Source organism: Bos taurus, chromosome 8 (assembly GCF_002263795.3).
Source record: "Bos taurus isolate L1 Dominette 01449 registration number 42190680 breed Hereford chromosome 8, ARS-UCD2.0, whole genome shotgun sequence".
Classification (NCBI taxonomy): domain Eukaryota; kingdom Metazoa; phylum Chordata; class Mammalia; order Artiodactyla; family Bovidae; genus Bos; species Bos taurus.
Window position 1 is genome coordinate 72,262,090 of NC_037335.1, and position 466,319 is coordinate 72,728,408.

The 466,319-nt window shown below is 41.8% G+C and overlaps 2 protein-coding genes, 1 long non-coding RNA gene and 2 other non-coding genes across 9 annotated transcripts; 3 read left to right on the forward strand and 2 right to left on the reverse strand.

The window, feature by feature from the left end:
* The first annotated feature begins 138,694 nt into the window (after positions 1-138,694).
* LOC112447960 (U6 spliceosomal RNA) lies at positions 138,695-138,798 on the forward strand. Its single transcript, XR_003036213.1, has one exon. It is a non-coding gene; the product is annotated as a U6 spliceosomal RNA (small nuclear RNA).
* Positions 138,799-180,246: 41,448 nt separating this feature from the next.
* Positions 180,247-183,044, reverse strand: LOC100335268 (uncharacterized). 2 transcript variants are annotated; one of them, XM_003586416.4, is made up of 3 exons: positions 181,301-183,044; positions 180,876-180,978; positions 180,247-180,586 (listed from the first exon to the last, which is right to left on the reverse strand). In XM_003586416.4, exons 1-2 carry the CDS (start codon positions 181,957-181,959, stop codon positions 180,927-180,929), a joined length of 711 nt encoding a protein of 236 aa, XP_003586464.4. In that variant the 5' UTR covers positions 181,960-183,044; the 3' UTR covers positions 180,247-180,586; positions 180,876-180,926. The 2 variants fall into 2 exon arrangements, with proteins under 2 accessions (XP_003586464.4, XP_024852026.2); XM_024996258.2 differs by lacking the exon at positions 180,876-180,978 and having other exon boundaries at positions 181,301-182,931.
* DOCK5 (dedicator of cytokinesis 5) lies at positions 181,499-462,147 on the forward strand. Of its 4 annotated transcripts, XM_005210292.5 has the most exons (52): positions 181,499-181,739; positions 261,841-261,924; positions 289,423-289,463; positions 296,344-296,399; positions 299,649-299,745; positions 322,253-322,401; positions 325,773-325,908; positions 327,143-327,300; positions 329,163-329,244; positions 332,611-332,740; positions 337,703-337,775; positions 341,285-341,427; positions 343,941-344,066; positions 351,723-351,847; positions 354,434-354,532; positions 359,650-359,722; positions 363,117-363,220; positions 364,311-364,494; positions 372,113-372,210; positions 372,427-372,516; positions 373,842-373,942; positions 377,192-377,326; positions 383,919-384,030; positions 386,008-386,078; positions 386,880-386,986; positions 389,602-389,738; positions 392,273-392,368; positions 395,556-395,654; positions 400,250-400,344; positions 402,234-402,312; positions 403,218-403,318; positions 405,736-405,794; positions 406,109-406,263; positions 407,924-408,009; positions 410,391-410,550; positions 412,161-412,201; positions 413,085-413,175; positions 417,983-418,102; positions 421,386-421,475; positions 423,160-423,264; positions 432,386-432,527; positions 436,176-436,257; positions 437,599-437,683; positions 438,437-438,523; positions 441,144-441,320; positions 447,890-447,973; positions 448,801-448,938; positions 451,542-451,708; positions 457,096-457,264; positions 457,921-458,059; positions 460,079-460,182; positions 461,119-462,147. In XM_005210292.5, exons 1-52 carry the CDS (start codon positions 181,697-181,699, stop codon positions 461,221-461,223), a joined length of 5,610 nt encoding a protein of 1,869 aa, XP_005210349.1. In that variant the 5' UTR covers positions 181,499-181,696; the 3' UTR covers positions 461,224-462,147. The 4 variants fall into 4 exon arrangements, with proteins under 4 accessions (XP_005210349.1, XP_010806369.1, XP_059745476.1 ...); XM_010808067.4 differs by lacking the exon at positions 392,273-392,368 and having other exon boundaries at positions 181,531-181,739; XM_059889492.1 differs by lacking the exons at positions 181,499-181,739; positions 261,841-261,924; positions 289,423-289,463; positions 299,649-299,745 and having other exon boundaries at positions 296,381-296,399.
* Positions 382,095-382,155, forward strand: MIR2285AE (microRNA mir-2285ae). The gene has a single exon (NR_107853.1). It is a non-coding gene; the product is annotated as a microRNA mir-2285ae (primary transcript).
* On the reverse strand, positions 418,894-457,092 carry LOC112447820 (uncharacterized). Its single transcript, XR_003036080.2, has 3 exons — positions 456,634-457,092; positions 421,282-421,516; positions 418,894-419,093 (listed from the first exon to the last, which is right to left on the reverse strand). It is a non-coding gene; the product is annotated as an uncharacterized lncRNA (long non-coding RNA).
* Positions 462,148-466,319: the final 4,172 nt, after the last annotated feature.

Consider the following 466,319-nt stretch of genomic DNA (forward strand, 5'->3'; position numbering starts at 1 on the left):
CAATGGACTTAACATGCCTGCCTGTAAACCAGGCGCCTGGGCTCTCTTGAACTGTATACATTCTGATGGGTCAAATTTGCAACTTGACTGGCACTGTTCACAAATGGCACATCTTTTGATCAGTCTCTCAGCAGGAGAAAGCACAAACCAGTGTGTTTCAGAGTTGTGCCAAGAAGAGTCCACAAAGGGATCTGAGGTTGGTCCAGCCATTAACAGGTTACAGCCCAAGTTCATCCTTTCCACCAGAGACATTATCTCATTGGCAGGTCTCGCCAGAGGCTCAAGTTATGTCTCATTAAGATTCTCCCAAGCACTGAGAATCTGCTTTGTCACAGACACTCATTTAGTTTATAGTTCTGCTATGTCATTAGGCAACCTTTCTGTAGGGACACAGCAAAAAAGAGGCTTCAATTAACCCATTCAAGGTAGAAAGGAATGAAAACAATCACAGAAGCACAGAATACCCAAGATAGCGACAAAAAAATTCAAATTTCTACGTTAAGGAGAGACTTGAGGGCATGGATTGCAAAGAGAATGCCCAAAGCATGTAAAAATGAGTGAATGAATCACCCTTTCTCTGCTAGGCATAGGGTAAAGGAAGTAGTATGAAGCACTAGAAAACAGCTTGGATGAGTGGGGGGAATTATAAGGCCAGAGACCCCACCCAAAGAGAAACTGAAAACAAGTCAGAGGAACTGGGGAGGACAGACACACATGGATCTGGATAGGAAAGGAATTAATAGACTTTTTCTAAAGATTATTGGCTGCACCAAGAATCTGGGATAAATATTTAAATAGGTTGGGCTAGAAAGTGAAATAAAATAGAAGGAAAGAGGTGGCCTTTACTTACATATAATATTTTCTATTAACTGGGCTACTTAAATTTTCAGCCTGTCAACCAATGAGAATCAAAAAGAGAAACTTGACTGTTTTGAGTGCCTTTCTTTTTTAAATTAATTTTATTGTTGTATGAAAGTGAAAGTCTCTCAGTACTGTCCCACTCTTTGTGACCCCATGGACTATATAGTCCAAGGAATTCTCCAAGCCAGAATACCCGAGAGGTTAGCCTTTCCCTTCTCCAGGGGATCTTCCCAACCTAGGGATTGAACCCAGGTGTATAGTTGCTTTATAATGTTGTGTTACTGTACAGAAAAGTGAATCAGCTATACATACACACCCTCTTTTTCGGGTTTCCTTCCCACTTAGCTCACCACCTCCCTGGACTTCCCTGGTGGCTCAGACGGTAAAGCCTCTGCCTACAATATGGGTTCAATCCCTGGGTCGGGAAGATCTCCTGGAGAAGGAAATGGCAACCCTACTCCAGTATTCTTGCCTGGAAAATCCCGTGGATGGAGGAGCCTGGTAGGCTACAGTCCATGGGGCCGCAGAGTCGGACATGACTGAGCGACTTCCCTTTAGCTCACCACTCTTTCTTTTGGAAATGCTTTCCGGGTTTCCTCTTCCCTGAACCATGCAGTTGTGCCCAGAACGCTCTGTGCCATGCCAGCCTCCCCATTTCTTTGGAAAAACTCTCCACCGCAATCGGGGCTGCCCACTCCTTGGAACAGCGCTTTGCCTGCTGCGACAGCGCCCCTCCTGGTGAGATTCAGAAGGGCGCCGAAGTGGGGACAGCAAGTGCCCAGGACGCAGACCCGGCTCCTAAGGCGTCGCCTTCAGTTTCTGCAGAGAATTGGGTTCCCTATCAATGCGCTGTTTGGTGCAAAACATGCGTGGGAAATCTTTGTTTCACACTGGCTTCCTCCTCCGTCCCAGAGTGGGACGCCTGCGCGGGTACCCAAGCCTCTCCCTTGCCTCGGCTCCCCGCAAGCTGCCGTTGCAGCATCCTTTAGGGTCCAAGTTCAATACTGCTGCAACTTTTCTGGGAAATTAAAAAAAAAAAAAAAAAAGAGCTGAGAGCAGGAGGGTGCGAGGGAGAGCGAGCCAAAGGGCGCTGCAGAGGGGTGAAGGGCAGTCCCACGAGAAAGAGGGGCAGCTGTGCTGTACTTTCTCACTCCCGTGAGAGCTACCAGAGGGCGGCCAGCCAGCCTGCATGGGGCCAGCCAGCCTTGTATGGACCCAGGGTCGCGGAGTGGGTCACCCGGGAGGCTGCATTCGGAGTCCGCGGGCCCCGGGGCCAGAGAGAGAAGGGCGGTTCCTCGGTCAAAAGAGACATCCAGGTTGCTGGCAGCCCACAACGCCAAGCGCGGGGGAGCTCGGGCTCTGGGCGGTGCCTGTCCTCTCCCGCGCGCGGCGGAGGATGCTGAGTCACCCCTTCTCTGCAGCGCGGGCGCGCCCCCTCTTCTTCCCACTCGCAGAGGGAAGGCGTCCTAGCTGTGGCCCAGGACCCCGCCCCTGTAGTGTAGACCAGCTAGGGGGCTGTACAGGAACCACCTAAGAATGCGCCCCATCTGATGTGTGTTTGTGCACTGGCGCGTTTCTGGGGAGAAAGAATAAATCGAGCTTTCATTTTCATTGCCTTATAAAGGCGTTCCTGACTCCGAAAAGACCTTGGATCTGGCTGCTCGGAGCACGGCCATTGTTTCACAAACGACTTTCCCAAGCCTCCGGTCTCCGGTGCGTGCCCCTTTACGCTAAAGTTACTGCTCTAGCTTTTACATTTTGACAGCTAGAGACTCCCTGGGCTCTGTCCTTTTCCCCATCTAATTACTCCCCTCCGTGGTTGGCCAGAAGCATCTTCTCTGTCCATTTTTAGTTATTTCTGCGGTTTCCCCACAGAGAATTCCTCTGCCCATCCCCAGATCTTCTGTTTTCTCTTCAGAGGGCTCCACCCATCACCACGGTTTTGGCCCTGGGTTACTGCTGCAGGCACCAGAAAAAACCCTGGAAAAGGTGTGCTGTGCTGTGCTTAGTCGCTCAGTTGTATCTGGCTCTTTGTGAGCCCATGGACTGTAGCCCACCAGGCTCCTCTGTCCATGGGGTTCTACAGGCAAGAATACAGGAGTGGGTTTCCATGCCTTCCTCCAGGGGATCTTCCCAACCCAGGAATTGAAACCAGGTTTCCCACATGGTGGGCAGATTCTTGACCGTCTGAGCCACCAGGGAAGCCCAAGAATACTGGAATGGGTAGCCTATCCCTTCTCCAGGGGAACTTAGCCACCCAACAATCAAACCAGAGTCTACTGCATTGCAGTCTGATTCTTGACCAGCTGAGCCACCCAGCAAGCCTGGAAAATGTGTGCTGGTCTGTGTAAAATGCTGCAGTAACCAGTCCAGGCACACCACACACACACACACATACACAAACACACCTCCTTCTGGAACCTGTTAGTGGTTTGACTTTTAAGGAACTTTGTGGAGTTTTCTTTTTTTCAATTTAATTTTTTTAATCTTTAATTTTATAGTGGAGTATTGTTGATTCACCGTGTTGTCTTAGTTTCAGGTGTACAGCAAAGTGATTCAGTTATACATATACATGTATCTATTCTTTTTCAGATTCTCCTCCTACATAGTATTGAGCAGAGTTTCCCTGTGCTATACAGTCAGTCCTTGTTTCTGCTCTTCTTGATGGCAGCTTCCCAGGGTGGAATAAGGAGGTGGTGACTGTGGGTGGGAGGAAAAAGCCAATCCTAAAAGATCTTGTATTGCATATATTGGGGTTCCCAGGTGGTAAAGAATCTGCCTGCAATACAAGTGGCACAGGAGACTTGGGTTCAATCACTGGGTCGGGAAGATCCTCCCGAGGAGGGCATGGCAACCCACTCTAGTATTCTTGCCTGGAGAATCCCATGGTCAGAGGAGCCTGGCGGGCTACAGTCCATGGGGTTGCAAAGAGTCAGGCATGACTGAGCGACTGAGCAGACGTTGCATATAATACAGCCCCTTGCTAATGTGCCAAGCATCAGGCCACAGAACCAGGGTGACCCTACCCTTTCTGAGCATGGTATACATAAAGACTCTCTCCTAGGGTATCCATGGGCGATGTGTACAGTCCTCATTGTATCCTAAACTGTCCAGCCCTTCCACATTAGTCTGATCTTTTTAAACCAAGGAGAGTGCCCAGAGTAGAGGGCTTAAGCTGCTGGAGCAGAGGTGGGCACTAGGGGGCAGGGGTGTGGAGCATACAGCCTCCCCCACCCCCGCCGCATTTCCAGTCTCCTGATCCCATTTCTCTACTATTTCATTTCTATTGAGTTGGTCTGGTCTTCCAGGATCTCAAGCTTTCACTCCAGTTTTTGCTAGTCGACTGAACATGGCTCCATATTAATCACTCATCCTTGAAACTGTTTGAAATAAGATCCATATTCTAGTGGTTTAAAGCTCTTCTCTCTGTTCCAGGAATCAGTTTATTTTTCTGCCTTTCTTATCAGACTTACAAACTAACTTTAGATTTCTCCCATGGGTTTTTGGCATAGCCCCCAAGCAGACTGTATTATTTACTTTGTCATTGTAGAGGGCAGGGCTACTCTTTCGCTGTGTGTCTTTGACCGCCCTATCTTTGTTCTTGAGTAAGCAGCTGTATTCCATAATACATGAAGGTTTTATATGAGAGCAGCATCACTCACCCACATCAGCCAGGGGTAGATAAAATTAACCAGAAGGTCATAGTTGTATCTTCTGGGCACTTGATTATTGCTGTAATCATACAGGTAGTGAGCATTTGACCATCTTCTCTGTGCTCACACATTTTTAACCCTCACAACCCTGGCAAAAGAGGAATGATTTTTCTGTGTTTTTTCGTCTTCTTTTTTTGGGGGGGGTCATTATTGTTTTCTGTTTTGTTGTTGTGTGTGTGGTTTGGTTTTGTTTTTGGCTGCAACTCAGCTTGCAGGATAGTTCCCTGAGCCAGGACCCCTGCCGTGGAAGTGCAGAGCCCTAATCACTGGACCCCCATGGAATTCCTGATTTTCTTCAATTTTGTAGAGGGTTTCAAGATCTGGATTTGAACCCAAACCTATTTCAAAGCCTTTTCCATTGGCTAGGAAGAGATTTGGGGACATGAAGGCTAAGAGGTCAAGAATATTGGGAATTACTTCGAATTCCAGGATTATGGAATCAATATTTTTTTTTTTTTTAGGACAGAGGCAATTGGTAAAGAGTACAGCATAGGGATTGGAAGTACAGGATGAAGTCTCAGGGCCTGCATTAGACTCTATGCTGATTACCAGCTAGTGGAGGTGATGGAATTCCAGTTGAGCTATTTCAAATCCTGAAAGATGATGCTGTGAAAGTGCTACACTCAATATGCCAGCAAATTTGGAAAACTCAGCAGTGGCCACAGCACTGGAAAAGGTCAGTTTTCATTCCAATCCCAAAGAAAGGCAATGCCAAAGAATACTCAAACTACTGCACAATTGCACTCATCTCACATGCTAGTAAAGTAATGCTCAAAATTCTCCAAGCCAGGCTTCAGCAATACGTGAACCGTGAACTTCCTGATGTTCAAACTGGTTTTAGAAAAGGCAGAAGAACCAGAGATCAAATTGCCAACATCCTCTGGATCATGGAAAAAGCAAGAGAATTCCAGAAAGACATCTATTTCTGCTTTATTGACTATGCCAAAGCCTTTGACTGTGTGGATCACAATAAACTGTGGAAAATTCTGAAAGAGATGGGCATACCAGACCACTTGATCTGCCTCTAGAGAAATCTGTATGCAGGTCAGGAAGCAACAGTTAGAACTGGACATGGAACAACAGACTGGTTCCAAATAGGAAAAGGAGTATGTCAAGGCTGTATATTGTCACCCTGCTTATTTAACTTCTATGCAGAGTACATCATGAGAAATGCTGGACTGGAGGAAGCACAAGCTGGAATCAAGATTGCCAGGAGAAATATCAATAACCTCAGATATGTGGATGACACCACCCTTATGGCAGAAAGTGAAGAGGAACTCAAAAGCCTCTTGATGAAAGTGAAAGAGGAGAGTGAAAAAGTTGGCTTAAAGCTCAACATTCAGAAAATGAAGATCATGGCATCCGGTCCCATCACTTCATGGGAAATAGATGGGGAAACAGTGGAAACAGTGTCAGACTTTATTTTTCTGGGCTCCAAAATCACTGCAGATGGTGAATGCAGCCATGAAATTTAAAGACGCTTACTCCTTGGAAGGAAAGTTATGACCAACCTAGATAACATATTCAAAAGCAGAGACATTACTTTGCCAACAAAGTTCGTCTAGTCAAGGCTATGGTTTTTCCAGTGGTCATGTATGGATGTGAGAGTTGGACTGTGAAGAAGGCTGAGTGCTGAAGAATTGATGCTTTTGAACTGTGGTGTTGGAGAAGACTCTTGAGAGTCCCTTGGACTGCAAGGAGATCCAACCAGTCCATTCTGAAGGAGATCAGCCCTGGGATTTCTTTGGAAGGAATGATGCTAAAGCTGAAACTCCAGTACTTTGGCCACCTCATGGGAAGAGTTGACTCATTGGAAAAGACTCTGATGCTGGGAGAGATTGGGGGCAGGAGGAGAAGGGGACGACAGAGGATGAGATGGCTGGATGGCATCACTGACTTGATGGGCATGAGACTGAGTGAACTCTGGGAGTTGGTGATGGACAGGGAGGCCTGGCGTGCTGCGATTCATGGGGTCGCAAAGAGTCAGACATGACTGAGCGACTGAACTGAACTGAGAAACTACTTATCTCCCCAAACATTATTATTGTAATCTGAAGATAAGGCAAAATAATAATACACACCTCACAGGTTCACTGAGAAAAGTAGGTATGTTTGCAACAGTTAGGTCAGGGGCAAACAGAAGGTGCTTAATTGATGTTAGTGCTTATAAATATTAAGATAAAAGAAAGGTGAGTGAAAAATTGGCTTCCTAAACTAACACTTCGATATTGCCTTTCTTAGCTTGTCCTCTTAGATGTAGATAGGCTGATTTCAGCCTTGGCAAAATTATACCATTTCCTATCTATTTCTGCTTCCTCAATATTTGTATGCGAGTAAAATCAGTTTAAACCAAAGAGTAAGCCACAAACAGATAGCCCTGTGAGTCATGCACCTGTAGGAAGGCAGGAGCCAGGACTTCCCTGTCGGTCCACTGGCTAACATTCCGAGCTCCCAGTGGAGGGGGCCTCATGTTCAATCCCTGGTCAAAAACTAGACCAGGAGCTGCAACCACTGAAGCCCATACACCTTGTGGCCCCACAACAGGAGAAACCACCTTGATGAGAAGCCCACACACTGCAACTAGAGAGTAGCCCCCACTCTCTGCAACTGGAGAAAAGTCCACACAGGAATGAAGACCCAGTACAGTCATAAATAAATAAATTATTTTTTTAAGTGAAAAAAGCTTTCTCATAAAACAAAAAAAAATCAGCTTCCACCTGTTGAGGGTCCCCCAGCACACTTCAGCTCCCCTTGGCTTGGAAGTCTCTGTCCAAAGTAGGGGATAACATACGTCAGTGGCTGTTTTCTAATGTTAAGGGAAAATGTTGAGTCTCTCAGAAACTGATCATAATGGGGGAAATTGTGTGTTAGGTAAGAGGCATAATAGGTTCCCTCTTTCCTACTCAGTGCTCTGGAGATTCAAAATTGAAGAAGATAGCCTACTTGCTTTCAAAGAACAAATGGTTCTTCAGAACAAGACACTTCTGAATGAAAAGAAAATGCACCTTCTAAGAAAGCACAAAAGAGCAGCACAGATGGTAAGCAGTAGAGGTGTGTAGATGGGGCAAACCATGAAGACTTCTTGGAGGAGGTGAGATGGAGCATGGTTAGAGAATGAGTGCAGGGAAGGAAATTCAAAGCTAAGAAACTGAGAGGTGGGTAGACTTCACAGGTAGACTTGGAGAGATTTGTGAACTTACCTACAAATTTCCCTACATCTGTGCATTTTTCTGGAGAGAGGAACCATATATAGCATAAGATTTTCAGAGGAGACTTTATCAACCTCAAAGGTCAGAACAAGTACTGCAGGGGCTAGAGAATTATGAGCAGCTTATCATTGGTCTCACAGTGAGACACCAGCTGCCTTGATGTCTTTTTTTTTTAAATTCAGTTCAGTTCAGTTCAGTCGCTCAGTCATGTCTGACTCTTTGCGACCCCATGAATTGCAGCACATCAGGCATCCCTGTCCATCACCAACTCCCAGAGTTCACTCAGACTCACGTCCATCGAGTCAGTGATGCCATCCAGCCATCTCATCCTCTGTCGTCCTCTTCTCCTCCTGCCCCCAATCTCTCCCAGCATCAGAGTCTTTTCCAATGAGTCAACTCTTCCCATGAGGTGGCCAAAGTACTGGAGTTTCAGCTTTAGCATCATTCCTTCCAAAGAAATCCCAGGGCTGATCTCCTTCAGAACGGACTGGTTGGATCTCCTTGCAGTCCAAGGGACTCTCAACAGTCTTCTCCAACACCACAGTTCAAAAGCATCAATTCTTCAGCACTCAGCCCTCTTCACAGTCCAACTCTCACATCCATACATGACCACAGGAAAAACCATAGCCTTGACTAGACAAACTTTGTTGGCAAAGTGATGTCTCTGCTTTTGAATATGTTATCTAGGTTGGTCATAACTTTCCTTCCAAGGAGTAAGCGTCTTTAAATTTCATGGCTGCATTCACCATCTGCAGTGATTTTGGAGCCCAGAAAAATAAAGTCTGACACTGTTTCCACTGTTTCCCCATCTATTTCCCATGAAGTGATGGGACCGGATGCCATGATCTTCATTTTCTGAATGTTGAGCTTTAAGCCAACTTTTTCACTCTCCTCTTTCACTTTCATCAAGAGGCTTTTGAGTTCCTCTTCACTTTCTGCCATAAGGGTGGTGTCATCCACATATCTGAGGTTATTGATATTTCTCCTGGCAATCTTGATTCCAGCTTGTGCTTCCTCCAGTCCAGCATTTCTTATGATGTACTCTGCATAGAAGTTAAATAAGCAGGGTGACAATATACAGCCTTGACATACTCCTTTTCCTATTTGGAACCAGTCTGTTGTTCCATGTCCAGTTCTAACTGTTGCTTCCTGACCTGCATACAGATTTCTCAAGAGGCAGATCAGGTGGTCTGGTATGCCCATCTCTTTCAGAATTTTCCACAGTTTATTGTGATCCAACAGTCAAAGGCTTTGGCATAGTCAATAAAGCAGAAATAGATGTTTTTCTGGAACTCCCTTGCTTTTTCCATGATCCAGCAGATGTTGGCAATTTGATCTCTGGTTCCTCTGCCTTTTCTAAAACCAGCTTGAACATCAGGAAGTTCACAGTTCATGTATTGCTGAAGCCTGGCTTGGAGAATTTTGAGCATTACTTTACTAGCATGTGAGATGAGTGCAATTGTGCGGTAGTTTGAGCATTCTTTGGCATTGCCTTTAATTACCTATAACTAATTCAGATCTAGATCATTTCAGAACTATAGGGAGGGTGCCAAGGCCAGCAGTGGGGGAGACACTGAGGACAGAAAGTTCTTTGGGCACTTCTACCACATGGGTTAGGAGAAGACAATGGCAACCCACTCCAGTACTCTTGCTTGGAAAATCCCATGGACGGAGGAGCCTGGTGGTCTGCAGTCCATGGGGTCACTAAGAGTCAGACATGACTGAGCAACTTCACTTTCACTTTTCACTTTCATACATTGAAGAAGGAAATGGCAACCCACTCTAGTGTTCTTGCCTAGAGAATCTCAGGGACGGGGGAGCCTGTGGGCTGCCATGTATGGGGTCACACAGAGTCAGACACGACTGAAGTGACTTAGCAGTAGCAGCACACAGGTTATTGAAGTGGCTGCCTCTTTGAGAACCAGCTGTGCTCATTAATTCTGGAATCAGAACACCTGGGATCTCCAACAGGAAACCATGTATCTTGATTTGGAAAATGTCAGCTATGGTAATTTTCTGGTGTGTTTACATGAATAATAGTTGACCTACATGTGGAAATGTGAAGATTTTCATCTTTCTTTCTCCTCAGGGCAACTCCTAGAGGACTGCAGTGGTCAGTAGCCCCTAGACCTTTGAAGAAGTTTAATATTCTTGTCTTCCCTTCCCTTGCCCACAGCAACCCCATCTTCCACTCCAATTCCAAATTTCTCCTATTTCTAGATGTATTTGGGGATGCTGCACCTCCTTGCCTGCTTTCAAGAATATTATCCTCTAAAACCTGAAAGCTTTTTTTTTCCTTTAAATTTAGATCAAAGCAGAGAGGAGAACAAAGATATTTTGCAAATATCTTTACTAGATAGTTTAGTCACTTTAAGCTGTGAGTTGATTAATTAGAATTGATTTTTGTCAGGAAAATGAGGCTGGAGGATTTTCTGGTGTTATACTCAGGCATGAGTCGTGACGCCCATACTACAATGACTCATCACTTCAGAGAGAGTCATTTTGATGCTACGAGGGTTTCGCTCCACTAGGAGTTTCATAGGAAAGTTCTTTTCGTTCTCACTCAGACACCAACAACAGGCAACCTGGGCTTTGTGCAGATACCACGTTTTCTTAAATAAAATCTGTTTTCACTTTCAGGGTAGGATTTTTTTTTTCCCTCTCTCCTTTGCCTCTTTTTGAGAGAAAGAATCTTTAGACAGGAAAGAGCTCTGAGCTACTAAAAAAAATTCTCCCTAACTTGTAGAAACGTATTTCACTCTGAAACAGTATAGAGAAGCATAAGAGCCTCTTGGTTGAGGAGCAAAGCAGAGAGATGGTGAATGGTGTAGGAGTTTAATCTTCCACCCTGATACCATCTCAAGAATATTGCACTCCTGGGGTTTCTTTATTGCCATCTATTGCTTAATGCCAGGACAAAAGGAATAATTTGATGACAAGCAAGGACAGCACAGTCTGTTCCTCCTGCTTTTGAGTTTCTTTCAGTTTTTCTGTCATTTTTTAAATTATTTTTTAAAATGGCACTCAAAATGTATCAGGTGCAACATGGAAGCTATTTCCTACCTCGGGCTGTATCTCGGGCTGTATTGCAGACCCTACGATAATTTAAGGCAATGGATGAAAGGAGCTCTCTGCTTCTTGGGTAGTTAACAAAATGATAAAAGGATCCTGCATGGGATATTTGATTCATTCTCCCTCGGGAAAGGAATATATGTTACTCTTAATTGCTGAGTTATGGATCTGTTATAATTAGTTAGTTACTAGGAAATAAATGGGCTTCTCTGGTGGCTCAGATGGTAAAGAATCTGCCTGCAATGCAGGAGACCTGGATTCCATCCCTGAGTCAGGAAGTCTGCTGGAGGAGGGCATGGAAACCCACTCAAGTATTCTTGCCTGGAGAATTCCATGGACAGAGAAGCCTGGGGGTCTAAATCCACAGGGTCGCAAAGAGTCAGACATGACTGAAGCAACTTAGCATGCACGTTCAGTATACCAGACACTCTCTATTGGATTGGAAAGGGGGCCAGAAAGAGTAAGGTAGTAATCATGAAAGGCAAGTGGTGCTCAGCAGGCACCCATACAGGAAAAGGACAGAAATGATAGTAGAAGTCATTTCCCTCCAGTGGAGTTCAAGATTAGGACACACCAGATGCTGAATCTCAAACATGGGAGATGCTTAAACAGCCTGTATTTTAAGGTTAGGTTCAAACTTGTTCCAGAAACTGAGGGTGGGGGAAAAATCGTAAGTGATGAGCAGGTAGGGAGAGAGAAGGCGTTCAAAGTCCCTGCAAAAGGCAGGTACAGAATTCAGGAAGTCACATCCCCCTTTGCATTTCACTTGGTTGTGGCCAAGAACAAAGAGAGAGAAGACTGTCTTGTTCCTATGCCCCACAAGACAAGCCACGCCCCTTCCTTCCTACCCTCTCTGTCCACACCCCATTCCAGAAGAGACTGAGTCATTATGAACAGAAGAAACAAGTCACAAAGGGGTGAGTGCTGGCAGATGGATGCTATGCTCACTTCCTTTATCTGAGATGGAGGAGGTACCACAGCAGACCGTTCCTGTGTATGTGTGTCTTCCGTGTGTTTCAGCTGCAGCAGTTAGGTCCTAGGTTGTTCCTCTCCATGTTCTTTCAGAGTCCATTTCCAGCTACTGAAACAGTAACCAAGATATGAACACTAAAACAATAACCCAGGGTGTGTTAAACCCCAGGAACAACAATGGAGATGGTACCAGCAAGAACTTGATCAGAAAGGAATGCTGGACACCAGATGGAAACCAAGGTCACTAGATCGGAGGCTGACTTTACTATTCTCACACCCAGGACCACGAACTGGAGATGTGATGGGGAAGATTGGATAAATACTTCTTCAGTAAGAAAAAGAGTCAACTTCTTGGTTCTCTTTCAAGCTGTTATGGAAGATCTTTTCTTCACGGGCAATATGAAAATGAAAAGATATGTCATGCTGCGGATGTAAGGACACTAATTACCTGATAACCCATGACTGTTTCTTGTAGTTAATTTCCATTTAATATTCCTCATAAGCTAGTGTGCAACAGAGGGGTTCCCTGCTGGCTCAGTGGTAAAGAAGCCACCTGCCAATGCAGGAGACCAGGGTTTGATACCTGGGTTGGGAAGATCCCCTGGAGAAGGAAATGGCAACTCACTGCAGTATTCTTGCCTAGAGAATCCCTTGGACAGATTTTTCCTTTGGGCAATGACTGTGCATTTACTTCAATTCTGTATGATGGGAACAAGTGTCCTTGAATCATGCCTGATCTCTCGTTGAAAGAATCTTAAAAGCGAATATGTATTTACCAGAATTGGGGTGAAAATTTCAGACAAAGAGCTTAATCTCATTTCTGAGGAGAGCAGAATTCTGCCTTAATAATCAGCCCATACTCAGAGACAGCTGCTGCTGCTGCTAAGTCGCTTCAGTCATGTCCAACTCTGTGCGACCCCATACACAGCAGCCCACCAGGCTCCCCCGCCCCTGGGATTCTCCAGGCAAGAACACTGGAGTGGGTTGCCATTTTCTTCTCCAATGCACAAAAGTGAAAAGTGAAAGTGAAGTCACTCAGTTGTGTCTGACTCTTAGTGACCCCATGGACTACAGCCTACCAGGCTCCTCCGTCCATGGGATTTTCCAGGCAAGAGTACTGGAGTGGGGTGCCATTGCCTTCTCCGACTTGGAGACAGCAATTACAGGTTAAAGGCACACCTTCTTGATACAACTAATAAACAGTCCCTTGTTTCTAAACGAGGGAGGGATGTAATAGTGCTTAGGACTGAAAAATGCCTAAGAGTTCTGTCATCCTCTTTGGTTCGCAAATTGATTGAAAGAGAATTTAGAGAAGAGGTCAAAGACTTTTCTTGTTTCTTGGGCTCTACAGGAACTACAGTGTGGCTATTCATGTTCTATTTCTCTTTTCATTGATCATAAAGGTTCAATATCGCTTCACAGAGAACTCTTAAAACTTTAGTTTCTAACAACAACAACAACAAAATTGTCTCCAAAGTCTTGGTTATCATCTTTTTCTTTTCCCACTCCTACCCTCTCATTACAAGTTACTTTTCTTTAGTGGTTGAGGGGGTGGGTGGCAGGGATGGGTTACACTGGGGACTGGGTAAAGCATAGCCAGTTAGTAAATGTTGTATACTAGTGTTTTGCAAAAAAGACATCAGCCTGGCTTCTAGACTAGTCTACAGGACTTTGTACTCCCTCAGCCTTCCCATCTTTATGTGGAGGAGTTAATAGAAAATCACTTTCAATCTAAAATCCTGTGATTCCATAAGTGTTGAAGTTTCTCATGTAGGCTGCTAGTTTGGGTATTTTTTCCCCTGCACACACACACACATACACACACACACACACACACACACACACACCCTGCTCCCTGACTTTCTATGAATAGGAGAAACAGGATCTGGTTTATTTTGAGATCAGAACCACAGGAGGAGTTGGCGTCTCTGTGCTGTCAGAGTCTGGAGGTTGTTTTGTCCTCTCTGAGCTTCTGATGCCTGAGCCCTGACAAGTATGACTCAGGCGTTTCTGTGTCCACCGTTCTCACTGCAGCATTTCTGCAGCAGTCAGTCCTGGAAGCAATCAACTCCGGGCTTATAGCTGGGTCATCAAGCAAGGTACTTGGACCATCAAGCAAACCGTTAGCTCCACAAGAGGCGGCCACCTCCTTGATAATCTAAACGGCCTCATTGTTAAAGTAATTTACTCTCCTAGGAACTGCCACAAACCTGGTGTTTTCTAATCGCTGAGTGTTAGAAGGGGTGGAAATCTTGGAGACCAAACCATTGACACCTTTTGCTGTTGAGAAAACAGAGACCTAGAGAGAGGGTGTGGCTTATTCACCCACATCCTACTCCTGGCTAGAAGCAGAGCCTGGGCAGGTGTCAAGCTACTAACTTGGACCTCCCTAATTGCACCTTCTTTTATATTGGGATGCCTGAACAATGAAAGCAGATGACGGCCAGAGCCCAGAAGGAAAGAAGGATGCAAGAGGAGGAAACTGAAGAAACCGTGACAAACGGTCTACACCGTGGTGTGTCTTTTCAGGGCATTTTTGTCAGAATGCAGTAGATACCAGCCCTGTGCAAGGTGACTTTCATCTAAGTTCTGCCTTATACCTGCTTTGTCACTTTGACCAATTTCTTCTGTGAGTCTCCATTTCCACACTCTTAGAATTTCTTCAGGTTTCCTAGGTGGCTCAGTGGCAAAGAATTCGCCTGCCAATGTAGGAGCCACAGGAGACTCAGGTTCCATCCCTGGGTCAGGACGATTCCCTGGAGGAAGAAATGGAAACCTACTCCATTATTCTTGCCTGGAGAATCCCATGGATAGAGGAGCCTGGTGGGTTACAGTCCTTGGGGTCACAAAGAGTTGTACACAACTGAGCAACTGAGCAATTTCCTCACAACACAGGATTAGTGAAATGATTAAAATAACTTGTGTCAGTAATATCTGACACATAGATAATCAATAACTGGTTATCTTCCTCCTTTCATTGTGCTTTCCTTTTCTCTATTCCCCCTCTGTTTTGAAAGGAAAGGGTTAGGGTTATGTGTTTTTTCTGAAGCAACTTAGCATGCACATGTTTTTATCTACTGTGGAAAAGTACAAAAACATGTGCTTTATCTGATTTTGCGCTCTCCCAAACCCATCCTAGCATTCATAATAGACTTTCTATGTGAAAATATAGCACTACTCTCTATTAGATTAATAGGATGCTTGTCTGAAAATGATCGCTTACCATTATCATGAAGTATTTATTGAGACCTCCTATATAGTACTGTGTGATGTCTCTTACATGCAATTACCACCAACATTTTTCAACACAGTTATTGTAAGAAGATATAAACAGAAAACCACACATAGAGATTAGACACTTTTGCCCCAAATATTGCAAACGATTATGGCCCCTGGCCTCTGTGAGCTCTTCATGTTGTTACTGAGAAATACAGCATAGGGCTTAAGAACATTTTCAGGGCATTTCCATAATGTAGAGATCAGGCGTTTTTAAGAGCACGGTATGAATATCAATGTCCTTCCCGTTACTGCTATTTCATTGACTGGAACTGTCATGACACCTGTGATATAATGACACACCTACATTTTTTTTTTTCTGTAAAATAAAATGGTTCATTAGCGAAAAAGAAGGATGCTCAGTACTCATTGATGTTCAGGGCCTTGTTAGGTGAAAGTGAATGAGTGTGTTTTATTAAGACAATCAAGCATTAAGTATGGAGGAGGCAGCCAGACCTGCCTGCACTATTCTCAATGCGGTGAGGAATACAGGACATATAGGAAATGATTCTACTCAGCCTTGAAGAGTCTGGTGAATTTCTGTTATGCATAAGTAACAGCTCCTCTTTAAAAATGCCTCTGAAAGCTTCCGGCAGAGGACTTGGTAAAATATTTTGTTTCACTTATGGCTTTCCTTTGTGTTCCATGACTCTCTGAATAAAGCTCTATCATGAACATGATTGTATTGTATTATTGTAATTTATTTGTTGTCTTCCTCATTAGAGGGATCAGGAGCATATGCAACTTCTGACTCATTCTTATTTCCACTGGACCAGGCATCCAACCCCCAGGATGGAAATACCCTCATCTCTCTACCCACTGATGAGGGAGTGAGTTTTCTCTGCACAACCATTCATCAAGGCTTCCTTGCATTCCCTGTTCTTCACTAGTTCCATAGAAAAATATGATCCTTACCACTGCCTGATCTTTTCCCCTTCCTTTCTTGTAGTTAACCCCAGAGTGAAAGTCTTTCACATCTTTTATAGCCTAACTGGAAGCCAACTTCCCTTTGATCAGGGATCAGGTAAAATTATACTTGCATGTCATGTAAGAAACTGGAGACACTTCCCATTTATCAGAATGAGACTTTCAGCAGATATGAAATGTCTTTCTCCCTCATACCACTAGCCCACAGTGGTATGCATCTCTTCCTGTTTTATAATCTATATTCGGAATATAATCTGTATTCCATTACATGAATGCAATTGTAGCTGAAATGCATAAGCAAAGCAAAAAGTCTGTGTGCTGTGTGCAGGAGCAGGGTCTGAGAAACTGCAGGCTGAAAGAGTGACGTCTGAACAGAGGAACATAGGAAATGGATTTAAACCAGGTCCAGAAGATATATTACCTAACTATGCTTTAGAAAATGCTCTCCTTCTGAATATGGGAGGACTGATAAGGAATGACAGAATCAGACTGCAACTGAACATATATATTTTTAGTAATTTCCTTTGAGTCTCTACATGTACATTGACTAGATCTTTGATATTTCATTCTATATTGTAGGTTATCTTTCTGGTCTATATAGTATTCATTTAAAAAACTATATTATTTTTTTAAGAAAGACACCAGAGCAGATCAGGTTGACACAGACAACACTGTGGTTATTATCCTGACACCAGATTGAAGTCAGTAGTTCTAAATACGAATTATTCTCAGTTGGTGCAGATAACAATAGCTACAGTATATTTAGCCCTTTAACCACATGCCAGGTACTGTATTAATTGCTTTAATATACTGTGTTGAATATTCATATAATGTGGCCAGATTGGTAGGTTTTATCATCATGTTACATTTGAGGAAACTGGCGCAGAGAGGTTAAATAATTTATACATTTGATAAATATTTATAGAACATTCACTGTTTGCAGGAACGGGGCTGAGTGCTAGGGTTACACTGGATGAAGAAGACAAGCTTATAACCTAATGGTGTTTTTCACTTCTTTTTTCTTCTCCTTGTGAGTTTGGTACTTTATGAGAAATTAAATACAGCACTGAAGAAACAAAAATCAAAATATGAGCAATATTATTGATAAATCCTATTGTACCTTCTGCCCCATAGTCACTGGCCCTGTAGGACAAGTAGAGACCCACTTTCTTTCAAGGATATGCCTCTTACCCAGGATGACATTTCTGCCAGCAAACAAGCAGTAGAAAAATTCACAAAGGACTAGGTCACATCCACCCAGTTCTTCTACTCATCTCTCGAAACGAGAATGGAAAGAGAAAGAGGCACCAGGATTACTTCATAGAAGTACCTCCAGGTAAAAACAAGCCAGAGGGAAGAGTGTTGCCCCCTTCCCAGCAAAATCTAGTGTGGAAGACAAACATTAAACCAAAAAATTAAATTTTCACTTAATTTTTGGCTCTGTGGTGTAGAATCCGCCTGCCAATGCAGGAGACACAGGTTCAATCCCTGGGTTGGGAAGATCCCCTGGAGGAGGGAATGGCAACCCACTCCAGTATTCTTGCTTGGGAAATCTCATGGAGAGAGGAGCCTAGCTGGCTACAGTTCATGGGTTTGGAAAAGGGTCAGACAGGACTTAGCAACTAAACAACAAGCAATGAATCAGAAGCAGAGGATGCTACAAGAGTATATAACAGGAAAATTTCCCAAGACTTCCAAAGGAAGTAATATGAATGAATAGGAAGTGTCTAGGCCAAAAGGGAGCATATGCTCCAGGGAGAAAGTCTCTGTACATGCTAAGGCCCTGAGGCAGGAAGGGATGTGTAGTGTCTGGGGAAGCAAAAAACCAGTAGGCTCTCCTACAGTTCAGTTCAGTCACTCAGTCGTGTCCAATTCTTTGAGACCCCATGGAATGCAGCACACCAGGCCTTCCTGTCCATCACCAACTCCCAAAGTTGACTCAAACTCATGTCTGTTGAGTCAGTGATGCCATCCAACCATCTCATCCTCTCTTCTCCTCCCACCTTCAATCTTTGCCAGCATCAGGGTCTTTTCAAATGTGTCAGTTCTTCACATCAGGAGACCAAAGTATTGGAGTTTCAGCTTCAGCATCAGTCCTTCCAATGAATATTTGGGACTGATTTCCTTTAGGATGGACTGGTTGGATGTCCTTGTGGTCCAAGGGACTCTCAAGAGTCTTCTCCAACACTACAGTTCAAAAGTACCAATTCTTTGGTGCTCAGCTCTTTTTATATCCCAACTCTCACATCCATACATGACTACTGGAAAAACCATAGCTTTGACTAGATGGACCTTTGTTGGCAGAGTAACATCTCTGCTTTTTAATATGCTGTCTAGATTGGTTGTAACTTTTCTTCCAAGGAGCAAGCGTCTTTTAATTTCATGGCTGCAGTCACCATCTGCAGTGACTTCAGAACCCAAAAAAGTAAAGTTTCTCACTGTTTCCATTGTTTCCCCATCTATTTGCCATGAAGTGATGGGACCAGATACTATGAACTTAGCCTTCCCTGTAGGGCTGTCCTACAGGGAAAGAGGAAAATTGTTAGAAGAGCTTGGTGTGGTCTGAATTGTTCATGTCCTTCCCAAATTCACATATGAAATCCTAGCCCCTGAATTTGATGGTAGTAATAGATGGGGATTTTGTGAGCTGTTTAGATCATGAAGGTGGAGCTCTTATGAGTGGAATTTGTGCTCTTGTGAAAGTTACTCCCCAAGTCCCTTCCATCATGTGAAGACACAGCAAGAAGGTACCAGCTTGAGGCAGGAAGAAGGCCCTCATCTCATTATACTCACACCTGATCTTGGACTTCCTGACTTCCAGAACTGTAAAAATCACATTTCTATTGTTTATAAGCCTCCAAGTGTGTGGTATTTTATTATAGCACCTACGACAAGGCTGCAGAGATGGACAGAAGTTCTTCCACCATGCACGCCTTTGTGGAGGGCAAAGGATTTAGAACTTTAGATTAAAAACCATGTATGTGTGCTAAGTCGCTTCAGTTGGGTCCAACTCTTTGAGACCCTATGGACTGTAGCCTGCCAGACTCCCCTCTCCATGGGATTCTCCAGGCAAAAATACTGAAGTGGGTTGCCGTGCCCTATTCCAGAGGATCTTCCCGACCCAGGGATCAAATTCACATCTCATGTCTCCTGCATTGGCAGATGTGTTCTTTACCACTAGTGCCACCTGGGAAGCCCATGAGAGGGCAGGAAGTCACTAAAATGACAAGTCGTTAAAATGTACTAAGCAGGGAGTTGAGGTCAACAGAATTGTCCAAGATGACCTTGCTTCCATAGTAATAATCAGCAATTGTTGTTCAGTCAATAAGTCATGTCCAACTCTTTGCAACCTCATGGACCACAGCACACCAGCCTTCCCTGTCACTATTTCCTGAATCAATTATTAGCAGGTTAGAATTTTCAAAGAGCTTCCGCTTTTCTTTGCCACCAGGTACTAATTCTCTCCTCTGGTACTGTCTCATGTATTCTCAGCAATCTTACAAGTATGCTGAGAGCTCTGAGGTTATTTTTAGTTTCATGATGAAGTGGTATCCAAAGGGGCTTCTAGTGTGTTCTGGAGCTTTCAATAGATTCATTTTCACTTAATAGGCTGGTCTTCAACCAATGGTTTCATTTATTCATGTCTTCCTTTTTAAATTTTAATTTAGCAAAGCTTAGATGTCAAAGCTTATTACTTCTTGGTGTGTGATTTAGCTAGTCTGCCTTTGCTGATAACATGTTCCAATCCATCAATATCACTGTACATCTAAGATCTCTGGGTCTGACATGGTCGCTGCTGTTGCTCCCTGACTTTCAGGTGAAAACATTTTCTTCCAGGAAATGTGCTCTGCTTTAGCGAACTGCTTTTGTGCATATTTGATGCCTCTTTTTTCAAAATGTTATATAGTTGACTCAACCAACACAGATTTGAATGGCATGGGTCCACTGCAGATTTTTTTCAGCAGAAGATACCACAGTTTTACACGATCCACAGTTCATTGAATCTGTGGATGAGCAACCAGGATACAGAGGGCTGACATTTTTTTTCCTTAAAAAGTATTCTTTCTTTTAAAAAAAAAAGTAATTTTATTATTTATTTTTGACTCTGTTGGGTTTTAGCTGCTTTATGGGCTTTTCTCTAGATGCAGCAAGCGGGGCTCTCTCTTCATTACAGTTTGTGGGCTTCTCACTTCGGTTGCTTCTCTTGTTGTGGAGCACAGGCTCTAGCTGCTTGGGCTTCAGTAATTGCGGTGCATGGGCTCAGTAGTTGCGGCTCCGGGACTTTAGAGCACAGGCTCAATGGTTGTGGCACACAGGCTTAATTGATCCGCTGCCTGTGGGATCTTCCCAGACCAGGGATCGAACTTGTGTCTCCTGCACTGGCAGGTGGATTCTTCACCACTGAGCCATGCCACCAAGGAAGCCCAAGAAGGCTGACTTATACTTGAATTTTCTACCCTGCAGAGGGTCAGTGACCTTAACCTCCACACTGAAGAATCAACTGTAATTCCAAAATGTGGATACTATCTGAGGAATTCTTCCTTACCTGGATGAACCATCTAGTATTTGTTGAACATCTGTTGGAAACAACAAATCTAAGTGCTGTGGGAAATTTGAAGGAAAGGTATACATAGGTTATCTACAAAAACCTATATATTGTAGGTTTTGCCTTAATTCTGCTTAAATTCTAGCTGCGAGGGAAAACATACACACATTAAAGAATAACTGCTCACGCAAGGCAGTAGATGATACTTGCCTTATATTATTTAATTAATATCATTTAATAAATGACATTAAACCCAATACTGCAGGAGTACAGGGAAGAGAGAAACCCTAGTAAAGGAAATGGATTGACTAAATGGATCTAGGGGCATGGCTGGAGTTCAATGGGCAGAGAAGGTGGCTAGAGCTTTATAGATGGAAACAAATTCCCAATGAGGGGAAATGGTATATGAGGAACAGTCAGAGAAGCTGGGGTTTGAGTGGTTATTTGAGGAACAAGCAAGACTTAAATGGTAAATGGTCATAGGATCAGATTATAAAGGATCTTCCATGTAGTAATATTATTAGATTAATTAGTAAAGAAGGCACTGGCACCCCACTCCAGTACTCTCGCCTGAAAAATCCCATGGACAGAGGAGCCTGGTGGGCTGCCGTCCATGGGGTCGCTAGGAGTCGTACACGACTGAGCGACTTCACTTTCACTTTTCACTTTCATGCACTGGAGAAGGAAATGGCAACCCACTCCAGTGTTCTTGCCCGGAGAATCCCAGGGACGGGGGAGCCTGGTGGGCTGCCGTCTCTGGGGTCGCACAGAGTCGGACACGACTGAAGCGACTTAGCAGCAGCAGCTTTAACTACAATGTTTTTTGAAATGGAAGCTGCTGCTGCTGCTGCTGCTGCTAAGTCACTTCAGTCGTGTCCGACTCTGTGCAACCCGAGACGGCAGCCCACCAGGCTCCCCCGTCCCTGGGATTCTCCAGGCAAGAACACTGGAGTGGGCTGCCATTTCCTTCTCCAATGCATGAAAATGAAAAGTGAAAGTGAAGTCGCTCAGTCGTGTCCGACTCCTAGAGACCCCATGGACTGCAGCCTACGAGGCTCCTCCGTTCACGGGATTTTCCAGGCAAGAGAAGTAGCCGGAAGGCAGGGGCGGGGCCACATTTTCAACGTCTTTCTCCACACACAGGCCCCGCCCCCTCAGGCTCCAGAGAGCTGAGAGTCGCCCACTGGCTCAAGGGCTTCCGCCTCAGGAGACTCCAGGGCAGCCTCCAGCAGGTTTCTCAGCACGGAGGCGGGACTGAAACCACGGCCCACTCCTAGGGTCCATGTCAGCTTAGGGCTGACATCTCTCCCATGGTCTTCAGGAGCCCCGGGTTTATACCTCTGCTGTGGGCTTTGTAACTACAGAGTCTGAGGGCCTTTCTAAGGGTCCGATAGCGGGTGCGCCTGTGATGGACAGGTCTGGCCTTACAGCTGTGGGCATCATGGGCCTGGGCTGGGTCAGAGCTAGAGTGGCCTCCGTATCTACCACAGTGGGTCCCCATGCCCAACGACTGAGGTCCTGGGACCTGACTTCAGTAGCCTGGTGAAAAAACAACGACTAAGGGACACCAGGGACGATGGTCGGCATTCCCAAGGTTGAGGCGGAGTGGAGGGTGGCGCCAACAACAGTGTACTGTGTGAGCCCGCCCACAGGTGACAGACGACACCGCAGAGAACACGCCCCGATGGACAGCACCTCTGCCAGGGAGCGCTCCCATCCCAGCTACCTAATCCCACAGCTCAGAAACGGGTCCGGAAGCTTCTATTCCAAGTTCGAGAGGGCAAGCCCAGCCCCTGACAGGGCAGTTACAACCATAGGGCAAAGAGGAGGCCCCAGCTCAACATCCAGTGCAGGCTCTCAGCACCGCCAACACCCGTCACACTTCCTAGCAAGGGGCTATTGGCTAGCATATGCTGAGGAAAGAGGTGGCAGTCATCCACTCTAAAAACAGCCTTCACACCAAAAATATGAAACCCAAGCAGGCTACACAGGGATGCTCCCACTTAAAAAATAGCCCTCCAAGACCACAGTAGATAATTATTTGTCCTAAACTCACAGAGCAAAAGAAATATAAGTAAAATGAAGAAGCAGGAGAATCACCCCCAATGAAAAAGATCAAGAGAATTGCCCTGAAGGAACAAACAATGAAATAGACCTCTTCAGTGTAATAGACACAGAGTTCAAAAAGGAGATAATGAAAATACTGAAGGGACTCAGAAGGACTACTGATAGAAATGCAGGTTACTGTAAAAAGGGAGCTAGAGACTATAAAGAGGAAGCAATAAAAATTAGAGAATTTATTTGCCTAGACAAAAGCTGAGCTAAATGCAATGAACAACAGAATGAATAAGGCAGAGAATAAATAAGTGATTTGAAAGATAGAATAATGGAAATCACACAATCATACCAGCAGATAGAAAGCCAAATGAAGAAAAAAAAAATGGAAGCAATATAAGAGACCTATGGGATACTATATATCATGACAATTTATGCATAATAGGGATCCAGGAGAAGAAAGAGAAAAGGAGATTGAAAATGTATTTGAAGAAATTATGACTAAACACTTCCCAAACCTAAGGAAGGAAACAGATATCCAGGCACAGGAAGCACACAGGGTCCCAAACAGACTACACCAAGACATAATTAAAATGGCAACAATGCATTCCCAGATATTAGGGGAGTTTTTTGATACTATTGTAAATGGCATTATTCTTTTTCATTTTTCAATTTTTCCTTGCTCATAAATAGAAGTAGCAGTAGATTTTTGGATATTGATGTGTATTCCCCAGCCTTGGTAAAAGTGTTAGTCCATCATTCATGTTCAACTCTTTGCAATCCCATGGACTGTAGCCCGCCATACTTCTCTGTGGGATTTTCCAGTCAAGAATACTGGAATAGGTAGCCATGCCCTGCTCCAGGGGATCTTCTTGATCCAGGGATCAAACCCAGGTCTCCTGCATTGCAGGCAGACTCTTTGCCATCTGAGCCACCAGATCAGATTAGATCAGATCAGTCGCTTAGTCGTGTCCGACTCTTTGCGACCCCATGAATCGAAGCACACCAGGCCTCCCTGTCCATCACCAACTCCTGGAGTTCACTCAGACTCATGTCCATCGAGTCAGTGATGCCATCCAGCCATCTCATCCTCTGTCGTCCCCTTCTCCTCCTGCACCCAATCTCTCCCAGCATCAGAGTCTTTTCCAATGAGTCAACTCTTTGCAAGAGGTGGCCAAAGTACTGGAGTTTCAGCTTTAGCATCATTCCCTCCAAAAAAATCCCAGGGCTGATCTCCTTCAGAATGGACTGGTTGGATCTCCTTGCAGTCCAAGGGACTCTCAAGAGTCTTCTCCAACACCACAGTTCAAAAGCATCAATTCTTCGGCACTCAGCCTTCTTCACAGTCCAACTCTCACATTCATACATGACCACAGGAAAAACCATAGCCTTGACTAGACAAACCTTTGTTGGCAAAGTAATGTCTCTGCTTTTGAATATGCTATCTAGGTTGGTCATAACTTTCCTTCCAAGGAGTAAGCGTCTTTGAATTTCATGGCTGCAGTCACCATCTGTAGTGATTTTGGAGCACAAAAAAATAAAGTCTGACACTGTTTCCACTGTTTCCCCATCTATTTCCCATGAAGTGATGGGACCGGATGCCATGATCTTCGTTTTCTGAATGTTGAGCTTTAAGCCAACTTTTTCACTCTCCACTTTCACTTTCATCAAGAGGCTTTTGAGTTCCTCTTCACTTTCTGCCATAAGGGTGGTGTCATCTGCATATCTGAGGTTATTGATATTTCTCCCGGCAATCTTGATTCCAGTTTGTGTTTCGTCCAGTCCAGCGTTTCTCATGATGTACTCTGCATATAAGCTAAATAAACAGGGTGACAATATACAGCCTTGACGTACTCCTTTTCCTATTTGGAACCAGTCTGTTGTTTTATGTCCAGTTCTAAGTGTTGCTTCCTGACCTGCATACACATTTCTCAAGAGGCAGATCAGGTGGTCTGGTATGCCCATCTCTTTCAGAATTTTCCACAGTTTATTGTGATCCACACAGTCAAAGGCTTTGGCATAGTCAATAAAGCAGAAATAGATGTCTTTCTGGAATTCTCTTGCTTTTTCCATGATCCAGCGGATGTTGGCAATTTGATCTCTGGTTCCTCTGCCTTTTCTAAAACCAGCTTGAACATCAGGAATTTCACGGTTCACGTATTGCTGAAGCCTGGCTTGGAGAATTTTGAGCATTACTTTACTAGCATGTGAGATGAGTGCAACTGTGCGGTAGTTTGAGCATTCATTAGCATTGCCTTTCTTTGGGATTGGAATGAAAACTGACCTTTTCCAGTCCTGTGGCCACTGCTGAGTTTTCCAAATTTGCTGGCATATTGAGTGTAGCACTTTCACAGCATCATCTTTCAGGATTTGAAATAGCTCAACTGGAATTCCATCACTTCCACTAGCTTTGTTCGTAGTGATGCTTTCTAAGGCCCACTTGACTTCACATGGAAGCCCCTAAAGTTACTTAATAGTTCAAATTGTTTATAGATTCTTTGAGATTTCCTAACATACAGTTATGTCAGCTTTGAATTGAGATACTTTTCCTTTTTCCTTTTTAAGCATTGGTCCTTTCATTTCTTTGGGGAACTTTCCACTGGCTAAGTCTTCTAGTACAACATTGAATTAGAAGTAGTGACAGTAAACATCCTTTCTCCTTTCCAGATCTTAGAGGGAAAGCATTGAGTGTTTCACCATTTATATATTAACTATAGCTTTTTTACAGACATACTTTACAGTATACAGTTTGAGAAATTTTCCTTCTTTTCTCTGGTAAAAATTTTAACCATAGACAGCTGTCAAATTTTATCAACATTCTCTACACATATTAAGATGACTATGTGTTTTCTCCTTTATTCTAGTAGTGTACCTAATTATATTGATTGCTTTACAAATATTAAACCAATTTATATTCCTGAGATGAATTTCATCTGACCATTATATACTACCTTTTTTCATATTTTTGAATTGCTAATAATGGTTGATAACTTTTTATCTGTATCTACAAATGATATTCATCTATATCTTTCTTATAATGTCTTTGTCAAGTTTTGATACCAGGATTGTGCTGGCCACATTGAATGCATTGAGAAATAGTACCTCTTCCTCTATCCTCTGAAATGATTTAAGATTGGTAGTATTTCATCACTAATTTTTTTTTTTTTACAATTTATCAGTAAAGACATTGACTATAAAGACAGTACAGGCAGTATGTTTAAATTTACAATAAGAGCAGTAAAGTTTAGAGTTTTTCTGTGAAGTTTTTAATTACATTATTTTCTTTTTTAGTTTTTAAATTAATTAATTTTTTATGGCTGCACTGGGTCTTCATCACTCCCAGGAGATTTCTCTAGTTGCAGAGAGCGGGGGCTACTCTCTAGTTGTGGTGTGCAGACTTCTCAATTGCAGCATGTGGGATCTTCCCTGACCAGGAATCAAACCCATGTCCCCTGCATTGGCGGGCGGATTCTTATCCACTGGACCATCAGGAAGTCCTACCTTATTTTCTTGAATAGATATAGAACTCTTTGGATTTTCTACTTCTTCTTGAGATTCAATTAAAGTTTGCATTAAAAGCAAGGGAAGTTAAAACTTAATTCTGTGTTTTACAACTTTCAAAAACATGATCTGGTTGATTCTTACTTCACAGCATCTTCCTTCCAAAGGACCAGCTTCCTACCGTGGAGACCTATGGAGCTCCTGGAATAGCCGCCAAGTCCTTCAACATCCCCCTGGAAGCACTGGAAGTAAATTAAGTAAGTTGCATTACTCTCAGTCCTCAGTGATGTGTTTTAGCCCATGAAATGGCATCTGTACATCTGTACTCGTGATCAGTGTAGATCTAATCACACTTTAGATACTCTCACTTTCTAAGCCATTCTCCCAGGACTTTTTCTTGTATTTTCGGTGAGATTATTGAGAACTGGGCATATTTGTCTTTGCAAGTTACAGAGCCTTGGAGCCACTGTTCCAACTTGCATTAGTGAAGTGTTATCTCACATACCCCACATGGGACTGCTGATTGTATCCCAGTCATGGGCACTTCCTAGAACTGTAGACCCCAGAGCCATTATCTTACATCATTGACTCAGATGCTATCTATATGAAATACATTATTTATTATTATCTCCATCACTAGATTTTAATATTTAGAAAGCAATTAGCATGCTTGCAATATAGCCTAAACAAATAAAAGTATGTCTCATAGCTACTAATCCTGAGCTGGGTCGGCTACAAAGAATGTTTGTTTTCATTTATTTGGTTTGCAGAGTTCTGCTTTCTTTAGGAGGTAACCTTGAAATTTCTTTTTCTGTTGGGAATCGTTTACTGAAGAGGACATTGGAAGGGGAAGTGATGAGTACATTCATAAAGGTTTTTACAATGCAATTTTGAAGGAAAAAAAGAAAGAAAACAAAAGAGGCCAGGAAGAACCCTGGAACAATATTCCAATGTGTGGAGAATTAAAATAGCTCTGACACATGTACAAAAGGGGATGATGTGATCAGGGAAGAACATTTTGGTACGTTTAGGTATGTTATAATGAAATGTTCTCATGAGCAGACCTAAGGCCACAAACCCAGTGTATCAGGGTTTGAGAGCTGCTTATCTGTGTGCAAGCAGGGAGGATCTCCTCTTAGAAGATACCAGGGGAGAAAGGAAGATGATGCTCTCTATTGCATCCTGAGACCAAGTTTCTCTGCACTTGGGGGCTAGAGTAGAGGTGACGCAAGAACTAAGAATCCTCACCTCAGTAAAGCAGCAGTCAGCTATGGACCATGAGACTGGCTGTCATGGGCTTGCTCTTCTGGGGAAGCCAATAATGAGCCCACTTATTTTGGCTCTGTTTGCTCTTTGGATTCTTGGCATTGGATTGAACTTTAACAAAAGGTCTTGACTGCATCTCAGAACCTATTTTCTATTTTATGCTCTTTTCAGTTAAGCTCTTTTTGGAGTCTCTCAGTTTCTCTCCAAATCTTTTACCGACTCCCATGTTAGCTTGCATTTTTCTACCTGTTGGCTTCAGCCTCCTGTTGCTCTCTCACCCCAAAAAGCAGCATTTTTTTAATATACCACTTCACCTTGAATCAGCATCAATAGAAGTATCCATGGGTGTCTGAGCGTTGGTCCAGCTCCAAAAAGAATCACTTAGAGTCATAAGAAGTCCCCATTCTGAGTCGGGGAGTGGAAATGGAAAGTCTATAGACTGAGAAAGTAGTCAGAAAAGCCAGAGAACATAGTCAAGAGCTGGGCAGATACCTTAAGATTTACATTTCCACCAACAGCATAAGAGGATTCTTTTTCTCCACACCTATTCCAGTGTTTGTTATTTATAGACTTTTTAATGATGGCCATTCTGACCAGTGTGAAGTAATATCTTATTGTAATTTCAATTTGCACTCTCTAATTAGCAATGCTAAGCATCTTTTCCGGAGAAGGCAATGGCAAGCCACTCCAGTACTCTTGCCTAGAAAATCCTATGGATGGAGGAGCCTGGTGGGCTGCATTCCATGGGGTTGCTATCGGTCTCGACTGAGCGACTTCACTTTCACTTTTCACTTTCACGCAGTGCAGAAGGAAATGGCAACCCACTCCAGTGTTCTTGCCTGGAGAATCCCAGGGACGGCAGAGCCTGGTGGGCTGCTGTCTGTGGGGTCGCACAGAGTCGGACACAACTGAAGCGACTTAGCAGCAGCAGCAAGCATCTTTTCATGTGTCTATTGGCCAATTTATATGTCTTCTTTGGAGAAATAAGTTGTATGAGCTGTTTATATATTTTTGAAAGCAGCCCCTTGTCAGTTGCAACTTTTGCAAATATTTTCTCCCAGTTCAAAGGTTTTCTTTTCAATTTGTTTATGGTTTCCTTTGCTGTGCAAAATCTTATAAGTTTGAATAGGTCCCATTGTTTACTTTTGCTTTTATTTCTATAGCCTTGGGAGACTAACCTAAGAACACATTGCTACAATTTATGTCAGAGAATGTTTTGCCTATGTTCTTTTCTAAGAGATTTATAGTGTCCTGTCTTATATTTGAGTCTTTAAGCCATTTTGAATTTATTTTTTGTTGCATGTGAGGGAGTATTTTGACTTTACATTTATATGGCTATCCAACTTTCCCAACACTGCTTGCTGAAGAGACTGGCTTTTCTTCATGTATTTTCTTGCCTCCCTTATTGAAGATTAACTGTAAGTGTGTGAGTTTATTTCCGGGCTCTCTATTCTGTTCCATTGAGTCATATGTTTTGTGTGCCAATACCATGTTATTCTGTTTACTGTAGCTTTGTAGTGTTGTCTGAGGCAGAGCTGGCCCTTCTGAATTCAGTTCTCTGACTTCCTAGACTTATAGTGCTATCATCTAAGTTTTCATTAGCTTTGGGGGCTTGGGTCCTTAAATTGGGCTTGCAAACTTAGATTTTAGTTCCTGAGGTGGCCTAGACCAGGACCTAGACTTTTCTAACAGTCTGAATCCACCAGCCTGAGGGTGGTGTCCATTTTGCTTTGGTGGGTTTACACACCCTCCTAGGTGTAACTTCATTCTCAACCTCACTACTGTTTGGTCCACTTTTACCTGGGTTTTGAGCTTTACATAGTCTCCAATTTCTCAGTTACACTGGAAGTTTGTAGCTGTGAAGTCAGGATTGTCTGAAGTCCTCATCAGTCACAGAAGGTTGGATTTATCACTCTCTATGCTAGTCACTAACTCAAGTCTTGGCATGAAGAGATTAATCTCTTAAACCCATTCAGTGGGAATAGAGGTGGGGTTGGAAATGATTTATTTTATGTAACATTTCTTTTTCTTTGAGTGGTGCAAACCTCTTAACACTTCAGTCTGTTGTCTGGGAATTTTGCAATGTGATAGGTTTGATTGGCCCATCTGGGAATATAGAGTGATGGAAACATATCTTCAGGAAATGGAAAACTTTCATAATGGCCAATACAAAGTGCTTTCATTGAGATAGTCTTTGTTTTACTCATCTTCGTACCTACCAGTGTCCAGAAGAGCACTGAGTCCCAGTAGATATTCAGACAATATATATTCCAAAAAGGAGCATTCTAGTGAGCCAAACAAGCTACAAATTCATTTCCATGACATTGTGTAAAATAACTTATTACCAATATTCTATGAAGCACTACAAATCTGAGTGAAATTTGAGCCCTGCTTTCAAAAAATTCACAGTGTGGTAGGGAGACATAGATGTGCTTGTATTAGTTTGCTTGGGCCACCATAACAAATACCACACACAGTGGGGCTTGCACAACAAAAATTTATCATCTCACAGTTCTGGAGGTTAGAAGTCCAAGACCAAGGTCCTGACAGATTTGGTTTCCAAGGAAACCTCCACCTCCTTGGCCTGTTGCTGTCTTTACATGGCTGTCCCTCTGTATATATGTGCCCCTATTGTCTGAAATTTCCTCTCCTTATAAAAGACACAAGTCAAATTGGATTAGAAGCCATCCTACCAACTCATTTTAACTCCATAACCACTTTCAAGGCCATATCTTCAAATTCTGAGGTACTAGGAGTTGGGGCTTCAACATATGAATTTTAGGGGGACTCAATTCAACCTATGACAATGCTTGTATTATAATATGACTGGGTTATAAGGTGAGATGTTTTAGCAAAGAATAGATTTTACTAAATGAAGGACAATGAGTTTTAGAAAATAACAGCCTTGCTAGTGCTAAAGCTCTTCAAGGAAGAGTAAGAAAAATTATGTTACTACTTTCTCAGTTAATCCCTAAAAATCACTTTGAACTAAGTAGAACCCAGATTGGAGGTGCCATTTGTTCTTGTTTCTAAAATATTATTTTCCTCTTAATTTAAAGATTAAAATGTATTAAATAAAATAAAAATATTATTTTTCTCTTAATTTAAAGTGGCACATGTTTAATGTGTCACTTCTAGGAAGAGAATCAGAGTTTAATTTACCTTTTCATGGAGATTTATATTGTTTCTTTAATGGGTCAATGTAAAAATCATTTGGCAGGGGTTTACTCTATCATTAAAATTCAGATACTAAAGTTCTGTTTAACATAGTTTCACCCAAAAGTGATTGAAGGTGTGTTTTGATCCCAATAGTTTATTTATGGGAGTCTATTCCAGGAATTGTCTGGAGGTGGAAGGAAATAAAATATTAGGTGTCCCTCACCACTCAAATTGAAGTGCAGAGAACTGAGCACAGTATGAAACTGAATCAATAGACAAAATCAATCCATCAATCAATGTTTGATTTATTTGTCCAACAATTTACTTAGACAAGTGTTTGTTTAATGAAGGAATAGTAAATCAATGAGATATTTATTGAACACCCCCTATTTGTCAAGATTATGCTGCGCTCCCAGGAGAGCACAAAAGCTATTTAATAGATGAAATAAGAAATTTATAATTACAGTGAGAGATAAAACTACCAAACATAACATAGAGGACAATTAAATGATTAATCATGTGGCAGTGATGATAAATTAGGAGTGAAAAATTAGTAAAGATTTTATAGAAGAGACTACAAAAACAGAATCTTAGATGATGCCTATAATTTGATTCAAGGGTCAATAGGACATGCTAGGTGAAGAAATAATATTACACAATGTGGAAACAACGCCAAGCGTGGAAAGTTGGTGGGGCACCCAGACAGCTTGACTAAGGTGATATGGGTTGAGGAAGAGTGGGAGATAACATTGGAAATGTTGGCAGATGGCCTTAAACATCAGACTGAGAAGCTTCGACATGAAACAATGATATACAGTAAGTCTCCTACATACAAATGTGTTCTGTGCTGAGAGCATATTTATAAGTCCAGTTTGTTCACAAGTCCAACAAAGTTAGCCTAGGTACCCACCTAACACAATTGTCTATATAGTACTATGCTGTCATAGGTTTATAATACTTTTCACACAAATAGTACATAAGAAAAAAAAAAAACACAGAAAATAAAGAAAACATTTTTGATCTTAAAGCTTAGTACCTTGAAAAGTACAGTTGTACAGTACAATTGGCATACAGGGGCTTGCACTGAGTGAACAGGCAAGAAGAGTTACTGACTGGAGGAAGGAGAGGAGGTGGGAGATTGTAGAGCTGAAGGATCATCAGCAATAGGAGATGGAGGGCAAGCTGCAATTTCACTCACACCTGATGTTGGTGAAATGCACATTTGCATCATTGAAAGCTCACAGCTTGAAGGTTCATAGGTAAAGGATGACTGTATACAGATCTCTTGAATCTGCCTTTCCAGAGAAATGACAGGATAAAATGTGCTCAGGTAGGATAAGAGAAAAAGAGTGAGAATTTGACTGGGCAGCACAAGGAAGTTCCAGCAATCTGGGCAAGTAGTAAGGCAACCTGAGAAGTAGGGTGGAAATGGAAGCAAATGATATGAGATATGGTGAAGAAAAAAATGCAACTATGTCACAGGAAGTTTTAGATGTGTTAAGTCTGAGTAACTTGCAAAATATCTGTACTGACAGAGTGCAGATAAAGAGATTGGATTTGTTTGGCAGAAGTAGTCAGTGATTATATTTGATGAGCTTGGGGTACAAGTGAATAATTCAAGTGGAATAACCCATAGGCTCTTGGAGATAAAGAACTGGGGTTTGGGTAAGAAAATTGACTCGGAAATACAAGCATTTCACATAAAAATTTCTGCAGTTAGGTGTTCTGTATGTTATCTTTCGATGGAGTAGAATGTAGATATAACTTTGAAGGGCTTGCCTGTTGGCTCAGATGGTAAAGAATCCATCTACAATGCAGGAGATCCTGGTTCAGTCCCTGGGTCAGGAAGACTCCCTGGAGAAGGGACTGACAACCCTCTCCAGTATTCTTGCCTGGAGAATCCCATGGACAGAGGAGCCTGGCAGGCTATAGCCCATGAGGTCACAGAGTCAGACAAGACTGAGTGACTAAACACACACACATGCATAGCTTTGAAACACAATTTATGTGTTTAGTATCAACGGAGTAACAATGTCAACACAAGTTAGGAGCATGAATGTACTTCCTTAGCCAAAGAGAGTTGAGCAAAGAATCAGTTCAGGAGACTGAGGGAAACTCAGAAGAATAATAGGAAAATCAAAAGAATGAAATGTAATGAGAACCGAAGGAGGATAAAATTTCATAGAGACAGAAAGCAGCCAGAAGTGGGGGCAGTGATGTGGGGAAGGAGAACCAACAATACTGTCAAGTTCAGCAGAGAGTACAGGATAGTGAAGAGCTAAGAATAGACCACCTGATTTATAAAGCACCACCTCCAAAAGAGAGTTGCTTTGATAGAATAACAGAAACGAAACCTGGGGACCAAGAATTAAAGGTTAAGAATGAGACAGGGAGAAAGAAATGCATGTCCTATCACAGATACTTGACAATCAAGTAGGTTGAGAATGGGAGCTTAGAAGCTCACATTATTGGGAACTTCCTTGATGGTCCAGTGGTTAAGAATCCACCTTGCAATGCAGGGGACATGGGTTCAATGCCGGTCAAGAAAATAAGATCCCACCTACTACGGAGCATGCTCTGGAGCCCTTGTGTCACACCTAGAAAGCCCGAATGATGTCATGAAGATCCCACATGCTGCAACTAAGACCAGACATAGCCAGAAAAATAAAAAATAAATATTTCTTTAAAAAAGAAGCCTGCATTATTTAGAGCTTTATGGGAAGTGGAACACACCCAGCTATCACCCCAGTAAGAAAACGTTTCCTTCTGGGACTGGCAGATGTTTAATAGTCTAAGTTGGTTGAACCAAGAGCATGAGGGCTTCCCTGGTGTCTCAAATGGTAAAGAATCTGGCTGCAATGTGAGACACCCAGGTTCAATCCCTGGGCTAGGTAGATCCCCTGGAGAAGGGAATGGCAACCCACTCCAGTATTCTTGCCTGGAGAATCCCATGGACAGAGGAGCCTGGCAAGCTACAGTCCATGGGGTTGCAAAGAGTCCGACACAACTGAGCGACTAACACTTTCACTTCACTTAACCAAGAACATGAACCGGCAGGATTCCATCCCTAGAGGACAGCAAGTGAAGACAATAACCCAAACTATGAAAACTGAATGACTACTGCTTAGCTATTTACAAAGCAATTTGAGGACTCCGAGAAATAAGTATCTTTGCGTCTGTGAAACAAGCTCAGTAGAAGGACAAGCAGCCGGGACAGTTAGCAGACCGCAATGTGAGTCCAGGCTTATCCAGTGCAATCGATTGTTTGTGTTCTGTGCTGCTGCCCTCTTGATTAAAACACCTACTGACGCCCCTGAGTGGTTCCAAAGCTGACACTTGAAATCAACCCGTGCAGTTTCACAGAAATTACTAAATTACGGTTAACAAATTGGCTTCATCTCGTGTGACAACTCTGATAAGCTGGTTGTGGCTGTTACGTGTACAGTGTTAAGAAAGAATCTGAAGTTTCTCTGGAAAGGGTATACTTTGATTGCAACTTTTAACCTGGGCCTTCCTATAGGAGGAAATGGCAAGCCACTCCAGTATTCTTCCCTGGAGAATCCCATGGACAGGGGAGCCTGGTAGGCTACGGTCCATGGGGTTGCACAGACTCAGACACGACTTAGCAACTACACACACCTGGGCCTTATAGGGGGATGTTGTAGCATTGATGTTTCCCATCTTCGGCCTTCCTATGAAATGACTCTCTTACAATGCAAGATACGTGAAACCTGTGACTTGATAAAATTTGCTCTTTATCCTTTCTACATATTAAGTTTAGTTGAGGCAAAATCTGTGTTACAAATGCAAAACAGACTCATGATAGAAAACAGAGTATGAATAAAAAAAGAATCTAGAAGTGAAAAGCAAAGCATAGTGATTAACAATGAGGGTGGGGTAGAGAGAGATACAGGAGAAAGAAAGGGGGATGAACTGATAAAGGAAAGGGGCAGAAATGAAATAGGTCTTTGTCCTCGTCACACTTTTTTCTTCCTCAAGTCCTCTCTTATTTGCTGCTTTCCTATTTTCAATCTGAATTTGGCAGCCTGGGGTCCACAAAGCATGTTCCAGACCATCTTGCTGCAATCTGGTAGAAACCCCCAAATCTCAGAAGACATCAAAATCACATGACAACTGCATTAAAAAGGATTCTTCCAGTCAGCAACTAAAACCTGCTTGAATCTTTTTTTTTAAGATTTTTTTTGATGTGGATCAGTGTTAAAGTCTTTATTGAATTTGCTACAATATTACTTCTGTTGTTTATGTTCTGGTTTTGGGGCTGTGAGGATTGTGGGATTTTAGCTCCTATACCAGAGATTGAACTCACACACCCTATACTGCAAGGTCAAGTCTTAACCACTGAACTGCCAGAGAAGTCCCAGATCTTAAATGTCTAAAACCTGTACCTTTTACACATAACAGATAAGCCAGCAATTTAACCATACATGTGGTCCCTTTTACTGACCTGGGTTTTTTTTTTTTAAAAAAAAAAAAAGGTCCAGAATCTCCATTTAAATTCCAGTCTTGGTCCCTGAAAATGTTCTGTGCTTACACATCCAACTAGAAGCACTATGAAATATTTATTTAACCTTCAAGACTAGGATTTTGCAGCAAATGGACTTGTTTTGACCATACTAAAAGCTTACTGCAGTCATTAGTGGCCTTCTGAGTTTAATTCAAGTGTCACAAAAACAATTCAGACCAGGAATGGAAAAAAAAATTCAAAACCACTTCTTGTCTTAGTATCTGAATGTAAATTATTTATACTGTCTCATCCTGGAGACAGTGAGAGGAACAGAATGACTCAGCAATTTTCTTTGTGAAGCTGTGGGGGAGAATATAAAGCATCAGCATGGATGATATGAGACAGAAAGGTATACATTCTTTACCGTAATGCTTAGCTTAAAACCACAAATTGGCCTACCGTTTTGGTATTTCCTTTTAAAGTGACCAGACCACAGTCCAGAAATAGGCTTCCCAACTAGCTGGTAGCTTAACTCACCTTGTTGCCTCACAACAAGGTGTTTCCTATGTATGCTGCTGCTGCTAAATCGCTTCAGTCGTGTCCGACTCTGTGAGACCCCATAGACGGCAGCCCACCAGGCTCCGCCGTCCCTGGGATTCTCCAGGCAAGAACACTGGAGTGGGTTGCCATTCCCTTCTCCAGGGGATCTTGCCAACCCAGGGATCAAACCCATGTCTCTTGCATCTCCTGCATCAGCAGGTGGATTCTTTACCACAAGTGCCACTTGGGAAGCCTCATCCCAAAGAACATCCCCAACGAAAGGCAAGATACGACAAAGTGTCCACCTCAGGCTTATCGGAGCCCAGGGGCATGCATCCCTTTGAGAAATAAGGAAACAAATGATACTAGTTTCCAGAGAGAGGTTCTTCTCATGCTATTTAGAGCTTCCTTTGGGAATGCTGATCTTTACCCCCTATGGTGAAATTATGAGCGCAAAGCCTCGCTCTGGCTGGAGTAGGAACTCTGATAATGAAGGGAAGAGCCTTGAGGGCAGCAGTGAACTTGGCAAGTGAGGACATTCCTTCTTCTGTCTGATGTCATTTACTCATGAGTTCTTTCACTGACTAATTCAACAAACCTCCTTCACAGTCAAACTCTAATACATAAGAGGATGTAAAGAATGGAGACACAGCCTCTGAGGGCTTCCGGCCCAATGAGAAAGACACTTAGAGAGGGGATTCTTCGAATGAGTCTTGATTTTAATGTGATTTATTGTTTTCTTTCGAGTTCTCACAATACCTTCATTAACAAAAACTTGGATACAGAATAGCACAATACAAGGTTCAAAGTCACTAAACAAAGTACCTAAACAAGGTTAAAAATGAGACAGTACCTCACTGGGTGCAAAACTCCTTTATTCCTATGTGTGTCTCACATACTACCTGCTGGCTTAAGCTTTTCTTTTAAATTGAAGTATAGTTGATTTGCAATGTTGTGTTAATTTCTGCTGTACAACAAAGTGATATATATATATATATAATCACACACACACATATATATATATATACTTATATATATACATATTCTTTTTCATATTCTTTTCCATTATGGTTTATCACAGGATATTGAATATAGTTCCCTGGTGCTATACAGTAGGACCTTGTTGTTTATTAATCTTATATATAATACTTTGCATCTGCTAATCCCAAACTCCCAATCCATCCCTCCCCCACTCCCTCTCCCCCTTGGCAACCACAGGTTTGTTCTCTATGTCTGGGGGTCTGTTTTTGTTTCATAGATAAGTTCATTTGTGTTGTATTTTAGATTCCACCTGTAAGTGCTGTTATATGATTTTTGCCTTTCTTTGCCTGGCTTACTTCACTTAGTATGATCATCCATGGATCCATCCATTTTTAAACCTTAAAGGTAGAGACTAGGTGATGCCTACTTTCATTCCAGGTGATCTTGGGGATAATCTGCTGTGTAACTGTCAGTCAGTCACTTAACCAGTCTGTCCTCAATTCCCACTTCTCTACAGTTCAAGTGGGTGGACTTTCTGAGGTTCCTGCCAGGTTTAGATCCCTAGGTTCAAGACTGGTCTGTTTAAATGTCACATTGTCCAGGTGAAATGGGAGTTGTAATTCAATATCCAAGCATGACATACTTAAAACACGTAGGCATTGGGTATAAAAAAGATAACTGGGACTTGGCTTTTATTTAAATGTCTCTTAGATGCAAGAATCCTCCGTAAATAGCATCCTGGGGAAAGTGCCACTTAATACAGAGATGAACTCCTTTTATGTACAGAAGAGTTAACCTCTAAGGCAAGGCTCCTCTGAATTGTGTTCTGAACAAAAGCTGCTACTGGGAACAGTCGCTCCCTGACAACCTCCGCCCTGCGGCAGTGTTTTGCTGCATGCATTAGCGTTCAGCAGCAGATCTCCTGCAGTCTGGGCCTCACATGCTGCAGAGGCCACGCTGAAATTTCAATTTGTTAAGAGGAATTGACTTGGCTTGAAGAAGGTGATGGATCACAGGAGCTATTAGCTAATAGCCTGTATCACCCAAAGTCTTGTTCTTGGCAGATAATAAGCAGCGAAAACAAGGGTGAATGTTCACAGTCACATATCTGTTTGCCTTTTCCTTCAAACCTTGTGGATGTGAGGGTGGATAAAAGGATTCAAGTTCATGAGACCTGGGAGCGTCGTCTGAGCCTCCATCTGGCCTTTTGCTTTGGGTCCCTCCCAGCTTAAGCCTGATGATCAATAAACTCCTTTCTATTTTTCAGTACCTAGCAGAGCTGATTTTTAAAAAGCCTTTGATGTTAATAATTCTGGGTCTAAACAGCATGAAGTCAAGCGAATCTAGGTAATTTGATTAGTATCAATGAATCATCCTCAAAAATGCAGTACACAGTCTCCTGAATTCTTAGGAAACTGAAGTTCAGAATGGCTGCCTCTAAGGGTTCTTTTTCTGCTGCAGTGATGCTGCAGAAAAGCGCTTTAAAACATTCCCTGCTTACAAATGCACTCAGTTGAATCTGGAAATCCCAACAAGGGACTCTAATCTCCAGCAAATATTCTATTCTTGACAACTAATTCCACCGAAGAATTTTTTTTCTTAGATCTAATGGGATTTAACATCTTTTGTGATACAAACGGGCTTCCCACATGGAACTAGCTGTAAAGAACCCGCCTGCCAATGCAGGAGACAAGAGATGTGGATTTGATCCCTGAGTCAGGAAGGTCCCCTGGAGAAGGGAATGGCTACCCACTCTAGTTTTCTGGCCTGGAAAATCCCATGAACAAAGGAACCTGGTGACCTGCAGTCCATAGGGCTGCAAAGAGTCAACATGATTGAAGCGACTTAGTATGCATGCATAATACAAACTTCATTTTTAAGGAGGATGGCCATCTTTTAAAATAAGCAGCTGTAGGTCTAACTTATTATGCTGGTATTGATTTGATCATCTCACTAACAAGTTTTAAAAAGATACTCAGATGCTTCTTAGAGCCTTTTGAATAGATATGGTTTAAAGACGAATTATGTTCATCTAAGCCAACTGGTCACCTCCCGCATTTGATTAACCATTCTATGGACCTAACAGGAGATTAGTTATTAGATTATTTCTTAATAAAAAAGAAAGGGAAAGAGACAGACCCTGATGGATTTGTAGATCTCTCTAGAGAAGACACCCTGTGGCCTGAAAGCATTTAGAGGCCATGAAAATAGGGAGCCTTCTGGAAACATCCATCAAGCCTTTCTGTACTGATTATGGTAAATTGCAGTCCCTACGGGGATGAACCAATGCCTGTCTTGCTCTTACCCACTAAATTTTAAACACAAGTCACCACTATCTGTGTCCAAAGGCCTCTGATTTAGAGGAGTTTCTTTTCTGTGGGGCTAGTATTTTTCTTTCATATTTCTGACCATCTCAAGTGAAGGTAATTAAACATATGAAGTGATAGGGTGCCCTCCACAGACCACAGTATCTCCAGGCAGAATTAGGCTAATGGCCTTGAACAAAGCAATTAGCACCATCATTCTGTAGTATATAGCATCCTGCAGCTTACTTAGAGTTCTCCTCCTGGAAACTTTGTAAACAGAATTGCATACCCTCCAAGTTGTGTCACTTGGCTTCATCAATAGCCCTGAGGGCATTCAGTGAGGAAGACAGCCAGGGACTCCATGACTTACAGTAGTGAACTGACAACCATCTTGCTGCTTGTGGCTAGTACCTTGAATGCCTGCTTCTAGATGACAGATGAAAGCTAGCTGAAAACTCAAACCTGTGAAAAGTGTGCTCATGATAGAATATGCACAGGAAGCAGTGGCAGAAGTCTCTAGCAGTTTTCAGATAATGATGTAAGTCTGCATTCCTAGAAGCCTTGAGTACAGGCTTCCCTGGTGGCTCAGATGGTAAAACTCTGCAGTTCAGAAGGCAGATTCTTGAATTCAGAGTTCGATCCCAGGGTTGAGAAGATTCCCTGGAGAAGGTAATACCCACTCCAGTATTCCTGCCTGGAGAATTCCACCGGTAGAGGAACCTGGTGAGCTACAGTCCATGGGGCTGTAAAGAGTCAAACATGACTGAGCAACTAAAACTAATAACCCACTATGGGGTTAGGTGGAATGTCCTAGCAAAGCAGTCCTTCATTGGAGTAAGGAATCTTTTTAAAAAATATTTATTTATTTGTAAATATAATTTATTCATTTTTGGGTTCTTCATCATTGTGCATGGGCTTTCTCTAGTTGCAGAAAGTGAAATCTACTCTCTAGTCGCAGTACGAGGGCTTCTTATTGCAGTGACTTGTTTTACTTAGTTATATACATTAATTTTTCTCCATATCCTTTCATAACTCAATAGCTCATTGCTTTTAGCACTGAATACTATTCTTTTTTCTGGACGTACACATTTCTTAATTTGTTCACCTACTAAGGCTATCTTGGTTGCTTCCAAGTTTTGGCAATCATGAATAAAGCTGCTATAAACCTTCATGAGCAGGTTTTGGTGTAAAGATAGGTCTTCAACTCTTGTGAGAATTCACATTTTTTTTTTACTCCCAATGGAGTTCTTTTTTTATAATGCCTTGGACTTATTTCCTCTTTTATCACTTCCCTATGGAATCCTGGAACCTAAAATTTCTCTCCCTGCTGGGTCTATTACATCCTTGAATCAATAGATGTCAAGGGTTAAAAGAAAACTTTTGATCCTCACTCTAGCTCCTTTATTTTATAGAAATGAAAACCAGCCCAGAGAGATTTAGTCGTTTGTCCCAGGGAACATCCCAGAAGGTGGCCTCTGACTCTAGGACCCATGCTGTTCCCCCATACAATGCTGCCCCCACCCTTCATGAAAGGGCTTGCAGATCCTTCTTTCGTAGGTTGTTTTTGTTCTGGCTGAACTGGGTCTTCCTTGCTGCACACGGGCTTTTCTCTTGTTGTGGTGAGTGGGAGCTACTCTCCCGTTGCAGTGTTCAGGCTTCTCATTGCAGTGGCTTCTCTTGTGGAGCACAGGCTCTAGGACACTTGAGCTTCAGTAGTTGCGGTGCATGGGCGTAGTTGCTCCACAACTAAGTATGTGGGATCTTCCTGGACCAGGGGTTGAACCCATGTTCCCTGCTTTGGCAGGTGGATTCTTGACCACTGGACCACAGGGAAGCCCCAGGGTTTGTTTTAATTGACTAAAGTTATCTATTTGATATGATGCAAATGTGATCTTGTACAAAGCTAAGGGGAAAGACCAAGTCTAGAAGATCTCGCCTGCTACAGGTAATTTTGTTGTTACCTTTTCCTTGACTGCTATCATAGTGTCTCCGTTTATCCTCTGGGAAGTAGAACAAAGATTTTGATCTGATTTTATAAATGAGAAAGTGACACGGCAGGTCCAGGGCCAGAATATTCTGCATCCTGGTGTAATGAACGGGGCAACACTTGTTCCTTTCTAAAGGGTATAACAGGGGCTTCCCTGGTGGCTCAGCGGTAAAGAAGCCACCTGCCAATGCTCAGTCACCAGGTTGGGAAGATCCCCTGGAGGAGGAAATGAGAACTCACTCCCATATTCTTGCCTAGGAAATCCCATGGGCAGAGGATCCTGGCAGGCTACAGTTCATGGGGTCACAAAGGGTCAGACATGACTTAGCAACTAAACAACAACAAAGGCTGGAAGAGAGAACTCTGATGCCTGTGCACATATAAGGTGAGGTGTGATCTCTGCATTTGCTGGAAGGGAAGAGTTTCCATGGAGGAATAACAGCTCTGAAAATCTCCTACCTTGCCCACTATGCTGGCTAACTGGATAAACATGTTGAGCATCAGATCAGATCAGATCAGTCGTGTCCGACGCTTTGCGACCCCATGAATCGAAGCACACCAGGCCTCCCTGTCCATCACCAACTCCCGGAGTTCACTGAGACTCATGTCCATCAAGTCAGTGATGCCATGCAGCCATCTCATCCTCTGTCGTCCCCTTCTCCTCCTGCCCCCAATACCTCCCAGCATCACAGTCTTTTCCAATGAGTCAACTCTTCACGTGAGGTGGCCAAAGTACTGGAGTTTCAGCTTTAGCATCATTCCTTCCAAAGAAATCCCAGGGCTAATCTCCTTCAGAATGGACTGGTTGGATCTCCTTGCAGTCCAAGGGACTCTCAAGAGTCTTCTCCAACACCACAGTTCAAAAGCATCAATTCTTCGGCGCTCAGCCTTCTTCACAGTCCAACTCTCACATCCATACATGACCACAGGAAAAATCATAGCCTTGACTAGACAAACCTTTGTTGGCAAAGTAATGTCTCTGCTTTTGAATACGCTATCTAGGTTGGTCATAACTTTCCTTCCAAGGAGTAAGCATCTTTTAATTTCATGGCTGCAGTCACCATCTGTAGTGATTTTGGAGCCCAGAAAAATAAAGTCTGACACTGTTTCCACTGTTTCCACTGTTTCCCCATCTATTTCCCATAAAGTGGTGGGACCGGATGCCATGATCTTCGTTTTCTGAATGTTGAGCTTTAAGCCAACTTTTTCACTCTCCACTTTCACTTTTATCAAGAGGCTTTTGAGTTCCTCTTCACTTTCTGCCATAAGGGTGGTGTCATCTGCATATCTGAGGTTATTGATATTTCTCCCGGCAATCTTGATTCCAGTTTGTGTTTCTTTCAGTCCAGCATTTCTCATGATGTACTCTGCATATAAGCTAAATAAACAGGGTGACAATATACAGCCTTGACGTACTCCTTTTCCTATTTGGAACCAGTCTGTTGTTCCATGTCCAGTTCTAACTGTTGCTTCCTGACCTGCATACAAATTTCTCAAGAGGCAGATCAGGTGGTCTGGTATGCCCATCTCTTTCAGAATTTTCCACAGTTTATTGTGATCCACACAGTCAAAGGCTTTGGCATAGTCAATAAAGCAGAAATAGATGTTTTTCTGGAACTCTTTTGCTTTTTCTATGATCCAGCGGATGTTGGCAATTTGATCTCTGGTTCCTCTGCCTTTTCATGTTGAGCATGGTGGTATCCAAAAACCTAACTCATGATATTGAAATTATTTATTTATAAGTCTTCTCTTAATCAGACTACAAGGTCGTTAAGGACATGGCCAAAAAATAGCCCATCAGTAGCTGTATGCTGAATAGCATTTGCGTATAATCTAGAAACTACTTTCTTTGAAGAGTGGTGACAGCTAAAGAATTGGAATAAAAATGTGATTCTTTTATAATTTTACATCCGCATTACTGGCTGTTTAGCATGTGTTATTACAACTATCTCATCTGGAATGTCTAATCTATTTTAATAAATGGTTTGACTGTACTTTGTCCTCAGGCTTTTCATCACGGGAAGCAGTTTTATAGATCAGATGATAAACAAGGGAAAGTCACTTTTAAAAGCACTAGCCATTTCCCTGAAGAAAAGATTTATGTGGATACTTAGGAAAAAGAATATTGCTATACTGAGTGTCTCAGCTGTCAGGTTGTGGAAAGAAAAAAGTATTGGAGATGGTGGTGTTAGTGAAATGTTACTTGTCAATATCTCCAACAATAGCATTTTAATCAAGGTGAATGCGAAATGATAGAAGTGGAGAGAGTACCATGTTAAGAGAGTAATATAGCAAGATAACTGATAACAGAGAAAGAATGAGAAAAGATGATAGAATTAGAATGATTTCTTGAATGAGTCAGCTGTTTGCTTGAACATTTTCACTGATGCTGCTGCAAGATAATCCTGCACCTCCAATATCCTTGATCTTCAATACAGCTGAACTTGGGGTACATGCACTGGTAGGCAGCTTGTGTGTCTGTGTGTGTGTGTGTGTGTGTATACACATGTTCGGAGGTATCAGGAGAATCATAAAAGCAAATCAATGAGCTTTACATCTTAAAAGTTCAATCCTCAGAAGTGACTCATTTCTTCCAAAAGAAGCTTCCCTTCATGATGGATAGGTAGTCAATTCCTGTCAGCTAATGCCTACATCTCCCCACAGTCTGGGAGCTTAAAGCTGTTCTCTCAGAGGAAGGACATAACAATAGCTCTTTTATGATGATATGCAAAGAGAACACAGAAATAGGATTTCAGCTTTTTGAAAGATGGTGAAGGGAAAACACAATCTACAAAGCACTGAACTGTTGGAAGGCTCTGTTAGCCTGCACTCTGCTGTTGGCTGCCTATGTGACCTTGGACTCTATAGGATCTTTAACATCCTTCCTTAGATACTGCAGTTTAGAGCTACATTGCAGTTCCTCACACACTTTTCAATCTGCAATTCTCTAACAGAATTTCTTCCGTATAGTCAGCGACACCATTCCTTCATCATGTGTTATTTGATCCAACTAATGCTATCCAACACTATGGTATGCTGAACATCATATTGTAACCTCCCTAAAGGCAGTTTCATTTTCATATTCTCTACTGTCTAATCCACTGTTACCGAAGGCCCAGTAATTATTTGTTGGATTGAGTTGAATGGTGTCTTTTGGTCAAAGACTAGGCATGCTGGGTTTTTTTGTTTTTGTTTTTTTTTTAAAAAAAACTTTATTTTATATTGGAGAATAGCTGATTAACAATGTGATAGTTTCAGGTGGACAGCAAAGGGACTCAGCCATACATATACATGTATCCTTTCTCCCCCAAACCCTTCTCCAGACTGCTATATAACACTTAACAGAGTTCCATGTGCTACACAGTAGGACCTTGTTGGTTATCCGTTTTAAATATAGCAATGTATACATGTCCATCTGAAACTCCCTATCACTTCCCCTCATCCTTCTCCCCTGCAACCATAAGTTCATTCTCTAAGTCTGTAAGCCTGTTTCTGTTTTGTAAATAAGTTTATTTGTATCATTTATTTTTAGATTCCACATATAAGCAATGTCATATGATATTTCTCTTTCTCTGTCTGATTTACTTCAGTTAGTATGACAGTCTCTAGGTCTATCTATGTTGTTGAAAATGGCATTGCTGCTAAGTCACTTCAGTCGTGTCCGACTCTCTGTGACCCCATAGACGTCAGCCCACCAGGCTCCCCCGCCCCTGGGATTCTTCAGGCAAGAACACTGGAGTGGGTTGCTATTTCCTTCTCCAATGCAGGAAAGTGAAAAGTGAAAGTGAAGTCGCTCAGTCGTGTCTCTTAGCGACCCCATGGACTGCAGCCCACCAGGCTCCTCCATCCATGGGACTCTCCGGCAAGAGTACTGGAGTGGGATGCCATTGCCTTCTCCCGAAAATGGCATTATTTCATTCTTTTTAACGTCTGAGTAATATTCTGTTGTATATATGTATGACATCTTCTTTATCCTTTCCTCTGTCAATGGACATTTAGTTTGCTTCCTTGTCTTGGCCATTGTAAACCAAGCTTCCATGAACACTGGGGTGCATGTATCCTTTCAGACCATGTTCTTCTCCAGATATATACCCAAGAGTGGGATTGCTGGATTATATGGTAACTCTATTTTTTAGTTTTTTAAGGAACCTCTAATCCATTCTTCATAGTGACTGTATCAATTTACATTCCCACCAACAGTATAGGAGGATTCCCTTCTCTAGACATGCTACCCTAGTGCTATAATACTTCATTGCATTAGAAATAGCAGAAGTCTTGAAGTCAAAGAGACCAGAGTTCAAATCCCAACTCAGCCACTGTTTGGAAACCTTGGGTAAGTTACTTAACTTCAAAGTGCCTCAGTTTTTTCCACTGGAAAATGGGAATGTTAATTCCTGTCTCAGAGGATAGCTATCAAGGTTAAATATGAATAACCAGGTAAAAGAGTCCTCAAATATTTCATCTAAGTTTCTGGGGCTCTACTTTTTAATTCCTTCATTTACCTTGCAATTTTCCTCAGAACTAATGCTGTTCTGGTGCTCTGAGGGGTTAACCCAGTTCTTAGAAGCTCATTTAATGGGAGCATATACCTCAGAAGTTTCATCATATGATAATATGAAAATGCGTCATGGCACAACGGAAACAGACTAGCCTGGATCAGATAGTCTCTTCAATTTCAAGTTATTCAAGTTATCTCATCATTCATATGATAGGGAAATTCCATGCAAATCCAGGAAAGCCATATAGTTTAGTTAAGTAAGGTCAGGAAATGCAGCTGACCCGGGCTGGAGGAGAAACAGGAGCTGCAGAGTTGGGCCTTTGAATCTTCCCTCCCTGCTGGACCGGCTAACCTAGTGCCTGTCAGGCAGAGAGGAGCCTGGGGACCAGACACTGCACCTGAGGAGTCCAGACATGATGGGACCCTAGAACAGCAAGCTGTTTTGGTGGGGGAATGGAGGTTGAGTCCAGTGTTGGGTACTGAGTTGATTTTTTAAAGTATTATAATTCTATTAGCTGCTCGTATTAAGTGATATGTGTAGATATTCTTGGTAATTTCCAACTTCCTTAATGAAAATCAAATCTCAGTCCTCCAATATTGCAACTGCAGAAGAGCTCTACGTGGAGTACAGGTGGGACCCAGACCTCAGAGTCTTCATGCCTGTTATCTGAGATTTACTTGCCCACTGGGGCTTTCTAGCTAGTTATCAGTCTTGGAAAATTGGTTTCAACCTCATGCATTTCATATAAACCTAACATATGAGAGACTCAATAAGTATTGGGTTGGCCAAAAAGTTCCCAGTATTTATCTGTTCAATCAATTAAATGTGGGGTATAAAACAGAGGACGTGAGTCCAAAAACCTCTGGTAATTCTGGTTTTTAGTGACTTAAGGGAACACTGTAAATTAGTACCTCAGCTTTCAGATTCAACTGACCATATCCATCATCTTCATTTGACACAAAATCCTTTATCTCTGAAGGGATGGGCCAACATTTCAGTTGCCCTGCCAGCATCAATCTTTCTATTTGGAGGGCTTTGAGCCTGAAATAAGAATTAGTTGGAGCACATTTAAATTCAGAAGAAATAGGACTTAAAGTTTATGCATATTTTGTATCATAGAAGTAACTTCAAACCCATAGATCCACAATTTGAGGCTTTATGTAGTAAATAAGTATTTATATTAATTTTTTTCTGAGAAAAATAACTAGCCTATATACAATTTTCTTCATCATTGCTTCTTATAACATCTCATTTTCACCCATGAAATCTTTTTATTAGGAACATTTTCCTAGAGTGCACTCTAAATGTCTTAAAAATTTTAAACCTCCATTTTTATGATACTGTTATTCAAACATTAGATTTATTTCTTATTTGCCTTTTTTCTTTGGACATCCAATTCCAATGGGTTACCCCCAAAGAGTCTAGATCTTTCTCAAATGCTTATCTTCAGGTCACCTTTTCATGGGGGCTCCACAGTCTTCTTCACATGCAGCTTCCAAGTCTCTTTATATTAAGAATAGCTTTTTTTAAGCCTACTTTCTTCACTAGTTTCTACAGTGGAAATGCTTGCCTCTCCTAGATAAGTACGGGTATTGAGTTCCTGATAACCTCTTCTGATCCTGAGTCCCTCCCTCACCTGCAACAGAACTTCTAATACAAAAGTCAACTCTTAAATAACATGGAAAATACTGGGTCAGAAACTAGAAGATTCAATATCCAGTCTCCTGATTGCTATTTGTAAACTGTAAGAACTTTCACAAGTTACATAAGCTCTTAGAGCCTGAATTTCTTCATCTATAGAAGACAGATAAGGTCTCATCCTGACCTATTGTTAAATTTTAAAAGATCACTCTGTAAATGCACCTAATGTTGTTCTACGGACATATTAGGTGGTCAGAAAGTAGACTGACATTGAATATACCATATTTTAGGACTCAAGTATCTCCTGCCTAGACTTGCTACAGTAATTTCTTAGTTTATTGGGGTTTTTTTTTTTTTTCCTTTTACATCCATCCTGCATTCTAGTGCCAGATTAATCGTCTAAAAGCATCACTTTTATTATGTCACCCTCTTGGCTTAAGGACATAGATCAGAAAAGAATAAAAATCCTCATTTTGACATTCAGAGTCCTCTGTGACCTGTGACAACATGACAACACAGAATCTCGCCTCCAACTCAGCCGGTCTTTTCAATATCCCTGCCTCTCCCTACCCTCCTCGGCCTTTACCCTCATCTGTGGTTTCCAATCCCTTCCTCTCTGAGGTTTCCTCACTGCTTCATCTTGTTCTTAAGCCTCTGCAACTAGTTCTGTCCAAATTTTAATCTCTTATCCTCCAAGGGTCCCTACATACATGACATGCACATATTTTCTGTAGTATAATTTTTGCAAAAAAAGTGTTAGTTGCTCAGTATGTCCAACTCTGCTTTTTTTGAGATGTCTTTCTCGAGTAGATGTCATGCTTCCATCATCAGCTTCTCCTCCAGGTTGAGCAGGGGAGTTTCCTTATCCCTAAATGGTCAAGCTAGGTCCACAAAGTATTGTTTTTTATGTGTGCAGAGAACATATCCTAGGGGTCATTAACTTACTGAGCTCACTGGGCAGGATGTGGGTCTCATGCCACCATTGTTTTACTGTTTGGGGGCAAGTTTCATACTTCTGTTGCATGGTTTTGTTGCTAAGCAGGCCTCCTTGGCTTTGTGGTTAAGCAAGCCTACTTTCTTGAGTAACCATTAACTTACAGGGGTCTCTCATATTTTTCTCTACTTACAATCCCTTAGTGGGATGAACTATTTCGTCACCTACTTTGTCCCTTTACTCTGTCCCTATGAACATCATGGGCCTGGGACCTCCCCTCCAGACCCAATCACAGGCCAGGCTTCTGCCCTCTGCTGATGCTCCCCACAACAGAACCTGCAGTGACAAAGTGCTTTTCTGGGTTCCCATGGCTCCTTCTTCCCTCCGTGAAACCATTCTCCCTGCATAGAGAGTATTAGAAACTTGCCCACCCTGCACATCCCAAGACTGGGTCTGCACTGGGAACTTTCCAGGGCAGCTGCAGTAACCCTCCCCATTCCTGGAAAGAAGATTCCCAGTGACTGAAGCCAGTGACTGCTTCCAGCTTCCTTAGGTCCCTGCTCTGGGGTCAAGAAGGAAGAGGAATAGGGTGCAGTGAATTCTTTTGAGAATGCCTGACCTACTGCTAGAACCTCTAAGACATGTTGCTTCATTTAACCCTTACAGTAATTCTGCGAGGGGAGTATTATCACTCCTTGTTCTGTATGAAAGGGAACGGGGATCCAGAGAAACTAGACATCTGGCTAAAACCTCGATGTTGGGCAGGAATTCAGAAGCCCTGAGCACCCGCCTCATCTCAGAGCTTCTCTGTAGTGGAGCACACAGGGGGTTTTATGTGGAGCCTGAGGGGCTTCCTTGGTGGCTCAGATGGTAAAGAATCTGCCTGCAATGCAGGAGACCCAGGTTTGGTTCCTAGGTCGGGAAGATCCCCTGGAGTAGGAAATGGCAACCCACTCCAGTATTCTTGCCTGGAGAATCCCATGGACAGAGGAGCCCGGCAGGCTACAGTCCATGGGATCACAAAGAGTTGGACATGACTGAGCAACTAAGAATTTTTTCATTTTCAAGCCCCCAACAAGTGAAGAAAAAAGTTGAACTCAGCATCCTTCATTTCTTCCTTTAGTAACCCCTTGCTCTTGCCTATCTTCTATCAGATCACACATACTTAGGACCCATCAGATGCCAAGCTCTAGACAAAGCACTTCACAAATATTACCTCATTTAGCTCTCCGAATAGTTCAATGGGCATTCACATTGTTACTAACCCCACTTTACTGATGAGGCAGCTGAGGCTTGTGAGGGCTTGGTTGCTGTTGTTTAGTAGATCAGTCATGTCTGATTCTTTGAGACTCCATGGACTGTAGCCCACCAGGCTTCTCTATCCCTGGGATTTTCCAGGCACTTGGTGCTTGCCAGTGAATAAAGACAGAATCAGACTCTCATTCCAGACAACTGCATTTAAAAAACAGAATCAAGGACTTCTGGTGGTCCAGTGGTTAAGAATCCGCCTGCCAATGCAGGGAACACAGTTAGATCCCTGGTCTGGGAAGATCCCACATGCCATGGAGCAGCTAAGCCTGTGCCTCAACTACTAAGCCTGTGCTCTAGAGCCCACATGCCACAATTACTGAAGCCTGTGCACCTCAGAGCATGTGCTCCCCAACAAGAGAAGCCACCACAATGACAAGCCCGCGCACCACAGCTAGAGAGTAGCCCATGGTCACTGCAACTAGAAAAAGCCCACACATAGCAACAAAGACCCAGCATAGCCGAATAAAGATAAATAAATACATAATTTTTCAATAAATAATTTTTTAAAGCAGCATTCCTCTCCTGGTGAGGGTCCTCTGAGGGGATCTGACCTGGTCTTCCCGCCTCTTGACACCTCAGGGAATTAATTCACCCAAACCAGGGATGATTTGGGGTCTTCCTTTTTTTTCTCCTAAATTCAACTTTTTTCTGTTCTCTTTTCTACACTGAAGTCCTCCTTACTAAGTCGGAAAGGTAAGAAGTAAGATTAATGCTCGTCACGTTGGAAGGGAGCATTTAAATATTTATCTTTGTTTATAGAGGAAAATGAAAGTAAAAGTTATGCTTGCACTGTGAATGTCCAGTCCAGCAGAATACTTGGCGTGTAGTAAGCACTCAAAAATGTTGCATGCTTGAATGAATACAGTGAATGAACACAGGAGCAAATGAATGAGATAAAATTGGAATAGAAAAAAATCGATAATCTCCTAGCAAACAAGATTTGAATGGTGACATCTGAAAATAACATTGAGAATAGTTTGCATATATTATTTTTCTCTGTCTGGAATATTCCCCCTCCAACCTGCCCAGAGAAGGACCTGTCCTTCAGGGACCACTTCAAATACTAAGGATTTTCTTTTATTTATTTATTTATTTATTTATTTTAATTGGAAGCTAATTACTTTACAATATTGTAGTGGTTTTTGCCATACACTGACATGATTCAGCCATGGGTGTACATGTGTTCCCCATCCTGAACTCTCCTCCCATCTCCCTCCCTATTCTATCCCTCAGGGTCATCCCAGTGCGCCGGCCCTGAGCACCCTGTCTCATGCATTGAACCTGGACCAGCAATCTATTTCACATATGATAATATACAAGTTTCAATGCTATTCTCTCAAATCATCCCACCCTCGCCTTCTCCCACAGAGTCCAAAAGTCTGTTCTTTACATTTGTGTCTCTTTTGCTGTCTCGCATGTAGGGTCATTGTTACCATCTTTCTAAATTCCATATATATGTGATAATGTACTGTAATGGTAAAATACTAAGGATTTTCTTTTTCCTCTCTTTCCATTAGATATAATTTCTACCCTGCCTTGACATCTCATGGCATTTTACTCTTTCCTGGCATGACTCTCCTTCACCTCAAGTCTAGTTATTTGTGTGGAAAAAGAATTGCGTAGAAGCTAAGCAGCCTGACTGGTCTGATGCCAGGCTACCTGAGTTTTAATCACAGTTTGGCACTCATTGATTGTGTGACCTTTAGCAAGTTACTTAACCTCTCTGTTTCATTTCTCTCATCTGCAAAATAGGAACAATATTAGTACCTATGTTTTGAGGTTATGGTGAGGATTTAATGAGCTAAATATATAATGAATTAATACTATATCATCCTTAAGTCAGGTTAGCACTACATGTTAGCTATTATCGTGTCCCCGTGGGCTGGGAAGGCCGGAGCAGCATCTTCCTTGGTTTAGTGTCTCATTCCGTTCTGATCACAGGGCTATGGACAGAGGTTAAGTTTACAAAAATTCCTTGACCACCTTCACTGTATTGAGGCATTCAGCAAACACATGGCCTTGTCAGAGGCCTGGAACCTGAGTCATTTTAGTCGATGACCTCCTAGCCCCTCTTCCAAAAGGTGAGCTCACCTTCTCTCAAGGGAAGCAGCAGACAGCTCCTCACCAGCCAAGATCTCACCCTGGGGCAGATATGCTCCCACCCTCTTCCTGTGCACCCCAGCAATGACCCCCACACTCACCCCACTCAACTGTCCGCACCCTCACCTCCTCCTGCACCAAATGCTCTCCTGTTCCCCAGTGTGCCAGAAGTTTCTTTTCACCCTGAATACACCCTTCCCTCTGCCTCTATCCTCCTTTCCTACCCATTGGGTGCTTGTGAAAGCAGAGGTTCTTATGAAACAGTATTGACAACACAACCTGCAGTGCTGATTCACCTTTAGCTTCTGTTTCCAGGTTGATGTATCTTGTGGTTTAGTCACTCAGTCACGTCTGACTCTTAGCAACCCTATGGACCCGGCTCCTCTGTCCATGGGCTTCTCCAGGCAAGAATAATGGAGTTTCCTTCTCCAAGAAGAAAGGCTTCCCTGACTGGGAATCAAACCCAGGCCACGGCAGTTCTCCAACCCAAGAGCACTGAATCCTACCCACTAGACCACCAGGGAGAATCGATGTATTTTATAGGTGATTCCATATTAGTAAAGGTAGCACTGCTTTGTTCTTTTCAGTGGTCACATAGCACTCTGTTGTATAAATACATCAGTATTTATTTAATTAATCCCCTATTGGGGGATGGAGAATAGTTTCCAGCCATTTTTTCTTTTAAAATAGAAAGACCTTTGCACAAATAGCACCTAAAGGCCTGGCACTTCGCTGTGACCAGGTTTATCAGGTGTTTTTAAGGCAGCAGGTACACCATGAGCAGGTGCCCAGATGGTAAGAGTCCTGGGTGGATGGGGTGTACCATCCAGGCCTCTCCTTCCTCGGGAGACCCGATGTCAAAGAAGGAGGAGGTCATTTTATCCTCAGTGGAGATGACTTTACTGGGACCTGGTGGTCACTAGAACTGGACATCCAGGCCAAAGCTCCTGGAAAGGTTGAAATGAGCTTGAAATACAGAGGGGGAAATATGGAAAGCATTTCCTCTTGCAAGTGAAACTGGGCTTTTATTAGAGCAATCAGGTTGGATCTGAGGACTCTAAGAAGAAATCTAACCTAACCATGACCTTTCTGCCCTATACAGACTGTGGCCCTGGAGGCTGAGCCCTTCCTGGAGACCCTGTCTGATGGTGCTGGATTCTTCCTGATGCAGCCAACAATAGAGCCTGGCTGGAGGAAATTATTCTGGGCTGTGCCTTTAACAAGGCTGTACCTTTAACTGCAGCCCTTGTGCTGCAGTCTCCACTGCAGGGAGCTCTGGGTGCAGGGCGGGGGGGTGGGGGGGTGGATGTTGGGCCGATGCTGTCCCAGTGCAGAGGCTGAGCCCCAGCCCAGAGGTGACACCCCTTACAGCCAGCAACACCAGGCCCACCCATGAGCTGCTCAGCCTTGGCTATGCCCTGAGCTCCTACTGTCTACAAATTAAGATGTGGGTGAGGCATGGCACAAATTCTGCTTTCCTTAAACAGGACTCCAGACTTAAAACAATTCATTATGGGTGAAGTTTTAATGTGAAACAAGTAATTTCTAAAGTTTAGATCAGAGCCGTTTTCAGATATACACAGCATTGTGCTTTGACAGAATTTTCAGGCTTAAAACCTGAATGTAAATGGGTTGCCTTATTGATTTTTTTCACACTTTGGAAAGATTTTCTTCTCCACCATTGCTATTCTCTGAGGGTTTGTTTAACCTTTTTTATAGCAAAAACTTTGCTTATTTAAAGAATGTGAAGATTATATCAAGACTATAAGAACAACAAGTATTTACTGTATAGCACAGGGAACTATATGCATTATCTTGTAATAAACTATAATGGGATAAAATAAAAAAGAATACAGAGAGATACATATATACATATAACCAAATCACTTTTCTGTACATCTGAAAGTAACACTACAGTATAATACTTCAATCATATGTCAATTAAAAGGAAGAACTTGATGTAAAAAGATTTTTTAAAAAGACTGTAAAATGCACAAACCTCCTGAAAACAGGTTTTTTTCATAGCATCACTGCCACGTTAGCCATAGTTCTAGTACAATTTGTGAGCATTTAGAGGACTGGCCTGGATCTTCACTTCGATCAGTCTTCCTAGGTTGCTTATGTAAGATTCCCCCCCTTTCAAGAGCCTGCTGTTACATAAGATTTATAGAACAACAACAAAAAATAAAGATATATAGAACACAAAAAAATGAAGATATATAGAGCATGGCACCAACTAAGTGCCTTTTCTCCCCTCTTTAAACTTCCCATACCTCCTAGCTGTAACAAAGATGATGAGCCCAATTAAGCAATTTAAAATAGAACATCTCAATGATAGTTCCATGTAGGCTGCTATATATGACTTTACTGCATATTACATGCTGAGAGATACACTCAGAAAAGGAAACAAAGATATTAATATGTTTCTGTTCCAGCTGGCTCCTAAGTTAGCCTATGGAGCAGCCATCACAGAAGAGCTGAATGTTCCAGCCCATTTCAGGAGGCTCTCACATACATTCCCCTTCCAGTTACTCCTTTATGATGGAAGCAAAACCTCGGGGGAAAGGGAAAAGATGAGAGTCTCACAAACGTTTACTTTTTAAAGTTTATTTATTTTTTATTGAAGGATAATTGCTTTACAAAATTTTACTGTTTTCTGTCAAACCCTAACATGAATCAGCCATAGGTATACATATATCCCCTCCTTTTTGAAACTCCCTCCCATCTCCCTTCCAATCCCATCCCTCTAGGTTGATACAGAGCCCCTGTTTGAGTTTCCTGAGACATACAGCAAATTCCCGTTGGCGATCTCTTTTACACATGGTAATGTAAGTTTCCATGTTACTCTTTCCATACATCTCACCCTCTCCTCCCCTCTCCCCATGTCCATAAGTCTATTCTCTATGTCTGTTTCTCCATTGTTGCCTTGTAAATAAATTCTTCAGTACCATTTTTCTAGATTCCGTATATATATATTAGAATACGCTATTTATCTTTCTCTTTCTGACTCACTTCACTCTCTATAATAGATTCTAGGTTCATCCACCTCATTAGAACTGACTCAAATGCATTGCTTTTTATGGCTGAGTAATGTTCCATTGTGTATATGTACCACAACTTCTTTATCCATTCATTTGTCGATGGACATCTAGGTTGCTTCCATGTTCTAGCTATTGTAAATAGTGTTGCAGTGAATAATGGGATGCATGTGTCTCTTTCAATTTTGGTTTCCTCGGAGTATATGCCTAGGAGTGGGATTGCTGGGTCATAAGGTGGTTTTATTCATTGTTTTTTAAGGAATCTCCATACTTCCACAATCTTCCATAGTGGCTTTATCAATTTACATTCCCACCAACAGTGCAAGAGTGTTCCCTTTTCTCCACACCCTCTACAACATTTATTGTTTGTAGACTTTTTGATAATGGCCATTCTGACCATTGTGAGGTGATATCTCATTGTAGTTTTGATTTGCATTTCTCTAATAATGAGCGATGTTGAGTATCTTTTCATGTGTTTGTTAGCCATTTGCATGTCTTCTTTGGAGAAATGTCTGTTTAGGTCTTTTTCCCACTCTTTGATTGGGTTGTTTGTTTTTCTGGTATTGAGTTGTATGAGCTACTTGTATATTTTGAAAATTAATCCTTTGTCAGATGTTTCATTTGCTATTATTTTCTCCCATTCTGAGGGTTGTCTTTTCACCTTGCTTATAGCTTCCTTTTCTGTGCAAAAGCTTTTAAGTTTAATCAGGTTCCACTTGTTTACTTTTGTTTTTATTTTTGTTACTCTAGGAGGTGGGTCATAGAGGATCTTGCTTTGATTTATGTCATCGAGTGTTCTGCCTATATTTTCCTCTAAGAGTTTTATAGTTTCTGGTCTTACCTTTAGGTCTTTAATCCATTTTGAGTTTATCTTTATGTATGGTGTTAGGAGGTATTCTAATTTCATTCTTTTACATGTAGCTGTCCAGTTTTCCCAGCACCATTTATTAAAGAGGCTGTCTTTGCCCCATTGTATATTCTTGCCTTTGTCAAAAATAAGGTATGCATAGGTGCATAAGGTTATTTCTGGGTGTTCTATCTTGTTCCATTGATCTATATTTCTGTTTTTGTGCCAGTACCATACTGTCTTTATGACTGTAGCTTTGTAGTATAATCTGAAGTCAGGAAGGTTGATTCCTCCAGCACCATTCTCCTTTCTCAAGACTGCTTTGGCTATTCGGGGTCTTTTGTGTTTCCATATGAATTGTGAAATTTTTTGTTCTAGTTCTGTGAAAATGCCGTGGGTAATTTGATAGGGATCACTTTAAATCTGTAGATTGGGTTTGGTAGTATAGTCATTTTCACAATATTGATTCTTCCTAGCCAGGAACATGGAATATCTCTCCATCTGTTTATGTCATCTTTGATTTCTTCCATTTAGTGTCTTATAATTTTCTGTGTACAGTTATTGTCTCCTTAGATAAGTTTATTCCTAGATATTTAATTCTTTTTTTTTTTTTTTTTGCAATGGTGAATGGGATGGGTTCCTTAATTTCTCTTTCTGATTTTTCATTGTTAGTATATGGAAATGTAAGTGATTTCTGTGTATTGATTTTGTATCCTGCAGCTTTGGTAAATCTACTGTTTAGCTATAGCAATTTTCTGATACTATCTTTAGGGTTTTCTATGTACAGTATCATATCATCTGCAAACAGTGAGAGCTTTACTTCTTCTTTTCCAATCTGGATTCCTTTTATTTCTTTTTCTTCTCTGATTGCTATAGCTAGGACTTTCAAAACTGTGTTGAATAATAGTGGTGAAAGTGGACACCCTTGTCTTGTTCCTGATCTTAGGTGGAATGCTTTCAGTTTTTCACCATTGAGAATAATGTTTGCTATAGGCTTATCATATATGACCTTTACTATGTTGAGGTAGGTTCCTTCTGTGCCCATTTTTTGAAGTGTTTTAATCATAAATGGGTGCTGAATTCTGTCAAAGGCTTTTTTCTGCATCTATTGAGATTATCATATGGTTTTTAATCTTTCAATATGTTAATATGGTGTATCATATTGATTTATTTCTATATATTAAAGAATCCTTACATCCCTGGAATAAACCCAACTTGATCATGGTGTATGAGCTTTTTGATGTGTTGCTGAATTGTTTGCTAAAATTTTGTTGAGGATTTTTGCATCTATGTCCATCAGTGATATTGGCCTGTGGTTTTCTTTTTTTGTGTTGTCTTTGTCTGGTTTTGGTATCAGGGTGATGGTGGCCTCATAGAATGAATTTGGAACTGTTCCTTCCTCTGCAGTTTTTTGAAAGAGTTTTAGAAGGATAGGCATTAGCTCAGGAGAAGGCAATGGCACCCCACTCCAGTACTCTTGCCTGGAAAATCCCATGGACAGAGGAGCCTGGTAGGCTGCAGTCCATGGGGTCGCTAGGAGTCAGACACGACTGAGCAACTTCACTTTCACTTTTCACTTTCATGCATTGGAGAAGGAAATGGCAACCCACTCCAGTGTTCTTGCCAGGAGAATCCCAGGGACGGGGAAGCCTGGTGGGCTGCCATCTATGGGGTCACACAGAGTCGGACGCGACTGAAGCGACTTAGCAGCAGCAGTAGCAGGCATTAGCTCTTTTCTAAATGTTTGACAGAATTCTCCTGTGAAGTCATCTGGTCCTGGGCTTTTGTTTTTTTGAGAGACTTTTTATCACAGCTTCAATTTCAGTGCTTATAATTGGGTTGTTCATAATTTCTATTTCTTCCTGGTTCAGTCTTGGAAGATTGAACTTTTCTAAGAATTTGTCCATTTCTTCTAGGTTATCTATTTTATTGCCATATAGTTGTTCATAATAGTCTCTTACAACCCTTTGTATTTCTACATTGTCTGTTGTAACCTCTCCTTTTTCATTTCTAATTTTGTTGATTTGATTCTTCTCTCTTTTTTTCTTGATGAGTCTGGCTAAAGGATTGTCAATTTTATTTATCTTCTCAAAGAACTAGCTTTTAGTTTTATTAATCTTTACTATTGTTTCTTTCATTTCTTTTTCAATTATTTCTGCTCACATCTTTATGATTTCTTTCCTCCTAGTAATTTTGGGGTTTTTTTGTTCTTCTTTTTCCAGTTGTTTTAGGTATAAAGTTAGGTTGTCTATTCAATGTTTTTCTTGTTTCCTCAGGTAGGATTGTATTGCTATAAACTTTCCTCTTAGAACTGCTTTTGCTGCATCCCATAGGTTTGAGTTGTCGTGTTTTCATTGTCATTTGTTTCTAGAAATTTTATTTTCCTTTTGATTTTTTCAGTAACCTGTTGTTTATTTAGAAATGTGTTGTTTCATCTCCATGTGTTTGTATTTCTTACACTTTTTTTCTTGTAACTGGTATTTAGTTTCACAGCGTTGTGGTCAGAGAAGATGCTTGATACAATTTCAATTTTCTTAAATTTACTGAGGTTTGATTTGTGACCCAAGACATGGTCTATCCTGGAGAATGTTCCATGTGTACTTGAGAAGAAGGTGTATTCTTCTGCATTTGGATGAAATGTCCTGAAGATATCAATGAGATTCATCTCATTGATCATTTAAGATTTGTGTTTCCTTATTAATTTTCTGTTTGATGATCTGTCCATTGGTGTGAGTGGGTGTTAAAGTCTCCTACTATTATTATGCTACTGTCAATTTCTCCTTTTACGTCTGTTAGTGTTTGTCTTATGTATTGAGGTGCTCCTATGTAGGGTGCATAGATATTTACAGTTGTTATATCTTCCTCTTGGATTGGTCCCTTGATCATTATGTAATGTCCTTCCTTATCTCTTGTTAATCTTCTTTATTTTAAGGTATATTTTGTCTGATATGAGGATTGCTACTCCAGCTTTCTTTTGCTTCCCATTTGCATGGAATATATTTTTCCATCATCTCACTTTCAGTCTATATGTGTCTGGAGGTCTGAAGTGGGTTTCTTGTAGACAGCATATATATATGGGTCTTGTTTTTGTATCCATTCAGCCAGTCTGTTTCTTTTGGTTGGAGTATTTAATCCATTTACATTTAAAGTAATTATTGATATACATGTTCCTGTTGCCATTTTCTTAATTGATTGGGGTTGATTTTGTAGACCTTTTTTCTTCTCTTGTATTTCTTGACTATATGAGTCCCTTTAACATTTGTTGTGAAGCTGGTTTGGTGGTACTGAATTCTCCTAACTTTTGCTTGTCTGAAAGTTTTGTATTTCCCCATCAGTTTTGATTGAGATCCTTGCTGGCTACAGTAACCTTGGTTGTAGATTTTTCCCTTTCAGTACTTTAAATATATCCTGCCATTCCCTTCTGGCCTGCAGAGTCTCTGCTGAAGATCAGCAGTGAAACATAAGGGGTTTCCCTTGTATGTTACTTGTTGCTTTTCCCTTGCTGCTTTTCATATTCTTTCTTTGTGTTTAGTCTTTGTTACTTTGATTAGTATGAGTCTTGGTGTGTTTCTCCTTGGGTTTATCCTGTATGGGACTCTTTGTGCCTCTTGGACTTGATTGACTATTTCCTTTTCCATGTTGGGGAAATTTTCAACCATAATCTCTTCAAAAATTTTCTCATACCCTTTCTTTTTCTGTTCTTCTTCTGGGACCCCTATAATTTGAATGTTGGTACATTTGATATTGTCCCAGAGGTCTCTGAGACTATCCTCAGCTCTTTTCATCCTTTTTACTTTATTCTGCTCTTCGGAAGTTATTTCCACCATTTTATCTTCCAGCTCACTGATTTGTTCTTCTGTTTCAGATATTCTGCTAATGATTCTTTTGGATGCTGGGAGGGATTGGGGGCAGGAGGAGAAGGGGAAAACAGAGGATGAGATGGCTGGATGGCATCACCAACTTGATGCACATGAGTCTGGGTGAACTCTGGGAGTTGGTGATGGATGGGGAGGCCTGGCGTGCTGCAATTCATGGGGTCACAAAGAGTCAGACATGACTGAGTGACTGAACTGAACTGAACTGAAAGTATTTTTAATTTCAGTAATTGTGTTGTTTGTCTCTCTATGTTTATTCTTTAATACTTCTAGGTCTTTGTTAATTGAGTCTTGCATTTTCTCCATTTTGTTTTCAAGGTTTTTGATCATCTTTACTGTCATTATTCTGATTCTTTTTCAGGTAGTTTGCCTATTTCCTCTTCATTTATTTGAACTTCTGTGTTTCTAGATTTTTCCTTCATCTGTACAATATCTCTCTGCCTTTCATTATTTTTTTTTTAACTTATTGTGTTTGAGGTCTCTTTTTCCCAGGCTTCAAGGAAAATTGAATTCTTTCCTTCAAGAAGTTTGAATTCTTTCTTCCTTTTGGTTTCTGCCCTCCTAAGGCTGGTCCAGTGGTTTGTGTGAGCTTTGTATAGGGTGAGGTTTGTGCTGAGTTTTTGTTTGTTTGCTTGTTTGTTTTTCCTCTGATGGGCAAGGCTGAGTGATGTGGTGATCCTGTCTGCTGATGATTGGGTTTGTATTTTTGTTTTGTTTGTTGTTTAGATGAGGCATCCTACACAGGGTGCTACTGGTGGTTGGGTGATGCCAGGTTTTGTACTGAAGTGGTTTCCTTTGTGTGAGTTCCACTATTTGATCCTCCCTAGGGTGAACTCTTTAGTTGTCTAGGGTCTTGGAATCAGTGTTCCCACTCCAAAGGCTCAGGGCTTGATCTCTGGTCAGGAACAGATTCCACAAGTGGATTGTTATGGCATTAAATGAGATTAAAACAAATATCCAAAAATGAGAAACCAAAGATGAACCTCAGACAAATGCCAATTACAAAATTAGGCAAATAATAATTTAAAAAATGGAATATACACATATACATATATACCCATGAGAAAAGTGAAAACAAACCAAGAAAAATAAAGTACATTAGATTGACTCTGAACAAAGGAGATCAAATATTATATTTACCAGTGAAGAACAAAGCTAACTTAAGCACAAACTGGAAAACAAAATTAAAGCAAGGTGGCAAGGGGGAATAAACCAATGAAAACAAAACTAACAAATATGTTGTGAGGAAAGGAAAGAATGAAAAGAAAGAAAGAATAGATGTGCAAAGTTAAATAGTGGTAGATGAAGATTTATATACATTTAAGATTAACTGCAAGGGGAAAAGAACAGTAGGAAAGGCAAACAAAGGAATAAATGTAGAAAAATATAATAGGTTTAAAAAATTAAAATTATAAAAAAGAGAAAAGAAATGGAAGAAGAAAGAAAAAAGGGGAAAAAAAGAAAACTCCACAGAACTGCAAAAGCCCAACATAGAGGTAGAGGTTTATAACAACAATATAAAATGTGACTAAATATATACATATATGTATATATATGGGGTATATACACCCATAAGCAAAATCAAAACAGTTCAACAAAAATAAAGTACAATAGATTGACCTGGCAAACCAAGGAAACCAAAAATTATATCTACCAGGACAAAACTAAATAAAGCACAAAATGGAAAACAAAACTAAGGCAAGGTGCCAATTGGGGAATAAAGCAATGAAAATAAAACTAACAAATATGTTGAGAGGAAAGGAGAGAAAAGAAAGAAAGAATAGATGTGCAAAGTTAAATAGAGGTAGATAAAGAAGATTTATATACATTAAAGATTAACTGCAAGGGGAAAAGAACAGTAGGAAAAGCAAACAAAGGAATAAATGTAGAAAAACTAATAATAGGTTTAAAAAATTAAAATTAAAAAAAGGAAAAGGAAAAAAGAAAACTCCATAGAACTGCAAAAGCCCAACATAGAGGCAGAGGTTTATAACAACAATATAAAACGTGACTGAGAAAAAAAAAAAAGTCAAAAGCTTAATTGGATTTCTTAGTACCAATAAAATCAACAACTACAACAGAGGAGGGAAAAAAAGGAAAAAGAAAAACAAATCCAAAAGAATCTACAGAACAAGTTAAAAAATAATAATAATAAATGTTTTTCCTGAGTCACTGCTGTCAGTGTCCTTTCCCTCGCTGGGAGTCACAGTCTACCTTAACTCCCTTGGATGCCCTCCAACACTGTGCTGATCTCTGAACCTGCTGTGGGGGCAGCTCAGATTCTAATCTGGTCCTACTCCTGTGTGTTCTTCCCTCCAATGTCCACAGCTATCAGAGCTAGTGCATTTTCTTTTGTGGGAGCTCTCAATGACCTTTTATATATTCCATAGACACAGAGTCTGCTTAGTTGATCATGTGGATTTAATCTGCAGCTTGTACAGCAGGTGGGAAGGTTTTGGGTCTTCTTCCTTAGTCACACTGGCCCTGGTTTTCAATTGTGGTTTTATTTCCACCTCTGCATGTGGGTTGCCCACTGGGGTTTATTCCTGAGGCTGCCCTAGAGGACTTAGGTTTGCCCCTGTGAGGGCCAGGTGTGGAGGTGGTGCAGCTGCTGGGTCACAGGAGTTCTGGCAGTACCAGGTACTCAGGGGAGTTGGCGACTAGGGCAGCAGGAAATACAGTGCTCTAGAAGGATATGGCAACCAATATTGGCCAATACGCTCCAGTATTCTTGCCTGGAGAACCCACCTCTCTGACAGAGAAGCTTGGCAGGCCACAGTCTACTGGGTTGCAAAGAGTCAAACATGACTGAAGTGACCCTATGCACATAGTCGCAAGACTGTTTTTTGCCTGTGGCAGTGATGGCACCCCACTCCAGTACTCTTGCCTGGAAAATCCCATGGATGGAGGAGCCCATAGGCTACAGTCCATGGGGTCACGAAGAGTCGGACACAACTGAGCAACTTCACTTTCACTTTTCACTTTCATGCATTGGAGAAGGAAATGGCAACCCACTCCAGTGTTCTTGCCTGGAGAATCCCAGGGACAGGGGAGCCTGGTGGGCTGCCGTCTATGGGATCGCAGAGTCAGACACAACTGAAGCGACTTAGCAGCAGCAGCAGCAGTTCTGCCCTAGTGAGAGTTGAGCGTGAAGGTGGCACAACTGCTTGGCTTGTGGGGACGCTGGCGGTGCCAAGTGTGCAGGGACATGGACTGCCTCCACCACAGGAGTTATGGCCCTATCAGAGTCTTTTTTCAAGCCTCTTGTAGCTGGCGATCAGAAGGCCTCTTTGGCCTTCTCCATAGTTCTGCCCATTCAGGCACTTAGAGGCTCCCTTGCCTGGGATCCTTCTCTGTTGTTCTGTGTGTCAGGCACACAGAGGAGCCCCTCCCTGGCTGGGGTCCTACTCTGTAGATCAGCACAGTCAGGCTCTTAACGGGGCACCCTGGGTGGGGTCCTACTCTGTAGTTCAGTGGGTCAGGCGTTTGATGGGCCAGCCTCTCTATTGTTCAGCTGCTGATGCTGGCCCAGTTCTGCATGGTTCTATATATTCTTTTCCACTGGTCAGGTACTGCTATCTGCTCTCAGCTGGTGTTGTGCATGCACTTCTGTGTCTGAAGGTGTATTTCTGATGTATCCGTGGAGAGAGATGTACTCCACATCTACCTACTCCTCCACCATCTTGTTCTCTCCCACAAACTTTTACTTTACTGGAGCATATTTCTTTGGAGGATTTGGTCTACAAGTAGAATAAGAGGCAAAAGAGTGAATGAGCTTAGTATGTTTGCACATGTGTATAATACTTATGGGGCTTCCGAGGTGGTTCAAGGTTAAAGAATCTGCCTGCCAATGCAGAAGACTTAGGAGATGTGAGTTCAATCCTTGGGTTGGGAAGATCACCTGGAGGAGAAAATGGCACCCCACTCAAGTATTCCTGCCAGGGAAATCCCATGGCTAGAGGAATCTAAGGAGCCACAGTCCATGTGGTTGCAACGAGTCAAACACATCTAAGCGTCTGAGCACATGATATTCATACAAATGCTATCAATGCCTCATTTTTCAACCTAGATTTACTGTGAAGGATCCTGCCCTCTTATGGTAAAATCACACCACAGCAAAGCCCAAATCAGGGGTCTTGCTACTGTCATGTAACCTGACGGACTTCTCTCTTGGATCAAAACTATTCAAAGAATATTGATGTCCTCCTGAGATCACATACAGAGGTGGTATAAGAATACAGTATGTTTCAGCATGTTTTTCCAAGTCTCTGGAGGAAAGAGGATTGATTCCTATGTAATTTGTAATAAAAAAGAATAGAGTGTTTGGCTCACAGGAAAAACTAGATTTGGGTTTTGTCTGTTAACCAGATGTTGAGAAGTTTAGTCACTCTCAGTTTATAAACTTAATGGACAAATTGAACAAATCAGGACAATGTCTGTTCTTCATAATTGGGTTGAATGGAAAATATAGGTGGATTCATGTTGACTGCTGTATATTCAGTTCAGTTCAGTTCAGTTCAGTCGCTCAGTCGTGTCCCAACTCTTTGCAACCCCATAAATCGCAGCACGCCAGGCCTCCCTGTCCATCACCAACTCCTGGAGTTCACTCAGACTCATGTCCATCGAGTCGGTGATGCCATCCAGCCATCTCATCCTCTATAGTCCCCTCCTCCTCCTGCCCCCAATCCCTCCCAGCATCACAGTCTTTTCCAATGAGTCAGTTCTTCACATGAGGTGGCCAAAGTACTGGAGTTTCAGCTTTAGCATCAGTCCTTCCAATGAACACCCAGGACCAATCTCCTTTAGGATGGACAGGTTGGATCTCCTTGCAGTCCAAGGGACTCTCAAGAGTCTTCTCCAACACTACAATTCAAAAGCATCAATTCTTCGGCGCTCAGCTTTCTTCACAGTCCAACTCTCACATCCATACATGACCACTGGAAAAACCATAGCCTTGACTAGACAGACCCTTGTTGGCAAAGTAATGTCTCTGCTTTTGAATATGCTGTATATTGGTTACTACCAATTACATCTTGAGAGGAGGCAAAGATACTGAGATATGGGTGGATACAATGTTAAATAGACACACAAGTTGAACAGCTTACCAAAGGCCTGGTTTATTTTAACTTGGAGATAGTTTAGATCACTATACATGTGATTATCTACAACTTCACAGGATCAAATAATTATTATAATATATAAAACTATATTCATACTAAATATAATTAAATCGTAACAGTAAAAGCAACAGATACCAAAAATCAAAATTCTCGAACTTATTGTCTATTGGCTTTGGAGCTAAGATTTTTTGTTTTATAGCATCTCCTGAATCCAGAATATGATCTGTTGCATTAATTTTCTTTTCCATCTCTCCCAAATTATCATGGATTTATGATGACTTTAGACTGGTAGGTAGGAAAGGAACTAACATCTGAGCACTTTCTAGATACTGGACATTGGTGGTGTTTTCAGGTACATCTTTTCTTTTTGCATATAAAACCCTGATAAGAGAGGGACTGCTGTCCTTGTTTTTACAGAGAGGAAATGGAGACTCGGCAGTTCAGTGATTTAACCAGTTAACCAGCTAATGATTGAAGGAGCTGGGATCTGAGCTAAAGACTAGGAGGATGGGTAAAAGTGTAATCCTGGGAATTTTAGCTGTTGTACAACGTTGACTCAACATGCAGTACTCATTCAATAAGAAAAGTTTCAAAGCAACTGGCACATTAAAGCTCAAAAAATGCAACTCACCTCTCCCAGGTACATATATGTGAATAAGAATTCCCCCAGCTGACCAGAGGTACTTAAACTAGGAGAAGGAAGTGGTTACCACAGTGTTCTCTCTCTGAATGTGGCCAGAGTTGATTCCCAGCTCTGACTTTGGGATGCTGAACTCTTTAGATGTGAGTTAGAAAGGGGCTTGGACTTCACTAGCCATGAAGACACGGTGAAACCCAGGACTGTCACAGCAGGTGGGGACACTGAATATTGTGAGACATCTCAGGGGTTAAGTGTGCTCATGGTCAGCAGCCCATGTTCCATCTCTCTCCCCAGCCCTCTCTCCCAAACACCTCTTAGTATCCTGGTCAAAACAGACACCTCTTCCCACAGCAAGGAATACAACACAGAGCTAAAGATGCAAAATGACCTGGGAAAGGAGACATAAAGGCGGTGCCCCCAGCATTCACCACAGCTGCTCTCTGGGAAGATCAGCGGGGTTTCTGGCTATAGTCTCTTGAATTTCACTTTAAAATGCAGCTCAGATTAATGACAATTGGTACCTTTTTGTCACTGGACAAGATGACACTGTTGCAGGGCATGAACCGGGTTATCTGATGGTTGTGATGGAAAAGGAAATGTGTTCTCCTGCTGACAGGAGGAAGGCTGCTACCAGTTCTGCAGTGATTAGAGACAGCTACAGCTTTCTTTTTCCCACCTGAGCATGGAGGAGGAGATGCGGGCAGGAAGTGATAGGCCAGCCTTCAAATTTAGGAATTCTTGGCCCTTGCCAGAGTCATTTTGCCATTCTTTCCTTTCCTGTTTCCTCCCTGTGGAGGGGAGAGAGTGGTCCCCCATCTCAGCTGATACCTCTGAGCAACTATTCCATCTCACTGAGCCAAGGAGGAAGCACAGCTCAAGCTTCAGCTGCAGTCGAAGTGCATCCTTCACAGCAGCTTTGCACCCAGAGCTGAAAGGGACCAAGACTGGATCAGCTGCATTCAGGATCAGGAGGAGGAAGAGGGGGTCAGTGTTCCCCCTTAAATATTGCTGTTTCTGGAAGGAAGCTCTGCTGTGTTTAGCTTTCAACCTAGTAAACCCAGGAAAACTGACTTCAGCACCCTTAGGTTCTAGGTTAAAAAAGAGGGGAGGTTGAGACAGGAAGGCGTTCCTCCAAAAGACCAGCCGTTTTGAACCTATCCTAGAATGGATGCTTTTTTAAAATATTTATTTGGCTGCATCAGGTTCCAGCTGCAGCACACGGGCTCTCTAGTGTGTGGGCTCAGTCATTCCATGGAATGAGGGATCCCAGTTCCCCAACCAGGGATTAAATCTGAGTCCCCTGCATTGCAAGCCGTACTCCCAACCACTGAACCCACCAGGGAAGTCCCAAGAATGGATGCTTAAGTCATGACCCAATTCAAACATTTCTTTTTCTCTCTTTTGTGAGGGGCATAGATGGGAGCAGTCTAGAGGCAGTCTGATGAAGCCTATGAACCCCATCTCATAATAATGCTCTCAATTCCATAAAAATAATAGGAGATCAATTATATTGAGAGTCAGTTCTAAGATTCTCTGGTTTAGAATACAGTTGTGTTCTAACTGGTTCAGAAATAAATTCTGTCTCTCTGGTAAGATTTTAAGTCATTTTAGGTCAACACCTACCCTTTTTATTTTTCTAAAACTCCCCTTTCTGAGTCCCTCCACAAGTCTCCCGAAGTGTGTAGTATAACACTTGGCACAGTTTGGGAGTTTGTTTATTTAATGTAAATAAGTTTGTTTAATTTGTTACTTTTCCCATATAACTTTTTTTAAGTTGATATGTTGTGTTTTCATTTTTCATCAGTTCAAGAAATTATTATTATTTTTTTTTTTTTGGCCTCATGGCATATGAGATCTTAATTGCCTGACCAGGGATGAAACCCATGCCCCCTGCAGTGGAAACAGAGTCTCTATCACTGAAGGGAAGTCCCCTGGGGTTTGTTAAAGGTATGCTTCTCTTTCATGGATTATAAACTCATAGATAAAAAATGTAGCTTAAAATATATATATATTTTTTATTACTCACAACTCATCCTCTGCAGATGGGGAAAATAAGATTCCACCCCCTTAATTACATCACCAAATATGAATACATACATGAACATGCTTTTATCATTGAGAAATCTACACTAAGGAATGAGGTTACTCCTGGTTACCTGTTAAGATTTTCATCGCATCCTTTCTGAGCTCATTGTATTTGTCCTGAGCTCCTGTGTTGAATGATCTGAGGTTACGCGGTGCTCAAACTCGAAAGAGGTCACACACTGAAACGGTGGGAGGCTCATTGGTGGCTTCACTGATTACCACTCACCCTGGCAGATGTCACAGTAAAGGGTTCATTGACAAGCTCATAGATACTAATTGATCTTTTGTTTTTTGTTTGTTTATCCCATATTAAGTTTTTTAATTGAGGTGAAATTCACATAACAAAACAAAATTCATCATTTTAAAGTCTGTAATTCAGGGGACTTCCCTGGTGCTCCAGTAAGACCTTGCCTTCTAATGCAGGAAGTGCAGGTTCAATCCCTAGTTGAGGAACTAAGGTCCCACATGCCTCCTGGCCAAAAAATTAAAACCTAAAACGGAAGCAATATTGTAACTAATTCAATAAAGACATCAAAAAAAATAGTCCACATCCAAAAAAAAAATCTTTAAAAAAACAAAGTCCACAATTCAGTAACATTTAATACTTTCACAAAGCAATCACCACCTCTTGCTAGGTAAAAACATTTTTACCACCCCAGAAAAAAACTTTAATTAAACAATCACTCCAAATTCTCTCCTTTACTCAGCCCCTGTGGCAACCACCAATCTGCTTCCTGTCTGTATGGATTTGCCCATTCTGGATATTTCATATAAAAGGAATATAAGTCGTTTGTGTCTGACTTCTTTTACTTAGCATAAAGCTTTCCCAGTTCATTTAGGCTATAGAATGTATCAGTACTTCATTCCTTTTTATGGCTGAATAATATTCCATCGTGTCATTGTTGGTTTTAGTCACTCAGATCAGATCAGGTCAGTTGATCAGTCGTGTCCAACTCTTTGCAACCCCGTGAATCACAGCACGCCAGGCCTCCCTGTCCATCGCCAACTCCCGGAGTTCACTCAGACTCATGTCCATCAAGTCAGTGATGCCATCCAGCCATCTCATCCTCTGTCATCCCCTTCTCCTCCTGCCCCCAATCTCTCCCAGCATCAGAGTCTTTTTCAATGAGTCAACTCTTCCCATGAGGTGGCCAAAGTACTGGAGTTTCAGCTTTAGCATCATTGCTTCCAAAGAAATCCCAGGGCTGATCTCCTTCAGAATGGACTGGTTGGATCTCCTTGCAGTCCAAGGGACTCTCAAGAGTCTTCTCCAACACCACAGTTCAAAAGCATCAATTCTTCGGCGCTCAGCCTTCTTCACAGTCCAACTCTCACATCCTTACATGACCACAGGAAAAACCATAGCCTTGACTAGACGAACCTTTGTTGGCAAAATAATGTCTCTGCTTTTGAATATGCTACCTAGGTTGGTCATAACTTTCCTTCCAAGGAGTAAGTGTCTTTTAATTTCATGGCTGCAGTCACCATCTGCAGTGATTTTGGAGCCCAGAAAAATAAGGTCTGACACTGTTTCCACTGTTTCCCCATCTATTTCCTATGAAGTGATGGCACCGGATGCCATGATCTTCATTTTCTGAATGTTGAGCTTTAAGCCAACTTTTTCACTCTCCACTTTCACCTTCATCAAGATGCTTTTGAGTTCCTCTTCACTTTCTGCCATAAGGGTGGTGTCATCTGCATATTTGAGGTTATTGATATTTCTGCCAGCAATCTTGATTCCAGCTTGTGTTTCTTCCAGTCCAGCGTTTCTCATGATGTACTCTGCATATAAGTTAAATAAACAGGGTGACAATATACAGCCTTGACGTACTCCTTTTCCTATTTGGAACCAGTCTTTTGTTCCATATTCAGTTCTAACTGTTGCTTCCTGACCTGCATACAAATTTCTCAAGAGGCAGAATCACTAAGTCCTGTCAAACTCTTGGCAACCCTATGGACTACAGCTCGCCACACTCCTCTGTCCATAGGATTTCCAGTCAAGAATACTAGAGTGGGTAGCCATTCCTTTCTCCAGGGGATCTTTCTGACCCAGGGATTGAATCTGCATCTGCTGCATTCCAGGCAGATTCTTTATTGCTGAACACCAGGACAGCATTTTGTGGACACAAAGTATTTGTTTTATCCATTCACCCACTGATGACATTTGTGTTATTTCCACCTACTGGTTATTGTGCATAGTGCTGCTATGAACCTTAGTGTCTATGGAGGGACTAGCCAGCCCTCACAGTTTCTGCTTAACTAACATATACTAATTGATCTTCTGAAGGCATTCAGCAACTTTCTGACTTGGGAAGGCCAGTTGTGAGAGAAGTATCTTCTGCTGAGGGATTCACCTGGTGAAAAACTGCAGCAATTATTTGTTAGATAAGAAGGCATTCAAATTAAATATATAGCTTGGAAAAAGCAAGGGCTTGTAGAGTAGTTCCTGGGTACCAAGATTTCTTCTAGGTACTTTGTGTTGTCCTATGTAATCTTCATCTCAAGCCTGAGAATACAGGAAGTCCCCTACACATGAATGAGTTCTGTTCTGAAAGTGAGTTTGTTAAGTCCAATTTGTTCATAAGTCCAACTAAGTTTAGCTTAGGTACCCAACTAACACAATTGGCTATATATTACTGTAATAGGTTTGCACTACTTTTCACACAAATAATACATAAAAAACAAACACACACACAAAAATGTTTAATCTTATAGTACAGCACCTTGAAAAGTACAGTAGTACAGTACAACAGCTGGCATTCAGGGGCTGGCATCACATGAACAGGCAAGAAGAATTACAACTGGAGGAGGGAGAGGAGGTGGGAGATGGTAGAGCTGAAAGATCATCAGCAATAGGAGATGGAAGGCAAGCTGCAGTCTCACTCACACCTTATGTAATTGGACACACAAATGCACAGTCACAACTTGAGGGTTCATAGGTAGAAGACTTACTGTAGTAACTAGTACCTCCATTTTCCAGGAGAAAAAGTGATACTCAAAGATCAGATTGGTGTTTCTATAGGGGAGAACAAAATCATTGTCTCTCTACTCTTCTGAGTTTCTTGGCTGCTGCAGCTGCTGCTAAGTCGCTTCAGTCGTGTCCGACTCTGTGCGACCTCATAGACGGCAGCCCACCAGGCTCCCCCGTCCCTGGGATTCTCCAGGCAAGAACACTGGAGTGGGTTGCCATTTCTTTCTCCAATGCATGAAAGTGAAAAGTGAAAGTGAAGTCGCTCAGTCATGTCCGACTCCTAGCGACCCCATGGACTGCAGCCTACCAGGCTCCTCCATCCATGGGATTTTCCAGACAAGAGTACTGGAGTGGGGTGCCATTGCCTTGACTGAGACCTCTATAAAAAAGAGGTAGCTTTGAGTAACTCATTAAATACCATCTTCAACTAAAGACAAAAGTAAAAAAGTGTGTGGGTGTGTGTGGGGGGAGGGGTGTGTGTGTGTTGGAGGGCAGAGGGGGTAGTTATGGGAGCTTAGCAGAAAACAATGGTAAATAAGGGTAAGATTTGTTATGCTGATTTAAGTCTGCCCTCTCCTTTGTAAGATCCTCTTGTGATCTAGCCACCCTTCTCTTCCTTTACAGAGAGAGCAATCCCTTTACAAGGAGAGAGTCCCTTTATAAATCTCCCTTACAAAAGACTAACTTTTATTTTCAGAGTTTCTCCTATGCCTGCTGTTTCCCAGAATAATCAGCTCAAAATAATCTTTATGCCAAAAATGCATATTTGGGGGTGTCATATTCTGTTACCCTTCATTCTAAACCCAAGTCTGCCTAAATCCATGGCCCACACGGTTCCCTCATGTCCTGCAGACAACAAGGAGACAGATGCATCAGACCAAGGGTAGGAGGCTTACTTGAGAGAGCTGCTGATGGGCTGTAGCCAGTACAGAGCTCCCTTGTACTTAATGAGCGCTCAATTAATGTGTCAATTAATTTGGTCTGATTTATTTTACTTCTATATTAAGGGTATGAAACTGAAAGGAGCCCCACTGACAGAATTGAGAAAGGCTTTTAGAATGTCCAACTGAGCCTCAGGTTTTAGCCTGAATTTTAATAAGAAACCATTACCAGTGTTAAAAAAGAGACAACAGACGAAATGAAGTCACTTAACTAAGACCACATCACCAAACCGAAGCTTAATCCCTAACCCAGTTGCAGTTTCCGTCTCCCTCAGGAATGCAGATTTTTTTTTTTAATTAATTAATTATTTATTTTTGGCTGCACTAGATCTTTGTTGCAGCATGCAGGCTTTCTCTAGTTACGGCGCACAGGCTTCTCACTGCAGCGTCTTCTCCTGGTGAATACAAGGGCGCAGGTGCTTGGGTTTCCATAGTTGCAGCATGCAGGCTCGGTAGTTGTGACACACAGACTTAGTTGCCCCATGACATGTGGAGCCTTCCCGGACCGGGGATCAAACCCATGTCCCCTGCATTGGCAGGCAGAGTCTCAACACCACTGGACCGCCAAGAAGGTCCAGAAATGCAGTCTTAACCAGTAAGTTTGGAATTTTCTGGTCAGCACCAAGGAAGTCATCTGTCACATCCCCCAAAGGAAGGGGAGGTGATCCACTCTCTGCCTATTAAAACCTTCCATCTTTATAGCTCCTGGGAGCTCCTCTCCACTTGCTAGGCAGGATGCTGCACAACTCATAAATCATTTAATAAAGCCAACTGTATCTTTAAAATGTACTCGATTGAATTTTTGTCATTTAACATCAATCATTTATAGGGAGTGACATTATTTAAAGGTTAATGTGGGAGCTGCCTGACTGGAATGAGAAGGATGATATTAGACACAGATGCAACAGTTAGAATAATAATTTGGCTTCCAGAAATTCTGTGAAAAAAGAAGTTTGTGTATATATGCAAAATTACATTTTTCTGGAGGAAAAAAGATTCATAAATTCCAGTGAAACCTCAGAGGAGTATACACAGTAGAGTAGTGTGTGTGTGTGTGTGTGTGTGAGTATTTTTATTGAGACAGGACAGGGCAGTTTGGGGGGCTTAGCAGAGATGGTAAGGGACTTCCCTGGTTGTCCAGTGGTTAGGACTCCACTATTCTACTGCAGGGGGCTCATGTTTGATCCCTGGTCAGGGAACTAAGATCCCGCATGCTACACAACACAGCCAAAAAAGAAAATATGGCAAACAAAAACCATAAAAGTTGAGATTGGGTGGGCAGTAGCAGAAATATAAAAAAGCAATATAAAGAACCAATGCAAATGTTTTCCCCAAATTCACTAAATTAACAAGATTTAGTGAATGTTTATAAACAATAAAAGAAAGGAATGAGTCAAAGACAATAAAAAGATTTCAAATGGTGATGGTCATGTAGTTTATTATCAGAGCTGGGGAAGACGGGAACCCATTGAATTTGTGATGACAAAGAAATATTCACAAGGAAACGTCTTGTTGTGGGAGAAAGTAGAGACAAATCTTGCTGAAAGTATAATTTTATAGTCATCTGTTCAGAGATGTTTCTGAGGAGTCTTGAAAACAAGATGCCTTCTAGGTAGGAAGAATCCAAGAGCGTGGGGGATCCAAAGAGACAAGAGAAATTAGGATGAAAGAAGTGATCAATAAGCAGATGCACTTGAGAGATCATGGGCATTGCACACCACCAAAATACTCTATTAGTGACTCAAAGCCGAGTTCGTTTGTGAGCGGGAACTCTACTTAATTTCAGAGGGGTGGGGCCACGTTAGAATCTGTATGAGATTCAGGGTTTGGTTTAAGGTGGGTCTTTTCATGCTGTGTCTTGTTAGGACTAGGTAGGAATCATGATACCATAGTTTAGGACTGGTGGACACTGAAAAGTGAGGATTTTGAAGAGACTTGCAGAATTAATGCTATCAGCTATCTATTGACAAATGCAACAGTTCATTTAAATGGGTTTTCCCACAAAATTCCTACAATGATAATGAAAGTTTTTGCAACTTTCTTCTTTGGCAAGAGTTTCCACAATAGTAAACACATTAATGAAGACAAGTAAGGTTATGTTAGTGGGGACAGATGAATAGTAGTCACGGTCATGTATGCAAACTGAGTGGTTTAGACAGTTTCAAGTCTCAGCATAAGACTTTCCAGCAAATGTAGCTAGTAGAAAGTTGTTAATGAGCTTCCAAGTTGCAGGGATTTGAATTGCTCCAGAATTCACTCAAATTCCTTGTCTTCCATCACAGCTCCCCATTCCCTTAGGTCCAACCCAGTGTAGTCCGGTCCGGTCCTGTAGCCACTAAAAGTGCTCTATACTCTTAAGATAAAACCCGGGCAGAATGCTGCTACCAGACTGTTTTCAACTATTCGATCCTTGAGGTCCTAATTTGCATACTGTTTTGAACACATTTGCAGTGCTAACTGCAAAACACCCCATTTGTGAATCAAGAACAGAATTTTTTTGCAGTCTGCTGCAATTCTTCTCAAACCAAACATTCAGCAGCATACACACAAAAAAAGTAGTACAGAGAATTTTAAAGCATCACAGGGAATAGGAAAAAGGCACCACTGGCTTGCTATATTGAGAATACTTACATGTCTAGAGTACAGAGGGAGGAAGGAAGCTGACCCTTTGTCTTCTACCCTTGGCTTTTCATGCTTTCTCATCTCTCTGCTTTTGGCTACTATGGCAAGCAGCAGCCTTCACCCAGGTAATTGCCTGAAGATAGAATCAGGGGGCAGAGAACTCAATCCCTGAAACCACGAATCTCAGGAATCTTCATTCACCTCCATCATTATCCTGTATCTGTATTTCCCCTAGGATAAAGCATAGAATGTACCTACCATGAAGTTAAGTGAATATATCCTGTGATATATTTGCTGTGATAATTATGGCATTGTTATTTTTTCCTCAGAGGAATTTTTTTCTTAGAGAATTTCTGTCTGCAGGACAAAAGCCCTGCCCTGTTAAAGCTTGTTGAGTTCATAAAGCCCTGAATGCTTTGTGTTCTGCAAACCTTCCCTGGTAGGGGGTCAGGGCCATACAGAGCTCATATCTCCATGACAACGCCCAACTTTCTAACCTTAATCTTAGGGGTGTCTCAAATGGCTGTGTTAATGATATTGTTCTCTGCATCAGTTCCTGCCTCAGATAGCTGTGATTGAAAGAGAACTGCACCATGAGTCAGCTGAAAGGAATGCGCTGAAGCCACTGCCTCTGCAGTCGGTTTGAATGCCTCTAACACACGCTCTTAGAGTGACATCTAGAGTTGACAAGGTAGAGATCAGTTGTTCCCTGAAGATGGCACCGACACTGCGTTCATACTCCTGATGACTGCAGTTGGGTCACTTTACACATGTGATACATGAATTGGAATCTACATCAGTGTGCAATAAATGTCACCTTTCCCCTCCTCAATCCAAAATAATCCGATGTGATCCACCATCCCATGAAGTTGTCAGAAACATTCTATTTCAGTTTGCTTTTGAACTATGATGCTGGAAAAGACTCTGGAGAGTCCCTTGGACAGCAGGGACATCAAACTGGTCAATCTTAAAGGAAATAAATCCTGTATATTGATTGGAAAGACTGATGCTGAAACTGAAGCTCCAATACTTTGGCCATCTGATGTGAAGAGACAACTCACTGGAAAAGACCCTGATGCTGAGAAAGATTGAAGGCAAAAGGAGAAAGGGGAGGCAGAGGATGAGATGCTTAGATAGCATCACCAACTCAATTGACATGAATCTGACAAACTGCAGGAGATAGTGAAGGACAGAGGAGCCTGGCAAGCTACAATCCGTGGGGTCACAAAGAGTCAGACATGACTTAGCAAATGAACAACAACAACAAAATGAGTTTCCTCTCAACCTATTATTTGAGAATGCCTTATGAGATCTTAAATAATACAGGACATTTAGGAAAGTGCCCCCACACTTTTCAGCCCAAACAAGTCACCTCTGCTTTGCTCATTGTCCAGGATATAGATAGACAAGTGTTTGAATCCCACCTTGGTCAACTCTGAAAGTTAATTAATCTCCCTAAATCTCAATTTTGTTTTCCATTGTGGAAGGAAACTCAAAATAGAATCAGTATTGCTAAGAGAACTTTCTAAAATGCAGCCAAGGGGCCATTTGGGATGGTGACTTCTGCACTATTCAGCCTTGCTGGAATCTGATTTGGGGACTGTTTATTGTTCTAATGAGAGCATCCAGGACATCTCCCAGAAACTCAAACCTTCACCCTAAAATAACTCGTGACAGCCTGTCTACTTTTTGGACCCGTACCCTAAAACAACTCGTGAGTTCTTAAGGACAGATATTTTCTCACTCATCTCAGAGTCAACCACAATTCTTCGGGGCAATGTTTAACAGCCTCATGGCTTTTTGTCTTTATAAGCCCCTGTCTCTTTCTCTTCCCTGAAACACTCTTTCCTTGCCTCCAGAATTACAATTCACTCTTCTTCCCTTAATTTGTATTTATTTTTGGCCTCCTGGGTCTTTGTTGCTTCGCATGGGCTTTCTCTCTAGTTGCGGTGAGTGGGGGTTACTCTCTAGTTGTGATGTGCTGGCTTCTCATTGCAGGGACTTCTTTTGTTTTGGAGCAGGGGTTCTAGAGCTCAGGCTCAGTAGTTGTGGTGCATGGGTTTAGTTGCTTCGTGGCATGTGGAATCCTCCTGGACCAAGGATCAAACCCATGTCCCCTGCATTATTAGACCACCAGGGAAGTGGAGAATTGCAATTCTTAAGACCACAAATAAGCTCTTGTCACTTTCTGCATCATTCTTTGGTTGACAACATAAAATCACTCCATCTACTTCTTGTTGAGGTGGAGGGAAGGGAGGTCCATGTCTGACATAGAGTAGATGTTCAAAGTCCTTTTATTTTCACATTTTCTTTAATAAAACCTCTGCCTCCAATCATGCTTGCCCTAATTTGTTCTTACTTGGTTCCCAGCATTCTACTGGGGGTTTGACAAACACTCTCTGCTTCGTCAAACTCCAGACAGGCCCCATCACTGAGTATATCATCAGAAGCCCAGTTTTCACAAGAATCTTGCCAACTTTACTCAGCCACAGTCCCTTGCCCTTGGCTCTCTAATCCCCCCTCAACATCTGATCAGTTTCCTCAGCCTCCACCATCTCCCTGGTGATATCTGACAACCCTGGCCTGCCTTCAGTAAGAATCCTATTAGATCAGCTCACCAAAGAATTACTCTACTCTCTTAGGAATTTTCCATCCACAGACCCCTCCCCTTACCCCCTCATAGTTTTATAAATCCCCACTTTTTCTTGTTATATTCAAATTTGAGCCCAGTCTCTCTCCCCCATTGCAAAACCCCATTGTGGTAATCTCTACACCACAATGACGACAATCCTAAATAAAGCCTGCCTTCCTGTTTTCAGTTCAGTTCAGTCACTCAGTCATGTCTGACTCTTTGTGACCCCATGGACTGCAGCATGCCAGGCTTCCCTGTACATCACCAACTCCCAGAGCTTACTCAAACTCATGTCCATCGAATTGGTGATGCCATCCAGACATCTCATCCTCTGTTGTCCCCTTCTCCTGCCACCTTCAATCTTTCCCAGCATCAGGGTCTTTTCCAGTGAGTCAGCTCTTCAAATCAGGTGGCCAAAGTATTAGAGTTTCAACTTCAGCATCAGGCCTTCCAGTGAATACTCAGGACTGATTTCCTTTAGGATTGACTGGTTGGATCTCCTTGCAGTCCAAGGGACTCTCAAGAGTATTCTCCAACACCACAGTTCAAAAGCATCAATTCTTCAGCACTCAGCTTTCTTTATAGTCCAACTCTCACATCCATACATGACTACTGGAAAAACCATAGCTTTAACTAGACGGACCTTTGTTGGCAAAGTAATGTCTCTGCTTTTTAATATGCTATCTAGGTTGGTCATAGCTTTTCTTCCAAGGAGCAAGCTTCTTTTAATTTCATGGCTGCAGTCACCATCTGCAGTGATTTTGGAGCCCCAAAAAATAAAGTCTGACACTGTTTCCCCATCTATTTGCCATGAAGTGATGGGACCGGATGCCATGATCTTCGTTTTCTGAATGTTGAGCTTTAAGCCAACTTTTTCACTCTCCTTCACTTTCATCAAGAGGCTTTTTAGTTCCTCTTCACTTTCTGCCATAAGGGTGGTGCCATCTGCATATCTGAGTTTATTGATATTTCTCCCGGCAATCTTGATTCCAGCTTATGCTTCATCCAGCCTGGCATTTCTCATGATGTACTCTGCATATAAGTTAAATAAGCAGGGTGACAATATACACCCTTGACATACTCCTTTTCTAATTTGGAACAAGTCTGTTGTTCCATGTCTGGTTCTAACTGTTGCTTTTTGACCTGCATACAGATTTCTCAGGAGTCAGGTCAGATGGTCTAGTATTCCCATCTCTTTAAGAATTTTCCATAGTTTGTGTGATCCACACAGTCAAAGGCTTTGGTGTAGGCAATAAAGCAGAAGTAGGTATTTTTCTGGAAACTCTCTTGCTTTTTCAATGATCCAACGGATGTTGGCAATTTGATCTCTGGTTCCTCTGCTTTTTCTAAATCCAACTTGAACATCTGGGAGTTCACAATTCATGTATTATTGAAGCCTGGCTTGGAGGATTTTGAGCATTACTTTGCTAGTGTGTGAGATGAGTGCAATTGTGCGGTAGTCTGAACATTCATTGGCATTGCCTTTCTTTGGGATTGGAATGAAAACTGACATTTTCCAGTCCTTACTGTTTTAACAAGGGTCAAAATAATTTTTAACAGCAACCAGGGAGAAAAGTCACAGTGCATATTCCTAACACACAAAGACTTTAGCCTCAAAATATTCTCAACTTTATATCTAAAAGTCTGCTGCATCATTTCTTTCCGGGAATCCTGAAACTTCACACATCTCTAGCAGTCCTCATAAAAATGAGAATCCAAGAAAAACTGCCTTAAATCTGTGGGATGCTTGGTGACTAGAGATGTCCTGGAGATAAAAATGACTCTGAAGCAAGAATCAATCTGTGACTATTTCTGCCTCCAGGTGATGCGGTCAATATCAAAATGAAGCTTCCCTCATATAGAAAATGTGCCCTGGGACAGACATTTCAATAAATCACAAAGCCACCACCAGCAGGCACAAAGCAAATTGTTTAGAAAAAGGGCTTATTTATCTCCATCAAAGCTGGTTGCCTTCTTTCCTTTTCTGACCATCCAGACAAGTTCTCAGATATCACTGTCATTTTGCAAATGTGAGAAACAATGAAAATGGCAGATGGGTTGTATCAGAAAGGGAGCAATGTTGGATAAAGAATATGGAAAACTATTTCCACCTCATGTCACAATCTTCTCTCACATTTGACTCTTCCTGACTCTTTGCTCTGTAAAGAAATTAATTCTTGGACAGAGAACTACAGAGATTTGGCCAGGGGATTAGTAGAAACCTGTCATACATTGACCACTGACCACCTGGATGCCCACATTCATCAAATCAGTACCAGTAAATTTTTAACTGTGTTGTCTTGTTTGCTAATTGTTACATGGGATGTTTCATTAATCTTAAAGAATCTGTTTGCTGAATCTCATAGCATCCATCATACCTATAGAAACATTAGAGACACAATAGGTGTTTGGTACTCGTATTTTTGTTTTTTGTTGTTTTGATTTTTAAATTTTTATTGGAGTATAGTTGCTTTTCAATATTGTATTAGTTTCTACTGTACAGCAAAGTGAATCAGCTCTATGTACACATATGTCTCCCCTTTTTTGGGGTTTCCTCCCATTCAGGTCACCACAGAGCGCTGAGTAGGTTCTCATTAGTTGTCTGTTCTATACGTAGTATCAGTATACATGTCAATCCCACCCTCTCGATTCATCCTAGTTCCTCATCCCCCCTTGGCGTCCACACATTTGTTCTCTTTGTCTGTGTCTCTGTCTCTGCTTTGCAAATGGGTTCATCTGTACATTTTTCTAGATTCCACATATACGTGTTAATACATGATATTTGTTTTTCTCTTTCTGGCTTATATTACTCAGTATGACAGTCTCTAGGTCCATGATTGATTAAGTCTCATGTTGGAGACATTATACACTGAAAGAGGAGCCATATACAACACATCTGTGTTTGGGGGAAAAAAAAAAGCCCTAGGAAGGCAGGGCAGGAACACCAGTTTCTAGTTTGACTGTGGGGCCTTTCTGTTCCACAGATTTCAGCATAAAGCTGGGTATATAATAGCTTTTCAATAGATTCTCAGTTCATTGAACTTCTACCACAGGTAATATGAAAATGGGAATGACAATTCAGGATTGACACAGTTCTGAAGTGTTCCATATTCTGAAAATTGGTCTGAGGAAAGAATTCAATTGCTGCAAAAAAATAAAAATAAAAGAGAGAGAATGATATCTTCCTCCCTCCCCCCCACAAAAAAATATACAGTATGTCAAATTTTCCACCAAGAACTCTGAAGAAAAGAACTGATAAAAAAAAAATGATGTAAGTGAATTCTTTCAATAAACTTAACAGCCCCAGGAGAAAAACAAGTCACAGCTAATAGGTATATGTTTACAGGGAAGTTATGGCAATAAGACAGCAGCATAATCAGAAAAGAAAAGCATCCCATTCAGCTCCTTAGTTAGCAACCTAAAACTGTTTCAAGTATGTTGAGGACCCAGGATTGTCACACTCTCTGCATGTTTCTTATTCCTCCTGATCCATTTACTCACTGGTTAGTATGATATAAATTTAGTTGCCATAGCAAAGACTTCACAATTTTAAAAAATGGCTTGAGCAAAATTAAAGCTTCTCTTTTATGTAAAACACTAGGTGGGTGCTCCAAGGCAGATCCAGTGTCTCCACCCCAGGCAATTTCTATCATTTTCCTTTTGTCCTCAACCTAGGCTTTTATTTCCTATCCCAATATGGCTGTTCTGATTCCTGCTACCACAACTCCTGCTGGCCATCCCAACCAATGGAAACAGGGGAGGAGGAAGTTGAAAATATGCCCCTCTCATCTGAGGGCATGACACAGAGATTTCTCACATCAGTTCCTCCAAAATGCAGTCCGCATTCTCACCTAATACAAAGAGAGCTTGAAAGGCGGACTATGTTTTGGCCAGCTCTGTTCACACTTTAAAATTACAAGTTTTATTGTCAAAAGGGAGAAGGTGAGAATGGATCTTGGGGAACAGCCAGAAGTCTCTGCCGTATTACGTCAATTGTTTGGTAATCTCTTAACTTTTTCTCGGTGACACAGAACAGTGATTTTCAAACTTGCATAAGGAGGTAAAACACCTGAAAAATCATCACCCAAACATGCACATGAGATGTCCCATTATCAATGTTTCAAAACTGTCTCCGTGGGACATTACTCCCCCAGGATAGACTGGAAAAACGATCTGGTGTGGGGGTCAAATAATTTTGAGAAATGCTGTGACTTCATTCTTTCCTGGAGATATGTGGACACAGTCTCAATTTATAGATTCTGAGAAAACAGCTTAATTTGTTTAATCCAGGATTCCCCTGACAATGAGCCAAAAATCCCATGGAATTAGTGTACTACAAAGTATATACTGGAGGAACGGTTTACTTTCATTCTTCAAACTGGGAACAACTTTAGTAGCAGGAAACATGACTGTTAATTATAATAATTAAAAATCACAACCATATGCTCTTAACAGGCCTTCAGACAAGGAATAATTAGGTGTTACTCGGTCTCTTGCTTTGTGTGTGTTACTTTTTCAGTCGTTTTATCCCATAAGGTAGCAGGTACAAAAGATTTTAATGAAAGAGAAAAGCTTGCAAAAACTCTGTTGATTGGTTAAATTCTTCCAGGAATTGGGAAATTTCCCCAGCAAGATGTGAATGAAACGCCCAAATTCATGTCACAAAATGGTCTATAGGAAAACAGCTTGAAAATCCATAGGCTTTTAAGATACAATTTTTTTTTCAAACATATGTAACCTATTTGGGAGCAATGACTTACCCACAAAATACAGCAGGTTTGAAGATGTTTTCCTCTATGTGCCGGTACTTCACATTTGTACCTATTTCCAATTGGCTCTTGCTTCTCAAAAAAACTTTAAATGATAACAGCCCACTTTGCTAAGTCATTGTAGAAGTGTGAAATGCTCAGTCGTGTCCAGCTCTTTGCAATCCCATGTTCTGTAGCCCCTCAGGCTCCTTTGTGTATGGAATTTTCCAGGCAAGAGTACTGGAGCAGGTTTAAGTCAGTCACATGCTCCCCACTAAGAACTCCAAAGAGGCTCCATGGTTCATGCACTATGACTTGGTCTTTCTTTTTTACCCTGTAACAGGCTGTAAGTAGCAATATTTTTAAAAGGCAGATCACATGGGCCCTGGCATTTCTCGTTTTGAAGTTCTGTTGGTAACTGTTTCCATTAAACGGCTCTGTCACTATAAAATGATTAATTTGAGTGAATATCTTCCATTTGTATAAAATAATTTGGAAGGTAACCTAGGTGGAGCGGATGACTCAAGTTCCAACCCCATTTTACCTTTTTTTTTTTTGGCCATGACCCACAGCATGTAGGATCTTAGTTCTCCAACCAGGCATCAAACCTGCACCCGCTGCATTGAAAGTGTAGAGTCTTAACCACTGAACCACCAGGGAAGTCTCTTACCTTTCTTTCTGAGTGATCCCATCCACGCTTATGGCTTCAACATTTGTCTACGCTAATCATGTTAAGTCTGTATCTCTAGCCCAAATCTCCCCCTGAGCACCAAATTTTGTTCAGTTCAGATAACAAACAAGAAGAGTACATATCAATTCTATGTGAAATCTAAAAGAAAACACAATCTCCTTGATACAGAGATCAGTTTGGTGGTTGCCAGAGGTGGGGCATGGTGGTTGGGTAAAACAGATGAAGGGGATCAAGAGATAAAAATTTCCAGTCTTAAGATAAATAAGTCCTAGGGATGTACTGCAAGCATGCTGACCATAGTTAGCAATACTGTACTGCATTTTTGAAAGATGCTAAAAGTGTAGATCTTAAGTGTTCATCATGAGAAAAAAGATGTGTAACTATTGTGGTGATATATGTTAACTAAATTTATTGTGGTGATCATTTTGCAATATATAGATAGAGCGAATCATCATGTTGTACACCTAAAACTAATTATGATTTTATATGTCAATTATACCTCAGTTTTTAAAAATAAAGCCAAACATTTAATTAAATATCCCAGGAAAGTTATCTCTATGTAAAATCTTGCTTCCATAAGTAACATGAGTGAATGCATCTCTTGATACTTTTATTTTAAAAAAAGAATGGTACTATGATCCACCCCATTCCCCTGGCAATAAAATTGAATGTCACCCAAGACCCTCTCCTGTCCGTTAATAAGCACTGTTGATTCTTCCTACTAAACCTCTCAAATACACTCCTTATCCTGAAACTCTGCTTGGCACTGCCCAAATTCAAGTACTCATTATCTCTTGCTTGAACTGTTACAATAGCTTCCCTTTTAATCTTTCTATAATCTTCAGTTTGTCTGATGTATCCTCTAACCCAGTTTACCCTATCTGACACCTAAATTCCTTCTCTACTTTTTAATAGCCTCTATCACCTATAAGCAGTGATTCTCAAATTTTGAAAGGATCTATCTTCTCATAAGTTAAAAAAAATTCCATGTATTAATTTCCTACTGCTGCCTATTTACAATAAACCAGGACATGGAAACAACCTAAATGTCCACTAGCAGATGAATGGATAAAGAAGATGTGGTCCATATATACAATGGACTATTACTCACCCATAAGAAGGGATGAAATTGGGTCATCTGTGGTGATGTGGATGGGTCTAGAGTCTGTCATAAAGAGTAAAGTAAGTCAGAAAGAGAAAAACAAATATCACATATTAATATATATATATATATATTGGAGAAGGGGATGGCAACCCACTCCACTATTCTCACCTGGAGAATTCCATGTACAGAGGAGCCTGGCAGGCTACAGTCCATGGGGTCACAAAGGGTCTGAAACAATTGAGCGACTATCACTCACTCACTCACAACACATATATATGGAATCTAGAAAAATGGTACAGATGAACCTATTTACAGGACAAGAATAGAGACATAGAGGTAGAGAATGGATATGTGGACACAGCGGGTGGAAGGGAAGGGTGGGATGAATTGGGAGAGTAGTGTTGACATATACACACTGCAGCCTCTCAGTCACTCAGCTGTGTCCGACTCTCGGCAGCCCTTTGGACTCTAGCCTGCTTCTCTGTCCGTGGGATTTCCCCAAGCAAGAATACTGGAGTGGGTTGCCATGTCCTTTTCCAGAGGATTTTCCCCGCCCAGAGATCAAACTCACATCTCCTGCATTGCAGGCAGATTCTTTACCACTGAGTCACCAGAGAAGCCCTATATATATATATATATATATATATATATATATATATATATACACTATTGTGTGTAAAATAGATAGCTAGTGGGAAGCTGCTATACATCATAAGGAGCTCAGTTCTGTGCTCTGTGATGACCTAGAGGAGTGGGATGTGGGGAGGGTGATTCAAGGAGGGGATTTATGTATACATGTAGCTGACTCACTCATTTGTACAGCAGAAACTGACACAACATTCCAAAGCAATTATACTCCAATAATAATTTTAAAAATTCTTATTGCTACAAATGACTGCAATTATAATTACAAACTACTGCAAACTTGAGACTTAAGACAACACTAATGAAAAAAAAAAAAAAAAAAGACAACACTAATGTATTGTCCTAAGTCTGGAGGCCCGAGTCTGAAATTGGGTTTCTCTGGGCTAAACTCAAGGTATCAACAGGACTCCCTTCTGGAGAGTCTGGGGAGAATCCATTTCCTTGCCTTTTCCAGCTTCCAGAACAGCCACATTTCTTGGCTTTTGGTCCCTTCTGTTTTCAAAGCCAGCAACAGCCAAATTGCTTGTGCTGCCTCACTCTGGCTCCGCTGCTGTCATCACATTTCCTTCTCTGAGCCTCTTGCTTGTCTCTTTCACTTGTAAGCATCTTGTGCTTACACTAGACCCACCAAATAATCCAGAATAGCCTCCCCATCTCAAGATCTTTAATGTCATCATGTCTGCAAAGTTCCTTTCGTCACATGTATTCATTTGCCAGGGCTGCAGCAACAATATCACAGACTGGATGGCTTATACCACACCACCTCAAGTGTTTGCTTATTTTAAAGACTAAACAAGATAACTCATGATTTAGCAAGTGCCAAACTCAGGGTTCACTCAGATTAAAATATTTAAATGAAAATATAAAACTAGAGTAATCTGCTCTGACTCCCTACTTTCTCTGTGGTTTAAGCTGTTCTTTGGGAGTGTTTTCCTAAGCATTAATATAAGCATGGGGTTGGCACAGAAGAGAAAGAGGAGAAATCTGAATCTTTAAAAAAAAAAAAAAAAACTGAAAGAGAAAGTGTAGATTTTCTTTAATCAGTTTTGATCTAAGAAAGTGAAATGCAACATAAAGAATATGAAAAAATAAGCATGACTTTTGGGATGATGAAACTGTTCTGTATCTTGATTGTGGTGGTGCTTCCTTGGGATGCAATATCTATCAAAATTCATCAGGTTTGGACTTCCCTGGTGGTCCAATGGATAAGAATCCACCCCCAATTCTGGCCAGCCCATGCAAACTTTACTTTGGACAATGATCATTTCAGAGTCATTTTATTTGTCGTTGTTGTTGTTGTTCAGTTGTTCAGTCGTGTCCAACTCTTTGTGATTCCATGGACTGCAGCATGCCAGGCCTCCCTGTCTCTCACTATCTCCCAGAGTTTTCTCAAATTCATTTCTGTTGAGTCGGTAAGGCTACATAATCATCTCATTCTCTGCTGCTCTCCTCCTCTTTTGCCTTCAATTTTTCCCAGCATCAGGATCTTTTCCAATGAGTTATTTATTTATTTATTTGTGTGAGCTGGGTCTTAGTTGCAGCATGAGTACTCTTAGTTGAGACATGTGGGATCTAGTTCCCTGCCCAGGAATCGAACCTGGGCTTCCTGCATTGGGAACCTGGAGTCTTAGCCACTGTGCCACCAGGAAGTCCCCCAGTGAGTCATTTTAAACCCCCCCCCCACCCCAAATAAAGGGTGATGCCTGGAACACTCAGGAGATTTTAGTAAAGGGAAGGTCCCAGAGCATGTACTTTTCTGAGGCTGAACAGAACTAGCTAGAGATTTCTACCCCATCATCCTTACACAGATCTACACAGATCCCATTAGAGGGATGCACCACTGGCCCAGGAACTACTGCAGTATTCTCATTAACTTGGGACAGGCCTTCTGCCCCACCAACACTTTCCCCAGAGCAGCGAGCATGTCCTCCAAGTGCAGGGACCAAGGATGGAGAATCTCCAGTACAGATAAGAGTCTGGTGACGGAATGAAGCAAATGGCTACATTAGCAGGAATGTGAGTTTAAGTGGCCAAAGCCAGAGTGGTCCACGATAGCCTCTAACATTTTGTTCCTATACTTCAGCTTTTCCCAGAACAGGGAACGTATTTTTTCCCTCTCAAGTTCATAGACACTGCCCAGAAACTCTTGACCTTCCCCAAATCTTTGGTCAACAGTTGCAATCCGTGCACAGTAATTGCAAACCACAAATAAGATGCAGCCCAATAGTTGGGCAACAAGGTCAGAAAGGGTCATTTTAGAGGAATAATAGGAATTCATACAAAGTATTTGTGTAAAGATTTCCATTGTGTCAGCCCCATTAAATGATATTTTGCAGATGTGACTAGAGAAAATAGCATATCTCCCACAGATCTTCAGAATATCAGGAATGCCTGCCCCAAGTCTGGTCAAGAAGAGACAGATAAGATGCATTATGGGTAGGGACTCCCCTAGTGGTCCAGAGGTTAGGACTCCCAATGCAGGGGATTGGGGTTCGATCCCTGATTAAGGACCGAGATCCCCCATGCCACAGCTAAAGATCTCACATGTGCAACTAAGACCCAGAGCAGCCAAATAAATATTATAAATAGAAATAAATTAAAAAAAAAATACATGGTGAGTAATGACTGGGAGAAGGCACAAGGGCAACTTATGGGGTGCTGGTAACATTCTGCTTTTTGGTCTGGGTGTTAGTCATCAGATGTGTTCTATTTGTGAAAAGTCACTAAGCAATGCGTTATGATTGTGTCCTTTTTGGTATCTCAAAATAAATTTTAGAAAGAACTAGGGAGAGATGCCCTTATAAATTTAGCTACCATCCAATGTCTAAATACTTTGAAGCAGTCCTTCAAAGGTAGAATGGCTAAGACGGTAAAGAATCTGCCTACAGTGCAGGAGACCCAGGTTTGATCCTTGAGTTGGGAAGATCCCCTGGGGAAGGGAATGGCTACCCATTCCAGTATTCTTGTCTGGAGAAGTCCATGGTCAGAGGAGCCTGGCAGGCTACAGTCCATGGAGTTGCAAAGAGTTGGACACAACTGAACAACTAACACTTCAAAGGCAGAAATCCTTGGTCATTGGTAGGGAATACAGACATATAATAATTTGGTAGTAGGCAAGTTTTAAGGTTTATTCAGATCTTTGTAGGAGAAAAACAGACTGACAAATGGAGTAGTCTGGTTAGAGTGGTGTCTGCTCCTATAAGCAAGGATGATTCTCTTGGATTCCTCACAAGCTAGGTGCTCATCTGCTTTGTCTGGTAAGGTATGCTGTGCGCCCCCTGCTGGCCTTGAGCAGGGTCTGTTTTTCAGGCAATCTGACAGCGCTGAGAGGTTGTCCAAGGGTTAGATACAAGACTTCTATGCCCTGGCAGCACAAAGCCACGGTTGTTTACCCAAAACCCTCTGGGCCAGATATGCTTTGGAACACAGATATTTTCAAATTTTAGAAAGGAAACAGAGCAAATACTCTACATTCAGTCTATGAACACCTCTTCCAGCAAAGCCTGGGACAACACCGTGCAGCTAAATAATTCCCCCCAAATTATTATTATTGTTCGTATAACACAATATTTTAACAGTATATGCTATATAAATGCAATTATTAATAAATCATTATTATTATCATTTGCACACATTCTGCAGTGCAGATCAAGAATATTCACAGGAAGGATGATTCAAGGAGACTTTAAATAACCTCACATCAGTTCATGGAAGTTTTATTCCGAAGCAAGTACAAAAACTGGTTTTGAAAGATTTGGGACAATAGGTTACAGATGAAGTAGACTGAAACCATTTATATTCACCATTTTTAATCAGTAAGTTAATATTTTGGGTTTATAAATTTCTTATCATTGTTTTTACCATGAATACATTTCTTAGAGTGAAATACTCTTTCATATCCAACTGTAGGTAAATTGATAAAAATGCAATAGCTAGAACCAGCAAACCCAAGAAAAATGCTGGATGGGGGGGGCCTCTCTAGTGAGTGTCCACCCTGGAAGGAGTAGATGACAATGGCCTGCCAGAACTTTCTCTGCAGCCTACTGCAAGGCAACATTCATTTTTGGATAACATGCCATGATCTAAGACTTTTCCTTTTACCTCTTTCTGAAAAATCACCCAAGAGACTTCAATGGTCAAGTAAATATTTGTCAACAGGAAAAGTCATTCAACTCAATAAATTTAACATGTATGGATATTAGGACTGTATTATTTTAACATACACAATTTTGATGCTCAAGATATGATCAGGTACCTTAACAAGGAGTCAATCTCAATTTTCCTGAAACCTGCAAATCTAAAACTGGGAGAATTGTCTGCCCTTTTGTTCGGGGAGGATTTGGTAATTCAGTTTCGAGGAATTTTGGTTAAGAAGTAAAGTCCATTTCCTGCTCAGGAATGGAGAGTTTGGCAAACATGGAACCCTATTGCCCTACTTTTACGTGTACAGAATTGCATTTCTGCAGATTTTCATCAGGCTGGATGGAAGAAGGCCCTGAAATACAAAGAAGTTGTTTCCTTCTCTTTAGGCCATAGAGAAAAAACAACCCTAAAGATGTGGGCACGGCCAAAGCAACTCCACTGGGGAGGGTAGGCTCATCACAGCACCAGGCCAAGGGCTAAAGAAAAAAGAGAAAAAAAGGGAAAGCACCTAAGGAGAGGCATGGCCAGAGAACTCTGTCATCAGTGATCTCCATTTAAGGTTGTTTTTTTATTTTCATTTTGTTTTTAATTTGGCTTTGATCTTTTCAGCTCAGAACTTTCCTTTAACTTCCTTTTTATTTTGCAAAGTATGGTTAAACATTTTGGAGGAGAGCACTGAATCTGCAAAATGAATAAATACAACCAAACAAGAAAGTGCTAAAAGAATCTTAAAAAGAACTGTGTCCAGCTCTTTGCAATTCCATGGACTGTGGCCTGCCAGGGTCCTCTGTCCATGGGATTGTCCAGGCAAAAATACTAGAGTGGATTGCTGTTGCCTACTCCAGGGGATCTTCCTGACCCAGGGATCAAACTTGTATCTCTTACATCCCCTGCACTGGCAAGCAAGCACACCTGGGAAGCCTAAAAAGAGTAAATATATGTGTAAAATTGATTCACTTCACTGTATACCTGAAACTAACACAACATTGTAAATCAACTAGACTCTAATACAAATTTAAAAAGAAAGTACTGAGGTTGAGGTGAGAGAGGGTCAGATCACTTCAGTACAGTCCATCCTATTTATTGACTAGAGCAGGCAGCTGACAGTTTTCAGGGATACTAAAGAGAAGGATAGAATTCTATTTAAAAAATAATCAATGGATATGACTTGGCACTTACAACAATGTAGGCAACAGCATTTTAACTGAAAGAATCCTGAGCATCACAGAATGAGAGGTTTAACTTCTGCCTGCCAACAGAAGACCAGGCAACGTGACTCTCACAGGGAGGATCAAACTGCATGACCCCAACACTGATGTTAAATCTTGCCTTCATCACCTAGTGGGTCTGTAATTTACAAGAGTCCTTGAAAACTCTCTGAGCCTGTTTCTCTATCTAATATATGTGCGTGTGTGTACTCACTCCTATCTCTTTTGTGACCCCATAAACTGTAACCTACCAGGTTGCTCTGTCCATGGGATTTTCTAGGCAAGAATAGTGGAGTGGATTGCCATTCCCTTCTCCAGGGGATCTTCCAAACCCCAGGATCAACCTACATCTCCTGCACTGGCAGGCAGATTTTTTACCACCTGGGAAGGCCTTATCTAATATATAAATTTACTTATTCCTGCCTCCTGGGGTTCCTACAGAGACTAAATAATATTGCTTATGTAATTTTTATGCAATTCCCAATAAATTATTATTATTGTAAGTATAACACAATATATTAATAGTATCTGTTGTTATTCTTTAGTCGCTAAGTCGTTTCCAATGTTTTGAAACCCCATGGACTGTAGCCCGCCAGGCTTGTCTGTCCATGGGATTTCCCAGGCAAGAATACTGGAGTGAGTTGCCATTTCCTTCTCCGGGGGATCTTCTCGACCCAGGATGGAAACCATGTCTCCTGCATTACAGGTGGACACTTTATCACTGAGCCACTAAGGAAGTCCCAACTTACTAATAAATCATTATTATTATCATTTACACACTCATTAAGGTTTATGAGCTTTTCCTTAGTAAGAGAAGATTTTGAATTGGTATATTCTTTAGAGTCTATTACATATAAACCCATTCGTGAGTGATATCATTGCATACAATGATGGAGTAAGTATTTTAAAATAATCCTGGGACTTCCTTCTTGGTGAATCAATGGTTAAGACTTCGAGTTCCAATGCAAGGGGTGTTCAATTCCTGATTGGGGAGCTAAGATCCCACACACCTGGCAGCCAAAAAACCAAAACATAAAACAGAAACAATATTGTAACAAATTCAATAATGACTTTAATAATGATCCACATCAAAAAAAATCTTAAATAAAATAATTTTATTGTCCTCACAAAGCCTCAGGAAAAAGAACATTTCAAAAACCCATCAGAGTAACAAAAACATTCAAATCTGAAGCGTTGGTGGCTGTGGGCTTTTGTGGAGAATCCCTAATACTGGCTTTGACAGTGAAATGAGGAACATCACATTGGAAAGCTATTCAGCAGCATGACCCAGCCTTTCCACCATAATGAAGGCTGAGTGCCAAAGAATTGATGCTTTTGAACTGTGGTGCTGGAGAAGACTCTTGAGAGTCCCTTGGACAGCAAAGAAATCAAACCAGTCAGTCCTAAAGGAAATCAACCCTGAATATTCATTGCAAGGACAGAGGAGCCTAGTGTGCTACGGTTATGGGGTCGCAAAGAGTTAGACACGACTTAGTGACTGAATAACAACGACATAATGCATGGGTCTGGGTTAAACATGTAGGGCCGTGCAAAGGAAACAGTTGGCAAATTCATTCAAATTCACTCCTGCCTAGCCTTCCCTCTTTATCCTAAAACAGTAACATTTCTCTTCAGGAATCAGAATTCTCCCAGTCACACTGAGTTTCCATAGCTAAAGAGCCATGTTGAAGGGACCAGGTGAGCCAATCACACTGGAAGAACCCCTGACCTCGCTTTACTGTTGTGTGACACTGCTCAGAGGGTACAGACCAGGGTCCTCGGTGCAAAATCACTTTCATTGTGCTTGATACAGCAGGCATTTCTCTTAAGATGTCAGTGTGAATGACATTCCTTGAATTGTGCAGACACAGCCCTAATTGGGACAAGTCTGTATTAGCAAAAACACATCCCATCCCCTTGAAGAACTAGAAATAGCATATGCTTCACTAGAGAATTTACTTTCAGAATGAGAGGTACCATTCTGACTTCTGTTCATCCTGTTCAGTCCTAGAAATCAACCCCCAAATTCAGGTCTCCTATCAATTCAGTTCAGTTCAGTTGCTCAGTCATGTCGGACTCTTTGTGACCCCATGAACCGCAGCACGCCAGGCCTCCCTGTCCATCACCAACTCTCGGAGTTCTCACCCAAACCCATGTCCATCGAGTCGGTGATGCCATCCTACCATCTCATCCTCTGTCGTCCCTTTCTCCTCCTGCCCTCAATCTTTCCCAGCATCAGAGGCTTTTCAAATGAGTCAGCTCTTCGCATCAGGTGGCCAAAGTATTGGAGTTTCAGCTTCAACATCAGTCCCTCCAATAAACACCCAGGACTGATCTCCTTTAGGATGGACTGGTTGGATCCCCTTGCAGTCCAAGGGAATCCCAAGAGTCTTCTCCAACACCACAGTTCAAAAGAATCCATTCTTCGGCGCTCAGCCTTCTTTATAGTCCAACTTTCACATCCATACATGACCACTGGAAAAACCATAGCCTTGACTAGATGGACCTTTGTTGGCAAAGTAATGTCTCTGCTTTTTAATATGCTGTCTAGGTTGGTCATAACTTTCGTTCCAAGGAGCAAGTGTCTTTTAATTTCATGGATAGAAAACCCTTATTCTTTTATTTTTGGCTGTTCTGGGTCTTCCCTGCTGTTCGAGCAGGCTTTCCCTAGTTGCAGAGATCAGGAGCTACTCTTTGTTGTGGTGCACAGGCTTCTCCTTATGGTGGCTTCTCCTGTTGCACAGCACAGGCTCTAGGAGCACAGGCTCAGTAGTTGTGACCCACAGGCTTAGTTGTTCTGAGGCTTGTGGGATCTTCTCCGATCGGGGATGAAACCCCTGTCCTCTGCATTGGCAGGTGGATTCTTATCCACTGTACAGCCAGGGAAATCCAGAAAATCTTTATTTTTATGAGATATTTATTTTAAAAAAATTTTAAGTGGCATAGAAAAGATCACACTTTCCCTAATTTAGCCATTTCTGCCTCTGTGCTTAGAAGGATGATATTTTTGCATTCACTAAAGTGTCATTTAATGAGAATATCAAGATGGGTTCCAGAAAATAAATTATTAATGAGAACTTTTTCTTCTAGAAGGAAATTAAATGAATAGCAAGTAGTTCTGTTATTAGATTTTAAATGACTTTAATTTCTTAACACCAACTAGAAAGGAAATAACCAGTATTTATAAAGTATAGTTTCTGATAATAATAATAAATATTTTATTTGCAATCTTATCATTCAGTGGGAAGCTTACTGAGCAATTTACCAGAGTGTGGGCTGAGGATTGTAAAACTCCCATTTGCGTGCAAATGATCCAGTGCTTTGTCATGGTGAGGGACTGGTCAAGACAGGATAACATTTGAAATTTAATGAAGTGATGATTACCTGATATAAGAAAGCGACTTTGTTCTCATTGTCCTTGAACTTGCTGGGGGGAAAAATGCAAAAAAATATTTAAAACTAAAAATTCTAAAGCCCTTGCTCCTCAAATTTGGCTGCATGTTGATATCATTTGGAAAACTGTAAAATACACGGAAAGTCAAGTCCCATCCCCGAAGATTCTGATTTAGTGGGTGTAAGGAGCAGGCTGGAACTGGGATTCTTAAAGTTCTCCAGGCGATTTCTAACATGCAGCAAAGTTGGAGAAACATTCTAGATGGTGTTATAGCCTTCCATCCAGATAGCAGAGTAAAAGTGAAGCTTACTTTTCACATATTGTATTCAACATTAATGAGGGCTTTGTTTTAGGGGCAGTTATATTGGTGTGTCTAAAGGCAAGTGAAGGGACTTTTCTGATGGTCCAGTGGTTAAAATTTTGCCTTCCAATACAGGAAATGTGGGTTTGATCCCTGGTTGGAAAGCTAAGATCCTACATGCCTCTCAGCCAAAAAACTAAAACATAAAATGGAAACAATATTGTAATAAATTCAATAAAGACTTTAAAAATTGTCCACATCAAAAAAAAAAACTTTAAAAATAAAGACAAATGAAGAAATAAAAACATGGAAATAGAATAGAAATAAAACATTTAATAGAATAATAGATTATATAAGATTATAACCATAGTATTAGATTATATTTTATATATCTATTATATACTAATATGATAAGAGAAATATAGAAAGATGTATAATTCCAGAGTATAAAAAGATTTCCATTAAAATGAACTGAATCTGAGCTTTACTTGTCTACAATGAAAAATAAATTTTGTTTCCAGAGAATGTCCAATACTTTCACATTTTGAAGAAAACCATCTGTCTTCACCTGTAAAAGTAGGCTGGACAGATGACATAGGTGGTCTTGATATCGGGGGCGGGGGGCAACTGATTTGGTTTCCATTGGAGTCTGAATTATTTAGCTTCATTGCATTTCATGGAGCCAAACTATGATATACAGATTAGCATAAGATCACATAAATACACAGATTTGATCACAAAGGATATCAAATTTAAATCAACTATCATCAGTAGGGAAAACAATTCACTGGTGTCAGAATTCATATATTCACACATAGGGCATCTCTTGAACACCTACTGTTTGCAAAGCAATGAGCTTGGTGAAAATGGAGGAGTGAGAACTTTGTAAAGTTTTATTACTTAAAAAGGATTTGAGGCTAATACAGGTTAAATTACAACATCTGTTCAGTATGGCTAGTGACTACATATCCTGCCCATCTAGATCATTACAGAGCACAGAGCTGAGCTGCCTGTGCTATACAGCAGATTTCCACTAGCTAGCTATCTTACCAATCATAGTGTATATGCTTGCATGCGTGCAAAGTTGCTTCAGTTCTGTCCAGCTCTTTGCGACCCTATGAACTATAGCCTGGATGTTCCTCTGTCCACGGGATTCTCCAGGCAAGAATACTGGAGTAGGTTGTCATGCCCTTCTCCAGGGGATCTTCCCAACCCAGGGACTGAACCCTCATCTCTTACATCTCCTACATTGGCAGGCCAGTTCTTTATCACTAGTGCCACCTGGGAAGCCTAGTGTATATATATATATTGATATAGTAGTATAGTATATGTTGATACAGTAGTATAGTATATGTTGATATAGAAGTATAGTATATGTTGTTATAGTAGTATAGTATATGTTGATATAGTAGTATATATATGTTGATATAGTAGTATAGTATATGTTGATATAGTAGTATATATATGTTGATATAGTAGTATATATATGTTGATATAGTAGTATAGTATATGTTGATATAGAAGTATAGTATATGTTGATATAGTAGTATAGTATATGTTGATATAGTAGTATATATATGTTGATATAGTAGTATATATATGTTGATATAGTAGTATAGTATATGTTGATATAGTAGTATAGTATATGTTGATATAGTAGTATAGTATATGTTGATATAGTAGTATAGTATATGTTGATATAGTAGTATAGTATATGTTGATATAGTAGTATATATATGTTGATATAGTAGTATATATATGTTGATATAGTAGTATAGTATATGTTGATATAGTAGTATATATATGTTGATATAGTAGTATATATATGTTGATATAGTAGTATAGTATATGTTGATATAGTAGTATAGTATATGTTGATATAGTAGTATAGTATATGTTGATATAGTAGTATATATATGTTGATATAGTAGTATAGTATATGTTGATATAGAAGTATAGTATATGTTGATATAGTAGTATAGTATATGTTGATATAGTAGTATATATATGTTGATATAGTAGTATATATATGTTGATATAGTAGTATAGTATATGTTGATATAGTAGTATAGTATATGTTGATAGAGTAGTATATATATGTTGATATAGTAGTATAGTATATGTTGATATAGTAGTATATATATGTTGATATAGTAGTATAGTATATGTTGATATAGAAGTATAGTATATGTTGATATAGTAGTATATATATGTTGATATAGTAGTATAGTATATGTTGATATAGTAGTATATATATGTTGATATATAGTATATATGTTATAGTAGTATATATGTTGATATAGTAAGTATAGTATATGTTGATATAGTAGTATATATATGTTGATATAGTAGTATAGTATATGTTGATATAGTAGTATATATATGTTGATATAGTAGTATATATATGTTGATATAGTAGTATAGTATATGTTGATATAGAAGTATAGTATATGTTGATATAGTAGTATATATATGTTGATATAGTAGTATAGTATATGTTGATATAGTAGTATATGTTGATATAGTATATATATGTTGATATAGTAGTATATATATGTTGATATAGTAATTATATATGTTGATATAGTAGTATATATATGTTGATATAGTAGTATAGTATATGTTGATATAGTAGTATATATATGTTGATATAGTAGTATATATATGTTGATATAGTAGTATAGTATATGTTGATATAGTAGTATAGTATATGTTTATATAGTAGTATATTATATGTTGATATAGTAGTATAATATATGTTGATATAGTATATAATAATGTTGATATAGTAGTATATATATGTTGATATAGTAGTATAGTATATGTTGATATAGTAGTATAGTATATGTTGATATAGTAGTATATATAATGTTGATATAGTAGTATAATATATGTTGATATAGTAGTATATATATGTTGATACAGTAGTATAGTATATGTTGATATAGAAGTATAGTATATGTTGATATAGTAGTATAATATATGTTGATATAGTAGTATATATATGTTGATATAGTAGTATACTATATGTTGATATAGTAGTATAGTATATGTTGATATAGTAGTATAGTATATGTTGATATAGTAGTATAGTATATGTTGATATAGTAGTATAATATATGTTGATATAGTAGTATATATATGTTGATATAGTAGTATATATATGTTGATATAGTAGTATATATATGTTGATATAGTAGTATAGTATATGTTGATATAGTAGTATAGTATATGTTGATATAGTAGTATATATATGTGTAGTATATATATGTTGACTATAGTAGTATATATATGTTGATATAGTAGTATAGTATATGTTGATATAGAAGTATAGTATATGTTGATATAGTAGTATATATATGTTGATATAGTAGTATATATTGTTGATATGTTATATATTTGATATAGTATATATTGTTGATATAGTAGTATAGTATATGTTGATATAGTAAGTATAGTATATGTTGATATAGTAGTATATATATGTTGATATAGTAGTATAGTATATGTTGATATAGAAGTATAGTATATGTTATATAGTTGATATATATGTTATATAGTATATGTATATGTTGATAGTAGTATAGTATATGTTGATATAGTAGTATATATATGTTGATATAGTAGTATATATATGTTGATATAGTAGTATAGTATATGTTGATATAGTAGTATATATATGTTGATATAGTAGTATAGTATATGTTGATATAGTAGTATAGTATATGATATGTTGATATAGAAGTATAGTATATGTTGATATAGTAGTATAGTATATGTTGATATAGTAGTATATATATGTTGATATAGTAGTATATATATGTTGATATAGTAGTATATATATGTTGATATAGTAGTATATATATGTTGATATAGTAGTATATATATGTTGATATAGTAGTATATATATGTTGATATAGTAGTATATATATGTTGATATAGTAGTATAGTATATGTTGATATAGAAGTATAGTATATGTTGATATAGTAGTATAGTATATGTTGATATAGTAGTATATATATGTTGATATAGTAGTATATATATGTTGATATAGTAGTATAGTATATGTTGATATAGAAGTATAGTATATGTTGATATAGTAGTATAGTATATGTTGATATAGTAGTATAGTATATGTTGATATAGTAGTATAGTATATGTTGATACAGTAGTATAGTATATGTTGATATAGTAGTATATATATGTTGATACAGTAGTATAGTATATGTTGATATAGTAGTATATATATGTTGATATAGTAGTATAATATATGTTGATATAGTAGTATATATATGTTGATATCGTAGTATAGTATATGTTGATACAGTAGTATATATATGTTGATATCGTAGTATAGTATATGTTGATACAGTAGTATAGTATATGTTGATACAGTAGTATAGTATATGTTGATATAGTAGTATATATATGTTGATATAGTAGTATAGTATATGTTGATCCTAACCTTCCAATTTGTCCCACCCTCCCCTTCCTGCACTGTGTCCACAAGTCTGTTCTCTCCATCTGCACCTCTATCCTGCCCTGAAAATAGGTTCATCGGTACCATTTTTCTAGATTCCACATATTTGTATTAATATACAATATTTGTTTTTATCTTTCTGACTTACTTCACTCTATATGACAGACTCTACAAACAAATGCTGGAGAGGGTGTGGAGAAAAGGGAAACCTCTTGCACTGTTGGTGGGAATGTAAACTGATACAGCCGCTATGGAAAACATGACCCAGCAATCCCACTACTGGGCATATACCCTAAGAAAACCATAACTCAAAGGACACATGTATGCCAATGTTCATAAAAGCACTATTGACAATAGCCAGGACATGGAAGCAACCTAAGTGTCCACTGACACATGAATGAATAAAGAAGATATGGTACATATATACAGTGGAATATTTCTCAGGAATATTTCTCTTGTATATGTAAGCAATACACTACCATGCATAAGATAGATCACTAGTGGGAACCTGCTGTATAGCACAGGGAGCTCAGCTCTGTGTACTGTGATGACCTAGATGGGTGGGATAGATACATGTATTCACTAGCCATTCAGGAACAAACTTGCGTCATTTGTAGATAGACACTGCTTTTTGCCAAAGGGATTAGGAAAAATGTGATGGGGAAGGTAACATTTGAAGTTGCACTTGAAAAACTTTGGTATTTTGAAATACAGAGAAATTGTATTTGAGGAGTGGTGGGGGTAAAAACTATGTGCAAAGGCAAGAAAATAGAGACTATGCTCCATGAAAGGAACAGAGAACAAAAAGGGGAGCCAGAGATTGGATAAGCTGGGCTGATATTCAGCTGAAAGGGTGTGCAAATTGCTAAAGCAATTGAAAGGTGGTTGTTAAGCCATGAAAGATGCTGAGATTCTTGGCCTCCGGAGGAGAGGAATTCAGTCCAGGGCCAGTGACAAGGCTTGATTGCTCAGAGCTTTTGTGTAATAAAGCTTTATTAAAGTATAAAAGACATAGAGAAAACTTCTGACATAGACATCAGAAGGGGACAGAAAGAGTGCCCCCCTGCTAGTCTTTAGCCGGATGTTTTATGTCTGTTACAAAGCTATTAATCAGATAAAAGAGATACCACAAGGCTGACGGAGTTTCATCAGGCCCCTCTCCCACAATATCCATTTTTGAGATAGGATGGCATGAGGTGTGTCATCCCCCAGCCATAAAACAATTGATATGAATACTGGTTTGTTGAGCTATTATCAGCTCAAGGTTTGAGAAAAGAAAAAAAGTTAGTCTTAGGTGGAACCATTTTGAAGAAAGGCAAATTCCTAAGCAAATATATAGTTTCATTAACATAGCTTAAGAAAAACATTTCCTTAAGAAAAACACATTGGTTAGCTCAAGGTTTGAGAAAAGTTAAGTTCAAATGGAACCAAGTGTCGTCGTGGCAATACAGAATTTTAAGAGCAAAAATCTGAAAGTTGCAGCCTACTTCCTCCGTTTGGAGACCCCTGACCTTCCTGCCTGTTACCCCCTCACAATGAAATTGTTGTTTTTCAGTCTCTAAGTCATGCCCAACTCTTTGCAACCCCATGGACTGTAGCATGCCAGGCTCCTCTGTCCTCCACTATCTTGCAGACTTTGCTTAAATTCATGTCCATTGCATCAGTGATACTATAATGTCTAACCATCTCATCCTCTGCTTCCCCCTTTGCCTTTTGTCTTCAGTCTTTCACTGCATCAGGGGCTTTTCCAATGAGTCGGCTCTTCACATCAGGTGGCCACAGTATTGGAGCTTCAGCTTCAGCATCAGTCCTTCCAATGAATATTCAGGGTTGATTTCCTTCAGGATTGACTGGTTTGATTTCCTAGCAGTCTAAGGGACTCTCAAGAGTCTTCTCCGGTGCCACAGTTCAAAAGCATCAATTCTTCAGCACTCAGCTTTCTTTATGGTCCAACTCTCACATCCATACATGATTACTGTAAAAAACATAGCTTTGACTATCCAGACTTTTGTTGGCAAAATGATGTCTCTGCTTTTTAATACACTGTCTAGTTTTGTCATAGCTTTTTTTCCAAGGAGCAAATACCTCTTAATTTCATGGAAATACTTCCAAACTAGTTGTAAAGGTCCACCAGTCCCAGCTCCTGAATGTCCACACTGCCTTCCCAGTTGCTGCCTGGGCTCCCTAGATCACCCCACCCACCAATGACCAGAGCTGCCCCTAACACAGACCCTGCTACAGTGCTGAGGTCCTACGAGTTTTGGCTGATGAGCACCCGGATTCTACTGATCATTACTTCATATTGAATGCCATCTCAGAGCATAGGATTATGAGAGTGAGTCACAGCAGATTCGGAAAGGTGGGCTGGAAACCTCGAATGCCACTGAATTTTATTCATTAAGAGGGAGGAAAGTGTTCATCACAGATTGTCTTGAGTAGGCAAGTAATATGATCAGAGCTCTGTTTAGAAAGATGAGTCTGACAGCAGCTAATTTAGAATGATATGAAGGAGAGAAACTAGAAGCAGGGATTAAGTGATCTTTGTAAGGAATGACACCATTTTGTTAAAACAGCAGGGACACCTCATCTAATTAGTTACTAAAGTTAAGGTAAGAGAAATATTGCCAACAAACTAGATCAGACTTGACCTTATTACTTTGTTCTATTTATCAATGTTTATAACTGTGTCACAACTGCTTTTGTTTCTGCATGAGTGGCACTGTTATTCTGCTGTATATCCGAGGGCTCCAATGCCAAGATTTAAGAGTATCATTGGATAACTATCTTCCATCCACTGTGTCCATCACCTGTGTGAGGGCAAGAACCTGCTCTGTTCTGTTATTTGAGGAACATACCTGTAATTTCCCCATCCTGAAATTTTCCCACGTGGCCACACCCTCACACATACACACCTGAGGAAGTATGTACATGTAAGCACACACACACAAGGACACTAGCATCTAAAAGGGAACCCTATACCTGCTCTCTGGTGTTAACTCAATGCTACTTTTCCCCATCTTTGCGAGCCCTGTGTCCCAGAGAGTGGACATGATTTCCACTCTTCCTTTTCTAGCTTTCAGACTGCTCGCCCATGACTCAAGAATTAGAGCCAGATCATTCTAACTGTGTAAGAATCATTCTTACTGAGGCTGAGGGCCATTCTGATTACTTAGACTAGGTCCTTCCCCTCCACTCAGGCTCTGGAAATGAACCCTGGTTTCCATGCCCTGGTTTCCTGGGTTTCATCTCAAAGGGTTGGCCCATCTTGGGGACTGTCTATTTGCCCCCAAGTCCCTGCTCATCTCTTCTTAATGTCCCCTGCCCAAGACTGGAACTGACCCTTCACTCCCGGCATACCTCTGTGACCCACGCCAAATAGTGGAGGTCTGGTTTGTTTTGTCTCCTTTTCATCTGAAGCTGATGGAAATCAGTAGTGAATGGCAACTTCCAGAATGCCTTTCTCAGTGCTCAGCACCTGCAGTCTCACTAAAAGCTCTGTTTGGTTGGGAGAGAATGGTGCCTGGGAAGAACATTGAACTAAAAACACAGACTGTAATCCTGGCCCTGCTGTCTTTACTCCACATCCCTAATTCTTTGGCCTCCGTTTCCTTCTCTGTCAGTCAGTGTTTCCTCAAACTCCATCATGTGGAACATGGTTCTGAAACATGAGGGAAGGGGGCAGGGCACAACCTTTAAAAGAATGACATGGCTTAAGGACATGACACAGTCTGATTAGAACCAAATAGATCCAAAATGGTAGATGAGTTGACTTCCACTAGACCTTGAGCCTTGGGCTTCCCTGGTGGCTCAGACAGTAAAGAATCTGCCTGCAGTGCGGGATATTTTGATATCCCTGAGTTTGATCCCTGGGTTGGGAAGATCCCCTGGAGGAGGGCATGGCAACCCCCTCTAGTATTCTTGCCTGGGAAATCCCATGGACAGAGGAGCCTGGCGGGCTACAGTCCATAGGATCACAAAGAGTCGGATACCACTGAGTGACTAAGCATGCCACACAGACCATGAGCCTCAGTATACACTCATTGTAACACATCACCATGATAAGTGACAAAGTGACACATGTCATGATATGTGACACCACGGTGCCCACCAGCACCATGAAGACTGAAAAGTGGGCGGTAGCCCAATTCCTAGAAATCTCCACCCCTTTCCCCAAATAGTTGAAATAATCCTTCCACTCATTAGCGTGTGAAATTACCCAGCCCATAAAAACTAACCATGCCATATTTTAAGGTCTCTTGCCTTCCAAAATGGCCCTCACTCTGTGAGGTGTGTTTCTCTCTAAATAAATCCACTTCTTATCTATTGCTTTGTCTCTCACTGAATTCTTTCCATGCTAAGACACAAGGAACCTAAGTCCAGACACCAAGTAAGTGATTCTAATGAAAAGATCATGGGTTTGAGTCCCAAACTGGGTTTTGGCCAGGTTTGAGTCCTGGCCACAGGGATCAAGTTTCAGTCTGAGACACACAGTTTCAGTTCTTCAGGGAAATAATAGGCTGAGGGCAGGGAGGCAAAATGTGTTGGGAGTATGGGGTTGTTTTTGTAAATATATAGACTGAGAAAACAAGTTAAACAAAAACAGGTTTCTTTACTAAGGGAATGCTCAGGACCTGTAATATTTGAAGAAATCTTATAATAATCTTAAGAAAGTTATGATACATAGCATTAATTTGTCTTAGAGCATTTTGACAGAGTAACAGTCCAAAGAACCCAGACTTTGCTTAAAGTAACCTCAGGGCCCCCTGCATTCTTCAAGAGCCTCCTCAGATGACCCCGAAGGAGCCTGACTCTTGCTCTTTCTGTCTGAATATCATGTTACCTCTAGTGTTCCAGGACACTTCCGGGCCTCCATCTTGAACTTGTCTTTGCACCTGAATCTTTGGTTTAAGTATAATTCCTTGTAAGGGAGCACAGTTCTGAAGTGTCTGTGTTCAGTTCAGTTCAGTTCAGTTGCTCAGTCGTGTCCGACTCTTTGTGACCCCATGAATCACAGCACACCAGGCCTCCCTGTCCATCACCAACTCCTGGAGTTTACTCAAACTCATGTCCATAGAGTCAGTGATGCCATCCAGCCATCTCATCCTCTGTCGTCCCCTTCTCCTCCTGTCCCCAATCCCTCCCAGCATCAGAGTCTTTTCCAATGAGTCAACTCTTCCCATGAGGGAGCCAAAGTATTGGAGTTTCAGCTTTAGCATCATTCCTTCCAAAGAAATCCCAGGGCTGATCTCCTTCACAATGGACTGGTTGGATCTCCTTGCAGTCCAAGGGACTCTCAGGAGTCTTCTCCAACACCACAGTTCAAAAGCATCAATTCTTCGGCGCTCAGCCTTCTTCACAGTCCAACTCTCAAATCCATACATGACCACTGGAAAAACCATAGCCTTGACTAGATGGACCTTTGTTGGCAAAGTAATATCTTTGCTTTGAATATGCTATCTAGGTTGGTCATAACTTTCCTTCCAAGGAGTAAGCGTCTTTTAATTTCATGGCTGCAATCATCATCTGCAGTGATTTTGGAGTTCAAAAAAATAAAGCCTGACATTGTTTCCACTGTTTCCCCATCTATTTCCCATTAAGTGATGGGACCAGATGCCATGATTTTTGTTTTCTGAATGTTGAGCTTTAAGCCAACTTTTTCACTCTCCTCTTTCACTTTCATCAGGAGGCTTTTTAGTTCCTCTTCACTTTCTGCCATAAGGGTGGTGTCATCTGCATATCTGAGGTTATTGATATTTCTCCTGGCAATCTTGATTCCAGCTTGTGCTTCTTCCAGCCCAGTGTTTCTCACGATGTACTCTGCATATAAGTTAAATAAGCAGGGTGGCAATATACAGCCTTGACGTACTCCTTTTCCTATCTGGAACCAGTCTGTTGTTCCATGTCCAGTTCTAACTGTGGCTTCCTGACCTGCATACAGGTTTCTCAAGAGGCAGGTCAGGTGGTCCCAACTCTTTCAGAATTTTCCACAGTTTATTGTGATCCACACAGTCAAAGGCTTTGGCATAGTCGATAAAGCAGAAGTAGATGTTTTCTGGAATTCTCTTGGTTTTTCGATGATCCAGCGGATGTTGGCAATTTGATCTCTGGTTCCTCTGCCTTTTCTAAAACCAGCTTGAACATCAGGAAGTTCATACTTCACGTATTGCTGAAGACTGGCTTGGAGAATTTTGAGCATTACTTTACTAGCGTGTGAGATGAGTGCAATTGTGTGGTAGTTTGAACATTCTTTGGCATTGCCTTTCTTTGGGATTGGAATGAAAACTTACCTTTTCCAGTCCTGTAGCCACTGCTGAGTTTTCCAAATTTGCTGGCATATTGAGTGCCAGCACTTTCACAGCATCATCTTCCAGGATTTGAAATAGCTCAACTGCAATTCCATCACCTCCACTAGTTTTGTTCGTAGTGATGCTTTCTAAGGCCCACTTGACTTCACATTCCAGGATGTCTGGTTCCAAAGACTAGCAAGGAGAGATAAGAAAGCCTTTCTCAGCGATCAATGCAAAGAAATAGAGGAAAACAACAGAATGGGAAAGACCAGAGATCTCTTCATGAAAATTAGAGATACCAAGGGAACATTTCATGCAAAGATGGGCTTGATAAAGGACAGAAATGGTATGGACCTAATAGAAGCAGAAGATATTAAGAAGAGGTGGCAAGAATACATAGAAAAACTGTACAAAAAAGATCTTCATGACCAAGATAATCACAATGGTGTGATCACTCACCTAGAGCCAGACATACCCGGTGCTTTATGCAGAGTCTGCTGCAAAGCTCCATCATCCATCTTAGGCCCCAGCATTTGGCTCTCTGGCTCCTCCCTCTTTGTTGCCATCTGTCCCTGCCACTGCTTTCATCAGTGACCCCCCACTCTGAAATGTCCCTTTGCCTGAAATGCCTCCTCTGCTTCTCTCCTGAATGGATCTACCTGTTCATCCTTTCATTCAGGACATGTTTTCCTGCTCCTCTTCCAAGAAACCTCCTCTGTAACTCTCTTCAATCCAGTGTGGGCTGTTCCATAGCACTCCATACATTGTTGTATTATCGCTTTATATTTCAGTAATTTGTTTACATGTCTGTCTCCCCTCTTAGGCTATGAGCTCTGTGGCTCTGACTATGATCACATCCAAAGTACTAGTACAGTGACTGGCACACAGGAAACTTTTTAAAAAGCTTGTTGAATGAACTCATGAATGATCATTTTCACTCTAATCAAAAGAAACAGTGGCTGATGGAGTCTAACCTCTACTTGACTTCTTGTTTCCTGTGTAATAATCTTAACTCTCTTTTCAGTCTTATCTGCTTATCCTGGATCAGCTCTAATCGCTCTGCCCTCTTGGATGCTCCTCTAACACTCTGACCTTGCCCCACACCAGGACTTTAGCATGTCCTACCTGGAATGCTCTTTCCCCAGGTCTCTGATCAAAGTCGCTGAGCAGACATTGTAGCAATTTGTTTATTATTTGTTTATTATTATCTACCTGTTATCTCCTTCCCACCTCCACCATTAGAATATAAGCCACTGGTAATTCCCTGGAGGTCCAGTGGTTAGGACTCCATATTTGTACTGCTGAGGGAGCAGTTTCAATCCCTCATCAAGGAACTAGAATCTCATAAACCACAGGGCACAGTGAAAAAAAAATTTTTAATTAAGTTTAAAAAAAAGAATGTAAGCCATTGAGAGCAGAGATTTGGGTTGATTCACTGTAGTAGCTCAGCACCTAGAAAGGTATACTTGTTTCAGTTGCCCAGTCGTGTCTGACTCTTTGCAACCACATGGACTACAGCACGCCAGGCCTCCCTGTTCCTCACCATTTCCCGAACTTTGCCCAAGTTCATGGCCATTGCATCAGTGATGCCATCCAGCCATCTCATCCTCTGATGTCCTCTTCTCATTCTGCCCTCAGACTTTGCCAGCATCAGGGACTTTTCCAAAGAGTCAGCTGTTCACATCAGATGACCAAAATACTGGATCTTCCCTGGTGGCTCTGAAAGGTGTCTAGCACTTGACAGATGCTTGTTGCATAAAAATATTTCCACGGTCTGTCGCAGCCTGCTCACTGTCCCCCTATAACTCTTTCTGTTACTCATCTACTTAAAGAATCCCAGGTTTTTAGCCAAATAGAAGTGACTACCTGGATTGACAACTACATAGCGCTTCCCTTGCAGGTAAGTATTACTACTTGGCTAAATTCTGGCATAGGAGATGTAACCGGAGGTGATGTGTCCAGGTTCTAGAATGTGTCCTGAAAGGGAGCTGCCATGATCCTTCTTTTTCTTTTAATATTTACTTATTTATTTGACTGCACCAGGCCTTAGTTGTGGCATAAGAGATTTTTAGTTGTGGCATGTAGAATCTAGTTCCCTGACCAGGAATCAAACCATGGCTGCCCCCTGCATTGGGAATGCAAAGTCTTAGCCACTGGATCACCAGCGAAGTCCTACCATGATTCTTTTCCCCTCCTTTCTCCAGCTTACTACTTGGAACGTAGACATGATGAATGGGTCTCATCTTCAATATTGAGCACACGAGGTTCTCAGAAGACCTGTAAACATATGAAGTGATGTTTATACCACTGTAATAGTCTTGATTGACCACTGAAACCAGTGGCCTGTGAAATTTGGTGGATTCATTTGAATAAGGTTCTAAGATTATTTTCAAATCTACGCTGCCAGTAGGGCCAGAGTGTTCTCAGTTCAGTTCAGTTCAGTCGCTTAGTCGTGTCCGACTCTTTGTGACCCCATGAATCGTAGCACGCCAGGCCTCCCTGTCCATCACCAACTCCTGGAGTTCACTCAAACTCACATCCATCAAGTCGGTGATGCCATCCAGCCATCTCACCCTCTGTCATCCCCTTCTCCTCCTGCCCCCAAATCCCTCCCAGCATCAGAGTCTTTTCCAATGAGTCAACTCTTCCCATGAGGGGGCCAAAGTATTGGAGTTTCAGCTTTAGCATCATTCCTTCCAAAGAAATCCCAGGGCTGATCTCCTTCACAATGGACTGGTTGGATCTCCTTGCAGTCCAAGGGACTCTCAGGAGTCTTCTCCAACACCACAGTTCAAAAGCGTCAATTCTTCGGCGCTCAGCCTTCTTCACAGTCCAACTCTCAAATCCATACATGACCACTGGAAAAACCATAGCCTTGACTAGACAGACCTTTGTTGGCAAAGTACTGTCTCTGCTTTTGAATATGCTATCTAGGTTGGTCATAACTTTCCTTCCAAGGAGTAAGCGTCTTTTAATTTCATGGCTGCAATCACCATCTGCCATTATTTTGGAGCCCAGAAAAATAAAGTCTGACACTGTTTCCATTGTTTCCCCATCTATTTCCTGTGAAGTGATGGGACCAAATGCCATGATCTTCGTTTTCTGAATGTTGAGCTTTAAGCCAACTTTTTCACTCTCCTCTTTCACTTTCATCAGGAGGCTTTTTAGTTCCTCTTCACTTTCTGCCATAAGGGTGGTGTCATCTGCATATCTGAGGTTATTGATATTTCTCCCAGCAATCTTGATTCCAGCTTGTGCTTCTTCCAGCCCAGCGTTTCTCATGATGTACTCTGCATATAAGTTAAATAAGCAGGGTGACAATATACAGCCTTGACGTACTCCTTTTCCTATTTGGAATCAGTCCGTTGTTCCATGTCCAGTTCTAACTGTGGCTTCCTGACCTGCATACAGGTTTCTCAAGAGGCAGGTCAGGTGGTCTGGTATTCCCATCTCTTTCAGAATTTTCCACAGTTTATTGTGATCCACATAGTCAAAGGCTTTGGCATAGTCAATAAAGCAGAAGTAGATGTTTTTCTGGAACTCTCTTGCTTTTTCGATGATCCAGCGGATGTTGGCAATTTGATCTCTGGTTCCTCTGCCTTTTCTAAAACCAGCTTGAACATCTGGAAGTTCACGGTTCACATATTGCTGAAGCCTGGCTTGGAGAATTTTGAGCATTACTTTACTAGCGTGTGAGATGAGTGTAATTGTGTGGTAGTTTGAGCATTTTTTGGCATTGCCTTTCTTTGGGATTGGAATGAAAACTGACCTTTTCCAGTCCTTGTTCTAGAAGCCTAATTTCCAGGTACCAGTAGAAACTCTGTGTACTTTGCTATACTAATCACTTATTCTCCTAACAGTGATTAGTGCAGGAAAATTCTCTCTCCTTTATTGTTTATAAATAGATATCAAAGCCATAACTATGCTAACTTTAAGAGAACCTATGCTTGGATAGGGCTTTCCAGGTGGCACTAGTGGTAAAGAAAAAAAACCCACCTGCCAATGCAGGAGACATAAGAGATACAGGTTTGATCCCTGGGTTGGGAACATCCCCTAGAGAAGGAAAAGCCAACCTATTCAAGTATTCTTGCCTGAGAAATCCCATGGACAGATGAGCTTCCAGGAGGTCTCAAAGTGGGTCAAGAAGATCCCCTGGAGAAAGAAATGGCAATGCATTCCAGTATCCTTGTCTAGGAAATCTCTTAGACAGAGGACCCTGGCAGGCTGCAGAACTTGGTGTCACAAAAGTGTCAGATATGACTTAGTGACTAAACAAAATATTATAAAATATGCAAAGAGAAGAACTCCAAAGGAAAATGTCCAATCACATTGTAATATGTACAATTAGGTCTCCCAGGCTTAGGTTTTAGTTTTAGTATTAAGATTTTTTTTTTAGCCTTAAGTGAAAGTTGATTTATATATAAATCTATTAATATATTTGAGCTCACATTTTCATATGCCTTTATTAGTGATGATAATGTAAAATTATCTCAGGCTATGAAACCATAAATATGCCATTTTGGCAACACTGAATATATTCAGGGAAAATATGTCATTTCTGCTACTGTATTAAAATATCAGACATAGAGCTATTTCTGGTCCATCCCTTTGTTTTATAAATGTGTGAACCTTTTTATAAAAATCCTTTGTTTCATGGACCATTCTGATGCAAAGATCTCAAGCATCTTAAAATCCATGATAAATCCACAGTGATTCTTTAAAAAGAACTCATTTCTGTGACTGAAAAATGGAAAAAAATGAGCCTGAGTCCAAGAGCCCCAAGTCTAGTTCCTTTTGCATTTATTCACCAAAGGGTGCCTCTCAAAACTATTCTTATTTTAATGCTTCAATGCCTTGGAAAGAAAGTGAATTCACCCTTAAAATTTCAGATCTTATGTCTCCAGGATTCTTTGAATCTGATGAGAAATGAGATGTCTCTGAGCCTGGATCCAACCAGCTCCTCTTCGGACTTCAGTTTTACAGCAGTGTAATGTGTCTAAACACATTAGTTCAAAGATTTACAGTTGGTTCCTAGTCAGTAGGAAGTCAGGGTATAGAGAAAAGTTCATAAATTTTGCTCAGCATAAAAACCTTATATAAATCATGACATCTTTTTTTGGAAACCAGTATTAACAGCTATCCTGACAGGTATACATTTTAAAAGGCTTTTTGACTGCTGTTACTAACTCAGGGAAATAAGTATATAAAAGGAAGTAAACCCAAAATAGTTGGAGACAGCTTAGAAAGAGTGACAGTAAAATGACAAGGCAAATGCATGTTGTCCTTCAAAATAGTCACCGTGGAGTAGAATACACGTATCCTAGTGATACCACCATTTGCAAGCGTTTGGGGGACCATTCTGAATCTTTTTTGAGCCACTTTAAGAGACTCCCTAAAAAAATCAGTTTAATAGGCAGTATGCTCTTTGACATACTTAGCAATATTTTATGGGATATGTCTTCTCAGACAAAAGAAACAAAAGCAAAAATAAACAAACGAGACTGCATCAAACTAAAAAGCTTCTACCCATCAAAGGAAACTATCAACAAAAAGAAAGGACTTCCCTAGTGGTCCGGTGACTAAGACTCTGAACTCCCAACACAGGGGGCATGAGTTCAGTCCCTGGACAGGGGACTAGATCCCGTATGCTGCAATCAGAAATTCCACATACAACAATGAAGATCGAATATCCCATGTGCCTCAGCTAAGACCCGATGCAGCCAAATAAATAATTTTTTTTTTAAAAAAGAGATGATTAAAAAAAAAGAAAGAAAAGAAAAAAAACTTACTGAATGGGAGAAGATATTTCCAAATCATGTATCCAAGAAAGGGTTGATATACAAAATATATAAAGAGTTCATACAACTCAACAACAAACCCAATTTAAAAATGGGCAGAGGATCTGAATAGACATTTTTCTGAAGAAGACATACAGATCGTCAACAGACATGTGCAAAGATGTTCAACATCACTATTAGGAAAATGCAAATCAAAACCACAATGAGATATCACCTCACATCTGTTAGAATGGTCATCAAAAAGACAAAAAATAACAAGTGTTGAAGCAGATGAGGAAAGGAAACCCTCATACAATGTTGATGGGAATGTAAATTGGTGCAACCTCTATGGAAAACAGCAGGGAGATTCACAAAAAGATATGTATAAAACAAGCATATGACCCAGCTACTCTACTTCTGGGTATTTATCTGAAGAAAACTAAAACAGTGATTTTAAAAGATATATGTAGCTCTACGTTCATCATCATTTCCTAAAGGAAATCAGTCTGAATAGTCATTGGAACGACTGATGCTGAGGCCAAAGCTCCAATACTTTGGCCACTGGATTCAAAGAGCTGACTAACTGGAAAAGACCCTAATGCTGGGAATGACTGAAGACAAAAGGAGAAGGGAGTGGCAGAGGATGAGATGGTTAGATGAAATTGTTGACTCAATGGACATGAGTTTGAGCAAACTCTGGGAGATAGTGGAGGACAGAGGAGCCTGACATGCTATATACAGTCCATGAAACTGCAGAGTCAGACATGACTTAGCGACTGAACAACAACAACAAAATATTCATCACAGCATTATTTACAATAGCCAGTTATGGAAACAACCTAAGTGCACACAGATGGCTCCTGAATGGATAAAGAAAAGATGACATAGATATTTATATTACTCACCCATTCAAAAAGAATGAAATCTTACCAGTTGCAACAATATGGATAGTATTATGCTAAATTAAATAAATTGAGGGTATTATGCTAAATTAAATAAATCAGGTGGAGAAAGACAAATACCATATGTGCAATTTTATTTCACTCATATGAAGAATATAAGAAATAAAACAGAGTAGTGGTAACCAAAAGGGGAGGGGGCAGGAGAAGGGTGAGATGGTTGAAAAGTGACAGATGAAAAGTGAAGCTTTGGTGGTGTATGAAAGTGAAAAGTGGAAGTGTTCATCACTTGGTCGTGTTTGACTCTTTGTGATCCCGTGGACTGTAGCCACCAGGCTCCTCTGCCCATGGAATTCTCCAGGCAAGAATACTGGAGGGGTAGCCATTCCTTTCTCCTGGGGATCTTCCCAACCCAGGGATCGAACCCAGGTCTTCCACATTGAAGGCAGATTCTTTACAGTCTAATCATCTGAGCCACCATGGTGGTGTATACAAAAGTCAAAAGATAATGTTGTACACATGATACTTAAACCATGTTATAAATCAATTTAAACAATCAATTATCTCAATTTAAACAATCAGCTTAGTCACTTTCTTCTCAATCCTGATGTTTGTGACTGAGGAGAATTTTCATAGCTCAGTGTGTTACTGGATTTGGTTCCAAGTGAGTTTTGGATGTTTCCCATTAACAGCTATCTTAAAAGTCAAACATTATGTATCTGTTGAGAATGCTCTGAAAAATGGAATTCTTTACTAAAACAACTCCAAAACAGAAATTCTAAGGTGTTTTGCATCTTGGGTATAACTCAAGTGTTAACTCTCCATTTTCCTATCCTGATAGAAAAAAAAAGTCACTGGAATGTTCAGATTCTGGTATTTTGTTAGTGAACTGGTCACAACATTTTACAGACCATGTGCTTTAGTTGTACCTTTTATTTTATTTTATTTTATTTATTTTTTTTTTTAATTTAATAATTTTAAAACGTGTGTTCCCCATCCTGAACCCTCCTCCCTCCTCCCTCCCCATACCATCCCTCTGGGTCATCCCAGTGCACCAGCCCCAAGCATCCAGCATTGTGCATTGAACCTGGACTGGCATCTCGTTTCATACATGACATTTCACGTGTTTCAATGCCATTCTCCCAAATCTTCCCACCCTCTCCCTCTCCCACAGAGTCCATAAGCCTGTTCTATACATCAGTGTCTCTTTTGCTGTCTCGTATACAGGGTTATCGTTACCATCTTTCTAAATTCCATATATATGCGTTAGTATACTGTATTGGTGTTTTTCCTTCTGGCTTACTTCACTCTGTATAATAGGCTCCAGTTTCATCCACCTCATTAGAACTGATTCAAATGTATTCTTTTTAATGGCTGAGTAATACTCCATTGTGTATATGTACCACAGCTTTCTTAGCCATTCATCTGCTGATGGACATCTAGGTTGCTTCCATGTCCTGGCTATTATAAACAGTGCTGCGATGAACATTGGGGTACACGTGTCTCTTTCCCTTCTGGTTTCCTCAGTGTGTATGCCCAGCAGTGGGATTGCTGGATCATAAAAGGAATCCAAATTGGAAAAGAAGAAGTAAAACTCTCACTATTTGCAGATGACATGATCCTCTACATAGAAAACCCTAAAGATTCCACCAGAAAATTACTAGAACTAATCAATGATTATAGTAAAGTTGCAGGATATAAAATCAACACACAGAAATCCCTTGCATTCCTATACACTAATAATGAGAAAACAGAAAGAGAAATTAAGGAAACAATTCCATTCACCATTGCAACGGAAAGAATAAAATACTTAGGAATATATCTACCTAAAGAAACTAAAGACCTATGTATAGAAAACTATAAAACACTGGTGAAAGAAATCAAAGAGGACACTAATAGATGGAGAAATATACCATGTTCATGGATTGGAAGAATCAATATAGTGAAAATGAGTATACTACCCAAAGCAATTTATAGATTCAATGCAATCCCTATCAAGCTACCAACAGTATTCTTCACAGAGCTAGAACAAATAATTTCACAATGTGTATGGAAATACAAAAAACCTCGAATAGCCAAAGCGATCTTGAGAAAGAAAAATGGAACTGGAGGAATCAACCTACCTGACTTCAGGCTCTACTACAAAGCCACAGTTATCAAGACAGTATGGTACTGGCACAAAGACAGAAATATAGATCAATGGAACAAAATAGAAAGCCCAGAGATAAATCCACGCACATATGGACACCTTATCTTTGACAAAGGAGGCAAGAATATACAATGGATTAAAGACAATCTCTTTAACAAGTGGTGCTGGGAAATCTGGTCAACCACTTGTAAAAGAATGAAACTAGAACACTTTCTAACACCATATACAAAAATAAACTCAAAATGGATTAAAGATCTCAACGTAAGGCCAGAAACTATAAAACTCCTAGAGGAGAACATAGGCAAAACACTCTCTGACATACATCACAGCAGGATCCTCTATGACCCACCTCCCAGAATATTGGAAATAAAAGCAAAAATAAACAAATGGGACCTAATTAAACTTAAAAGCTTCTGCACATCAAAGGAAACTATTAGCAAAGTGAAAAGACAGCCTTCAGAATAGGAGATAATAATAGCAAATGAAGCAACCGACAAACAACTAATCTCAAAAATATACAAGCAACTCCTTCAGCTCAACTCCAGAAAAATAAATGACCCAATCAAAAAATGGGCCAAAGATCTAAATAGACATTTCTCCAAAGAAGACATACAGATGGCTAACAAACACATGAAAAGATGCTCAACATCACTCATTATCAGAGAAATGCAAATCAAAACCATTATGAGATATCATTTCACACCAGTCAGAATGGCTGCGACCCAAAAGTCTACAAATAATAAATGCTGGAGAGGGTGTGGAGAAAAGGGAACCCTCTTACACTGTTGGTGGGAATGCAAACTAGTACAGCCACTATGGAGAACAGTGTGGAGATTCCTTAAAAAACTGGAAATAGAACTGCCTTATGATCCAGCAATCCCACTGCTGGGCATACACACTAGTTGTACCTTTTAAAAACTAATTTTGTTAATTTCATTATTTATTTGGCTGTGTCAGCACACGGGATGTTCACTGCATCATGTGGGATCTTTTGTTGTGGTACACAGACTCTACCTGTGGTGCGTGGGCTCAGTAATTGTGGCACACAAGCTTAGTTGTCCTGAGTCATGTGGGATCTTAGTTTCCAGATCAGGGATCGAACCTGCATCCCCTGTATTGCAAGGCAGATTCTTCCCTGGACAACCAAGGAAGTATACTGTGCCTCTAAGGATGGAAAAACCTCAACAATCTTCCCCAGCATTTTGCTTTCCTTACTTAATTACAATCTTCATTTAAATGAGACACTTTTCCAGGATGCATTTCCCAATGAGTGTCACATTCAGTTACCTTCCAGAACAGTCATAATGAATAAAGGCTCACAAACAAAGAAAGACTTTTGTTATCATGACATGAATACTGGAATGTATTCAAAAAGTGCAGCAGAAAAATTTCTCAACAGCTCGAGTGACCACAATGAAACCAACAGGCCAGCAAAGGGAAACCACTTCCTGAAAGTAAATATTGGTTGTTGATGGTAAATGTTCTGTCCCTTTGAATTCGTCTGCTTAGGCTGTCATAACAAAATACAATTGACCATGTGGCTTAAACAGCAGAAATTCACTTTCTCACAGTTCTGGAGACCAGAAAGCCCAAGATTAAGGTTTCTGGTGAGAACCCCCTTCCTGGCTTGCAGAGGACCACTTTGTCTTCACATGGACTTTCCTCTGAAGAGGGTGCCCCAGTGTCTCTTCCTCTTCTTATTAGGGCACCCCTATCAGTTTAGGGCCTCACCCCATTACCTCCTTTGACCCTTATCAGCTCGTCACAGGCCACATCTCCAAATATAGTCACGTCACAGGTTAAGGTTTCAACATATGAATCTGGGGGCAGGGAGCAGGGAAACACAGACCATTAGTCTGTAACACCCTTTCTTCTGAATACTGAAGTCATTTCCACTGGGTTTAAGACAGATTAAAATAGAGAATAATGAAGCTATACTGTCAAGCTAATGGATTTACTAAAAGTGATATCGAAGTTAGCAGATGAAGGTCAGAACAAAAATTCAGAATCTGAGAAAGAATCAGAAGACACACACAGGTGTTGAACAGGAAAAAAAAGATGGAACAACTAACTTTGAGCTCATTACTTATTGGGAGAAAAATAAAATGAAAGAAACAATATCTACCAGAAGTGAGAGAGTGAGGCTTAAATATCTACAAGCACCGTGTCCTTTCTGTGAGCTCTCTGATGTCTTCTCAATAAATTCTGTTTCTGTTGAAACTAGACAGAGGTGATCTCTTTTTGCAACTAAGAAGCCTGTCTAACGTACCACTTCTGGTCCCAATAGATGGAATGGAAGTGGAATTCTAAGCCAGAAAAATTATCAGAAATTGAGCATAGGGACTTCCCTGGTGGTCCAGTAGCTAAGACTCCCTGCCCCCAACACAGGGGGCATGGGTTTGATCCCTGGTTAGGGAACTAGATTCCACATGCGGCAACTAAGAGTCCACAAGCCACAACTAGAGAGCTCATGAGTCACAACTAAGATCTGGTGCAGTCTAACAGCAAGCGTCGATTATGTAAACTGGACATGAACTTGATGTGGAACCAATTAAAATAGAAAAGAAAAAATCCCCAAACAGTTTTTTTCCTATTGTCCCTGAGGCTTTGTAAAGGTCATGCAGACTTTTCAACAGTTCTTTTGACAGCAGGCAAAACTCTCCTGAATCTGAAACTCCTCAGTTGGGATAGACATACTTTTTTGATTTGCTTGGCTAGTTCTCGAAGTCTCTCTGCAGTGTCTCATAAAGCCCAAGCAACTTTAAAATGATAACAGATTCCTTTTTGAGTGCAAAACTTGGCCAAGTTTTGAGAAGTAATTTATTCACAACCTGATGTGTTCCATCAAGCAGAAGCCCAGGGGTCTCTTTCTTATCTAGCATGTCAGGAACAAATGGGCTTTGGTGGATTGCAGAAAACAAAGACATTTGGGGAACAATTTGGGGAAAACATTCAGAACTTTCTATCACCACAGGGCCTAGTTTGCTCCTATATTGAATTTCATAGATCCTAATTTTGGAGTTTTACAACACCTGCTGGTAAAGCCATCCAACTTTCTCTAACTGAATTGATAAGTAGGTAAGAGATAATGTTGTTTTGAGAGTTGGGTAATCAGGAAACAGGGAGAAAATAAAAAGATGCATTGCTATTTCTCTCAGAGAAGAGCCCACCCAGCACAGCATGAAAAGTCTATATTTTCACACCAACTAATTAAACCTACTTGAGCCTTATTTCATTAGATGGATTTCATCTAAGCTAAACATATGCAGAGACTCCTACAGTCAACTCAATTAAAAAAATACAGGATATGAGACTTGTGAGGTTGCCAATTTAGTAGACAGACCTCTCTTTATCCAGCAAAGATGTGTGTTTCCTATCCAATTTGACCTCTGGTTAGATTAAAGGCTTAGCTGCAAGGGTAAATGTAAAAATAATTGCACTGCAGGCAGTGGGTTGAACTGAGTGGATAATTTGAGGATGAACTCTTTGATAATGAGCTTCCCAGGTGGCTCACTGGTAAAGAATCCACCTGCAATGCAGGAGACTCAGGTTCAATCCCTGGCTTGGGAAGATCCCCTGGAGAAGGAAATGGCAACCCACTCCAGTATTCTTGCCTGAAAAATCCCATGGACAGAGGAGCCTATAGGGCTACAATTAATGTGGTCACAGAGAGTCAGACATAATTTAGAAATAAACAATAACAAGTAAGAGCTATTGTTATATACTAGCATTCCTGGTACTGGGTTTTTGGATTTCTTTGTATTTTGTCTATTTACTGTCTAGAATATAGCTATTCATTAGGTAGAATTTTTGGTAGCAAGTAAAAGAAATCACCTCTGGCTGAAATAGGTAGAAAGAATAATTTATGAAAAGGATATTAAGAAGCTCATGGAGGACTTCCCTGGAGGTCCAGTGATAAAGAATCCACCTTCCATTGCAGGGGCCGTGGATTCAATCCCTGGCCAGATACCACATGCCGAGGGGCAGCTAAGCCTACACGCCACAACTGGAGAAGCCTGGGCACTGCAATGAAGACCCAGTGTAAACAAATTTTTTTTTTTAATTTTAATTTTAAAAATTTAAAAAGGAGCTCATGGGATCACTAAGAGACATGAAGAGCCAGGCCAGGAATCCTGCAGTCCCACAGCAGAGCTGTTTCCCAGCTCCAAGTTGGCAGCTCCCCCCAAGCCGTGGGTACTACAGATGGTACTGCCACTGCTGCTGCCACAGAATTTTTTTCTTTTACTTTTTATTTTGTATTGGAGTGTAGCTGATTAACAATGTTGTGATAGTTTCAGGTGAACATCAAAGGGACTCAGCCATGCATATACATGTATCAATTCTTTCTCCCTGCAAATTCCTCTCCCATCCAGGCTGCCACCTAACACTGAGCAGAATTCCATATGCTGTACAGTAGGACCTTGATGTTTATCCACTTTAAATACAGCAATGTGTGCATGCCCATCCTAAACTCCCTAACTATCTCTTTTCCCCAGGGCAACCGTAAGTTCGTTCTCTAAATGAATCTGTGAGTCTGTTTCTGTTCATAAGTAAATTTGTTTGTATCACTTCTTTTTGGATTCCATGTATAAGGGATGTCATATGATATTTCTCCTCTGTCTGCCTTCCTTCACTCAGGATGACACTCTCTAGGTCCATTTATGTTGCTGCAAATGACATTATTTCATTCTTTTTAATGATGGAGTAATATTCCATTGTATATATTAGCCACATCTTCTTTATCCATTCCTCTGTTGATGGACATTTAGGTTGCCTCCATGGTGTGGCTATTGTAAACAGTGCTGCAATGAACACTGGGGTGCATGTATCTTTTCAGACCATGTTTTTCTCCAGATATATGGCCAGGAGTCATATGGTAGCTCTGTTTGTAATTTTTTAAGGAACCTCTGTACTGTTCTCCATAGCACTATGAATCTTAATCTTTCTGGATCCAGCACTGCAGGCACCCCTAAGCTAGGAAAACGATCACGCTACAGCTGCCTTCAGCACCAATTCTCTACAGTCCCTGCTTCTGGGTGTCCACAGCTCCTGGCTCAAACCCAAGGGCGGCATTTAAGGTTGGCAAAGCCTAGGTCATATGATCACAGCCTCACTACAAGGGTGACTGTGAACACAAGTACCTGGCAATGTTAGTTCCCATAATGGCAGGTGGGCTCTGACTACCATGAAGATTCATACAGCAGAGAACTCATCACACTGCAGGCATCAGCATGGAACTCGAATGATGAGCAACCAAAAAGAATGGCAGACACGGATTACAGACATCCAATAAAGCTATACATCCAATATAGCTATAAAGCTATATTATAGCTTATAATATATAAGCTATATTATAAATCTATAATAGAGGGTTATGGACTGAATGTTTGTGTCCCTCCAAATTCATAATTGAAGCCCAACCCCAGTGTGATGGTATTTGGAGGTAGGGCCTCTGAGAAATGATTAGGTCCTGAGGGTGGAACCATTTTGGTATAATTAGTGTCCTTGTAAACGGAGACACAAGATCTTTCTTTCTCTTTCTGTCATTTGGGAACATAGCAAGAAGGCAGTTGTCTATAAACCAGGAAGAGAGTCCTCAACAGATACCAAATCTGCTGACACCTTGATCCTGGGCTTCTCAGCCTCTAGAATGGTGAGAAGTAAATGTCTGGCATTTTAAGCCACCCAGTCTATATCGTTTCATTAGAGAAACCAGAGCAGACTAACACAAGTTGGGATGGAGGTAGACCCCACTGGGGCTTCCTGAGTGGCTCAGTGGTAAAAAATCTGCCTGCATTGCAGGAGATACAGGAGAGAGGGGTTCCATCCCAGGGTAGGAAAGAACCCCTGGAGGAGGAAATGGCAACCCACTACAGTATTCTTGCCGGGAAAATCCCATGGACAAAGGAGTCTGGTAGGCTACAGTCCATAGGGTGGCAAAGAGTTGGATACAACTGAGCACACACACACACACACAAAACAGACCCCAGTGCGCCATGACAATGCTGACCTTTCCCTCTGACTCGCTTTGCCTCACTCCCCTGGTTTCATGGCTATCCCTCTGCCCGACTGACTACTGGGGCTTCTCAATATCCATGTCTTCTGTTCTCATTTGCCCCCTCCCTAGTTCCTGACCTACTGCTCCCCTCTGACTTCTGGAATCTGGCTTTGACTTGCTTTCCTATTTGCTCAGGGCTTTTTTCATTCTCACATTCTGGCCTCTCATGCTGTCTGATGGTATTGCCATTGCAAATGATTCTGACACCACTTCTGAATCATGACTGGGCAGTCCTTTGTGATAAAGTATTCTGCTATATCTTAAGATCATAGCTCTGTAAAGTCACATTATAATAAAGCTCTATAGGTAATTGAATCCCCATGAAGGAGGCTGTAATATATATAATTCATGCCAAACCCTGTGTCTTCATGGATCATGTTAAGCTAGCTGTACTGTATCCTTTACAAGATATTTTTGCTGACTTGCTATAATAGGCTCCCCAACCAGTCATCCCCCTGGAGCTTCTCTGAATTTTCAATAACTAAGTTAAAATATTACTTTAAAATACTTCTCTCTCGAGTGCTCTTTTATAATAATTGTCATAAATCTGACAGGAAGTTTAGGGGAAGAGAAAGTGGCCACATCAGCAGTTTTGCAATAAAGCCCTGGTCTCCGTCTTGTGGCTCCTTATTTGCAAGGTCTGTAGGCACAGCCTCAGCTGCCCTGTGGCTAAATTTTTCAACTCTGAGGTCCTCAAAGAATCCCAGGGACACACCTCAGAATGCTGCTGAAAGAAATCACTCAAGAATATTTGAAAATGGGTTTCACTGGTGGCTCAGTGGTAAAGAACCTGCCTGAAAATTCAGGAGACACAGGTTCAACCCCTGGTCTGGGAAGATCTCACTTGCCACAGAACAGCTAAGCCCATGTGCCACAACTATTGAGTCTGTGCTCTAGAGCCAGGCAGCTGCAGTTATTGGGCTCTCGTGCTGCAACTACTGAAGCCCTTGCGCCCTAGAACCCATTCTCCATAAGAGAAGCCTGAGTGTTGCAGCTAGAGAAAAGCCCAAGCAGCAACAGACCCAGCAAACCAAAAATAAATAAATATATAAAAATTTTCTAAAGATTGTTTTAAAAGCATTTTTGCAAAATAAGATGCTAGAAGTAATCTGGAAAGCATGATATCATTCAGAAGGCAAAGAGACAAAGGAGCAACAATCATACCTGGACAAGTCATCTTCTCCTTTCCATCAAGGATTAAATATGGTATCTGATATACAATACAGTAGCGTTCCATTCCAAAGAGTCCCAGAGTTAAGCAAAGAATTGTGTTTTTTTTTTATGGTTTCTTTTTTAATTTAATTTTTAAAAAGTTTTGAAGAGTTTTTTTTTAGTTTTTTGGCTGCATCGGGTCTTAGTTGCAGCATGTGAGCTTCTATCTTCATTGCAGATTGTAGGATCTTTAGTTGCAGTGTGCAAACTCTTAGTTGTGGCATGTGGGATCTAGTTTCCTGACCAGGGATTGAACCTGGGTCCCCTGCATTGAGAGTGTAGAATCTTAGCCACTGGACCACCAGAGAAATCCCTGAGCAAGGAGTTAGATTCCTAGGAAGGAAAAACATGGAATGAGCCCAACAGAGAGATGACATTAAGCCTCCAGTTTCAAAGTAGTTGATAAACCATCTCTAGGGTAATTTCATGTGGTTTTCTTCACCCTCTGGCACAAAACTGTTCACTGTGAACTTGGATTTGTGAGCCTGTCAATTCATGTATCAAGCTTTGTATGTTTCTCTCTGATGCTCTTGGTATGGGTCTCTGCTTTCACAAGTGCTTTGAAGTCTGCAAAACACTCTCACATCCATTTCTTCCTCTGAACCTCAGGGCAGTTCAGCAGATAAGCCAAAGAGATAAAATCACAGAGCCTCCAAGCACAGGCACAGAGTCCCCCACTTTCCCTGATTGTCTCAGGGAGTCAGGAATGGTGGATCCGGGTCCCCGAATTCCCACTCCATTGCTGTTTCTCCCATGCCAGTGTCATTTCACATTAAGCATGTTCTCTCTTCCAAGACATCCAAAACAGACTTTCTTCCCTTACTTTTCAGGGAGACATGGGCTGTTTTTACCCACTCAACAGCTCTTCTTTTCTCTGGGGACCCTACCTCTTCTCTGTTTTTGCTGGTACTGATGTCACTGTCATCGAGAGATGGGCTCTGAGTCTCCCAACCTGGGCCAGAACCTCTCTTGCCACACAGCATATCTTGATTTGGTGACATACATATGGAAACTAAGAGATTACAGGTTTTCCTCTATTCACTCAAAAGGGAGAGTTGACTTGTTTCTGCTCTTGACATCTGCAAACATCTGGTGCTGTCCTTCTTAAGGCCAAGAACTCATATTTTTCTTAAGCCCATATTTTGCTGGACTACACTGAACTAACCAATTCACTTCTATGAACACCCTTAGTCAGCTTCCCCAGGGGAGGAAAAAGTCTGATTTTAAGTCCTAGAGAAGCAAACAAATTTTAGCTTTTGGGAAACATGTCAAAAGTCATTTTTCTTGCAGGCAGGAAGATAGCTTTTTAAGATTTGTCTACATATGCAAACTTGGCCTGGCCTCAACAACCAAGTTTATATAGGTCCTACAGGATCAGCACAGAAGGCCTCACAAATCTTTCAGGGAATGGTAACACCTTTCAGACAGTCACTCATGGAGGAGCAGATAATCATTAACCATCTTTATCATCTTGACCAGACAGATCTAAACAGGCTCTTGAGCCTAGATTGACTAGCATCCCAGGAGATCTTTAATAAACATCTGCTGAACATTTTCAAAAATACATCATGCTCTCCGAATTGCATTTGGCCCAGTGAATTGGCATAGAGCCAGTTTCTCTTCCTTTGCTCTTGGAAATCTTTCCCCTTCTTCCCAGTGCTGCTGCTGCTGCTGTTAAGTCGCTTCAGTCGTGTCCGACTCTGTGCGACCCCATAGACGGTAGCCCATGAGGCTGTCCTGTCCCTGGGATTCTCCAGGCAACAACACTGGAGTGGGTTGCCATTTCCTTCTCCAATACGTGAAAGTGAAGTCACTCAGTCGTGTCCGACTCTTCGCAACCCCATGGACTGCAGCCCACCAGGCTCCTCCATCCATGGGACTTTCCAGGCAGGAGTACTGGAGTGGGGTGCCATTGCCTTCTCCTAGTCTGATGCAAAAATGAGAACCCAGTTGGGTCATTTGTAGAGACGTAGGTGGACCCAGAGTCTGTCATACTGAGTAAAGTAAGTCAGAAAGAAAAAAATATCATATAAAATTGCTTATATGTGGAATCTAGAGAAATGGTACGAATGAACCTATGTGCAGGGCAAGAATAGAGACACAGATGTAGAGATGGGCATGTGGATACAGGGGTGGGTGGAAGAGGTGGGTAGGACAAACTTGAAGATTAATATTGAAATATACACACTGCGCTATGTGCTGGCTTAGTCACTCAGTCGTGTCTGACTTTGCAACCCCGTGGACTATAGCCTGCCAGGTTCCTCTGTCCATGGGGATTCTCCAGGAAAGAATACTAGAGTGGGTTGCCATGCCCTCCTCCAGGGGATCTTCCCAACTCAGGGATCGAACCCAGGACTCCTGCATTGCAGGCAGATTCTTTACAGTCTGAGCCACCAGGGAAACCCAAGAATACTGGAGTGAGTAGCCTATCCCTTCCCCAGGGTATCTTTGTGACCCAGGAGTCAAACAGGGGTCTCCTGCATTGCAGACTGATTCTTTACCAGCTGAGCTACCAGGGAAGCCCATATATACACACTACCATGGGCACAATAGATAGCCAGTGGGAAGCTGCAGTATAATACAGGGAGCTCGCTCAGTGATCTGTGTTGACCTAGAGGAGTGGGATGAAGAGGGAGAGATGCTTAAAAGGGAAGGGATGTATGTATACATATAGCTGAAGCACTTTGTTGTACAGCAGAAACACAGCATTGTAAAGCAACTATACTCCAGTAAAGAAAATTAGAACCGAAGAACACATACGTTGGCTTTCCTTCAAACTCAGCCCTTCACTGGGGCCATTACCTCTTCCTGGCCCTCCCTTACATCGCAGTTTACTTCTAGCAAAGAAAACAATACTCATTATTTATTCTGCTGCACATATTTATATTAAAGCTCCTTATCCTAGGACATTAGCAGGCTCCCTTTCAACTCTGAGTCAGCAGATGAAGGAAACATCCTGAGGGATAAACAGTCCATACTCCCTTTTCGTTTCTTCCACCAGTACCCATGACCATGGCCATGTCCCTTATCTTCTCTGGACTTTAGCTGTGTACTTGAAGTTGAAGAGATTGGAGGGGATGAAAGCTAGGATCCCTTCAACCACTAACATTCTGCACTGCATGTCTACGTTCTCCAGAGAGCTGCCATTCTCCTCTGTGATGGTCAGGCCTAGCTAGTCTGTGGAAATGGAAATCAGGTAAAACAAAGCCAACAAGAGACTTCCCCGGTGGTACAATGGTTAAGACTCTGTGCCTCCAACACAGGGGTGTGGGTTTGATCCCTGGTCAAGGAACTATGATCCCATATGCCACATAGTGCAGTCAAAAAACAAAAAAAGCAAACAGAACATCCCTAGCTTAAACTGTAAATTATATGCATTTATTTTGCACAACAGCAAAGAAACTATTTTTTTTTACATGAATGGTGCTGAGAAGTATTGACATGTGTCCACTGAAAAACAATGCACAACCTAAAAGTTGAGAATGTTGCTTTATTCAGCAGACTGGCTAAGGACTTTTCCCTGAAAACAGCCTTTTAGCTCTGAGGGTCTGTTCTGAAGATAAGGGAGGAGCCAGGATATATAGGAGTTATTGCAACAAAAACCAAGTAGTTGGAATTCAAAAGATTACTGTTAATTAAAGAAAAAAGATATCTTATGTCAATGAATTTAACACTTTTCTTTGTACAGGAAGATGCAAGAGTCTGGACTTATTGAAATCATTCCTTGGATGTGCGCCGTGACTATGTAGGGCCAGTATCCTGCTTTTCTCCCCCTGAATTCCCTCCTGGTGCACAGTGGAGGAGTGTGGGAAGAGGGGGCCGCTGCAGTGGCTGATGGTTTGATGGACATAACAGTCTTTGTTTACTGATATGGCAAGTGACACTTTCATCCATACATGATTTGTGTATCTCTGGTAATTTTATTCATTAGGACAAGGACAAATATTAAAGATAGTATTCCATTGCCATAAGCGGAAATTGGGAGGGGACAGGAGCAGCATGTGGAGGGGCAGGGTAGAATAGGAACTACCTGCATCTCAGCAAATTATCTCTAAATATGTAGATAAGTGATCTGAAGAGAACAGGTAACTTTGATACTTTCATCCTTAATTTGAAATGTTAAAAAATTAATTATTTTGATACACAGTAACTCCAACTAGTCTATGTCAGGTAGCATAGTGGGATGCATAATGACCCTCAAACAGATATGTCCAGGGACTTCTCCAGTAGTCCAGTGGCTAAGGCTCTGTGCTCCCAAGGTACCTGGGTTTGATCCCTGATCAGGGAAACAGGCCCCACAAGTCCCAACTAAGAGTTCACATACCACAACAAAGACTGAAGATCTTGAGTGTGGTGACTAAGACTCAGCACAGATAAATAAATAAATATTTATTTTTTCAAAAAGAGAGATGTTCACATCCCAGTCCTTCAGTTCAGTTCAGTCACTCAGTCGTGTCTGACTCTTTGCGACCCCATGGACTGCAGCATGCCAGGCTTCCCTGTCCATCACCAACTCCTGGAGTTTACCCAAACTCATGTTCATTGAGTCGGTGATGCCATCCAACCATCTCATCCTCTGTCATTCCCTTCTCCTCCTGCCTTCAATCTTTCCCAACATCAGTGTCTTTTCAAATGAGTCAGCTCTTCGCATCAGGTGGCCAAAGTATTGGAGTTTTAGCTTCAGCATCAGTCCTTCCAACGAACACTCAGGACTGACCTCCTTTAAGATGGACTGGTTGGATCTCCTTGCAGTCTAAGGGACTCTCAAAAGTCTCTCCATCACCACAGTTCAAAAGTATCAATTCTTTGGTGCTCAGCTTTCTTTATAGTCCAACTCTCACACCCATACATGACTACTGGGAAAACCATAGCCTTGACTAGACAGACCTTTGTTGGCAAAGTAATGTCTCTGCTTTTGAATATGCTGTCTAGGTTGGTCATAAGTTTCCTTCCAAGGAGTAAGCATCTTTTAATTTCATGGCTGCAGTCACCATCTGCAGTGATTTTGGAGCCCAAAAAAATAGTTTCCCACTGTTTTCACTGTTTCCCCATCTATTTGCTATGAAGCGATGGGACCAGATGCCATGATCTTAGTTTTCTGAATGTTGAGCTTTAAGCCAAGTTTTTCACTCTCCTCTTTCATTTTAATCAAGAGACTCTTTAGCTCTTCTTCGCTTTCTGTCAAAGGGTGGTGTCATCTGCATATCTGAGGTTATTGATATTTCTCCCAGCAATCTTGATTCCAGCTTGTGCTTCATCCAGCCTGGCATTTCTCATGATGTACTCTGCATATAAGTTAAATAAGCAGGGTGACAATATACAGCCTTGACGTACTCCTTTTTCTATTTGGAACCAGTCTGTTGTTCCATGTCCAGTTCTAACTGTTGTTTCCTGACCTGCATACAGATTTCTCAAGAGGTAGGTCAGGTGGTCTGGTATTCCCATCTCTTACAGAATTTTCCACAGTTTGTTTTGATTAGAGCCTGTGAATGTTACCTTATATGGCAAAAGAGTGAAAGTTACTTTATATGGCAAATGATATGATTAAGAATACTGAAAATGAAAAATAAAAGGATATTGAAAAGGGTAAGTATACATCCTAAGGCAGTAGAAGGAAAATAATAAAGATAAGACAAGAAAATAATTAAAGAAGCAAAAAGAGTATAAGAAAAGCTGGTTCTTTGAAAAGATGAAATAGAAAAAATTATAAGACTGACAGGAAAAAACAGAGACTATAAAGTAAGCAACCAGAAATGAAAGAGTGGAAGTCTAGGTAGAATAGAGATCTTTCTACAGTATGAAACAATAATAATATGAAATGTTATGCCAGTAAATTTGAACTCAGAAAAGATTTATAATTTCTTTGAAATTTTTATAAAATCCATAGAAAAAAGTATATGTAGATAGATCATTCAGTATGAAAAAGAATTTTATAATTAGATACTACAAATTTATAATGAAAATATTAATTAAGTGGAAAAATAGAAAACAAAAACTTACCCTGTAAGTTAAAAAATTACTCAAAAATGTTTTTAAAAACTAGAAAATATTTTAAGCAAATATGACAGTCAAATGTTAATATAGTAAATGTTCAAAAAATACTAACACATACAGAGGTAAACATCCAAGTGGAAAATAGAAAAGACACAGGTATGCATAATTTACAGAAGCAGAAATCAAATGGCCTTTGAATTTTTTTTAAATCCACCCTTTGTTCAACAAATAAATCAAACCAAATCAAAAAATCTGAGAAAAGTTTTGGTCTCAGTCTAACTATAAACTGACAGATAATTTAAGAAATGTATGAACATTGGCATAAAGGTGCACTCCGGTATAATAATGGAGAAGGAAATGGCAACCCACTCCAGTATTCTTGGCTAGAGAATCCCAGGGATGGAGGAGCCTGGTGGGCTGCCGCCTATGGGGTCGCATAGAGTCGGACACTACTGAAGCGACTTAGCAGCAGCAGCAGCAGCAGCAGCTGGTGTAATACTGGTCATAGCTTAACTTGACATATTGCTGGATAGCACTTTTAAAATGGATAGAAAACACTTAAAAAATATGTACATTCCTTAGATTCAACAATTCTAGTTCTGTAATTTACTCTAGGAAAAATTCATGGATTTGCAGAAAACTTACTTCTAGGGACATTCATGTTTTTACCAAAGAAAGTTTGGTAACAAACTAAATATCTAGAAATGGGAAAAACAAAATTTTGTGACTTTTAAAGGCAGTTCTGTAATGGTACAAAGGTAGACCAGTAGACCAACAGAACAGAAACTAGAGTCCAGAAACAGATTTGCACAGATGCAACCAACAGAGGCCTTGGTAAAATTCATGGGGGAAAAATGATCTTGTCAATGAATGGTGTTAGAACAATTGAAGATTTGTAAACTTCAAACTCTAGCTCACATCATAGACAAAATTAGTTTCTGGGGATCATAGCTCTAAAGGTCCAGGTAAAATTACCAAGCTCCCAGAAGACATAAACAAATAGCCTTTTGAGTTTATGGTAGGTAAAACTTCCTTAAGTAGGATACCAAAAGCTTTAACCACAAAAGAAAAAGAAGTGATAAATTGGACTTTATTGTAGTTAAAATCTTCATCAAAAGACATCACTTTGTGAAATTAGCACTTCATAAAAGAGTCTGTCCAACAGCTGGTAAGCATAATGAAAGATGCTTAACATCATTACTCATCAGGTATATACATTTAAACCACGGTTATATCAGCATATATCCACCAAAATGGTTAAAAAGATCGAGAATGCCCATTGTTAGTGAAAGAAATTGACTCTCATACACCCCTGGTGGGAGTATCAATTGCTTCAACCTTGGCTAATAAACCTAAACATACATTTATCCCATGATTCATGCCTCAGTACCCAAGAGACATGAAAACATATTGGCACAAAGAGACTTATACAAGAATGTTCACGGCCGCCTTAATTATAATAGCTACCCAACGGAAATAACCCAAGGGTCTGTCAACAGAAGAATGGATAAATTATGGTGTTTTTATATAGCAAAATACTATGTGGCAACAACAAAAAAAAGAATGAACCATTGATAAGTGGATGAATCTTTTAATAAAATTATGTTGAATGAAATGCAGATCCAAAAGAGTACATTTTTGGCCACACTGCAAGGCATGTGGGATCTTAATTTCTCAACCAGGGATCGAACCCATGGCCCCTTCAGTGGAAGCACAGAGTCTTAACCACTAGACCACCAGGGAAGTCCCCAAAAGAGTACTTTTTCAAAAATTATTCCACTTATGCAAAGTTCAAGAAAAGGCTGAAATAATCTATAGTGCTGAAAGTCAGAATAGAAGTACCTGAAGGGAAATATTGAAAAGGAAGGGATCTAAGGAAACCTCTATGCTGATGGAACATTCTGAATACTGATTGTTATTGTTGTTGTTGTTCAGTCACCCAATTGTGTCCCACTCTTTGTGACCCCATGGACTGCAGCACGTCAGGCCTCCCTGTCCTTCACTATCTCCCAAAGTTTGCCCAAAATCATGTCCATCCAGCAATCTCATCCTCTGATGCCCTCTTCTCCTTCTGCCCTCAGTCTCTCCCAGCATCAGGGACTTGCCCAATGCAATGAGTCAGCGGTTCGCATCCGATGACCACAATACTGGAGCTTCAGCATCAGTCCTTCCAATGAGTATTCAGGGTTGATTTCCCTTCAGACTGACGAGTTTGATCTCCTTGCTGTCCAAGGGACCCTTAGGAGTCTTCTCCACCACCACAGTTCAAAGGCATCAATTCTTTTTTGTTCTGACTTCTTTATGGTCCAGTTCTCACAACCATACATGACCACTGGGAAGGCCACAGCCTTGACTATATGGACCTTTGTCAGCAAAGTGATGTCTCTGCTTTTCGACACACTGTCTAGGTTTGTCACAGCTTTCCTGCCGAGAGGCAATCGTCTTCTGATTTCATGGCTGCAGTCACCATCCACAGTGATTTTAGAGCCCAAGAAGAGGAAATCTGTCACTACTTCTACCTTTTCCCCTTCTATTTGCCATGCAGTAATGGGACCAGATGCCACGATCTTAGTTTTTTTAATATTTAGTTTTAAGCTCGCTCTTTCAATCTCCTCCTTCACCCTCATCAAGAGGCTCTTTGGTTCCTCTTGGCTTTCTGCCATTAGAGTGATATCATCTGCATATCTGAGGTTGTTGATGTTTCTCCGGCCTATCTTGATTCCAACTTGTAACTCATCCAGACTGGCGTTTCTCATGATGTGTCCAGTGTATAGGTTAAACAAACAGGGTGACAGCAGACAGCCCTGTCGTGCTCCTTTCTCAATCTTGAACCAATCAGTTGTTCCATACAGGGTTCCAACTGTTGCTTCTTGACCCACATACAGGTTTCTCAGGAGACAGGTAAGCTGGTCTGGTATTCCCATCTCTTTAAGAGTTTTCCATAGTCTGTTATGATCCACACGGTCAAAGGCTTTAGCATAGTTGATGAAACAGAGGTAGATGTTTTTCCGGAATTCCCTTGCTTTCTCTATGATCCAGCGAATGTTGGCAATTTGATCTCCTGTTCCTCTTCTTTTTCTAAACCCAGCTTGGACATCTGTAAGTTCTTGATTTGCATAATGCTGAAGCCTAGCATGCAAGATTTTAAGGACAACCTTACTAGCATTGGAGATGAGTGCAATTGTCCAATGGTTAGCACATTCTTTAGTACTACCCTTCTTAGGAATTGGGATGGGGATTGATCTATTCCAGTCCTGTGGCCACTGTGGAGTCTTCCAGATTTGCTGACATATTGAATGCAACACCTTGATGGCATCATCTTTTAGGGTTTTGAATACTTTTACTGGAATTCCATCATATCCACTGGCTTTATTAACAGCAGTGCTTCCTAAGGTCCACTTGACTTCACACTCCAGAATGTCTGCTCTGGATGACTAACCACACCATCATAGTTATCAGGTTCAGTAAGATCTTTTTTGCACAATTCTTCTATGTATTCTTTCCACCTCTTCTTGATCTCTTCAGTGTCTATTAGGTCTCTACCATTTCTGTCTTTTTTTGTGCCCATCTTTGGGGAAAATGTTCCCTTGATATTTCCAATTTTCATGAAGAGATCTCTAGTCTTTACCCTTCTGTTGTTTTCTTTTGGTCTTATGCACTGTTCATTGTGGAAGGCCTTCTTGTCTGTCCATGCTATTCTTTGGAACTCTGCATTTAGTTGGAGGTACCTTTCCCTTTCTCCCTTGCCTTTCACTTCTCTTCTTTCAGCATACAGATTAGGCTGGGGCTAATAGATGACACCTCATGCGAAGAGTTGACTCATTGGAAAAGACTCTGTTGCTGGGAGGGATTTCGGGCAGGAGGAGAAGGGGACGACAGAGGATGAGATGGCTGGATGGCATCGCTGACTTGATGGACATGAGTTTGGGTGAACTCCGGGAGTTGGTGATGGACAGGGAGGCCTGGCGTGCTGTGATTCATGGGGTCTCGAAGAGTCGGACACGACTGAGCGACTGAACTGAACTGAACTGAACTGATACTAAAAATACAGACAGTTTTTGGTATGTAACTTGTACCATTAAAACTTTTAACTACAGTCCATGGGGTCGCAAAGAGTCAGACACAACTGAGCTTTTGAAAAGGCTTTTTAAAGTTTTAAAAACTTTTAAAGAGATGTTGTAATAAAATCATGAATAATTTGGGGAAAGGTCAACTTTATATTAAGTAAAAACAACTTTTATTCATTGATTTATCCACTCAACAATCACTTATTGGGCATATATTAAATGCTAATCATTGACAGAGGACGCAGAATAATAGTGAATAAAATAGAAAATGTCTCTGTATCAGGCAGCTTACAATCTAGTGAAAAGTTTGGTTAGAAACAACTATATGTAAGATCGCACTTAAATGTGGAATTTTTAAAAAAAGATTGAATTTATATATATGGGAAACAGACTGGTGGTTGCCAGAGACAGGGGGAAAATGGAGGAGGGGAGGCAAAATAAGAGAAGGTGGCCAAAAGGTACAAATTGTCAGTTATACAGTAAGTAAGTCCTGAGGATTATAATATACAGCATGGTGATTATAGTTAATGATACTGTATTGTATATTTGAAAGATGCTATGAGAGTAGATCTATTTTCTTAAGTAGAACCTAGTTGCTTTACAATTTTGTGTTAGTTTCTGCTGTGCAACAAAGTGACTCAGCTATATGTGTATACATATCCCCTCCCTCCCACACCCCGCCATCCTACCCATCTAAGTCATCACAGGGCACCAAGCTGAGCTCCTTGTGTATGCAGCAGGTTCCCACTAGCAATCTGTTTTACATATGGTAGTGTACATACGTCAGTCCTAATCTCCCAATTCACCCCACTCTACCCTTACCTCCACTAAATTCTCACTACACACACACAAAAATGTAACCGCGTATGAATGTGGATGTTAACTAAATAGTAACATTTAGCAGTGTATACATGTAACCAAATCTCTATGCTGTACACCCAAAACTAATACAATGTTATAGGTCAATTATATCTCAATTTTACAAAATGAAAGTTTGTGTAATAAAAAATACATTGAGTTAAAATGTGTTGTTGTTATTATAGTGTTAGTCACTCAGTCCTGACCAACTCTTTGTGACCCAATGGACTGTAGCCCCCAGGCTTCTCTGTCCATGGAATTCTCCAGGCAAGAATACTGGAGTGGGTAGCCATTCCCTTCTCTAGGGGATCTTGCCAAGCCAGGGATTGAACCCAGGCCTCCTGCATTGCAGGCAGATTCTTTACTATCTGAGCCACCAGGGAAGCTCTAAAATATATTACGTATCAATAAAAATAGAAAAGAAAGCTCTTTAGCACTGAGTGTTAGGGTAGTCACTAGATTGTTGAAGAAAATTCCACTCTGTTCCCTTCTCACGTTGTCTTGCACACACCTCATGTGCAGTAAACATTTTTTGAATGAGTGAGTGAAGGCATGATTGTCACCGTATAAAATCTGTACTTTTTCAGATAATAAAAATAAATCTGTTTTCTGTCAAAATCCCAAAGTTATAAAATATATTGTCTACATTGCAAAGATAATTACAAAGAAATGTTTACAAATTTGTTGGTAAGTTATTATAATTATTGAATTATCTGAAATGCTCTTTGCATATCTATTTAAATCTATTTTTAAACATGAATTATTCCACAGCAAAAACGAGTACATAGAGAACAGTGCATTACTGTAGTGTGTGTGCACATGTGTGCATACACCCATTTTGCCAATATATGTTTAAAATAAGCATAGAATAAATGACTGGAAAATTTTAACAGTGGTATCTGTTTGGAGGATTACAAGTAATTTTTTATTATCTTTGCTTTTATCGTTTTCTACAATGATGAACATTGCTTTCAAAATAGGAAAAAAATGTTACTGACATTACACGGAATATAGGCATCTTGGTTCTAGCTGTTTCTCAGCAGAGGACAAGCCACAGTATGCTTCCTAAGAACTTATAGCTTCTAAGTTTTGACAGCTGTGTAACACCTGGAGCAGCTATATATAACCTGAATGAACCTCTTTAAAGAAATTGGTGTGGAAGTTGTTATTAATATAAGAAAGAGAACAAAAAGGCAGCCAGGAAAAACTTAATTGGCATCATGAAATGGTTTCTGCAGAGTTATTTGCTAAGCCAGGATCTTTCGTTGAACATGAGGTCAAAGTCATTAAATCAAAACCAGGAAAGAATATGGACTGCAGTGGAGTATTTGTCTAACTGCTAAATCATATCCTTGCTTCTATTATTAACTTGTAGAATAGCCTTCGGAAAATTTATACAACTTGATTTCTCATTTATGAAATAGAGAGAATAATCTCTAATTAGAGTTCTGCTGCAGTTTCCCATGTGGCCGTCACAAAACTAAACTGTATTTCTACCTCAAAAGATCCACAGTGGGGCACACACCCAGGTCCACATAAATTGACCACTGTTTATTTCTTCCTTAAACCCTTTCATGAGCCATATCATAGATCACAAAACTCTACACTAAAGAAAAAGTTATTGCATGCAAATAAGTTAGAAAGGGAATTTAGATTATTTAGAAGTCTACAATCTGTGATTAATCTGATCATTTGATACAGAACAGTTAGGCAAAAAGTTAACTCTGGAGGTTAACTCTTGCTGTATGTACATCCTCATTTCTCTAAGTTAATAAAGTCATTCAGCTATATGAATCCACTTCACTTTGCAAGCCCTTTCTTTCAGAGAAAGTCATGTGTTCTAGAAAAATATTCTAGATAATACGTTAATTGTAATCAATGTATAGACATGCACATATGCACATATATGGTGATGGTTAATTTTTTTTAAGAAGGATCTTTTTCTTGGCTGCATCAGGTCTTAGTTACAGCATGCAGGATCTTAGTTGCAGCATATGCGCTCTAGTTCCCTGACCAAACTTTGAACCTAGGCCCCCTGCATTGGGAATCTTAGCCACTGGACCACCAAGAAGTCCTTTGTGATGGTTCTCTTTATGTGTCAACTTGAGTAGGTCACAAGAGGCCCAGATATTTGGTCAAACATGATTCTGAGTGTGTATATGGTAGTGTTTCTGGGTGAGATTAACATTTGAATCAGTAGACTTAGTAAAGCATTTTCCCTTCCTTAATGTGGGTGGAACTCATCCAATCAGTTGAAGGCCTGAATAGAACAAAAAAGCCTACTAACCCGCAAGCAAGAAAGAATTCTTCCTGCTTCTTTCAAACTGAGACATTAACTTTTTTCCCTTCCTCCAAACTTGAACTGAAACATCTGCTATTCCTGAGTCTAAGGCTTACAACTTTTGGACTGGACTAAAGGTCCATCTAGTCAAGGCTATGGTTTTTCCAGTGGATGTGAGAGTTGGACTGTGAAGAAAGCTGAGCGCCAAAGAATTGATGCTTTTGAACTGTGGTGTTGGAGAAGACTCTTGAGAGTCCCTTGGACTGCAAGGAGATCCAACCAGTCCATTCTAAAGGAGATCAGTCCTGGGTGTTCTTTGGAAGGACTAATGCTAAAGCTGAAACTCCAGTACTTTGGCCACCTGATGCAAAGAGTTGACTCACTGGAAAAGACTCTGATGCTGGGAGGGATTGGGGGCAGGAGGAGAAGGGGACAACAGAGGATGAGATGGCTGGATGGCATCACCAACTCTATGGACATGAGTTTGAGTGAACTCCGGGAGATGGTGATGGACAGGGAGGCCTGGCGTGCTGCCCCTGTCATGGGGTTGCAAAGAGTTGGACACAACTGAGCGACTGAACTGAATGAACTGAACAGAAGCCATCTTCAGTACTGGTTCTTAGACTTTGGGATTTAAGTGAAAACTAAGCCACTGGCTCTCCTGAGTCTCTAGCTTTCTAACTCACTCTGCAGACCTTAGGACTTGCCAGCCTCCATCATTGTTTGAGCCAATTTCTGTGTGTGTTTTTCTATCTATTGATATAGATCTCTCCATACATGGGTGGGGGGGGTAGAATACTGAATAATACAGTGTGAAAGATTTGTGTACAGAAACTATAAAAGGCTGCTGAAAAAAATTAATGAGGCACCAGTCAGTGCAAAGACCTCTTATGTTCATGGATTGGAAGACACTATTGTCCATACTATCTAAGGTGATCTACACATTTAATGTGAGCCCTATCAAAATCTCAATGATGTTTTTGCAGAAGTAGAAAAATCCATCCTAAAATTCATATGGAATTTTAACTGGCTCTGAATAACCAAAACAAGTTTGAAAAAGAAAAATAAAGTTGGAGATCTTACATTTCCTGATTTCAAAATTTATTACAGGGATACAGTAGTCAGAACAGTATGGTTCTATCATAAAAACAGACTCATAAACCAAAGGAATAGAAAACAGTCCAGAAACAAATTGCCATATATGAAATCAAATAATTTTTGATAAGAATGTCAAGATTATTCAATGGGGGAAAGGACAGGATTTTTAACAAAGGGTTTTGGGAAAATGGGATATACATATGCCAGAAAAATAGTTGAACTTTTACCTTACACCATATACAAAAAATAACTCAGAATGAGTTAAAGATCTAAATGTAAAACCTAAAACTATACAACTCTTAGAAGAAAATATGAAAGGAAAGATTCATGACATTGACTTTGGCAATGGTTTCATGAATATGACACCAAAAGCATAAACTAGGAAAAAATTAATGAATTTGACTTCATCAAAATAAAAACCTTTTGTACATCAAAAGACACTGTCAATAGAATGAAACAAAAACCAGTCCATGGAGAGGGAGAAGATATTGGCAAATCATTTATCTGGTAAGGGATTGATACCCACAATATGTAAAAAACTCCTACAATTCAACAATAGCAACAACAACAAAGCCCTATTGAAAAATAGGCAAAAGATCTGAATAAGCATTTCTCCAAAGAAAATATACAGATTGCCAATAAGCTTCTGAAAAGATTCTCGGTATCTCTAACCATAGGGGAATAGAAATCTAAATCACAGTGAGATATTAATTTGCACCCATCAAGATAACTATTGCTTCCTAATGAGTCAGTGGGTAAAGAATCTGCCTGCAATTTAGGAGATGCAGGAGATGTGGGTTCAGTCTCTGGGTTGGGAAGATCCCCTGGAGGAGGAAATGGCAACCCACTCCAGTATTCTTGCCAGGATAATTCCATGGACAGAGGAGTCTGGCAGGCTATAGTTCAAAGGGTCACAAAGAGTTGGACACAACTGAGCAACTGAGCACAAGATAACTATTATCAAAAAAAAAAAAAAACAGAAAATAACAGGTGTTGATGAGGATGTCACAAAATTGGAATACTTATTGCTACTGCTGAAAGTGTAAAACAATACAATCCTTATGGAAAATAGTTTGGTTGTTACTCAAAATATAAAAATAGATTTACCATGTTATCCAGCAATTCCATTTCCAGGTATATACTCAGAAGAATTCAAAGCGGGGACTTGAACAGACATTTACATAAACAGATTGTACATTTATACTTACAGAAGCATTTTTCACAATAGCCAAAAGGTGGAAGAAACCCAAGTATCCATCAGTGGGTTAATGGGTAAACAAACATGGTGTTCATACACAATAGAATATGACTCAACCCTTAGAAAATAATGAAATGTTTACACATGCTACAACATGGATGAACCATGAAAGCATTATGTTAAGTGAAATAAGCCACTTACAAAAACACAAGTACTTTATAATTACTCTTATGTGAGATACCTAGAGTTGTCAAATCTGAAGAAATAGAAAGTAGAATGGTGATTACCAGTGCCCAGGGGCAGTAGGGGCTTCCCTGGTGGCTCAGATGGTAAAGCTTCTGCCTGCAATGCGGGAGACCTGGGTTTGATCCCTGGGTTGGGAAGATCCCCTGGAAAAGGAAATGGCAACCTATTCCAGTATTCTTGCCTGGAAAATTCCATGGACAGAGGAGCCTTGTAGGCTCAGTCCATGGGGTCACAAAGAGTCGGACACGAGTGAGTGACTTCACTTCACTTCTTCAGGGGGAGTAGAGAATAGGACATTATTTATCTATCCTATTCATGTGCTCAGTCATGTCTGACTCTTTGCACAACTTGATGGCACTGAACTGAATACTTTAAAATGTCTAAAATGTTAAATTTTGTGATTTGTATATTAGTCCACAATAAAAAATAATCTTGAGAAAAGTGCAAAAGTTTTATTGGGGGAAATATTTGTGAGAGAAAGGAAGGGGACTAGAGAGATCTGAGAGACCCATCAGACCAGGAAGCAATTACTTCTCTAAGGAAGGAATGGAGAAATGGAAGGAAGACATAGCAGAAGCACCCTAGACTTCAATTCAGTTTAAAGAAATTTTGACAAGTTCATTGGCCAGTGTCCATCATCACAAGTCCTCGTTTTCTCCAAGAAATGGACATAGGGGTTATTGGCCATCTAAGGAAGCAGCCCTAGGAAACGTCAGTGGATTTGAGCACACAGCCACGGGAGCCTTTGACCAATGACACTCTGTAGTGAGAAATCAGCAAAAAACATACTCTCATGACCACCCAAAGGCTTTGCAAGGTCTGCTCACATCATCACTCTTGACCCCTCTGCCTGCTTCCCCTTACGTCTTGTGTTCCAGCCACACTGGTCTTGCCAGTCCTTGGTGACACTGAGCGTGTTCCTACTGTAGAACCTCTGTGCATGTTACTGTGGCTGAACGTTCTCCTGGGTTTCGATGTGGTTTGCCTCCTCACTTCCTTCACGTTTTTACCCAAATACCGTTTTCCCAATTAAGCCTGCTCTGGCCACACTATCTAAAATTTTAATACTCCTTCACTGACTCTCATACACATACTTTCTATCTCTCTTATCTGCTATTTTTTTCTTACCATTTGTCAGTTTAAGACATAATATACTCATTTATTTATATTATTAGTTTCCTATCTCTCTTATTAGAGTGCAAATTTCACATCAACGGGAGGTCTGACTTGATTGGTTATTGTTGTTTATTCAGCAAGTAGAATAGTACAGAGAATATATTAAGCATTCAATAAATATCTACTGAATAAAACATTGAACACACAGAAGAAAAAAAGATTGAAAATACTAATACTTCTATTGCTGATGTGCAGATGAGTCACTACAAGAAATCCAGAGGGACATCTTCTTGGCAACATTTTGTTCACAGTTAGTCCAAATTCCCATGCGTACCTGGAAGGAAGAGACTTCATGAAAAATCTATAATTCAAACTTTTCTCAAGTTCAGAAAGATTTTTCATGACAAAAACCAAAAGCTTTTAAAGATGAAACTACGACAAAAGGGTCATCATCAAAGGGCACCCAAACCAACATGAAGTGACTCCTTTTGATTAAGAATGGGATAATTTGTGCATCTAAAAATTTACTGAAAGCAATTGATTTAAACACATTGAATTTTTTTAAAACTCATAGTTCTTAATGATATAAAGAAAGAAAAGGAAAATTAAAACAACATCAAAAACAAAAACCTGACCCTTGAGGCACAAGTAGGAAAGTTAAGGCATGGACTTCTTAACCCAAACACTGGCAAATAAAATACACGGATTCAACATTTATCCTAATTTCAGGATAACCAAATTGCTTTAGTTGATAAGGAAACATCCTTCTCTTCAAAAAATATCAAGTCAATGAATGAGGAAATATAATAATTTTTAAATCATCATTTTGCAACCCCTCATGAAATGTTTGATTCAGCCGAACATCATCATGGGAGTGATTAGAGGAGAACTTGATGGGGAACTTACAAATAAGATATCAAGTTATCACCCATTGAAATAAGTAATCAATCTTAGCATCAGTAAAAGTTGAACAAGCAGACCTGCTGTGATGTAATACAAAACACACAGCATCGCCTATGAAGTATTCTGGCCTAGAAGGCAAAAGCTGAACCTAATCCAGCTCTAGAACTAACGTCCATTTACAGGAATCATGAGAGACAGAGGATACATGACAGGGCACCGCTAGGAAAAGCAGACAAACCCAGAGGGGACATCCTACACGACAACTGACCCAACCTTTGAAACAAGTAAATATCATGGGGGAAAGTGGTGGGAGATTGTTCCGGATATTTTTTAAACACTGAACAACTAAATCTCTGCTGACTTCTTTTTTGAGTCCTCATTTGGATGAGTCAAATGTAAAAATATTTTTGAGACAATTGAAGACATCTGATGATGGTTTGGGTATCAGAAGGCACTGAATAATTATTTATTATGCTATATATGAATAATGTCATTGTAGTTATGTAAAAAAAAAAATCTGTATTTGTAGGTTCATTGAACTATGGAAGAAAGAATGACCATTATACATATTTAAGTACATTTAGAACACTTTAGGAGAAGAGGAAAGTAGATTAAGCCAATGGGGCAAAAACACAATAATTATTTAAAATACATAATGGATATAATGTATGTGGCTTATCATCCTCTCCATTTTGCATGTTTGAAAATTTTCATAAAATAATTAAAGACAATGGTTTACTCTAATTCTCAGGAATCAGAGTTTACCATAAGTTACAGTTAAATCTTCCACTTAACCAACTTATGCTACAACATCCCACAATATTTTTTTTATTTTTATTTTTATTCTTATTATTTTTTTCCTTTCACCACACCCCAAGGCATGTGGAATCTTAGTTCCCCAACCAGGGAAAGCACAGACTCTTAACCAGTGGAATGCCTGAGAAGTCCAACATCCCATAATATTAATTCATTTAAGAAAAAATATAGCTTTACAATATTTAACCTTGAAACAAGTATTTGGGAGGTATGATAACCACTGAAGCCAAAAGAGAAGGGACAACAGAGGATGAGATGGTTCAATAGCGTCAACTACTCAGTGGACGTGAATTTTAGCAAACTCTGGGAGATAGTGAAGGACAGAGGAGCCTGGCGTGGTGCAGTCCATGGGGTCACAAAAAGTCGGATACAACTGAGTTACTAAACAACAACAACAACATGATATCCATTAATTCAACCTAAATTTTACTTAAACCATATTATGAATCAACCATAGTTCTTGATGCTGGGAATATAACAATGAACAAGTCCCTTTTCTCTTGGAACTTACATACTAGTAAGAGTGAGAGAGACAAATAAATAAAAATACTAACCACATAGTAATAAGTATGTTCCTTAAAGAAGATAAAGTAAAGGAAGAAGAGAGAGAAACAGGACAGCAGAAGTGGAGGATACTTGAGATAAGGTGAACAGGAAAAAAATTTCTAAAGGGGCAATATGAGTGCATGCTCAGTCATGTCCAACTCTTTGCAATCCCATGGGCTACTGTAGCCTGTCAGGTTCCTCTGTCCATGGAATTCTCCAGGCAAGAATACTGGAGTGAGTAGCCATTCCCTTCTCCAGGGGATCTTTCTGACCCAGGTATTGAACCAGGTCTACAGCATTGCGGGCAGACTCTTTGCTATCTGAGCCACCAGGGAAGCCCAGAGAGGTGACACTTGAACTTAAATCAAAATGGTGTTAAGAGTGCTCGCTTTGGCAGCACGTATACTAAAATTGGAAAGATACAGAGATTAGCAGGGCCCCTGCACCAGGATAACACACAAAGTCATGAAGCGTTTCATATGTTTTTATACAGAGTGAAGTGAGTGAGAAAGAGAAAGAGAAATAGCGTATTCTAACACATATATACGGAATCTAGAAAAATGGTACTGAGGAATTTATTTACAGGCAGCAATGGAGAAACAGACATAGAGAATAGAATTATGGACATGGGGAGAGGGGTGGAGAGGGTGAGATGTATGGAAAGAGTAACATGGAAACTTACATTACCATGTGTAAAAGAGATCGCCAACGGGAATTTGCTGTATGGCTCAGGAAACTCAAACAGGGGCTCTGCATCAATCTTAGAGGGAGGGAAGTTCAGAAGGGAGGGGATATATGCACACCTATGGCTGATTCATATTGAGGTTTGACAGGAAACAACAAAATTCTGTAAAGCAATTATCCTTCAATAAAAAATAAAAAGAAATGTGTTAGGAGCATAGCATATGAAGATCTAGGCAATGAAGCTGGCTGGGGTGGGGGAAGAGTTAAGTGTAAAATCTTTGAATTGTAAAAGAACTAGATGTATAAGAAGGACACTATAATTAAAAAGGAGGAAGTATGGGCAAGAGGATTAGGGAACAAATCTTGTAAGCCATGGTAAGGAATTTAGATTTTATTCTAAATATGGTGACAAACCATTGAACAATATGAAGCAGAAAAATGACATAATTAGATCTCATATTTTAAAATAGATAACCTTGATAGATTTTTAATTTGTGCATCTGAGTTAATAGCAAGATTGGTCTAAAACTTTCTTTTCTCATTTTATCCTTGAATGGTTTTGGTGTCAAAGCTATATTAGTATAATAAAATAAAGTAGAGAACATTCCTTCATGTTTATTCTCTAGAACATTTTATAGAAGACTAGAATTATCTGCTCTTTAAATAATTTATAAATATTGCCTATAAAACTATCTGATCCAGATATTACTTTATGCACAGATTTGTGTTCAACTTATTTAGTATCTAAATATCTCTTTATGTTTCCCAGTTGCTTAGTTGAATTTGGTAAGTTCTACTCTTCTAAGAGGAGAAGGGAAATGGCAACCCACTCCAGTATTCTTGCCTGGGAAATCCCATGGACGGAGGAGCCTGGCAGGCTATAGTCCATGGGGTCACAAAGAGTCAGAAATGACTGAGTGAGCGATAGCATAGCATTCTTCTAAGAACATACATTTTTTCCATTTTAAAATATATTTATGTAGCCTTACATTTCTAAAATGGAGTAAAAGGGACTAGATTTACCTCCCAACTGAAATAACTGTTAATTGTTGGAAAAAAAGATAAAACAAAATTTTGAGTACATCTAGACATCAGGCAACAAAGAAGAGTGAGCCCTGAGAGATGAAAAGACGAATAAGATGAACACTGTAACTGACTAGTTTATGCCCTGAAAACACTTCCAGGCTGCAGCATCAGGTGGGGGACCCCAAATAGACCATGGAAGACTCCCAGAAATTAGAAGGCAGAGAATAGGGTCCAAGGTGGCTAGAATTCACAGGCAGAGTACCAGAAAGGAGGAGCAGTCACAGAGGAACCCAACAGAATAAAAATCAGCATAAACCTGTGAGACAGTTACTCCAGGCTGAGAACAGGAGTTGGACTAAAGGAAGAGCACACTGAGCAGACTTGAGGCTCAAAATAGTGCTTGTTCCTAAGAGCCAGTCAGGAAAATCTCATAATTCATTGCACTTTAAGTACAGCACTCAGAAGAATCTTGCTTCCATGGTGGAAAATAACTAGCTCCAGATTAAACACCATGCTGGTCCTACCTAATAAATCTTAACAAGAACCAAAGAATCAAACTGTGTCTGTGTAACTTGACTGTATACCAAAATAAAGCCCAAGAATTTTTATAGGAATACAAATCTATCCAGCATGAAATGAAGTAAAATTCATGACGTTAAGTTTCCTGTTAAAATTTCTTAAGGAGGCAAAGAAACAGGAAGGAAAATATATCAACTAAACCAACACAGAATTGATACAGATGTTAGAATTAGTAGACAAGGACTGAACAGTTATATAATAATTTTTCATATGTTCAAAAAATTAGAAGAAAAAATATATACACTAAGTAGAGATGCAACTGAAAGTGAAAATTGCTCAGTCGTGTCCAACTCTTTGCAATCCCATGGACTATACAGTGTGCATGGAATTCTCCAGGCCAGAATACTGGGGTGGGTAGCCTTTCCCTTCTCCAGGGGATCTTCCCAACCCAGGGATCAAACCCAGGTCTCCGACATTGCAGGCAGATTCTTTACCAGCTAAGACACAAGAGAAGCCCAAGAATACTGGAGTGGGTAGCCTATCCCTTCTCCAGTGGATCTTCCCAACCCAGGAATAGAAACCAGGGTCTCCTGCATTGCAGGAGGATTCTTCACCAACTGAGCTATGAGAGAAGCAAGTAGAGATGCAGAAGACCAAAAACAAACAAACAAAAAAAACAATGATCTAAATCAATGGAGCCATAAACTGGTATTTAGCAAAGATCAATAAAACTGATAAACTTCAAATCCAGTGATTTTAATCTGTGGGTATTTTGCTCTCTGAGGGAAACTTGGCAATGTCTGGAGATACTACACAAAAAAAGCTCTGGGAAACCAGTGTCTGAATTAGAAATATTAAGATTCTGATGGTGTGGACTTCCCTGGTAGTCCAGTGGCTAAATCTCCATTCTTCCAGTGCAGGAGTCCAGGTTCAATCCTTGGTCAGGGAACTAGATCTCACATGCTGCTACTGAAGATCCTGTATGCCACAACTAAGACCCAGTGCAACCAAACATATTTAAAAAAAAATTTTTTTTTCAAGATTCTGATGGAGGGTGATAGCAGGTTCTCAGGAGAAATAGGGTGGAGGATTGAAGTTTTGAGCCCTATCCCCAAACACACTATATGGGCAAGTGGTCTTCAGACATTTTGGAATGGACTCTGTGAAAGAATTTTTAAAAGCTACATATCCCCTTGTTCATTTCTAAGTTTATATCTAAATTTAAATACTTGCAAAAGATATAATTTCTGGCTTACTGTAAATTTTGATATTTTAAACCATTACATCATTCTTAAACATATCTGGTGGACTCCAAATACCCTAAATATTTGATGCCCGGAACTGTGATGTTGGAGAAGACTCTTGAGAGTCCCTTGGACTGCAAGGAGATCCAACCAGTCCACTGTGAAGGAGATCAGCCCTGGGATTTCTTTGGAAGGAATGATGCTGAAGCTCAAACTCCAGTACTTTGGCCACCTCATGCGAAGAGTTGACTCATTGGAAAAGACTCTGATGCTTGGAGGGATTGGGGGCAGGAGGAGAAAGGGATGACAGAGGATGAGATGGCTGGATGGCATCACCGACTCGATGGATGTGAGTCTGAGTGAACTCCGGGAGTTGGTGATGGACAGGGAGGCCTGGCGTGCTGCAATTCATGGGGTCGCAAAGAGTCAGACACAGCTGAGCAACAGAACTGAACTGAACATCCATTTAAAAATATATGAACAAGTTCTTTTTTTAGCAGAAAGAAAAAAAAAAAAAGAAGAAGGGGTAATAAAACTATTTGAGACTTCCCAGGTGGCACAGTGATAAAGAATCCGCCTGCCAATGCAGGAGACATAAGAGACCTGGGTTGGGAAGATCCCCTGGAGAAGGAAATGGCAATCCACTCCAGTATTCTTGCCTGGGAAATCTCAGGGACAGAGGAGCCTGGTGGGCTACAGTCCATGGGATTGCAAAGGGTTGGACACAACTGAGTGACTGAACACTGCACAGAACAATGTTGTCCTACCTCATGGGTTTTTTTAACTACAAATCTGTTCTCTTATGTCTGTGAGTCTGTTTCTGTTTCATAGATAAACTCATTTGTATCATATTTTAGATTCCATATATAAGTAATACCATGGTATTTGTCTTTCTCTGTCTAACTTACTTCACTTTGTATGATAATCTCTAGATCCATCCATGTTGCCACAAATGGCATTATTTCATTCTTTTTATGCTGAGAAGTATTCCATTGTGGATGTGTGTGTGTATATATATATATATATATGTTTATAAATAAAAAATAAATTAAATTTTATATTTAAATTATAAATCTATATATATATATTAAAATTATATTTGTATACCACATCTGCTTTATCTATTCATCTGTCAGTGGACATTTAGGTTGTTTCCATGTCTTGGCTATATAATTGTGTTCTAAATAGGAGGAAAACAGAGAGAACGGATGCACAAAATAATTTTAATCACATTGGTACTGGTAGTATTGCTGTTCTAACCTGGGACTATTATGTAGTTAGATGGGATAAAGTAAGTACTCATGTGATAGTCTAATTCTGGCATCTTCAATATCCTTGAAAATTATTCCTAGTATGGAAGAAAAGATTTCAGATTTAAGACAGAAAAGGTTAAGGAAATACTTTGTAGAACTGAATTTGAATTGAAAGTATTAATTTGACCTCGTGAGGATTTTTTTAATGAGCTTCCTAGGTGGCTCAGTGGTAAAGAATCTGCCTGCGATGCAGGAGACACAGGAGATATGAGTTTGACACCTGGTTGAGAAGGTCCGCTGGAGGAAGAAATGGCAACTGACTCCGGTATTCTTGCCTGGAAAACCCCATGGACAGAAGAGCCTGGCAGGCTACCATCCGTGGGGTCGAAAAGAGTCAGACACGACTGAGTGCACACACGTGAGAGTTTTTTCATGTATGTTAATGTCTGTCTGTCCACTTGAAAATGCGTAGTAACAGTGACCTACCCCCGGATATGATTGTGAAATATCACTTTCAACTTTAAAGAAATCAAAGCTTCTTAAAGAAATAGCTAATTCTAGACTTGGGCAAGAAATATATAAAACAAGCCTAGTGCATCTCATCATGGCAGGTAAAATACCAAAGACCACAAGAATATTACCAAAAGGACACAGGAGTAGCGTGAAGATGGACAAGATGATAAAAAGACTAAAATATTACCAATGACCCATAAATAAGAAAGTTTATCTCTCTGAAAAAAAAAATACACTAGTTTAGGAAAGACTTTGAAAACCAATTTATATATTCTTCAATGTGCCAGCCTGTTTTCTAGAATTCTAAGGTAATTATTTTCACCCTAATGTGCAGTTTAAATACATGGGTTCATAACGATTCTTTAGGCATTTGGCTATCTTTGAAGGACAGTAGAGAGTCAATTCCTTATTTTTAATACTGGTTTTTCCAAAAGAAAAAAATTAGGCATTTCTCATCACTTGTTTATAGAAGCTGTACTGGATATTAGTCTTGAGTGCATCTCCATGAGTATTTTAATAAATCCCTCTGTCCTTTGCATTTCATATAATTTCTTAATATTTGTTTATTTGACTGCACTGAGTCTTAAGTTGCCACATGTGGGATCTATAGTTGTGGCATATGAACTCTTAGTTGCAGCATGTGGGATCTAGTTCCCCAACCAGGGATGGAACCCAGGCCCCTTGCATTGAGAGCTCAGAGTCTTAGCCACTAGATCACCAGTGAAGTCCCTGCATTTCCTATAAATAGGCGCTGGGAACTACAGACTTGATCATATTCAGGCTTGAAATCGTGAGTCAGATTACTTCATAATAGGAAACTCTATGTAGACAAAGATCCAGTTTCTTCAACAGATACAATGCACAAGTAATTATGATGACAGAGGGGCAATCTTTCCATTAAAAGAGGCTTAAGTGACTTTTTTTTAGAAAACAGACAAAAATAAGCTTTGTTGTTGTGTATATAGTGTATATATAGTTGTGTATATAGTGTATATATTTATATATATAGTGTGTATATATATATATATATATGTATGTGTATATACATACGGTGGTGGTAGTTTAGTCACTCAGTCGTGTCTGACTCTTGCGACCCCATGGAATGTAGCCTGTCAGGTTCCTCTGTGCATGGGATTCTCCAGGCAAGAACACTGGAGTGAGTTGCCATTTCCTTCTCCAATGTATATATATAAATCACTGCTGCTGCTGCTGCTAAGTCGCGTCAGTCGTGTCCAACTCTGTGCGACCCCATAGACGGCAGCCCACCAGCCTCCCCCGTCCCTGGGATTCTCCAGGCAAGAACACTGGAGTGGGTTGCCATTTCCTTCTCCAATGCATGAAAGTGAAAAGTGAAAGTGAAGTCCCTCAGTCGTGTCTGACTCTTCTCGACCCCATGGACTGCAGCCCACCAGGCTCCTCCATCCATGGGACTTTCCAGGCAAGAGTACTGGAGTGGGGTGCCATCGCCTTCTCCAATATAAATCACTATAAAACTATAAATCAAAGCAAGGAAATGATTGTTATATTACCTGTTTACAGGTAAGCCTCTGTCTTCCCTCTAGAAAAATGGGGCATGTGGTGGGTTCTGGGTGGTTCGTCAAGTTTTATCCCTTGATATGGGTGGTAGTTGCAAGTGTTCACTTTATAATAACTCTGTATTTTACATAATTGTTTGATATTATATGTGTATCTGTGCCATATATTTTTATGTAGACCATTTTAAAAGTCTTTACTGAATTTTTGCAATATTGCTTCTGTTTCATTTTTTGTTTTTTTTTTGTCAGTGAGGCATGTGGTATCTTAGCTCCCCTGACCAGAGATTGAACCCACACCCCCTGCATTGGAAGGGAAAGTCTCAACCACTGGACCACCAGGGAAATCCCTATGCTATATTTTAAAATTAGAAAAATTTTTAAAAGAAGTCAAGATAGTGATTAATTTTGGAGAGGAGGATTTAAAGAGCATGAAGGTTTTGAGGACATAGTGGCATTCTTGTTTTGGGTCTAAGTGGTGGTTATTTGGGTTTGCATAAAAATGTGTCAAAATAAACATCCATGATTTCTTCACTCTTCCGTATATATATTTTACTTAACTAGATATTTTTTAAAGATGTTTTTAAAAATAAAAGGAAAAAAGCACAAGAGAGACTCTCTTAGCCACCGCTTAATTTACTCTTCATTTTTTATGTTAGGAAATGTTGCCTTTTGGTCTAATCTGTGTCATGGGAGAAATACATAATTTCATACTCGATTTAGAAGGAGTCCAGATGCTGTTACATTATTTAGTTGGCGCTGTGTGGAAGTGTGGCTTAAAGAGAGACTTTTAGTGCCAGAAATTTCTTTGCAATATATCATATTAAACACTGATGATTTGTGTTTTAAATTTTGGCTAATGCTTTTTGTAACATTTGAATTCTTCTTGTAAACTGTGAGAGTTATCTGCAGGGAATCTAGCCTTTCCTGTCTCTCATTTCCTTCACTTGGATAGATAACATCACATATATAGAGAGAGGACCCTGTTATTTCCAAATCCATAGATTCATCGGGGCTGGGAAATGTCAAATCAGCACCTGAATAAATAAAACACGAGCCCATTAGTGCAAGCTTATGTGACCTGTCAGCATCATTAGGCTTTGCTGAGCACAAGCAGCCAGCTGGTAGAAGGCCTTCAATAATGATGGCATCTCTCGAGAGAGCCCAGCAAATCCAGGCTTTGCTTTTTGAATAAGCATTCTCATGTTTGCTTTCCAGGCAAGGGCCTCGCTTCACTTTCAGGTTGCTGTAATTCAAGCCCTGCCTTCCTCAGAGTCTTTCCACCCTGCTGTGAATGGATGCACCCAGCTAGATTCCACAGTGGAACTCAAATCCACAGACCTAACACACATAATGACCCCACAGTCTCAGAAGCTTCACCAGGTCTTATCCCTAGTATTAGTATTCTCAAAGATAATCTCTGCCAGGACCCCTTTGTTTGAGAAGATCAGCTCATCAACTTGACCGTACAAGTTCAGGTTGTGAATATTAATGTTCAAGAATGTAAAATTCAAAAACAAACAAAAATTTAAGAAAAAATAGGTAAAAAAATGCAAAGTTTACAAGCATAGACTTAGACCCAGGCTGTCCAGATTCAAATCCCAGCCTTACCTCTTACTAGCTATGTAACTCAGAACAAGTTACTAAACTATTCTGGGCCTCAGTTTATTCATCTGTGAATGGGGACCATGTCACCATCTATCACACAGATGAGACCTAAATGGTATTATTACATATAAAGCACTCAGAACTATGTTTAGAGCAAGCACCCTGTTATTATTATTATCATCAGCTGTGTGAGCTTTGCACAAGTACCTTAACCTCTCTGTGCTTTAGGATCCTTATCTATAAAACAGAAATAATAAAAAATAATATGTATCATATAGGGTTATTACAAGTGTTGAATCAGTTAATTCATGTACAGTATGTAGTAAATTGCTTAGAGCATAGCAAATACTCAATGAATAATAACTATAATTACTTGATCTTTGCTATTTTGGTATGTATACAAATGCAGATAGGAAGCTGGACTGGTATACTTTATGAAACATGCTCACCAATCTCAAGAAAAGAATTATTGATTAGTTAATTTATCTTTTATATTCCTCAGATTATGAATAAAACATATTTCTATAATAATACAATTGTAAAATAAATAAAATTTTCATACTCTAACCATTCAATAATAGGCATTTTATATAGTATAGTCCCTTTCTATTCCTTTTCTTTTTTTTTCTTCTGTGCAATATATTAAACAAACACTGAGGAGAATGAAAGAAACTCTTAATAGCCTTTGAATTCATTTTTTCAGTTGTCATGTTTTTATTTTTATTTTTTTCTTCCAGTTTTATTGCAATATAATTAAATTTTATAATAATTAAAGAACAAGAAGTTCTACTATTATGTTTTTAATTTTGTTGCTTAAATGTCACCCATGTTTCTGAAGCAACTAGTCTGTGACCACCAACAAAAGCTTTGTGGAAGCGTGCCTGCATTTGTGTGTGTGTGTTAGCCACAGGAACGTGCTGAGTTCTGTGTGGTGTAGGAGAGAGGTTTCATGTGTGAGCGTGGCTGAGACTGACAAGCATCCCTCGTCTATGTCTTTCCAAACAGGCCTCCTGAGTTCTAGCTGAAGACATAGCTACCCAGACGACGTCTCCATTTCCTGGTCTCTTGCAGCCAGGCATGTCTGTCCACATGGAAAGTTCTAACAGATGAAACTGGAGAAAGATGGTAAGTGCTATCTCCTAGCACAGATGGTTAAGCCTCCAGCACACTCTGGAAAAGACTGCATCGGCCAGAGGTCCTGGGTTTTGACGTTGATGCAATGGCCTGTAGACTTCCATCTGTCTCGCTCAAAAGGGGCCAACTGTACCCTGCACCAGCAGGAAGCAAATTCTAAAGGTGACACAGACTTGAAGTGCCAGACTCTCTAGTGTCAAATTCATTACAAAACTAGGGGTCAGAGGGAACAATGGACAGGAGAGTTCTCAGAGAGTAGAACCAGAGTTTGGCCTAAAAGTCACTCCTTCACCAGGGCAAGTAGACTTCACACCTGGCCTTGCAGGAATTGATCAATACTATAGACCATTAGCTGCTGTGTTTCCAATTGAAAAAAAAATTTTTTTTAATTTTATTCATAGGGCTTCAGTGGTTGTGGCTCTCAGGCTCTAGAGCACAGGCTTAATAGTTGTGGCTCACAGGCTTAGTTGTTCCGTGGAACGTGGGTTTCTCCCAGACCAAGGATTGAACCCGTGTCTCCTGCACTGGCAGGTGGATTCTTTACCACTGAACCACCAGGAAACCCCTTCCAATTTTTTTTCTTTTCCAAATAGGAATTTTTTATTGCCATTGTCCTTATCCTGGGCTTCCCAGGTGCCGCTAGTGGTAAAGAGCCCACCTGCCAGTGCAGGGGACATAAGAAAGGCAGGTTCAATCCCTGAGTTGGGAAGATCCCCTGGAGGAGGGCATGGCCACCCACTCCAGTATTCTTGCCTGGAGAATCCCATGGACAGAGGAGCCAAAGGGGCTACAGTCCCTGGGGTCACAAAAAGTCGGACACGACTGAAGTGGCGTAGCACACGTGCACATCCTCATCCTAGCCTAGCATCTCATGCTGCATCTCTAAGAGGCAACACAGACAATGTGGGTTTTGTTTTGTAGGTGTTGGGAAAGGCTGTCTCACACATGCAGTTTTGGGGCCCCCGCTCTGCTGCCTCAGAATGGGCCTGGGGCCTGAAACACTTCCTACCGAGAGATAAAGAGCCCACACAACCTGTGCCAAGCTCTGTGTGGGAATATCTTTCCTTGTTTCTGGCTCAATGAGTCCTTTTGTCTCTGCTTAAAGCATGTGTGTCAGATGGCAGCTGCCCAATCCCATTACTATATATGTCCTCTGCAGGAAAGAGACAAGGTTCCTTCAACTGGGGTACCAGAAGGGTGAGCATAGGTCAATTGCCCTGTGTCACTCCCCAGAGCAAGCCACTGGCCAGGGGTATGAGGCACACAATTAAAGGTAATCTTAGACTTCCCTGGTGGCTCAGACAGTAAAGCGTCTGCCTACAATGCGGGAGACCCGGGTTCAATCCCTGGGTTGGGAAGATCTCCTGGAGAATGAAATGGCAACCCACTCCAGTATTCTTGCCTGGAAAATCCCATGGATGGTGGAACCTGGTAGGCTACAGCCCATGGGGTCACAAAGAGTCGGACATGACTGAGCGACTTCACTTTCACTTTCACTTTAGACTTCCCTGGTAGTCCAGTGACTAAGACTCTGAGCTCCACTGCAGGAGGCGAGTGTTTGATCCCTGGCCCAAGAACTAAGGTTCCACATTCCTTGTGACATAACCCCCCCAAAAAACTAATCTAACTCTACCTCATCTCTATGTAATTAAAGCTTTGTTTCATCCAGTGCTATCTTCCTTGGCCACTCTGATACAAGATGCAACGGGAAGAATTTTGGACTTCTGAATAGTTGCATAGTGCTAATCTTTGCTGTGGTCCATGTAGGTGGAGTCCTCCCCTGGGGTTGACAACTAGTACAAGCTGCAGAATGGGAGAAAATATTTACAATACACAGCTAACAAAGGAATTGTATCAGAATATATAAAGAATTTACAACTCAATCATAAAAAGACAAACAACCCCATTTAAAAAAAGACTTTAACAGACACTTCATAAAAGTAGATATTCAAATGACTGATCAACACATGAAAATATGCTCAACATCATCAGTCATCAGAGAAAAGCGAACTAAAACCGCAGGGAGGGACTTCCTTGGCAGTCCAGTGGTCAGGATTCTGTGCTTCCAATGCAGGAGGCACACACAGGGTTTGATCTCTGGTCAGGTAACTAAGATCCCACATGTGGCACAGCCAAAAAATTTTTAAATAAAACCACAATGAAATAGACCCATATACACATTATCATGTCTAAAAATTTAAAAGATTAACCATACCAAGTGTCAGCGATAATACATAGCAACTAGAACTCTAGCATTCTAGGTGAGAATGTAAAATGGTACAACAACTTTGGAAATATTTTTGGCAGTTTCTTAAAAAGTAAATATGACTCAGCTTCAGGAGTATGAAATTAACTATAGACAATATGCATGCTTCATTTACAAAAAGAGCGGGTTGGCCAGATTTGGCCAATGGGCCATTGTTTGCTGCTATAATCTAGAACATCACTTTGTGCCAAGGAGAAAGGAAATGCCCAAAGAATGAGGGAAACTTATCTCATTGACCCAGTTTGGGACAATCTGAACATTAAAATTAAAAGGGATTAAGGGATTGGTGGCTCAGACGGTAAAGTGTCTGCCTACAATTCGGGAGACCTGGGTTCAATCCCTGGGTCAGGAAGATCTCCTGGAGAAGGAATTGGCAACCCACTCCAGTATTCTTGCCTGGAAAATCCCATGGACGGAGGAACCTGGTTAGGCTACAGTCCATGGGGTCGCAAAGAGTCGGACACGACTGAGCAACTTCATTCACTCACTCAAGAGATTATAATACATGAATTAAATAGAAATCATGAGACATACATACATAAGAAAGACATGTACATATATATGTACATGCACAGAGGAGCCTTGTGGGCTGCAGTCCACGGGGTCACAAAGAATCAGACATGACTGAGCAACTGAGTAATATAATGCATTAAGAAGAACACAGAATCACTTTTGTGATGTCCCTGGAAATATTATATAATCTGAATGTGCTGTGTGCTGTGCTTGGTCACTCAGTTGTGTCCAGCTCTTTGAGACTGCATGGACTGTAGCCTACCAGGCTCCTCTGTCCATGGGGATTCTCCAGGCAAGAATACTGGAGTGGGTAACCATGCTCTCCTCAATCTGAATGTAATCATAAGCAAACAGTAGACAAACCAAAACCAAAGGACGTCTACAAAGTAAGTTGTCTATACTTTTCAAAATTGTCAAGGCCAGAAAAGCCAACGGAAGACTGAAGAATGGTTCCAGATGAAAGAGACTAAAACAACCAAAAGCAACATGATTTTTGGACTAGATCCTGAACCTCTACGGACATCATGGGACAATCAGTGTGATCTGAATGAGATCTGTGAATGTTAATTTCCTGATTGATGGTTGCCCTGTGGTTATACAGGAGTCCGTCTTTGTTTTTAGGAAACAGTAAGAGGTAAAGGGCATCGTGTCTGTAATTTATTCTCTAATGACGTAGAAAAAAAGATTATTACTGTTCTGTTTATTACGCTGAGTAGCTAATTACCCCTAAATTTAGTGGCAGAGAACAACCAGATACTACATTCATGAATTCTATGGGTCAGGAATTCAGTACATACCATGGGAGGCTTGTCTCTGCCCTGTGATATCTGGGATCCTTGGATGGAAGATGTGAAGCCTAAGGGCTCAGCCATCACTCTCTTGTCTGGTGGTTGACGCTGGTTTTACTAACAGATACCAAAACTACATTGTGTGCATCCTCAGTCACATCTGACTCTTTTCGATCCTATGGACTATAGCCCTCCAGGCTCCTCTGTCCATGGGATTCTCCAGGCAAAAATACTGGAGTGGGTTGCCATGCCCTCCTCCAGGGGATCTTCCCCACCCAGGGATTGAACCCATGTCTCTTATGTCTCCTTCATTGACAAGCATGTTCTTTACCACCTGGGAAGCCCTATAAGGGAGCTTCATTTCTTATTTAATTAACATTATTTTTGGATATTTGAGAAGGTGCTAACAAATACTGAAAAAATCACTTCAGATGATGACTGTAGCCATGAAATTAAAAGACGCTTGCTCCTTGGAAGAAAAGCTATGACAGACCTCAACAGCATATTAAAAAACAGACATTACTTTGCCACCAAAGGCCTGTATAGTCAAAGCTATGGTTTTTCCAGTCCAATACTTTGGCCACCTGATGTGAAGAACTGACTCATTAGTAAAGACCCTGATGCTGGGTAAGATTGAAGGCAGAAGGAGAAAGGGATGACAGAGGATGAAATGGTTGGATGGCATCACTGATTCAATGGACATGAGTTTGAGCAAGCTCAGGGAGGTGGTGAAGGACAAGGAAGCCTGGCATACTGCAGTCCAAGGGGTTGCAACTGAGTGACTCAACAAAAACAAATACTGAAAGTATAAATGAATATGTCATCAAGGTTCTGCTCAAGCCTGAACTGTGACAGATGTAGAATTCAGACTGGAGGATTCAGGGTCTCTGGCAGAAGTGGGTCATGTCAGAGTCTAAGGAGTCTCTTAGGATACTCTTACCCTAGGGAAAAAAGAGAGGTGTGTTAGAGTTTGGGTCTCTGATACCTCTATCATCATATGGAAGGAATGCCTTAAAGTATCTGAGTCCTAAAATAGTGAATGTAGTGGGCAAAGATGGAAACATCTGTTTGTTTATTAAATAAACAGAAGCAGATTCTCAAGTGTATATATGTTAAATAAGAAAAAGAGAGTCGTGAATTCCCTTCTGGTCCAGTGGTTAAGACTCCACGCTTTCACTGCTGAGGGCACAGGTTCAGGGAACTAAGATCCCACATTCTGTAAGCTGTGTGGCATGGCCAAAAAAAATAAAATAAAGCAAGAGCAGGACATTTTTGAAATTAAAAAGAACATTGAATTGCATTACTAAATTTACAACATATTATTGAAATAACAGAAATTAAGATATTTTTGTGTTGAGACATAAATAAATAAATAGAACAGAATAGAAAGTCCAGACACTAACCAAAATATATGTGGGAATTTAGTATATGATAAAGGTAAATCTCATATCAACACATGGTATTCAGACAACTGAGGAGAGATTTTGGAAAGAGGAAAGTTGTACAAAAAGCTCACACTTAAAAAGAAAACTAAATCAATATAAGGAATAAAGTGTGAAAAATTAAAAAGAAGAAAAGCTCCCACTATATACCAGGTTAAATTTCAAGTGGATCAAAATTTACATGTAAAAAAATATCAAATCATTAAAAGAAAATATGGGTGAATTCTTTTATAGTTGTAAATATAGTTTACAACTATAAATGTATTCACCCTTTGCCTCAGCACTTCCACTTGTAGAAATTTATCCTACAGATATAGCTACACTCTTTTAAGGGGCCTCGCCACATGGCTCGTAGGATCTTATTTCCCTGATAAGATTGAATCTGGGCCCCAGCAGTGAAAGCGCCAAGTACCATTCACTAGACTGCCCTGGAATTCCCTACACTCTTATGAAATGACATATGTACCGGATTATTCTTTGCCAGATTGTTTTATTTTTTACAACGACAGTAGTATTTCATTCTTTTTTACAATTTTATTATTTTATTTATTTATTTTTGGCTGTGCTGGGTCTTTGTTGCTGTGCAGGCTTTTTCTCTAGTTGCAGCGAATGGTGCGAAGCTACTCTCTAACTGTGGTGCATGGGCTTCTCATTGTGAGGGCTTCTCATTTTGATGGCTTCTCTTGCTGTGGAGCCAGAGAAGGTAATGGCAACCTACTCCAGTACTCTTGCCTGGAAAATCCCATGGCCGAAGGAGCCTGGTAGGCTGCAGTCCATGGAGTCGCTGAGTCAGACACGACTGAGAGACTTCACTTTCACTTTTCACTTTCACGCATTGGAGAAGGAAATGGCAACCCACTCTCGTGTTCTTGCCTGGAGAATCCCAGGGACGGGGGGAGCCTGGTGGGCTGCCATCTATGGAGTCGCACAGAGTCGGACACAACTGAAGCGACTTAGCAGCAGCAGCAGCTTTCTGTGCAGCACAGGCTCTAGGATGAGAAGCCTTTGTTAGTTGTGGTAAGTGGGCTTAGTTCCCTGTGTCATATGGGATCTTAGTTCTTGGACCAGGGATCAAACCCATGTCTCCTGCATTGCAAGGTGGATTCTTAACCACTGACTCATCGGGGAAGTCCCTGTACACTTATTCTTAACACGTGGAACATATAGTATAAAGATTTCATACTGAATAGATCACATTCATTAAGCCAAAAAGGGAAAAAAGAGGCACTTACATAAAATTTTAGCTACATTGTTTGAAATGAAAATATGCAGATTTTAAAACTGAAAAAAAGATCTCAATTGTGTTTCTTCATCAGGAGCTTTAATTGAACCTAGAACTTTTTCACACCTTAATTAGAAAGAAAAGAAAAGAAAAACCCAGAAAAAAATAGCCTTGATTGGCTGCTGAGACAGCAAGAACTTTTTACAGAGACCTGTACAGTATTGCACTAAGATGGACGATGTCTGGCAAGAGATAAAATAGCTGTGCCTTGCTTTGTGCAGGTCAGCAACTTGTTAACTCATCATACTATAATGGGGTAGCTGAGAAGAAGACCAAACTGGGGATCCAAGGGCATGCGCAATATACATCATATGTATATACACTTGGCAGCACAGCCACTGCAGCTAAAGGCTAAAAACCAGTTCTAAGGAGTTCCCTGGTGGTCAATGGTTAAGAATCCACCTGCCAATGCAAGGGACATGGGTTTGATCCCTGGTCCAGGAAGATTTCACATGCCGCGGGTCAACTAAGCCCCTGTCCCACAACTACTGAGCCTGTGCCCTAGAAGCCATGCTCCACAACAAGAGAAGCTGCCACAATGAGAAGCTCAAACGCCACAACTAGAGAGTAGCCCCCACTTGCCTCCACGAAGACCCAGCACAGCCAAAAATTAACTTATTGTTTTTAAGTGGCTAAGATAAATTAGGGCTTCCCAGGTGATGCTAGTGGTAAAGAAGCCACCTGCCAATGCAGGAGACATAAGACACATGGGTTCGATCCCTGGGTTGAGAAGATCCCCTCGAGGAGGACATGGCAACCCACTCCAGTATTCTTGCTTGGAGAGTCCCATGGACAGGGGAGCTTGGCGGACTACAGTCCATGAGGTCGCAAAGAGCTGGACATGACTGAAGCGACTTAAGCACTCATGGAAGATAAATTAAAAAGGCAACCAGTCCTAAGAGGTGATCTCAGGGTTATTCATAAAACCAAGGAGGAGAGAAAGGACCTTGTCTTAACTTAATTTTGTCTCAAACACCCTGCATCCAAATAAGGTCCCGTTTGTAGGTACTTGAGGTGAGGGCCTCAACATACCTTTTTCGGGAACACAAGCCACCCTGTAATAGTGCAGAATAGAGTAAGAATAGTGTATAGTATGCTGCCTTTTGTGTAAGGAAAGGAGATAACTATACATCATTAATATTCCCAGAGAAACTCTAGAAGAATACCTAAGAAAATAATATGAATTTTTATCCTGGGAGGGGAATAGGATAGATGTAGGCAAGAATGGGAAGCAAATTAACTTGTGGACCAATTTTGAGTATTTGATGGAGGAAAAAAAGATTCCCTTAACTTTGATGCTTAGAATCTTTTCCTCAAGAGGTATAGGTTCAGGGAAGTGTGACTGAATTTCCTTTACTTTTTCTTATTTCTTTTTATTTATTTGGCTGTGCTGGGTCTTAGTTGAAGCAGGCAGGATATTTAGTTGCAGCATGAGAACTCTTAGTTCATGCCATGTGGGATCTAGTTCCCTGACCAGGGATTGAATCTGGGCCCCCTGCATTGGGAGTGAGGAGTCTTAGCCACTGGGTCACCAGGGAAGTCCCTTTTCTATAGGCCCAATTACCCTATTTCATTCTTCAATGACCAATACCTTCATACCCATTATATTGGAATTGCTATTGATGGCCAATGTTAGAATTAATCTATAGTCAAAGCATGGGCTTCCGTAGTGGCTCAGACAGTACAGAATCCACCTGCAATGCAAGAAACCTGGTTTGATCCCTGAGTTGGGAGGATCCCCTGGAGGAGGAAATATCAACCCACTCCAGTATTCTTGCCTGGAGAATCCCCATGGACAGAGAAACCTGGCGGGCTACAGTCCATGGGGTTGCAAAGAGTCAGACACAACTAAGTGACTAAGCACAGCACAGCATATAGTCAAAGAATATAGAAGAGTTAATTCAAATTTCAGAAAAATAATCCTTGACAATGGAAAACTAGTTATATCACTGACAAGCCCAGCATACAGGAGTAGGAGAGGAAATGAAGGAAGACATAGGTATAATAACTGTTGCATCTTATATTAGGGCAATCAGTAAACAGTGTCAAAATTCAAAGTTAGTTAATATATAAAGTTAGCAGGTGAGAGAGTGTTGAGGGGCAAGAGAAGAAAGGTGAGTGTGTTAAATTCAGGGAGTCAATAGACATTTTTAAAGTTAATAAATCAAAAATAGAAATATATAACCATATTATTTAGAGTTTAGTAGCAAACAAGCAGATGAAGTAATAATAGGAACTGTTAAAATTTTCTGGAGGTTTTTTACTTTTTATGACTTTTTGACTTTTTTTTTTTTACCCTGTGTCATAGGCAGAACTAAAATGTTCATTTCCTAATGCTTGGAGCCTAGAATGGTTACCTTACAAGGCAAAAGGGACTTTGCAGAACTGGAAGATAGCAAAGATGCATTATCTTAAGCCACGAATATTTGTGGTAATTTGTTACAGCACCAACAGGACATGAATACCCAATGCAAGTGTTACTTCTACTATGTTTTTTTAAATATTTATTTATTTATTTGGCTGTGCCATGTTTTAGCCTTGGCATGTGGGATCTAGTTTCCCAGCCAGGGATCAAACCCATGCCCCTGCATTGGAAGCGTGGAGTCTTAGCCACCAGGGAAGTCCCTACTTGTACAATTTTTAAAGATTAAAAGAAATGGAAAAAATGACATGTAAGCCTGTCGGTGGAGGAAATGTGAGAAATGGTATCAAAAGCCATCCTCTTCCCTTGTTGAAGGTAGAGAAGGCCATATTTTCATTTTGTATGTGTTACTTTAAGAAGACTCAGCTCAGCCAGCAAACTGTGGAATATCCATTTTCATAGAAGCCCCAATACTAGATTACCAGACACAGTTGTGCTCAATACCCAACCTGAAAGAAATTTTCTGCCATCCTACCCCTTGCAGCTGACTCAGGGGGACCAGCACAGAGAATAAGCCTATGGCCATGCAGAAGAATAAAGCCAGGCCCTGTTAGAGGGTGATGGAGGGAAGTCCCCACCTGCCCCGGTCATGGCCATTTGGTTAGAAGTCAGCATGACCACCAGTCAGAAAGTTTGGTAAGAGATCACAGGACAGTGCCTTGGAGAGATGGGACATAGGACTGTGTCAGCCAGGCAGGTCCTACGAGGGCTCCACTCCACTCAGCCTTCTCCCATCAGGGTCCTGCTCCATTCTACCATTCATGTGTCTGTGTGTTGTCATCCCAAGCAGTGTTGTGAAGGAGCTAGAAGCCCTGTCCCGCATCTGGCCGGGTGGACTTGGAGATGAAAACTCAAGCACACACAGATCGTGGGTGCAGCCTTTTGCCAAGGCTGGGGGAAACGTGAAGGCAGAACACGTTTTAGGGCTGAGTTACTCACTGACCAAGTTGGAAGCTCGATGCTTTCTCACTCGATCCGGCTTTTGTAATTATTTATTGTTATGGCTAGTTTTATGAGCTGTCAGAGGGTTAATGTTTTTCGAGGGGTCTTCCTCACATCCCAAGTTGCCAAGACTCTACACTTAAGAAGAAGTGGCTGACAGGATGAGTTCTAAGCATACCACTACCTTACATCAATGTGGTGATTCGGAAAGCACCACAGGTCTTTATCTTACTGGTCCTCATTTAAAATGGTACTCTTCAGGATTTCCCTGGTAGTCCAGTGTTAAGACTCCAACGCACGGGACATGGGTTCAATCCCCGGTCATGGAACTAAGATTCCACATTCTGTGTGGCACAGCCAAAAAAAACAAAACTCGTCACTTCCAACCTCCACTGTTATCACAATGGCATGTAAGGTTTAAAGCTACCAGAGATGGCCTTGGTTGTCCTAGTTCAGAAAGTCCGGTTGGCATAACTCAAGTGAAATACGATCTTCTTCACACTGAAGAACAGGAAAAGAAGGTGGTGACAGCAGCTGACAAGCCCAACTGGCAACTTTGAAATATAGCTGGAGTGGGGGGTAGAGACTTTAAAAGTGCATTACAGCTGCATTTTGAAAATTTCTCCATCAAAACAGTTAACACCACTTGAAAGGATCTGCGTTCTTCCAAGGTCCTTAAGTGATGATGGTTTTTCTGCACGTGCTAAGTCACTCCTGAAACCAACACTCCTCTTTCCAGCTAGTGTAATTGTTTTAGTAAAAACTGGAATGAGTAGACTTTGCACAGCTTTGGTTCATGGAGGAAATATTCATTCTTAGGAGGGAAATAAAAAGCCCAGTTTGTAGATAAATACCAGGACAAAAATAATGATTAGTCAAAGGGACATGTACAAGAAAGAAAAGTACTCGATCTAGGGACAAGAAGTTTTCCTTTAAGGAACTGGGTTTTTGTTGTTGTTACAGATTGTTTTTATTCATCTGACAATATCTTGGAAATTACCCTTTATTAGGATATAGAGGATGGATGATGTACTATAATACAAGGGATCAACCCACATTGGAATGAACACTCATATTCAGTAATGTTTTGATATTAAAAATAATGCTGCAATGCATAAACTTGGCCTGTATTGTTCCATTGCTAGCAAATGTCACTGAGTGCTTAGTCACTCAGTCATGTCTGACTCTTTGCAACCTTTTGAACTATAGCCTACAGTCTCCTCCGTCCATGGAATATTTCAGGCAAGAATACTGGAGTGGGTTGCCATCTTCCTCCTCCAGGGCATCTTCCCCACCCTGGGTTCAATCTGCATCTCCTGTGTCTTTTGCATTGCAGGCAGATTCTTTACCCACTGAGCCATCAGGAAAGCCCAGCAAATGAATAGTATACATATTTAATGAATTCATAACCTGGAAGATTTTTAACTGAGAAATTATTAATGATGGTTGATCCAGGGTATATTAAGGCAGGATGAAAAGATGCTGAGAGATCATTATAACCCATGATTGAGACCTTTCATCCAGTGAAGAAGTTGACATCAAGTAAAGCCCAGTCGTCATTTAGGTGGCTAAGGGGTAAAGAATCTGCCTGCCAACACAGGAGGTGCAAGAGACACGGGTTCGATCCCTGGGTGGGGAAGATCCTCTGGAGAAGGAAACGGCGATCTGCTCCAGTATTCTTACTTAGAAAATCCCATGGACATAGGAGGTTGATGGGCTAAAGTCCCATCAAGGTTGCAAAAGAGCTGGACATGACTGAGTGACTGAGCACACACAAAGCCCAGTGACTGGTCCGAGGCCTAGAACTGAAGCAGATGTCCTAATTCCAAGCCCAATGCTTCCTCTTTTACCAAGCTGCCTACTTGTTAGAAAGCCCTTGAGGGACTTGCCTGGTGGTCCAGTGGTCAAGAATCTGCCTGCCAGTGCAAGACATGGGTTCTATCCCTGGTCAGGGAAGATCCCACATGCCCCACAGTGGCTAAGCCTGTGCAACATAACTATTGAACCTGTGCTCTAGAGCCTGATCTCCACAATAAGAGAAGCCACAGCAAGGAGAAGCCTGTGCACCGCAACTAGAGAGAAGTCCCTGCTCACCACAACTAGAAAAAGCCCACATGCAGCAACAAAGACCCAGCACAGCCAAAAATAAATGTATACACACACACAAAAAGAAAGGCTTTGTGCACACACGTTGTCTTCCTTGTGTACCAGATGACTCACCTTAGAAGTAGTATGTGTCACTTCTGCTCACGTTTATCAGCCAAAGCAAGCCATGTGTCAACGAGGCGGGATGGATGTATGATCCTCTTCTGGGGAGAACAGTGAATAAAAATGGAAACAATAACACAGTCTGTACCATCGCCTCCTTCTGTCCTTTCAGCCCAGCAGTGGTAGCAGCTGTTGATAATCTCTAGGTTAGCTCACTGTCCTCTGTTTGACTCTTCTATTCACTAAGTAGCCAGTACCCTCAAGTGGCATCTATTTCTCTTTAAAATGTTCAAGCAAATTCTGCTTCTTAGTAAGACCAGCAGTGTTTACCACATCAACATATGAACACCTTCTGTGTGTTAGGATGTGCTAGGCACAGATCACCATGTGTGGTATGGATTTTTTTAAAGTAAGACTATGAGTAAAAATATAAGCAGGGTGTAAGACTATGAGTAAAAATATAAGCAGGGTGACAATACACAGCCTTGACGTACTCCTTTTCCTATTTGGAATCAGTTTGTTGTTCCATGTCCAGTTCTAACTGTTGCTTCCTGACCTGCATATAGGTTTCTTAAGAGGCAGGTCAGGTGGTCTGGTATTCACATCTCTTTCAGGATTTTCCACAGTTTATTGTGATCCACATAGTCAAAGGCTTTGGCATAGTCAATAAAGCAGAAATAGATGTTTTTCTGGAACTCTCTTGCTTTTTTCATGATTCAGCAGATGTTGGCAATTTGATCTCTGGTTCCTCTGCCTTTTCTAAAACCAGCTTGAACATCAGGAAGTTCACGGTTCATGTATTGCTGAAGCCTGGCTTGGAGAATTTTGAGCATTACTTTACTAGCATGTGAGATGAGTGCAATTGTGTGGTAGTTTGAGCATTCTTTGGCATTGCCTTTCTTTGGGATTGGAATGAAAACTGACCTTTTCCAGTCCTGTGGCCACTGCTGAGTTTTCCAAATTTGCTGACATATTGAGTGCAGCACTTGCACAGGATCATCTTTTAGGATATGAAATAGCTCAACTGGAAGAAGCACAAGCTGGAATCAAGATTGCCAGGAGAAATATCAATAACCTCAGATATGCAGGTGAATCCACCCTTATGGCAGAAAGTGAAGAGAAACTAAAAAGTCTCTTGATGAAAGTGAAAGAGGAGAGGGGAAAAGGTGGCTTAAAGCTCAACATTCAGAAAACAAAGATCATGGCATCCAGTCCCATCGCTTCATGGCAAATAGATGGGGAAACAGTGGAAACAGTGGTTGACTATATTTTGGGGGGCTCCAAAGTCACTGCAGATGGTGACTGCAGCCATGAAATTAAAAGACGCTTACTCCCTGGAAGGAAAGTTATGACTAACCTAGACAGCATATTAAAAAGCAGAGACATTACTTTGCCAACAAAGGTCCGTCTAGTCAAGGCTATGGTTTTTCCAGTAGTCATGTATGGAGTGAGAGTTGGACTATAAAGAAAGCTGAGTGCTGAAGAATTGATGCTTTTGAACTGTGGTGTTGGAGATCTGCAAGGAGATCCAACCAGTCTACCCTAAAGGAGATCAGTCCTGGGTGTTCATTGGAAGGACTGATGTTGAAGCTGAAACTCCAATACTTTGGCCACCTGATGCGAAGAGCTGACTCATTTGAAAAGACCTTGATGCTGGGAAAGATTGAGGGCAGGAGGAGAAGGGGACGACCGAGGATGAGATGGTTGGATGGCATCACCGACTCAATGGACATGAGTTTGGGTAAACTCTGGGAGTTGGTGATGGATAGGGAGGCCTAGTGCTGTGGTTCATGGGGTCGTAATGAGTTGGACATGACTGAGTGACTGAACTGAACTGATGAGTAAAGCTGATAATACTTATGATCACAATCAACCTGAATCAGATGTGAGCTGTTTCCATTCTGAGTGACAGAAAACCGAAAGCAATAGTGACAGAAACAGGAAAGAACTTTATTTCCCTTGTCCATAACCATGCCTCAGAAAAGCAACCCGGGACTTCCCTGGCAGAGCAGTGGTTATGACTCTGAGCTTCCACTGCAAGAGGCACAGGTTCCACCCTTAGTGGGGGAACTAAGATCTCGAATGCTTCCTGGTGCCACCAAAAAGTTAAATAAAAAAAGAGGGGAGCAACCCACGGGTCCGATTTGATAACTCCATAATCATCAGGTGCCCAGGATCATCACTTGACTTCTCCTTCATGCTACAAGATGTATTGAAGCAATGATCAAGTGTTTTGAAACTCAGTAGTTCAAATGGCAGCCTCCTGCAATCCCCTTCTCCAATTACTTTGAAACAGGTGAATTGCCTGTATTAACTTTTTTGCTTGCAAAAAAAATGTAGATTGGTATAATGTTAATTGACCATAACTCAGCCCCTTACCAGAGCCAGACACAATAGTCTTGGGCAGCTATGTGTCCACCTAAAAACTGGAAGTTCTGTGTGTGTGTGGTTTTTTTTTTAACATGGAAGATAAATTTATTACATAATGCCTTTTTAAAAATTTCATTTATTCATCTTTGGCTGTGTTGGTTCTTTGTTGCTTTGCATGGGCTTTCTCTAGTTGCAGTGAGTGGGAGCTACTCTTTGTTGTGGTGCTCAGGCTTCTCATTGTGGTGGCTTCTCTTGTTGCTGAGCACAGGCTCTAGGCAAGCGGGCTTCAGGAGTTGTGGTGCATAGGCTTAGCTGCTGAGGCATGTGGAATCTTCCTGGACCAGGGATTAAACCTGTGTCCCCTGCATTGGCAGGCAAATTCTTATCTACTGTGCCACCAGGGAAGTCCACGCCTTGTTGTTAAAAATGTTCATTTTTTTTTTTAATTCACAATGCTTGTGTCGTTTATGTAAAATAGTTTGATACAGTACGCTGTACGTTACAGGCTTTCTTTCTCTCAAATATTCTAAGGCTCTCCTACTCCTTCTCTTTTGCTAAAGTAAAGGCACTCAAAACAACATGTGAACAAGTTTTCAAAAAGAAAATGGGGGCTTTCGTGGAGGTCTAGTGGTTAAGAATCTATCTTCCAATGTAGGGGACTCAGGTTGGATCCCTGGTTGGGGAACTAAGATCCCACATGCCACCAGGCCAAAAGAGGAACACACAACTACAGACGCCTGTGGAACCTAGAGAGAGCCTGTGCTCCGCAACTTGAGAAAGCCTATGAGACGCAGTGAAGACCTGCTGCTGCTGCGTCGCTTCAGTCGTGTCCAACTCTGTGCGACCCCATAGACGGCAGCCCACCAGGCTCCCCCATCCCTGGGATTCTCCAGGCAAGAACACTGGAGTGGGTTGCCATTTCCTTCTCCAATGCATGAAAGTGAAAAGTGAAAGTGAAGTCGCTCAGACGTGTCCGACTCTTCGTGACCCCATGGACTGTAGCCTACCAGGCTCCTCCGTCTATGGGATTTTCCAGGCAAGAGTACTGGAGAATGAAGACCTAGCACAGACTAAAAATAAATTAAAAAGACAAGAAAAGAAAATGAATTGAACAAAATTTTAGTAGCACTACACCAACCAGCTTTAAAATCAGGACAAAATATCTGAATTGGATGCCACACCCTTTTAAGGAAGTTATTATTCATGCTTTTTTCATCTTAAAGCATGCTCACAAATCAGCAACACCAACAGGAAAAATAAAACAATCTACAACAATCAATTCTATTTGTTTGCTGAACCTAACAGGTTTATATCAATGCAAAGAAGGAGTGTGAAGAATGCATATCCAGGGAAAAGTAGCAATCTCTGACCAGCCACATACATTCTCCCTAGTTGATAAATCTCAAATAACTTATCTGTATTCAAAGTAACTATAAACCCCATGAAGGCTGCAGGCAGTTTTTTCTTTACAGAAAGGAGAGAACTTACTTTTCAGAACCCTGAAGGAGATCTGATAAAGAAACTTGCTCCCATTAGAGTTATAAAGAGGAAATAAGCAGCTAAAAGACAAGTTCAGAAATTTGCTAGAAATGCTATTATACTGATACTAAAACGAATTAATGTATTCAATGTTTCTTGGCTTCTCAGGTGGCTCGGTGGTAAAGAATCCGCCTGCCAATGTAGGAGATGCAGGAAATTCTATCCCTGGGTTGGGAAGATCCCCTGAAGAAGGAAATGGCAACCCACTCCAGTATTCTTGCCTGGGAAATCCCATGGACAGAGGAGGCTGGCAGGCTACAGTCCACGGAGTCACAAAGAATCAGGTATGACTGAGAGACTGAACACACGCAGTCAATGTTTCTATAACACTTTTAAAAATTGTTACAATTACTCTTTAAATCCTCACCCAAAAAGTGTGGTTTGTATGATCATCCTCATTTAACAAAAGAGAAAGCTGAAATTCAAAGAACATAAATGATTTACCCAAGTTTTAAAGCAATAGACTAAAATTAGTGTTCTTAAGAATCTATGTTCTTTCTTCCCTTCCAGTATACCTCCTTCTGTGGAATTTGATGAAGCACACGTGTCTCCATTTTGGGAGTAGATGGTGATGACTCCCAAAATCTCTGGGTAATGTATTAATACAAGGTGACCTGAGATCTGAGCTGCAAGACATAGTCAGATCATTGAAGAAAAGACCTAGCCCTTTGTTATAAGATTGTCTTTCTATAAACCAGAGGACTTGCTGAAAGCTACATTCTTTATTTCTAAGTGAGATGTACTGGCATGGAAGCCTAGACTTCTCCCATGTGTGCTGTTTCTTGAGACATTGAGTTTCTGACCCTTTTTCTGCCTCAGTTTCCATCACCACTGCCTATACTGCTAGGATGAAGAAACACTGTGTGATTCCATTCTTAGGATGTATCTGAAGCAGTCAAAGTCATAGAAACAGAAAGTAGAAATGTGGTTACCAGGGGCTGGGGGCAGAGGAAGGAGGAATTCATCTGAATGAGTACAGAGTTTCAGTTTTTCAAGATGAGAAAGTTCAAGAGATCTGTTATAACACATAAATAGACTTCATGCTCCTGGACTGGACTTTTTAAAATTATTAAGATGGTAAATTTTATGTGTTTTTTAATTGAGATACAGTTGATATACAATATTGTATTAGATTCAGGTGTACAACATAGGGATTCAAAATTTTTATAGATTATACTCCACTTAAAGATGTTATAAAATATTGGCTATATTATCTGTGCTGCAAAATACATCCTTGTAGCTTACTTATTTTATGCAGCCTAGTTTGTAACTCTTACTCCACTACCCCTATCTTGTCCTCTCCCTGCTTTTCTCTTCTCCCTGGTAACCTCTACACACAGACACACACACACACACAGGTAAGGAGCAGAATTCTACAGGTGAAAAGTAGGATGCTGGCCCAGGAATTAGTTACACAGCTTTGAGATGCCAATCTAAATTGTCACTAGGTAACTAAGCCATGGACAGAGGAGCCTGGTAGGCTATGGTCCACAGGGTCACAAAGAGTCGGACACAACTGAAGTGACTTAGCACACGCACACACACACAACTAAGCCATGGCTTTTGAGTACACCATGCGTGATCAGATTGGAACTGAACTACTGAGGTTTTTCTACTCTTTACAAGTTGGGTTGAATTAAGTGCTGCCAATGCCAAATCTACTAAGGAGAGGAGATGAATTGGGGCAGATTGTTGGTTACTGTGTTAGTGCACGGCTAGTTCAGTCCTTCTCACACCAATGACAGTGGACAAATCTTAATTATTGGAATTGATTGAACCCTAATAGTATCTGGTGTTGACTCTCCTGATTTCAGGGCTGTTCTCCTAAGAAACGATACATACTGTCGTGGAAACCCCAGCCATGTGCCTCTAATCAGCCTGGTCTCTGCATCACTCTGGGCTTCCCAGTGGTTCCGTGGTAAAAAACCCATCTGCCAATGCAGGAGATGCAGGTTCAATCCCTAGGTCAGAAAGATCCCCTGGAGGAGGAAATGGCAAACCACCCACTTCAGTATTCTTGCCTGAAAAATCCCATGGACAGAGGAGCCTGGCGGACTACAGTCCATGGGGTCACAAAAAGTCAGACACAACGCAGTGACTAAACAACAGCAACAATTGCATCACTCCAGCTGTTGGTGCTACTTATAGGTATGTGCTGGGACTGGATCTCCAATTTCCATTTTTCCAGGAACCTGCTCCTGTGTACATTCTTCTTATTTTCCTTTTTTCCTCTTACTGGGTTTGTTACCCTACCTGTATCTCCCTCCAGTTTTCCCTTCTGCCCTACTAGACTCCATCCATTACCATACTTTTCCATTTGCTTCATCCCTTCTCTATTTTATGTTTTTAAACATTGAACACAAAATACATTATATTTAACAACAAACTCTGGGATTCACTGGACTTCCCCAGTGATTCAGTGGTAAAGAATCATCGTATAATGAAGGAGAGCAGGTTTCAATCCCTGAGTCAAGAAGATCCCAGCGAGGAGGAAATGGCAACCCACTCCAGTATTCTTGCCTGGAACATCCCGTGGTCAGAGAAGCCTGGTGGGCTCCAGTCCATGGGGTCACAAAGAGTTGGACTGATTGAGCACCCAAGCACTGGGATTCGTTAGAATAGAGTGCTAAAATTTCTTAGCATCTGCATACAATAATCAAAGAAGGTTTGATAACAATAGGCTTAGATATAAAATAAGGACCAATAGGCCATTCTTGTCCTCCTGATGGAAATACAGTGGTTGTGGAATTCTCAAAGGGCTCCTTTCAGGAAAAATCTGACCCATCTTCCTATAGCTAACTTGTGGTACTCTGAAAATATTCACGTACAAGTTATTAGTGTCAGACATGCAGATTTGCACAAAGGCATATAAAGGTCTGAAACTTGATAAACATTTTTTATTAAAATGGAAAAGACCTTCTTCTTTGCTCTAATCATATTTTATAATAATTCATTTCTTTGTATGAACCCTTTTGGAGATGGTAAACCAAGGCCGAAGTGATGGAAAGATATATTCTGGAAGATCTCCCAAAAGGGAGTTCCCAATACGAAGCAACACAGGATGAAAAGGCAGAATAACCACCCTAAGGTTGATTCTGACCAGAGAATCCAAGCTCTATCTCTGACTCTGCCTCTCACTGTGTACCTGACCTTGGGTAAGTTACTTAGTGACTCTCAAGCTCTACTCTGTTCACCTATTTTATTGGGATAAAGATACTACCCACCTGATAGAGTTAATAAGGAAATGAGAGGGTCTATGTAAATGTCTTATCACAGTTACTCTCAAGGCATAGTAAGATTTGGGCAACTGGTAATACTGAAAGCAACATAAAACCCCTGTTCCTGACATAAGAGAGTAGGTTTTGGGTTTTTTTTCATAGTCTCAAATTGACTATTTTTTTCCCCAAGCTCTAAATGTTTTGTTTTGTACTGGGGTATAACCAATTAACAATGTTGTGGTAGTTTCGGGTGAACAGCGAAGGGACTCAGCCATACATACACATATACATGTATCCATTCTCCCCCAAACTCCCCTCCCATCCAGGCTGGCACATAACATTGAGTAGAGTTCCATGGGCTATTCAGTAGATCCTTGTTGGTTACCCATTTTAAATATAGCAGTGTGTAAATGGCCTTCCCGAAGTCCCTAACTATCCCTGCCGCCTGGCAACCATAAGTTAGTTTTCTAAATCTGTGAGTGAGAGATCAGGTATTAAAAGAATTCTGAACACTCAGAAAAAGTGAAAGTGAAATTCGTTCAGTCGTGTCCAGCTCTTTGCGAACCCATGGACTGTATAGTCCATGGAATTCTCCAGGCCAAAATACTGGAGTGGATAGCCTTTCCCTTCTCCAGGGGATCTTCCCAATGCAGCGATTGAACCCAGAGCTCCCTAATTGCAGGCAGATTCTTTACCAGCTGAACCACAGGGAAGCCCAAGGATACTGGAGCGGGTAGCCTATCCCTTCTCCAGCGGATCTTCCCGAGCCAGGAATCGAATCAGGGTCTCCTGTATTGCAGGCGGATTCTTTACCAACTGAGCTAAATACTCAAAACTCATCAGCTATTGGGTAGCTGTAATTCACATTTATAACAGCAGGTGGCACTAATATCATATTTATCTGATACTACATGGCCCCTGAATTTTTTTCTTTTTTCTTTTTTTTTAAGCATTCCCTTTTGGTTTTCTTTTCCAGAAACAGCATTTCCTCCTTGATCTTTTCAATTTTTGTTATCCTTCTATGATTTAGTAGGCTATTTTCAGTAGCATAGCCTAGTAAATAGTTTCTATTTTTAATATTTTTAATGTAGACACAAATTTCCATGGGCTGATTACATGAAATTTTTAAAATTTATTTTGAAGTTTTGCCTTCTTTCTAATTCATTCTCTAAATTTGACCATATTGTTTCCCTATGGGCACTGAAACAAGAGTATTTTACATCTGTGTTCGCCTTTCATCCTAAGAAAAGTTCAAGCCCCCTTTTCCAGAATACCACAAGATAACAACAAATACATTTATTAGAAGGAATGTTTGAAGAAAAGACTTTGAGCTTGGCAAAAGGAAAACTATGAATGCTTCTGAAATCATTTTTAAATTGCATGATGGATCTGCTCATGGTTAATTCAGCAGCAATGATCATGACATTTTTCCAGTTCAGTTTGCACTGCTCTCACAACATATCAGTGTATGTAATATCCTTTGCTGCTGCCATTGCAGCTAATGGCAGGTCATTCTCTAACCCAGGCTGGAAGCTGCAGGTTTGACTTTATGTGGTTGCATCAAGCTTGAACTGTGACACGGGCCTGGGTTCCCTTTTGTCACTGAGTTTAGAGGTCTTCTAAGAGTTAACCCAGTTCCTCACAGTAAGATGCTTGCTCAGAGCTAACTGAAGGCAAAAACACAGGCTCTTGCAAAGTGTATTTGTGCAACCACATCCCAGAGTCTCGGTTGCAACCTAATTCTGTGGTCAGAGCACACACACACACAGTGGTGTTAAGAAAGATTGACCACAAGAGCAGGGCTGTCAGCTCACACAGGGACAGGAGGCGAACTCTGAGGGTCCTGTAATGCCTTTTAGGGGGCAGTGGCACCAGCTTTGAGGGAGGAATTTACAATGACATCCTGCAACCCACTGAAAGGCCCATTCCCTCCAAAAGCACATGCTAGTGAAAAAATAACAGCAATCAGGTTGACTTCTTTAAATTTCTCTGTAACAAGTAAAATCATTTTGAACCTAAATTCTCTTCCGTGTTCAAGGATGGATAAGTTTTCAGTGGGGGTGGGGGTAGGGGGTAGGACAAAACTTTGCAGAAGCTGAAATATCACATGTGTACAATTGAGTAGTAAATTTCATGAAATAGCCCTATTTTTATTTTTTGGCTAATGAGGTCCCCTCACATGGACATCAAAAGAAGAGACAAGAGTCATGATAAAATTCCGAGTTAGTGGAAAATATTCATTGTTGATTCCGTTAGCCAGTAATTTTCCTAGCAAATAATGACAACTGGGGCTTCCCAGGTGGTACTAGTGGTAAAGAATCTGCTTGCTAATGCAGGAGATGTAAAAGATGTGAGTTCAATCCCTGGGTTGGAAGATCCTCTGGAGAAGGAAATGGCAACCCACTCCAGTATTCTTGCCTAGAGAATCCCATAGACAGAGGAACTTGGCAGGCTATAGTCCATAGGATCAAAAAGAGTTGGACACGACTGAAGCAACTGAGCACACACACAATGACAATTAGATCTCCTGTAATTCCTGTTTCACATTTCCTTGTATTGGATAAAGCAGTCCTGGATACTGGTCTAAAGATTGTATTAGAGCAGGGGTCCCCAGCTTCTGGGATCTAATGCCGGATGATCTGAGGTGGAGCTGATGTAGTAATAATAGAAATAAAGTGCATAATAAATGTAATGCTCTTAAATCATCCCCAAACCATCCCATACCCCAGGTCCATGGAATAACTGTCTTCCATAAAACCAGTCCCAGGTGACAAAAAAAGTTGGGGACCCCTGTATTAGAGGACTTACTTTCTTATTTCTTATTTCCAGTGAACGGGACAATTTGCACTTCAGTGTGATGCAAGCTGCTTGTTTCTAACATAGACTCTTCCTCAAATTAAGGATGTATATCCTGTTCTCAGGGCTTCCCAGGTGGTGCTAGTGGTGAAGAACCCGCCTGCCAAAGCAAGAGACGTAGAAGATGAGGGTTTGATCCCTGGGTTGGGAAGATTCCCTGGAGGAGGGCATGGAAACCCACTCCAGTGTTCTTGCTTGGAGAATCCCATGGACAGAGGAGCCTGGCGGGTGACTGGGACACAGTATATCCAATTCTTAGTTGATTAAGAGTTTGGATCAAGAGTGAATGTTAGTTTTATCAAACATCTTTGCATATCTACCCAGATGATCATTTGGTTTTTCTCTGAGACCTTTTCATGAGATAAATTCTGTTGATAAATTTCCTACAACCGTACCACCCTTCTACTTTTAGAATAAAACTGAAGTCCACTCTGCATTGTTCTTTGCACAGAGATGAGATTCACTAATATTTTATCATCTCTGTAGCTATATTTGTACAAATATAAATTTTCGTTTATATTTTTCTTCTACACTGTAATGAGTTTTTCTGCCAGGGTGATGTTGTTTCATAAAATAACTTAGGAAGCATTCCATCGTTTTCTATGGAAGTTAATACTACACTCAACTGATCTATCCTTCGAATATACAGAAGTATATGCCTTTATATTTACAGCTGGCATTTTTTCTTTTGGATGTAATATCTGGGCCATATTTTCCATACCTTCTCTGCTGTTTACACACAGTCAAATGTGTGTGGCTCAGCTGGCAAAGAATCTGCCTGCAATGCAGGAGACCTGGGTTCGATCCGGGGTGGGGAAGATCCCCTGGAGAAAGGAAAGGCTACCTACTCCAGTATTCTGGCCTGAAGAATTCCATGGACTGTGTAGTTGATGGGGTTGCAAAGATTTGGACACGACTGAGTGACTTTCACTATGCTGTTTGGTCAGCTCAAATTTTCTATTTCTTGGCTCAGTTTTATCCATCTACACTTTCCTAGAGACTTCTGTCTTTCCTTGTGGTTTTTACAATTTATTAATTAAGAACTATGCAGCACCGTCTTTTGTAAATTTGATTCTCTACACCTATGCTCTTATATCCTTTCTTCTTCCTTTGTGTACAGTATCTGTAGTTTCTCTTAACTAGCTTCACTCCAAGTCTATTCGACTGATCAGAATGCTCGTATTCCTTTGTGTACAGTGTCTATAGTTTTCTTTTTGCTTGACTAGATTCACTCCAGGTCTATTCATTTAATCAGAATGTTTCTACTTAAAACGGCTTGCTGCTGCTGCTGCTGCTGCTAAGTCGCTTTAGTCGTGTCCGACTCTTAGCGACCCCATGGACTGCAGCTCACCAGGCTCCTCCATCCATGGGATTTTCCAGGCAAGAGTGCTGGAGTGGGGTGCTATTGCCTTCTCCGATAAAACGGCTTACAGAACATCAATTAAAATATATGGCCAGTGGAATTTTCCTGTTGTTCATATTCTAAGTAAACAAGAGTTTCCTATCTTCTAATAATATACCATTGAGAAGAATTCTAACATGTGTACCCAGACCATGAGTTACAACAACAATTTTTAAAATAGGAAGACTCTGACCTCCCTGGTGACGCAGTGACTAAGACTCTGTGCTCCCAATGCAGAAGGCTCAGGTCGATCCCTGTTCAGGGGAGTAGATCCCACGTGGCTCAACTAAAGTGTTCACATGCTGCAACAACAACAAAAAGATCATGCTGCAGCCAAGACTGAAGATCCTACATACCGCAGCTAGGATCTTGTGCAGCCAAATAAGTAAAATCAATCTTAAAAAATAAGAGGACTAAAGTCAAGCAAGGCCTTTTTGGCAAATTACAGGAGAAACCAAAACACAATTCCCAGGGCCAGACTCTCTCTTGGCACTTGAAGTGTGAGCCAAGCCCAAAGTTAACAAGGGCAGACTTTAACAGTCAGATGGTTTCTAAATAGAATTTGCTCCAGAAAGAACATCAGTGAGATTATTTCTCCTCCTAAGAGACTTTTTGCATATGTTCTATGAGTCGTTTTTGAGAAACAAACCCTGAGGCATCATTTTATGGAGGGAAGGGCTTGTTTAAATAAGAACATTATGCCACAGTAACATAACTAAGAAACCCTGTATGAAAGGAACCCCTGAGCCAGCTGGGCCAGGTGATTGCTCCAAGTTACTTAGAGAAACTTGTTATTGTGAAAGAAGTGAGTTCAGGAATATTGCCTAAAGATGACGCAAAACAATCCTGAGATGAAGCCATACCTTGAGATGGAAGACTGTACAAGAAAGACTGCATCCATTACGTTGCATACAAGTTAACATTAAAGGTTTGTTGCCAAGCTATCATTCACGGGCTTTGCAAACCAGTATTTGCTTGGTTCAAAGAATAACTTTCAAAATATCTTTAACTTAGGGGCTTCCATGATGGTTCAATGGCTAAGACTCTGCACTCCCAATTCAGGGGCCCCAGATTCGATCCCTGGTCAGGGAACTAGATCCCAATGCTACAACTCAGAGTTTGCGTGCCACAACTAAAGATCCTTCAAGCCACAATGAAGATGGAAGATCCTGCATACCACAACCAAGACCTGGCACAGCCAAATAATTTAATACACAAATTTTAAAAATTAATTGAAATTACTAATGCAAAAAAATCTAAATTTAAAATCTTATCATCCAAATGAACAATCCCTAAAAACTTGGTTGTCTTTTATCGTGATAATAACAACTCTGTGTTAAATGTAGGTTCTCTCAAGAGGATAAAAAGAGTTGACATTCAAAAACATGAATTCTGAGGCCAAGGACCAGTTGAAGACAGCAAATAATTGTCCAAATCCCATTGAACTCATGAAGAGAAAAGCAGTTAAGAATATCACCCATGTGTTTATCTGAAGGAAATGAAAACAGGATATCTAAAGATCTATGAGCCCCTGTGTTGACTGCAGCATTATACTCCATAGCCAAGGTGTGGAAATGACCGAAGTTTCCATTAAGAGATGACAAGATAAAGAACATGTGGTATATATTGACAATAGAATATTACTCAACCATGAGAAAGAAGGAAATCCTGCCATTTCTAGCTACAAAGATGGACCTTGAGGGCATTATGCTAAGTATTATGCTCAGTAAACTATGTCAGACAGAGAAGGACGAGCAGTATATGATCTCACTCATATGTGGAACGTGAAGAAAAGAACGCATAGAAACAGAGTAGAATGGTGGTTGCCAGGAGCTGGGGGATGTGGGAGATGAGATGTTGGTCAAAGGGTTCAAACTTCCAGCTGTAAGATGAGTAAGTTTTGGGACTTCCCAGGTAGTCCAGTGGTTTAGACTCCATGCTTCCACTGCATGGGACACATTCCATCTCTGGTCAGGGAACTAAGATCCTGCCTACTGCATGCTAGGCTATATGGCCAAAATTTTTTTAAATAAATAAATATTTCAGAGAATTCTTGAGGGCCAGAAAACTAAAAAGAAAAAGGATAAATAAGTGTAGGGGATCTAATATACAGTATAGTGACTACAATACTGTATTATATACTTGAAAATTGCTGAGAGTAAATCTTCAATGTTTTTACCACATATACATACACACACACACACACACACACACACACACACACATTAATCACATGACGTGATGGAGCTGCTACCTAATCCTATTGTGGTCACAATAATATGTACATCGTATCATCACCTTGTAACCTTATATATACAACTGTATGTCAATTATATCTCAATAAGGCTGAAAAAAAAAGACTGTCTATCTGGATCTGGTTCTATAGTTTCAACACTCTCAGTTCCTTGACAAGTTTCCTTTCAAATATTTCTGGAATAGTCCTCAGAATAATCTGACCATTTTCTTTTATTTCTTACTCTGATCTTTGCTGGGTGGTATCACAAGTGTCTACAAGGCCTTGCAAACCTTTCCATGGATGTTTTCATATCTCCTTCTAGCACCATGATTTCTGCCAGGCACTCTGTCTTTTCCATTAGGACATACAAGAAAACAATGTCTCTCCCTCCACTTTATTTCCCCCCCAGGTTAACTGAGATATAATTAATATAATACTGGCTAGGTTTAAGCTATATAACATGTTGATACTTACATATTACTATGTAATATATACTATGTTTAAGCTATGTAACATGTTGATACTTACATATTACAAAATGATTACCACCACAGCTGTAGCTAACACCTTCATAGCATCACATAATTAATTACTATATGCTTTTCTACATAGTCTAGGTGAAAACATTTAAGATATACTTTCTCAGCAACTTTCTAGTATATAATACAGTATTGTTAACTACAGTATAGTTGTCATGCGGTACATTAGATCCTCAGAACTTAGATCCTCATTAGATCCGCAACTAGAACTTCTAGTTCCAAGTTTGTAACCTTTGACCAACATCTCCTCAGTCTTGCCTTCCCCCAGCTCCTAGCCACCATCAGCCTATTCTGTTTGTATGAGTTCATAGATCAAGTATTTAGCTTTCTATTTGACTTATTTTACTTAGCATAATGCCCCCAAGGTCCTCAATGATATTGCAAATGTCAGGATTTCTTTCTTTCTCAGGGATGAATAGTATTCCATTGTATGTATATACCACATCTTCTTCATCCATTTATCCTTGCATTCACATTTAGGTCCTTCCCACATCTTGGCTATTGTGACTAATGCCACAATGAACATACCTCCCTCACCTCTTTAAAAGTCCACTTGTTCAGTGGGTACCAAAGCAGTTACTTGTGTGCCATTGTCTTATAGAGATTTAGTTATGTTTTTTATTCTTACTTTCCATCATTCAGAATAGAGGGGCTAGGCCAGTAGACTATTCCCCAGAACAGATACTCACTGTTGTCAGTGTCCTGTCCTCTGATTTCTAAGACAACCTTCACTACTTGGAGTTCTCCTCTCCTAATGACTTTTCTTCTAGAAGCTTCTCCCAAATCCTTATGCGACAGATTTCTGGTGGGTAAGTGCCACATTGGTGCCTCCCTTGTTCCCTGCCTCTTCTCCTGGAGGCCCTTCCTTTTCTCCCCTCCTCCACAGATTTCAAAGGGTAGCAGTCACAGTACAGAGCCGGGGTTGGCGAATTATGACCCTCAAACTAAATCCAGCCCACTGCCTGCACAAACGGTTTTTAACATTTTAAAAATAATGGGGAAAAAATCGAGAGGAATATTTCATGACATAAGAAAATTACATGAAATTCAAATGCCATGTCTACAAATAAAGTTTTATTGGCACACAGCCACACTCATTTGTTGCATATTGTCTATGGCTGTTTTTCTGCTAAAACTGCAGAGTGGAGTGGTTGCAACAGAGACCATGTGGCCTGCAAAGTCTGAAATACATACATGGGCCTTTTACAATAAAAGTTCACTGATTCTTGGTTTTGACCATGGACCCTGGCACTAGTCTGCCTGGGTTTTGAATTTAGTTCTGCCACTACCTATGTGGGCAATACTATAACCAGGCCTGAGTTGCAAGTTGCACATTTGTAACAAGGAGATGACAGCAGTTCTATTTACCTCCTTAGAATGTGTGGGGATTGAAGAAATTGAATTAGAATAGTACCAGACACAAGCCATACATGTTAATTACCATTGTTACATTATAGCTGGTGACCATGGAAAACCTGTCTGGTATTAAATAAAAATTCTGGACCAAACGTTTGTTTCTTAACTGACCTCAAAGTAATAGAAAAATTTGCTGAATATGACAGTTACCTAAATAGTATAAGAATAGTGTCCTTGTTACAAAGGGGCTGCAGAATGACACTTCACTCCTGTCCTGAATAAAGGTCAAATCTAGGCATTTAACATCCTGCTTTTCTACATTATCCAGGGAATCTCAGCAACCAAGTAGTTTTTCTTTTGCTTATTTTGTTTTGAAGAAGGTTGAATAAATTTTTTTTTTCATTTTCCTCTACATTTTCCATGAAAATGAATAATTTTATGTAGTTACAATCATAATATAGCATATATAGTTGAATTATTTTTACTTACGCTTAGAGCTTAACTTTTCCATTTTGCTTCTTAGTTTTCATCACCTTTTGTTTTAGACAGAGTTTTATGGAGATAATTTTTCAATATATATATATCTCTTTTCAAGGTACATTTAAATAGGACTTCCGTGGAGGTCCAGGGATTGGGAATCAGCCTGCCAATGCAGGGAATACGAATGTGTGCTGCCTAATGAGAGAACTTAGAGAACGGTGAGAACCTGAGCACTACAACAGAGTAGCCCCTGCTCTCCACAACTAGAGAAAGCCCGCATGCAGCAATGAAGACCTAGCACAATCAAAAACAGGCAAATAAATTTAAAAAACAAAAAGACCCCACTTAAAAAGATATATATATATAAATACAGTCTTTAAAAAAGTCAAGTAGTTTTCATTCCTTCTTCCCTATCAAACAACCCAGTTTTCATTAAATTAGCGACTTCAATGGCTCAGATGGTAAAGAATCCTCCTGCAGTGCTGGAGACCTGGGTTTGATCCCTGGGATGGGAAGATCCCCTGGAGGAGGGCACAGTGACCCACTCCAGTATTCGTGCCTGGGAAATTCCATGGACAGAGTAGCCTGGCAGGCTACAGTCCATGGGGTCACAAAGAGCTGGACACAACTGAGCGACTAAGCACAATGATTTCAACCATCTCATCCTCTGCTGCCTCCTTCCCCTTTTGCCTTCAATCTTTCCCAGCATCGGGGCCTTTTCCAATAAGTCAACTGTTCCCAGAGGATAAGATAAGATGGTTGGATAGCATCACTGACTCAATGGACATGAAATTGGGCAAACTCCAGGAGATAGTGAGGGATGGGGAGACCTGGTGTGCTGGAGTCCATGGGGTCACAAAGAGTCGGACACGACTGAACAACAAGTGACTTCAAATTGCTCACATCATCAACTTCTCCTAAAGGATATGTGCAGCATAGAGTATTCTAGAAACAAAGCTAAAAGCTTGTTGTTATGAAAGTGTTCACCAAGCATCAATCTCACAGTGATGGGGCTGAAGATACAAACAGCTTTAGAGCCCTGACCATCATCTCCCCATTCATCAGAGAAACTGGACCTCCAAAGTCACAGAGCAGAGCCAAAGACAGACCCAGAGATGCTCACCAGCCAGGATATTTGAGGACAGAGTGTAGATAGTGATGGGAATCTTCAGGTCATATGAAAAAGGTGTTTCTAGGGCTGTAGATATCCATTCCTTTGTCCAGTTTAGCTCATGGGTCTCAAATTACAATGTGTCACCCTGGCCCTGACATACACAGAACCACCCTGTCCTGAAGCATTTGCCCTAAGAAGACTGCAAAGTGGTGTTTAGAGTCAAATATATCCCTCCTCCCCTTTTTTGTAGTTCTAGTAACTCCACTCTGGCTTCCTAGGTGACTCAGTAGTAAAGAATACGCCTGCCAATGCAGGAGACGTGGGTTCAATCCATGGGTCAGGAAGATCCCCTGCAGAAGGAAATGGCAACCCACTCTAGTATTCTTGCCTGGGAAATCCCATGGACAGAGAAGCCTTGCCGGCTATAGTTCATGAGCTTTCAAGAGTAGGACATGACTTAGTGACTAAACAACAAGTAACTCCACTCATATTTAGGATCAAAGAATGAGCTTCCTCTACCTAGAAAAGAATTTTCTTTAACAGAATCCATAGCTTCTTTGAGGGACTCAATTAAGTCAGCCAAATTTGGGAAAATAAACCTGGTAATCAGTGGAGGAAGTAAAGCTCTTGCCAGTCGTCCTCACATCTCTCTATTCTCATCGGCATCGTTAACTAGCCTCCAAATTCATTTATCCTCATTTCTTTCTCCAAGGCACCTTCCAACAGAGCAAGCTAGTGTTTGTGAGTGCTTACTTGTGTTTGTATATGTGTGGGTTTTGGAGTCCGAATATCCCTGGTTGTGGAATATGCTTAATGTTTCCTCTGAAAAGATATCAGAGGAAAAAGAAAAGGTATTTCTGGGAATCCTGCTGTTATTCCACTTACCCATCTAGTTGACTCTCTAATTTTCAGCCACATTTTAATAAAAGACTTTGAATAGCTCTGCTTTTATGATTTAAATGGACTTTCACATCTGATATAAAGAAGTGGGTGGACTTCAGTCTTCAGAGGAAAAAGAATAAACATCCTGAAAACTGTAATTAAAATCTTCCATTTTCCTCCAACCCTCTTATTGCAATTATTGTCACACTTGAAATATCCAGTGTCCAAATTCAAACCTCAAGTTTTGCAAAAAGCCTTCAATTCAAGGTGGTGGGGTAGGGGTGGAGGCAGGGTGGAGGGGGTGTGTGTGGGGGGGGCGGGGGGGGGGCTGAGGCAGCTGAAGTCATTTTGGTAGAAATCCAGTTATGTTGAATGAAGATCAACACTCTGATGTGTATTAAATTTAAAATAAACCTGTGGTTAGAGAATGTCACTCATCCAATTTTCTCAAACACAGGTGACTGAAATAACTTTGTGCAAAATACTTAGGCTCCTAACGGTCCATGTGGAGAATTGCTGAGGAAGGTATGAAGTCAGACCTGAGGAAATATCAAAGGAAACTTCAATCCAGAGCAACTGGGATATAAAAGGTGAAGATAGGTAGATATCACAGATGACTAAGAAAATGGCAACTCTATGTAGTAACTGTGTAATTGGCCTTCCCATTACAGACCCCTCCCCCAGGCTCACTGCTTTTGTTCTTCTCAGAGGTATCCAGATAATAGTGTCCAGTGCAGGTTTCCTGACTTGTTTTACAGATGCTAAAACCCCCACCAAGTGGAAGAAATCAACGACTTGATGACCATGAGCACATAGCCCCCCAGACCTACTGGAGCCTAAGGATCTATATTGCTAACCCCTGTGACAGGATCCTGTTACCTCACTATCAACCAATCAGAGAATTATGCACCAGCTGATCACACAGTCTGGGATGCTCCTCCCTCACCTGGCTTTTAAAAATGCTTAGCTGAAACCAATGGGGAGTTTGAATATTTTTGGACTCCTGAAGTTCTTCCTTGGCTCCCTGCAATAAATACTGCACTTTTTCACCACGACCGAGTGTTAGTAGATTGGCTTCACTGCATGTGGGCAAGCCAACCAGTATTACCCATATCCTTTCTCCTTAGGGTTATGCTTGACTCATGTTGTGTTTCACACTAGGGGTCAAGATTCAGAGTTTCTAAGGCCTGAAGCCTATATAGTGAAGCTGTTTATATATATTATATATATATATATATATATATATATATATATATATATATATATATATAAAACATAGATTTATCCATTCACCAAACTTTCCAAAAGGGCTTCACAGTTGGCTCAGTGGGTAAAGAATTGACCTGCAATGCAGGAGATAAAGGACACTAGGGTTCACATCCCTGGGTCGGGAAGATCCCCTGGAGGAGGAAATGGCAACCCACTCCAGTATTCTTGCCTGGGGGATCCCATGGACAGAGGAGCCTGGTAGGCTCCAGTCCAGGGAGTCACAAAAGAGTTGGACACCACTGAGCTACTAAGCACACAAACTTTCCAAAAACATATGGTAGTAAAAGTACACTGAGGAGTCCAGAAGCCTCAGTAAATTTCCTTGTGTCCATACTGCCCTTCAGTTGTTTCTACCTTCAGTCTATGTCAAGAACCTTTTTTCTATCTCAACCCCTACCATCCTGGACCCAACTGCCTTCATTTCTTGCCTGAACTACTGAAATAGTCTTCTGACCATCTGATCTTTCTTCATCTTCCTTGTGTCTTTACAGTCTATTCAACCCACAGCAGTCATGTTAGATCATGTCCTTGGTTGGTTCAAAATCCTCCAAACTTTCTTCACAGCCAATATATGAAGTTCTCACCATACCTTTTGTGGTCCTGCTTTACTGGCTCACACTGTGTCTCTCACAAATTTTCTCCCATAATCTGCCCCTTACTAACATCTCTTGCTACCCAGTAATACTTGCTGTTCCTCCGTGGTTTCAGAACCAGCCAAACATACCTCTGGCTTTTACTTTTGCTGTTGTTGATTTCTGAACGCTTTTCTCTGAAATCCTCACTTCCTGCAGATCTATAGTTCAATGTCACTTTATCAGAGATGCCTTAGCAGACCACTGGATATAGAACTGCAGCATCCCTACCTCCCTCATCCTGTCCTCCTTACTCTGGAGTTTTCTATACAGGTTTAGCCTCATTTGGCTTAAATTTGCCTTACCCACCTCTGTTAGACACTAAGCTCTATGAGGGTAGGGATTTTATTTTATTCACTGCTGTGCTCCAATTCTTTGAACAGTGCTTGACACCTACTAGGCAACCAATAAATATTTGTGAAAAGAAAAAAAATTACCTAACCTGGGAAGTTAGGTTAATCATGATGTCATTAGCAGAGGAAAAGAAATATGGGGGACAGATGATGGAATCCCTTCTGGATGTTAAGTCTAAAGTGACTAGATTTCTTAGATTATTATTACACTTGATGAATAAATATGTAGAGTTACCCACCATTAACAAGACCTTTAAAAAAAAAAATTCAGATCTGACTTTGTAAAAAGTTACCAAAGTTAAAATGCACCGTTTTCAGTGAAGTTTTGCTTTTATTACGTGTTTATTTCATTTTCCTTTCACGTTCGAAATCGGCAAGAAAATCTTCATAGGCTGCGAGAACAAAGCAATTTCAAGAGGTTTTTTCTCAGATGGTGAACCCGAATCAGCTGGTCATTTACTCTGAGATTTTACTTCTATGGGTGAGGTAGCAAGGAGCCCCACACCCAGCTGGGACTCGGATCCAATCTTCATTCTTGAGGTCTCTCCAGATGGAAGTGAGTTCCAGGAGGAGAGTTTCAGAGGACGCCAACAGCTCAGGGTTGTTCAACTGTGCAGTCCCTGCGTTTGACTCTTTGTCTGAACAACGCACCTAGTGAACAAGAAAGATTCGGATGTGCCTCGTCCCCTTCCCCGCAGGAACGCTTTTTGGGCTGCTGAAAAAGGGAGGTCTTTGGGGCGGGCTTTCCCATGGACCATGAAGGTCTGAATTTCTACAGCTGGGTCTGAGTCTCTTCAGCTGGGGAGGAGCCCAGGTGTTTCTCGGGGACATAAGATTTCCAAGTCAGAACTCGCTACATAATTCTCGCTAAGAGGCTCCCCTAAGAAACTACTTGATACTTCTGAGGAGCCCGGCTCCTTCGCATTAGTTCTCTATTTACCAGAAGACAAATGTTCCTGCTTTGAAGGCTATGAACCGTGGCCAAAGGAGATCACATTTGCCTCGGAGTTCGGCTTCCGGCTCTCGTGGTGTCAGCGAAAGCTCTAGGGGGTGAACGCGGTAGTCAACTGCTCATTCATTCCACAAATATTTATCGAGCGCCGGTTGAGTGCCTGGCACTGCGAGAGCCCGGACGGCTACAAACAACTTATCTTAGATACTATGCACTCATCCTAGTTCCCCCAGATGCTCCGCAGCGCGCGGTGAGAAAGGACTCCGCATCCACTCCCGCTTGCTCCGCCTGCGGGTGCCCGACCCCTCCAGCGCAGCCCTCTCGACACCCCGCCGCCGGGGATCCAGGCGGTTGGGGACGGCGAGGGGAAAAAGCCGAACAGTAAAAGGATTAAAAAAAAAAAAAAGCCGTACCCAAGTCTGTGCTGGGAAACTGCTCCCGGGAAGTGTGCAAGGCGGAGCCGGCCTGGGCCCGGGAGAGCGCGGAGACCTTGGCTGGCCGGCGCCCGTGGATTGTGGCGCGGAGGCGGCCTTGGCGGGCGGAGGGCGCGGCCAGCGGGAGGGGCCGAGGCGGCGCCGGGAGGGGCGCGCACGGCGGCGTGGCCGCCGGGCGCAGCAGGTGACCGCGGCTCGCGGTGGGAGCCGGAGTGTATAGCTGGCGGCGCGGCGGGGAGACGGTGCGCGGGGCCGAGCGAAGTTTCCCGGAACATGGCGGAAGGGCCCGGGGCGCGCCGGTGCGCGGCGCGTTGGCGGTCGGAGCCCTGGGAGCTGTAGCCGCCGCAGCCGCCGCCGCGGGGCGAGGTCGCCGCCATGGCCCGCTGGATCCCGACCAAGAGGCAGAAGTATGGGGTTGGTGAGTACTCGCCCCACCCCGTCCCCGCCGCCGCCGCCAAGTTCGGGGGAGCGGCCCTGCCGGGTGCAGAGTTGGGCGGCGGACACACGGTCACTCGGTGCGCGCCTGCCCGGGACCGGGCTCCGGCTCCCGCTACCCGCCGGGGCGCCGCCAAGGCTCGGCTCGGGCCCCATTCTTTCTTGGAAGCGGTGCGAGCTGGAGCCGGCTCCGGGAGCCTCATGGGGGGAAGTCATTCTGAGTTTGGGGAGTCCGAGTGGCTAAAAGTGCAGTTGGTTTCCGGACTGGCCATCCCGCCCCCCGACTCCCAAGTCTGCAGCGCTTTGCAGCGTAGAAACATGCAAAGCGACGGAGCTCGCTCTGCTTCATTTGGGGCGCCCTGCCGCGGTGCTCACGCCCACTATCCCCCCATCCACCGGCCCGCTCGTGCCCGTGTAGCTTCATTCAATACTTTGTAACCGGCCGAGGCCCATGGAACGCGAAGTCGGCGGGCTGCCCCAGTGCTTCCTGCCTTTGCTCTTAGGTTCTCCCTGAAGCTCCAAGTGAAGAGTTTGTGTGGGGTTGTTGGGACGGGGGGCTAGGGAGCCATCCTCTCCCAACTCCTCCCAGGCACTGGGATCCCCGTAGCAGTTGTGAACTGGTCAGGAGACTCAAGCTGTGGTGTGGAGGTGATGGAAGCGGCAGGAAGTGTGTGGTATGGGAGCGGGGGTGGCTGGCCCCCGGGGCTGCTGGTGCAAACTGTGGTCCTCTACCCGAGCGTGAGTGGAGAGGGTCTCCGACTGCCTTCTGAATCCCCATTCCGCCGTGGGATAAAACAAGGACATTTTACTAGGAACAGAGTGACAGGTCCTGTGCTGGGCACTTGGGCGTTCCGAACAGCGGTGTTGGAAGGGCCCGCAGGATGTGCAGGAGGTTGCTTTCGTGTTTTCGATCCGAAACGGTGGTTGAGCGGGGCTTTAACACAGGTGAAAACTCTTGGTCTTTCCACTTTTTTATCGAGGAGTCAAGTTGCTTAGGTCTTGTGGAAAGACTTCTGCCGTTAGTGGGGCGATTAAAGTGGCTTTAGGCTTGGGTGCGATTCCCTAGTATAAACACAGTTGAGAATTTTATCACTTCCTTTCAGGGTCGTTCATTGGGCATATTTGTAAGTCTTCGGCTTCACCACCATCTCGCCCTCATTTTTTTTACCCCCTCACTTTAGTGGTTACTAGGTCTCTGAACCCTGGAGAAGGAAATGGCAACCCACTCCAGTGTTCTTGCCTGGAGAATCCCAGGGATGGGGGAGCCTGGTGGGCTGCCGTTTATGGGGTCGCACAGAGTCGGACACGACTTAAGTGACTTAGCAGCAGCAGCAGCAGGTCTCTGAACCTATTCTGTGTTTTATGACGGCTTTGTCAGTTTCAGAGAGAGATCTCTAAGGGACTTTTCAACTTGGAAGACTTGAGTCAGTTACAAGAAACAAACCAACTCTTTGATATTTATTACTTTGAGATGGTGATCCTGGTGTATATATTTATATGTGTGTGTAGACAATAATATGCACAAGAATCCTTGTTTTCCCTCTGCAAAAACTTTTTCCTTTAAATTTCTTTTAGAATCCTTGCACTCTTCTGTGACTGTAGTTCAGAAATAGGTAGCTATTGTTTCTTCTGCTTTATAATTTGGTCATGAGCTTTCAGGTGCCAGTTAGTAAGTAGCCAATAATTCTGGAAGTCAGATGGAGCTAATTTCTTTGTGTTAATTGGGTACTAACTCCTAGATGAAAGTATATTTAGCAATGCCTAGTCAATACTTCTGGAGAAGGCAATGGCACCCCACGCCAGTACTCTTGCCTGGAAAATCCCATGGACGGAGGAGCCTGGTAGGCTGCAGTCGATGGGGTCGCTAGAGTCGGATTCGACTGAGCGACTTCACTTTCACTTTTCACTTTCATGCACTGGAGGAGGAAATGGCAACCCACTCCAGTATTCTTGCTTGGAGAATCCCAGGGACGGGGGAGCCTGGTGGGCTGCCGTCTATGGGGTCGCACAGAGTCGGACACGACTGAATCGACTTAGCAGCAGCAGCAATCAATACTTCTCACGAAAATATTATCAGTTCTAATTTTAATAGGAGAAACTCTCTCCAAAAGTATTCTGACTTCGGCATAGTTAAGGCAAACATAGCCTAAAAACATGGGTTTTATTTCCATAGTTATAGTAATAAGAGTGGTATTTTCTCTTTTTAATTTTTATCATCAGTCAAGAAAATTGAATTGCATTTCAAAGGTATAGGGAGCAGCGAAATTGCCCCAGAGTATCATTTAGAAAATTTATTTCACTAGACACAATGGATACTTTAAAAAACACACACACACAAAACTTTTTGTATTGGAGTATAGGTGGTTAACAGTGTTTGTGATAGTTTTCAGGTGGACAGCAAAGGGACTCAACCATGTACGTACATGTATCCATTCTGCCCCAAACTCCCCTCCCATCCAGGCTGCCACATAACATTGACCAGAGTTCCCAACACAGTAGATTGTGGTGAATCTGGGTTTGACAAAAGGGCCCACTGTTAGGACAGATGAGCTTATGGGATCAGTGTCCATTGTTTATTCCCAAGACACATGGTGATCATCCTAGTTCCTTGCTGGGAAGCCTTCCTTGGCCAGCCGGGTAAGGTCTAAACTGAGCCCAGTTTTCAAGGTTCTAAGATCCAGCTCAGTATGTTTTCATAAAGCACATCTCTCATCGCTTCTCTCATCAACCCTCTAACGCAGACGCTGCCCTTCCCTCTTGTGCCTTACACGGAGAGTCCCTCCTCTGGGACTTTGCGATCCTCTGTGTGTCCCCTGTTCCGAGTCCCCTTCCACCTCTGGATCCCATAATCTGGCCTTTCACCCAGGGTACGCTGCTTCCTCAACATTCCTACATTTTATTACTTAACCTTTGGTTCAGTGAATCAGAAGGTTATGGTATTGCATCCTTGGGACTAGAGGTATACGGGTAGAGAGCATGCATTCAGTAACTGCTTGTCCTTGGCGTTGGTGCGACATTCTAAGGCACCAACCTGATTTCTATAATTTAGTGCAGTTTTTTTTCCCCTATTAGGTTTTAACATCTCATTCACTCTAGTATGACTTTTACCTTGTTCTGTTAGATGAAGTGAGACCCTTAAGTTTGTCTTTATCTTTGCAAGTAAAAAAAATGAGATATGCTGCTGAGAAAGCAGGCATGGAATAGATGGACTTGCTTAAATGTGATTGGGAAAAATTGGCTGGTTAGATTAATGGCTGCCCCACAGCTATGGAAAATGCTTTTCTTTCTCCCTTTTTCTTGTTTTCTTTTTCTTCCTTTTTCTTTCATTTTTTTCTGTTTTAGGACATGAGGGTCAAACACTTTGACTTTGATGTTAAGCAAACCTTAGTGATACATGTCCAGGTTAGTCTTCTGATCATCGAAACATTGCTTCAGTCTGTTCAACGATAGACCCAAATTATGTTGATGACAGAGTCTTTGCAAAATCGTTCATTATTGTTAGAATTTGTCCTATATGTTTTTATAATGTGATAAAAGGTGCTTTGGGGGAATATTTGCTTCACGGTTAACTTTGCAACAATTTTGTTGTGCTAGGCCTAGTTAGTCTAAAAGCATTTAACTTTGTAGATTCTGAAATGTTAGTGTAAAAACAAACTGGATTCTTGTAGTGGTTTGTTAATGCACTTAGGTGTGCTGTGGGTCTTCAGTTCATCCTCACCGTGGGCATCGTGTTCCGTAGACTCTAGCTGGAGTGATGGAACTTGGTCTCAAAGAGTAATTAGTGAACTGCTTAAAATAGATAGTTCCCACCTGTTTGCTTGCATGAACACCTTTGGCCCCTTTCTTGGAACAAGGTTTTTAATTGCATACAGTCAAGTATAAAAGATTGAAAACAAGCCACTTGTATTGAATACAGCTGTCAAGATAGTTTTCAAAATTTGTTATTGTAATATATGTGCTTTTTAAAAAAATTGAAAGTTTTTATTGTGTATTTTACAATATTGCTTCTGTTTTATGCTTTATTTTTTTGGTGGTGAGACATGTGGGATCTTAGTTCCCTAGCCAGGGATCCATCCTGCACCCCTCTGCATTAGATGATGAAGTGCTGACCACTGGACCACTTGGGAAGTCACCTGTGCTGCTTTATTAACACATAATAACTACTTTATTTTGAAATAGTGATTGAGTATATACAATTTTTCAAGATATCTGTAGTAACCATAATATGCTATTTAATCACCTGTGGTTTCTTTTATTGAATTTGTTTTTGAAGTATAGCTGATTTGCAGTATTGTGTTAGTTTCAGGTGTACAGCAAAGTGATTGTTATATGTGTATATAAATCTGTTCTTTTTCAGATTCTTTTCCATTATAAGGTATTACAAGATATTGAATGTATTTCCCTGTGCTGTATGTTAGGCTCTTGCTGGTTGTCTGTTTTGTATGTAAAACACCTGTGATTTCAGTTGATGCCAGCATCTCTGGTACACTTGGTGGGTTATTGCCTCTGGTCATCAATGCAGTGAACACTGAGTGTCAGAGAACAGATGTGTAATTTTTTTTACCCTTTTCAAGCCCATGGATCCTTGAATTTGAACACAGGTTGAGTCCTTGGCTATGAAGATCACACAGCTAGTTAATTACAGAGCCTGTTAGTTACATGACCAAGCTAGATATTATACAGTTGTAGTGAACTGAAGAAGGCCTCACTCTAATGCATTCATGTTCTAACAACATTGAGGCTGAGAATAAAAGGAATAGGGAATTAATGTTTATTATGGATTTACCTCTGTGACAGGCATTGTTCTAAACCCTTTGTTTCAGTGTGCCCCAGGTACCTATGGAGGTCTTGGAGACACTTTCAGATGGCCCATGAGATTAAAACTTCCTGGTAATAATAGTAAGATGTTATTGGCCTGTCTTCACTCTGTTCTGTCGTGAGTACACAGTATAGTTTCCCAGAGGCTATGTCGAATGTGATACTGCATCAGATTGAATGCAGAGGCAGAGAGTCTAAAGGCCTTTTGTGAAGCCAGATATTAAAGAGATTTACAAATATGCAAAACAGTGCCACTCTTCTAAGTGTTTTTGTTTGGAAAAGTGTGTGTGTTAGTCACTCAGTCATGTCCAACTCTTTGCAACCCCATGGACTGTAGCCCTCCAAGCTCCTCTGTCCATGGAATTCTCCAGACAAGAAGACTGGAGTGGGTTGCCATTTCCTCCTCTAGGGGATCTTCCCGACCCAGAAATCAAACCCGGTCTCCTGCATTGCGGGCAGATTCTCTACCGTCTGAGCCATGTTTGATCTAAAAAATACTTCGCTAGCTAGTTGGGTTTATTGTGACTTCTTGGTGGCTCAGTGGTAAAGAATTTGCCTGCCAATGTAGGAGACCCAGGTTTGAACCCTGTGTTGGGAAGATCCTCTGGAGAATGAAATGGCAACCCACTCCAGTGTTCTTGCCTGGAAAATCCCATGGACAGAGGAGCCTGGTAGGCTACAGTCCATGGGGTCGCAAAGAGTCGGACACGACTGAGTGACTTCACGTTCATGTTCTTCACGTTAGTTAATGAATAAGGGTTTTTTAAAATGTCTCAACTTGAATTTCTAATATACTGAATCGTGATAGATGTAACCCACATAAGCAAAAGCCCTTTCGAATTCTCAGCAACTTTTTCTTAAAAGATATTTTCTTTTTCCTTCTTTATTACTTTTGGCCCTGCAGTGTGGCATGCAGGATCTTAGTTCCCTGACGAGGGATCAAATCCATGGCCCCTGTGGTGGAAGCGTGGAGTCCTAACTACTGGATTGCCAGGGAAATCCCCTCTCAATAACTTGTAAGAGCATTATAGGGATTCTAAGACTAAAAACTTTGAACACTGCTGCTTTACACATTATTTCATTAAATCATTGAGATGATGCTGTCATTCTCATACTGTCTCCTTTTCCAGGTAAGAAAACTGAGGTTTATACAGGATAAATTATTTATCCATGTCCACATAATTTCACTCCTAGGCCAAAACTCTACTCCATGTGCATTTCCCAACAGTTGTTCATCCATCACCTTGATCTCTGCTGTGTCCTGTGTTGACCTGAAACAAATAGACTGTCGGTTAGTTTTCCAGCAAAAAAATAGATTTATTCAGAATCAGCAATCCTTAGGGGATGTGGGTTGGGATGGGGGGCAGGTCTGCAACCACATGCAGATCGCTGCAACCAGGAGAGAGCCCTTTTATAGAAAAGGAAGTTGGCAGGGCTGTAATAAACAGAGTCCATCAGAGGAATGAAGAGTTTGAAGTATATTGGCTTTTCATTGACTGAGCTCTTGCCAGGTGAGGAGAGGAAGTCTGTCTTCCCATTGGGCTCTGCTCTCTTGTAAGGGGTGAAGGCTCCCACTTCTGGCCTCATGACTGTTTTAATTGAGGTTTCTCTGTATGTATTCATTTTTACACCAGGTACCCTTGAGTACCTCATGCCTCTGCTTTACCCATTTACTGTCTCTGTTTTTGTTGTTGTTGTTGTTCATGAATATTAGAGCTTAATTTCTTTATTTTTTTTAAAGATTAAAAATACAAATAAAAGTTCTGATACTTTATTCTTGAGTCCCAAAGGACTGTCTTGTACTCACTTTTGCAGACTATTACTTTTGAATGAACCATCTCTTTCTTCCCCATTGAATTTTTTTTTAATTTAATTTTTATCTTATATTGGAGTACAGTTGATTTCCAATATTGTGTTAGTTTCAGGTATACAAGCAAGGTGATTTAGTCATACATAAATCCATTCTTTTTCAGATTGTTTTCCCATATAGGTTTTTACAGAATATTGAGTAGAATCCCTGTGCTATACAGTAGGTCTTTGTTGATCATCTATTTTATTAATATATATTTGTTTGATCGCTAAGTTGCATCTGACTTTTTTGTGATTCCATGGACTGTAGCCAGGCTCCTCTGTCCATGGGATTCTCCAGGCAAGAATACTGGAGTGTGTTGCCATTTCCTTCTCCAGGGGATATTCCTGATCTAGGGATCAAACCCTTGTCTCCTACGGCTCCTGGCATTTCAGGACCATTGCAGGCTTATTCTTTACTGCTGAGCCACCAGGGAAGCCCATTTTGTATATAGTAGTGTGTATATGTTAATCCCAAACTCCTAATTTGTCCCTTCCCCCTAATTTTCCTCTTTGATAATCATGAGTTTGTTTTCTGTCAGTCTGTTTTGAAAATAATTTCATTTCTATCATTTTTTCAGATTCCACTGTAAGTTATTTCTTAATCTTTTCTTCATGTTGCCTACTTTTTTGGTTTTTACTTAAAACAGTGACTGAAAAAGCCATACATGCCTACCATTAAATGAGAACCAGCATCACTTGCTTTAGAAAGAGGCAACCTTAAAATTAAAGGCAACGACGATAAAACAGCAGCGTACTGGATTCTGGCTCCATGCTGTTGCCTGTCAGACCATTTTCTCTATTAAAGAGGAAGGAGGCTGGTGGCCCACTGAAGCTTTCTCTGCCATCATCCATCTACTGTGAATTCTCATTATTTGCGGTAGTTAGTGTGATGATAAGTCACTGAAAACACGGACTTAGTGCATATTGAGCCATTGTTCCTAGGGGAAATACCAGGTTAGGTTCCTGTGAGCCTCTGGTCACATGTTTATCAACTGAGCTGATCCCCATCCTTATGCATGTATGTTTCTGTTTAAGGCTTAAAGACCTTATTTAGTGTACATCACTGATGTACTAACATTGAACTCATGGCCATAACACCTTATATAAACTCAAGCCTGAAGGAAGTGTATCTAACACAGGCATAATGTTTTTCTCCAGAAGGCAAGTCGCAGCCTTTTTTGGACTTGGGAACACGAAACAGCACTTCAGCAGTATGCTTGGGGACCATTTAAATAGCAAAATCATTAACAAAACGCAGAAAATAAGAAAGACACAGCACTGAAGTTAAGACTGTAAGAAGGACTCTGGTTTACAGTATGAGAACTGAAACAAAAAAGCGGAGTGTCACCTTGCCTGACCTTAAATGGGAACTTGTGTGTCATACTTTGTTTCTCTGCATAAGACTGAGAATGACCTCAAAAGCACTAGGAACGTTGATTTTGGTGGTTACGAGTGAATTTTAGTGGGAGAATTCACAAATACCATAGAATCTGTGAATAGTGAGGATCAATTGTAGTTAGTTGGATAAAGGAGACTTAAAAATGGAATCATGGCTTGGAAGCGCACACTCTCAACCCCAGAGTTGCAAAGGAGCCAGTGGTGGAGCCAGTGGCAGAGGCAGGCCCAGCCAGGCGCCACCTCTTCTAGACAGAAAAGTGAGAAAGCTGGTGAGGGTGGGACTCCCTGTCATTTGAGCAGTTGAGACTTGGCAGTTCCAGTGCAGGTTATGCAGGTTTGAGCCCTGGTCTGGGAACTAAGATCCCACATGCAGTTTGGCCAAAATATTGTTTTAAAAATGGAATCACATTCCTGTATTGTTTGTCTGTTAGAATAATCCTTCCTTTGAGTTTTCTGCGAACCCTAGCTAAGGCACCGCTGGCTTTGCCCACCTTGCTCGCTGTCCCTCTCGGTGGCTCTCCTTTTCCCTAACTGTCCTATTTGTGTTTACTGTCTTGTCTCCCATACTGGAATGTAGAGTCACAAGAACAAGAACTTTTATCTTTTTCATCAAGTGTTCCCCTACCCCTCTGTGGCTCCTGGCGTGTGACCAGCACTCAGTAAATAAATGAGGAAGGAGTAAATGAAGGCCCTTATCTACCTAAATTTGTCTCCTGTGCTGGAGAGGGAATTTCCCCCCACATAATGAAATATTTTGCCCTTCGTGCACTTCCCGTGAGATAAACAGTCAAAAGCAGTAAGAAAGGGAACATTTAAAGAAGAGATGAATAGGATTAATAACTGTTTTAGCAAAGGGTCTTGTGAACATCGTGGGATTGGAAAGGAATTGAAATCCTCAATGATGTAGTCTTGGGAAGGGAACCGTGGAAATTTGCTGCTACCGCCTTTTTTTTCCCCCTGCATTATTTGTGGAGGCTTCCTGGAGGAAGATACGTTGTAGGATTGGTTTAATGGAAAGAAAAGGCTTGATCACAGTGGTGAAGAGCATTTAGGAGATTCTGACTCAGTGGGTGCATGCCGTGTCGAGCACGAGTTAGAGAGGAGCGAAGGTGCAGTCTAATGGAAGGAACAAGGCATTCAGATTCCTCCGTTACTTCCCATTACCCTGAAGGATAAAGCACATCTACATTATACGCAGGGTAATTAAACAAGATGTGATCACAAGTAACGTGGATCAGAAAAGTAATTTAGAGTACTGGTAAGGGGCTTTGAAGCAAAGGTGGTAGTTACTCAAAATTCTGTTTGTCCAAATTTACAGAAGGCTTTTTGTAGCAGTCCATTTCTGCCGTCATCTTTGCTGAAACCTAATCTGTGCTTGCTTCTCATCTCAATTTTCTGAGACAAACCAGTGGGGTTTGAGAATTAGTCATATCTCACCGCGATGATTTTTTTCCTTCAGTTCAATTGCTTAGTAGTGCCTGACTCTTTGAGACCCTGTGGACGGCGGCATGCCAGGCTTCCCTGTCCTTTACCAACTCCTGGACCTTGCACAAACTCATGTCCATCCAGTCAGTGATGCCATCCAACTATCTCATTCTCTGTCATCCCCTTCTCCTCCTGCCTTCAACCTTTCCAGCATCAGGGTCTTTTCCAAGGAGTCAATTCTTCGCATTAGGTGGCCAGAGGATTGGAATTTCAGCATCAGCCCTTCCGATGAATATTCAGGACTGATATCCTTTAGGATGGACTGGTTGGATCTTCTTGTAATCCAAGGGACTCTCAAGAGTTTTCTCCAACAACACAGTTCAAAAGCATCAGTTCTTCAGTGCTCAGCTTTCTTTATGGTCTTGCTCTCACATCCATACATGACTACTGGAAAAACCATAGCTTTGACTAGATGGACCTTTGTTGGGAAAGTAATGTATATCTCTGCTTTTTAATATGCTGTCTAGGTTGGTCATAGCTTTTCTTCCAAGGAGCAAACATCTTTTAATTTCATGGGTGCAGTCACCATCTGCAGTGATTTTGGAGCCCAAAAAAATACAGTTTGTCACTGTTTCCATTGTTTCCCCATCTATTGGCCATGAAATGATAGGACTGGATGCCATGATCTTGGTTTTCTGAATGTAGAGTTTTAAGCCACCTTTTTTCACTCTCCTCTTTCACTTTCATCAAGAGGTTCTTTAGTTCTTCAGTTTGTGCTATAAGGGTGGTATCATCTGTGTATCTGAGGTTATTGATATTTCTCCCAGCAGTCTTGATTCCAGCTTGTGCTTCACCCAGCCCAGCATTTCGCATGATGTACCTGCATATAAATTAAATAAGCAGGTGACATTATACAGCCTTGACGTACTCCTTTCCCCATTTGGAACCTGTCTGTTGCTCTATGTCTGGTTCTAACTGTTGCTTCTTGACCTGCATATATCTTTTCTCAGGAGGGAGGTCAAGTGGTCTGGTATTCCAATCTCTTGAAGAATTTTCCACAGTTTGTTGTGATCCACATAGTCAAAGGCTTTGGCGAAGTCAGTAAAGCAGAAGTAGATGTTTTTCTGGAACTCTTGCTTTTTCTATGATCCAGTGATTGTTGGCAATTTGATCTCTGGTTCCTCTGCCTTTTCTAAAACCAGCTTGAACATCTGGAAGTTCACGGTTCATGTACTGTTGAAGCCTGGCTTGGAGAATTTTGAGCATTACTTTGCTAGTGTGTGTGAGATGAGTGCAATTGTGTGATGGTTTGAACATGCTTTGGCATTGCCTTTCTTTGGGATTTTTTTTTCCATAAAGGAAACATTTTCCAGCTTCTAGTTATTTCCCAGCAATACCCATTGTAATAACACAGTAACTTTACACATGTAAAATATTTTAGTACTCTCAAAAGAATAAGAGGAGGAATATGGGTCAAAATTTCTTATAAGTCATTTCAGTTCTTTGAAATGAGTTGTAATAGAATTATAGAGTGTTGGTCTATTATATATGTAATACAATTTGACCCTGATCTCTGACCCAAGAACTTGACTACGGTCATGCAGTTTGTTTTTCACTAAATATTCCAAAGGAGGAAAAAATAGTTTCTCCCTCATCAAGTAGGTGAGTCACCCATGAAATGTCTGCTGTGTGTGAACATTAAAGCCTATTATAAATCCTTCAGGAGTCCTTTGACCTTGGTTGATAAGTAGCTTCCAGCAAACAGCAGGAATAATGGAGTTTTATTTTTAAGCTTAAAAAAGTGCTTTTGAGATCAAGCTGAGAATACTTTTGAGACAGAGATTTGGGTGAGGAAAAGCAGAGGGTGCTTGTGTTAATTTAATTTTTCCAAGTGATGTCCAGGCCATGTCCTCTTGGAGCCTGGGCCGGCCGTCAGCTCACTCAGACGATTGTCTGAATTGCTGGCAGCTGGTTCCCAAGCCAGAGACAAAAGTGATCTTTGTCTTTTCACAAACCTCTGTGTCATCGCAAAGCTGTGGTTGTTCAAACGGATCCACTTTTCCGGATTGTGCCATCTTCCCTTACACGTTTATTCCCTATGCGACAGTCTAGGTCGGGTGAAGTAGTTGGACCCCCAAGATGCCCTCTGAGAATCTTGGTCATTTACTGTTTGTCTTTTAGTACAACTTGATACTGTATAACACAGGCAACTATACTCAGTGTCTTGTAACAGCCAGTAATAGTTTTTCAGTCCGTAAATCACGTCTGACTCTTCGACCCATGGCCTGCAGCACGCCAGGCTCCTCTGTCTTCCAGTATCTCACAGCCTGATGTCTGTGAGACACAAAATGATGTGCATTGAGATGGCAATGTTATCCAATCATCTTATCTTCTGTTGCCCTCTTCTCCTATTCCCTTCAGTCTTTCCCAGCATCAGTGTCTTTTCCAGTGTGGCGGCTCTTCACATCAGGTGGCCATAGTATTGGAGCTTCAGCATCAATCCTTCCAATGAATATTCAGGGTTGATTTCCTTTAGGATTGACGGGCTTGATCTCTTTGCAGTCCAGGGGACTCTCAAGAATCAGTGGAAGAGAATGTAAAAATATATGTGTATAACTGGATCCCTTTACACCTGAAACTAACAACATTGTAAATCAACTATTTTTCAATAAAAATTAAAAATAAACTCAAGGAAAGGAAATTGCAGCAGAGGTTATTCCCTCTTGTAAATAGCTCTTGGCTGACTCAGTCAAAGTGAATGCATCCCTCTGACTGGCTTGTTACCTGTGTACCTGGGGCAGGATACACTGTACTTCCTGTGAGCCTGGAACCAGAGGACTCTGACTCCCCAGCCTTCCTGCCAGAAACCAGTTATTAGAGTAAGTCATAAGTCTCAGTCATAGAAATCTAACTGCTTTGTGCTTTTGTGTATAGGATCATAAACTCTTCGGGGCTAGATTCTGTATGTATCACCTCTTGGCTAACACCTCATTTTATTGGAAAAATATGCCTCAGAGGCATGAAATGACTTCACCTAAATCCCAAAGCCAGTAGCAGATGTCTTGCTTGTCTTAACTTGTCTTCTAGCTGCTTCCTTTTTCTTTATAACTCTGGAGGAAGCAGGTTCCTTTTTATCATGTATACTTAAGGGGTCTGAAAGAGTAAGTTCTCTCCACACAGGACAAAGGCTGTGTAATCCCTGGGTTTTTTCTAGGTGGAGGTTTTGTTGTAAATAAGATCCAGCTATTAAATCACCCCCCCCCACTTTTTTTTATTGAGATATAATTGACATATAATTCTGTTTCAGGGGTAGAATATAATGATTAGATATTTGTTTGTGTGTGTGCTCAGTTGTGTCTGACTTTTTGCGACCCCATGGACTGTAATCCATCAGGCTCCTCAGTCCATGGAATTTTCTAGGCAAGAATACTGGAGTGGGGATCTTTCTCCACTTTCTTACTCTAGGGGATCTTCCCGACCCAGGGATTGAACTTGTATCTCTTGCATTGCCTGCATTAGCAGGCAGATTCTTTACCACTAGCGCCACCTGGGAAGCCCTTTATATTCGTATGTATTATGAAACGAACACTACAGTAAATCTGGTTAGCATCAGTCACCCCACAGAGTTACAAGTTTCTTTCTTTTATTTAGTATTTATTTGGCTGCATTGGGTCTTAGTTGTGGCATTCAGGACCTTTCGTTGTGGCACCCAGGCTCTCCAGCTGTGGCATGTGGGTTTAGTTGCCCCACGGTATGTAGGATCTTACCTGCCCAACCAGGGATTGAACCCGCATGTCATACATTGCAAGGTAGATTCTTAACCACTGGACCACCAAGGAAGTCTTTGTTTTTTCTGATGAGAACTTTAAAAATATACTCTCTCAGCATCTTTCAAATATACAGTACAGTAGTATTAACTGTAGTCACCATGCTGTACATCACATCCCCAGGACTTGTTTATCTTATAACTGGAAGTGTGTACCTTTGACCATCTTCACCAGTCTCCCCAACCCTGGCCAACCCCCACCTCTGGCAGTCACCAGTCTGTTCTCTGTATTTATATTGTTTTTAGATTCCATTCATAAATAATATTATAGAGAGAGTATTTGTCTTTCTCTCTCTGACTTATTTCACTTTAGCGTAATGCCCTCAAGGTCCATTCATGTCGTTGCAAATAACAGGATCTCCTTGTTTTTTTTTTTTAATGGCTATTCCATCTTTTTCTGTTAGTGTTTTTGTTTCCTTCAGGCAGATGCCCAGAAGTGGGATTGCTTGATCATCAGTTCAGTCGCTCAGTTGTGTCCGACTCTTTGCTATCCCATGGACTGCAGCACACCAGGCTTCCCTGTCCATCACCAACTCCTGGAGTCTACTCAGACCCATGTCCATCATGTAGGTGATGCCATCCAACCATCTCATCCTCTGTCGTCCCCTTCTCCTCCCACCTTCAGTCTTTCCCAGCATCGGGGTCTTTGCCAATGAATCTGTTCTTTGCATCAGGTGGCCAAAGTGTTGGAATTACAGCTTCAGCATCAGGCCTTCCAAAGGATATTCAGGACTGATTTCCTTTAGAATTGACTGGTTGGATCTCCTTGCAGTCCAAGGGACTCTCAAGAGTCTTCTCCAACAGCACAGTTCAGACGCATCAATTCTTTGTGCTTGATCATATGATAGTCCTATTTTTGATTTTTTGAGGAATGTCTGTAGTTGTTTTCCTTGGTGGCTATACCAGATTACATTCCCACCAACAGCGCACAAAGGTTCTGTTTTCTCCAGAAAGTGTTTCCTCACTAACGCTTATCTCTTGTCTTGATAGGAGCCCTTCTGACAGGTGTGCGATTATCTCTCATTTGTGGTTTTGGTTTGCATTTCCCTGATGACAGCTGATGTTGAACATCTTGTCATGTACCTTTTGGCCATCTGTATGTCTTAGGGAAAGTGTCTATTCGGATCATCTGCCCAATTTCAATCTTACTGTTTGGTTCTTTTGCCTTTGATACTGAGTTGTATCAGTCCTTTACCTAGTTTGAATATTAACCCCCTGATCAGGTGTACGATTTGCGAATATTTTCTTCCTTTCGGTTGGTTGTCATTTTCATTTTGTTGATGGTTTCTTCTGCTGACCATCTTCCCCTTTTGAAGAGTTCAGAGAAGGAAGTGTGTTCCGAGGTTTGAGCCTGCAAAGTGGAAGTCAGGCTGTGGCTTCCATGGTGGTCACAGTGTCTCAGGTTGGCAACGGGTCCCGTGTCTTTGGTTCTTGTCACCATGGTGTTGACATGATGTCAGTCACAAAATTCAAAAGTAGCATGACATTCTCATGACATTACAGCTGTGTTTGAGAACAAGTGTTAATGCAGTTTACAAGGTGCTGATGGGGAAAGGGAGGGTTCTGTGTGGATCATAAGTGAAGTGTTGATTGCTCAGTTGTGTCTGACTCTTTGGGACTTCATGGACTGCAGCCTGTCAGGCTCGTCTGTCCATGGATTCTCCAGGCAAGCATACTGGAGTTGGTTGCCACGTCCTGGTCCAGGGATCGAACCTGGGTCTCCTGCACTGCAGGTTCCTTACTATCTGAGCCACCAGGGGAAGCCTGTGTTGATCATAAGGGATTAAGATTACAGTGCTGACCTGGAAGTGAAGACACATTGACATAGCTTTTTTAGACGAGTAAAGCTTCCTTGGCTGACTGCCCTGGGCTTTGAGCTTCCTTCAGAACAGTCACAGATGGCAGGCGCCCTTGCTCTTCACTCTTGAGCAGAGGAGGCCGCCCCTCAGAGAGTGACAGCACTTTGCTAAGTTTCTGTCTTTCAGGTCCTGATGCACAGTATCTGTGGATTACATGGTAATATATTTTTTCTTAATCAGTGGATACTAGAAGCATAAACATTTATTGTTTTATAAAAGGGATCCTGAGGCTTCCCTGGTGGTTCAGTGGTAAAGAATCTGCTTGCCAATGCAGGAGACAGGAGTTCCATCTCTGGCTAAGGAAGATCCCTTGGAGAAGGAAACAGCAACCCACTCCAGTTTTCTTGCCTGGAGAATCCAACAGACAGAGGAACCTGGCAGGCTACACAGGGTAGCAAAAGATAAGACACAACTGAAGTGATTTAGCACATATGGGGCTCAAAAATGTTGGCAACTTTGCTATAATTGAAGTTCTAATGTGCTGGATCTTTTTTCTCTTTCTCTTTATTTTCCTGGCCACACTGTGCAACTTTTAGGGTTCTAGTTCTCCAACCAGGGATCGAACTTAAGCCCTCAGTAGTGAGAACTCAGAGCCCTAACCACTGCACTGCCAGGGAATTCTCTGTGCTGGGTCTTATAGTAGTACTGTGTGTGCAGTTCACTGTGATCTGAGAATCCCATTAAAACTGGTACAACCTCTGTGCGCACACTTTTTGACTTAGCAGTTCCATTTCTGTGAGTTTGTCCTACAGATATACTAAAACAGGTGAGGAATGGTATGTGGACAGGATTATTCAGTACAGCATTATTTAAAGCAAGACTTGAAAACAGTTTAAATGGGAATCAGTTGGGAGTGGTTTGTTATTTATGACACATGTATACAAGGGAATACCATACAGACATTAGAAAGAATCAAAACTCAGTGACAGAATGTCTGCTAATGATGACACTGTCATGCAGTGATACAGGCTGATCTCTTCAAAAAACGGTGCTGGGTCAGTTGGTTATCTGTATTGAAAAAATAAACTGGATTCCTACTAAATGTCATATAAAAAATTGACTCCAGGGTCTGAAAGGTAAAACAGTGAAAGCATTCAGAAAAGGGGCATAAGAGGACATCTTGATCTTGGAGTCAGAGATTTCTTAAAGGGACACAAAAACCACTAAAGCAGATTATACTGAATCATATTAAAATTGAAAGACAACCCTTAAGAGCTGAAAAGGACAACTCACAGAATAGAAAGAATATGGTCCCTGTACACATATCTGACATTTATATTGTGAATATGTGAAGAACTACAAATCAATAAGAGAAAGCAATAATCCAGTAGAAAAATGGTCAAAAATGAAATCCAGATGTCCAGGAAATATTTAGGAAGATGCTGATCTCCACTTGTCATCACAGAGAAGTAAACACAGTGCCAGCCATCTACAGCCCCATTAATAGAGCTAAATTAAGCAGCAACCAAAAAGATGTTTCACCTATTTGCAGGCTGTGTGACCATGAGGCCTTGTGCACTGATTAAAGTATAGATTGGCACAGCCATTTTGGAAAGCTATTTAATAGTTTCTGGTAGAGTTAGACATACATCTGCCCTAGGACCCAGCAGTTTACTCTTAGGGAAATGAAAAGTTTCCACAAAAAGACTTGTGTAGAGGGTTGTTAGTCCACTATTCAAAATGGCCCCCAGTTGGAATTGAATGGGGGCCATTCAGTTTCAATCAGCCATTGAATGGGTCATCAGTTTTGCTGTCCTCATGCCAGGAAATACAGTGAGACCATGAGAATGAGTGAGTGACGTGGACACACAAAAGTACAGATAGTCATAAACATAAGGCTAAGTGAAAGCAGGCAAATGGGAAACAGTGCGTACTGTGTTACGCAGTTGGTCAGTACCCATGCAGACAACACTAGCTGTTTCTAGAAGAGAGGATCGTGGCTACCCTGGATGTCTGTAGGGTAAAGGGTGGTAGTTGTGCTGTAATGGCGGTTGGGCAGGACACTCCGGTTATTGGTTGTGTTTGTTCTGCCTCTTGGTCTGGGTACTGGTTAGGCAGGTGTATTCGGTTTATGAAAATTTAGTGAAATGTACATGTATCTGCAGTTTCTATATGTGTATTATGCTTAAATTTTAAAAATTTGGAAGAATGAGCTAGCTCTTCAGTATGGGCTTATTTCCAAGATATATTTGAGTAAAGAGGCAGGATACAAAAAGTGTATATAGTATTAATTTCGTTCATTAAACAGGTGTGTACCCACTCTGTCAGGCACTGTTGTAGACAGTGAACACAATAGATAAAGCATGTGTCCGCGTGTACTTGTCAGTGATGGTGATTTAGTTGCTAAACTGTGTCCAACTTTTTGCGACCCCATGGACTGTAGCCCACCAGGCTCCTCTGTCCATGGGATTTCTCAGGCAAGGTACTGGAGTGGGTTGCCATTTCCTTCTTCAGGGGATCTTCCCAACCCAGGGATTGAACCCGGGTCTCCTCCATTGCAGGCACATTCATTACTGACTGAGCCACCAGGGAAGCCAATGCTAGATTATTATTTCCAAAAGTATATATGAGATTGTCCATTAATTATTTCTTGGAAGAGAATGGTGGACTGAATATAAGGGTTTTGACAGAATATTTTGTACCTTGTTAAGTTTGTGCAATGTGAATGGATTACCAATTTTTTTAAAAGAATTTGAGCTAACGTTCCTATTTTTATTAATATAGTTTGTGAGCGAAAGCTGGTAGCTGTTGTTGCCTGTGCTTTAGAGATCCAGCAGCTGACACAGACTTATTTTGGTGGTTGGCCCAAGTCACACAGGATGTCTTGGCTGGGTTTGTAAGTTGGCCTTCCACCCTCTATCTGAAACTATGCTGACTTTTGAGTGTTCTGGCAAAAACTCTAGCTTGATGACCTCTATTCCTCTGTTCTTGATGACCATCTGTAACTTAATACACTTTGCTTCCTTCCATTCAGTTGACTTACGACACATTCTGTCTCTGCTGATCATCAAAACCAAATCCAAGATTTTACTTCGGTTAAGGATGAAATGGAATTTTCATGTTTATCCTAGTCTCATCTCTTTATAATCCTGAAATTCAAAGCTCATGGAATCACACCTCATTTTGATCTACTGGTTGTTTTTAGGATCTGAATGGCTGTTTTATGGTGGATAAACCATTCGTCTCAGACTTTGACTCCTCTACCCATTGGAAGACAATTAAGTATGATGTCACTTTTATTTTGATAAGATAGTGGACATCCTGGGGCGTACACCATTCTTGGTCTTGCATTATATAAAATATTTGATGAATGAAGCAGAACACTTATATATTATTTCTATCGTCTAACAGCATCACTAATATGATACACCTTTAAAAAAATTGTGTTCTGAGTTACTGAAAACAGTTGGGATGCAGATGTTGATCTGCTCAGGGACACATAGTAAGCTGACGTTAGAACCGTGGTTACTGTTGACAGCCCTGCAGACCGTATTTCTGCCTTGTGGCCAAGCCATGCTTAGTTACTATGAGAAACGTCCAGGTAGAGGCAAAAGCCATTGCTGCAGAGTGAAGTTTTAGAGAGCAGCTTCTTGTGGTTTGGAATTTTGAAGTCCATGCCTGCTAACTTTTATTCTTCTCTGCGTTTGTGAAGTCATAGAAGGCTGTCAGCCAAGTGAGAAGGTAGGAACAAGATTAGCACACTTCCTGGTACAGTGGGCAGTACGCAGTCATTATCTGAAAGTTGGCTGGGTGGGAGCCTGCCTGACAGTAGGCTGGCCTGGCAGTCAGGTGCCCTTGTTTGCAGAGCCGACTTGATTCCTCAGTAGGGGAGGTTGATTCTTTCTGAGCTCATCCTCAAAGGTCCACACTAGATTCTAGTGTATTTCCAATTTCAAAACCCTTATGTTTTGAAACCCTTACGAATACTTGCCTGGTCTTGCAAGACTCTCCATAGAACATGGTTGAAATCCTAGGGGTTTCTGGGTGATGGGACTTTTGTTTCTGTCCCTGTACATTGTTTATAATTATTTTTATTATGTTTTGGCCATGCCGCACGGCTTGCTTAGTTCCCCAACCAGGAATTGAACCTGGGCCGTGGCAGCGAAAGCGTCCAGCCCTAACTACCGGACTGCCAGGGAATTCTCTCCACTTTTAGGTGGCCCTCTGTTACTGGCTCTGAATACATCCCTAAGACGTATAAATAACTTCACACATAATTAACTGGACTCATTAACACATTATTAACCAGAGATGTATTAATGCCACAGGTGTTAGTTTGTGCAGAAATCCCTGGGTCATTAATGTGTTAACATGGCTTCCCTTGTGGCTCAGCTGGTAAAGAACCCACCTGCAATGTGGGAGACCTGGGTTTGATCCCTGGGTTGGGAAGTTCCCCTGGAGAAGGGAAAAGCTACCCACTCCAGTATTCTGGCCTGGAGAATTCCATGGACTATATAGTCCATGGGTTCACAAAGAGTTGGACACGACTGAGTGACTTTCACTCACTCGCTCACTCATGAATCTTTTGAGTCAGATCAATTGGAATTTGAATCTGCACTCCCTGTGACTTTTCTCTGAGCATCTCTTATGTTCCAGGGCTCATGGGATGATTGTGAGGATTGTATTAACATAAGATGAGGGGTGTATAGGAAATCCATAGAGTAGATAGGGCTTCACACAGGCTGATTTCCTTTACTTTGGCCTGACAGAGTGCTCTAGTATATGCCATCTCCAGCCGGATGACCTCAGAGACATTTATGACCAATAGCCCTAGGCCACCCCTTTCTGGTCCTACTGCACAGATTGTTATAGAATCTGAAAACAGGAATCAATTGAGGACAGACTCTTGAATGATTATCTTGTGGGCCTGTAGTCTTCCTTAAGGAAGCCAGGTACCTAACCTAAGTCAAGAGTTTTGCCTTAGAGTACTGGAGTCATTTTTAAAAAAACTTGGTTGCCCTAGGTCTTTATTGTAGCATGTGGGTTCTGCTGTGCAGCATCTGGGCTTCTCTCGTTCTCGAGTGTGAGCTAAGTGGTTGCCCTTTGTGGGTTTAATTGCCCTGCAGCCTGTGGGATTTTAATTCTCGGCCCAGGGATTAAACCCAAGTCCCCTGCATTGGAAGGCGGGTTCTTAAGCACTGGTCCACCAGGGAAATCCCTGGAGTCATTTTTCAAGAACTTTAGATGCCCTGGGAGAGGCTGGTTCCTGCTGCTGCTTTGGCAACATCAGGACTGTCACTCAAGCTTGTTTCCAAACAGCTTGATAGCTTCACAGAGGTCTCTTACAAATTCAGAAATGGTTTTGAGTCTGTAGAAGAATTCTTTTCATGTCCCAGCTCTGACTGAAGCCAAGAGCCTTGGAAATTTTGAATCTGCCTCTTATTTTCTTTCCTGAATTAGATAGAAGCCTGCTTGCTTCTTTCAGATGTGACAACAGGACTTATTTCAAAAGCAAATGGCCCACTCCTTGAAGCAAACTGTAATCCCATCACCTTTCTCTATGGGTGGCATTTTGTTTCTGATTTAATGCCAATTTTAGACCGTGAAAATGGAGAGCTCCTCATTTGTTGCCCAAAGGACTAAATTTTTTAAAAAAACTATCAGATCAGATCAGTCGCTCAGTCGTGTCCGACTCTTTGAGACCCCATGAATCGCAGCACGCCAGGCCTCCCTGTCCATCACCAACTCCCGGAGTTCACCCAGACTCACGTCCATCGAGTGAGTGATGCCATCCAGCCATCTCATCCTCTGTCGTCCCCTTCTCCTCCTGCCCCCAATCCCTCCCAGCATCAGAGTCTTTTCCAATGAGTCAACTCTTCCCATGAGGGGGCCAAAGTACTGGAGTTTCAGCTTTAGCATCATTCCTTCCAAAGAAATCCCAGGGCTGATCTCCTTCAGAATGGACTGGTTGGATCTCCTTGCAGTCCAAGGGACTCTCAAGAGTCTTCTCCAACACAGTTCAAAAGCATCAATTCTTTGGCACTCAGCCTTCACAGTCCAACTCTCACATCCATCCACGACCACAGGAAAAACCATAGCCTTGATTAGACGAACCTTTGTTGGCAAAGTAGTGTCTCTGCTTTTGAATATGCTGTCTAGGTTGGTCATATAAACACTCTTAAAAAAAATTTGGCTGCACCAAGTCTTAGTTGCAGCACATGGGATCTTTACTTGCAGTATGTGGGATCTAGTTCCCTGACTAGGGATCCAACCCAGGCCCCCTGCATTGGGAGAGCAGAGTCTTAACCACCAGACCACCAAGGAAGGTACCCCCAAAAGACTAAATGTTTAAGGATCAGATCAGCATGTGTTAGGGGAGGACATCTGGACAGGTGGACTTTTGCTTTTATTTATTCTCTTTACTTCTCGGTCGATTTCTTTTAGATCTCAGGGGGCAAAATTCCATGTTGATGAGGCTTCGCTGGTGGCTCAGTGGTAAAGAATCTGCCTGTAATGCAGGAGACTCTAGTTTGATCCCTGGGTTGGGAAGATCCCCTGGAGGAGGAAATGACAACCCACTCCAGTATTCTTGCCTGGGAAATCCCATGGACAGAGGTCCATGGAGTCACAAAAGACTCAGACACAACTTAGGGACTAAACAACAGCAGTTTTTCCTAAGCAAGTCTTAGGAAAAATACAGCATCTCTGTAGTCCTATCTTCCTTAAACCGCTAATATCAAGAAAGGACAGATGGAGGAAATATACATGATATCTAAAACAAAAACATGTGTTCTGCCATAATATGTCGTTATCTTCTCGCTTTTATCAGCAGCCTTGAGTGACAGGGTTTTTATACTTGGGGAAGATTAGAGGGCTTGTTTCCTTGCTTGAAATGGTCATTCTACCATGTTCTTTTGTCTGACTTCTGAGAATTTTTTTAGGACTTTTTTTTTTTTTTTGATGTGGACCATTTTTAAAGTCTTTATTGAGTTTGTTACAATATTGCTTCTGTTTTATGTTTGGGTTTTATGGCCAGGAGACATGTGGGATCTTAGCTACCCAACCAGGAATCGAAGTCATAGCCCCTGCACTGGAAGGTGAAGTCTTAACCACTGAATCACTAGGGAAATCCCTGAGAATTTTTTTTTAATTATTTTTCATACCATGTGTTTGGATTAAGCTTCAAGAATTATCCATTCCACAGAAGTCACTTGTTTTTTCGTATTCTGGGGCACTTAGGGTTTGCCGGCGTGATGAGTGGAATGAATCAGACTTACGGATACCAGGATTTTGAACTGGTTTTGTGTTTTGGTGTCTGTTATAGTCAAGTGACTTGCCTTTCTTTAGCTTAGTTTTTCTATCTGTAGACTAGAGATACTATTTTCTACCTTCCAGATTCTCAGAGTATGAAGAATTTTCAATTTTTGAATATTTCTGCAAACTAAGCGTTGCCAGTAAGGCCACATTCACGGACCCCAAAACACCATGATGCAAAGGTGACATGCCATGTAGTTTTCTCCCTAGAGACTGACTTAGGAGGCTTTGGCCAGAAGAAGCTTTGGGGCAAGGAAGCCCGTTTCTTCCTGGCCTTTTTCTTCACATGGCACTTGTAATCTAATAGTTTTCCTTCTAACTTCTTGGCAGCTTGTATATACTCTTCCGGCTGTTAAGTGATCCATGACATGAAGGACTAATGTTCTCCACTTGACAGTGGAGAACTTGTGATCTTGTTCATCTGGTTCCTACTTCTGAGATTTTTTTCCCCCTTAATGCTCCCAGTCATCTTTCCCAAAGACTTAAGGGAAATGAGGTTAACTGAGGGGTGGGGGATGGTTTGAATGTGGTTTAAAGTGTGACTCTTGATGTTGTCAGATCAAAGTTTAATCCTCGTGTTTAATGCCTAACTTTTCCCCTCTCTTAAAAGCGTTTGGATCTAGCGAATGTAATTCACACACATGGGAGAACCACGCCTTTGGCCGTCTTCCAGGCTGAATTCTCTTGTTGCTGGTTCAGTTGTCAGGGCTCAGATCTGTTGGGGGAACTGGTGGATTAGCAGGCCTAGAATTGTAGGCAGCAGACTTGTGAAAATAAGTGTTCTGTATTCATTTACCACGTGCTTACTAGGTAGGCTGGTTAACTGAGGAGCGGTTATGTGGGTGGCCCTTGGAAGGACCCAGAGAAGTTGATATAGACCCCTTCTTGGGAAGTTTGTAATGAATTAAAGAACCCCAATGTATGAAGCCAGGAATGACTATAGTAAAAGGCTTGGATGTGAAAAGGATGCAGAGATGTATACTTTGGGTTCCAGGATTTGGGAGCAGCAGAGGCTGTTCTAATAGAGGGAGCAACGTAGGCTTCAGGGAGGAAGTTGAACCTGACAGAGATTGGCGTTGTCACTTGGGTAGGCTGGGATGTGGCTTTAGCATGAGCACTGGCTGTAACACAGGTCCTTGTGGCAGGTGGCAGATGAGCAAGCTGTCCATTTTGGCTGGAGTGGAGGTTGGGGGAAGAAAAGAGGGAAACAACATAGATGATACCAGATTGTTGGGGAACCGTGTTTACCTTGAATTTTTTCTTCTTCCCCTTTAACCATTAATGCTGCAGTGGTATGTTCGCAAATGAGCTCTTTAGGAAAACCAAAAGAACCCCTCAATTTGTGGTATTTGCCAATGTCTGTGGCCTATTTTCAGCTACGTGTGGATTAGCAAATAGCTCTCAAAATTCCTGAAAATTAAACAGCTGTCTCTTGCATGTCAGTCCCAGCACATGGTTGAACAGCCTGCTTTAGTGCCTGTGTGACATTCCTCTACCTGTCTAGGTGCAGCCCCTACAGAAGACCCGGGGAAGGTCTAGGTAGTCAGTTTTATCCCACATCCGACTTCCATGGCCATGCTGATTGGTGCATGGTGGGCCCAGCACCCCAGGGAGACCCTTCCATAGTCAGGACAATGTCATAGATCTTGGCGCGAAGACATAAGTTGAGTCAATCAGATTCCCTGTCTTGAGAATTTGAATGAAGGAATCCCAGGAAATGTTTTCTTATAGAGGCGAATGCTGAAAGGATGTTATTTGAGAGAGTTGGATCCATGGCAGACTGAAGTCACAAGGCAGCCAGAGTTATGAATGAAAAACCACGTGGAAACTGAGGAAGCTGAGGGATAGAAGGAAACAGGCATGGAGTGAAACCCTCCAGCCTGTTGGGGGTGGGATGGGGAGGGGGAATCCAGGCCCTTGAGCTGTCCTTGTTCGGAGCAGCTTTCCAATTCCAGGTCTAGAACAGACTTTTTCCGGGGGTAACGTGAGAGGGTCTCTGCTACTTGCAATGCAGTGACCTAACTGGAAAAATTTATATGGCGTCCCAGAGTACTTTGAAGAGCTTTCTGTGAATATAGCAAATCCCTTAAGAGTAGGAGACAGATCATGTGCTTCTGATGGACGTTACTGTGTGCCCTTGCCCTTTTATTTTTTTGCAGGCCCTCTCTCTCTGCACTCTCTGCAAATGGCTTGGTGGATATTATTTTTTTCATTCCAGCAAGGCTGGTTTGGAAGCCATGCTGTTGAAAGAATAGTCAGTGGAACATGTGATGGGGGTGATTTTCATTGGCGCTCATCATTATAGAAAATCATGGGAAAATCTGAGCCATTAGTAGGAAAGGAAAAGGAGTTCTTTATTTGCTGAGGGCATCTGGTGAGGGTATGTGACACTGCCTTGTACTGCTTTGTGTGAAATGCCGTTTGAAAGAGGCTTGGGGCAGTTTTGAGTCTTCCTCCCTTTGGATGTCCTTACCACAAGCAAATTTGTGAATAATGGAGTTGTTAGGAAGGGGAAGGCATACTTCATTGTTTTTGCCCAGAAGCTTAGTCATGAGAGGAGCTACTCTGAAAGTCCAGTGGTCCAGAATGGCAGTCTGGTGGTGTGAGGGCTGGGTCCTCTCTTTCTGTGGGAACATTGCATGGGGGAAGGGGCAGGGGACGGCTTGGGAATCAACAAATGTGGATCCTTTTTAGAACTGTCACTCACCAGCCATTTGATCTTATGTAAGAAGAGGGCAGCAGAAGATGAGATGGTTAGATAGCATCACTGACTCAATGGACATGAATTGGAGCAAACTCTGGGATATCGTGATGGACAGAGAAGCCTGGTGTGCTGCAGTCCATGGGGTTGCAAAGAGTCGGACACGCCTTAGCGACTGAACAACAGCAAAGCAGACCTCAGTTCAGTGCCTCTAGCAAGAAAGTGAAAAGTGAAAGTGAAGTTCGCTCAGTTGTGACTCTTCATGACCCCATGGACTAGACAGTCCATGGAATTCTCCGGGCCAGAATACTTGAGTGGGTAGCCTTTCCTTTCTCCAGGGGATCTTCCCAATCCAGGTCTCCCACATTGCAGGCAGATTCTTTACCAGCTGAGCCACAGGCAAAGACCAAGAATACTGGAGTGGGTAGCCTTTCTCTTCATCAGGGGAGCTTCCCCACCCAGGGATCGAACCCAGGTCTCCCACATTGCAGGAGGATTCTTTACCAACTGAGTTATGAGGGAAGCCTGGCAAGAAATGGTCCTTAACTAAATTAAGAGTGTTTGTGATTGTTTTTCTTTTTATGACTACATTCTATCTATGGGAAGAGATACTACTTTTCTACTCACCGTAGTGACCAAGTAGCCTTTTAAAATAAATGTATTTAACTATTAAAAAAGTGAATCAACTTCTAGAAAAGCACTAGTTAAATAATAATACAGCTGATACACATATAGCAAAACCTACAAGGTTATTTGGGGATGACTGAAGTTTGGAAAACAGTGGATTATGTGATTGAGGTAGAGAGTGGCTAAGTAGTCACCAAATCCATTTTTTTGTAAATTGGACATATAGGAAGATGCATTTTCTAGCCTCACTGAAAGTAGATCAGGGCTCAGTGACTGAGCGCTGGTCCATTCATGTGGGTGAAAGCACTGTGTGACACTTTCAGGTCTGGCTCCGGAAACATCCCAAGGGTTTCTCGGCTCATTCTCTCTTCCCTTGTTGCTAGCCAGTTGCTGAGAATCCAGTGGAGGACTCTGAGGTCACAGAGGATGGGGAACTCGTGAGATGCAAAGTGCCTGGATCCCTGAGTCCCCAACTGGGAGGAGAGCTGCCCAGGAGAGATGTCAGGAACATGTACACTGGACTTTTCACAAAAGAGAAGTACCCTTTTAGTGTGTTAAGTCACTGAGATTTGGAAATTATTTGTTATAGCTATACCAGTTCATGAGATGGCTGGATGGCATCACTGACTCGATGGACGTGAGTCTGAGTGAACTCCGGGAGTTGGTGATGGACAGGGAGGCCTGGCATGCTGCGATTCATGGGGTCGCAAAGAGTCGGACATGACTGAGCGACTGAACTGATACCAGTTGGTCTGCTCTAACACAGCCGTCTCTTTGACACAAAAAAGGACACAACTGAATAACTGAAAAACAAGTTACTTCTTTGGGGAACCTCAGTTTCCTCATCCATAATCAAAGATTTTGTGGAGAGAATTTTAATTTTTTGTTTAGGAAATTAGTCTTTTTTTGAAATTCCAATGAGAGTTGTGGATTCTTTTTTATTTTATTTTTAATTGGAGGGTAATTGTTTTACAATGTTGCGTTGGCTTCTGCCATACAACAACATAAGTCAGCCATAAGCATACATATGTCTCCTCCTCCTTGAACCTCCTTTCAGCCACCCACCCTATTCCACCCTAGTTCTAGGGTGTCACAGGCTGCTGGGTTGAACTCCCTGTGTTACACAGCAGCTGCCCACCAGTTAGCTGTTTTCAAGCGGTGATATATGTGTTTCAGTGTTACTCTTTCAATTCCGCCTGCCATGTCCTTCCCCATCTCTGTCTACAAGTTCTGTTCTCTGTCTGTCTCTCTATTTCTGCCCTGCAAATAGGTTCATCTGTACCATTTTTCTAGATTCCATATACATGTGTTAATATACAGTATTTGTTTTTCTCTTTCTGACTGACTTCACCCTGTATAACAGGCTCTAGGTTCATCCACCTCATTAGAACTGACTCTAATGCGTTCCTTTTTATGGCTGAGTAATATTCTTTTGTATATATGTACCACAACTTCTTTATCCATTCATCTGTTGATGGACACCTGGGTTGCTTCCATGTCTTAGGGCTGTGGATTCTTGCCACAGAAAATTGTGTAGACAAAATTCCAGTTTTACAAAGTTTATACATCTTCAAGGACTCCCTGACTGCAGATTAACAAAACCATCTGTACTGGATGATGTCTGAGCGTTTTTCCTATCTGTAAAAAATGCCTTTTTCTAGGACTTTGGACCCTGGAAGGGATCCATGAAATCAACTAGGCCGCTCCTTTCTGTCACAGTGAGAGATAGGAGTCCTCTGAAACAGTGCAGATAGAAAAAGACTTAAACAGCAGGGGAAACGTGTTTTCTTCAAAGAATCCGTACATAACCTTGATGTGTGCATTCTAATCAGAAAGAAACGGATGGTTTGTTTATTTGTCCATGTTGTGGGGCATGTGGGAGCTTTAGTTTGCTGACCAGGGATTAAACCTGTGCCCTCAGCCATGGAAACACTGAGTCCTAACCACTGGACTGCCAGAAAAGTCCCCAAACAGAACATTTAAAGTGCATGTAATACAGGGACGAAGAGGATGGGCCGAATTGAGAGAGTAGCATGGAAACATATACATTACCATGTGTAAAATAGCCAGTGGGAATTTGCTGTATGACACAGTGAACTCAAATCTGGTACTTTGTGACAACCTAGAGGGGTGGGATGGGGGTGGGAGGGAAGTTCAAGAGGGAGGGGACATAAGTATACCTGTGGCTGATTCATGTTGATGTCTGGCAGAAACCAACAAAATACTATGAAGTAATATCCTCCAATTAAAAATAAAAAAAAATTTAAAAATATATGTAATATAATGTCAGTTAGTGTTAAGGGCCATGAGAATTTTGATAAAGGACTGTGATGGGGGTGATGAGTGTTCTGGTTTAGTGAGGGTGTCCAGAGGTCACTTCTCTGAGGAGGTGACATTTGAGAAGAGATCTGAAGAAAAGAAGGGACAAGCCATGCAAATATAGGGCTAGAATGGTCCAGGCAGAGGGCTAGGCACAATTGAGGATCAGTGCACAGGGCCAGGGGCTTCCCAGGTGGCTCAGTGGTAAAGAATGCACCTGCCCGTGTAGGAGATGCAGCTTCAATCCCTGGGTCGGGAAGATCCCCTGGAGAAGGGCGTGGCAACCCACTCCAGTATTCTTGCCTGGAGAATCCCATGACAGAGGATCCTGGCGGGCTACCATCAGTGGGGCTGCAAAGAGTTGGATGTGATTGAGCATGCACACAAACACAGGGCCAGTGTGGCTGGAGCTGTATGTGGGAAGGGGTGGGGACAGAGTGCTAAGGAGTAGGTTGGGAGTGTTGGCAAAGTTTGGATGTGGGTTGTTCTGTATCCCCTTGGAAGACAACTGGAAATATCTTGAATAGCATCTCATAATAATGGGTTCCTCATTAAGCCATCCATTCATTGTATACGTTTTGTTCATTACCCACAATGTGCAGGGTCCTGAGCTGTTGAATTGGACAGTGGTCCTCAAACCTGGTGGGTGTTAGTAGCACCCGGACAGCCTTCTGAAGATGAAGGTTACAGAGCACCAAGACCAGAATTTTTAGGGAGGGAAACCCAGGCCTCTGCTGTGTTTTGTTTTAAAAACATCTTGAGTGATTCTGATTAGCAGTTGTTGGATCTGCCTTTAGTACTATTTGGGACCTGCCTTTAGTACCAAGGGCTGCCCTAGTGGCTCAGCTGGTAAAGAATCTGCCTGCAACGTGGGAGACCTGGGTTCAATGCCTGGGTTGGGAAGATCCCCTGGAGAATGGAAAGGCTACGCAGTCGGACATGACTGAGCAACTTTCATTTCACTTAGTACCTTTGGCAGAAGGTAGCCTCATTTTCAGGGAGCTGACAGTGAGGCAGAGAGGGTAGGATTCTTCAATTGTTGCATGCTCATGGGACAGTATATGTTTCATAAGAGAGGCACACCGTGCTAAAGAGGGTTTCAGAAGAGGAAATGAATCCTTTCCTTTGGAGAGGACAGAGGAGGCCTAAAGGAAAGACAAGCCAGTTTCTTCACCTGTGAAGGATGAGATCAAGATAGTCCCCAGAGGTTGTAAAGACAACGTGGGTAATAAGTACCTGAGAGCTTCCCAAACTGGGTTTGGCACATCGTGCATGCATGTGCAGTTGCTAAGTCATGTCTGGCTCTTTGTGACCCCATGGACTGTAGCCCACCAGGCTCCTTTGTCCATGGGACTTCCCAGGCAAGAACATTGGAGTGGGTTGCCATTTCCTCATCCAGAGGATCTCCCCAACCCAGGGATCGAACCCTCATCTCCTTCATTGGCAGGCCACTTGGGAAAACCCCTGGCTCATAGAAAGTGCTCAATAAATGTGACTAGTTTTTGGAGTTGGGTCTTAAAGAATGGTTGGGATTTCTGAAATATGAAATGCTATCTGTGTAGTTTGTCATCTAATAAAGATTTTAGAAATAAAGCTTCCATGTAAAGGATGATTCAAATAAGCAGCTATTACAAACAGGAGGAAAAAAAAAATCTGGCTGTCAACTTGATGAATAGTCCTAGTAAGCAAGGGGATTAAGATTTTCCAAATCTAAATCCATCCCCAGAACCTTGTACAGCAAATATTTTGTTCTTGAACATTGATTGGGGTTAGTCTGATGCATTTGAACCGTCTTCACTCTATTTCCGTATTGTTTGATTTATTGGACCAGCCAGCTTTCAAGGACCAACTGTGGGCCAGCCCTGGCGTGCTGTCCATGCGGTGGCCAAGTGCTCCACGCTCGAGATCTGGAGGCGCTTACATCGTAGTGGGGGAGAAGGAACACACATACAAGTCAAATTGAGTCTTCATTCCGTAGGTACCACTTAGGAAGGGGACTGGATACACATCTGCCTATAACATCTGGATCCCATTTCAGTTGGAAAGTCTGTTTTAAAAGGAAATACTGCGCTGTGTCATGTGACTGTGAACCATTCATTCGAAGTCATTAGCAAACATCTGATTCATCTTGCTTGTCTTAATGCTTGCAACTGAGAGGGTCCGCTTTGTGTTGTAATGGAGGAAAGCCTAGGAATAAGAAGGTTCTGGAAGGTCAGTGTGATTTCCAGTGCTGTCATCTAGATGGGGCTGGTAGAATGTTACACCCTTTTCAAGCATCATCAGTGCTCAGGAAAGAGGTTAGGGCATTAGGACTTGGCTCTGTTTAATTGACCCCTGAATTGTGACTGCCAAAAGCGAAGAGGATTAATCTGCTGTTCAGAGAGTATTCCCTGGTGGTTCAAAGGATGATTTCTTGATTCCAAGAAAAAGGCATGGTTGACTGTTAGCCTGAACTTCCTACAATGATTGCCCACAGTGGATGTGGGTGGGCAAGTTTGTTTGCAGTGGCCCCCTGGCTAGGCCTTAGTAGAGTGATGGGATGTGTGGGTTGGAATGAAAGATGGAAAGTTGAACCCTCAGCTCAGTGGGAGTCTAATCAAGAGAGAAGTTTCCTGTGGATCGGGCCAGACCTAAGAGGCGGGGGAGGCCTCTCTATTTCCGGCCTGAAATGAACCGGCAGTGTGGAAAAGAGGGGAGGCGGGTGTTCCGGCAATTTCCCTAGGGTGACTCTTGTTTAGCACTCTGCTTACCTAGCCCCAATTGTTTGTTTCACACACAAATTGGAGTTGCCTAGAACAGCATCAATGTAACAAAACAAAGCTGATAATCTCTAGGCTGTTTGTCCCCCTTCTGACTGGGAGAACTGAGTGTTGCTTTCTTTTTTATGTGGTGAGTGTGTTGTACTCTTTTCTGAAGGCTTTTCTGGGAGATGCTGGAGACCTGGGAGGCAGAGCTCATTTTTAACTCCAGTTTGGGTTTTTCATGGCTCCATCAGGGCTTCATTAGAGGCATCTTTCAAGTAGCCTTCCAGAAAGATTCAGCTTTGTCTGTAAATACCTCCCCATGCTCCAAGGAGAAGAAATCAAGCAAATGAGATAGACATCCAGAATTATAGACATTCTTATCCTGACATCATAAACACATTTATTCTTTAAAAATTTTTTTCAATGTGGCCCATATTTAAAATCTGCTGGATTTGTTACAACGTTGCTTCTGTTTTATGTTTGGGGTTTTTTTTTTTTTTTTTTTTTTTGGCCACACAGCGTGTGGGATCTTAGCTACCCAGCCAGGAATCGAGCCCATACCCCCTGCACTGAAAGGCAAAGTCTTAACCAGTGGACCACCAGGGAGGTCCCCAAACACATTTATTCTTGAAAATGAATGCAGTGAAGCTGGGTGATGTTAGGGTTCTGAGGCCCTTTAGGATGCTCAGGCTGGGGGGCTGGTGCTGGGATGAGCAAAGATGCTACCAGGTCCTGTGTGCTGCCCTGCCTGCCCCTCTGCATTTAGAGAACTGCTTTTTCACTTAGGGTTGCTTGTTCCTCTTTTAATTTTAACCTCGGGTGTTTGGCTTCTGTTCTGGGCGAGTTTGGTATGGAGCCGGGTGTAGAAGGATGAGTCGGGACCCTCACGTGCGCCCTGTGAGCGGGAAGTGGTTTGGGGTTAAGTAATCCAAAGGTGTGATGGGGCAGCTGTTTCTGACACCTCGGATAAGAGGAAGTGGCATTTTCACTCCTGAACCATACATTTCAGTCTGATCCAGTAGTTCCCGATTTCAGTCTCATCTTGGTCTTTTCAACCTCCAGGGGTAGTACTTTCACAGTCAGTATCCGTAATTTTGCACGTTTCTTGCTGTAGGTGTGTCTGAGGGTCTGAGAAAAACCCTCCTTACAGTCTGTCAACCCCCCTTGCCCCTGCCTCTGCCCCTGACCCACCTACAGAGTTGGTCTTAGGACTGTTTAGCTGAGGTGGTTCTCTGGTTCCTTAGAGCAGTGGTCCCCAACCTTTTTGGCACCAGGGACCAGTTTTGTGGAAGACAATTTTCCCACGGACCAGGGGTGGGGGAGATGGTTTCTGGATGATTCAAGTGTATTATATTTATTGTGCTCCTGTGAGAATCTAGGGGAAGATCCCGTGGAGGAGGGCGTGGCAACCCACCCCAGTATTCTTGCCTGGAGAATGCCCACGAACAGAGGAGCCATAGGGTCTCCTATGGCTGGTGGGCTATAGTCCATAGGGTCGCAGTGAGTCAGACGTGACTGAAGTGACTTAGTACGCGTGAGAATCTAATGCCTCCGCTGATCTGACAGGAGGTGGAGTTCAGGCGGTAATGTGAGTGATGGGGAATGGCTGTAAATACAGATGAGGCTTTGTTCACTTGCCTGCTGCTCACCACCTGCTGTGCAGCCTGGTTCCTATCAGGGCCATGGACCAGTTAATGACCCAGGGGGTTGGGGACCCTTGTCTTAGAGCCTGTGGTGAATGCTGGCCCCTCGATCCTCTTTTCTTAGTGATAGCAGGTCCCGTCCATTCAGTGGACGTTAGTCAGTTGGTGTCCTTCCACTTGTTCTGTATGTGTTTGAAGGGACAGAGATGAATGGGACATTGGGTTGTGACCTAGGGGAGAGGCCCATCTGTCACAGGCCACCTGGCTGAGCGGGTGATACGGCACCCCGGACCAGAGTGGGCTGCCTTAAATCTGTGTCCAAACCCCAACTTGACTTTTAAATATATTTATTTATATATCAAAGAATCTGTTTGCGATGCAGGAGACCAGGGTTCGATCCCTGGGTTGGGAAGTTCCTCTGGAGAAGGGAATGGCAATGCACTCCAGTATTCTTGCCTGGAGAATTCCATGGACAGAAGCCTGGCGGGCTACAGTCCATGGGGTCGCAAAGAATTGGACACGACTGAGTGACTAACACATACACATGTTTATATATTTGGGTGCACCGGGTCTTAGTTGCAGCATACCGGATCTAATTCCCTGATGAGGGATTGACCCTGGGCCCCCTGCATTGGGCGTGTGGAGTCTTAGCCACTCTACCATCAGGGAAGTCCCCCCAGCTTGGGTTTGTCCTTCACTGGACAACTCCACATTGTCTCTCAACAGCAGCAAGCTGGCGACTGGAAAGAAAGACTTCTTGTGATTCTGGCTGGACTTGTTTCTCCTGTGCATCACCCAATGAGTCTTTGAAGGAAGAGACATGATCTGTGAAGGGGATCTGTCGAGCTGGGGAAATCCTGGACTCTGTTTCTGAGAAAGGCTCATCCTCTGCACCCTGGCATGTGGTTCTTCAGACCAGAGAGTGCCCTCACAATGGTTCAGCTGGGCTCTTTGTGTCTGCTTGAAAAGCAAAGGGGAGTTGGGTGAAGCGTTTGATTTCAGCTTTAAAACATGGATAAGCTAGAGTGACATGGTGGTCAAAGTATTCTGTGGGAACCAAGCACCTTTGAACAAAACAGAGTCACTGTGTGTGGACTGAGGAGGTTTCTTTTCTCCTGTGTCCTGGATCCATCAACACTGAGGAGAGAGCGGTGAGATTTCAGTTCTTGGAGTGCAGAAATTGCTTCCTCCAGGCCCTCCCTCAGCACCCAGCCCATTATCAGGTCCTGGCTAGGATCTCCATGGCCACTTATACAGGATGTATTCTGGTTGTAATGCATTTTGAGGGAGGAACAGTGCAAAGATAGGGGAGAAGGGAATTGTTCCTCCCAAGAGAAGAGCAATTTGCAACCTACTCAGTCTCTTGGACTTTATTTCTATTTTTGGCAGCTGTCGTCTCTGACTACAGTGTGTATCGTTGGAACACAGGCCTTTTTTGTTTGTTTGTTAAACCATAAAGGGACTATTTATTAAAGCAATATGGTCCTATTGCTAAAGAATTCACAGTAATGGAAAATCACAACTCCTAATTTTGATATCACTTCCCTCAATTTGGATGGAGTAAAAGCTTATTATAATTTCTATACTGTTATTAAAAATGACATCTCAGATTTTTCTTAATCTTTCAAACCCTGGAATCAGTCTATTGCACACACACATAATACAATAATTGAGAGGGGATCTTTCAAACTCTTTTGTATTTAAAACAACTAATTGATCTCAGGCTCCTAAATAATGGGTATCTTAAAAATTTTTTTTTTTTTTGTATTTTAGTTCTACCAGTTTATTGCTACCAGCCCATCTCCTTTCACCCTCACGCATGCGTGCTCAGTCATGTAAACCCATGGACTGCAGTCTACCAGGCTCCTCTGTATATGGACTTTTCCAGGCAAGAACACTGGAGTGGGTTGCCATTTCCTTCTCCATTTTAAAAAAAATTTATTAATGGTATTTAAAGTGTTTTTTTTTTTAATAGGATAATTGCTTTACAATATTGTGTTTGTTTCTGCTGTACAACAACGTGTATCGGCTATAAGTATACATATATCCCCTCCCTTTGAGCCTCCCTCCCACCTCCCATCCCAACCCTCTAGGCTGTCACAGAGAATTATGGGTTTCTTAAAAAGGAGCAATCAATGTTAGGTGTTTGGGTCACCATCAGGTTTCCGAACTTACTGCTCATGGGGCTGGTCCTGCTCAGTGGGATCATTTTATTTGAGAGTTTTGGGTTCTTATTTCTACGCCTGTTGATCTCAGTATCATATATGCCAGATCATGGGCATAGAGTATAATGAAGTTCTAGTGCCAGTCGTTCCAGTGACCCAGGTAATGGAAATCAAGCTTGGGTGCCTGAGTGGGATGTGTTGGTGGAGGACAGTGGTTCAGGGTTGGATGTGAAAGAATGTTATTGCCCTGCCAGCAGGAAGGGGGCCATGTTTTTGATTTCAGAGAGAGAATTTTAGATGGTGTAATATACATGGTATGAACATAAGAGTGAATCAGATAGTGAGCAAATGATTCCTTTTGACTTGTCTTTCAATACCTCTGGTTTCACCAAATAGAAAATCTGAGTGTAGTGCATTCTTAACACCTGTAACATTTAACATTTGCAGCCTCAGTCTGGGTGGCTACTGTAGCTGCTTGGACTAGCTTGCCTTATGCCAGGTTCTCTTTTCTGTTTTTTTTCCCCATTGACTCTACCTCATGGCATGCATAACTTCCTGACCAGGGATTTAACCTGTGCCCGCTTCAGTGGACGCTCTGAGTCTTAACCACTGGACCTCCAGGGAATCCCCTTCTCTTTTCTTTGCTATAGTCTGCATATTGAACAATTTCCCCCAAATGTTTGCTCATCTCTTGACTCCTTATTCATATAGGAGAATGAGAAATTCTCAACTCTTTTTTTTTAAGTTTGAATGCTTGTATCTATAGACTTTTCTCTGGGCAGTTTAGATTCTCTCAGAAAAATTGTTCTAATTGTACCTAGTCAGAACATCCCTGGCCCCCAGGGCTGTGAGACATCAATAGGACAAGAAGGCCAAGATCCTCAACTCAACTTAATATGTAAACCCATTTGTCTTGTATCTTTCCCCTATCTCTCTCTCTAACCTGGTTTCCCTAAATTGGGAACATCTCTCATTCAGTCTTTGCAGAGGGTAGACTTCTTTGTCCTGTGGAAGTGGAGAAGGGATTGTTCTCTGTAAGTGTGGAGGGAGTAGAGATATCATTCATTTATCCAGCCTCTCACATTTCCCAGTGCTGACAGCCTGCTCCACCACACTCTCCATAATTGGGGTCAGTCTGTCTGGATCTCATTATTGCTACAGTTTTCCCCCTCAAGCCCTCTACTGTTGTTAGGTATTTATTAATTTGTTTACTGTTTTTCCAATTACAATGAAACTTTATCATTAAATACTCTTGTCTATTTCTATTTCCAAAAGAATATTTCCAGACTTCCTGGCAGTCCTGTGGTTAAGATTTCACCTTCTGATGCAGGGGATGTGGGTAGATTCCTGGTTGAAAAAAAGAAACAGTATTGTAACAAATTCAAAAAGACTTTCAAAATGGTCCACATTAAAAAAAAGCTTAAAAAAAAAAAACCCACAAAAACAAAAGAATATTTCCAGTAAGTGGAATTACTGGATCAAAGAGTAAGAGTATTTAAAATATTGGAAGCTCTTCAAAAGCTTTAGCTATATTTTGCCAAATCTTAAACTCCAGTTTTACTACTAATCATCACCAGCATCATCTCTCATCACCACCATCCTATTCATCACCATGACCACTGTCATCCTATCAATCACCATCACCATCATATCTATCACCATCATCACTAAACAAGCACTTGCAGGGACTATTCTAAGCACTCTACACTCTTACCTCATTGAATCTTCACAGCAGTCTTGTGCAAAAGGCACAGTTACTAGTCAGTTTGGCAGAGAAGAAAAGAGAGATTTAGAGAAGTTTAATACTTGCCTGGGGTTCCAGAACCTAGTAAGTACTAGAACTGGAACTCATTTTCAGACCCACCTGGCTGCATAGTTACGCTGATCCTGTCAGCCCTCCATCCCCAGGTCTGCCCTGTTTCCTTATCAGGGCTCGTCTTCAGGGCATTGGCGAGTGAAGAAATATGTCCAGAGTCTCACATTTCCACTTTCCTTCATCCATCCAAGTTAGCAAGGGGTGATGCCATTTGCTAGGGCTCTTTGCTGTTCCTGGGGATACTACATTTTCTCTCAAGAAAAGAAGCTATGAATTGGTGTTCTTGATCTCTTCGTACAGCTCCAGTCTGCATTTGGTGCAGCCAAATTCTCTCCAAGGCTCTGACATATGGAAAGTGCTTTGCTTTGGTTTCTAGGATGGATGCAGACTTTTTCTTTCTTTTTTTGACTGTGCCTGATGACATATGAGATCTTAGTTCCCCGACCAGCGATTGAACTTGTGCCCCCTGGGTTGGGAGTGTGGAGTCTTACCCACTGGACCTCAAGGGAAGTCCTGTTTTCTTTTCTTCTGAGAATTTCAGTACTATTTCATAGCACATCTGATAGGCAGGCCAAACCCCTGAGGGCCTTCACCTTATCGCTTAGGAATTGTTCTATTACCCCATCTGTACAATAATTCAGTTGGTCATATCATATTCACTTCTGGATGAGTAGCTATGATAGCTCTTGGGAGGCAGGTGGCCTGAGTCTCCCCCTGATTCAGACAGTCCTTTATTTTCTCAAATATAAATAAAAGAATCATATGCCCTGCCTCTTGCTGTTTCCCAGAAGTTCCATGAGAATAAGAAAGAGGATCTTTGTAAATAAGTTTTTTTTCCCCCTCTAATCAGATAGGATGAAGACCAGGAATCATAAGTATGGCCACATTACCACACCAAGGTGGAACTCATTAGAAAGCATTTCTTTTTATCTGATCTCTCTTTGTTTCGCTTGTTCCTACCTTTCAGTAGAGACTCCTATGAATCCTGGGATGCTTTTGCTTATCTTTAGCAAGCACATAGCCCAGTCAGCTAAATAAGACTCTTATAAAGGTTGTGGGCCATCAGAATTTCCTTTACTATAAGCAGACTTTCCCATCTGCAGGAAGCATGAAGTATTGCGGAAAACATACCAAAGTGGCCACTGACGACCACCTGCCTTGTAGACAACAGACTGTGTAATCCCTTTTACTGATTCCCTCTCACCCACTGAACCTCTCCCGCGCTGGGGCCTTTGCTCTGGTCTTCCGAGCGTTTCCGTTTAAAAGCCTAGAATTGCGTGCTGATTAACCCATCCTTCCAGGGCTCTGCACTCAGGGGCCAAGATTTGGAATGTGCATTTTCAGTTTTAGTTGACTCAACAAAGTATGTGTGCTGAAATGTTTTGTGATTGAAAAAGTGAATAAGTGAAGGACTTTTGTTGTTCAGTCACTCAGTCGTATCCCACTCTTTGTGACCCCATGGACATGCAGCATACCAGGCTTGCTCATCCTTCACCATCTCCTGGAGTTTGTTCAGATTCATGTCCATTGGGTCAATGATGCTGTCGAACTGCCTCATCCTCTGCCACCCCCTTCTCCTGCCCTCAATCTTTCCCAGCATCAGGGTCTTTTCCAATGAGTCAGCTCTTTGCATCAGGTGGCCAAAGTATTAGAGCTTCAACATTAATTCTTCCAATAAATATTCAGAGTTGATTTCCTTTAGGATTGACTAGTTTGACATCCTTGAGTCAAGGGACTCTCAAGAGTCCTCTCCAACACCACAGTTCAAAAGCATCAATTCTTTGGCACTCAGTCTTCTTTAGGGTCCAATTCTCACATCCATACATGACTGCTGGAAAAACCATAGCTTTGACTACACGGACCTTTGTAGGCAAAGTAATGTCTCTGCTTTTTTAATACGCTGTCTAGGTTTGTCATAGGTTTTTCTTCCAAGGAGTAAGCGTCTTTTAATTTCATGGCTGCACTCACTGTCCATCGTGATTTTGGAGCCCAAGAAAATACTGCCATTGTTTCTGTTTTTCCCATCTATTTACCATGAAGTGATGGAACTGGATGTCATGGTCTTAGTTTTTTGAATGTTGAGTTTTAAGATGATTATTTAAGCTTGTCAGAATCTTTCTGAGAATTAGATTTCTGTTAATTAAGGAGACTCTATCCCTCATGGATGAACCATGGGCATTTAGCTGCTGTCACACTGAGACTCCTTGTCCAAGAAAGTTTCCCTGACCATTCTACCAAAATATTATCCCTCCCTCCTGGCCTGACATTATTTTGTACTGCACTTAATCACCTTCCAACTTCTTCTTGTTTACTGCTGTATCTCCAGCAAATGGAACAAGACCAAGTTGCATTCAGTTAATGTTTGTTGAATGAATGAATGAAGCATTTTTACTTTCAGCATATTTTATTTTGGCCACCTGATACGAAGAACTGACTCATTTGAGAAGACCCTGATGTTGGGAAAGATTGAATGTGGGAGGAGAAGGGGATGACAGAGGATGAGATGGTTGGATGGCATCACTGACTCAATGGACATGAGTTTGAGTAAACTGCAGGCGTTGGTGATGGACAGGGAGGCCTGGTCTGCTGCAGTTCATGGGATCGTGAAGAGTCAGACACGACTGAGCAACTGAACTGAACTGATGGTTCCTTCACTTTGTAGTATCCTTGAGTTCTTGGTATTTTTAATAATATCTATAAAAGAACAAATATCACTCACTTTTTCACCCTGTGGCAAGTGTTATGGATATTTTAATATCTGTGAGAAAAAGACCAAGAAATGGGTTATTTTGAACCTCAGTCCCTTGCAGTTGGAAAAGGTACAAATGAACTAAAACAGCTTCTTTTAACTCAGAGAAACTTAGGATGAGAGCAGATGGGCTAGACCTCACAAGGATCAACTTAAGGCTCCTCTTTGCAGTGAGGGACAGAGACAGAGCTTCATTTTTTTCCCCTATAATTCATTAATATAAAATCAATAAGAAAGGCAATGTATGTGTTTTATAACAATTCGAATAATACAGAGACAACATAACTGGCTTCTCTGCCCTCTTTTGCTGTCAGGGCCGCCTTGGTACCCCTCTTAGGTGACAATGTTAAGAAGGTTGTCAGACCTATCATTTAACAGCCCCAAACTGCCAAATTACCCAATTAAAAATGATGAGCAAAGGGCTCAAGTAGACATTTATTCAAAGAAGTTATACAAACAGCCAACACGCATAGGAAAAGATGCTCAACATCACAACATCTTCAGAGAAATGAGATAGCACCTCACAAGCATCAGGATGGTTGCTATCAAAAAACCCAAAGTAACAGGGTTGGGGAGAATGTGGAAAAATTGGAACCCTTGTACCCTGTTGATAGGAATGTAAAGTGAAGGGCAACTCTAGAAAATAGTGATATTTCCTCAAGAATTAAAACAAGAATATGATCCAGCAACTCCACTTCTGGGTAGGTACCCAAAAGAATTGAAAGCAGAGTCTCAAGTAGGCATTTGTAAACCCGTGTTCATAGCAGCACTGTTCACAACAGCCACAGGTGGAGGCAACCCTAGTGTCCATCAGTAGATGAATGGATAAACAAATGTGGTCTGTCTGTGTGCTAAGCTGTGTCTGACTCTTTGTGACCCCATGGATTGTAGTCCAGTAGGCTCCTCTGTCCTAGAATTTCCCAGGCAAGAATTCTGGAGTGGGTTGCCATTTCCTACTTCAGGGGATCATTACTGACCCAGGGTTTGAACCCATGTCTCCTGCATCTGCAGGTAGATTCTTTACCACTAGCGCCATCTGGGAAGCCTCTGATCTATCCATACAATGAATTCAGCCTTTAAAAAGAAGTAAATTATGAGACCAGTGGTTAAGACTCTGTGCCCCCAATGCAAGGGGCCTGGGTTTGATCTCTGGTTGAGGAACTGGATCCCAAATGCTGCAGCTGAGACCCAGTGTAGCCAAAAAAATAAAAATTAAAAAATAATTTTTGAAAAAGGAAATTGACCCAGGGTCCGATATGCATGGACCTACAGACTGTATGGTGAGTGAAATAAGGCAGTCTCAAAAAGACAGATACTGTGTGACTCCCTTTACATGAGGTTCCTATGAGTAGTCAGATTTATAGCAACAGAAAGTAGAATATTGGTTACCAGGACTGGGAGAAGGGCAAAAGGGGAAGTTATTATTTTAATGGGTACCAAGTTTCAGTTTGGCACGATGAAGGAATTCGGAGATTAGTTGCGCAACAATGGGAATAGACTTGGCACTACTGAACTGTGCACCTAAGATGACTTAATGGTAAATTTTAAATGATATGCATTGTACTACAGTTTTTTAAAAATTTAAGGAAAGCAAAAAGACCATAGTCTGTATCACGTACACGTGTCTGTATCACACAAAGACAGGTGTGCGTGATACAGACTCCTATAAGCCAAGAGCATACAGGCCACTTCTTGTTTCCTGTTTGTTTTTTTAAAAAAAAAAAGTGAGGGGATCATATTACAGACATTTACTCAGCAACTTGCTTTCCTCTTTAACCCATTTAAGGACATACGGATATCTTTCCAGGTCAGTGAACACTGATGTGACTCATGTGTCTTTCAAAGGTGACTAATTATCCATAGGATGTGTATACTGGGGTTTATTTCATGTTTCCTTTTTCTGATCCTTCCAGTTATTTCCAGCATGGTTGCCACTATAGGCGAGGCTGTTATAAAAAACTTTGTATTTCCTTATGTACGGCTGATGGCATCATTGACTCAACGGACATGAGTTTGAGCAAACTTAGTGAGATAGTGAAGGACAGGGAAATCTGGCGTGCTGCAGTCCATGGTGTAGAAAAGACTTGGACATAATCAAGCGGCTGAACAACAACAAAACGTACTGCTGAGTTATTTCTGCTGACTTTCAAAAATAATTGCTAAGTCAAGAGTATTGTCAGACTCTTTTCCTGAATGTTTAAAGCTCCTCACATTCACGTGGTATTTAATACTTTATGAGATGTCAGCTTGTTGACCTCCATTCTGGTATCAGGCTTTGCAATCTGCTGGTGGATAATGATTTGCTATTATAGTTTTTCATACTTGAGGTTGTGAAGTTGAGTTTCTTTAAAAATGTACTAGCTCTGCTTTTTTTTTTTTGGTATATGGGATAAGATAGAAAGTGTAATTTTGTTTACTTTCAGACGAACAGCCAATTATGCCAGCGCTGGTTATTAAATCATTTTTCCTCGAAGTTAAAATGCTATTATCATGTATGTTTTGATATTTTTCTAGACTGATTCCACTGACTTTTCCATTTCTGTATCAGTGCTGAATTAGTTTTGAGTGTATAGGAACTTGATAATCAATTTTTCTCCAGTTTTTTTTTTTTTTTTTGGCTGTGCTGGGTCTCTTGCTGCACACAGGCTTTCTTGAGTTGTGGCGAGCGGGAGCTACTCTCTAGCCGTGGTGCAGGCTTCTCTGTGTGGTGGCTTCTCTTGTTGCGGAGCACGGGCTCAGTAGTTGGGGCACACAGGCTTAGTTGGCCCTGTGACGTGTGGGATCTTCCCCAAACCAGGGATTGAACCCTTGTCCCCTGTACCAGCAGGCAGATTCTTAACCACTGGACCACCAGGGAAGTATTTTTTTCCAGTTTTATTAAGAAATAGTTGGTACAATTGTATAAATGGAAGGCATACAGTTTAATGTGTCAAAAGGAAAATTCCTTACCATTTTCCCTTTTCAAAATTTTCTCATCCATTCTCAGATATCTATTTTTCCATAGTTATGAACTTTTAAAATCTTTTTTTCAGTTATTTTTTAAAGGTCCAATTGAAATTCTGATCATCTTTTCAAATTTTACATATAATGTGGTCTGTGCATATATTTGTATACCTCAAATTTTTATGATTAAGGAAACTATATATACTCTTCATTTTCAACAAAACAGTAAAGAAATAATACTTTTTCTAATCTCCTGAATGCATTAATCACTTATTATGTAAACTTCTAGACATTTTTCTGTGCTTTTGAACACATATTTTAATTATTTAACAAAGATGGAACATAATATACACAGATGAAACATACACATATATACACATAATATACAAAGATGGAAAATAATATACACAGAAGGGAAATATACGCTTTTTCCCTTCCACTTAGGAAAAAGTGTGGACATCTTCTCGGTAACCCTATTTCTTTTTTTGACATTTAAAATTTTATTTTTTAAATTGATTTTTATTGGAGCACAGTTGCCTTACAGCGTTACTTTCTACGTGTAGCAAAGTGAATCAGCTGTACGTATACATACATCCCCTCTCTTTTGCATTTCTTTCCCATTTTGGTCACCACAGGGCACTGAGAAGAGAGTAACCCTATTTCAGTACTTTCACAAACACCCTTGCTTTTTCCTGTAGGCTCCATAGTATTTCCTAGTGCTGATGTATTATAATTTATCTAAATAATTTTTCTGGTAGATGTATTGATTGCGTCCTCCTTTCATTTTTATAAATGCATTAGTTTGCTAGGACTGCAATGATAAAGTACCAAAGACTAGCTGGCATAAAGAACAGGTATTTATTTTCCCACAGTTGTGAAGACTGGCAGTTTGTCAGAAGGCTTGGTTCCTTGTGAGGGCTGTGAAGGAAAGATTTATTCCAGTCCTTTCTCTTTGACTTCTGGAGGGCTGTCTTCTGCCTGTGTCTTCACATTATCTTCCTCTGTGCCTGTGTCCACATTTCTGTTCTTATAAAAGATACCAGTTATATTAGTGGGATTAGGGCCTACTTGTGTATGAGCTCATTCTAACTTAACCGCTTCTGCAAAGACATTATCTCCAAAGAGAGTCACATTCTCAGGATCTGGGGCTTAGGACTTATACATAAAAATTTAGGGAGACACGATTCAAGCATTAACAATGAGCAGTGATTTTTCCTGCACATTTATCTTTGTGCTTTTAAGTTAATATATTATAGAATAAATTCCTGTAAATGGAATTGGTTGAAGTTTATATACATTTCAAAGATTCATAAAGAGTTGTGAAGTGTTCTCTTTTTCTTTCTTTATGTAAGATTGGTAATATTTGTTCCTTTAAGATTATATAGGATTCACCAGTGAAGCCATTTGAACTAGGAATTTTATTGGGGAGTTTCAGTAATTGTTCAGTTTCTTCAATAGAACTGTTTAGATTTTCTCTCTTTGTGTGTCAAATTAGTTGTTACAGTTTTAAAAACAGCTTTGTATTTCATCAGAATTTTCATGTTTATTGACATTTAGTTTTTTTTTTTTAATTTTATTTTATTTTTAAACTTTACATAATTGTATTAGTTTTGCCAAATATCAAAATGAATCCGCCACAGGTATACATGTGTTCCCCATCCTGAACCCTCCTCCCTCCTCCCTCCCCATACCATCCCTCTGGGTCGTCCCAGTGCACTAGCCCCAAGCATCCAGTATCGTGCATCGAACCTGGACTGGCAACTCGTTTCCTACATGATATTTTACATATTTCAATGCCACTCTCCCAAATCTTCCCACCCTCTCCCTCTCCCACAGAGTCCATAAGACTGTTCTATACATCAGTGTCTCTTTTGCTGTCTCGTACACCGGGTTATTGTTACCATCTTTCTAAATTCCATATATATGCGTTAGTATACTGTATTTATGTTTTTCCTTCTGGCTTACTTCACTCTGTATAATAGGCTCCAGTTTCATCCACCTCATTAGAACTGATTCAAATGTATTCTTTTTAATGGCTGAGTAATACTCCATTGTGTATATGTACCACAGCTTTCTTATCCATTCATCTGCTGATGGACATCTAGGTTGCTTCCATGTCCTGGCTATTATAAACAGTGCTGCGATGAACATTGGGGTACACGTGTCTCTTTCCCTTCTGGTTTCCTCAGTGTGTATGCCCAGCAGTGGGATTGCTGGATCATAAGGCAGTTCTATTTCCAGTTTTTTAAGGAATCTCCACACTGTTCTCCATAGTGGCTGTACTAGTTTGCATTCCCACCAACAGTGTAAGAGGGTTCCCTTTTCTCCACACCCTCTCCAGCATTTATTATTTGTAGACTTTTGGATCACAGCCATTCTGACTGGTGTGAAATGGTACCTCATAGTGGTTTTGATTTGCATTTCTCTGATAATGAGTGATGTTGAGCATCTTTTCATGTGTTTGTCAGCCATCTGTATGTCTTCTTTGGAGAAATGTCTATTTAGTTCTTTGGCCCATTTTTTGATTGGGTCGTTTATTTTTCTGGAGTTGAGCTGTAGGAGTTGCTTGTATATTTTTGAGATTAGTTGTTTGTCAGTTGCTTCATTTGCTGCTATTTTCTCCCATTCTGAAGGCTGCCTTTTCACCTTGCTAATAGTTTCCTTTGATGTGCAGAAGCTTTTAAGGTTAATTAGGTCCCATTTGTTTATTTTTGCTTTTATTTCCAATATTCTGGGAGGTGGGTCATAGAGGATCCTGCTGTGATGTATGTCAGAGAGTGTTTTGCCTATGTTCTCCTCTAGGAGTTTTATAGTTTCTGGTCTTACGTTTAGATCTTTAATCCATTTTGAGTTTATTTTTGTGTATGGTGTTAGAAAGTGGTCTAGTTTCATTCTTTTACAAGTGGTTGACCAGATTTCCCAGCACCACTTGTTAAAGAGATTGTCTTTAATCCATTGTATATTCTTGCCTCCTTTGTCAAAGATAAGGTGTCCATATGTGCGTGGATTTATCTCTGGGCTTTCTATTTTATTCCATTGATCTATATTTCTGTCTTTGTGCCAGTACCATACTGTCTTGATAACTGTGGCTTTGTAGTAGAGCCTGAAGTCAGGTAGGTTGATTCCTCCAGTTCCATTCTTCTTTCTCAAGATCGCTTTGGCTATTCGAGGTTTTTTGTATTTCCATACAAATTGTGAAATTATTTGTTCTAGCTCTGTGAAGAATACTGTTGGTAGCTTGATAGGGATTGCGATGAATCTATAAATTGCTTTGGGTAGTATACTCATTTTCACTATATTGATTCTTCCAATCCATGAACATGGTATATTTCTCCATCTATTAGTGTCCTCTTTGATTTCTTTCACCAGTGTTTTATAGTTTTCTATATATAGGTCTTTAGTTTCTTTAGGTAGATATATTCCTAAGTATTTTATTCTTTCCGTTGCAATGGTGAATGGAATTGTTTCCTTAATTTCTCTTTGTTTTCTCATTATTAGTGTATAGGAATGCAAGGGATTTCTGTGTGTTGATTTTATATCCTGAAACTTTACTATAGTCATTGATTATTTCTAGTAATTTTCTGGTGGAATCTTTAGGGTTTTCTATGTAGAGGATCATGTCATCTGCAAATAGTGAGAGTTTTACTTCTTCTTTTCCAATTTGGATTCCTTTTATTTCTTTTTCTGCTCTGATTGCTGTGGCCAAAACTTCCAAAACTATGTTGAATAGTAATGGTGAAAGTGGGCACCCTTGTCTTGTTCCTGACTTTAGAGGGAATGCTTTCAATTTTTCACCATTGAGGATAATGTTTGCTGTGGGTTTGTCATATATAGCTTTTATTATGTTGAGGTATGTTCCTTCTATTCCTGCTTTCTGGAGAGTTTTTATCATAAATGGGTGTTGAATTTTGTCAAAGGCTTTCTCTGCATCTATTGAGATAATCATATGGTTTTTATTTTTCAATTCGTTAATGTGGTGTATTACATTGATTGATTTGTGGATATTGAAGAATCCTTGCATCCCTGGGATAAAGCCCACTTGATCATGGTGTATGATCTTTTTAATGTGTTGTTGGATTCTGATTGCTAGAATTTTGTTAAGGATTTTTGCATCTATGTTCATCAGTGATATTGGCCTGTAGTTTTCTTTTTTTGTGGCATCTTTGTCAGGTTTTGGTATTAGGGTGATGGTGGCCTCATAGAATGAGTTTGGAAGTTTACCTTCCTCTGCAATTTTCTGGAAGAGTTTGAGCAGGATAGATGTTAGCTCTTCTCTAAATGTTTGGTAGAATTCAGCTGTGAAGCCGTCTGGACCGGGGCTTTTGTTTGCTGGAAGATTTTTGATTACAGTTTCAATTTCCGTGCTTGTGATGGGTCTGTTAAGATTTTCTATTTCTTCCTGGTCGAGTTTTGGAAAGTTGTACTTTTCTAAGAATTTGTCCATTTCTTCCACGTTGTCCATTTTATTGGCATATAATTGTTGATAGTAGTCTCTTATGATCCTTCGTATTTCTGTGTTGTCTGTTGTGATCTCTCCATTTTCGTTTCTAATTTTGTTGATTTGATTTTTCTCCCTTTGTTTCTTGATGAGTCTGGCTAATGGTTTGTCAATTTTATTTATCCTTTCAAAGAACCAGCTTTTGGTTTTGTTGATTTTTGCTATGGTCTCTTTTGTTTCTTTTGCATTTATTTCTGCTCTAATTTTTAAGATTTCTTTCCTTCTACTAACCCTGGGGTTCTTCATTTCTTCCTTTTCTAGTTGCTTTAGGTGTAGAGTTAGGTTATTTATTTGACTTTTTTCTTGTTTCTTGAGGTGTGCCTGTATTGCTATGAACTTTCCCCTTAGGACTGCTTTTACCGTGTCCCACAGGTTTTGGGTTGTTGTGTTTTCATTTTCATTCATTTCTATGCAAATTTTGATTTCTTTTTTGATTTCTTCTGTGATTTGTTGGTTATTCAGCAGCGTGTTGTTCAGCCTCCATATGTTGGAATTTTTGATAGTTTTTCTCCTGTAATTGAGATCTAATCTTACTGCATTGTGGTCAGAAAAAATACTTGGAATGATTTCTATTTTTTTGAATTTACCAAGGCTAGCTTTATGGCCCAGGATGTGATCTATCCTGGAGAAGGTTCCATGTGCGCTTGAGAAAAAGGTGAAATTCATTGTTTTGGGATGGAATGTCCTATAGATATCAATTAGGTCTAACTGGTCTATTGTATCGTTTAAAGTTTGTGTTTCTTTGTTAATTTTCTGTTTAGTTGATCTATCCATAGGTGTAAGTGGGGTATTAAAGTCGCCCACTATTATTGTGCTATTGTTAATTTCTCCTTTCATACTTGTTAGCATTTGTCTTACGTACTGTGGTGCTCCCGTGTTGGGTGCATATATATTTATAATTGTTATATCTTCTTCTTGGATTGATCCTTTGATCATTATGTAGTGACCTTTTTTATCTCTTTTCACAGCCTTTGTTTTAAAGTCTATTTTATCTGATACGAGTATTGCTACTCCTGCTTTCTTTTGGTCCCTATTTGCATGGAAAATCTTTTTCCAGCCCTTCACTTTTAGTCTGTATGTGTCCCCTGTTTTGAGGTGGGTCTCTTGTAGACAACATATGTAGGGGTCTTGTTTTTGTATCCATTCAGCCAGTCTTTGTCTTTTGGTTGGGGCATTCAACCCCTTTACGTTTAAGGTAATTGCTGATAAGTATGATCCCGTTGCCATTTACTTTATTGTTTTGGGTTCGAGTTTATACACTGTTTTTGTGTTTCCTGTCTAGAGAATATCCTTTAGTATTTGTTGGAGAGCTGGTTTGGTGGTGCAGAATTCTCTCAGCTTTTGCTTGTCTGAAAAGCTTTTGATTTCTCCTTCATACTTGAATGAGATCCTTGCTGGGTACAATAATCTGGGCTGTAGGTTATTTTCTTTCATCATTTTAAGAATGTCTTGCCATTCCCTCCTGGCTTGAAGAGTTTCTATTGAAAGATCAGCTGTTATCCTTATGGGAATTCCCTTGTGTGTTATTTGTTGTTTTTCCCTTGCTGCTTTTAATATTTGTTCTTTGTGTTTGATCTTTGTTAATTTGATTAGTATGTGTCTTGGGGTGTTTCGCCTTGGGTTTATCCTGTTTGGGACTCTCTGGGTTTCTTGGACTTGGGTGATTATTTCCTTCCCCATTTTAGGGAAGTTTTCCACTATTATCTCCTCAAGTATTTTCTCATGGTCTTTCTTTTTGTCTTCTTCTTCTGGAACCCCTATGATTCGAATGTTGTAGCATTTAATATTGTCCTGGAGGTCTCTGAGATTGTCCTCATTTCTTTCAATTCGTTTTTCTTTTATCCTCTCTGATTCATTTATTTCTACCATTCTATCTTCTAATTCACTAATCCTATCTTCTGCCTCTGTTATTCTACTATTTGTTGCCTCCAGAGTGTTTTTAATTTCATTTATTGCATTATTCATTATATATTGACTCTTTTTTATTTCTTCTAGGTCCTTGTTAAACCTTTCTTGCATCTTCTCAATCCTTGTCTCCACGCTATTTATCTGTGATTCCATTTTAGTTTCAAGATTTTGGATCAATTTCACTATCATTATTCGGAATTCTTTATCAGGTAGATTCCCTATCTCTTCCTCTTTTGTTTGGTTTGGTGGGCATTTATCCTGTTCCTTTATCTGCTGAGTATTCCTCTGCCTCTTCATCTTGTTTAAATTGCTGAGTTTGGGGTGTCCTTTCTATATTCTGGCAGTTTGTGGAGTTCTCTTTATTGTGGCGTTTCCTCACTGTGTGTGGGTTTGTACAGGTGGCTTGTCAAGGTTTCCTGGTTAGGGAAGCTTGTGTCGGTGTTCTGGTGGGTGGAGCTGTATTTCTTCTCTCTGGAGTGCAATGAAATATCCAGTAATGAGTTATGAGATGTCTGTAGTTTTGGGGTGACTTTGGGCAGCCTGTATCTTGAAGCTCAGGGCTGTGTTCCTTTGTTGCTGGAGAATTTGCTTGGTATGTCTTGCCCTGGAACTTATTGGCCCTTGTGTGGTGCTTGGTTTCAGTGTCGGTATGGAGGCATTTGATGAGCTCCTGTCAATTAATGTTCCTTGGAGTCAGGAGTTCCCTGGAGTCAGGGTTTGGACTTAAGTCTCCCGCTTCCGGTTATCGGTCTTATTTTTACAGTAGTTTCAAAACTTCTCCTTCTATACAGCACCATTGATAAAACATCTACATTAAAGATAAAAAGTTTCTCTACGGTGAGGGTCACTCAGAGAGGTTCACAGGGTTACATGGAGAAGAGAAGAGGGAGGAGGGAGTTAGAGGTGACCCAAATGAGATGAGGTGAATCAATAGTGGAGAGAGTGGGCTAGCCAGTAGTCACTTCCTTATGTGCACTCCACAACTGGACCACTCAGAGATGTTCACGGAGTTATACAGAGAAGAGAAGAAGGAGGAAGGTGACAGAGGTGGCCAGAAGGATAAAAGGGGGGAATGAAAAGGAGGGAGACAGATCCAGCCAGTAATCAGTTCCCTAAGTGTTCTCCACCATCTGGAACACACAGAAATTCACAGAGTTGGGTAGAGTAGAGAGGGGTTAGGGAGGAGACACAGGCGACCTGGTGGAGAAAAAGGAGAGTCCAAAGGGAGAGAGAGCAGTGAAGCCAGTAATCTCGCTCCCTAGTGAAAAATGGGTCCTGAAGATTGGGTTCTTAAAGGTACAAAATTGGTAACAAATACATAAAAGCAAAAATTAAAAATCTAGAGTAGAGTTTGGAATTTCAAAAATACGATGTTAAAGAAAAGAAGAAGGAAAAGAAAGAGAGAAAAAACGAACAAACAAAAACAAGGTTGCGAAAATTATAAAGAAAGTACAGGTACAAAATTGATAACTAATACCAAAAAGCAAAAATTAAAAATCTAGAGTAGAGTTTGGAATTTCAAAAATACAATGTTAAAAAAAGAAGAAAAATAAAGAGAGAAAACAAACAAAAACAAACAATGTCACAAAAATTATAAAGAAAATACAGGTACAAAATTGATATCAAATACCAAAAAGCATAAATTAAAAATCTAGAGTAGAGTTTGGAATTTCAGATATACAATGTTATATAAAAGAAGAAGAGAAAGAAACAGAGAAGAAGGAAAAAAAAGTCACAGAAATTATATTAAAAAAAACTATAGGTACAAAATTGATAACATATACCAAAAAGCGAAAATTAAAAATCTAGAGTTGAGTTTGGAATTTCAAAAATACAATGTTAAAGAAAAGAAGAAAAAAAAAAAAGAAAAAACAAGGTCAAAAAATTATAAAATATATGTATATGAAGTTTGCTGAAGAAGAAAAAAATAGGGTCTTTTTTTTTTTTTTGCAAAGTAATAGGTTATAAAAGTGAAAATTAAAGGAACAATAGAGGAGTTAAAAAATTTTTTTTTTATTTAAAAAAAAAAGAATGATCGTAAAAATAATAAAAATATATCTAGGACTTTCTTGGTTTTGTTGTGGGTGTTGTGGGTTCAGTTCATTTTTGGCTAGTTCCTTGGTCAGACTTATATTTCTCAAGATCTATAGGCCCCTTCCTATGTAGTTCGTAGTAACCACAGGGTTTTGATCTATTGCCTGTAGCTTCCAAGGCGTTTCCCTCTGTTATGTCTTCTTCTGTTTGCTAGTCTCTTCAGTATCTGGTTTCCGCCCTGACACAAAGGGGATGGTGGAGGACACTTTTTTTTTTTTTTTTAAGGCTTACTTGTTCAGTCGCCCTGTGGGGAGGGAGGGAGGGATGCTGCAAACAAATAACACTGGCGTGGGCTCACAGTGCCTCAGCCACCCTGGGTCTCCCCCCGCTCACGGTGCATGTAGCCACCCTGCCCACACTGCTCGGGCTCTAGGTTGTTCCGCTAGGAACAATCCGCGGCAGGCCCTGGGTTGCATGCACCTCCCAGGTCCAAGCCGCTCAGGTTCAGGCACTCAGGTAGTCCTCAGAGGCGCAGACTCAGTTGGGCCTGCGTTTTGTGCTCTTCCCAGGTCCGAGCAGCTCAGGTGATGAGGTGTTTGGCGAGCGCCAATGCTGCGACTTATCGCCTCCCCGCCACTCGGTTATCTGGGTGTAAAACCGGTGCACCTTCTCAGGCAGATGTTGACTGTCCAGACCCCCAAGAAGTTTTAGTTAGCAAAGAAGCCTGCTTACAGTTTTATTGATAATGTCTCTCTGGGGCTGCGATTGCCCCCTTCCGGCTCTGGCTGCCTGTCACCGGAGGGGGAAGGTCTGCAGGCGGCTATCTCTGTTCAGTCCTTTGTTCCGTGTGTGGGCCTGGCGGTCTTAGGTTAGGGCTGGCTTTTCGCGTGGTAGATATCCCACAGTCTGGTTTGCTAGCCCAAATTATTTCGCTCAGATAGCACTCAGGGTATTCAGGCCAGATTCTTACTCTCAGTGATGCAGCCCACGCCGCGCCTCCCTGCCCAGCCCCCGCTTGCTAATGGCGGATGCAGGCGTCTGCGCTGCTTCTCCGCTGGGGGAGTTACCATAGGGCTTGCAATCTGCGAGTTTTAATTGTTTATTTTTTCTCCCTGTTATGTTGCCCTCTGTGCTTCCAAAGCTCGGCACAGATTCGGCAGTGAGAAGGTTTCCTGGTGTTTGGAAACTTCTCTCTTTTTAAGATTCCCTTCCTGGGAGGGAACTCCGTCCCTCCCTCTTTTGTTTCTTTTTTTTGTCTTTAATATTTTTTCCTATCTCCTTTCGAAGAGTTGGGTGGTTTTTCTGGGTGCCTGATGTCCTCTGCCGGCATTCAGAAGTTGTTTTGTGGAATTTACTCGACGTTTAAATGCTCTTTTGATGAATTTGTGGGGGAGAAAGTGTTCTCCCCGTCCTACTCCTCCGCCATCTTGGCTCCTCCTGACATTTAGTTCTTAATATCTACCGACTTTTGGCTTTGTCGATCCTTCTATTGAATGTTTATTTTTTTATTATTTCCTTCTTTTGCATTTCATTTGTGCTGTTTTTTGTTTCATGGGCTTCCTGATTGATTAGATCATTGGGTTCTCAGCTTTTCTTTTCTAAAAGCAAGTGCTGGTTAGCATGTGGAGCAACTGGAACTCTCACCCATTGTTGGACTGGGATTGTAATTTGATATAACTACAGAAAATTGTTTGATAGTACTTACTAAAATTGAACATATGCATAACATGTGCTCCAACAATCACATTTCTGTGTAAATACCCTACAGAACTGAATTTGCATGCATAGTAAACGTGTAAGAATGTGTATTTATGGTAGTCTCAAGTTGGACACGTCCCACATGGATAAGTAAATTATTGATTCATAAAATGGGAGTCTGTTAGCAATGAATATGAGCAAATTATGAGTAAAGGTGACAACATGAATGAGTTGCATACATATATTGGGTGATTCAGGTTATATGTAAGTTTAACACGGACAAGGAGTATCTCTAGTGTCAGAAAAGTGATTACATTTGAGGAGGAAATTGAGAAATTCTTCACCTTGGAGGTGGTGACATGTACATATTTATTTCTTAATAATTAATGAGCCTGTATAGCTATCAATTCAGTTCAGTCACTCAGTCGTCTCCAACTCTTTGCAACCCCATGAATTGCAGCATGCCAGGCCTCCCTGTCCATCACCAACTCCTGGAGTTCACCCAAACTCATGTGCATCGAGTTGGTGATGCCATCCAGCCATTTCATCCTCTGTCGTCCCCTTCTTCTCTTGTCCCCAATCTCTCCCAGCATCAGAGTCTTTTCTAATGAGTCAACTCTTCGCATGAGGTGGCCAAAGTATTGGAGTCTCACCTTCAGCATCAGTCCTTCCAAAGAACACCCAGGACTGATCTCCCTTAGAATGGACTGGTTAGATCTCCTTGCAGTCCAAGGGACTCTCAAGAGTCTTCTCCAACATCACAGTTCAAAAGCATCAATTCTTCGGCACTCAGCTTTCTTCACAGTCCAACTCTCACATCCATACATGACCACTGGAAAAACCATAGCCTTGACTAGATGGACCTTTGTTGGCAAAGTAATGTCTCTGCTTTTGAATATGCTATCTAGGTTGGTCATAACTCTCCTTCCAAGGAGTAAGCATCTCTTAATTTCATGGCTGCAATCACCATCTGCAGTGATTTTGGAGCCCAAAAAATAAAGTCTGACACTGTTTCCCCATCTATTTGCCATCGGATGCCATGATCTTCATTTTCTGAATGTTGAGCTTTAAGCCAACTTTTTCACTCTCCACTTTCACTTTCATCAAGAGGCTTTTGAGTTCCTCTTCACTTTCTGCCATAAGGGTGGTGTCATCTGCATATCTGAGGTTATTGATATTTTTCCCGACAATCTTGATTCCAGCCTGTGCTTCTTCCAGCCCAGCGTTTCTCAAGATGTACTCCGCATATAAGTTAAATAAGCAAGGTGACAGTATACAGCCTTGATGTACTCCTTTTCCTATTTGGAACCAGTCTGTTGTTCCATGGCCTAGCTATTGTAAATAGTGATGAACATTGGGGTACATGTGTCTTTTTCAGTTATGATTTCCTCAGGGTATATGCCCAGTAGTGGGATTGTTGGATTATATGGTAGTTTTATTCCTGGTTTTTATTTTTTTTATGATTAGTTAATTTTATTATTTTTTTTAAATTTTATTTTATTATTCCTGGTTTTTAAAGAAATCTCCATACTGTTCTCCATAGTGGCTGTATCAGTTTCATTCCTACCAACAGTGTAAGAGGGTTCCCTTTCCAGTGATACCACACTGTAGTTTTGATTTGCGTTTCCTTAATAATGACTGATGTGGAGCATCTTTTCGTGTATTTACTGCTGCTGCTGCTGCTAAGTCACTTCAGTCGTGTCCGACTCTGTGCGACCCCATAGACGGCAGCCCACCAGGCTCCCCCGTCCCTGGGATTCTCCAGGCAAGAACACTGGAGTGGGTTGCCATTTCCTTCTCCAATGCATGAAAGTGAAAAGTGAAAGCGAAGTTGCTTAGTCATGTCCGACCCTTAGCGACCCCATAGACTGCAGCCTACTAGGCTCCTCCACCCATGGGATTTTCCAGGCAAGAGTACTGGAGTGGGTCATGTATTTACTAGCCATCAGTTTGTCTTGGTAACTTACATTTTTCTGTCTCTGTCATATATGTTGTAACTTTTTAAACAGTTTGTTTTTAAAGAGCAGTTTTAGGTTCGCAGCAAAATTGAGAGGAAGGTGCAGAGATTCCTGTATATCAGTATCTCCTGATCCTACACATGCTTAGCCTCCACCGTCAGTCCCATCACATCATAGCAAATAGATGGAGAAACAATGGAAACAGTGAAAGACTTTATTTTGGGGGACTCCAAAATCACTGCATATGGTGATTGCAGTCATGAAAGTAAAAGACATTTGCTCCTCGGAAGAAAAGCTATGACCAGCCTAGAGAGCATATAAAAAGCAGAGACATTACTTTGCCAACAAAGATTTGTCTAGTCAAAGCTATGGTTTTCCCAGTAGTCATGTATGGATGTGAGAGTTGGACTATAAAGAAAGCTGAGCACTGAAGAATTGATGCCTTTGAATTGTGGTGTTGGAGAAGACTCTTGAGAGTCCTTTGGACTGCAAGGAGATCCAACCAGTCCATCCTAAAGGAAATGAGTCCTGAATATTCATTGAAGGAGTGATGCTGAAGGTGAAATTCCAATACTTAGGCCACCTGATACAAAGAACTGACTCATTTGAAAAGACACTGATGCTGGGAAAGATTTAAGGCAAGAGGAGAAGGGGACAACAGAGGATGAGATGATTGTATGGCATCACTGACTCAGTGCACATGAGTTTGAGAAATCTCTGAGAGTTGGTGATGGACAGGGAATCCTGGCAGGCTGCAGTCCATGGGGTCGCAAAGAGTCGGACATGACTGAGAGACTGAACTGAACTGAACTGATAACTGAATCACTTTGCTGTATACCTAAAACTATCACAACATTGTAAGTTAACTATACTGCAATTTTTTAAAAAGGCATAGGAACCAAGAGAAAAAGAGATATGCAATAAGTATTCAAAGAAAAGAAAATCAGAATGACCAATAAAACATTAAAAATCTAAAAAAAAAAAAAAGAAAAAAAAAAGCACCCCCCACCAAAGAGGTACATTTACAACAATTGATTAAACTACGCTGACACATCATAATCTCCCAAAGCCCATGGTTTACATTAGGGTTCACTGTTTGTGTTGTACTTTCTGTGGGTTTTTGCACAATGTATAATGACAAGTATCCACCGCTACAGTATCGTAGAGGATAGTTTCACTGGTCTAATGCTCTACCCTCATTGCTCCCTCCCCCTCAACCCCTAGCAACCTCTGATCTCTTTACTGTCTCCATAGTTTTGCCTTTTCCAGAATGTCATATAGTTGGAATCATACAGCATGTTGTCTTCTCGGAGCGGCTCCTTTCACTTAGTAATATGCATCTGAAGGTCCTTTATGTCCTTTCATGCCTTGGTAGCTCACTTCTATTTAGCATTGAATAATATTCCATTGTCTCAACATACCAGCTTATTTATCCATTCACCTACTGAAGGATGTCTTGGTTGCTTCTGAGTTTTGGCAGCTATAAATAAAGTTTCTATAAACATCCCTGTGCATGTTTTTATGTGGCATAAGTTTTCAGTTCATTTGAATAAATATCAAAGAGTAAGTAATTGCTAGAGCATATGGCAAAAGTATGTTTAGTGTTTTAAGACTGTCAAACTGTCTTCCAAAGTGGATGTACCATTTTGCATTTTTACCAGCAAAGAAATGAAAGTTCTTGCTCCACATTCTTGCCAACAAGACCTCCTTTTGAATTAACTTTTGTTAAGAGTGTGAGGTTTATCTAAATTCATTTTTTTTTTAGCATGTAGCTGTCCGATTGTCCCAGCACCATTTGTTGAAAAACTATCTTTCTCCTCCATTGTATTGCCTTTGTTCCCTTTGTTAAAGACCAGTTGACTATATTTGTATGTGTCTATTTGTGGGTTCTCTATTCTGTTCCGTTGGTCAGTTTGTTTATTCTTTAACCAGTACCCCACGTTTTGATTGTTGTAGCTCTCCTCCAACTTTGTTGCTCTTCTTCAGAATTGCTCTGGCTATTCTTGGTCTTTCGACTCTGTATGTAAACTTTAGAATCAGTTTGTTTGTATCCACAAAGTAATGTGAGGGGTTTTGATAGCGATTGCATTGAATCTAGGCAGATCAAGTTGGGAAAAACTGATATCTTGGCAATATTGAGTCTTACTATCCCTGAACATGAAGTCTCTCTCCACTTACTTAGTTTTTCTTTTCTTTTGTTAATCAGAATTATGCTGCTGCTAAGTCGCTTCAGTCGTGTCTGACTCAGTGCGACCCCATAGCAGTTTTCCTCAAAGACCTTGATTATAGCTTGTTGTGCTTATATCTAAAATATTTCTCTTTTTTCTTTTTTTGGTGCTAATGTAAATGGCATTGTGCTTTTAATTTCAAATTCTACTTGTTAATTTTTGGTAAATAGGAAAATAAATGACTTCTGTATATTAAACTTGTATCCTGCAAGCTTGCTGAAATTAGTTTCCGGAACTTCCTTTTTTTAAAGATTTGGATTTTCCATGTAGATTATGTCATTTGTAGACAAAGACATTTTATTTCTTCAGTCTATATATTGTTTGTGTCCATGTGTTGCCTTACTGCATTAGCTAGGACCTCCTGTACAATGTTGAACAGGAGTGGTGAGAGTAATCGTCTTTGACTTGTTCCTGATCTTAGTGGGAAAAGCTTCCAGTTTCTTACTATCAAATGTGATATTAGCTATAGGATTTTTGTAGATTTTATCAAGTAAAGAAAGTTCCCTCTGTTCCTAGATTACTCAGAGTTTTAATCATGAATGGGTATTTGATTTTCTCAAATGCTTTTTTCTATTGATCATATAAATATATTGTAAATTGTGTTCTGTTTATGATTCATTTTTACATATCATTTATGGCTTTATTGCTCTGTGGGAGTTGTAATTTTTATCTAATCAAACCTGCAGTGTTTTTACTGTCTAAGCGAGGCGTTTCTTTTCCCAAAGTTACAAATATATTGTCTTTATTTTTTTCTTGAGTACTTCTGTGGTTTTATGTTTTACATTAAATCCATAATCCATTGAAAATTTGTTACCATATATGGTGTGAGGAAACATCCCATGTTTTGTCTACCCAGCAAAGCAATTATTATTTTTTTTATTGAGTTATAGGTGATTTACAGCATGTTAATTTCTGCTGTACAGCAAAGTGATTAAGTTATCTATATATACACACATATACACATTCTGTTTTAGTATTATTTTTCATTATGGTTTGTCATAGGATATTGAATATAGTTGCCTGTGCTATATAGTAGGACTTTGATATTTATCCATTCTATACATAAAAGCTTATATCTGCTAAACCCAACCTCCTACTCCAGCCTTCTCCTACTCCTCTTACCCCCTTGGTAACCACAGATCTCTTCTCTATGTCTGTGAGTCTGTTTCTGATTATAGATAGGATCATTTGTGTCATATTTTATATACCACATATAAGTGATGTCCTGTGGTATTTGTCTTTCTCTTTGTAACTTCACTTAGTGTGATAATCTCTAGGTTTATCTATGTTGCTGCAAATGGCATTATTTCATTCTTCTTTTTTCACCTGAGTAGTATTCCATTGTAGATGTGCACCTCATCTTCTTTATCCGTTCATCTCTTGATGGACATTTAGGTTGTTGCCATGTCTTGGCTATTGTGAATAGTGCTGCTGTGATATTGGGGTTGCATATATCTTCTTGAAGTATAGTTTTATTTGAATGTATGCCCAGGAGTAGAATTGCTGGATCATGTGATAATTTTATTTTTAGTTTTTTGAGGAACCTCCTGAGGAGTTCACTCAGACTCACGTCCATTGAGTCAGTGATGCCATCCAGCCATCTCATCCTCTGTCATCCTCTTCTCCTGCCTTCAATCTTCCCCAGCATCAGGGTCTTTTCTAATGAGTCAGCTCTTCACATCAGGTGGCCAAAGTATTGGAGCTTCACCATCAATCCTTTCAATGAATATTCAGGGTTGATTTCCTTTAGGATGGACTGGTTTGATCTCCCTGCAGTCCAAGGGACTCTCAAGAGTCTTCTCCAACACCACAGATCAAAAACATCAGTTCTTTGGTGCTCAGCCTTCTTTATGGTCAAACTCTCACAACCATTCATGACTACTGGAAAAACCATAGCTTTGACTGGATGGACCTTTGTTGGCAAAACAGTGTCTCTGCTTTTTAATATGCTATCTAGGTTTGTCATAGCTTTTCTTCCAAGGAGCAACCATCTTTTAATTTCATGGCTGCAGTCTATGGGATCGCAAAGAGTCAGACATGACTGAGCGACTGAACTGAGCTGAGGATATAAAAGGAACTGATTTTCTCTTACATGAATTGATGTCTAAATTAAGGTATCGATAATTAAATATAGGTTCAGGAAATTTTTTTTAAGTAGCAAAGCAATCACAAGTAAAATGGAGATTTTTCGTTTTTTGTGTGTTAGTTGCTCAGTTGTGTCCGACTCTTTGCCACTCCATGGAGTGTAGTCCACCAGGCTCCTCTGTCCATGGGATTCTCCAGGCAAGCATACTAGAGTGGTAGACATTTCCTTCTCGAGAGGATTTTCTTGATCCAGGGATCAAACCTGGGTCTCCTTTGTTGCAGACAGAAATTTTTTTTTTTTTTTCAGACAGAAATTTTTTACCATCTGAGTCAGCAGGCAAGCCCTTGTTTTTTTACTAAAATTAAAAAAGATTAAGAGACAATTGATATACATAAAATTTACCTTTTTCAGTGCATAAATCTGTGAATTTTGACAGACTCATTCAGTTGTGCAACTACCACCATAATCAAAATGTAGAGTACTTCCATCACTTGCAAAAATTCTCCTGAGCCCCTTCTCCTTTTCCATGCCCAGCACTTGGTGGCCACTGGTCTGTCTTCCTCCCTGTTAGCTTTTTCAGAATCATACAGTATGATTGGAATATATATATGGAATACTGTACATATAAATATACACTGTATGGAATCCTACAGTACCTATGTACTCTGTTGAGTCTGGCTTCCTTTAGTTAACATAACACGTGTGACATTCATTCATGTTGTATCGGCAGTTGTTCCTCTTCATTGTTGAGAAGAATTCTGGTGTATAGATGTAACATAGCTTGTTTGTTTATTCTCTTGTTGAAAGACATTCGGGTTGTTTCTGGTTTTTGACAAGTACAATGAAAGCCTATCTATTCAGAGAATTACCTTATTATATTGCCAGAAGAAGGGAAAGAAATCCACAGAACAAGAGATAAAAAATGAAACAAAACACAGAAAATAGAAAGCACGAAGTGAGAATGATAAAAAATGAGATGCAAATATTTGTTGGCCTTTTGTATACTTTTATGGATAGGATTTGGTCCAGTGGAGGACAGTAGAGAGGGTTATTGGAGTAAGGGATCACAAAAGAAGATTCAGACAGGACTGAGCTTTGAAAATTCTTCACATGCATCAGTAGAAAACAGAACTATCAGAAAATTTTTGAACTGGGGAATAGATGTTATAAATGTTATGAGGTGAAAGTTGCTCAGTCGTGTCTGACTCTTTGCGACTCCATGGACTATACAATCCATGGAATTCTCCAGGCCAGAATACTGGAGTGGGTAGCTGTTCCCTTCTCCAGGGAATCTTCCCAACCCAGGGATCAAACCCAGATCTTCCACATTGCAGGAGGATTCTTTACCAGCTGAGCCACCAGGAAAGCCCATAAATGTTATAAGTAGTCTTAAAAAGTATCAGAGTGGCACAATTATACAAAGTTGTGTTATAATACCAAAATAATGAATTCTTCCCCTGGTGTTCTGTTATTCAGTCTCTACAGTAGCTCTGTGTCATAATTATTATTATCTGTGTTTAAAAAAAGAATCCAACCAAGTAAATTGGAAGATCTGTTTAGCTTCATTAGGTGATTCATGAATCCTGCAGAATCCCACATAGCAACTAGAAGGGGGCTGTGAAAGGTTGTATGAAGGGGGAAGTTGTTATAGGAAGAAGGATTGAGCAAGGGAGGTACTACCAAAAGGAAAGAAAGGATTATTTTCAGGCCAGCACTTCTTTATTGGGAGGATGAGAACAGTAAGGGTTTTATCATGTAGGTTATCTCTTCTTCCTTTGGGGGTTGGATAGAGTCCACCTGGCAGATGACCCTCACTGGTGCTGACAAGAAAATTCCAGATTGGTTGATTAAAATTCTGTTTCTGGTGTTAGGTATTAAATCTAAATTGGGAATCTTGGGCTTTAGCACAAGTGATGCCATTTTGGGCCTGTTTTTCTCTTTAACAAACTCTTTTACACAGGAAGAGAGACTGCAGGGAGGGTGATCATTTGCCATCCAAAGGTAGTGGTCCCCAGCTGTCTATCATAAAGGAGAGGTTAAAAGGTTGAAATTGTGGGACTAGCAATGAAGAGCAGCAGGTTTCTATGGGTGTCATGCCTAAGTGACTCCAAACAGTTAACATTCCCAGTTGTCTCTCTGAAATATTTGTTCTCTGCTGACCTTTGTTCTTGTTTTATGCTCTGCTGTATGTCAGTGCTGATTGACTCATTGGATGTATAGAGATAAAATGTAACGTGCTGATGTGGAAGACCAGGAAATAAGCTTTCCATTAGCTTTTGAGTGATTTCTATGCTTAAATGCTAGAAAACATGCAAAGTTAGATTTCTGGTTGGAAAAATGTTACTTTGCTATTAACATTGAGATTGTGCTGTAAATTAGCTTCTATTTTATGAGCTGTATTTTCTTTTAATGAACATACGTACCTAAAATATTTTAGTTTTGGGGGGAGCATTTTGAATGTGCATGCTACTTTGATTATTTTCTAATGTAGTTGCAAAAAGGAATTCTGGTAAATATTTTTTTAAGTGTAAAGTGGTTATAATGATATACAATCAAATTTAGATTTTTCATTTGTTCTTAATTCCTAGAAATATTTACCTTTCTAGACACTAAAGGAGGAAAAGATATTGAAAGGAAACTTCCATATTTTTCCATTCAGTTGACTCCAACTAGTTGTATTGTGTAAAGAAAATTTTATATAGTTTTAAAATAAATATATTAAGAAAGTAAACAAGTCAGCTCCTCAGGTTCATAGGCCTGATGCTTGCTTGCTTATTTGATTTATTCATTCATTCCAGAAGTGGTAACATCATTTGTTTCTGTACTGTTTTCATTATTTACACTTGGAGTACAATTCAGTAAAGGATGATATTTATTATAAAGACCACTTAAGTGACCTTTGAAAGTTATTCCAGTTTGCTCATCCCAGACTGAATCTAATTAGCTATATAGTCTTAGGTTCTTAGTTTTCTTGTAAGTGGCAAAGGCAGCTGGATCTAGAATTTCCATAAAGCTGTCCAGTTTTAAAGGTGTCTAAAATAGTTTTAAAGATAAGCTTTTGTGGAACTCATTTGCTTTGACAGTAATTGAAAATGAATATGAATACATAGATTTGAGTCTCAACTCTACCACTAACTAACCCAGTTGTAATAAAGTTAACATTTACCCAGGATTTACTATGTACTAGACACAGATCTAAATGTTTTACCTTTATAATCCATCAATCCTCATAAGAGGTCTGTGTGTGAATTGCTGTAATTGTACCCATTTTACAGGTGAGAAAATTGGGCACCAAGAGTTTTAGTTACCTCCGATAAGAATCAATAAATACAGGGACTACCCTGGTGGTATAGTGGTTGAGACTTTACCTACCAGTGCCTGTGGGTTTGACCCCTGGTCAGAGAGCTAGGATCCCACATGCCTTGCAGCCAAAAAACTAAAAGATAAAATAGCAACCTTATTGTAACAAATTCAATAAAGACTTTAAAAACTGGTCCACATCAAAAAAAAAAAAATGCAGAGCCAGTGTTTGGACACAGGTAGCCTGAGTCCAGAGCAGGTATGATTAGCAATGGTGTAATAAAGTCAACTCTGTAATCTCTCAGAGAATGCTTTTTTTTTTTTTTGGTCATGAAATGAGAATCATGTTCGGGCTTCCTTCTTCGCAGGTTTGTATGAGGCTCAAATAAGTAACACAGAGATTCTTGAAGTGTTGACCTGAACCAGCAGTGTCATTCTTACCAGGCAGTGTTCAGATGCAAATTCTGGGGCCTCATTCCTAACCTGCTGACTCAAAGTCTTGAGGTGGGGCCCAGCAGTTTGGTGTTTTAACAAGCCTTCCTGGTGGATTCTAATGCAGGCTGAAATTTGTGAACCAATGGAATATTCCATGTGAAATTCATTAAAGAATATACAATGCTTGTATAAAAAGAAACTAATAAAACCCTGCATGTGTTCCCATCTCATGAACTGCAAAGAAAGTTCTCTGTGTATTAGCACTATACCCATGCTTCTCCCAATAGTCTGACACCCTAGTCTCACCCTGGATGTAAACATATTCTGAAATTAGTGTATTTTATTTTCATAATATTTCCTATAGTTTTACCACATGTGTATATTTTATAAACCTAATTCATTTAGTTTTCCAAGACTTCAAATTTTATCTGAAGGAACCACCCTGGGTATGTCTCGTATTTTATTAAATATGCTCAACATTTTGTTAGTGGTATGTGTGCACACTTGATGAATGCATTCTGTGTTTGAATATAACATAACCTATTTCTATGGGGTCACAAAGAGTTGGACACAACTGAGCAACTGAACTGAAATAGCTCCAGAACCATTCAAAAATCAATGTGATCCACCACAGTAAGAGGAAAAAAAAAAAAAAAAAGATCATCTCTACAGATGCAGAAAAGACATTTGATAAAATCTGATGTCCACTGATGATAAACAATGTTAGCAAATTACAAGTATCTTCAACCTGGTAAGAAGTATATGTGATCCACCTACAGCAAACATCATACTGAATCAAACATTAAATGTGCTTCCCTAATACTGGTAACAAGGCAAAGATATCTGCTTCTCCATTTTACATTTTCAAGGTGGTTCTAGCTAGTGCAATATGAGAAAAAAAAAAGCTTATACTAATGAGAAAGTATGTCATAAAGCTGTGTTTATTAGCAAATGACATGATCACCTATATAGAAAATTTTTAAGATTGCTACAAAAATTTCTAGAAGTAATGAGTGAGGTTAAGGAGGTTTGGGGGCTTCCCAGGTGGCTCAGTGGGTAAAGAACCCACATGCAATGCAGGAGACACGGATTCAATCCCTGGGTTGGGAAGATTCCCTGATGGAGGACATGACAACCCATTCCAGTATTCTTGCCTGGAGAATCTCAAGGAGAAGAGGAGCCTGGCAGGCTACTTTCCATTTGGTCACAAAGGGTTGGACATGACTGAAGCCAAGAGCACGCAAGAAGGTTCTAGGATCCAATTTTGGTCAATATTAAAACAAAAAAAAACCATTGCATTTCTCTATACTACAACAAGCAAGCTGAGATTATTGGGTTATGATGTGAAGTTCACGTCTTCCTATAGATTACAGGTCAGACAATTTTAAAACCACTGTCCCAGAAAAACCCTTGCACAAGCGTACCGGATATATATATATATATATTTGTAAGTATGTTCACAGTGTTTCACAGCAGTATTTGTGACAGCAAAAACATGAATTAACCCAGTGTCCACTGAAAGGAAAATGAAGAAATGTGTTCAGTTCAATCGCTCAGTTGTGTCCGACTCTTTGCGACCCTATGGACCGCAGCACGCCAGGCTTCCCTGTCCATCACCAACTCCCGGAGTTTACTCAAACTCATGTCCATAGAGTCAGTGATGAGCCATCCAGCTGTCTCATCTTCTACTGTCCTCTTCTCCTCCTGCCTTCAGTCTTTCCCAGCATAAGGGTCTTTTCCAAGGAGTCAGTTCTTCACATCAGGTGGCCAAAGTATTGGAGTTTCAGCTTCAACATCAGTCCTTCCAATGAATATTCAGGACTGATTTCCTTTAGGATGGACTGGTTGGATCTTCTTACAGTCCAAGGGACTCTCAAGAGTCTTCTCCAACACCACAGTTCAAAAGCATCAATTCTTCGGCGCTCAGCTTTCTTTATAGTGCAACTCTCACATCCATACATGACTACTGGAAAAACCATAGCTTTGACTAGACAGACCTTTGTTGGCAAAGTAATGTCTCTGCTTTTGGTCATGGCTTTTCTTCCAAGGAGCAAGCATCTTTTAATTTTATGGCTGCAGTCACCATCTGCAGTGATTTTGAGCCCAAAAAATAGTGTTTCACTGTTTTCATTTGTTTCCCCATGTGTTTGCCATGAAGTGATGGGACCAGATGCCATGATCTTAGTTTTTTTGAATGCTGAGTTTTAAGCCAACTTTTTCACTCTCCTCTTTCACTTTCATTTAGAGGCTCTTTAGTTTTTCTTTGCTTTCTGCCAAAAGGGTGGTGTCATCTGCATATCTGAGGTTATTGATATTTCTCCTGGCAATCTTGATTCCAGTTTGTGCTTTATCCAGCTCAGCATTTCTCATGATGTTCTCTGCATAGAAGTTAAATAAGCAGGGTGACAATATACAGCCTTGATGTACTCCTTTCCCAATTTGGAACCAGTCTGTTGTTCCATGTCCAGTTCTAACTGTTGCTTCTTGACCTGCATACAGATTTCTCAGGAGGCAGGTAAGATGGTCTGGTATTCCCATCTCTTGAAGAATTTTCCACAGTTTCTTGTGATCCACACAGTCAAAGACTTTGGTGTAGTCAATAAAGCAGAAGTAGATGGTTTTCTGGAACTCTCTTGCTTTTTCAGTGATCCAGCAGATGTTGGCAATTTGATCTCTGGTTCCTCTGCCTTTTCTAAATCCAGTTTGAACATCTGAAAGTTCACAGTTCACATACTGTTGAAGCCTGGCTTGGAGAATTTTGAGCATTACTTTGCTAGTGTGTGAGATGAGTGCAATTGTGTGGTAGTTTGGACATTCTTTGGCATTGCCTTTCTTTGGGATTGGAATGATAACTGACCTTTTCCAGTCCTGTGGCCACTGCTGAATTCTCCAAATTTCCTGGCATATTGGGTTCAGCACTTTCACAGAATCATCTTTTAGGATTTGAAATAGCTCAACTGGAATTCCGTCACCTCCACTAGCTTTGTTCGTGGTGATGCTTCCTAAGGCCCACTTGAATTTGCATTCCAAGATGTCTGGCTCTAGGTGAATGATCACACCATCGTGGTTATCTGGGTCATGAAGATCTTTTGTGTATAGTTCTTCTGTGTATTTTTGCCACCTCTTCTTAATGTTGTCTTTTTTTTTTTTTTTTTTAAGAGATGTCTTATTTAGTTTCCAAATACCTTGCGTGCTAAGTTGCTTCAGTCGTGTCTGACTGAACTTTGCAACACTATGTACTATATCCCTCCAGGCTCCTCTTATCATTGGGATTCTGTAGGCAAAAATACTGGAGTGGGTTTCCCTCCCCTCCCCCAGGAGATCTTCCTGACACAGGGTTCAAACCTGTGTCTCTTATGTCTCTTTCATTGGCAGGCAGGTTCTTTACCACTAGCTCTACTTGAGAAGGCCAATATCTTGGGGTTTTCTAAATGTCTTTGTTACTGAGTTTTAATTTAATTCCATTGTAGTCAAAGAACATGCTTTGTTATGATTTGACTCTTTTTCAGTTAACTGGGATTTGTTTTGTTACCTGGTCTACATCATTGCTAGGTCTTTTTCTATGGTTCGTTTTTCTCCTAATGATAAGGAGTATTTTTCTACCTTGCATGCCTGGTAATCTTGAACTAGATGTCAAACATTTTAAGTTTTATCTTGTTGAGCGTTTAAGCCTTGTTGTGGGATGGAGTAATGAGGAAATGTTTATTCTTTCCAGATCTGCAGTTCATCTTTATCAGGTGAGACCAGCACAGGCAAAATGGTCCTTCTGAGGACCAAGGCACTTACTCTTCTGAGTACTCAAGCCGATGGCCGTGTTATCCCAACATTTCTCGACTCTGGTTGTGGAGAATGGAAACTGTTCCCAGCCCTTTGTGAGGCTTGGGAATTATTCCTTCTGCTCTTGCCCTTGGGAATTTTCTTCACACGCTGATTGGTAATCAACTAAGCTAACAGGGAAATTGCTGCAGCCCTCACCTCTTGGATTCTCTGCCTTGAACTTGCTTCCCACCTCGACTTCCCTGAATTCTCAACCTTCTCCTCACATCTCAAGGTGACTACTGTGCTGTTTGGATTTCTCCTCCCTGAACTTCTGCCTGGAGATGCAACTGTAGATTTCCTTTACCTCCTCATCTGTAAGAGCATCATTCTCCTGCATTGCATTGCTGTTCAGTGTCTGAAAACCACTGTGTCATATTTTTGTTTTTTTAATTGGAGTATAACAGCTTTATGAAGTTGTGTTAGTTTCTGCTGTAATATGAAGTGAGTCTGGAGAAGGAAGTGGCAACCCACTCCAGTATTCTTGCCCAGAGGATCCCATGGACAGAGGAGCCTGGTGGGCTCAGACCATGGGATCACAAGAGTTGGACATGACTTAGCAAATAAACCATCATGAAGTGAATCAGTCATATATATACATATGTCCCCTCCATCTTGAACATCCCTCCCAACTCCCATCCCACCCCTCTAGGTCATCTCAGAGTACCAGGTTGAGCTCCCTGTGCTAAATAGCAGGTTCCTAGCTGCTGTCTATTTTACATAGGATAGTGTATATATATCAGTGCTACTTTCCCATTCATCCCACCCTCCCCTTCCCCCTTTTTGATATTTTATATGTTTAAGACAGGATAGTAGCATCTGATTCCTGATGTGTTCTTTGGTCCGCTTTGGCCACAAGTTGAAATGAATATGTATTTTTCAAGAGAGAAAAGTATTCTAAACTCATACTGAATTTCCGGTTCAAATAGATTAGTCCAAAGTTATGTATCTTTTTTATTTCATACTTGTCTTTCTGTGATGCTGAAAAATCTTGGTTCCAAAAACATTCCAACAGTTACTCGTTTTTATGTGTTTTATTCATGGGGCTTCCCTGGTGGTTCAGTCGGTAAAGAATCCACCTGCAATGCAGGAGACCTGGGTTTGATCTCTGGGTCAGAAAGATACCTTGAAGAAGGAAATGGCAACCCACTCCAGTATTCTTGCCTGAAAAATCCCATGAACAGAGAAGCCTGGCGGGCTACAGTCCATGGGGTTGCAAGAGTACGACACATGAGAGTGACTAAACCACCACCACATTTTACTCTTACAACAGCTCTAGTTCAGTTCAGTTGCTCAGTCGCTCAGTCGTGTCCTACTCTTCACGAACCCATGGACCATGGCGTGGCAGGCCTCCCTATCCATCACCAACTCCCGGAATTTACTCAAACTCATCTCCATTGAGTCGGTGATGCCATCCAACCATCTCATCCTCTGTTGCTCTTCCTTCTCCTGCCCTCAATCCCTCCCAGCATCAGGGTCTTTTCAGACGAGTCAGCTCTTCGCATCAGGTGGCCAAAGTATTGGAATTTCAGCTTCAACATCTAAGAGGTAGGCAAAATACCAGTTTATACATGTCACTTTATTGATGAGGAAACTGAAGCCATAAGATTAAATGACTTGCCAAAGAACAGAATGGTAGATTTTTGGCCAAGCTGTGCAAAGTACCTTCAAGAGCCTGACTGTAATTCAGTGTCACCTTGGTCCATCACACACCCAGTGCCTGTTTCTCCATTTATGAAAGGAGGCTCCCCACATCTCTTCAGTGTCAGGCTCTCTCCTCAGCTCTTGGCTCTTCTGATTCTCCCTTCGTCCCGGCCACGTGTGCCCACATTCTGTTTGTTCCTGGTGCTTTCCCCATATATAATAGAAAAGCTGGGCTTTCATTCTTCTGTTGTTTAGTCGCTCAGTCCTCTCTGACTCTTTGCGACCCCATGGACTGCAGCACGCCAGGCTTCCCTGTCCTTCACTATCTTCCCGGAGTCTGCTCAAACGCACGTCCATTGAGTTGATGATGCCATCCAACCATCTCATCCTCTGTTGCCTCCTCCTCCTCCTGCCTTCAATCTTTCCCAGCTTCAGGGTTTTTTCCAGTGCGTTGGCTGTTCGCATCAGGTAGCCAAAGTATTGGATCTTCAACTTCAGCATCAGTCCTTCCAATGAATATTCAGGGTTGATTTCCTTTAGGATTGACTGGTTTGATCTCCTTGCAGTCCAAGTGTTCTGAGACCCTCTTGAAAGCGGGCTATAGGGAAAGTAGACTGGCTGAGCTCATCTTGGAACAGGCCCTGCAGAGACATAAGCCCGGGACCAAAGCTGCTGTTGTTATATTTGAATGTTCAGGTTGATGGTTTTAAATTAATGGGTTTTCCAGCCTGGTTGGGGATCATGCATTTCGCCAGTGAATTGTGTTTTATCTCAAATTCATGTACACATGGAGAAAATAGTTAGCAACGTTTTTGACTATCATGTCAAGATGCTTGTTCTAGATTCCACAATAATTGGTGGCTTTTATCTTAGCTTCTCTATTCCTCAATTATGATTTCTGTCTGAAAGATAGATGTCGCAGCTCAACCCAGTCTTAGATATGACCATTTTTAATCTTTGGTCTCATTTCTATTCTATTTTTTTAAATTAGATTTTGTGCTTCCCTGGTAGCTCAGCTGGTAAAGAATTCACTTGCAATGCAGGAGACCCCGGTTCAATTTCTGGGTCAGGAAGATTCCCCTGGAGAAGGGATAGGCCACCTACTCCAGTATTCTTGGGCTTCCCTAGTAGCTTAGACAATAACGAATCTGCCTGCAATGCAGGAGGCCTGGGTTCGATCCCTGGGCCCAATCTTAGATCTGACCATTTTTTATCTTCAATCTGTCTCATTTATATTTTATTTTCTAAATTTTTATTGGAGTATAGTTGCTTTACAATATTGTGGTAGTTACTACTATCAGATCAGTCGCTCAGTCGTGTCCAACTCTTTGCAACCCCATGAATCGCAGCACGCCAGGCCTCCCTGTCCATCACCAACTCCCGGAATTCACTGAGACTCACGTCCATCGAGTCAGTGATGCCATCCAGCCATCTCATCCTCTGTCATCCCCTTCTGCTCTTACCCCCAGTCCCTCCCAGCATCAGAGTCTTTTCCAATGAGTCAACTCTTCACATGAGGTGGCCAAAGTACTGGAGTTTCAGCTTTAGCATCATTCCTTCCAAAGAAATCCCAGGGCTGATCTCCTTCAGAATGGACTGGTTGGATCTCCTTGCAGGCCAAGGGACTCTCAAGAGTCTTCTCCAACACCACAGTTCAAAAGCATCAATTCTTCGGCGCTCAGCCTTCTTCACAGTCCAACTCTCACATCCATACATGACCACAGGAAAAACCATAGCCTTGACTAGACGAACCTTTGTTGGCAAAGTAATGTCTCTGCTTTTGAATATGCTATCTAGGTTACTATACAGCAAATTGAATCTGCTGTACGTATACAAATGCCTGTGTGCTAAGTCGTGTCTGACTCTGCGACCCCATGGGGGTCTGTAGTCTGACAGGCTTCTCTGTCCATGGAACTTTCCAGGCAAGAATGCTGGAGTGGTTTGCCATTTCCTACTCCATATATTCCCTCTGTTTTGGACTTCCTTCCCATTCAGGTTACCACAGGGCATTAAGTAGAGTTCCCTGTGCTATACAGTATTTTCTCATTAGTTCTCTATTTTATACACAGTATCAATAGTGTGTAAGTGCCAATCCCAGTCTCAGAATTCCTCCAACCTCCACCACTTTCTTCTGTGTAGTCATACATTTGTCTTCTTCATTTGTGTCTCTATTTCTTCGTTGCGAAGAAGATCATCTTTACCATTTTTTGTGTGTGTTTTTGGACTACCCTCTTAGCTGAGTTGGTAAAGAATCTGCCTGCAGTGCAGGAGACCCAGGTTTGAAGATCCGCTGGAGAAGGGATAGGCTACCCATGCCAGTATTCTTGGGCTTCCCTTGTGGCTCAGCTGGTAAAGAATCCGCCTGCAATGCGGGAGAATTGGGTTCAATCTCTGGATTGGGAAGATCCCCTGGAGAAGGGAAAAGCTACCCACTGCAGTATTCTGGCCTGGAGAACTCCATGGACTATATAGTCCATGGGGTCCCAGAGTCGGACATGACTGACTTTCACTTGCTCTTTTTCACTTTCATCTTTGTGTAAGAATAATGTATACCTAGAAGAACCTGAAGACCACACAGAAGTGTGGCCGAGAGGAGCTACCCCTCGCCCAAGGTCAGGGGCAGCATCCGAGAGAAGCTATCCCACATCCGAGTATATCATGAGAAACGCTGGGCTGGAAAAAGCACAAGCTGGAATCAAGATTGCTGGGAGAAATATCAATAACCTCAGATATGCAGATGACACCACCCTTATGGCAGAAAGTGAAGAGGAACTAAAAAGCCTCTTGATGAAAGTGAAAGAGGAGAGTGAAAAAGTTGGCTTAAAGCTCAACATTCAGAAAACGAAGATCATGGCATCTGGTCCCATCACTTCATGGGAAATAGATGGGGAAACAGTGGAAACAGTGTCAGACTTTATTTTTGGGGGGCTCCAAAATCACTGCAGATGATGATTGCAGCCAGGAAATTAAAAGACGTTTACTCTTTGGAAGAAAAGTTATGACCAACCTAGACAGCATATTGAAAAGCAGAGACATTACTTTGCCAGCAAAGGTCCGTCTAGTCAAGACTATGGTCTTTCCAGTGGTCATGTATGGATGTGAGAGTTGGACTATGAAGAAAGCTGAGCGCTGAAGAATTGATGCTTTTGAAGTGTGTTGGAGAAGACTCTTGAGAGTCCCTTGGCCTGGAAGGAGATCCAACCAGTCCATTCTAAAGGAGATCGGTCCTGGTGTTCATTGGAAGGACTGATGCTAAAGCTGAAACTCCAATTCTTTGGCCCCCTCATGTGAAGAGTTGACTCATTGGAAAAGACTCTGATGCTGGGAGGGATTGGGGGCAGGAGGAGAAGGGGACGACAGAGGATGAGATGGCTGGATGGCATCACTGACTCGATGAATGTGAGTCTGAGTGAACTCCGGGAGTTGGTGGTGGACAGAGAGGCCTGGTGTGCTGCGATTCATGGGGTCGCAGAGTTGAACACGACTGAGCGACTGAATTGAACTGAGAAGAACCTGATGATAATGCCTTATCTGATTAAGGAAAGATGTTCTGGTCTTGTTAATATGTTAATTTTTTTTTTTTTTCTTCTTCATTAAAATCCTTCCTTAGTTGCCCTCTGGTTTTTCTTTTCTGTTTCTCTCTCTCTCTCTCTCTTACTTTTCCTCATCAAGAAAGAGGTCAGCTGAAAAGAACAGCAGGTAGTAGAAGTGTAAGCGTGGTGACATTAGAATATGTACCTTTAGTGCTACTCCCAGGTGGAGAGTACACGTGAGGCCACGATTGAGGCATCCTTGGTGTTGTCAGTAACACCCTGAGTCCTCAGTTGAATCACTGCAGAAATGCTTGGAAAGGGCAGCAAGAAGATGGTTAAAATCCTAAGCTATTCCCAGACTCTCTGGCTGTTTCTTAGGGGAGCTTTGTACTTTTCTTCTTGTTGTGCAGTTGCTAAGTCATGCCCGACTCTTTATGACCTTATGACCTGCAGCTTCCCTGTCCTTCATCATCTCCTGGAGTTTGTTCATCCCCATTGAGTTGGTGAGGTCATCCAACCATCTCATTCTCTGCCACCCCTTCTCCTATTGCCTTTAGTCTTTCCCAGCATCAGGGTCTTTTCCAATGAGTTGGCTTTTCACATCAGGTGGCCAAAGTATTAGAGCTTCAGCATCAGTCCTTCAATGAATATTCAGGGTTGATTTCCTTTAGGATTGATTGATTGGATATCCTTGCTGTCCAAGGGACTCTGAAGAGTCATCTCCAGCACCACAGTTCGAAAGCATCAATGCTTTGGCGTGTAGCCTTCTTTATGGTCCAACTCTCACATATCCGTATGTGACTACTGAAGAAACTGTAGCTTTGACTGTATGGACCTTTGTTGGGAAAGGGATGTCTCTGCTTTTTAATACACTGTCTGGGTTTGTCATAGCTTTCCTTCCAAGGAGCAAGCTTTGTATTTAGCTGCCTGCAATAAAATGGGTTTGCTGTCCTTAAGGACACCTGCCTTTCATTGTCTGACTTTACCTGGGAGAACTGCTGAGGATAGCTTGTTCTATTACCTCTACAGTTCTTCCTGATTCCCAGTTTTCACTGAATGACTTCTACTGTTCTATTGGTGAGGGTTGTTGTATCCATCTTTGAGGATATGGCTGCCACCGTGCCCCAAATGGGAAGCCAGACAGAGCCAGAAAGGGGAAAGGGGCAGGTGACTGCTGTGTCTGCCACTTGTTATCTTCCTCGAGGTTCTGCTGCATTCTCTTCTTTGGAAAAATATACTGGTACATCCATTTCTTACTTAGAGAAGCTGTGGCGTAAAGCTCCCAGTGTTTGTAGAACAAAGACTTTCTATTTTACAATTTTGAATTGCCTTGTTTTAGCTTTCCTCCTTTGTTGTTGTTCAGTTGCTCGGTCATGTCCAACTCTTTGCAGCCCCATGGACTGCAGCCCGCCAGGCTTGCCTGTCCTTCACCATCTCCCGGAGTTTGCTCAAACTCATGTCCATTGAATTGATGATGCCAACCAACCGTCTCATCCTCTGTCGCCCCCTTCTCATGCCCTTGGTCTTTCTCAGCATCAGGGTCTTTTCCAGTGAGTTGGCTCTTCGCATCAGGTGGCCAAAGTATTGGAGCTTCAGCATCAGTCCTTCCAATGAATATTCAGGACTGACTTCCTTTATGATTGACTGGTTTTATCTCCTTGCGGTTCAGGGTACTCTCAAGAGTCTTCTCCAGCACCACAGTTTGAAAGCATCAATTCTTTGACCTTTTTAGTCTTTTTTTTCTTTTGGCCATTCTGTGTGGCTTATAGGATCTTAGTTCCCAGACCAGGAGTTGAACGCATACCCCTTGCAATGGAAGGGCAGAGTCTTCACTACTGGACTACCAGGAAAGTCCATAGTCTACCGTTCTACTGGCTGAAAGTAGGCAGATCAAGATAAAAAGGAAAATGATGACGTTTGATCATCTTGTTAATATTCTGGAGTAGCAGACAACTCAGATTGGGAGCTTGTTCTGTGTTTGTTGGCTCTTTCTTTCATACACACTACCAAACACTATAATAGACCATGTCAGGTTCTAGTTATTCTTTGGGGGCTGTAATTTGAGGATTCATGAAAGAACCTAATTTATCAAAAAGATTAAATACTAGTAACCCATCAACTTTTCATTGTCAGAATCAGTCCTCATATTGGCACTTATCAGTCTATTCTATTGGTTTTTGTTGCATGATCCTAAAATCAGTCAATCCTAAAGGAAATCAACCCTGAATATTCACTGGACTGATGCTGAAGCTCTAATACTTTGGCCCCCTGATGCGAAGAGCTGACTCATTGGAAAAGACCCTGGTGCTGGGAAGGATTGAAGGCAGGCGGAGAAGGGGAGGCCAGAGGACGAGATGGTTGGATGGCATCACTGACTCAGTCGACATGGGTTTGAGCAAATTTCCGGAGAGAGTGAAGGACAGGGAAGCCTGGCGTGCTGCAGTCCATGGGGTCACAAAGAGTCATACACGACTGAGCAACTGAACAACAGCAGCAATCCCAAGACCTCAAATTTCTTCTCTTTTCCTCTGTCTTTTAAAAGTCTGGTTCAAAAGAAAAGGCCAGGCCAAATCAAAGATGTGGTAAAATGCAAACTGTTTTACATTTGTAGACATACCGTCTTGTCTAGTTGGCTCTACAAAATTATACTTTAGCGACATAAACAGTAAGCTGCTTAGGGCAGAATTCCAGGAGCTCGTCTTTCACAGCAGCTAGCAAGTCAGTTCATACACAGCAACTCACAGTTCTTGTTTAATTTCCTCAGACAAAACAAGAGATTGTGGTGGTGCCTGCTGATTTGAAAGGACACAAATTGTTTGTCTTCCCTCTTATCATAACCTCCTGAATCAGGGGGCTTGCAGCCACAGTTACTCTTCGTGTCATCCGGTCCAATGCCTAGTTTACAGATGGAAACTGAGGCCCTAGACGAACCAGGTCATGCTTGTGTCACTGGCAGAATTGAGTCTGTTTTGTTCAGTCCAAAGGGTTTCCTTTATTTCTCCTGTCTCTGTCTTCCTCTGTAGCATTTATTCACATTCCAGGGAGAAAACACAATCCACTGAGTGCATTAGTTGTATGCCTGAAATAGCATCAGGCAAACAGACAACATGATCACCAATTACCAGTTTATATGGTAAAGCTTGTTTGAGGAGGTTGGAGTCTTAAAGAATGAGGGGATTCTTTAAAAAAAAATTTTTTTTTTTTTAAGTTTTTGGCTGTGCAAAAGCCAAAGACCAAAACATTTTGGTCTTTGTTGCTGCATGGGCTTTTCTCTAGTTGTGGCGAGCAGGGGCTACTCGCTAGTTACAGGGCATGGGCTTCTCATTGCCGTGGCTTCTCTCGTGGAGCACGGGCTTTAGGGCACATGGGTTCCATAGTTGCAGCTCCCAGGCTCCAGAGCACAGGCTCAGTAGTTGTGGCACACAGGCTTTAGTTGCTCCGCAGCATGTGGGATCTTCCCGGCTCAGGGATCGAACCTGTCACCTGCATTGGCAGGCTGAATTTTTTTTTTTTTTTTTTTACTACTGAGCCACCAGGGAAGCCCGTAGTGAGAGAATTCTAAGAGTTGGATACACTGAGTGATTGAGCACACATACACACACACACACATAAGGCAGACAACATACTGAGAATCGGTCAGGCTCTTTTCTTTGCTCATAGACTCTTCCAGCGCATCTCTTTGCCATCATGGACCAGTCTGGTAAAATGGGATGAATAGGTCATCATTGGGCCGTATTAGTAACAGCTTTGCTGCTCATAAAGCTGGGTTCCTCGGAGCAAGGTGCTGACCCTTTGAGTCTCTGTTTCCTCGTTAAATAATATGGTAATTGGCAGCCATTCCATACAATGACTGCATTCCATATGGAAGTGAAACCATAAACTGCAACGGAAATGAAGTATATTACAGAGGGTGAGGGAAGGGCATGGTTCAAAAGTGCGGACTTGGCATGAATAGAGGTCGTTGTAAGTGATTGGAAATCTTGTTAGTACTTCAGTCCGAAGACGTGAAACAGACAGCACAAGTGTGACTGGTGACTTGTCATTCCAGCAGAAGGCATTGTTGAAGGATGTTTCCTAAGTGAAGCTCTTTGAAGGCTTATGTTGGAAAGATAGATTGTCTTGTATAATTTGCAAATAAAAAACACAAGGGAATGATTGGATACCCCTTTCTTGAGTGGTGGGAGACCATAACTGCTGCTTCTGGGGGAAGCAGGGAAATAATCTGAAAGTTTGGGGAAGAAGTGGTAAGTAACTGAATTTTGATGGATGGGTCTCATAAAAGCCACTCTTGTGCCTTGAGCCTCATCCAGTTCTTTGGAAAGACAAAATAATGTGTAACCAGGTCCCCATTCATGAGGGGTTTACCTTCTGCTTTGTGGCAGATGATAACACAAGATTATCTCTGATTAAAAATCCAAACTGTGTTGGAAAGAAAACTTGTGGAATGATGGAGAATAATGAGGTCCTTGCAGGGTGATTGTTGTTGCTGTTTAGTTGCTAAGTCATGTCTGATTCTTTGTTTCCCCATGGACTGTAGCTCACCAGACTCCTCTGTCCATGGGTTGTTCCAAGCAAGAATACTGGAGAGTGTTGCCATTTCCTTCTCCAAGGGATCTTCTCGACCCAGGGATTGAACCTGTGTCTCCTGCTTGGCAGGCAGATTCTTTACCACTGTCACTCATCATTTGTGGAATTGCATTGTGAATGTGAGCTTTGCAGTATGCGGAAGAAAAAGATAAACTGTTGCCCCAGATAGAGGTAAACTGTGAGTGGAGCACAGAATTTAGGAGAGATTATGAGTCTCAACTGAAGCAGAGGGTCAATTTGGCAGATGATGAAGCAGCAGTGGATAATTAAGGCCAGGATAATTTGGGGAGCACTTTGATTGTCAGGCTTAGGAATCTAGGATTTAAGGTGGCTCCTTGGTAAAGAATCCTCCTGCCAATTCAGGAGACTTAAGAGAGGTGGATTCAGTCCCTGGGTCAGGAACTTCCCCTGGAGAAGGAAATGGCAACCCACTCAAGAATTCCTGCCTGGAAAATTCCATAGACGAAGCCGGCAGGCTACATTCCATGGGGTCCCAAAGAGTTGGACACAACTGAGCGAGTAAATAGCAATAGCCTGTGGTGTGCGTGCATGCGTACCTGTGTTTGCAGCAGTCCTTGGTACACGTTTGGAGCTTGGGGCTACAGTGCCAGCTGCAGCCGTGGGGCGCTTCTGCTCGCTCTCCTGGTGACTAAGAACAAGGAAGACATGAAGCTTGGTGGTTACATAATACACTGTGACACGGCAGCCTCCCTACTTCCTGATTCCATCCACTGGTGGGGCCAGAGCAAGGAACCGGTCCGGTGGGAGGCAGTGAATGCGGCTCGGGGGAGTTAGAGATGAAGACCGACATTTTCCATAGAGAACCAGCGGTATACTTAGTAGGCAAAACATTTGAATCAAGTAGCGGTCAGATGAAGGAAGTGAATTTCAGTGGAACAGGAGCTGTGGCCTTGTGGCCCGTGAAAGCGTCTAGAAACCGGGAACTAACTCCTTCTGCTGAATTCGGTGCAGTTTCTCCCAGCCCACTTCATCAGCCTGCCCTTGTTCTGAATTCATAATACAGTCTAAAAGCTCAATAGTCGATCATCTCCAACATACCTCTAGGAGTCTGTGCCAAGGCTATAGAAGAACACGTATTTGATTTTGCTTGAACATGTATACACTACTACATTTTAAATGGATAGCCAACAAGGACCTACTGTACAGCACAGGGAACTCTGCTCCATGTCATGTGGTAGCCTGGGTGGGAGGGGAGCCTCAGGGAGAATGGGTATTTGTATCTGTATATGTATGGCTGAGTCCCTTTGCTGTCCACCTGAAACTATCACAACATTGTTAGTGGCTATATGCCAATACAAAATACAATGTTTAATTTTGTTTTTTTAAAGAAGCCACTTGAAAATGTGGGGCTGGTAGTCTGCTCCTTCCTTTCCGAGATAGACTGATGGAAGCCCGAGTCTATTGGCAGTCTGCTGAACCAGGTGGATAGCCGGCTCAGGAAAAGAGCAGGAGGCAATGGCTACTGTTCACGACTGGCAATGGCAGGGTTACCGTTCTTCCCTTTTTAATGACCCTTGTGGGATCTGGCAAATGGATTGAGTGACCAGCCTCATGTTCATCAGAGCTGCAGAGATGGGGAATCTCATGGACTCCTTGGATCCTCAGGTACATGGATAGAACCCAATCTCTAAGGTGGTTCTTTCTCCCTGAAGGGAAGCAGCTCACTCATTATGAGAGAGAGCAAGAAATACATTTGCTTTAAAAAAAAAAAAAAAAAAAAAGGTTTACTGAAGTCTAACACACCATAAAATCCACCCATTTTGGACAGATAGTTCATTGATTTTGAGTAAATACGCAGAGTTTGGAGACCATCAGCACCACCAAATCCCATTTTAGGATGTTTCCGTCTCTCTCTAAAGCTCCCTGGTGCCCGTTATGCTCAGTCACCATTCACACCCTCAACCCCAGGAAACAATGAAATGCCCTATGCCATTGACAGCCATTGGCTTCTTCTGGATACTACAGATAAATAAATGGAAGCCTAATATATTTTGTACATATGACTTTTGTTTCGCATAATGTCTTTGAAGGTCATCTGAGTTGCAGTGTATTCATAGTTCATTCCTTTTTATTTATTTATTTTTTAAAATATATTTATTTGAATTGGAGGCCAGTTACTTTACTCTATTGTAGTGCTTTTGCCATACATTGACATGCATCAGCCACAGTTCAATCCTTTTTTAAAAATACTTATTTCTATTTATTTATTTGGCTGCACTGAGTCTTAGTTGTGGCATGCAGGATCATTCATTGTGGCGTGTGGGATCTAATTCCCTGACCAGGGATCAAACTCAGGCCCCCTGCACTGGGAGTATGAAGTCTTACTGGATCACCAGGAAGGTCCCTTTTATTCTTTTTTATTGCTGAGTAATTTCATTGTATGGACAGACCATATTTTATATATCCATTGATTCTTAAGTGAATGAGTTGTTTCTGGTGTTTGGCTGTTATAAATAATGCTGCTGTGTTGGCTTCTTGTCAATGTCCTTACAATGTCCAATGACCACAAACTTGGTGACTTGAACAACAGGATTTTCTTCTCTCACAGATCTGAAGGTCAGAGATCGAAAATCAAGGTGTTGACCGCCTGTGCTCCTTCTAGAGGCTCTCAGGGAATTCTGTTCCTTGTCCCTTCTAGCTTCTAGTGGTGATACCAATCCTTAACTTGAGGTCACGTTACTTCACCCTGTGCCTCCAACCTCATGTTGCCTTCTCTTCTGTAAATCTCTTAAAACTCCCTCTGTCTCTCTCTTATCTGGATACATAGGATTGTGTTTAGGTCACAGCCTGAATTTTCAGAATAACCTCCTCTCCTATCTTTATCTTGTTTTTTGCTACCTTGAAACACTTGCACGTTTCAAAATCTGATGTGTATCTTTGCGTGGGGGGTATTTTTCTGCATACCACAGTGACTTTGAATATTCACATGAAGTTGTGTTGACATGTTTCCCTTTCTCTTTGTAAATAACTAGGAGTAGAATTGCTGGGTTGCATGTTTAACTTTTTAAGAAACTGTCAAACTGAGAGGTTATATCATTTTACATTCCTACTGGTAATGCATAAGGGTTCCAGTTTCTCCACATTCCTGCCAAGTCTGCCTTTTAAAAGTTACAGCCATTCTAGTGGGTGTGAAATTGCAGCTCCTTGGGGTTTTAATTTGCATTTCCCTGATGACTAATGGTTGTTGGACATTTTTTCTTGCTCTGATTATTCATCGTATATAATTCATGGTAAAATGTCTCTTCAGAACTCTTACCCATCTTAAAATTGGATTGTCACCTTCTTTTGGAGGTACAAGAGTTAGTCTGCTGTTTTTCACAATCTGGTCCAGTCCTGAGTGCTGTGCTGATGGCGATCACCTTGATGAGAAAGTGCTAAGGTGCCCCATTTCCACAGGATGCCTAGAACTGGGGGCAAGGAAGCCACTGGGGTTTAGTTTATTACTGGGCTGGGGGATGGATGGGACTCACAGTTGGCCCTTAGGCTGCCAATTACTGTCAGGGAAGCCAGGAGATGGCTCGCCCTGTGGCCAAGAGATCAGAAGCTCAGTGGTATTGTAGGCTGATAACTCTTATATAACCATTTTAATTAAGGAGTTGTGTCTGTAATGATACATTTACTCTGTCACTTCCCATACTATACTATTAAAAAATCCCTGGTATAGGTACCACATCTGAGTGTCTCAACACTCTGTCTCCAGTCTGTAGCACAATATGTGGAACATATCAGGCAACCAACCAAAACTTGTTGGATGGAGGAATGACTAAAATGCCAGCAGTGGGAATCCAGGAGGATGCTCTCTGCTTTTCAGAAGGGGATTCACTTGAAATGATTAAAGAGGTGGTTATTTGTTGGAGAATTGGTTCAATAACTAAAGTATGTGCTCTTTTTTTAAGTTGCGTATATTGTTTTTAATTTTGGCTGCGCTGGGTCTTCACTGTGGCACATGGCAGCGTCTCTTGTTGCAAAGCACAGGCTCTAGAGTGAGAGGGATCAGCAGTTGTGGTACACGGGCTCAGTTGTCCTGTAGCGTGTGGGATCTTGGATCCCTGACCAAGGATTGCACCCGTGTCCCCTGCATTGGAAGGCGGATTCTTTACCACTGGACCATCAGGGAAGTTCCCTGGGTGTGCTCTTTGGTGACTTGTATTTTAAGTGCCACCGATGCCATCATTTCTGTCTTCTGTTTCTCCTTTCCAGCGATCTATAACTACAACGCCTCTCAAGATGTGGAGCTGTCCTTGCAGGTTGGAGACACAGTTCACATCCTGGAAATGTATGAGGGTAAGTCTGGATGGCCTTCTGCCAGATGGGTGGGGAGGCCCGAGCAGTGTGAGTTACTCATAAGGCTCTTGGAGCAAACATCAACACAGTTTACTTCCTGAAGCGATGCTAGTAAAAATCTAGGAAGCGCTTAGGGTTTTGTACCAGGGTGGTTTCAAAACAGCCAGCTGAGTGCCTGAGCACAGACGTGCCCAGACACCAGAATCAAAATATGTGACTCTGCAATCTGTAAGTTACAATGCTCTTGTGTATCCCCATCCTATTTAATTCTGATGACAGTCCTCTAAGGGTGGCAAGGCAGTGTTTATTTTTTCTAATTAAGAAAAAATATATATGACTGACTTTCAAAACTATAGAACTCTTTTTTTAAAAGGTTTTGTTTATTTTTGGCTCTGTTGCCTTGCTTTCTCTAGTTGGGGCGAGCAGGGGCTACTACTCTTCGTTGCAATGCTCGAACTTCTTCTTGCGGTGTCTTGTTGTGGAGCACAGGCTCTAGGTGCGTGGGCTTCTGTTTACAACACACAGGCTCAGTAGTTGTGCACACGGGCTTCATTGCTCCATAGCATGTGGAATCTTACTGGATCAGGGATCGAACCCCTATCGTCTGCATTGGCAGGCAGATTCTTATTCTCTACGCCACCAGGGAAGTCAAAAACTATAGAACTCTTAAAAATTACATGAGTACCCCACACTCACTTTTTTAAATGTAGGAAACATAATGCTCGTTTTATACTTGAGAAAACTAATATTCAGAGAAAATAATATACCTTGTGTCATACAGCTAGTGACAGAACCAGGTGAAATGAGACACTGTTGATTTCTGGTGGCTTCTCATGAAGCAAGACCCTAATATGTGAAAGATGGTGTCTTTTCATAGGTACTGTGAATAGATCAGATCAGTCGCTCAGTCGTGTCCGACTCTTTGTGACCCCATGAATAAATAGGGAGAGCATATAATTCAACTGGGCTTCTCAGGTGGCACTAGTGGCAAAGAGCCTGCCTGCCAGTGCAGGAGACTCAAGAGACACAGGTTCTATCCCTGTGTTGGAAATATCCCCTGGAGGAGGGCATGACAAGCCACTCCCATATTCTTGCCTGGAGAATCCCATGGACAAAGGAGCCTGGCGGGCTTTGGTCCATAGGGTCACAAAGAGTCAGACACGACTGAAACAACTTAGCATGTACAGATAATTCAGGTTCAAAAAGGCAAAAGAGTTTATTTCTTAGTAAAATTCTCTCAGATAAAATAATTAAATTGATTTAATTAAAAAAAAAAGTGACTCTGGATGCAGAAGGCCCTGGCTCCGGAGGAGACAAGTGCATCACTGGGCTGATGGGAGATCAAAGGAAGCGTGGCTGATGAAGTGGCTCTTTCTTCTCACCTCTGAGTGTTGCCAGACTTGGGGAGAAACGAGGGAGAGACTTACTGGTGTTGCTGAAATTCCTTCAAAGAATTAGGTCAGGGCGACTGTAGGTGCCGAAAGCCTTCTAGTATATTTCCTGCAACTAGATCGGGTTGGGGGGCAGGGTGTCCCAGTTAACCTGTAAGTGGACTGTTGGACAGTATCCAGGCTCCCAGCTCATCTGAAGAGCACAGGTCATGGGTGCACTCATGCCGCCCCACCCCAGACTTCTCACTACCACCCTAAATCCTAGTAGAACTCCAGTGTTGCCACATTTCTAATCCAAATGCCTAGAGCACAACAAACACGTCTCTAGGCCACTGACATTGAGGATCAAGGCAAAAAACTGAGAATCCATTTATTCTTTCTGAAGACTGGGGTAGGAATGAGGTGGAAGTGAGGCAGATTTTTCTCATATGGTGAGTTTCCCTCGTGGCTCAGATGGTAAAGAATCTGCCTGCAGTGCAGGAGATTTGGGTTTGATACCTGGGTTGGGAAGATACCCTGGAATAAGACATGGCAACCCACTCCAGAATTCTTGCCTCGAGAATCCCATGGACAGAGGAGCCTGGTGGGCTACAGTCCATGGGGTCACAAAGAGTCAGACATGACTAAGCGACTAAGCAGAGCACAGAGGCTTGTTAGGACAAGAACTGTGAATTTGCAGGGTCTGGTCCCACCACATAAATGGTTGTGATCATGGCATTGTGAGGGTGGTTTTCTAGAATCCACCTCGGCTTCTGAGGTTCAGACAGACAGACACAGGATGGAGAAGAGGAGATGGGAAGTTAAAAGGACAGGAAGTAGGGCTCAGCCACAGAAAAGCTAAGCTGTCTGCTGCATTGCGTAGAAGACTCCACTGTTACTGCTGCTTCCCTTTGGTTTTAGGCAAAGAGTTGGTAGTTTGCATTATCCTTCTACCTGTCACACACTTCAGAGTGTTGATGTGCAGCTTCTGCAGGTGGGGAGGAGGAAGGGAGGGAGGGCTGCATGGTCTCTTCCCTCTCTGCTGTCTCTCTCCCATTTTTATTCACACCATCTCAGGTCCAGTCATATGTCAGTTCTATGGTATCAGCAAGACACAGGGATAATCTACTTACATTCTTGAGCTCCTTTGCATATTAAACATGGCCTTACTAGGTCATGCCACTTGGTCAGGGGCCAGATCAATCCATTCTACTTTTTATGGGCTTCCCTGCTGGCTCAGGTGGTAAAGAATCTGCCTGTAGTGCAGGAGACCTGGGTTCAATCCCTGGGTTGGGAAGATCCCCTGGAGAAGGGAATGGCAACACACTCCAGTATTCTTGCCTGGAGAATCCCCATGGACAGAGGAGCCTGGTGGGCTGCGGTCCATGTGATTGCAAAGAGTTGGACATGATTGATCAACTAAGCAGAGCACATCACCCTTTATGGGGACACACATTTTTCCACTGTACATGTAAGACACGTGTTCAGTTTCTATAGGCTTGAAAATAAATTATATTTTACTGGTATTGGGTATGATTTCTATAGATGGCAATTAGATTCTGATTTTATCCCTATTTTTTCCCCCAAATTTGCTATATGCTAATCTTTCTTTTGAATTTCTGTTACTGAGAGAACTGTGTTAAATCTTCCACCATTGTAGTTTGTGTCAGTTTATGATTTGACGTATGTCATATGGTTTGACATATGGTTTCAGGTTTTTTTGCGGTCTGTATTCTCAGACCTGTTTTGAGGTACATACAATTTTGAAATTGTTATATTAGACAATCCCAACTTTGAATTCCTGTTTATAAAGCTTTGATCATTGTCTCCGTCTGCAGTATGCTGTCTGTTTTGTCTGAAATTGCAGCCAGTTCACGGGCAGTGCCAGGGCTCCCCTTTTTTGTCCTCCTGGCCCCACAAAGCTGTTCTAAATGCTGCTCAGAGACTCAAGGGATCTTTTCTTAATTCAGCAAATACCTCAAGAGGAAAGGAGCTCCCAGTGCTGGTCTCCTCTTCCTGAATTTGGTCTTTTTCATATCTAGACCTAGTAATTCTTCACTTTACCATGTTAGCTCTTTCTGTGTGCCTGTTGTGTGCTTATGTTATACTTAAGCTTTTCTAATTGACCTGCAGAGTGTAGGAGCGAAGAGCATACAGTTGATCTGAAATCAAGTGGCTGATATCTTTTAAATACATTTTCAAAATTCTCTTTTCCTTTGTTATTATTATTGGCATTGCTGGGCAGCATGTGGGATCTTAGTTCCCTGATCAGGGATTGAACCCATGCCCCCTGCATTGGGAGCATGGAGTCTTAACCACTGGACTGCCAGGGAAGTCCCAGAGTTATTTTTTCATATTTATGTGACACAAGCATGTTTCTGGAAATATTTGATTAATGCACTTTGTCCTCATAGGATTCACATTAATGGTCATTTTAAGTGTGTATACTATTTATACTTTACTGAGCAATCTCTCAGTTGACCACTGAACATTCCTCAAAGTAGCACTCCTACGGACCAAGGTAAGGTGGTCACTGAGCTTGGTTGACTATAAGTATAAATATACAAACACGCCTATTGTAAATACCTTCCGGAGCTTGAGTCCAAAAGCCACACTGCACCTGATGTATTCCAACTCACACCGCAGTATACTTTCTGGAAGCACTGGCACAGTCAGTGCTGCTAAGTCACTTCAGTCCTGTCGGACTCTGTGCGACCCCATAGACGGCAGCCCACCAGGCTCCCCCGTCCCTGGGATTCTCCAGGCAGGAACACTGGAGTGGGTTGCCATTTCTTTCTCCAATGCATGAAAGTGAAAAGTGAAAGTGAAGTCGCTCAGTCGTGTCTGACTCTTAGCGACCCCATGGACTGCAGCCTACCAGGCTCCTCCATCCATGGGATTTTCCAGGCAAGAGTACTGGAGTGGGCTGCCATTGCCTTCTCCGTCAATAGAGTCATGCAAAAAACTTACTTGAACCCTGCTCTGTCTGGATTGTGATGATCCAGATGCTGTAGGTCCTCACAGCAAGAAGCAGATTTTCTTGTTACCGTGAAATGCTTGGGCGCCTGCCATAGAATGCTTTCATCCCAGAGAAGGATGTCAGGGACTTCCCTGGTGGTCCAGTGGCTTTCCCAGTGACTCAGTGGGTAAAGAATCCACCTGCAGTACAGGAAATACAGGAGATGCAGGTTCGATCCCTGGGTGGGAAAGATCCCCTGGAGGAGGAAATGGCAACCAACTCCAGTATTCTTGCCTAGGGAATCTGCATGGACAGAGGAACCTGGCGGGCTACAGTCCATAGGGTCACAAAGAGTGGGACACGACCGAGCAACTAAACACGCACGCAGCAGTGGTTAAGACTCCAAGCTTCCAATGCAGGGGGTGCAGGTATAATCCCTGGTTGGGAAACTTAAGATCCCACATGCCAGGGGAAAACTTTTTATTTTTGTATTTTTCCTAAAATTTTTTTTTAAATTGGAGGATAATTGCTTTACGACATTGTGTTAGTTTCTGCCATACATCAACATGAATCAGCCATAAGTATACATACGTCCCCTCCCTCTTGAACCTCCCTCCCACCTCTCAAGGTTGTCACAGAGCCCCAAGTTCGAGCTCCCTGCATCATATAGCTAGCGAATTCCCACTGGCTATCTGTTCTATATATGGTAATGGATATGTTTCAGTGTTACTCTTTCAATTCGTCCCTCTCTTGCCCCCACTGTGTCTACAAGTCTGTTCTCTATGTCTGCGTCTCCATTGCCTCCCTGCAAATAAAAATAAGGACATCAGTGCCTGTTCTATAAAAGTGGACACGTGTCAGGGTGTGTATGGGGGTATTTAGAGCATGAGCTTTTTCACTTCATTAATAGCCAGGTGACAGATCAGCTTTTTACAGAGATGATGATACTGGCTTAAGTTTTAAAAGTGTGCATTTTATGGGATTAATTTTTTCTAATGGTGCTCGCCTTGCCAGACAGAGCAATAGATTCTTCTATCTGCTAAGTACCTCGCATTCTTGGCTGGGTTCTCAAATTCCTTGATTATTATAGCCGGTTCAGGACACAGTGAAGGCAGGAGTGCTTTGCAGATATTCAACATGATGGAAATGCTGAGTAATAACTTGTGTTCTAGCCCTCCTCCCCCCATCTCCTCTTTAAAAAAATAAACGAAGTAGAAACACCCACAGTACTGCCAGATGGAATTTAAGGGTGGTGCTGGCATCATTTCATGGCCCAGGGGTGGCGGGCAGGGGTGTGTCTTTGAGCTTCCTGTCTTCCTGACTCCAGGGGGTCCTCCCCGCAGACACCCTACCCCACCCTGCCTTTGAGATATTTGCATACCAGACCTGGGTGGGCTCTTCAGGCGTGGACATGAGTCCACCCTTCCAGAACCCAGACTTGGAAATTTCTTTCCTGCCCACAACCTGCAACAGTACTACGCAGGACTCTCTCTGTTGTTTCCCATCCTGTGGTTCAGTGAATGGTTCTCCAAGTGGTAGCTCCTTGGAGGTCTGCTCCTTCTTCATCCATGGGACCCCTGCCTAGCATGGCTTCTTGTATACAGTAGGTGCTCAAGTCTATTGAACGAGTAAAGAGAGATCAAGGACAGCTAGTGTGGAGAGTAAGGGGTGTGTAGGGTCACCCCACACAGTCCCTGGTAGTACAAGGCAGGGCTTTTCTCCTTCCATGACACGCCAGCATTGCTCTGCCCTATACAGACTACCTACAGAAGGATTTGGTTATCACGTGAGTTGCTTTTTAAAAACATGGTTTTATTGAGATAGGTTTCAAATACCATCCAGTTGACCCATTTCCCTGGCAGTCTAGTGGTTAAGACTTTGCCTTTCAACGCAGGGAGGGTGGGTTCGATCCCTGGTTGGTAAGCTGGGATGCCACATGCATAAAACAGAAGCACTGTTGTAACAAATTCAATAAATACTTTTTAAATATTCCGCATCAGGAAAAAAAAAAGTATTTTTAAAAAAGGGGATGCAATTTAATGGCTATTTACAAAGCACTCTATTCACAGAGTAGGGCAATCATATAACTCTACTTTCAGAATGTTTTCATTATCTCCAAAGAAACCCTCTATACTCATTCATGGTTATTACCCCCCAGCTCCAGGCAACCACTAACCTAATTTCTGTCTCTATAGGTCTGCCTATTTGTTCTAAGACATTTCATGTAAGTGAAATCGTGTGACATGTGGTCCTTTGTGACTGGCTTCTTCTACTTAAAATAATCTTTTGGGGTCTCATTCATGTTGTAGCATATGTCAGTACTTCATACCTTTTTCTTTCTAAATAATAATTATTAAATGCGTAGATCGCGTTGTATTTATCCATTCATCAATTAACGGACATTAGGGTTGTTTACACTTTTTCGTTATTATGAATAATGCTACTGCCCTCAACTTGTACGTACACGTTTTGTGTAGATACATGTTTTCACTTCTCTTGGGTTTATCCTTTGGAGTGAAATTGCTGGCTCATATATGAGAATTAGACCATAAAGAATTATTGATGCTTTCTCACTGTGGAGCTGGAGAAGACTCTCGAGAGTCCCTTGGACAGCAAGGAGATCAAACCAGTATGTCCTAAGGGAAATCAACCCTGAATACTCATCAGAAGGACTGATGCTGAAGCTGAAGCTCTAATACTTTGGCCACCTGATGCGAAGAGCTGACTCAATGGAAAAGACCCTGATGCTGGAAGAGACTGAGGGCAAGAGGAGAAGGGGACAACAGAGGATGAGATGGTTGGATGGCATCACTGATTCGTTGGACATGAATATGGGCAAACTACAGGAGATAGTGAAGGACGGGGAAGCCTGGCATGTTGCAGTCCGTGGGGTTGCAAAGAGTGGAACATGACTTAGTGACTGAACAACAACAATGGCAACTCTGTATTTAACCTTTTGGGGAACTGCCAAACTTACTGCTTGAGCTTTGGCTCTAAAACAGGAGACCACAGTCCACATGAGCAAGTGTTCCATCCCTCATCCCTTATCATGGTTTCTCTGTGTGACCTTGTCCCTGAACATCATTTGTTACTAAAGATAAGGGAAGGGAGTGGAATTGACTGAGAAGATATATACTGCTCATCTTTCATAGCCCGCCTCCATGTTGCTTTCACCAACTTTTTCAGGAGACAGAAATCCGCAAGGACCAAAGCAGGTGTCCTTCCCTTTCTTCCTCTGTGGCATTGGCCTGCCTGCAGCAACTGGCTTGTTTTTGCTTGTTTATCCAGACAAAAGGTTTGTCAGTGAGACCACTATTCTCCATCTCGGTGTTCTTTCCTACCCCAGATCCATGAGCACGACTGAGAAAGCTTTGAAACCCAGGAGAGATTTCAGCTATGGTCATCTATTCATTCAACAGGACTCACTGAGCAAGTACTATGCTCTTAGGTGCCAACGACATTTATTGAGCACAAGAGATGATACAGCACTGTTACCTAAGTAACAAAATGGCCAGGTTCCTGCTCTCTTAGGGTTTTCATTCAAGGGATAGATGATAAGACAAGTGAACAAAATCTGAGAATAAGAACATTTGGATTCTTGTAAGTGCTGTGGGGAGAAAAGGGTAGTGTTACATAGACCAGAGAGGTAAGTGAAGGTGGTGAAGAGGGAGAGAAGGACCACTTTAAAAAAAAAAAAAAAAAACTTATAATTTTTTATTGGATTATAGCTGATCAGCAATGTTTTGATTATTTCAGGTGAACGCAAAAGGACTCAGCCAACCATATACATGTATCCATTCTCCCCTCAAACTGTCCTCCCATCCAGGCTGCCAAATATCATTGATCAGAGTTCCCTGTGCTATACAGCAGGTCCTTGTTGGTTATCCATTTTGAATAAAGCAGTGTGTACACAGGACCACTTTAGATTGGACAGTTTTGTTTCTATCTTATCTAGGTTTAGCTGTCCCTGGGCAGTACATTTGAATTCTCTTTATGTCATGGTCACTTCATCTAAAATAGGGTCACTCTTTGAATTGAAAGTGATTAAACCAAAGTGACTTAAAAAGTCAGGTTTCTGCATCCCTTCAACCATGAAGCCCTCCTCTCCTGTAATTAACCAGATTCCAGTCACAAGGGATTTCTTGCCCAGGGTCTGTCGTTCCATCAGCAGGTATTAGTCTCCTGCCTTTGCTTCATATCCATTAGTTAACTTGTTTTCACTTCCATAAACCACTCAAAAGCTCAAGAGAGACAGTGACTGGTGTGAACAGTGTTTTCTGGGGGTAAACAGAACAAATTTGGCTCCTGTTGGAAATAACAAAATGAGATTATTCTCAAAGGCCTTCCAAGCTCTACAGAGGCAGGCATAGAGTAAAGTTTTATATGATTTCAGTGTAATTTGTAAAGACCTAGAGGAGAGCCCAAACAATTGGGTTAGAACCGGAGGAAATGGGCAGTTCTGAAAAGATGAAATAAAAAGGAGCACTTGTGTGTATATCAGGAGGTTCTCAATATACCCATGCTATGTCTTCTGTGTGGAATGAGGCCAGTTTTGAAATGCACCTTAATCAAGAATCAATACTGTATGATATGAAAAAGAATAGAAATGGATTACGACTTGGGCTATACAACCTTTGAGTCTCATTTTTTGTAAAGCAGGCTTTTCTGAGTAAGCAGTATTATGACAGGTAGATAAAGTTACATGGTACTGGATTTTAGCTCCATAGCTGACAAACTTTCTAACAGAGGCATAAAAAAGAAGAGAGTCCACTGGAAGAGTTTATTCCAAGAAGCAGCCTAATCAGTGTGTTTCTGGGAAGTGGAATTAAGAATCCTCCATTGGAAAAGGGAACCTTCCCACACTGTTGGTGGAAATGTAAATTGGTACAGCCACTATGGAAAAAACTATGGAGGTTCCTCAACAAAAACAAAAATAGAGTTGCCGTATGATCCAGCAGTCCCATTCCTGGGCATGTATTGGGACAAAACTATAATTCAAAGAGATACTCACACCCCTGTGTTCATAGCAGCACTATTCACAGTAGCCAAGCCATGGAAACAACCTAAATGTCCATTGATAGATGCGTGGATAAAGAAGATGTGGTACACATATACAGTGGAATACTACTCAGCCAGAAAAAGGAGTGAAATAATGCCTTGCAGCAACTTGGATGGACCTGGAGATTATCGTATGAAATGAAGTCAGAAAGAGAAAGACAAATACCATAGAATATTGTTTATATCTGGAATTTAAAATACGACACAAATGAACCCAAGAAACAAACACAGACTCTCAAATACAGAGAACAGACTTGTGCTTGGAGGAGGAGGGGAGTTGGGGAGGAAGGATTGGGAGTTTGGAATTAGTGGATGCAAACTAGTGTGTACAGAAAGGATAAACAATATGGTCTTACTGTATAGTGTAGGGAATTATATTTAATATCCTGTGATAAACTGTAATGGAAAAGAATATGAAAAAGAATATAGTGTATAGCTTTGTATAGCAGAAATGAATACAACATTGTAAATCAACCATTCTTCCCTAAAACTTTAAAAAAAAACTCTCCAGTGGACCATGCGATACAGACAGGTCTTATCAAAGGCTTTCAGAGCTTCTGATTTGAAAATTTGTATCATCACCTCCTCCAGTCCTGTGAGTCAGCCTGGTAGTCTTGTCATCCCTTTATTGTTCCTTTTTTCTGTTCACTCCCTTCTCTACCTCAGTTCCTTCTCTGTTTGTTCAGTCATGCTAGTGACCATAAAACAAGTGAGAGAAAATCAAACTTGATTTAAAAAAATCAGTCCTTAACAGCATGTATAAAAGTTGACTGGGTATAAGCTGAAATAAGGCATTCGATGTATTTGTAAGTTTCGTTTACTTTCGTTACCCTGTTTGTCACAGTAATGGGAACTTCATTGTCATTCAGAATCCATAGCCCTACCAGGTTCTAGTTAGGAAAACAATCACCTTTCTCAAACGTGAATGGCAGTGTGCCCAACAGCTTGGATTTTACGACAAGGATTGCGTGCAAACATTTTGCCTCCAGCCTTGAACGCAAAATAAGCCCCGTGGTGTTTTGATGAGTGTGCCGGTCATTTCCCACATCTGTTTGACCTTCACCTTAAGGCCACCTGGTCAGCTACTACTCCTGGGGACACGTGTTCCCGAGATGTGTTTTTCCATAGATGTTTGGCAGTAGGAGGGTGTTTATAAGAAAAACTAATTAAAAAGTAGAGTTGGTGAAAAGTCTCATTTCAGGTTTCATCTTTTAATGTTTTTATTGGCATATAGTTGATTTCCAACGTTGTGTTAGTTTCTGCTGTACAGCAAAGTGAATCAGTTACCCATTGTTAATATTATGTATCCGTTCTTTTCTAGATTCCTTTCCCATACAGGTCATTACAGAATATTGAGTAGAGTTCCCTGTGCTATATAGTATGTCCTTATTAGTTATCTGTTTTATATATGCTGGTGTGTATATTGCAGTCCCAGTCTCTCAATTTATACCTCCCCTACCTCAGGTTTCATCTTTATTTAAAAGAGACTGCCTTCTCTTCTTTTTCCTTTTGAGATATATTCAAGCGTGCTTCTAAAATGCCATCTTGAAAACGTATGTTCTTGGCATATAGGAAAATGTAGGATCTTTTAGGATCAGGGTGAGGACCTTTTTCTTTTTAAAATTTTTTATTATATGTTTTTGGCTATGCTGGATCTTCGTTGCTGCTCGAGGTTTTTTTAAGTTGTGGCAAGCAGGGGCTACTCTCATTGTGGTGCTCAGGCTTCCCACTGTGGTGGCTTCTCTTGGTGTGAAGCACTGGCTTTCTAGGGTATTTGAGCTTCTGTGGTTGCAGTTCCCGGGCTCTAGAGCACAGACTCAGTAGTTGTGGTGCTCGGGCTTAATTGCTTCGCATCATGTGGGACCTCCTGGATCAGGGATCAACCCCGTGTTTTCTGTGTTGTTAGGTGATAGATTCTCTACCACTGAGCCACCAGGGAAGCCCCAGAACCCTTTCTGAGTGGAGCCTTCTTTGGGTTACTTCATCCTGAGCTGGTACTTGGTGTTGGCCCATTTGGGCAGCTACTGCTGCTGCTGCTGCTAAGTCGCTTCAGTTGTGTCCGACTCTGTGCGACCCCATAGACGGCAGCCCACCAGGCTCCCTCGTCCCTGGGATTCTTCAGGCAAGAACACTGGAGTGGGTTGCCATTTCCTTCTCCAAGGTGTGAAAGTGAAAAGTGAAAATGAAGTCGCTCAGTCGTGTCTGACTCCTAGCGACCCCATGGACTGCAGCCTACCAGGCTCCTCTGCCCATGAGATTTTCCAGGCAAGAGTACTGGAGTGGGTTGCCATTGCCTTCTCTGTGGGCAGCTACCTATGTACTGAAACAGGCAAGCTCAGCCTGAAAGCAGAAGTGTATTGGGAATGTTCTGGAGGAGGGTTCTTGGGAGCTTCTGGTTTTCTCCAGGGGATCTTGGTGGCATCTAGGGGTCGAGAAGGAGGCCAAGTGATGAATAGGTTCTTTACATCTCAGGCACACGCATTCACACTTCTGATTGTAACTTTTATCAAAAAATGCCTTCGGTATCTCATCCCCATTGCAACATACAGCACGTCCGACCATTGTGGGTCTGGGTAAGACTTTGTGAAGTATTCATGGGAAGAAAAAGGCCTAGAGGAAAGTTCAAAATTGATTGAGGGCAAACTGGCATTAGGTAGTTCTCTTGCTTGTATCTGGAGGGAGAAGTAAATAGATGTTTCTGCTTTGCTTATGGTATTGTGAGTAATTTATGACCTTTAAAAGCATGTAAGGAGGCTTAAGCATCATAAATTTTAACTCTCTGCTAAAGCCACCCCCATTTTATTCAACCCATGGAAGCAAATCATGCCATAGAAAGGGATGTTACAGCACAAAACAGAGAGAGACTCACAGACTTAGAAAACAGACTTATGGCTGCTGGGGGGAAGGGATAGTTAGGGAGTTTGCGACAAACATGTACACACTGCTTTATTTAAAATAGAAAACCAACAAGAACCTACTGTACAGCACAGGGAACTCTGCTCAATGTTATGTGACAGCCTGGATGGGAGGGGAGTTCGGGGGAGAATAGATTCATGTATATGTATCCCTTTGCTGTTCACCTGAAACTATCACAACAAAGTTAATCGGCTACACCCCAATGCAAAATAAAAAGTTTAAAAAAATAGAAGTGTTATAAGAGTGGAAACCCCAGTACCTATAAAACTTATGTGCCCCAAAGTAGTATTAACTGTACCTAGCAATAGCAGGAGAACATCAGTTCTTTTCCTGGCCTCCTCCATGTATAACTCAGGCTACAAATAGGGATGGACAAGGCAAGGCAGAATAATCTTGTTACAGATTATTCATCTAACCCTTATATTCTGTATAGGCATCCTCAATGATTATCTTTTGAACAGGAATATTAAATGTGTGTGCATTTATCTTTGACAATAGAAGTAGATTTTATTTTCTTTTAACTGGGGTATAGTTGCTTTACAATGTTGTGTTAGTCTCTGCTGTACAACAAAGTGAATCAGCTGTATGTACACTTATATCCTCTTGCTCGTGAGCCTCCTCACCCCCCATCCCACCCCTGTAGGTCGTCACAGAGTGGGGAGCTGAGCTCCCTCTGCTATACAGCAGCCTTCCACTAGCTATCCAGTTTACACATGGTAGTATATATATGTCAGTGCTACTGTCCAATCCATCCCCACCACCCACCATGTCCCTCCACCTGCGTGTCTATTCCTGCGCTGCAGATCGATCTGTATCATTTTTCTAGACTCCACATATGTGTGTTAATATATGGTATTTGTTTTTGTCTTTCTGACTTACTTCACTATGTATGACAGACTCTAGGTCCATCCACATCTCTACAAAGCATCCAATTTCGTTCCTTTTTATGGCTGAGTAATATGGCTTAGGCAATAAAGAATCCATCTGCAATGCAGGAGACCTGTGTTCTACCCCTGGGTTGAGAAGATTCTCTGGATAAGGGAATGGCTACCCACTCCAGTATTCTTGCCTGGAGAATTCCATGGACAGAGGAGCCTAGCGGGATCAGTCTTTGGGGTCACAAAAGAGTTGAACACAATTGAGTGACTAACACTTTCACGTTTCAGTATTGCCAAATAGATTTTAAAATAGCTATACTATACCTAGCAATTTAGTTCATCTTCTAAGTGGCAGAAGCAATGAACACTAAATTCCCGGCTTTGAATGCTTGTATAGTTTTCACCATGCAGGACTAAGTATCTGTTACTATCATTGGAATTAAAGGATACGGGTCGGGGAGACTTTTTCTTCTTTACATGTCTTCCTGGCAGATTCACTGCCCGCTGAGTGTTCAGCCAGGTCTTAGAGTCACCCATTCTGGTGACCTTTGAGTTCCTTTGGGGCTATATTCAGTCTCTGCTCAGGCCCTGGGTATTCAGCACCACGTTGTCTGGTTATTCTAGGCACTTGTCATATGGTTTTTCTATCACCCAAGTTGTTTCTTCTGCTTTTTCTTGTTCTTTCCCTTAAGTCATGTTTTCTTTCTTTTCTTGGAGGAGGCAATTATTGTGTTGGAAAACAGAAGTATATATTCTTATCAGCCCTCAGGGTGAAGCTTCCTCCAGCATGATTCCAACATCTATATTGTTGCTGATAAGTGCTCAGTCCTGTTCGACTCTTTCCAACCCCATGGACCATAGCCCGCCAGGCTCCTCTGTCCATGGGATTCCCCAGGCAAGAACACTGGAGTGAGTTGCCATTTTCTTCTCTAGGGGACCTTCTTAACTCAGGGATCAGTTGCCAGTAATTTAATAATTTAGAGAGATTCTGCTCCTCGTTCTAGGGAGCACAGACACACGCCTCAGAAATCAAATGAATGAGAATCCCATATAGAGTCCCCTGCAGTCATTAGCATAGGAAGCAGATAGTGGCCCTAAGTGAAGAAGTGGATCCCTCTATTATGTCCTTGGGTCCTCACTGCTCCAGCTTTGGCATTTTCCCTTCCTCTACGTGCCAGACATTGAGTGAAGGGCTTTCGTACACTGCATCTCAGTTCTAACAATCCTAGGAGATCAGAGTTACCGATGCCTGTTCAATAAATGTGAATATCGAGACATTGAAGACATTGACAAAGCTGTGAAATGGCAGAGGTCTCATTCCCACCAGGGGCCCCTGGAATCCAAAGAGCATTCTTTCCATGTTCCAAGGCCTTTGGGGAAACAGCATTTCTGTTTTGAACATAAAGTACAATTTTCCACAGAGGGTGAGGTTCTTTTGCTATTTGAATGACTGTCAGATGAGTTGCCTGCCACTCCAAATGTATCAGGGTGAGCTCTTTCTGCACTTCTCTCCCTCCGTGGCTCTTCCATCAAACTTGTCCCTCTGGCCGGTGGTCTCCTGCTTGCCCCCCAAGCTCGGTGTGTGCTTGGACCCACTTCACCCTCGGTGCAGGGTGCTCATCAGCCTCCACACCCCTCCTCCCCACCTGTTTTCAGCAGCTGGCTTCCTCCAAGTGGGTAGGCATACCTGTTCTTCAGGAGCCTAGCAGAATTGTCTCCCCCTACATCCAGAGAGATCGGTCCCCCTCCTGCAGCCCACACTCTCTGGGGAAGAATGACTGAGGTGGTGGGCAGTCGTCACTGACAGTGTGTCCAAGCCCCTCAGGTGTGGTAGGTGGGTCAGGAAGGACCAGCAAGCAGAGAGGTCTCTGCAGGGGTCTCTGACACCTACCAGCCTGTGGCAGTCTCTCCCTCCCTGTGTGTCTGAGGATGTATGGCTCAGGTCCTGGGTTGTGTCCTCCCGCCTGAGTTAGTGAAGAGGGCACATGGGTCAGATTCAGCCATCTTTGGCTCTGACACTCTGGGAGCGTCCCATGTGGTTTGTATTTCAGCTTTTCTGATGTTTTGCCACCAGGACTTTAAAAAAAATTATTATGGTTGCACTAGGTCTTCACTGCTGCTCACCAGTTTTCTCTAGTTGCGGCGAGCAGAGGCAACTCTGTTGCGGTGCCTGGGTTTCTCATTGCAGTGGTTTCTCATAGAGCACAGTCCCAGCAGTTGTGGCTCATGGGCTTAGTTGTTCTGTGGTTTGTGTGATCTCCCCTGACCAGGGATTGAACCTGTGTCCCCTGCATTGGCAGGTGCATTCTTAATCACTGGACTGCCAGGGATGTCACACCAGGACTCGATGTTGTCACCAGTCTTGGGTTCCAACTCTGCACTGTCGGTCTCTTCTCACCCTTGGTAGTGTCTTTTCACCCCTGGCTTTCTGGGTCCACAACATTGTAGGCTTGCTTGTTCATTTTTAGGAGGCATTCCGTTGAGGAATTTAGAGCAGGTTTCTAGGAGATCAGGCTGAAGGGATCTTAGATTCAGCACTGGGTCACACTGGAGGGCTTTCCTCACATCACCTGACTTGTCCTCTGTGCGAAGGCTCACGTATTTCCAATCCCTCTGCCCAGGATCAGGTTCCTGCCTTGCTGGAGCCTCTGGCCCCCTTCAGAAATGAAGGCAGCCTTCATCTCTTACCTCTCATCCCAATGTCCTCAGGTGGAGTGGCAGTTTCATTGAAAAAGCAGTCTGCACTGAAATTCCAGAATTCTTTCCATTGACAGATGGGTGGACCTGGATAAGGAAGGTGTCGTGTTCATATACAGTGGACTATTACTCAGCCATAAAAGGGACGAAATTGTGACATTTGCAGAGATGTGGGTGGACTTAGAGTCTGTCATACAGAATGAAGTAAGTTAGAGAAAAGTATCATATATTAACATGTTTATATATGGAATCTAGAAAAATGGCCCTGATGAACCTATTTGTAGGGAAGGAATAGAGACATGGACACAGGGCCTGGGGGGAGGGTGGGACGAACTGGGAGAGTAACACTGACATATACACACTCCCATGTGTAAAATGGCTAGCTAGAGGGAATCTGCCGTCTAGCACAGGGAGCTTAGCTCAGTGCTCTGTGATAACCTAGGGGGATGTAGTGAGGGGTGGGGTGGGAGGGAGGCTCAAGAGGGAGAGGATATATGTATACACATAGCTGATTCATGTTATACAGCATAAACTGACACAACATTGTAAAGCAATTATCCTCCAGTTAAAAAAAAAGAAAAAGTCTGCACTGAAATTCCAGAAATCCTGGTTAACTAGACATGCAAGTTAATTATGACTTCACCCTCACTTGTCTCCTTCTGTTCTACTAGCAATTACATTAGAAATTCTTCCAGATCAGGAGTGGGTGTTATTGGAGTCCCAAACTCCTAAATCAGCATCTCCCACCCCCAGAACCTAGCATTGTTCCTTGTAAAAGCAGGCCTTCTTCAATATATCCCATTTGATGAAATGATTCCTCATTCACAAACCTGTATTCCTTTCTCTCCCATTTTGCAAATATCGGTACTGATGATAACAAAATCAATCTAAGAAAGTTCCAGCAAGTTCATTGCTACTACAGAGGAAACTGCATGTGACATCCGTTTATTTCAGCTTGCTTAAACTGGTTGGGTAAGTTAGAGAAAATTCCACCACAGAAGAGTGGAATTAGTGCCAGGAGCCAGAGGGACAAACAACTGTCAGGATTACTTTGCTTTAGAAAACAAAGAAAAGGCCACATCAAGCATATTGAAAGGGAATGGGCAAACCAAAGTCAAGAGGTTGATCAGACTGGAGGAGATCTTTTCCCTTCCTCTCACTGAGCTTCAGAATCGCAGAGAGAGTCCCCAGTTTTGCAGGAGAAATTTGTGTATGTCACCTCTGGTTTGTCGGCTGTAACTTGAATCTGCTCCTCCTGTGGGTCCACCGCCTGGACCAGATCCTTCCATCTGTCTGAGGAGGTGTGTGCTGTTGGAAAAAAGTCATGTCATCACCATGTCTTGTGGGCAACCAGAGCAAACCTCTCTTAGCTGTGGGGTTGGATTTTATGAGCGGAGGAGAAAGGAATGTTTTGGGGGAAGGATGTTTGAGAGAGCAGAGCCTTCCTACCTTGAAATGAATAGTTGACCAATGGGAGTCTGGCAGAGCTGGTGAGTACAGAACCAGGATGGAGACCTAGGCTTTTGGGTTTCAATGAGTCTCATAAGAAGTGGTGTCTCTTCTGTCCCTGGCCTCCCGGGCAGGTGCTTGGGCCCCACCCTGCTCTGCCACTGGCTATGGGATCTTGGAGAGAAGAGAAGGATGTCTCAGACCTTGCAGTCAGTCTTGGCCCAGAGGAGCAGATTTTAGGGGGTCCTCCATCAGTCTGTTCTGTCCGTGGCAATTAGCTCTAGGAGTTCTCTTTCTCATTAATATAGTCATCCAAAATGTATTGAGTGTTTGCTGTGTGCCAGATACCACAAAGACACCACTCTTTCTTGTTCATTCAAGAAGCAAAAGCCGGAAACCGCCATCTTTCTTTTCTGCTAACTTGCTGTGCTTGTGTCTTTGGGGTTTATATTGAGAGGATTCTGTGGCCAAGCTGCCCCCCACCACCGCCAGGAGCAGTGAGGGGGCAGTGAGCTATGAAGTATGCCCTAGGAAGCCCATGTTCAGATCCTCATCTTAGCTAGCAAGTCACTGCTTGACTCTGGACAACCTTTTCAGTTCCTTGCCTGTTGTTTCCTCTCTTTCGAGGTGAGGGTGTTAAATTTCTGTGAACTCAGTTCTTTGGAGCGCAGGCTTCTAGCAGTTACTGCACATGCCTGACTCAAAGGCACAAAATCGAGCTCAGATTATTAACATGGATGACCGATCGTCTCACAAAATGATACGAAAGAATAGAATTGCCTCTGACTGTCTTTGCATCCTTTTGCTATCTGCCTTTGAACTTAGTTTCAAAAGCCCCACTGAGATGGTCCTTGCATTCAGAAAGTGGACTTCCTGAACCCCAGTGGCTCTGTGCTGCCTTCAGACAAAGATGTAGCAATGAAGTCCAGTAGAGGTTTGCCCCCCTTCCCAGCTTCCCTCTAGGAAGGGACCTCAGGCTTGTCCTGAGGGACACTCACTGGGAATGGGAGAATAGGCTGTGGCCATGGAAACCTGACAGGCTCACCTGGCCCGCAGAGAATGGAACCTTCGACCTTGGCCTAATTAACTCTGCTTCAAGCCAGCGAGCTACCAGGCCGGTGACACATATAAAAACCAACAGGATTTAGCCCTGGCTCTTCCTCCATCAGGACGGCCTAGCTGTGTAAGGCACAGACCTGCCTTCAGGTTCCAGAGTCCTCTAAAGGTGTGGTTCCGAATCCCACTCCTGACCAGCCAGGCTTTGGGCTTCCCTGGTGGCTCAGCAGAAAAGAATCTGCCTGCAATGCGGGAGACATGGGTTTGATCCCTGGGTTGGGAAGATCCCCTAGAGAAGGGAATGGCAACCCACTCCAGAATTCTTACCTGGAGAATCCCACAGACAGAGGAGCCTGGCTGGCTACACTGCCCAGAGAAGGTGCATAGAAACCATGGTTCCCTATCTCTTTCTTGCCTTTAATTCCTGGGAAGGTCAAAAATTATGATTGTACAACAGTGCAAATGTACTTAATGCCAATGAACTGTGTACTTTCAAATAGTTAAAGTGTTAAAATTCATGTTATGTATATTTTACCACAATAAGAATAATTTACTGATGGAGCAGAGAGGAAACAGATTTATTCTGGGGCTGCAAAATGAGAGATTTTACAGAATGCTTCATGCCTTACACATGTAAATGATGGTTTTATGGTTCAAAAAAAATCTTCCGAGTCAGTAAATGCCTTCAGCATATTCATAACCCTGCCTTTGTGTGCCAAGTGTCTTCAAGCATTACCATTAAAGGCCCTTTTGTATTTCATTATTTGTTTACAGTCTATTTCCTTCCTCCTTGAAGACGGTGTCTGGCATGCTAGGGTTGAATAAGTGTTTTATGTATAATAAATGAATGACCACATTAGCAATGTGAATCCTCAGCAGAGAGAACTTTCTGTCCACGCATGCTGAAGTAACCCATCTCCACTTGTCATTTTTTTTTGTTTAAATTGAAGTATAGTTGATTTACAGTGTTGTGTTAGCTTCAAGTGTACAGCAGTAATTCAGTTAAAAAAACATATACATGTATATTTGTTTTTCACATTCTTTTCCATCTTTAGGTTATTATAAAATATTGAATATAGTCCCCTGTGCTAGACAGTAGGTCCTTGTTTGTTATCTATTTTACGTGTAGTAGTGTGTAATGTTAATCCCTAACTCCTACTGATTTATCCCTCCTTCCTACCTTTCCCCTTTGGTAAACATAAATTTGTGAGTGTTTCTGTTTTTGTAAATAAGTTCATTTGCATCCTTTGTCAGACTCCACATGTATATTTGGGATTTCCTGGTGACTCAGACCATAAAGAATCTACCCGCAGTGCTGGAGACCCAGGTTTGATCCCTGGGTCAGGACGATCCCCTGGAGAAGGGAATGGCTCCCCACTCCAGTATTCTTGCCTGGAGAATCCTGTGGGCAGAGAGCCTGGCAGGCTACAGTCTATGGTGTTGCAAAGAGTCAGACGCAGTTGATCGACTAATACCATTTTTAAGTAATGTCATATATTTATCTTTCTCTGACTTACTTCACTTAGTATGATCTCTGGGTCTGCCCATGTTGCTACAAGTGGCTTTATTTCATTCTTTATTATGGCTGAGTAATATTCCACTGTGTATATAAACCACATCATCTTTATCCACTCTTTTGTTGATAGACACTTAGGTTGCTTCTGTGTCTTGGCTGTTCTGAGTAGTGCGGCAGTGAATGTGAGGGTGCATTGTCACTCTTTCCCTAATAACTTTTAGCCCTTAATGAAATGACTTTTTTCATATCCCTGTGTGTTCACGTTTGTTTTTCTCTTCCCATTAAAAAATGAGACCAAGTATGACAAGGATGTTATAGGTCTTGCTCTCCTAAGCATCTTTTTGTTGAATGAGTAAATGAATCTCCAGACTGGGATTGAATTTTTGGAAATAGCAATACTTGTTCAGAATCAGTTTTGGAGCCCCAAACAAGAAAGAAGAACAATGTCATTGGAGAGACACAATACAAAGTAAAAACAATCGAGAAATTGGAGTAAAAATTCTGATTTTTCACACGTGGCTGAAACTGGTTTCAAGGTACTTTCCAACAAAAATATTCAGTAATACTTGAGCAATGCCTTTATTGTTGAATTCTATGTCACTTTGAGGTGGATACTTTGTAATGTTCCTTTGATTAGTTAAGTTCAGTTGCTCAGTCATGTTCGACTCTCTGCAACCCCATGGACTGCAGCACGACAGGCTTCCCTGTCCATCACCAGCTCCTGGAGCTTGCTCAAACTCATGTCCATCGAGTTGGTGATGCCATCCAACCATCTCATCCTCTGTCATCCCCTTTTCCTCCTGCCTTCAATCTTTCCCAGCATCAGGGTCTTTTCCAAGGAGTCAGATCTTTGCATCAGGTTGCTAAAGTATTGGAGTTTCAGATTCAGTATCAGTCCTTCCAATGTGTATTCAGCACTGATTTCCTTTAGGATTGACTGGTTGGATCTCCTTGCAGTTCAAGGGACTCTCAAGGGTCTTTTTTTTTTTTAATATAAATGTATTTATTTTAATTGGAGGCTAATTACTTTACAATATTCTATTGGTTTTGCCATACATCAACATGATCTCAAGAGTCTTCTGCAACACTACAGTTCAAAAGTTTCAATTCTTCAGTGCTTAGCTTTCTTTATAGTCCAACTCTCACATCCATACATGACTACTGGAAAGCCATAGCTTTGACTAGACGGACCTATGTCGGCAAAGTAATGTCTCTGCTTTTTAATATGCTGTCTAGGTTGGTCATAGCTTTTCTTCCAAGGAGCAAACATCTTTTAATTTCATGGGTGCAATCACTATTTGCAGTGATTTTGGAGCCCAGAAAAATAAAGTCTGTCACTGTTTCCCCATCTGTTTGCCATGAAGTGACAGGACCGGATGCCATGATCTTAGTTTTCTGAATGTTGAGTTTTAAGCCAACTTTTTCACTCTCCTCTTTTACTTTCATCAAGAGGCTCTAGTTCTTCTTTGCTTTCTGCCAAAAGGGTGGTGTCATCTGCATATCTGAGGTTATTGATATTTCTCCTGGCAATCTTGATTCCAGTTTGTGCTTCATCCAGCCCAGCATTTCTCATGATATTCTCTGCATAGAAGTTAAATAAGCAGGGTGACAATATACAGCCTTGACATACTGCTTTCCCAATTTGGAACCAGTCTGTTGTTCCATGTCCGTTTCTAACTGTTGCTTCTTGACCTGCATACAGATTTCTCAGGAGGCAGGTAAGGTGGTCTGGTATTCCCATCTCTTGAAGAATTTTCCAGAGTTTGTTGTGATCCACACAGTCAAAGGCTTAGCCTTAGTCAATAAAGCAGAAGTAGATGTTTTTCTGGAACTCTCTTCCTTTTTCAATGATCCAACGGATGTTGGTAATTTGATCTCTGGTTCCTCTGCCTTTTCTAAATCCAATTTGAACATCTGGAAGTTCACGGTTCACGTACTGTTGAAGCCTGGCTTGGAGAATTTTGAGCATTACTTTGCTAGTGTGTGAGATGAATGCAATTGTGCAGTAGTTTGGACATTCTTTGGCATTGCCTTTCTTTGGGATTGGAATGAAAACTGACCTTTTCCAGTCCTGTGGCCACTGCTGAGTTTTCCAAATTTGCTGGCATGTTGAGTGCAGCACTTTGACAGCATCATCTTTCAGGATTTGAAATAGCTCAACTGGAATTCTTCACCTCCACTAGCTTTGTTCGTAGCTTTTTGTTCCTTTGATAAGTTTACATTTTTTAATGTTTTTTAGAAATTGCAGTGAAATGTATATACAGTGAAATACACTCATCTTAGGTACAATGCAAGGAATTTAAACAAATTGAGTGCACAACATGTGCCTAATGCTCCAGTCAAGATACAGAGCCCTCCCTGTGCTCCAGAAAGTTCCGTCACCTTCCTCTGTGCAATTCCCACTTTCAAAAAAAAAACCAAAACTCTGCTAATTTAGGTCACCATGGACTGATTAGTCTTTCTGCCCTTCAGCTTTATGTAAATGGAACTATGCATATCTGTTTCATTTAGTTTCTTTCATTCTGCATAATGCTTTTTAGGTTCACCCATGATGTTGTGTATAGCTGTAGTTCATTTTGTTTTATCATGTCCCATGTTGCTAATTATTTTCTGCCATGTGCTCTCCTTGAGTGCTTTTACCCAGCTCTGTCATCCTCTGAGATCATCATATATATCATATTTTATATTAGAGTGTAATCTTTGTAATAACTCTTGTTCTCCACTCCACCATGGTATCTAAACTAGTGCTTAATAAATATTTATTGAATGGTTGTATGTAGAGTGGGTGAAGAGCTGAGTAAGGGACATGTCCTGTGGGAGCCAGAAAGTGGGCAGTGGCCAGAGATGCATTTGGACAGGTGAGGCAAAATGGAGCAGGTGATGATGGAATCTTGGCTGATGGAAATTATCTGAGAAACCAGCTTAAGTAAGTGACTTTGACAATGGAATTAGGGACTCTCTGATATTTGTAAATTGGAGGGGACAGTTTTATTCTGGATTGGGTCAGCCCCAGGAAAATAGAAATGACTCTTTTCCCAAACAGATCAACCTTTTGCATAGAATCACTTTTTTTTTTTGGCCACACTGTAGCTTGTAGGATCTTAGTTCCCCGATCAGGGATTGAACCCAGGCCTCTTCACTGAAAGCGTGGAGTCCTAACCACTGTACTGCCAAGGAAGTCCCTGCATAGAATCACTTTTGAAGTTCCCCATGGTTGCCAGAAGCTTACTTTTTGAGATTGTCATTTCACCTAATCCTCTGGACTTACCATCTCTCCACCATTCCCTTCATTTTTTAATTTAAGACAGCAACTGAGATTCCAGTGGGTTCACACGACTCATTGATTATGGCTCTTGTTGATAACACTTTCAATAGGCCAGTAGCATACTGTATTTAGCTGTAATTATCTTGCTTTAGGTGTTGGCATTAATTGGAAATTCATGTTCTTGCTTGTGTCACCACTGTGGTTTGTGACGTGCAAATGAGCAAATGTACTCTTGGACTATTACCATATCTCTTGGATTTATAAGCAGCCGAATTTATAAAATCCTCAGCATATATGATGAAAACTCCAGAAACAGTGTTCTGCCAGTACCCAACGCCATGGAATGTGAGCGTTCACTTTGTAGAATTCAGCATGGTGAACTTGAGCCTTTAGAGGGAGTTGTACACATACCACAGTTGTAGAGAAGACTTTGTTGGTGTTGTTAAGTCACTAAGTTGTATCCGACTCTTTGCGATTGCATGGACTATAGCCTGCCAGGCTCTTCTGTCCCTGGGATTTTTCAGGCAAGAATACTAGAGTAGGTTGCCATTTCCTAGAGAAGACTTAGGTTTAAAAGAACAAAAAAAAGTTTTCAAAAATGACAGGCTTCAGAAGCATAATTCTACGATGGATAGCTGTACAAAAACACTGTTTACAAAAGTTTTGGTAAGTTCCCCTCCGAAAGTGAACCCAGTCTGTGGTAAAACATCTTGGGTTTATAGGACATAAAGAGATGAAAACTGCTTGGAAGAGACTCAAGTCTTGTTTCCATGTCTTGGCTATTGTAAGTATAGTCAATATCCTATAATAAACTATAATGGAAAGGAACACACATCAGATCAGATCAGATCAATCGCTCAGTCATGTCCGACTCTTTGCGACCCCATGAACTGCAGCACGCCAGGCCTCCCTGTCCATCACCAACTCCCGGAGTTCACTCAGACTCATGTCTATAGACTTGGTGATGCCATCCAGCCATCTCATCCTCTCTCGTCCCCTTCTCCTCTTGCCCCCAATCCCTCCCAGCATCAGAGTCTTTTCCAATGAGTCAACTCTTCACATGAGGTGGCCAAAGTACTGGAGTTTCAGCTTTAGCATCATTCCTTCCAAAGAAATCCCAGGGCTGATCTCCTTCAGAATGAACTGGTTGGATCTCCTTGCAGTCCAAGGGACTCTCAAGAGTCTTCTCCAACACCACAGTTCAAAAGCATCAATTCTTCGGTGCTTAGCCTTCTTCACAGTCCAACTCTCACATCCATACATGACCACAGGAAAAACCATAGCCTTGACTAGACGAACCTTTGTTGGCAAAGTAATGTCTCTGCTTTTGAATATGCTATCTAGGTTGGTCATAACTCTCCTTCCAAGGAGTAAGCGTCTTTTAATTTCATGGCTGCAGTCACCATCTGCAGTGATTTTGGAGCCCAGAAAAATAAAGTCTGACACTGTTTCCCCATCTATTTCCCATGAAGTGATGGGGCCAGATGCCATGATCTTCCTTTTCTGAATGTTGAGCTTTAAGCCAACTTTTTCACTCTCCACTTTGACTTCCATCAAGAGGCTTTTGAGTTCCTCTTCACTTTCTGCCATAAGGGTGGTGTCATCTGCATATCTGAGGTTATTGATATTTCTCCCGGCAATCTTGATTCCAGCTTGTGTTTCTTCCAGTCAGCGTTTCTCATGATGTACTCTGCATATAAGTTAAATAAACAGGGTGACAATATACAGCCTTGACGAACTCCTTTTTCTATTTGGAACCAGTCTGTTGTTCCATGTCCAGTTCTAACTGTTGCTTCCTGACCTGCATACAGATTTCTCAAGAGGCAGATCAGGTGGTCTGGTATTCCCATCTCTTTCAGCATTTTCCACAGTTTATTGTGATCCACACAGTCAAAGGCTTTGGCATAGTCAATAAAGCAGAAATAGATGCTTTTCTGGAACTCTCTTGCTTTTTCCATGATCCAATGGATGTTGGCAATTTGATCTCTGGTTCCTCTGCCTTTTCTAAAACCAGCTTGAACATCAGGAAGTTCACGGTTCACATATTGCTGAAGCCTGGCTTGGAGAATTTTGAGCATTACTTTACTAGCGTGTGAGATGAGTGCAATTGTGCGGTAGTTTGAGCATTCTTTGGCATTGCCTTTCTTTGGGATTGGAATGATAACTGACCTTTTCCTGTCCTGTGGCCACTGCTGAGTTTTCCAAATTTGCTGGCATATTGAGTGCAGCACTTTCACAGCATCATCTTTCAGGATTTGGAATAGCTCAACTGGCATTCCATCACTTCCACTAGCTATGTTCGTGGTGATGCTTTCTAAGGCCCACTGGACTTCACATTCCAGGATGTCTGGCTCTAGGTCAGTGATCACCCCATCGTGATTATCTGGGTCGTGAAGATCTTTTTTGTACAGTTCTTCTGTGTATTCTTGCCATCTCTTCTTAATATCATCTGCTTCTGTTAGGTCCATACCATTTCTGTCCTTTATCAAGCCCATCTTTGCATGAAATGTTCCCTTGGTATCTCTAATTTTCTTGAAGAGATCTCTAGTCTTTCCCATTCTGTTGTTTTCCTCTATTTCTTTGCATTGATTGCTGAAGAAGGCTTTCTTATCTCTTCTTACTATTCTTTGGAACTCTGCATTCATGGAAAGAAACACACATATACATATATAAATGTATACATAACTACATCACTTTATTGTACACCAGAAGTTAACACATTATAAACCAACTACACTTAAAAAAATTTTTTTTTAAATTTCATGCATCTGCTAATAGAACTCTTCTATAATTTGTTCTATATAAAATCATCCAACACTGGACACAGACTATTTTGGATATATTAGGGAGCTGAATTTACCTTCTTGAAGCGTAGAGTTATTAATTTTTTCTCAAATTTTAAACTGTCAGCATTCAAAAGTGTTAAGGATTTTCCTATTTTTAACTGGTTAGAATAGGGTATTATGCTGTGGACTGGTTATAGATTTGCATCAAAGCCCATGATTGACAAAAAAATATCTGAACAGGGAGCACCACTCCTAATTAAAGATAGCAGTCCATGGCATAATATCCTATGCTGTTTCTGACTTCACATAGTTTGATAATCTCTAGGTCCATCCATTGCTGCTTTATGGCTGAGTAGTATTCTGTTCTGTGTATGAACCACATTTTCCTCATCCATTCATTTGTCAATGGAGATTTAGGTTGTTTCTGTGTCTTGGCTATTGTGAGTAGTGCTGCTGTGAACATTGGAGTGCATGTGTGTTTTCCAATTATAATTTTGTCCAGAAACAGTATGCTTGAAGTTTCCATTATAGCTTGCATGTGCTCACTGTGTGTTTATGGCTCCTTTATGCATCTGGCCTGCTGACAAGGTTTACTTAGGATAACCACCCTGATGCCTCATGGTTATAGGGAATGAGCAAAATTATTTCAGTGAATTACCTGTATTAGGTATTCAGTAAATATTCATTATCCAGTATCTATTTATGGATAGATTAAATTATATACTCCCTTTATAAGATAGAGGGTGGGAAAACATCCATAGGAATATGTGTACTGATTGGAATTTTTAAAAGAAAGTTAAAGACTTTACTTAAAGCCTTGTTAAGCAAACATATAAAATCTTTTTATGTAGAGGAGTATTGCAGCATTGCCAAGAATTGTTTAAAATGTTGTTTTATTTGTTTCAGTTTGTTTTTAGGTATAAATATATATAAGGTTTGATATATATATATACACATATATATACACATAAGGTTTGCTACTCTGATTTAAAATTGTTCCAGAATATTGGTTCTTATCCTGGGAGAGAGGGGCGTGGGAGTGGGAGAGAAAGCAAGAAGGAGAGAATATATATAAATTACTTTAAAATATCTATTTTAGTAGTGTAAGGTAGCTCACAGAATGTATATAAACGGATGAAAGTTCATGTTCATTCATGCAAAAGCATTTTTTGAATGACTGGAAGGGATTAAGGTGTTAAGAGACTGAGCTGTCTTCCATCTTGTTATTTATTTATTTGGTCTTTTCTCCAAAGGAGAAGTGATGAAGCGTGGTTCTAAGTGAATTTTAAATCCTTTAATTATCAAGACAGTGCAGCTCTGAAATAAATCTAGATTTTTACTGTATAATAAATGAAAACGTTCATGTTGTCTGCTAGAGGTCTCCTGGATTCCATCTCCACATCCAAACCATGGGCTTTGCTGGTGGCTCAGATGGTAAAGAATCTGCCTGCAATGCAGGATACCCAGGTTATGAGGATGTATGTTGCTAATGTCTGTGTGTTGTCCCAGGTAACGTACTCAATTCTGTCTTCTCTTCTACCCTGACAGGTTGGTACAGAGGATACACCCTCCAAAATAAATCCAAAAAGGTATGGCTTATGGTTCAGTGTTCTCCGTGGAAATCTACTGTTTGCCAGTCTTGTGTTGTCTTATCTGATCCCATTATCTGCTGTCTGTGGGCCCAGTTTGCTTTCTCTTTGATGGCTGTTCTGTAGATTCAAAAGCAAAGTGTCTGACCTCACTGTTCAGGTAAAAGAGTCCAAGTCCCATGGCTGTATTTCCCACCAGCCAACTCAAGGATAAAAGCTGGAGATGAATTTGACACCCCAGGTAGGGCCTCTGCAGGCTTTCTGATTGCTTGACCTGAGCGATGTGGTCATCTACGGATGTTGCTCTGTATCAGAGGAGGGGGGACGTCTCTGTTTATCCTTTAGTTCCAGTGCTGATATCCCAGAAGCACAGGGTCTCCCCATTTCCATGTGACTCTTTCCTTTTTTATAAAATGGAAAATCAGAGTAGTAAGTTTTTATTAGCGGGGGCCACACCATTGGCATGTGGGATCTTAGTTCCCTGACCAGGGGTCGACTCTGTGCCTCTTGCATTGGGAGTGCAGAGTCTTAACCACTGGACCACCAGAAAAGTCCTCAGAGTCCTAGTTTTCCAACTGTGAAACTCACACGAAATCAACAGAGTGGGTTAGAACCTACATCTTTTTACAACTCAAACTGAAAAATAGAAAATGGAATGCCATGGTAAGTGATGTTTCAGGAAACTTTTGTGTTAGGTGTATATTTTACAGTATTTTGTGTATTTTTAATTATGTTTTATGATAGTCATGCTGGGTTGCTGTCCCATCATGGGCAAAGAATTTGAAAAACACTGACGCTCATGGGTTCCTTTCCCCAGTGCCAAAGCTGCTAATAGTCAAGCTAAAGAAAACCTGTGAGTTAGGTTAATACCCTCTCGGTTTATTTCAGGTCAGGTCAGCACTTTTTCTGTGACACTGCAGACTGGCACTGCATAGCCTGTCAGCACTTTCTTTTGAAAAGAACAGTGTTGATGGGGCCGTGCTATTTCACAGTTAGTTCCCATCCAAAAGGGTGAATGAGGAGGGGCGAGAGGAACATTTCAGAACTGATCAAGAACTCAGTAGAAAGAGAAAACACAAACCCACAGGTTTTACTTGCCAAATACAGCACAAGACAAAAAAGAAGCTAGCACAGAAGTCTCAGAAAGGCTGTGGGTGGGGAGATTGGGACTGGCATACACACACTGCTACATGTAAAATAGATAACGAATGAGAACCTACTGGAGAGCACAGGGAACTCTACTCAGTGCTCTGTAGTAGCCAGAACGGTAAGGAAATCCATAAAAGAGGGGATATGTGTAAACATATCGCTGGTTCACTCTGCTGTACATCAGAAACTAACACACCATTGTAAAGCAATGAAGCTCCAATAAAAATTAATTAAAAAAAGGTGTGGGCCCAGAAAAACACCTTTCTAGAAGGTATAGGCTGTTTAAAACCATGACGGTCCTAGTTAAGCTTTCTACATTGTTGATGCTCAAACAGCAGTCAGTATTCGCACATGTGTATGTACGCACACACAGTTTATTAACTCTGACAATTTAATAATCTACCAAAATAAAGGAATGTTTGCTTTTAATGTGGTTATCCACTCCCATGGTTTTAGTCCTTTTATCCCTCCCTAAAATCCTGATGCTGAGTTTTTATACCCACAGTTAGATGCTTGTGCCTCTGACTCTTCATTTTCTACTTAAATGTAGTGAAAATAATGATAAATTATTTGATTAAAGGAGTAAACTCTTGCTGACTTTAGTTTCCCTGGGCCTTCATATAAGAACCCAGGACAGCAGATGTTCTGGTGTGAATGAGAGCATGTTAGGACTAGAGCAAAAGCCTTTCCTCTAGTACGCTTGTTAACAAGGGAACCTAGTTTACAGCCACTTCTGCTTCTTGGTTTTGGTTGAACCCTATCCATGTTTATTTTACTTACAGTTATGGAAGTGGTAGTTATTTTTCAGGCTTCCCTGTGGCTCAGTGATAAAGAATCAACCTGCCAATGCAGGAGGTGCAGGAGACTCGGGTTCAATCCCTGGGTCAGGAAGATCCCCTGGAGGAGGGTCTGGCAACCCACTCCAGTATTCTTGCCTGGAGAATCTCATGAACAGTGGAGCCTGGTGGGTTACAGTCCGTGGGGTCACAAAAAGTTGGACATGACTGAGCATTAACATGAGTTATTTTTCAAAGCAGGATTAAAGTGAATAATTTTGAAGTTCTAAATTTCAAGAGCAGCAATACTTAAGTCACTTAATCACCAATCCTTTTTTTTTAAGTAATTTTAAAACATAAAAAGCCACTCTCGGATAAGATCATATGAACTTTTAAGACCAAACAGAATTTTATATTTTTAACTGATGCAGGTGAATTCTGTTGAAACAAGGTCCCAGACCACAGTTTTCCCTTTCTTTGTCTGCAGTCTGTAAGACTCTTTGGAGCATCTCTGAGGCATCTTATGATGTCCTAATACACCAGAATCCATCTGTTGTCTGCTTTGGAAAGTTGGAGTGCTTCACTAGGATCTAAATGACAAAGTCTCGTGTTTTTAAATTTTTTGTATTCATATTCTTAAAACCCGTTTAAGCTTCCAGTCTCACTCTTGAGAAGAATTATTTCAGTAAGAGCTTTTCTCAGTTCTCGATAATTAAACTTTGTACTTCAGCGAAATAATAAGACAAAGGCCATGCATTTACTTGTTGACTTATAAGTTGAAATATCTTTCTGGTAGATCTAAGCAAAACAGAGAATTCAGTCAGCTGTTATGAATTATGCTCAACTTTGACACCCCTTCATGAAGCAATCAGCCTAGTTGAAATGCTGTCCTAATGCTGCCTCCTTGTTTGTCAGTCTTTAGGGGAAGAGCTATTTGAAAAGCCTATTGTTTCAGTGGAAATTTCTGGTGTTATTTACAAGCAGACTTAATCGGTTAGAATGGTGATAAAACAAGCTAGTGGTTTTGCAAATGGAAGAAGCCAAGAGATTTGCAGAAACTGGTTATTGATCCTGGCAGGATTGGGGAAGTAAGGATAAGGGTAATATCTACAAAATCATTAGTTGTTCTTCTTCTTTTTTTTTTTTTTTAAACTCGAGTGGATAGGTTGCCCTGAGAAAGCAAAAACAAAATGGAGAGAGGCTGGAAATCAGAAACATATTACCTAGGTTTATTCTGGCTTTTTGTGTGTCAGAATGGCATAGGAAAATGCCTACAGGGACTTCCCTGGTGGTCGAGTGGTTAAGACTTCTCCTCCCAATGCAGGGGACACAGGTTCCATCCCTGGTCAGGAAACTAAGGTCCCACATGCCGTGGGGCTTCTAAACCCCTGTGCTGCAACAAAAGATCCTGAGTGCTGCAACCCAGACCAAATGCAGCTAAAATAAATCACTAAACAAATTTAAAAAAAAGTAAGCCTATAGTCTCAGATTTACAAGACCAATTAAATGGCTGCAAGTGGACAAATGCTACCATGGAACGACGATGCCTACAAGTAACAGTGGAAATGCAACAAAATAGATAACTCTTAATATGAAAATCATCATGTCTGCATGCACAGTACAAATTACCTGCTATGATTGCTGCCTGCGTTAGTGTTAGTCGCTCAGTCATATCTGACTCTTTGCGACCCCATGGACTGTAGCCCGCCAGGCTCCTCTGTCCATGGGATTCTCCAGGCAAGAATATTGGAGTGGGGTGCCATTCCTTTCCCCAGGGGATCTTCCCAACCCAGGGATCCAACCCAGGGCTCCATTACAAAATAAGCCACTTACGTTACAAATGTTTCTGTTTTGGATTTCTCCCTGTTATTCAGAGAGCAGTCATCAGGTTTTAGGTGTATGCAAGTTAATCAGTCCTTTATCTTCTTGATTTGAAAAATCTTCTGCAAGAATACTCCTTGGGACCAACAGTTTCACATCTCCTTTAAACCTGCAAATATGGCTCCTGATTAACTGCTACTTTGAATGGTTCATTGTTATTCAGTGCACCACCTTTTTATGAGTTCTGGACAGCTTTATTGTTAAACAGTATACTTGACAGAAAATTAGTATTTTAATTCTTTTATTTATTTATTTTAATGTAGACCATTCTTAAAGTCTTTATTGAATTTGTTACAATATTGCTTCTGTTTTATGTTTCAATTTTTTGGCCACAAGGCATGTGGCATCTTAGCTCCCTGACCAGGGATTGAACTCACACCCCCGCCTTGAAAGGTGAAGTCTTAACAGCTGACCTCCAGGGAAGTCCCTTAACTCTTTTAAAATGTACAGTTGAGGGGTATTAAGTATAGTTATATTGTTGTGAAACCATCATAACCATCTCTAGAACTTTTTCATTATCCCAAACTGAAACTCTATAAGCATTTAATATAAGCTCCCCCTTCTTCCCTCCTCCCAGTCCTTGTAACCCCAGTTCTCTTCTGTCTCTATGAATCTGACTACTCTAGGACCTTCATACAAGTGAGGTCAGGCAGTATTTGTCCTTTTGTGTCTGGCTTATTTCACTCAGCATCCTGTCCTCAAGGTGAGCACTGGGCAGGCAGTCTGGTTCTCCACAAATATAGGGATCAACAAAACATTTACATCAGTTCTTGCCTGGAGAATCCCAGGGACGGGGGAGCCTGGTGGGCTGCTGTCTATGGGGTCACACAGAGTTGGACACGACTGAAGTGACTTAGCAGCAGCAGCAGCAGAAGGAAGACACACCCAAAGTTCCTTCGGCATCCTAAAGACTGACCTGGAGCTTCAGAAACCCATTAATCAAACCCCAAAGAAATTACACACACAGTGCATTTTTGTTAGTGTTTAACTCTGTGATCAGTTTTCCAAAATCAGTCTGAATCCTGTCCTTGTCATGAGAGAGATCGGTGTTACCTTGTCTCTGTGTGTGTTCTGGGTCTTTATCAGTAACAAGATTGGGATTATGCTTTCTCACTCATGTACCCTATGCCTGCTCCTTTCTCACAGTGAGGAGGGGCAGGTATCTTTATATGTTTTTTTGGTTCTTCCTGCCTGGAGAGAAAGGATGGCCATTCTGCTTCTGACTCAGGCAGTGGCAGGATCTACCTTGTCATCACCAATGCTGGGAGCAGCATAGTCTCAAATTTTCATGCTGTTTTCCTGTTTTATTGGCAGAGGATTAAAAGGGAGAAAGGAGAGAATTGCTCAGATAAACGTAGCACACGAAACTAGATGCACAACCAACCCTGGTGGAAATGCACTCGTTTTTCTGGCTCTGAACGAATAAGGATCACTGAGTATACGGGCATCTCTGACCTGGGTCCCCAGGGCGTGGCCTGCCCCTCTCCCACCTTTGTGGTTAGCTACCCCTGACATGCCATGTCCACATGGCTGCAGTTTTAACAGGCTCAGGGCTACAAGCAAGTTGAGCCAATGGTGCTTGTTAAACAGCTTCTTCTATTAGGTTGGCCAAAAAGTTCACTTAGGTTTTTCCGTAAGATGGCATAAAAACCCAAATGAACTTTCTGGTTAGTCCAGTACCTCTCCTTGTCTGGCCTGAAAAGTACGTAAAGTAGGGACCAGCGGTGCCTTTCTGAATGCCAGTGTTTCTGCTTATTGATGAGCACGTCATACAGTTGAACAGCAGGAACTTTTGGTTTTAAGAAAACTCACATCCGTGGCTTGCTTCCTGTGGGTGAGATCCAGTCTACGGTTTTGCAGATTGCTCCTGACCAGTTTCCAGGGTTTCTTTTAGGTCTTTTTAGGCATAGTTTTCCCACAGGCAGTGTCTTAATACCGACATCAAATTGCTTCTTAGGGATTTAGAATGGAGAGCAGTTTGAGGCTGGAAAAGGCTAAAAATAACCAAGCCTAATTGATTCCATGCATTTTGTTTAAGTAAAGTGCTGAGAGGAATGGGCCTAGAAAATCAGCATAATTTTCTGGACCACTAAGTACATAGCCCTCCATCTACTAATTACTTGAAACCCTTTAAGAGAAGCACCTCCTGTTGTGTAGAATCTGGAGGCATTTTAGGATCTATAAATGCTCTGAGCTGACTCTGGGCATGTTTGCCTGTTCATTTACAAGGTGTTTATCTTAAGCTCTCTGAACCCCAGGATTCAGTTATATGTTTTCAGTGTTTCAGCCCTGCTTTCATTCAGGTGGCCAGCCTATGTAATTGACAGCCTACGACCTTGACTGCAAACTGTAGGTGTTGCCCTGGTGCCCTTGCCCCTCCCCTCCTTGACTTGCCATTGTTTGTGCTCTTTATTGTGAGCTGAGGGGTTTTTGATATTTTTCTTAATTGGAGGATAATTGTTTTACAATGTTGTATTATTTTCTGCTGTATAACAAGAGTCAGCTATATGTGTGCGTATATCCCTTCCCTCTTGAACTTCCCTCCCACCCTGCTCCCCATCCTACCCTTCTAGGCCCTCACAGAGAACCAAGCTGAGTTCCCTGTGCTTTACAGTAGTTCCCACTAGATATCACATGAGAGTGTATGTGTCTGAACGCTCCTCTGCCAGTCCACCCCCCACCATGTTGCTCCATCTGCGTCTCTATTCCTGCCCCACAAATAGGTTCATCTGTACCATTTTCCTAGATTCCACGTATATGCATTAATATGTGTGCTTGTTTTTCTGACTAACTTCACTCTGTTTGACAGACACTAGGTCCACCCACATCACTGCAAATGACCCAAACTTTTCCTTTTTATGGCTAAGTAATATTCCACTGTACATGGTATACCACATCTTCTTTATCCATTCATCTGTTGATGGACATCTAGGTTGCTTCCATGTCCTGGCTATATTGTAAATAGTGCTTCTGTGAACATTGGAGTATGTGTGTCTCTTTGAAGTATGTTTTCCTCAAAGTAATATTGGACTGGGATTTTTATGGCCGCATAACCCAAGTTCTTCTCTCCACAGGGTATTTTCCCTGAAACGTACATCCATTTGAAAGAGGCCACTGTGGAAGACCGCGGGTAAGTTCTAACATAGGAAAATGCCTAACAGGTGAGGTAAAGGTATAATATCATTATAGGTTTTATGAAATTGAAAGGTATCATTTTGTGCATTATTTATCTCAGGTCATCAGTTCCACTTGTTGGATGAAAGGGAAATGGGATTTTTTTCCTGATATCATTCCTTCTGCCTTCTCTTTGGGTATTTTTTCCTCCCTTGCATCCTTCCCTGGGACAGTGGAGGCAGATAATGAATGAACATAGAGGGCCTGTATCTTCTTCTTGTACCAACTGCTCACTATGCCTGTGTGCGTCTGTGCACGCATGCACGCACACACATATGAACGTTTGGTACTCTTTAGCCATTAGACCTGAGAACCTTCTCTTTGGGAACCTTGGGGGATGACAGGTGACCAAGCTACAACCTGTGCTATTTATCTCTGTACCTTGGACAAGTCAGCGCACCTGGGGCTTTCCCCCTGCAAATCAGAGAAAACAAATCTGGCCCCACATTGGCCCTGAACTTTTTTGTTTATTTTTTCCTTTCTTGGCTGTACCGCATGGCATATGATATGGGATCTCAGTTCTCCAAACAGGGATCAAACCAGCAACCCCTGGTTTGAGTGGAAGCCCAGAGTCTTAACCACTGGACCACCAGGGAAGTCCCTGGTTGTGAACTTGATGTAAAATTGTATGAACTAACTAGTATGTGTGATTGTGCTCTGCAGAGAAAATTCACTTCATTGATGGTGAGTCAGTGGGCAGGAGCATCAGGAGGGAATAAAGAAAGCTTGGAGCAGGAATTCCAGGGCTGTTAGAAAGGAGTGGGTCACAGAGGCATACTAGCTCACAGCCACAGAGAACATTTTCAGCCCTAAATTCCACACCATCATTTTATAGATGAGAGATGGAAATGTGCCCAAATTCACACACAATCAGGACTCAAAACCACGTGTCCTGCCGCTACTGGAGAACTTCCCCCTGCCTTTTTTTTTTTTTTAATTAAAAAAAGAAAAAAGCAGAAGCAAGTTTTATTTATTTTAATTTTGGTTACACTCTGGGACATGTAGAATCTTAGTTCCCTGATCAGGGATCGAACCCACACCCCTTGCTTTAAATGACAGATTCTTAACCACTGGACCACAAGGAAGTCTCTGGAAAATCTTTCTGATGGTCTGTTCCTGGGCAGCCTCCAGGATCACTAGCCATGGCTACATTGGAGGAAAGGCAAAGTTTGGGGCATGTTCCCAATAACTAGGGTTGCCAGGTAAAATGCAGAATGTCAAATTTGAAATTCAGGTAAAAAGTAATTTTTATGTACATTCATATCCCATGTGTTTCCTGAGACATACTTAGAGTTAAAAATTAATCCATCTGAAATCCAAACCTAATGGGGCATCTTGTATTCTTATTGATGTCTGGAAATTCCACCAGTAATCCCCATTTGTTAGATTGCTTTCACTCTTTCCTTTTGCTAATCATAAAAATACCAGACAGGATTTATGTGCATGAATGTCACGTCTGCCTTGTATTAAAAGTCCACTGTGAGTAAGTGAAGATTTGGGTATATGTACGTTTTCTGTGCAGGTAGCCAGCAGATGAGAAGCAAACCAAGCACTGTTGCAGAAGAGAGCCCCACTTCTATCCCACAGCAGGCCCTGTGTGAGGTTACAAGCCCCAGGACCTTATGCCATGAACACCCCTCCACTTGCCCACCTTCACTAATAAAATGGCAACTTGGCAGAACCAGCGAAAGGATTCAGTTTAGGCTTCCATCCCTGGGAATTGCTGAAGCTAGCCTAACGTGGTATAGTAAGTCCCCTACATATGAACAAGTTGCATTCCAGGAGCGTGCTCATAAGTCCAACAGAGTTAGCCTAGGTACCCAACTAACACCATCAGCTATATAGTACTGTACTGTCACAGATTTATAGTACTTTTCACACAAATAATACATAAAAAGCAAACAAAAAACATTTTAAATCTCACAATACGGTACCTTGGAAAGTACAGTAGTCCAGTACAATAGCTGGCATACAGCTGCTGGCATTGAGTGAACAGGTAAGAAGAGTTACTGACTGGAGAAGGGAGAGGAGGAGGGAGAAGGTAGAGATGAAAGATCAGCAGCAGCAGGAGACAGCAAACTGTGATTTCAGTCACACCTGATGTTGACGGCACAGGTTCTGGTTCCTTTCTGGAACCAGATGCACATTAGCATCTTTGAACGTTCGCAACATGAAGGTTTGTATGTAGGGGACTTACTGTACTCGAGGTTCCTGCTGCTGCTGCATCACTTCAGTTGTGTCCGACTCTGTGCAACCCCATAGACAGCAGCCCACCAGGCCCCGATGTCCCTGGGATACTCCAGGCAAGAACACTGGAGGGGGTTGCCATTTCCTTCTCCAATGCATAAAAGTGAAAAGTGAAAGTGAAGTTGCTCAGTTGTGTCCGACTGTTCGAGACCCCATGGACTGCAGCCTACCAGGCTCCTCCATCCGTGGGATTTTCCAGGCAAGAATACTGGAGTGGGGTGCCATTAGAAAGATTCAAAATGGGGAAGTAGAGGGATTTCCCTGGCAGTCCCATGAATATTCATTGGAAAGACTGAGGCTGACGCTCTAATACTTTGGCCACCTGATGGAAAGAGTCGACTTATTGGAAAAGACCCTGATGCTGGGAAAGATCAAGAGCAGAAGGAAAAGGGGACAACAGAGGACGAGATGGTTGGATGGCATCATTGACTCAATGCACATAAGTTTGAGCAAACACTGGGAGATAGTGAAGCACAGGGAAGCCGGGTGTGCTGCAGTCCGTGGGGTCACAAAGAGTCAAACATGAATGAGTGACTGAACAGCAACAACCAGCGGTTAGGATTCGTCACTTTCACTGCTAGGGCCCAGGTTCAGTCCCTGGTCCAGGAGCTCAGATCCCCCAAGCTATGGAGCGTAGCCAAAAAAAACAACAACAAAAAATACCAGAAAACAAAGCAAAACGAAAAAAAAAAAATGAGAAAGTAGAGGCTGGACTCCATATCCATTCCACTGTAGACACAATTCATTTTGAGAATCATCGTGTGTTAAGCTCTTTCTCTTTTCTTGAATGCTAGATGTGATAAAAATTGCCAGAGCTCCCCTAAATGGACAAGTTTTGCTTGGTTTCAAGACCAACCAAACCCATCTCCATCTTTGAGTTCTAAGGATCATGACGTCCATCAGGAAAATCACCGATGATCCCCCAGGAGTAAAGGGAGCCTGTGTCTGTTCTTTTTAGGCAGAACGAGACCGTGATTCCTGGGGAGCTCCCCCTGGTGCAAGAGCTTACCTCCACACTGCGGGAATGGGCTGTCATCTGGCGCAAGCTGTACGTGGTGAGTTATCCCCAGGCTTGGAGCTGGTGGCACTGTTCTTGGGCCCTCAGCCCATCTGTTCTGCTACAAGAGGTCAGCCATTCCTTAGCTCTGTATGTGGAGTGATTGCATCTTACATGGACAGTACAATGGCTGATAACCTGCAGACTTCCATTTTCCTGGAGGAGGGCGGCTGAGGATACAGGTGGTGGAGGAAGTGCCCATAAGACATTAGGCTAGTATTTTTCCAGTTGACATGCTGATTGTAATGTTATGAGGATGACAACTGCAAATCCATCATCCTTTCTAAGTGCTTGGAACTATTCATCGTCACAGCAATCCTAGTCCTATAAAGCAGATGTAATTATCGCCGGTTGATCGTTGGAGGACTTCTTGGTGGCTCAGACAGTAAAGAATCTGCCCACAGTGCAGGAGACCCGGGTTCAATCCCTGGGTCAGGAAGATCCCCTGGAGATGAGAGTGTCTCCAATATTCTTGCCTGGAGAATTACATGGACAGAGGAGCCTGGTGGGCTACCGTCCATGCAGTCCCCTAGAGTTGGACATGACTGAGCAACTAAAAATATCAGTGGAGAAATTGGAGGACATGCTCTTAGCCTTTCCATCTAACCCAGTGAATAAGCATTTGGCACTTGTCAGTGCTCAGCCATGTTGAGGGCTCCCATGAGGGTGGCTTTCCCTATTGTGTCCAGTGTGCCTTAGCGATGCTTAAATGTGGGTCATGAAACCATGCTCTAAAGAGTCTTCTTTTTGAGGCCAACTCGTAGTACTGTTGATCACAATAATGGCTTGACGTCAGGATGCTAACAGGCCAGGTCAGTGGGAAATGACACAGAAACCAGCACATTCACTCGCTCATAAACCATCCTCCCAAGTTGGGTGTGTGGGTTTGTAATCAAGACAAGGTAAGTCTACATATTCGGTGCTCCCATTTCATTTAGTTTATGTTTTCCAATTTCTCCCTCTTTTTCTTTGTTGTAGTTGCTCTTTCTCAAGCCTTTATCAAGCATAGTAGAAAAGCTTTTGCATACATATATAGTATGGATAATATATATATTTTAGAAAATTATGAATTTTTGCCTAGCTAAAAAAGTTTGACATTTTTGCTGTATTTAAAGACAAGTAAATTTAGCACTTAATATTTATCAGGCTGGGGACATCCCTGGGGGTCCAGTGGCTAAGACTTCACACACTCAATGCAGGGGGCCTGGGTTCAATCCCTGGTCAGGGAACTAGGTCCCACAAGCTGCAACTAACAGTTTGAATGCCATAACTAAAGATTCCACATGCAAGTCAGTATATTAGAAAAAATATTTATCAGGCTAGCACCTGGGGCAGCCATCTTGCAGGAGACCAAGAACTCTGAGTCTCGTGGCAGCAAGGGTGCACCCGTGTCCACTTGAGGATGCTCTTGCTCAGCACTGAAACGCGCAGACACTGTTTCCTAAAGTTTCCTCTTTCCTGTAGGCTTCATGGGTAAGCGTCACTAAGTTTTGCCTTCTGTAGGCATCTTCCAGACTTCCGTGGCTAAGAATTCTCAGCAGTGTATACTCCCGTATGTGTGAATGACATCAGTGAGGTAATGAACTCGGCTCAGTGCCTGAGAGGCAGTCTCTCTCTCTTTTTTTTTTTATGTAGCTGTGCTCATCTTGGTTTTTGTTCAGTCATGTGTGTATTCTGCATTTTAACTCAAAAGCCAGTCTTACTAAGTTATTGAGAGCACCTCACTCTAGACCCTTAGTACTAAAAGCAGGAATCAAACTCAGCCTAACTTCTAAGAGTTAGTGTGAGATATTTCATCTCCCAGGGCTGTGGTTGTATAGGATGGACATGCAGTAGAAATCACCAGCCCCTTCTATGGAAAAGCACGTGATTTTTCTCTGCCAGCACATCCTTCAAGGCCCCATTTAAGTCATTTTTTTTCTTCACAATGTGTCTTCTAAACCCATCAATCCATAATGTTTCCTCCTGGACCGGGAGCACTTACTGCCAAGTCGATCTGGCCCCTGGGGCACGCTGCCTTGTAATGCAAGTGATCTTTTGATCTCTTTATGTTTCACCCAGGAGAGAGCTGACCTATAAGTCCTTAAATCACAAGCTAGGAGAGGAGAGAGATGCTGTTTTAAGCCCTTTGATCCCCATGGATCATCTTGTCTTTCTGTTGAAAACACTCTCTCGTTCCAGTTAATTGATTGGTTAGTGGAGGATGTAACAAGGTTGATGGATGAGTTAGTTCTTTAACCGATTCTTTCTGGAAATTGGTGAGTGGTGATACGGGTTAGCTAGTAAGTACTGGGAAATGAGATTTTGATAGCTGTAATGTACAAACATGGGATGAACTAGACATTTCTTCTTGCCGAAAGACGACTCTCATGCTTGAGTTCATTGTCTGTGTCTAGTCCATGTCCCCAGGTAATTGTGCTGAGTCTGCTATTGACCAGAAATGAGAAGTAAGTGAGGCAGAGAGGAAGATACATGGTTCATGTATTTGGGCTTCCAGATCTCTTAAGCTCTGGTTGAGGAACTTCCTGTGTGGAAATTCCACTATTTAATAGCAGAATTGGGGTTCTAAGTTAAAAAAAAATCCACCCCCTTCTTGGAGATCAGCACGTTTCCCATCTCAATTTGACTCTCATAAGATAATTATTTTATTATTTGTGAATATTTTTTGATGACTTATAGCTGCAGTTGCTTGACTAAAAGGCACTCAGTTTGGGAATCTTCGTCAGTTGATAAGGCTGAGAATTTGTTCCTGCCTTTGGTAACAAGGCTCACCCATTCAGAGATGATCCATTTCATATGGAAATCTTGGCTTTCTCCATTCCCCCCCCCCCCACCCAACCCCATCCCTTCCTAAAGCATTGACAGTTCACTTCAGGCAGAATTTCTGAAATGCTTTCTCAAGAATTTGGGAGCTTGGGATGGACATGTACACACTGCTCTTTTAAAAATGGATAACCAACACCAACTGTGTAGCACAGGGAACTCTGCTCCATGTTACGTGGCAGCCTGGATGGGAGGGGAGTTTGGGGGAGAATGGATACATGTATATGTGTGGCTGAGTCCCTTTACTGTCCATCTAAAACTATTACAACATTGTTAATTGTCTATATCCTAATATAAAATAAAAAAATTTTTAAATCTTTTATGTCAAAGTAGCAAGCCTCAAATAGCAAGCCTTCACTGGGAAAAAAGGGAAAGGAACCCAAATTTATAGCTTTCAGTCCACTCCCCCCACACACTCTGAGACATGCAAGTGTGCTCACATCCACATGTGCACGTTCATGACATACACACCCCTACACTTTTATCCGTGTGTGTTTTCTGATTCTGTGTCAGTTCCTTCAGTCTGTGTAAAGATAAATACAGATTTTACTAAAACACATCAGCACTTCTATCTTGCACGCATTTTCTCCCACTGATTATGAAACTAGGCATTCTCTCTGGTGTCTTTAAGAACATCTTAGAACCTCTGCATTTCTCTGTGACACATGTCTTAGTTCTCTTCTTTTCAGCCTCAGTTCATGAGAAAATTAGGAGGTAGATATAGTGTCTTAAGTGAGAGGAAAATGCAGTCTGTTAACCAGATTAAGGCCAGCCATGTAATTATTCTAGAAAGGAAAGATGTTTGTATAATTCTGGTTTCTTCTTAGCATTCGGACTGTAAGCTTGTGAAATTACCATAAATACGTTTTAGTGTGGGAGGATGGCCGTGCTAGGGAAAGGGGAACCCATTCATTCAGACTAGAAAGAAGTGGTAATTCCCACTCTTTCCCTCTTTTCTCTTTGTTGTATTAATATTATTTATTGATTTTTCTTTTAATTATCTTCCTTGTGTGCTTTGGCGAAGAAGAAAGCTGTAGGGGACAGATGGGGATTAGAAATTAGAAGGCCTGCTTTCTCATCCTGGCTCTTCTGTGACTGACCCTGGTTTTAGAGCTTCAAGTCTCCATGTGTCTGCTGAATTAGGGGCCCTCTGTAAAAATGATGTAGAATGGGCCTTGCTGACTCCATAGAGTCATAAGGGCATAAAAAGAGGGTGGCTGTGAAATATTGTGCAGACAAACCATCAAGGACCCTGCAAAGTGAGCATGACCGTTTTTGTAAAGATTTTTTTTTTTTTTTTTTTTTTTACTGTGGACCATTTTTAAAGCTTTTATTGAATTTGTCACAATATTGTTTCTGTGTTTTATGTTTTGATTTTTTGGCTGCCAGTCATGTGGGATCTTAGCTCCTTGACCAGGGAGCGAACCCACACCCCCTGCATTGGAAGGCCCAGTGTTAACCTCTGGACCACGAGGGAAGTTCCAGACATGAGCGTATTGATGTTTTAGCTGGAAGTAGCTGCCGTCCTGGTTGTCCTCCTGTGGGACAACCTGGCTTGGCATTCCTTTGACCTGACTTGGAGACCCTGAAGCTCCCTTCTGCGCCACACCTCCCCGCCCAAATGAAGGCCACTTCCTTTGGCTTGTGTTGTCCTCTTAGGTGGTGTGGCCTTGCGCTCTCAGTAACCAGGCTATGTGTCTCTCCCCATAGAATTGTGAGCCTCCTTAGCTTAGGTTCCAGTCCCGAGGCAGAGATCTTTCCAGAAAGGAAAGGGGGAGCATGCCAGTGTATCATGCAAATTTACCACAGTTTCTGGTGTGCTTTGCCTGCACTGCTGATCCTCAGCGGGATCCCGTGTGCTGGGTGTGTTTTCAGAGCTTGAACAGGGAAGGAGGGAGCATGGTGAAGGAGGAAGTGGTTGCCTGGTAAAATGGCAACACTGGGGCAGACAGAGAGCTGTTTCTTAAATCCTGACTTGCTGGGAATTCCCTGGTGGTCCAGTGGGTAGGACTCCACACTTTCACTGTTGCAAGCCTGGGTTCAATCCCTGGTCAGAGAACTATGATCCCATAAGCTGCATGACGTGGCCAGGAAAAAAAAAGTTCTGACTTGCTCCCTTTGTTGTTTGGTTGCCAAGTCATGTCTGACTCTTAATGCAGCTCCATGGACTGTAGCCCCCCAGGCTCTTCTGTCCATGGGATTTCCCAGCAAGAATACTGGAGCGGGTTGCCGTTTCCTGCTCCCTTACTTGGTATATATACTTTTACTATATTCAGAAAAAATAACAAACCTGATAATACAAACAAAAAGAATGGATTCTGAGAGCAGAGACTTTGATTCATGGTGTTCTACTGGTGGATTTTACAAAGGAGGGCAAGTCCTTTGACCTCCTAAGTTTTCTTTTCTTCAGCCTCAGTGGTAATTATGTATTTCACATGCATTGCAGATTGGCTGTAGAATTCAATAGGGAAAATCTGTGTCGGACTCCTGGGACAGTGCCTGCATCTTGTGGGCCAGATGTCACGGCCCCTGACTGACTCTCCCTTTAGAACACTGCTTCATGAAAGAGTTGATTTGTGATGAAAGGATCCACGTGGAATTTTGCCCTGAAGTAGTATAATAAGGGTGTGTCACCTACCCCATGGGTTCCCTTCCAGCCACAGGGTTACTCAGCTACATTAGGTGAATAGTATTTCATCTTTTATTTTCTGTGGCCTCTCAGAATCTTTCAGGTTTTCTCTAGCCAAGGAAAGTAGATGCAGTGAGCTGAACTTCGGTTTCTTTTCCTTCTTCCGTGCTCCGTATGAACTCGCCCAGATGGAAGGGTGGACTCCTATGCGTTGAAAAACTTTTACGTGACAGGTGGATATAATATCTTAAGTTTACTTTTCTAGCAACAACCCAGTTACACTTTCTGAATACGCACAAATCTCTATCCCACCGTCCAAATGTCCTGTTTTCTCAACTTAAAATCAGGTCTTGAAAACTGGCAAGTTAGATTGTATTTTTTAACAAGTTTTATTTATTTAATTTTTGGCCACACTCTGCAGCATGTGGGATCCTAATTCCCTGATTAGGGATCAAACTGGAGCCCCCCATTCTCCCTGCACTAGAACGCAAAGTCCCAAACACTAGACAGCCAAGGAATTCTCTAGAGTATATTTGTGTGGTTGTTGGGGTCAAACTTTTTTTCAGACAGACTGTCCCAGGAATTGTGAGATGTTTTGTCGTCATAAACGCATCCTCTCTCACCTCACCCTGAGATTAAGTACTGTTTCCCACCTTCCAGTTGGAGAAATGGTTTGGTGAGGTTTGGTCAGGCAAATTGTTTTGTTCATACAAGTTGAGACTGAACTTGATCTGATTCTCTTATGGGAAAGAGATCACAAAAGAGCCTGGCGGTGGAAGGTGGTTAATACGTCTTATTGAATCAAGTGAACTTAATTGCTAAAATGTACTCTGTTGATACGGACTTTCCTGGTGGCTTAGTGGTAAGGAATCTGCCTGCCAATGCAAGAGACATGGGTTCAATCTCTGGTCCAGGAAGATTCCCAGGAAATGGAAATGACAACCCACTCCAATATTCTTGCTTAGGAAATCCCATGAACAGAGGAGCCTGGCAGGCTACTGGGGCCACAAAGAGTTGGATACAGCTTAGCAACTAAACAACAGCTTCATTAATGAGACTTCTCTGGTCTAGTGGTTAAGGCTCTGAATTCCACTGCTGGGAACAGGGGTTCATCCCTGGTCATGTAATTAAGATCCTGCATGTCGCATGGCACAGCCAATAAATATATAAAAATAAAAATTTAATAAAATGTTCTTTGTTAAAAGTATCGGTCTCCTCTCATTGAAAATTTGCCAGCCAAATAGAACCTAGGGCCAGCACTCGCTGGATCATCAAAAAAGCAAGAGAGTTCCAAAAGAACATCTACTTTTGCTTTATTGACTACGCCAAAGCCTTTGACTCCATGGATCACAACAAACTATGGAAAATTCTGAAAGAGATGGGAATACCAGACCACCTTATCTGCCTCCTGAGAAATCTGTATGCAGGTCAAGAAGCAACAGTTAGAACGGGACATGGAACAACAGACTGGTTCCAAATTGGGAAAGGAGTACGTCAAGGCTGTATATTGTCACCCTGCTTATTTAACTTATATGCACAGTACATCATGAGAAATGCTGGACTGGATGAAGGATAAACTAGAATCAAGATTGCTGGGAGAAATATCAATAACCTCAGATATGCAGATGACACCACCTTTATGGCAGAAAGCGAAGAACTAAAGAGTCTCTTGATGAAAGTGAAAGAGGAGAGTGAAAAAGTTAGCTTAAAGCATTTAGAAAACTAAGATCATAGCATCTGGTTCCATTACTTCATGGCCAATAGATGAGGAAACAGTGTCAGACTTTATTTTTTTGTGCTCCAAAATCACTGTAGATGGTGACTGCAGCCATGAAATTAAGAGAGGCTTACTCTTTGGAAGAAGAGTTATGACCAATCTAGACAGCATATTCAGAGAAGGCAATGGCACCCCACTCCAGTACTCTTGCCTGGAAAATCCCATGGGCAAAGGAGCCTGGTAGGGTGCAGTCCATGGGGTCACTAAGAGTCAGACACAACTGAGCGACTTCACTTGCACTTTTCACTTTTCATGCATTGGAGAAGGAAATGGCAACCCACTCCAGTGTTCTTGCCTGGAGAATCCCAGGGGCGGGGGAGCCTGGTGGGCTGCCATCTATGGGGTCACACAGAGTCGGACATGACTGACGCGACTTAGCAGCAGCAGCAGCAGACAGCATATTAAAAAGCAGAGACATTACTTTGCCAACAAAGGTCTGTCTAGTCAAAGCTATGCTTTTTCCAGTAGTCATGTATGGATGTGAGAGTTGGACTATAAAGAAAGCTAAGCACCAAAGAATTGATGCTTTTGAAATGTAGTGTTGGAGAAGACTCTTGTGAGTCCCTTGGACTGCAAGGAGATCCAACCAGTCCGTCCTAAAGGAAATCAGTGCTGAATATTCTTTGGAAGGACTGATGCTGAAGCTGAAACTCCAATACTTTGGCCAAAAGAACTGACTCCTTGGAAAAGACCCTGATGCTGGGAAAGATTGAAGGCGGGAGGAGAAGGGGACAACAGAGAATGAGATGGTTGGATGGCATCACCGACTCGATGGGCATGAGTTTGAGCAAGCTCCAGGAGTTGGTGATGGACAGGGAAGCCTAGCGTTCTGCAGCCCATGGTGTCACAAACAGTCGGAGACGACTGAACGACTGAACTGAACTGAACCAGACCCACTCCCACAATATGCATTTTAAGATTTCAGGATTAGTCTGAAGGTTTTCAGGAAGGAGAAACTGTTCTCAAGCAGAATACATTGTTGTTATATAGTCCCTATTACAGAGTTTAAACTGAGTTGTTTGTTTTCTAATCATCAGTTCTGGGTTTATAGAAAAAAAGGAATGTAGAGAGAAAAAAAAAGGGGGGGTTTGTCCCTTCCTCCTCCTTGAGAACCCCAGACCCCTTTCTCCTCCTCGGAGATCCTGGACTTCTTATCAGTCTGCCTAGGAATTGACTCTCTGTCCCCCCTTTTCTTTTAGTAAAATTATGATGCCAAGGGAAATGGGCACCGTTTTCATTCCATAACTGCTTCTTGGTTCCTAAATTGTTGAGGCAACATATTTTCCTAACCCTCATATTGAGGGTCTCTGATCCAGGGGCCCCAAGTAATAGTTGGAGGAGGTTGTGGCACTGGTAAGAGCCTGGACAATCATTTGTAATTTAAAAGCTTTCAAACGGTTAGAAACAAATCCAGTTATACAGTTAGAGATGCAGGGAGCAAACAGTAGAAAGAGAACAATTATAATTATTACAATTAAGATAGTTTTCCACTGTGGGGAGCTAGTTAATGTTTCGCAAAGTGACGTGACTGAGGCTTCAGGAGAATCCATAAACCTGAATCATCTTATTCATGTGTTCAGTAAAGTGAGTAACATTAGTACTCATATCTGTTATATATGTACAGCATTGGATATGAATAATGGCACAAGTTCCTCCTTGTGCAGCTGTTAGAAAATCTAAGGCCAATCAGTTTTGTAAAACCACCTTTTTAATTTGTATTTGTTCAGCATTAAGGGCTGAAAGTTAGTCAGAGCATCAACTTGTAGTATAACATCTGATCTGTAGTTCCCAGAGAGAGAACGAATATTGTAGCCGGATGATCGTACCAGTGAAATACAGATATTGCCCAAGGAGTTTTAAAGTGTGGCAGATTAATAGGTTTCTCTGGAAGCTCTGAAAATAAGAAGCTATGAATAAAAGTTAGACCTAGGGTGCATCTTCCTATCCAGCCAAGGGGAAGCCACACCCATAGGTTAGAGCCACATAGCCAATAGGTCCTGTTTGGAGCAAACCAGCGTGACTGAGGGATCCAGTCCCAATCAGTTCCTGGCCAGGCAGGAGGAGGACCTAAACTGGGTTTGGAAAACACAGGAATGATTGCATTGTGTATTTCTTGAGGCAAAGGTCCCAGTTGTTTCCAATCATTATAATTAAGTTGGCTGACTTCTGGGGATGGCTCTATTTGTTCCCAGCACATGGGAGTATTAGATAGTACAAGCCCCTTTTTAGGAGCTAGCCGTATGACCTCATCCCATATTTGATAAACATCAGGTAGAAACCCACCATATCTAGACCCATTTACTTTCTTATGTGCAGGAAAATAGTCATTAAACCAAGTTAAAACATAATCAAAATAAAAGTTACATTATGTCCATAGTTGCATCAGTCTGTCTTAGGATTGTTAGATGTCATCAGATCAAGAAGAGGGGTCATATATGATTGTTGTTGGTGAAGATATTCTCCGAGTTGAAGAAAGTCCTTTCCTTGAAGTGGAGAAACTCACCTTGGGAAGTCTTCAACTGATGAGGAAGGGAGTGCTCCACAGACCCAGCAATTAGACTGATTGTGGAATGCAGCATAGGAATGAGTCCAGGACAAGAAGGCATTGTTTTGAGGTTCAAACGGCAGACATCAGGACTTCAGGAGTCAGCAGAAGCAAGCCCACCTAGATTCTCAGGCCCATCTCAGTTCCTGGCTCAACAGCGGCCTGTTTGAATCAAAGGCTGGGTCAGGTGTTAACCTCCTGGTAATGTCTTTTGAAAAGCTGAAAGCTGAGTCACATAGTTAATTTTAAGGCTTCAGGATCTATGACAATATCTGTGCAGGGAAACAGTCTGTCATGGAGACAGTCCCTTCTTCTTAGGAGCAGTTTGAGCCCTCATTAAAGCTATGGGTAAAACTTTAAACCGTCCTGTGTTTCCTGAGTTAGCTTACGCAGATGTCTCTTAATAATGCCATTAGCTTTTTTCTACCTTTCCTGAAGATTGGGGTCTCCGGTAACAGTGTAAGTGATATTCTATTCCTAGAGCTTTTGACACCCCTTGAGTTACAGCAGCTTTAAAGCTGGAGCATTGTTGCTCTGAACTTTAGAGTTTAAGATCCCACTTACATCATGAGAAGTCAGTACAGTAAAATTTCGCCCATTAATTAACTTATAAGCTTTAGGCATTAGCAAAACAATAGCAACAATTACCCTTAAGCAATGAGGCCATAGCCTTTATTTTCATTAACAAAGTAACAAAACTCTGAGCCTGTGGGCAAGCTCAAAGTTGGAGCCTACAAGAGAGCAATTTGAAGAGCCTTAAAGCCTTTTGAGTAACTAGAGACCAAACCAGTTTGTTGGTTTGGGCCTGCTGAGTCTCAGTTATAAGTTTATATAAAGGCCAAGCAAATTCCCCATAATGTGGAATCCAAATGTGGCAGTAGCCTGTAATGCCAAGAATCCTTTCAGTTGTCTTGAAGTCATAGTAGAGGATTATCTAATATAGGTTTAACTCTAGAAAACATCCTTCAAATCAATGATTGAAAAATATTTGGCTTGTCCAGACAGCCCCATTACAGTCGTGGATCAGGAGGAAAGCAGACCAGGGGCTTTAGTGAGCAGAAAGTTGCCCTAGTGTCCAAAAGAAAATCGACTGATTGGCCCTCACAGTTATAATACCCGGGGTTCCTCAAGTGTCACTAGGATGGGAGCTTGTGTGGGGACTCCTGGGCACCTTCAGTCCCGATTCTCTTGAGAGTCTGAACCCTGGGGCCTACACCTACGGGGGCAGTCTCTTCTCCGGTATGGTCCTTTGCAGACAGGACATGGAGCCAGGGGCGGCTTAGAGGCCTGAGGGCAATCTCCCTCGAGGTACCCTCTTTCCACAGAAATAACAAGTCCGGCCCTTTTCACATGGGTCCCTCTGGGCATTTTTCTCAGGCCGTTTCAGAGCAGGTCAAACAGCCTTTGTTGGGGCTTCAGTCTTTTGCCTGATTCTTTTTTGCCTCTTATTTTCTTCCTTGTATTCTCTACCATAATATACCGTCTGAGCCAGCTGTAACAGTTTTCCTAAAGATTGATTTGGTCCAACGCCTGGTTTTGTAACTTACAGCAGATATCTGGAGCTGACTGAGTGAGAAGTCTGTCTTTTAAGATCATTCCTCCTCTGCACTTTCAAGATTGACATCAGTAAACTTGTGGAGAGCCTCCTGTAGTCTATACTAGGAGTTTATCAGGAATTTCCTTCTCTCCCTGTTCTATGTCAGCCAACTGAGCATAGTTTAAAGTATTAGCATGTACTTACTTAAGTCCTATAAGAGTACATCTGGCAAAGTGGCTATGTTATGGAAACTGTTTGGCTCCCAGTAGGAAGGAGGGCTATTTCATGTTCCCTCTTTCCCCTTGTCTCATGTTCAAGCCATTCATCTCCAAAAGTAGTAGCCTCCCCCAAAACTCGAGCTCTCAAGTCAGGAGTCAGCATCTGTCCCAAGACATACATTACATCTCTCTAAGTAATGTCATAAAGTAAAGTTAGTCCCATAAAGGCTTCTATATACTGTGCGGTTCAGTTCAATTGCTCAGTAGTGTCTGACTCTTTGGGACACCATGGACTGCAGTGCGCCAGGCCTCCCTGTCCATCACGAACTCCCGGAGTTTATTCAAACTCATGTCCATTGAGTCATTGATACCATCCAACCATCTCATCCTCTGTTGTCCCCTTCTCCTGCCTTCAGTATTTCCAAGCATCAGGGTCTTTTCAAATGAGTCAGCTCTTTGCATCAGGTGGCCAAAGTATTGGAGTCTCAGCTTCAACATCAGTCCTTCCAATGAATATTCAGGACTGATCTCCTTTAGGATGGACTGGTTGGATCTCCTTGCAGTCCAAGGGACTCTCAAGAGTCTTCTCCAACACCACAGTTCAAAAGCATCAATTCTTTGGTGCTGAGCCTTCTTTATAGTACAACTCTCATATCGATACATGACCACTGGAAAAACCATAGCCTTGACTAGATGGACCTTTCTTGGCAAAGTAATATCTCTGCTCTATAATATGCTGTCTATGTTGGTCATAACTTTTCTCCCAAGGAATAAGCGTCTTTTAATTTCATGGCTGCAGTCACCATCTACAGTGATTTTGGAGCCCAAAAAAATAGTCTGCCACTGTTTCCACTGTTCTTCCATCTATTTACCATGAAGTGATGGGACCGGATGCCATGATCTTGTTTTCTGAATGTTGGGTTTTAAGCCAACTTTTTCACTCTCCTCTTTCACTTTCATCAAGAGGCTCTTTAGTTATATACTTCTCTGAATTCTCTAAATAGTCTCGACCGCAATTGGTACTGTTTGAATTTCTACTGAGACTGAGGCAGCCCCTACTGGAAGGGTGCCCTGATTCTCAGCCTATTCAGTTGGGAGCCCCAGATACAGGGGCAAAGTAAGAGAACAGGAGGCAGCTGAAGGTTTCACATCCAAATCTGCACCCTTATAAGTCTGGCATGTCTCTCAGAGAGGTAAAGAACAACACATGTCACTTTTCTTTTTTTCTTCTCATTTCTTTTCTATGGAACTGGTCTAGTTGTAAAATGGTATCGTAATTGAGAGACCCTTTAACAGGCCAGTGCTCCCCATCTTCCAAAGGATACCATGGCCATTCAGTATCAAAGAAGAAGATCAGGCATGTCTTTTTAAATTCTAGGGGTCCAACTTGTTCCAACGTTTTTTTTTTTAATACATTTTAAAGGAGTGGTTTTGGAACTGTTAGCTCCCATCTATAAGAGAGAAAAAAGAAGCATCCACAGCTGTGGCTTCTTTGTAACAGAAGAGTCCTTTCCTGCTCTAGATGGGGGTGTAGACAGACTGTCCACCGAAGCTTTCCATCTCTGGTTGGACTTAATCTGTCCCTTACCAACACAGACATCTTACTCGTCCCTCCCTGTTTTACCACCATGCAACAGGGTAGACCTGATGGCATCCCAGACCAACTTAGTTTCATACCATCAAAACCTTTGATTTGCCCTTTTCTCTGATGCCACCTGGGGTGGAGCAGAATAGCTTTCCTGGAATGTTTCCCAAGCTACGCCTACTGGGGAGGGATCCATCTGATGTGTGCCGGTGCCCATTCCTGAGTGCAGTCCTGGCCTCAGTAGAAGTGGTGAGTCATTGCCACATCAGTATAGCAAAAGAGGTGGTGGAGGGTTGGCTAGTGAGGAAAAAGTGATTTTTGTCTTTGAGCTACTAGGACCAATCCTTCCAGTTCATTTCCATAGTTTTCACAAAAGAATATCTAAGGAGTTGAGACAAAAGCCACCAGAGAGCCTCCTCTGGTCCACTAAGAGCTAGCACTACCAAAGGAAGAAGTCCACTGTATTTCCAATCTGAACAAATCCTGCAATCCCCAGTCTGTGTCCTCAAAAACCTCACGGTCACCAGCAGTGCTTCTATCCATATAGATAGGAGGCACAACCATGACAAAGACTCACTTTCAGGTCGCTGGCCCCTGAGGCAGGCAGCCAAGCTAGACTCATCCCTGGAGCTAGAGTTCCACCTCTCACATAGGGGCTCCTAGGAACTTCGTAGCAAGGCTTGCGTAGTCTAACAAGGCTAAGCGCTTCCATATATGGGGTTTCTAAGGAAAAGTACACAATAACAGCATGGGTCACAAGTCCCTTGAAAGTCTGTGATCCAGCAGATTAAGTTAGTAGTTCTAATTCCCCACGCGATTATGAAGTGGACAAAGAGACCAGAAAAAGCTGGCCGAGAAAGGAAAGTTCAGTCCACATGCTTCGCACATTTCTGACTGCTCCCCTCGAAGGGATGTTGGGTGTCTCTTGGCATTGATAGGTTGGTTAAAACCCCGATAAGGCTCCCCGTTTTGGGCTGCCTTCAGTCATTATGAGGCATTGGGAAACAGAAGAGCAGGGCTTAATGCTCACCTCACGCAGGGCATGTCATTCGTTCACACAAGCACACAGTAGAGTTAGAAAGTTCAGTTCAATTCAGTCGCTCAGTCCTGTCCGACTCTTTGCGACCGCATGAATCGCAGCACACCAGGCCTCCTTGTCCATCACCAACTCCCAGAGTTCACTCACACTCATGTCCATCGAGTCAGTGATGCCATCCAGCCATCTCATCCTCTGTCATCCCCTTCTCCTGCCCCCAATCCCTCCCAGCATCAGAGTCTTTGCCAATGAGTCAACTCTTCGCATGAGGTGGCCAAAGTACTGGAGTTTTAGCTTTAGCATCATTCCTTCCAAAGAAATCCCAGGGCTGATCTCCTTCAGAATGGACTGGTTGGATCTCCTTGCAGTCCAAGGGACTCTCAACAGTCTTCTCCAACACCACAGTTCAAAAGCATCAATTCTTCGGCGTTCAGCCTTCTTCACAGTCCAACTCTCACATCCATACATGACCACTGGAAAAACCATAGCCTTGACTAGACGGACCTTTGTTGGCAAAGTAATGTCTCTGCTTTTGAATATGCTATCTAGGTTGGTCATAACTTTTCTTCCAAGGAGTAAGCGTCTTTTAATTTCATGGCTGCAGTCACCATCTGCAGTGATTTTGGAGCCGCAAAAAATAAAGTCTGACACTGTTTCCACTGTTTCCCCATCTATTTGCCATGAAGTGATGGGACCGGATGCCATGATCTTTGTTTTCTGAATTTTGAGCTTTAAGCCAACTTTTTCACTCTCCACTTTCACTTTCATCAAGAGGCTTTTGAGTTCCTCTTCACTTTTTGTCATAAGGGTGGTATCATCTGCATATCTGAGGTTATTGATATTTCTCCTGGCAATCTTGATTCCAGCTTGTGTTTCTTCCAGTCCAGCGTTTCTCATGATGTACTCTGCATATAAGGTAAATAAGTAGGGTAACAATATACAGCCTTGACGGACTCTTTTTCCTATTTGGAACTCTTTTTCCTATTTCCGATTTCCTGTTGTTCCATATCCAGTTCTAACTGTTGCTTCCTGACCGGCATACAGATTTCTCAAGAGGCAGATCAGGTGGTCTGGTATTCCCATCTCTTTCAGGATTTTCCACAGTTTATTGTGATCCACACAGTCAAAGGCTTTGGCATAGTCAATAAAGCAGAAATAGATGTTTTCTGGAACTCTCTTGCTTTTTCCATGATCCAGCGGATGTTGGCAATTTGATCTCTGGTTCCTCTGCTTTTTCTACAACCAGCTTGAATATCTGGAAGTTCACGGTTCAGGTCTTGCTGAAGCCTGGCTTGGAGAATTTTGAGCGTTACTTTACTAGCGTCTGAGATGAGTGCAATTGTGCGGTAGTTTGAGCATTCTTTGGCATTGCCTTTCTTTGGGATTAGAATGAAAACTGACCTTTTCCAGTCCTGTGGCCACTGCTGAGTTTTCCAGATTTGCTGGCATATTGAGTGCAGCACTTTGACAGCATCATCTTTCAGGATTTGAAAATAGCTCAACTAGAATTCCATCACCTCCACTAGCTTTGTTCATAGTGATGCTTCCTAAGGCCCACTTGACTTCACATTCCAGAATGTCTGGCTTTAGGTGAGTGATCACACCATCGTGATTATCTGGGTTATGAAGCTCTTTTTTGTACAGTTCTTCTGTGTATTCTTGCCACCTCTTCTTAATATCTTCTGTTTCTGTTAGGTCCATACCTGTTAGGTCTGTCCTTTATCGAGCCCATCTTTGCATGAAATGTCCCTTGGTATCTCTAATTTTCTTGAAGAGATCTCTAGTCTTTCCCATTCTATTTTTTTCCTCTATTTCTTTGCATTGATCGCTGAGGAAGGCTTTCTTATCTCTCCTTGCTATTCTTTGGAACTCTGCATTCAGATGCTTATATCTTTACTTTTCTCCTTTGCTTTTTGCTTCTCCTCTTTTCACAGCTATTTGTAAGGTCTCCTCAGACAGCCATTTTGCTTTTTTGCATTTGTTTTCCATGGGGATGGTCCTGATCCCTGTCTCCTGTACAGTGTCACGAACCTCATTCCATAGTTCATCAGGTACTCTATCAGATCTAGTCCCTTAAATCTATTTCTCACTTCTGCTGTATAATCATAAGGGATTTGATTTAGGTCCTACCTGAAAGGTCTAGAAGTTTTCCCCACTTTCTTCAATTTAAGTCTGAATTTGGCAATAAGGAGTTCGTGATCTGATCCACAGTCAGTTCCCGGTCTTGTTTTTGCTGACTCTACAGAGTTTAAACTGAGTTGTTTATTGTGTAATCATCAATTCTGGGTTTAAAGAAAAAAGCATTTTATGTGACTAAGGAATATAGAGGGGGAAAAAAGCCTTTGTCCTTTCCTCCTCCTTGAAAATTCCAGACCCCTGTCTCCTCCTTGAGAACCAACCCCAAACCCTTTCTCCTCCTTGGAACCCTGGACTTCTTATCAGTCTGCCTAGGAATTGACTCTCTCAGTACTTAAGCTGGCTTCATGGTTGAAACTGACATCTGATCACTTAGTCCCAACGGACAGAAAATTGCTATAGAAATCTTTGTCCTGGTGTCAGAGTTCTTTCTCTGTGGGTCACAAGCCCTGTTTCAGTGTGTGGCTCTCATGAGAGGCAAGAGGAGGTGGGATGACGGTCAGAACAGGGTAGGGGGCGTGCTTTGGGTATTTTTCCAGTTTTGTTTTCCTCTGACTTTGGTACCTGGCTTTTAGAATTTCTTGCACTGCTTCCAGAGACAAAAACTGTCTTTTCCTGGAATCCTTTATTGAAAAACTGAGCTTTCGCTAGCCAGGCTGTCTCTTTGTCTGACACAGAGAGAAAGCACTAGACTGAGTGGGAAGGTGTGGTTCCCGTCTTCCCAGAACTGAGGGTCAGTGCAGCACAGTACACAGAGAGACCTGGATACCATCCTGGATCCCACGGGGTCCAGATACTCAAAAAAGACATGACATTCATTTTGAAGAGCTATTATATGGGGCAATTGGATATAGAGCCACCCCAGTGTGTGAATACATCAGAGTGAGATGGTCAGATACAGTTAATCAGGAAGTTGCTTAGAGGAGTAATTGAATTTAATATCTCAGCCATAGACTCCAAGACGCTTATCCTGGGGAACAGATCTCAGTGCTGGTCCCCTTATTTTACAGATGGTCATATCCCAGAGGGAATAATTTGCTCAAAGTCACTTAGCAAGTTGGTGATCAAATTAAAGATAGAAATTAAGTAAGTTCCTATACTTCCAGCAAAGAACATTTACATGGAAGAGGAGAGGGTGAGCAGAGGAAACACTGATTCTTTTGCAGAGGGAGAGATGAAGTAGAAGGCCAGAGAAGAGGCTTTTGACTGTGGTCTGCATTCTTTGGGAAAGAAGATGGAGAATAGAATTTGGGTTTTCTGATACCCAGTGAGTGATACCATTGTCTCCATGACCCTGGAATGTCTAATTTACTCAGTGGATGGTTTCTGTATTCCCGCTACTATTGAAGACAAAGCTGTTTTTCTTTTCCTCCTGTCACTTTGATTTTAATCTCCAGAAATTCTTTTTTTTTTAATATATGATTTGTATTGGAGGTGGCTCAGTGGTAAAGAAGCCGCTTGCCCTTGCAGGAGATGCAGGTTTGATCCCTGGGTCACGAAGATCCCATGGAGAAGGAAAAGGCAACCTGCTTCAGTATGCTTGCCTGGGGAATTCCACGGACAGAGGAGCCTGGCAGGCTGCAGTCCATGGGGTTAAAGAGTCGGACACAATTTAGTGACTAAATAACAATAAGGATAGCTGTGTAATTGATTTACAATGTTGTGTTAGTTCAGATGTGCAGCAAAGTGAACCAGTTATATATATACATATACCCACACTTTTAGATTCTTTCCCCATTTGGTCATAACAGCATTGAGTAGCATTCTCTGTGCTGTACAGTAGGTCCTTACTAGTTACCTGTTATATACATAGTAGTGTTTATATGTCAGTCCCAATCTCCCAGTCTGTCCCTTCTCTTCTCCCTGTACCCCCCAGGTAACCATAAAAATCATAAAAAGATATCCAGAATAGAAATGTAAAAAGTGAAACCTCAAAGATTGCCAGGAGGGAGAAGTTTTCAGCAAATGCAGAAATATCTATACTGTCTGGTTGGAGGAATATTTGAATTTCTCTATTTTGTGTAGCTCGACAACTCAGGAGAACCTACTGTGTTGCTCAGAGCTCTTTACTCAGTGCTCTGTGATGACCTAAATGGGAAGGAAATCCTACCAAGAGGGTATGTATGTATATGTATAACTGATTCGCTTTGCTATGCAACAGAATGTAACATAGCATTGTAAAGCAACTACAATAAAAATTAATTTTGAAAAGTTCCTTGAACTGAAACTAGAGTGTCATTTTAAATCCGAGCTGTCACAGTTTGCTTTTCGTTCACTCCTGTGTTCAGACTTGTGCTGACTTTTGCAGGGAGGATCAAAGACATTATTAAATACATTCCTTGCACTCCTGAATTATGTGACAATGTGTGTGTGCACACTCAGTCACTCAGTTGTGTCTGACTCTTTGTGACCCCATGGACTGTATGAAGCCCCCCAGGCTCCTCTTTCCATGGAATTCTCCAGGCAAGAATACTGGAGTGGGTTGCCATTGCCTTCTCCAGAGGATCTTCCTGATCCAGGGATTGAACCCATGTCTGCCGTGTCTCTTGCATTGCAGGTGGATTCTTAGTCCCCTGAGCCACCAGGGAATGCCTGCTAGTACAAAGACTGAAATTAGTAGGGCTAGAGATAGTAGGAGAGACACATGAACGGGGGGTGAAGATGGAGGCCTGAGTCCTTGACTCCTGGTTTTATAGGCAGAGCTTGATTTTCCCCTCTCCTGTCCTCACTTTTTTCCCAGGAATCCATAAAGTGTCAGGAACCAGCTCCTGCACAGAACATCCTCTTAGAACAATTTTAGGAATGTGGTAATAAAATCCATTTTCTTACAGTCGGAGACTGCATCCTTTGATGTGTTCCAGCTTGTCTATTCAGAACTAACTTGGCACAGTGATCGCAAGAAGAATGGCCGTCTTCATACTTCTTGGGGGAACTCTTGGCAAACCAGGCTGATATGGACAGGCAATAATTAAATTGCCTTGGATAGTGTCTAATATAATTGAGACCAAGAACTTGTGAAAAAGTACCCCACACAAAGAGCTGTCTCTCATAGGTAGTCCCCGGAGACTTGGAGCTCTTTCTTTACTGTATTATAAGACCTAATATCTTAATTAAAATGAGAAAATATTGGGGGGAAAAACTAAGAGCAGACAAATAATTTGCAAGAAATAAAAGATCCTTTTCTGCCTAGAGGCTTTGAAAGGCAAAATTTTATGGGCTTGATTTCTCAGTTTGAAAGACAAGGACATGGAAATATTTTATATGGAAATGAATGAATAAAAAAGCAGGGTTAGTTTACCTCTTCTTTTCAAAAATGAGATTTTAAAAAAAGTTTCATTTATGTTTTTCTAAAGACTGATGAGGAAGAGACAATTCAGAAAATGCTAAAAGCCTAAAATGCAGGTGGTTTCATGATTTTAATCAGCTTTTGTGTTTTGTGCTTTCAGATCATTGGCATTAGCAGTAGTTGTTCAGATGCTAAGTCATGTCTGACTCTTTTGCGGCCCCGTGGACTGCAGCCCACCAGGCTCCTCTGACCACGGGATTCCTCATGCAAGAATACTGGAGTGGATGCCATTTCCTTCTCCAGGGGATTATCAGAGAGTATTGCAATCACAGATAAATGTGTTCATCTCTTTCCTCTCTGTTTGCCTAGAACCTTGAACTTCTTGAAGGGCTCTTACCTCTAATCCCATTGCTGTCCTCACTGTCCGCTCTTAGGTTAAAGACCCTTTACTCCACATGTACTCTTTTTTTTTTTTTTTTACTTTTTGGCCACACCCTGTGGGATGCAGGATTCGGAATCTTCGTTCCCCTACGAGAGATTGAGCCCACACCCTGTGCATTGGAAGGCAGAGTCTTATCCATTGAACTTCCAGGGAAGCCCCTACATTTCCTCTTTGTTCAGGAGTATCTTGGATATTTTCAGCCTTGATTGTTGTTGATACCTGGCCCAGGCATCTTCCCTGGGATGGATATAGAAGAGCATCACTAAAGAACGTGCCTGACAGCCATCAGCCACTTCTTTGTGCGGCTTTTTTTTTTTTGGCATTGTTTTTACGGGAGATCGTAATATTCCTGATAATTCTGGAAGTATATGTTATCCAATTGTATCATGACTTTCCACCTATGAATAAAAAAAAAAAGTGGTCTCACAGTATACAGAGGGTGGTGGCATATATTGGTGTATCAAAAAGGATGCACAAAACAGTTTTTCCTGATTATTCTATGGAGGCCTCCTTCCACCAGGCATGCCCTATCATATTGCTCTACCTCCTTTTTCCTTTTTTTCTTAATATTTATTTTTATTTATTTATTTGGCTGCGCTGGGTCTTGTTGCGGCTTGTGAACTCTTTAGTTGTAGCATGTAGGATCTATTTCTCTGACCAGGGATGGGACCCAGGCCCTCTGCATAGCAAGTCCAGGGTTTTAGCCACTGGACTACCAGAGGAGTCTCCTTGTACTTTTTATCATTTCTGAAATTATCTATTGTGTGGTTACATATGTAATATATATTATATGCATGTAATTAATGTACATATTACATATGATATTGATGTATATTATTTAAATGCTCATATTTAAATATTTTTATATATTTACATATATCTAAAGTTTATTGCTGCCTTCTCCTTTAGAATGTACAGGAACTTTATTTCTAGCACGTGGTAAATGCTCATTGACTGTTTTTTTTTTTTCTTTTTTAAATATAATGAATGCATCCTTTGGATAGAACCAAGGTATAATGGTTTGAATATCAAGCACTAGACTCTTAAAATGATTGAGGCACAAATAATTAGTTGGTTGTTAAGTTCATTTTAGTTTAGTTAAGGAAGTTCTTACTGAAGCCCAGAATAATGGTTTCATTTATTCCAGGTCTAATGTTTTTTGGGATGGTGTAACAATTTTCTGGGGACTTTATAATAACTGGTCACAGTCTCTTTTCAGTGATCCCATATCTCTGAAATTACAGTTCTTTTCCCATCCAGAATTCATTGGTGAGGTATATTTTATTGAATGGCTACTCCGTACCAGCTCCTAGAGATGCAAAACTAACCTTGTCCTGTAGGTTCTTACCATCGAAGGGGAGAGGAACGCTAGCCAATGTGGTACAGGTAGAGTGCTGAGAGAGGAGCAAATTCCAGCATTTGTGGAAGAGACAACCAAGCCAGAGTTATGGTTTTGAGGAAGAAACTTCTAAGATCCTGTAGGTGTCAGAATTAGCAGTTAGAGAAGGGTGTGTTGTGAGAGTGAGACGTGGAGGGTTGCGGGGGGGAGGAGGAGAAAAGTGGTTCCAGGTAGAGGAGTCATGTTACTGTGAGGATCTGGAGCACATGGGAGAATACACGTGGCTTTATGTGGAAGGAGCATAGATTTTTGAGGTAGTGATCAGTGTATGGTGTGGCTGGGAATGTGGGTAGGAGCCAAGATGGGAAGAGACTTACAAAGTGATCTAGTGTGTCTGGAGGACGGTGGAAATCGCTGGCTGTTTTTATTGTTCTTTCTATTTTGGGCTGTGCTGGATCTTTGCTGCAGTACCTGGGCTTAGTTGCCCCTCTCTCAGTGTGTGGGATCTTAGTTCCCCAACCAGGGATCAAATCCATGTCCTCTGCATTGAAAGGCAGATTCTTAACACCACCAGGGAAGTCCCAAGTGGCTGGTTTCAACCACAGGAGGAACATGGGCAGAAGTTTAAGGCACTTGGATGATTGGTACACTTATGAGTTAGGACCAACCCTCCATCCTGTCCATCCTACAAGTGGTTATCTGTTTCTGAAGTTGCAGCAGAGGAGAAAGTGGGAATGGGTCAGGGCAAAGCCATCCCTAGTGATGTAAAGAGGTCGCCTCCAAGTGCACAGCTTGCTCTGTGTATGCATGTTCAGTTGCTCAGTCATGCCTAATTCTTTGTGACTTCATGGACTGTAGCCCACCAGGCTCCTCTGTCCATGAAATTTTGTAGGCAAGAATACTGGATTATGGTCGCCATTCCCTTCTCCAAGGGATCTTCCTGACCCAGGGATCGAACCCACATCTCCTGCATTGGCAGGTGATTTGTTTACCACTGAGCCAAAAGAGGTCCCCTCAAAGTGCACAGTTCATTATATGGCAGAATAATTGGTTAAATAACACTTTATAAAGGATCAAGGCAAAAGATGTTCTCATCTCCCATCACACCATTTATTTTTTGGTCCTTTCCTCTGCCTCATTTTCCCACCTTAGAACAACAAGGTCACGCTCTTCCGCCAGCTGCAGCAGATGACATACAGCCTGATAGAGTGGCGGTCCCAGATCCTGTCTGGCACCCTCCCCAAAGATGAACTGGCAGAGCTCAAGAAGAAGGTCACAGCCAAGATTGATCATGGGAACAGGTAAATCAGGGATGACATATATCTCACTGAGAACTTGGAAAAACCCAGTCACATTCAGGCAGAGGACATATCTCCCCAAGGGCTTGTGATCTTGGAGTCACAAAAGAATAGTGTGTACTGCTTTCTTTCAGCCTTGGGAGCCATTTAATTGTGTAGAAGAAACTGCCAGTGCCCTTCATGGGCCAGCACAGGCCCCGTGCTGGATCTCAGGTCTCAAGGAGATGACAGATGAGCAGGGCACCTGGGGCTTGAATGGAAGGAACTCCACTGCCAGACAAACGCAGAAGGTCTGAGCATCAGAAACAGACAGTTTCTGGGACCTGAGATAATCTTTATTCTTTTTTAGATTTTTTTTTTACGCTGGAGTATAGTTGATTTACAATATTGTGTTTCAGGTGTACAGCAGAGTGATTTAGTTATACTTATACCTGTATCTATTCTTTTTCAGATTCTTTTCCCATACAGATTATTACAGAATATTTAGTGGAGTTCTCTGGGCTATACAGTAGACCCTTGTTGATGATCTATTTTATATATAGGAGTTATATATGTTAATACCAGACTTATCCCTCCTTCCTTCTCTGTTTGTTCTAACAGTGGATTTTTTTTTAAATTTTTTATTGGCGTATATTTGCTTTACACTGTTGTGTTAATGTCTGCTGTACAATGAAGTGAATCGGCTATATGTATACATATGTCCTCTCCCTCTTGTACTCCCCTTACTCCCATCCACCCCTCTAGGCCATCACAGAACTCTGAAAGTAGATTTAAAATCAGCAGCTTCATTCTCTCTCTTTCTCTATGTCTTCCCCTAAGTGGGACTATTGTTTATACTGTGTGCAAACCAGATTTGCCAGAATAGTAAAGCATGCTTTTAGCTTCTGTTATGTCCTCAATAACCTCTATAACCCCAGTAACCTCTTAATTAAGCTTCTCATTGGCCCCAGCATATATGTAGGTTCCTGATATTACTGCCCTTTGGAAAATGAAAGATTGAATTAATTCATCAAAATTGATTGTGACCTGGGATTCAGCCCTCCTGCCCAGCTCTTTCTAAAACACTGGACTAGTTTCTCAGTTTTTGTTGATGATTCCTTTGACATTCAGTTTCAGTTTCTGTTGTTGTTGTTCAGTTGCTAAGTCATGTCTGACTGCAACCCCATGGACTGCAGCACACCAGGCTTCCCTGTCCTTCACTGTCTCCTGGAGTTTGCTAAAATTCATATCCACTGAGTCGATGATGCCATCAAATCATCTCATTCTCTCCCACCCCCTTCTCCTCCTGCCCTCGGTCTTCCCCAGCATCAGGGTCTCTTCCAGTGAGTCAGTTCTTTGTATCAGGTGGCCAAAGTATTGGAGCTTCAGTTTCAGCATCAGTTGTTCTAATATATATCAGTCCTTCCAATATTCAGGGTTGATTTCCTTTCAGATTGACTAGTTTGATCTCCTTGCAGTCCAAAGGACTCTCAAGAGTCTTCTCCAACACCACAATTTGAAAGCAGTGCTGGGAGATTTCTTAAACAGCTAAGAGGGGATAAGCGGCTCCCTCTGGCACATATGTTGCCAGTGTATTTTGAGTCTTGGCACAGAGTGGCATCAGCCTGCGGGCCCCTGGTCTCTGCTACAAGATGGTAACATCCCACAAACAGCAGGACATGCCTGCCTTCTATTTCAGCCCTTTGAAGCAGCTCGAGAAATTAAGCTGCTCCATCGGTGCGTCCATGATTCAGTCTCTGAGAGGCCAACATGGGCCATCGCTCATGATCCTGGGTGGCCTGTGGGTCTGGCTCCCATGACAAGGGACCTGCCAGACTGAATCAGTTGATGGAGAAGCCATAAAACAGGGCAAAGGGAAATTAGGCATTTTTGCTTTCTTCTCAAAGACTTAGCACATGTCTTGGCACTATTATGCCTGAGTTTTCTTGGCATTTGGACATCCCCACTCCTGGATTGCTAGTGCCAGGAATGCTTTCTGGGAATTCAGATTGCAGTATCGTGTTTCAACCACAATCCCCAACTTCTTAGAACTAAGAACAGTTTTTTCTGCTTTGGTGTTGGGCATAAAAGCCTTGGTGGGATGGTGCCAGGCAGGGAGCCTATGGCCCTTACTATTGGCATGCAGCACCCAGAGCTACGTTTACTTAACACAGCCAGAGGTTTCCTGTGCTAGTTGCTGCAGTCAAAACTAACATTCATTGAAAGCATGATACATGCTAGATACTAGGTGCTTTATGTGCATTGTCTCATTAAATTCCCCTGTAATCCTGACAGAGTGTATTTACAGATGAGGAACCCAGGGCTTTGCAAAATTAAGTAGGTTACTCGGGGACTTCCCTGGTGGTGCAGTGGTAAAGAATCCGCCTTCCAGTGCAGGGGACTTGGTTTCAATCCCTGGTTGGGGAACTAAGCTCACGAGCCACAAATAAAGAGAAAGCTGCACACTGCAACAAAAGATCCTGTGTTCTGCAACTAAGACCTGACATAGCCAAATAAACAGTTTTTGTTGTTGTTGTTTTTTAAATGTAGATTACCCTAAATCACCTTGCTAGCAAGTGTTAAAATCAGGATGTAAATTTTGGTTCAGCTGACACCAAAGTCCGGGTTCTGAGATAGATTTTGTGATACCAATGCCAGGACTTACTTCCTTGATCTCCTTTAAGATAATCTTGAATGAAGTACTATCCCCCATGCCTGTGCTTTTAAGGAAATCAGGACAAGTCCCCCAGTATTTGAGCATTTGTCTTTCATAGAAGTTCCCATAGCAAAGTACAGATGATTAGGGGAAAAGAAGCATTGGTTAGAGTGAGTGCCAATTGGGACCAGATTACTTTGCATATTATTTACAAGTTTGGGTAACATTATCCTAAATTTTTTAGGTTTTGTTTGGAAAGAAGGCTGAAATTGAAGCGAGAAAATTCAGTGAGTTCTCGTCTTAACTTGTCCAGCACCCAGCCTTTCATCCGAATCCTCTGGGTTTTTCCATGAAAACTCTTATTTTCTATTTATGACTGTGCTGGGTCTTTGTAGTTGCACACAGGCTTTCTCTAGTTGTGGCGAGTAGGGGCAGCCCTCTAGTTGCAGTATTCGGGCTTCTCATTGGAGTGTCATCTCTTGTTGCAGAGCAGCGACTTTAGGCCTGTGAGCCCAGCACTTGCAGCTCCAGAGGTGGGGTTCAGTAGTTGTGGCACATGGGCCTGGTTGCCCCAGGGTTTTTGTGGAATCTTCCCAGACCAGAGATCAAACCCGTGACCCCTGCATTGGGAGGCAGATTCTTAACCACTGGACCACCAGGGTTGTCCCTCCATGAAGAGTCTTCAGAAAAGAGTCTGCTCCTGGTGAGGAGAACCAGCTGACTACTCCTTTGTTTCCAGAATGCTGGGGTTGGATCTGGTTGTGCGGGATGACAATGGGAACATTTTGGACCCAGATGAAACCAGCACCGTTGCCCTCTTCAAGGCCCATGAAATGGCCTCAAAGAGGATTGAGGAAAAGATCCAAGAGGAGAAGGTGAGCTTCCTGAAATGTGCAGACCTTGGCCATGGAGGTTCCGTTTTTGCTTTTGCTTTTTTTGTTTGTTATTTTGCTCTTTTGTTTGTTTGTTTTGTTTTTAACGAAGGAAAGGGAGTCAGTGACAGCAGAGGTGGCAATGTTGTTGAGAAGAAATATCCATTTTCTCATTTTAGAAGCAAAATATAACAAAAAGAACGAGTCAGCAGTGTATGTTCTGACCTGGAAAGATTGCAAAGATATATAGTACGTGGAAAAGGGCAAGATGCAAGAACCACGTGTATAAAATACTGTTATATGTATTTCAAAAAAGAATATACATCTGTGCTTACTTATGTGCAGACTAACTCTGTAGTGATAGACAAGAAATTGACCAATAATGGATGCCTCTGAATAGAACTGGGTGGGAGAGAACCCTTTGACTGTTTAAACTTTTGAATTTAGTCCCTAGATTATGATTTCTAAAGGAAATAACAATAATATTTACAAATGAAGTTTTTGAGAGATTTTAAAAATTGTAACTGGACAATAAATAAAAATTTGAAAGGTACAGAAAAAGAAAAAAGTCACCTACATTATGAAGCCCAACCATACTGATGTTTTGGTGTATGTTCTTCCAGTCTTTCTGTTCTAATGAGTGAAGAGTACTATTTATTTTCTTTAATTTGTAGGTTTTATTTTTTTTTTTAGTACAGTTGTAATGACATTTCATTGCATTTCTGGATCTAATGGCTAACTGTGGCTGAGGACAGACCTGTCCAGTGGAGTCTTATTTACGATGAGAGTCATTCTCCCAAAGAATGATAATGAATCATGAATTTTATGCTTTTGAGGTTTCCCCAGAAGCCATTGTGAGAGAGATGAGAACGTCTCAAAGCCATTAAAACCATGAGTTGTTATAACCTTTAGATATATGCTCTTTAGACAGCATTTATTGAACTATTTGGGTTTAAGGCCTTTCACAAGACCTTCATTAAAATAATAATTCTATTTTGCTCACTCGATTACTTGTCTCTTTACATTTACTTTCTCAGTAAGTGCTTGTTTTGGGTGGTACTGGGTTGGCCAAAAAGTTCGTTTGTGTTTTTCTGTGTCTTCCTTACGGAAAAACCTGAACGAATGTTTTGGCCAACCCAATAATTACATCTGGCCCCGGTTTGGAGGCCAGTGTCTTTGCCAGTGTTTCCCATTTGCTGAAACCACGATGACTTTCTCTCCTGTCCTCTGTGTTCAGTCCATTCTGCAGAACCTGGATCTGCGGGGCCAGTCGATCTTCAGTACCGTCCACACCTACGGCCTCTTCGTGAACTTCAAGAACTTTGTCTGCAACATCGGGGAAGATGCAGAGTTGTTCATGGCCCTCTATGACCCGGACCAGTCCAAGTTCATCAGGTAGTGGAGACCCAGGTCGTCTGCCATCAATCTTGTGAAAATACCCAACCTTCACCTCCCCACCTCCCTGAGGATGTCTTTGCTGCGTTTGAGAAGGGAAGATGGAGACGAAGGGGAGGATTTCAAGGCAGTGGAAAATTAACCCTGTTGGGCTGCTGTGCTTTTCTGAGTGACTACTGAAACAGTGCAGTAATAGTTCATGTTTTCACTGAGTCTTAGAAATCACACAAAACTCATCAGAATAAAGAAGTTGTGGTACATATATACAGTGGAATGTTACTCAGCCATAAAAAGAAATGCATTTGAGTCAGTTCTAGTGAGGTGGGTGAACCTACAGCCTATTACACAAAGTGAAGTAAATGAGAGAGAGAGAAACAAATATCATATGTTAACGCATAGATATGGAATCTAGAAAGATGGTGCAGATGCACCTATTGGCAGAGCAGCAGTGGAGACGCAGACGCAGAGAACAGACATGTGGACACAGCGGGGGCAGGAGCGGGTGGGGTGAATGAAGAGAGTAGCATGGAAACATGTATATTACCATGTGTAAAATAAACAGCCAGTGGGTGTTTGCTGTATGAGGCAGGGAGCTCAAACCTAGTGCTCTGTGACCACCTGGATGGGGTGGGAGGTGGGAGGGAGGTTCAAGAAGGAGGGGACATACGTATAGCTATGGCTGATTCATGTCGATACACGGTAGAAACCAACACAATATTATAAAGCACTTATCCTCCAATTAAAAATAATTAAATAAAACTCATCAGACCATGGTGACAGGGATGAAGGGATTCAAAAAACTGTAGGAGAGGGGCGAGGGAGGGATGACCCAGCAGAGCACTGAGGGCTTTCGGTCAGTGAAACCGTCCCGTACGGTACTGTCATAGAGGGTGTGCGTCCTTTCACATTTTTTCCATACCCATGGAGTATCCAGCACCAAGAGTGACCCCTAATGTAAACCACAGACTGAGTAATAATGACGTCTCAGGGTAGGTTCAGCGATTACAACAGTGAATCTACCACTCTGCTGGGGGTTGTTGATAAAGAGGGAGGCTGGGCATGGAGTGCTGTTGTTGTGTTGTTAATCGCTCAGTCGTGTTTGACTCTGCAACCCCGTGGACTGTAGCCTGCCAGACTCTTCTGTCCATAGAATTCTCCAAGTAAGAATAGTGGAGTGGGTAGCCATTCCTTTCTCCAGGGGATCTTCCCATTTCAGGGATCAAAGCTGGGTCTCCTGCATTATAGGCAGATTCTTTACCGCCTAAGCCACCAGGAAGCCCGGGAATGAAGTGGGGCATAGGAAAGTCTGTACCTTCCTCTCAACTGGCTATGAATCTAAACTGCTCTAAAAAAGTAATGGTTATAAAATTTCAAAGACTTTAAGGAATAATAGACTTTGTTCAACCTACAGTCATCTGCTGAGCAGCTAAGAAAGCATATTTGTTATTGAGAAGATGGTTAAAATTGTTTGTTTCTAAAATAGAAATCTTATGGGAGTGTGTTGATGTGGATTCCAGGGAATGGACTTGGAACAATTCTTATAAAATTATATTCCTGATTCAGCAAAGCTGAAATTTATACAGAGGATTTGAGATGAAAGAAAGACTCCAGATAGAATCTGGTGGAATGTACTGGGCACAGGCCCATCTTGAGTAGAGCTTGTCATGGGGCTGTACTCGGTATGCCTCTAGGAACTGGGCTGCAGCCAGAACACCAGAGAATGGTCATTGGTGTGGTCTTAGTCCTGCCTGAATTTCACTGAGCTCTTCTGGACCCCCTTTGGACCCTATTAAGCCTGTACTGAGAGCAGCTTCCTCCCCACTCAGGTGCTCACCAAGAATATTTTTCTTTCCCTTCACCAGTGAAAACTACCTAATTCGTTGGGGCAGTAATGGAATGCCCAAGGAAATCGAGAAGCTCAATAACCTTCAAGCGGTCTTTACTGTAAGTCCTACCTATGTTTAACCCTTTCCTTAGTTTATGATGTTTGTGAGTACATGTGGTAAGTATATAGAAAACTTAAAAACTGAAAACATGAAAATTGCAATTCTCATAATCCCTCTACTAGGAATAATCCGCTCATTTATTCACCAAATATTTATTGAGCACCTCTTAGAGACCAGGCACTGATCTAGGCACTTGACATATATCAGTGAACATACCAGATAAGAATGTCCTGATTCTCGAGAGTTTTTTTTGTCCCAAAGGAGCAGACAATAATAAGCAGTAATCAGGTAGATGAGTACTTTGTACAGAATGTTAGAGTTTTGAGTGCTTTGGGAGAATTGGGAGTTTCTGGGCTGGAGGAGGCATGCTGTCTTAAATAGGTAAGTCAGGGCTGCTCTCATTGAGAAGGAGCTTTGGAGTAAGAACTTCCAGTTGAAGAGGATGTAAGCTGTGCAGATAGAGAGAGGAGTCTTCCAGGCCAAAGTTATTGCCTGGGCAAAGACCGGGCTAGACTTTTCTGTTGGCTTGTATTTTAATGGACTTTTCCCTCTGCTCTTCCATTTCCCCAAGGCAGGAGGTATGCTGCTGTATATGGACTGAGAGCCAGGAAATGTATTGAGCTATAGCTTGGAATCTGCTGACTCTTTCTCATAGGCTAGGAACTCTGTTGGGGTTCCTGCACTTTTTTTGCAGTGCTTGAAAAGCCCTGGAGCCGCTGCCAACTGCTCTGAGCAGTGGGTGGGTTTCCCAGCTCCCGTTAAGCCTAAAAGAGATACTGATGCCTCTTTCTTCCTTTTTCCCTTAAGCCACCCCCATATTTTGTCTGCTTATTCTTCTTAGTCCCTCTTACAGCAAAGAAAACAAGAGTCTAAGATTAAAGTACCAAAAGGACTGATAGGAGCAGTGGTCTGCATGTTACCAGATTCAAGCTTGCTCTGCTTGCCCCTGGACAGGCCAGTAAGTCAGGAGACAAGGTGTTGAGGCAGTGAGTAACAACTTTATTCAGAAAGCCAGCTGACCAAGAAGGTGGCAGACTCAGTTCAGTCGCTCAGTCGTGTCCAACTCTTTGCAACCCCATAAATTGCAGTATGCCAGGCCTCCCTGTCCATCACCAATTCCTGGAGTTCACTCAAACTCACATCCATCCAGTCGGTGATGCCATCCAGCCATCTCGTCCTCTGTCGTCCCCCTTCTCCTCCTGCCCCCAATCCCTCCCAGCATCAGAGTCTTTTCCAATGAGTCGACTCTTCACATGACAGAGTTGTCATGGCAGACTAGTGTCTCAAAATAACCATCTTATCAGGGTCTGGATGCCAGGTTTTTTTTTATACAACAGGGAAGGGGAGGAAGTCCATAAGTCTTTCAAATATCTCCTGGAATGGCCAGCCTCTGGGAGGGGATGTGTTCATTTCTTCTGTCTTGAAGCCACTCACAGGTGGACAGGATCTGGATGTTTCCCTGAGCAAAGGGACTATGGTTTACCCTTCAGGCAGAGGGGCAGGTATCCCTGAGGCAGGCCATTATGTGTAGACAGTATCCTTTTAGTGAACAAAAGCTATGGGAAGCAAAGGTTAAAGTAAACTGATCCAACGTGCAATCAGGTTCTGTTCTTCCCTGTAACACCAGTACAGGCTTATTCTTCCTCCTCCCTTTCCTTCCAACTTTCTGTTGTTCATTCCATCCATTGAAACTCTACCCCTGGGACGAGAGTGGTCTGTTTCTATCCCTGCACTGACCCATCCATACCTTTACCACCTAGTAAGTGTGGACAAGAGAGAGTCTAGAGCTCTTCCCCAAAACAGTATTTCCTCAATTCTGAGATACATGTTTTTTTCCCATGAAATAAAAAGACATTTATCAGTCAGTATGTACATTATTAAAAAATTTTTAATATTATTAAATTCTTGGTCCATCTTTTAATTAACAGTGTTTTAGAATAGCTGCGATTCACTCACCCTCCCTCCTCCCCCTATCAATTAGGCTCTTCCTATATGCAAATTCACATCCAACTTTTTCTATTCGATGAAACGTGACTGATTCCTTGGTCCTTAAACATTCTACAGAAAGTTCATTTGTAAATGACTGCATGTTATTAAATGATACCGGTGTGCCCCAGTAAATGTAACCAGGCACTTGTGTTATGTGTGAGTCTCTCACTTCAGTTCAGTCGCTCAGTCGTGTCCAACTCTTTTCGACTCCATGGACTGCAGCCCACCAGGCTCCTCTGTACATAGAATTCTCCAGGCAAGAAATACTAGAGTGGATAGCCATTCCTTTCTCCAGGGCATCTTCCTGACCCAGGGATCGAACCCAGATCTCCTGAGCTGCAGGCGGATTCTTACTGTCTGAGGCACTTGAAGTCTTTCTGTTAACAGAAGCCTCAAGGTTGATAGTGTCATTGGTATATATTCCTAGCTTGGAGCCCTGAGTTAACTTGATTATAGAGGATAGATGTGAACTGATTGTTTAAAAAGTTCTTTCTTGATTCAGTAAAGAGGCCTTGGGAAGCTGTTTCATGAAAAGAATTTGAGATGCAGTTAAATCATTTCTGATGTTAAGGTGAATGAGTTATGTGAGCTTTGTGGGTTTACTCAACCATCCTAGGAGTACAAAAAAGCTTAGAGCATGAGCCACAAAAAGACAGAGACATTTCATCCACACATTTCTCATTAATCAACACACTCTGAGAAGCCCTCAGTGGATACCTCTCAGAAAACAGAGGAATAATTACAAAAAGCAGAGCATGTAAATTTCTGGGTTATAGTTGCCTCACAGGATTATTTGGAAGGTAAGATGAAATATCACCAGCCTGTGTGGATACAAAATAAATGTCAGTGTCTCATAAGTTTTAATTTCATTTGGCACTGGAAGGCACCTGGTGCTCAGATATGCCCTGGCAGGATATAAAGTCGATGTGACAAAGGACCCTGAATAAGCTGGAGACTTGAGGATGAATATGATCTGATTTATAAATTTGAAGCAGGAGCTGGGGGATTTTTTTTTTATTCTTTTTTTAATACAGTCATTTTCCTATGACGCAGTGAGAGTTCTTGGCTGGATGCAGATAGGGGAGGAGAGGAGTCATTCTGATATTTGAGCATTAAGGAGTATGCTCTGGGGACTTCCCTGGTGATCCAGTGGCTAAGACTCAGGGCTTCTAATGCAAGGAACCCGGGTTCGATCCTTGGTCAGGGAACTAGATCCTACATGCCCCAACTAAGAGCAGTTACAGCCAATAAATAAATAAATAAAATTTAAAAAGTATGGTCTGAACAGTATTCTATTGTAGAGTCAATGGAAAGAAAGCGGAGGTGAGAGGGTGATGGAACGTGACCTCCTTTTTCTGTGCTCTCTGCCCCGTAGGACCTCAGCAGCACAGACCTCATCCGGCCCCGCATCAGCCTCGTGTGCCAGATTGTCCGAGTTGGCCACATGGAGCTGAAGGAGGGCAAGAAGCACACCTGTGGACTCCGGAGACCCTTTGGAGTAGCAGGTACAGAAAGAGCCCGAGATGGATGTAAAATGGTGTGGCTACTGGGGAGACAGTATGATGGGGGCCTAAGAAAAATTAAACGTAGAACTTAGGATCCAGCAATCCTACTTCCCTACGCTCAAACCAAGTAAAATGAGGGACTATATTTCTTTTAACTTTAAAAAAAATCTTTGATTGGAGTACAGTTGATTTGCATGTTGTGTTCGTTTCAGGTGTATGGCAAAGTGTTCAGTTATCCATATACAGAGTGTTCAGTTATACATATACATATATTCATTCTTTTTCAGATTCATTTCTCATATAGGTTATCAGAATATTGAGTAGAATTCCCTGGGCTATACAATAAATCATTCTTGGCTCTCTTTTTCTTTTGCATTTTTTATTTTGTCTTGGAGTCTAGCCGATTGACAGTGTTGGGATAGTTTCAGGTGAACAGCGTGGGGGCACTCATCCATACCTATACATGTATCCATTCTCCCCCAGACCTCCCTTGCGTCCAGGCTGTCACGTGACCTTGCAGAGTTCCGTGCACTGTATACAGTAGTTCCTTGTTGGTTATCCATTTTAAAGATAGCAGTGTGTACATGCCCGTCCTTATACTCTTGTTTACAGCAGCGCATTGGTCACAACAGCCAAATGGTAGGAGTAACCCAGGTATCTGTTGATGAATGAATGGATAAACAAAAGGGTCTGTCCCTACAGTGGAACAGCCTGAAGCAGTTGGAAAATTCCGTCACATGTTTCAGCCTGAAGAAACTTTGAGGATGCTGTGTTAAGTGAATTAAGCCAGTCACAAAAAGATGAATACTATATGATAACTCACTTTTATGAGGAATCTAGAATGATCACATTTATAGAGACAGAAAGTGGAATGGTAGTTCCTAGAGACACAGGTGGCAGGGTGAGGGGACAGAGGAGGTATTTTTTAAAGGCTTAGAGTTTCCGTTTGGGAAGAGGAAAACATCTGGAGGTGGATAATGGTGATGGCTGCATGACAGTGTGAATGTTTTAATTTTAAAGACTTTTTTTGATGTGGACCTTTTTTAAAATCTTTATTGATTTTGTTACAATATTGCTTCTGCTGCTCATGTTCTGGTTCTTTGGCCACAAGACATGTGGCATCATAGCTCCCTGTCTAGAAATCGAGCCCCCACCCCCTGCATTAGAAGATGAAGTCTTTTTTTCTTCTTTATTAAAAATTTGTATTGGACCATAGTTGATTTACAGTGTTGTATTGGTTTCAGGTGTATAGCAGAGTGAAGCAGTTACGCATATACATGTATCCACTCTTTTTTAGATTCTTTTCCCATATAGGTCAAAGTATTGAGTAGGGTTGCCTGTGCTGTACAGTAGAAGACAAAGTCTTAAGCACTGGCCTGTCAGAGAAGTCCCAGTGTGAAAGTTTTCAGTGCTACTGAGCTGTACATTTTTAAATGGTTGAAATGGTAAATTTCATGGTATGTATGTGTGCGTGCATGCTAAGTTGCTTTAGTCGTGTTTGACTCTTTGCAACTCCATGGTCTATAACCTGCCAGGTCACCCTGTCCGTGGGATACTCCAGGCAAGAATACTGGAGTGGGTTGCTATTTCTTCCTCCAGCAGATCTTCCCCACCAAGGGATTGAATCCGAGTCTCTTAGGTCTCCTGCATTTGCAGGTGGGTTCTTTACTGCTAGTGCCACCCGGGAGGCCCCATGTTATGTATTTATTTTTCCACAATAAAAATAATTTAAAAGAAAGAAAAGAGGGAGGAAGGAAAGAGAAGACCCAGAGACAGTGCAAGATGAACTTGGTTGTAAGTGTTAGCCTCAGACATACCGCATTCACTACTTGGACCTGGCAGGCGCTTGCTTTTGGTGGTGCTCATGTAGATACCCCATGTTTGTTTCTCCCCCCCGCCCAGTTATGTATCTTGTACACAGCAAGCCTCTGGGTAAAGCCTCTGTTTGTCTATTGGAATCTTCCTTGCCTGCAGCCACGTATTGATCTTATCTGAATAAAATTCTCCTTGGAAAGCTGTTTGCCTGTCTAGGAAATTTACTCATCAAAGGCAGCATTGCTTTCAAAGAGGGTCGTTGGCTTCAATCAGACTCCATAACCTTCCAGGAGGCCCTGCATTTTCCTCTGTAGTTTGTTAAATGGAGGATATATATTTTTGGTCTTACTCTGACATTTTAGTTACTAAGTAGTCCTGAAAGCCATCAATCCTGCTCCTGGAACGAGGACCCAGAAACTCCACATTGTCAAGATCGACCTGTGGGTCACATGGCTGGTGATGCAGCCCCAGGAGACTGTGTGCGTCGTGGGTCCCTTGAACCGCCCCGCACCCCTTTCCTCTCAAGGTTGGCCGGGTTGTGTCTAGAGGAGACAACACTATTCGTTATAGTGAATTAAAATGAAATCCCAGGAAAGGCAAGCAGCCTTGGCCCAGGACTGTTTAGCCACCTACACACCAATCTATTCCTTCATAGAAGTTGAAGGCGTTTTCAGGGTCGTTGTCCTTCAAACTGGGCTAAGGAGATTGGAACATCAAGCTTGAGGCTTTTATTTGCTCCTGTGTTTCTGTGTGTGTGCGTGTGTATGTATGTTCAGGGCATGGAGATTAGTTTTAGCCTTGATGCCAAACGTCAGCAGAGGTTAGCAGTAACTAGATGATGTCCACAAATGCACTGCCTACTTGGGAGTTTAAATTCAAATTTTGCAATATTTGTGTGCGTGTATGCACTCACACACAATGTTTGCGGGGGTCTTTTAAGAGCTGACAGCAAGTTGATGTCATGCCTGCTTTTTACAGCTTCCTTACACTAACATTAATTCCCAAGCCTAATACATTACGTGTTTAGGTTACTTTGAGCAAGCATTTCCTCCTGGTTCCTTAGTTTTTCTTATGATTATTGCGTCATAGCTTGGAATTTCTTTTAATCTCCAAACAGGTTAGCTAGGGCGTGGATTATTAGTGCATGTTTTATGACTAGCTTGTAATTTATTAACCAAGGCTTGATGGCCTCTTGCCTTGGGGCCTTGTCTACCCTCAGCTGCCTGTGGAGTCAGTGCCCCACTTCTTAGTTTTCTAGGGAGCAGGCAGAGTTTGGTTACATGGTTTGCCCTGTGATCACTGTTGGGTTCATACCCTGATTTTAACCATTAACACTTCTGACCTAGGGAAGATTACCTACATTTCCCTGTGGGTCAGTTTCCTCATCTCTCTTTTTTAAAATTTGTTATTTATTTATTTGGCCGCATTGGGTCTTAGTTGTGGCACACGGTATCTTCGTTGCATCATGCAGGACCTTTCATTGTGGCATGCAGGCTTAGTTCCTCTGCCACATGTGGAATCTTTGTTCCCCAACCAGGGATCGAGCCCACATCCCCAGCGTTGCAAGGTGGATTCTTAACCACTGGACCACCAGAGAAACCCCCTCTTTTTAAATTTATTTTTAATTGGAGAATAAGTGCTTTACAATGTTATGTTGGTTTCTACTGTACAACAGTGCCAGTCAGCTATAAGTATACATATATCCCCTCCCTCTTGAGCCTCCCTTCTCATCTCTTAAAGTAGGGCTGATACTAATATTTGTATAAAAAAGATAATATACGCAGTGGGGTTAGCACAGTGCTTCCTTAATAGCTCTTCTCATATGTGAAAGAGCAGATCAATACGTGGTCTTCTAATCTGTGCTGCTAATGACCTGCTGCCCTTGGTTTATGTGGAAACCGGGTGAGAAAATGTCACATCAGAGGGACAGTGGGCCACTTAAGTCATGAGTTCCTCTCCCAGGTCTTTTATTCTGTAACACTCCTGCCCCCCCCAAAAAAAAAAAAGTATTCTCTTGTGCCTTAGAATGCGGGCTTAGTAAAAATTGTCAGTGTAAGAATTAAGCAACTTGGTCTAGTAGAATTTTTTTCATATTTATTATTTTTATTTATTTTTTTAAAATTGGAAGATAATTGCTGTACAATGTTGTGCCAGATTCTGCTGTACAACAACATGAATTAGCTATGTGTAAACATATATCGCCTCCCTCCCACTGCCCATGCCGCCCCTCTAGGTCATCAGAGAGCAGCAAGCTGAGCTCCCTGTGCTGCACAGCAGGTCTCCACTAGCTGTCTGTTTCATACATGGCATTGTAGATATGTCAGTGCCACTCTCGCCATTCATCCCCCTCTCTCCTTACTTCTGCTATGCCCTCAGGCCTCTTCTCTGTGTCTCTATTCCTGCAAGTAGGTTCAACAGTACCATCTTTCTAGATTCCATATATATGCATTAATGTAAGATACTTGGTTTTCTCTTTATGACTTATTTCACTCTGTATGACAGACTCCAGGTCCATCCACATCACTTACAAATGACCCAATTCTATTTCTTTTTATGGCTGAATAATATTCCATTGTAAATATGTACCACATCTTTATTCATCTGTCACTGGACATTTAGGCTGCCTGCATGTCCTGGATATTAGAGTTTTTAAAGAGGCTAGTCTGCAGGGTTGATCTGAGAACACCCAGACCCCTGCCAAGGACCCTGATGAATTGCTCTTCTGCCAGCCTAGGGACACTGGGAGTCATCGTTGACAAAAAAATAAACATCTCTGCCTGCTCTCTCTTCCTCCAGGATTCTGTGTTTGCTGATACTGTAATTTTCCAGTTCCTCACTGAGGCCTCAAGTAATTAGCTTCTTTTTTTTTTTCAATTTTATGTTTGTTTTTTTTTTAAACACCAAAAATATTTTGTATTGGGATATAGCCGATTAACAATTTTGTGATAGTTTCAGGTGAACAGTGAAGGAGGGACTAAGCAAATACTGGAGTGGGTTGCCATGCCCTCCTCCAGAGGATCTTCCCAACCTGGGGGTCTAACCCACATCTATTAGGTCTCCTATATAGGCAGGCAGGTTCATTACCACTAGCCCCACCTGGGAAGTCCAGCAATTAGTTTCTTTAATTAAGTTTTATCTTTTTCCTAGTGATGGATATTACTGATATTGTTCATGGCAAGGTGGATGATGAAGAAAAGCAGCATTTTATTCCCTTTCAACAGTAAGTACTTTGGCACTTACCCAGGTTAGTTGAGACCTGGGTTAGGCCTTTGGGAGGTGCATTTACACAGAACCAAGTGCTCGGAACCTTTTGCCCGGTTAGACGAGGAAAACTCTTGACAGAAGACTATATTCAAAATCCTTGTATTAGACCGCAATTTAAGAGAGTAACCTAACTTCTTCTGATTCTACAGAAATGACTGAAGCAATATAAGGGACACATCTAGCAGGTTATGGTACCGTATAAATGCCAGAGTCTGCCTGTACTTTGTCATATGGAACGGTTATCGCAGAGGACCAGAAATTAAGTAGGACAGCACAGGGCTTCTCAGGCTGTAACGTGTGCATGAAGCACCTGGGGTCTTGATGGATGCATGCAGAACGCCATCTGGTGGGCCTGGAGTCTCCATCTAATAGGCTTCTGGGTGATGCTGCTGCTGCAGGTCTGGGGAGCACACTTGGTGAGAGTGAAGGGTGGACTAGTCCTTGGGTTCCTGCGAGTGGAGGAAAGCTGGCCCAGGAGTGCCTGGAAGGATGCCCCCTGACCTGCACTCAAGCCCCCTTATTGAGCCTCGGGAACTGGAGCCCTGAGTGGGCCACTGGGGGACGCTGCAGAGCTGTTCTCCATCCATGTAACTGAGTGAGCGTGCCTGTGAACATCACGACTGACCCCAGCAGGCACGTGCCACTTAACCTCGCACAGGCGGCTTTGGGAGCATTGCTGTGTCTGACTCCTAACGAGACAGTCATGTCAGTGAGGAAAGATGATTGTCTCGGCCAGTGTAGAGCCACTACCACAGATCAGTGTGATAAACTGAGAATTCCAGAAACTAGACCCAGGGATATCTGAGTTAATGTGATTTTATTAATAATAAGTAATGGGTTGGCCAAAAAGTTCGTTCAGGATTTTCCATAAAGTGTTATGGAAGAATCCCCTAACAAACTTTTTTGACCAACCCCAATAATATGGTTATGTTATTTTTAAAATTATTTTTAAATGATATTTAAAATCAGTGGGGAAAGATAAGCCATGCAAAAGCTATTGTTCAAGATTAGCCAGCCATTTCAAAAACTAAGTTAAATCCTCATCTCCCAACTTAAACCATCATAATTTCCAGATGATAACACATAAAAGGGTAAGAGCCAACAGTCTTAAAGTACTATAGGAAAATAAAAGTTTTATACCATGTGATGTGTGGGAAGTCTTTCTGAGTCAAATACCAGAGATTTGACTGAAAAAAAGAAATTGATTTAACCACACAAAAATTTTAAACAACTTATACATAGAAAAAGTTTAATAAAACCTTGGCAGTTTGCTGTGTCTTGTATAATACAATAAATATTAAAATACATAGCATAGACATGAGTATATAAACTATAAAAACATGCTTATGATAAAGATAACTTTCATATCTATGAATGTTGTTTCTCTATATATACATATATTATTAGGCACTGTGCATATATGTACTAGGAACAGCATTCATGAATATGAACTGTTAGTTATTCAGCTGTGTCTGACTCTTTGTGACCCCATGGACTGTAGCGCACCAGACTCCTCTGTCCATGGGATTTCCCATGCAAAAATACTGGAGTGGGTTGCTATTTCCTTTTCCAAGGCATCTTCCCAAACCAGTGATCGAACCCAGGTCTCCTGCATTGTAGGCAGATTCTTGAACATTATATGAAATACTATATGGTAACATGATACAATGGCTTCGCCAGTGGCTTAGCAGTAAAGAATCCACCTGCCAATGCAGGAGACCCAGTTTCAATCCCTGGGTTGGGAAGATACCCTGGAGAAGGAAATGGTAACCCACTCCTGTATTCTTGTCTGGTAAATCGCATGGACAAAGGAGCCTGGCAGACTACATTCCATGGGGCTGCAAAGAGTCAGACACAACTTAGCAACTAAACAACAAAAAAATATGATACAATATTATGTGTGTGTATATAAATAATCAAGGCAGCATTCATGGAATGAAATTTAATCTGCTCCATACAAATAATATAAATAATTGTAGAACAGGAGCAGTATTACGGATATGAATTGTCTCCAATGCATTTCTCTGTATTTGTCTCACTTTATGAAGTGGGTTTCTGGTTTGGTTATGTGCCTCCCGCTTACTTTCAATACCAAGTCTTTCTAGCAGTTGTTCTCAAACACTGAGTCCTCAGATTGTCTCCACTACAGAATAATACAAGCTTTGTGTCTCCGAGGAGCCCAGCCCTAATTTGATTACTACTCACTTTGCGGCCGGCAACCACTTTAAAGCCTTCACGATGCAAATCATGGCCTCTGGCATTGAACTCCCAAGATTTATGGCAGAGCTTTTGTAACTTAACCTCAGAAGCTTTACAGCGATTGTATTGGGAGAGTTTTATACACATATCCTGCTAGACTGAGAGGGTGTCATTCGAAAACAACTCATTCTGCAGCAATCCCACTTTTTAGGAACATAGTGCAGTGTGGTGGTGGTGGTTTAGTCCCTAAGTCTGTGTTCAGCTCTTGCGACTCCATGGACTGTAGGCTGCCAGACTCTTCCATCCAGCCTGGGATTTCCCAGGCAAGAATACTGGAGTGGGTTGCCATTTCCTTCTCCGGAGGATCTTCCCATCCCAGGGATCAAACCCGGTTCTCCAGCATTGCAGGTGGTTTCTTTACCGACTGAGCCACCGTGCTCCTGTACTGCAGTATGCTTCCTGTGTATTGTCAGGATACAGGTCTGAACCCTGCAGAGCAAGCTGGCCTGTGTGTTGTGGGCAAGAGACCAAAACTACAGCAGAGAAGACTGGCGACCGTTGTTCTATACAGGCTGATAGGGAGTTCCCAATAGTGCTTGTGCTTTCCATAGAATGGGGGCTGTGCTTCCCCCTTTGATCACCCTGTAAGAATCTCAGCCTGATTTGATTGTTAACGTGAGGCTTGTTTGCTGGTGCCTGTGGCGTTGCAACCGTATATATAGTTCATCATCACATGGGATTCTGCAAACACCATCCACAATCCATTGCATACGCAGCACTCTGGTACACTGAGTGTTGGCAGTAGGTGGAAGCTTTCAAGGCATGTGTTTTCAGGTCTGTTTCCTTACAGATGAAGAAACTGAAGCCTGAAGGGTAGACTTTGGCAGAGCTTACTGTCGAGTAGAACCGGAACTGGGGGCTAGGTCTCTTGCCCCTGCTTCCACCCTTCTACAGTTCCATTCCTTCGGCCTCTCCCACCTTGGAAAGCACATCAAGCACTGCCTCTGGTTTCAGTCTAATCATTTGACCATCAGTTGTGTTTGTTCCTGAGTTGCTGTTTTTCCCCTTTTTCCCCCCAAGTCATTTTGAGATGAATTTGCTAAGATAGGCACCCAGTGGGGAAAATAAAGATGGAAAGTATCCTGTAGTTAGGTTGCTTTACTATTTATATTTTCAAATGATAGGCCCATCAGACCCAGCAGTATCTGAGGCTCTGCTGCAGAGACTTCCTCTTTTTGTCTTACCAGTTATTTCTCATTTTCCCAGAATTGCCATGGAAACATATATCCGACAGAGGCAGCTAATCATGTCGCCCCTGATAACATCCCACGTGATCGGGGAGAATGAACCACTCACGTCAGTCTTGAATAAAGTGATAGCAACCAAAGAAGTGAATCACAAAGGACAAGGTACTCGGCCCTGTGTACCAAGCGGGGAGGGGGCTCTGGTGGGGCTCGGGAGTGGTGGCGCTCAGAGCTGAGTCCTTGGACTCTGGCCCTTTCATTATCTTTCTCTGATATAAAACAGACCCTGCTGGGGACTGCCCACCTCAACTTCCGACTGACACTGACGGCAGTTCAGACTTGAGAGCATTGTCTCGCAGCTGTATTTTGTGAATTGTGTAGAATGAATTCTCATCTGATAAGTCTCACTTTTGTCTGCTCTATGATCCCAATGCTCTAAATTAAGGCACAAAGAAAAAGGGTTTGAAGATAATTATGTTCCACTCTCTGTATAGGTTTATCCCATTACATTTCCAAAAACTGCGAAGAGAGAGACCAAAGTCATGTAAATGAATATGATTTCATATAAAATAATGGGCTTTCCAGCCAATCATTTTTTCATACCTCCATATGTCATTTTGTTGACTTAGTTTTGCTGATTGAAACTAAATTTTAATTCGGGTAACAAGGGAAAAATAGTTAAAATCTAGATACCAAGGTAGTGATGATTGGGGGTCAGTTTTAGAGTTACTTTTCTTTTTAAACCACCTTGTAATTGTCTTCTGAAGTGGAAGCAATTAGGAAACGTTATTTTTGGCATATTTAGTTTGCCATCTATTGACAACTATTGCCATCTATTGTTACCCTGAGTGAGAAATAGATGTGAGGAAACACATATTCTAAAAATGAATAACCAAATATATTTCTGTTGTTTTAGAACTCCTAACCTAAGGATGTAGTTTATTAGAGTGAAAAATTCTTAAACTAATTAAATTGCTGCGTCTGTATAATTTTTTTTTATCAAAACTGTAAGAAAATATTCCTTCTCTTCCTTCCTAACAAAATACTTTTCAAATGTTTTCATGCTCTTCATAAATATTTTTGTGGCTGTGTAATATTCCATTGCTTGGATTATTTTTTTTTCTTCCCAAGCATGGAATCCCCTAGGTAAATACTTAAGTACTTTCTAGTTTGTCACCATTATAAATTTAAATAACTCTGGTGTGGCTATCATTATATATGAAGATATATAAGATATACTATAAAAGATACATATTGCTGCTGCCAAGTCGCTTCAGTCGTGTCTGACTCTGTGCGACCCCATAGACGGCAGCCCACCAGGCTCCCCCGTCCCTGGGATTCTCCAGGCAAGAACACTGGAGTGGGTTGCCATTTCCTTCTCCAATGCATGAAAGTGGAAAGTGAAAGTGAAGTTGCTCGGTGGTGTCAGACTCCTAGCAACCCCATGGACTGCAACCTAGCAGGCTTCTCTGTCGATGGGATTTTCCAGGCAAAAGTACTGGAGTGGGTTGCCGTTGCCTTCTCTGAAAGATACATACTATCTTTTTCATATTTAGGACTATCTCCCCCAGAAAATTCCCGGAAGTAGGATTTCTGGATTAGACGATGGGAATAAGCTTATGACTGGAGACGCACATGTTACCAGAATGCTTTCTATAGATGGGCACTAATTACTATCTGCCTGCTTGGCAAACTGATGTTTAAAATTCTTTACCTGTTTGAGGGGTGAAAAGTTGACTTCTATAACTCTGTTGAATTAAAAAAAAATGACTTGAAATTATCTGGCACTCATATGTATTTATAATTTTCTAAAGTTTTCATTCTCAGTTTTTATAAACTCTTTGTATACTAAAGGTCTGGCTAGCCAAGTATTTATAAACTTCTTGTATTTCCTGGTGAATTGTGTATTCGTGTTTTGTTTATTTGTAATCTGAATATTTTCCATCTAGTGAGTATAAACTCATAATTTCTTGTAAGTATTTTGCCATGCCTTTTATAGTTGTATGTAGTGTATGGTATATGAAGTATACCTTTTGTGTTTTTATGAATATCAAAATTTCAGCTTGTATAGATAATTATTTTGCTTTTGTGATTTCTTCATTTGTTTCAATATGTAGAAAAATGGTTTAGAAAGCTGTACACTTACTTTTTAAATTTCTGGTCTGTTTTTCCATTATCTTTTACATTAGGAATTTATTTTAATGAAAATGTGTGGTGAGAGGTTAGATTGATTCTGCTCTGAGTAGAATAGAATATTCCAGTACATTTATGGAATTGATCCATTGTTTCATGATTTGTTATGTCTTTTTTGCTATATGCTTAATAGCTGTATATAATAGTACTTGATTTCATTGTTTTCATTGATTTAGATATCTTTACTACTAATATCACTCATTATTATAACTTCATAGTATTTTGGTGTCTGATAGGGACCATCTTCCCCCCACCCTCCAGAGCAAACATCTGTTTTACCTCTCTGTCAAATTCTCAAAGAAATCCTGCCATGCTTTTGTTGGGAGTGTCATTAAAATTCTAAGTTAACTGGGGGAGAATTGATGTATTTACAGTAATGTATCTGTGTATTAATACCAGGCATATATTTTTCTTAACATTCGAGTGTGCATTTATTACATAGATCATAACAAAGAGCTAAAATTTTGTCTTTTTTTTCTTTAAAGGACTTTGGGTGTCCTTGAAGCTATTGCCAGGAGACCTCACGCAAGTTCAGAAAAATTTTTCACACTTGGTTGATCGATCCACAGCTATCGCACGGAAGATGGGCTTTCCTGAGATAATCCTTCCAGGTAAATGCTTTGCTTGATTCACCTGTTATGCATCCTCTAGGACTTTCCTTCCACATAGCCATCACTTTAAAAAAGTTTTTTTATTCAAGTGTAGTTGCTTTACAATGTTGTGTTAATTTCCACTGTACAGCAAAGTGAATCAGCTATACCTATACATATATCCACTCTTCTTTGGATTTCCTTCCCATTTAGATCACCACAGAGCAATGAGTAGAGATTCCTGTGCTATACGTAGGTTCTTGTTAGTTATCTGTTACACATAGTATGGATAATGTTTGCCTAGAGAATTCCATGAACAGAGGAGTATGCTGCTACCGCTGAGTCGCTTCAGTCGTGTCCGACTCTGTGCGACCCCTTAGATGGCAGCCCACCAGGCTCCCCCATCCCTGGGATTCTCCAGGCAAGAACACTGGAGTGTGTTGCCATTTCCTTCTCCAATGCATGAAAGTGAAAAGTGAAAGTGAAGTTGCTCAGTTGTATCTGACCCTCAGTGACCCCGTGGACCGCAGCCTTCCAGGCTCCTCCGTCCATGGGATTTTCCATGCAAGGGTACTGGAGTGGGGTGCCATTGCCTTCTCCCAGAGGAGTATAGTGGGCTACAGTTCATGGGGTTGCAAAGAGTCGGACATGACTGAGCAACTTAAGGCACATATGCACAGATAGTGTATATACATCAGTGCCCATCTCTCAGTTCATCCCAACCCCTTCCCCCTCTGGGTGTCCATACATTTGTTCTCTATGTCTCTGTGTCTATTTCTGCTTTATAAATAGGATTATATATAACAGTTTTTTCCAATTCCACATATATGTATGAATATGATTTTTGTCTTTCTGATTTACTTCACTCTATATGACAGTCCCTGGGTCCATCCATGTCTCAACAAATGACCCATTTTTTTTCCTTTTTATGGCTGAGTAATATTCCATTTTATGTAGGTACCATATCTTCTTTATCCATTCCTCCTTTGATGGACATTTAGGTTGTTTCTATGTCCTGGCTATTGTAAATAGTGCTACAGTGACCATTGGATTGCTCTAATGGGACCCTCGAGGCAACATGGATCAAATTTCATCGTTTACAAGTTGTAGTTTCTTAGAAAACTACCCAGTATGCCAGCCCAAGAGAGCGCTTTTAAAAGTAACTCAAAATTTTCTCTTTGCTTTCTCTTCCTTTGTGTTCTGCACAAGTCCTTCTGAAATACTTCCTAGACCACCCATTAAGTAGCACTAAATAGCAGTATCTCTGCCCCGAGAATTACTTGCTTCATCTGCAGGTGCCTCTTCTCATGATGACATCACCAACACTGTGGGCTCCTTGACAGGAAACTTCAGCAAGGTGCCCGCTCCGCTCAGACTCAGCTGGACCTTCTGTTCCGTTGGCTTTAGCTCCAGCTGTGTTCCTGGCTTTCCCCTTACTCGTGGTGATAGGAATATAAACGTTTTGCAGTTTCCTACTGTAGTTTCATCTTTCTTGCCACCAGGTGATAGTGATTTGCATATGTATTCTTGAGAATTCATTAATTTGACCCATTTACTTTCTTGATCATTGTAGTGATAAAAGAACATCATCCCCTTGAGGAACTTTATATATATGTATTATATGACCTAAATCAAATCCCTTATGATTATACAGTGGAAGTGAGAAATAGATTTAAGGGCCTAGCTCTGATAGATAGAGTGCCTGATGAACTATGGAATGAGGTTCGTGACATTGTACAGGAGACAGGGATCAAGACCATCCCCATGGAAAAGAAATGCAAAAAAGCAAAATGGCTGTCTGGGGAGGCCTTACAAATAGCTGTGAAAAGAAGAGAAGCGAAAAGCAAAGGAGAAAAGGAAAGATATAAACATCTGCACGCAGAGTTCCAAAGAATAGCAAGAAGAGATAAGAAACCCTTCTTCAGCGATCAATGCAAAGAAATAGAGGAAAACAACAGAATGGGAAAGACAGGGATCTCTTCAAGAAAATCAGAGATACCAAAGGAACATTTCATGCAAAGATGGGCTCGATAAAGGACAGAAATGGTATGGACCTAATAGAAGCAGAAGGTATTAAGAAGAGATGGCAAGAATACACAGAAGAACTGTACAAAAAAGATCTTCACGACCCAGATAATCACGATGATGTGATCACTGACCTAGAGCCAGACATCCTGGAATGTGAAGTCAAGTGGGCCTTAGAAAGCATCACTACGAACAAAGCTAGTGGAGGTGATGGAATTCCAGTTGAGCTATTCCAAATCCTGAAAGATGATGCTGTGAAAGTGCTGCACTCAATATGCCAGCAAATCTGGAAAACTCAGCAGTGGCCACAGGACTGGAAAAGGTCAGTTTTCATTCCAATCCCAAAGAAAGGCAATGCCAAAGAATGCTCAAACTACCACACAATTGCACTCATCTCACACGCTGGTAACGTAATGCTCAAAATTCTCCAAGCCAGGCTTCAGCAATACTTGAACCGTGAACTTCCTGATGTTCAAGCTGGTTTTAGAAAAGGCAGAGGAACCAGAGATCAAATTGCCAACATCCACTGGATCATCGAAAAAGCAAGAGGGGTCCAGAAAAGCATCTATTTCTGCTTTATTGACTATGCCAAAGCCTTTAACTGTGTGGATCACAATAAACTGTGGAAAATGCTGAAAGAGATGGGAATACCAGACCACCTGACCTCGCCTCTTGAGAAATTTGTATGCAAGTCAGGAAGCAACAGTTAGTACTGGACATGGAACAACAGGCTGGTTCCAAATAGGAAAAGGAGTTCGTCAAGGCTGTATATTGTCACCCTGTTTATTTAACTTATATGCAGAGTACATCATGAGAAACTCTGACTGGAAGAAACACAAGCTGGAATCAAGATTGCCGGGGGAAATATCAATAACCTCAGATATGCAGATGACACCACCCTTATGGCAGAAAGTGAAGAGGAACTCAAAAGCCTCTTGATGAAGGTGAAAGTGGAGAGTGAAAAAGTTGGCTTAAAGCTCAACATTCAGAAAACGAAGATCATGGCATCCGGTCCCATCACTTCATGGGAAACAGATGGGGAAACAGTGTCAGACTTTATTTTTCTGGGCTCCAAAATCACTACAGATGGTGACTGCAGCCATGAAATTAAAAGACGCTTAACTCGTTGGAAGGAAAGTTATGACCAGCCTCGATAGCATATTCAAAAGCAGAGACATTACTTTGCCAACAAAGGTCCGTCTAGTCAAGGCTATGGTTTTTCCTGTGGTCATGTATGAATGTGAGAGTTGGACTGTGAAGAAAGCTGAGCGCCGAAGAATTGATGCTTTTGAACTGTGGTGTTGGAGAAGACTCTTGAGAGTCCCTTGGACTGCAAGGAGATCCAACCAGTCCATTCTGAAAGAGATCAGCCTTGGGATTTCTTTGGAAGGAATGATGCTAAAGCTGAAACTCCAGTACTTTGGCCCCCTCATGGGAAGAGTTGACTCATTGGAAAAGACTCTGATGCTGGGAGGGATTGGGGGCAAGAGGAAAAGGGGACGACAGAGGATGAGATGGCTGGATGGCATTACTGACCTGATGGACATGAGTCTGAGTGAACTCCGGGAGTTGGTGATGGACAGGGAGGCCTGGCATGCTGCGATTCATGGGGTCGCAAAGAGTCGGACACGACTGAGCGACTGATCTGATCTGATCTGATTATATAAAATATATATTATAAATATTAAAGCACAAATATGTTGTATGTTCATTAGAAAAAATATGAATAAACAATCTTTGGCATGTTAGAAAAATTCTTGAAAGCCAAACTGTTATCTAGTGCATAAAAATTCAGGTTTTTAAAATTTTTATTTGTTTATTTAATTTAGCTGCCCTGCAGAGCATGTGGGATCTTAGTTTTCTGAGCAGGGATTGAACCTGTGCCCCCTGCAATAGAAGCACAGATTCTTAACCACGGGACCGCAAAGGAAGTCCCCAGGATCTTTTAAACTAATTGAAGCTCTTGTTCCTCCTTGGTGAAATTAAGGAGCAGTAATAATTTGATGGGCTTCCCTGGTGGCTCAGTGGAAAGAATCTGCCTGCCAATGCAGGAGTTGCAGTTCAGTCCCTGGGTGGGGAAGATCCCCTGGAGGAGGAAATGTCAACTTTCTCCAGTATTCTTGCCTGAGAAATCCCATGGACAGAGGAGCCTTGTGGGCTACAGTCCATTGGTTCGCTAATAGTTGAACACGACTGAGACTGAGCATGCACACACAAAATAATTTGATGGCCTCATGCATTTGTATACATAGTGAGTATTAAAAGAATATTTGTGGAATGAAGAAATGAAAGAGTTCTAAAATGGAGATCATCTTCTTTGCTCACGAATAGTAGTTTTCATCTGCTTTATCCTTTACAGAGCTGTTTCACCCTAATACATTTTCATCAACATTCTTGGAAAATGTTTGTTTTCTTGCTGTTTATAAAAATAAGTATTGGTATTCTTCCTGTAACTGATGGCCGTTTTACTGCTTCAGCAAGACCGAAACCTAAAAAAAATGTAATAGACGAGTTTTTTTCTTTGGACAAAGTGAATTTACCTTTGAAATCTGTCTGGAAAGAGTCCTTCTACTTAATAGTATTAGTTCATGAACTGCCAGGGCTATAATAGACTTCAAAAATCATCCAGAATGATGGTTCTCAAATGTAAGTCATTGGTTCAGCCAGTCAGGATTACCTGGGTAATATTAAAATACAGATTCCCAGACTTTCCCAGACTCTGATTCAGTTTGTAAGACCCGGGTTCTCCAGGTTGTTGTTTAGTTGCTGAGTCTTGTCTGAGTCTTTGCCATCCCATGGATTGCAGCACATCAGACTTCTCTGTCCTTCACTATCTCCTGGAGTTTGCTTAGACTCATGTCCATTGAGTCAGTGATGCCATCTCATCCTCTGTCGCCCCCTTCTCTGCCCTCAGTCTGACTCAGCATCAGGGTCTTTTCCAATGAGTTGTCTCTTTGCATCAGGTGGCCAAAGTATTGGAGCTTCAGCATCAGTCCTTCCAATGAATATTCAAGGTTGATTTCCTTTAGGATTGACTGGTCTGATCTCCTTGCTGTCTAAAGGACTCTCAACAGTCTTCTCCAGCACCACAATTTGAAAGCATCAGTTCTTCAGCACTCAGCCTACTTTATGGCTCACCTCTTATATCCATACATGACTACTGGAAACATCATAGTTTTGATTGTATGGACCTTTATCGGATTCTCCTGGGGATTCTGGTAATTGGCCGGGTTTGAGAAACATAGATCTGGGCCAACATCCCTCACTGGTGTCCTTTTTGTCACCATTTGAACAGGCTCCAGAGTCTTCTTTAATTCTTCCCTCTACTGCACTTTCCCTCATAGCTAAATTCGTGGAAGCAATTATATGTTCTCTGTTTCCTCACCTGTCAGTCTCTCTCTGTCCAGAATGGCTGTCACTACTCACTAAAGATTACAGTGTCTCTAAGTCCAGTGGGTATTCTTAGCCTGGTGATAGTCTCTGGCTGGCATATGACACAGTTGCTCACTCCCTCTTTTGGAACGTTACCACACATTGTTGGTGATGCCACACTCTTCTCTTTGTTTCCTGCCCCTGGCATCTCTCCCAGGGTTCCTTTGCCAACTTATTATCTTCGACCTCACCTTTAAGTTCCTCAGTATTTGGTCCTTATGCCCTCTCTTGGTTTGCTTGCGCTGCATGACAAAGAACCACAGGCTGTGTGGCTTGAACAATGGCAGTATATGGGACTTCCTTGGAGGTCCAGTGGTAAATACAATACAGCAGGTGAGGATTTGATCCCTGCTTAGGAAACTAAGATCCCATATGCCATGCGGTGTAGCCAAACAATAAAATATAAAAAATGAAAGTATAGTTTCTTATAGTTCTGGAGGCTGGAAGTCAAAAATCAAAATACCTGTAGGCTTGTTTCTTCGGAATCCTCTCTTGTTTACTGGTTGCCGCCTCCTTACTGTATCCTCATACTGTCACCCCTTGGTCTGTGTGTTATCTGTGTCCTAGTCTTATAAAGGTGTCAGTTATATTGGATTAGGGCTCACCATATGACCGCCTTTTACATTAGTCACCTCTTTAACATGTGAATTTGAGGGAGGGGGACACGGTTCAGTCTTTAACAGGTCCCCTTTCTTTCCTTCTGCACACTGTCCTCTCCCTAGGTGATCTCATCCACTCTGTTTTCGTATTTCTTTACTTAGCTGTGCTGGGTCTTAGCGGCAGCATGTGGACTCAGTTGTGGCATGTGGGACCAGTGATTGAACCGGATCATGTGCATCGGGAGCTCTGCACTACCAGGGGAGTCCTCATCCATTCATTTTGCTTCTCTGTGGTAGTTGCCTATAAATCCGAATCTCTAGTTCTAAGACACTTCCTTTAATCAGAGGTGGGAAGAGGACCTTCTCTTCCCACCCTCAATTGGATGATTCTTTCTCTTTGTTAATTTCTTAACTCAAAATCTGCACCTGGAACTTGCCATCCTAAGCATCTGGGCCTGACTCTTTTATTGTGTTTTTATCTCAGAGAACAGCCCCTCATCCATCCACTTGCATAGACAAGAAACCTGGAAATCACCCTTGACACCTCCTTTCCTTCACCTCACACAGGATTGAGGGAGAAGATCCACCAGTTTTCCCTTTGAAAGCCTCTCAACTCCACCCCCTTCTTTATCCAGCTGCAGCTCCCTAAATTGTAGCTACTGACTTCAGTTCCCTGGACAACTGCCATGTCTTCCTAACTGGTTTCCCTGTTCTGTTCTTTCTATCTCGTTCTCCACACGGTAGCACGAATGGTCTGTTATAAATGCCTTTCTGATATCATCACACTCCTTCCTTTCTGAAAACATGTTAGTGACTTCTGTTTATATTTAGGATGAAGATACAAATTCTTCTGTTGGCCTCAGGCAGGCTTATGTCTGTCTCCATAACCTCATCTCATACCAGATTTCCTTCACTTGAAAGCATCATTGATATGTCTGCTACCTCTGGGCCTTTGCACATGCTATGTACTCTCCCTCCTACTCTCATTCCTCCAGTATCAGCCCAAAGGGTAAATTCCCACACCCTCCATTGATCCTGACTTTATAATGATGTATCTCATCAGATGATGGTCTGAGAATGCTTCTCTCACCCACCAGACTATAAGCTGCTTGAGAGCAAGGCTGTGGGTGTATGGCTGACCGTTGTCTCCCAAACACCTAGCACAATGCTTCATAACAGAGTCTGTGTTCAGTCTGTTTTTTAAAGGAGTAAATGAATATTATTTCATTTCACTGTACCTTAATTTACTCAACCGTTTCTATGGTTGGAAACTGAAGATGTGTCAAAGTTTTCACATTAACAAACAATACCACAATGAATATCCTTATGGATAAATCATTGCTCACATGTTTTTTTGTGGTATAGTTGATGTACTATATTATATAAGTTTCACGTGTACAACAAATAGCACTAAACTGTACTTCAGAGACACTGTGCTATGTATGGAGAGGTAAAATGAGGTAAGCTATTGGGAACAATACGTGTAAAAACTTCTATGTAAATAATTTATTACAAAGTCAGAGCATTTTATATTTTACATATAATTTACATCTTATTGCACTCTGAAATTTAAAAATGACTCCAGGTAGCACCACTCACAGGATGGATTGTTGTATTGCAGGAGATGTTCGGAATGATATTTATGTCACCCTGATCCATGGGGAGTTTGACAAGGGGAAAAAGAAGACACCAAAGAACGTGGAGGTGACCATGTCTGTACATGACGAGGAGGGCAGGCTCCTGGAGGTTAGTATGTTCCCGGCAGTCCCACTGCCATCACACACTCCTTTACAGGACTTCAGGCCTGACGTTAATTGTTCTTCACTGTAGAGTGGATTTGGTGTTTCACAAGAAAAACGTAGGAAGCCCATTAAATTTGTGAATAGCAGTTACCAGTTTTATTAATAAATTCACATAGATTCTTAATTTTATTATTTCTCCTGTGCTGAGAAAGACCTCAAGCCACCAGGATTTCAGGTGTACATTTCTAATGTAGCGATTCCCTCTCTCTCCTTTTTATTGATTTATTTTCGGCTGCACTGGGTCTTCATTGCTGCACACAGGCTTTCTCTAGTTGCAGTGAGTGGGGCTACCCTTTCTTGCAGTGTGCAGGCTTCTCATTGCAGTGGCTTCCCTTTGCAGAGCACAGGCTCTTGGGTAGAGCAGTTGAGGCACATGGACTCAGCAGTTGCAGCTCCTGGGCCTAATAGTTGTGGTGCATGGGCTTAGTTTGTGCCAAGGCATATGGGATCTTCCCAGATCAGGGATCAAATGCACGTCTCCTACGTTGGCAGGCGGATTCTTTACCACCGAGCTACCAGGGAAGCCCCTGATGTAGAGATTCTTAATCATTTTCAAGTAATTTAGACACTTTCAATCTGATAAGGTCCTCCTTTCGATCTGGAGGGTACAGGTCCTCCACCTGGGTGAGCTGAACCAGTGGAGGTGCACTGCTTAGAGCTGTTACACTGGAAGGGCTCTTGGTTCGAGGTCAACTACCATGCTTTTTAGTTTTAGAGATCATCAAACTGCAGCCCAGAGAGGATAAGGTGTTCTCTCAGGGAAGCACAGGACCCAGAGGTGATGCAGGAAACAGACACAGGTGTCCTGACTTCCGGTCCATTGTTCCTCCAACAGAAGTTAAGTCTTGATTCTGACGTCATGGAGGAGGATAGGCAAGGGGTGGTCACGGCAGGCTTTTACTGCCCGAGTGACCTCTGGCTCCTCTTGTGTGAGCCATAGTTACCTGCTGGGGAGTCCACTCCATTCACTGAGTGCATCGTGGTGAGAGCACAGCAGAGTACACCATCCACCACTTCCTGGGGATGTGCTTGTCTTCGAAGGAATCAGTTGTTTAAAGACAAGTTGTCCTCTGCATAGAGGGAGAAGCAGAATGCCGTGGGCCACAATTGGGAGTGATTTCTTTGTGCTGTTAGAAGAGCCCTTTCGCCCCAAGAGTTCAAGTACACATCGTGGCTTTGCTAACTAGCTTGGAAGTACCCCCACGGAGGCCTGACTCTACTGCTCTAAGTGGTTCCTTTCTAGGAAGAGCCACAACCCTAAGTTCTAGTGGACACACCACACCTACGTACCAAGTCCTTAAAACAAGAGTGTAGACAGGACCTCACACGGCTTTACGTGTGCAGTGTGCTTAGCTCTGGGTCACCCTCATTAGACCTCCATTCGCTGAAAGAGGAAAGAAGAAAGGAAGGAAGGACAGTATATGGTTGGAATGGAAGAGAGAATAAAAGTTCCAGCAAAGAGGAATGTTAAGCTGGTACTGGCTGCCTTAGCAACTACGCATCAAGATACTTGGACCCTCAAAGTGCTAGAAACTCACTCACTCTTTTTTTTTTTTAATATATAATTTAATTAATTTATTTTTGGCTTTGCTGGGCTTTTCTCTAGTTTGTGGTGTTTGGGGGCTACTCTCTAGTTGGGGTGTGCAGGCTTCTCATTGCAGTGACTTCTCACGTTGCGGAGCACAGGCTCTAGGGCATGCGGGCTTTAGTAGTTGTAGCACATGGGCTTAGTAACTGCGGCTTGCAGACTCTAGAGCACAGACTTAAGAGTTGCGGTGCCTGGGCTTAGTTGCTTTGGGATCCTCCCAGATCAGGGATCAAACCTGTGTCTCCTGCATTGGCAGGCAGATTCTTTACCAATGAGCCACTGGGGAAGCCCAAAACTCAGTCATTTTAAATTAATTTCTTTTATTGACATATGGTTGCTTTACAGTGTTGTGTTTGTTTCAGGTATACAGCCAAGTGTCTATCTGTACAGCATTATCTATCGATCATCTATGTATATTTTTTTTAGATTCTTTTAACATGTAGGTTTTTACAACATATTCCATATAGTTCCCTGTGCTGTACAGTAGGTCCTTGTTACCTATTTTATATAGAATAGTGCGTATCTTTTCATCTCAAGTTCCTAATTATTCCCACTCCTCAACCTTCCCCTTTGGAAACCAGGAGTTTGTTTTCTATGTCCATGAGTCTGTTTGCATTTTGTAAATAAGTTCATGTCTGTCATACTTTAGATTCCACATGAGTGATTTCATATTTGTCTTTCTCTGTCTGACTCACTTCACCACTTAGTATGACAATCTCTGGTTCATCCATGTTGATGCAAATGGCATTATTTCATTCCTTTTTATGGATGAGTAGTCTTCCATTGTATACATGTAGCACATCTTCTTAGAAAGTCATCTCATTCTTCACCCCAGAGGTAATCAGCTTATGGATGCCAATGTAAGACATGCGCTAGCCATGTGGAGTACCCTGACTGTCTAGATAATATTATCACCTCCTAATTTTTTCTTTCCATCCAAAGAAAGCGATTCATCCTGGTGCTGGATATGAAGGCATTTCTGAGTACAAATCAGTGGTGTATTATCAAGTCAAGCAGCCCTGTTGGTATGAGACCGTCAAGGTGAGAATGTGCTATCAGTAACTTCTGTCATACATGAAACCTCTTTTAGATTCCTTTCTTTTTTAAAATTAGGATATAGTTGCTTTACAATGTTGTGTTAGTTTCTGCTGCACAGTGAAGTGAGTCAGCTATATGTATACATATACCCCCGCCCTTGACCCTTCTTCCCACCCCACTCCCCTATCCCACCCCTCTAGGTCATCACAGAGCATTGAGCTGAGCTCCTTATGCCATACAGCAGCTTCCCACTAGCTCTCTGTTTTACACGTGGTAGTGTATATATGTCAATCTCAATCTCCTGATTCATCCCACCCCCTTTGTCCACACATCTGTTCCCTACGTCTGTGTGTCTATTCTTGCCCTGAAGTAGGTTCATCTGTATCATTTTTCTAGATTCCACATATATGCATTAATATACTATATTTGTTTTTCTGTTTCTGACTTACTTCACTGTTTGACAGACTGTAGGTCCAAACACATCTCCACAAATGACCCTTTTACCCACCAGTGATTCCTCCTTTATCCTGAAGTTTTACACAGGTTGCCTGTGGTGTGCCATAAGAAATGAACTGATCATCGTAATTCTTTAGAAGAGCATTTCTCTTTCAGAAACTTCAGAAATCTTAAATAACGTTCTAGTTTGTCAACGTGTTGAAATTTGGAGAAAAACTTGTGGTTGTAATGATGTAAGAGGCTGCCAAGATGGTCCAGCACCAAATGGAAATTTTCACACTTTCATGAGCAGTTTCCTAACATTTCTCTCCTCCTTGGCCTCTAACCAAGTTTGCTGGGCCTCTTTTCAATTTAATTACGTGGTTTTCAGATTCCTAAGCGCTCTTGAGATCAGTCAGCTCATGTGAGCCTTGCCATAGCTCTGCAACTGAAATGGTCTGAGTTACAGTTCCCCTTTTTCTTTCTCTCTTTGTTAATCGTTCACCACACTGAGCAGCGTGGGGGATCTTAGTTCTCCCACCAGGGATCCAACTTGGGTACCACCTGCATTGGAAGGCAGAGTCTTAGCCACTGGACCACGAGGGAAGTCCCAACAGTAGCCCTTTTTCTAAAGAGGTAACTGAACTCAGAGAAGTGAAGCAGCCATGTTCCTCTAGCTGCTCTCTGTCAGAGTCTACACTAGAGCCCACTTTTTCTGAAACCTAGGCTCCACTAGCTCTTTCTTTTTTTATTATTTTATAATTGAAGTATAATTTATTTGCAGTGCTGTGTTAATTTTGGCTGTACAGCAAAGCAATTCCATTATCTATATGTATTTCTAGTTTTTGTTTAGTCACTAAGTCCTATCTAACTCTTTGTCACCCCATGGACTGTAGCCTGCCAGGCTTCTCTGTCCATGGAATTTCCCAGGCAACAATACTGGAGTGAGTTGCCATTTCTGTCTCCAGGGTATCCTTCCGACCCGATAGAACCACATCTCCTGCATTAGCAGGGGGATCCTTTACCACTGAGCCACCCGAGAAGCTCATATATATATTCTGTTGAATATTCTTTGCCATTATGACTGAGATCAGGATACTGAATATAGGTCCTTGTGCTGTACAATGTAACTTTGTTGCTTATCCACGTTGACTTTCTGATTGTCAGAGTCTTAAAAACTCTAAATAACTAAAAAATAAATTGCCCTTGTATCTTAATTCAGAAGTAACCATCCTCCACAATGGTTGGAGGCATAATAAATGCACAAAGATGGGCACAATAAAGGACAGAAATGGTATGGACCTAACAGAAACAGAAGATATTAAGAAGAGGTGGCAAGAATACACAGAAGAACCACGATGATGTGATCACTCACCTAGAGCCAGACATCCTGGAATGCAAAGTCAAGTGGGCCTTAGGAAGCATCACTGTGAACAAAGCTAGTGGAAGTGATGGAATTCCAGTTGAGCTATTTCAAATGCTAAAAGATGATGCTGTCGAAGTGCTGCACTCAACATACCAGCAAATTTGGAAAACTCAGCAGTGGCCATGGGACTGGAAAAGATCAGTTTTCATTCCAATCCCAAAGAAAGGCAATGCCAAACGATGTTCAAACTACTGCACAATTGCACTCATCTCACATGCCAGCAAAGTAATGCTCAAAATTCTCCAAGCCAGGCAGTGAACTGTGAACTTCCAGATGTTCAAGCTGGATTTAGAAAAGGCAGAGGAGCCAGAGATCAAATTGCCAACATCTGCTGGATCATCAAAAAAGCAAGAGAGTTACAGAAAAACATTTACTTCTGCTTTACTGACTACGCCACAGTCTTTGACTGTGTGGATCATAGCAAACTGTGGAAAATTTTTAACAAGATGGGAATACCAGATCACCTGATCTGCCTCTTGAGAAATCTGTATGCAGGTCAGGAAGCAACAGTTAGAACTGGACATGGAACTACAGACTGGTTCCAAACAGGAAAAGGAGTACGTCAAGGCTATATATTGTCACCCTGCTTATTTAACTTATGTACAGAGTACATCATGAGAAATGCTGGAGTGGATGAAGCATAAGCTGGAATCAAGATTGCTGGGAGAAATACCAATAACCTGAGATATGCAGATGACATCATCCTTATGGCAGAAAGCAAAGAAAAACTAAAGAGCCTCTTGATGAATGTGAAAGATGAGAGTGAAAAAATTGGTTTAAAACTAAACTTTCAGAAAACTAATATCATGGCATCTGGTGCCATTGCTTCATGGGAAATAGATGGGGAAACAGTGGCAAGACTTTTTTGGGGGGCTCCAAAATCACTGCAGATGGTGACTGCAGCCATGAAATTAAAAGACGCTTGCTCCTTGGAAGAAAAGTTATCACCAACCAAGATAGTATATTCAAAAGCAGAGACATTACTTTGCCAACAAAGGTCCGTCTAGTCAAAACTATGGTTTTTCCAGTAGTCATGTATGAATGTGAGAGTTGGAATATAAAGAAAGCTGAGTGTCGAAGAATTGATGCTTTTGAATTGTGGTGTTGGAGAAGACTCGAGGGTCCCTTGGACTGCAAGGAGATCCAGCCAGTCAATCCTAAAGGAAATCAGTCCTGAATATTCATTGGAAGAACTGATGCTAAAGCTGAAACTCCAATACTTTGGCCACCTGATGCGAAGAACTGACTCATTTGAAAAGACCCTGATGCTGGGAATGATTGAAGGCGGGAGAAGAAGGGGACGACAGAGGATGGAATGGTTTGGTGGCATTACCAACTCCATGGACATGAGCTTGAGTAAACTCCGGGAGTTGGTGATGGACGGGGAAGGCTGGCGTGCTGCAGTCCATGGGGTCGCAAAGAGTCGGACACAACTGAGCAACTGAACTGAACCATCCTCCACAATTTTACATACTTAATATGTCTTGAATCATGCTGTGCATGCAAGTTTAAACTAGGAATAAAACCACCATACGACCCAGCAATCCCACTCCTAGGCATATACCCTGAGGAAACCAAAATTGAAAAAGACACGTGTATCCCTTGTTCATTGCAGCACTATTTACAATAGCTAGAATATGGAAGCAACCTAGATGTCTGTCAAGAGATGAATGGATAAAAAACATCAATACAGTATACTAACGCATATATATGGAATTTAGAAAGATGGTAACAATAACCCGGTGTACGAGACAGCAAAAGAGACACTGATGTATAGAACAGTCTTATGGACTCTGTGGGAGAGGGAGAGGGTGGGAAGATTTGGGAGAATGACATTGAAACATGTAAAATATCATGTAAGAAACGAGTTGCCAGTCCAGGTTCGATGCACGATATGGATGCTTGGGGCTAGTGCACTGGGACGACCCAGAGGGATGGTATGGGGAGGGAGGAGGGAGGAGGGTTCAGGATGGGGAACACATGTATACCTGTGGTGGATTCATTTTGATATTTGGCAAAACTAATACAATTATGTAAAGTTTAAAAATAAAATTAAAAAAAAAAAAGAAATTGTGGTACATAGGTACAATAGAATAATAGCCATAAAAAGGAACGCGTTTGAGTCAGTTCTGATGAGGTGGATGAACCTAGAACCTATTATACAGAGTGAAGTGAGTCAGAGAGAGAAAGATAAATATCGTATTCTAACACATATATATGGAATCTAGAAGAATGGTACTGAAGAACTTACTTACAGGGCAGCAGTGGGGAAACAGACATAGAGAATAGACTTACGGACATGGGGAGAGGGGAGGACGGAATGAGATGTATGGAAAGAGTAACATGGAAGCTTACATTATCATATGTAAAATAGAGGGCCAATGGGAATTTGCGGTGTGCCTCAGGAAACTCAAACAGGGGCCCTGTATCAACCTAGAGGGGTGGGATGGGGAGGGAGCTGGGAGGGAGGTTCAAAAGGGAGGGGATATATGTATACCTATGGCTGATTCATGTTGAGATTTGATAGATATTTGCACAACAGTCCATTATATAACCACACCATAATTAAACTCTTGCCACAAATTCTCTGCTCTCTACATTGCCCCATGCCTCTGTTTTCCCTGTCTCTTCTCTACATACAAGCAGCAAAAAGAAAAAGCTTCCTTTTCTCCAGTATTTTATCTTTTTGTTCTAGTGTGTGTATGTGCTCAGTCATGTCTGACTCTTTGTGACCTCATGGACTGTAGCCTGCCAGGGTCCTCTGTCCATGGGTTTCTCCAGGCAAGAATACTGGAATGGGTTGCCATTTCCCTCTCATGGGAACCTTCCCGACCCCGGAATCGATCGTGGGTCTTCTGCCTTGGCAGGCAGATTCTTTACCACTGAGCCACCAGGAAAGCCCTTTCCTTCTGTTATAGTCCCTAAATGTTATTGTATTCACGTACAGCTTGTAGTCTGAAAGGTACAGGTACTGATGTTTTCACTCTGAAGCATCTCCTGCTTCATACTTGAGAAGACACTAGAAATTTGTAGTATCTCCGCTTTCAGAATCTATGATAAATAGCAAAGATGATCTCTTGAGCTTTACTTGGTTTTGAGAAATAGCTAAAGCTCTCTTGAATGAAGTCCTCCACGAAATCTCACTCTATCACAATGACTCCTTATGACCAGATACTAAAATGGGCCTCATTTTATAAAATGAGCTTTGCATGCCAAGGACTGAATTAATATAAACTCGTAATTCTGAATTATTATACAGGTGTCCATTGCTATAGAAGAAGTTACTCGCTGCCATATAAGGTTTACCTTCCGACACCGGTCGTCTCAGGAATGTAAGTATTAGGAGGTCTGTGACATACTTTCATCAAAACAATATCTTTCATCAAAAAAACCTCCTGCTTGACAGCACTTTTGTGTGTCTGTAGAACAAGATATTTGGCATCTTTGAGGATTCACTGGTGCTAAGGAAATATTTTTTAATGAATTTTTCTAGGTTTCCAGGATTTGTGTTGTTCATTCTGTATCAGAATTTCCCCAAAATGTGTTCTGTGAGTACTAAGGTTCTCTAAGATGCTAATAGATGTTCTCTGACACAATGAGTTTCACAATTGGATAGAGATAGGAAATGCTTGTGTATTATATTTTCCTCTTAGGCATTCACAGTGTATGTTGTCATATTGCTGAGAAATCCTGAAGCCAGAAAAGTTTTTAATCTCTAGTTTCCCCAATTTTTTTCTAATGAAAGAACTATTTCAAATTTTAGATCATAGTTCATGAGTTGACGTTTCTAAAGTACGAACAAAGGAGAATATTGTTTATTTTCCGATTGATCACAGGTGTCTGGAAGTGTTGTTCTTATTCAGCACTGCATGAAAGTCCAGTCCTTCCTTCCAAACTGAAATTTTTGACTGCCGTCTGCCTACCAGACTGCAGGCCAGGCCCTCAATAGATAATAGCAGACAGGATTCAGACGCTGCTCTGAAAAGTCTCTGTGATCTAGTTAGAAAGATGACTATGAAAACAGACAATGAAGGTCAGGTCAATGTGACGTGTTACAACAGCAAATGTGGAGTTGTAAGCCTAGCACCCAACCCTGCCTGGGGATTTCCTACAACTCCTAAGATTTCCTACATCCTGTCTGAGCCTCGAAGATAGCAGAGGTTAACCCAGCGAAGGGTGATGGTGGAGAAATGTGTTTGAAAAGGAAAGGGCTGCTGAAGTGGGAGCAATTATAATATTAAATTGAGCCATCTTAAAGTGCCAGTTTCATAGGTCAGTAGCAAATAATCAAATATTAGCAATTTCGTCCAGTTCTACATTATACTGAAGGAGCATTTCTCAAGCTCTTAGTTTGTACCAAATACCATGTGGTATTTATATTTATACACTGTCTTGTTTAGTATCTACAGTAGTCTGATAAGATCCATACTACTTTTATCCACATCTGTACATAAGGAAAGTGAGGCACAGAGATGTTAGGCCCAAGGTTGGGCTTCCCTGGTAGCTCAGCTGGTAAAGAGTCCCCTTGCAATGCAGGTGAACCTGATTTAATTCCTGGGAAGATCTGCTGGAAAAGGGATAGGCTACGCACTCCAGTATTCTTGGTCTTCCCTGGTGGCTCAGCTGGGTTCGATCCCTGGGTTGAGAAAATCCCCTGGAGAAGGGAACAGCTACCTACTCCAATATTCTGGCCTGGCTATTCCATGGAGAAGTCCATGGGGTTGCAAAGAGTTGGACATGACTGAGTGACTTTTACTTTCACTTTGCCCAAGGTCACAGGGCTAGTAAGAACCCAGATTGACACCTTGGCAGTCTGATTCCAGGCAGGCTGGAGCAGGGTCATGAAAAGTGAAGATTCTTTTCAGACCATCTTGTAGAGGAGCCATTAAAGAGTGTTGTATAGGTCAGGAGTCCCTACCTTCTGGAGTCTAATGCCTGATGATCTGAGGTAAAGCTGATGCAATAATAATAAAGTGCACAATAAATGTAATGCATTTGAATCATCCTGAAACCATTCCTCCTGCCCCTGGTTGTGGAGAAATTATCTTCCATGAAACCAGTCCCTGGTGCCAAAATGATTGGGGATTGCAAGTATATAGGTGGTGGTGGTGATTTGGTTATCTATTTATAACAGCTTTAGTCATGGTATCCCCAACCAAACTGGACACGGCCCAAGTGGCCATTGAGAGGAGAACATATGAATGGACTATAGTATAATCTTTTCATAACAGATACCTGCTCAGCCAGTCTGGAGACACACAAGACCTAGCAGAGCTTAGAGATGTGCCTGTGGGGAGAAGGGGCCACGAGCCACCCCAGCCATAGACATCTGAGTAGGGAACATGGTAAGCTCAGAGGCCAACTCTGAAGACCAGGAGGGAGGCCCTTTCCTTCCTCAGGAGGCTCCCTCCCAGATGCCACAAGAAACACATAACCCCTTTTCCTGGCACATTGGCATCTTGGAAAAAGAGAGGAACAGAAACCTTAGATGGCATCACAACTTTGTTATTGTTCAGTGACTAAGTTGTGTCTGACTCTTTGCAACCCCACAGACTGCAGCACACCACGCTTCCCTGTCCTTCACTGTCTCCCGGAGTGTGCTCAAGCTCGTGTCCATGGAGTTGGTGATGCCATCCAACCATCTCATCCTCTGTCGCCCCTTCTCCTCCTGCCCTCAGTTTTTCCCAGCATCAGGGTCTTTTCCAATGAGCAGGCTCCTTCGCATCAGGTGGCCAAAGTATTGGAGCTTCGGCATCAGTCCTTCCAGTGAATATTCAGGATTGATTTCCTTTAGGATTGACTGGTTTGATCTCCTTGCTGTCCACAAACCTTGAAATATAATAAATAAAATACTTGCTGAGGTACTTCCCTGGTGGTCAAGTGGCTGGGAATCTGCCTACCAATGCTGGGGTCATGGATTTCATCACTGGTCTGGGAAGATCCTACTTGCTGAGGAGCAACTAAGCCCATGCACCACAGTTACTCAGCCTGTGCTCTAGAGCCCATGCTCCAAATAAGAGAAGCTGCTGCAATGAGAAGCCCATACACAACTAGAGAGTGGTCCCTGCTCAGCACAGCTAGAGAAAGCCTGTGCACAGCATCAAAGACCCAGCGCAACAAAATATAACTAAATACATATATACAGAGTGTACATACATACATACTGAGTCTGTTTTAAAACAGCAGTAGTGAGATAGCCCATGGAATGGTTTGGAAGCATGGCATTTGACCTGATTAGGTTTGATTTTGGAAATTCATACCAAAGAGTGGAGAGATGTTGGGTGGTTGAAGGGCTAAAGACAGAGAGACCTGTTATGAAGAGCTTATGGGAATACAGGGAAGTGATGAGGGTGGCCTGGACTCAGGAGGGAACAGCAGGAATAGAGAGAAGAGGTGTCCAGAGGCTCTTAGGATGTGGGGTTAGCCTGGAGGTGGGGTCAGTGTCGATACTCATTGTTCTGATTGGATGTTTGAGTGGATTCTGTTGTCATTCATTCATAAATATAGGAAGAGCAGGATATGTGTGGGGGGCACCAGAAGATTTCAGTTAAGGAACTATTTCCTTCAGGGAGGCAGTGACATGGATAATCCATGTGGCTTATTGGAGCTCACTGAACTAGTTGATGAGTGTGCGGTCGAACACCTGACTGCAGAGCCATCAGCTGTCATAGCCATCACTCCTGGTATTCTTCTGTCCCGCTCAGACATATATTCTTGTCTTTTCAGCCAGAGATAAATCGGAGCGAGCCTTTGGCGTGTCCTTTGTGAAGCTGATGAACATAAATGGCACCACTCTGCAGGACGGGAGGCACGATCTGGTGGTGTATAAGGTGGTGCTAACGAAAGAGGCTGAGGACCTCCGTACTCCCTCTGAAAATGATTCTGAAAACTCCTTTTAGCCTTCGTGTATAACTATCAGAATCTTCTCTAGAGCTGTATGTGTTCGCACTTATCAGTCTCGAATCCTAGAGGACTGTGGTCACACTAGCTTCATGGACTCCCATCCCCTTCAGTCTAATAAATGATGGTCCTGGGACTTCCCTGATGGTCCAGTGGGGACAGCCAGTCACACTTCCACTGCAGGGGGCGTGGGTTTGATCCCTGGTTGGGAAACTTGGATCCCACATGCTGTTCAGCATGGCCAAGAAAAAAATTTTTTTTTTTTTTTTAAAGGATGGTCCCTCCTCCTTCTGCAAATGGCATCGTGGAGGTGAACAGCCAGAGGTTGTTCTCTGGCTTTGTTCTTTGCATCACCCCTTGTGGAGCGTTGATAACTGCGCTGTTGGGCTGGGTTAGCAGGTGGTGGGTGTGGTAGGATGTGGTTTTCATATCAGCATGAGCCAGGCACCGTTTCTGTGCTCTGGGGCCCCTCTTCCTCCGGTATCAGTTTTGTCCTTATTCTTCCATCTGAGTGCTGCAGAGCTCTCATTCCCACTGAGATTTTAGAGTCGAAAGTAGATATTGAGAAGATCTCATTTGTCCAACAACATCAAGGAGGATTTTTTCAGTTCATAGCTTTTCTGAGATGAAGCTGCCTGAAGTGTATTTCTGGTAATAGCTCCTGAGCTCAGAATTAGTGTTGGAAGCCATGGCTGGCTGTTTCTTCTCAGGGGACCCAATGAAGTATAACTGTGACAATTTACACATTCAAGAAAACCATCCTTACTCTTTACTTACATATTTATAACACAGACTAGGATACTGATTTCTGCTTCATTACTTATTCCATTTTCATACAATGTTTAAATTATTTCTAGGCTCAGATTTTTGAAAAATATCATAACACCTCAGAGTTAGAAGGGATCTACTATAAAAACTTTCTTATGCTAGAAATACACTGTGCTCATGATAAATATTATTTTATTTGCATCCAAGGGATTTTGTCTACTCTCTGGCATCCCTGACATGCTTCCTTTGCAGGGTGACAACAAGAAGATGGAAGATGCTAAATTCTACCTGACCTTGCCTGGAACCAAGGTGGAGATGGAAGAAAAGGAGCTCCAAGCATCTAAAAACTCAGCCAACTTTGCACCAGCCAAAGACAGCACAAAGGACAGCTTTCAGATTGCCACCCTCATATGTTCCACGAAGCTCACCCAGAATGGTAGGCGTGGTGACCAGAATGACACCAGAATGGGTTTTCTATTGGGTCCTCCTGGGCTCCTTTGTTAAATTCAAGAGACTGGACCATCAGTCTTCTGAGATGGGGTCCTAGGCTTTCTGGATTCTGCTCTTTGTGTGATGTTCTAGGTAGAACTATTAGATAGCTAAAGCTTTTTATGAGGCTTCTTTGTCTATCTTTGAACCAGGGTGAAAAACCTGGTGTTTTTTAAATATGGTAAAACCTACAAATGTATTCTAATGGAGGCTGTAAAATTTGAAGGTCTTATGTTTCATTCCTTCAGTGCAGCAAAGAGCTCTAATACTGTTCTTTGTATAATGTGTGTAATGAGAGATTGTGGTAGCAGGGGAAGGACACTGGCAGGCAAATATCCGTGCCTTGCTCAAGAAGGATGGCAAAGAGCAGGGAGGATTTCCTGTTAGCCTTTCCATCTGTTGCCATGTAGACTCCTCTTTCCCCATTTTTTTCTCAAGCAGTCAGAGAGTTTTCATAAAATCAGCTGAACAGTTCAGAGTCAGCTTTACTTTGTCCCTTCTTGAAATCTGATAGCAATTTTAACTTCTCTTGGGTATATCATGGCATTTGATAGCCAATAACAGCTTCTTATTTACTTAACCTATGTAATTTCTAAGGAGTGCTGCTGGATATAGTGCTCCAAGGGTTAGATGCTCTGCGGACTTGCTTTAAAAATTCTGTATCCCCTGTGCTGTGTGGATGATTCGTCCCTTTGACCTTTGAGAAGAGTTGGGGCTCTGCCTTAGGGAGATGATAAGGTAGACAAAGCAGCTGAGATACAAGGGACACTCAAGGATCATCAGATAGCATGTGTTCGGTCTTTAGAAAGGGTCTAAAGATTTATTTTGGTGAATCATGGTTGGGTAGAGAATATGGATAGTATTTCAACTTGAGCAAGTGTCTAGACTCAATAGAGTGAGGCTTAGCGCTGTTACTTATGGGAAAGTAAAAGCATGCACCAAAAATGAAGCCAGAAAAAAGGCGAAACTATAAAGACGTGAAAAGATCCATGATTACAAAGGGCTCGGGGAGAGAGGGAGGGATGAACAGACAAAGAAGAGGGATTTTTAGGACAGTAAAGCTATATGCTAAATGATACCCTAATGGGTACAGGGATATATGTCACTGGACATTTGTCCATACCCACAGAATATACAAAGTGAAGCCCAACTTAAACGACAGCCTTGAGTTCATGATCTTTATCAGTGTTGGCTCATCGGTTGTAATAAAGGTACTACAGTAATGCAGGATGTTAATAATACTGGAAACTCTGCAACCTTGAAAGGATATTTGGGAACTCTGCATTTTGGGCTTAATTTTTTCTGCAAGCCTAAAACTGCTCAAAAAAATAAAGACTGCTGTGGCTGCTGCTGCTAAGTCGCTTCAGTCATGTCCGACTCTGTGCGACCCCATGGACGGCAACCCACCAGGCTTCTCCATCCCTGGGATTCTTCCGGCAAGAATACTGGAGTGGGTTGCCATTTCCTTCTCCAGTGCATGCACGCATGCTAAGTTGCTTCAGTCGTGTCTGACTCTGTGCGATCCTATGGACAGCAGCCCACCAGGCTCCCCTGTCCACGGGATTCTCTAGGCAAGAATACTTAAGTGGGTTGCCATTTCCTTCTCCAAAATAAAGTCTATTAATTAGGAAAAGAGAAACACCTTAAAAATTAAGCTAGAAAACATTCTGAGCTTACATGTCAAAACTGTATCCACGATATAACCGTTGTTAGGGAAAAAGTAAGTATAAATAAATTGTTGATAAAAGGTTAAATCAGATCAGATCAGATCAGTCGCTCAGTTGTGTCCGACTCTTTGCGACCCCATGAATTGCAGCATGCCACGCCTCCCTGTCCATCACCAACTCCCGGAGTTCACTGAGACTCACGTCCATCGAGTCAGTGATGCCATCCAGCCATCTCATCCTCTGTCGTCCCCTTCTCCTCTTGCCCCCAATCCCTCCCAGCATCAGAGTCTTTTCCAATGAGTCAACTCTTCGCATGAGGTGGCCAAAGTACTGGAGTTTCAGCTTTAGCATCATATTGGAAATGATTAAGATGTATCAGAGATTTTAAATATTTTCAGACCCTTTGGTCTAGTACTGTGACCCCTAGAAAGTGAACGTAAATGGACAATGAGGGATGTGCACAAAGATTTTTGTAGGAGGAGGTTTCCCTATTATTCATAATGGGGGAACACGGCAAACAATCCAGATGTCCAGTAGTTGGGGATGAGGTCAAAGTCTATAATGTTATTAAATGATAAAATATATGAGACTGTGAAAAAAGCTGGCTTGGCCAAAAATGTCCATTCAGGTTCCTCTGTAATATCCTCAGAGAAACATGAATGAACTTCGGGGCCAACTCAAGATTTCAAAACAAAGACATATAAAAATGTTAACAGTACATAGAACATAACCTTAGTTTTGTTTAAATATATAAGGAGAATTTGGAGCCAGTTGCCTGGGTTCAGTTCCCAGCTCTGCCACTTGCTAGCTGGTTCATCTTGGACAAGTCACCTGATCTCACCTGCTGTCGGCCTGGACAGAGTAGGAAGAGGGGACAGATAGGGCAGCCTTGTGCATATTTGAAAAGACAGGGTATTCCCAGCAGCAGATCGTAAGTGTTATTGTTTCTCTGCTTTCTTCTAATATGATGGGAATGATAAAGAACCAGTTCAATTTATTCTGAGAAAGAAGCAGCTGAGGAACATAAGTAAACCGTCAGCTCTACGAGGGCGTTTGCTGATTAGGAATGTATCTGTTCTCCTTTTACACAGAGACTGACCAGGGGTGTTGTTCCTTAGCCTTTGGAGGGCTGTTTGGACTCCAAAGGTCAAAAGCCACTGGACTTTGTCACAAACAGAGCCTGTAGGTGCTTTCATTACTTTATGAATTTTTTTGAAACTAGAACAGCTCAATTTATATGGGATCGTTTTGTTGCTGGACCGTTTGGAGGGTGAGAATAGATTTGTTCTAGAAAAGGGAGAGGAGAGTCAAGTCTCTGCAGGTATAGGCCTTGAGCCAGGCTTTCACAGCTGTCTCATTTTACCCATGGACATCCTCGCACAGGAAGACACCCATGTTGTTATCATTAATGTCAATATGCTGATCAGAATGCTGAGTTAAGAAACTGAAATATTAGGCTGGCCAAAAGTTCATTCAAGTTTTTCTGTAACACCTTACCTAATACTGTGCCTGAACTCATAAGTAATGGAGTTGGATCTGAAAATACATATTTGTAGCAAAATTTAGGGTTTTTTTGGTCATTTTTTTCTTTTTTAAATGTTGCAGTCCTAATCTTTTCCCAAAGGTAATCACTACCCTAAATTTGAGGACTGTCAATTAGAGGATCATGAATTCCTACATACTTCTGATGGAGATGTAAGTTGAAACAACTTTGGATAACATTTAGGTAGTATCTGATATGGTTGAAGGTGGTCATTCCTGATAACCCAGAAATATACTCTAGTTTTATACCTCAGATAAGCAGCTGTACCTGTAAACCGGGAGGCATATGAGAATGTACACAGCACAGTTGTTTATGATGTCTCAAAACCACAAACAACCCATCTGGTTTGGGGGGCGTTGTTTTGTTTTTTGTTTTTGGCTGTGCTGCTTTGGCTTGCAGGATCTTAGTTTTCTGACCAGGGATTGAACCCAGACCCTTGGTGTGTAGGTGTGGGGTCCTAACCATTGGATTGGCAGAGCGTTCCCCCATCTGGTTGTTCATTGACAGTAAAATGGATGAACAAATTCTGGTACATCCATATAATGGGATAGATACTATACAGCAATGAAGTTTGTCAGAGCCATTCATCAACCTGTGTGAATCCCAGAAACACGGTGAGTCTAGGCCTGTTTCTGTGACTGTGCCACCACTTTTCTTGCCCTAAGGCCTTATGGTTCACCTTTGCCAAATACATCCTTAATATGAGCACTGATGGAGCATGCAAGCATCTCTAGGGAATAAACCTCTAGGCTGATGAGCGGGTGCTTGACAGATGCTAAAATCTGCTGCTCGACTCTTCTCTGCTGATGGCGTATCTAAGTCCTTTTCCTTAGGTAGCGCTCGTGAAATGAAGTGTAACCAGTGGAACAGAATGGTTGACTAGCCTCGGGCAGAAATAGGAGATGGGAAGCTGGAATGGACAGTGCCTAGTGGATAGGTCTAGCACAGTGTCTGTTCTGAAGTATTTATGTAAGGAGTGAAGAATTGTCTCGTGTACACTACCATTTTCCTTGGGGCTGCTGGTTTTGATTCCATCCTGCTATGCTGTCTGATCCAGCGTGTACTGAACACCTGCTAGGTGGCTAGCACTGTGATGGCTTTAAGAATGAATACAATATGGTCCCTCCCCTCAAGTGTTTCAATCTATGGGAAGAGGCAAAGAGGTGTCAAGTGTGTCCTTACTTATTTGTCCTAATGTACATATATATGGACAAGGAGTGCAGATAGAACAGAATGATTGGTTATGTCTTCCTAGAGGGAATAAAGTTTGAAATGAGTCTTGAGGTAGAAGTAGCAGCTGACCAAATCCACAGCATTGGGTTGGCCAAAAAGTTTGCTTGGGTTTTTCCATAACATCTTTTTTTTTCTTTTTTTTTTAAATAAATTTTAAAGTGTATTTATTTATTACCTATTTGGGCTTCCCTGTTGGCTCAGACTGTAAAGAATCCATCTGCAAATGCAGGAGACCTGGGTTCGATCCCTGGTTGGGAAAATCCCCTGGAGAAGGAAATGGCAACCCACTCCTGTATTCTTGCCTGGGAAATCCCATGGACAGGGGAGCCTGGTGGGCTATAGTCCGTGGGGTTGCACAAGAGTCGGACACAACTGAGCAACTGAGCACACATCATTTACTGGCTTCATCAGGTGTTGGCTGTGGTGCGCGGGTTTCTCTCCAGTTGCACCAAGCAGGCTTCTGAGTGTGTGAGCTCGGTAGTTGCAGTGCGTGGGCTTAGTGGTCCCGTAGAGTAGAATGTGGAATCCTAATTCCCTGCTGCCGCTGCTGCTGCTGCTAAGTCGCTTCAGTTGTGTCTGACTCTGTGCGACCCCATTGACGGCAGGCCACCAGGCTCCCCCGTCCCTGGGATTCCCCAGGCAAGAACACTGGAGTGGGCCGCCATTTCCTTCTCCACCTAATTCCCTGATGAGGGATCAAACCTGTGTTCCCTGCATTGGAAGGCAGACTCTCAACCACTGGACCACCAGGGAAGTCCCTCCGTAACAGCATATGGATAAAACCTGAATGGAATTTTTGGTCACAGCAGTATAGTATTTCTGGACATTACAAACAAAGGGAAGTAAAGACAGGAAATGATTGAAGAGCATGCCACAGCTTGGGGAGTATTGAGTTGATCTGTCTGCCTGTGATGGGCTGGCAGGCAAACCCTAGGAGGGACCTTAGCACCTTCTACTGTGAATGCTATTGGGATTTTATTTTGTTGACAGTGGGATGTCTCTAGGCATTGGAGGCTTCCCAGGAACTAAACATGTGCATGCCAGTAAAACAAACACACTGAAGCAGACTGGCTGTTCTCACGAACAGAATGCATTTTCAACTCCTTATATATGTGTTTATACAGATCCATTGATTAAAAATACATAGTGCTACGCTTACTAAAAAATGCTCTACGAATAGTAATAGTAACTTGATGTACTAGACAAAATGATAAAGTAGTAATGGTCCAGATGCCTGCTTTAGTATGACACTAAAGTGACACTTTCAGTATCTAGACATTCATTAGACCTGTAAATGGCTTGTGGTTGTGTAGTTGCTAAGTTGTGTCTGACCCTGGTGACCCCATGGACTGTAGTCCACCAGGTCCCTCTGCCCATGCGATTTCCCAGGCAAGCATACTGGGTTGAATTGCCATTTTCTTCTCCAGGAGATCGTCCTGACCCAAGGATCGAACCTGGGTCTCCTGCATTGCAGGTGAATTCTTAACCACTGAACCACCAGGGAAGCCCATTGTAAGTGGTTTATAGATCCCAAATTCTGCATTTTAAATCCAAAAACACCCGAAGATTTTTGTCGCAGAGTTACCCTGCAGGCCATTCATCTGTTCTACCATCCTTCAGTATAGCAACCCATCTGATTTGCCATCTGTTTTATTTCTTTGAAGAACTCTGGGAGGGAGTATGATAGAATAGCAAGGACATGATTTTGGAGAATCAGAAAATCTGTTATTAAATTCCATTCATGCTGTTCTCTGGCAGTTGTGTAATCTAAGGCGGGTAATTTAATTTCACAAAGCTTAAGTTTCTTCATCTCAAAAATGAAACAAATAAAATGAAACAGAATCTGTTCTTGGTTACCAAAGGGGAAAAGTGGGGTGGAGGGATAAATTAGGAGGTTGAGATTAACATATACACACCTATGAAATAAATATACATACCTATAAAACATATACATACCTATATATAACATATACATACCTATATAATAGGTAGCCATCAAGGACTTACTGAATAACACACAGGACTCTACTCAGAGTAGTTCTCTGTAATAATCTATATGGGAAATAGAATCTAAAAAAGAACATATATACATATATATATGAATATATAGTTTTTATATATTTATATATATAATTATGTGTTATATATATTTACATATTATACATTACTGTAACTGTATTCTTACATATAATTCTTATATATTATGTATACTCAGTATTATTACAGTATATATTCTTATATATTCCTATATAATTCTTATTTATTCTTGTATAACAATTCTCTGTAATAATCTGTATGGGGAATAGAATCTGAAAAAAAACATAAATATTTATATATTCTTTTTACATATACATATTACATATTCTTATAACTAAATCAGGCTTCCCTGGTAGTTCAGAGATGGTAAAGGATCTGCCTGCAATGCAGGAGACCCGGGTTTGATTCCTGGGAGACCCAGGGAAGATCCCCTGGAGAAAAGAATGGCTACCCATCCAGTATCCTTGCCTGGAAAATTCCATGGACGGAAGAACCTGGTGGGCTGTAGTCCATGGGGTTGCAAAGAGTCGGACATTTCAGAGTGACTTTCACTCACTCACTATAGCTGAATCATTTGCTGTACACGTGAAACTAATACAGCATTGTAGATCAATGATATTCCAATATAAAATAAATTGTTTTTAAGTTAAAAAAAATCAGTGAAATCTCTACACTGTGGATGTGATATTTAAATGAATTAATGTACATCTGTAAGTTTGTTTTCCCCTCTGCATCCACCAAGACACACAGAGTGACAAGGGACAAATTAAGCAGTACAGCAAATTAAAGGTCGGTAGGTTATTTTAGTGATTCATGTGTAAGACGGTGATATCTTACATGAGAGGTGTGCATTCTATTCAGGAAATGTTTTAGGTTCTTGTACAATTGTGGTTGGTTTTTTTTCTCTGTGAAGAAGGAAAGATTACTAAAAGGTTTTCTTTGAGTTAGGTAAGAGACAGTAAATTAAAAGACTTCGTAAGGTTCTAGCCACCTGCAGGAGCAATGATCTCCTCTGCAGAGCTGTGTGTGTGGGTTGCTCTGCACATCTGTGTCTAACGCTTATGGTTTGTGGTTGTTCTTCCCAGTTGACCTGTTAGGCTTGTTAAATTGGCGCTCAAGCCCTCAGAATATTAAACACAACTTGAAGAAGTTAATGGAGGTGGATGGAGGAGAGATTGTGAAGGTATGTTTATTTATTCACAGGTAAGACTACAGCCACTGCATCCTTAGTTCAGCATCTTAAATGAACCCAGTGGGTGTAAACATAACCCTTAGTCTGCATTGGGAAGCAAGTGTGCCAGTTTTTAGGAAAATGCTATTTTTAAACCTCTTCTTTTGAAATCTAATTCTCCTCATATTTCTGCACTCACCAGATAACCTCTCTGTTTCTTGTCTTCAGTTTTTGCAAGATACACTAGATGCACTTTTTAACATCATGATGGAAATGTCAGGTGATGAAACATATGACTTCCTCGTGTTTGATGCACTGGTAAGCAATTATGCATGTTAACCTAGTGTTCATTCTCACAACTTTGTGGTTTTTGATAGTTCACTATTATAAATAATGGTGACAATATCCTCCTGCATAAATATTTATATACATCTCTCTAATGAATTCTTGAGGCAACATTCCCAGAAGTAATGTTAGATACAATTGACTTCTTAAATTTTTTATTTATTTATTTTTGGCTGTGATGGGTCTTAAACTTGAACTTCTCTCTAGCTGCAGTGCTCAGGCTTCGTTGCCTCGTGGCATGTGGGATCTTAGTTCCCCAGCCCAGGATTGAACCTATGTCCCCTGCATTGGAAGATGGATTCTTAACCACTGGACCACCAGGGTGGTACCTAGATATGATTGACTTATAGTCAAGACCTTTTTTCTTCAATTCCTGTTAAATCTTCCTTTTTGATATGCTTTTTCTTTTTTTTTTTTTTGATATGCTTTTTCTTTCTCATTCAGGAAAATTAGGTATTTTACTACATTTGACATAAGGAATCCCTTTAACTTGATTTAAAATCGTCTGGCCCTAAACCAGAACATGGGCTTCCCAGGTGGCTCAGTGGTAAAGTAACCGCATGCAATGCAGGAGATGCCGGAGACCCAGGTTTCATCCCTGGATGGCAAAGATCCCCTGGAGAAAGAAATGGCAACCCACTCTAGTATTCTTGCTTGGGAAATATGGACAGAGGAGTCTGGTGGGCTGCAGTCCATAGGGTTGGAAAGAGTCAAAAATGGCAGAGTGACTAAGCACGCATGCATGCATCATAAGTAGGTGCAAAGTGGTTATTTGTTGGTTGTGTGTCTGGTAGTGATAAGATGGTACCTGATAAGAGTTAACATCTGAGCAGAAAATTGAGACCCAGAAATCTGGTGAAGTTCAGTTTTTAGGGGCACCCACATTGTGCTGAGGAGAGAGACGTCGTTCAGTATTTCATTAGCTGTATCCTTGAGATAGTATCTATTATTCTCCAGGAAACCCCTCCCCACACCCTGCCCCCTCCGATTCCGTTTTCTTCCCTGACGTGTTTACCTGTGCCCGCCCGCTCTCTGTGGTGGTCAGCTCTCTGAGGCCAGGGGTGCTGGATTGTATTGTCTTCCTCCCAGCATTTACCACAGTGCCTGACACTTCATGGTCTCTCTGTTCATGTTAAATAAAAAGAAACCTGAGACTTCTCTTCAGCTCTGGAATAGTAATGTTGGGGACGCTGCCAGAATAATCAAGAAGGAAAAGACCCCATACATTGAGACCCAGCTTGTTGACTGAATGCCAGGGTTTGTGCTGTACTGCTATTTATATTTTTCACCTTTGGCAGGTGTTTATTATTTCACTGATAGGAGACATCAAGTTCCAGCATTTCAACCCTGTTCTCGAGACCTACATTTATAAGCACTTCAGCGCCACTCTGGCCTACGTGTGAGTACCAGGCCCGGGAAGGGTCTGTGGTTGGGTTGTCGGTTTGTGCTCCAGGGGCTGGGTTGTTGAGAAACCAAAAGGCCATGAGCTGAGGACCTGCACCTCTAAAGTACAGAACCTTGTGCTAAACTTCTTGGTGGAAAGTGGGAACCATCCAACAATTCCGCCTATGGAAAAAGGATTATATTCAGGCCCTCATCTCTGGGAAGTTATGGAAGAGATAAGGCTGTACTGCCTTAAGAATCCAGAGCATCTATAGGTGAGGAGTTGAAGTTGTTAGGAGCATGATCCAGGACAGAGGACCCTACCCAAGATCTTAGGAGGTGGGTGTCAGTGGGATCACCAGAGGTGCCAATGGGATCAATCAGAAGGTGAAGGAGGACCACATACGAGAGAACTATAGGTCATGCCCTCAACTCTATACAACGAATGCTTTGTAGAAGTCATTGCTTAGAGCAGGGGTCCCCAACCCCCAGGTCATGGGCTGGTACCAGTCAGTGACCCAATAGGAACCAGGTCCCACAGCAGGTGGTGAGTGGCTGGTGATCATGTGAAGAAAGCTTCATCTGTATTTACAGCCACTTCCCATCCTTCACATCATCGCTTGAGCTCTGCCTGCTATCTGATCAATGGTGCCATTAGATTCTCATAGGAGTGAACCCTCCTATTAACTGCATGCAAGGGATCTAGATTACAAACTCCTTATGAGAATCATCCTGAAAACTATTTTCTGTTCCGCTGGTCTGTAGAAAAATTGTCTTCCACAAAACTGGTCCCTGGTGCCAGAAAAGTTGGGGACCACTGGCTCAGAGGATAGAAAATGGTTGAGTTTTCTTTCTTTTACATAAGAGGGAATGGTCCCCACCTTTCCCAGAGTGAAGCCTTCTTTCTGTCTTTGGATTATGAGACCTGACTGGTGTTTACTCTGAGCTTTGCCTTGCAGTGCCCAGCTCACCACAGTGTGGCCTGTCCCCAGCCCCTTGCATTCTGGTTTTTGTGCAGAGCAACATGATAGTGACAGAGTGTAGTTGAGATGGCAGGGATGTTTCTCACGTGGCTTATGCCTGATTGTGCCAGTTGTTGCCAGCTGATCTCTCAGGCTACCTGCTGACCTGCTCTGTCATTCAGACCTTTGATCCCATGTGTCTTTTTCTGAACTAAACAAGAAAGTTCTCGGTTTTATCTGCATAATGGTTCAAAAATGTAATAAAACATAAGTGACATTAAAGCATAATCAGCAATTAACACAATGGATATAATGCCCTCTAGGTTCAGGGAAGCAGCAGATAAACCAATGAGGCAGTTCTTTACACCCAGTAGTCTGAATTTCCAAGGCAATAGCCACAAGAGACGAAATCCTTCATATGATCTTACTTATTTGTGAAATCTAAAAAAAAGTTGTTGTTGTTCAGTAGCTCAGTTGTGTCCGACTCTTTGTGACCTCATGGACTGTAGCACGCCAGGGTTCCCTGTCCTTCGCTATCTCTCGGAGTTTGCTCAAACTTGTGTCCATTGAGTCAGTGATGCCAATGAACCATCTCATCCTGTCATCCCCTTCTCCTGCCTTCAGTCTTTCCCAGCATCAGGGTCTTTTCCTATGAGTCAGCTCTTTGCATCAGATGGCCAGAGTATTGGAGCTTTAGCATCAGTCGTTCCAGTGAATATTCAGGATCGATTTCCTTTAGGATTGACTTGTTTGAACTCCTTTCAGTTCAAGGAATTCTCAAGAGTCTTCTCCTGTGCCACAATTCAAAAGCATTAATTTTTTGGCATTCAGTCTTCTTTGTGGTCCAACTCTGGAAAAACCAAAGCTTTGACTATATGGACCCTTGGCAAAGTGATGTACAAATAGTACAAACGAACTTATTTACAAAGTAGAAGTAGAGTCACAGATGGAGAAAACAACCTTACGGTTACCAGGGGATACAGGAGGGGAGGGGTAAGTTGGAAGATTGACATATACACAGCTACATATACACTACTGTATATAAAATAGATAACTATTGATAATAAGACCTACTATATAGTACAGGAAACTCTCCTCAGTACTCTGTAATGGCCTGTATGGGAAAACATTAAAAACAGTGGGCATATGTATATGTGTAAACTGATGCACTCTGCTGTACACCTTAAACTAACACGTTTTAAGTCAACTATACTCAAAAAAAGAAAAAGATGAAATCCTGTCATTGGATCTTTATTACACAGAGCCAAGTGCAGGACTCCAAGTGGTGTGCTTCTGGTAATCTGAGTTGATTTGCAATAATTGATCAATTCTACATGATTGCTATGAATTTTTCTTAATATTGGGAAAACTCAAAAAGATTCCCAGAAGAAAAGTTCAACATTTCAGTGCCCTCAAAAATGTGAGATGGCCCAAAATTAAAACAGCGCCTAGTCCAAAGACTCTAGAAAAGCATAAAGAGCAATCCCAGAGCAGTTTTATCTGTTCAGATGCTCAGAACTCTGGGCTGCTCTTCTCAGACAATAAAATTTTCATCTGGCTCCAATTTGGAGATTCTAAAAAGTTGGGGCAGATTGGAGGGAATTTGATTTCTTTTAAGGTGGCTACTTAGGCAGACAATTCCATCCTTACAAGAACATTTGAAAAAGTCGGCATAACATGTTGTTGTTTTAGTCAATAAGTCATGTCCTACTCTTTGCGACCCCACGGACTGTAGGCCACCAGGTTCCTCTGTCCATGGGATTTCCCAGACAAGAATACTGGAGTAGGTTGCCATTTCCTCCTCCAGGGGATATTCATGACCCAAGGATCGAACCCATGTCTCCTACACTGGCAGGCGGATTCTTTACCACTGCACCACCTGGGAAGCCCCCTGTGTAACATACTAGAGATTAAAATACCCTCGCAATTCGCGTCCCTTCAGCTCTTTTTCTTGATCCTTTTAAAAAGAATGGAACGGCAGTTCGAGGGAGAATGGATACATGTATCTGTATGGCTGAGTCCCTTTGCTGTCCACCTGAAACCATCATAACATTGTTAATTGACTATATTTCAATACAAAATAAAAAGTTAAAAAAAAAAGAATCCTGCAAAGGAAAAGAAACTATTCTTGGTTTATAAGCAGAAGGGAAGCTAGACTGCAGTGAAGTAGAAATTTCTAGAAGAAATAGTTACTATAGTTACGACTTCTTCCTCAGAAGCCAGGTTCCCTTTTGTCTTGTGCACCTTGGGCCCCAGAATACCGCTTTGCCCACTGACGCTTTTCTCTTTCTCCTCTTTTTCAGGAAACTCTCCAAGGTACTGAACTTTTACGTGGCAAATGCAGATGATTCCAGCAAGACGGAATTGCTTTTTGCTGCTTTGAAAGCCTTAAAGTACTTGTTTAGGTTCATCATCCAATCTAGAGTACTCTACTTGAGGTAATGGTGATGGTAATACGATGTTGATGCTCTCCACCCTCTCTGACAGTATTTTTTTCTTATTCCTTGTGTACATGTTCAGCTCTTTGAGCTTTTGGATCATGGAACTGTCAAATTTCAGAACTTCAGAGCTGAAGATGAGAGTGGACTTGTTGTTTAGTTGCTCAGTCCTGTCTGACTCTTGGCAACCCTATGGACTGCAACCCACTGGGCTCCCATGTCCATGGGATTTCCCAGGCAAGAACAGTGGAGTGGATTGCCCTCTCATCTCCAGGGGATCTTTTCGACCCAGGAATCAAACCCGTGTCTCCTGCACTGCTGGCATTTTGTTTACCACTGAGGCACCAAGGAAACTTAAGGGTGGACTGTGCAACCTTTAAAGGAGGTTCATGCCAGGTCCTTTTGGGTCAGCAGAATTTCTAAGGCAGTAGTGGCAGTTGGACTGAGGGATGCAGGTGGCTACAATGTGCAACCTAAATGAGAGCCTTTGTTGGTGACAGATGTCTAGGAAATCAGGTTCCTGTGGCAAGAATGTATTTAAAATAGCAAGGCGCTTCACGGTGATATTGGACGTGCAGATCTAGGATCGTGAACTGTTGTTGGAAGTAGATGGAAATAGTGGCTGTTGTTTGGAGGATTTGTGTCTGAGGTTTGTGTTTTTTTGCTGACTTAAAGCTGAGGTGCCTGGTGAAGCTAAGCCCTAAAGATATGATAATTCCCAATTTGAATTCCTAGGATAACTGTTCCATCAAAAACAATAGAAATCAAAAATGAAAAAATCACTTTTCTGGGAATGCCCACAACCCCATTGCCATCGCTACTGGATTTCCAAACTGTTCAACTATATTTCTAAGGCAGATGTGTACTTTGGAAACTACAGGTAACATACTAAAATGTTAATAGGCATAAAGCTGCAAGTAAGAGGCTTGCAAGCCTGTGATTTGAGCATGTGTATTTTTTTAAACGTTGTTTTTTTAAAAAATCATAAAATTAAAGGCAAACAACATGGAAAAAAACTTGTAACTTATAGTAAGGATCAAAGGTCAATAGATTTACTGATTAAAGGCTATGAACTTCAGATGTTCAAGCTGGTTTTAGGAAAGGCAGAGGAACCAGAGATCAAAGTGCCAACATCCACTGGATCATCAAAAAAGCAAGAGAGTTCCAGAAAAACATCTATTTCTGCTTGATTGACTATGCCAAAGCCTTTGACTGTGTGGATCAGAATAAACTGTGGAAAATTCTGAAAGAGATGGGAATACCAGACCACCTGACCTGCCTCTTGAGAAACCTATATGCAGGTCAGGAAACAATTAGAACTGGACATCGAACAACAGACTGATTCCAAATAGAAAAAGGAGTTCGTCAAGGCTGTATATTGTCACCCTGCTTATTTAACTTATATGCAGAGTACATCATGAGAAACGCTGGGCTGGTAGAAGCACAATCTGGAATCAAGATTGCCAGGAGAAATATCAATAACCTCAGATATGCAGATGACACCACCCTTATGGCAGAAAGTGAAGAGGAACTAAAAAGCCTCTTGATGAAAGTGAAGGTGGAGAGTGAAAAAGTTGGCTTAAAGCTCAACATTCAGAAAACGAAGATCATGGCATCTGATCCCATGACTTCATGGGGAAACAGTGGAAACAGTGTCAGACTTTATTTTTCTGGGCTCCAAAATCACTGCAGATGGTGATTGCAGCCATGAAATTAAAAGACACTCCTTGGAAGGAAAGTTATGACCAACCTAGATAGCATATTCAAAAGCAGAGACATTACTTTGCCAACAAAGGTCCATCTAGTCAAGGCTATGGTTTTTCCAGTGGTCATGTATGGATGTGAGAGTTGGACTGTGAAGAAAGCTGAGTGCCAAAAAATTGATGCTTTTGAACTGTGGTGTTGGAGAAGACTCTTGCGAGTCCCTTGGACTGCAAGGAGATCCAACCAGTCCATTCTAAAGGAGATCGGTCCTGGGTGTTCTTTGGAAGGAATGATGCTAAAGCTGAAACTCCAGTACTTTGGCCACCTCATGGGAAGAGTTGACTCATTGGCAAAGACTCTGATGCTGGGAGGGATTGGGGGCAGGAGAAGGGGACGACAGAGGATGAGATGGCTGGATGGCATCACCGACTCGATGGACGTGAGTCTGAGTGAACTCCGGGAGTTGGTGATGGACAGGGAGGCCTGGTGTGCTGTGATTCATGGGGTCGCAGAGAGTCGGACACAACTGAGCTACTGAACTGAACTGAAAAATCAACTACAGAATGATAAATATCCTTACACAATACAAACCAAAAATATAATTTACTAAAGAAAACTAGTGGTCAGTTAAATTTTTTAAAAAATTTATACTATTAAAATGTAATACATACACCATCTTTACCTCTACATTTAATAAAGGTGAAAAATCTTTATCATCCTTTGGTAAGAGTGGACAAATTTAGCCATGTGTTTTAATGCTGATAGGAATACAAACTCTTTAAGCATGGAAATTGGGCACTGTGGATAAAAATCAAACATATACACATAAAGCAGAGGAAGATATTTGTCCAGTGATAAACCATCTAAAAATTTATGAAAAGAAATCCATCAAGTATGAACAAAGATGAATGTTACAGTATGTATATTGCAGCCTTTCAAATGTAGGGTATTTGAATGAGGTAAGAGAACCCTGATAGGTTCAAGACTAAGGTAGAAAACATAATATCACAATTTCAAAAATAATTAGGACTGGATGCATAATATGCTAAAATTGTAGTAAAACTGTAGGTAAGAGGACTTTAGGTTTATTTTTTAATCTGCATTTTCAAAGTTTCTACAGTGAATTTGTACATTTTTATGGTTTATAAACATGTTTAATGACTTAAACGTTGAGCTGGACAAATGACAACTCTTTCTTCCCTAGCAGAAGCCAGCGGTGTTCCCCTAGCACAGGGTGTATACTCACCCTCTGTTAGTCTTTTCAGATGGTCTTTTATTGTTTGATATTTGTATTTCATAATTAATGCTGAATTTCCACATATTCAGTTAGGATGTCCTACTGAGGAAACTTTCCCTTACCTAAAAGTTTGTATGGCAAACCAAACCCTGATGTCCAGCAATAAGAATCCTCATAAAAACATAAAAAGAAAACCTTAATTGATGAAATTTTAAAAAACAGTTTCCATTAATGATCCACTGACTCTCTTACCCTTCATAAAGTTTCATTGCATCCAGCCCATTGTGTTCTTTCACTCTTAACTTTGCCAACAAAGGTCCGTCTAGTCAAAGCTACAAATTTTCCAGTGGTCATGTATGGGTGTGATAGTTGGACCATAAAGAAGACTGAGTGCCAAAGAATTGATACTTTCAAACTGTGGTGTTGGAGAAGAGTCCCTTGGACTTGCAAGGAGGTCAGACCAGTCAATCCTAAAGGCAGTCAGTCCTGAATATTCATTGGAAGGACTGATGCTGAAGCTCCAATACTTTGGCCACCTGATGTGAAGAGCCAACTCATTAGAAAAGACCCTGATGCTGGGAAAGATTGAAGTCAGGAGGAGAAGGGGACGACAGAGGACGAGATGGTTGGATGGCATCACCAACTCAGTGGACGTGAGTTTGAGGACGCTCTGGGAGATGAAGGACAGGGAAACCTGGCATGCTGCAGTCCATGGGGTCACAAAGAGTTGGACACGACCGACTGACTGAGCAACAACATTGTGTTCATCATTTTCAACATCAGATTGCATGATAACAGTGGAAAAGCCAAGTTAATTAACCCATGAAACTAAGAGAGTGACTCTTGAACTTGGGCCTGGATGGCCTGTTTATTATTATTTTTCCCCCTGATGTTTTCTCATTCTAAAAAAGAGCTTAAGCTGGGACAGAGAGTCTAGCAATCTGTATTCTCCACTTGCTTGGATTTTTTTTTTTTTAATTGAAGGATAATTGCTTTACAGAATTTTGTTGTGGTCAATCGCTTGGATTTTATAGATGCAATAGGACACTGAGAAGGTTGGTTTTAATCCTGCAATCTCATGTTAGTCCCTTTTTAATTAATATTTTTTGGGGGGTTCTCCATTGAATTTGTTACAATATGCTTCTGTTTTAGGTTTTGGTTTTTGGCCTCAGGGCATGTGGGAATCTTAGCTCCCTGACCAGGGATTGAACTCACACCCCCAATGTTGGAGGGTGAAGTCTTAACCATTGGACTCCCAGTGAAGTCCATAATTCCTTTTTTTAAGTCACACACGTAGGGTGCTCTGGGTGTTGGGGGTCTAGCACAGATGAGACGAGGTTCCTGCCCCAGTGATGCTTGTGGGTTACATCAAGGTCAGGGGGACAGATAATAAAGAAGCCCACAAGATCATCTCAGATAGATAAAAGCTAGGAGGGAAGGCATTGATGTGGCAGTGACTTGGGAGGGCTCCTTGAGCTGAGCTGGTGGGAGAGACTTCTCCGGTGGCTAGCATTTGTGTTGAGACTGAAAGACAAGGAGCTGGCCTCTGAAAGTCTCAGGTAAGAGAAGTGTGGGGAGTAGGAACAGCTATGGCAAGTGTCCTGCGGGGTCACCGAGTGACCTGTGGGAGGAATCAGGAGAAGCCACTGTTGCTGGAGCACAGATCCAGAATGGGGGGACGGAGCCTCACAGGCAGTGATGCCTGATGAAGACCACCTAGGTCATCCTAAGGAGTTCAGATTTCATTCCAGGTGTCATGGGAAACCACTGAAGGGTTTCAGTTAGAGAGGTAGTGATATATCTGGCTTACATTTTACTGAGTTGGCCAGAAAGTTCATTTAGGTTTTTCTATAGGATGCTGTGGAAAAACTTGAACGGACTTTTTGGCCAACCCAATATAAGATCATCTCATCTCTTAGGTGGAAAATGGATTGCCAGGGGTTAAGAGTGAAACCTGGGTGACCACTTAATAGGCTGTTTTTTGTTGTGTTTTAAGTTTTAGTCTTTTTTTTTTTAATTGGAGGGTAATTGTTTTACAATGTTGTGTGTGTTTCTGCGATGTTAGTTTCAACAATGTGAATCAGCTGTAGTTTATACATATATCCCCTCCCTCTTGACCCTCCCTCCAATAGGCTGTTATAGTTCAAATGTGAGATCCGGTGGGTCTGTCTCCTGTGAGATGCAGAGAGTGGACTGATTTAGGGATTTAGGGTCACAGGACTTGCTATTAGAATGGGTGGGAGAATGAGAGAGAAGAGTTGTAGAGAACTTCTAGGTTTGGTGTGCTACTTGCCAAGATGTGGACTATTGAAAGATGAGCAGGAAAATCAAGTGAGTTCTGTTTTGCACATGTTCATTTTGAGATACTTCGTGGAATAAATTGCAAATAAAGTTCTTTTCCAGTTCTGCAGAATGGATGAATTGAGAATTAGCAGGAACCCTCTGAATAATTTTCAGAGAAGTTCACATTCCATAAGTACCATATAGATTTTAGGTGAATGGAGGAGACGATTATAAATATGTATATGCATATATATTTGAGTGTGTGTATAAAATTCCAAGTTCAAACCATCCCTACTCTTGACCAGTTGGTGGTAAGATGGCCACCCAGCGTAAGTGCACTTGGGCTACAGTTTCAGTACTTCTGTGTTTCTTGAGACATGAGACTTCTGATTTCTACTTAGGAGAAAAACCAACTTTTCAGTTGATAGACAAGCAGGGTACCTTACTTAAACAAGCGTGAATCAGGGACTCCCCAGGAGATCCAGCAGTTAAGACTCCGAGCTTCTGATGCAGGTGTATTTGATCCCCGGTTGGGGAACTAAGATCTCACATACCTCACAGCATGGCCAAAAGGTTTTTGTTTTTTGTTTTTTTGTTTTTTTTTTAATTTAAAAAGCAAGAAATGAAGTGCAGTATCAGTGAAGGCCAAGGTGGCCTGTGTCCTGTGAGGGCCCTGTTGTGGAGCAGATTGGCTAGGTCAGTAGATAGAAGAATGCTAACTGGACTCACAGACTAGATTGGTTTCAGATCATTTCTGGGTTGAAGAACTTTACTACCTATTGTCTGAAACTTCAGCACAAATGATCTTGATGTGATGAGACAGAATGATTCAAGTTGCAGAGTGATTAGATAGCATGATTAGAAGAGGTGAGAGAGAGGGAGGGTTGGAGAGCAGGAGGTGGCAAGACTGAGCTGTCAGTCTGGGTAGCTGAGAAAGTCCCCTGCTTATTGGACATTGTTCTCATGAGCTGAGGATGGTGGGCTTGTAGGCAGGGCTCATCTGCTACTTGAGGAGAAGCAGCTTCTGGCTGTTCCCCACCCTGTTCCAGGAATGCCCACACGCCACTATGATGGAGGACATCACCAAGACTGGCCTTCAGACAGCTTCAGGGGACCAGGAGGAGAGCTCTGTTGTAGGACTTTACATACAAATCACTACCTTCCTTTTGTCCAGGTGGTGATGACTTCCCAGCTTCGGGGCGCCTCCCTGATCCCCCTTAGTTAGAGCACCTGAGATGGCTCCGTGCAGTGTGAAGAGGTGACAAGTGAGGCGTGGGCCGCTAGCATCAGGGGGGCAACAAACCTATTGAAAAGTGTCTTTTAAACATGGAATGTCTGACTGCCTTCTTTTTTTTTTTTTCTGTTAAGATTTTATGGCCAAAGTGAAGATGGAGATGAATTTAATAATTCCATCCGCCAGTTATTTCTTGCTTTCAATTCATTGATGGACAGGCCTATGGAAGAAGCTGTCAAGATCAAGGTCAGCTTGATCTACTTGGGCTACTCTTACTACTGTGGGTGAGGATGTTCTGGGGAACGAAAAACTTACAGTGCATGATAAAAAAAAAGAATCCTCATTCATGGAAAACTTAATTTTAGAATGACGTGTAGAAAGTAAAGGGGAAATCCCTTTGTATTCACTTTTTCGTAATTTGTATTTTCAAATGTTCATTTCCCAAAGATAAGCTACCTATTTTTATTGAAGTAGAGTTGATTTACAATGTTGTGTTAGTTTCAGGTGTACAGCAAAGTGATTCAGTTACACATATGTATTTTTTTCAGATTCTTTTTCATTACAGGTTATTATAAGATATTGAATATAGTTCCCTATGCTATACAGCAGGTCCTTATTGTTTATCTATTTTATATATCATGATGTATATCTGTTAATCCTAATTTATCCCTTCCTACCTTCTCCCCTTTGATTACTGTTAAGTTTTTTTCCTATGTCTGTGAGTCTGTTTCTGTTTTATAAATAAACTCATGTATGTTATTGTTAGATGCCACATGTAAGTGATATCATATGATATCTGTCTTTTTTATGGCTGAGTAATATTCCATTATCAGAGAAGGAAGTGACAACCACTCCAGTATTCTTGCCTAGAGAATTTCATGGACAGGGAAGCCTGGCGGGCTGCCATCCATGGGATGGCAAAGAGTCGAACATGACTGAGTGACTAACACTTACAATATTCCATCTCACACGCACACACACACACACACACAGCACATCTTTATCACTCCTCTGTTGATGGACACTTAGGCTGTTTCCATCTTCTGGCTATTGTGAACAGTGTTGCTGTGAACATTGGGGTGCATGTATCTTTTCGGATTTGAGTTTTTGTTTCTTCTGGGTAGATGCCCAGGAGTGGGATTGCTGGATGGTATGGTAACTCTGTTTTTTGTTTTTTGAGGAACCTCCATGCCGTTCTTCATAGTGCTTGTACCAGTTTTCATTCCCACCAACAGTGTTGAGTGTTCCCTTTTCTCTGCACCCTCACCAGCATTTATTGTTTATAGACCCCTGACCTGTGTGAGATAATATCTCATTAGATTTTCTTTTCTGTGATAATCAGTGATGTTGAGCATCTTTGCATGTGCCTAATTATACCTAAATATAATCCATGGCACCTAAAAGTTCTAGAAGAGAACATAGGCGAAACATTATCTGACATAAATCGCAGCAGTATTTTCTTAGATCAGTCTCCCAGAGCAAAAGAAATAAAAGGAAAAATAAACAAGTGGGACCTAATCAAAGTAAAAGGCTTTTGCATAGCAAAGAAAACCGTAAAGAAAACAAAAAGACAACCCACAGGATAGAAAATATTTGCAAACAATGCAACCTGCAAGGAATAGTTTCCTAAATACACAAAACAGCTCATCCACCTCAATATCAAAAGACCAAACACCCTAATCAAAAAATGGACAGAAGACCTTTTTGGGAAAATAGACATTTTCCCAAAGATGACAAGCTACCTTTTTAGACATCCCTTGCATGGCTTTTATGGCCTCTCTGAATTTAGCCAATTGACCTTGATAATGATTCAAGCAGCAGGCTTTCTTCTTAGGGCTTCCCTTCTCCCCAGAAGCCCAAAGTCTCCATCATCATCATCCTTAGCAGTTATTTAAATGTAAAATATGTAATTCCTAAGGACTCAGATCTGAACTTTATTTTCTTCTCTCTCTGGCAACTTTGTGAGGGAAATGTCAAGGTTTTGATTACCTCCTTGGATAGAAAAATGAATTCTAAATGGACAATGGAAAGCTGTCCAGATTTTTTTAGGAGAAAGATGATAGGAGAGCGTATGTTAGCACTACTAGGTTTCTTCTTCATCACAAGAACATTCGTGTCCAGTTTCCTGTTTCCCAGCATTGGTCATTTCTTCTTGAGATCATGCAGGAAATTCTGTATCTGTCTTGCTTGATGACTGAATCTGCTTTTTGGTTTTTCTTGCAGGGGGCAGCCTTGAAGTACCTTCCTAGCATCATTAATGATGTCAAACTTGTGTTCGATCCTATTGAACTCAGGTGAATAGCCAAAAACTATTGTTTCTTTTAAAAAAATTATTTATTTGGCTGTCTTGGGTCTTAGTGGCAGCACTCAGGCCTCTCTGGTTGTGTCACATGGGCTCCAGAAAGCTTGGTCTTAGTTGCACCACAGCATGTGGGATCTTAGTTCCCTGACAAGGGATTGAACCAGCATCCCCTGCATTGCAAGGCAGATTCTTAACCACTGAACCACCAGGGAAGTTCCTGTTATTTCTTAATAGGAGATGCATCTCCCCTGCTCAGCTTCAGCTTGGACTACTACACATGCTGTGATTCTTCTAACATGTATGGACACATATGGACTGAACACCTTTCTGTGCTTAGTTCTAGGGAAGATAAAGGCCCCTGAGAGAGGTTTGCACTTTCTCCAAAGAAAGAAAATGCACAGATATAAAATTAACTCTAGGAAAAATATACATAATAATATGCTTCCAGCCATATACCTAAGTACCCCAGGAATGCCAGGTCACATGGTGATTGACACTGGGGTGGAATTAGCCAGAAAGGCTTTTGCAGAAATTGAGTATGAAGACAGGTCTGCAAAGCAGTGGTGGACCTGAATGAGTGGCAGGTTTGGCAGACTCAGCTCCCCAGCTGAGCCCTAGAGTGAACGCAGAATATAGCCTCTCCTTGGCTTCTTAGAGACAGACTCTCCGGTCATGGAGGAGAGAATTCCAGGTCAACCTCTCCACGCCCAAATAATCTCCCACGAGAGAGGAAGAGCTTATTCCCTTCAACAAGGCAGGATAAAACCACTAACTACCTGGGTTTCTCTTCTAGTGTGCTCTTCTGCAAATTCATCCAGAGCATCCCTGACAACCACTTAGTTCGCCAGAAACTGAACTGCATGACCAAGATAGTAGAGAGCAATCTTTTCCAGCAGTCGGGTGAGTCTCCAGCAAAAATGGCCGCTTATGGAAATTGTCTTCCTCAGCCAATGCTGCCTTTAAAAAAAAAAAAATTAATTATGTCCTTGGTGATACTTAAGCACTTCCTGAGAAACTGGTTTTAAGCAGAAGGTGAAATCAGTTCAGCATTTCACCTAGCTCCATGAAAGAGCAAAATCATGTGTTCTTTAATGTTTAATTCTACAGCGAATGTTGCATTAATTAGCAAACTTTGTCCTCAAAATATAAACCCCAGAAAGCAACAGGCAAGCAGGAAAGATGGTCCTTTTAAACAAATGCATCTCCTTTGACCTAGACATGGAGTATAGTATCAGTAACCATAGGGTACCACCGCCCCACAACATCACTGCCCCATGCCATGACATCTTGGTATCACTGCCTGCCCCAGTTCCTGGTTCAGTTCAGTTCAGACTGAGCAACTGAACTGAACTGAACCAGGGACTGGGGCAGGCAGTGATACCATGATGTCATGGCAGGGGGCAGTGATGCTGTGGGGCAGTGGTACCCTATGGCAGGGATGCCGTGATGCCCCGGGGCAGTGATGGACTTCTTACTGCTTGTACTTGCTCAGCAGAGCAGGTTATGCACATTTCTCCTCCACTCCTCCACTCATGTCACATCAATGGCAAAAAATTGACCATGGCGGGAGTAGTGGCAGTCACAATAAATCAGAGAGGTTTGGAGGGAGCTGTGGGTGAGCCAGATGACCATTTTACTGCTAAGAGTGGAGGAGGGCACCGAGGGAAGAAAACTCTTACACTGATAAAAGACTCTTTCACTTTGTAACTAGTCAAGCAAGGAGCCATCAGGTGTAAATCACTGTGTTCCTGCCCCAAAGTTGACATGGGAAGGAGGTCCCATACCTGGTCCTTTCCCAGTAAACCCAAGACTCGTCAGGGTGGGCCAGCTGTGGGAGCTGTTTTTGAAGCTGCCACCAGGTCAGGGAGTCCCAGTGGGTGATTCATGCTGTGTGTATTGGCTGGAGGGTCCGAGGACCACCAGGGTACCTCAGAAGCAGGAAAAGTTGAGTAGGTTGGTGAGAGAACCCTTCTGACTTTGCTCCAGGCTAGTTATATAACTTCAGACAAACAAAGGACCATCTAGTAAGTCTCAGCTTCTGTTTCTATAGAAGGATGGACTTGTACTAGATCAAATCAGCAGTGTTTTTTGGCTCTGATATTTTCTAAGCCTCTGAATTTGTGCTCAGATATTTCAACTGTTTCAAGAACATGGTCGGGGGGGGGGGTGGTGCAGAAAGCTAGTGAGTGCTCTTAAGTAGAAAACCTAGTATTAGTCAACCTCTTATTATGCTGTGATAACTTGTGCCTCTAAGGATGTGGAAGGCATAAATGAGACCATGAAGATGAGGCATTTGAGCTGAAGAGCAAGGATGCACTGCATAATTCCAACAGAGGAAGTAGTATCACTGTTCACAGTCATTTCTGTTCATGCCCAGAATATCTGGACTTATCAGAATAATATTTTATCATCATGAAGTTCCCAGAAAGAAGACATAGTGGAAAGACAGCACCTTCCTGTATGAAGTCGAAGTATCTGCCAAAGCATGAAAAGAATATCTGTGAAACTCACTGAAATGTGCTGATGAAGCTTAGCGTTAATAGGAATTTTTGAGTATATTTTATCCAGTCTGTAGAACATGTCAAAAAATTAAAAGCATATAACTTGCTTAGTTTATTAATTTCCTATAACTTAGCTTACAAATATCACACTGGCCTTTTTTTTTTTGCTGCACCACGTGGCTTATGGGATCTTAGTTTCCTGACCAGGGATCAAACTTGTGCACCCTGCGGTGGAAACGCTGAGTCCTAACCACTGGAATGCCAGGGAATCCCTAAGTTGACCTTTTTAAATTTTATTTTATTTAAAAACATTTTTAAGTCTTTTATTGAACTTGTTATAATAGGGCTTCTGAGGGGTTTTTTTTTTTTTTTGGCCTTAAGGCGTGTGGGATCTTAATTCCCTGATAGGGATTGAATCGACACCCCTCTACCCTGGAAGGCAGTGTCTTCATCACTGCACTTCCAGGGAAGTCCTAGTCCTTTTTTAAAAAAAAAAAGTTATATGCCTTAAAAAAAAAAATGCTCTGTGTTACTCGCTCAGTTGTACCCAGCTCTTTGTGAACCCATGGACTGCAGCCTGCCAGACTCCTCTGTCCACGGGATTCTCCAGGCAAGAATACTGGAGTGGGTTGCCATTCCCCCTTCTCAAGGGGTCTTCCCAACCCAGGGATTGAACCCTGGTCTCCTGTGTTGCAGGCACACTCTTTACCATCTGAGGCAAAGGAAGCTCCACCCCTGCCCCGCCAAAAAAGCTAAAGACATTGTTAAATACTTTATAAACATGGGACTACACACTAGGTGGGATTTCCTTTGCATTTAAGGTCAAGGTAGAGGGTTGAACTTCGTGCCTAAAAATCACTTGCTCCCAGGAAGCCCGGAGGAGCCCCTGCAGGGCTGAGTCCAGAGCCGGGAGCTGGAGGGACAGGCAGAGATGGGGCTGTAGGAAGGAGCCAGGTTATGTGGGGAGGGGGGGTGCTCCGGCAGTTGCTGAGTGGTCTGCCTTCTTGCCCGCAGAGTGCAGGGATGTGCTGCTTGCTCTGCTGATAGACCAGCTCAGCGGCCAGTTAGACGACAACTCCAGCAAGCCTGACCACGAGGCCAGCTCACAGCTTCTCAGCTACCTCCTGGAGGTTCTGGACAGGAAGGATGTGGTGAGTTCAAGAGTCCCTGATGTGGAGCACAGCTCATGCTGGTCCTGTGGCCGGGGACAGGGACAGCTGTGTGGCCCTGCTCATCCCAGGAGTTGAGAATTAGGCGGTACCCACTTTAGAGGTTTAGAGAGGCTCTTCCTGGCTAGAACCTACCAGGCAAATCTAGGTCTGGGGAAGTCTGCCTGCTATGGGGGCCGCTGCTGGCTGATTTCCTGGCCAGCCCAGTTTGACCATCACTGAGGTCTCTATGGGAACTTTTCAGAACCAGAGCTCTGTGTAGGCTTGTAAGGTAGAAACCTCTACCCTCTTATGCTTTTGGTATCTGAGAGCACTATAGTATGTATTCTTGAGCTTCTGAGAAGTTCTCTATATATGCTGTCTGATGCTGATCCTTCCTTCTGAAACCTAAATGTTTTCTACTCTTACTTTTTAGATAATATCTCTTTTATTTGGCTGAGGCATGCAGCCTGCATGATCTTACTTCCAAGGATCTAACCCATTTCCCCTGCAGTGGAAGCCCCGAGTCTTAACCACTGAACCATCAGTATAGTCCCTGGGGGTGGTAGTTTAGTCGCTCAGTCGTGTGCAGTGCTTTGCAGCCCCATGGACTGTAGCCCGCCAGGCTCCTCTGTCCATGGGATTCTCTAGGCAAGAATACTGGAGTGGGTTGCCATTTCCTTCTCCAGGGGATCTTCCTGACCCACGGATCAAACCCAGATCTCCTACATAAAGTCCCTAGACATATTTATACGTACCAACTAATTCCCTGTGTCTCCCTATACCATTTCGGCTCATTCCAGGCTCTCATTACTGAAGTTTATTTTTATGCCCCCCCCCTTTTTTTATAGCCCAGTATTCCCTCCTGTTTTCCTATAACTACATCTTCACATTTTCCCCATTCCTCAGCGTCCAGTTGCATTAAGCACCTCCATGAAGTAGTTGTTGGTGCAGTCCTGCCCAAATTCCTGCACTCCACTAGCTGCCTTTATTCTGTCCTTACGTTTTAAGGTTTTTACCATCCTTGAGTTGTAAATTCCACTCACAAACACTCCTTATACAGCTCCTGTGCTCTGGACACTGTGAAAGGTCTGAGTCTTCAGCAGTGAACAAGAGAAGCAAGCCCTCCCCTCATGAAACTGACCTTCCTGGGGAACCTTTGTATTTTGTTTATTTATATTTAAGCCCCAACCCTCCTGCTGAAGTGTAAATTTGTTAAAGACTCAGAGGGTGCCTGTATACTGGACCCACCTACTGCGGTCTAACATATGGAACTCATGTTAATAGAGGAAAACACAACACCCCACAAAGAGGCAGGTTTTATGAGTCACTTTCATTCGAAGAAATAATAAAAAGCAAGGGGGTACTAATAATACTTGCTGTTTTAATAAAAGTACAGAAATAGCAATGATCTAGTTGTTGGAAGCCTTAAGCAGGAGATGCAGACTATCTTTCAAGAAGCAGGAATGGATACTGGCTTTGAAAAGGCGAGTTGAATATTGATAAGTTGGAACTGAAGGAATGTAATATCAAATCACGAGAAGGAAAAAGAAAAACATTCACAAGGCAGTGCTGGGTGTATCAGCCCAGCTAATTCCTGTATAGGAACTTTTCTTTTTTTTTTTTTCTTGTAGCTAGGAATATTGAAGGTTCCACAAAGTTGAATAATTGCTCATAGATACCTGACAGAGTCAGATTATTAATTCCTTATCTTAGTCTGCTCAAGCTGCTCTAATAAAATACTGAAGGCTTTGTGGATTAAAGAATAGATTTATTTCTCATAGTTCTAAGGACTGCGAGTTCAAGGTCAGCCTGCCTGCATGGTTGAGTACTGGTGAGGACCTCCTGCTGGCCTGCAGACAGCCACCTTCTAGCTGTGTCCTCACACAGCCTTTCCTTGGTAGGACAACCTCTCGGGTGTCCCTTCTTAAAAGGATACTAACCCATCAATCCCAGATTTTGTCTTCACGACCTGATTTGCTCCCAAAGCTCCATCTCCAAATACCATCACCTTTGGGGGTTAGAGCTTCAGCACAGAAATTTTGAAGGCAAACCTTCAGTTCATAGCAATATCCTTGACTTGAATTTCTTCTTCTTTTTTTTAAACCTCCTACACAGAAGATGGCAAGAACTTTGTATATTTGCGTTTTGCTTCCCATTCATGTGCCTAATTTTCCTGAGTGACTTGATCTACTCAGAGTCAGGACCCAGTACCTCATGCTAGTGGGGGTCCTCCCAAAACTGTTGAGTCAGCAGCTACAGGGAGCTCTCAGTGAGTCCAGATGACCTAGGTTATTAGGGAGACATTCTTCTCCTGCATCTCCACCTTCAACTGTCAAACGTTGGAACCAGTGGTGTTAAGCAGATTACTTAATAACATTATGTATCATTCTGCGATGTTTCCCCCTTTTGGATAGGAGACTGTTTTGTAGGCAAGAGCCAGAACAAGATGAAAGAGAAATCTCGACTTGTCTAAGGTTTCCTTAAGAAAAGTGAAGCAAGTCAGAAGTGTGTCCATCCATGTGTTTCCTCCTTAGGGCCCCACGGCGAAGCACATACAGCTGGTAATGGAACGGCTGCTGAGAAGGATCAACCGGACCGTGATTGGGATGAGCCGACAGTCTCCCCATATTGTGAGTGTCGTCCAGGGGACCATGTGGCCACTGCAGCTTCTCAATGTCCCATCCCACCTACCCAATGAGGGGTTTGGGGGACCAGTGACTTGAGACCAAATTCACATAGGCCCCTCCCATCCCAGTTTCTAGACTGCACTGATTGTTGGGTGGCATAGCTCCCTCGGGAATTGAATGGGGCCTCAAACTTTACATCCTCCCTGGTTGAGTGACTCTTCTTTTTAACTGTCAGTAAATCTGATGCTGATTTTTTTCCTGAGGGAAAATGGTCCACCTGGAAGGTAGAGAAGATGAATGGGGGACAGTTATTAAGGATCTCACTAATACAAAGTGTGTGAACACATTCTTAAGGAGTCTTACTCAGATGGACGGTGAAACAAAAACCTCCTCTAATATTATACATTAAAGCAGAGACCCACTGAGATATGCAGGCACCCTAGGTGGACTGAGAACTTGGGACCAGTTCTAATGCTCTTTAAATACTTACTTAATATTTTCTTTAAGGAAAATATGAGCTTTTGTGAGCAGAAAATTAGTTTAGCTGACTGCATTCAGCATTTCCTCTAGTATCTCAAGCAGTGTAATGGTAATTCTCAATGTCTGCATGTTTTATGTGGATCCACCTTCATTAGAATGATAACAGTAATAGTATGTTCAGCCAAAATAATGTTAATAGTAGTGGTCACTGTTAGCTCATTTTTGTGTGTGTGGTAGAACGTATCTTGAGCACTTTATATTTCACTGAAAACTCATAGTAAGCTCCGTTTTTAAAAAGAGGAAACATGCAGAAACCTGAACAAGATTACACAACCACCATGTGATTGAGGTGGACTCTGGCTCCAGACAGCTGTTCTGGAGGCAGCACCCTGCATGTGTTAGCCATGCCCCCTGACAGCAGCTTGCCAAGTTATGTTCCCAACTATGCATTTAGGTACCATGAGAGAAATTCTGATAAATTCAGTTCTCCCCTTCACATTCTGTTTCCCCTGATGCTTGAAATGCTTATAGATTGGTGCCCTGGATTACCGGGCAGCCCTTTTCGCTCAAAGAAAATCTTTTCAAGAACTTGATATTAGCATGCTGTTAGAAATGTCAGTGTTGGCCTCTTATTTTCCAACTATTATGTCTACTAACTGTCAGGTAAAAGGTATGATGGAGACCAGAGGTGACTGTTGAGAGACCAGTTGTATCATCGTTAAAATGGAGCGTCTTTTGCCTGCAGTTGTGTAAGCTACATGCACGTGTGCTTAGTTGCTCAGTCGTGTCCCACCTGTCACGTGACCCTGTGGACTGTAACTCATCAGGCTCCTTTGTCCATAGCATTCTCCAGGCAAGAATCCTGGAGTGGGTCACCATTTCCAATGAGATTTTAACTAGAGGATAGAAAAAGAACTCTTCTGAATTGCTACTGTAAATAAAATCTATTTATTAAAAAAATAGGTAGTAAGAAACTGCTATAAGCCAGGTATTGTTCTAGACAAGAGAAATACATCAGGAAACAGAACAAAAATCGCTACCTTAGAAAAGCTTACATTCTAGCAAGAATAACAATGAAAAAAATAAGTGCAGAATATTAGAAGGAGATAAGTGCTGTGGAAGGAAAAAAAATTGAGTGGAATAAAGGGATTCAGGGTCATAGAGTTACAAATTTATGTAAGGTGGTTAAGAATGGCTTTTTAGGGACTTCTTGGTGGTCCAGCAGTTGAGACTCCACAAATGCAGAGGATGTGGATTCGATCCCTGGTTGGGGAACTAAGATCCCACATGCTACATAGTAGGACCAAAAAAAAAAAGAGTGGCTTTCCTGGGAATTCCCTGGTGGTTAGGACTGGGAGCTTTCACTGCCCAGGGCCTGGGTTCCATCCCTGGTCAGGGAACTCAGATCCCACAAACCTCAGGGCATGCCCCCGACCCAAAAATACCTTTTCCAAGAAGGTAAAATTTGGATAAACACTTTAACAAAGGCCTGGAGAAATAAATAGCGTTAGGTGCTGATGGTGATACAAACTGTATGCTAGTTTGGCAGTAAATATCAAAGCCTTAATACAATAAATTTACATTGCTTTATAATTATAAAAATAAACTTTTTTTAAACAAAGGAGTTGTAAGGCATTCATCCAGAGAGAGGTGACCATGAATAGTCTTTTATTGTTTTTGTATGTAGGAAGTTATTCTCTCCATCCCAGGAACAGCTAGGTTTTCCTGTCTTCTGTGCCAAATTCATTTAAATTTGTATTGTTTTCATAACTACATGAATACAGGCAGATTCTGCCTTGGGTACTTACCTTAGGCTAGAAAATTAAGTCTGTGACTCAAATATGATTGGACTAGGGGAAAGCCAGTTGAATATGTAATTCCTGGCCTCAAAAATGGAAATGATGGTAATCATCTAATTATCTAGACCAGGGATGGCACTAGTGGTAAAGAATCCAGTTGTCAATGTAAGAGATGCAGGTTCCATCCCTAAGTCTGGAAGATCCCCTGGAGTAGGAAACAGCAACCCACTCCAGTATTCTTGCCTGGAAAATTCTGTGGACAGAGGAGCCTAGAGGGCTACAGTCCATGGGGCCGCAAAGAATCAGACACAGCTGAGGGACTGAATACACATCTAATTATCCAACCCCTTTCTTCGAACCAGGTCCACAGTTACATAGCTTAACATGCAAGAATTACTGACCAAAGGACTCCAGAGCTGGAGGCATGACACTGAAGTGGTCTAGCAGGGAGCTCTCCTCTCCTGTCCTCTCCTCTGCTTCTCTTTCTCCTCTTGCTGTCCTCCAAGCTCAAATTTGTTTAAATGATCTAAATATTTCTGGCATTTCTCTCTGGATGTCTCTACTACCCATCTTTCTCAACAAGCAACTCAGCATCTACAAGTTGTTTGAGCTTCACTAGTCATCTAGCTGGGATCTCAGAGTCAGTATCCCCTGACATATGGGATTTCAGAGGTCAGAGCTGACCACAGGATGAATGAAGCCCTCCTCTCAAACCCAGAAGAAGCTTGTTTTTACCAAGAAACTACAAAGCACATGCCTTTAGACCTTTAGAATTCAGTATGTTTCCAGCATGCTGGGGTGTCTGCATACTTAATTGGGTAGAGAAAACCGAAGACCATGTACCCACATCTTGCTTTGTCAGTTGGTGGTCTCAGGAGCTTGGATATATTGTGTTTTCCATCTCCTTCCAGGGGAGTTTTGTTGCTTGCATGATCGCCATCCTGCAGCAGATGGATGACAGCCACTACAGCCACTACATCAGCACTTTCAAAACCAGACAAGACATCGTTGTAAGTTGTCTTCATTGCATCCTGCTCACTTTAAGACTTTTCATATTTTGACAGAACTGAGCATCAGTTCTGTGTGGGTTCTCTTCCCACACGTCTCTAATGCTGTGTGGCTTTGCACAGTGATTATAAGAGGGAGAGTGTTTCTCTGCCATAAACTTTAAAGAAGAGTACGGTATATGTGGGCTTCCCAAGTGGCTCAGTGGTAAAAGAATCCGCATGCCGGTGCAGGAGATGCAAGAGAGTGTTTCATCCCTGGGTCGGGAAGATTCCCCTGGAGAAGGAAATGGCAACCTGCTCCAGTATTCTTGCATGGGAAGTCCCATGGACAGAGGAGCCCGATGGGCTGCAGTTCATGGCATCACAAAAGAGTTGAACACACACACACACACAAAAAAGAGTTGAACACAACTGAGTGACTAAACAAGAGTTCATATACCAATAGGTCCTCATGGAGACACTGACGTTTCTTTGATTTAGAGAGACCCTGTACTTAGAAACATTTGGCTTTTTTGCTCTCAGAAGAGGACAGTGTCTCATTTTCAGGGACAGTGGTCACCCTTGCAAGGATTTTAGGAGACCGTGATGTGCATGGTCTTCTGAGATGTGGTGGATGTCATCCTTTTCAGTAGTCCCTGGGAAGGGAAACAAAAAGAGGTAGCACCTGCCCCATGTAACATTTATAAGTTGTCTTCAGTTGAAAATATTCCATTCTCTTTTGTTTTAAACAAAATTGTTTTCTTAATAGTTTACTATTAACCATACAGCCAAAGGTAGCTTAAGAAGATAAGTTAGATCTCTGGCGGCTTCCCCATGATTCTTCCTTCAGGGAACTGTTAATGGCTATTAAACATCCCTGAAAGTGGAAATTCCCTGATGGTCCAGTGGTTAGGACTCTGCGCTTTCATTGCTGTAGTCCGAGTTCAGTTCCTGGTCAGGGAACTAAGACCCTGCATAAAACAAAACATCATCCCTGAAGTTATCATCTTGTCTTGTGAAGCAATGGGCTGGATATGGAGCTGGATTAACAGTTGAGGTCTCAGTAGACTAGACTTCCTTTGGGTAACTTCCATCATTTGTGCATATTCTTGTCTTGTCTTCTTTATGCTCTCAATTGTCCATTTTCTGCCTTTTTTATATGGATAGCATGTGGCCAGTACTCTCAAGGATACCCAGCTCTTTCCCTGCCAGTCACTGTCCTTTCTGTGAGGTCTACATGATGGAAAAACATAACAAAGAATTGGAGAGAAAGTTGCGGTTGTTGTTCCATCTCCAAGTCATGTCTGATTCTGCTACCGAATGGACTGCAACATGCCAGGCTCCCTTCTCCTCACTGTCTCCCGGAGTTTGCTCAAGTTCATGTCTATTGAGTCAGTACTGTTTTTTATTATTAGTTGTAATCGATCCAGTGGTGAACTCTCAGAATACTGTCTTGGACCACAATAAGGTATTGTGGCTTAGTCTGGAGACTTTGTGGACTTCCACTTCGACCATGCTCTCGCAGGCAGGCTGGTACAGGAGTCCATAGCCATCCTTAGCTGCGCTTCCAGAAATCTGGGCGAGAGAATCACAGAGGAGAGGAGAGGGGTTGAGAGGTGGAAGCTGAGGGTAGTGGTGTTTCTCTTCCGTAGGCAGATGGTACAGTGTGTTTAAGAACACAGGCTTTGGAATACCGGGGTCTGGGTTTGAATTCTGAATTCTAGTCTGCTTCCCTCTGCGAAATTTTGGACAAGCTGTTTAACCTCACTGAACCTTGTCTTCCTCATGTATAAGACGGTACCTACTGGGGAGGGGAGGGGGTTAATGTGAGTACTTTTTAAAAAAACAGCTTTATTGAGATATAATTCACATTCCATATAATTCACCCACTTAAAGCATACAATTCATGGCTGTTTAGTATATTCACAGCATTTGCAGCCGTCACAACTCTGTAATTCTAGAGTATTTTCATCACTCCAAAAAAGAAATGCTTAATGTAAATACTGATGGCTGGACTTACGGAAAATGCCTCGCTTTGTAAGTGTTAATACCTACGAGAACCAACTACTTACAATAATAATTATGATGTTATACTATAACTGTGTATAATATTTTATTATTACGTAAGATAAAATTAATACAAAAATAGTGACTTCTTGGGACTTCCTTGGAGGTTCACTGGTTAGGACTCTGCATTCCCATGCTGGGGACCCTTGTTCGATCCCTAATCAGGGGGACGGGGCGGGGAATGACATTTTTTAAGATTTCCTTTGAAAGCAGGTAGAATAAAGAAATTTATAGTAAGTTCAAACACCTGGTAATTTGGCTCCATTAAGTAAGCAAAAAAAATAACAACAACAACCCTAAACTCAGGTTTAACCTTTGTTTTCTAGGTCGATGTGAACTTTTCTCCCAGCATCATCTAATTAAAAAAGGATTATTGCTCCCAAGGGAACAGTGGTCATTAGTGGGAGAACTGCCGGGTGTGGCTAGGCCTTTCAACCTTCAGTGGACCCTCCTTTCTCTCTGTCCTACTGCTTCTGAAGAAATCACTTGAAGGACCCTGGGAAGCAGGAGAGAAAGGAAGGCCTGGGGAGACCTGTGAGCTGCCCTTCTTATGCCATCACTGTTCACAGTTCACTGAGAGCGCCTAGGGCTGAACGTAGTCGGTGTCAGAAGCAGATAACCAGCATTTTACATCCTCGCTTCACAAACCATGAGCTCCTGTTGACTTGGGGGAAAAAAAGCTAATGGAATAGTTAATAAGTAATGGGTGCACGTAAAATGTACGATGAAAAATTGAAAATCTTGCGCACTAAATGATTTAGTCTGCACTGAACCAGAAGGAAGATTGCAAAGCACAGACTTCGGGGCTGTTATTGTTCCTGATCCTTCGCTATTTGGCCTCCGAAGTGCACTGGGTAGCCATCAGGACTAGGGCCTCTGAGGAATATCATTAGAAATAGAACCCAGGCCCCCTGCCTGCACAGCCCCGTGTTCTTTCCTTACTTGCTGAAACTGCACGGTTTAGTGCCAGAGAAATTGGACTGGGTTTTCATCTCAGGAATCTGAGTGGAAAATGTCTAAATTTAACTAACTAATAAATTTAAAAGCTTTCCAAACTTTTAAGCGCTGATTTTTAGCCTGATTTTTCTTTTTCTGAGTTACTTTTTTCCTCTTCGCCGCCTTGTGAGTAGAACGGCTATTTTCTCGATCCTGGGCTTTTGTTAATTGTTACAGTCATCATGGTCCGCTGCTGACATCTCTTTTAAGGAGCCTTTAGGACCCTTCTCCCCAGGCTACCCATGGAAGCATTCCTGGAATAGGAAGAATCCTGACTCTGCTTCTTATTTATAGCATTTTGTTTCCGTTCTTAGAGTAATAAGGAAGAACTGGACTCAGAGTTGTTAGAAGTATCAGTTTTCTCAGACTCAGATACAGAGAAGAAACTGGTAGTTACCAGAGGGAAGGAGGGCAGAGAGGTGGACAAAAGAGGTGAAGGGGATTAAGAGACCCCAACTGACAGTTTATAAAGTAAATAATTACCAAGGATGTACTGTCACAGAGGGTATTCAGTCAATAATACTCTAAAAACTCTGTAGGGTGACAGATGGAACTGGACTAGGTGTGATGATCATGTATAGAACCTTTGAATCACTATGTAGTACACCTGAAACTAATAAGATACTGTGTGTTAATTACAATTCAATTTTTAAAAGATTCCAAAAAGTTAAAAAGAAGTGTCAGTTTTCTCACAATTGGTGGATGCTTTTGAAATGCAGTAGATTTATTCAGGTAACGTTTGGCAGTCAAGCACTAATGATATTATGGCTGTAGACTTGGGATCCAGAACCCAAAGGTCTGGATCCTAGCTTTCTGCTTCTTGATTTCTATGGCCTTAAGCCAATCATTTAATTTTTCAATAGTCTATTTTATAATTTATAAAATTTGTGCAGTTTTTTTTCATTCTTGTCTCCCTCATCAGATTATGTGAAATTGTTAGTCACTTAATTATATCTGACTCTTTGTGACTCCATGGACTATAGCCTGCCAGGCTTCTCTTCCATGGGATTCTCCAAGCAAGAATACTGGAGTGGGTTGCCATTTCCTTCTCCAGGGGATCTTCCTGACCCAGGGATCAAACCCGGGTCTCCTGCATTGCAGGCACATTCTTTACCATCTGAGCCACCAGGGAAGCCAGATTATATGATATAAACATCAAATCATAGGACAGCTCTAAGAATACTGTATTATATATACACTGCTATATTCAAAATGGATAACCAATAAGGACCTTCTATATAGCACAAGGAGCAGTGCTTAATATTTTGTAGTAACCCAAATGAGAAAAGGATTTGAAAAAGAATATGTGCATGTATGTGTATAACTGAATCACTGCTGTACACTTGAAACTAACACAACATTGTGAATCAACTGTGCTCCCATATAAAATAATTAAAAAAAAACAAAACACTGTGTTATTCCCATGAACCTTAAAAGATAGACTGTTAATGGGACTGTGGCCTTCATGTTCCTCCCTTTCCATCAGTGTAATGCGAGCCAGGCATACGATGTGTAACCCAGTTTTCCCCCAGTCATTCCTAATCTGTTTTCTGCAGGACTTCCTCATGGAAACTTTTATCATGTTTAAGGATCTAATTGGAAAGAACATCTATGCTAAAGACTGGATGGTCATGAATATGACACAGAACAGGTGAGACCACCCATTGTGGGGCCGGCAGCATCTGAAAACTTGGGTCGGGTAACTAGATTTCTGAGCCTTGTATAGCACTGTCTTGTCTCTTTGCCTCAGGTCCATCATCTGTAAAGTAAAGGTTGTCCTGCTTCTATGGTCTTGGTGTATGCCCTCCTGTTCTTGATTTCATCCAGGCTATATCAGTCATTCTGACTCGGGCTCTCAACTCTCTTCTTTCTGCTGTTACCTCATCACTCTCATGTGTTGATCATCAGCTCTGCAAGACATCTTTCAGTGCCACCCTGCAGCCTTTATTATCCTAATATTCAAGGCTTTGGCATCCTGACCCACCCTGCTCTCCTAGCCGTATCTTCCACGGTTTCCCACCATATACAATGTGCGTACATGCTAAGTCACTTCAGTTGCATCCGTCTCTTTATGACTCCATGGACTCTAGCCCACCAGGCTCTTCTGTCTATGGGATTCTCCAGGCAGGAATACTGGAGTGGGTTGCCATGACCTCCTCCAGGGAATCTTCCCGACCCAGAAATCGGAAGCCACATCCCTTGGGTCTCCTGCATTGGCAGGCAGGTTCTGTACCACCGGCGCCACCCGGGAAGCCCACATACAGTGTGCGCTACAGCCACACTGACCCCTTGCTGCGCCTGAGCATGCTCTGTGCCTTCCCTCACGTTGGCTGCTTCCGCCTGCAGTGCCTGCCCCATCACCTCTGGCCATCAGTCTGCCTCCCATTCCTTTAGGTCCTTCTCAAATGCCATCTCCAAAGGAAGCCATTCTGACCTAGATGTCCTCTTCTCTCCTTTTGATTCCCTATACCTATTTGATACCCCCTCCTAGAATTTTCCATGTTCTTTGCTGGGTCTAGGTTCGATTTACAGGTTGCAGGTGAACCCCACCAAGCTGTAACCTTCTTAAGACCAGGAAGTGTCTCTTTCAAGACAAAACCTAAGCCAGTGCTTTGCAGTTGCTGGTCTTCAACAGAGACTTGTTGAATTCAAGTCAAATGAACTGAATACAGATACTTAGGGGCTTCCTAAGTGGTAGGTGGCTCAGTGGTAAAGAATCTGCCTGCCAGTGTGGGAGATGTAGGAGACTCAGTATTGATCCCTGGGTCAGGAAGATCTCCTGGAGTAGGAAATGGCAACCCACTCCAGTACTCTTGCTTGGAAAATTCCATGTCTAGAGGAGCCTGGTGTGCTGTATAGGCCATGGGATCGAAAAGAGTCAGACACAACTGAGCACGCATGCACAGATACTCAGATTCAGGATTTTTCAAGAGCTAAATAAATTATTATGATAAGCATTAAGTCTCCATGGTCCTGATATCTGGTTAGAAAGCACTTCCCGGCTATATACAGATTAGAGAAACAATTGCATCCGAAGTCGTAGACTTTAAAACACAAGCGTCACGATAGAGTAGAAAGAGCTCTGGTCTGAGGCTCAGGAGCTGATCCTCTCAACTGGCTCAACTGTGATGCAGCCTTGAGTGATGCTAGGAGACAGGTGGAGAAACTGGCCTTCACTGTAGACTGTGCTGCTTTTGGTCTCTAAGGATCTTGATAGATCTAAAGGTCTTAGGTTAACAAATCCAGGCTTGATTGGTGGTGGTGGTGGTGTTTTTAACATAGAAAATGTTAAGTCATGTCTGACTCTGTTACCTCATGGACTGCAGCCTGTCAGGGTCCTCTGTCCATGGGAATTCTCAGGCAGGGATACTGGGTAGGTAGCCATTTCTTTCTCCAGGGGATCTTTCCAACCCAGGGGTTGAACACCTGCATTGGCAGGTGGATTCTTTACCACTGAGCCACCTGGGAAGCCCCAGAAAATGTCTCAAAGAGCATGAAGTTTGCCTTATTTATCCAGTGTGTTTTTCTTCCCCCCGCCAGGGTCTTCCTCCGTGCCATAAATCAGTTTGCTGAGGTTCTCACCAGATTCTTCATGGATCAGGCAAGCTTTGAACTTCAGGTAAGCATGCCGTTCACCTAGGAGTTTCTTCAGTTCTCAGCTGAAGCAGGAGGAGAGTTTCATTTTGGAAGACAGATTGCCTCAGCTCTTATTAGAACCCTTACACAGTGCTTGCAGGCAGTCACACAGGTATTCCTCTACTACAAATGGTTGTGTGTCCAGAGAGCAGTGCGTGTACACACCTGTTTGAAAGTCCAGAGTGATAGCAAAACAAGTGACCACTAGCTCCATCTTCATTCATTCATCCAACAAATGTTAGAGAGTTATGCGTGCAGGGCATTATTCTAAGTCCTGGTGAGGGCAGACAAGGTTCTGCTTCCGTTACAGGTACATTTGCTTGGTGATGTGCTTCTGCTGTGTCATGGCCTGTGTTTGTATCTGTGGAACTTTGAAAGTGAAGACATAAGCAGAGGATATTGCATATATGTATACATGTGTATGTGTGCATATATGTACATATGTGTTTATATATGTATGAAAATTTAGGTTGTTTGCATTTTCTGTTATGTTAAATAGCACTTACGTAAATATTTTTTAAATACCCTTATTTTTCCAGGATAAAGTCCTAAAATATTTACTAGTTCAAAAGTTTGGCAAAACACTAGGACTTTTGATAAGTATTGCCAAACTACCTACTATAAATAGGTGCACTTCTTGGCAGCAATTTTCCTTTATGCCAAGAGTGAAACAAATATAACAGTTAAAAAAATTTTTTTAAATCTTAGTAAAGTGTTAAAATTTTCAGGGCTGAATCATTGAAACACAAGAGAGAAAAATGTCCTGTGGATATTACTTTATTTATTAATTTCTGGAGAGTGAATTTCTACTATGTGTCACTGTTTTAGTATGACCCTTACTAATGTTATTTTCCATTTCTTTTTACCCACACAATTAATTTTGAATAGCTCTGGAACAATTACTTCCATTTGGCAGTAGCATTTCTCACGCATGAGTCCCTTCAGCTTGAAACCTTCTCACAAGCCAAGCGCAACAAAATTGTAAAAAAGTAAGTGTCCTCTTAAACTTGCTTATGATTGCGAAGGGAGTTCTTCCATTTCTATTCAGAGCAGGATTTTTAATATCACGGAAATTACTGTTTACTGGCTACTCATATTGTTAGTGACCTTGGTCTTAAAATAATCATTTAATAAACCTCAGATTGCCCCAGATTCACATCTCTTCTCAGGGCCCCATTCATTTTCAAATCAACCATCGCATTCTTTTATAAAATCCCTACATGGAGAGGCACTTAGGCCAGAAAGTCCTCCCATCGCCCAGAACAGCTGCCACCTGCTGACAGCTTATCCAAATTGCAAGCTTAGTGCTGCTCTTACTCATGATTCACAGAGCAGACTCCTTTGGCACCACTGGTCTATCTCCCAGGTTTAGTTACTTTTGCAGAGAAGCCAAGACTAACATATCACTTAAAAATACCCTCCAGATTCCTGGCTTAGTATTCAAAATGGACTTGTGTGCAAGTGTGATGAGAGATTTAGGGAAGATTTTCATTGCTTTCATCTCAAGTCTTTTTCAAAGTTCATTGAGAGCCTAGGAACTTAAAGGCTGTGTAATTAAAAAGGGCTTAAGAAATTTATCATTTGAAGGCTATGACGTTTTTGTTCTATTTCCCTGCTAGCATGTCTGGGATTCTAGGAAAATTATTTTAGCATCCCTCTAACTCTTCCCTTAAATACTAAGATTGGTGTCTAAGAGGTTGAGATTTAGTGACTGCACTTTCAAAGATAAAAGTAAAAACTATTTTGTAGATTTCCTAGTGGGGTGGTTATCAAGAGATATTTGATTTTTAAGATGGACACCTTAGTCTTATTCTTTAAAATATCTTAAATGGCATAATTTCATTCAGGGATGGATTTGATTTTGGTGAAATGAGTTGACACCAAATCTGATAAAGTGGCTAGTTAGGATAAATGATTCTCGTTTTGGTCATTTCAGGAAAGTGTGACTATATGTACAATCCACATAAAAATGTGTATGCATACTGGTAAAGCTAAGCCTTAGGAAATAAAAACATTTATATTAAGGTTATAGGAATGTAAATGAGTTCTTTTTCAGGATTTCTTATTTTTAGTAAAAGCATCAACAGTAGTATTAAAAAGCAATAAGAATAGTTATTTATTGTCCAGTATGTGCCAGTTTGGACTACACATGCTTATATAATATTAATAGTAAAATTAGATACTTTTGTTAAAATGGAATAGTAAGAGAAATTTTTCAATATGATTTTTATTCTGACGTTTGAAGGCATTTCCAAAGCAGGAATTTTGAAAAAAATGTTGGGTGCGATAGTAACAGGAGTAGAGAATGTAGATCTCTGCTGGCAGGGTAGGTCATACATCTGTACTTGAATTCCCTGGGAACAGTCTCCTTATCTGCCTTTGACCCACCCTATTTCCATTTTCTAAGCCCCCAACCTCTGATATGGCATGTTATGTGGAGCAGCCCCCAGCTTTTGTATTCTTTAAAAGATTTCCAGGTGACTCATTCATCTCCACCCAAGAACCACTGTCTAGATCAGTGTTTCTCTACATTTTTGTCCTCCCTTGTAAACTTCTATAAGAAACCTTTTAATTTTATTTTTTTAACTTTTTTCCTCTTTTGTCCATGCCATGCTACATGTGGGATCTTAGTTTCCTGACCAGGGATTGAACCCATGCCCCCTGCACTAGAAACAGAGTCCCAACCACTGGACTGCCATTAAAGTCCCTGGAACCTTTTTAGAAAAATGTTTTCCTAATCACACCCTCCTCCCCGGCAATGAAATATTAATACCACCTATATACTAAATATATCTGTTTATGTACTAAATGTATACCTTACTTTATATGCCAAAGCAGTAAGCTTTTTTTTTTGTCCCCATGGGCCAGTTTTCACCCCTTTGGAGACGTTATCACCCCATTTGAGAATGTATGTCTAGACCTTCCCAATGTAAGCGCTTTAAAGAATGTACCGGTGTGGATAAGGGTTACTCTAATATAAGTATATACAGGCAGCATGTTTGTTACATCATCAGCCATATTACCATGTAAGTCATACCTCATTCATCTTCCTTTTCTTTAGTATTTTATTTATTTTTGTTTAAGAGCGATCAGAGTGTTTCTCATCCTCCTCCCTTCAGTAAGTGTGTTGATCTCATCTTCTCAGTGATTCTTGGCACTTACTTGGCTCCACCTTTTGCTGGACCCCCATCTCTGTGTCTGTGTCCCCTTATCTCTACGTGTATCAGTCTTTTGGGGGCTTATTTACATGTCAGCTGCATCTCTTCATGTGATTTTTGCCTCACTATCTACCTTGAGTGTGACCTAGAGAACGCAGGTTTTCTTAACTCCCCTTATCATTGTATCAGCATTACATGTTCTTGTTTCCACCACACATTTTTCTCGTGGTTTATGGTCTTCTTCCTAGATACGGGGACATGAGAAAGGAAATCGGCTTTAGGATCCGGGACATGTGGTATAACCTGGGTAAGTGTACAATCTGAACACCACTCTTTGTGCTCCATGCATTCCATGAGGAAGTCTTTCATTTTAATTCCTTTTAATTCAGTTAAAATGTCATTTTAATTGCGATTGATTTGTCTGTGTGTCTGGAAGTGCAGGTTGACGTATGGGTCTCTTATGACAATCACGTGTTATCAGAATAGAATATTTAGTCACTCACTTCTGAATTGAATTGCTTTACCCACAACTTTTTCTTTTCTTATGGGCCCTGTGGAGGAAAATTGTAGCACTTTACTTCTGGTGAAATTGTTTAATATCCTCACTTCCTTTCATTTCAGGTCCCCATAAAATCAAATTCATCCCATCCATGGTGGGTCCCATTCTGGAAGTCACATTAACCCCCGAAGTAGAGCTTCGGAAAGCCACCATCCCCATTTTCTTTGATATGATGCAGTGTGAGTTCAATTTCAGTGGAAACGGCAATTTCCATATGGTAAGGAGTGGTGGATCACCTTACTACTGCATGTGGAGTCCAATTCTTTTTTTTTTTTTCTAATGGAGAATCAGTAGCCTGAACAGTACAAATCAAAGTTATCTAAAATCTTCTGTTTTTGCATTTTATTTTGTAAAGCAGTTAGACATAGAATTAAGATAGCCCATCTTTGGTCCTCAGTTCAGTTCAGTTCAATTGCTCAGTCGTGTCCGACTCTTTGCGACCCCATGAATCGCAGCATGCCATGCCTCCCTGTCCATCACCATCTCCCGGAGTTCACTCAAACTCATGTCCATTGAGTCAGTGGTGCTATCCAGCCATCTGATCCTCTGTCGTCCCCTTCTCCTCCTGTCCCCAATCCCTCTCAGCATCAGAATCTTTGCCAATGAGTCAACTCTTCGCATGAGGGGGCCAAAGTACTGGGGTTTCAGCTTTAGCATCATTCCTTCCAAAGAACACCCAGGGCTGATCTCCTTTAGAATGGACTGGTTGGATCTCCTTGCAGTCCAAGGGACTCTCAAGAGTCTTCTCCAACACCACAGTTCAAAAGCATCAATTCTTTGGCGCTCAGCTTCCTTCACAGTCCAACTCTCACATCCATACATGACCACAGGAAAAACCATAGCCTTGACTAGACGGACCTTTGTTGGCAAAGTAATGTCTCTGCTTTTGAATATGCTATCTAGGTTGGTCATAACTTTTCTTCCAAGGAGTAAACGTCTTTTAATTTCATGGCTGCAGTCACCATCTGCAGTGATTTTGGAGCCCCCAAAAATAAAGTCTGACACTGTTTCCACTGTTTCCCCGTCTATTTCCCATGAAGTGATGGGACCGGATGCCACGTCTTAGAAGCAGTCTTTTTGGTGTATGTGTTTCCTAAAGCAGCACTCTTATCTCTGGATCATTAAAATTTGACTTTATGCATTTTAATCCTGTCTCTCACAGCTGTTACAGTGGATTAAGCTTTAGTTTTTGAAGTCTTTAGTTTGGAGATCTTAGTTTGCCTGATACCTTTTCCCGTACTTCAGTTTTCTTATCTATCAATACATAGTATATTAGTATCAAAAGGAAGATTTTGCAGCTATGAAGCTCTGCAAAAGCAATCCCATTGTCAAAGACTTCAACAGGAACCAAAATGGAAAGTTAAAACCATTAAGCTATTTTTATATGCATAGTTGTGATAGAATAATATTTAGGCTAGTTTTCTTTCTGCAATTATAAAGCAAAGGACAAAGTTACGCCAGATCGCTTTAGAAAATGCTGACATGGCCTTGGTGCATTGTTGGGCTTCTCAGGTGGTGCTGTTGGTAAAGAACCCACCTGCCAATGCAGGAGACATAAGAGACCCAGGTTCAGTCCCTGGGTTGGAAAGATCCCCTGGAGGAGGACATGGCAACCCACTCCAGTATTCTTGTCTGGAGAATCGAGGAGCCTGGTTGGCTACTTTCCATGGGGTCACAGAGAGTCGGACACGACTGAAGCTAGCTAGCTAGCAGGTGCATTATTAATGAGTGATGTGAACTGTGATCATCCTCTGTGTATATTGAAGAGAGTTCACAATTCAGTAGAGGGGTGGGTCCTAGTCTAGAAATGTTGGCTGTATGTCTTTCCTGTCCTCTTCTGAGGTTGTGACGTTCTGTGAAATTTTGGCTGCTTTCAGTTTGAGAATGAGTTGATCACAAAGCTGGACCAGGAAGTAGAAGGGGGCAGAGGAGACGAACAATACAAGGTCCTTCTGGAAAAACTGTGAGTATTTCAGAAACAGAATCTCTAGCTGACGGCATCATTTAGTGATGGACGAAACGGGCTTCTGCTGCACTTACAGACCAGTTGAGTACTCTCAGCATCGCTGGGGTCACCACCACACTGGTTTTCCGTGAGGTTCGTGGAGTTGACACCATCCACTGCTGCCATTTATTTATCTGCTGTGAGTCAGATGTTCATGTTTTCCTGGCTAGCCTGGCCCTCAAGAACAGGGCAGATGGAGGAGAGGGGGAGATCGACTGAGTGGTGATATTTTTCCTAGTGTTTGAATTGCTGAAGTTTAACAAAAGTGCTAGCTCCTCTAATTATGGCTTCAAAACAGTCATTTAAAGGAGAAGGGAAAACTTTTCAAGGTCCCCTTAAAATACCTTATGCCCTGGAAAGGATGTCTGGGAACACTAGGTACATTGTCAGTCCTTTTCATTTCCCTCCTTCCATCCCTAACTCAGCTCATCCATTCCCTCCCTCTCTGGCACCCTCTGGCCCTTTTACTCTGGCACCCTTTGCATGTATGGAATAACAATATAAAATAGCATTTTATAAAACAATATAAAAACAGTGTTTCAGAACACTCAGATAAGATTTCCCTGGTGCTCCAGTGGTCAAGAATCTACTTATTAATGCGGGGGACACAGCTTCGATCCCTAGTCTGGGAAGATCCCACGTGCCAAGGGGCAACTAAGCCTGTGTGCCACAACTGCTTAGCCCCTGTGCCTTGAGCCTGTCCTCCTCAACAAGAGAAGCCACCAAAATGAGAAGCTCTCACACCGCAACTAGAGAGTAACTGACCCCTGCTTGCTGCAACTAAGAAAGCCCCAAACAGCTATGCAGATCCAGCACAGCCATAAATTAATTAATTGATGGATTAAAGAATTTTAAGAAACACTTAGATATTAGAGTTAAAGATTGTGCTTCAAATCCCATTTTTTCCACATACTAGGATTTTGACTTTGTATTTATGTGATGCCTTTTTTTTTTTTTTTTTGGTCATCTACAATAATAGGATCTGTATTTTGGTGAGGATTTAAATGAGATGATGTATTCACATAGTATCTGTTGCAGAGCTCATGCTGGATAAATGTGGGCTGTTCTGGTGTTTGTTGCTGTTATTACCTGCAGATTTCCCTAGCATCCTAGGTTCTAACTACCCTAACTGTTCATTTCTTGTGTTCGCTGAACTTTTATGATAATGGCAAACTCGGTCAACTGTTGATGGAATATGTGCCTAGATCATTTCTGGATTTACCTGCTTTGGGGAAGTGGTAGGCAGTAGACTGAGTTGAGGACAGTGACACTCCCAACTCTATTATTCTTTTTTTCAAAAAATTTTTAAGGAATCTGCACAGAGGATGCTCAGAAATGGAACTGATGACTTGTCTATATTTTGAAGTTCTAGAAATCTGTCTTACTTTGTTTGTAATGGGTGATAAGAACATTGGTTGATCTTTTCATCCTGTATCCGTTTGGTCTGCCTATTTGAGCTTCAAACCTCTCAATTTATCACTTCTGCAGTTTTGATCTCGTACAGGAATTAAATGCTAAAGTTAACCCACACACAGAAACACATAACCACAGTGTTTACAAGTGATAAAACTACACTTAAATCGTGACTTTTCACGTACAGATCTTGTTTTTCCTTCATTCTTTTTGAATCATGAATGCAGAAAAATATGACTGCACAAATCTTCAGTGCTCAAGAATAATTTCAGAGTCTAGTCTAGTGCTTTGAACCCACTTTTTGTCCTGTTCACCAAGTTTTCTTCTGTCTAATCTAAGAAGCTCCTATGTGGGTCCAGAGGGAGATAATTTAGACCAAAAGTTTAACTTCTGTTTACTTATTTACACCTCTGCCTTTTTTCCCTGAAAAATAACACTTTTATGTGAAAAGCCACATGTCTGGATGTTACTAGGTTCCTAGGTTCCTCTAGGCTGGGCATTACTCCAGGACCCTCCAGAGTTCCCTCAGGATGCCTGAGAATAAAGACAGGAAAAAGATGATCCTTTCAAATGACCAGAGGAATCAGATAGTACACACAAACCTCTTGGGCAAAAGTTCTCATTTCTGTGGTATAGACAGAAGAAATAGAAATACTTCTGTTTAGAAATAGAAGTTCAAAGAAGGGCATCATGGGCTGGGATTCTCAGTGATGGTGGGGCTTGAGCTGCAGACCTAAAGAAAATGCAGAACTTGAGTAACAGCAAAGAGCCTTGTAAGTGAAGGCTCCAGGATAGGATAACCTGGAGTCATGATGTGTGTCTCTTGGTCCAGCGCCACCTGCTGCCAGGACCTTGGGCAGCACTCACAGGTGGTGCTGGGATGTAGGTGTGGGACAAGGCATTTTGTCTCCTCCTCTGCCCCCCAGGCTCCTAGAGCATTGCCGGAAACATAAATACCTCTCCAGTTCCGGAGAAGTATTCGCACTCCTGGTCAGCAGCCTCTTAGAGAATCTCCTGGACTACAGAACCATCATCATGCATGACGAGAGCAAGGAAAACCGCATGAGCTGTACTGTTAACGTGCTGGTATGTACCACATCCCTGGGTCCCCAGGAGGCCAGTGCCTAGCGCCCCTGACTGCACAGCTCTAAGTAAATATGGCAGACATGAGGCTCTCCCTTGACAACCTTTCTGAAGTATGTGTCCTGCTGAGTCTAATTGGAATGGCCAAGGGAATTCCCTGGCAGTCCAGTGGTTAGTACTCAGCACCTTTGCTGCTGTGGGTTCGGGTTCAGTGCCTAGTTTGGGAACTAGGATCCTGCAAGCTATACCACGTGGCCAAAAAAAGATAATTGGAATGGCTAACTCAGCTTTGAACTCACAGATAACAACTGCCTCAGACCTTGAGGATAAATATAGAAACAGGAATGGAAAATGCAACATAAGCTTTTGACTCAGCTCTCTTACAGAAGGCCATGCTCAAACTGTTTCTCTGCCTTTTTTTATGTGATTGCTTTTTTGTTGAAAAGTATCAGACACAGATGAAAATGCACTAGAAGCAATATACCATGAGTAGAGAATTAGTCCATAAAACCCTCAAAGTGGTAGAATCCTGTGGTCTTGCCTTTTCCTAAAGAATTATAACTGGGACCAAAGACCTCAGAGATTTAGCAGCTGTGGTCTCCTCTGCTTAATGTAAACAAAATACCTACCATTTCTGACTCCCTAAGAAAACAGAGTATCAAGTGATTTGGGTATTATGACCTGTTGTCTGTTCACCTCGATTTTCCTCACATTGGTCTTTAAAAAAATTCTTCAACTTTTCTTTTTATAAACTGAAACTTTTCCTGGTCTTCCCTGGGGTCCAGGTTAGGACTCTGTGCTTCCGATGCAGGGGGCTCGGGTTCTATCCCCAGTTGGGGAGCTAGAATCCCACATACCACCTTGTCGTTGCTCAGATGCTCAGTCGTGTCTAACTCTGCGACCCCTTGGACTGCAGCACACCAGGCTTCACTGATCTTCACCATCTCCCGGAGCTTGCTCAAACTCAGGTCCATTGATTCAGTGATGTCATCCAACCATATTGTCCTCTCTCATTCCCTTCTCCTCCTGCCTTCAATCTTTCCAAGAATCAGAGTCTTTTCCAATGAGTCAGCTCTTCACATCAGGTGACCAAAGTATTGGAGCTTCAGCCTCAGCATCAGTCCCTCCAGTGAATATTCAGGATTGATTTCCTTTAGGATTGACTGGTTTGATCTGCTTGCAGTCCAAGGGATTCTTGAGTATTTCCAGGACCCCAGTTCAAAAGCATCAATTCTTCAGCACTCAGCCTTCTTTATGGTCCAACTCTCAATATCTGTACATGACTACTTGAAAAACCATAGCTTTGTTGGCAAAGTAATGTCTCTGCTTTTTAATATTCTATCTACATTTGTCATAGGTTTTCTTTCAAGGAGCAAGAATCTTTTAATTTCATGGCTGCAGTCACCATCTGCAGTGATACAGCATGGCCAAAAAAAGACACCCAAAACAAAATGCTGCCATTTCCTTATTTTGTGGGTGTATTCATTAAAGGGAAAGAACAAAGCCTTTGGAAAAATGACACTGTTGAAAAGTGTAGCTAGCGGTTTGACTATTTTTGTGGCAAGCTCATCAATAACTGATTTATAATTGTATTTTGTGTCTTTTTTTTGTAGAATTTTTACAAAGAAAAGAAGAGAGAGGACATCTACATAAGGTAAGCCAAAGGAAATTTCTGCTCTTGCTGTTTATGTCATGGATTTATTAATTACTTTTCAAGCAATGATAAACCTGAACACCATCCATGATGCTTCGAGAGACACCAAATAGTATGTGATGTGTTCCCATCCTCCTGAAAAGGTAAACTCTTTAGATCAGTACACGAGGAAGTGCAGGGCGAGGACTGTGTCAGGGAAGGATGGAGGACACTCCAGCCAGCTAACCAGGCAAAGACATGAAATTCACCCTCTGTCAAGGACTGTTAGCCCTGGGTTCAGGAAGCCCTGAACAAACTTGGACGTAAAGCATATGCATTTTCTTGGGGAAAGATTCCTTAGTTCTCATGAGCTTCCCAAAGAGGTCTGAGACATGAAAAACAAATTTAAACACTACTACCTTAAACGAAGAATACCAAGTAGAACAGATGGACTAGGAAAGACAGGAAGCAGCACAAAGACTTAAAGCAAGGTCCTCAACCTCCTGTGAAGAACTGAACTGTGCAGCAGGTGATGAGCGGTGGGCCAGTGAATGAAGCTCCATGTGTATTTACAGTGGTGCCCCATCGCTTCCATTACTGCCTGAGCTCCACCTCCGTCAGATCAGCACAGGCATTTGATTCTCATAGGAGCCTGACCCTTACTGTGAACTGTGCAAGTGAGGGATCTAGATTGCAGACTCCTCATGAGAATCACCTGGAACCACCATCCCCCACTCCCTGTCTATGGAAAAATTGTTTTCCATGAAACTGGTGCCAAAAAAGTTGGGGACTGCTGCCTTATGGGATTAGGAAGTAACTATTCCTGCCACCTGGCTGTGGCATGAGCCGAGTATCCCATCAACTCCCCAGTGGCAGAATACCTCCTTTCTCCCCTTCTGACCAGGTACTTGTACAAGCTGCGAGACTTGCACCGGGACTGTGAGAACTACACTGAAGCTGCCTACACACTCCTCTTACATGCCGAGCTCCTGCAGGTGAGTGGATCAGGGAGGCATTATGTCAGCCGTCCAGCCTGTGGGACCACGTCATGTACGTGTCATGATTTTGATGGGAAAAACTCCTATTCAGGGAGGACCCTTTTATCCAAGAGTATTTGTATACCTTCTAAATAGGCAGAGCTACTTAGACCAAGGTTGGGAAAATGTCCATTATTATTCATTTACTTATTTACTTACTTTTAAGTTTCTTTTATGAAGTATAGTTGATTGATAATGTTGTGGTGATTTCTTCTATACAGCAAGGTGCTTTCAGTTCAATTCAGTTGCTCAGTCATGTCCGACTCTCTGTTACCCCACGGACTGCAGCACACCAGGCTTCCCTGTCCATCACCAACTCTCAGAGCTCACTCAAACTCATGTCCATTGAGTTGGTGATGCCATCCAACCATCTCATCCTCTGTCGTCCCCTTCTCCTCCTGCCTTCAATCTTTCCCAGCATCAGGGTCTTTTCAACTGAGTCAGTTCTTCCAATCAGGTGGCCAAAGTATTGGAGTTTCAGCTTCAGCATCAGTCCTTCCAGTGAATATTCAGGACTGATTTCCTTTAGGATGCACTGATTGGATCTCCTTGCTGTTCAAGGGTCTCTCAATAGTCTTCTCCAACACTACAGTTCAAAAGCATCAATTCTTCGGTGCTCAGCTTTCTTTATAGTCCAACTCTCGCATCCATACATGACTGCTGGAAAAACCAAAGCTTTGACTAGATGGACCTTTGTTGGCAAAGTAATGTCTCTGCTTTTAAATAAGCTGACTAGGTCGGTCATTACTTTTCTTCCAAGGAGCAAGCGTATTTTAATTTAATGGCTGCAGTCACCATCTGCAGTGATTTTGGAGCCCCCAAAAAATAATGTCTGTCACTGTTTCCATTGTTTCCTCATCTGTTTGCCATGAAGTGATGGGACCAGATGCCATGATCTTAGTTTTCTGAAAGTTGAGCTTTAAGCCAACTTTTTCACTCTCCTCTTTCACTTTCATCAAGAGACTCTTTAGTTCTTCTTTGCTTTCTGCCTTAAGTGTGGTATCATCTGCATATCTGAGGTTATTGATATTTCTCCTGGTAATCTTCAGTCCAGCTTGTGCTTCATCCAGCCCAGCATTTCTCATGATATACTCTGCATATAAGTTAAATAAGCAGGGTGACAATATACAGCCTTGACGTACTCCTTTTCTGATTGGGGACCATGGAACCAGTCTGTTGTTCCATGTCCAGTTCTGTTGCTTCTTGTGATTTAGTTATACATTTATATACATATACACATGCACACACATTTACACATATATACACACACATTCTTTTTCATATTCTTTTCCATTATGGTTTATCACAGGATATTAAGTATAACTCCCTGCACGCTGTAATAAGACCTTGTTGTTTTTCCATCCTATATACAATATCCATCTGCTAATCCCTAACTCCCAATCCATCCCTCCCCTACCCTTCTTCACCCTTAGCAACCACAAGCTTGTTCTCTCTGTGAGTCTGTTTCTGTTTCATAGATATGTTCATTTGTGTCGTATTTCACATTCCACATGTAAACGACATCATGTAGTATTTGTCTTTCTCTAAGTGACTGATGTCACATAGCATGATAATCTCTAGGTTCATCCATGTTGCTGCAAATGGCATTATTTCATTCTTCTCAAGGCTGAGTAGTATTCCACTGTATATACATATTGTCTAGATTCATCAGTTGACATTTCCATGTCTTGGCTATTGTTTATGATGTTGCTGTGAACATAGGAGTGGGTATCATTTATTTAAAATTCCTTAGGAAGCAGAGCACACCTTTCAGGCTGCTAATACACTCTAATTTTTTTTAAAAAATGCACATCGATCCATATGTTTTTAAAAATATGTAAAACTGCAGAGAAGTGACTTGTAAATAAATATAGAACTGTAGAAGTACTTTCCTATTTACCTGTCTCACTGAGAAAGTATATTGTGCTGTGGATATAAATACATCTCTCCATTATCAATCTCAAATAATGATTTCCAGCTCTGACAGCTCCTCCAACTTCAGATTCTATATAAACTGTTCTATCAACATCAATCTCTAAATGACTAATAGACACCTTGAACTTAGCATGTCAGTAACACAAGCTGTTTCCTCCACTGTCCTTCTGGGTTCGTCCCTTCCTCTCCTTTCTCCCCATTTCACTAAAAGGCACCACCATCTAATAAAAGATACACCAATAAAAGATACATCATCTTTTACTCACATGGTCCCACATTCTCCACAAGCAAGAATCATGGACCCTTTGTCCAAGACTTGCCCTCACTTTATCCACTTTACTTTCTTTTTGAAAAATGTTTGAATTTTATTTATCTATTTATTTATTTTTGGCTGTGCTGAGTCTTCGTTGCTGCACAGGCTTTTATCCTCTTGTGGCGAGCAGGGGCCACTCCACTTGCCGTACACTGGCTTCTCGTTGCAGAGGCTTCTCTTGTTAAGGAGCATGGGCTCTAGGGTGCACAGGCTTCAGTGGTTGCGGCTCCCGGGCTCTAGAGCACAGGCTCAGTAGTTGGTAGCATATGGGCTTGCTTGCTCTGAGGCATGTGAGATCTTCCTAGATCAGGGATTGAACCTGTGTCTCCTGAATTGGTAGGTGGACTCTTTACCACTGAGCCAGCAGGGAAGCCATCTTTTCTTTTTAATTGAGAAAATTTATGTGACAGTCTTAAATCTCCAGGAATTATTTACCTACTAGTTGCAAGTTTATATCCTTAAACAGTCTTTCTCCTATTCCCCACCTGCCAGCCCCTGGTAACCATCATTCTACTCTGTTTTTACAAGTCTCGATTTTTCTGATGCCATATATACATGAGATCATACAGTGTTTGTCTTTCTCTGATTTATTTCACTTTGTATAATGCCCTTAAGCTCCATCCATGTTGTTGCAGATGGCAGGATTTCCTTCTTTCTCATGGTGAAGTAATATTCCATTGTGTGTATCAACCACCTTTGTATTCATCCATTGATGGACACTTAAGTTGTACTGTGGCTCTCGTGAGTAATGCTGCTCTGAACATGGGGGTGCAGAAGTCTCTTCTACACTCCCCACCCTATCCATTTTTCTTTATCTCCATTGCTGCTATCCTGGTCCAGATTTCCATTTTCAGCCTCCTTCTACATCTCCCTGCCTCCAGTTTTGTCCCTAGCAATGAATTTTCTTACACAGTTTCAATTTTGTTTTATACCTAAAGAATACATGTACATTGTTCTAAGGTTTGGAATTAAAAACTGATGTCTTCTGCTTGACCACTTGCTCCAAGTCAGCCATTCACAGTTCATATTCATGATGGGGCACCAGAAAACTTACTGGATTAGAGGGGAAAGCTTGTTGACTGTGGGGTGATCAGACACTCCAGTGTCTGTACTGCGTTGTGGTTGTGGGGACTTCTCTTGTGGATTATGGACTCTAGAGCACACAGGCTCAGTAGTTGTGGTGTGCAGACTTATTTATTCTGTGGGACGTGGGATCTTAGTTCCCCAGCCAGGGATTGAACTGGCGTCCCTTGCATCGGAAAGCAGTTTCTTAACCACTGGACCACCAGGGAAGTCCCAGTGACTGTAGATCTTTTCATTTTTGCTGCTCAGAAAGTTAAACTCTCCTCTCCTGGTGTAAGGTGGCACGTGTGGACGCCACTTCTTCCCCTGTATAGCGCTGCTCAGTAAGGATATTGCTTACTGAACGTTCAGTTTCATCACTGGTATGAGATCTCATCTTTATCATGTACTGAATCACTATATGGAGAGTCAAGGGAACCTCTTTCTAGATTTTATGTATTTTGCATGGGTGTCTGTTGGATAATGCACCAGAACCACACTGTTTTAATTATCAATTCTTTACAGCATGTTTTATGACCTGTTAGTCACTCTTTATTCCTCTTCTTTTTCAGAGTTTTCCACCTTATTCCTTTCTGTTTATCTTTGCATATGGACTTTGGAATCATGACATTTAAAAATTAATTTAGGGAGAATTTCCATGATTATGAAATAGCACTTTCTTATCCAAAAGCATGGTATGACTTTCCATTTGTTCAGATCTGCTTTTGTGCCTTCCCATGGTGTGTTAACATTTTCTGTGTAGATGTTATGTTAATCTCTAGATATCTTCTCTTTCTAAGGTAATTATGATAAAATACGTATAATGTAAAATTTACTACTGTATGCGTGTATAATAAGTACAGTTGAGTGGCATTAAGTACTTTTGCATGATTGTGCCTGAATATCCAGTCATTTTGAATTTATTCTTATTGGTATCTTTTCTTCTGTTATCTTAATTATCTCTAAATTATTTCCAAATATGTTATTTTTTAATCCCACTACTTAATTCTCTCATCAGTTGTGGTAGGTGTTTAGTAGGCACCTTTGTGAAGAGATTGATTATGAAAAATACAATTATTGCTTTCACGTGATAGTTTTTTTTAACCCCCTTTTCTTCATTTTTATGCTTTGATATCTTTCTTTTACCTGGTTGTATGAATGGTGACCTCCAGCAAGACCACAGTCATGCTGGTTGGCAGCCTCGCCTCATTCCTGACCCTCATGGAATGCCTGCAGTATTTGTCCGTTTGGCATGCCACTTGTTTGTTTTGAAGCTGCTGTGTGCGTGTATGCAATTTTTGTGTTTAGTGAATCATTGAAAATGTGGATGAATCAGATATGTACAAATATTTCTGTGAAGGTTTCCAGTTGAATGTTTGTTTGCGTTCGCCCCTTTAATTAATTAAATGAACGGCGCTGCATTCATCTCTTGTGTTGCCTTTGTGTGTTTTCCAGTGGTCTGACAAGCCCTGTGTGCCCCATTTGCTTCAGAGGGACAGTTACTACGTGTACACCCAGCAAGAGCTTAAAGAGAAGCTATATCAAGAAATCATATCATATTTTGACAAAGGCAAGGTCAGTGTTGGGGGGGGAGTGAGGGCAAAGGGGGAAATGACTGCCACGCTTACTACATTACACTGCTGATCCTTACCAGCCAGAGTTAGTGCAGGGCCTACAGGTTAAGGGCACAGCTCCCAACAAGTCAGCCCAAACTTCAGATGCCAGCTGCAAGTGCAGGAGTCCCCATGCCACCCATAAATCACATGGATGTTGGTTCTGGCAAGGCCAGTCCCCATTCTCAGACCATCTACGTGCCTGCCGTAAGTCACCTCAGTATCAATTCCCATGTCTCCTGAGGGGTCCACTGTGAACTACAAAGATACTTCTATCACTGGGGAGATTCAAGAGTTTAGAAGCTCCCTACCAGGAACTCAAGACAAAAACCAGACAGATTTTTATTATGCAGCAGTGACCCCAAACTTAATCTTTACTATTCCCATGTATATCTTTGAATTCAAAGGGGGCTGGATATTTTTAATGGGTGAGAAAATGAGTTGATAAAATAAGGTAAGAAAGTGTGAGTCACTCAGTCATGTTTGACTCGTTGCAACCCCATGGACTGTAGGTCTCCAGGCTCCTCTGTCCATGAAATTCTCCAGGCAAGAATCCTGGAGTGGGTTGCCATTCCCTTCCCCAGGCAATCTTCCTGACCAGAGATTGAACCCCAGTCTCCTGAGTTGCAGGCAGATTCTTTGCCTCTGAGCCACCAGGGAAGCCCAAGGTAAGAAAGGCAATAAATAAGGATCACTTATGTGGACGACACTTAACGTAATGGAGAATACAGTGAACAGCCCAGAGCCCCACTCTCATAGCCATAATTGTACCTTTTATTTTATTTTATTTTATTTTATAATTGTACCTTTTAAATACTGCTGAAGGCCAGGAGCTGGTACCATCACTATCAGTGCATTCTTAAGATGTTGTTGGCTGACACCTGGGGCATTTTCCATCCCTAGGTCACTGCTTGCCTCACATCGTAGACTGCATGTAACAAGCAACTTAAATCCTACAAGGGAAAGTAAAATAGATGTATCAACAGGGCCACCAAGTCATGGAATCTCTGATCATCTGGAGAAAACATATCCAGTTGGAAGGCTTTTAAATTGAAAATTGAAAAAGAAAAGAAAACGCTTAGGTAGTGGGGAAAGAAAATGCTACCAAAACAAAAAGGATTTCCAGATTTGACTCTCTAAGAGCCTGCCACTTTCAGCCGCCACTGTTTTACCAGTGGAACCTGTTGATCAAATAAATAGGTCAAATAAATATTATGATAAAATAACTACCACCTGTTTAGTGCAAGTTACTATTTTGGGTGATTTCCAGACTGTTTCTAATTTAATTCTTGCTCTAACCCTGTAATATCGATCCTATCTCTGTTTTACAGATAACTTGAGGTGCACAGAACAAGTGTATTTGCTCAGACTTTGTGGTCTCTGCACTCCTTTACTCGCTTAAAAATCACTGAAGAGCCTCAAGAGCTTTTGTTCATGGGGGCTATGTCCATTAATGGTTATATTCTTTGAAATTAAAACAAAATTTTAAAATATTTTTTCTTTTAACAATAGTAAGCTTATTACCTGTTAATATAAATCATATCTGTTTATAAACAATGACCATATTTTCCAAAAAAGTAAGTGACAGGATATTTTTGCAAATCTCTTTATCATCTGGCTCCATAGAAACAGCAGGATTCAAATATCCGCCTCGACAACCAATATGTTGTGACATCACACGTCCTGTAGCCACTGGGAGACTCCACTGTAGACTCATAAGGGAATGAGCATTGAAAAAAGGCAAATAGGGACTTCCTGGTGGTCCAGTGGCTAAGACTCCATGCTCCCAATGCAGAGGCTACAGGTTCAATCCTTGGTCAGGGAACTAAATCCCACATGCACTACTAAAGATTCTGCATGCCACGACTAAAACCCGATGCAGACAAATACATAAACATTGAAAAGAAAAGAAAAAAAGGCAAATAGTATTTGTATTAAGAACATGGTGTTGACCTCATTGATCCCATGAAAGAGTCCTTGGGACTCCCAGAGACCAGGCATGGATCACACTTTGAGAACCTCTCCGCTAGGCTGTCTCCCTGTCTCTTATAGCTTAGCATTTGGCGAATAAGGAGTGAACTAGGCCCCATGGTACTGTTGACTGGCCTCCTGCATCAGTTCTAGCTGAGCTGGAATGGTCTCCATTTGGCACATTTCAGAGCCTTTTGAGTGGTCCGGGCCCAGAGATTGCAGAAGGGACAAATTTGGCAAATGGCCTTAGAAGATTTTGTTTTAAAGTGTTGTACAAGTCTGTGTGAACTGCACATACAGTCCTTCAGCAGCCAGAAGCAATGGACCATAGTGCCTGGTTACGACTGAAATGGGACATGTCCAGATGCTGTTATTAATAGTATCCAGCTGAGAGGCATTTTATGAAAAGCCAGAGTGAACACAGGCTCATCAATCTGGGATACTAGCCTCAGATGCCAAATATGTGCATTTGGCTGTAACTTGCTTGGTCATAAGTGCTGTAAGGCAGGGGTCTCCAACCTGTGTGACCTAATACCTGATGATCTAAAGTGGAGCTGATGTAATAACTAATAGAAATAAAGTGCACAAGAAATGTAATGCACTTGAATAATCCCCAAACCAACCCCCTCCCCGATCCATGAAAAAATTGTCTTCCACAGAACCAGTTCCTGGTGCCAAAAAGGTTGGCGACCACTTTTCTAAGGCATTTCCTAAAGCTGTCTTTGACCAAGTAGGTAGTTTAGTTATAAACAGCAAATCAGTGCCCTGAATTGGAGAAGTAGTTTCCCAAATTCCACGCAACAGTACAGTCAGACTTTCATACCCCTGCCTCCTCCCAAACAGCCTAACTCAGAAGAAACACACATGCATATGCCCAGAGCCAGAGCCCATGCCTATTTCCCTTCCCCTCCAACAAGACTTCCATGCTCCCAAGACCTAAGCTTCAAAACTGGTTCCCCTCCTCTTTCAGTGGTCTTTAGTGCTTTGTTCTTTCAACTAAGTATTGCTTTTTGGGGGGACACATGGTGTTCTTCATGTTCTTGCAAACAGAATGGAAAATGCCCCCTGGCAGAGCAGCCAAGGTACAGTGGATTTATAATGTCAGAAACCAGGGTTAGTTGATCCTAGCAGTGAGGCATGTGGGGAAATACGCACTGAAACTGAACCCACCTGACTCCTTAGTCACTGCCCAGTGACTCCGGAATGGCTTCTGCTGCTGGATCAATGACTGCTTTGTTCTCCACTTGTAACCCTCCTTTTCTTTTTTTCTGAAGATGTGGGAGAAGGCAATCAAGCTGAGCAAAGAGTTGGCGGAGACGTACGAGAGCAAAGTTTTTGACTACGAGGGCCTGGGCGATCTCCTGGTGAGTCTGGATCAGAAGATGTCTTTCCTCCTGCAGAGGAGCTGAGCATAGTGGTCATGAAAATGGTGTTTTAAGTGTAAGCAAGTCAGCACAAATGATGTTTTCTACGAGGGGAAGGTACACCTTGCTTGGATTAAAAATGAAGAAAGATGAGATCTAAAAGCTATCATCAGTATTTCTCCAGAATATCCTTAATAGGGGGCTCAGGACCCCTGTCTGCAGCCCTCTCTGCTGTGTGCCTTTTGCTGCTCCTTGGACCCTTCATGTCCTTAATCGAGCTTCCCTTTCCCCTCTCGGTTACTCTGCCTTCCATGAAGACTGTCCATGCTTCTGATGTCTTCTGACATCTTCTCTTCATAGAGTTACTTGTTCTGTGGTCCATATCCTCAGAGCTGTGAACCTTTTCCATGCCCAGTAGGAGGCCAACACAATATGACATTGGGTCATTTTTAGTAGAAGGGTCACAAAAGGTCAGGTCACCCACTGTCATGTAAAAATTTGAGGAGATAATTGTCAAGATCATTTTGAAAAATATGTCAGTGTATATGGCACCTGTTCCTGCCATCATGCAAAAAGTCACATAGGAATTTCAGAAACTAAGCTCAAGTGTGAGTAATGTTACCTGTTAACTTTCTAAGAAAACATTGTGATAGAAACCTTTTACGGAGGTAGTGTAGTAATACAGTCATGCTAACACCATTGTGTATGTGGGGGGTAGGGGGTGGTACCGCTGTCTAAGTCCCCAGGTCTGGATACCTATTTTGCTTCCTTTAAACCTGATGCTGGAGACTTCCCTGCTGGTCCAGTGGTTAAGACTCCACACTTCCAGTGCAGGGAACACTGGTTCCATCCCTGGTCAGGGAGCTAAGATCCCACATGCCATGTGGTATAGCCAAAAAATTAAAAAAAAAAAAAATTTTTTTTTTTTTTAAGCTGACCATGTACCCACTGGCCAGAAAGCCTCTCTCCAGGGGAAAAGTTAAGAATGACACCAGATATTGAAAAACAGAACATCATCACCACCTTCTGGGTACTTGTAGCTGAACCAAGGACTTGATTCTAAACTACCTGCGTGAACTGGAAGGTTCTCTCTTTCTTTCCTCCTGTGTCTCTGTTCCAATGTAACCACCCACCTGAATCCCAAAAAGTGCTTCTTAACCTTTTAGGGGTCCCGAACCCCTTTAAGCAACTGGTGAAAGCAAAACCCTGCTTTGCCCACAGATGAAATGCACAGACATTTGTCCTTCTGCATATAACAGCAAGGAATCCCAGGGCTTCCCAGGTGGTAAAGAATCCACCTGCCAATGCAGGAGACATGATTTCTATCCCTGGGTCGGGAAGATCCCCTGGAGGAGTAAATGGCAACCCACTTCAGGATTCTTGCTGGGAAATCCTATGGACAGAGGAGCCTGGCAGGCTACAGTCCATGGAGTCGCAAAGAGTCGGACATGACTGAGCATGCAGCACAGGGATTCCCAGGCCCTCTTAGGCCCATTCATAGACACAGACCCAAAACCCCTGATCCAACAGAAGGATAAGTGTTTGGCTCACAAGATGTTTTCCAAAAACCTTTCATTTCTCTGTGTTACATAGGAAACAACAAAGCACAGAGCCTGAACTTTTTTGTTTTCCTCTGATGATGCCCTTGTAACCTCCCCATGAAATGTCTTGTTTTGTCTTCCAGAAAAAAAGAGCCTCGTTTTATGAGAACATCATTAAGGCCATGAGGCCTCAGCCCGAGTACTTTGCTGTTGGCTACTACGGACAGGGCTTCCCTTCTTTCCTGCGGGTAAGAAGCGCGAGGGTGGTCTCCCTGGCCATTGAGCCATGCAGTTGGAGGAGGGAATGTCTTCATCTCTTTTCCAGATGAGTCTAGTGTGTTAGCAGCTGGAGCCCTGTGTTCTCACTGTGGGTGGTCAGGGAGGAAAACCACTTCCTGAGCGGCTGGTCTCTTCACCCCTGGCCGCCTTTGGTATTCTGGCAGCTCTTTTGCAAAATGACTTTTCCCAGGTGGAGTGAAAAAAGGAAAAACAGAACCATCTTCTCTGCTGGTCTGCTGCTGCGGGTCAGGCTGGGGGAAGGTGTGGATTGATGTGTCTCATTGTTTATTTGATTTCCAGCCAGGGCTAGTTTGAAAACAAATACTCCCCAGGACAAGACTGCAAAAGTTGCACAAAAATTAAACCAGTTTTGTTGTAATAGTGAGAAGGACCCTGTTTATCTTCCTTCTCAGAAACTTTTTATCATGCGATACTGATTTTACAATCTCAAAAAACAAACCTAAAAAAAAAGCTTCTTATTTTCTCCCACAGAAAAGAAGCCTCTTTTAGTGCTGAGCTATGTTGTGCATATATATTGGCCATCTTCCTTCCCCTAATTTAAAAAGGCAAAGAAAAAGTGGAAAGGAAAATACATTCCTTACAATGTCTAATAAGGAAATAGTTCATTCATTCAATGGCTGTGTGGCAAGAGCCTACTGTGTGCCACTCCAGTATTTTTGCCTGAAAAATCCCATGGACGGAGAAGCCTGACAGGCTGCAGTCCACAGGGTGGCGAGTAAGGCAGGCTTGACTTAGTGACTAAACACCACCACGGTGTGCCAGACATTAGAGATACAGTGCTGATTATAATCTGATGTGGTCCTTGGTCTCATGGGTTTTACACCCTAATGGCTGAGTTGTTAATTAAATAACCACATAAATGAATATAAAATTCAAACTGACCAAGACAGGTATTCTGTACTAGGCGGGCTGGTTAAGTAGTATATACACAAGTCAAGTAAAAAGCTACGTTGACGTGAAAATGGTACATGATTGTTTATAGCACCATTACTCATAATCACTAAAGATTAGCTACAGCCCAGAAGTCCCTGAGCTGCTGCTGAAGGGATCAACAAAGTGTGGGATAGTCATGCGGTAGAATACCGCTCAAGAAAGAAAAGGAATAAGCTCCTGATACACACAACACGGGGATGAATCTCAGATGCATTGTGCTGAGTAAAAGCAGTTTGACCTTAAAGCCTACGTATTCTATGATTTTATTTATATGGCATTCTGACCAAGTCAGTACTTTCTCTAGGGGTAGAAAACAGATCAGTGGTTATTGAGTAATTGGAGCCAGAGGGGAGTTTGACCTACAGAGAAACATAGGGAAATTTTTGATGGTGATGAAACTGTTCTGTATCCTAACTGTAGTTGTGGTTATGTCTGTCACAACTGGCAGAATTCTGCACTAAGGGGGTAGATTTTACTGTGTCAGTTATACCTAAATTTTTTTAAGAGTCAGGAAAGACTTCCTAGAAAACTTCTGCTTCACCTGTGATTTGAAAGATGAACTGGAAGTTAAGGAGGTAAAGGGGATGGAGGTAAGGTAAAGGTAAGGGAGGAAAAGGGGAAAGGGGCAGGAGGTAAAGGGAAAAAGTATTCCAGGCAGAGGGAAGAGCAGGCAAGAGTGTGGCAGGCGCTAGAAGTGACAGACCAGTGCTGTGGGAAGAGAGGGATTCAGAAGTGGGCAGGGAGATGAGACAGGAAGCAGGGGAAGAGCGTGTCGGGCTTTGGGGTTCCACATCCTGTTTTGTCAGCATCCTGAGAGCAGTGGGGAGCCAGTGCCCATTTTTTGTGTTGGTGAGGTCATCTGGCTTTGGTATGGAGAATGGATGGGACGTGCATAGAGACCATGGCAGATACTCAGGGAAGAGATGACAGCCAGCCTTGGGAAATGGCTTAGTGAGAAGTGGAAAGATGAGTGTGATGGAGACGAAGTAACAGTATTTGATGACTGATGGGATGAGGGTGAGAAAAAGACGGACATGGTAAGAAGGATTCTTTGCTCTCTGGTCTGCATAATTGGTGGGGCAGTGCAGCCGTCCACTCAGATAGCAATGCTGGGAAAGGACAGTTATGGAGGAGAGTGAATCCACTCATTGAATAAGTGTTTACTGATCTCTCACTGTGGTGCTTGCTGTAACACAGGCCTGGGCATGCGTGCTCAGTGGTGTCAGACTCATTGCAGCCCCGGGGACTGTAGCCCGCCAGGCTCCTCTGTCCATGGAATTCTGCACACAAGAACACTGGAGTGGGTTGCCATTCGCTTCTCTAGGGGATCTTCCCGACCCAGGGGTGGAACCCAGGTCTCCTGCATTGCAGGTGGATACTTTACTGTCTGAGCCACAAGGGAAGCCCACAGGCCTGGAGGCAGAGTCCAAAACAAACCCAACTCCCTGAAATTGTAGAGCTTATATTCTTGAGGGACAAGTAAATAAAAAAATACTAAGGTGGGTAAGTAAAATATTGAGTATGTCAGATGGGCTAGAACAATGCCTCCTACAGGGTAGATACTCAGCAAGTATTGTAGAGAAGCTATGTCAGGGGAAGTGAATAGAGAGCCTGGTGATGGGGGTTGAGTTGCAATCTTTTTTAAAAAAATTATTGTTTGTCTGTGCTGGGTCTTAGTTGCAGCATGCAGATTCTTTAGCTGCAGCAGATGGAATCTAGTGCACTGACCAGGGATGGAACCTGGACTCCTCACATTGGGAGCACAGAGTCTTAGCCACTGGACCACCAGGGAAGTCCCTAGAGTTGTAATTTTAAACAGAGTGAATAGGAAAGTCTTCAGTAAGAAAGTGACATTGGAGTAAAACCCTGAAAGAAGTAAGGGAATAAGCCAGGTAGCTCTCATGAGGGGGCCAGACAGTGAGAACAGCAGGTTCATAAGCCATGAGGCTGGAGAAGCACCTGAAGAACACAGGGCAGGTAGAGAACAGGGTCAGAGAGCTGTGGGTACCGCCTTGCAGAGGGGTTTCGGCATCTTTTCAGATTATAAAAGTTTGATTTTGGACATACTCCATGTGATGTAGATTTGAAACATCCAAAAACATTTGAGTGGACAATTTGATAATGTGGATCTGGAACGCAAAGGAACGCTCCAGGCTGGATATAAAAGATGGTGGGTTATTTACATGTCGTTAACACTGGTTGTGTATAAGGCAGACTAGGGGGTCAAGAGATACGTGAAGTAACAGGCAAACTTGGCCTTGGAGTACAGAATGAAGCAAGGCAAAGGCTAACAGAGTTTTGCAAAGAGAAAGCACTGGTTGTAGCAAACACCCTCTTACAACACAAGAGAAGACTGTACACATGGACATTGCCAGATGGTCAACTCTGAAATCAGATTGATTATATTCTTTGTAGCCAAAGATGGAGAAGCTCTATACAGTCAGGAAAAACAAGACAGGGAGCTAACTATGGCTCAGATCATAAACTCCTTATTGCCAGATTCATACCTAAATTGAAGAAAGTTGGGAAAACCACTAGACCATTCAGGTATGACCTCAATCAAATCTGTTACAATTATACAGTGGAAGTGACAAATAGATTCAAGGAATTAGATCTGATAGAGTGCCTGAAGAGCTATGGACAGAGGTTCTTGACATTGTACAGGAGGCAGTGATCAAGACCATCCCCAAGAAAAAGAAATGCAAAAAGGCAAAATGGTTGTCTGAGAAGGCCTTACAAATAGCTGAGAAAAGAAGAGAAGATAAAGGCAAAGAAGAAAAGGATAAACCCATTTGAATGCAGAGTTCCAAAGAAGAGCAAGGAGAGATAAGAAAGCCGTCCTCAGTGATCAATGCAAAGAAAGAGAGGAAAACAATAGAATGGGAAAGACTGGAGATCTCTTCAAGAAAATTAGAGATACCAAGGGAACATTTCATGCAAAGATGGGCACAATAAAGGACAGAAATGGTATGGACCTAACAGAAGCAGAAGTTACTAAGAAGAGGTGGCAAGAATATACAGAAGAACTATACAAAAAAGATCGTCATGACCCAGATAACCATGATGGCGTGATCACTCACCTAGAGCCAGGCATCCTGGAATGCTAAGTCAAGTGGGCTTTAGGAAGCATTACTACAAACAAAGCTAGTGAAGGTGATGAAATTCCAGTTGAGCGCTTTCACGTCCTAAAGGATGATGCTGTGAAAGTGCTGCATTCAATATGCCACCAAATTTGGAAAAGTCAGCAGTGGCCACAGGACTAGAAAAGGTCAGTTTTCATTCCAATCCCAAAGAAAGGCAATGCCAAAGAATGCTCAAATTGCCACACAGTTGCATTCATCTGACACACTAGCAAAGTAATTCTCAAAATTCTCCAAGCCAGGTTTGATTCAGTATGTGAACCGTGAACTTCCTGATGTTCAAGCTGGTTTTAGAAAAGGCACAGGAACCAGAGATCAAATTGCCAACAACCATTGGATCATCAAAAAAGCAGAGTTCCAGAAAAACATCCACTTCTGCTTTATTGATTATGCCAACACCTTTGACTGTGTAAATCACAATAAACTGCAGAAAATTCTGAAAGAGATGGGAATACCAGACCACCTGACCTGCCTCTTGAGAAATCTGTATGCAGGTCAAGAAGCAACAGTTAGAACCGTACATGGAACAACAGACTGGTTCCAAATTGGGAAAGGAGTATGTCAAGGCTGTATATTGTCACCCTGCTTATTTAACTTATGTGCAAATTACATCATGAAAAATGCCAGGTTGGATGAAGCACAAGCTGGAATCAAGGTTGCTGGAAGAAATATCAGTAACCTCAGGTATGCAGTTGACACCACCCTTATGGCAGAATGTGAAGAGGAACTAAAGAGCCTCTTGATGAAAGTGTTAAGAGTAGAGTGAAAAAGCTGGCTTAAAACTCAACATGCAGAAAACTAAGATCATGGCATTCAGTCCCATCACTTTTGGCAAATAGATGGGGAAACAATGGAAACAATGAAAAACTTTATTTTTTTGGCCTCCAAAATCACTGTAGATGGTGACTGCAGCCATGAAAGTAAAAGACACTTGCTTCTTAGAAGAAAAGCTATGACCAGCCAAGACAGTGTATTAAAAAGCAGAGACATTACTTTGCCGACGGAGGTCCGCCTAGTCAGAGGTATGGTTTTTCCATTTGTCACGGATGGATGTGAGAGTTGGACTATAAAGAAAGCTGAGCACCAAAGAATTTCTGCTTTTGAACTGTGGTGTTGGAGAAGACTCTTGAGAGCCCCTTGGACTTCAAGGAGAGCCAAACCAGTCCATCCTAAAGGAAATCAGTCCTGAATATTCATTGGAAGGACTGATGTTTAAGCTGAAATTCCAATACTTTGGCCACCTGATGCAAAGAACTGACTCACTGGAAAAGACCCTGATGGTGGGGAAGATTGAGGGCAGGAGGAAAAGGGGACAACAGAGGATGAGATGGTTGGATGGCATGACCAACTTATTGGACATGAGTGTGAGCAAACTCTGGGAGTTGGTGATAGACAGGGAAGCCAAGCGTGCTGCAGTCCTTGGGGTTGCAAAGAGTCGGACACGACTGAGTGGCTGAAGTGAGAGAAATGAGAGTAGGGGATCTGGGATGGAGCCTGGCAGTAGGTTCTGTTCTTAAATTTGCTGTCGTTCTTGATGCTCTGGAGAAGGGAATGGCTACCCAGTTCAGTGGCAACCCACTCCAGTATTATTGGTGCTTCCCTGGTGGCTCAGCTGGTAAAGAATTGGCCTGCAATGTGGGAGACAGCATGTGATCCTGGGTCAGGAAGATCCCCTGGAGAAGGAAATGGCTTACCACTCCAGTATTCTTGCCTGGAGAATTCCATGGACAGTGGTGCCTGGTAGGCTATGATCCATGGAGGTCATAAAGAGTTGGACACAACTAAGTGACTAACACATGATAAGATATTGATAGCTGGTACACTTATTACATATGATTATTAGTTCACATGGAATAATGGTTATAAACTTAGTGGCAGCAGTGATTCAGTGAGAATAAGTCTAGACTTTCAAGTTGAAAAAGTGAGTCTGAATCATCTTCTGAGTACCTGTGATTTTGACCAAATCATATAACCATCAAGTCTTGGTTTTCTGACCTGGACGTTACAAAAATAAGGTCCACATTGCAGGGCTGATTTGAGAATGAAATGACTGTTAGATGGGAGTTCTTATAAACTGTATAGGAGTTTGTAGATGTTGTGTGTTGTTGTGTACTGAAAAATAGAGAATCCACGTGAATGATGTAACCTGAATGCTCTTCTGTGTTATGGAGTATTTCCCCAAACTCAGAATGTGTGAATTTCCCGTCCTCTCCGCTGGCCCCCAGCAGGCCTCCTTCTCATCTGTTTCTGTCACTGGTGCCACTCTTCCTTCCCTGAGGCTCTCATCTGAGAACTCTCACGCACTCCCCCATCTCTTTGCTTTTTACCAAATACCACAGGCTCCAACACGAGATCCCTCAGCTTCTCTTTCTCGCATGGACTCCTGCCGCAGTTCCCTACAGCTGGACACGTTAGGCTGACGGCACTTCTTCCTTCATCACTTTGAGCCTTCCTACCAGAACCTCCAGCGAATTCCCAACCTTTGGACTACTGACCTGTCTTTCAGAGCCTTTCATATTCTAACACATCCAAACACCCTTCTTTTTTAAAAAAAACAGTTCATTTTTAGCTGTGTTGGATCTCGGTTGCTGCTCTCAAGCTTTCTCTAGCTGCAGTGGGCAGGGGCTACTCTTCCTTGCGGTGCGTGGGCTTCTTTGCAGTGACTTTGCTTATTCTGGAGCACCAGCTCAGTAGTTGTGATGCTCAGGCCTAGTTGCTCCGCGGCATGTGGGATCTTCCCGGACCAGGACTTGAACCCATGTCCCCTGCCTCAGCAGGCGGATTCTTAAGCGTTGAATCACCAGGAAGTCTCGAGAACATTTCTTCTGCCTGCTCTCAGTACTTTTTGCCTGGTTGTCCTCCCCTCTCCTTTTCTCATCTAACCCTATCCTTCCATCTCTACCCAGTCAAGTCCCAAGTGTGCCTTGAAGCCCTCTCCTTCAGGTTGAGCACCCTTGTGCTGAGCTTCTGCTTGTCTGGTTTTCTCCACAGTTGTCATCCCCTTAGTGTTTTCTTATACTCCAATCCTTAGCTCACCGTAGTTCTGCCTGAATGATGAAATTGCATAATGCAACATCAGTCTCATAAATCTCTCCCAGCTTGGAAACATTTAATCATCAATTCCAAAAGACTGGGCAGTTTTCATGGCCCTCTGTGTTGGGCCTAGAGGTGTATTGCCTTCAAGATACTTAAATTACCAAAATTATTTTATTAACTTACTCGTTCTCTGTTTCTTTCCACCAGAGCAGGGTCACCATTTTACCCCCAGCATTTAGCAGATCTAATTTGCTCAATACATGTTTAGTGTATGGCTGTACAAGTTATTTTTAAAATTTTTTCTCCTGATTTTTTTTATTGAAATATAGTTGCCTTTTTGTTGCATTAGTTTCTGCTGTACAGCAAAGTGAATCAGCGATATGTATAAATATATCCCCTCTTTTTAAGTTTCTGTTCCCATATATATCATTACAGAGTATTGAGTAGAGTTCCCTGTGCTATACAGTAGGTCATTATTAGTTATCTATCTTACATGTCAGTATGTCAATCCAGATATGTATATGTCAGTCGCAATCTTCCAGTCCATCCTACTTCCCCTTCCCCCATTTGATGTTCATATATTTGTTCTCTATGCCAGTGTCTGTATTTCTGCTCAGCAAATAGGTTCATCTGTACCATATATTCCACATCTATGTATTAATATACAGTATTTGTTTCTCTGTTTCTGACTTACTTCACTCTGTATGACAGTCTCTAGGTCCATCCACTTCTCTACAGATGACCCAATTTTGTTCGTTTTTATGGCTGAGTAATGTTCCATTGTATATATGTACCACGTCTTCTTTGTCCATTCATCTGGACTAGTGATTTTTAAGAAACATTGTATAGGACAGTATGGGCCCAGATTTTAGTTAAAAATGGATCACGTGTGGGGCTTACCCAGTGGCTCAGCGGTGAAGAATCTAACTGCATTGCAGGATGCGCAGGAGGTATGGGTTCAATCCCTGGGTCGGGAATATCCCCTGCAGGAGGAAATGGCAACCTACTCCAGTATTATAGCCTGGCGTATTCCATACACAGCAGAACCTGATGGGCTACAGTCCACAGGGTTGCAAAGAGTCAGACATGACAGAGTGACTGAACACACAATACACCACAATACATGTATGCTTTAAATACTAAGCTAAGTATTCATGTTTGTGACAATGAGAGGAGCAGGAACCATCAAAACAGTGACAGTTGAACTTGCAGGAACTGTGAGGCAAATTTCTTCTGTGTCTGGGACCTCGCAAAAATTTCTTTTCCAAAAAATCCAATTTTGTTACTTTTATTAAAGGGAAAAAAAGCTGCAGTTTGGAGTGGAAAGAGTAGTATTGAGAGAAGTTCTTGTCTATGAGACCTTGATGTTGTCATCCACAGCCATCTCCAGGATTGGCTTGGGACTGGCTGTCGATTAATCCTGTTCTCTGTTCCCACCTAACCTGTTGATTGATCTTGTTTGTACTTTTGAGTTCTCTGAGGCAGGGTCGCTTACGTCCTGATTCCCTAACTTACTGGATCATGATGAGAAAGTAAGATCCAGTAAGTTAAGGAATGATAAAGGAGCTTGCACCTCAGTGTATATGAATGCCCTTCATTCTTTCATTTTCTTGCCGTGAGAAATACCAGCTAACCTAAGCAGCATGCCCAGTGACCTCATGAATTTCCAATAGGGTGCAAACTCCTTATCTCCTTGTGGATCGGTGTAGACCTTGCACAAGAGTTATCATCCTAGGGCACCCTCTTGAGAAGCATTTTGACTTAACTCCCCAAATAAACTGTGAGCTCTTTCAGATATGACGGTTGCTGTGAGCACGTAGTAAGTGTTCAGTAGGAACGTGGTGGCGAGGGAGGGGCTGCACTTAGCCTGGGGAGGACGGTGACTTCCTTGAGACTTGAGTCCCCAATTGCCCTTCACTGTTCATATTTAATGCTTCTCCCTGCGTGTCCTGACCTGCAGAACAAGATCTTCATCTACCGGGGGAAGGAGTACGAGAGGCGAGAAGACTTCAGCCTGCGGCTGCTGACCCAGTTTCCCAATGCGGAGAAGATGAGCAGCACCACCCCCCCAGGAGATGATATCAAGTCTTCCCCCAAGCAGTGTATCCTTGTCTCGCACTACAGCTTAGGGGCTCTTTTTTTTTTTAACGTTTATTATTTACTAATTTATTTGGCTCTGTCAGGTCTTGGTTGCAGTACATGGGATCTTTAGCTGGTGGCATGCAAACTCTTTGTAGCACGTGGGATCTAGTTCCCCGAGCAGGTATCAAACCCAGTCCCCCTGCATTGGGAGTATGGAGTCTTAGCCACTGAACCACCAGGGAAGTCCTGGCCCGGGGCTCTGGAACCTGCTACAGCCCCAGCCCAGCCACAGAAGGTGGGGGTTCAGTCCTGTGCCTGCATGCAGGTAGGTCCTGTCCTCAGACTCATTTAACCATCCTGACTCAGTGTCCCGTCTGCATAAAAGCTTCGGGAACCTAATGTCCTTAGCTCAGGGCTATGATGTAACTGAAAGAGGGAGATGAGAAGCAAATCTTGAGTATGGAAGGACGTGTGTTACAGTCACAGGCAGAGCCCGGGGAGAATGTAGACTTCCTGTTCTGAATTCTGGAACCTGTATAAAGACACATAGCTCTCTTTTGGTAATGTATAATGTCTTACTGAAAAACCAGTTGCATGCATTTTAAAAATTAGAGATGTTATGGAATTGAACAATAAAGGAAGTCTCCCACGTATGAACAAGTTCCATTCCAAGAGTACATTTGCAAGTCCAATTTGTTCATAAGTCCAAAACGTTAGCCTAGGTACCCAAGTAACATAATTGGCCATACAGCACTGTATTGTCATAGGTTTACAATACTTTTCATACAAATAATACATAAAAGACAAACACAAAAAATAAAACGCTTTTAATCTTACAGTACAGTACCTTGAAAAGTACATAGTCCAGTACCACAGCTGGCATACAGGGACTGGTGTCTAGTGAATAGGCAAGAAGAGTTACTGATTGGAGGAGGGAGATGGTAGAGATGATATCATCAGCAATAGGAGAGGAGGGCAAGCTGCAATTTCACTCAGGCCTGATGTTGATGGCATGGCATGCACATTCACATCTTTGAAAGTTCACAACTCGAAGGTTCATATTTAGAGGACTTACTGTATTCTAAAAGAGGTCGGTAAGCCAGAGCAGGTGGGGAATGGTAGATAAATAAGAAAAAGCGCTCTGGAGCAAACTGCCCAGGTTCGAGTCCCAGCGCTGTCCCTTCCTATGTCACTTTGGGCAGCTCAGTTTCTCTGTGCCTGTTTTCTTATCAAGAAAATGGGGGTGATGATCACTCTTCCCCTTGGAGTTCTTGTAAAGATTGTCTGTAAAATACTGAGAAGAGTCCCTGGCACATAATAAAATTTCAGTACATATTAATTATTATAGGTATAGAGTGGTCAGTTGCTATAGAAAGATGGTCAGTAATAACGATAGAGCAGTTGACTGACATGTCTTTCAAAGGGAAGTGAATGGCCTATTAACACTTAGTAGATGCTTGGGAAAGAAAGGTTTCAGTTTGGGGGTTCAGAAAACAGTTGAGATGCCTCCTTGGTGTGGCAATGAAAAGAGGTCTTTATGGATTTGATGTAGAAACACGAGTCCTGGAGCTCATCCCAAAGTCATATCTGCATAGCCATTTGATTTTAACCAGTTGCTTAACTTCTCCAGGCCTTGGTTTTCCAAAGGGGTAACTCTGGCTTTTTAAAGAATTTTCTTTAAGAATTTTCCTAGGTCCAGACCATCTGACCTGCTTCCTGAGAAATCTATATGCAGGTCAAGAAGCAACAGTTAGAACCAGACGTGGAACAAAGGACTGGTTCCAAATTGGGAAAGGAGTACGTCAAGGCTGTATATTGTCCCCCTGCTTATTTAACTTATATGCAGAGAACATCATGAGAAATGCTAGGCTGGATGAAGTACAGGCTGGATTCAAATTTGCTGGGAGAAATATCAATAACCTCAGATGTGCAGATGACACCACACTTACGGCAGAAAGTGAAGAAGAACTAAAAAGCCTCTTGATGAAAGTGAAAGAGGACAGTGAAAAAGCTGGCTTGAAGCTCAGCATTCAGAAACTAAGCATGGCATCTGGTCCCATCACTTCATGGGAAATAGATGGGGAAACAGTGGAAACAGTGACAGACTTTTATTTTGGGGGGCTCCAAAATCACTGCAGATGGTGACTGCAGCCATTAAATTAAAAGACACTTGCTCCTTGGAAGAAAAGCTATGACCAGCCAAGACAGCATATTAAAAAGCAGAGACATTTCTTGGCCAACAAAGGTCCGTCTAGACAGAGCTATGGTTTTTCCAGTAGTCTTAGATGGATGTGAAAGCTGGACTGTAAAGAAAGCTGAGTGCCAAAGAATTAATGCTTTTGAACTGTGGTGTTGGAGAAGACTCTTGAGAGTCCCTTGGACTGCAGGGGGATCTAACCAGTCCATCCTAAAGGAAATCAGTGCTGAATATTCATTGGAAGGACTGATGCTGAAGCTGAAACTCCCAATACTTTGGCCTCCTGATGTGAAGAACTGACTCCTTGGAAAAGACCCTGATGCTGGGAAAGATTGAGGGTAGGAGGAGAAGGGGACGATACAGGAGGAGAAGGAAGGGGATGATAGAAGATGAGATGGTTGGATGGCATCACCGACTTGATGGACATGAGTTTGAGCAAGCTCTGGGAGTTGGTGATGGATTGGGAAGCCTAGCGTGCTGAGGTCCATGGGGTCACAAAGAGTTGGACATGACTGAGCGGCTGAACTGAACTCTATTTTTTCGCAAATATTTAATAGCATTTCTGTGAAGATCAAGGTAAAAAGATCATTTATGTGAAAATGCTTTGTAAGCTGTAACATTGTAAAGTATAGCCCAGTGGTTCTCAAATTGTGTTATATTTAAGAATCACCATGGAGAGATTCTGATTCACCAGCTGTGAATTCTAATTCTGCATTTTGAGTAAATCTCCAGGTGATTTTTGGTGTCAGTGGAAGGCAGCCTTCATGTTGAGAAATATGGGGAGTCAGTGTCAGGTCTGGGGCTTCCCTGGTGGTTCAGTGATAAAGAACCCGCCTGCCAATGCAAGAAACATGGGTTCGATACTGTCTTGGGAAGATCCCCTGGAGGAAAAAATGGCAACCCACTCCAATATTCTTGTCTGGAGAGTCCCGTGGACGGAGGAGCCTGGAAGATTGCAGTCCATGGGGTTGAAAAGAGTTGGACACAACTGAGCAACTTAACAACAACAACAATATTAGGTCCAGACCCAGTGCCAGTTTCAAAACTATAGGTTTGGAAACTTTGTTGGTAAAGGCAGAAAAGTTCAAGTCTAAGGTTCAAATCTAAGGTATCCAAAGATACAAGAAATTCGTATTGCCTGGGCTCTGGAGTCTGAATATTTCAGATGGATGCTTGTCCAAAACAAAGTTAAAATAATTTCTAATCACCTGTTTTCCTGAAATTGCATTAATGTCTGTTTTCCTCTGGCAAGGTTGTTTGACATGTGTCTGATAAAAAAGTGTTCTAGGATTATGACTTACTAAGGCATTGCGGTAATACCTAATGGAACCTCATTTTCAGTGTGGTCCTGGCCTTTGCTTCAAAGGAGTGGTTGGTGTGGGTAGTGTTTCCATTGGTAAAGCAAGAGGAAAAGGCAGTTCTTTTTGCAGTGACAGCTTCCTGGCTCTTTCTTCCTTAACGAGCTCCTCAGACATGCAGTGCTTCACTGTCAAGCCAGTGATGAACCTTCCACCCAACTACAAGGATAAACCAGTTCCGGAGCAGATCTTAAAGTAAGTGGGGGTTTTTTGTTTGGTATTTTAAACCATGTGTCTCTCACACACACTTTATGTAGAAGTCTATCAAAACCAAATCCTTAAATTCATTACCGTTTGAAAGACCTTCTCTTGTCTTCATCCATTTGCTGTACCGTAACAGAAGACCATAGACTGAGGAGGCTTATAAACCACAGAAATCTATTCCTCACACTTTTGGTGTCTGGTAAGGGCCTACTTCCTGCTTCATATATGGTTCATTTTCTCAGTGTGTCTTTCCATGCCGGAGTGAGGGGTGAGGAAGCTCTGTGTTTCTTCTTTTTTAATACGGGCACTAACCCCATTCACAAGGGCTCCACCATCATGAGCTAATCACCACCCAAAGGCCCATCTTCTAACACCATCACATTGGACATTAAGATTTCAACATAGGGGTGAGCAGGGGACCCAAATGTTCAGACCACAGCAAATATCTATTCCATGTTCAGTATAAGGTAAGAGCTTGGTAACTCGTAGAATTTGGGGGGTTTATTTTTATTTTTTCTAGCAGAGGGTAGGAAATTAGGAAGTTTGCTCTTGAGTTCAGATCCCCTAGTTCATTTTTCCACCCAGAAGGATTCACTGGTCAGTAATGGCTGACCTCACCTTGCTTGGTGAGTTCCCCCATGACTGAAGGCCTCATCCGTTTTCTTAAGAAGCTAAAATGCTAGTTGGCCTGATGACACTGTAATACAAATGAGATCACAAACACTGCCATAAGTTCTTTTGCCTTTTTTTTAACAGTTTTTTTTATTACTTTAAGTCTTTTAAAAAGTTTTATTATTTTATTTCCGGCTGTACTGAGTCTTCTTTGCTCTGAGGGATTTTCTCTAGTTCTGGTGAGTGAGGGCTACTCTCTAGTTGCCGTGTTTGGGCTTCTTGTTGTGGTGGCTTCTCTTGTTGCGGAGCATGGGCTCTAGGGCCCACAGCTTTCAGTAGGTATAATTCCTGGTTGTTGGAGTGCTGGCTCAGTAGTTGTTTCGCATGGGCTTGGTTGCTCCACACAGCAATTGGGATCTTCCTAGATCAGGGATGGAACCTGTGTCTCCTGCATTCGTAGGTGGATTCTTTACCACTGAACCACCAGGGAAGCCCCATATGCCTTTTAAAATTGTGAACTGGGAGATAGATGCATCAGTAATTAAGATGTGCAATAAAATCAAGTTCTGTACCACCTCCAGCCTTCATCATGGAGACTATATCAGTGTTCAGAAAATTTAACGGATAAGACTCAGTCCTGTGAAATGCGTCCCAGGTTTTGATGGAGGAGTGCTTATTGTAAGAAAGAAGCCACAGCATTGTGACTGTGTCTTTCCCCAGCTACTACAGAGCCAACGAAGTACAGCAGTTCAGGTATTCTCGGCCATTCCGGAAAGGAGAAAAGGATCCTGACAATGAGTTTGCTGTGAGTTCACCACTTGGACCTCTAAAACAAGATGAAATTGACATCCAGAATGGAGGCTATCCACCCAACCAGCACCTACAGCAGAAATGATGGCAGCCCTGGTGTAGCGGGTCCATGTACTTATTACCTCATCAGCAGGCTGTCCTCTCAGTGGAAAGCGCTAGACTAGGGATCCAGGAACTGGGCTCCACTCCTGAGCCTGCTGCCACCATGAACTTGGTTTGAGCATGTCACACCTCTCTGGACCTCAAATTTCCCATCAAAAAGAGTGAGGGGGACCTAACAGAGAATTCCTTTCTGCTTTAAACATATAGAATCTTTAAAGTTTAGTAGAAAATTTGGGCTAATTCACTAAGGAGGCATTTAAAATAGAATCTCTAGAGAGTCGACAAGAACCTACTGTCTAGCACAGGGAGCTCTGTTCACAGTTCTGTAATAACCTAAATGGGAAAAGAATTTGAAAGAGAATAGATACATGTATGTGTATAGCTGAGTCACTTTGCTGTACACCTGAAACTAAAACAACATTGTGTTAGTTTCTATATAAAATAAAAAATTCCTTAAATATAAAGTAAATACAAAGTAAAATAATATAAAATATTAAATAAAATTAAAATTTGTTAATATAAAATGAAAAAATGTTTAAGATAAAAATTTTAAAAATCAATCCAATAGAATCTCAACTAAACCTGAGAATTTTGCTGTTTTTCTTGGGAACTAACCAACATTTCCCACTTTCCTTCCTTCCACCAGACCATGTGGATTGAAAGGACCACATATACAACTGCCTATACCTTCCCTGGGATCCTCAAGTGGTTTGAAGTCAAACAGATCTCAATAGTAAGTCATCTGAAAGTGGAACTCAGAATATTTCTGTCTCCAAATAAAATAAGAGCCTTTGTTAAATCCCCCCCTCTGGTACTCACTAGCTCCTCCAGCCAACTTCATTTTCCAAAAGAGAAATAAAAGACATGCTTGTCGAATAGAACTCCTTTATAAAACTGATGTTACAACACCAATCCTAAAGGTTACTGCCAGTGAATGGCTCTTTTATAAGACCAAATGGCTCTTGTCTCCCCAAGGATCCTGCCAGCACCCAGAAACATTTCTGAAATTCCTCCTTAGAGTTTCCTATCAGTTACATTCTTTCCTCCAAGAATACTTCCTCTCCTTTTATTTTTCAACTCATCACATCATCACTCATCCTCGACTTTTCCATCTTCAGTTCAGTTCAGTCGCTCAGTCATGTCCGACTCTTTGCAACCCCATGAACTGCAGCATGCCAGGCCTCCCTGTCCATCACCAACTCCCGGAGTTTACCGAAACTCATGTCCATCAATTCGGTGATGCCATCCAACCATCTCATCCTCTGTCGTCCCGTTTCCTCCTGCCCTCAATCTTTCCCAGCATCAGGGTCTTTTCCAATGAGTCAGCTCTTCACATCAGGTGGCCAAAGTATTGGAGTTTCAGCTTCAACATCAGTCCTTCCAGTGAACACCCAGGACTGATCTCCTTTAGGATGGACTGGTTGGATCTCCTTGCAGTCCAAGGGACTCTCAAGAGTCTTCTCCTACACCACAGTTCAAAAGCATCAATTCTTCGGCGCTCAGCTTTCTTTATAGTCCAACTCTCACATCCATCTTCAGCACTCCCCAAAGCTCGTCATTTTTAGCTTTCTAATATTTATTAAGTCCGTTTTGGTTTTTTCTTCCCCCAGTCCTACTATGGTGCGCTGTTTCTACTCTCATTCATCTCTGGCTGATGATGTTGAAAAAGGCTCCTGATTGGCCCCACCCTGCCTGGTGGCTTCTTAGGTCTTTCCCTCTCTGCCTCAGAATGTGAATTCCATAGTGAAAATCCAGCTGTATCATTCTCATGCTCAAAACCTTGCCATGGCTCCCCAGTGCCTAGACTAGAAAGCCCATGCTCCTAGCACATGTAGACAGGGTCTTTGGGACTAAAAGCCTCTTCTACTTGGTCTTCTGTGCCTGGAACTAAATTGCTTATTCTGTGCTCATTCAGTCCTCTATGATATTGGGTCCTTCTTTCTATCCAGAATGCCCTCTCCCTACTTCTTAACCTAACTCCCATTGAGATTGAGTTTAGATACCAGCTTTTCCAGGAAGCCATCTCTGAAACTCCCAACCTGAGTTAGATGCCCTTTTTCTATGCCCTATCAGAACCTGGGCTTATTTTAAAGAGTTACCTCCCATGCTCACTTGTCTTGAGACCTCTGCATTCTGACCTTGACCCTATAAAAATCACATGCTCCTTCCAGCCATGTGCTCAGTTGCTCCATCGTGTCTGATTCTCTGCGACCCTATGGACTGTAGCCCACCAGGCTCCTCTGTCCAAAGCTTCTTCCAGCCGAATTGTACCTTAATCACTTTTGTAACAATGGTTCTCAGCCCAGTGCTTGCAGAAAATAAGCAATTAAGAAATAGGTCTTGAACAAATCTGAAGTTTGAGGTGTTCCATCCCACTAGTGATAAATTGCTATTTTTGAAATGTGAATGTGATTTTGGACAGAGGCTTGTATCAAGTTTGGAGTAGGAGGTCATGCTGGTTGATCATGGGTAAAGTGAAGAAGAAGGCAATTTTTCTTGAATCTGGTTTGGAAGACATTTCCACAGAAGGAGCTCTTTCTGAATCCATATTATATCTTACTTGATTCTCATGTAAAATCCAGCTTGAATATTCTAATACATCTTATTATTTCTGACTTCTATGAACAATAGAACCCATACTAAGGTGAGTTAATGTAGGTCTGAATGTGCGACTTCCAGAATCTCTTAGCTTTTCTCATGAAAGGAGCATGAAACCTCTTAGCAGTGAGTATTGTTGGTTGTGCCCAAATGTCTTGGGTCACATATATTGCTCCCCTCTTGTTGTTGATCATCTCAAGAATCTCTTAAGAAGGATTTGCCTAAGAAACAACCATTCTTACAGCTCCAATTTTGTCTTCTCAAAATTTCCGTAGACACTTTGCCCCAAGAAATAATCATTACCATAACTCCAATATATAAATCATCCTTGTACTTTCTGAGATTTTAAACAGCTTAGCAAAGAAAATGAGTGTCTTCTAAATAAATCACAAATTAAAATTCTACTTACTCCTAGTTTTTACTGTTTAGCCATTTGTTTTCATCTTGCTCTCTGATTCCATACATTCTGAGTGTTCAGTGGATTTATAATGTATAAATAAAAATAGCTGTCATTTATGAAATCATGCAAAAGTGTTAAACTATATTGAGAAACAAAGTAGCTTATCTTGCAGCTTACCAACACCATTTCAAGTAAGTGTTCTATCCTTATTAATAAACGTGATCTTAACAAGCAGAACATCACTCCTCCATAGCTTGGTGGGAATTGTGTTCCTGTTGAGTGGAAGGCTTGGGCTTCTTCCCAGAAGTGACCATGGAGCTCGATGTCTCTCTTCTCCCATGTGCTCTGTCCACAGGAGGAAATCAGTCCTCTGGAGAATGCCATCGAAACCATGGAGCTCACCAATGAGAAGATCAGCAACTGTGTCCAGCAGCATGCCTGGGACCGGTCCCTCTCTGTGCATCCCCTCTCCATGCTGCTCAATGGCATCGTGGACCCAGCTGTCATGGGGGGCTTCTCTAACTATGAGAAGGTAGGTGGGCTACATCCTGGGAACCCCAACCCCACAGGGCCACCAGGTTGGGTGTATCTCTCTCTCCTTCTCCAGTGGCATTGTGCAGCTGGCGAATTAGTTTCTTACAATTTCTCTGAGAGGTATTCATGCTCCCGACTCTAGGAATGGGCACATGAAATGAATGGAAAGCTTCTCCCTGAGCTCACACCTCCTAGAGACTATTAGTGTCTGGTAGAGTCACCAAAAGATCAGCCTGGTGGACTTCTGCTTGATTCACTACCTATGAATTCCACCCCCCACTCCCTCTCTCCTCTGGAAGGTAGAAAGCTTTCTAGTGGACTCTAGACCTGAGGATGCCCCAGAAAGGAAGCAGCATCTGTGGAAAACACAGAGCCACACTCTATTTGAAACTAGATTCTAGGAATCCCTGCCCTGACATGTTGTGCGATTGGTTGCATGGACAAATGCTGGCCCTGGCTCTACAATTAAATTAGTTCAAGTAAGAGTCTTATCTGTTACTCTAGAAATGCGTGAATGGAATGCTCACCGTGTGGGAATCCACTGTATAGGGTTTGGGTGAAGCACCATTTAACTGGAGGTAATGCATTCAGTCATTCAGGTCAAGAAGTAACAGTTAGAACTGGACGTGGAACAACAGACTGGTTCCAAATAGGAAAAGGAGTACCTTAAGGCTGTATATTGTCACCCTGCTTATTTAACTTATATGCAGAGTACATCATGAGAAACGCTGGGCTGGAAGAAACACAAGCTGGAATCGAGATTGCCAGGAGAAATATCAATAACCTCAGATATGCAGACGACACCACCCTTATGGCAGAAAGTGAAGAGGAACTAAAAAGCCTTTTGATGAAAGTGAAAGAGGAGAGTGAAAAAGTTGGCTTCAAGCTCAACATTCAGAAAACTAAGATCATGGCATGCGGTCCCATCACTTCATGGGAAATAGATGGGGAAACAGTGGAAACAGTGTCAGACTTTATGTTTTTGGCCTCCAAAATCACTGCAGATGGTGACTGCAGCCATGAAATTAAAAGATGCTTACTCCTTGGAAGAAAAGTTATGACCAACCTAGATAGCATATTCAAAAGCAGAGACATTACTTTGCCAACAAAGGTCTATCTAATCAAGGCTATGGTTTTTCCAGTAGTCATGTATGGATGTGAGAGTTGGATTATAAAGAAAGCTGAGCGCCAAAGTATTGATGCTTTTGAACTGTGGTGTTGGAGAAGACTCTTGAGAGTCCCTTGGACTTCAAGGAGATCCAACCAGTCCATCCTAAAGGAGATCAGTCCTGGGTGTTCTCTGGAGGGACTGATGTTGAAGCTGAAACTCCAATACTTTGGCCACCTGATGTGAAGAGCTGACTCATTGGAAAAGACCCTGATGCTGGGAGGGATTGGGGGCAGGAGGAGAAGGGGATGACAAAGGATGAGATGGCTGGATGACATCACCGACTCGATGGACATGAGTCTCAGTGAACTCCGGGAGTTGGTGATGGACAGGGAGGCCTGGAGTGCTGTGATTCATGGGGTCGCAAAGAGTCAGACACGACCGAGCAACTGAACTGAACTGAATGCATTCAGTATATATAATAGAGGGTTTTTAATTGTTAGGTATGGTTTCAGTGGCTAAATAATTTGGGAGTCTTCCTAAAAACTTTTCCCCTGGTGTCTTAGACAGTAAAGACTCTGCCTGCAATTAAGGAGGTCCGGATTGAATCCTTGAGTTGGGAAAATCCCCTGGATAAGGGAATGGCAACCCATTCCAGTACTCTCACCTAGAGGATTCCATGGACAGAGAAGCCTTGTGGGCTACAGTCCATGAGGTTGCAGAGAGTTGGACACGACTGAGGGACTAATGCTTCTTGAATATAAATATAAGAAGTAACACCCCTGTCGAGTAGCACAGAAAATGAGGGGGAAGAAAAGGAGACAGACGGGAAGGACAAGCAGAGGTTAAATGGGCCGATTCTCTTAACAGTAAGTCCCCTACATACGAACAAGTTCCATTCCAAGAGCATGTGTGTGAATCCAGTTTTTTTGTTAAATCCAGAAAAGGTAGCCGAGGTACCCAACTAACACAATCAGCTATACAGTACTATAATGGTTTATAGTACTTTTCACACAAATAACATATGTAAACAAACAGGAAAAATAAAAAGTTTTTAATCTTACAGTACAGGACCTTGAATGTATAGTAGTACTCGCTACATGACAGCTGTCTTACACTTGCTTCCAGACATCCTGGGCTTCAAATGATGACCCTGTACTAGTGTACTCTGTACAGGAAAGTACATGAAGCACAGCCACTTGTAGAGGACGCACGCACGTGGCAGTGCACACCAGACACAAGAACAGCTCGTGTGATTGGACATGTGAACGCATGTTCACATCTTTGAAAGTTTGCAGCTTGTGGGTTCCTGTATTTACATTTGTACCCAGTGCCCTGGGAAGATGAGGGGCTTCAGAATCAGTCACTGCTGTGACCCAGTTCTGGCTTTCCATTGGCTGCTGTGTGCTCTTGGGCAAGATACTTAGCTTCTCTTGAGCCCCGGTTTCATATTTGGAAAAAGTAAGGAAAATACATAACTGACAAGAGCGATGTGGGGAATGGAGTCGTCCTGTCTATAAGAAACATTCTACAACACCTGCCATGTGGTAGAGGCTTGATCAGTGTCAGTTTTCTTCCTGTCTCTCTCTGCCTATTAGGGGTGAAACGTGTGATTTGAATGTTCTTGATAAATTGGGTTTCCCACTGCTCTGAGTCTGTTGTTGCAAAGATCTTTTTTCTTCTGTCCTCTCTTTCTTTCTCTTCTTTCAGCCTTTTTTAGTCTTATTATTCTCAGCAGCTAGTAAGGACTTAATACCAGAGAGCAATTCTAGTTTGCCCATGTGAGGGTTCAGTAATAATTTCCAGTATTTCTATGGAATTCAATATTAGGACCCAGAAGGCAATACTTTTTTTTTTTAAATACTATAATGATTTCAGTGTGTGTTTTTTCCTATTAGCTATCTGGCACAAATTTTAATGTGTCTTTCCAAGTATTCATTTTTTTTTTCAGAACGCCCTAAACTCTGATTTATATGCCAATATTGGTGACAATTATATAATTTTAATTTTTTTATTGTGAAAGTCAAATAATATAAAACATACTATTTTAACCATATTTAACTGTACAGTTCAGTGGCACTAAGTACATTTACATCTCACCATCATCCATCTGCTGAATTTTTCACTTTCCTAAACTGAAACTCTGTCCCCCATTAAACACTAACTCCTCATCCCCCCATCCCCTGGTCCCCGGCCTCTACCAGTGTACTTTCTCACTCCATGAGTTTGACTGTTACAGGTATCTTCTGTAAGTGGAATCAAGCAGCATTTGTCTGTGCCTCGTTGTGCTGTGCTTTGTCGTCCAGTCATGTCCAATTCTTTGCGAATCCATGGACGGTAGCCTGCCAGGCTTCTCTGTCCATGGGAATTCTCCAGACAAGAATACTGGAGTTGGTTGCCATTTCCTTCTCCAGGAGATCTTCCCAACCCAGGGATTGAACCCAGGGTTTCCCGCATTGCAGGCAGATTCTTTACTATCTGAGCCACCTGGGAAGCCCTCATTGTTGTGACTATTATATAATTTTATATGAAGTTTTTTCCAATATGACCATCTTCAAATTAAAAAAAAAATCAAATTAAAATGAAAAGGGAAGGGAAGTATATATAAACAGATTTATTTCAAGAACTTTTCAAAAATATTAGTTTATACTTTTCATTAATATGTGTGACTTTGTATATTTCTCAGTATAAGAAAAGAGTAAATTCTTGGATCACCTTGAGCTATTGCAGTCAGTTGGGAAATCCATCATTACCAGTTTGATACAGGTGACCTATTTTAGGGCAGCTCTTTAATCAGTGCCTTAGTCATTGGAACCCAGGAGCCATTTACTGTAATTTATCAGCCCTTTGTGGTGTGAGGCAGGACTCTGCTAGAAAAATTAATTTCAGAGCACTCTGCTCTGGTGATCCATGACTCAACTGATGCTTTGGGAATTTTAGGGTGTATTATAGGTTAAAAAAAATTACCTTTCAAAAATATAAACTACCTGTATTTTTTTAAATATTTTACTTGTTTTGGGCTATGCTGGGTCTTTGTTGCTGTACAGGCTTTTCTCTGATTGGAGCAAGTGGGGGCTACTCTCTAGTTGGCGATTCTCAGGCTTCTCGTTGCAATGACTTCTCTATCATGGAGGACAGGCTCTAGGACATGCAGGCTTCAGTAGTTGCGGCCCATGGGCTCTAGAGCACAGGCTCAGTAGTTGTGGCTCACCGGCTCAGTCGTTCCCTGGCGTGTGGGATCTTCCCAGACATGGGATCGAACCCAGGCCTCCTGCATTGGCATGTGGATTCTTTACCACTGAGCCATCAAGGAAGCCCTGAACTACATGTATTTTTAAAATTATTTATTTGGCTATGCCTGGTCTTAGATGTGGCATGCAGGATCTTTTTAGTTGCAGCTTGCAGTTCCCTGACCAGTGATGGAGACAGGGCTCCTTCTATTGGAGGCACAGAGTCTTAGCCACTGGACCACCAGGGAAGTCCCAAGTACATGTATTTTGAAAGGTGGCTGAAGATTTAAGCAAATACTTAAATACTTCATTTAGATCGATAATCCGTCTAAATATGAATCTGCTATAACAAGCTGCTCCATAAATGTCCCATTTCCTTTTTGTGATTCTTGGATTCTATACATTTATATTCTCTGTCGTATTCATTTCCTAGGGCTGCCATAACAAAATACCACCAACAGAGTGGCTTAAAACAATAGGGATTGACTGCCTCACAGTCTGAAAGCAAGGTGTCTGTAGCATCAGTTCCCTCTGAGGCATGTGAAGATGAGTCTGCTCCCTGCGTCTCTCCTGGCTTCTGTGGGCTGCTGGCTGCCTTTGCTTTATTAAAAAAATTTTTTATTTATTTTTGGCTGACTTGAGCCTTTGTTGCTTCGAGGGCTTTTCCTCTAGTTGTGGAGAGCAGAGGCTACTCTCTAGTTGCGGTGCATGCACTTCTCATTGTGGTGGCTTCTCTTGTTGAGGTGAATGGACTCTAGGGCTCATGGGCTTCAGTAGTTGTAGCGCTAGTAAGGTCAGCAGTTGCAGCTCCTGTGCTCTGGAGCAGGGGCTCAGTAGTTGTGATGCATAAGCTTAGCTGCCTCACAGCATGTGGAATCTTCACCGACCAGGGATCGAACCCATGTCCCCCGCATTGGCAGGCAGACTGTTAACCACAAGACCACCAAGGAAGTCCTGCAGGCAACTTTTGGCATCCCTTGCCTTGTAGATTACTGTCTTCTCCTTGTCCCGTCACGTGGTGTTCTCTCTGTGTATAGGTATCTGTCTTCTCATGTCCCCTCCTTGTAAGGAAACCAGTTAGACACCAGTGTCTAAGGGTTCCTCCTATTCTAATATGACCTCATCTAGACCTCTGCAGTTAGGCTGTGACCATATGAGGTCACTTTCCTAGGCCCTAGGCTTAGGACTTCAACCTGTGCCTTGGGGATGGGGACACAGTTCAACCAATCAAGGAAAAATATTGCACATACTCTGTTTTCCACAGAAAATGCACTGACCTCTTTTATAACTGTATTCTATAGTTTTTGGAACTCTTGGATCTCATGTAATGGGGTGGTCCTTCTAAGGAGTGGAGGAAAAGAGTAAGGGGGATATTTGAAGGTCTCTGAAAGCATTCTTATGCTTGTGATGGTTATAGTATAGGGAGGAAATAGGTAACTCTAGTTTGGAACTCTGTTGGAGCATAAATGTTCACCATAGACTTTGGTTCTTCTCCCCTAATGAATTCTGTCTTTAACATAGTCTTTCATGTAACACCTGTGTTTGTAGGTTGAATTTGGGTTTATTTTCTTATCATAGGGCCTTTACATCAATGTTTATTGATGATGTCATGGGTGATGTGGTCTTGACATACCATAATAAATACAACCTGCATTTACCTGCATTTAATATTTTCAAAACCGTTCCACATCTATAGCATTTCTCATTTTTTCCTTAAAAATAGCCTTTCAGATTGATGATGAGTATAAGTGTTTTGCAGGTCTTCAGTAATTGTGATACAGTCTGCAAGGCAGGAAAACTCTCAGCCACATCTTCAGCCTGTTAATTTTTTGCTCTTTTATAAATCTAGGCATTTAGTCTCATGATTAACTTTTTTGATATTGTCACTTGGTCTTTTCTTAGTTCTCTGGGGAACTTATTTTAATGAATGACACTGTCCGCTGGTGCTGTTGATTTGATGTGTGTATGTAGCTATGGTTAAGAATGTCCTCTTGCTAGGAATTGCATGATTCTAGAAAGACTACAAAATACCTCATTCCTTTTTGAATTGTCCACTGGTGATTTAAGAGCTATCCCAAGAATGGAATCTATGTTTACTTAATCATTCCTGGTTCACTGGAGGAACAGAGGATGTGTTTCCCCCTTCCCATTTCCTTCCCCTTCCTTTCAGGGTCACATATACAGATAGGAATGCATTCTAATCAATACTTGCCAATGCTCTCCTTTTAGGCATTTTTTACAGATAAGTACTTGCAGGAGCATCCTGAAGATCTGGAGAAGATTGAGCTGCTAAAGCGACTAATAGCATTGCAGGTATGTCCAGGGAAGGTGGGGGGACAGCACCCCATGCTCCTTGGGTGACTGCCTTGCATGATACTCTCTAGGGCAGCGGTCCCCAGCCTTTTTGGCACCAGGGACCAGTTCTGTGGACAACAGTTTCTCTTCAGATCGGGGTTGGGAATGATAGTTTGGAATAATTCAAGTTCATTGCATTTATTGTGCACTTTATTCCTTTTATCAGTACATCAGCTCCACCTCAGATTATCAGCCATTAGACCAGAGGTTGAAGACCCCTTGCTCTGGGGCATCCATCTCCAAGCCCCCATTTAGGGTTCCTTTTTTATTTAAACTCTTAGAATCACAGCCTGTCTTACTTATTTGGCAAAGTGACACAGGAAGAGCATTTCATTAGACGGTGCAGTGTTGAGAGTGGTCTTCTTAGCAGGGAGATTAAGCTCCCCCAGTTGATTTACTGGCATGTGTTTCCATCTGAGAATTGTTGGTCTCAGTTTCTGTCTCTCATTACCTTTGTAAACAGTGGGAGGAAATGCAGTCATACAGGTCAGTCCAAGGTGACACCTATCAGTTGCCCCTGCCTAGAAAGGTCCCCAGGCTTCTGTGAGTTTGCCTGGCTTGGTCCCCTGGTTACTTGTGTCCTAGGTATGTGAATGCCTCTGCGTCTTTAACCCAAGGGCATCTGGTTCCCAAGCCCTGTGCTAAGAAACAGCGTTTTCATTTGATCTGTTCTGTGTCCATCAGTTGACCTGTCTACCCCCACCGTTCATCCTCTCCCAGCCTCAAAATCTGAATCATCCCTCTTCCTAAACCTCATCCCATTCCTCTCATGCCTTTTCCCCCAGATGCCTCTGCTGACAGAGGGGATCCGCATCCATGGGGAGAAGCTGACGGAGCAACTGAAGCCACTGCATGACCGGTTGTCTTCCTGCTTCCGGGAACTCAAGGAGAAAGTGGAAAAGCGCTACGGGGTCATAACACTGGTAGGCTTTGTCTCAACAGCCTATGAGCTTTTCTTATTCCTGACCTTTTTCTAGTCTCTTCTACTGTTTGTGATACTGATCCTTTTTTCAGATGCCAAAATAGTCAAAGTAGACTAGGAATGGCTTGAACAGACGGGGTGGGAGAGGGAGGGCCGGGTCGGAAAGGCATGGTTTGCTCTTGATGACCTTCAACTGTTGTGTAGGATAGCGGTTCTCAAACTTGAATGACCATCAGAACAACCTGGAAGGCTCATGAAGACACAGATTGCTGGGCCATGTTCCCTGGGATTTTCATTCACTTGGTCTGGGGTGAGGCCCAAGAACTGGCATTTCCAGCGTGCACCAGGTGGTGCTGTGGGACTAGGGACCACACTGTGGAAACCGCACTACTAGAAATGGGAATTTCCTCATCCCAGACTCTACTTATTTGTGTCCTATCTAGTCCAACTCATAGTTTTTCCTAATCTTTTTTTTTTAATTTTATTTTTTGTTTTGGTGAAATATTCACACCCTTTGCACCTTTGAAGAGGAGAAAGAATTGTGAGTTACATTTGACAATGCATGTAGCTGATTTCATGATTTTTTAAGAACAGTTGTAACATTTCTCACTCTGGCTGGTGGCTCAGTCAGTTAAGAATCCGCCTGCAATGCAGGAGGCCTGAGTTCTATCCCTGGGTTGGAAAAATCCCCTGGAGAAGGAAATAGCAACCCATTCCAGTATTCTTCCTTGGGAAATCCCACGGACAGAGGAGCCTGGCAGGCTACAGTCTACAGGGTCGCAAGAGTCGGACACAACTTAGTGACTAAACCTAACATTTCTCACAGCTACAATTTTCTTTTTTTCCTTCCAAGAAATTAGGTGGAGGGGTACATGGGCCAACCTTTTCTCTTCTACAGTTGTTGATATGCTTGGTTCCATCTTCATTTAGCTGTCCTTTTTAACATATCCTACTTTCTTCAAAAGTTGTATTCTTGAACTCCAGATTTTTAAAAACTCTCTTGTCTCAAATCATAGCTCTGAATTTCTTTTCATGTATTTCTGTTCCCCAATTCCCACGCCTCCATCTCTATTTCCTTTTTCTCCCAAGTGTCGTTTTGATCCTCTCTCACAGGCGTCCAAGTGTTTAGTCAGGCCTTCCTATGAATTTACCTCCTAACCTGCTGCCAGTTTTCTTTTAGGAACATTTGTCTTTTACACAAATTCCTAGATGGCAAAGACGTGGCTTTCACTCAGTGAATTTAGTTTTTATTAGACCCAGGTCAGTATTAAGATTTAGATTTGATATGGTGGCCTATGGGGATAATCAGTCCTACCAGAGACATGTCTTACGACAGAAGATCCATGCTCCTTGACTTCCTAAGATTCACCAGGATAAGCTTTAGGTTTATAGTTTCAATCTTAAACTCTTCTGTTATTCCAGTATATGCTTTTTTTTTTAAGTGCCCTCTTTCAGAAGCTAAGTTGGAGAAGCAGACAAAAGGTTTTGCTATCCTATTGATGGTAATGAACATCTTGGTTTGTCCCTTCTCATGGGACTGATAGAAAATTAGGGTGAATTTTTCTCTAGTCTTAGAAACAAGGCAGGTTTAACCTAAGTTGTGTCTGTAACTAAGAATATAAGGTAGTGGGGGAGGACTACACAAGGGGAGTGAGGGAGGAATGGATTGGGAGTTTGGGGTTAGCAGATGCATGCAAATTATTACATGTAGAATGGATAAACAACCAGGACCTACTGTATAGCACAGGAAACGATACTCAATATCCTGTGATAAGCCATGGAAAAGTGTGTGTGTGTATGTGTGTATATATATATATATATATATATATATATATATATATATATATGGGTGGGTGTGTGTGTGTATATATATAGTGTGTGTGTGTGTGTATATATATATATTTATCAGTCAGTTCAGTCGCTCAGTTGTGTCTGACTCTTTGTGACCCCATGGACTGCAGCACGCCAGGCCTCCCTGTCCATTACCAACTCCCAGAGCCTACTCAAACTCATGTCCATCTAGTTGGTGATGCCATCCAGCCATCTCATCCTCTGTCATCCCCTTCTCCTGCCTTCAGTCTTACCCACATTAGGGTCTTTTCCAGTGAGTCAGTTCTTCTCATCAGGTGGCCAAAGTATTGGAGCTTCAGCGTCAGTCCTTCCAGTGAATTTATTTATATGTGTGTGTGTGTGTGTGTGTGTGTGTGTGTGTGTGTGTATCTGAATCACTTTGCTGTACATCGGAAGCTTAACAACATTGTAAATCAACTATACTTTAACAAAATAAATGTAGAGTTGTTAAGTATACAGAAAATGAACTCACAACTTAGACGTTAAAATGTCAGGATGTTGTGATACACAATTACAAAATATCTCATTATATCATAATAAGCAAAAGAGTATGTCAATAAAATCTTCCCAACTACAGAAAAAGAATATAGCATTTGTAGTATTTAACAGCCAATGAAGCACAGGCACCAACCTATCAGGATGGGGTCCCAGCACTGACACAGATGGGACTGGCCATAAACCAGTGGGAACTGCGCCAGTTGCTAGGGGCTTAATTCCAGGCCAGCTAACCATGAGGGGTCATGTCTCCTTCAGCCACCCAACTTGACCGACCGGAAGCAAAGCCGCACAGGATCTGTGATGATCCCCTACATCATGTCATCCACACTGCGGAGATTGTCCATCACCTCAGTGGCTTCCTCTGTGATCTCCACCTCTTCTAACTCATCTGATAACGCTCCTTCCAGACCAGGATCTGATGGGTAAGGCTTTGATCTCTAATTGCCAAGAAGGATAGGTAAATCTTTCCTAATGTTTGCCTTTGGTCACCCAAGTGAAACTTGGTCAATGTGGATGTGTCATCTTCATAGGAAAATAACTCACAGTACCTGGGTTATTAGTTTTGGGATCTTTCTCATCATCTTCCTCATGAGAAATATCATTATTTACATGATAGTAACAACAGTTATGAAAAATAGAAAAAAAAATCACCCATAATCCTGTCACACCCTATCAACCCACCCAGTCATATCCTAGTTTGTCTCACAATAATTTCTAGTTATTGCTTGCCTTTTGTTTTTCATTATTTCAATTAAAATTTTTTTTGGCTGGACCAGGTGGCATATGGGATCTCAGTTCCCTGCCCAGGGACTGAACCTGGGCCATGGCAGTGAAAGCTGGGAATCCTGACCCAGTAGGCCACTGGAGAAATCCTTCATTATTTCAGTTTTTAAAAATAACTTAAAAATTTATTTCATGAATAGGAAATATAATCACATATGAAATTTAAAAGGGTATATCATAAAAATAATCTCCCATCAGTCCCAGACTCCCAGCTTATCAGTACCACTCTCCAGAGGCCAGTGATATTGTCTTCTGGTTTTGTTCTGTTTTTTGGCTGCACTGCTGGACGTGTAGCTCTTGAGTTTCCTGACCAGGGATTGAACTCATGTCCCCTGCATTGGAAGCTTGGAGTCCCAGGCACCGGACCACCAGGGAAGTGCCCCTGGTTCTGTTCTTGGTGCCTTTCCAGCAGCTTTTTATCTGTACAGAAGCAGTTCCTAAATATATATCCTTTCCCACATGTTTTTGATATATAAATGGTGGTATATAATACTCTATCTGCCTTGCTTTTTTCACTTACTAGATCTGGAAGTCATTCCATTTCAGAACAAAGAGAGCCTCCTCTTTTCTTTGAGGTTAGATATCTCATGATACACCTACACCATAGTACACTCCATCATTGTTTCCTGATGGACATTTGATTGATTTAAGCCTTTTACTATCACAGTAGTGATAGCAGTGAATGATCTTCAATATATATTATTTTGGGGGTGGGATGAATTGGGAGACTGGGATTGGCATATACACATTATTGACGCTATGTATTAAATAGATGGCTAATGAGAATCTACCGTATAGCACAGGGAACTCTACTCAGTGCTCTGTGGTCAGCTAATTGGGAAGAAATCCGAAAAAGGGGATATATATGTATACATATAGCTGATTCACTTTGCTGTACAGCAGAAACTAACACAACATTTTAAAGCAACTATATCCAATAAAAATTAATTTTAAAAAAGAATGGAAAAAAATTACTTTGTAAATATTTAATTATAGCAATATAAGAAAAAGTCAAGAAGTGAAATTACTGTTAAACATATATAGCTGAAGTTCTCAAAATTATTCATAAAATGACTTTCACAGAGATTATAACCGTTGATAGTCCCACCAGCAATATGCAAGGGTACCTGGCCACTCACACCTTGCCACCAAATTGTGTATCATCAGGCCTTTTAATTTTTACCAGTCTGATAGGTGGAAAATGTTTTCTTGGCATGGGGATTTTGTTTTGTTGCACTTGTGGTTTTCTTTCTCTTGTATGAAATTGAGCATTTTTTCATTTGTTTAGTAGCTTGTATGTATTTTATTTTCTGTGAACTGTGGTCACACGTGTACATTTTTCTGTTGGATTCTGGCCCTTTGTGTTGAGCTGAAATATTACCCTAATTTTTCCTCTGTCTATTGACTTTGCTTCTAAATTTTTATTTAGTTGTGCTGATTTTTGTTTAAGTGCAGTCAAATACCTTAATACTTGATTTTATGACTTCTGGATTTTATATCATGGTTAAAGTCCTTCCCTACTGTAAGACTACGAAAAACTAATTTTACAGTTTCACTATTTATAATAAAATCTATGATTCTTTTTTAAGTTTATTCTCCTATAAGGTATGAAGTATAGAGCCAATTTTTTTCCATGCTTGGCTAGCCTATAATGTTAAGTGAGCAAACTATCTTTTCTCTACTGATTTGAAATGTCCTCCTTATTTAAAAAAAAAAAATCAAATTCTAATGTGTTCTTTAGGTTATTCATGGACTTTCCCCCCATTTCTTAGACCTACCTATATGGTTCATGCACTTCTGCTAATTCAGTCTTATTTACTGTAGATCTTAAAGGGTTTTAAGTGTCTAATAGCTTTTTTCAGAATTTGCCTGGCTAGTTTTACTCAGTGCTTGTTTTTGGATTAACTTGTTTAGAATCCTGTTGTTATTTTTATTGAGATATGATATTACATTTATGGATTGAGTTTATGGCTTTTTGATATTCAACCTTCCTTACCGGAAACGTGGAGTGCCTTTCCATGTGATCAAACTTAAAATATTTTAAAGGAGTGAATTCATAATTGTGTTCAAATAGAAAAGCATGGGATGTACTGTTTTGTGACCTACTGCTTAATTTTATATAAATGATGAATACTTAACATCAGTGTGAATTTTAATGTTGAATATAAGTTAAATCTTTTGGCTTAGAACTTAATTTGTAATCTTTTAATTCCATGCTATAATAGCCATACCACAAAAATAACCTGTTCAAATGGTCTTCTACCTGGAAATTAAATGTTTTTTATTTCTTAAATTATTTATCCATCCTTTTACATTGACATAGATATCTTTACATAGTTGCAATTATCACATGGATAGAGTTTGGTAATTTGCTTTTTCCTCTTTGTCTTTTTATTATAAGCACTATCTACGGTGCTATATAATATTAAGATTTTTTTCATCATTTTTGATGGCTGTTTATCAGTACAGCATATGAATGTGCCATAATTAATTCTTCTCCCTATAATGGGATGTTTTAGCTGTGTCACTCTAAACAGGTAATCATAAAAGTTCATTATAAATTTAATATAAAAGCATTTAGGTTGTATCAATATAAAATGCATTTATATTATTAGTAGCATGTATTTGTGTACATTTAGCTTTATGATCACTTAAGATATATTCTCATTTCTAAGTCTTTTGGTTAACATGGAGTATAGGATGCACTTCCAAAAGCATGTATGACCTATTCAGGAGAGGTATTTTTTTTACAGTTTGTTTTGTTTTGTTTTTTAATTTTTATTGGAGAATCGTTAATTTACAATGTTGTATTAGTTTCAGGTGGACAACAAAGTGATTCAATTTTACATATACATAAATTCAGTCTTTTTTAGATTCTTTATAATTCTTGCTGTATTATCACAAATACTAATATGCAATGCCATATGAAATGTATGAGTGACTATATCATTTTTCATAATATATTCACTTATATTAGGTATTTTTATTATTTTTAGTCTTGTAAATTCCTAAAGATTAAATAATACCTGGTTTGCTTTTCTCTTTTATGGTTTCGGTCATGCTGTTAAAGGGATACTACTTACTTTGTGAAAGGGCTTCCCTGGTGGCTCAGATGGTAAAGAATCTGTATGCAATGCGGGAGACCTGGGTTCAATCCCTGGGTTGGGACTATCTCCTGGAGAAGGGCATGACAATCCATTCCAGTATTCTTGCCTGGAGAATCACCATGGAAAGAGGCGCCTGGAGGGGTACAGTCCATGGGGTCTCAAAGAGTCATGTAGAAGTTCTGTTCTGTTCAGTACGACTCTTCTCTTAATTGAACTCTGCCCCATTAAAAAAAAAAATTTTTTTTCAAGTAGTTATTGAGAACCAGAGACCCTGTAATTGCTGATCCATTAGGGCAGTAAACACAGAGCAGATGACTGGGGTCCTATTCTTGCTGTGACCCAGGCAAGGTGGGTTATTGCTCTTGCCCACATTTGCCCAATGAGGAAGAAGACATCATTGAACTTCCCTGTCAGTCCAGAGGTTAAGACTCTGTGTCTCCAATAAAGAGGGTGTGGGTTTGATCCTGGGTCAGAGAACTAGGATCCCACATGCTACACGGGGTGGCCAAAAAAATTTTTTTTTAATTACAATAATACTTACTATTTTTCCCTTTATAACTGATAAGCAGTTTAGGGAGAGATATTTCAAAATCTCTCTAGACACTTTTGTTTCTCATCAAATTCTTCCCCTCTATATCAGCATCTAATCATGATTCTTACTATGGCATTTAAAATTTGTCAGTGTAATTAAAAAAAAATTGTTTTTGAGAAGTTCTCCTATATGCTAGGGCTTCCCAGGTGGCACAGTGGTAAAGAATCCACCAGCCAATGCAGGAGACAAAAAAGACACAGAGTTGACCTCTGGGTCAGGAAGATCCCCTAGAGAAGGAAATGGCAAACCTACTCCAGTGTCTTGCCTGGGAAATTCCACGGACAGAGGAGCCTGGTGGGCTACAGTCCATGGGGTCACCAGGAGCTGGACATACTGAGCATGCATACACCTATTTGCCAAGTACTGTTGTAAGTATTTTGTAATAACCCTTTGAAAGTGAAAAAAGTATTAGTTGCTCAATTGTGTCCGACCCTTTGAGACCCCATGGACTGTAGCCCACCAGGCTCCTCTGTCCATGGCATTCTCCAGGTAGGAATACTGCAGTTGGGTAGCCATTCCCTTCTCCAGGGGATCTTCCCAACGCAGGGATCAAACCTGGGTCTCCCACTCTGCAGGCAGATTCTTTACTGTCTAAGCCACCAGGGAAGCCCTAATGACCTTATGAGATAGATATTATTCTTATCCCCATTTTTACAGATAAGGAAACTGAGGTATGAAAAAATTATCTGCCCAAGGTCACCCAGCAAGTAAATGTAGGTAAGATGTGAATGCAGGCTGTAGGGCTCCAGGGCTTGTGCTCTTAGCCACTATATAATGCTGCCCGTTCATCTCTTACTGTATGAACTCTCTCTTTACCTATAAGTTTAGTAAGATCTTATCTTCCTAGCATAAGATAAATACTCACTAGTATTTTCTTGGCGTGCTTGGATGGCCTCATTTCTTACTTGTAGACCTTGAGATGTTCAGTTGGCAGTTGGAAGTTCGGGTTTAGAACCTGAGAAGGAAGCCACAGGTGAAGGTGTTGTTGAAGAGTCGTATCCTCTGGTTTTTGGGGCATCAGTTTTCACTGGCAGGTGATCAGTGTTTTCTGACTTTGTCCTTGTTTGTAGCTGACAGGTCAGTCTTTTGTTTTTTTGACATGTAGTTGATTTATAATGTTGTGTTAATTTCTACTGTATTGCAAAGTGACTTGGTTATATGTCATATATATTCTTTTTCATAGTCTTTTCCATTACGGTGTATTACAGGATACTGAATAGAGTTTCCTATGCTGTTGAGTAGGGCCTTGTTGTTTATCCAGCCTCTGTACACTAGTTTGCATCCACTAACGCCGGCCTCCCAATCCTTCCCTCCCCCACCCCGATAGGTCCTTCCTGGAGCCACTGTTGGAGCGCAGGGCCTCGTCAGGGGCCAGAGTGGAAGATCTGTCCCTCAAAGAGGAGAGTGAGACTCGGATGAGCAAGTTCAAGATTAAAGACTGGAGTCTGAGCAAGTCCCAGGTCATCGCAGAGAAAGTGCCAGAACCTGATCTGATGGTAAAAACAAAAAACCCAAAACAAGATGACTGTAGGTTTTCCACCGTGTTCCCTGTAGGCAGGCTTTTCACCATTGACCTCATAACTGTGAGTGACTAGGTTGAAGCCTGTCGTGCTTTCTCAGGACACAGCAGCCTGAGATGGGCTCAGATCTTAGATGGTGCTGAGAAAACCATGTACAGAGATCCAGCTCTCTAAATCAGTAATGGCGCAAGATCTACCCTCAGTGAAAATATGTGGATCGATGCTTAGAGTTGTGATTCTCACCACCATGTTCCATGAGCCCATCCAAACATTGTCATTTCCCTTCTTTTAGTTTAAAAAAAAAATAAAAAGTACGTTTTCTTCCATAAGCCACATCATGTTGTTAAATGTTGTGGGACCGGGTATCCCTGAGAATCAGGGTGGCTCATCTCCACACTAAATGACACAACCCATTGGCTAGCCAGAAAATAGTCTGTGCACCGGGGATTCCCTGTTTGTGTCTTCATCCTCGTACCCTCCATGTGCTAGTGTGGTAAACTTACAGAGGGCTCCTGGAATTTTGCCCTTTAACAAGATTCTGCTCTGCAGACAGGGTTGTTTAAAGAGTATTGATGAGTTCGACACTCTTCACAGTGACAGTGTTTTGCTTTGTTCTCCCCCCCCCCCACTAGAGCCCAACCAAGAAATCACAGAGACCCAAGAGTCTCCAGCTGTCGGACAATCGGCTGACACCATTTCCTGGCGCTTCAACTCCACAGTCAACAGCCCTGAGCCCACCCCAACTCACTCCTAAAGCGAACAGGGCCCTGAGTAAGTTTACTTGTAGAGACCCCTTATAGTCATTTCACTAGGTGATGGAGTATGTTTATGAATCTGGGCCATTTTTAATCAAAATAGCCACAAGGGGACTGAGATGATAGTCAAATTGGTTCAGTTTGGTGGTCATGGGTGTCATTCAGTTAGATTAGTGTTTGGCCAGAGTCCTTAGGTTGCTAAGACTCATTAAACTTTTCTATACAGGGAGCCGTGGGGCTTTCCTAGTGGCCCAATGGTAAAGAATCCACCTGCCAATAAAGGAAACACAGGTTCAATCCCTGGGTGGGGAGTAGGAATCCAGGTAGGAACTCCAGTTCAATCCCTGGAGTAAGAAATGGCAACCCACTCCAGTATTCTAGCCTGGAAAATCCCATGGATGGAGAATCCTGGCGGGCTACAGCTTCTGTGATCATAAAGAGTCGGACATGACTTAGCAGCAGTACAGGGAGCACCGTGGGGTTTCACTGCCCGTTTTCCATTGCTGATGGTATAAATGAGATCGATTGGACTAGAACTAGATAGGAAGTAATTTAGGAACTGTTGGCCAAGTAGCCATGTGCTTTATGTGGAGAAGGGTCTGAAAGGATAAGAAATAGACAAATTACACTCAGGTTTGGGGAGTCAGCAGTACACAAGTCCTGAGATGAAGTACAAGGATGCTTAACCAAGGAGCAGTGGAAGAATAGATCGTCACCCCAAACAGGAGACTGTAGTCAGCCAGCATCAGAGTTAATCAGGCACGGTTTCCTGGAGGAAGTAGATATTGCACTCTTTATTTTTTTTTTTTAATTTTATTTTATTTTTAAACTTTACATAATTGTATTAGTTTTGCCAAATATCAAAATGAATCCGCCACAGGCATACATGTGTTCCCCATCCTGAACCCTCCTCCCTCCTCCCTCCCCACACCATCCCTCTGGGTCGTCCCAGTGCACCAGCCCCAAGCATCCAGTATCGCGCATCGAACCTGGACTGCCAACTCGTTTCTTACATGATATTCTACATGTTTCAATGTCACTCTCCCAAATCTTCCCACCCTCTCCCTCTCCCACAGAGCCCATAAGACTGTTCTATACATCAGTGTCTCTTTTGCTGTCTCGTACACCGGGTTATTGTTACCATCTTTCTAAATTCCATATATATGCGTTAGTATACTGTATTTATGTTTTTCCTTCTGGCTTACTTCACTCTGTATAATAGGCTCCAGTTTCATCCACCTCATTAGAACTGATTCAAATGTATTCTTTTTAATGGCTGAGGAATACTCCGTTGTGTATATGTACCACAGCTTTCTTATCCATTCATCTGCTGATGGACATCTAGGTTGCTTCCATGTCCTGGCTATTATAAACAGTGCTGCGATGAACATTGGGGTACACGTGTCTCTTTCCCTTCTGGTTTCCTCAGTGTGTGTGCCCAGCAGTGGTGAGGGGTATGTAAGTTCAGGATCTCATGCCTGATGATCTGAGATGGAGCTGATGGAATATTAATAGAAATAAAGTGCATAATAAATGCGATGTGCTTGAATCATCCTGAACCCTTCCCACCACCACGATCCATGGAAAAGTTGTCTGCCACAAAACCAGTCCCTAGTGCCAAAATGGTTGGGGACTGCTGCTTTAAATGATAAATTGTAATAGTCCAATATAACCAGTATTTATTAACCACCTAGTTTGTGACAGATGTTTTTTTCTAAGAACTTGGGATATATCAGAGAACAGAGTAATACCCTAAGTTCTAGAAAATATTCTCATCTTCAGTGTAATAGTGACACCCTTTAACAAAACATGAAATTTTTACTTAAGAGTTTCTCATGACGCCTTCTGGTGAAGGAAGGGCGCTACATGTGTCCCAGCGGGTAAGAGGTCTTCATTCTGTCCACAAAAACTGTAGAATGTGACCTTAGCGATTTGATTGACCAGGTGGTTTAGGGTGGCAGTGTCCAGCGGAAGTGCCATGAGATTCCTCGGTGAGTTCACTTCTCTGCTTTCATCTACTTTGTGTCATTTCCAGGCTCCCCATCGTTGCAGACAGATGGACCGACAACGGCTAATGTCCCACCGCCCCCTCCCCCCAAAAGCAAGCCCTATGAGAGCAGCCAGAGGAATCCCACAGAGGTAGGAAGGTGACAGTGGGCACTGGGGCTGGGGAGCACCCGCTCATGGGAATGTAACCTTGGATTTCCCCAGGTTTTGATAGGCAGGTTGTCCCATTGATTTGCCACTCTGATCAGTTTTTGATTCCTTCCTGAGAGAGAGAGGCATTTTCAATGGGAAGGAAGATGTTTCATTGGATTGAAGGGCCCTCACCCTGGGTCCAGAGGAGGGAAATAAGCCAGGAGTTCTGACTCACACCTGAGTGAATGAGGGATAGTCATTCTGGAAGGGCCTCCCGTGGTTTCCTTTATTCATTCAACACATATTTACTGAGCCCTTACTATACATACGGGCTTCCCAGGTGGCGCTAGTGGTAAAGAACACGCCTGGCAATGCAGGAGACACAAGAGACGCAGGTTTGGTCACTGGGTAAGATCCCCTGGAGTAGGAAATAGCACCTCACTCTAGTTCTCTTGCCTGGAGAATCCCATGGACAGAGGAGCCTGGTGGGCTGTAGTCCATGGGGCTGCAAAGCATCGTACATGGCTGAACACATAGTAATGCTATTTTGGGGAGGCTTCCTTGGTGGCTGAGATGGTAAAGAATCTGCCTGAAATGCAGAAGACTTGGGTTCGATTCCTGGGTCAGGAAGATCCCCTGGAGAAGGGAATGGCACCCTACTCCACTATTCTTGGCTAGAGAATTCCATGGGCAGAGGAACCTGGCAGGCTATAGTCCATGGGGTCGCAGAGTTGCACACAGCTGAGCAACACACACACAAAAGGGAAAAGGGGGAGATTAAACTAGTCATATCTCTAAAATTTTGCCTTGCAAAGGCTTTGTAGATAAACTCAGGTCACTTTTAAGCTAACACTGAATGTTGGAATTGTGGAGGAGAAGGCAAAATTAGGAAGAAAGGGAAGACTCATGTCTCCTTTTGTGTATCCACCCCAACAGATTGCACCCCCACTGCCTGTCCGAAGAGAGGCCATAGTCCCGCCCCCTCCACCTCCAAAAGTACGGAAATCCGGCATCCTTTCTTTTGAGCCTGGATCCCAGTAAGGATCTTATCCTCTCTCTGGAGCTCTGAGCACCTGGACCACGGATGCCTGGGAATTGGCCTTGGAGAAGCAGGGTCCTCACTGCCCGGGGTCCCTGCTGGCCTCCTTTCCTGATCTGGAACTGAGGTTCACCAGCTCAACACTGGTTTCGTCTTTTCCAAAGCGTCTTTTTGATCCATGCCTGAGGCCCTGCCATTTCTCCTCCAACCCATGTGGAATTCCATAGTTGGCCACTTCCTGTGTTTCTCCCTCACCGTTACTACATTTCAGCCTCCAGCACAGAACCACCAGGGTCTCCAGGAGCCTGGATAAGTTCTTCGTTGGTGCTGGTGGTGGGAAAAGCCTCACAAACCTACTCCTTACAGGAATTTCCTGCTTTGCTTCTGAAAAGCTGTACTTAAGACATTGTTTTCTCATGTGGACACACCCTGTGATATAACCCATTGGAAGAGACCAACATCACGTACTTTGGTAGCCAAAACTATCTATCTTTCTGAGGTTTCCCTGTGCTTTTTTTTTTTTGCGGGAAAGAACATCTTTTTCATGGAGATTGGCTGCTTTCAAGTAGGAATGGCTATCATCGTTGAAAGAATGTGGACTCAACCGTGAGCCCTGAGCGCCTCTGTTTCCCCCACCCCCACCCACCTAAACTGTCCCCCTCCACCTTCCCAGGAGTTCCCCACACTCCCAGCTAATGGTCCTCTCTGCACGGCAGTCACCTCTTCCTACCACAGACTCCCAAGACTCTGACTTTGGCACAGTTTCTTCTATTACCTCGGAGCTCAGATCACTGGATATAAGGGACTTAGAAGCCTGGATTGAACTGCTTTGCTTCGAGATCTCATTGGAATGGTTTGGTGGCCCCCCATCTGCAACCTGATTTTATCCTGGAGAATACAGTGCAATATCTCTTGTTGATTATTTATTCCTTCTTGATTGTTTAATTGATTTGATGATGTGTTCACGGTACCCTCATCAGGCCTCTTTTCAGAAGAAAAGGTAGGGTGATTCAGAGGATCAAATATTATCAGCAGATACGTAAACAGCCACACAGAACTAAAGACCTTTTGAGCTCGACGGCCCTTAAAAGTCCTCCAGTACCCACCCCCCATTTTGTAGATAAGGAAATTGAGGCTAAACACAGAAAATCCTACTACAGACTCTCCCTAATAACCCAGCTTTCTCATTGAGTTTATACCTAGATAACATCTCTAGAAGACAACCCTGATGAATTCTTCAGTCCCTACCCCTAGCTGGAACAATAGTGGAAATGTCCCAGATAATTTCTGTACTACTTAGCTTTTTATGGCAAAATAGAAAACATTTAGAGTATGGATGTCCTGGGTCAGCCTGTGGGTATGCTCACCAGGGACTCTTTGGCAGCCTGGCCAGGTCACCTTGCCTTTGAGGTCCAGGATAGGTGGGGGGTTTCCCAGATGGCTCAGTGGTAAAAGAATCTGCCTGCCAGTGTAGGAGATACAGGAGATTTGGGTTCAATCCCTGGGTCGGGAAGATTCTGTGGAGAAGGACAGGGCAACCCACTTCACTAACCTTGCCTGGAGAATCCCATGGACAGAGGATCCTGGTGGCTATAGCCCTTAGGAGTTGGACACAACTGAGTGACTGAGCACACACAGAGGGAGAGAGAGAGAGAGATTTAACTTCCAAAAATTGGGGTTTTCTTGCCTGCCTCTTTGGGTGCCTGTTTCACCACCATTCCTAGGAGAGACGTGTAAGTTCATCACAGCATCAGGGAAGTAAAGCCTCTGAGACGTGTCCAGGGTGACTGAAGAAATGAGAATGCATATTTGCTAGTGCTGCGTTCTTTCTTTGGCTCCACTCAGAGCACCCGCATGTGATGTAGCAGAAAGATGTGAAGCCAGGGCTCTGGAAGTAACCCGTTCAGGGTTGAATCAACCCAGCTATGGCCTCTCTCAGCTTTGCACACCCCCTTGAATTATTTTAAATTCTCTTGAGCTTTTTTCGCCTTTCAAAATGGAGGTCATCCCTCCCACGCAGACTGCCGGGGGTTCAAGTGAGGCTGACTCTGAAGTAGATCCTCACTCTGTGGGCCTTTCTTGTCTCTGCTGGGCCGACATAATATTTGAAGCTCTCCACAAGCATGATCGATCTTCATTTTTATTTTTTTAGAAGATAATTTGGAGGGTGAGTGCAGATTAGTTCTGCACACAACAGTCCCTCTCTAAAAGGTAGCATCTTATATGTTACTAGGGACAAATTGTTAACAAGACCTGAAGACAGGGGACTTCCTTGGTGGTCCAGTGGTTAAAACTCCATCCTTCCAATGCAGGGGGGGTGGGTTCGATCCCTGGTTGGGGAACTAAGGTTCCACATGCCATGTAGTTTGGCCAAAAAAAATTTTTTTAAAGATCTGGACTTGATTTTAAGTGGCACGAGAAGAGGAGGAAGAGAATCTGCAGGGCTGACCTGGAACCCAGAGCAGCTTCTGAGAAGTTGCAAGGCAGACTGGCTGGAGGGGATTCATGAGCTTTACATGCTCCGTTAAAATAGAAGGATGTAAACTACGTCACAAAAGAAAGAAACCTGAAGCATGTTCCGTTCAAGTCACAAGGGTGCATTGTAAGTTCTGGCCTTTGGTCAGAGATTGGGGCTTCCTAAGGGGCGCAGTGGTACAGAATCTGCCTGCTGACGCAGGAGACAAGGATTTGGTCTGAGTCAGGAAGATAGATCCCCGGGAGGAGGAGATGGCAACCCGCTCTCGTATTCTTGCCTGAAAAATCCTATGGACAGAGAAGCCTGGCAGCTACAGTCCCTGGGATCACAGAGTTAGACGTGACTGAGCACACAGGGACATCCAGTAGACCAGTGCCCAAATACATTTCCTTTTTTGACATAACGTTTTCCCATAAGATTCCCTTCCCACATTCACGCAAATCCTAGATCTCTCCTGCCTGAATACACAGGATTCCAGGTCATGTGGTGAATAAGAGGTCCCAGAGGACACTGGACTACTCACTCTTGGTCAGAAAGAGTCCCATTTGACAAAAGATCCTAAGTAATGTCTGTCCTGAAGTCAAAGAGGAAAGCTGCAAAGCTTTAGGATTACCATAAAGGTAGGTGAAATACTGAAGAAGCAACTGGTCCTTATTTTCCTTGATAAGAACTCAAGTATTGAAAGCCCTTGGAAGTAGCCCCCAAATTGTCACAACCTTTGTGGATGTTGGTTTATGGAATTTTTGTTTGAAATCCTTTCTTCCCTGTCTCTCTCTCTCCATCTGGGCGACTTGTCTTGAATTTTTTTTTTTTTTCCAAGAATCGTTTCATGTAGCATAGATTAAACTCTTACTGAATGTCAGACACTGTCCTAACACCCAGGTTGTGACAATCCAATGTGTTCAAAGGGAACAGCCCCAGATACGAGGATTGTGGTGTGTCATGGGAGTGGCAAGACAGTGGCATTGGCCTTAAGGGAAGCCATAAATAAGGTGCTGGGCCAGGGGTTGCTTTCTCCTTCTCCACCTTCATGCCTTGATTCCAAAATTACAGTTGTTTTCCCCTGTCAGACCCATTAAAAAAACAACTGCCACCCTCAGATCGCTAAGACAGAGCCAGAGATCAAGCAGGATATGAGATTATAAGCTGCCTTTTCTAACTCTAAGCTTGGAGACTCCTTTCCCTCTCCTTGCCCTTGGGTCATGGGGTGATTTCTTGTTTTGAAATTAAGGTGTAACATTCAGACAGTTAAGGTCACAAATCTTAGGTGTACAGATGAATCCAATTTGATAATAGTGTACACTCAAGTTACCACCTCAGAGAGCCACAGGCTTCTCCCAGCCGTATGGAAGTCTCCCTGGCATCTGCTGTCATTTATCAAAGGCATTTAGAGGGCCCTTCCATTTGTACTGTCCTTCCTGTCATTTTGCAGGTTTAATGAAAAGGAAAGGAACAAACCCTACTGTCGACACCCAAGAAGACTTTATAAAGGGTATACGTTTGGCAGGTCAATTTGGTCAGTCCCTGGACCTTAACCTGAATTTCTTCATATAAAGTACATGTATACATATATATGTGTGTGTGTATTTGAGGTTACATGATTGTTTTAGAATCCTTTCAGGCCTAGCTTTCTTTTAAGTGAATGAAAAAGAGGGGTGGAGAGTCAGAAGAAATCTTAAGTTTCTCTTCCAAAGCTTTTAAATCCTTACCTCATGACTAAGTAGTATTGTAAAGTTAAATTGGAAAAGGTAAGTTGCTCTTTGGGTGGGTTGAAAGTGGAATTATCAGTTTTACTCTACAAAAGGAGAATGTTTTCCTTTTAAGTTCATGATTTCAGGCTGATGCTTACAGTCCAGCCAAGGCTTATCTGCTTGCTATGCATCCCAAACTTATCCATTAGCCACATTTTGTGAGTTGTTCATCCAAACTTTGTCAAAAGCCCAGTTGCCTTGATTGTGTGAACTAGTTGGGTTTCAAACACAAAGTGGGTAAGAATATATGTACTGAAGTAGAAAACATTTTGTTCAGATTTGCTGTAATTTATTTTTTAAATTAAAAATGGAAATGTATTTTAAAGTTTGTGTATTTAGTTGATTATTACCCTTATATTAATTAGGGCTTCCCTGGTGGCTCAGAGGTTAAAGCGTCTGCCTCCAATGTGGGAGACCCAGGTTCCATCCCTGGGTCAGGAAGATCCTCTGGAGAAGGAAATGATAACCCACTCCAGTATTCTTGCCTGGAGAATCCCATGGACGGAGGAGCCTGGTGGGCTACAGTCCACGGGGTTGCAAAGAGTCGGACACGACTGAGCGACTTCACTATACTATTAATGAAATGACTTCATTCCTGAACATTTCCCTGTTGACGTATCACACTCAACAGTCTCTTTTGGTCTCATTTCATTCTAGGTGGTCCTGTTTGTTTTAAACTTGTACTCTGGGGGTCACAGAACCATCTTTGCCTAAAAGCAATCAAAACTGCAAGCTGTTTGGTTCTTTCTCCACCCACACCCCATTCATCCCATGGCATGTGAGCTGATGGTTTTCTGTTAGCTATTTAATGTCATAAGTCCTGTTCCTTCACTCATTCACCACAAAAAATTAGGCATAGTTGTGGCACTAG

What these genes read in the sequence shown, in the direction of transcription:
- DOCK5 (XM_005210292.5), top strand. Translation starts at nt 181,697, where the DNA reads ATGGCCCGCTGGATCCCGACCAAGAGGCAGAAGTATGGGGTTG. An exon ending in AGTGAATCACAAAGGACAAG is followed by an intron (nt 341,428 to 343,940) that starts GTACTCGGCCCT and finishes TTTTCTTTAAAG; the next exon opens with GACTTTGGGTGTCCTTGAAG. An exon ending in ACACCGGTCGTCTCAGGAAT is followed by an intron (nt 359,723 to 363,116) that starts GTAAGTATTAGG and finishes TTGTCTTTTCAG; the next exon opens with CCAGAGATAAATCGGAGCGA.
- LOC100335268 (XM_003586416.4), bottom strand. Translation starts at nt 181,959, where the DNA reads ATGAGGCTCCCGGAGCCGGCTCCAGCTCGCACCGCTTCCAAGAAAGAA. An exon ending in GTTTCCCAGCACAGACTTGG is followed by an intron (nt 180,979 to 181,300) that starts GTACGGCTTTTT and finishes TTCACCCCCTAG; the next exon opens with AGCTTTCGCTGACACCACGA.